General features: G+C 48.6%; 2 protein-coding genes across 2 annotated transcripts; one reads left to right on the top strand and one right to left on the bottom strand.

Annotated features, from left to right (window-relative positions):
• Positions 1-118,460: 118,460 nt before the first annotated feature.
• On the bottom strand, positions 118,461-139,679 carry supt4h1 (SPT4 homolog, DSIF elongation factor subunit). Its single transcript, XM_072469401.1, has 5 exons — positions 139,531-139,679; positions 127,415-127,521; positions 126,339-126,394; positions 125,428-125,481; positions 118,461-118,835 (listed from the first exon to the last, which is right to left on the bottom strand). Exons 1-5 carry the CDS (start codon positions 139,600-139,602, stop codon positions 118,768-118,770), a joined length of 357 nt encoding a protein of 118 aa, XP_072325502.1. The 5' UTR covers positions 139,603-139,679; the 3' UTR covers positions 118,461-118,767.
• Positions 139,680-146,759: 7,080 nt separating this feature from the next.
• hsf5 (heat shock transcription factor family member 5) lies at positions 146,760-441,119 on the top strand. Its single transcript, XM_072470123.1, has 9 exons — positions 146,760-147,458; positions 193,024-193,434; positions 212,270-212,367; positions 264,198-264,740; positions 330,168-330,360; positions 373,793-373,898; positions 430,152-430,301; positions 436,713-436,857; positions 440,805-441,119. Exons 1-9 carry the CDS (start codon positions 146,876-146,878, stop codon positions 441,117-441,119), a joined length of 2,544 nt encoding a protein of 847 aa, XP_072326224.1. The 5' UTR covers positions 146,760-146,875.
• Positions 441,120-576,716: the final 135,597 nt, after the last annotated feature.

Genomic DNA, 576,716 nt, shown 5'->3' with positions numbered 1-576,716 from the left:
CATGTGTCCTGGGTGCAACGTGAGGCCCCAGCCGACAGCCCCCCCCCCCCCCCCCCCCCCCGGGCGTGGGCACGGGGGGGGGGGGGGCGTTGCCCTGGGGAAGTGTCAGGGCACTTACCCTCGCTGCCCTCGTGAGGTTGTGCAGTTTCTTCCTGCACTGGTCTCCCGTGCGGGGGATGTGCCCCACAGCGCTGACCGCCATCCCGACCTCTCGCTATCCCCGCCTCATGGTGCTGCATGGCTGCCGGTGTCCACGTCGGGGGAAGAGGATGGCCCGGCGCTCCTCCACAGCGCCTAGAAGTGCCTCCAGTTTGCTGTCCCAGAAGCGGGGAGCGGCGCAACGAGGCTCATCCATCTCCGACCTCGGTGTCTGTGTGCCGATCCGCACACTTCCTATTGCACAGCGCCGCATCATCCTGGTGTCGCGCAATGACGCCGCTGGTCCTGGCAACGCCCACCGCGTTTCTCGCGGCGCCACTGCTGGCCCCTTTTCTGGCACTGAATCGGTCGCGGCGGGGGCCTGTTCGCACCATCGTGAAACGCGACGGCGTTCACGATGGCGCGGGCACTTAGTCCTGCGATCGGAGAATCGCCCCCTCAGTATAAATCACCCTCCAAATCCACCCAAAATGACACTAGTCACTGTTTTGGGAGAATTGCACCCATAGACACCAGCACATTAATTGAGAGAAACCCCTTTTGCTTGTGTATGCTGTGGGATTAGTGGGGGGATACTGATGGACGTGTTCCATCTATAAAGGCTTGCACCCACCACGTGGTAAAAGCACAGAGTCCTCTGTGTCACTGTTCCTTCCAAAGGAAAATCGATGAAAGAATTCTCTCTGGGAGGGTGTTCCAGCTCCCGCCAGTGGCGTGAATCATGGCAGACGTGGAAAGAGGTAAAAAAAATGTTTTCCGCCAATGGGGAATTATTTAGAAATCTATTCTCCTGACTTATTAAACGCCCAATCTGCCAGTTTCTCGTCCTCCCCCCAATTTAAGTGCCCCACCAGTTGGACAATTATAATTCATGTCTGTATATCAGTGGTGTGCACCTGGAGACCTTCACTTGACCAATTACTTCAAGGTTTGCCAGTGTAGCTTTCACCTACTTTTAACAGGCGTTGCCATATCTCACTACCTCTCAGACTCAGCATCAAGGCGCCGACCGACAGGCAAGACCAGAGGGATGTGGGGGGTAGGGGGGAGACAGAGGCATGATTGGTGGGGGGAGATGGTGGGGCAGTGGGGCAGGTAAGAGAGAGAAGGAACACAGGGTGAGACTGTCCTGGGCTGAGGCCGCGCAGTCGAGGGCAGGTTCAGAAGGTTGCGCGGGCTATGCCACAGGGCTCTGCATGGCATACATGTCTTGGTTCCTGCCCTGTGAGAGAGAAGGCCTGTCTATGCAGTGTTGGCCATGCACAGCATGGTGTGCAGGGCATGGTCAGCCATTTCAGCATGTTGGCCGTAGGGTTTGGAAACTTTATACAAGGTGGCAGATGGCACAGAAGCATTTTCAGCCTGTAAAGTGGGTAAGTCAGGGAGGAGGTATTGGATGGCATCATGGGGACTGTGGGGGTGGGTTATTGGATGGTATCATGGGGACTGTGGGGGTGGGTTATTGGATGGTATCATGCGGGCTGTGGGAGTGGGTTATTGGATGGTATCATGCGGGCTGTGGGAGTGGGTTATTGGATGGTATCATGGGGACTGTGGGGGTGGGTTATTGGATGGTACCATGCGGGCTGTGGGAGTGGGTTATTGGGTGGCATCATGCGGGCTGTGGGGGTGGTCTCTGGAAGTCACGGTTCATGTGGCCTCAACAAAAGGAGAGGTCAGGCCAACATAAGTCATTGGACATGGACAGAAAAGGGTGGAGGGGAAGGACAGGAATACCAACCACAGTGATAATTGGCTCCAAGGTTACAGGAGGAGGAGGAGGACGATTGTGATTGGAGTGAGGGAAATTTGTTACAATAAAGATGGAGGAGGATAGGATGGATTGGGAAGGTAAGAGAGGGAGGTTGGAAGCTGACATCAAACAGGGATCGAAGCACTACAAGCTCCGCCAAGACCTGCAATGATACAGTTTAACAATAATGGTGGGGAAACATCGCCGAGGGAGGGGTCTGAGTGTGTTTGGGAGGGGTCGAGGGGCAGAGCTTTACCAGTTTTTGGCTAATTGGTTTTGGACAGGAAAAGCAGTGATTAGCCCGTTGGCGGCAATGGTTGGTTTTTGGGTTGTATTTTTAGGTACTTAAAAGGTTAAATATTTGCATGCCTCCATGGCGGGCAATCTCTGAGTGCTCCAAGCAGCAGGGAGCTTCATTTAAACACCATCCCAGGGCTCCCCCAGCACTTGTTCATAGTCCACCGATGCGAATGGCTGCTAGGATGTCTGCTCCACGATTCACTGAGCTATCCCTTGGCAGAATGTTGGATTCTGTGGAGGAGGGGTGGCACATCCTGTATCCACAAGCCATTGGTGACCCTCAAGCAAGGTCACTAAACCTGCACGGGAGGCAACGGCAGCGCTGGTAAGCGCCAGCTCCCTGCAGAGGAGGACAGGCATCCAGTGCTGGAGGAGGATGCATGATCTCTTCCATTCTGCCAGGATAAGTTAATCTTCTAAGATGGTACAGCGATTAGCCTCACAGTGCCAGGGACCCAGGTTCGATTCCAGCCCTAGGTGACTGTCTATGTGGAGTTTGCACATTCTCCCCATGTCTGCGTGGGTTCCCTCCAGATGCTCCAGAGGTTAGGTGGATTGGCCATGCTAAATTGCTCCTTAATGTCCCTTAGGTTAGGTGGGGTTACAATGGTAGGGTGGGGAGTGGGCCTGGGTAGGTTGTTCTTTCAGAGGGTCAGTGCAGACATGACGGGCCGAATGACCTTATTCTGCATTGCATGGATTCTATGATTCTCCTGACTCTCCGCTCACACACCCAACACACATCAACATGGAACTCATTCACTGTCATTACAAGGGACTCCACTGCCAGTTCTTGGTCAAGTTTAACGTCCTCTTTCAGTTTGAGGAGAAAGTCCTCAGCTGGCCCAGGAGTAGGGGATGAGGTGGGTGCCAAAGAAACAAGTGAGGACTCAGAACACTATCATCAATTACACCAACCTAATGTGAATCTTGTCTCTTCTATCCTTATGCCCCTGCCATGTACGAACGACATATCCCTTCCCTCGAAGACACTTCAGGAGAGGAGGCCAAAGCCTCCTCCAGCCAAGCTCAGGAGTCCATCCCAGATGTCAAAGAGGATGAATAGTCGGATGTAGAAACTGAAGAGCCGTCACAGCTTTCAGCCACACCCTCCACCAGAGTACAGACACACACCTCAGTGGGACATAGTACTAGACAGGCATTAGGGTCACAATCTGGTGAGCACATCACTCTCTCTGACCCATAGCAGCCGGAGGCAGGAATATCCCAGGGAACCGGCATCTGGAGGATCGCTGAAGGCTACAAATTTTCTGAGATCCAGCCAGATGACATGCCTCTGGATTCGGTCATGCCTCAGTTGCTGGATCTCCAAAGGCTGTCTGAGGAGATTACACCGGCACTCTGAGGCAGCTAAGTCTACAAGAGTGGCGGATGTTCTGTCCTGCACTGGTGGAGGGCATGAACTCTTTGGTGCGTGACATGCACGCCATGGTGCAGGGAGTGAACTTCATCGTGGGCATCCACGAGTGCCAACGCCAGAGGATAGCTGGTTAGCTCGACCGAACTCCAACTTCCCTCCCATCCCAAGGAGGGAGCGCGGGGCCCTCGAGCACTCATAGGGTGGAGGAGAAGCTTGTGTACAGCCCAAGGCCTTACACCCAGGAGACTCCGAGAGTGGCCAGCCCATCTGATTCCCCTCTTCCTGTTACTGAATCAGCTTCCGCCCCACAGGCCGAAGAGGGTGACGTCACCACACAGCAGTGCCCTCAAAGCAGGCCGTTGCCCTCCCAATCTCAATCCAACAGAGGAAGCCACCAAGGTCATCACAGGCAACAGAGCGTGACAGACATCAGGCTGCTTCCCCTTCTGCTGTGGAAGCTGGCGATACACCAAGATACAGCAGCAGGGTTAGAAAGTTTCAGAAGGTTTCGTTGCACAGCGTGGGTGTTCTGCACTTGTAGATAGCATCCACCTATGTAAGTTAGCAACCATCTCTGTAAATGAAATCAATCTCACTTGTTGCAACCTCTCTTTGGATCCCTGCTCTCATAAGATTTCTCCGTGTAGGGCTGCTGAGACACTGAAAGGCTGGATGCTCACTCCAGCGCCCGTTCCATCTGCTCTCTGCAAGTCTGCCAGCTCATTGGTTGACATGCCATCAGTGACTGAATACATCAGTTATGCCAGCATCTCCTTGGTAATGAAGACATCGCCCGCCACCCCTCCCCCACCTCACCCCCCTACAATGTTCAGGGTTACCTTGAACCCAGTCATTGTGAAAATCTGGGGCGATATTCTCCGGTATCGGCGCGATGTCCACCGACTGGCGCCCAAAACGGCGCAAATCAGTCGGGCATCGCGCCGCCCCAAAGGTGCGGAATGCTCCGCATCTTGGGGGGCCGAGCCCCAACCTTAAGGGGCTACGCCCGCGTCGGACTAATTTCCGCCCCGCCAGGTGGCGGAAAAGGCCTTTGGTGCCCCGCCAGCTGGCGCGGAAATGACATCTCCGGGCGGCGCGTTTGCGGCCGCTGATGGCATTCCCGCGCACGCGCAGTGGAGGGAGTCTCTTCCGCCTCCGCCATGGTGGAGACCGTGGCGAAGGCGGAAGGAAAAGAGTGCCCCCACGGCACAGGCCCGCCCGCGGATCGGTGGGCCCCGATCGTGGGGCAGGCCACCATGAGGGCACCCCCGGGGCCAGATCGCCCCGCGCCCCCCCCAGGACCCCGGAGCCCGCCCGCGCCGCCTTGTCCCGCCGGTAAGGTAGGTGGTTTAATCTACGCCGGCGGGACAGGCATTTTAGCGGCGGGACTTCGGCCCATCCGGGCCGGAGAATCGCGGCGGGGGGGGGGCCCGCCAACCGGCGCGCCGCGATTCCCGCCCCCGCCGAATATCCGGTGCCGGAGTATTCGGCAACCGGCGGGAGCGGGATTCACGCCAGCCCCCGGCAATTCTCCGACCCGGTGGGGGGTCGGAGAATCTCGCCCCTGATCTCAGCACATGGATTCCAGAGCCGAGACCCTTATGAAAAGTGTGCATCTGCCTCTGGTGACTCTGAACCTCAGGGATACACCTAACTAAGGAGAAGCCAAGATCAGGATAGATTAAACTGTTCATGTGACATTGCCTTGATGTTATTCTGGTCAATGAGAGTGCATGATCCTGTCGAAAAAGATGTAATTGTGTGCCCTTGCGAAGAGTGAGTCCCTCCTTGATGTACGTATGTGCAGAGGCCTGAGAGATGCCGCAGAGGTTACCCATGAAGCTCTGCAAGGAGCCAGTCGCATAACATTTGAGGGTAGCTGTGACTTTCAAGGCCACAGGCAATGGGTGCCCTCCAAGTCCTTGTGGCATCAACTCCTGGAGAAGGTGGCACAGATGAGCCAGCGTGTCCTTGTCAGACGGAGTCTTCATCGACACTCGTCCTCGCCCATCTGTAGGAAACATAGAAAATAGAAGCAGGAGGAGGCCATTCAGCCCTTTGAGCCTGCTGATCATGGCTGATCATGGCTGATCATCAGGTTCAACATCATGAACTTGCCTCCTCCCCCCCCCACCCCGGCTGGGAAGGCAGCAAGATCAGGCACTGTCTGTAGATCCTGGGCCGCAGAAGGCATCTTAGGGCAACTGCTCTCTGTGGTCTCTCTTGTGGCAGTGTAGCAAATCCTGGCACCCCTTCCTCCTTAGAGTTCTGCTCCTGCCTCTGATACCTCCATTGATGTCCTCTCTTCTCTCAATGCGCTAGGGAGAAAGAGACAGAGTGAACATTGAGGAATCTCCTCCGTGGGTTGACCCTTGGCCTTTTACCCCCGGTAGCAGTTTCTCGATGGTAATTGAGTACTACGCTAACCATCACATTGAGGACCTTCCTCTCAAAATCTCCCAGAATGGAAAAGTCCCCACAGCACCCTTTCCCACTCAGTCCGGCCCAGTGGCCACAGCTTTGGGAACCCTCCTGACTCCTGAGCACTCATGTAGGATGCTGCCATTTGTCCCATGGGGCTCTGCATGCTACCCTGTCAAAGGGGGAAGGGGGAGGGCCATACAAGGACACTGCAGCACCCACACCTGATGGATCAAGGTGTTGTGCTGAGTGTTTTTGCCCTTGCCCTCTGTGGAGGAGGGTGTATGTGTTTCCCTTCTCAGAGAATAGTGCAGAGATACCATGACACTCACAAAACGAGGCGGTCAGCACGCAGAATGTTAGCTGTTGATCGGTAATCAGTGGCATTCGCACACATCAGTGGTGAGTAAGTGAGCAGAACTGGCTCAGCTGTCAGACTGAAGGAAAGTTAATGGATAAATGGATCACTCATCTGGCATGCAAAGGCCTTTCCATAGCCGGGCATGTTCAATCATGAACTCACAGGCAAACCACATACCTCCTCCCCCCCCAAGGGGCAGTGCCAGGATGCTGTGCCCGGGCATGACCCTCTGCCACGATAATTACATTTAAATTTATTAATGGGGATCACAATGTTTAATGTCAGGATTCCCGTTACCTCATTAGCGGGACAATCGCGATGGGAAATCCCACCGGTTTAAATCGCGTTTTGGGACTGCCGTGGGATTTTCCATTCCTGTCACTGATTCCGCCCCCTGAAAACAGGAGCAGAAAATCCATCCCCACCAAAATGTTCAGTCAGGAACAGCTTTTGTTCATTTTGCTTATGTGGAATATTAAAGGTGACTGAATGAGATGAGTTTTAGACAACATGGAACTGAGGAGCACAAAGAGACAGACTTGTGAAGGAGCACGTGACATTTGTGACCCTTGAATAAGCATTTAACATTGAATCACATCAAAGAGCCATTTAGGACTCCGGCTTGAAAAGAGTCTCTTTCCTGCTCAGGGGAAGGCGCACCCTCCTCAGTCTGACCAGCTGGAGTTGATGGGATCACGGGCATATCGGATTTGGAGCAACTAGACACCCTGGATGTGTATGGGCGGATGTCCCGGGGTGTCTGGCCGATGTTCCTCTTCCTTATTGGTACCCAAGCTCGCCTTTCTGACTCTTTGAGGGGTAGGGGCACCTGGAGGGAGGTCAAAGTGCTTCATCCCCTTCTTGCCTAGCCACTGCTGCGCTACACCCAAGGAAGTCAAGGTTAGTATTAAACTGAAAGAAAAATACATTCAGGGCGTTATTTAATGGAAAGGTTTCTCAGTGTGGTAGCGAGCGGGAAATGCCGTGCATGACGTGATGAGGTCCTGCGGGACATGTCCCAACACTCGGCCTGGCAAGGTCATCACCGCGAGAAAACATTGATTGGCCCACTTAACGAGGCCCCACGGGATTCACGCTGCAAACCATGGTTTGCTGGCTGATTCACCCTGGACTGCGCTCGCCAGCCCCCGCTAACATGTGACAGCAGCACTTAAAACACCCCTGTAGAGCCAACCCAACTCCACTCGCAGCCATGCCGTCATGGAGACCAGCCCATGCTTTGGTGACACCAACCTTGGATGGCTGTTGGAAGCGGCGGAGGCCAGACGGGATACCCTGTTCGCCTGGGGGTCCAGGATGGGCAGCCACAGGACAGCAACCGCCACCTGGCAGGAAGTGGCAGTGGCTGGCAGCTTGGGGACTGCGACCAGGAGGACTGGCACCCAGTGCCGCTAGAAGGTCAATGACCTCCACTACCGGGCTGCTCGGGTGAGTTCGCACAGGACCCCGACTCCCCCCCTGCACATACTCTCCCACTCCCCAATACTGACTCCCCATCCACCCTATACGGTCCATTCCCCAAGCGCCCTCCCACAATCCCCAAGCCCCTCCCTCGAGTAACATGCGTACGGCTCGGCTAACGATACCCCCTCTGCGTTTGTGTCCCTGCAGGAGGTTGGTCCACAACCAGCGGGAGAAGGCCCACATGGGTGGCAAGGTGCCGGACATCAGAGTCATCACCCCCTATGAGGAATGGGTCCTGGAAGTTACAAGGGTGGCAGAGGATAGATCGGTCACCAACGTGGAGGTTGGCGCACGGTGCAGAGGTGAGGATCCACCAGCCCCCACCCAGACGAACTGTCAAACATGAGTTGTTAATGTCATACAGACTGACCCATCCCTCCCACTGACCACATGTCTATTTTCCCGCAGGACTTCCATTCAACGGCGATGGCCCATCCTGGGTGCCCACCCTGTCCCCGTCCCACACCCCCTCGGAGGAGAACACCTCGGAAAAGAGCTCCGAGGATGCAACCGTAATAGTCATGACATAGCTGTCATCCCCACCCTCCACCAGCGCAGAGACACACACCTCGGTGGACAACGGTAGTGGACAGGCTTCTGGGTCACCTCACAGCTGCTGCTGCTGATGTACATCAGGTAGAGGCAGGAACACCAGGTGAGACAGCAGTCAGAGGTCTACTGGATCCCAGGGCCCAGCTGGGTCCTAGTCAGATGCTTATCCTCTATTAACAGGTTCACCTGGAGCTGATGCCGACGATAGTGTGCAGCCGTGATATTCAGAAGGGGATGTCAGCGACCCTTCAGCGGGTCCATAGCCGATTGGAGCAAATCCCAGAGGCTATGGGCGTAGGAGATGGCACCTGCAATGCGTGGCAACGAGGCCAATACTGCTACGGTGGCAACTGCAGTGGAGAGCCTGGTGCAGGTCGTCAGCAGCATGAAGGTGTCCAAGTGTGGCTCAGTCTGTGACGGCCATGGCAGAGGGCCTCAGTACATAGACCAACTCACTGTGGGACGTGACCCAGTACCAGGCGGACCGTGATGAGGTCCTGCGGGACATGTCCCAGTCCCAGTTGGGAATACCCGAGGCGCTGTGGAGCTTGTCCCAGTCACAGGTGGGCATTGCCAAGGCACTGCAGAGCATGTCCCAGTCAATGAAGAGCAACGTTGAGAGCATAAACACCATGGTGCAGACACTGGGGGGCCACCAGGGCTGGCAGAGCCAGATAAAGCAGGGGCAACCGGGGCTCGAACCTGCACCCCTCTGTTCCGAGGTGAACAACAGGACCCTATGGGCATCAACTGGAAGGAGGAGGCGTTGGGTGCCAACAGAGACCGATCCAACGGAGTGGCGATGACGGCCACCAGCTCCCCCAAGTTCCAACCTTCTGACAATGCCATGAATCGCAGTCAGCACCAGTGACAGCGCGGCATGGCGGGTATGTGCCGCCGGCATGTGCGCCGGGACTCTCTAGCCCCAGAGACCCCAGAGGACACGTGCAGGGGCATCGAACGCCACGGGACACGGTAAACAGCTATTTGCCTCCACCTCTGATGTGCATTCTGGGGATACATGTGGACGCAGTGGTAGTGCATGGAAGGCTAAGCACGTTGAGGATCACTGAGAGGGCACTGGGGGGTGGGGGGGGGGTGGAGGGGGTAGGTAGGGGGTGAAATGAAATGAAATGAAATGAAATGAAAATCGCTTATTGTCACAAGTAGGCTTCAAATGAAGTTACTGTGAAAAGCTCCTAGTCGCCACATTCCGGCGCCTGTTCGGGGAGGCTGATATGGGAATTGAACCGTGCCACTGGCCTGCCTTGGTCCGCTTTAAAAGCCAGCGATTTAACCCTGTGCTAAACCAGCCCCAGGGTAAGGGCGGAGTGTGCATTGGGGAGGAGGGGACAGGATGTGGGAGAGGTGTGGAAGGGGGTGGCACCATCGGGAGAGTGGGGCAGTGGTGGGCACCCTGTGAAGCCCATTAGAACATCTGCACCTTGACCAGTATGATGCCTCTGGCACCTTCCTCTGCTAGGCAGGCCAAGCACGAAACCCATGACCCATCTGTCCAGACATGGGGGTTCTGGACTGCATCCCATCCCCCCACTCCACTTCCTCTCCTCTGCACATCCCATGCAGGTGATGGCTGTGAGCGAGCACTCAGCAAACTGGCACAGATTAAGGAGCACCAGCGTTCAGCTCACTGTGGTTATCATCACCCTGCCCTGGACAGTGACGCACTGACAGCGCTAACACAATCCCATAACCCTGCCGTGATGTTACACAGACCCTGGGAGGGAGGAAATGGCAGGAAGTGGGGAGAAAGCAAAGGGAGGATAGAGATAGGGGTCTGTGAAGGGGGGTTGGGGTGAGGGGGCATGACTGACGAGACCATGTCCTGTGTGAAGCAGGCGAGGATGAGGATCACCCTGGCCCCTCCGTGCTTGCTGGACTCTTGCCACTGCTGCCTGTCCTCTATCCTCCAGCTGGTCCTGCGGGTCCTCCCCGGGTTGTCACCCAGCTCCTCCAGGTCCGTTCCAGCCTCATCCACGTCCCCCTCAGAGGTAGCCACATATTCCTCCCCCTCCAACTCGTCACCCAGCTGTTGTGCAAGGTTGTGAAGGACACAGCAGGCCATCACAAAGTGGCCGACCCTCTGGGAGGTGTACTGGAGAGCATCACCAGAACGATCGAGGCATTGAAACCGCATCCTCAGCAGTCCGATCCACCGCTCAATGACAACCCTCATGGGCCTTGCTTTATCGGGTCTCCTCATCCGCCACTGGACTCCATACTGGCATCATTAACCAGGTCCTCAATGGGCACCCCTTATCCCCCAAAAGCCAACCTTCCATCCTGGTGTGGTCCTTGAAGAGGCCGAGGATGTCCCACTGCCCCAGAATGCGTTGTTGTGCATAACACCCTGGTACACGCATGATCCTCGTCTGGTAGACGCGCATGAGCTGGATGTTCAGAAAGTGAAACCCCTTCCTGTTGACGTAGGACAGTCTCCGATGGCCTGGTGAGCGCAAGGCAACATGCATGCCATCTAATAGCTCCTGGACCTGGGGCATTACGTTGGCGGAGAATCCTGCTGCCCAGACAAACTGGGCATCTGTACCCTCACGGATGCACTTGTGGGATGTAGCTTGTGAGATGCCACACATGTCCCCACTCGTGCCCTCGAATGATTCTGAGGTGTAATAGTTCAGGGCTGCGGTGACCTTGACAGTCACCTGGAGCGGGTATCCTCTTCCTCCATGTGGTATCAAGTCCGCAAGGGCATGGCACAGGTGCCGCACCGGTCCTTGTTGAGGCGGAGCCTCCTGCAGCACACACATTTGCACGAAGGACCAGCAACGTTTGTACACCTTGGGCCGTCACCCCTCTGGATCTCTCCCTAGCCGGAGGGGCGGCCGGGTGTGGGGCGAGCCCAGCACATGAGCTGCCACCTTGGGTCTCTGTCAACATTGGTGCTGCCGCCCTCTCCGGCGTCTGGCCGCCTGGCCTGCCAGCAGCACCACGAGGGCAAATTTCGCTGGGTCCAAAATATCGTCCAAATCTTTCAATATCTGTAAGGAATTGGGAGAGGGTGAGAGACTGACAGCCTTCTTCCACCCCGGGACCCTCCAGTCCCCCCATTACTCTCCTCCACCTTCCCCCCTTCCCCCATCCCACGGCCTGCCCACGCACCCCTGGCCGCAGGGGGGGCGGGGGGGTGCCCTGCTCACAGGACCTCACTCCTTGCATCCCTGACACCCGTACATAACGTTACCTGGACCGGGTGCAGGCCCGCTCCCCGGTGCACTCACCCACCCTCTGGCCACCATAATCTCCCTGATGCTGGGGCCCAGCCCCTGGGTGAATGGATGTTGGACACCTGCGTCCATGGTGTTGCTTCCTACAGTGTCCAGGCATCACGGTCTGTTTGGGGTGCTAGCTAATAATGTCCACATTCTACATGGCACATTGTGGTCGTAGGTATTAGGGGTAGTACGGTACCTGTGAAGCCGAGAGGCTATTGGCAGACAGACACTGGGTCCTGGTTGGATCTGCCGCCTGCTGGCTCCACCCAGCAAGGCAGAGTATAAGAGCCCGGGTTCTCCCAGCAGCCGCATTCTGTAACTGAGCTGCTGGGGAACAAGTCTTGCTTAATAAAGCCTCGATTGACTTCATCACTTCTCGACTTGTGAGTAATTGTTGCGCTACAATTCATTAAGCAAGACTTGTTCCCCAGCAGCTCAGTTACAGAATGCGGCTGCTGGGAGAACCCGGGCTCTTATACTTCGCCTTGCTGGGTGGAGCCAGCAGGCAGCAGATCCAACCAGGACCCAGTGTCTGTCTGCCAATAGCCTCTCGGCTTCACAGGTACCGTACTACCCCTCATACATACCACCACACACATATACCCACAGGGATCCTCCTGGGAAATGTGCAGTGCTTACTTAACTACGATTGCCAATTCCCTATTAACTATAGCCTTCAGCCACACGGCCAGGGGCCTCCACAGTGGGAGTTATGGGTGTTCAGTGGGGCAGGCGGGCAGAGGCTAGGGTTGCCCCCAGAATGGGTACACATTTTCCAGGGATTGGCATGGTAGACCCGTGGGCGATTAGACCCCCCCCGGGCCGACATAAAGGACGGGCACGCCCCCCCCCCCCCCCCGCTCTGCACGCCCCACCCCTGAGGTAGCCTACCCTGACCAAGGCTGGCATCCTGGTGGCACACCCAACCTCCTCCAAGCACTGAGGCAGCAGCCCCAGTGCCCCCAGGTTCTGGGCCTGTGAGTGAAGATGGCTACTCATCTCCTCGGGTCCCCACAGCAGCTCCTCCACCAGCTTCACGTTTTATAAAAGGAGTACATACCGGTTCCAGCCTGACCACTTGCTGGGGAGGCCTTAGATCACAGGAGCCTGTTAGATAGGGAGTCGCTCCGGTTAATTGTACGGAGATTGGGCTTAAGTGGTGAATATTAGTTTCCCGCCACACTAAGACGAGATCCAGATTTTGCCAAGGGAAGCAGGCCGGTTACATCGTGAACAGTTTGGCGTCCGATATGGTTCTCATTTTGGCCTCGCCTGCTATTTATCAGCCTCGTCGCACTCTCATGCCCATTAAATCGTGCCCACAATGTGGCAAAGATTAGTGGTAAACCAGAGGATTGGGAAAGTTTTAAAAACCAACAAACAATGGCTAAAATAAGATAAAGAGAGAGAAGATAATCTATGAGGGTAAACTAGCAAGTAATATAAAAACGGGCAGCAATAACTTCTTTAAATATATAAAAAGGAAGATAGAGGCGAAAGTGAACTGAGGCCTTTTGGAGAATGAGACTGGGGAAATAATAATGGGGAACCAGGAAATGTCAGAGGAGTGAAACAAATCATTTGCGTCAGTCTTCACAGTTAAAGTCACTCATAACATTCCAAAAATACTAAATAATAAAGCGGCAAAAGGGGGGAGGGGAGGGGAAATAAATACAATAACTATCACCAAAGTACTCGGAAACCAATGGGGCTGAAGGCCGATAAGTCCCCTGGACCTGATGGATTGCATGCCATGATATTAAAGGAAGTAGCTACAGAGATAGTGGATGCACTGATAGTAATCCTCCAGGAATCCTTAAATTCTGGAAAAGAGGATTGGAAAATTGCAAATGTAACACACTTATTCAAAAAGGGAGGGGAACAAAAACAGGTATGTATAGGCCAGTTAGCTTAACATCAGTCATTGGGAAAATGTTAGATCCATTATAAAGGATATAAAGCAGAGCACTTAGAAATAAATAAGATCATCAAGCAGAGTCACCGTGGCTTCATGAAGGGGACATCTTGCCTGACAAATGTATGAGAATTCTTTGAGGTGATAATAAGCAGGATAGATGAAGGTGTAATACACTTGGATTTCCAAAGAGCATTCGATAAGGTAACACACAAAAGGCTACTTAATAAGATAAGAGTCCATGGTTTGGGGTTAATATATTAGAATGGATAGAGGGTTCGCTAACTGATAGAAGACAGAGAGTTGGGGTAGGGATGGCAACCAATAATTAGTGGAGTGCCGCAGGGATTAGTGCTGGTACCACAGTTATTTACAATATATATCAATGGTTTGGACGAGGGAAGTGAATGCACTATCAAGCTGGCGGATGACATAAAAATAGGTGGCATTGCAAGTGGTGAGGATGACGCAGAGTCTACAGAGGGATATAGACAGGTTAGGTGAGCAGGCAAAAACTTAACAGATGGAATATAATGTAGGAAAATGTGAAGTTATGCATTTTGGTAAGAAGAATAAAGGAGCTGAATATTATTTGAATGGAGAAATACTGTAGAAAACTGCAGCACAGAGAGATTTGGAAATCCTCGTGCACACATCACAGAAAGCTCACATGCAAGTTTGCCAGGTAATAGGGAAGGCAAATGAAATGTTGCCCTTTATTTCAAAGGGAATGGAGTATAAAAATGGGGAAGTCCTGCTAAAACTATACAAGGCATGAGTTAGACCACAACTGGAATACTGTGAACAATTTTGGTCCCCTTACCGAAGGAAAGATATACTGGCATTGCAGACAGTCCAGAGAAGGTTCACTCGGTTGATCCTGGGTATGGAAGGATTTTATTATGTAGAGAGATTGAGCAGGTTGGTCCTCTACTCATTGGAGTTTAGAAGAATGAGAGGCAACCTTATTGAAACTTAGGATTCTCAGGGTGTTGTCAGGATAGATGCTGAGAGGTTGCTTCCCTTGTGGGAGAGTCTAGGACCAGAGGGCATAATCTCAGAGTAAGACAGAGATGAGGAGGTGTTTTTCTCTCCGAGGATAGTGAATCTGTGGAATTCTTTACGGGAAAAGGGATGTAGAGGCTGGGTCATTAAGAATGCTCAAGGCTGAGATAGACAGATTTTTAATCAGTAAGGAGATCAAGGGTTATGGGGATAAGGCGGGAAAGTGGAGTTGAGGATTACCATATCAGGTCAGTCATGATCTCATTGAATGGCGGAACAGACTTGATGGGCAGAATGGCCTACTTCTGTTCCTATGTCTTATGGCTGCCAAACCGTGTAGCGCATAGTTTGCTTCTTTTTCGTGTCACACTTTGAGTCATTAGCCCATACCTGGGCTGTAGCGAGTGAATGTGTGCACGGTGCTGCTTAAATATGACACCAGGATCTTCAACCCCATGAGGTAATGGCAGGGTGGACGGATCAATACCCACCCCACTACGATATTCAATGAGCTCCTCACTGATGCGCAAGTAATGAACTGAAAAGCGGGAGATCGAGCGCAAAAGCTCTCCCTGCCACCCAGTGGGGAAAGGCATGGATTGTCCCACTTGTCACCGCACTTCTGTCAACTGTAATGATGCATTAAAAAACAGCAAAGGGATTTATATGGCAGACACTGCTGGTGGTTGCTTGAAATATTTGAGTCGTGTAAACATTCATGAAATACTTGATTGTAAAAATTAAAATTGCAGGTGGTAATAATGTCATGGTAAACAACCTGGGGAGGGGGGGGTTGAGTGTGGGGTGGGGTTGGGGGGAAGGGACCGTGGGGTGAAATAAAATGTAAAACGAGAGCCAAGCAAAAGAAAAAGCTAATGCCGCAGTAAAATGCAACAGAAGGAATCTAACAATAAATAAACTTCAATTTCTACAACAAAGAATTAAATTAGCAACTAGACGATGCCTCTCTTCCAGTACCCATTTCAAATGGGCAAACAAACCTGTTAGTTCATTCCACTCAAAAAGCAAGGGGCATTGTGACTGATAGTCACGAGCATAAATAGTTATTACTTCTAGCTGTTTGTGTGACTTATTTCTCTTGGAAGGGTATTGTAGGGTCTGTGGAACAGGCAAGATAGAGGCCTACAGCCTTTTCATCTGATTTTCCAACTCCACGCTCACCCAGTTAGCACCTGTGTCAACAGAACACTCAGTCAATATCTACCCTTTCATAAAATATCTGAAATACTTGTTTAAATTCCAAACACTCACTTCCAGGTGCCTGTCGTTCTATACATAAAACCACCGAAAGGCCCTGGTGAGATTCCAGCCTGTACCTTAACTCTTAGATATTCTGTGTGTAACCCATCAAACCTCCACGATTAAGATTCCAGTCTGTAAAACTCACTCCTGGCTATCCGTTATTCTTTATTTATTGTTAGAAATGAACGGTTGGTGGCAGTTTAAGAACAGGTTTTGATTTGGAGTCTGGTGATAAAACCATCTGAAGAACTGAAACAACTAAGAAAAAATTATTCACTGAAAGAGGAAGCTGATTTTGTTGGAGCATTGCATCAGTCTAGCATCTTAGCAAAGGGCTGTAATATTCAGCAGCTTTACTGAAAATTCATATTTGACCTTGGGGCCTAGTTGACTGTGCTTTTACACTGAATGAGGAAGTGCAGGCTTTATACGGCTCAAGTGTGCCACTGTGCAATCAGAGAGGTTTATGGGCTCCTGTGGGGCAGCAGATACTTCTTATCTGTTCTAACAGCAACTTCCCCTCCCTAGTCTGTGGTTGAGAGCTTACTGAGTTCTCAGGCTGTGAGCTTCACCGCCCACGCCACCTCATCATGCGCGCCTTCTCCATTCTCGTTCTGTATGTGGCGATGTTCGCGAGCTCCCCTCGTCTCATTGCAAAACTGAGGAATTAGCTAAAGTCAGCAGAGTTCAGGCAAGAGTTTCAGTTCAAAGCTGATTAATTTAGAAACTGCTGCAGCTGACAAAGTCATAGTCTGGAAATGAAAATTTAACGTCTAGATGTTGCGAGCAGGAATGTAGGGGCTTTTTTTCACTCTCGTCCGTTCATCTGTGCATGCCCTTCAGAAAAAATAATAACCTTTTAAGGCAAAAAGCAAGTCATCAACCAATCAGTATTGACCATTCTGTGACGAATATATATCTTCATACAAATAACCTTGCCAGTCATTGGCAGACTGACTTTTAGTCCACACAATAACTTGGCTGAATATTTAACCACCTCTTTAAAACACTGCTAACACCTCCTCATTATTATTTAAAATAGCATTTTAGCACATGGTGGATACTGGCTACTTGCCATATAAAACAAAGTTGTTTTAAAAATCACAAAATATTCTTTCATAATGTGAAGAAAATTAACAGACATTGAAACTATATCAAACAAGTAACATGAAAAAAGGGCAGAAATGACACAATGTGAGTGTTTGAAGCGATTACACCGATGCTTTCTCCATTCCAGATTGACCTTGAGGCCTAGTTTTGAGGCCTTACTCTGAATGAGGAAGTTAATTTGCTCCGCACAGGCCTTCTACAGGCAATGTGCATCACTGTGCAGTCAGAGATCTCTAGAGCTCGTGCTATTCTATTTTCAGTAGGATCCTTTCAATGTGTATTTAGAGTACTCCACCAACTATTTAAACAATTGCATTCTCACCAAAAAGACAAGGCTTTAAAATTACATCTCTTTTAATTATGGAGACTTGCCAGCCACACAGCCCAAAACCATGAATTCTGCATTTGGTTATGCTTGTTAAAGCCTAGCAAAGTATTTCTGTTATTCTGTAAGGTTGGGGAATGTTTTTTTTCCGGATAGTTCTGTCACAGAGTCAGTGCAAGTACTATGACTCAAAAGCCCACCTTCTGTACTATAAAGTTCAACTGTTTCATGAGGGTTCTCTGGCTCATGACAGAAGAGTGGTGCAAAAGAAGGCAAGCTAACAGGGTGCATATTATGACCTACACTCAGATAACCTGGTTCCAAATGAGGGAGAAGACAGAAGGCCCAAGGAAAGTGATTCTCTAACATCTTGTATCGTAGAATTTACAGTGCAGAAGGAGGCCATTCGACCCATCGAGTCTGCACCTGCTCTTGGAAAAAGCACCCCACTTCAGCCCACACCTCCACCCTATCCCCAGTAAACCAGTAACCCCACCTAACCTAAGGGCAATTTAGCAGGGCCAATCCACCTAACCTGCACATCTTTGTACTGTGGGAGGAAACCGGAGCACCCGTTGGAAACCCACGCAGACACAGGGAGAAGGTGCAGACTCCACACAGACAGTAACCCAAACCGAACCTGGGACCCTGGAGCTATGAAGCAACTGTGTTAATCACTGTGCTACCATGCTGCCCAGAAGTTGCTCCATGTATTTAAGCCACGTGTTTCCTTATGTCCTGTCAATCTTTCACTGTTGCCCCATTCAATGAAGCAGTCAAAAGCCTCTTTGAACGCTTGACTATTTGCAGCAGGGCAAAAACACAAATTGCATCTTGTACTTGAAACTCTTGTCGCACTAATTCATAAAGAGCTTTTCAGAAAATTTGTCCAATGCTGCATATTTCCTTCATGCACAATCATTTAGAGACAGACAGAATGGGCTGCAAGTTGTACAGTTGTATGTTGCTCTATGTGCTCTTTAATCTTGCAACATCTCAAAATGATTGCTCTGCTTGTAGAACAGATTAGCGCTTGATGGAAAGAGAATGGGCCAAAACTGGAAAGACGGTACAAAAGGATCAAACAGCTGATGAGCTTTCCAAAGAGCTGCACAGGACCTGAATGGTTGAGAGAGAAACAGCAGTATGAACAACAAAAGCTTATATTTATATAGTGAACATAAATTTCCAATTTTTTCCGCAAAGTGATGTTTCGGGCGGGGAAAGTGATGATTAGGACGTTGGTGGAGGTGACTGGTTTTCACGTTGTATTTTTGCCACTAAGCAAAAAAAAACATTTTTTTACAGTTTCCACACCATCTCTGTAGAGGCCAGACTCCGATTCACCTGCCCCATCAGCTGAATGCATCAAACAGCAGGGTGCTCATTTAAGGTCCGCCCCAGCACTCCACAGCACTTGTTCAAAGTCCATCGATGATAACCAGCTGCAAAGAAGTTGCCCCCAGGTTTCACTGAGGCTTCCAATGTCTGAATGTTAGATGATGTGGAGGGGAGGGGGCACATCTTGTACCCATGAACGAGGAACAATCACCAATGCCGTATGGGAGGCAGCAGCTGTGCTGGTAAGAAGTGCCAGTTCTTTGCACAGGGGGATGGTCATCCAGAGCTGCAGAGGACGAATGATCTCTTGTTCTGCCCGGGTAAGTTACTCTTCTCATCTATCAGCCCTTACCCACTCACACGCTCTTGACACATCTACAGCGAGCTCATTCATTGCCACCCCAAGGGACACCACCACTTGCTCTCCCACACACTTCCTCATCACATCCTTGCTCACACTCACCAACCACAAATGCCTGGCCTCCTTAACATCTGCCCTGGCACGTGGCTATCTTACACTCTCCCCATCTGTTTATATTTATATTTATTGTCACGTGTGCCGAGGTACAGTGAAAAGTATTGTTCTGCGTACAGTCCAAGCAGATCGTTCCATACACGAAAAATTAGGCGTACGATAAATACACAATGTAAATACATAGACATAGACATCGGGTGTAATGCTATACAGTCGAGAAGATGTGTGGAGAGATCAGTTCGGCTCATAAGAGAGCCATTCAAGGGTCTGGTAGCAGCGGGGCTCACAGTAAGTAGGAGAGATCTAAATGGAAGAGGTCCAAGGCAGGCGAAGGGATGCTTGAGTTTTAAATCCTCTCGGCATTCAAGGACAGAGCCCTCCAGCTGGCCAGGGAGGAAGACAACCACTCCTGCGCCCAGGGGAAGGTCAGCTTCAGAAAAACCAAGTGAGGATCCAGCACACTCATCCCTCACGCCAACCTAATGTAAGTCCTGTCTCTTCTATCCTTTTCCCCTTGCCAAGCACTAATAACATCTCCCTTCTCTTGCAAGCACATCAGGAGAGGAGCCCAGCACCTCCGGTCCTCAGTCATAGCAGTCCACCCAGACACCAGTGAGGATGAGTTCTCCAAAATGGAGATCAAAGAGACATCGTAGCTTTCAGCCGCACCCTCCACCAACTTAGTAGCAGAGATGCTTCGGGGTCACAATCTGGTGAGCACATCACCCTCTGTGACCCACAGCAGATGGAGGCAGGAACATCCCAGGATGCCGGCCCTAGGAGGATTGTTGGAGACCAGGAATCTCCTGAGGCCCGGTCAGATGACGAACCTCTGGACTCAGTCATGCCTCAGTTGCTGGAGCTACAACGGCAAAGTCAGGAACATCAGGAAGGAATGTCAGCTTCACTCCTCGGATTGAAAGGTAGAATAGAGGAGTCCCAATGTCTTCTGTCTGAGGAGATTGTGCTGGCACTCCGAGGCTGCCAGGCCAACACTGTGAGGACGGGGGAAACCTTTGTACAAGAGCTTGGCACTGGTGGAGGGCATGAACTCCAGAGGGCAGGGTTTGAATTCATGGTTCAGGCACTTGTGGGCATCCATAAGTGTCAATACAAGAGGACAGCGGAGCTTCATGGCCTGACTTCATCTGCCCCTCTATCCCAAGGAGGAAGCCAGGGGCCCACAAGCCCCCATAGGGAAGATAAGAAGTTGATGCATAGCCTTCCACCCAGGAGACTCCAGGAGTGGCTAGCCCATCTGATTCCTCTTCTTGTGACCAAATCAGCCCCAAACCCTCAAGACGAGAAGGGTGGCATCACCACACAGCAGTACCCCAAAGGCCGGCTGGGGCCCTCCAAGTCTCGGCCGTCCAGAGGACACCTACCAAGGTCCTCACAGACAACGGAGCATGACAGACATCAGGCTGCCTCCACCTCTGCTGTGGATCCTGGGGATACGCCAAGCTGTAATGGCAGTGTTAGAAAGGTTCAAAAGGTTTCGTTGCATAGTATGGGTACAGGTGTTAGGCACTTGTATTTATCGTCCCCCTATGTAAGTTAGCAACCAACCCTTCAATTAAATAAATATCACTTTTCGCAAACTCTCTATGGATCGTGTAGTTCCGCTGAGACAACTGTGTGTGTGTTCCACTGTAAGGCTGGCTGCTTACTCGAGAGCTTCTTCCATAGTCTCTCTGCAAGGCTGCCAGCTCATTGGTTGGCATGCCATCATGGACTGAACACATCAGTCATGCCAGTTTCTCCTTGGTAATGGGTACATCCCCCACATCTACCTCTGGTGACACTGAACCTCAGCGGCACTCCTAAATAAAGAGGAACCCAGATCAGGAGAGATGAAACTGTCCACACAATATCGCCCCAAGAGTGCGTGAGCGACCTTCAGCTAGACAGGAATCAGACATTTGCTGTATCTCTTTGAGGATCAATGTACTGTCCCCACTGCAAGTCATCATCCTCCTCCAGCAATGTTGGGACTATGGGCAACAGCTCCTTCCCCACGACATGAGCCTCATCAGTGAGGATGTGTGCTGTCAGCAATCTGACGGGAAGGGACATTATTAATGCTCCTAATCCTCCCCATCGATGAAATGGGAAGCTATAATGGCCACCCTGAGCTCTCCTGTCCCTTCTGATCACCACTGCCTGATGGCCTTTCTCCACTCCCTCAAGGACCTCCTTTTCGTCACCCACCTCGACATCCTCGTTATCAGAGGAGTCATGCCACTCCTCCATCTCCTCCTCAGGCAACTCCTCACCAAGTTGAAGCGCCAGGTTGTGAAGGGCATAGCAGACAACTACAATGTACAACACCCTCTGCGGACTATACTGCAGGGCTTCACCAGTCCAGTTCAGGCACCGGAGCCCAATGGTCTGCTCCACCAAAACGCATTTTGCAGAATGAGTCTCTGTGGTAGGCTATATTAGGGGTATCGCGGTACCTAGGTGGGATGTACCTTATACTGTAGTATGAGTGGTGGAACCTGCCTGTTGGTTCCGCAAAGCAGGTGGAGCATAAGAGTCTGTGTTTCACCCACAGCAGTCATTCTGTACCGGAGTTGCTGGGGTAACTACTTGTTCATTAAAACCTTCAATTGGACTACAATCTCGCTTCAGTAGTGATTGATCGTGCATCAATTTAATGAACAAAATTGAAGAATGGCTGCTCTCCGCATCAAGCCAGAATGTTTACAAATCAACCCCAACGCGGCAAATACAGCAGCAACTTTTAAACATTTCCTGGCATGTTTCAACGGGTACATCAGGACGGCCCCGACTACCCCCACGGAGGAACAGAAAATGCAAGTCTTCCACTCAAGGGTCAGCCCAGAAATCTCCACACTTATCGAAGACGCGGACGGTTTCGAGGACGCAATGACTTTGTTAAAAGAGCACTACGTCCGCACTGTGAATCAGGTATATGCTCGGCATCTTTTAGCTACCAGACGGCAGATCCCAGGGGAATCACTGGATGATTTTTACCGCGCATTATTAGTGTTAGGTAGAAACTGTAACTGTCCACAAGTCTCAGCCAATGACCACACCGAACTCTTAATACGGGATGCTTTTGTTGCGGGCATGCTGTCCTCTAAAATCCGCCAGCGACTTACGGAAAATGACACGCTCGGGCTTAAAGAGGCACGGAAACTTGCGCACTCCCTAGATGTAGCCTCCCGCAACGCCCAGGCCTACGTTCCCGACTGCGCGGTACCCGCGTGGACAGGGTGAACCTCACCCGCGGCCAATTCTAAAGCACCCCTAAATTCCCCACAAGCTTGTGCAGTGCGGCAGCCAGGAAACCCCGGGGGGGGGGGGGGGGGGGGGGGCGGTGCTATTTTTGCAGGCAAAACAGACACCCCTGGCAAAGCTGCCCAGCCCGATCCGTAATCTGCAAAGGCTGCGGGAAGAAGGAGCACCTCGTGGCAGTATGCCAGGCCCGGTCGGCCACCGCTGTCTCCACAGGTGAACCGGGCCCGCTGCCATTCTTCCCCTCATAGGCCATGTGCTATTCAGGGGGGCAGCCATCTTGAATGACGTCTCAGGACCCTGACTCAGCTGGCCATGTATTGCCTGATGAGATCTCCCAGCCGGCCATGTGCGATTCATGGGGGCAGCCATCTTGGATGATGTCTCAGGACCCCGATTCTGGTGGCTGTGTATCGCCCGACGAGATCTCTCAGCTTCTGCCACAACTTGCCTCAGTGACACTGGACCAGTCTCGGCCCGAAAGCTTTCAACCACTACGACGTCGGTACTCATCAACGGGCACAAGACATCCAGCTTGATCGACTCTGGGAGCCCGGAGAACGTCATCCATCACAATACGGTAAGACACTGCTCCCTTGCTGTACACACGAGTAAACAAAAGATCCCCCTGGCCTCTGGGTCCAACTCTGTGGGGATCCGGGGTTACTGCCCCATCTCTGCACTGCCACACTCCTGGGACTGGACTTCCAGTGTAACCTGCAAAGTTTAACGTTCAAATTCGGCGGCCCCATACCCCCCCTCACTGTCTGCGGCCTCACGACCCTCAAGGTCGACCCGCCTTCCTTGTTTGCAAACCTTACCCCCGATTGCAAACCCGTCGCCATCAGGAGCAGACGGTACAGTGCCCAGGACAGGACCTTCATTAGGTCGAAAGTCCAACGGTTACTAAAGGAAGGCATTATCGAGGCCAGCAACAGCCCCTGGAGAGCTCAAGTGGTGGTTGTAAAGACCGGGGAGAAACATAGGATGGTCATAGAGTATAGTCAGACCATCAACAGGTATACGCAGCTCAACGCAGACCCTCTCCCCCGCATATCTGAAATGGTCGACCATATAGCGCAATACAAGGTTTTCTCCACAGTAGATCTTAAATCAGCCTACCACCAGCTCCCCAGGACGACCGGACGACCGCAAGTACACTGTATTCAAAGCAGATGGGCGGCTCTACCACTTTCGACTCTGGGAGCACAAATTTGGTGTCACAAATGGGGTCTCGGTCTTCCAACGGGAGATGGACCGAATTGTTGACCGGTACGGTCTGCGGGCCACGTTCCCGTACCTCGACAATGTCACCATCTGTGGCCACGACCAGCAGGAACACGACACCAACCTCCGCAAATTCCTCCATACTGCAAAAATCCTTAACTTAACCTATAACAAGGACAAATGTGTGTTTAGCACCGACCGCCTAGACATCCTCGGCTACGTAGGATAGGAGTCATAGGCCCAGATCCCGAACGCATGCACCCCCTCATGGAGTTTCCCTTCCCCCGCTGCCCCAAGGCCCTGAAACATTGCTTGGGCTTCTTTTCTTTTACGCCCAGTGGGTCCCCAATTATGCAGACAAGGCTCGCCCACTAATCCAGTCCACGGTTTTTCCCCTATCGGCAGAGGCCTGCCAGGCTTTCAGTCGCATCAAAGCAGACATCGCCAGGGCGACGATGCACGGAATCGATGAGTCCCTCCCCTTCCAGATCGAGTGCGACGCATCAGACGTAGATCTGGTTGCCACCCTCAATCAGGCGGGCAGACCCGTGGCCTTCTTTTCACACACGCTCCACGCCTCAGAAATCCGCCACTCCTCCATCGAGAGGGAAGCCCAAGCCATAGTAGAAGCTGTGCGGCATTGGAGGCATTACCTGGCCGGCAGGAGATTCACTCTCCTCACTGACCAATGGTCGGTAGCCTTCATGTTTGTCAATGCACAGCAGGACAAAATTAAGAATGATAAGATCGTACGGTGGAGGATCGAGCTCTCCACCTATAATTACGAGATCTTGTATCGTCCCGGGAAGCTCAACGAGCCTCCTGATGCCCTGCCCCGCGGCACTTGTGCGAGTGTACAAGTAGACCGACTCCGGACCGTCCACGACAACCTCTGCCACCCGGGGGTCACCCGGTTCTTCCACTTTGTTAAAACCCGCAATCTGCCCTACTCCATCGTGGAGGTCAGGACCATAACCATAAACTGCCAAATCTGTGCGGAGTGCAAGCTGCACTTCTACAGGCCAGAGAAAGCACACCTGGTGAAGGCTTGCCGCCCCTTTGAACGCCTCAGCGTGGATTTCAAAGGGCCCCTTCCCTCCAATGACCGCAACACGTATTTCTTAAACGTGATTGATGAGTACTCCCGGTTCCCTTTTGCCATCCTCTGTCCCGACATGACTGCTGCCACAGTCATTAAAGCCCTGCTCAGCATCTTTACCCTGTTCGGTTTCCCCGCCTACATCCATAGCGATAGGGGGTCCTCCTTCATGAGTGACGAGCTACGTCAATTCCTGCTCAGCAAGGGCATTGCCTCTAGCAGGACGACCAGTTACAACAGCCGAGGAAAGGGGCAGGTAGAGAGTGAGAACGGGACGGTCTGGAAGACCGTCCTACTGGCCCTATGGTCTAAGAATCTCCCAGTGTCCCGATGGCAGGAGGTCCTCTCGATGCACTTCACTCCATCCGATCACTACTGTGCACTACTACCAACGAAACATCTCATGAATGTCTCCTTGCCTTCCCTAGGAAGTCCTCCTCGGGGAGCTCGCTCCCAACATGGCTGGCAGCCCCCGGACCCGTCCTACTCCGCAAACTCATACGGGCCCACAAGTCGGACCCACTGGTTGAGAGGGTACATCTCCTAAATGCTAACCCCCAATATGCCTATGTGGCGCACCCCGACGGCCGACAAGACACGGTCTCCCTCCGGGATCTGGCCCCCACCGGATACCCCCCCTTCCCCCCGCCCCCCCAACCATTTTTTCACCGGCGCATACCACCGCAGCCCCCTTCCCAGGAGGATCTGTCCTCCCACTGGCCCCATCTGGATGCGATGAAGCCTTCAATTGGACTACAATCTCGCTTCAGTAGTGATTGATCGTGCATCAATCTCATTACATCAAGTCTCAGCTACACTCTGTGGCCTTTGCACAGACATCATCAGCAGGTATCCCTTGTCCCTGAGCAGCCAACCCTGTAGCTGTGGTGGACCCTCAAAAACGGTGGGTATTTGAGAGCAGCTAAGGATGAAGCTATCGTGAACACTCCCCAGGAACCTAGCACACATCTGGAGGATGCGTTTTGTGTGTCTGCAGATGGGTTAAACATCAAAGAAGTGGAAGTCCTTGCGGTTGATGAACTGTACTCCTTGATGTTATGGGGATCATGGAGCCATGTGAGTACAGTCAATGGTTCCCTGCACTTGTGGAAAGCCTCTAATCTGGTAAAATCCCGTGGCTCCTGCATGCTGACTAGCCTGATCCCAATTGAAATAGATGTAATTGTGTGCCATTACGAAGAGTGCATCCATCATCTCCTTATGAATGGAGGAATGAGAGATGGTGAAGCCCTGGAAGGAACCAGGTGCATAAAAGTTGAGGGCGGCTGTGACTTTCAAAGCCACCAGCAGTGGATGCCCTTGAAGTCCATTTGATGGAGAAGGTGGCACAGATGAGCCACCATGTCCCTGGACAGGGATAGTCATGTTGACAATGATTCTCGCCCATCTTTGGGAAGGTCAGGTGCTGTATGAGCGCCATGGGCCACAGAAGGTGCCTTTGAGCGGCCACACTCTGGGGTCCCTCCTGTGGCCATGGAGCAGGTCCTGCCATCTCTTTCTCCTCAGGGTTCTCTCCTGCACCTGGAGAGCCAGACATCTCCATTGGCATCTTCTCTCCTCACTAGCAGAACTTTACCCAGTTCCACAGGCTCCAGCTCTCTCAGTGTAAGAGAGAGAAAGTGACCATTAATTGACCCTTTTGCCATCTACGCCAGGAGTACCATCTCAATGGTCACTGATGACTGTGCTAGCCAACACATTGAGGTACATTCCCTTACTGTCTCCCAGAATGGACAGGACCCCACACCACTCTTTCCCTATTCAGCCTGTTTGAGTGGCCAAAGCTTTGGACACTCTCCTGTCTCCTGAGCTTGCATGTTAGGTGCAAACATCTGCCCGTTAGGTCACTGAAAGACCCTGCGTTCTACCCTGTCAAAGGGGGTAAGGGTAGGGGCCTGTAAGGATGCTGCAGCATTCTGATGGAGCCGTGTGCTCTGCTGAGCCTTGGCCCTTTGTTGGGAGGGTGTATGTGCTCGCCCTCTCAGTGAGTGGTTCCCCAGGACCCATCGCCTGATTGTGTCCTCCCCTACCGTCCTATGCCTGCCCCTGGTCAGCCCTGGCATCTTGCGACCCTTAGCCTGGTTGGCCTTCAACCTCCTTCCCGTACCCCAAGATCCTTATCCTGCTCCAGCCTTCAACCTCCCTCATCCCGGTGCCATGAACAGCTCCTCCAGCCTCCAAACCCCCTGATGCACCCCCCTGAACCCCAAGCCAAATAGCCAGCCCCTGCATCCCCCTCCCCCCCCCCCTCCACCCTCACAGTGTTTCAGGTGCCCTCTCTCCCCTGGTAGTCGTTGGCAAATTTGAAGGCATGTACACTAATGCTGGAGAAATTAAAATTGGGAATAGTCAAAATCCAGAATTTATGGAGTGCAGATGTTTAGGGGATGCAGGACTGAAGGAGATCCTGGAGTGCATTGGAATAATCAAGTCTAGGTATAAGAAGGAATGGGTGAAGTCTTCAACGGCACATAATCGGAGAGAAGGCCACAGCCTTCATGTTACTGCAAGGTGGAAATAGGTAGCCTTAGTGACAGTACAGATGTGCGATAGAAAGCTCATCTCCAGGTCAAATATAAATGCAAGGCTCCAAGCCTCAGACAGTTGCCAGGGACTATGTTGGAGTAGTTGGCTTGGGAGCGGAATTTGTGATGGGGATCAAAAGCAATGGCTTGTCTTCCAAGTATTTAATTAGAGGAAATTTCTCCTCATCCAGTACTGGATGTCGGACAAGAAGTCAATTTGGAGAGAGTGACTTCCGGTGACGGCGGGCGGGAGGCAGCCGCGCGTTGGAGGGCTCCCGTTCGGGAACGGCATTGTCGGGGGTTAACGCCCGGTCCTAGGGCCAGCGAAGGCAGTAAAAGTCGGGAGACATCACAGAGGAGAAGAATGTCGAAGACCAGCAAAAAAACGGCCGTGAAAAAAGCGGCTGAAAGTCCGTTGGGGAGTGGAAAGGTCACCGCGGGGTCAGTAAAGAAAATGGAGGCCGGAGCACCAGGGGAGGCCGCATTGCTTACGGCTGAAGGAATAACTAAGGTGATGGCTGCGGAATTCGAAAAGCAGTTTCGCAGTTTGCGAAATGCATGGAGACGGTGAGGAAGGAGATGAGGGAGGTTTTGAGTGCGCTGGTGGAGGAGGCGGTTTCCCCGGTGAGGACGGAGGTGGCGAGCGCAGTGGCGGAGGTGCGAGAGCAAGGGGAGGTGCTGAAGGAAGTGGAGGAGACGTTATTGCAGCATGGTGATCAACTTGCCTCGATGGGGAAGGAGATGCGGAAGGTGATGGACATTAACCAGGATCTGCGAGGAAAAATGGAAGACCTGGAAAACAGATCCAGGCGACAGAATTTGAGGATTGTGGGGCTGCCCGAAGGAGTTGAAGGACCGAAGCCGACTGACTATTTTGCCACGATGCTGGCAAAACTATTGGGGGAGGGGGAGGATCCCTCCCGATATGAACTGGATCGGGCTCATCGGTCGTGGAGGCCTGTACCAAAGGCGAGTGAGCCGCCAAGGGCAGTGACTCTGTGCTTCCGTAGGTACAGTGTGAAGGAGAAGTTCCTGAGCTGGGCCAAGCAGAAGCGGGTGGTGCAGTGGGCTGGAGCTGGTATACATGTATACCAGGACTTTACGGTGGAGCTGGCGAGGAGGCGGGCTGCCTTCAACCAGGTGAAGAGGGCACTGTACATTAGCAAGGTGCGGTGCGGCATTGTATATCCAGCAAAGCTGAGGGTGACTTATAAGCTATGGGACTTTTATTTTGGAACGGCGGAAGCAGCGGAGGAGTTTGCGAAGGCAGAAGGACTGTGGCAGAACTGACAAATTGAGAAATGGCCAGGTGCCGATGTAACCACATGACTGTATTTTCTTCTTTTTTGTTTCACTGCGCGCGGGTGTAGGGGCTAAAGGAGCCAATGTTGTATATATTTGGACAAGGGAAGTGATGGGACTTTCACTCGAAATGAGGGCTCTTTGGGGTGTAGGTGGATATGCGGGGTTTGTGTGCTAAAAGGGGATCTCTGGGCTTTCCTAGGGCCGGGCAAGGGGGAAAGGGACCCAGGCGGGGGCCTCCACGCTGGCCAGTATAAACCGGCCAGTGAACGGGAGTGAGGTGGGGGGAGGGGCTGCAGCCATCGGAACCTGGCAGAACAGTGCCCGAGTGGTCTAGCCGGGGTGGAAAGTTGGGGGGAAGGAACCGAGGTTGGGAGGAGGAGTTTTACAAGAGGCAGTGGACGGGAGGAGCTGGAGGCTTGGAGGGGGGGGAGGGGTGCGGGGTTACAACTCTTGGGTATCATGTACGGTACTCTTTCAGAGGCTGGATGGCGTTGAGTGTGGGGGGGGAGGGGGAGTGGACTCTATAGGTCAATGGTGACCATGGGCGGTCCCGGACTCCTTTTTCTCTTTTGTTTTTTGTTTCCACCGTGGGAGGGTTTGGTTTATTGGATGCATATATTGACAGGTGGGCCGTTGTTTGGGGTGGTGGGAGGATGGGATCATTGGTATTGTTAAGGGGATTGATTTTGTATTTGTTACCATTTACTGTTTGTGGGTGGAGCGTAAATGTTTGAAGGAAAATGTGAAAATGTAGAATAAAAAATTATTTTAAAATGTTTTTAAGAGAGAGTGGAGGGGTCACGAGTTGTAGAGAAGCAAGTTGATGCCTGGTCCTTTGAGTAACACAAATCTTGGGCCCCTCTTGCGGCTGAACATCAGGGGCGGGGTTCTTCATTTGCCGACGCCAGAATCACAAAATACAATCAGTCGTGATGTCAAAATCATGGTAGGTGCCTGGCGTCCGCCAGAATGCTATGTTCCAGTGCCTCGACAGCGGTGCCAATGTGTTCTACTTCGCAAGTACAGTAAACACCGCTCACATAACATAATAATAATTGTTTATTGTCACAAGTAACTTCACATGGTTTTTAAAATCGGGAAACAGGCGCCATGGCTGATGAGTGATAGAGAGGAGGTAGGACATGCAAGAGGCGCGACCCTGGGTTGCGGCAGGGCTGGCTAAGGGGAAGGGGGTGGTGGAGGGGGGGGGGCAGCAGGAGGTGACGCGGGGTGACCTGGGGATGGGATGTGGGGTTGGGGTGACTCCCCACGGATCCGGACCGCCATTGCCAAGGCTTGTAGAGCAGCCATCTTGCTGTGTACCCCACTGACCGCCCTCTGTGGTTCGTGGTTGTGCAGAGTGGCACCGGCTGTATGGGTGCCCCCACCCCACCAATCCATCCTACACCGTCCACCCAAACAACTCTTCCCCCCCACAACCTGCCGCCATCCGCCAGCGGGGCAACATGTGGTCCACCCAAGGGCAACGTCCACAGTAGCCCCTGTAGGACGGCACCATGAAATGCATATCATGCACGTCTGCGCCCGATACCTGCGCAGTGTGCACAAAGCCTTCATCCTGACACATTCAATGATTCCTGACCTCTTCAATGCACACACCTGACTGAGGGGTTGGCTCTTGGGCGACACTATGGTCGTTGCTGATGACGCATTTGCAGAGGCCCAGATCGTCGCAGAGACCCGCTAGAACAATGCCCATGCAGCGACCAGGAGCATGATAAAATGGTCCTTCGGCATCCTGAAGATGCAGTTCAGATGCTTGGACCACTCTGATGGTGCCTTCCAGTATAGTGCTAGTAGGTCTCTCATATCGTGGTAGCCTGCTACGTGCCCCATAACATCGCGCAGCAGAGGGTCAACATACTGGAGGAGGAGGATGAATGCCTGGCGACATCCGAAAAGGAGGATGCGTGGTAGGGCGAGGGTGGGCAGAACATGGGGCCCAGGCAGCCATGGGAAACCACACAACATGCGTGCCTGGGCCTGTGCGCACGAGACGCTCTGATCGTCTCAAGGTTCACCGACCACGTGGTCTGGCCATTGGCACGGACATCCCATCCCATCCCCACGGCACCCCCCCCCCCCCCCCCCCCCCACTTCCCCCCCCTCTTGCAACGCTCTCTGTGATTTCTACTGCCTCACAATGGGGCGTGGGCTCTGGGTTGGCAGTAACACGAGGTCTGGTCTATGGCATTGAGGATTATGACAACCTGCTCTGCGATGAGCTCTGGTGCTCCGCACCATTCGACAATGTCTGACTCATGCCCACGGTAGCACTTTCCACTGCCCACCTGGGTGATCCCTGCATGCGAGCTGGCAATTCCATCGCACGGTCCCACCGAACCCTTGGGGTGGTGGAGGTGGGGTTGTGGCTGTGCGGGGGGAGGGTGCGGGGAGAGGGATAAGAGTGGGAGCGGTGAGCACCAGCTGAACTAAGAACCCTGCACCAGGCACACTTCCAACGTCTGCCCATTCCCCCACCCCCGCCCGTCTGCGACCAGCCCAGACCAGCCTATCCCTCATACCTTTCTGGCGGAGCACTGAGGCAGATTGTAACATTGTGAACAGGTGTTTAATGTGGACAAGTGAACATGTATATAGAGGTTTGTGCCCTGGCCCTTAACACTGTCCTATGTGCTGCACCAGTGCCAACTTTACTGATATCTACCTTTTTGGCCTTACGGGCTGTAACGCTACGCCTGGGTGGATCTCCAGGTGGTACATCAGGAGTGGAGGTGCCTGCTGCAATTCCCACCCTGTGACCTGGGTCCCCTTTGGTGGCCGTTTTCTGGTGCGACTGAGCCTGGATGGACTCGGCTGCTGCTCGGATGTCCCAGGTGGCATGGTGCCGCCCTGTTCTGCCCGCTGCCCACCTGATGCGCAGGGACAGGAGGGTGGAAATCCAAGGCGCCGTGGTGTTCTGGCACCTCCCCTGCGGGAGTCACCGGCACGGGCCCCATCACCTCCTCCTCCCTCGGGGTGCCCGATGGTTCCCGAGCTACTCCATGGGGTGTGAGCGGAACCAACACCCGAGGCTCCCCCACGACCTTGCACTGCCAGACCTGGAGGCCCACCCTCCCCCCGACCAGGGTCTCGTTACTCATGCTCATGGAGCACAGGGAGTGGACTACTTCCCTTTGGGACTGCACCACATGATGCTGCGACTTCTGAGTCTGTGCCACATCAGCCAGTGACTGCGCCACCTCCCTCTGGGTCGGTGCCACATGGGACAGGGCCCGGGCAATGTCACTGATGCCCTCAGCCATAACCCGCTGTGACTGGGGCACGTTCTGGAGCACCACTGCAATGTCCAGGTGGCCCTGGTACATGGCTGTCTGTTCTGGGCCTCAGCCACCACCCGCACAGATTACCCTAAGCCTTAAACATCCTGACCCTTGCCAAAGCCTTCACCCCAAAACCTCTACTACGGATGCCACTCATGTGATGATGGTCTGGGTGACACATATGGTCGGCACCAACCCTTGCAGGCAGTTCGACTCCTCCAACTGCACCTACAGGCGATGGATGGTTGCTGACACCCCCTCATGCAGTCCCTGTTTGTGCGTCTGCATCTCCACTATCGATGGGACTGCCTTTTCCAGAGGCCCAAAACCCGTCCGAACAGTAACTAGTCCCTGGGGTCAGGCCACCCTCTGACTGAACACCTCATCGGGGGTTCCTACCTCCACTGCTGTACCGCAGCACGTGTGTCGTGCGCACCAGATAGGGCCCCAGGAGCCTCGTCACTAACATGCCCAACCAAGGTGAGTGTCTCTGGATTGGTGGAGGGTGCTGGAGCCAACTGTGATGGAAAGTCAGTGTTGACCCCGTACTGGTGCTCCGGGGTGTCTCGGGCTGTGATTCGAGGGCTCCCATCGGGCTCCGTTTTCTCCCCTCGCTGCTTTCCTCACAAGGTTGTCATCAGGGGGCACAAGAGGATCCACCTCATCACCAGGAGGTCCTGCAAGACACAAGATGCATGATTGCACAGCGAGTTTGGGTGGCGGGTGGTGGTGGAGGGTACAATGTGGGGGGAAGGATGAGGGGGAGTGTGGGAGTGGTCGTGGAGGGGGACGGTGTGGGGGTGGTGGTGGAGGGGACAATGTGGGACGGGTGTTGGGGTGGTGGAGGGTTGGTGGGTGTGGGGATAGTGGTGGTGGCATATGTGCCATGGGGAACCGCAACTCAGCGGCGTCCCAGTTGCTCGCCCAATGCCAACCTCCACCTTGTGGCTGCCCTTTTCCTGGGCCCACCGATCAGGCCCACTTCGCTGCTGTCAGGTCCAACGGTCCCCCATTCATTTTTTCCCTTTCCCGGAAATTGTAGGCCAACTTCTCCGGAGGGTGGGGGGAGACAGAAAATTTTCCAGTCGTAGAATACCATCGATTCAGTCCCGGCGTCAACTTTTAGTCTCTGAAATGGAGAATCCTGCCGCTGCTCTTTGGGAGTGATGAACAAATTTGTACAATGTGCTTGTGTGATCCAAGTTTGGGCAATGACCAGGAGGCCATTGCACCGATTCAGCTGATTCTGGCAACAGCCAGGGATGCCTGCATAAGTATTCATCTCAAGGTGGCACACCATGTCAGAAATGGCTACCGATGCAGATTGAATTTTGCGCCCAAAATCTTTACCCACAACCAAGAATGGACGATACGCCCTGTCATTTCCTGACTTAGTCCTTCACCTTTTCTTGAAGAGTGAGATAATTTTTGACACCATCAATCCTTTGGCACATTCCTGTTTCTATAGAGATTTGGAAATTTGTTGCTATTGCTTCCACTGTCTACCTCCCACCCTCCTTCTGTATTCTGCATGCATACCATCTGGGCCTGGTGACCTATTACGTTTATAATAGTTTCCTTTTGAATTAGCTCCTCCAGTTGCTCTTTCACATCCTGTTTGGGTATTCCCTCAGTCAAATCATTCCTCTGTAATAACTGAGGTGAAATACAGACGCATCTCCCTCATTAATTCACTTTCAAATATAAGGTGGGCCTTCCATTTCCAAATCATAGAATCATAGAATCCCGATAGTGCAGAAGGAGGCAATTCGGCCCATCCAGTCTGCACCAATCTATATCCCACCCTATCCCCCCAACCTATAATCTAACCTTCACATCCCTGGACACTAAGGGCAATTTAGCATGGCCAATCCACCTATCCCGTACATCTTTGGGAGGAAACTGAAGCACCCGGAGGAAACCCACGCAGACACGGGAAGAACATACAAACTCCAAAACCTCTTCTTTATCTGTCCTTTCACTTCTTCTGTGCTTCTGCAGTTACATTCTCTTTTCCTTAATCATTTCTAATCTCTCTTTTTCTTTCCTTCTATACTCTTCATATTTCTTATAGTGCTGTTTTGCAGAGTACAGTTATGATAAGACTATTTTTTAAACCTTTTTGCTTTTATCTCTGTATAGGTATAACCCGGTGTTTACCCAGTCAAAATGCCGTTAACCTGTGTCTGTCCATCTCCAATTTAAAAGTCCACTGTTCAGCTTCCATTTTCTTTCCCAATTAATTAATTTGGAGCAGGTTCCCTTTCATCCCACTGAAATTAACTAAATTCCAGCCTAACGTCTAACTTTTTTTGACCTCTTGGATCAAATCAGTTTTTAACTTGGTAGTTACTAAGTAAATTAGATCTACACTGCAAATAACTAAGAAGAGGATGAAATGATAACAATGTTTGACTGGAAGTGGTTACTATTTCCCAAGTCATCTCTTATTTGTTCATTTGTTCCGTTGTGACCCCTGAGATACTGTTGACATCAAATTGATGAAATAGAACCCCGTTCTGTTAATGTGGGTTTTTGGATTGTGCCAAGGATGGCTAAACAGGTTTCATGAATAGAACATAGAACATACAGTGCAGAAGGAGGCCACTCGGCCCATCGAGTCTGCACCGACCCACCCTAAGCCCTCACTTCCACCCTACCCCCTGACCCAATAACCCCTCCTATCCTTTTTTTGGACACAAAGGGCAATTTATCATGGCCAATCCACCTAACCTGCACATCTTTGGACTGTGGGAGGAAACCGGAGCACCCGGAGGAAACCCACGGAGACACAGGGAGAACGTGCAGACTCCGCACAGACAGAACGTGCAGACTCCGCACAGAATACCCTGCTGTACCTTGATAAATCCAACAGTATGGTGATATTGGGCAATCTGTCATTCTGCTGTTGCTGTTTAGGCAGTACTGTCTTTGTGATCAGTTACTGTTCTTTTGACAGCGGAAACCATGTCTCTGCAGATACCCTTTTTTTTCTGTGGAACTAGAACCTGCACTTCTCCTTTGCCTTTGCTAATTAGCTGATGTGTGGACCGGTAGACACAGTTTGTAACATAACAGTCTACCTCTTGTGCCATCTTGATAGCCAGTGTGAGATGAAAAAGGGCAAGGCAGATTCCTGAGGGCCTAACAAAATCAGGCCAATCATAGCATGGAAAAGGAAATTCAGATTGAAAAAAACCAAAGAAACCGAGAAGGAGCATGGAAAATAAACTGCTCGGCAGCCATGTTGGGGGGAGGGAGCAGGGGGAGCCAGTGCTACAACAGGCACGACGGAATGAATGAACTCCCTTTGTGCTGATATTTCTATATATAACTGTGCTAATGTGCAAAGGCCTGTTTGTGCGAAAACAGCCTCTGGAGCCAGTTCACAAATGCACATTGTAATTATGAAAGCATTGCAACAGAAGCAAGTCACTCCTGCACCTGGACTCAGCAGCTAACATTGTGGTTACAAACATAGCAGCAATATAATAAAGGACAACACCTGTACCAGTGTAGCAGAAACCACAGGAACAATGTGCTTGCAACATTTCATTGTGCCTGTTTACAAAAAGGGCCAAGAACCCTTTACCCATCACTCTATTACAATTCTGTTTAACTATATATATTTCTCAGCTAACAAAAACTGCAAAATGAATTTTGGCAGAGGAGATTCTGCTTGATACAGGGTAGAAGAAAGCTCCAATATATAACAGGATACACTGCAGGTGAGTGGAGAAACACTAGCCCACAGGAACAAAGAGAGAGACTGAGGCAATGGGGACTGAAAGAAAGATACTCTGCTTGGCAGACATGCACATTCAAGGACTAGAGAGAGACGCACCACAACGGACTGGAGACAGTGAAAGGCACAGATACATATGCTCTCAAAGGCTGGAAACACTGAGAGAAACCAGCAAGCTGTGGGGGTTCAACATCTGTCTGAGAGAGAAAGAGGAACAGACAATTATACTCAGGAACTGAAGACAGAGACACAGACATACAAACATTCTGAGGCAGTTGAAACAGGAAAAGAGATACCCTTTCATATTGAGAAGGATGGAAGGCAGGCTGATCGACATATGCGTACATTTTGAGAAACTCTGGGAGACAGGAGCAGGGAATGAAGGAGAGAAGTTCTATGAGGGGCAGCATACATCAAAGATAAACAATGGACAGCAATGAGGGAGAAAAACTGGGGACATTTTTCCTTTCCAAAACTGTTATTGTATTTAGTTTGCTAGCAGAAAGACTATAACCATACAGTGATTATGGTCTCACCTCCATATTGGTTATATTAAATAATCAAAAATCTATCCAAAGCAACATTTTGCAATGGCTGAAATGTCTAATTGTTTCTGTGAAGGAAATCAATATTCAGGATTGGTGTGAGGTAATTTTCGTCCCCAAATTGTGACAGATTTCCTACGAATCAGAAATAATCTGATAAAATTGTTTTACACTGAATCACATGTTAACAGTTTCAAATGTTAATAATGAGCTTCTGCTCTCGCCTTTATTACATGCCGCCAACGCTAGCTGCTCTACATCGCACATTATGGAATTTCCTGTTGACAAGAGAAACCATGGCTGAAGCCCTGACTTCATCAACGCAGAAAGTGGAACCTTTGAAGATGCTGGAGATAAGCTAGAGCTTTAGGTGTGATTAACATCACTGACTGAAAACAACATGACACTCTGGAGGGGGGGTGGGGGATCTGTTGCTGGCCTGATATCCCCATTGCTTCACCTCTTCGTTGAGTCAGGAGGATTAGGAAATGGGGAAATTCAACAAGGAAGGGGATTAGAAGACGAAAGCAAGAATGAACTCAAATGGGGCCAAAGAGATAAACAGAAAATTGTACCCACTGTAGCCATCTGGAGGCTGTTTAGGTACTTAGCTTCATAATTCTAAAGGGGCTATCCTTTAGAAAAGCATCAGTGGAAACAGATACAGATCGTCAACCCTTCAAAATTGCATGGACAGGCAAATGGCACATTGGCCTTTATTGATGGTAGATTAAAGAACAAGAATAAGGGAGACTTACTGCAATTGTACAGCGCTTTGGTGAGACCACAGATAAAATATTGTGCATATTTTTGATCTCTAATTTAAGGACGGATATATTTGCATTGGAGGTGGTACAAAGAAGGTTCACTAGGTTGGTTCCTTGGTCGAGAGGCTTGTCCTGTGATGAGAGGCTGCGTGAATTGGGTCTATATGAGAGGAGATCTCATTTAAATGTGCAGGGTTCTGACGGGGCTTGGCAGGGTTGACACTGAGAGGTTGGCTCCCTTGACCGCAGAAATGAACACGGGAGCAAAGGCCTCAGGATAAGGGACTGATCATTTAAAACTGAATCGAAGAGAAATGTCTTCACTCAGAGGATCCTGAATCTTTGGAATTTTCTACCCCAGGAGACTGTGAATTCTTCATTTAAAAAAAAAAGATTTTTCATCTCCTTAGGAATAAATGGAAATGGGGAGCAGCTGGAAAAGAGGAGTCAAGGTTGATGGTTAGCCATGATCATATTGAATGGCGGAATTGGTTGAGAGGTTCAACGTTAACTCCTGCTCCTACTCTGTTTTCTCTTCTTGACATGACTTGGGGTGAGTAGGTATCAGGATGCCAGCAGAAATTGAAGGGACTTACAACCACTCCACTTGTTACTAAAGGCCCATCCCAGGTTGTGTTTTTTATTCGTTCAGGGGAGGTAGACTTTGCTGGCTAGGCCAGCATTTATTGCCCATCCTTAATGCCCTTGAGAAGGTGGTGGTGAGCTGTCTTTTTGAACCGCTCCAGTCCTTGAGGTGTAGGTATACCCAAGGTGCTGCTAGGGAGGGTGTCCCAGGATTTTGACCCAACGACAGTGAAGGGACAGCAATATATATCCCAGTCAGGATGATGAGTGGCTTGAAGAGGAATCTCCAGGTGCTGGTGTTACCATGCATCTGCTGCCCTTGTCCTTCTAGATGACAGCATTTGAGGGTTTGGCAGTGCTATCTAAGCTCCCTTGGTGAGTTCCTGCGTGCATCATGTAGATGGCACAACTGTTTCCACTGTGCATCAGTGGTGGAGGGAGTGAAAGCTTGGAGAAGGAATGCCAATCAAGCAAGCTGCTTTGTCCTGGATGGTATTGAGTTTCTTGAGTGTTGTTGGAGTTGCACACATCCAGGCAAGTGGGCTGTATTCCATCACATTCCTGACTTGTGCCTTGTACATGGTGGACAGGCTTTGGGGAGTCAGGAGGTCAGTTGCTTGCCATAGGATTCCTAGCCTATGACCTGCCCTTGTAGCCACAGTATTTATAAGACTAATTCAGTTCAATTGTAACCCACAGGATGTTAATCATAATCTAAACTTGGATATTTTCTTCTTCAGCTGTGAAGTAACTTCAAAATCATTGTACGGTATTTCATCAAACTCAGAATGGATTACCTTTGGCTTGGTAACTTTTGGGGCTTTTGTACCCTGATCTGAAGTCACACCACTTTTCAGTAGTTGAGAGTTTAATTGGGCCTAATGAGGATGTGAGCGGAATAATTCCTGGAATAGCACAGGAACTCCAACACATGTGGAGGGACTAATTGGGAGACATGTCCTCAACGACCACCCCACACCAGAGGCCAGAAATCTCTGTTTCTGAGTTCCAGCCCATATAAAAACTCCCACACTCGCCCTCCACTGCCCCTGGTACCTTGAGTGTCCGCAGCTCTGTTTCTAGTTTAGTTCAAGGTGGTCAACGATTGACAAAAAAAAACCCTGTCAGCCCCCAGCTCCTAAATGAATGGAATTCAATATTCAGAACATGTCGAAGTGGGGAGATTTTTAACCAGTCATACCTATTCCAAACCCCACATCAAAGAGGGGCACAATCATCCTGCGGGGCATAGATTAGCACTAGACCAAAACTGAAACTGAGTACAACTTGAATAATACATCCACTGCCTGGGTTTGTCTCTGTATGAATAACCCCCTCTGGATTAGCGAGATAATAATTTAATACTTAAATTTGGGTGATTTAATGTTATATTTCTTTGTTGTTTCGAAGGAAAAAACGGTATTCGGTTGCCCACACTCCGGATTCTGATAAAACACGTGAGAGGTTTACTAAGGGCTGTTGCTCATCCAATCAAGGTGGTGATCTGCTCAAAGCCCGCACAAGCACTCTGCTGATGACACTGCACATCATGCAACGCAGAACCAACAAGAATGTATTCCCAGGCACATAACAATGTAACAGGATTTACACATGGCACATCTTGTATGGGTTTTCCAAATTCAGGAAACTCCGCATTCAACCGAGTTGCAGTTGAACAACACAACAACTCTGCATGTTGGAGGACCCCACCAAAGATTGTTCCATCTGCATCTGTGCAGGGCAGACTGGACCATTGGGAGTATATGCTGGTATGGCACTGGCTGAGGATATGCAATGGGTGAGAAGTGGGAGCACTTTGAGTGGTGTTCATATTTCCATATCCTGTTCATTATCATTAGCCTGTCCTGGACCATCAGCAACCTCAATGGTTTGATTCTCGGTTTGCGAAGGTGCATCCAGGCCGATAGTTTCCTCAGTTCCCTCTGGGACATTTCTGGGTTCTTCCTGAGGATAGCTTTCATAGTATCCATAGAATCCCGACAGTGCAGAAGGGGATCATTCAGCCCATCGAGTCTGCCACAACTCTCCGAAAGAGCACCCTACCTGGGCTCACTCCCCCGCCTTATTCCCGTAACTCCACCTAACCTGTACATCTTTTGGACCCAAAGGGGCAATTTAGATGGCCAATCCACCGAACCTGCTTAACTTTGGACTGGGAGGAAACCGGAGGACCCAGAAGAAACCCATGCAAACACAGGGAGAGCGTGCTAACCACACAGACAGTCACCCAAAGCTGGAATCGAACGCGGGTCCCTGCCGCTGTGATCCAGCAGTGCTAACCACTGTGCCACCGTGCAGCATTACATTCGTCCATAGCAATCTCACCGACAAGCCTACTAGGGCCGGACTGTCCCACTCGTTCTGTGCACAGTTCTCTTCTTCTCAAATGGTCCAGATGTTTTTTTACCCTTGTTCCTTGAACATCTATCTCATAAGATACTAGACCTGCTTTGGCCATGACCGTTCCAGCATTGAATTTGGGCCAGCCCTAAAATTGTCACATTTACCAAATCGTCCACATCAAATGTTCTCTCAATTTTCTTTGAGTCGTGATGTTTCTTCATGTATTCTGTTTAGCCTCTACCCTCCCCACCAAATTCGGAAATATAACATCCAACTGTGTCCTAAAACCCATTAGCAAGTCAGCGGGTGTAATATCTGTGTTGACATGATGTGTTGTTCTAAAGGTGAGCAGGTAAACGGGTCAGTCTGGTTTGTAGAGAGGGTGGTGACTGTTTCTTCATGATGGCTTTGAATGTTTGGATGGCTTCCTCAGCCAGTCCATTTGAAACAGGATGGTAGAAAGCAGATCGAATATGTTGAACAACATTGGTTCTCATGAAATGTTGGAACTCTTCACGAGTAAAAGCAGTCCCATTATCCGCGACCAGCACCTTCGGCAAACTGTGAATGTCTGTCACAATATTTCTAGCATCATTGATGAGGTTGTAGACTTCAATTCATGTATTTTCACCCACCTGGAGTGAGCATCTACAATGAGCAAAAACATTGAGCCCATAAATAGATCTGCAAAACCGACGCATGGTCGCATCCAAGGTTGACCTGGCCACCCCCAAGGGTGCATTCGGGCCATGGAGGGCAAGTTTTGCTGCATTTGGCATTGGTCACATTGTTCAGATTCTCTATGTTGATATCCATCCCGGGCCACCACACCTAACTGCATGCAAACATCTTCATCTTTGTCATCGCAAGATGAGAACAGGGTTGCTCCTGTAATAATGGCTGTCTAGCAGGAGTGGGTACAACCACCCTTGATCCCCATAATAATACGCCGTCTTCACAATTTAACTTGTCCTTTCTTATCTGGAAGGATCATAACTACTTAGACCTGTATCATTATGCCAGCCGTGAAGGACCATGTGCTTGACCCAAGATAACAAGGAGTCCATTTGGGTCTAAAGTTTGATATGTCACACCAACACTGGCAAGGTATCTAGAAAAAAAGAACAATTTCCTGTGGTACTGGCGGAGGCGGTATACTTTCAGGTAGTGGAAGGCAGCTCAAAGTGTCTGTGTTTGAAATGTGGGTGCCTGGCCTATGTTGAAATGTGCACTCATAGACTGCTAACAATAAAGCCTAGCATTGGACCCTAGCTGAAGCTACGGGTCAATGGCCTTATCTCCCTGAATAACCCTAACATGGGTTTTGGGTCGGTAACGACTATGAAATGTTATCCATAGATGTATTTTTTTCACTTTTTCACTCCAAATGTTATAGCTAGTCCCTCCTTTTCGATTTGAGATAAGCTTGTTCAGCACAGGTCAGAGGCCTTGAGGCATCGGCGATAAACCTCTCCGCACCATCTATTATCTTAATGACCAAAACCGCTCCAATTCCATAAGGGGATACATCCCAGGTAAGAATTATCTCTTTTGAGAGCTCAACATGGACCAAAAGACTGGATGACTGATGTAAAGCTAGTTTAACTTATTCAAAGGCTTTTTTCTGATGCTCTTTCCAATACTACATCTTGAGTAGTGTGTGTAAGGGTACCAAAATTGTTGAAAGGTTAGGAGTAAATCTGCCATAACAGTTCACTTTTCCTAAAAATAATTTCAATTCAGACGTATTTTGGGGGGCATGTGTTTCCTTAATCTCTTTGCTCTTCATCTCCATGGGGTGCAGCTCTTTGGTCTCGACCCTGAATCCTAAGTAGTCACTTTATGAGCTTGGAACATACATTTTTCTATTTTCAGCCTTACTCCTTTTTCTTTTTAAAACTTCTTCGAGATTTGTTAGATGTTCCTCCTCAAGTGTTTCTGCAAACAATACATCATCTAGATGGACAATCATGTTGGGTAGATCTTGTAGTAAACTTTCCATTGTGCGCTGTAAAATCACACATGCCGATGAGACTCCAAAGAGTTGCTGGGTGTACTGGTATAAGCCTTTGTTGGTGTTTATTGTAACAAATTCCCTGGATGTTTAGGCACTTTTCATAGCCTGGCGACCTCTAATGACTTAATTGAAGTAATCTCTGCCTCTGCTAACAATTTGTTTTTGTATGGGCATGTCTATAACACCACAAGCCAGCCTATTCCTCAATGTGACATTGAGTGCAGACTCAAACTCGCATTGTTCAGCCATTTACTTTAGCATGCCACGATTACCGCAGTTGTCTCCCCTGCAGCCCTTGTCATCAAATTGAACTTGTATCTTTGCATTATTATCGAAGGCTTTGGGTGAAACTGTCCCTTGACTAATTCCACAAGATCCTCGAAAAGTTGGAGTCAGGACCATCTGGGGAAGTCAGACTCCTAATCAGGTTACATGTGGTAGCCCAGTAAGCTATTACTAGGATTATTTGTTATTTGTTATTCGCAGCACAGAAGGAAGCCATTTGGCCCATCGTGTCTACACCGGCTCCCAAGGAGCTATCTAGCTAGCCCAATTCCACAGCTCTCTCTCGTTGGCCCTTTAAATTAATCACTTTCAAATATATCAGGCTCTCTTTTGATAAGTCTTAAGGAATCCACCACCACCACTCTCCCAGTCAGCACATTCCAAGCCCCAACAATTATCCACAGCTTTGCTCCCCCAATGATTCCATTGGCCTTAAAAGAAATCAGAGCCTCCCGGTGGCGGGGATGTGCTGAGCAGGCGCCTGACAGGTGACTCTCCCTCTAGAGACTCCAACCTAGTTATTTTTGAGCTGAAAATCGGTCACTAGGCGAACCAAACCTCCTTCCCACCCTCACCCTGAAACATAAATCATCCATAGAAATGCCCACAAACCAGCAGAAGGGACAAAAAGACAACAAGAACAGTAAGAGCCAGGATAGAAAGGCCGAGGCCACAGACACGAGGAGCGAGTCACAGCAGGACATGGCGGATCAATCAGAGTCACCGATGCAACCGCCAGCCCCCCTGCCAAAAGGGCAATGGATGGAGCTCTGACACGAGGAATCCTAAAACGTGGGACCTCATGGTGATGGTGAAGTTGGCTGTAACAGACGCCTTGGCCCCCTTCAAGGAGGCGCTGGAGAGTATGGAACATTGATTAGAGATGCAGGAGACAATGGGGCAGGAACTAGAGAAGGCGGCCACAGACCAGAGTCTTCGGCTCATCTCATTCGAAGCAGAGGTGGCGAGGTTGGTGGCGACCCAGAGAGTGCTTAAAGGGAAGGTGGAAGACCAGGAAAACAGGCCTCCCCGCCAGAACCTCAGGATTATTGGACTGCTGGAGGGCATGGAGGGGAGAAAGCCAACAGGCTACGTGGTCCAGATATTAGGAAAGCTGTCAGGGGAGAAACATCCCCAAGCCCCCTGAGATGGACAGGACTCGCAAGTCACTCCGGTAGACGCCCAAGGCAGGAGAAGCACCATGGATGGTTATCGGCAAGCTCCACCATTACCCGGACAAGGAACAGATCTTGAACTTGGTAACAAACATGCAATCCTGCAAATTGGAAAGGCATACGATCCGTATTTATCAAGTCGCTGGGACTGACATGACCAAGCGCTGGGCCGAGTTCAATGGTCCCGCCCACAATGAAACCCACCCAGGCAGGGTGGGAAAATTCAGCCCAGAGTGTTCATTTTCATTGGCTTCAGGAATATCAGTCCTAGTGTCAGTCAATAAGAAGTTTGCCCCTTTGGTTTTTCTTTTCTTAGTGGGAAAACACAATAGCGATGGAAGAAAATGGTCCCTCCTCCTATGAGATGTGTCCTGAACAGCAAGGAACAATGCTAAAAATAAGGATCAGCTCTTTTTCCACATAAAGGAGAGCTTTAATCGAGGAGTACATGACCCATACAAACAAACAAAAGACTATTTTATCCACCTCGTTCTCTGTCATTTGTCCACGTTCTGTTTACGGCTTTCTCCTGGATTATCATTGATTTTGCTGTTTGACTCGCAATGTGTGACTTCTTAAAAATCTGTGGTGTGCTTTACTTAGATGGACTTGTTAAGGTGGACCAAAGTGGTGAACGGGTCACTCTTAGGTAGATTGCATCAAAGGGTTGAACCTGGAACAGCTAAGATATGGCCATCTTACCCACACTCCCCATTGTTGACCTAACTGCATTGCCCAGTCATGAGACTAACCAAAAGCTGATAGGACCAGCTAATCTACACGGGTGATTCATCAATGTAACATTGTTTAGCACTGCTGCTTCACAGCGCTGAGGACCTGGGTTCGATCCCTGCCCCGGGTCCCTGTCCGTGTGGAGTTTGCACATTCTCCCCGTGTCTGCATGCGTCCCACCCACACAACCCAAAGATGTGCAGGGTAGGTGGATTGGCCATGCTAATTTGCCCCTTAATTGGAATTTTTAAAAAATAATACATCATACCATCTTGCACTATATTCAATGGGGTTTTTTGTGCATTTCCTGTTCAAAACTGGGTGTGTGAGTTCAATGGGACTACAAAATAGCTTATAAAAAAGAGAAAAGCAACATTCTATCTTGTAAAAGCCTTTTATACAACTCAAAAGGAAGGAAAGAGTTTGTGTGATTCTTTGTTCCAGCTGAAATTCAGTGGATATTCACTGCCCAGTTAATGCTTGAATTCACAACAAATTTTCTGAGCAGTGTCCATTGTGAGGTGCAGTGAAGAGCACAAGGAGCTCTGTGATAAACAGCTAGCCTCCAGGGAATAATAATTAGACTGTACCAATCACTCAGCAAAGATAAATGGACAGATTCTGACACATCGCAGCACCCAGTCCAGTTACAGGAGGACAGCAACCCATTGGTCTAAGCTCAATATGAATCCAGGCTCCAAAAGAGAAGAATTGAATGCGCTACCTCCCCAAGTGTCCATAAAAGGGAAGAAGAGGCTTTCATCAGCACACCCAAACCGAGCAGGATGGTGTGTGATGGGGAAGGATAAGTGCAATGCATACAGGGCTTGTTCCAACAGAGCAGAAGGGCAATTCAGTGGACCATCAGGAAGATAACATTTGTTTCACTAACACTGCTTCACTAACACTGCACTTAACAGTCATTTGCAGTTTCAGCTGCAATTTCACAAGCAGAGCTTTCTCCCATTCTGTGCAAGCAATAACGAACAGACAATTGTATCTAACCAGGACATGCAGTGAAAATAAAACAATCAGATGTTGAAAGTTTAATTCTAGTAAACCAGTTCTATAAGTTGGAACATCCTCTTCTGGAAACAGACAGGAAGTAAAGTGGGTTGCCCAGTGGGTTCGAGAACTATTGCAAGAAATTTGGATTGCAAAAAAAAATTAACCAACTGTTTGCAAATCGCATATCCTGCTGATTGTCACAAGTAGGTCAATGGATATCGAGGTGTTGCAAGGCAATAAATTATACATGGAAACAGAAGCAGCTACAATACCAGTGTTCCATACAAGGTCATACCCTCAACACAAAGGAAGGATGGGATAACCTGAATATTTCACTTTTTGCAGCAGGGGACTTGCCAGGTTCCTGAAAATGTGTCAACTGGTAATGGCTATGTTACTTTATCAAACATTCTTACATTATTTGATTCTACTTCAACAGCTATTGTATCCTGCATAAAGTGCACTCTGATAAGTTACATGCAAGTCCACACTGGTCCACAATCATTTGTTATTCAAAGAGAGTTTTCAGAATTATGGCACTCACACTGTGAATTTCTTCTCAGTTCATATCGAGTATCAACCTGCACCTAGCTTAACCTGCACATCTTCGGACACGAAGGGATAATTTAGCATGGCCATTCCTCTTAACTTGCACATCTTTTGACTGTGGGAGGAAACTGGAGCACCCAGAGGAAACCCACGCAGACACGGGGAGAATGTGTAAACTGTACACAGTCACCCGAGGCCGAAATCGAACTCAGGTCCTATTAGGTAAATCCTTTCCTCATATCCCCACCAGGGATTCTTTCAATTCATGTTGCTATCTCAAAAGCAGAAGTGAAATTATCCTCTAGAGGGCAGTGTGCAGGGGTTAATGTAAATACACTTAGACTAGATAGACACTAGAGGGAGCACCAGAGACATGACACACAGACATTCAACCAATAGGTCAGTAAGATAGGACACGACCAATGGACATTCACGATACACACAGAGGTGACCACAGGAGGGCATTACACCAACCCATATAAAAGGACACAGCACACATGATCTTCCTCTTTCCAGTGGAGACTCTCAGTGAGTACACAGGGTTGATTTGAAACACATCACACCCACCATGTGGATTGTAGCAGACTGGTTCATCAGTCTGAGTAGCTGCAGCAGGATTAACAGTAGAGTCGAATCCAAGTAGGAGAATGTTAATAGTTTAATAAACGTGTTAAAGCTATCTGCAAGTCTGAATCTTCCTTTGTCAGAGTGCACATCAAGGAAGCAGCTTATGCTATGTCAAGAGCATAACAAAACATGGTACCAAGGAGTGACTGTTAAATCCATATAGCTCAACTCAACCAAACAGTGACAACCAGCAACAGCAGCCAGGCAAGATGACGTTCGGGATTCCGGTTCCACGGCAGCTCAGGTACCAAGGCAATCTCAGTGAAAACTGGCGTTGGTTCAGGCAGAGATTCGAGATCTACCTGGTAGCGTCCGACTAAGATGGCGTTGCGGATGCAGAGAAAATAAAGCTTCTACTTACCATCGCAGGTCCAGAAGCAGCTGAAATCTTCCAGACCTTCAAATACTCAAAGGGGTAATACAAGGGTGACTTCCAGGCATTCCTGGACAAATTCCACGAATTCTGCGAGGAATATACGAGAAGAAAAGGTAAAAGAGGCGCCAAAGCTCGCCATATTCCAGATCCTAACTACTCGCACTGTGAATCTGCCTCCACCACACTCTCAGACAGTGCATTCCAGATCCTACCCACTGTCTGTGTCAATCTGCCTCCACCACACTCTCAGACAGCGCATTCCAGATCCTACCCACTGTCTGTGTCAATCTGCCTCCCACACACTCTCAGACAGTGCATTCCAGATCCTGCCCACTGTATGTGTCAATCTGCCTGTACCACAATCTCAGACAGTGCATTCCAGATCCTAACTACTCGCTCTGTGAATCTGCCTTCACCTCATCTCAGATAGTGCATTCCAGATCCTACCCACTGTATGTGTCAATCTGCCTATACCACACTCTCAGACAATGCATTCCAGATCCTGCCCACTGTATGTGTCAATCTGCCTGTACCACAATCTCAGACAGTGCATTCCAGATCCTAACTACTCGCTCTGTGAATCTGCCTTCACCTCATCTCAGATAGTGCATTCCAGATCCTAACCACTGTCTGTGTCAATCTGCCTCCACCACACTCTCAGACAGTGCATTCCAGATCCTAACTACTCGCTCTGTGAATCTGCCTTCACCTCATCTCAGATAGTGCATTCCAGATCCTACCCACTGTATGTGTCAATCTGCCTATACCACACTCTCAGACAGTGCATTCCAGTTCCTACCCACTGTCTGTGTCAATCTGCCTCCACCACACTCTCAGACAGTGCATTCCAGATCTTACCCACTGTCTGTGTCAATCTGCCTCCACCACACTCTCAGGCAGTGCATTCCAGATCCTAACCACTGTCGGTGTCAATCGGCCTCCACCACACTCTCAGACAGTGCATTCCAGTTCCTAACGCTTCCTGTGTGACCCTGCCTCCACCACACTCTCAGACAGTGAATTCCAGATCCTACCCACTGTCGGTGTCAATCTGCCTCCACCACACTCTCAGACAGTGCATTCCAGTTCCTAACGCTTCCTGTGTGACCCTGCCTCCACCACACTCTCAGACAGTGAATTCCAGATCCTACCCACTGTCGGTGTCAATCTGCCTCCACCACACTCTCAGACGGTGAATTCCAGATCCTAACCACTGTCTGTGTGAATCTGCCTCCACCACACTCTCAGACAGTGCATTCCAGATCCTAACCACTGTCTATGTGAATCTGCCTCCACCACACTCTCAGACGGTGCATTCCAGATCCTAACGCTTCCTGTGTGACCCTGCCTCCACCACACTCTCAGACAGTGAATTCCAGATCCTAACCACTGTCTGTGTGAATCTGCCTCCACCACACTCTCAGACAGTGCATTCCAGATCCTAACCACTGTCTATGTGAATCTGCCTCCACCACACTCTCAGACGGTGCATTCCAGATCCTAACCACTCACTGCATAAAAAATTGTGGTATTGTGAACAGGCTGACAAGACACACAGGCCAGAAATGGAAACTGTCACATGAGGCCCTGGCTTGAATCGATACTGTCTATCTGCAAGGGCACTCAAGTCAACACATTAACTCGTTATCGCTATATGGACTTTGTGATTACCCACTCACATTTACACAAAATAACAAGATCAGGGGCTGGTTTAGCACAGGGCTAAGTAGCTGGCTTTTGAATCAGACCAAGGCAGGCCAGCAGCACGGATTCAATTCCCGTACCAGCCTCCACGAACAGGCACCGGAATGTGGCGATTAGGGGCTTTTCACAGTAACTTCATTTGAAGCCTACTTGTGACAATAAGCGATTTTCATTTTCATGTGCTGATGGCTGGTCAGATGAGGGTGTGTCAGAGGACAATGGGTCTTCTTTGAATCACCATAAATGCTGAGTTGGGGTCTGGATGGGACAATGGCCAGAGGTGAGCGTATACCTATGACTCAATGCTAGCATACCAGGATAAAGAAAGGAACATCAGGACAGATCTTCAGTGATAACCTGGGAGTCCCCGAGGCACAAGCATCGCAAGAAGAAAGCACCCTGAGTTTCAAAGCCCAGAGAAGACATCCACATCGAATGATCGTAGCCTCTCAGCCTCCTTCTCAAAGTATGGGTAAAACCTGAAGCTCAGCTGTGAGTCTGAGTCATACTTTGTTGAGTAAGAGAATTGTGAATAAAATTGCATTAAACCGTGAACCTATTTTGTCCTTTGTTCATGTCTCAAATAAGGGCACCTGGGTAAAACCTTTGAATAAGTAAACTGGTTGTGGTAATATCAGGTATTGCAGTACCTGAGAGGTGGATGACCATTGGCTGGACCTAGGAGTCTACCATTGGCTAACGTACATAGCTCTGCCCTGAGAGGCGGGGTATAAGAACCAATGCCATCCCAGCAGCCTTCACTTTCTGTATCGAAGCTGCTGGGTACAGTTCTCGCTGATTAAAGCCTATTAGTTATGACTCACCTTGTCTCAAGAGTAATTGATTGTGCATCAATTTAATCAGCTATTACTTCTGAAAGGATGGATCTCCGCATCAAGCCGGAGTGCCTTCAGCTCAGCCCCCACGCAGACAACTCCGCTGCTATCTTCAAGCACTGGCTGCCGTGTTTTAAGAGTTTCGTCGACACGGCCGCCGACACCCCCACGGAGAGGCAGAAAATGCACCTACTACGCTCCCGGGTCAGCCCTGCAATCTACCCTCTGATCGAGGAGGCAGAGAATTATGCTGCAGCTATCGAGCTGCTAGAAGGACACTATATCCGACCTGTGAACCAGGTCTACGCCCATCACCTGCTGGCAACTAGAAGGCAAAGCCCTGAAGAAACGCTGGAAGACTTCTATCGGGCACTGCTAGTGCTGGGCCGGAAGTGTGGATGCCCACCAGTTTCGGGGAACGAGCACATGGAACTTTTGATTAGGGTTCTTTTGTGGCAGGTATGACTTCTCCCAATATCCGCCGAAGGCTCCTAGAAAAGGACACACTGGGACTTACTGAGGCACGGGCCCTGGCGGGGTCTATGGACGTTGCGTATAAAAACGCGCTGGCTTTTGCCCCCGGACGCGCGGCGCCCCCCTGGGCTGCGTGGCACCCCATAACGGCAGCCCCCCAGACCTATCCCCTAACCCCGCAAACCTGCGTGACGAGACGGCCCACTATCGCTACCGGCCAACGCTGCTTTTTCTGGAGGCAGGCGAATCATCCCCGCCCACGCTGCCCGGCCCGAACCGCCACCTGCAAAGGGTGCGGCAAGAAGGGCCACTATGTTGGGGTCTGCCAGGCCCGCGCCGTGGTGCAGTCTCCAGCGACTATCGGCAGCCTTTAGTTCAGGTCCCGGCCGTCCAAAGCCCACCGCCGCCCTCCTATCCCCTGGCCGCGTGCGATCCAGGGGCGCGGCCATTTTGCCCCCCGGCCACCACGCTGGATGGGTGGGTGCCGCCATTTTGTCCCTCGTCACCGCCATCTTCGGCATCCCCGGACTCCATGTGCGACCCGTGGCTGACGCCATCTTGGATGGGGCCTCAAGCCCCCAGCACAGCCGACTACACGCTGCCTGACCAGAATTTCCCCTTGCTGCAGCTGGCTTCCGTTACCCTGGACCGGCCTCAAGCCCCCAGCACAGCCGACTCCACGCTGCCTGACCAGAATTTTACCTTGCTGTAGCTGGCCTCCGTTACCCTGGACCAGAGTCGGCCCCGGACGCTAGCGAAAGCCACCACAACGATCGCCATCAACGGCCACGTGACGTCGTGCCTGATCGACTCCGGGAGCACGGACAGCTTTGTCCACCCCGACACAGTAAGGCGTTGTTCTCTTGTCACCCATCCCGTAAACCAACGGATCTCCCTGGCCTCCGGGTCACACGCAGTGGAGATAAAGGAGTTCTGTCTCGCGAACCTCACTGTCCAAGGCAGGGAATTTGCAATTTCCGCCTGTACGTTCTGCCGCACCTCTGCGCAGCCACCCTTCTTGGGCTGGATTTCCAGTGCCACCTACAAAGCCTGACCTTTAAATTTGGCGTCCCTATACCCCCCTTACTGTCTGCGGCCTCGCGACCCTTAAAGTCGACCCGCCTTCCCTGTTTGCGAACCTCACCCCGGATTGCAAACCCGTCGCCACCAGGAGCAGACGGTACAGTGCCCAGGACCGGACCATCATCAGGTCCGAGGTCCAAAGGCTGCGGAAGGAAGGGGTCATCGAAGCAAGCAACAGCCCCTGGAGGGCTCAAGTAGTTGTGGTAAAGACCGGGGAGAAACATAGGATGGTCATCGGCTGCAGCCAGACCATCAACAGGTTTACGCAACTGGACGCGTACCCTCTCCCCCGTAAAGCCGATCTGGCAAACAGGATTGCGCAGAACAAGGTCTTCTCCACGGTGGATCTCAAGTCTGCCTACCACCAGCTGCCCCTCCGTCATGGTGACCACCAGTAGACTGCCTTCGAAGCAGATGGGCGGCTCTATCACTTTTTAAGGGTTCCCTTCAGTGTCACGAACGGGGTCTCGGTCTTCCAACGTGAGATGTACCGAATGGTTGACCGGTACGGCTTACGCGCAACGTTCCCGTATCTTGATAACGTCACCATCTGCGGCCATGACCAGCAGGACCACGACACCAACCTCCGAAAATTTCTCCAGACCGCGAATATCCTTTATCTGACCTACAATAAGGATAAATGCGTGTTTAGCACCGACCGTCTAGCCCTCCTAGGCTACGTAGTGCGAAATGTAGTCATAGGCCCTGACCCTGAACGCATGCGCCCCCTCATGGCGTTCCCCCACCCTCACTGCCCCAAGGCCCTAAAGTGCTGCCTCGGCTTCTTTAGCTATTATGCACTTTTGTGAGGGCCACGAAGAATCCAGCACGAGTTTTAAGGATACAAACTAATAACATTTATTTACAATAACATATAAATAACAGCAGCAGCAACTTCCCTAGCTGCACACTCCTTCCTGCCGGTTCCTAAACTGGCCAGCTTTATTTATACTTGGAGTTTACTAATGGTTTCTCCGCCCCCCTCATTGGGGAAGCTCATACTCCCACAGGATTGTAGGATTGTCATTAGTCCCCAGCCAATGGTAAGCAGGCAGGTTATAACATGCATAATGGGTCCCTAATTACGCAGACAAGGCTCAACCCCTGATCCAGTCCACAACCTTCCCCCTGTCGACGGAGGCCCGCCAGGCCTTCAGCCGCATCAAAGCGGACATCGCAAAAGCCACGATGCGCGCCATCGACGAGTCACTCCCCTTCCAGGTTGAGAGCGACGCATCCAACGTAGCTCTGGCGGCCACCCTCAACCAGGTGGGCAGACCCGTGGCTTTCTTCTCCCGCACTCTCCATGCTTCCGAAATTTGCCACTCCTCGGTCGAAAAGGAGGCCCAGGCCATAGTAGAAGCTGTGCCACACTGGAGGCATTAACTGGCCGGCAGGAGATTCACTCTCCTGACGGACCAACGGTCGGTGGCCTTCATGTTCGATAATGCGCAGCGGGGCAAGATTAAAAAGGACAAGGTCTTACGGTGGAGGATAGAACTCTCCACCTACAATTACGAGATCTTGTACCGTCCGGGGAAGCTAAACGAGCCTCCTGATGCCCTGTCCAGCGGCACTTGTGCCACCGTTCAAGTGGACCGCCTCCGAGCACTCCACGAGGACCTCTGCCACCCGGGGGTCACGCGTTTCTTTCATTTCGTTAAGACCTGCAACCTGCCCTACTCCATCGAGGAGGTCAGGACAGTCACCAGGGACTGCAGGATCTGCGCGGAGTGCAAACCGCACTTCTATCGGCCAGAGAGAGCGCATCTGATACAGGCTTCCCGTCCCTTTGAATGCCTCAGCATGGATTTCAAGGGCCCCCTCCCCTCCACCGACCACAATACGTACTTCCTGAACGTGATTGACGAATACTCCTGGTTCCCATTCGCCATCCCCTGCCCGGACATGACCACAACCACCGTCGTCAAGGCCCTCCAGGGTATTTTTACACTGTTCGGTTTCCCTGCATACATTCACAGTGATAGGGGGTCCTCCTTTATGAGCGACGAACTGCGTCAATTCCTGCTCAGCAAAGGCATCGCCTCCAGCAGGACGACCAGTTACAACCCCCGGGGAAACGGGCAGGTAGAGAGGGAAAACGGAACGGTCTGGAAGACCGTTCTGCTGGCCCTTCGGTCCAGGAATCTCCCAGTCTCCCGCTGGCAAGAAGTCCTCCCAGTGGCCCTCACTCCACCCGGTCGCTGCTCTGTACTACCACAAACCAGACACCTCACGAACGTCTCCTTGTTTTCCCCAGGAAGTCCTCCTCCGGGACCTTGCTCCCAACCTGGCTAGCGACACCCGGACCCGTCCTGCTGTGGAAACATGTGAGGGCGCCCAAGTCGGACCCGTTGGTCGAGAGGATCCACCTGCTGCATGCCAACCCCCAGTACGCCTACGTAGCGTTCCCCGACGGCAGCCAAGACACGGTCTCCCTTCGGGACCTTGCGCCCGCCGGAGCCCCATGCGCACCCGCACCATTGCCCACACCCCCACCCTCCCCGCAGCACCTGACCAGAGGGTCAGTACTGCCGCCACCCTTACCCAGCGCCGAACAGGCACCGACGCCCCCTACAGGCACCCCTCCCCCTGCCCACTTTTCGCCCCAACCGCGCCGCCTAGGGGTGACGAAGCTGCCTGGGAGGAAGACACCCCATTCCCGGAGCCACAACCGCCGGGGCCCCCACCAGGATCATCGCCGAAGCCCAGACGCTCCAGAAGGACGACCAGGCCACCCGATCGTCTGATTGCTGCATCATAAAACAAAAAAACTTTTTCTGTTACCCTCGACATCACGGTACCTCCATACCTGGTCCTACCATGCAAAACGGCGACAGTAACGCTGGCCATCACCCCGCTGGGTTCTTTTTTTAACAGGGGGTTAATGTGGTAATATCAGGTATTGCAGTACCTGAGAGGTGGATGACCATTGGCTGGACCTAGGAGTCTACCATTGGCTAATGTACATAGCTCCGCCCTGAGAGGCGGGGTAAAGAACCAATGCCGTCCCAGAAGCCTTCACTTTCTGTATCGAAGCTGCTGGGTACAGTTCTAGCTGATTAAAGCCTATTAGTTATGACTCACCTTGTCTCGAGAGTAATTGATTGTGCATCACTGGTCGAAGTTATCTGAGGTTTTACAGGTACGTACAACAAAATCTTTCTTCATGCTGCTTTCGATTATTTTACCATTTCCCTTAAATTGGTGTCCTTCCGACCCTTCTGGCCTTTGGTACAGTTTTTCCATAAATCTGTGCAGACACCTCGGGCAGGATTCTCCGACCCCCCGCCGGGTTGGAGAATCGCCGGTGGACGGCGTGAATCCCGCCCTGCTTCTCTGACGCCAACTGCCAAATTCTCCGGCTCCGGTTTTCGGGCGGGGGGCAGGGATCACGCCGCGCCAGTCGGGGGCCGTTAGCAGCGCCCCCCCCCCCCCCCCCGGCAATTCTCCGGGTCCCGATGGGCCGAGCGGCCGCGCGTTCCTGGCCAGTCCCGCCGGCATGAAATGGACATTGTCTATCCCGGCGGGGCCTGGCTTGGTGGGCGGTTAGCAGAGTCCTCGGGGGGGGGGGGGGGGGGGGGGGGGGCCGGCCCCAGGGGGGGCCCCCACGGTGGCCTGGCCCGTGATCGGGGCCCACCGATTTGTGGGCAGGCCTGTGCTGTGGGGGTACTCTTTCCCTCCGCGCCGGCCTCTGTAAGGCTCCGCCATGGCCGGCGTGGAGAAGAACCCCCCTACGCATGCGCAGGAACACGCCGGCGGCTCTACACATGCGCGGAACCATGCCGGTGGTTCTGAGCATACGCCAACCCGCGCCGGCCCTTCGGTGCCGGCTGGCACGGCGCCAATCCCACCAGCGCCGGCCTAGCCCCCAGAAGTGCCGAGGATTCCGCAACTTCAGGGCAGCCCGAAGCTGGAGTGGTTTGCGCCGCTCTTGGTGCTGCCGCTGGGCCGTCCCGTCAATTGCAGGAGAATCCTGGCCCCCATGCTTTTGAACACCTCTATCAGATTTCCTCTCAACCTTTTTTGCTCTAAAGCGAACAATCCAATTTCTCCAATCTGTCTATGTAACTGAAGGTCCTCATCCCTGGACACATTTGAACAACCTGGTTATTGAATGGTGTTTGAATAGTACAAGGAATAATATGAATCAGTAATTTCTAGAGAAGGTGAGGTGCTGCCATAAAGAGAGGGTGATAAATTCAACGGTACTGAACCCCTTGTCGACAAATAATAGAGAAATTATAGCAGGAGTTGAAGAGAGGGAACAAAGATCATGGGTCAATATTAAAGGTGGTGAAAGAGAAAGGGGAGAGTAATAATAGAATGAATCATTCAAGCTTCAAGGAAGTAGATTTTGAAATTTGAGAGAGGAATGGAGAAGTCGAAAACTGAGGGATAGAACAAGTGTAATTGAAAGAGCACCTCCTGCTAAGTGTAGGAAAAAAGGACAATAAAGACTATCCTCGATGGAAGGCAGGACTATCAGAGCTATTAAAAATAAAGTGATAGCCTTCAAATACCTGTGTTACAAAATGACAATGCGCAGCAATGACACAGAACCATGCTTCTGATTTTCAGCAGGGTGGTGCACCAATGGCTATATCCTGCACAGCTTGTGTGACAATATTACATAGGAGAGGTACATGTGGGTACACAGCCTGTGTGACATTATTGCATAGGAGGGATACATGTGGGTACACAGCCTGTGAGACATTTTGTAGAGGAGGGGTGCACATGAATACACAGCCTGTGTGACATTATTGTAGAGCAGGGGTGCACATGGATACACAGCCTGTTTGACATTATTGTAGAGGAGGGGTACATGTGGGTACACAGCCTGTGTGACATTATTGCAGAGGAGGGGTACATGTGGGTACACAGCCTGTGTGACATTATTGCAGAGGAGGGGTACATGTGGGTACACAGCCTGTGTGACATTATTGTGGAGGAGGGGTACATGTAGTTACACAGCCTGTGTGACAATATTGTAGAGGAGGGGTACATGTAGTTACACAGCCTGTGTGACATTATTGTAGAGGAGGGGTGCACATGGATACACAGCCTGTGTGACATTATTGTAGAGGAGGAGTACATGTGACAATATTGAATTCTTTCCCCGTCAGTCTGGCCTCAATAAAACCCGAGATGGATTTGTAGGTATAGTATTATTTATTTTCAACCAACTTGCAAGGCTGACTCGCTCCACAGAGATTCAGAACACAGAAGCGGTCTCCTGGAGCTCCAGAACCGAGTGAGATCGGAGACAAAGAAATCTTTACAAATCTCATTCAAATGGCATCAAGTTTCACATACAAGATTCTCAGAGGTCATCCTATACCCCTCCTGACCTGGCCATATACCCTGATTGGCTCACTTCGCATCCCTTAACCCTAGACCTCTTGTTACCCAGCATCCTTTTCCCCATCCTTGCCATGCTTTCTGAATCCCTTTGTCCTTTGTTTGTGAACCCACTACCATCAGACTGGCTCACATCTACATTATTGTAATATTTGAACTAACTATTTTATATCACATTCGTTTGTTCAATTCCTCATTCCCTCCTTTTATCATTTCACGATAACCTATCGGTCCAATCCGTAGCTACGGCCCCTCATCTAAGAAGATTCGTCGCTGCATTTCCAATTCCTGTTGCAGCACCCCGTCATCCGCTGCACCCTCGTGGATCCCAACAGCCAAGATTCTAGGGGCGTCTATCTGTTCCAGTGCACCCTGCATTTTACCCATCACGCATTTAAGGATGGCCAGGCCCACAAAGATGCAGCCGAGTGCCACTGCTAAATACATGGCCATATTTATCAACCAGTCCTTCCAACCTCCGTATCCCCAGTTACCCCAAGCAGCTTATCATACTGTGAGTGGGAATTATCCCGAGGAAGGGGAAGGCAAATAGCCGGAGGTGCTGAACCCGGATCGTAAGGAAGAATGACTTGCTCGGGTGGTTGCTCGGAACGCTGACAATGAACCACCATTTGGGGAGTGCCCCAAAGCGGTGAAACAGAAAATAACCTAGACACCGATGCGGGGTTCGGGTAGCAGACAACCCATCCCTGGCAATACAAGCGGTGGTAGATCTGGTAGAAGAGATTCATACTGCCCAGGTGTCCCTCATTCCGGGTCCTAAATGAATTAAGTATATCTCCTGATAATCTATGTTCTAGTTGTTCTCCCCTTCTCACACGCTCCGTCCTCTCTCTAGTCCCCCTCTCTCTCTCACAACCTCTTCCTACGCTCTCCGTACGGTCTGACTTTACCTTTATGGCACCAATCTTAACACATCCAGAATCAAATTTACATGTACTCCAAAAACAAGGCAATGTCCATGCAATGTTCCCTTCCCATCGCCAGGACCGGTGCAATTTCTTCATGAGTCCTGCATTGTCCGTTAACCTGATGACCTTCCATGAGTTGATACCATGTCCTCGTATATGGGGGCAACGAAGAACGTCACCTTGTAGTTTGGTTGGGGTTACAGATGTAGATGATATTTCCCTTTTCCATTTCCGTCGCCGATGTCACTCCAAGCGAGGCGAGGCCGAAGATTACACAGGCGGTGCTTAGCCACCCCATCATGCTCCACACCTGTAAAACAGCGCTGGTGACGGGAGGCAGGTTAGTGACTGACCTTTTTACAGTGGTGGAGGTGGACCCAAGCACTCTGCCCCTCCACTTTAACTGCAGTGGGGGTGGTAAGGAGAACTTGGAAGGGCCCCTCCCATCGTGGCTCTGACCCTTTCCAAGTCCAATTTTTGACCATGACATAACTACGAGGCTGCACTGAAAGCGAGCTATGTAATGCGGACGGTGACGGGTGAGCCGCGCGGACCTGGCCATGAAGCTCCTTGAGGACCTTAGTGAGGGCTAGAACATAGGTAGTCATTTCTTCAGTCATATGGTGAAACTGAACCAGTCTGGGAACATGCAGGTTCCAGGGAGTTCGAAGGGGCCTGCCATAAAGGATCTCGGCAGGAGAGAGCCGGGCCGGTCCCGCAGGTGTAACCCGCAGCTGGAAGAGGGCAACAGGGAGCAACTTAAACCATGTCAGTCCTGTGTCTGCTCTTAATTTAGCCAATTTAGTTTTGAGGGTCTGATTGTGTCTCTCAACCAGTCCGGCCGTCTGCGGTCTGTACGCACAGTGTAACTGCTGCCATATGCCCAACTGGGAGCAGAACTCCTTGTTAATCTGTCCAATAAAATGAGGCCCGTTATCAGAACTTAACTGAGCTGGTATGCCGTACGGGGAACGCTTTCCCGCATCAGAACTTTAACCACAGTAGCAGCTTTATTATCGGTAGTCGGATACGCCTCAACCTATCTGCTGAACACATCCACAATGACCAAAACATATTTATAACATTGACACCTTTCCAACTCAATGTAATCCATTTGGAGCGTCTCAAAGGGACCACTGGGCAACGGGGTTTGCCCCATACCACAAGGGATACCTTTGCCGGTGTTATATTGCTGACAAATCAAACACCGATTACTGATACTCTGGGCCAGCCCCTGCATCTTAGGGTGCCACCAAGTGTCCAGCAACAAATCACTAGACCCCCGAGCCCCACAATGAGTTGCAAAGTGTACACATTCGATGACCCATAAAGCCAGTACATCAGACATACAAGTCTGATGTGCTGGCGTGGTCCATAAAGAAGAAACAGAATCATATGTACAACCTAACCGTTTCCACATCTGTTTATCACTCTCAGGAGCGTCCTCCTGTAACCTTATGACGTCTTGGATGGTTGGTATTGGCTTGTCAGAGGCAGACCTATTTATTGCAAACGTTTAGTCTGACTTAACATTTTAGGCACCATCACTTGCTGAATTTGCGCTGCTGTCCGCGCTGCACAATCTGCTTGTTCATTACAAACGTCAACTGGGGTCTTACCATTTGTATGGGCATCGCATTTAATGACGGAAATCTGCGCGGGCATAAGGAGGGCCTGCAGTAGGTCATTAACTAAACCCTGGTGGGATATTTCCATGCCGGCCGAGGTGTGGAATCCCCTATTCTTCCAGAGCTGTCCGAAGTCTTGAACCACCCCGAAGGCGTATCGTGAGTCAGTATAAATATTTACCCGGGCGATCTGACGTGCGTACTCTGTTGGGTCTGAATGATCCACTGCCCTCCTTACCATAGGCCCCAGATCCTTGGCATGGTACTGGTCGTGGACCTGACGTGTAATATGAAGCTGACTGTGGCCATAAATGTGGTGGTATTGTTACAAAATCGGCTGTACCTTCTTTTCCCGTGACTGTGGCTGTAATCTTGACTGGCCATTTGGTCCCAATTAACGGCCGGTATTTGTCCTCCAACTCCCTGTTCTGTCCGGTTCTGTCATAGGCCGGGGTAACGTGGTGCAGTGAATGTTCAATGTCTAGGTTCCACCACTGGGGTGTGATAGAAATATAGCACTGTTGTCGCATCCTCCATGATTGAACCGTTACCCCTTCGTCTCCACACTCTAGCTGTAGCTGGAAGATACACAGTAAACCTCGGGCCAACAAGTTACAGTCCAATCCAGTAGTCACCACAAAGTGATGATCTTTAGACTTATTCTCATAAGTGACTGTCATAGGTTCAGAAATAGGATACTCACACACCTGTCCTTGGAACCCCGACAAATGCTGGGTGTGGTCGGATAGTGGTAGTCAAAGTTCTGATTGCACCGAAGACATGGCTGCTCCAGTGTCGATTACAAATGGGTAATGTTGATCTTCTATCTGCAGAGAAATAATAGGTTCCCTGTCCGATTGGAGAGTCCTTATGACTAAATTAGCTAGTCAATCTTGTGTTGGGAAAGGATTTGCCTGGGAGAAGTCGGTGTACCTTGTCTGTCCTCCCCTTGGTGGGTACCCCCTCCTTTGGGTCAGGTAGTCTCCTTCTGCTGCCCGTCTTTTAAAGGGGCATTCCTGATGCCAGTGATCTGCACGGCCGCAATTAAAACATGCATTGTTCCCTCTATATCTGCCCCATCCTCTTTTCCCAGTGGACCAATGGCCCCTCAGAGGGGGCGGCAGTTGCAAAGCTGTTGGTGCAAACGGTGGGCCTTAAAGAGGGGCTGAGGGTCCATTTGGGTGGGTTTGATATCCTCCCCCGTGTTGATCCACCCACCCAAGGTCACAATATTGGGGTTCCAGCTGGTAAGCCACTGTATCTGCCGTTGGTTGGGGTCTCAGATCATCCTTTTTCATTACATACTCAGTCTTAATCTTTGTAACTGAGCCTCCTTCCTGGCCTACACCCTCCTTCCAATAAAATCTGACTGCCCGGGCCATCTGGGAAGGGTCGTTCTCTGTCCAATTCATGTTATTACATTTCACGGCAGTAGCCACAGAAGGTGGTAGACAATGCATTAACATAGCACAATATTGAGGGGAATTCTGACCATTTTGGTACAGCAAGTCGCCTGACTGCCCACAGTAGATGTCATTAGAACGTTCCAGAAATTCCTCTGGCTCCTCAGTCTTTTTAGGTTTGAGGCCTAAGATAGCAGAAATGTTTATGGGCTTTTGAAATGTGGCATTCAACGCATTCAGGATTTGTGCCTGTCTGTCATCGTCCAAGGCATGGGCTTGCTGAAGTGCGGCATGGCTACCATAATTCAAGTGTTTGAGATGACTGCGGTACTCCGCTGGGGTTAAAACCTGCTGGACTAGGGCCCAGAGGTCCCTTGAATCAGCTTGATAAACTGAGATGGTAGTTCTCAGATAGTCCACGAAAGCAGCAGGAGATTTTTTCCTGTTTGGGATTGCAGCCAGAATAGCCATCATCTCACTGGGTCTCCATGGGAGATAAATGTCTATCTTGGCTGGGCTGCTGCTGTTGCAGCATCAGGGTTGGGTATTTTCCTAATCGGCAACTGTCTCAGAGTCTCACTAGGGGGCGCTTTAGTGGATTCCTCTGGCTCTTCAAAGACTTCGACGTCCTTCCCTTCCGATAGGGGGAGCTCCGGCTCCTCAGAACTATTCCCGTCCTCTTTCTTTGTTCTCATACTTTTCTGTCCTACCATATCAGTCTTAAAGGATCTGGGTGGTATGCGTAATTGTTTCTGGATAGGATCAAGCCCCTCTCTCATTGTCTGAGATCGGGTCCTAGAGCTAACTGGGCTTGTGGAACAGAACTCCCCTTCTCACAGACGGTGAAGGTGCAGAAATAGGACTCAAACTATCAACCGAAGGGACTGGAGAGGCTGGCATGATTTGAATCTGGGGAGCTGTGACTGGATATAAATTATGATACACTGGTGGTTCTGGAATTAGTGCAGACAATGCTACTGGTGCAGTCGGGACTCTACCCGACATGATCCAATTCTCTAGGTCATCATCTGCCTCTGTCAATGCAAGGCCAGCCATTGAACTACGTAGCCCATTTTTAAAACTCGAGTCTGCCCCGCTAGGTGTCTCCCTCTCTTTACTTGCGCGTTTTCTGAATGCACACTCCTTTTTCAAGATCTCCAGAGTTTTCTGGTTCCCCCCTTCACTAATTGGAATCCCCATTTTCAGGGCATTTTCTTGCCAACTTGATAACATGATCTTATCCCTCTGCTCTTGACAATATTGTCTCCATAATCCAATTAATTCTTTTGCTTCCATACTTTGGCTCTTTTTCCAGATTTCACCCTGAATTTTCTTAATGATGTCCAGATCTTTAGTGCCCCCTAGTGGCCATTCGTCACCCAATTTCTTCCTTAAAGTTGCTGACATTTTCCTAAAGTCCCTCGCTTTATCTGGATAAATATCACATAATATTTGCAATGAACTGCCTGGATCACTTGTGTTATCCAAGCAATTCCCCGTAATCTCGAACTAGTCCTCAAGACTGCGTTGTTCGCCACTACAGTCCAAGGATACAATTTTAGCTTAATCAACTATAGTTTCCAAAACACTCATGGGACTGAACCGTCTTTCCGATGTCCCATCAATTCCAAAACACACACATGTGGAATTAAACCGTCTTTTCGACGTCCCATCAATTCCAAAACACACGCACGTGGAATTAAACCGTCTTTCCGACATCCCATCAATTCCAAAACACACACACATGGAATTAAACCATCTTTCTGACGTCCCACCAATTCCAAAACATACACACGTGGAATTAAACCGTCTTTGCAATGTCCCATCAATTCCAAAATCAACTCAAAACTGAACTATCAATCTTATGATATCCCATCAGTTTTTTTTTTTAACCCTCAGTCGCACCTACAACGACTGAATTTTTAATTTTCTAATCCCAGACTGACCTTTGATTTCGTCGAGACGATCTTTCCGTACTAACCGCGAGTGACCAGACCAATCAGACCATGAGAAGAGGGGGAAATCAATGTGGTCATTTTCCAGCTACACACATTGTGGGCCCATTTCCACTTTCCTTGTCCAACATCAGTCTAATTCTGATTTTGCAGCTGGCCGATGACCGTCTGGAGAAATCCCGGGTTTCGGCACCAAATGACAATATTGAATTCTTTACCCGTCAGTCTGGCCTCAATAAAACTCAAGATGGATTTGTAGGTATCGTATTATTTATTTTTAACCATCTTGCAAGGCTGACTCACTCCACAGAGATTCAGAACATACAAGCAGTCTCCTGGGGCTCCAGAACCGAGTAAGATCGGAGACAAAGAAATCTTTACAAATCTCATTCAAATGGCATCAATTTCACATACAAGGTCATCCTATACACCTCCTGATCTGGCCATATATCCTGATTGGCTCACTTCGCATTCCTTAACCCTGGACCTCTTGTTACCCAGCATCCTTTTCTCCATCCTTACCATGCTTTCTGAATCCCTTTGTCCTTTGTTTGTGAACTCACTACTATCAGACTGGCTCACATCCACATTATTGTAACTAATATTTGAACTAACTAATTTATATCACATTTGTTTGTTCAATTCCTCACATGTGGGTACACAGCCTGTGTGACATTATTGTAGTGGAGGGGTATATGTGGGTACACAGCCTGTGTGACATTATTGTAGAGGAGGGGTGCACATGGATACACAACCTGTGTGACATTATTGTAGAGGACGGGTACATGTGGGTACACAGTCTGTGTGACATTATTGTAGTGGAGGGGTGCCTGTGGGTATACAGCCTGTGTGGCATTACTGCGGAGGAGGGGTGCCTGTGGGTACATCCCCAACATTCACTGGAAGGATGTGAAACTCTATCATGACATAACTCAAACCGGCTGATGTAATGCCAGGATCCCAAATTTGATTAACTCAAGGGGAGGAATGTTCTTTGTTAATCACTCCTGAAACAACAATCATTATAATTGACAGGTGAGGTATTTTTGAGTTGCTTTCTTGAAGGTCATGTTTGTTGAAGCACTGTGATGATGGAAATTGTTAAGATATTTGTAGTCCAGAATGATGGAGGAAAGGCCAGTGCCTTACACATTGTGTGTGTGCGTGTGTGTGTGTGGGGGAGGGGGGGGCGTCAGGCGGGATGGTAGGTGCAGGATTCTTGGACTACAATGTGACCAGGACATGAAGGATAAGAGGCAGACGGAAGACGTTCCAGAAGCAGGGAGGAGAGGCAAGAGTCTTCGTAGGAGGCTCTACTAAATGTGTTCCACAAGCACCATCCCTACTCAGCAATGATCCAGGAGCAGTCCCCAACATTCTTCAACCAACCTGGAGTCTCAAAGTAGGGTGAGGACAACCCTCCCAGTAATCACAAAGGTCACTGTCACTGTAACATTCCACACCAATGCTCTTTCCAGGGGGGAACAGGTGCCATCCACAATATATCACAGTTTGTTGTTCACTGTTGCATCAGGCAGGTCACAGAGACAGTGTGTGTGAGGAGAGGGGGACTTAACCCTTTTCTCTCTGAGGGGGGTAATAGGAGGATGAAAGTGTATGTGGATTCACCAGGCCATCATGCCTCCTGATGGTGCAGAGTACTGTGTGGCTCTGCAAGCTCTCCACAACAACGAGGAGCGATACAGTAACCAAAAGGACTACCACCCTCTTAATATGCAGCCGATGGGTGGACACACCATGAAGCTCATCTTGCTGAATAGACGCTATCATTGAAGCAGCATATTACATTTATACTGTGCCAGTCTACCCTTCAGGCCTCAAAGATGCACTAGAGGGTTGCTGCTCAGTGACAAGGGCTATCCCCTCTACACTTGACCGAGGATTCCCTCCTACCATCCTATCATGCAAGGGTAAAAGGCCATCGATTAAAGTCACAGAGCAACCTGCAACAACTTGGAGCAAGCCATCGGTCTTCCCAAAAAACAGTTTTGCTGCCTAGATTGCTTGGGGACCTGTACAGGACATGGTTGTTTGTCTTCCTGTTTGTGATGAAATGTTGCACCCTCTGCAATCTAGTAAATCTGAGGGTGCAGCAACTATCTCCTGGGAACTGGAGGCCAGCTGGAGAGGAGGAGGAAAAAGAAGAAGAGAATGGGCAAGTGTCAGACAGGAGACCATAACTAGTAACAAGACCTGCGTATTCTGAGACTTTGCTGAGTCCGCAGAAGCACTCTACCTCAACGTCCGCTGACAATACATTCAACACACTCATCACACAGTCCCCTTGGCCAACAGCATTCAATAAAGACCAACAGCAAAAATTCTTCACTCAACAAATTTATGTAGCAACACATCAATAATACAAAACAAAACAGACAAATAACCCTTGTACACCTCCTGAGTGTTTATCCATCCTGTGGGTGCCTTTGCCTGGCCTAGTGCTCCTAAACTGCGCTATCCAGTGGCAGATGGAGAGCTGTTAACTTTCAATGTGAAAGACTGCAGATGGCATTGCAGGAGGCCTTCCAACAGCACGGGGCCTGACTGAGCTGCACCATCTTGACCATGGGTGCCAGGTGTCTAGGCTGGCCATTTGAAAGGCAGTAGCAAGAGCAGCAGTGCAGTGACTGTAATGGGAACAAAAGTCCTAAATATTATCCTGAGGGAGGAAAGCAGATTGCTGCTTCACAGTTCCACTGCCACTCCCGAGGGGTGGCACCTCAATGAATCTTGAAATTTGCTGGAGCACAGATTGCATTCCCCTCTGAGCACTGAGATCCACATCTATGATGGCAGCACACCGAGCCTGAATAGCAACAAAGATGGACTTCAGGAACCTGAGCTTCCACTGGTGCATTGAGACATCGGGAGGCCTCCTCCTGTACAGCAGTTGAATCTGATACAGGGGTGATGCACGATCAATGACCACTAAAGCGAGGTTGTAGTCCAACTGAAGGCTTTAATAAGCTAGATGTTTCCCCCAACAGCTCAGGTACATAATGAAGGCTGCTGGGACTCTTATACCCTGCCTAGCAGGGCGGAGCTATCATACAGCTTGACCAATAGGAAGCATACAATTTCTACCAATGGTGTTCCAGCATTACCAGGTACCGTAATACCTCTACTACCACATTCACCCCCTGTTAAAAAAGAGTCCGGCGGGAGCAGTGGCCTGATACTACAAACATGGCAACGTGATAGAATTAGTTATGGAGGTACCTTAATACCTCCGTACAGCGTTTTGTAACTATTTATAATTCTAGTAACTATTTACAATTTATGATTTAAATTTACAATTTAAAATGAAGCAATCAGTCGATTGGGGGCCCTGGTCGTCCTCTGTGATCGCCGGAGCTTCGGTGGTGACTCCGGTGGAGGCTCGGGCGTCTGTGACTCCGGGACGTGGCCTCGATCTCTGTGGCAGCTTCGACACCCCTAGACGGCGCTGGTGGAGAAAACGGTTGACCTGGGAAGGGAGCGCCTGCGGGGTGTGTCGGTGTGTGGGGGGGCCTAGACGGGGCCGGTGGAAGGACCGATCCTCCTGTAAGGTGCCCTGGTGGAGGGGAGGGTGGGACTGGTGGCTGGGGTGTGCGTGGGCTCCGGTGGGCGGCAGGTCTCGAAGGGAGACCATATCTTGTCGGCCATCGGGGTACGCCACGTAGGCGTACTGGGGGTTAGCGTGGAGAAGATGGACCCTCTCGACCCACGGGTCCGACTTGTGCTCCCGCACGTGTTTTTGGAGCAGGATGGGTCCGGGAGCTGTCAGCCAGGTCAGGAGCGAGGTCCCAGAGGAGGACTTCCTGGGCAAGACAAGGAGACGTTTGTGAGGTGTCTGGTTGGTTGTGGTACAAAGCAGTGACCGGATGGAGTGGAGGGCATCCGGGAGGACTTCCTGCCAGCGGGAGACTGGGAGATTCCTGGACCGAAGGGCCAGTAGGATGGTCTTCCAGACCGTTCCGTTCTCCCTCTCTGCCTGTCCGTTACCCCGGGGGTTGTAACTGATCGTCCTGCTCGAGGCGATGTCCTTGCTGAGCAGGAATTGATGCAGTTCGTCGCTCATAAAGGAGGACCCCCTATCACTATGTATGTAGGCGGGGAACCCGAACAGTGCAAAGATGCTATGGAGGGCCTGGATGACGGTGGTTGCGGTCATGTCGGGGCAGGGGATGGCGAATGGGAACCGGGAGTACTCGTCAATCACATTCAGGAAGTACGTGTTGCGGTCGGTGGAGGGGAGGGGGCCTTTGAAGTCCATGCTGAGGCGTTCAAAGCGACAGGAAGCCTTTATCAGGTGTGCTTTCTCTGGCCGGTAGAAGTGCAGTTTGCACTCGATGGAGGAGGGCAGGTTGCGGGTCTTGATAAAGTGGAAAAAGCGAGTGATCCCTGGGTGGCAGATGTCCTCGTGGAGGGCTCGGAGGCAGTCCACTTGTGCGGTGGCACATGTGCCGCTGGACAGGGCGTCAGGAGGCTTGTTTAGCTTCCCGGGACGATACAAGACCTCGTAGGTGGAGAGTTCGATCCTCCACCGCAAGATCTTATCGTTTTTTATCTTGCCCCGCTGTGCATTATCGAACATGAAAGCAACCGACCGTTGGTCAGTGAGGAAAGTGAATCTCCTGCCGGCCAGGTAATGCCTCCAATGTCGCACAGCTTCTACTATAGCCTGGGCCTCCTTTTCGACTGAGGAGTGGCGGATTTCGGAAGCATGGAGGGTACATTAGAAGAAGGCCACGGGCCTGACCGCTTGGTTGAGGGTGGCCGCCAGAGCTACTTCAGACGAGTCGCTCTCGACCTGGAAGGGGAGGGACTCGTCGATGGCGTGCATCGTGGCCTTTGTAAAGTCCGTTTTGATGCGGCTGAAGGCCTGGCGGGCTTCTATCGACAGGGGAAAGGCTGTGGATTGGATTAGGGTCAGGCCTTGTCCGCATAGTTGGGGACCCACTGGGTGTAGTAACTGAAAAACCCTACGCAGCGTTTCAGGGCCTTGGAGCAGTGAGGGAGGGGGAACTCCATAAGGGGGTGCATGCGCTCAGGGTCGGGGACTATAACTCCATTTCGTACTATATAGCGAAGGATGGCTCGGCGGTCGGTGCTAAACACGCATTTATCCTTGTTGTATGTAAGGTTAAAGATCTTTGCGGTCTGGAGGAATTTTCGGCGCTTGGTGTCGTGGTCCTGCTGGTTGTGGCCGCAGATGGTGACATTATCAAGATACGGGAATGTTGCTGTAAACTGTACCGGTCAACCATTCGGTCCATCTCACGCTGGAAAGCCGAGACCCCGTTGGTGACACCGAAGGGAACCCTTAAGAAGTGATAGAGCTGCCCATCTGCCTCAAAGGCAGTGTATTTGCGGTCACTAGTGCGGATGGGGAGCTGGTGGTAGGCGGACTTAAGATCCACCGTGGAGAAGACCTTGTAATGCGCGATCCTGTTTACCAGGTCGGATATGCGGGGGAGAGGGTGCGCGTCCAGCTGCTTAAACCTGTTGATGGTCTGACTGTAGTCGATGACCATCCTATGCTTCTCCCCGGTCTTTACCACCACTACTTGAGCTCTCCAGGGACTGTTGCTGGCTTCAATGACTCCTTCTCTCAGTAGCCTTTGGACCTCTGACCTAATAAAGATCCGGTCCTGGGCACTGTACCGTCTGCTCCTGGTGGCGACGGGTTTGCAATCCGGGGTGAGGTTCGCAAACAGGGAAGGCGGGTCGACCTTAAGGGTCGCGAAGCCGCAGACAGTGAGGGGGGCACAGGGCCGTCGAATTTGAAAGTTAGACTTTGGAGATTACACTGGAAGTCTAAACCTAGGAGTGTGGCCGCGCAGAGGTGGGGAAGGACGTAGAGCCGGTAATTTTTAAACTCCCTTCCCTGGAGGGTAAGGTTTGCTACACAAAACCCCTTTATCTCTACTGAGTGGGAACCGGAGGCCAGGGAGATTTTTTGATTAAAGGGATGGACGAGGAGAGAACAGCCCCTTACCGTGTCGGGGTGTATGAAGCTCTCCGTGCTCCCAGAGTCGATTAGGCAGGACGTCTCGTGCCCGTTGATAAATACAGTCATTGTAGCAGTTGAGAGTGTTCGAGGCCGGGACTGATCCAGAGTCACCGAGGCTAATCGCAACAGTTGAGTATTCTCTTCGGGCAGTGTGTGGTCAGCCGAGCTGGGTCCTGGGGGTCCATCCAAGATGGCAGCTCCCATTGGTCGCACATGGCTGTGGGTGCACAAAATGGCGGCACCCATCCATCTAACGGGCGTCCGCGGGACAAGATAGCAGAGCCCGGGGGCCGCACGTGGCCCTGGAATAGGAAGGTGGCGGCGCCCGCTGGCCGCACAGGGACTGTGGAGAGGTTTGTGGTGGCGGTCCGCATTCGCCGCCAGAGACCGTGGCAACCGCACGGGCCTGCATACCACCACGAAATGGCCCTTTTTACCGCATCCCTTGCAGGTGGATGCGCGGGCCGGGCAGCGCTGGCGGAGGTGCTTGGCCTGCCCGCAAAAGTAGCAGCAGGGCCCCCCGGTGTTGCCAGGCCGCTTGCAGCACAATCTTGAGGGGGATGGGGGAGGTCTTGGGGTTGGCTGCGGAGGGGTTCCACGCTGCCCAGGGGGCTGCCGCGCGGTCGGGAACATAAGCGCGGGCGTTTCTGGAGGCCACATCCAGGGAGCCTGCAAGGGCCCGTGCCTCCTTGAGACCTAGAGAGTCTTTTTCCAGCAATCGCTGGCGGATTTGGGAGGACAGCATACCTGCCACGAAAGCATCCCGGACCAAGAGTTCAGTGTGTTCGCTCGCCGAAACTTGCGGGCAGCTGCAATTTCTCCCCAACACCAGGAGTGCACGGTAGAATTCTTCCAGCGAATTCCCAGGGATTTGTCGCCTCGTTGCTGGCAGATGTCGGTCGTAGACCTGGTTTACCGGGCGAATATAATGTCCTTTTAGCAGCTCTATTGCTGCATCGAAGTCTTCCGCTTCCTCGATGAGGGTGTAAATCACCGGGCTCACCCTCGAGTACAGGACTTGCATTTTCTGTTCTCCCGTGGGTGTGTTTTCGGCTGTCCCGAGATATCCTTTAAAACACGCCAGCCAGTGCTTGAAGATTGCCGCTGAGTTCGCCGCATGGGGGCTGAGTTGCAGACACTCCGGCTTGATTCGGAGATCCATCCTTTTAAATCTAGCTTATTAAATTGATGCATGATCAATGACCACTAAAGCGAGGTTGTAGTCCAACTGAAGGTTTTAATAAGCTAGATGTTTTCCCCAGCAGCTCAGGAACAGAATGAAGGCTGCTGGGGTGGCACGGGCTCTTATGCCCCGCCTAGCGGGGCAGAACTACCATACAGCTTGACCAATAGGAAGCATACAATTTCTACCAATGGTGTTCTTGCATTACCAGGCACCGTAATACGTCTACTACCACAAGGGGCCAGCATCATTACTGGGTCTGGCCGCTCTGCCATGGAAGTGCCCACTATTTCCACGTTGAAATGGTCCCCAAATTCTGGATGATGTCCGTTGCCACATTGGAGCCTCCTAGTCAGAGACTTGTGTGCATTATCAACGACAACATTTTCCTGTGATCCGCCTCAATGAGGTCCTCATCTGAGTTGCCTGCAGTAAACTCAGGGAATTTGCATGCAAGTTACCTTCTTCCCCCTAACCTAACTGTAACTCACTTGTGCCTGTTCACCACATGCTGATCCTGACTCTACAATAGCTTCTAAAGGTTGTGCAGTGCCAGTATCTGATTGGTTGGCTGCAAGTGTAAGGTCAAGAGTCAGTGCTTCCTCTTCACTCTACTGAGGTTGCTTTTCCTATTCCGCAGGCTCCGTGAAGGCAGGGCTCTTGGCCATCCATGGGCACAACAGCATATTTATAGGGTTGAGGTGAGGGAAGTGGTGGCAGTTTCGCACTCAGATCATCTGCAATTTCCATGACAAGGTAGTTTCAAGATGAAGCTCAGAACTGAGTGGAGAAGGCAAATAAAATAGCAACTGACCATCATCCTCGCTGGTCTTGGCAGCACTGGGAGCCACTTGTTCTCTGGTGTTAGTCCTAATGATTCTATTGACCATCTCCTCAAGGGCACTGAGGGGATGAATGCGCGCTGGTCCGCCGTCTGTATGTGGGTTTCCTACCTGTTGTGTGCCATCTATTCCTGCAAGAGAGAGCACACGATGTCTCGGATCGTGTTTTCGGGATCTTTAAGGGGGAGGGGGAGCAGCCCCAAGTCGTGGTCTACATAGGCACCAACGACATAGGTAGGAAAAGGGATAGGGATGTAAGGCAGGAATTCAGGGAGCTAGGGTGGAAACTTAGGTCTACAAAAAACAGAGTTATTATCTCTGGGTTGTTACCCGTGCCACGTGCTAGCGAGACGAGGAATAGGGAGAGAGAGCAGTTGAACACGTGGCTACAGGGATGGTGCAGGAGGGAGGGTTTCAGATACCTGGATAATTGGGGCTCATTCTCGGGTAGGTGGGACCTCTACAAACGGGATGGTCTACACCTGGCCCAGAGGGGTATCAATATCCTGGGGGGGAAATTTGCTAATGCTCTTCGGGAGAGTTTAAACTAGTTCAGCAGGGTGTTGAGAACCTGAATTGTAGCTCCAGTATACAGGAGTTTGAGAGTAGTGAGGTCTTGAGTAAGGTTTCAAAGTTGCAGGAGTGTACCGGCAGGCAGGAAGGTGGATTAAAGTGTGTCTACTTCATAGAAAAATACAGCACAGAACAGGCCCTTCGGCCCACGATGTTGTGCCGAACCATTGTCCTAGATTAATCATAGATTATCATAGAATTTACAGTGCAGAAGGAGGCCATTCGGCCCATTGAGTCTGCACCGGCTCTTGGAAAGAGCACCCTACCCATAGTCAACACCTCGACCCAACACTAAGGGCAATTTTGGACACTACGGGCAATTTATCATGGCCAATCCACCTAACCTGCACATCTTTGGACTGTGGGAGGAAACCGGAGCACCCGGAGGAAACCCACGCAGACACGGGGAGGATGTGCAGACTCCACACAGACAGTGACCCAAGCCGGAATCGAACCTGGGACCCTGGAGCTGTGAAGCAATTGTGCTATCCACAATGCTACCGTGCTGCCCTTAAGAACAAATAAATCTACACTATATCATTTTACCGTAATCCATGTACCTATCCAATAGCTGCTTGAAGGTCCCTAATGTTTCCGACTCAACTACTTCCAAAGGCAGTGCATTCCATGCCCCCACTACTCTCTGGGTAAAGAACCTACCTCTGACATCCCCCCTATATCTTCCACCATTCACCATCAATTTATGTCCCCTTGTAATGGTTTGTTCCACCCGGGGAAAAAGTCTCTGACTGTCTACTCTATCTATTCCCCTGATCATCTTATAAACCTCTATCAAGTCGCCCCTCATCCTTCTCCGTTCAAATGAGAAAAGGCCTAGCACCCTCAACCTTTCCTCGTAAGACCTACTCTCCATTCCAGGCAACATCCTGGTAAATCTCCTTTGCACCTTTTCCAAAGCTTCCACATCCTTCCTAAAATGAGGAGACCAGAACTGTACACAGTACTCCAAATGTGGCCTTACCAAAGTTTTGTACAGCTGCATCATCACCTCACGGCTCTTAATTTCAATCCCTCTGTTAATGAACGCTAGCACACCATAGGCCTTCTTTACAGCTCTATCCACTTGAGTGGCAACTTTCAAAGATGTATGAACATAGACCCCAAGATCTCTCTGCTCCTCCACATTGCCAAGAACTCGACCGTTAACCCTGTATTCCGCATTCATATTTGTCATTCCAAAATGGACAACCTCACACTTTTCAGGGTTAAACTCCATCTGTCACTTCTCAGCCCACCTCTGCATCCTATCTATGTCTCTTTGCAGCCGACAACAGCCCTCCTCACTATCCACAACTCCACCAATCTTCGTATCATCTGCAAATTCACTGACCCACCCTTCAACTCCCTCATCCAAGTCATTAATGAAAATCACAAACAGCAGAGGACCCAGAACTGATCCCTGCGGTACGCCACTGTTAACTGGGATCCAGGCTGAATATTTGCCATCTACCACCACTCTCTGACTTCTATCGGTTAGCCAGTTCGTTATCCAACTGGCCAAATTTCCCACTATCCCATGCCTCATTACTTTCTGCAGAAGTCTACCATGGGAAACCTTATCAAATGCCTTACTAACATCCATGTACACTACATCCACTGCTTTACCTTCATCCACATGCTTGGTCACTCCTCAAAGAATTCAATAAGACTTGTAAGGCAAGACCTACCCCTCACAAATCCGTGCTGACTATCCCTAATCAAGCAGTGTCTTTCCAGATGCTCAGAAATCCTATCCTTCAGTACCCTTTCCATGACTTTGCCTACCACCGAAGTAAGACTAACTGGCCTGTAATTCCCAGGGTTATCCCTATTCCTTTTTTTGAACAGGGGCACGACATTCGCCACTCTCCAATCCCCTGGTACCACCCCTGTTGACAGTGAGGACGAAAAGATCATTGCCAACGGCTCTGCAATTTCATCTCTTGCTTCCCATAGAATCCTTGGATATATCCCGTCAGGCCCGGGGGACTTGTCTATCCTCAAGTTTTTCAAAATGCCCAACACATCTTCCTTCCTAACAAGTAGTTCCTCGAGTTTACCAGTCTGTTTCACACTGTCCTCTCCAACAATATGGCCCCTCTCATTTTTAAATACAGAAGAAAAGTACTCGTTCAAGACCTCTCCTATCTCTTCAGACTCCATACACAATCTCCCGCTACTGTCCTTGATCGGACCTACCCTTGCTCTAGTCATTCTCATATTTCTCACATATGTGTAAAAGGCCTTGGAGTTTTCCTTGATCCTACCCGCCAAAGATTGTTCATGCCCTCTCTTAGCTCTCCTAATCCCTTTCTTCAGTTCCCTCCTGGCTATCTTGTATCCCTCCAACGCCCTATCTGAACCTTGTTTCCTCAGCCTTACATAAGTCTCCTTTTTCCTCTTAACAAGACATTCAACCTCCCTTGTCAACCATGGTTCCCTCACTCGACCATCTCTTCCCTGCCTGACAGGGACATACATATCAAGGACACGTAGTACCTGTTCCTTGAACAAGTTCCACATTTCACTTGTGTCCTTCCCTGACAGCCTATGTTCCCAACTTATGCACTTCAATTTTTGTCTGACAACATCGTATTTCCCCTTCCCCCAATTGTAAACCTTACCCTGTTGCACGCAACTATCCCTCTCCATTACTAAAGTGAAAGTCACAGAATTGTGGTCACTATCTCCAAAATGCTCCCCCACTAACAAATCTATCACTTGCCCTGGTTCATTACCAAGTACTAAATCCAAAATTGCCCCTCCTCTGGTCGGACAATCTACATACTGTGTTAGAAAAGCTTCCTGGACACACTGCACAAACACCACCCCATCCAAACTATTTGATCTAAAGAGTTTCCACTCAATGTTTGGGAAGTTAAAGTCACCCATGACTACTACCCTGTGACTTCTGCACCTTTCCAAAATCTGTTTCCCAATCTGTTCCTCCACATCTCTGCTACTATTGGGGGGCCTATAGAAAACTCCAAACAAGGTGACTGCTCCTTTCCAATTTCTGACTTCAACCCATACTACCTCAGTCGGCAGATACTCCTCCAACTGCCTTTCTGCAGCTGTTATACTATCTCTAATTAACAATGCCACCGCCCCCCCCCCCCCCGCCTCTTTTACCACCCTCCCTAATCTTATTGAAACATCTATAACCAGGGACCTCCAACAACCATTTCTGCCCCTCTTCTATCCAAGTTTCCGTGATGGCCACCACATCGTAGTCCCAAGTACCGATCCATGCCTTAAGTTCACCCACCTTATTCCTGATGCTTCTTGCGTTGAAGTATACACACTTCAACCCATCTCCGTGCCTGCAAGTACTCTCCTTTGTTACTGTTCCCTTCCCCACTGCCTCATTACACGCTTTGGCATCCTGAATATCGGCTACTTTAGTTGCTGGACTACAAATCCAGTTCCCATTCCCCAGCCAAATTAGTTTAAACCCTCCCGAAGAGTACTAGAAAACCTCCCTCCCAGGATATTGGTGCCCCTCTGGTTCAGATGCAACCCGTCCTGCTTGTACAGGTCCCACCTTCCCCAGAATGCGCTCCAATTATCCAAATACCTGAAGCCCTCACTCCTACACCATTCCTGCAGCCACGTGTTCAGCTGCACTCTCTCCCTATTCCTAGCCTCGCTATCACGTGGCACCGGCAACAAACCAGAGATGACAACTCTGTCAGTCCTGGCTTTTAACTTCCAGCCTAACTCCCTAAACTCATTTATTACCTCCACACCCCTTTTCCTACCTACGTCGTTGGTACCAATGTGCACCACGACTTCTGGCTGCTCGCCCTCCCCCTTAAGGATCCTGAAGACACGATCCGAGACATCCCTGGCCCTGGCACCCGGGAGTCTTGCTCGCGACCACAGAATCTCCTATCTATTCCCCTAACCATTAAATCTCCTACAACTATTGCTTTTCTATTCTCCCCCCTTCCCTTCTGAGCCCCAGAGCCAGACTCAGTGCCAGAGACCTGGCCGCTAGGGCCTTCCCCCGGTACGTCATCCCCCCCCCCCCCCAACAGCATCCAAAACGGTATACTTGTTTTGAAGTGGAACGGCCACGAGGGATCCCTGCACTGTCTGCCTTTTGTTTTTTTCCCCCTGACTGTAACCCAGCTATTCTTGTCCTGTACCTTGGGTGTGGTTACCTCCCTGTAACTCTTCTCTATCACCCCCTCTGCCTCCCGGATGATCCGAAGTTCATCCAGCTTCAGCTCCAGTTCCCTAACACGGTCTTTGAGGAGCTGGAGTTGGGTGCACTTCCCACAGGTATAGTCAGCTGGGACACCGGTGGTATCCCTCACCACCCACATCCTACAGGAGGAGCATGCAACTGGCCTAGCCTCCATCCCCTCTTACCTTACAGAATATAGCTGCCCTGTGGACCAACTGGATCTCCGCCCTCCGACTCTGCTCCCAGTCAGCTGCACTCTCTGTAAACTCCTGGCTCTCTTCTCACTCTTTGTGGAAATGTCGGAAACAAAATGAAAGGAGCACCTTACTCCCTCCTCACCTAACTCCCTCAGTCACCAAACTCTCACTATAGCACTCAAATGCACCAAATTCAATGCCAGGAGCATCCGGAATAAGGTGGGTGAACTTGTGGCATGGGTTGGTACCTGGGACTTCGATGTTGTGGCCATTTCGGAGACATGGATAGAGCAGAGACAGGAATGGTTGTTGCAGGTGCCAGGGTTTAGATATTTCAGTAAGCTCAGGGAAGGTGGTAAAAGAGGGGAGGGGTGGCATTGTTCGTCAAGGACAGTATTACGGTGGCAGAAAGGACGTTTGATGAGGATTTGTCGACTGAGGTAGTATGGGCTGAGGTTAGAAACAGGAAAGGAGAGGTCACCCTGTTAGGAGTTTTCTATAGGCCTCCGAAAAGTTCCAGAGATGTAGAGGAAAGGATTGCAAAGATGATTCTGGATAGGAGCGAAAGTAACAGGGTAGTTGTTATGGGGGATTTTAACTTTCCAAATATTGACTGGAAATGCTATAGTTCGAGTACTTTAGATGGGTCCGTTTTTGTCCAATGTGTGCAGGAGGGTTTCCTGACACAGTATGTAGATAGGCCAACGAGAGGCGAGGCCATATTGGATTTGGTACTGGGTAATGAACCAGGACAGGTGTTCGATTTGGAGGTAGGTGAGCACTTTGGTGATAGTGACCACAATTCGATTATGTTTACTTTAGCAAAGGAAAGGGATAGGTATATACCGCAGGGCAAGAGTTATATCTGGGGGAAAGGCAATTACGATGCAATGAGGCAAGACTTAGGATGCATCGGATGGGGAGGGAAACTGCAGGGGATGGGCACAATTGAAATGTGGAGCTCGTTCAAGGAACAGCTTCTGCATGTCCTTGATAAGTATGTACCTGTCAGGAAGGGAGGAAATGGCCGAGCGAGGGAACCGTAGTTTACTAAAGTAGTTGAATCACTTGTCAAGAGGAAGAAGGAGGCTTATGTATAGATGAGACGTGAAGGTTCAATTAGGGCGCTCAAGAGTTACAAGTTAGCTAGGAAGGACCTAAAGAGAGAGCTAAGAAGAGCCAGGAAGGGACATGAGAAGTCTTTGGCAGGTAGGATCAAGGATAACCCTAAAGCTTTCTATAGATATGTCAGGAATAAAAGAATGACTAGAGTACGAGTAGGGCCAGTCAAGGACAGTAGTGGAAAGTTGTGCGTAGAGTCCGAGGAGATAGGAGAGGTGCTAAATGAATATTTTTCGTCAGTATTCAAACAGGAAAAAGACAATGTTGTCAAGGAGAATACTGAGATACAGGCTACTAGACTAGAAGGGCTTGAGGTTCATAAGGAGGAGGTGTAAGCAATTCTGGAAAGTGTGAAAATAGATAAATCCCCTGGGCCGGATGGGATTTATCCTAGGATTCTCTGGGAAGCTAGGGAGGAGATTGCTGAGCCTTTGGCTTTGATCTTTAAGTCATCTTTGTCTACTGGAATAGTGCCATAAGACTAGAGAATAGCAAATGTTGTCCCCTTGTTCAAGAAGGGGAGTAGAGACAACCCCGGTAAAGTGAGCCTTATTTCTGTTGTGGTCAAAGTCTTGGAAAGGTTTATAAGAGATAGGATGTATAATCATCTGGAAAGGAATAATTTGATTAGAGATAGTCAACACGGTTCTGTGAAGGGTAGGTCGTGCCTCACAAACCTTATTGAGTTCTTTGAGAAGGTGACCAAACAGGTGGACGAGGGTAAAGCAGTTGATGTGGTGTATATGGATTTCAGTAAAGCGTTTGACAAGGTTCCCCACGGTAGGCTATTGCAGAAAATACGGAGGCATGAGATTCAGGGTGATTTAGCAGTTTGGATCAGAAATTGGCTAGCTGGAAGAAGACAAAGGGTGGTGGTTGATGGGAAATGTTCAGCCTGGGGTCCAGTTACTAGTGGTGAACCACAAGGATCTGTTTTGGGGCCACTGCTGTTTGTTATTTTTATAAATGACCTGAAGGAGGGCGTAGAAGGATGGGTGAGTAAATTTACAGATGACACTAAAGTCGGTGGAGTTGTGGACAGTGCGGAAGGATGTTACAAGTTACAGAGGGGCATAGATAAACTGCAGAGCTGGGCTGAGAGGTGGTAAATGGAGTTTAATGCAGAAAAGTGTGAGGTGATTCATTTTGGAAGGAATAACAAGAAGACAGAGGTTAATGGTAAGATTCTTGGTGGTGTGGTTGAGCAGAGAGATCTCGGTGTCCATGTACATAGATTCCTGAAAGTTGCCACCCAGGTTGAGAGTATTTTGAGAAGGCGTACAGTGTGTTAGCTTTTATTGGTAGAGGGATTGAGTTTCGGAGCCATGAAGTCATGTTGCAGCTGTACAAAACTCTGGTGCGGCCGCATTTGGAGTGTTGCGTGCAATTCTGGTCGCCGCATTATAGGAAGGATGTGGAAGCATTGGAAAGGATGCAGAGGAGATTTACTAGGATGTTGCCTGGTATGGAGGGAAGATCTTATGAGGGAAGGCTGAGGGACTTGAGGCTGTTTTCGTTAGAGAGAAGAAGGTTAAAAGGTGACTTAATTGAGACATACAAGATGAGGAGTACAGGTCCACAGGTCATTGAAAGGGGCAACACAGGTGGAGAAGGTAGTCAAGAAGGCATACGGCATGCTTGCCTTCATTGGACGGGGCATTGAGTATAAGAATTGGCAAGTCATGTTGCAGCTGTATAGAACCTTAGTTAGGCCACACTTGGAGTATAGTGTTCAATTCTGGTCGCCACACTACCAGAAGGATGTGGAGGCTTTAGAGAGGGTGCAGAAGAGATTTACCAGAATGTTGCCTGGTATGGAGGGCATAAGCTATGAGGAGCGATTGAATAAACTCGGTTTGTTCTCTCTGGAACGAAGGAGGTTGAGGGGCGACCTGATAGAGGTATACAAAATTATGAGGGGCATAGACAGAGTGGATAGTCAGAGGCTTTTCCCCAGGGTAGAGGGGTCAATTACTAGGGGGCATAGGTTTAAGGTGAGAGGGGCAAGGTTTAGAGTAGATGTACGAGGCAAGTTTTTTACGCAGAGGGTAGTGGGTGCCTGGAACTCGCTACCGGAGGAGGTAGTGGAAGCAGGGACGATAGGGACATTTAAGGGGCATCTTGACAAATATATGAATAGGATGGGAATAGAAGGATACGGACCCAGGAAGTGTAGAAGATTGTAGTTTAGTCGGGCAGTATGGTCGGCGCGGGCTTGGAGGGCCGAAGGGCCTGTTCCTGTGCTGTACATTTCTTTGTTCTTTGTATGATCAGAGGATTATATAGGGTGGACAGTGAGAACCTTTTTCTTCGGGTGGTAATGTCTTGCATGAGGGGACATAGCTTTAAATTTAGGGTAGATAGATATAGGACAGATGTCAGAGGTAGGTTCTTTACTCAGAGAGTAGTCAGGGCATGGAATGCCCTGTCTGCAACAGTAGTGGACTTGCCAACATGAAGGGCATTTAAATGGCCATTGGATAAACATATGGATGATAAGGGAATAGTGTAGATGGGCTTTAGAGTGGTTTCACAGGTCGTCGCAACATCGAGGGCTGAAGGGCCTGTACTGCACTGTAATGTTCTATGTTCTATGTTCTATGAATGTTAATGTCTGTCTGTCACTGTGCCTGGGTGATATGACTGCACAGTTGAATAGTTGTAGAGAGCAGTGTGTGTGCGACTGACATGATTGGAAAATGTATGTGGCTAAGGTTTAGAATAAGGGGCGAAATTCTCCGGTACCGGCGCGATGTCTGCCGACTGGCGCCCAAAATGGCGCAAATCAGTTGGGCATCGCGCCGCCCGAAGATGCGGAATGCTCCGCATCTTTGGGGGCCGAGCCCCAACCTTAAGGGGCTAGGCCCGCGCAGGACGAATTTCCGCCCCGCCAGCTGGCGGAAAAAGCCTTTGGTGCCCCGCCAGCTGGCGCGGAAATGACATCTCCGGGCGGCGCATGCGCGGGAGCGTCAGCGGCCACGGACGGCATTCCCGCGCATGCGCAGTGGAGGGAGTCTCTTCCGCCTCCGCCATGGTGGAGACCGTGGCAAAGGTGGAAGGGAAAGAGTGCCCCCACGGCACAGGCCCGCCCGCGGATCGGTGGGCCCCGATTGCGGGCCAGGCCACCGTGGGGGCATCCCTCGGGGCCAGATCGTCCCGCGCCCCACCAGGACCCCGGAGCCCGCCCGCGCCGCCTTGTCCCGCCGGTAAGGTAGGTGGTTTAATCTACACCGGCGGGACAGGCATTTTAGCGGCGGGACTTTGGCCCATCCGGGCCGGAGAATCGCGGGGGGGTGCCCGCCAACCGGCGCGGCGCGATTCCCACCCCCGCCGAATATCCGGTGGTGGAGAATTCGGCAACCGGCGGGGGCGGGATTCACACCAGCCCCCGGCGATTCTCCGACCCGGCGGGGGGTCGGAGAATCTCGCCCAAGGATGTTAGGGGTGAGTCCTGAGGGTGTGCTTTAGGGTGTGAAACATTGAGCAGTATGAGAGGTGGATGGTGTCTTGAATCTGAGATGTGATGACCAGGTTACATTGACTACCTGAGCGAAGTCCATCAACATTTTTCAGCATTGCTGCCATAACCTCTTGATGGTCCTTGGACCCTGCTCCCATACTCTTCCCAGGGTAGGGCCTCCATTACGGCCTCCACTTGCCACCAGTAGTTCCATTGCACTGAATTAAAGAGCCCTCTCCCTGGAACGTTGCAACATTTCCCTTCAGCCTCCATCTTGTGCAGCTTTGCCACCATTTCTGTTTATCGAGGCTGCACCCTTATGTGGTTTGTTCACAATGCTCTGCTCCCTGTCGCGTTCAGAGGCTGCCAGCATCACAATGGAGAGGAGATCAGCGCAAGCCAGGCTACAATCATGGAATTACACAATCCCAATCTCCATTGGAATCAGTGTGGGAATGGCATGAATTTTGAGGTAAACCAATTTCTTGCCCCAGGAGTTATCTGCAAGATGACAGGAGACTGAAAGCTAGGTTAAGGAAAAAAATGTGGGAGCATGCAAAAAGACCTTTAAGAAAACTAAACAAGCATTGGATATTAGAATTGATTAGGCAATCGAAATGAATGACAAAAAAGTAAGCTCATCAAAATACATAGGGGACAGGATTCTCCGCAGCCTCGCGGCAAAATCGCGTTTGGCATGGAGGCGGAGATCGATCTTTACAGGGAAATCGGAGCTGGCGCCGTTCCCGCGCGATTTACTGAGCGTGGCTAGGAGGCCTTTGACAGAGGCCACCCCCCGCGATTCTCCGTGCAAGACTGGCCGAGTTCCCGACGGCGTGGTTCTAACCACGTATTGCCCGTCAGAAACCTCGGGTGGGATTCTCCACTCCCGCGCCGAAGTGCCCACTCCGTCGTGAACGCCGTCGAGGTTCACGACGGCGCGAAACAGCCCCTATCCCGATCGATTCAGGGCCCAATAATGGGCTAGGAGCGGGGCCGCGTCATCTACACGCGCCAGGCCTTGTCGCTGCGTAAAGGCGGCGCCGCATACATGACGGGACGGCGCCGCATAACTGGCGTCACCCGCGCATCCGCGGGTTGGCCGGCGCCAACCCGCGCATGCGTGGTTGCCGTCCTCTCCGAGTCCGCCCTGCAAGAAGATGGCAGACGGATCTTGCGGGGCTGCGGAAGGAAGGAGGTCTTCCTTCAGAGAGGACGGCCTGACAATCGGTGGGCACCGATCGCGGGCCACCCCACATTTGAGGTACCCCCCCGGTGCAGGATTCCCCCTCCCCCCGCCCCCCGCAGGCCGCCCCCCCCCCCCCCCAGCGTTCCCGCGCTGTTCCCGCCGGCAGCAACCAGGTGTGGACGGCGCCGGGGGAACCTGCTGTTTTGGGGTGGCAGCTCGGCCCATCCAGGCCTGAGAATAGCAGGGGTGCTGGAGAATCGCCATTTTGGGTGTCTCGGGCGGTTCTCCGGCCTGCGGCCTGCGGAACCCGACGGGGCTGTTTCCGCCGCTTGGGAGAATCGCGGGAGGGCTTCGGACCAGCGTCGCGGGAAATTTTGGCAGCCCAGGCGATTCTCCCAACCGGTGCGGGAGTGGAGAATCGCGCCCCTCGGGTGGCGGCTGCGGACTCAGTCCTTGGCCGCCCTGGTGGGGATGCAGGGGATCATAGCAGCGTGGGGACATAGCCCCATTTTTGGAAAATCCAGATCAGGATGTCAACAACAACAACTTGCATTTAATCTGAACGTTTAATGTAGTAAAACACCTCAATCCATTCTTTAAGAGCGTAATCAAACAAACATTGATGTGAAGCCAAAGAGGGAGATATTAAGACAAGTGATCAAAACTTCGTCAAAGAGGTGGGTTCTAAGGACTGTCTTAAAGGAGGAGAGTGATGAAAGCAGAGAGGTTTAGCAAGGGAATTTTAGAGCTCGGAGCCTACGCAACTGAAGGCACAGCCACCAGTGGCAGGCTGAAAGGAGTCAGAGTTCTTGGAGGGTTGAAGGGCTGAAAGAGGTTACAGAGGTAGGGAGAGGGGTGAGGCCATGCAGGAATCTAAACACAAGGAAGAGAAGTTTGAAGCATTGATGGACTTGGAGCCAATATAGCTTAACAAGCACACAGGTGACGGTGACTGCAAAACCGCTGTTTACAAAGCACATTTCTTCAACTGATACTCCAGCAGTTGGACTGAATTAACATTCCAAAGAACATTTGTACTTTGCAGGATCAGTGGTTGCAACAACAGGACAACAAAACATTGAAGACAGAGTCAATGGTTGTCAGGCTCTGGTCGATTATGTACAAGGTGGTCCAGTACGCCATCTTAAATTCTACTTGATCTGTTTTTGAAATGTCATGACTCACTGGCAGTTACTGTCATCTTTTTTCCGATTTACACAAAATGGTCACCAGAGCAGCATGGCGTTATTGATCATTCCGCCATTCAGTGGAAAATGAAATACAGGAGGCAGAACATATTTATTATTCAAACTGCCTGTCTGGAAATAAATCCTCTGGCATAAATCCTCATTAACTGAACAGATACTTCTACATTGGATGTTATGGTCAAACTTCAGCTCTAAAACAAATACTAGCCAGCATCGAAACACCAAAATGTTCCTGTGAGTGTGGTAAGCCGGTCCCATTTGTTGCTGAGCAGTGATTGGTTGAGCTAATTCGTGACTACTGCTTTGCAGCAGTTTGTGGTATTTGCACAAACTTTCCACTGACATAGGTGAGATGTGTTATCGACCACAGCATCAGGGCTAACAAATGAGAGGCGGCAACATCAAAGGCAGCAGCAACTTCGCAGCACAGCTCCTACTTTCAAGATTTCTCAATGTAAAGAAACACCATCCCCTATAAATGTTTTTTTTGAAGTGTCAACATTATTGGAAAATGTAGTATGTGAAGGGATTGTATCTTTCAGATTGTATATTTCCTGGAACCCAGTACAGCACCCATTCTGTGTCAGGGTGCTAATGCCATGCGTGTGGGTGCTGATGTGGCAAGGGATCTGTGCACATTCTGCAACTTCCTTCCTTCTGCTGCCTCCTCAGGAAAGAAGGCCTTTAAATGTGTTATTTGTATACACTGCTTATCTCCACTAATATATTTGTTAATTTTTTTAAATAGCCACGTCAATATTGCATGAAAAGACGGCCTGGTAATAGCCCTTAAGAGCTGATAATGTAACCAACACAAATTATCTTTAATACTGGGTCACTGATTTGTTAATATATGTGAATAAGAAGTGGTATGGGCACTCAGTCGGAGCTGTAGAAATCTAACTCGCAAAGAGTATTGTGAGAAGCTGAGCTACAGGCTTCATCCCTTACTTCAATGACATCCTGACCTCAGTCACTCTGTTGTTGGAACACGCTGAGTGGAAGCCAACGGGTCTCCAGTTGGAGGGACAGCCATCTTAGACAACATTTGCATAATCTATTGGCGAGTTCAAATAAGTATTACAGGCATTCTAAGAAAGGTTGACTGTCTTCCTTGTTGGCTTCCACCAGTGCATGATCTAGAAGACTATGGAAGATTCAAAAAATAACTGAAGAATTGTATAACCTCAGAATATTGAAATTCCTTTCCCCGCATCTTTATGGAGTATACAAACAGCACTGGCCAAGAATTGACAATTGTTGTTCTCCACTCATCCATGGAAGCCAAGCCCATACCCTCGAGCAATATGCAGCCCTTGGGTGCACCAATGAATTTCTAGTAGCTCACCATTGCTTACAAGGATCTGCTAGGGTCTCAGTATGTTTAGCCCTACATGTGACTCCTTAGGCTTCATGATATACACCTTTTGTGGTCATCAAAGGCAAAATCTTAGACATCTTTGTAAAAGAGGCTTACCTCGGGCCAAGACTTGTTTGACTATCAGCACCATTTGATGCCAATAATGAAGCCAGTTTTCAGTTTAGCCAACCAGCCTGTGAAATCTTGACCAGTTCTTACATTTTTAACTGTTGGTCATTTAGCAAATATCTTCACCAAATCAGTGCTCTATCAGACAGTATATATAATGCGACCAATAGCTGTCCACATCATGGGTCAAAGGGACATAGGAACAGGAGTAGGCCATTTGGCTCCTTAATCCTGTTCTGCTATTTAATTAGGTGTGGCTGATCGGTATCTCAACTATGTTTGCCATTGCTCCAGATGCCTTACTGCCAAAGCCTAACAGAAATCTATCCAGCTGAATTTTGAACTTTTCAAGTGGTCTAGCCTCAAGAGCTTTTTCAGGGAGAGAGTTCCAGATTTCCGCTACCCTTTGTCTAAATAAAAGGTAAGAAAAGATAGGAAAAGAGGCAAAGAAAATTCCAGGTAATTGTTCACCTCCTTTCAATCTGATGAGTTAAGGATTTCTAAACTTCCTTCATAACTCAGATCTGTTCCAAATAAACATTGAGGCCAGGGCGTACAAAAGTAAGGAAGGAATGCTATGCCTTTATAAAATAGCAGTTAGACTTCAGCTGGAGTAATGTCTCCGCACATTAGAAAGGATGTTATCAGACGGCACAGTGGTTAGCACTGCTGCCTATGGTGCAGAGGTCCCAGGTTCGATCCCGGCCCGGGTCACTGTATGTGGAGTTTGCACATTCTCCCCATGTCTGCGTGAGTCTCAACCCCTCAACCCAAAGATGTGCAGTGTAGCTGGATTGACCATGCTAAATTGCCCCCTAATTGGGAAAAGAATTGGGTACTCTAAAAAAATAATTAATTTTAAAAAGGGACGTTATGGCCTTAAAAGGGTGAAGAGAAGAATTACTAGAATGGTACCAAAGATGAGGGACTTCAGTTACATGGAGAGATTAGGGAAGCAGGGGATGTTCTCCTTCCAGCCGAGAAGGTTAAGAGAAGATTTGATGGAAGCATTCAACTCATGAACAATTTTGACAGAGTTGTTGAGTGGTAAGTAACCAGGGGATATAGATTTCGGGAAATTGGCAAAAGGACCAGAGATTAGGAGAAATGATGTTATCTAGAGAGTTGTTATGGTCCAGAATATGCTTGCTGAAGGTTGTAGTGGAAACAGATTTGATAATAACTTTCAAAAGGAAATTAAATGCTTAAGGGATAAAACATTTCAATGTTTTGGGAAAGTGCAAGGGAATGAGGCTAATCAAATAGCTCTTTCATAGAGTCCCTATAATAGTTATTCAACACAGAAAAAGCGAGAACTAATCTTAGGTTGGAAGGTTTCATTAAGGATATCAACTTGTATCAGTCCAATAGATTTGTGCTCAGCTCTATTATCATAGCTAAAAATGAACCTTTGTAACCTTTATTGTATCAATCTAATATACCAGCATTCTAAACCATTCGGAATACAATCTCTACATTCCTCTTCTATCTATAATAATAATCTTTATTAGTGTCACAAGTAGGCTTACATTAACACTGCAATGAAGTTACTGTGAAAAGGCCCCTAGTTGCCACACTCCGGTGCCTGTTCGGGTACACAGAGGAAGAATTCAGAATGTCCAATTCACCTGACAAGCATGTCTTTCGGGACTTGTGGGAGGAAACTGGAGCACCCGTAGGAAACCCACACAGACAAGGGTAGAATGTGCAGACTCCACACAGACAGTGACCCAAGGAAGAATCAAACCTGGGACCCTGGCACTTGTGAAGCAATAATGCTAACCACTGAGCTACCGTGCCGCAATGCACACTACACCTTAATATGATATGAACAAGCCCTATGGCTTCATGAGAAGTAACATTTTAAAAACAGGTTTGGTCCTGCAGATAAAGAAATAATATCTACATTGTTTCCTGTTGGACTCTTCAAGCCTTTTCTAAAATGCAGACATCTCCTTATACAGCAAAGACTAACTGTGGTGAGGATGAGATAAGTCAGTAAAAGGCTGACTCGTCTAAAGTGGATGTGCAAACAGCTCCGAATAGCACCCTCCTAACCTCAAACATCAAATAATTTAGATTTATACCACATGTAACAAAGAAGAGAGCAGGAGCTATGTTCCCGACCCAAAGTACTGCTGCATTTTACTGGAAGATTTACTGAAAGTAAAATAAAAGTAGCAGAGGGTGTGTGAAGAAAATAATTTTTATGTGGAAGGAGGGTGCAGGCAGAGAGGTAGTTTGTGGACCTGCTTCGTTATTTAATGGCACCATTTTCATGAAAGGTATTGATAAATTACTTACCTATTTGAGAGAGAGAAGAGATAAAGGAGTTGCAACTCATTTTCCTAACTAGAACATATGGCATGTAGGTTTTGCAATGGTACGTTTCAAAGCATCATCGTGGAAAATAACGTTTATCAAATATATTTTTCATGAAAATGGTACTTTCTGAATATTCATTTTACAGTCTGTTGTGCTTTTGTAACTAGGACATCACAGGTATGATGTGTATCTTTTACCAATTTGTAACTAGATGTTTATTAACTGGCAGCTTCTTTTAACACATAGGAATTTCTGCCACTTATTTTATGTTAGTTTCACTCTGTTCAAATTATCCTATTTGCCCACTGCTTTGCAAAATAGGTACACAATCCACTGAAAGCTAGTGGAAAGGACATAAAAAAAGCAGAAAGGCTGAAGGAATATTGGAGCTTGCATATTCTCCCTGTGTCTGCTTGGGTTTCCTCCGGGTGCTCCGGTTTCCTCCCGCAGTCCAAAGATGTGCAGGTTAGGTGGATTGGCCAAGCTAAATTGCCCTTAGTGTCCAAAGGTTAGGTGAAGTTCCAGGGTTGCGAGGGAGTGGGCCTAAGTAGGATGTTCTGTCAGAGGGTTGGTGCAGACTCGATGGGCCGAATGGCTTCCTTCCGCACTGTAGGGTTTCTTCTATGATTCTATGGTTATTACAGTGCGGCTAAGATGCAAAGGAGAGTAAGTGATGTTTCAGTTGTCCAGAACCTTGTTGGGACCCCAGCTGGAGCACCTCACACAATTTCAGTGTGGGAAGGCAATGAAGCTGGACATATCAGACAACCATTGGCGGGAATTTCCAGGCAGTTGGAGGGAGGCCATCATGTTATTAAACCTCTGGAAAAGTGTCCAGCCAGTTGGGAACACGTTAGCTCCAATTTCTACATTTCTGAAGCAAAGACAATACTTTGCAAAAGTGAACGAAAAACATTTTGAGCATTATGTTGGATATCCCGAAAAAGGGCCTGGTGTCACATCAAGTGAATAACCCACATCTGTTCATTCTATTGCTGGCATCACTTTAGTTCATTGCTGCCTGCAGCCTGCGCTCCTGGAACTAAGCATTGGCTGTAGTCATCAGCGGAGGATCTGTTATCGTGGGTGTCTCGACCTATTTAAAGATAACTTGCACCACTTAAAGGAAAGATGCATTGTGACTGGAAAAATGATGAGAATCCTTTAAGAACTGAAGTTGTGCATCGAAAAATTGAAGACTGGCTGAACAGGCAAGTGATTGAGCTCCAAGATGTTCTAATGGTGAACAGTAGGTTATGGTAAATGTTATGGAGAGAAGGAGGTACTTTGGGGCAGGAGGTCCTCCAGACATATGCTACTTTTATCGTTCATAAATAATCTGATCATGTAGAACCCTGGCAAAAAAAGGGTCCATTTACATTGTACCGTGTCTTCTCTTCCTCCATATACTTTTGCACTTCCTCCTATTCTTCCTGTTATTCCTGATCCTCAGCTTCTTGTTTGATCAGTGGTGATAAGGGTTGTTCCCTTATAATGGCCAGATTGTGCAGCGTGCAACCTACTACCACAAATCTTTGACCCCACTCAGCTGAATACTGCATGGTTTCTCCAAAGTGGTCAAAGCAGTGGAAATATTGCTTGAGGACATCAAAGATGTACCCTATAATGTTCCTAGTGGCTGCATAGTTCTCAGTGTGCTCGGGTCCATGAGCCATATCAGCCCTTGTCAACCAAAAATTAACTTTGGACTTGATGTGGATACTGGAACACAAGTGGAACAGAGTATTGACAAACATTGAAACGATCGTAAATGCTGCCAGGATAATGGATAATCTGCATGATCTGTCAACTGTGGTTAAACATCCGCGTGTCTGCGTGGGTCTCACCCCCACAACCCAAAAGATGCGCAGGGTAGGTGGATTGGCCATGCTAAATTGCCCCTTAATTGGAAAAAATTAATTGGGTACTCTAAATTTAAAACAAAACTGTGGTTGAACATCAGCTGCAGATTGAGCGCATGGAATCTTTCTCGGTTGATGAAGACAAACTAGGCCAATGGGACAAGAGACAACATATGTGGGTCCTCTGTCTAAAAGGGAAGGGAAGGAAGAATGCAACGCATTAAGCAGAGTCCTCACTTCCAGGTTTCTGCTCAAAATGAGATTCCAATGCCTTGACCTAGCTCGTCAAACACTGGAGTAGGCACAGGCCTTGGTATCCCTGATTGTTTTAGCCTGTTGTGTTCTTCACAACCTTGAATTCCAGAGAGGGAAGGCCCTGGTAGAAGAGAATGTTGTTGGCCAACCCACATTTTCAGATGAAAAATCAGATTTGGAATTGAAAGAGGGTCAGGAGGATCTAGGTCGGTCTGCTATTCCACCTAAGGACCAAGAGGGTGCAATTGATACTGATACATTGATGCTGAGGATTTGGAGGCCTTTTAACGCCAATAGCAGTACTCCTCCATCGCCCACTCGGCGACCCAAAATGAATATTTCAAGTCAACACCTCCAAGGAGAGCATTACATTGTTTGAAGATGAAGGAACCTCTGAGGGCTCACGCTCCCTCGGACATCATCATGCAGCTATGGGATTAGTGGTCTTTAAACTACCATCTACCACAACTATGACACGTACATATATGGTCACATATATTTAATAAAGATCCTCAAGATAATCTCTCACACAGAAAACCAACATCCGGGGTGACCAATGTGTGTCTATTGGAGCTTTTAAAATTCTTCTACATGTTCTGCATTGTGGTGCTGCCCCTTCACTGCCAGCTGCGCTAGAGGCAGGCTGCTGACCATGATCCGAAAGAACTTCCCTGGTAATCCGAGAGGAACAAGGACTTGGTGGAGACCTTAGATGCCTCATCCTCTTTCATATTGCTATGGCCTGCTTAAGCTCAGTGATTATGTGATGGGTTTCAGCTCTGCATGAATACCCAGCAATCCCTGAATCTGCCATTGGTTCTGCCTCTCCATTAGAGTAGCCACTCGCCCGGTCGAGCAAGCCATGTGTGCAAATGAGAGGGAGATCCCAACATTCAAGACCTGGAAGGACTCCTCTACTGTCTTTGCCAGTGTACGTAAACCCTCTGGAATCTCAGCCGGATGTCCATGCACCTTCTACTGTATGTCCAGCTTCTGCTGCCTTATGATCAATTTCAGAGGTTCGTTGCTAGCCTGGGGTCAGCATTCACAGAATCACAGGATAATACAGTGCAGAAGAGGCCCTTCAGCCCATCGAGTTTGCACTGACTCATGAAATACATTTGACCTGCCATTCTAATCCCATTTGGCAGCACTTGGCCCATAGCCTTGAATGTTATGACGTGCCAAGTGCTCACCCAGGTACTTTTTAAAGGATGTGAGACAACCTGCATCTACCACCCTCTGGGCAAAAAGGTTTTTCCTCAAATCCTCCCTAAACCTCCTGCCCCTCACCTTGAACTTGTGTCCCCACATAACTAATAATAATAATACTCTTTATTGTCACAAGTAGGCTTACATTAACACTGCAATGAAGTTACTGTGAAAAGCCCCTAGTCACCACATTCCGGCCCCTGTTTGGGTACACAGAGGGAGAATTCAGAATGTTCAATTCACCTAACAGCACGGCTTTCGGGACTTGTGGGAGGAAACCGGAGCACGCGGAGGAAACCCACGCACACACGGGGAGAACGTGAAGACTCCACTCGGATAATGACCCAAGCCGGGAATTGAACCTGAGACCGTGGAGCTGTGAAGCAACAGTGCTACCCACTGTGCTATCGTGCCCTTCAACTAAGGGGAACAGCTGCTCCTATCCACCCTGTCCATGCCCCTCATAATCTTGTACACCTCGATCAGGTTGCTCCCTTGGTCTTCCCTGCTCCAGCGAAAACAAACCAAGCCTATGCAACCTCCCTTCATAACATAAATGTTCCATCCCAGGAACATCCTGGTGAATTGCTTCTGCACCCCACCCCAGTGCAATCATATCCTTCCTATAATGTGGCGATCAGAATTGCACACAGTACTCCAGCTGTGGCCTCACCAAAGTTCGATACAACTCCAACATGACCTCCTGCTTTTTTAATCTATGCCACCATTGATAAAAGCAAGTGTCCCATATGCCTTTTTCACCACCCTATTAACCTGCCCTTCTGCCTTCAGAGATCTATGGACAAACATTTAAAGGTCCCTTGTTCCTGAGAACTTCCCAGTGTCAGGTCGTTCACTAAATACGTTCTTATCAAATTACTCAACCAAAGTGTATCACCTCACACTTTTCAGTAAAATTACATCTGCCACCTTTCTGCCCATTTGACCATCCCCCTATACTCTCTGAATAAGTCCTGCCCTCTTCATAGATCTATGCATATGGACTCCCAGATCCTACTATGCATCTGAGAACCGTGAGGCAGCATTCCCTTCTTCCCTCCGTCAAGTGACCGGATCTCTCTTAACACATGTAGAATTCTTCCATTCCACCCTTGCAATATGAAGCTTGAACAGTGAGGTGTAGGTTTTCATCACGCCCATCTGATCTGGGAGCTTGGAAGTGTAATGTTAATGCTGTGGCTCAGCCAAAAAGCCACTTAAAAGTTTTGCGTTCTTGACACATTGCCAGCTTCGCCCACTACGAATGGGTTCAACCGTTAAAATTCAGTCCCATAGATCTTTTGTTGGCCTTCTTCTGCCACTGAATATTAATTTTAAACAAACTAAATAAATAATCTTTATTGTCACAAGTAGGCTTACATTAACACTGCAATGAAGTTACTGTGAAAAGCCCCCAGTCGCCACATTTCAGCGCCTGTTCGGTTACACTGAGGGAGAATTCAGAATTCTCAGCTGGTATGGGAACTGAACCCATGCTGCTGGCCTTGTCCTGCAACACAAACCAGCTGTCTGGCCCACTGAGCTAAACCAGCCTATACTTTATTTATAACATTTGTTAAAGTACATTGTACAACAGTTCAAATTTGACAGTATGTAAAGAGCAATTTGGATTAGTTTCTTTCAATATAGCACGAGGTTACTCACTACACCTGCCATTGCAGGTGATATTTACAATGTTACATTTCTCCAATGCATACAGCCCGAGGGGTTTGAAACTGTTTTCAGATCTTCAGGATACTATGGTAGGAGGCTTTTAGACCATGGCCTTTCCCCAGTCAACTTGTCCAGCAGGTGCCCAAGCTTTAGTGTACCCCACAGCACACAGTCCTGATCTTTGGAATGTACAAACCATTGAAAGCTCTTTCCAGTTTTGGGCAAGAATTGTCTTTCGCTGAGTTGCTGGTCCTCAAGCTGCAGTTGATGTTTATCTCGGCGTGCATCGCTGGGAAAAGCTGGTAGAGCCCAGATTCTTGTGTGACAGAGCTGCTCAAAAACCTCGGCCCTCCAGAAAAATCACTGCATCTCTTCCCAGGCCTGTTTTGCAAATGCACATTCCAGAATGAGATCGACAACCGTCGCAGCCACCTCAAAGGCAGCAATGAAGAATCTGTCAAAGAACAAAGAAAAGTACAGCACAGGAACAGGTCCTTCGGCCCTCCAAGCCTGCGCCAACCATGCTGCCCGTCTAAACTAAAATCTCCTGCACTTCCGGGGTCCGTATTCCTCTATTCCCATCCTATTCATGTATTTGCCAAGATGCCCCTTAAACGTCACTATCGTCCCTGCTTCCACCACCTCCTCTGGCAGCGAGTTCCAGGCACCCACTACCCTCTGTGTAAAAAACTTACCTCGTACATCTCCTCTAAACCTTGCCCCTCGCACCTTAAACCTATGCCCCCTAATAATTGACCCCTCTACCCTGGGGAAAAGCCTCTGACTATCCACTCTGTCTATGCCCCTCATAATTTTGTAGACCTCTAACAGGTCGCCCCCTCACCCTCCTTCGTTTCAGTGAGAACAAACCAAGTTTCTTCAACCTCTCCTCATAGCTAATGCCCTCCATACCAGGCAACATCCTGGTAAATCTCTTCTGCACCCTCTCTAAAGCCTCCACATCCTTCTGGTAGTGTGGCGACCAGAATTGAACACTATACTCCAAGTGTGGCCTAACTAAGGTTCTACACAGCTGCAACATGACTTGCCAATTCTTATACTCAATGCCCCAGCCAATGAAGGCAAGCATGCCGTATATGCCTTCTTGACTACCTTCTCCACCTGTGTTGCCCCTTTCAGTGACCTGTGGACCTGTACTCCTAGATCTCTCTGACTGTCAATACTCTTGAAGGTTCTACCATTCACTGTATAATCCCTACCTGTATTAGACCTTCCAAAATGTATTACCTCACATTTGTCCGGATTATACTCCATCTGTCATCTCGCCGCCCAACTCTCCAAACGATCTAAATCCTGCTGTATCCTCTGACAGTCCTCATCGCTATCCGCGATTCCACCAACCTTTGTGACGTCCGCAAACTTATTAATCAGACCAATTACATTTTCCTCCAAATCATTTATATATACTATGAACAGCAAAGGTCCCAGCACTGATCCCTGCGGAACACCACTAGTCACAGCCCTCCAATCAGAAAAGCACCCTTCCATTGCTACTCTCTGCCTTCTATGACCTAGTCAGTTCTGTATCCATCTTGCCAGCTCACCTCGGATCCCGTGTGACAGGAAGAACTCTTCTCCCCACTAGCCAAGCTATGTCTTAGTGCATATTTGAATTGGAATAATTGCGAGTGCTGCATTAAGCTGTGTGCACTCACCCTCCAAGTTCCCCTCGAAGCTCAGGATACCACCTTTCAAAGACTGTTGTAAATCGCACTGTTCTGAAATCATGTCGATACGTGATTTAAATTTAATGTGAGAGGATGATTCTGGCATGCATCCACCATAATCAGATGCAAATTTATTAAAATTAAGTTCCCAACATTTGACAGCGGGAAGTGCGATTCACCATTGAGAGGGGAGGGGAGAATCGTGCCCTGGATTTCTGTCACCAGGAAACGCACCTAGGGTCTTCTTGCGAGATTTTCGAACACACCTGCCCCGATTAAGTACGGAAAGTCTTGGCCACAAGCTCCAACATTCTTTCCTTGATGAAGAAACGGAGACTTGCACCTTACACAACCACCGGAAATCTCAAAGCACTTTATAGATAATAAAGTACTTTTGAAGTGTAGTCACGTTGTCATGTGTGAAATTTAGCAACAAATCTGCACACAGTAAACTCCCACAAACAGCAGTGTGATAATGACCAGACAATCTGTTTTGGTGATGTTGATTGAAGGATAAATATGAGCCAGGACACAGCAGAACTTCAGAATTGTGACATGGGACTTTTACAACCACACAACCAAATGGAGTCTCAGTTTAGCATGCATCAAAAGGGCAGCTCCTCCAACAGTCCATCTGTCAGCCTTGATTTTTGTGCTTAAGCTTTGGAGCGAGACCAAGGCCCAGAATCTTCTGACTCTGAGCCACGAATGCTGACAACTGAGCTCCAGCCGCTCACTGTGGTATCAATTGATTTCATAGTTGGCCACTCCTCAGGAGTGTGATGGCTACAAACTGCATGAGTCTTGTCAAGTAGTCTTTCTGTTGTTACACAGTTCTATCCTCGGTCGGGAAAAAGCTCACACGTAAAAATGCCAAAGAATCTGTTGCTGTTGATTCCACCAATAATACTGGGTATGCTTTTGCTGTAGTACGCTGTGTCGTTTATTCTTGAACTTCAAATTAATCTGGAAAGAGTAATTCAGAAAGTATCATAGTATTTTCATAAGCACATAAGGCATAAAATTCATTTAATTTTCTGACAGTAAACTAATGTATCAAATAACTAATGCATTCCACTTTGTTTATAGAGATTTCAGCACTGGGGAAAACCATTATTCAGGACAGAATTAGTAGCCTCATGGAAAGAAATGTGGGTTGATAAGGAAGATGGATTTCTAAAGGGGAAATCATGTTTAAATAACTTGCTGGATTTTTTTGAAGAGGTAACAGAAAGGGTCGATGAGGGTAATGCTGTTGATGTGGTGTACATGGACTTTCAAAGGGCATTTGATACAGTGTCACACAACACACATGTGAGAAGAGTCATAGTTCATGAAATAAAAGGGACAGCAGCAACATGGATGAAACATTGGCTGAGTAATGGGAAACAGAGAGTAATGGTCAATGGATATTTGTTGCGCTGGAGGGAGTTTGTAATGGAGTTCCCCAAGGGTCAGTATTGAGACCCTTTCTTTTCCTGGTATATATTAATGATCTAGATCTTGGTGCGCAGGGGATAATTTCAAAGTTTGCAGATGGCACAAAACTTTGAAGCAATGTAAACTGTGAGCAGGAAGTGTTGAACTTCAAAAGGACATAGACAAGTTGGTGGAGTGGAAAGATAGGTGTCAGATGAAGTTCAATGCGGAGAAGTGTGAAGTGATGCATTTTGGTAGGAAAAACATGGACAGACAATACAAAAATTCTTAAAGGGGTGCAGGAGCAGAGGGACCTTGGTGCATATGTGCATAGATCATTGAAGGTAGCAGGTGGAGAGAGCAGTTCATACATCACAGAACATACAGTGCAGAAGGAGGCCATTCGGCCCATCGCGTCTGCACCGACCCACTTCAGCCATACAGTATCCTGGGTTTTATTAATAGGGGCACAGAGTAAAAGAGCAAGGAGATTATGTTGAACTTATACAAAACACTAATTAGACCTTAGCTGGGTATTGTGTAACGTTCTGGGTGCTACACTGAAGGAAGGGCGCAAACGTATTCAAGAGAGTGCAGAAGAGATTTACAACAATGATTCCAGGGATGAGAAACTTCAGTTATAAGGATAGATTGGAGTCATTGGAACTGTTCTCCTTGTAGAGGAACAGGCGCAGAGGAGATTTGGTAAAGATGTTCAAAATCATGAGGAAGTTGGACAGAGTAAATAGGGTGATAGGTTTTTCCCACTCATAAAAGGATTGAGAACCAGAGGGCACAGGTTTATAATAATAATAATCTTTATTGACACAAGTAGGCTTACATTGACACTGCAATGAAGTTACTGTGAAAATCGCCTAGTCGCCACACTCCGGCGCCTGTTTGGGTAAACAGAGAGAGAATTCAGAATGTCCAATTCATCTAACAAGCACATCTTTTGTGACTTGTGGGAGGAAACCGGAGCAACTTGACAACTTGACACGGGGAGTATGTGCAGACTCTACAGACAATGACCCAAGGCGGGAATTGAAACCGGGGTCACTGCACTGCGAAGCAACAGCTCTAACCACTGTGCTACCATGCCACCCATAAAATGATTTGTAAAAGAAGCAAATGTGATGTAAGAAAAAACTTTTTCATACAAGTAGTTCAGGCCCGGAATGCACGGCCTAGAAGTGTGGTGGAGGTAGGTTCAAATGAGTCTTTCAAGAGGGCATTAGATGATTCCTTGAATCGGAACAATGTGCAGGGGCACAGGGAAAAGACAGGGGAATGGCACTCAGTCATAAAGCTCGTTTTGAGAGCTGATGCAGACAGAATTGTCTGAATGGCCTCCTTCTGCGTGTAACAGTTCTGTGATTTGACCCATTGTGCCTATATCATACTAACTCCATATTGCAGTTAACTACTTTAATCCTATTTGCTTGCCCCTTTGTTCTCATCAAGTGTTTATTTAATTCTCTCTTAAATGTTGTACTTATCTGTGGTAATGAATCTCATTTTCTAAGAATCTCGTGTATAAAAAGATTTCCGCTAGCCTATGCTCCTATTATCAATCCCCTTATCACCAATGCACTGGTCAATGGAAGTCAATGGAAATACTTGGGTTAGCTGTACCTTCATCTTCGCTGTTCCAGTGAATACTATCTAGTTTTTCTCATCATCACTCGAATGACTCCAACGTCCTTTCTTTAATGTCGTGTTCAAAACTATACATGCTACTCTAACTGTGGTTTTGTCTTAGAAAGATTAATTCAAGTAGATTTCCATGTTTGTTATGTACTACCAGCTCTCAAAAGTTTGAATTTGTCATATATTATACAGAAGCAGATAGAAAGAAATTTAGTCTCCACTGGAGATTCTGCAACCTTTGCAGGCTGAAGAGATACGCAGGTCTGTTTTTTAGCTTCTGAGAATTCCTTCTGCATCCAGGATTGTACACTTTCTGCCCTTCGTTTGTGGTATTGAAAGCAATGCTTATTCCAGGGGATTACATGTAATTTCCCAACAGCTCCTTCTCAGGTTTCTGCCTTTTATGAGAATTTTGTTGAATAATCTCACATGCTGCCCAAATCTACTATTTGCGAATCTGAAGTTTATTATGTTGTTTTTCCTCTACTCACTGCTGGCATTGCTCTCTGGCATGGTCTCATTTGGAATACAGACCATGGACGGGATTCTCCGTTGCCCGATGACGATATCGTAATCAGCGATTGGGCGGAGAATTGATTCCGGCGCCGGAATTGAGGTCGCCGCCAGTTTGCCGCCAGTTTGAGAGTCTCCATCCCCTCCAAACCGGCATCATCGTGATACGTGCCGCATCCAGTCATAATGCCTTTGGCGCCTCATCGGCTGTCCCACTCATGATGCTCCGTCCCCGATGGGCCAAGTTCCCAATGTCGCGGGACAGGTGTCCTCACACAAATCGTGAACCCGGTGTGGCGGCTGCAGACTGTGTCCGGCGCCGCCACACTTAGCCGGGATCCATGCCGCTGGCCAGGAGGGGCTTCAGCGAGTACTGGGGGGATTGGTGGGGGGTGGCCAGGGAGTTGGCTGTGTGGTCGCAGTTTGCAGGTCGTGTCAGCGCACGGCCGGCGTCATGTTGTATGGCGTGACCGCTGCAGGTCGTCAGCCGGTTGCATGTGCGTTTCTGGACCCGGCCATTTTTGGCACGGCCGGCGGGTGGTTTGGTCGGTGCCGCTGCTAGCCCCTCACCGGTACCGGAATCGGTGAGGGGTTTGCACCGATTTTTTCCACATAGACCTCCTGTGGATTCTCCGTTTTAGCCGGCACGTCGCCGCAGGAACAGAGAATCCAGCCTCTTGTCTTCCTATAGATTAGTGCTTAAAAATGACTATGATTGATGTTCAGAGATAGGATAGCTTAATTTATTGCTCAAAGGATAAAACTGCACTGTAACTATTTGGTGCTAGTGCTCAATGGTAACTGAACATGGTGACTCTCCAGTTATTGCCAGAAATGCCTAAATGCTATGCATAGTTATTGCCACCTATTTTATTTGGATTAAATGTGTTTCTCAAAATAAGATCAAGTGTCGGATTGAGTCCAAGATGAGGTGCAATGCCTTTTTTTGTCAGCTTGAATCTTGACTGTCCCTCTTGTGGAGACCATGAATTGGATTGATCTTGAATTGGTTTTTGCAGCAAGCAATGAGATGGATTAAGGGTGTGTCCTGTCCACTCTGCACATTGGCTTTGTAACTTAAAAATAGAATAGAATGTTTGAAAAAATAGCAATTAGGTAATGATGTATTATCCTGGCTGGTCAGTACAGTGTTTGTTGGGTGTGTGTACAGGGGGAGAATGTGCTGATAGGATCAGAACTCAATCCCCACTGAGGAATTGGAGGAGCAAATGTGCCTCCACAATGAACACACTGTACACTGTAACCTGTCCATGTCTGAGCTCGCTTTTCATTATGTCATGAGCATCATTCAATAGAGTAAGCAACAAACCTTGCAGGCGCCATGGGTGAGCGCATTAAGGGGTTGTGCTGGTGGCAAGACATGGGCGAAAACCCGTGGCATTACTTCTGGGGCCAAAACAATCCTGACTAATTTACATTGATTATATCGGTCCCTTACTGCCCCGCATGGGACGTTACAAATACATCCTGGTCGTCATAGATACTTTTGGTCAGTGGGTCAAAGCCTTTCCCATTCAGACCAATATGGTCAAAGTCACGGCAAAAATCCTAGTGCAGCAAGTCTTCACTAGGTGGGGTCTCCCTCGCATTTTAGATTCGGACCAGGGCACTCACTTCATTGCCCTGGTGATGCAGCAGGTAATGAGATTATTTGGAATCCAATGAAAATTCCAGCAAGATAGTGGGAAGAATGAACTGCACCCTCAAAGAAATGAGTAAGAGTGCCCAGCAGAACAACCATACCTGGAACAAAGTCCTGCCCTTTGTCGTGATGATAATATGGAACTCAGTTTCCATTTCCACCAGGTTCACCCCCCATGAACTCATGACAGGGCGACCTTTGAGAGAGATCGAACCCCTGCCTGGGTTGGATTTATCTGAACCCGAGTTCGCAGCCCTAAGACCACAGTCCAAACACTGTTAGAAAATGTCCCAGCTGCACAACTGGCAGCAGCTATTAAAATAGGGAAAAGAAAGGAGCAAAGTAAGGCCTACTTTGACGGCAAGGTAAACCCCATTGAATATGAGGTCGGACAGAAGGTAATGCTCCAGGTCTTCCAGCCCGGCACATTCCTATCCCCCAAATACACGGGACCCTTGCCCGGTAGTAGATAAGGAAATCTCATCCATTTACCGGGTACTGATAGATTCCGGAAAGCCGGATGGTACCATGCGAACCAAATGAAGGCATCGGGTTCCCAAAACAACTCCCACCAGTACCATTCAACACTAGAAGTAATCGAGGCAGTGGCCCCCGATCACCAACCCCGGGGTCCAGACCCTGACCTCTTGTTTCCCGTCCCACCCCCACCAACCCCAGGCGCAAGACTCCGTCTGATGACATGGAGAAAAAGAAAATGAGTCACGGTAATGAGATTATTTGGAATCCAATGAAAATTCCAACAGGATAGTGGGAAGAATGAACTGCACCCTCAAAGAAATGAGTGTACACTCAAAGGCACCTATCCCTGGGACCCCCATAAACGGCATATGAATCACATAGGAACATAGTCTCCTCAATGTTCTTCCGAGACTGGCAGACCTTCGCTTCGCCACCTCTCTTCATCTCCTATGTCATCTTGGTCATACATTGTCTCGAAGAGTCGGCAAACCTTGCTTCACCATCACTTCTTATCTTAATCATCTCATCCTGTCTTAATTATCTCTTCTCGTCCACATGACTTCTATTTGTGCGACTCTGCACATCATCATCCAGGAAGCATCCAATTAAACACGGATTCCTAAACCATTCTGATTTAGAGTAGACACACAATCCCCTACCACAATTCTTAGATACACCTCCAGACAGATCATATAATAAACTTGTGTCCTGCTAAGCCAGCGAATCTTGGATATCATTTTCCCCATCTTTTCTCATACAAGCCTTTCATCATATCTTTTCAGCTTCATCATATCTCCTCATCTTCTTCATCATATCTTAGCAAAAGCTATGACGCATCGATACAGGAAAGCAACCCCCTTAAACATGGATGTCTAGACGACCCTGCCTTGTGGTATTAGCCACAAAATTCATCGTCCCCAGAAGGCACAAAATTAAACACGGGCACCTGGCCACCTCACATTCTGGAATGATGGGCGCGATCTACCGCTGCACCCAAAATGCAGCACGCTGCTGCACAAAGTGGCTGGTAAATGACAGGGGACCCTGCTCCCGAGATCTACCCAGATCACCACGCCTGATATTTGCCCATCCAGTAGCTTGGTTACATTCGTGTGATCTGGTTCGCTGGCACTTACAGGATCAAGGGGAGGGATTGTGGTAAAATGGACAATTGCCTGAATTTTAGGTGCGATATACAATTGGACACTTTAAATTAAGAATTGGACATTTTAAATTAAACCAGAGTCAACCAACAGGCAGATCTGATGGGAATTCAAACATCTAAGTTCTAATACACTGAGCAAAAAAAAAATTGGCGCAAGTCTGGGCCCGCTCTGTAAATGGGATATCAGGAGATAATCGGTCCCGTTCGAATGGATCGATTGTTATGGATTGCCCACGTGAAGCTAGGCTTACAGGCACCCAGATTTCCCGCCGTTACCAGATGTGGAGTAAGTTTACGTGCGGACAATATACGTGGAGATGGACCCTTTGGTGGTGGAGGGGGGGGGGGGGGAGGTGGTTCCTGCTGTCCTGCAAAGTTGCAATCGACAACTCCATTTGGTGTTGCGACCCCGCCCCGAGACCTCCTTAGCTGAGGACCAGAGAACTGTCTGGAAAGGCATGAAGAGGGGAATAAGTACTGACCACCAGGACCTTCCCTAGCAAAAGACTTGATGCAGAATAGAGCAGATTCGATGGCAGACCAGAGGACGGAAGGGAGCAAAGTGCCAGACTCACTTTCGCAGAAGGAGGCCCTGAGACAAACGAGACTCAGAGAATTGGCCCCGCAGCTCGATTGAGTTCATCAGCATGGGTAGCATTAGTTGGAATGATTTAAAGGGGAAGTAACTGTTTTTGCTGTGTTTGACAATAAATTTGGTTGAATTATAAACTTGTATTTGTCTTTTGTTCATCTCGCAATTCAGGGAATCTGGGTAAAATGTTTGAATAATAACAAAACGACACTGGTGTCAACACCAAACACTCCAGGCAGGGTATAATACAAGCTCCTTGTAACATGGCCCAACAATGCATCTCATCCTCAACATCTTGAGAAACACACCTTAAGTCAGCAATATGACATTTTCAACATGAAATGAAATGAAATGAAAATCGCTTATTGTCACAAGTAGGCTTCAAATGAAGTTACTGTGAAAAGCCCCTAGTCACCACATTCCGGCGCCTGTTCAGGGAGGCTGGTACATCTGCCATTCGGTGATCTTATTGAAATTACCAATCACTACCAAATTATGTTATAGGCCCATGTCCACTAGGAACTGGATTGAGTAAGTGTATAGCCAGTAGCCGGAAGAGACTTTCATCTCACCAGTCTGGACTGAATTGGAAGACAGGTCCCAAGAGTAAAAAGCTACAGTCTAGCTCTGCACCATCAACTTTCCCAGAGGAAAATACTTAAATGGAATTAAGAAATAAAAACATGAGGTCTCAGAACTATATAGAAGTCAGTTGAAAATTACTTACAAGTGTTTGAGAAGAGATGAGAGCACCATAGAAAATTGGAATATTGATAGAGGAAGTACTAATAGATCATTCTCAGCGATACACAAGTGATGGTGGTGATTTTAAGAGATTAAGTATGTCTCTAAAGGGGTAATAGAGGGCAAATGTACCTGAAAATGTTGATTGAGATGATAAACTTGAATAATTTACAATAATACAACTTCAGATTTATTGCAAAATCAGTTCAAAAAAGCAGTAATTTTTCTTTTGAGTATATTCAGAATAGTATATACTGTGCAAGGAAAGCTTTTCCAACATTCTGATTTAACCCTGTTCAATACTCTTCCAGCTCAGCTAGGATCCCATCCCCAAAACGTAATCTTATCCAAAGCTTAATTACCCATATCTAATCCCTGCAGCAAGTCATGTTCGCTCATCACACTTGTCTTTGCTGACCTACACCTACATTGGCTTTCAAACCTCCAGTGCCTCAATTAATGTTTTGATTCTTGCGTTAAGTCCTTCCATGACCTCATCCCTAAATACTTATGTAGTCTTCTATGGCCCTCAGGTCACCCAACCCAACTGTCACTCACCGCTTCACGGCATCCACTGACGCCCCCCCACGCCCCACCCCCACCACGACTTACTCTGTTCTTTTCCTTTGATTTATTGTCTGTTACCCTTCTTCCTCTGTGAAGACTATAGGGTTTTTTGTGTTAAAGATGCTTTACAAACGTAAGCCGTTTCTGAAAAACAGATACTGCTGACTGTCATGATATACATCAGCATATCATGGTGCAATCACACACACACTGACACACTGATGGACATACAGTAGGACCAATCAGCATACACAACATTGCAGCCAATCACCAGTGAGAGCACACGCACTATAAAGACAGGGGACACCAGAGTTCCTGCTCATTCTAGCAGCAGCCAGCTCAGAGCACAGAGCTCACAGCCTGCCTCTCAGACATTCACCATGTGCTGAGTGCCTCACCTAGATAGTGATAGGACAGGGTCCACAGATAAGCTGGTAATGCACGTACCCAAAGTTACAGTATGTTATTACAGTTGAGTTGTTAATAAAATAGAGTTACACCATCTCCAGCCGTGTTGACCTGTTTGTAGGCCAGAACACCCAACACGACACTGACTTTGATAGTCAGGCCTCTGTCTTTACGTTTCTACAAACAGCCATCTTACATTTTGGAATGTTATGCTGAATTGCTCAGGATGACTTTTAGACTAATGGTGCCCTGCGGTAGATGGAAAGGGTATTCCAAGTACATAAACTACAGTCCCTTTCACAACCGAAATCCCAAATCCCAACATCAATTCTAAAAGGCCATGCGGCCAGCCCAGTTTTAAATGGTTTGAAGAGTTTCTGTAAATGGAACCGAAACTTTTGTCGTTCTGCTCTGCTGCATTGGAGTTCATACATCACAGGTCTCGCAGTCAACCTAAATTACATTAAATTGTTGACTGAAAACGATAAGCACAATCATTCTGGGCAGGGGAATATGTTATTCTTTAATTAGGATTGATTATTATTTTAGGTTAATTTACAAATAAAATATCACAGAATCAAAAGCAATTCGGCCAAAATGTTAAGCAGCACAAGATAACTGCAATCAATCTAAAATACGTTAATATATCCTTAATAGAGACTGTGGGCGGCATTTACCGGCTGTTCATGCCGGCGGGAAGTTACGGTCCCACACTGCGCACAGGTTTTCTGATGACATGGGCTGCTGTCAATGGAAAATCCCCTTGACAATGGCGGGAACGGTGGATCCCGCTGCTGAACCGCATCCCGGCTGAAAAACAGGCGGCAGGATGGTCGATAAATCCTACCCTGCACCTTCTCAGAACGGAGAAGTTCCTTCAGATGAATCACCCCACCTCTTTCCAGTCTGCACTTAGGAAATATATCTTTTGTGAAAATCCAGATGATATTGAGAAATGGCTGTAGGCATTGGATACAGCAAAGGCTATGGGCCCTGACTTGTTCTCCAGAAATATTCACGCACCTAGCCAAACTATTCCAATATAGCAGAAGCACTGACATTTACGCTACAATATGACAGATTGCCCAGTTATATCCTATCTACAAAAGCAAAACACATCAAATGCTGTCAATTATTGCCCCAACTGTCCACTCTCAATCTTCAATAAAGTGATAGAAAGTGTTGTAGATAGTGCCGTCAAGCTGCACTTACTCAGCAACAACCTGCTCACCAATAGTCAGGGCCACTCGGTTCCAGAACTCATGTAAAAAAGCCGAATTCCAGAGGTGAGTTGAAACTGGCTGCCCTTGACATTGAGACAGCATTTCAGTGTGGCACCAAGGAGCCCTAGCAAAATTGAGGTCAATTGGAATCAGGGAGAAAACTCTCCACTAGGTGGTATCATACAAAGATGGTTATGGTTGTTGGGAGACCAACCATCTTAGTGTGATTGATGGCTCTATTACTCCCCCTAGTGTCTAACCATTGATTGAAGTCTCACAACACCAGGTTAGAGTCCAACCTGTTTATTTGAAATCACAAGCTTTCGGAGCGTTACTTATTCGTTCCAAAATTTGGTGATTTTAAATAAACCTGTTGGACTTTAACCTGGTGTAGTGAGACTTCTTACTGTGCCCACCCCAGTCCAGCGCTGGCATCTCCACATCATGGTAACCATATATTGCCCACTTATTGTCATCAAGTTCTGCTCTTTACATGAACAGTCAGAGCTTTACTAATCCGTCAGCAACGTTAAGATTATTAAAATCCAAATTCACTCTGAAGTCTCAAAACTCAATGGGCCTGAGCTTCTGTGGAGTGGCAGAGTCAAATTCTGTTCCTAGTTTCTTACCTTTCTCGCCCAATCTTCTGACTCAGGTGAGGTAAGAACTGTGTACTGCAGCGCACTCCTGAGGACTTCTCCCAATGGCTACAGAAACAGCTGCAAGGAGGTCACGCCCCTTTCTAATGGCACTAGTTGCCGTAAATGAGGCAGGTTAAAAGGTCCAGCCACTTTCAAACCAGGGAGAAGGAACATTTGTAAGGTAAGTGGGTGGGATTTGTAGCAGGAGTTGGGGGGGGTGGAGAGGTAATGCAGTCAGTGGGTTGGAGTGTAGTTTTTGGGGAGGCAGGGAGAAAGAATCAGGCAGTCAGGGAAGGTTGGCCAGTGAAGTGCAGTCAGATGTGGGGTGGTGATGTCGGGGAACCAGGAGTCCTGTGGGGTATCAAGGGAGGTCAGTACAATAGTTACCTAGAAGCTGAAAGTAGTTTTAATTCTTCTAATGTTTTCTGGATAACTGTTGCTGTATGATAACTGGAACCATCCAAAGTTTGTGATTTGAATTGCATTTCTGGATGTTTCCCAGTGCAAGGCAATTGCCCGTTGGAGGTTTGAGGTTCTCGGGAAGTTTCTGTGCAATCCTTACTTGGAAACCTCTGGGACCCGTGTGCACCTTTTGGGTACCCTCCAGATACAAATTCCAAATACAAGCTCCAGGGCAGCGTTAGTCACACACCAATGTTTTCTATTCACTTGTACACAGGAGTAACACTCTCACCTCTGAGCTGGAAGGTTGAGAGTGTCATGATATTCAAACACACACATCATGATGGACACACTAACAGGCAAATCAGAGTACACAACACCACAACCAATCACAGACAAGAACACCAACCACATAAAAAGCACGAGCACGACACCTGGAGGTCAGGAGGTCTGGGGAGAAGGGAACAGAAAGAGCTGATGAAACACCACAAGCAGGGAGCCCCCCACGTGCAGAGTGCAAAGACCAAGTTGTAAATAGTGAGTTTAAATAAAGAAGTGTTGTACCATATGCAACTGTGTTGGCTCATCTGTGTGTCAGAACACCCAACACCACATGGTACAGGAGTGGATCGATACCTGCCTACTAACCTGCCATTCTGGACATGGACCACACCGGCAAACCGCAGCCGATGCAAGTCACGGGGAACCTAGGCACCAACTGGAAGCTCTACAGGCAGCGATTTGACCTGTACATCCGTGCCACCGAAAAACAGAATGCCTCGGATGATTCGAAGATTGCAATGCTCCTCTTCTACGCAGGCCCCCACCCGAACGATGTCTTTAATTCACTGGTGTTCGAGGAAGGCGAAAACCAGGCCAAATATGACACGGTCATCCTCAAACTGGACCAGCACTTTCAAACTGAAGTAAACGAAACTTTTGAAAGATACATCTTTCAGCAACGCCTGCAAGGTAAGGAGGAGCTTTTTCAACCCTTTTTGACGCACCTCCGGATTCTAGCGCAGTCCTGCGGTTACGGCACCACTACAGAGTCCATGATCAGGGACCAGATTGTTTTTGGCGTTGCCTCTAGTGGCCTACGCCAGCAGCTTCTTAAAATAAAGAGCCTCACCTTAGCGTCTGCTGTGGAAGCCTGTGTCCTCCATGAAAATGCTACCTGCCGTTTTGCCCGATTTCAGGCGTCCGAGTTGGCACGGAGGGGGTCCCCAGCCGTCGAATCGGCAAGCCAGGCCGCCCACGACGTTGAACGCATCCAGGCCGTCGATTTCTTCCCGCCCCACGGCCCGGACGACAGCGGCCGCTTCCCGCGCTTTTCGCGGTCTCCCGCGCAGGTGCGCGCCAAAAATAACGGCCACAACGAGGGACGCACTGCGCAGGCGCGCCCACCGCAAGATCGCACTGCGCATGCGCAGTGGCGCAACGAACGCCGTGACGTCATGACGTGCAGAAATTGTGGAGGTCTACACTTAAAAGGGCAATGTCCTGCAAAATACCGACAGTGCAACAGATGTGCCATGATAGGCCACTACGCAGCCCGCTGTCGTGCGGCTCAACCCATGGATCCGGCGCATCCTCGACAACCTCGCACACGAGTCAGGACCGTCCAGCCCACGCATCAAGACTTCCAATTAAGTGATGCAGATGACCAGGATGACTTCCGAGTTGCCGTCATTGATGTCAACAAGGTCAATGCCATCAATCCAGACGATGAGTGGTGTGCCACCCTGACGGTCAACCGATCGCGCGTCGCCTTCCGTCTGGACACCGGCGCATCCGCCAACCTGATTGCTTACTCTGCAGTCCAGGCCATGAAGGTCAAACCACCCATCACACCATCCCGGCTTAAGATGGTTGACTATAACGGGAACGTTATCCCGTCCATAGGATCTTGCCAGCTACAGGTGACTCACAAGAGGTACACGGCCACACTCCCCTTCGAAGTTGTGGGCTCATCAAAGGACTCGTTACTGGGCGCACAAGCGTGTAAGGTCCTTCACCTGGTACAGCGCATCATGTCTCTCTCTCCAGATGAGATATCCGACTTCCCGGATGCTGAGTTCCACGCGAATCTCCATTCCCTCCTCGCTCACAACCAGGAGGTTTTTGAAGGCATGGGGACATTGCCACACACGTACAAGATTCGACTCAGACCGGACGCCATCCCTGTCGTTCACGCACCTCGCAGGGTTCCTGCGCCTCTCAAAGACCGCCTCAAGGCACAACTGCAGATTCTTCAGGACCAAGGGGTCCTATCCAAGGTCACGGAGCCCACGCCATGGGTCAGCTCCATGGTCTGTGTAAAGAAGCCCTCTGGCGAGCTCCGTATATGTATAGATCCAAAAGATCTGAACAACAACATCATGCGGGAACACTATCCCATCCCGAAACGAGAAGACCTCACCAGCGAGATGGCGCGAGCCAACATATTCACTAAATTGGATGCGTCCAAAGGATTCTGGCAGATCAAACTGGACCCGGCCAGCCGAAGACTATGCACATTCAACACCCCTTTTGGCAGATTCTGCTACAACCGGATGCCATTCGGCATCATTTCGGCATCTGAAGTATTCCACCGCATTATGGAACAGATGATGGAAGGCATCGAAGGGGTACGTGTATATGTGGACGATATCATCATTTGGTCCACCACTCCGCAGGAACACATGCATCGTCTTCGACGTGTCTTCACCCGCATACGGCAAAATGGCCTGCGTCTCAACCGTGCGAAGTGTGCTTTCGGCCAGACGGAGCTGAAATTCCTCGGGGACCACATCTCAAGGTCCGGGGTCCGTCCCGATGCAGACAAGGTTAGCGCCATCACAGCCATGCCACGACCGGCTGACAAGAAGGCTGTCTTAAGATTCCTCGGCATGGTCAACTTCCTTGGGAAGTTCATTCCCAACCTGGCTTCTCATACAACAAACATGCGCCATCTCGTAAAAAAATCGACGGAATTCAACTGGCACCAGTCGCATCAGCGGGAATGGGAGGAGCTCAAGCACAAACTGGTCACGGCACCAGTGCTGGCCTTCTTTGACACGACTCGCCCTACAAAGATCTCAACAGACGCCAGCCAATCTGGTATTGGAGCGGTACTCCTCCAAAAAGACAGCACGTCATCATGGGCCCCGGTTGCGTATGCCTCACGAGCCATGACCCCTACCGAACAGCGCTACGCGCAAATCGAAAAAGAATGCCTGGGCTTGTTAACTGGACTGGACAAGTTCCACGACTATGTGTATGGCCTGCCACGATTCACGGTCGAAACTGACCACCGCCCCCTGGTCAACATCATTAACAAAGACCTGAACGACATGACTCCTCGCCTCCAGCGCATCTTACTCAAACTCAGGAGGTACGATTTTGAACTGATCTACACTCCGGGGAAGGAACTCATCGTGGCGGACACTCTTTCCCGAGCAGTGAGCACACCACCAGATGCAGAGGGGTTCGTGCGTCAAATTGAGGCACACGTGACTCTGACAGCAGCAAATATGCCAGCTGATGATCCTAGTCTGGCCCACATACGCGCAGAGACGGCGACTGACCCTCTGCTGCAGCGAGTGATGCGCCACATGACGGAAGGGTGGCTAAAAGGGCAGTGCCCCCAGTTTTATAATGTGCGAGATGATCTCACCAATATAGACGGGGTCCTTATGAAATCGCATAGGATCGTCATTCCACACAGTGTGCGCCAGATGATTCTTCGTCAACTACACGAAGGCCACTTGGGCGTCGAAAAATGCAGACGAAGGGCCCGGGAGGCGGTATATTGGCCGGGTATTAATGAAGACATAGCCAACATGGTGCTCAACTGCACAACCTGTCAGAGGTTTCAGCCAGCGCAATCTCCGGAAACACTTCTACCACACGAGATGGTGACGTCCCCCTGGGCGAAGGTGGGTGTTGACCTATTTCACGCGCTCGGCAGAGATTACATTGTTATTATAGACTACTTCTCAAACTACCCGGAAGTCATGCCTCTCCATGATCTGACGTCGTCCGCAGTCATTGGGGCCTGCAAGGAAACGTTTGCTCGCCATGGCATTCCAAGGACTGTCATGTCAGACAATGGACCTTGTTTTGCCAGCCGTGAATGGTCGTCCTTTGCCGCAGCATATGGTTTCACTCATGTGACATCCAGCCCTCTGCATCCACAATCGAACGGGAAGGCTGAAAAGGGTGTCCACATCGCAAAGCGGCTCCTGTGCAAGGCGGCTGATGCCGGATCGGACTTTAACCTTGCCTTGCTGGCCTATCGATCGGCCCCGTTATCCACGGGCCTCTCGCCAGCGCAGCTACTAATGGGTCGCTCCCTCAGGACGACGGTACCTTCCGTCCTGGCACCGACAACAGACCATGAGGCGGTTCTTCGGAACATGCAACTGCAGCGTGATCGCCAGAAAGGTCGGTACGACACACGAGCGACGGACCTGCCCCCCCTGTCCTCCGGAGACAAAGTACGCGTCCATCAACCGTATGGTGGCTGGTCAGCACCGGCCGAAGTCCTCCGACAAGTGGCTCCCCGCTCGTTCCTGGTTCGCATGCCGGATGGTTCCGTGCGTCGCCGCAATCGGCGCGCCCTTCGCCGACTTCCACGCTCACAGCCACACAACACGCCAGATCCTCAACAGGCTTCCGAGGATGACTTTGTGGAGCTGCCGCACATCACGCCCTTTCCATCGCCACCCATGGCCATGCCTGCACAGCAGCCGGTGGTTCTTGATCCACCCTTAAGGCGGTCAACCCGAATTCGTCGCAAACCCATTAGAATGGACTTATAATACAGTTCATATGTTTAATAAGTTGGACAATTTTACATGATAACCTGTTGTTGTTTATCGTTCCAGATGTCGTCTGACTGGACAACTGATCAAATTTTTTTTCTTCTTCTCTCGTTCGCATTTCTGTTATGTTATGGTACAACTGGATTCATGTGACGCACTCGACATCGCCCCATGTACATAGTTCCGTCATAGACACATGCTGCACACGACACACACACACTCTTAGATGCACTCACGTCACGATCATATTTATTACCACGTAGGCACATATCTTTGTAAAAAGGGGGGATGTCATGATATTCAAACACACACATCATGATGGACACACTAACAGGCAAATCAGAGTACACAACACCACAACCAATCACAGACAAGAACACCAACCACATAAAAAGCACGAGCACGACACCTGGAGGTCAGGAGGTCTGGGGAGAAGGGAACAGAAAGAGCTGATGAAACACCACAAGCAGGGAGCCCCCCACGTGCAGAGTGCAAAGACCAAGTTGTAAATAGTGAGTTTAAATAAAGAAGTGTTGTACCATATGCAACTGTGTTGGCTCATCTGTGTGTCAGAACACCCAACACCACAGAGAGTTCAAAATCCATTCCAGTAACCCGAGCAGTGACATCTAGGCCGACATTCCAGTCTAGTAATAGGAGATTGTTTCAGTGTAGGAGTTACCATCTTTTGGGTCTGATGTTAAGCCAAAGCCCTTTTTGCTCACTTAAATAAATGTAAAAATATTCTGTGGCATGATTTTGGAGAAGAAGTTCTCCCTGGCAGTTGATCAATATTCATCCTTCGACCATCATTATTAGAACAGGTTTTCTGGTCATTATATCAATATTGTTAGTGTGCCTTTGCTGTGTGTCAATGACTGCCCTGTTTCCAGTATTCCAACAATTGACTGCAGCTTGAAGGATGTGATGGAGCTTTCAAAAAATGTTTATACCTCAAACTGTTAATTAATCAAATGCAACATTTCTAGACTCCAATCGGGTTACTCTTGTCCGCTGTACTGAAGAATTTTAGATTGTAACTTCTGCCTCCATTTTGTTTCATTTTTCTTTGTTGTTTTTTTAAAATTTCTCTTTTTCTATCTTTTTTAGGCAGCAGCTGTTCAAACCTCCTCTAGACAAATCTTGTTTTTTATTGTCCGATTACCGCTCTGTTGGCCTTGCACAATGAAACCCTTAGTGATTTAACTTCTCATGTCCTCCACCCTGTTGCATTTGATTAATTAACTTCTCATGTCCTCCACCCTGTCACAGACCTTCCCTTTTGTTCTTTCTGGCACCCTACCCACTTTCACTTGCTCAAAACCTTTGACACGTCTATCTTTTCCCAGTTCTGATGAAAGGTCACAGAAAAGTTAACTCGGTTTGCCCAGATCATGAACATTTCCAGAATTTTCGGTTTTATTTCAGTGTTACATTCTGACTGAAGTCCCAATCTTTCCACTTCTGGTTCATAATCCATCGTCCACAATAACCATCTGTCCAAAATTGAGTTGCACAGAGCAGTTATCAATTTGGGACCCAAAGACATCCATTGCACTGAAAATACAGGTGTTATCCAAATCCAATTGAATTTTGAGGCTGGTCAAACACTGGTACCACTATGTGCCTTGATAAGATTCTGCTAGGAATGCAAATATGTCAATCCAAATTTTAAAAACACTTCAGCTATAATACCACAAGACCCTCTTGATCTTAAAAAAGTCAATCAGCAAATTAAGGCAAGTAACATGAAGTGGAAGGTCAACATCAGCCCAAGATACTTTTCTCTCCACCGTGGGACTAGGCAGGGATGTCCTATGTCCCCCCTGCTGTTTGCACTCGTGATTGAGCCGTTGGCCATCGCATTAAGAAGTTTGGGGGTATGGAAAGGAATAGTGCAGGGGGGGGATAGAGCATAGGGTGTCCTTATATAATAAGAACAAAGAAAATTACAGCACAGGAACAGGCCCTTCGGCCCTCCCAGCCTGCGCCGATCCAGATCCTTTATCTAAACCTGTCTTCTATTTTCCAAGGATCTACGTCCCTCTGTTCCCCGCCCATTCATATATCTGTCTAGATGCATCTTAAATGATGCTATCATGCCCGCCTCTACCACCTCCGCTGGCAAAGCGTTCCAGGCACCCACCACCCTCTGCATAAAAAACTTTCCACGCACATCTCCCTTAAACTTTCCCCCTCTCACCTTGAAATCGTGACCCCTTGTAATTGACACCCCCACTCTTGGAAAAAGCTTGTTACTATCCACCCTGTCCATACCTCTCATAATTTTGTGAACCTCAATCATGTCTCCCCTAAACCTCCGTCTTTCCAACGAAAACAATCCTAATCTACTCAACCTTTCTTCATAGCTAGCACCCTCCATACCAGGCAACATCCTGGTGAACCTCCTCTGCACCCTCTCTAAAGCATCCACATCCTTCTGGTAATGTGGCGACCAGAACTGCACGCAGTATTCCAAATGTGGCCTAACCAAAGTCCTAGACAACTGTAACATGACCTGCCGACTCTTGTACTCAATACACCGTCCGATGAAGGCAAGCATGCTGTACGCCTTCTTGACCACTCTATCGACCTGTGTTGCCACCTTCAGGGTACAATGGACCTGAACTCCCAGGTCTTTCTGTACATCAATTTTCCCCAGGACTCTTCCATTGACTGTATAGTCCACTCTTGAATTAGATCTTCCAAAATGCATCACCTCGCATTTGCCTGGATTGAACTCCATCTGCCATTTCTCTGCCCAACTTTCCAATCTATCTATATTTTGCTGTATTCTCTGACAGTCCTCCTCGCTATCTGCAAGTCCACCAATCTTAGTATCATCTGCAAACTTGCTAATCAGACCACCTATACCTTATTCCAGATCATTTATGTATATCACAAACAACAATGGTCCGAGCACGGATTCCTGTGGAACACCACTAGTCACCTTTCTTCATTTTGAGACACTCCCTTCCACCACTACTCTCTGTCTCCTGTTGCCCAGCCAGTTCTTTATCCATCTAGCTAGTACACCCTGAACCCCATACAACTTCACTTTTTCCATCAACCTGCCATGGGAAACTTTATCAAACGCCTTACTGAAGTCCATGTATATGACATCTACAGCTCTTCCCTCATCAATTAACTTTGTCACTTCCTCAAAGAATTCTATTCGGTTTGTAAGACATGGCCTTCCCTGCCCAAAACCATGCTGCCTTTCACTGATAAGTCTATTTTCTTCCAAATGTGAATAGATCCTATCCCTCAGTATCTTCTCCAACAGTTTGCCTACCATTGACGTCAAGCTCACAGGTCTATAATTCCCTGGATTATCCCTGCTACCCTTCTTAAACAAAGGGACAACATTAGTAATTCTCCAGTCCTCCAGGACCTCACCCGTGCTCAAGGATGCCACAAAGATATTTGTTAAGGCCCCAGCTATTTCGTCCCTCGCTTCCCTCAGTAACCTGGGATAGATCCCATCCGGACCTGGGGAGTTGTCCACCTTAATGCCTTTTAGAATACCCAAAACTTCCCCCTTACTTATGATGACTTGACCTAGAGCATTTAAACATCCATCCCTAGCCTCAACATCCGTCATGTCCCTCTCCTTGGTGAATACCGATGCAAAGTACTCATTAAGAATCTCACCCATTTCCTCTGACTCCACGCATAAATTCCCTCTTTTGTCTTTGAGTGGGCCAATCCTTTCTCTAGTTACCCTCTTGCTCCTTATATATGAATAAAAGGCTTTGGGATTTTCCTTAACCCGGTTAGCCAAAGATATTTCATGACCCCTATTAGCCCACTTTATTGCGCGTTTGAGATTTGTCCTACTTTCCCGATATTCCTCCAAAGCTTCATCAGTTTTAAGTCGCCTAGATCTTATGTATGCTTCCTTTTTCATTTTAGCTAGTCTCACAATTCCACCCGTCATCCATGGTTCCCTAATCTTGCCATTTCTATCCCGCATTTTCACAGGGGCATGTCTGTCCTGCATTCTAATCACCCTCTCCTTAAAAGACTCCCACATTTCAAATGTGGTTTACCCTCAAACAGCTGTTCCCAATCCACATTCCCTAGCTCCTGCCGAATTTTGTTATACTTGGTCTTTCCCCAATTTAGCACTCTTCCTTTAGGACCACTCTCGTCTGTTGTCCATGAGTATTCTAAATCTTACGGAATTGTGATCGCTATTCCCAATGTATTCACCGACTGAAACTTCAACCACCTGGCCGGGATCATTCCTCAATACCAGGTCCAGTATGGCCCCTTCAGAGGGGCCATATTGATGATTATATGACGATGACTTGCTGTTGTACGTGTCGGAACAGAGTGTGTCGATAGGGGGAATATTGGAGCTGCTTCGAGGGTTTGGGTCTTTCTCGGGGTACAAACTAAATCTAGACAAGAGTATTTTGTGGTGTCTCGGCCGCGGGTGGGGGGGCTGCCATTCCGTAGGGCAGGGACTCACTTTAGGTACCTGGGGGTGCAAGTTGCCCAGGAGTGGGGGGGTGCTCTGCAGGTCCAACATTTCTAGTTTGGTGGGGAGAGTGAAAGCTGATATGGCAAGGTGGGATGGTCTCCCTCTGTCACTGGCGGGTTGGGTACAGGCGGTTAAAATGAACATGTTGCAGCGATTTTGGTTTATTTTTCAATGCCTGCCGATTTTCCTGCCAAAGGCTTTTTTCAGAGAGATTGAGGGAAGGATTACATCGTTCATATGGGGAGGGAAGGTGGCCAGAGTGAGAAAGGTGCTACGACAGAGGGGAAGGCAGGCAGGGGGTTTGGGTCTTCTGAACCTGATGTATTACTACTGGGCGGCGAATGTGGAGAAGGTGTGGAGCTGGGTAAGAGGGGTTGATTCCCAGTGGGTCAGAATGGGGGAGAGTTTGTGCAGGGGGTCGGGATAGAAAGCACGAGCAACAGTGCCGCTCTCGATAGCCCCGGGGAAGTACTCCAGGAGTCCGGTAATAGCTTCATTAAGAATTTGGAGGCAGTTTCGCCAACACTTTGGGTTGGGGGCAGGGTCAAGGGAAATGCTGATTCGGGGGAGCTACAGATTTGAGCCAGGGAGGTGGGATGGAAATGTTCGGAAATGGGAGGAGAAGGGGATTAAGACACTGAAAGATTTGTTTCTTAGGGGTCGGTTTGCAGGATTGAAGGAGCTGGAAGCGAAGCATGGGCTGGAGCAGGGGGACATTTTTAGATACATGCATGCATGCAGGTTCGAGATTTTGCCAGAAAGAAGATACAGAACTTCCCAGAGGAGCCGGCCTCCATATTGCTGAGGAGGTGCTGACGGCAGGGGGACTGGAGAAGGGGGTAGTGTCAGCGGTTTACGGAGCTATTTTGGAAGAGGAGAAGGCACCACTGGAAGGGATCAAAGCAAAGTGGGAGGAAGAGTTGGGAGAGGATATGGAGGGGTTCTGGTGTGAGGTGCTCCAGAGTGAATGCCTCCACCTCGTGCGCGACGTTGGGGCTGATACAGCTGAAGGTGGTATACAGAGCACACCTCACGAGGGCGAGGATGAGCCGATTCTTTGAAGAAGTAGATGTGTGTGAACGTTGCGGGGGGGGGGGCGCCAATCGCATTCATATGTTTTGGTCCTGTCCAAAGCTAGAGGATTACTGGAAGGAGGTTTTTAGGGTAATTTCTAAAGTGGTGCACGTGAAACTGGACCCGGGCCCCCGGAGGCCATATTCGGGGTGTCGGACCAGCCAGGGTTGGAAAAGGCAGATGTTGTCATGGCCTTCGCCTCGTTGATCGCCCGAAGGTGAATCCTGATGGGTTGGAGAGCAACTTCTCCACCCTGTGCCCTGGCGTGGCAGGGGGACCTGTTGGAATTCTTGACTCCTGAGAAGGTTAAGTTTGAAGTGAGGGGAAGGATAGAGGGGTCCTACAATTCATGGACATTATTCATTATGCACTTTCAAGAACTGGATAACATCGAACATTAGTTTGGGGGGGGGGGGGGTGGGGGGGTGTTAATGGTGGTTGTGGGTGATTACTGATTCCTTTTTGTTATTTGTTTATGTGAACATGCGGGCGAATGTTTGGGGTTTGGTGGAAGGATGGAATTGTTGTTATTGATATGGGGATTAACATATTTGTTACTGATTATTGTTTATTGTTGGTGGGTGTGCACAGTAAGAAGTCTTACAACACCAGGTTTGTTTTGAATCACTAGCTTTCGGAGCACAACTTCCTCAGGGGAATAGAGTAAGACTTCTTACTGTTCAAAACGAATTCTGGGAGAAAATGTGAAAAAGGAGAATAAATAAATATTTTTTTTAAACCTGGGGCGGGATTCTCCGACCCATCGCCGGGTCAGAGAATCGCCGGGGGGGGGGGGGGGGGGGGGGGGCGCCATGAATCGCGCCGTGCCGGTAGAAGGACCTCCCCCTCCCCCCCAAGCGATTCTCCGGCCCACAATGGGCCGAAGCCCCGCTGCTGTCGTGCCAGTCCCGCCGGCGTGAATCAAACCACCTACCTTAGCGGCGGGACTGGCGGCGCAGGCGGGCTCCAGGGTCCTGGGGTGGGGGGGGGGGGTCCGGGGCGATCTGGCCGCGGGGGGGCCTGTGCCGTGGGGGCACTCTTTTCCTTCCGCCTCGGCCATAGTCTCCACGATGGCCGATGCGGAAGTGACACCCCTCCTGCGCATGCGCGTGGATGACATCAGCAGCCGCTGACGATGCCTCACATGCACGGACTTTGGTTGGCCGGCGAGTCCCTTCGGCCCCGGCTTGCGTGGCGCCAAAGGCCTTTTCTGCCGGCCGGCGGCACGCCAACCACTCCGGCGCGGGCCTAGCCCCTCAAGGTGAGGGCTTGGCCCCTAAAGGTGCGGAGAAATCCACACCTTTGGGGCGGCCCAACGCCGGAGTGTTTCCCGCCACTCCACCCCGCTTGGAACCCTCACCCCGCCGGGTAGGGGAGAATCCCGGCCCTGAAGTGGAAGGTATAGTGTGGTCTAAGAGAGTAACGATCAATTTTCTAGATAAACAAAGAGGCCATGAGACTCTATAATTGGCTAATAGCTGGTCAGTCATGAGTATTTCAGAGGACAATGGATCGTGATTATCACCTGGCTAAAACAGGACTATCCTGTTTATTCAGACAATAGAACTTAAGCCAGATGCACCCGTGTATCAGGTTTCAGCAGAACCTGGATAAAAGATTGGAACACATCATCAGCGACAATCTAGGAGCAACCACTGCTCAGAAGGAATCCAGAGCTCGGAGCTGAGAGAGAAGCCAACATCATACCATGTGATCATATCCTGGCCAGCCTCCTTCAGTTGTGCGGATAATACCTAGAGCTCAGCTGTGAGTCTGAGTCATATACTATGTGATTCGTTTTGAACAGTAAGAAGTCTTACTCCATTCCCCTGAGGAAGTTGTGCTCCGAAAGCTAGTGATTCAAAACAAACCTGGTGTTGTAGGACTTCTTACTGTGCTCACCCCAGCATCTCCAATCATGGCTATTCATTTTGAAGACTGTGATGCCCAAATAAGAGTTGACAGCGTGTACATCTTTGTGTCTGTTTAAGCCGACTGAACAGGGTCTCGATCGATATTTGGAGACCCTGGGTGGGCCTGGTTGAGTGGTTGTTTTAAAGCCAAGTTTGGGCTTGAACCCCCTTAAAATCAGGCTTGGTCAGACATACTTAGACATGGGCCGGAGAGCTCCAGACGTTGAGTTGGGTATAAAGGGAGTGCCTGAGCAAAGGTCTGGAATCCAAAGAAGTAAAAAAAAAAGCAATGGTCTGTGTAGAATCTGCCAAAGTAGCACACATGGACCAAACAGGTAGAAAACAAAAGTGAGGTTTATTTACACTATAGAAGAAACTCCACTCCCAGAAGGGACCTCACCCAGGTCGAGGATTGTGTACTAGTGAGCGTTTTCCTTGTTACGGGGAAGCCCGCCCCCGTTACGGAGGACATTTGCACTCTGTGGAGGTCACGGGAAATCTGATAGTTCTTATGTTATGACGTCCCCGAGGGTTATAATACTCTGGGAATACAATGACTCTGAGGTGCGTATCAGGGCCCCATGCTCTTCAGGAGATTATTTGTTGCCATTTTGTCTGGGTGATTTGATGGAAATATTAATGGAACATTCATCCAATTCAGAGGAGATGGGATGATAGGGGAATTGTTATTTGTTGATAACTGTGCCCTCGTGTCATATTATGAGCTTGGCCTTCAAACAAATCATGGACTGTTTTTCAAAAGCAGCTGGCAGCCATGAGATATTCCACCGACCTCCACCAAATTCTGACTATACCCCACCTTCTGTGAGGCTGTAGAAGTCCAATCTCCTCAAATGCCTCTGTTGACACCGAGGTCGCAAAAAGGTCGCAAATATAATTGAGAGAAAGCTCAGCATTTGCCCATTTACCGGAGACACTGTGGAGGAAAAGAAGCATCAAACTTAAAAAACAAAATGTGCTACACACCTCCTATATGCCCGAGAGGCATGGACCATGTACTCCAGACATTAAGCAGTTGGATAGATTTCACATTTCTGAAAAATCAGTGATATCAAATCTATCCAAAGATCTGCAGGTTAGATGGACTGGCCATGACAAAATTGCCACTTACTGGCCAGGGATGTGCAGGTTAGGTGGGGTAACAGGACTAGGGTGTTCTTTCAGAGGGTTGATGCAGACTCATTGGGCCAAATGGCCTTCTTCTGCACTGTCGGGATTCTATGGAAGGAAAAGGTACCCAATGCTGGGATATTTCAAAGGGTACTGAAGGACCCATCAGGACCCAGCTCAGAAAGAGTGCACATTTCGTTTGGATGACTTATGATAACATTCCTGAAGCAGTTATGTATTCCTAGCTTAGACATTACCTGTGGAGGTAGACCAAGATTAAGATTCAAGAACTCCTTGAAGGCAGACCTCAGGAAATGTAGCATGTCCACCACAGAATTGGGAGACATCTGGGGAGCCATTTCAAATAATGGCATTATTTTTTTCGAACAGCAAAGAATACAAGTAGCTAAGGATATAAGACAAACTAGAAAGACCAGCACTCCCATCAAAGTCAGAGAATTCATCCTTGCCTGCACAGTTGAAAGCCATGCAAGTCTGCAATCAGACCATGCAAGTCTGCAATCAGGCTCCACAAGCACATTAGAACACAGGTGACTCTACGCACGCAAGAAACCCGTCTCCAATATTGTAGGGAAACCGATGACGGCAAGTGGCAGAGGTTTGGAGAAGGGAAAAGATTGACCCAACTGGAAACCTGGAGTGCCACAATCAACAGAATTCAACAACTCTTCAAAATTACTTGTAAAATTCTTGTATTTCCAAGCAAAGAAAAGGGTATTGAGAATCTGGGCAAATAAATCAATTTAGTTGGAGGTTTGGCAAGGTTTTGTTCCATGACTGAAGAAAAAAGGGACTTAATTATCCTTTTAGATTAAATGTACATATCCTACATGGATTAAATTTAATTAGATGTTAAAGCATCCAAAAGTGTGATGTTAAAGCATCTAAAAGTGCACAAAGCAACTATAACAACTTCATTTGCTGCTCCTTAAATTCAGATGAGGTTTTAAGCCAAGGTCTCATCTGCCTTCTGAGGTAAGTATCAGTAATCCAATGGAAATATTCAATGAAAAGCCAGGACATTTTCCTGGTTCTGATTTTAGACCCTTAAATAAGGCACTGATACTAACATCTGTAAACAACAGAACTTTTATTGCCATCGACACAAAAGTCACACTAGACTCTTCCTCATTTCAATAGCAACAATTTGCTCTACTATTTGGTAGACAAACTTTTTTCCCTGTCTCGGGCCTTAAAATAAGTTTGCAGAATAAAGTATAAAGCGCTGGGCTCTCCGCTTAATTTTCTGAAGAGTGCACAACATTTCACTGATATTAGATGTAACATTTGGATTCTAAATTACAGAAATACATATATGTAATAACATTACAGAATCTGACAAGAATCATTACTAATAATTTTGGTGGCATGATGGAGCCATTAAGATTTGATAGCAGTATCTCTGGATTTGTAGATCACACCCCGACTCTTCAGTTCCCTTACAATACCTGTAAAACAAACAGATGAGACTAAATGGCAAACAACATGCAAAAACTCACAAATCAGGCTGCCAAAAACAAAAAGGAGTCAGATGTACTCTGATATATTACACCAGGTGATGGTGTCTTTAAGCAGATTCAGATCGACTTGCAAAGCCAGGTAGAGTTATGGAAATATAGCATAGCACCAAAGGAGATGAGGGCATAGTCGTAATTTCACTTGTCTAGTAATCCACAGGTCCAGGTTAATGCTCAGAGGTTATGGGTTTAAATCTTACCACTACAGCTGGTGAAAGTTAAATTCAATTAATTAGTTAATTCAATTCTGGAATTCGCAGAAATGATGCATGGGTATGAGTACCAGAGAGCCAATTACTGAACATCACAAGTAGGACAAAGTCCCAGAAAACCAAGACAGGCTGTTGTTCAGGCTCACCTCGGCACTCAGCAGCCTCGGTGTCTCCCTCAGAATTGTTTCTGGGGTCAGGGGACCCAACTGCACACCATACCCATCCCCCCTGGATGAAGTCCAATAGCTCACCCCAATAACTCTATGGAACTCCTTCTTGCATACAATGCTTTGGCTTCAACTGCTTTCTGTGGTAGGAAATTCCACAGGCTCACCACTCTCTGGGTGAAGAAATTTCTCATCTCAAATGTCTTTCGCACAGTTTTCCCCAACACTAATGCAGAAGAGCATGGGGGGTGGGGTTCTTATTTTTCTCCTCGGTTGGTGGAAACATGCCTTTTATTGGTCCTCTAAGTTTTTCTTAAAGAAAACATACCTCTCAGATTGACAACATGCTTTAAAATCATCTTCCTCAATTGCTTCCTTCAGAACAAAACTTGTCATTTCAGTGTTTTGGTCAACGCCATTTGAGTAAACCTGTGATGGAGTTTCGCTCCTTTACTCATCATCTGGTGTAGCCAAGCATTCTGTGCATGTTCATATTCCTCCCACTGAAGCTTAAAAAGTAGAATCTCCACCTCTTCATAATTTCATTCAAATATTTGTTTACTCCTTTTTGTACCAAGTTTATAACCCTTTAATTCAGGTCAGCAACTGATCTGGTGAGTTCAGTTGCCTTTGCTTCAGAGTCATCTACAGAATCCGTATACAATTGCGACAACTTCACAGGCGCATTCAGTTCATTTTGGAATTTTTCTGCCATGGTTGCTGACTGCTCCCTTAGACTCTCTCAACTTACTCATTAAATCCTCAATCAGTTTCTCAAAATTCTGCTTAGCTGGTTTTAAATTTAGATGTGCATATTACCAAAAATCTGTCCTGGTCCACCCACGTCGACACGACCACCAAGATATCACCAACAGCGTCTTTACTTCCTCAGGAAACTAAGGAAATTCGGCAGGTCCACACTGACTCTTATCAATTTTTATGATGCACCATAGAAAGCATCCTATCTGGCTGCATCACAGCCTGGTATGGCAACTACTTGGCCCAAGACCGCAATAAACTTCAGAGAGTCGTGAACACAGCCCAATCCATCACACAAACCCGCCTCCCTCCCATCCATTGACTCTGTTTATACCTCCTGCTACCTTGGGAAAGCGGGCAGCATAATCAAAGACCCCTCCCTCCCGGCTTACTCACTCTTCCAACTTCTTCCATCGGGCAGGAGATACAAAAGGCTGAGAACACGCACGAATAGATTCAAAAACAGCTTATTCCCCGCTGTTACCAGACTCCTAAATGACCCCCTTATAAGACCATAAGACATAGGAGCGGAAGGCCATTCGGCCCATCGAGTCCACTCCACCATTCAATCATGGTTGATTTCAACTCCATTTACCCGCTCTCTCTCCATAGCCCTTAATTCCTCGAGAAATCAAGAATTTATCAACTTCTGTCTTAAAGACACTCAACGTCCTGGCCTCCACCGCCCTCTGTGGCAATGAATTCCACAGACCCACCACTCTCTGGCTGAAGAAATTTCTCCTCATCTCTGTTCTAAAGTGACTCCCTTTTATTCTAAGGCTGTGCCCCCGGGTCCTACTCTCCCCTGCTAATGGAAATAACTTCCCTACGTCCACCCTATCTAAGCCATTCATTATCTTGTAAGTTTCTATTAGATCTCCCCTCAACCTCCTAAACTCCAATGAATATAATCCCAGGATCCTCAGACGTTCATCGTATGTTAGGCCTACCATTCCTGGGATCATCCGTGTGAATCTCCGCTGGACCCGCTCCAGTGCCAGTATGTCCTTCCTGAGGTGTGGGGCCCAAAATTGCTCACAGTATTCTAAATGGGGCCTAACTAATGCTTTATAAAGCTTCAGAAGTACATCCCTGCTTTTATATTCCAAGCCTCTTGAGATAAATGACAACATTGCATTTGCTTTCTTAATTACTGACTCAACCTGCAAGTTTACCTTTAGAGAATCCTAGACTAGGACTCCCAAGTCCCTTTGCACTTCAGCATTATGAATTTTGTCACCGTTTAGAAAATAGTCCATGCCTCTATTCTTTTTTCCAAAGTGCAAGACCTCGCACTTGCCCACGTAGAATTATCAGCCATTTCTTGGACCACTCTCCTAAACTGTCTAAATCTTTCTGCAGCCTCCCCACCTCCTGAATACTACCTGCCCCTCCACCTATCTTTGTATCATCGGCAAACTTAGCCAGAATGCCCCCAGTCCCGTCATCTAGATCGTTAATATATAAAGGGAACAGCTGTGGCCCCAACACTGAACCCTGTGGGACACCACTCGTCACCGGTTGCCATTCCAAAAAGGAACCTTTTATCCCAACTCTCTGCCTTCTGCCCGACAGCCAATCGTCAATCCATGTTAGTACCTTGCCTCAAATACCATGAGCCCTTATTTTACTCAGCAGTCTCCCGTGAGGCACCTTGTCAAAGGCCTTTTGGAAGTCAAGATAGATAACATCCATTGGCTCTCCTTGGTCTAACCTATTTGTTATCTCTTCAAAGAACTCTAACAGGTTTGTCAGGCACGACCTCCCCTTACTAAATCCATGCTGACTTGTCCTAAACCTACCCTGCACTTCCAAGAATTTTGAAATCTCATCCTTAACATCTTGCCAACAACCGAGGTTAGGCTAATTGGCCTATAATTTTCCATCTTTTTTCTTGTTCCCTTCTTGAACAGGGGGGTTACAACAGCGATTTTCCAATCTTCTAGGACTTTCCCTGACTCCAGTGACTTTTGAAATATCATAACTAACGCCTCCACTATTTCTTCAGCTATCTCCTTTAGAACTCTAGGATGTAGCCCATCTGGGCCCGGAGATTTATCAATTTTTAGACCTCTTAGTTTCTCTAGCACTTTCTCCTTTGTGATGGCAACTCTGCCCCCTGACTTTCCTGAATTGTTGGGACATTACTCATGTCTTCTACTGTGAAGACTGACGCAAAGTACTTATTTAGTTCCTCAGCTATTTCCTCGTCTCCCATCACTAGATTACCAGCGTCATTTTGGAGCGGCCCAATGTCTACTTTTGCCTCCCGTTTGTTTTTAATGTATTTAAAGAAACTTTTACTATCATTCCTAATGTTACTGGCTAGCCTACCTTCATATTTGATCCTCTCTTTCCTTATTTCACTCTTTGTTATCCTTTGTTTGTTTTTGTAGCCTTCCCAATCTTCTGACTTCCCACTACTCTTTGCCACATTATAGGCTTTCTCTTTTGCTTTGATGCATTCCCTAACTTCCTTTGTCAGCCATGGCTGCCTAATCTCCCCTCTGATAACCTTTCTTTTCTTTGGGATGAACCTCTGTACTGTGTCCTCAATTACTCCCAGAAACTCCTGTCATTGCTGTTCTACTGTCATTCCCACTAGGCTCTGCTCCCAGTCGATTTTCATCAGTTTCTTCCTCATACCCCTGTAGTTACCTTTATTTAACTGTAACACCTTTACATCTGATTCTACCTTCTTTCTTTCAAATTGCAGATTGAATTCTACCATATTATGATCACTGCCTCCTAAGTGTTCCCTTACTTTAAGATCTTTAATCAAGTCTGGCTCATTACATAACACTAAGTTATGTTCCCTCGTGGGCTCCATCACAAGCTGTTCCAAAAAGCCCTCCTGTGAACATTCAATGAATTCCCTTTCCTTGGGTCCACTGGCAGCATTATTTACCCAGTCCACCTGCATATTGAAGTCCCCTATGATCACAGTGACCATGCCTTTCTGACATGCACTTTCTATTTCGTGGTGCATTTTGTGCCCCTAGTCCTGACCACTGTTGGGAGGCCTGTACCTAACTCTCATTATGTTTTTTTTGCCTTTGTGGTTCCTCAACTCTACCCACACAGACTCCACATCATCTGACCCTATGTCGTTTAGTGCTATTGATTTAATTTCATTCCTAATTAACAAGGCAACCCCACCCCCTCTGCCCACCTCTCTGTCTTTTTGATAGGTTGTGAATCCCTGGATGTTTAAATGCAAGTCCTGAACCCCCTGCAACCACGTCTCTGTGATGCCTACCACATCATACCTGCCAGTCACAATCTGGGCCACAAGCTCATCTACCTTGTTCCGTACACAGCGCGCATTTAAATATAGCACCTTTAATTCTCTATTGACCATCCCTTTTTGTTTTCTTAGTGTGGTGGACCTTGGTTTACTGAGCCTTTCCATACACTGTCATATTTTGTGGGATGGGGACTATCGTAACCTCTCCCGAGTTCTGTCTTTTCGTGCTTTTTTGTATTCCTAAGCAGCTACACTTCCCACTGATTACTTCACCTCTTGGTTCCCTGTCTTTCCCTTCCCCCCCTAATCTCTAGTTTAAAGTCCTATCGACCACCCTATTTACTCTTTTCGCCAGAACACTGTTCCCAGCTCGGTTCAGGTGGACTGACCTGATTAATACTACACTCCTGTGTGCTTCACCCGATGCTGGTGCCTACGTATTTACATTGTATACCTGGTGTTGCCCTATTATGTATTTTCTTTTCATGTACTAAATGATCTGTTTGAGCTGCTCACAGAAAAATACTTTTCACTGTACCTCGGCGCACGTGACAATAAACAAATCCAAAATTCTGGGTCTGCTCTTCCATTCCACGCATCTCATCCCTTTTTCTCACCAGATTGTATTGGAGTTAAAAGAATTTCATTATTCTTTTCATGATAAAGTTCTCATAGTTGTTCAGTCTTGGTTGATTCTGCATTCAACCAACTGTTCTGATCTTTTAGCAATTTTTTTTTCCTGGTCAAGGTACTTTTCCCGATACTTAAAGACTTCTGATACTTGGAAGTTCATCAAGTTTTAACTGAAGATCTAATGGTGTCAAATTGGTTTCCACAAATTTTTCATTTAGATTTTCAAATCCTCATTCAAGCGTTTACTTCCTGTGATTAACACAAGTGCTCTCAACAGTCTTTGATTTTCATTCTCCAATTCGTCTTTTGTGCATGAAATTTGGTTCTCCACAGTGGTCAGAATTCCCTTCAATAGTTCTTATTGACAACAAGCTTCTGGAATTTGACCAGAATAATTTTGGGAGCTTGGCAAGTTCAGCATGACGGAGCAACTGGTGCAATACAGTTGTCACCTTGTTTCAGTCTGCGCTGGCCAAATAATTACCCAGTATAAAAATGATCCCTCTAGAAATAAACTAAAAACAGTTCCTGCAGTAGCAGTTCTTTCTGTTAAGTCACTTTGTAAATTAACTTTGCATAAGGGAATATGTTCATGAATCTCAGGAGTACCCCCATTAATACTTTTTCTTTCATCCAAGCATCTGGAATACAAATTGTATCCTCAGCTACCATAAGCAACAGAATTACCCCAAGTGTTTCTCTAAATATTAATTTACCAGTTCTGTTGGAGGAGTAAGGGAAAACTTCTCCCTTAGATAAAAAAACCTCCTTATGTCCTGACCTACTTCATCAGCATCTAGGGAAGAATCTACTTGAACATCCTGAGACATATCCCTCATTCTAATAGGTTCTGAGGGAGCATATATTAATTCACACCACCACACAGGCAAGTTCCCTGCAGATGTCAAGAGAATGCCATCAACTGAGCATGCACAGTCTGTCTCCTTGCATCAGTCAGTCCTCATATCCACAGCAATGCACCGCAGAGACACTCTTTCTGTCAGCCCCACTTTACACTGTTTTTGAGATAGAGTCCTGAAAAAGCAGATTTCATCTCAGTACTCAAAGTACAACAGCATGCCAGGTAGAGAAGAGCACTGTTCCTGTCGCCATTTCTTGGCTGAATGTCTACTGCATGTGTCAGAATTAGTTAACAAGATAGGACTGTCCCAAAACATTATGGATAACCATTACAAAATTGATTAGACACTCATATTCAATTTTGCAATTGCTATATTTTTGTTATAATCTGCAAGAATTAAATAGTTGTTGTTAGGAAAGAAGAACTTACTTTGCATTGCTTTTACAGCACAGAAACAGTCATTGGTCCAACTCAGGGAAGCAAACTACACACACCGATGTTAATGTTTGGCCCTCAGAATAAAAATGTACCCAAGGAATTATATAGTTAAAGGTTGTATCTATTTTCCAACTTTTTTAGATTTGATATTCTTGTTTGTGACTGTCCAAGTCACGGAAGTGAAAATTTATAGCTAAACTCTTACCTGGAGGTAACCGGCCTGTCACTGATACTGCATAGATACCTGGCTTGAAGTTACCTGAAAAACAAGCAGCAAGTATTAGTAACTAACAAATACAGGCCATCATATATCAATTCAGGCAAACATAGGACTGCCCTATCAGACTTCTTGAATATTATACATGAAGAATCTTTAACACACACCGCTGTTCTCCTTGCGCAACATGACTTCCATCTACAGGATGAAACAGATATTTATCAATGAGGGTACAGAAAAGTGGAAGAGCAAGGACAAAAGAAACTCAAAGTGTTGACTGTGTGGTTAGAACATTAAAGAATAAATATGGAACACTTAGTAACATTGGTAAAATTTGCTCAGTACATTCCGACGTAGTTCTTAGACCTGAAACAGTGACTTTGTTTCTTTCTCCACAGATGTTGCCCAAGCTGCTGAGTTTATCCAGCATTTTCTGCTTTTATTTCAGATTTCCAGAATTCACACTATTTTGTTTTTAAATCATTATTCAACTTATGCATACAATATTGCAGAAAGAGGGTAGATTTCAGAGGAATTTTTATTTTTAGATTGGTTTGGAGTGACTACATCAAAGCACACACTATGTTCAACTGACAAGGCTGTTTAATGAAAGCATACTTACAGTTACCCAAGTAGAAATGGGCATTATTTATACACCTACGCAGCACAAAATGATCCCATGGCACATTATTCCCGTACCAGCCTCCCCGAACAGGCACCGGAATGTGGCGGCCAGGGACTTTTCACAGTAACTTCATGGAAGCCTACTTGTGACGATAAGCAATTATTATTATTATGGGAATTGTGCACAATCTGCTTCAGAGAAAATTATCCTTCCTCTGCCCAAAGTTAGACCCAAATAAATACTTGGAATAGAGAAAGACATTCTAAAAACTTACTTATCCGCTGCCACTTGGAGACCCAACTGTCTTCAGGGCTCATCATTGCAATAATCCTGAAATAAAAACATAACCATTTGAAAAGCTACATCCTTCACAACATCTATAAGCATTATTATCCACTGCATCAAGAGTTTAAAAACAAGAAAAAATAGTGTGCTTCGGTGCCGCCATAAGCAAACAGTCAGGAGTGGAAAAATCAGGAACATGCCATTGGATAATTAGCATCTTTCAAATTTATATTTGTGGTCTGTTTTTTAAGTAAGTATGGGGAGCATTCTGAAGGTACAACATAACCTATTTTTATTTGTATGGGATTGGGTAGTTTGTGGGCAGGATGGGGGAAAGAAAGGAAGGGAAATGCAATGCTACTTTGTGAAGAAAATATTTACATAATATTATTTGGTAGTTTTGCATTACAGAGATTAAATGTCACCAAGCTGATTTCTGGTCTGCACTTAGCTGATCTCAATAGGGATAGTTTTTAGCGCACTATCACCTAGCTGCTTCAGCATTCTGTGTTGAGGGAGCAGGGCAGGGGCAATATCAGCCAAGATTAGAACTTTTACCTCACTACTTCATGACTTCTGTATATCATAGTTGCAGTTCCATGCAATACTTTTGTGAGAAATGCTTCGAGAGACTGAAGCAATGGAAATAAATGTAATTTGTCTATCGCAATTAACTTTTTAAAAGGAAAAGAGGCTTTGAATAGACTATGCTATCGACACCTGTGGCACCACACCATAGCACAAGTTGGCACATGCAGAAGGACAGCGTTGGAAATAAATAAAAGCAGTGTTCCAAATACATGGGGAACATGGGCAAATTCACCCTCAAAATGTCACAAGTAGCCCGCAAAGAAACAAAGATGGGGGTGAAAAATTCAAGAAAGGTCACCCATGTACAATTTGTCGCTCCTCCATGGTCGAAAGAGGTCGGAACAACTGTAGGCATCCTAAGTGCCTCAAATTTTTTTTAAAGCAAGAAATTCCACCCAAAAATATTAAATGGAAGCAGCTAACAGCACAATGAATCCTTGTTTTGTTTTGAGATATAATTATAAATCAACTCACCCATCGAAAGAAGAACTGGTACAATCATACACCATCTCCCGATTCCCCTTCATTTGCAGATAGGAATCACAGTTATCACAACCATCATACTCAAACTGATCTATAGTCTACAGGGGAGGTAAAAAGACAAACAGGTATCTCAGTCAGGCTTGAAATTCAAAATCACTGTCAAACGCTTGAAATTACATTCAGGAGGATCAGAGTTTCAGGTGCTAATGATTTCAAACCACCAATGCAAATGGAGACTGAAGAAAGTTGGTATTGGTACTAAAATGAACAATTGACAACTAGGAATAAAATTAGAGAGCTGGGACGGCGGGCAAATTTAGAGGGGGATGCCATTTACTGTAGCAAGGGATAGGTTTCGGTATTCGGGGATTCAGGTAGCGAGGGATTGGCCGGGGCTCCATAAGGGGAACTTAACAAAGCTGGTGGAGGAAGTCAGCGATGATATTAAGAGGTGGGATACACTGCACTTGACGTTGGCAGGGAGGGTCCAAGTGGTGTAAATGAATATTCTGCTGAGGTTCTTGTTATTTTTCAGGCTCTCCCGATCTTTATACAAAAGGCCTTCTTTCGAAAATTGGACATGATCATTTCGGACTTTGGGTGGGGAACACGCCGAGGGTCGGGACCCTGCTAAAGAGGCAGAGGCAGCAGGAGGTTGGCCTTGCCAAACCTGCTTCATTATTACTGGGCGGGAAATGTGGAGAAGGTGCAGCGATGGTGGAAAAGAGAAGGGATGGAGTGCATTAGGATGGAGGAGGAATCTTGTAAGGGGTGTAGTTTGAGGGCTATGGTGACGGCAGCGTTGCCAATGACTAAGAGTAGGTATTCAGAGAGCCCGGTGGTGCAGTCCGCAGTGAAGATATGGAATCAGCTGAGGAGGCATATTAGGGTGGAAGAGATGTCGGTGCTAATGCCGCTGTGCGAGAATCATGGGAGAGGGTAGAGCTGCCGAGGGGGTGAGTTCAGGTATCTGCAGGTCAGGGACATTGCATGAAAGGTCTGGAGGGGGTTCCCTAGATTGCTGGGATACACCCTGCTAGAGCGACTGCTGCTTCCGGATGTGAAAGAGGAGGGAAGAATTGGGGATACATACAAGTGGCCGGGGGCGGCAGGGAGGCAAGCAGGTGGTGAAGATCAAGGAGAAATGGGAAGGGGAGATCAATTGGGGAGTATGGAGTGAAGCACTCCGTAGGGTAAATGGGACCTCCTCCTGTGCAAGGATGAGCCTGATACAGTTTAAGGTGGTGCACATGACTCAGGCGAGAATGAGTGGGTTCTTGCAGGGGGTAGCAGATGAGTGTGAGGGGTATGGGCAGGGGCCAGCGAATCATGCGCACATGTTTTGGGGTTGCAAAAAATTAAGAAGATTTTGGCGAGAGTGTTTGCAGTCTTAGCCAGGATAGCGGAGGAGGAGGTGGACCCTTTGGCGCTGATATTTGGGGTTTCAGAGAAGCATGAGCTCATGGAGAGGAGGAAGGCCGATGTTGTGGCCTTCGCCTCTCTGATTGCACGGCGGTGAACTAGAGTATTGGTCGGCATCACCACCGGGGGTAGCGGCTTGGTTGGATGACCTGAACGACTTCCTGCGGTTGGAGAAGATAAAGTATGAGTTATGGGGCTCTCCAGAGGGTTTTGAGAACAGGTGGGGAATGTTTCTAACTATGTTTGAGGAGCTATTTGTCCGGGGGGGCAGGGGAACATTTTATAGACTGTATAGTTGATTGCTGGGAAGTATGTTTCTTGGAGTGTTTAAGGGTTGTAACCTGTTTTGATACACATCTGTAATAAAATACATTTTAAAAAAGTGAATAAAATTGGAGGGTTGGATATAACTACAATTGAAATCATGACAAGCTCACATCCACTGCAATTCCACTACACCTACTTTTCATACATAGCATATATATGAGGCCATTGGTTGTAAGTTTTCAGAGTGCTGCAAAATTTGATTCCAACATTAAGTGAAAAAATATTACCAAAAAGAATGGGCTTGGGGGCAGGATTTTATTCAAGATTATTTTTTATTTGCATATTGTTATTGGAGCTGAAATTGTTGGGTATAGAATCATAGAATTTATAGTGCAGAAGGAGGCCATTCAGCCCATCGAGTCTGCACCAGCCCTTTGGAAAGAGCACCCTACCTAACCCTATACCCGTAAACCAGTAACCCCACCCAACCTTTTTGGACACCAAGGGCAATTTAGCATGGCCAATCCACCTAACCTGCACATCTTTGGACTGTGGGAGGAAACCGGAGCACCTGGAGGTAACACACGCAGACACGGGGAGAACATGCAGACTCCGCACAGACAGTGACCCAAGCCGGGAATCGAACCTGGAACCCGGGAGCTGTGAAGCAACTGTGCTAACCACTGTGCTACCGTGCTCCACTATCAATTGTTGCATCAATTGTTTCAAAATTACAATAAAAGTAGTTAAAAGAGTGGATAACAAAGAATGAACAAGTCATAGAATCATAGAAGTTTACAGCATGGAAACAGGCCCTTCGGCCCAACCAGTCCATGCCGCCCAGTTTTTACCATTAAGCTAGTCCCAGTTGTCCGCACTTGGCCCATAGCCCTCTATACCCATCTTACCCATGTAACTATCTAAATGCTTTTTAAAAGACACAATTGTACCCGCCTCTACTACTACCTCTGGCAGCACATTCCAGACACTCACTACCCTGAGTGAAGAAATTGCCCCTCTGGGCCCTTCTGAATCTCTCCCCTCTCACCTTAAACCTATGCCCTCTAGTTTTAGACTCCCCTACCTTTGGGAAAAGATGTTGACTATCTACCTTATCTATGCCCCTCATTATTTTATAGACCTCTATAAGATCACCCCTAAGCCTCCTACGCTCCAGGGAAAAAAATCCCAGTCTATCCAGCCTCTCCTTATAACTCAAACCATCAAGTCCCGGTAACATCCTAGTAAATCTTTTCTGCACTCTTTCTAGTTTCATAATATCCTTTCTATAATAGGGTGACCAGAACTGCACACAGTATTCCAAGTGTGGCTGTACCAATGTCTTGTACAACTTCAACAAGACGTCCCAACTCCTGTATTCAATGTTCTGACCAATGAAACTAAGCATGCCGAATGCCTTCTTCACCACCCTGTCCACATGCGACTCCACCTTCAAGGAGCTATGAACCTGTACTCCTAGATCTCTTTGTTCTATAACTCTCCCCAACGCCATGCCATTAACTGAGTAGGTCCTGGCCTGATTCGATCTGCAAAAATGCATCACCTCACATTTATCTAAATTAAACTCCATCTGCCATTCGTCGGCCCACTGGCCTAATTGATCAAGATCCCGTTGCAATCCTAGATAACCTTCTTCACTATCCACTGTGCCACCAAACTTGGTGTCATCTGCAAACTTACTAACCATGCCTCCTAAATTCTTATCCAAATCATTAATATAAATCACAAATGACAGTGGACCCAGCACTGATCCCTGAGGCACACCACTGGTCACAGGCCTCCAGTTTGAAAAACAACCCTCTACAACCACCCTCTGTCTTCTGTCGTCCAGCCAATTTTGAATCCAATTGGCAACCTCACCCTGGATCCCGTGAGCTTTAACCTTCTGCAACAACCTACCATGCGGTACCTTGTCAAAGGCTTTGCTAAAGTCCATGTAGACAACGTCTACTGCACTGCCCTCATCTACCTTCTTGGTCACCCCCTCAAAAAAACTCAATCAAATTTGTGAGACATGATTTTCCACGCACAAAGTCATGCTGACTGCCCCGATTCAGTCCTTGCCTCTCTAAATGCTTGTAGATCCTGTCTCTCAGAATACCTTCTAGCAACTTACCTACTACAGACGTTAGGCTCACCGGTCTGTAGTTCCCAGGCTTTTCCCTGCTGCCCTTTTTAAACAAGGGCACAACATTCGCCACTCTCCAATCTTCAGGCATCTCTCCTGTGGCTGTCGATGATTCAAATATCTCTGTTAGGGGACCCGCAATTTCCTCCCTAGCCTCCCACAACATCCTGGGATACATTTCATCAGGTCCCGGGGATTTATCTACCTTGATGCGCTTTAAGACTTCCAGCACCTCCTCCTCTGTAATATGCACACTTCTCAAGACATCACTATTTATTTCCCTTAGTTTCCTAACATCCATGCCTTTCTCCACCGTGAATACCGATGAGAAATATTCATTCAGGATCTCACCGAACTCTTGTGGCTCTGCACATAGATGTCCTTGTTGATTCTTAATAGGCCCTACTCTGTCCCTAGTTACTCTTTTTCCCTTTATGTATCTGTAGAAGCTCTTTGGATTCTCCTTTGCATTATTTGCCAAAGCAATTTCATGTCCTCTTTTTGCCCTCCTGATTTCCCTCTTAACTCTATTTCGACGACTTCCGGGTGCGGCGATAACCAGCTGAGTCGCACGTTTCGGCAGCTCCCGGTGAAACGGACTTTTGGGCTCTTGATAGGAGCCCCAACGGCAATTTTGATGGCTAAAAACACTGTGCGGTAAACCAGAAGGGAATCCCCCCTGGATACGGATGAAAAAAGAAGGAGAAAGTGGCCGGATTGCAGTGGATCCTTTAGAACAGCGGCAAGGAAGGCAAGCAAAAACCAAGATGGCGTCGGAAGGTGGCAGTTTAACATGGGGCCCTGAACAACAAGAGTTCTTGAAATGCTGTGTGGAAGAGCTCAAAAAGGAAATGAAGAAAGAGCTGTTGGCCCCGATACTACAGGCGATCGAAGGGCTAAAGGAGGAACAAAAGACCCAGGAGCGGGAGCTTCGGGTCGTGAAGGCAAAGGCAGCCGAGAATGAGGACGACATACAGGGCCTGGTGGTGAAGACGGAGATGCATGAGGCACATCAGAAACGATGTGTGGAAAGGTTGGAGGCACTGGAGAACAATGCAAGGAGGAACAACCTGAGGATTCTTGGTCTTCCTGAAGGTGTGGAGGTAGCGGACGTCGGGGCATATGTGAGCACGATGCTGCACTCGTTAATGGGAGCGGAGGCCCCGGCAGGTCCGTTGGAGGTGGAGGGAGCATACCGAGTGATGGCGCGAGGACCGAGAGCAGGAGAAATTCCCAGAGCCATAGTGGTGAGATTCCTCCGTTTTAAGGATAAAGAAATGGTCCTTAGATGGGCAAAGAAAACTCGGAGCAGTAAATGAGAGAACGCGGTGATCCGCGTTTATCAAGACTGGAGTGCGGAGGTGGCGAGAAGGAGGGCGAGCTTTAATCGGGCCAAGGCGGTGCTTCATAAAAAGATAAAATTTGGAATGCTGCAACCGGCAAGACTGTGGGTCACATATCGAGGAAGGCACCACTACTTTGAGACGGCGGATGAAGCGTGGACTTTTATTGTGGAAGAAAAAATGGAATGAGCGGGTTTTTAAAAAGAAAGTTTGAACAAAGTGGTGGGGCGAAGAGGGGGGTTAAAAAGGGGGGAAAGAGGAGTTTTATGTACTAATCCTGCGATGTGGTAACTTTTCTCTCTTCCACAGGTGGTGATGGGGGGAGGTGGAGGAGATGGGGCGTTGGCCATTGGGGGCGGGGCCAAGGGAGAAGCGCGGGCTTGGTTCCTGTGCTATGATAATCATGGCGGGAATAGAGAAGCAGGAAGGAGGGGGCGTCGCACGGTGCGAGCCGAGGTCACGGGGGGAAGCCGAGGTCGGCCAGAGTTTGCTGACTTCTGGGAGCAACATGGGAGGTGTAGACCCGTGGAGATTTAGCAGACCTAGGAGTAAGGAGTTTTCGTTTTTCTCCTATGTCCATAAAGTCTACTCGCGAATAGACTTTTTTGTGCTGGGAAGGGCGTTGATCCCGAAGGTGAGGGGAATGGAGTATACGGCTATAGCCATTTCGGATCACGCTCCACACTGGGTAGACTTGGAGATAGGGGAGCAAACAGGAGGGCGCCCACCCTGGAGAATGGACATGGGACTAATGGCAGATGAGGGGGTGTGTCTAAGGGTGAGGGGGTGCATTGAAAAGTACTTGGAACTCAATGATAATGGGGAGGTCCAGGTGGGAGTGGTCTGGGAGGCGCTGAAGGCGGTGGTTAGAGGGGAGCTGATATCAATAAGGGTACATAAAGGGAAGCAGGAGAGTAAGGAACGGGAGCGGTTGCTGCAAGAACTTTTGAGGGTGGACAGACAATATGCGGAAGCACCGGAGGAGGGACTGTACAGGGAAAGGCAAAGGCTACATGTAGAATTTGACTTGCTGACTACGGGCACTGCAGAGGCACAATGGAGGAAGGCACAGGGTGTACAGTACGAATATGGGGAGAAGGCGAGCAGGTTGCTGGCACACCAATTGAGGAAAAGGGGAGCAGCGAGGGAAATAGGGGGAGTGAGGGATGAGGAAGGAGAGATGGAGCGGGGAGCGGAGAGAGTGAATGGAGTGTTCAAGACATTTTATAAAAAATTATATGAAGCTCAACCCCCGGATGGGAGGGAGAGAATGATGGGCTTTTTGGATCGGCTGGAATTTCCCAAGGTGGAAGAGCAGGAAAGGGTGGGACTGGGAGCACAGATCGAAGTAGAAGAAGTGGTGAAAGGAATTAGGAGCATGCAGGCGGGAAAGGCCCCGGGACCGGATGGATTCCCAGTCGAATTCTATAGAAAATATGTGGACTTGCTCGCCCCGGTATTGACGAGGACCTTTAATGAGGCAAAGGAAAGGGGACAACTGCCCCCAACTATGTCTGAAGCAACGATATCGCTTCTCTTAAAGAAGGAAAAGGACCCGCTACAATGCGGGTCCTATAGACCTATTTCCCTCCTAAATGTAGATGCCAAGATCCTGGCCAAGGTAATGGCAATGAGAATAGAGGAATGTGTCCCGGGGGTGGTCCACGAGGACCAAACTGGGTTTGTGAAGGGGAGACAGCTGAACACGAATATACGGAGGCTGTTAGGGGTAATGATGATGCCCCCACCAGATGGGGAAACGGAGATAGTAGTGGCGATGGATGCCGAGAAAGCATTTGATAGAGTGGAGTGGGATTATTTGTGGGAGGTGTTGAGGAGATTTGGTTTTGGAGAGGGGTATGTTAGATGGGTGCAGCTGTTGTATAAGGCCCCGATGGCGAGCGTGGTCACGAATGGACGGGGATCTGCATATTTTCGGCTCCATAGAGGGACAAGGCAGGGATGCCCTCTGTCCCCATTATTGTTTGCACTGGCGATTGAGCCCCTGGCGATAGCATTGAGGGGTTCCAAGAAGTGGAGGGGAGTACTTAAGAGGAGGAGAAGAACACCGGGTATCTTTGTATGCGGACGATTTGTTACTATATGTGGCAGACCCGGCGGAGGGGATGCCAGAAATAATGCGGATACTTGGGGAGTTTGGGGATTTTTCAGGGTATAAATTGAACATGGGGAAAAGTGAGTTGTTTGTGGTGCATCCAGGGGAGCAGAGTAGAGAAATAGAGGACCTACCGTTGAGGAAGGTAACAAGGGACTTTCGTTACCTGGGGATCCAGATAGCCAAGAATTGGTGCACATTGCATAGGTTAAATTTAACACAGTTGGTGGAACAAATGGAGGAGGATTTCAAGAGATGGGATATGGTATCCCTGTCACTGGCAGGGAGGGTGCAGGCGGTTAAGATGGTGGTCCTCCCGAGATTCCTCTTTGTGTTTCAGTGCCTCCCGGTGGTGATCACGAAGGCTTTTTTTAAAAGGATCGAAAAGAGCATCATGGGTTTTGTGTGGGCCGGGAAGACCCCGAGAGTGAGGAAGGGATTCTTACAGCGTAGCAAGGATAGTGGGGGGCTGGCACTACCGAGCCTAAGTGAGTATTATTGGGCCACTAATATTTCAATGGTGAGTAAGTGGATGGGAGAGGAGGAGGGAGCGGCGTGGAAGAGATTAGAGAGGGCGTCCTGTAGGTGGACTAGCCTACAGGCTATGGTGACAGCCCCATTGCCGTTCTCACCGAGGAACTACACCACAAGCCCGGTGGTGGTGGCTACACTGAAGATTTGGGGACAGTGGAGACGGCATAGGGGAAAGAATGGAGCCTTGGGGGGGGTCCCCGATAAGAAACAACCATAGGTTTGCCCCGGGGGGAATGGATGGGGGATATGGAATGTGGCAAAGAGCAGGAATAACGCAACTGAAAGATCTGTTTGTGGATGGGAAGTTCGCGAGTCTGGGAGCGCTGACCGAGAAATATGGGTTGCCCCAAGGGAATGCATTCAGGTATATGCAACTGAGGGCTTTTGCGAGGCAACAGGTGAGGGAATTCCCGCAGCTCCCGACACAAGAGGTGCAGGACAGAGTGATCGCAAAGACATGGGTGGGGGATGGTAAGGTGTCAGATATATATAGGGAAATGAGGGACGAAGGGGAGACTATGGTAGATGAACTAAAAGGGAAATGGGAAGAAGAGCTGGGGGAGGAGATCGAGGAGGGGCTGTGGGCAGATGCCCTAAGCAGGGTAAACTCATCGTCCTCGTGTGCCAGGCTAAGCCTGATTCAGTTTAAGGTATTACACAGGGCACATATGACTGGAGCACGGCTCAGTAAATTTTTTGGGGTGGAGGATAGGTGTGCGAGGTGCTCGAGAAGCCCAGCGAATCATACCCATATGTTTTGGTCATGCCCGGCACTACAGGGGTTTTGGATGGGAGTGACAAAGGCGCTTTCAAAAGTAGTAGGGGTCCGGGTCGAACCAAGCTGGGGGTTGGCTATATTTGGGGTTGCACAAGAGCCGGGAGTGCAGGAGGCGAGAGAGGCCGATGTTTTGGCCTTTGCGTCCCTAGTAGCCCGGCGTAGGATATTGCTAATGTGGAAAGAAGCCAAGCCCCCGGGGGTGGAGACCTGGATAAATGACATGGCAGGGTTTATAAAGCTAGAGCGGATTAAGTTCGTCCTAAGGGGGTCGGCTCAAGGGTTCACCAGGCGGTGGCAACCGTTCGTCGAATACCTCGTAGAAAGATAGATGGAATGGGAAAAAAGAAGGCAGCAGCAGCAGCAGCCCAGGATCGGGGGGGGGGGGGGGTGGGGGGAGGAGGAACCAGAAGGACTCTCAGGGTTGTTAATATATACTGTATAATATGTATAGGTCGTTGCTACAGATAATTATATATTGGACTGTTAAATTATATTTTTGGAGAGTGTTACTTGTGATAAGGCAGTTGCCAATTAGGGTTAGTTTTCATTTTTGTTAATTATTATTTATTCATTTTCTGTTTATAAAATAGGTCATTGTTATTTGTGTTGTTATAATATTGTGTAAAGGATGCACAATGTACTGTGTTGGTTGACCAAAAATTTTCAATAAAATATTTTTTTTAAAAACTCTATTTCGACAATCTCTATACTCTTTAAGGGATCCACTTGATCCCAGTTGTTTATGTATGTCATATGCCTCCTTCTTCTTTTTGACCAGAGTCTCAATGTCTCGAGTCATCCAGGGTTCCCTACTTCTACCAGCCTTGCCCTTCACTCTAAAGGGAATGTGCTTACCCTGAACCCTGGTTAACACATTTTTAAAAGCCTCCCATTTACCAGCCGTCCCTTTGCCTGCCAACAGTCTCCCCCAATCTACCTCTGAAAGTTCCTGTGTGATACCATCAAAATTGGCCTTGCCCCAATTAAGAATTTTAACTCTTGGGCCAGACCTATCATTCTCCATAGCTATCTTAAAACTAATGGAGTTATGGTCACTTGTCCCAAAGTGATCCCTCACTAACACTTCTGTCACTTGCCCTTCCTTATTTCCCAAGACGAGGTCAAGTTTTGCCCCCTCTCTAGTCGGTCCATCCACATACTGAATGAGAAATTCCTCCTGAATACACTCAACAAATTTCCCTCCATCCAAGCCCCTAATGCTATGGCTGTCCCAGTCAATGTTGGGAAAGTTAAAGTCCCCTGCTATTACCACCCTATTTTTCTTGCAGCTATCTGTAATCTCCTGACATATTTGCTCCTCAATTTCCCGCTGACTATTTGGGGGCCTGTAGTACAGTCCTATCAAGGTGATCTCTCCCTTCTTATTTTTCAGTTCCACCCATATAGACTCAGTGGGCGAACCCTCGTAGATATCCCCTCTAAGTACTGCCGTGATGTTCTCCCTAATCAAAAACGCCACTCCCCCTCCTCTCTTACCTCCTGTTCTATCCTTTCTATAGCATCTGTACCCCGGAACATTGAGCTGCCAGTCCTGCCCCTCCCTTAGCCATGTTTCAGTCATAGCTATAATATCCCAGTCCCATGTGCCCATCCATGCCCTGAGTTTATCCGCTTTGCCCCTCAGGCCCCTTGCCTTGAAATAAATGAGTTTAATGTAGACTTTCCTTGCTCTCTGCCCTGCTTTCTCTGGTCATGCTTTACACACTTTTGTTTCCGTCCCCACTGACTTCCTACATCGGTTCCCATCCCCCTGCCACATTAGTTTAAACCCTCCCCAACTGCACTAGCAAACACACCCCCGAGAACATTGGTTCCGGTCCCACTCAGATGTAGACCGTCCGATTTGTACAGGTCCCACCTCCCCCAGAACCGGTCCCAATGTCCCAGGAATTTGAAACCCTCCCTCTTGCACCATCTCTCAAGCCACGTATTCATAGAATTTACAGTGCAGAAGGAGGCCATTCGGCCCATCGAGTCTGCACCAGCTCTTGGAAAGAGCACCTTACCCAAGGTCAACATCTCCACCCTATCCCCATAACCCAGTAAACCCACCCAACACTAAGGGCAATTTTGGACACTAAGGGCAATTTAGCATGGCCAATCCACCTAACCTGCACATCTTTGGACTGTGGGAGGAAACCGGAGCACCCGGAGGAAACCCACGCACACACGGGGAGGATGTGCAGACTCCGCACAGACAGTGACCCAAGCCGGAATCGAACCTGAGACCCTGGAGCTGTGAAGCAATTGTGCTATCCACAATGCTACCGTGCTGCCCTGATTTCATCCTAGCTATCCTGTCATTCCTACTCTGACGATCACGTGGCACTGGTAGCAGTCCTGAGATTACTACCTTTGAGGTCCTACTTTTTAGTTTAACTCCTAACTCCCTAAATACAGCTTGTAGGACCTCATCCCGTTTTTTACATATATCGTTGGTGCCTATATGCACCACGACAGCTGGCTGTTCACACTCTCCCTCCAGAATGCCCTGCAGCCGCTCCGAGACATCCTTGACCCTTGCACCAGGGAGGCAACATACCAACCTGGATTCTCGTTTGCGTCCGCAGAAACGCCTGTCTACTCCCCTTACAATTGAATCCCCTATCACTATAGCTCTGCCACTCTTTTTCCCGCCCTTCTGTGCAGCAGAGCCAGCCACGGTGCCATGAACCTGGCTGCTGCCACCTTCCCCTGGTGAGTCATCTCCCCCAACAGTTTCCAAAACGGTAAATCTGTTTTGGAGGGAGATGACCGCAGGGGATCCCTGCACTGCCTTCCTACTCTTCCTCTGTCTGTTGCTCACCCATTCCCTATCTGCCTCAGTAATTTTAATCTGCGGTGTGACCAACTCACTGAATGTGCTATCCACAACTTCCTCAGCAGCTCGGATGCTCCAAAGTGAGTCCATCCGCAGCTCCAGAGCCGTCAAGTGGTCTAACAGGAGCTGCAGTTGGACATACTTCTTGCAGATTGAAGGAGTCAGGGACACCAGAAGTGTTGCAGAAGCAGAGGTTCTATAGAAGAGCCTGGGAAAATAGTAACCATATATTATGGTAATTAAGATGCTGCCAGAACTCCATCAGTGTTTGCTATTCGATTTCACTACAGTAAAGTAAATATTTCAGCAATAAATCATATTTTATTTTACAAGAGAGATGCTGTCATACACCCCCCCCCCTCCCCTCCCTACCCCACCCCACCCCTCCCTACCCCACCCCACCCCACAGGTTGACAGAATGAAGTGGACTCTTGCATTATTACTTCCATAGTAAAAACTGGAAGGAAAAGAGTCGAGGAGAGGTTAAAAATAGCTCCATGCAACTCTCAATAGAACCTCGACACAGAGACTAAAACCAAATAAATCCAACATCGGTCCTTACTGAACGCCGCAAATTCAAGCCCGGCCCGATCAGAACAGCAGCAAGCACAAGATCGTTGGAATAGTGCCTGAAGACATCAACTATGTAGTCTTACCTTGACCAACGAACACAACAAACAAGCTCGCATATGCCGCAAATCCTTTGGTACCGTCTCCAATGCTGCCATGATTGATGTGGAAAGCTCCTTCCAGAAGCAAAACTTCCGGCTCCGCAGGAAATAAGCGTCACTTCCGTAGATTTGGTGTGCTGTGGAGTGTAATCCCGGAGCAATGTAAAGAATGGCGCTGTGCTGGCGTTGGCTGAGAATGTTGACTCAGCTCCACAATACATCAACATGGCGATAACGTCAGGAACAGCATTTCTAATCAGAAAGACCACATACATTACAACCACTTTCAATTTTCACCTCTTGTTTATACATCCGATTTCCTCGATTCATTGTAGACCTTCCTTAAGGTTTAAAACATGAAGTAAATGTATTAAATATATACCAACAGAGATCCGCAAAATAATTGCAATGACACGTGTATCATTGCAACAGTACTTCTTTAAATCCTTATCTCATTCTATTCCATGCTTCCCATGCAACCCTCACATGCATGCCATCCCATTCATTTCTCTCCTATCATTCCCATCCCACTCCTTCCTATGAAATCCCCAATTCCATCCTTCCAATACCATCCCATCCCCTATTTTCATATTTCCCAAGCAATCCTCCCGACCATGTTATCATACCAGCTTGTGGTACTCTACCAATGCTGCCTTCCTTTCACATGCTGTCTCCCCAGCTACCATGTGGTTCCCCCTGCACATGCTGGTCCCTCCTGTACCCTGCCTTGAATGCAGTTAACTTTCATGCCCGCCCCCTCAACCTTCCATGCCTTCCAAACCTTTTTCCATGTCATTTAATCCCATCTCCCTTGCAGCCCTCTTTTAAGCCATCTCCAAATCAGCTTCAGGTCAAACATATGCAAGAAACCGCCTGCTGATTATCACATACTGTCCACTGTCAGCTAATGAATTAATACTCATACATGTTGAAAACCACTTGGAGGAAGGATGGAGGGTGGCAAGGGAACAGAATGTACTCTGGGTGGGGGAGTTCAATGTCCATCACCAAGAGTAGTTTGGTAGCCCCAGTATTGACTGAGCTGACCGAGTCCTAAATGACTGCTGCTAGACTGAGTTTGTGACAGGTGGTGAGGGAATCAACAAAAGGGAAAAACATACTAGACCTCACCTCACCAACCTACCCGCTACAGTATCGGTAAGAGTGACCACTGCATAGTCCTTATGTTGGCGAAGTCCCATATTGAGGATATCCTCCATCGTGTTGTGCGGCACCATCATCGTGCTAAATGGATAGATTCAGAACAAATCTAACAACTCAAGACTGGACATCCATGAAGCACGGTGGGCCATCAGCAGCAGCAGAATGGTACTCAGCTACAATCTGTAACCGCATGGCCTGGCATATCCCCCACGCTACCATTACCACCAAGCCACGGGATCAATCCTGGTTCAATGAAGGCATGCCAGAAGCAGAAACAGGCATACAGAAGAATAATGTGTCAACCTAATGAAGCTATAGCACATGACTACTAGCATGCTAAACAACATAAACAGTAAATGATAGACACACCAACTGATCAGATCTACACTCTGTAGTCCTGCCACAACCAGTTGTGAATGCTGGTGAACAATTAAACAACTCACTAGAGGAGGAGGCTCCATAAATATCCCCATCCTCAATCATGGAGGAGCCCAGCACATATATGCAAAAGACAAGGCTGAAACATTCACAATAATCTTCAGCCAGAAGTGCTTAGTGGATGATCCATCTCAGTCTCCTTCAGAGGTCCCTAGCATCACAGATGCCAGACTTCCTCCAATTCGATTCACCCCACCTGATCAAGACACAGCTGAAGACACTGGATACTGCAAAGGCTGTGGGCCCTGACAATATTCCAGCAAAATTACAGAAGACATGTGCTCCAGAACTTGCCACACCCCTAGCCAAGCTGTTCCAATACAGTTGTAACACTGGCACTTACGCGGCAATGTGGAGAATTGCGCAGGTATGGTCTGTACACAAAAAGCAGGACAAATCCAATCCAGCCATTGCTGCCCAGTTAGTCGACTCTCAATCATCAATAAAATGATGGAAGGGTTCATCAACACTGCTATCAAGCAGCATTTACTTAGCAATAATCTGCTCAGTGACCTCAGTTTGGGTTCCGTCAAGGCCACTCAGTTTCTGAACTCATTGCTGTCTTGGTTCAAACATGGACAAAAGAGTCAAACTCCAGGGGTGAGGTGAGAGTGACTGCCCTTGACATCAAAGCAGCATTTGATCAAGTATGGCATCAAAGAGCCCGAGTAAAATAGGATTCAGTGGGACTCAGGGTGAAAACTCTCCGCTGGGTAGCACAAAGGAAGATAGTTGTGGTTGTTGGAGGTCAGTCATCTCAGTCTGCATTAGTTCCTCAGGGTAGTGTCCCAGGCCCAACCATCTTCAGCTGATTCGTAAATGACTTTCCTTCCAATATAAGGTCAGATGGGGGGGATGTTCGTTGATGATTTCACAATATTCAGCACCATTCATGACTCCTCAGATGCTGAAGCAGTCTATGCCCAATTGCAGCATGACCTGGATAATATCCAGATTTGAGCTGACAAATGGCAAGTAACATTTGTGTCATACAAATGCCAGGCAATGACCATCTCCAATAAGAGAATCAAACCATTGCCCCATGACATTTAATGACATTACCATCACTGAGTCCCCCATTATACAGATCATGGGGATCGACAGAAATCTTTGGATCCTCGCTGTCTTCAGGGAATGTCCCGGAGGACTGGAGAATAGCCAATGTTGTTCCTCTGTTTAAGAAGGGTAGCAAGGATAATCCCGGGAACTACAGGCCGGTGAGCCTTACTTCAGTGGTAGGGAAATTACTGGAGAGAATTCTTCGAGACAGGATCTACTCCCATTTGGAAGCAAATGGACGTATTAGTGAGAGGCAGCATGGTTTTGTGAAGGGGAGGTCGTGTCTCACTAACTTGATAGAGTTTTTCGAGGAGGTAACTAAGATGATTGATGCAGGTAGGGCAGTAGATGTTGTCTATATGGACTTCAGTAAGGCCTTTGACAAGGTCCCTCATGGTAGACTAGTACAAAAGGTGAAGTCACACGGGATCAGGGGTGAGCTGGCAAGGTGGATACAGAACTGGCTAGGCCATAGAAGGCAGAGAGTAGCAATGGAGGGATGCTTTTCTAATTGGAGGGCTGTGACCAGTGGTGTTCCACAGGGATCAGTGCTGGGACCTTTGCTCTTTGTAGTATATATAAATGATTTGGAGGAAAATGTAACTGGTCTGATTAGTAAGTTTGCAGACGACACAAAGGTTGGTGGAATTGCGGATAGCGATGAGGACTGTCGGAGGATACAGCAGGATTTAGATTGTCTGGAGACTTGGGCGGAGAGATGGCAGATGGAATTTAATCCGGACAAATGTGAGGTAATGCATTTTGGAAGGTCTAATGCAGGTAGGGAATATACAGTGAATGGTAGAACCATCAAGAGCATTGAAAGTCAAAGAGATCTAGGAGTACAGGTCCACAGGTCATTGAAAGGGGCAACACAGGTGGAGAAGGTAGTCAAGAAGGCATACGGCATGCTTGCCTTCATTGGCCGGGGCATTGAGTATAAGAATTGGCAAGTCATGTTGCAGCTGTATAGAACCTTAGTTAGGCCACACTTGGAGTATAGTGTTCAATTCTGGTCGCCACACTACCAGAAGGATGTGGAGGCTTTAGAGAGGGTGCAGAAGAGATTTACCAGAATGTTGCCTGGTATGGAGGGCATTAGCTATGAGGAGCGATTGAATAAACTCGGTTTGTTCTCACTGGAACGAAGGAGGTTGAGGGGAGACCTGATAGAGGTATATAAAATTATGAGGGGCATAGACAGAGTGGATAGTCAGAGGCGTTTCCCCAGGGTAGAGGGGTCAATTACTAGGGGGCATAGGTTTAAGGTGAGAGGGGCAAGGTTTAGAGTAGATCTACAAGGCAAGTTTTTTACGCAGAGGGTAGTGGGTGCCTGGAACTCGCTACCGGAGGAGGTAGTGGAAGCAGGGACGATAGGGACATTTAAGGGGCATCTTGACAAATATATGAATAGGATGGGAATAGAAGGATACGGACCCAGGAAGTGTAGAAGATTGTAGTTTAGTCGGGCAGCATGGTCGGCACGGGCTTGGAGGGCCGAAGGGCCTGTTCCTGTGCTGTACATTTCTTTGTTCTTTGTTCTTTGTTCTTTGATTACCATTGACCAGAATCTGAAGTGGACTAGCCATATAAATACTATGGCTACCAGAGCAGGTCCTATGGTGAGTAACCCACCTCCTGACTCCTAAAGTCTGTCCACCACCTACAAGACACAAGGCAATCAATCAATAATCTTTATTGTCACAAGTCGGCTTACATTGCCATGAAGTTACTGTGAAAAGCCCCTATTTGCCACATTCCGGCGCCTGTTCGGGTACACGGACGGAGAATTCAGAATGTCCAAGTTACCTAACAGCATGTCTTTTGGGACTTGTGGGAGGAAACCGGAGCACCCAGAGGAAATGCATGCAGACACGGGGAGAACATGCAGACTCCGCACATACAGTGACCCAAGCCGGGAATCGAACCTGGGACCCTGGTGCTGTGAAGCAACAATGCGAACCACTGTGCTACTGTGCAGTCCAAGCATGATGGAATACTCCTCACTTTCCTGGATGAGTGCAGCTCCAACAACACTCAAGAAGTTTGACATCATCCAGGACAAAGTAGCCCACTTGATTGGGACCCCTTCCACAAATATTCGCTCCCTCCACCACCGACGTGCAATAGCAGCAGTGTGTACCATCTACAAAATGCACTGCAAGAACTCATCAATGCTCCTTAGGCAGCATCTTCCAAACCTACAAACTACCATCTAGAAGGGCAGGGCAGCAGATACATGGAAACACCGTCACCTGAAAGTTCTCCTCCAAGTCACTCACCATCTTGATTTGGAAATATATAGCCGTTCCTTCACTGTTGCTGGGTCAAAATCCTGGAACTCCTTCCCTAAAAGCACTGTAGGTGTACCTACACCACACGGACTGCAGCAGTTCAAAAAGGGAGCTCACCACCACCTTCTCATTGGCAATTAGGGATGGAACAAAAGTTGGTCAAACCAGCGAAACCCACATCCCGTAAAAATTAATGAAAAAGTAAAAAAGACGCTTCAATCCTCAATGCGAGCCACATATCTCTCCATTGCCAGGTTCCTTCCAATAAATTAACCCATCAACCAACAAAAAAGTGCAGACAAAAACTGCATGTTATTATGGATTAAATTAATAGTATAATAACAGCAATATGTCCATCAGTAATAATTCTGCTGTACAACAATTATTTACACTTAATAATAATAACCTTTATTGTCACAAGTAGGCTTAGGTTAACACTGCAATGAAGTTACTGTGAAAAGCCCCTAGTCGCCACTTTTCTGCCCCTATTCTTCATAGCAAAGTTAATAAAATGGTAGCAACTCTAATAATAGACAGTCATTTGCACATAGGTTGCATATTCATGGAGTGTTACTCCAAACTGCCTGTGATTCTAAACCTTCATCTGAATACTCCTGAGGTGGCTGTTTGACCTTTTCTCGAGAAAAAGGGGCAATCCATCTCACTTCTCCATGAAAACATCCAAGAACTAACTACTGTTTCTGGAAGTGTGTTCTTCATACGAGGTCAGTCAATAGAAAGGTTCTGTGATTTGGTTAGGAAGTCTCACAGGTTCATCAAGAGGCTGGACCAATCAGATTTCTGTCCATATTTGAAAACTGAGTAGCTGAGGTCCCACCTAAACTTACTGTAGAGATGATGCCATTTGTACTACTGTATCAAATGACTAACATTGGGAATTTCTCAGAGGATTTCCCAATCAACCATGGTAATTATGGTGGATGAACAGCAGAAATTCCAAGTTGTTATGTAAATAGGGTATCCATTGATCTGCTACCAAAGTTATGGCTGCTAATCAGGGAAACCAATTAAAAATATAACAACAGGAGTAGGCTTGTTCTGTCGTTCAATTAAAAATTGATCTGCATGCCAAACCTCATTTTTCCACTTTTAACCCCTTCCAGAGATAGAATTTTTGGGGCACTAAGGAATCAAGTATTGTGGAGATAGGGTATGAAGATTGAGTTGATGGAGATGTGCAACAGCCATAATCTTAACAAATAAAATGGCAGAAGAGGCTCTGGAGCAGTATAGCCTAATTCTGCTCTTATTTTGTGTGTTCTTAATGTTTGATGCCCTCATGTAATAAAAGTTACAGACCTCAATCCTGAATGATTCAATTCAATTCAAACAACTTCCACAGCTTTTGGGAGGAGAAAGTCCCAGATTCCCATTCAGGTTTGTGCGAAGCAATGTATCCCAATTTCACTCCTGAGTGGCCTCCACTCAGCCATTAATATTAATCCCATCCTCTTTTGGGTTCCGCCACAAAATAAAACAGGGTTTTCATCAGTGTTCACTTTATCGTTTCAAACAGCTCAATTAGATCATTCTTCAAGGAATTCCCTGTGCAAAGCTTCCAGCTATTTGGAACTTCCAGTGCAAGTGAGTTACAACTCGAGGGGACAGTATTTCTGTCCCATAGGTCAAGAGGGTGGTCAGTCAAGTTATGTCTCTCCCAAAACCACTATTTGTTGTGAAGCTATTGGAGCCAGGTCCCCATATTTAGGTTACTCGTTAGAATGGACCTTCTGCGTCTACCTACTCCAGCTATCACAGGCAAAGGTAATGACAGCAGGCTGAACCTCAGCAAATTGTCATTGGGCAGAACATACTTTCCCGGGCCCACCTGGTAGGGTGGAGGCCGCGGATTTTGGGGGGGACGAGCGGGAAAAAGCTCCCCCTTCCAAGGCGTCCCGTCGCCTGGCGCGCACGCGCTCCACCGGCCACTCTGGCGCTCGAGGCGGCGGGAAAGGCTCCTGGCGCATGCGCCTTGGCGGGAGAGGAGCCGCGGGCAGCACTTGCCGCCAGGCGCATGCGCCCTGGCCCGGGAACGCGTGCGGGGTCAGCCGGGTGGGGGGGGGGGGGGGGGGTGAGGCGGCGGCGCGAGCGTGGGCCGCGTGCCGCGGTTGGGGCTTGCCGCGCGTGCGGCGGGCGTTTGCCCCCCGCATGGGGTGGGCGCGCGAGCGAGCCTGAGCTCGGAAACTGATTGGCCGGATTGGAATTTAAACAGCAGTTCGGGAACGCGCACCAACGGTTCCATGGAAGGGATCGATCGGCAGCGGAACCCGACCGAGTGATTGGCACCGATCGATATCCGTTGTCAAGAGGGAGTGCTCGGTTCCAGCCGCCAGCCCCCCGCCCTGCCCCACTTTATGCTTCATCAATCAGCCGAGTCGATTCCCCCGATGAGCCCTGTTGTGAGCCATGAAATGGAGGAGTTCCTGCTCTCCACGCCGATCAACCCCAACAACTTCCCGGCCAAGCTCTGGCGCATCGTCAACAGCCCCCGGTACCGCTCGATCCGCTGGGACCCCCGCGGGGAAGGACTCATCGTCGACCAGCAGCTCTTCGAATCCGAGCTCCTCACCCCGATCAAGAACGTCAGCAACGGGGCCAACCTGGAGCCCGACACCGACCTGCTCTTCAAGACCACCAACTTCACCAGCTTCATTCGCCAGCTCAACCTGTACGGCTTCCGAAAGATGGGGCAAGGCAGCGGCGAGCACCCGGTTCCGGGCGAGCTGGGGGCCGGGGATGGGCTGCTGCACCATTTTCACAACCCCAGCTTCAAGCAGGACCACCCAGAGCTTCTGATCAACATGAAAAGGCTAACCAGTGCCAACAAAGCCAAGCTGGCTGCGGGGCTCCAGGTCAACACCAGACCACCCAACCGCTTCCAGAGGTATCTCACCAACTCCATGGACTCCATTGGCCAGACTAAAGGGGATCGACATGGTACGGGTTGAATTACTGCTACATAATCTGATGGAGGAGTGGGTGGGATGAATGCCAATAACAACAATTTGTATTTGTTTAGTGTCTTCAAAGTAGGTCCTAAGGAGCTTCACAGGGGAATTATTATTATTTTTAAATGTGATGCTGAGCCACGTAGAAGATACCAGGGCAGATGACCAAAGGCTCAATCAGAGAGGTAGGTTTTAAGGGTTGTATTAAAGATTGGAAGTGGAGAGGTTGAGGGAGGGAATTCCAAGAGCTTAGGTTGCAGGCGGCGGAAGGCATTTTCATCAGTGGTGGAGTAATTAAAATTGTGGACGCTCAAGAGATTAGAGTTAGAGGAGCGCAATAATCTCAAAAGGTTTTGGGCCTGTAGGAGATTTTTTTTAAATCACCATAGTCCGAGATGACTATAGGCTGTTTTCCCCTTTGAAGGGGGAGAGCTGACTGGTGGTGAGGATCACCGCATCACAGGTGAAGGGCACAGTTGAGAAGGTGGGCCCTTCATGAATAACCTCAGCTGTTTCGGGGATTGAACCCATACTGTTAGCTTTGCTCTTCATCATGAACCAGCCATCCAGCCGACTGAACTAAGCCGGCTGCAGGAGGTTACAGAGGTACTGAAGAGCAAGGCCACAATGAATTTGAAAACCGAGATAAGGATTTTAAAATGGGGGCCACTGCTTAACGGGGAGCCAATGAGCTTGGTGAACACAGGGGCAATGGGTGAATGGCATGCTGTGAATTGACATAACCAGCAGAGTATTGGTTGGTGTCAGGTTCATGCAGATCATGGGAGGTTGGTCAGGAGTGTGTTAGGATAGTCAAATCTAGAGCTAACAAAGCCATAGATGATTATTTCACAGCATTTGAGATGAGAGAGGAGGAGTCAGGAGATGTTATGGAGGTGCTAATAGATGGTCTTAGTGATGGCATTGATATGTGGTCAGAAACTCATCTCAGGATCAAATATGACACAAGTATAATATGAACAGTGTGGTTCAGACAGTTGTCAAGGAGAGGGATGGAGACAATATCTAGTAAGCAGAGATGATGGTGGAAACAAGTACAATGACTTCAGTATTTCCAATATTTGGAGATATTTCTGTTCTTGCAGTATTTGTGTAACTTAGGCAGTGTGACAATTTAGGTATATGGGAAGGAACGAGCGAGATGGTAGTGAGATACAGCTGCAGTGAGACAGTTTAAGTATAGTGGAGGCATCGAGGGAGATGGTAGTGAGGTAAAGCTGGGTGTTGTACAGATGATGTTTCAGAAGTGCAGCAATAAGATGTGAAATTGGAAGGGACCAAGGATTGCTCTTTGAGGGACATCAGACGTATTTGTGCAGGAGTGGAAAGAGAAGCCATTGCAGGTGAATGTTCTTTGGCTATGGTTAGATGGACAACAGTGGAACCAGGTGAATGTAGCTGGAGAGCTATTGAAGCAGGATGGTATGTTCAATCATAGTAAGAAGTTTTACAACACCAGGTTAAAGTTCAACAGGTTTGTTTTGATGTCACTAGCTTTCGGAGCGCTGCTCCTTCCTCAGGTGAATGAAGAGGTATGTTCCAGAAACATATATATAGACAGATTCAAAGATGTCAGACAATGCTTGGAATGCGAGCATTAGCAGGTGATTAAATCTTTACAGATCCAGAGATGGGGTAACCCCAGGTTAAAGAGGTGTGAATTGTGTCAAGCCAGGACAGTTGGTAGGATTTCGCAGGCCAGATGGTGGGGGATGGACGTAATGCGACATGAATCCCAGGTCCCGGTTGAGGCCACACTCATGTGTGTGGAACTTGGCTATAAGCTTCTGCTCGGCGATTCTGCGTTGTCGCGCGTCCTGAAGGCCGCCTTGGAGAACGCTTAACCGGAGATCAGAGGCTGAATGCCCTTGACGGCTGAAGTGTTCCCTGACTGGAAGGGAACATACCTGCCTGGTGATTGTCGCACGATGTCCGTTCACTCGTTGTCGCAGCGTCTGCATGGTCTCGCCAATGTACCACGTTTTGGGACATCCTTTCCTGCAGCGAATGAGGTAGACAACGTTGGCCGAGTCGCACGAGTATGTACCGCGTACCTGGTGGGTGGTGTTCTCATGTGTAATGGTGGTATCCTTGTCGATGATCTGGCACGTCTTGCAGAGATTGCCATGGCAGGGTTGTGTGGTGTCGTGCTCACTGTTCTGAAGGCTGGGTAGTTTGCTGCAAACAATGATTTGTTTGAGGTTGCACGGTTGTTTGAAGGCAAGTAGTGGGGGTGACCTTGGCAAGATGTTCATCTTCATCGAAGACGTGTTGAAGGCTGTGAAGAAGATGTCGTAGTTTCTCCGATCCGGGAAAGCACTGGACGACGAAGGGTATTCTGTCGGTTGTGTCCCATGTTTGTCTTCTGAGGAGGTTGGTGCGGTTTTTTGCTGTGGCGCGTTGGAACTGTTGATCGATGAGTCGAGCGCCATATCCCGCTCGTACGAGGGCATCTTTCAACGTCTGTAGATGTCTGTTACGCTCCTCGTCTGAGCAGATCCTGTGTATATGGAAAGCTTGTCCATAGGGGATGGCTTCTTTAATGTGTTTAGGGTGGAAGCTGGAGAAGTGGAGCATCGTGAGGTTATCCGTGGGTTTGCGGTAAAGCAAAGTGTTGAGGGAGGCCATATTCTCAACTTGCGCTCAGGACGCAGCAGACCAGCTGCGGAACACCGCCAAACAGATCAGACAACAATACTATACCACCTATATGCATACTAAGAACCACCAGCAGCAACCAAGCCACCCCCGGTACCACAGTAGAAAACAATACAGGGAAATCTATTGTCAACTTTTCAGACTACACCCTTCAACCAGACAAAATCGAAGTCCTCAGCAGAGGGCTCAATTTCTGCACCACCACCAAAATGGACCCCATCAGTCTCGCGGCAGACACGGAGGAATTCATCAGGCGAATGAGGCTCCAGGAATTCTTCCACAGACCCCAAGAGGCCAACAGCGAACCCAAGCAGACTATCAATGAACCAGAACAGCAGACCGAGAGATCTGCGGTGCGGCAACCAAAGAGGAAAGAGTCGAATTGGACCCCTCCGAAAGGCCGCTGCCCTCGACTCAACATGTATGCTCAAGCCGTCAGGAGTTGCGTCAATGCCAGATTCATCAGTCGCATTCACAAGGCAGCCCCGAACGTCACCCAAGCACAAGGCAATGCCATCCACGCTCTCAAGACTAACCGCAGCATCGTCATCAAACCAGCAGACAAAGGAGGGGCCACTGTCATACTTAACAGAACGGACTACTGCAAAGAAGTATACCGACAACTGAACAACCAAGAACACTACAGACAGTTACCCGCAGATCCGACCAAGGAACACATACGCCAACTTAACAGACTGATCAAGACCTTGGATCCAGGTCTTCAGAGCACCCTACGTGCTCTCATCCCACGTACTCCCCGCATTGGAGATCTCTACTGCCTACCGAAAATACATAAGGCCAACACACCAGGCCGTCCTATCGTTTCAGGCAATGGGACCCTGTGTGAGAACCTCTCTGGCTACATCGAGGGCATCTTGAAACCCATTGTACAAGGTACGCCCAGCTTCTGTCGCGACACGATGGACTTCCTACAGAAACTCAGCACTCATGGACAAGTTGAACTAGGAACATTCCTCGTCACAATGGACGTCTCCACTCTATACCAGCATCCCCCACGACGACGGCATTGCTGCAACAGCCTCAGTACTCAACACCGACAACTGCCAATCTCCAGACGCAATTCTGCAACTCATCCGCTTCATTCTGGATCACAACGTCTTCACCTTCGACAACAAGTTCTTCATCCAGACACATGGAACAGCCATGGGGACCAAATTCGCACCCCAATACGCCAACATCTTCATGCACAAGTTTGAACAAGACCTACTCACCGCACAGGACCTTCAACCGACGTTATACACCAGATACATCGATGACATTTTTTTCCTTTGGACCCACGGCGAAGAATCACTGAAACGACTACACGATGACATCAATAAGTTCCATCAGACTCACCATGGACTACTCTCCAAAATCAGTTGCATTCTTGGACACACTCGTCTCCATCAAGGACGGCCACCTCAGCACTTCGCTTTACCGCAAACCCACGGATAGCCTCACGATGCTCCACTTCTCCAGCTTCCACCCTAAACACATTAAAGAAGCCATCCCCTATGGACAAGCTCTCCGTATACACAGGATCTGCTCAGACGAGGAGGAACATAACAGACATCTACAGACGTTGAAAGATGCCCTCGTACGAACGGGATATGGCGCTCGACTCATCGATCGACAGTTCCAACGCGCCACGGCAAAAAACCGCACCAACCTCCTCAGAAGACAAACATGGGACAACCGACAGAATACCCTTCGTCGTCCAGTACTTTCCCGGAGCGGAGAAACTACGACATCTTCTTCACAGCCTTCAACACGTCATCGATGAAGATGAACATCTTGCCAAGGTCATCCCCACACCCCCACTACTTGCCTTCAAACAACCGCGCAACCTCAAACAAACCATTGTTTGCAGCAAACTACCCAGCCTTCAGAACAGTGAGCACGATACCGCACAACCCTGCCATGGCAATCTCTGCACGACGTGCCAGATCATCGACATGGATACCACCATTACACGTGAGAACACCACCCACCAGGTACGCGGTACATACTCGTGCGACTCGGCCAACGTTGTCTACCTCATACGCTGCAGGAAAGGATGTCCCGAAGTGTGGTACATTGGCGAGACCATGCAGACGCTGCGACAATGAATGAACGGACATCGTGCGACAATCACCAGGCAGGAATGTTCCCTTCCAGTCGGGGATCACTTCAGCAGTCAAGGGCATTCAGCCTCTGATCTCCGGGTAAGCGTTCTCCAAGGCGGCCTTCAGGACGCGCGACAACGCAGAATCGCCGAGCAGAAGCTTATAGCCAAGTTCCGCACACATGAGTGTGGCCTCAACCGCGACCTGGGATTCATGTCGCATTACGTCCATCCCCCACCATCTGGCCTGCGAAATCCTACCAACTGTCCTGGCTTGACACAATTCACACCTCTTTAACCTGGGGTTACCCCATCTCTGGACCTGTAAAGATTTAATCACCTGCTAATGCTCGCATTCCAAGCATTGTCTGGCATCTTTGAATCTGTCTATATATATGTTTCTGGAACATACCTCTTCATTCACCTGAGGAAGGAGCAGCGCTCCGAAAGCTAGTGACATCGAAACAAACCTGTTGGACTTTAACCTGGTGTTGTAAAACCTCTTACTCTGCTCACCCCAGTCGAACGCCGGCATCTCCACATCATGATCAATCATGTCAAATGCCGAAGACAGGTCAAGAAGGATGAGGTGGGATTATTTACCTTTGTTACAGTCACATAGGATTCCACTCATGACTTAATAAAACCTGAGGAGAAAAATTCAAATTATGGAGAGTCTGGGACAATGGCAATTTGAGGGTTTTGGAGAGGTAAGGGAATTTAGAGATGGGGCAGTATCTTGCAAGGATGATGGGGTCAAGAGTTGGCTTTTGAGGAATGTGGTGATGGCAGCAGATTTGAAGGAAATTGAGACATTGAGGAGAGAGAACTCTAAATGATATCAGCTGACATGCAGGGTGGTAAGGCTTGTCAGATGTTTATAGGGAATAGGGGCCAGAGGGCATGAGGTGGGGACTCATGGACAACCTGAACTCAGGAAGGGCATGAAGAGACAGAGGAGAGAAACTTGAGAAAGATGCAAGGTAAGCGCCAGAAAATATAAAGACAGTTTAGTCCGGTGAACTACGGGAAAGCAAGGGAAAAGCAAAGGCAGGTGATTGGCTGGTCTCAGTCTTAATGACGATTGTTTTGACAAGTAGGTTTAAGAGCTCCTCAGCCATGTTGTTGCAGGTGAGCTTGAGGCCAGAGCCTAAATGGGAGCAAAACACAATTTATGATATTTAGTGCCTAAATACTGGATAACTGCATTTGAGAAATAAAATTCCAAAGAATTATCAATGATTTAGAGCTAGCAGCATTAAGAACTTCTAATTCCACATTTCCTTCCTCTGACCCATAGCACAGGAGTGGCCCAACTGGAAGCAAGGAAGGAAGATGAGAAATTACATTCCTTTGAGATGCTTTGATTTTCATACTGAAGTTTCCTAAGCGCTATTTTAGAACCATAAAATTTTCCAGGAGTAAATGAAGCATTTAGTATCTGGTGCTAGCTCTTTGCGAGAACAATCATAAACTAACCCATTGCTCTACTGCCTCTCCATGCCTTTTTACCTTTCTATCTCACTGGATATAAGGAAGTGGCTAGCAGATGGAATCTCCATTCCAATTGAAAAACTTAATTCATCAAAACATCTTAGAATCTATCGAGGAGTGGGCCCAGATTCAAACAATGCCATCAAATATAGTTCCACATTTATGTTGGTCAATGGCCACACTGAATATCTCCTGTGGGTTTTTTTATGCCACTGCATGATTTCATTTGATATCTTTTTGGCATTTACATGATTAAAATGATTGCACAAGAAATTGATGGGAACAATGTACTCAGTTCTTCATTCATTTGTCACTGAACATCAATTAAATTCTTCAATTAAACCATTCCTACATAATTACATGAGATTCATTGACAAGTTGTCCAAAAATAATGGTTATGCTGGCTAATAGCAAGTGGTCTCCATATAGGCTTGGTACAGATTAACTTCAGTCACTTATATCCTTCGGGTATTTTCAATCTCTCCTGGCATCAGGATATGAAAACGAAATGAAAATCGCTTATTGTCACAAGTAGGCTTCAAATGAGGTTACTGTGAAAAGCCCCTAGTCGCCACATTCCGGCACCTGTTCGGGGAGGTTGTTACGGGAATCGAACCGTGCTGCTGGCCTGCCTTGGTCTGCTTTCAAAGCCAGCGATTTAGCCCTGTGCTAAACAGCCCCTGCATATTTGAAGTTTGTATTTTCAGCAAGAGATGCCACAAGTGGCCAGGGAAACAGTGAGTCCGTCTTCTTAGTTACTTCAGGGATCCCTCTTCTCCAAATGTATGCTTTGTGTGAGTATTAATGCTGATGGAAACCTCAAACCTCTGGTGTTGGCCTACAAATAAGCATGCAGGTGATTTGATTTCTCATCAGGTCCTGAATTGTAAGAGGTCAAAGCCAAAAAGTTCGCCTCAGCCAGCAGTTTCATCCAGGATCTATGAAGGAATGTCAATCATTCTTTCAAGCCTCTCCAATTGTGGAAGTCAAGGCACTCTTTAGTAGATAAAAGCGAATTACTGCAGGTGCTGGAATGTGAAACAAAAACAGAAAATGATGGAAAATCTCAGCAGGTCTGACAGCATCTGTGCAGAGAGAAAATAACTAAAATTTCGAGTATGGATGACTTCGTCAGACGTGGCGAAAACTGAAAATAGGATGCAATTTATATTATGGCGGGGGGGGGGGGTGGTGTCTGGTGGTGCAGCAGTAAGGGCTGGATAGAGGGCCAGCGATAGGTGGAAGCTAGGGAGACATTGACAAAGATGCTGTGGACAAAATCACAATGTGCATGTAAATAGTGGAGATCATGGCTAAGAAGCATTCTGGGAATAGCACATTAAAAGATCAAAATGTGTTAATGGCAAAACAAAGGTATGTAGTGTATCAAAGGACAACCTGGAACAGATGTTCCTAGTAGAGTGAGGAGAGGGGAGACGGTGGTAAGGGAAAAGGGGATGGGAAAATGAATCAATGGAAGAAATGAAAATAAATTGCTGGAAATAAAAAATAGGGTGGAGGTGAGAGTCACAGTCTGAAGTTGAACTCAATGTTAAGACCAAAAGTCTGTGAAGTATCCAATTGTAAGATGAGGTGCTGTTTCCCCTGTTTGTGTTGGGCTTCACTGGAACACTGCAGCAGGCCAAGGACAGACATGAGGGAAGGATAGTGTGTTGAAATGGCAAGCGACAGGAAGATCTGGATCCTGCTTACGGATGGACTGAACGTGTTCTGAAAAAAGGTCACCCAGTCTGCATTTAGTTTCTCAAAATAGACTGCATTGGGAGCTGCAAATGCAATAGACCAGATTGGAGGAGGTGCACCTGAAACGAGTGCTTCGGCCCACGGATGGTAATACTCTTTAGTAGACATTGTTTCTCACAGGAAGCTTTTCATGCAATTTTGATTTGAAGCAGGAAGTCACACTCTAATTGGTTAACAAAACAACACATGACTGATTCTACTTTTGATGCCTTTCATTCTCAGCCCAAGATTTGAAAATTATATCTTGACAGATGTCTACACTAGGGATGAAGCCTGTACTCCAGATCTCAAAACAGTTAACTTCCCTCGGTATTTATCTTTTTCTTATTCCCTTTAAACCACAGACAGGAAGTGGCTGAAGTAAAGGCATGTCATATTTTGTCCGAACTCCTGTTTGCACACCAGTGTTACAACATGCATTGACAACAATGCATCTACCCATCATCGGACAGTGAGTCTTTCATACCAGTATTGGATGATCTCACACAGCTTGGTTCACTGCAGCAACAATGGCAATTCAAATCTTGATACACATGAGCAACAATGTTGCTGTGACATGCTGCTTTATTGAAAGCTACCCTCTTGGGGTAGTAAAGCAGGATGCAATTCAGTGTTCCACGCTGTGCAAATTTATGCATGGTGTGGAATACGAGGGACTCAGGGAATCCTGCTATCAGGCCAACATCATGAGCTGAGGGCCCGATAGCAAACTTCCGCGGCCAGCCACCACCCTGGATCACAAATTGGCCCCGACCCGACCCCATCACAAATCGGTCCTGACACCTCCCCACCGCACAGCAGCCCCCCCCTCACACCCTGATTGCCTAGATGCCTCCCCTACCCCCAAGTATGGGGGTCACCCAACCTGCCCTCCCAGGGACCCCTGTATTAGGGAACCCCCCATAGGGATCTCTGTAATGGGGGGGGCACCCACAGGGACCCTTGTAATAGAGGGACCCCCACAACTGTTGCCCCTTTGGCCCATCATGATGTCCACCACGTCAGGGCCACGCTGGCAAAAACCGCAAGTGATCCATGCCCATGTGATTCCCGGCCATAGGGACTGGAGTACCGTGGGAGGCAGGAGTATAGGGCCCTGGGTCCGATAAATAAATGCAAATGGGTCATTAAAATCAATTTGCATTTGTTTACCCCCCCCCCCACCCACCTTGCCGGCACACATTGTGGACCTCATTCATACTGCCAGCACGGGATCGGAGCATCGCGTCTGGGTGGGCGCCCAGTGCCGATCCCGATTGTCCTCGGATGCCTGATTCACCGTCCCATCGGGAATGCGTTCCAGGTGCTCCGGGACGGACAATCCCGCCCACTGTCTTTGTATATTGCCCGTGAGTGGAACCCAGTTCATCAATAAGGCTGAGCAGGGACTTCTGGTGGCGGCTATGGAGGAGTAAGTCGCACATTTGGTGGCTCCCGCTCTGGTCGGACTTTTGGACCTTTCCTCCGTTTTTCTACCGGACTTGAATTGTAAAACGGATGTTAGTGGCAATTGTTTACTAAATTCCCACTTCGGTGCATGAAGAGAAGGACTAGACGTGTAAGGGCAGAAACAAAAAGATAGCGAAGGCTTGGGCTGTAGCTGCAACAGAAGACAGCATAGCGGAGGTTTGGACCTCTGGCTTGTCGACCCAGCAGTCTATGGAGCAGCTGATGCAAGTCATTCAGGAAGGCTTTGTTACGCAGAAACGGGACTGCTTGGACCCAATAAAAGAGTCGATTGAGCGGTTGGAGCATAGATTGGATGCCCAGGATTGGGCGATCCAGAAGGTGGAGATGACGCTGGCTGAGCAGGAGGAACATCAGACTGCGGTGGAGCTGGAGGTGGGGATGCTGAGGGACCAGCAGAAGAAGCTGCTGGAGAAGGTGGAAAATAGGTCCCGCCGACAGAATCTAAGAATTGTCGGGCTCCCCGAGTGGTCCGAAGGAACGGACGCTGGGGCATACATCGCAGACATGTTTGTGAAGCTGCTGGGGGATGGGGCATTCTCCAGGCACTTGGAGATGGATGGGGCTCACAGAGCACTCACGAGGAAGTCGCGAATGGGAGACCCCCCCCCGCCCGAGGGCAATGGTGGTGAGATTCCACAAGTTCTCGGATAAGGAGCGCATTCTACAGTGAAAATGAAAATCGCTTATTGTCACAAGTAGGCTTCAAATGAAGTTAATGTGAAAAGCCCCTAGTCGCCACATTCCGGCGCCTATTCGGGGAGGCTGGTACGGGAATCGAACCGTGCTGCTAGCCTGCCTTGGTCTACTTTAAAAGCCAGCGATTTAGCCCAGTGTGCTAAACCAACCCCTCAGGCCAAGCAGATACGGAGCTGTAAATGGGACAATAGCATCCTGCGGGTTTACCAGGACCTGAGTGTAGAGGTGGCCAGGAGGAGAGCAGGCTTCAACCAGATCAGGTCGATCCTTTTTAAGAAAAAGGTGAAGTTTGGACTGTTATACCCAGACCGTCTCTGGGTCATGCATGAGGATCAGCACTTCTACTTCGAGTCGCCTGAGGACGCGTTGGACTTTGCGAAAAAGGGCTGGTGATGGATTGCGAACTTTTGAACTTGGCTGCAACGTTCATGTTTTTGTTTCTCTGTTTTCGTAAAAGTTTCTCGTTTTGCGTTTCATGGAAGATGTTTGTGATGCCATTTGCACTGATTTGGAACAAGTGGTAGAGCTGAGTGAGTTAAGGTTTTCATTTACACTGTTGGGGGATGGAGGTGTGCTTGTTTTGATCTTGGTGTTTTTCTGTTGGGCAATTGTGTGGGGATTGTTTGATGTTGGAGTTTGTATGAACGGGGGGGGGGTGGAGGGAACAATAGGTGGGAAACTAGCTGGGGATAGGGGCCACCAAGCTAGCTGGGCGAGCGAGCTCTCAGAAGCGCAGTGGGGGATGTGCATATGTTTGGTTTAGTAAAGGGGTTGGGTTACAGGGTATTGTGACTAGGGGGGGAGGGGGGGCGAATGTTCTGCTGACGAGGGAGGGACTTGGAGGGAGGGACTTGGGCTGAGGACAGAGAGGAGGTTGGGGGTGGGGGCTGCCTGGGGATGGACCGGTGGAGGCGCGGAGCACGGGCTGGAGATGGGCCTAAAAAAGAGGATGGCTGATCGGCGGAGGGGGGGGGTTTTAATGAACCCCCCCAAATAGGCTGATCACCTGGAATGTTTGAGGATTAAATGGGCCGGTCAAAAGGGCACGTGTGTTCGCGCATCTTAGGGGATTGAAGGCGGATGTGGTAATGTTGCAGGATACGCACCTTAGAGTAACGGACCAGGTTAGACTGAGGAAAGGATGGGTCAGTCAGGTCTTTCACTCGGGATTAGATACAAAGGCTGGAGGGATCACGATCCTGATCAATAAGCGAGTGGTGTTTGAGGCGGGTAGAATATTCTCGGACGTACATTATGGTCAGTGGGAAGCTAGAGGGGGTGCAGGTGGTATTAGTACATGTGTATGCGCCAAATTGGGATGATGTGGAGTTTATAAAGAGGATGCTGGGGAAGATACCGGACCTGGACTCGCACAGATTGGTCATGGGAGGGGACTTCAACACAGTTATGGACCCTGGCTTGGACTGGTCAAGCTCAAGAACGGGCAGGGTGCCAGCAATGGCAAAGGAACTAAGAGGGTTCATGGAGCTGGTGGGAGGGTGGATCCATGGAGATTTGGGCAGCTGAGGATGAAGGAGTTCTCCTTCTACTCACACGTGGATAAAGTGTATTCCCGGATTGATTTCTTTATTTTGAGCAGGGGCTTGCTGGCTGGGGTGGTGGACACGGGGTACTCGGCGATCACAATCTCAGACCATGCTCCGCACTGGGTTGACCTGCAGGTTAGTAAAGACAGTAACCAGCGCCCGCACTGGAGGTTGGATGTGGGACTTTTGGCGGATGTAGGGGTGTGCGAGCGGCTGAGGAAATGTATTCAGAGTTACCTGCAGGTCAATGACACGGGGGAAATTTCAGCAGCAGTGGTATGGGAAGCACTGAAGGCGGTGGTCAGGGGGGAGCTGATCTCGATCTGGGCCCATAGGGAGAAGGTGGACAGGGCAGAGACGGACCGACTGCTAAAGGAGATACTACAGATTGATGGGAGGTATGCGGAGACCCCAGAAGCAGGGCTTTTAAGGGAACGGCGGAGGTTACAGGTGAAATTTAGCTTGCTGACCACAGGGAGGGTGGTGGAGCAGCTGAGAAAGGCGAGGGGGGCGATCTATGAACATGGAGAGAAGGCCAGCAGAATGCTTGCACAGCAGCGTAGGAAGAAGGAGGCAGCTAGGGAGATAGGGAAAGTAAAGGTCTGAGACAGGAATCTGGTTGGTGATTCAGTCGGGATGAATAAGGCGTTTAGGGACTTCTACAGCAGGCTGTACTGGTCGGAGGGGATGAGGCACTTCTTGGAGAGGCTGAATTTCCCAAAGATGGGGGAGCGGTTAGAAGGGCTGGGGGCCCTAATCGGGCTGGAAGAGATAGTGGAGGGCTTGAATGCCATGCAGGCGTGTGAGGCCTCGGGTCCGGACGGGTACCCAGTGGAGTTTTATAAAACGTTCTCGGGGATATTGGGGCCGGTGTTGTTGAGGATGTTCAATGAGGCAAGGGAAAGAGAGGTGTTGTTCCCGACGATGTCACAGGCAACGATTTCGCTGATTCTTAAGCGGGACAAGAACCCGGAGATGTGTGGGTCCGATCGGTCGATCTCCCTGTTGAATGTAGATGCCAAGTTTCTGGCCAAAATCTTGTCATCGAGGATTGCGTTCTGGACGTTATTGGGGAGGAATAGACGGGGTTTGTCAAGGGCAGGCAGTTGGTGGCCAATGTAAGAAGGCTGTTAAATGTGATCATGAAGCCCCCGGAAGGTCGGGAGGTGGAGGTAGGGATCGCAATGGATGCAGAAAAGGCTTTTGATCGGATACAATGATACTGTCTGTTGGAGATACTGGGACGGTTCAGATTTGGGCGGGCTTTATTGACTGGGTCAGGTTACTGTATCAGGCTCCTGTGACGAGTGTATGGACGAATAGGACAACATCGGACTATTTGAGACTGCACCGGTGGTCGAGACAGGGACGCTCCCTCTCCCCACTGTTGTTTACGCTGGCTATAGAACTGTTGGCAATTGTCTGAAAGCCTCGAGGGGCTGGAGAGGACTGGTCTGGGGGGGGGGGGGGGTGGCGGGGGGTAGGGTGGAGCACAGGGTTTTGGTCTATGCGGGTGACCTGCTTCTGTATGTTTTGGACCCAATAGAGGGGATGGAAGAAATCATGAGGACTCTAAGGGAATTTGGCTGATTTTCGGGGTATAAGCTTAATATGGAAAAGAGTGAGAAGTTTGTGGTCCAGGCGAGGGGACAGGAGAGACGATTGGGAGAGCTGCCGTTTAGGTTAGTAGAGGGAAGCTTCAGGTACCTAGGCATCCAAGTGGCGCGGGAATGGGACCGGCTGCATAAGTTGAATGTGGCCCGGCTGGTGGACCAAATGAAGGACGATTTTCGGAGATGGGACGCGCCTCCGTTGTCTCTGGCTGGGAGGGTGCAAACGGTGAAGATGACGGTCCCCCCGAGATTCCTATTTGTATTTTAGTGTCTCCCCATCTTTTTTCCGCGGTCCTTTTTTAAGCGGGTCAACAGAGTGATCACGGGCTTCGCCTGGGCGGGCAAAACCCCGCGAGTAAGGAAGGTAATGCTTGAGCGGAGTCAGGGAGAGGACGGGCTGGCACTGCCAAATTTTAGCAACTATTACTGGGCGGTTAATATAGTCATGATCAGGAAGTGGTGGGGGAGGGGTCGGCATGGGTGCGTATGGAGGCGACTTCATGTAAGGGCACCAGTTTGGGGGGGTTGGTAACTGCGCCTCTGCCGTTCCCACCAGCACGGTACTCCACCAGTCCAGTGGTGGTGGCGGCCCTGAGAGTTTGGGGCCAGTGGAGGCGGCCAGTGGGAGCATCGGTCTGGGCCCCAATCTGATAATCACCGGTTTGCCCCGGGGAGTATGGACGGGGGGGTTCCGGTTATGGCGGAGAGCGGGGATTGAGAGGATGGGGGACATGTTCATAGAGGGGAGCTTTCCGAGTATGAGGGCATTGGAGGAAAAGTTTGGGTTGGCGAGGGGAAACAAATTCAGGTACCTGCAGGTGCGGGACTTCCTTCGCAAACAGGTGTCAAGCTTCCCGCTCCTACCACTAAGGGGGATTCAGGACAGGGTAGTTTCTGGAGGGTGGGTAGGAGAAGGGAGCGTCTCGGACATTTATAAGGAGCTTATGGGGTCAGAGGAGCTGCAGACCGAGGAGCTGAAGCGCAAGTGGGAGGAGGAGCTGGGAGGTGAGATCGAGGATGGTCTATGGGCAGACACGTTGAGTAGAGTCAACACGTCCGCAACATGTGCCAGGCTCAGCCTGATACAATTTAAGGTTGTTCACCGGGTTCCCATGACAGTGACCCGGATGAGCAGATTCTTTGGGGTGGAGGACAGGTGTGCAAAATGTGCGGGAACCATGACCACATGTTTTGGACATGTCCAAAGCTTAGGAGATTTTGGCAGGGGTTTGCGGACGTCATGTCCCCGGTGTTAAAAACAAGGGGGGCGCTGAGTCCAGAGGTGGAGATTTTTGGGGTGTCAGAAGACCCGAGAATCCAGTAGGAGAAAGAGGCAGACGTTCTGGCCTTTGATTCCCTGGTAGCCCGGAGACGGATACTATTAGCATGGAGGGACTCAAAGCCCCAAAGTCAGAGACCTGGCTGTTGGACATGGCTAGCTTTCTCTGTTTAGAGAAAATCAAGTTCGCCTTGAGAGGGTCACTGTTAGGGTTCACCCGGAGGTGGCAACTGTTCGTCGACTTCTTTGCGGGAAATTAATCGTCAGCATATGGGGTGGGGGGGGGGGGTAGTAGTTTAGATTAGAGTAGGGGGTCAATAAAGGAGGGACTTGTACAAGAGGTAAATGGCTTTTGCACTATGTTTATGGTTTCATGTATAGTGTTTATTTGGTTGTTGTTACTATACCAAAAATACCTCAATAAAATGTTTATTTTTAAAAAATAAGGCTGAGCAGTAATACTATTGGTAGCCTGTTTAAGAACCCAAGGCTACATATCAAGGCTAAAGGTCTGTTCAGGAGGACCTAAACAATAAGTGACTATAAAGGTCTTTCTCATCTGGGGATCCATTCAAATAACCAGTTGTGATCACTTCCCTCAGAGTACACAGGCTAAACAGGGAGGCTGGAGATTCCAAATTTGCAGCCAAGTCAGAAGTGGCCTCATGGCGTTTCCATTTAGATCACAATTAAAAGTATAACAGGATGTTCGTAAATTTTAATTTTCTAGAAACAAATAACTAATGCGGGTTATTTGGTCTATCCTCAACTCCCAAATAGCCAGAAGCATGTTAAAGGAAGAGGAATATGACATTTGGTACATCAAGCCTCTTCCATTATTCAAAACTCATGGCTGATTGGTGACCTAACTTCATATACCCACACGTTGTCCCATGTTGCTTTGATATGTTTTGTCAAAAAAAACATCTCAATTTTAAATTTAAAACAAACATTTCCTGTCCTTTATATGTGAAAGTGTTCCCTAATTTGACTTTTGAAACATCTGGCTCAAATTTTCATTGCTCCCTTTTCTTAACTTCACAACCAGCAGAAACAATTTATCCCAATCTGCCCTATCTGTTCCCATCAATATTTTAAAAACTGCAATCAAATCACCTCTTAACCTAGTACGGTATTGATGCACTATCAATTACTACGAGACGAGAGTAGAATCTAATCGAGGCTTTATTACACAGATGTGTGGCCTCCAACAGCAGCTTACGAAATGGCTGCTGTTCGGCGAGCACACACATTTATACTCCGCCTCCTGGACGGAGCCATCAGGCAGGGATCTACCCCCGTACCTGTAGTACAGGGGCCTTACCGTAATACCCATATATACAATATAATACAACAGTGGTGACTACCACAGGTATACAACTGTAGTTTCTGATCGCTCCTTAAAATGTAAATCTGGGAATCCAGGTTTCATTCTGATAAATCTACAATAAGGGAAGATGGTAGCATGTTGGTAATGTCACTGAGCTAGGTTAGTAGGTCTTACGGCACAGTGGTAGTGTTTCCACCTCTGGACCAGACATTCTCAGTTCAAGACTTACATCAGTATTTGTTGGCCACAGAAGGAGTGTTCATGACATGGTTCAGTGCCCTAACAATCACTGTGCATATAACTGCATTGACAATATGGCATTGACGTAGAACTGGAAACAATAAAGGCGCACCAGTTCTGTTGACACTGCAAAGCATTCCTTACAAACATCTGGGGGTTTGTGCCAAAATTGGGAGAGCTGTCCCACAGATGAGTCAAAGAACAGCCTGACATGGCCATACTCACCTGTATACCCTGTCCCACCGACAGGTCAGACACATCAGAGGGGTGCCGCAGTGGTATTCAATCAGGAGGGAGTTTCCATGGGGGTGTTTCACTGCATCAGGTCAAATGTGGGCAAAAAAACCTGCTGATTACCACCTACCACTCCTCCCGCATCTTTCTTGCATTCAGCTAAAGAATCCGTACTCTTCCGTGTTGAACACTGAGGTTGTAAAGACACAGAATGTACTCTGAGTGGGGGACCTCAATGTGTATCACCAAAAATGGCCCTGTAGTACCACCAGTGTCTGAGCTGACCAAGTACTGAAGGAAATAGCTGTTAGATTGGGCCTGTAAAAGGTGGTGAGGGAACCAGCAAGAGGGAAAAACATTCTTGACTTCATACTCATCGGTCTACCTGTCGCAGATGCTTCTGTCCATGACAGAAATGGTAGGAGTGACTACCGCGTAGTGCTTGTGGTGACAAAGACTCATCTTCAAATTGAGGATACCCTCCATTATGTTGTGTAGCGCTAATCCACCATGCTAAATGGGCTAGATTTAGACCCTATCTAGCAATTCAAAGCTCAAAGCATTGAGCAACTTTGCTCAATACAAAGTTGAGCACCCATGAGAAGCTATGGGTCTTCAGCAGCAGAGGAATTTTATTCAACCAATTGTAATCACTTGGCCCGGTCTATCCCTCATTCTATCATTACAAATCAGGCCGGTAAGTGGGGGGTTAATCTTGGTTCAATGGAGAGTGTAGGAGAGCATGCCAGAAGCAACAGCAATCACGCTTAAACACAGGATGTCAAACAGTGGATGTAGCATGTAATAAACAGAGCTAAATGATCACACAACCAATGGATCAGATCAAAGCTCTGCAACCCTGTCGCATCCGGTCATGGATGGTGGTGGACAATTAAAAAAACTAACTGAAGGTGAATGTTCCACAAAATGTCCCAACCTCAATGATGGAGCCTAGAACATAACTACAAAAGACAAGGCATTGAAGGAGAAGAAGCTTTTGCGCCGAGTGGATGATTCATTGCGGCCTCCCCCTGAGGTCCACACCATCAGAGATATCAGTTTTCAGCCAATTCCAATTCACTCCACATGACATCAAGAAATGGCTGAAGGCAATGGATACTGCAAAGACTGGGCTCCAACAACTTTTCAGCTGTGGTACAGAAGACGTGCTTCAGAACTAGCTGTGCCTCTGTTTCAGTACAACCATAACAAACCTCTACCCAACAATGTGAAAAATTTCCCAGGTATATCCTGTCTACAAAAAGCAGGACAAATCCAACCTGGCAGTTGCTGCCTCAGTCTACTCTTGATCGTCAGCAAAGTATTGGAAAATGTCATTGCAGTGTTATCAAACGGCACATGCACAGTAATAATATGCTCATTGAAGCTAAGTTTGGGTTGTGCCAGGGTGCCTCAGCTGCTGACCTTATTACAGCCTTGATCCAAACATGGAGAAAATATATGAGATCAAGAGAGGATGTGAGAGTGACTGCCCCTGATGTCAATGCAGCATTTGACTGAGTGTGTGATGTGGCCATCAATTCACACGAAACAAGGAGTAGAAGTAAACTGTGGCTTTAATCGACTAGAACAGTGCCTGCCTGCGACTGCTCTGCTACTGGGAGCCGCCTACAGGACTACTGCTCTTTCTACTTCCCCTCAAAGGGAGGAGCCAGGGGCGGAGCCCACAAAGGCACCAACATGATACATCACAGGTAATACCGTACAATGGTCCATAGGTGGAGCCCTCATGGGCAACAGCATGGTACAGTTACATACATGGTGAATGGTTGATGCAATACATTCACCACATTCACCCCCTGTTAAAAAGTGAAGTCCGGCGGGGGTGACGGGTTCACAAGTTCAGCCTGTCCGGCGACCGGATTGTGCGCTGTGATCGCCGGAGCTCTGGTATCGCAGCTGGCGCGGGTGTCAAACTCATCCGTGCAAGCGTGGGTAATGACGTTGCCAGTGCGGGTACAGACGTGGACTCCGGGAGCGTGTCTTCCAGAGCTTTGTTCCTGTGGATCGGTGAAGAGGGAATGGGGGGCAGGAGGGGGTGCGGGTGCCATGTAGGGGTGCGGGCGCTGGTCAGCGTAGGTTGGGTGGGGTAAGTTGGGGTGGCGGTGGTAGTGGAGCATGCGGGCACTAGGTCCCGGAGGTAAACCAGATCCTGTCGGCCATCGGGGTGTTCTATGTATGCGTACTGGGGGTTGGTGTGTAGGAGCTGGACCCTCTCAACCAGGGGGTTGGACTTATGGCTCCTGACATGTTAGCGGAGTAGGACGGGCCCTGGTGTCTTCAGCCAGGACGGAAGCGAGGCCCCGGAGGTGGATTTCCTGGGGAAAACAAACAGGCGGTCATGAGGGGTCTCATTTGTGGCCGTGCAAAGGAGGGACCTAATGGAGTGGAGGGTGTTGGGGAGGACCTCCTGCCAGTGGGAAACTGGGAGATTCCTAGACCGTAGAGCCAGGAGGACAGTCTTCCAGACCGTCGTGTTCTCCCTCTCCACCTGCCCGTTTCCTTCCCCGGTAGTCCTGGTAGTCCTGCTCGAGGCGATGCCCTTACTGAGCAGATACTGACGCAGTTCGTCGCTCATGAACGACGAGCCCCGGTCACTGAACATACGTGTGGAAACCAAACAGGGTGAAGACACTAGGTAGGGCTTTAATGACGGTGGCGGCGGTCATGTCGGGGCAGGGGATTGCAAAGGGAAAGCGGGAGAATTCATCAATGACGTTGAGGAAATATGTGTTGCGGTTGATGGAGGGGAGGAGCCCATTGAAATAGATACTGAGGCGCTCAAAGGGCCGGGATGCCTTTACCAAGTGGGCCTTATCCGGACGATAGAAGTGAGACTCCGCGCAAATCGGGCAGTCCCTGGTCATGGCTCTGACCTCCTCAGTGGAGTAGGGCAGGTTGCAGGCCTTGATGTAGTGGAGTAGCCGGGTGACCCCTGGGTGGCAGAGGTCAGCGTGGATAGCCCAGAGTCGGTCCTCTTGCGTGCTGGCACATGTGCAGCTGGACAGGGCATCTAGGGGCTCGTTGAGCTTCCCAGGGTATACTGTATCGTAATTATAAGTGGAGAGTTCGATCCTCCACCTCAAGATCTTTTCGTTCTTGATTTTGCCCCGCTGCGTATTATCGAACATGAAGGCTACCGATCGTTGGTCGGTGACGAGGGTAAACCTCCTACCAGCGAGGTAGTGCCTCCAGTGCCACACGGCTTCCACGTTGGCTTGGGCTTCTTTTTCGACCGAGGAGTGTAGAATTTCAGAGGCGGTGAGGGTGCGTGAAAAAAATGCTTCTGGCCTGCCTGCCTGATTGAGGGTAGCGACGAGGGTGACCTCTGACGCGTCGCTCTCCATCTGGAAGGGGACGGGCTCGTCCACCGCGCGCATCGCGGCTTTGGTGATGTCCGCCTTGATGCAGCTGAAGGCCTGGCGGGCCTCTGACGCCAGTGGGAAGGTGGTGGCCTTGATTAGTGGGCGGGCTTTGTCCGCATAGTTGGGGACCCACTGGGCGTAATAGGAAAATAACCCGAGGCACCTTTTCGTGGCCTTGGGGCAGTGGGGAAGGGGGAGTTGCAGGAGGGGGCGCATACGGTCAGGGTCGGGTCCTAGAACCCCGTTTTCCACGACGTAGCCGAGGATGGCTAGCCTGGTTGTGCGGAAAACGCATTTCTCCTTGTTGTAAGTGAGGTTAAGGATTTGGGCGGTCTGGAGAAATCTCTGGAGGTTGGCATTGTGGTCCTGCTGATCATGGCCGCAGATGGTAATGTTCAAGTACGGAAATGTGGCCCGCAGCCCGCACTGGTCCACCATTCGATCCATGGTTCTTTGAAAGACCGAGACCCCGTTTGTAACGCCGAAGGGGACCCGGAGGAAGTGGAAGAGGCGGCCGTCTGCCTCAAAGGCCGTGTAGTGGCGGTCCCCCGGGCGGATTGGGAGCTGGTGGTACGCAGACCTCAGATCCACCATGGAGAACGCCCGGTAGTGCGCGATCTGATTAACCATGTCTGCGATCCGGGGAAAGGGGTACGCATCAAGGTGCGTGTACCGGTTTATGGTTTGGCTGTAATCTACAACCATCCGGTTCTTTTCCCCGGTCCTGATGACCACCACCTGAGCTCTCCAGGGGCTCTTGCTGGCCTCAATGATCCCCTCCCGCAAGAGTCGTTGGACCTCGGACCTGTCCTGTCCTGAATGCTATATCGCCTGCTTCTGGTGGCGACTGGCTTCCAGTCGGCGGTGAGATTTGTGAAGAGCGGGGGACTGTCGACTTTTAGTGTCGTGAGGCTACATACGGTGAGTGGGGGTAGGGGCCCGCCGAATTTCAGGGTCAGGCTCTTGAGGTTACACTGGAAATCCAGTCCCAACAGAAGAGGAGCGCAGAGGTCAGGGAGTACACATAGCTTTAAATTGGCGCACTCGGTGCCCTGTATTGCTAGGGTTGTGGTAGTGCACCCCCGGATCTGCACTGAGTGCGACCCAAAAGCGAGGGAGATGGTTTGGTGTGCTGGGAAGATTGGGAGCGAACAGCGTCTTACCATGTCTGGGTGAATAAAGCTCTCTGTGCTCCCGGAGTCGAACAGGCAAGGTGTTTCGTGTCCATTTACCCGGACGGTCATCATGGAGCTCCGGAGGTGTTTGGGTCGCGACTGGTCCAGGGTGACCGCGCTGAGTTGCGGGTAGCCGGTGTGGTCGGAGGTGCTAGGGTGGTCCCAAGATGGCTGCCCCCGTCGGTCACACGTGTCGGGCAGCGTTTCAGATGGCGGCCAAGATGTCGGCCCCCATCGGTCGCATTTGTTGGGCGGCGAGGAAGATGGCGTCCAAGATGGCGGCCCCCACGAGTCGCACGTGGCAGGCCGCATGGGCGAGGATGGTCAAGATGGGGGTCCCCGTGAGTCGCACACGTTGTGCGGGCTTGAAGATGGCTGCCCCCACGGACAGCACGAGGCCGATGACGCGTGTGGGGCGGAGCCGGCAGCCAAGCTGCTACACTGCGGGATCTGTGAGTCTGAGGGTCGGGCCTGCGATTTTGAGGGTTTGGACCTGGCCAGGCAAACCTTAGCAAAATGTCCTTTTATCCTGCAGTCACTGCAGTTCGCGTTCCGGGCCGGGCAGTGCTGCCTGGGGTGCTGATGCTGGCTGCAGAAATAGCAGGGTAGCCCCCCCCCCCCCCCCCCCCGTGTAGGGCGGGCAGCTGCGCGGCACAGGCCTGGGGTACTCTTTGGTCAGGGGGTCCATGAGGGGGGTCACGTGATCAGACGGGAACGGGTTGAGGCTTTGGAACGCTACTTCTAGGGAGGAGGTTAGCTTTACCGTCTCTTCCAGGTCTAGGGCACCCTTCTCGAGTAGGCACTGTCTCACGTAGTTGGACTGGACTCCAGCCACGTAGGTGTCCCGGACTGCTAGGTCCATATGTTGAGGGGCCGTAACGGCCTGGTAGTTGTAACTTTGCGCAAGGATTTTTAGGTCGCGTAGGTACTCCTCCAGCGATTCCCCGGGGCGTTGGCGGTGCATAGTGAGGAGATGCCACGCATACACCTCGTTCACTGGCCTTACATATAGGCGCTTCAACATCGCGAGCGTGTCTGCGTAGGTGGAAGCTTCCTCGAGTTGAACAGAGATTTGATGGCTCACCCGGGCGTGGAGGAGGCTCAGCTTCTGATCGTCGGAGACGGAAAGCAAAGGAGGAGGCTGCGAGGTAGGCCTCGAAACAACGGAGCCAGTGCGGAAAAATCCCTTTCGCCTCAGCGACTTGTGGGTCGAGTTCCAGTTGGTCAGGGTTGAGGGCCGATTCAATTGTGGTGTTGTTGTCGATTAAATTGATGCGACCATCAATTCACACGAAACAAGGAGTAGAAGTAAACTGTGGCTTTAATCAACTAGAACAGTGCCTGCCTGCGACTGCTCTGCTACTGGGAGCCGCCTACAGGGCTACTGCTCTTTATACCTCCCTCAAGGGGAGGAGCCAGGGGCGGAGCCCACAAAGGCACCAACATGATACATCACAGGTAATACCTTACAATGGTCCATAGGTGGAGCCCTCATGGGCAACAGCGTGGTACAGTTACATACATGGTGAATGGTTAATGCAATACATTCACCACAGTGTGATATCAATGAGCCCTAACAAAACTGACATCAGTGGGAATCAGAGGAAAACTCCCTGCTTGGATCATAACCAGCACAAAGGAAAATGGTTGTCTTTATTGGAGATCAATCATTTAAGTCCCAGTACATCATTGCAGTAGCAATGTTCCACCTTAGGCTGCTACATTGATGACCATCCCAATATCAAAAGGTCAGAAGTGGTACCCCTGAGATACTGAAGTAGACTGCGTCCATATGAAGCAAGACCTGGGCAACATACAGTCTTGAGCTGATAAATGGCAGTAACATTCATGCCACACAAGTGCCAGGAAATGACCATCTCCAACAAGAGAGAATCTAATCATTTCCCCAACACATTCATTGACATTACCATCGCTGAATTCCCCACAATCAACATCCTGGCGGTTAACACTTACCAGAAGCTTAACTGGACCAGCATATAAATTCCGTGCTACAAAAGCAGGTCAGAGGTTGGGAATTCTGCAGTGAGTAATTCACCTCCTGATTCCCCAAAGCCTGCCCACCATCCACAAGGCACAAATCAGGAATGTAATGGAATATGCTAGAGGTATGTAGGAGCGTACCCATAGATTGGAAACATCCAAGACAATGGGTCTTGTAAGTGACAACAGCTTTAAAATGGATTATCTCCATTAACGTTTGAAACATTAAATCTAAGATGCAGTGCGTTTCAACCTTGGATTACCTTGTCAAGGTCAAAGCTAGCCTTCTGTGCCTGCAGTGTTTTGAAATATTGGACCTCAGCTCCATCAGGCAGTGTTTACGATGATTGAACCTTCCTCCAGACTCGGTATTTTGCTGTGGGAGGCAATGTCATCACCTCAAAAGTTAAAGGGGCTGATTTAGCGCAGGGCTAAATCGCTGGCTTTTAAAGCAGACCAAGGCAGGCCAGCAGCACGGTTCAATTCCCGTACCAGCCTCCACGAACAGGAACCGGAATGTGGCGACTAGGGGCTTTTCACAGTAACTTCATTTGAAGCCGACTTGTGCCAATAAGCGATTTTATTTCATTTCATTTTTTCATAAAGAGTTGATTTGATGGGTGGGGGGTCCTCAAAGCAGATAAAATGTACAAAAATGCTCTTCTTTGGGTAATTTCTGTGTACTCGTTGGCCCAAAACAGCAAACAGCTCCCTTTGCTGTTGGCGATGTACAAGCTGGTCATTCTAGTCAGTGACATCAACTGCATTATTAATGCAGCTGGATGATCTGGCAGAGCTGACAGCAAACTGGATCAGACTCCTATCAAGTTGGACGACATCTTCAACAATCCTGCAGATGGAGTGATGCACAGATATACCTGATTGAGGCCAGATGGTTCGGTCCATGCCAGGGTAGACTTTTTTGTTTCCTGAGCATCGCAATCAGATCCACTGATGTCAAGCCAGTGTCCTTCACCGAAAGGTAGACCATACAGTTGGGAGGAGGACATGGAAGTTGAAAGTGAAATTGTTCACCCAGAAAATATCAAGCAATCCAAATGCTATCAAGGCAGACATCACAAGGTTCTTCGCCCTCAAAGTTATCCAGAAAACAAGAGAGAGAGAGAAAAAGGGAAATGTCCCAAATCCGGAAAATCATGCAAAGTCTGCTCCTACTGCAGTCAAAGAGGTCACTATCGAGGAGAATTTCCAAGATGTGAAGGCTTCATTCTTGGCTATGGAGATCTCTAGTCCAGAGTCGTTTGGTGGAGCAGGATGACACATGCTCGCTTTTCTTTTTCTAAAGTGTACATAGAGAGAACTATGTGATCAGCAGCCTGAGGGAAGAAGAAGGCTCAGTAATATCATCACAGCCTAAACTACTTCACCAAATCCTTTTATACTGGAATGTATGACATGGAGCCCAAAGGCAGCACAACCTCTCAGACCTTACTGCCGTCTATCATCGATGTCTTAAATGACAGTGTGCAGGAGAGTCTGGACAAACTAGCTGCGTTTGTGTTTTTAAAATTCATTCATGGAATGTGAGCAGCGCTGGCTGTGCCAGCATTCATAACCCATCCCTAATTACCCGTGAGAATGTGGTGCTGGCTGTCTTGTACTGCTGCAATCCATGTGGTCCATGTAGTATAGATACACCTATAGTGCTGTTAGGGAGTTCCAGGATTTTGACCCAGCAGCAATGAAAGAACGGCAATATATTTCCAAGTCAGGATGGTAAATGGATGGAGGGGAACATGCATCTGCTGATCTAATCCTTCTATGTAATAGTATAAGGCCGTGCATAGCCCCTTAGTGCACAAACTGCAGGTGTCACCTCGTGATAAGGTTCTACCTGTTGGTGGTGTTACAAAGGGATGGATGTGGCCGTGGAATCCTCCATTCAGTTTGGACTATGCTCACCACCTATCCGTCATGGAAACGTTGATACAGAAAAATACCTTTGATCACAAGTCCACCAGGCAGTGTGCCACAAATAACATCCTTGAGATCCTCAAGGAGGATCCAAAGGAGGTGTTGGATCCTGTCAAATGTTTCCCTGAGTAGACCATCAAACTAATTTAACAGAATCTCAATTCTGTTGTGGTTCAACCTGAGCAATTAAATAAAAGCCATCCACAACTCATATTGCACTCAACCACATTGACTTGGTTTCAACATCAAGTGGGATATATTGTAATATTTATCGTAATAACTTGTGATGCAAGACTCTGTCCTATGAGATGTTCCCCGAGATTCATACCAAGAAAAATATCTACAGCAGCTGAAGGACCATCGGTTTGGTGAAATGCACTATTGGTCTCTGCTCCATGGGAATTTACCAGGAATGCACACCAAGAGAAACATCTACAACAGCTAGAGGACCACCCACTCAGTGAAAGATACTCTTTGGTCTGGCCAAACTTACTATCTTCCAGTGCAAAGAGTAGTCCATGATCAAGTGTTGCTGACTGGCACATCGCAACTATGTACTAAGGGACCAACTTGGGAAGCAACCAAAAAGGTGCAATGGATAAGGTAACTCTTTTTAAGAACTTTCAGACATAGTACACTGAGGTCTGGAAACTGCGTAAATCCCCTTGGCCTGTATGTTTGACATGTAATGAATGTTGTAAATATTGGCTGTTATTATAAGTCTAATGAGTCACATACAATATTGGAATAACTGATTTTGGTTTACACATTATGCAATGTCAACTTTGAACAGTCATGTTTTTGTAACTTTTATGGATAAAGTATATTTTTGTGGGGGAAAATGCAACGTGCAGAACATTATTGCTGTATTCTTGGCAGTAGTCATGTTGCTTCTATCCTGCACTAGCCTCCCTGGACTGTTGGGGGCTATGAAGAAACAGAGTAAAATACATTTTCCTGGCATTGGAAGGAAGAAGCCGGCTGCTGAAACATAGAAGGCATGATTGTCCAGCAGCAGGAGCTTGGTGCCACACTCTTGAATTCAATGCAGAAAGTAGTTTTATCTCCTCAGCAGGGCTGAAGTGATGAATTCAGAACAACATTCACCTACATCCTATTGTGTGTATCACCATAGCTTCTGACATTGCTTTCTCACACTTATTCCCAACACATTACTCCTCAAAACACATTTACCTTCCAGGTGCATCCATCTTTCGCTTTGTTTCTAGTTCCTCACATGTCCATCTATCCATCCACTACATCCATTTCCCTCATTCTGCAATCATCATGCAATGTCATGTCTTTCCCTCATAGTCATCTTCACCAAATGCATCTTTGTATGAATACATGCCATTACATTTACTCATGCACCTCCTTCCTTGCAGGAGAAGAGAGCACAGAACATCAGGGATAAGGAGAGAACTGGAGGGGCCTCAACAAATCATGCAACTGACAACTGCAGGAAATGAGCCATTGGAGATTAGTGGACTTTTTGAGTCCCTGGCTGTCAGAGATGAGAAGCTCTCAGACACTTGATAAAAGCCACCCATATTTCATATACCACTCAGACACGTTGACTGTTTTCAACAACGAGTGGGATATATGATAATATTTATCGCGATAACTTGTAACATTCCTAACATGCCACGGCTAATTCATTTTGTTTTATTTTCCAAAAAGCCTTTGTTGGTGGATGTGATGGGCAACAAATCCTTAGAGGACCTGGCTCATCTGAAGGTGCACTAATACAGGACTCATGCAAAATATGCACCAGCACAGATAGATATTCACACTTCGGTGAAACCAATAACTCGGATACTTAGATTTTGACACTTCACCAGTGAGCAGAAACAGATGGTGAAGACAGGTACAGAATGGAGATCCAGACTGGAGGGATGAATTTGATACAGATTCTGTACATTGGGAGCTATCAATGAAGAGTAGCAGCATCATTGAGTGCCAGCAATGCGTGGTGCCCTTCAGAGCAGGTCTCACTCCTATAATACTTTAGGCAGCAAACCAGTGTGACTCTCAGGAACATCGCAGGTGCCTGGTTATACCATGGCTATGTTTTTTCAGGAACATCCTCAAAAACGTGCAAGAATCAGGAGCAAAAGTGGATAATCCCTGAAAGCAGACACGGAGATCATGATGTGCGATTATCTCACACCATTTCTTCTGATGCAATCAGCTTCATGCTGCCTGCTGATTTACACAATGTCTGTGCAACTCATTGCTAAGCACACTATTGAATGACTGCAAGTTTCAGCAAGAGCCCCATGTTCATTTGAGGCTAACATCATTTAAAACTAGATTGCACTACTTAAAGCCAATCTATATCTCTTAAAGGGAGATTCATTCTAACATGAGCAGGTGCTCCAAGTGGCTGGGGAAGATTTTCTAAGCAGGAAGAAGCGTGACTCCTGGTGTAAGAAGGGAATGGGTATGCTTCAAGATTCTCAGATGCAAACTGGTGCAGAAGATGGAGAGGAAGTGGATCAGGAGGCCTTCCAGACACATTGCCAGGCATTTGAACCAGATAACCATGGTGTTAGTGTAAGTAGTCTAGCCTCAAGGACTTGGATGCAATACCTGAATAAGTTTAGGCACCTCATACAATTGCTCAAACTCAGTGAATGCAGCTTGAAATGCTATTTCCTACTAACTGAACTATCAGCCACAGATGCTGTTCAATTCACTACACACACACGTCTCTCACCTACCAACAATCTGTAATCAATGCTTGCCTCACATGCAGCGCTTTATCCCACCATCATACATTTATCACCACTGCAAGCCTTACATCCACATCATATGAATTGCACACTCTGCAGACTATTCAACCATGACAGCTGTATAACTGAAACACATTAAAACACGTTCTTCCTTCTTGCAGGAAAAGGTGTGTAAGCCGGAGACAGCAGCTCGTAACAACGGGGACAGGCTCAGATACATGTCCTTACCTCATGGAGGAAATTATGCACTTCATTAGAATGGTGTTGGCTGACGGTGGACACCGGTGGGGCAGAAACCATCAAACATGATAGCATGCTCATGCCTAATCCTCCTTCTCACATCCCAATTTCCCATCATCCCACAATTTCTTCTGATATATAAGTTGTAGGCATGAACCTCTTGCTTTCTCTATCCTCTCCTCAGCCAACCTTTGTGTCTTGCTGTTCTCAAAGACCCAAAACTGATATGTGGCCAATCAGTGTCGGAAGAATAAGAGTTGAAAGAACAGAAAGACTAAGATAAAGAATAAATGCCATCACACAATCTCATGCCCACAGCCATCAATTCTGATACAGTCATCGCATGTACTTCAGAGCGTAGCTCAGAGGAAGAATCTACATGTGGTGAGACAGCAAGCATGAGTGGTTTGCAGTCAAGGCAGGGGACAAAGGTAGTGCAGGTGTCAGTTCACAGGACGGCAAGGCTGGAGACCAGTTTTAGAGGACTTAGACTAGGACATTGATTGGGCCCCTACAGAAAAACAATCTGATAGGTGAAGTGTATTGGAAATTGCATTATGCATTTTGGTCATTTGAGGCCATAATAAACAAATGTACAGCAGTGGGAATCTAAAATGAAGAGATCATAAAAAAGAGGGCTATGTTAACAACCCCTACATTTCGGATTCTGAATGGTTCTGATTGCATATATAATTGTTTTTCTCCCAAGAACTTCATAATGAAATGCTTGATGGATTGTGGTCACTGTTAAGGAGCATGGAGGAACACTACTTGCTTCAGGGCTTTGCACAGATTTTCCATTTTATCCAGCATAGAATTGGTAGTAAACCTAATGAGAACACTTGAACCATCATGCAGTGTCTGATAGCTGATGTCTTAAATATTGGAACAGAATCCTGAGCAATCCAATGTTTAGGTGCTGCACTGGAAATACAAATAGAAGTCAAGTAGCTGCAGATAAGCGTAAAGAAAGGGGCTTGCAGGGTCTCACAGTAATCCAACAATCTGCCGTCTGGATTGCGAGGATTACAAAGGTACCATACAATGGGAGTGACAGTGACCACGTTTAGAATCTCTCAGAATGACAGTATTCATTCTCCACCACTGCTACTTTTTTTTCTTTAGCTTGTCAGTCAACCTGCCTGAATTGCTGCCCGCATTCCATGATTGCAGTCCGCAAAAGGCCTTTGAGGGCCGGACGAGTTTGAGCCTTGCCTCACAAGGCCATCTACAGTTCTCCCCCCACACACAGTGAAAGTCAGCAGCCATCTACCAGCCATGCTGCAGTCATTGGGGTAGTACTGCATAAGAACACCCCTTCTCTCTCTTCATGCAGATCTTCGGTTGTGCGAAGTTTGGTAATTGTGGCTCCCTGCACATTTCTATTGCTAGCAGTCTTTTGATGGTGCCATGATATCACTATAGGTGGAAGAGGCAGGTCCCAGGGCTCCGCCAGAGCAGTCCATGAAGTGGAAGCATTGTTTAAGCTCCCAAATGATCTGCTTGGTCACATTTTGTGTAGCAGCATGGATTTAGTTTTACGTGAGTGGGTCCTACACCAGAATCTTGAGTTATGTGGTCAGTAGACAGCCTCTAATACCCAGTTGCCATCTTGCAATTTGTCATGGTGGCTCAAATGCAGATGCTGCAGTGTACTGCTTGCAAGTCATCATGATATCATGACTGCCATCATGATCTGCATGATGTCCATAGCATGTCCATAAATTTTCTACAGTGCCACTTTGCCCATTAGGTCTGTACGATCCTCCAAAAGAATATCCCACTCCCCCGCATTATTCCCATAACCCCACCTAACCTGCAATTCTTTTGGACACTAAGGGGCAAGATTAGAATGGCCAATCCACCTAACCTACAAATCTTTGCACTGTGGGATGAAACCCAGCAGACACGGGGAGAATATGCAAACTCCACAAAGTCAACCAAGGTTGGATTTGACATGGGTCCCTGGCGCTGTGAAGTATCAGTGCTAACGGCTGTGCTATCGTGCTGCCTCCCAGGCTACCTTTGTTTTACACCAAGTGGACATTGAAGAAATGGAGTCATTTCTGATTGCATTACATCTCAAAATTTATATGCAACACCTGCAAATCTACAAATGTGCAGTCAATAGTACCCCAGCACCTTTGGGAAGCCAGAAATCGTGATGAAATAGAATGCTCTCTGCCTGCTTATCTCGGGAAAGAGAGAATAAAATATATTCAACTCTATTTGCATACAAAGCCTCAGTGGCCTCTTATGCACAGTGGACTGGGGCATTTTGTAAATCTCATCTGTACCAGCTGGAAGAAGCCCAGTAGATAAACGTTCATGGTCACAGACACCTTCACAGTGGCTGAAGACTTCTCATGGCTGAGGCCAAAGTTTGAGCAGCAACAGATGTCAGATTTCAGTGAGCAACTACTTTTTTCAGCACAGATGTCTGATACACTATTCCTTGCTGAGGTTGAGGTAAGAAATCTGCTCCTTCAAGACCCTGGGTGTATGTGGCCCCATTCCATACATGGAAACTTATGTAGGACATAGCAGGAGTATGCCATTCGGCCCTTCATGCCTGCTCTGCCATTCATTATAATCATGGTTGATCATCAAATTCAATACCCTGATCACGCCTTCCCCCCATATCCCTTGATCCCTTTAGCCCCAAGAGCAATATCTAATTTTTTATAATAATGTTTATTAGTGTCACAAGTAGGCTTACATTAACACTGTGTAGCGCACAAAGACTCACGAGAGACGAAAAGAGATGAAGTCGATGAGGCTTTATTAAGCGTGACTTGTTCCCCGCAGCTCAGTAGCAGACTGGCCTGCGGGGGAGGACTCCTGGTTCTTATACTCTGCCTTCAGGGCGGAGCTAGAGGTCAACAGCCAACCAGGACCCGGGATCTGTCAGCCAATGACATCACGGCTTCACAGTCCCACATGACCCCTAATGCATACTACCACATTCACCCCTTGTTAAAAATGAACCTGGCGGGGTGGTGCTTCGTATGGTGGTAAGGGTTTACAAGGCTAGTCCTGGGAGGAAAACTTTTGCATGTCATCACAGCATGTACAGAGGTTTTTTTTTGTTTTGAACTATTTACAGTAAAAGGGGGAAAAAGGAAAACGTTCTCGTTACAGTCCACAATATAGTAGTGTTACATGGATGCCACGAGTCGGTCGGGCGGTCTGGTCGTCCTCGTCGATCGCCTCGGCCCCGGTGGTGGTGCTTGTTCCCGTGTTGTCGTCTCCGGGAGCCTTACGGTTTCTGCTTCCGCTTCACTTCTGGTCGGACCTGGGAGGAGGACCGATCCCCCCGGGAAGGGGGCGCTCGCGGGGTGCACCGGTGGCAGGGAGGGGGTGATTGGTGTTGGGGGGGGGGTGCGTGTTGCCGGCGGGCGCCAGATCTCGCAGGGAGACCGTGTCCTGTTGGCCGTCGGGGTACTCCACGTAAGCGTACTGCGGGTTAGCATGGAGGAGGCGAACCCTCTCGACCAACGGGTCCGACTTGTGCGCCCGCACATGTTTTCGGAGCAGGATGGGTCCTGGGACCGCCAGCCAGGTCGGCAGCGACGTTCCAGAGGAGGACTTCCTGGGGAAGACAAGGAGGCACTCATGAGGCGTTTGGTTAGTGCTAGTACACAGTAGCGACCGGATGGAGTGGAAAGCGTCCGGGAGGACCTCCTGCCACCGTGAAACTGGGAGGTCCCTGGACCGTAGGGCCAGTAGGACGGTCTTCCAGACCGTGCCGTTCTCCCTCTCTACTTGCCCGTTCCCCCGGGGGTTGTAGCTGGTCGTCCTGCTCGAGGCTATACCGTTGCTGAGCAGGAACTGGCGCAGCTCGTCACTCATAAAGGAGGACCCCCTGTCGCTGTGGACGTATGCGGGGCAACCGAACAGTGTGAATATGGTGTTAAGGGCTTTAATGACTGTGGCCGCTGTCATGTCAGGGCAGGGGATGGCGAAGGGGAAACGGGAGTACTCGGCCACCACGTTCAGGAAGTATATGTTGCGGTCGGTGGAGGGGAGGGGCCCTTTGAAATCCAGACTAAGGCGTTCAAAGGGACGGGAAGCCTTGATCAGGTGTGCACCATCCGGCCTGAAAAAGTGCGGTTTGCACTCTGCGCAGATGTGGCAGTTCCTTGTGACTGTACGGACCTCCTCCACAGAGTAGGGGAGGTTGTGGGACTTTATAAAGTGGTAGAACCGAGTGACCCCCGGGTGGCAGAGGTCCTCGTGGAGGGTTTGGAGGCGGTTAATTTGTGCGTTGGCACATGTGCCGCGGGCTAGGGCGTCGGACGGCTCGTTCAGCTTTCCGGGACGGTACATGATCTCATAGTTGAAGGTGGAGAGCTCGATCCTCCACCTTAAGATCTTGTCGTTCTTAATTTTGCCCCGCTGTGCATTATCGAACATGAAGGCTACCGACCGTTGGTCCGTGAGGAGAGTGAATCTCCTGCCGGCCAGGTAATGCCTCCAATGTCGCACAGCTTCCACTATGGCTTGGGCTTCCTTTTCCACTGAGGAGTGGCGGATTTCTGAAGCGTGGAGGGTTCGGGAGAAAAAGGCCACGGGCCTGCCCGCTTGGTTAAGGGTGGCCGCTAGAGCTACATCGGAGGCGTCGCTCTCGACCTGGAAGGGGAGGCACTTTGCGATATCCGCTTTGATGTGGCTGAAGGCCTGGCAAGCCTCTGTCGACAGAGGGAAGGTCGTGGTCTGTATTAGGGGGCGGGCCTTGTCTGCGTACTGGGGGACCCACTGGGCGTAATATGAAAAAAACCCCAGGCAGCGTTTTAGGGCTTTTGAGCAGTGCGGGAGGGGAAATTCCATGAGGGGGCGCATGCGTTCGGGGTCGGGGCCTATTATCCCATTGCGCACTACATATCCCAAGATGGCTAGCCAGTTTGTGCTAAACACGCACTTGTCCTCGTTGCATGTGAGGTTCAAGGCTTTAGCGGTCTGGAGGAATTTTTGGAGGTTGGCGTCATGGTCCTGCTGATCGTGGCCGCAGATGGTTACGTTGTCGAGGTACGGGAACGTGGCCTGCAACCCGTGTTGATCAACCATTCGGACCATCTCTCGTTGGAAGACCGAGACCCCGTTTGTGACGCCAAATGGGACCCTTAGGAAGTGGTATAATCGCCCGTCTGCCTCAAAGGCTGTGTACTTGCGGTCACTTGGGCGGATGGGGAGCTGATGGTAGGCGGACTTGAGGTCCACGGTGGAGAAGACCTTATATTGGGCAATCCGATTGACCATGTCGGATATGCGGGGGAGAGGGTACGCATCTAGTTGTGTGAACCTGTTGATGGTCTGGCTATAGTCTATGACCATCCTTTGCTTCTCCCCTGTCTTTACTACTACCACCTGTGCTCTCCAGGGACTGTTGCTGGCCTGGATTATGCCTTCCTTCAGTAGCCGCTGGACTTCGGACCGAATGAATGTCCGGTCCTGGGCGCTGTACCGTCTGCTCCTAGTGACGACGGGTTTGCAATCCGGGGTGAGGTTTGCAAACAAGGATGGGGGCTCAACCTTGAGGGTTGCGAGGCCGCAGATAGTGAGTGGGGGTATTGGGCCGCCGAATTGAAACGTTAGGCTCTGCAGGTTGCACTGGAAATCTAATCCCAGTAATGTGGGCGTGCAGAGTTGGGGAAGGACGTAGAGCCTGTAGTTTTTAAACTCCCTCCCTTGCACCGTTAGGGTCACTATGCAGAAGCCTTTAATTTGTACGGAGTGGGATCCTGCAGCTAGGGAAATCTTTTGCGCACTGGGGCGGATGGTCAAAAAACAGCGTCTTACCGTGTCGGGGTGGATGAAGCTTTCCATGCTCCCGGAGTCGACCAGGCATGGTATCTTGTCCCCGTTTATCAGCACCGTTGTTGTCGTCATCTGGAGCGTCCGGGGCCGTGCTTGGTCCAGCGTCATTGAGGCCAGACGTGATCGTAGTGCTTGAGCGTCTTCCTCGAACCCCGTTGTGCCGTCGACACTGGGGTCCGTTGTTGCCGTCCAAGATGGCGGCGGGGGTGAACACAATGGCCGCCCCCATGCATCGCACATGGCTGGGGGGTCACAAGATGGCGGCGGGGGTGGACAAAATGGCCTTCCCCATGCGTCGCATAGGTCTGGGGGATCCCAAGATGGCGGCGCCCCTCCTCCCCTCATGGTGGCCGGGACCCAAAATGGCGGTGCCTGCGGGTCGCACATGGGGCGCTGGGGGGGGGTTGGGGAGCGTCAGAAATGCGCAGATCGCCTTGTTCTCCGGGGACAGCGGTAGTCGGGACCCAAACTGGTTGCGCCTGCGGGTCGTACATGGGGCGTTGGGGAGCGTTAGAAGCGCGCAGGAATCCTTGTTCGCCGGGGACAGCGGCGACCCCCCGGGACCGGCACACAGCCGCGAAATGGCCCTTTCTCCCGCAGCTCTTACAAATCGCTGCGCGGGCCGGGCAGCGCTGCCGGGGGGGTTTCGCCTGGCCGCAGAAATAGCAGCGGGCTCCCCCGGGACGACTTGGCGTCTGAACTGCGCAAGCCTGTGGAGGGGGGGGGGGGTTTGTCGCGAAGGGGGTCCACGGAGCCCAAGGGGCTGCCGCGCGGTCGGGGCCGTAGGCACGGGCGTTTCGCGCGGCCACATCTAGTGAGGCAGCAAGGGCCCGTGCCTCTGAGAGTCCGAGCAACTCTTTTTCTAAAAGTCTTTGCCGAATTTGGGAAGAGTTCATACCAGCCACAAAAGCATCACGCATCAACATGTCCGTGTGTTCCATCGCGTTTACCGGCGGGCAGCTGCAGGCCCGTCCCAAAATTAGTAGCGCGGCGTAGAAATCATCTATCGATTCTCCGGGACTTTGCCGTCTCGTTGCGAGTTGGTAGCGTGCATAGATCTGGTTCACTGGGCGAACCTAGATGCTTTTTAGTGCTGCGAATGCCGTCTGGTAATCCTCTGCGTCTTCGATGAGAGGGAAAATTTCCGGGCTTACCCTCGAGTGCAGGACCTGTAGTTTCTGGTCTTCTGTGACCCAGCCGGGGGCCGTTCTGAGGTCGGCCTCGAAACAAGTCTGCCAGTGTTTGAAAACTGCTGCTGAGTTCACTGCGTTGGGGCTGATCCTCAGGCATTCCGGGATGATCCTGAGCTCCATAGTTCTTTTAAGCACGCTTAATAAATTGTAGCGCACAAAGACTCACGAGAGACGAATACAGATGAAGTCGATGAGGCTTTATTAAGCGTGACTTGTTCCCCGCAGTTCAGTAGCAGACTGGCCTGCGGGGGAGAACTCCTGGTTCTTATACTCCGCCTTCAGGGCGGAGCTAGAGGTCAACAGCCAACCAGGACCCGGGATCTGTCAGCCAATGACATCACGGCTTCACAGTCCCACATGACCCCTAATGCATACTACCACACACTGCAATGAGGTTACTGTGAACATTCCCTAGTCGCCACACTACGGTGCCTGTTTGGCTACATAGAGAGAATTCAGAACGTCCAATTCACCTAAAAAGCATGTCTTTCGGGACTTGGAGGAAACCGGAGCCCTCGAAAGAAACCCATGCAGACACGGGAGAACGTGCAAACTCCACATAGACAGTGAGCCAAGCCAGGAATCGAACCCGGGTTCCTGGTGCTGTTAAGCAACAGTGCTAACCATTGTGCTATTGTGCCATTCTTCTTGCAATTCCTTCTTGAAATCACACGTTTTGAACTCAACTACTTTCTGTGGTAGTGAATTTCACAGATTCACCACTCTGGGTGATGAAATGTCTCCTCACCTCAGTCCTAAAAGGTTTCTCCTTATTCTCAAAATATGACCCCTACTTCTGAACTCCCCCACCATCGGGAACATTCTTTCTGAATCTACCCTGTCTAATCCTGTTAAAATTTCATAAATTTCTATGAGATTCCCTCTCATTTTTCTAAACTCCAATGAATATAATCCGAATCGACTTAGTCTCCTAATATTGCAGTCCCGCCAACTCATAAATTAGCCTGGTAGACTGTCGCTGCACTCCGTCTATAGTTCCGTTTCCTCTCCAACTCCCTTTTTGAACAGTGGGCTTACATTATCTACCATCCAATCCGTAGGAACCATTCCACAGTCTGAAGAATTTTGGAAAATGACCACCAATGTATCTACTATTTCAAGGGCTACTTCCTTAAGTACTCTGATACTGAGAACAACACTGCACACACTACACCAGGTTTGGCCTCACCAATGCCCTATACACTTGCAGTAAAGCGTCTCTATTCTTATACTCAAATCCTCCATGAAGGCCAACATATCATCTTCCTTTTTTACTGCCTGTTGTACCTGCGCACTTAGTTTCAGCGACTGATACACAAAGACCCCAAGGTCTCGCTGAGTATCTATCTCTCTCAGTTTACACCCATTCAAATAATAATCTGCCTTCCTATTTTTGCAACCAGAATTGATAACCTCACATTTATCCACATTATACTGCATCTGCCATGCATATGCCCATTCACTCTGCCTGTCCACATCACTCTGAAGCATCTCAGATCCTCTTCACAGCTCACCCTTCCACCCACTACTTTGTATGATCTTCAAATTTAGACATACAATATTTAATTCCCTCGTCCAAATCATTAATATATAATAGAACAGTTGGGGTCCTTGAACAGATCTCTGTGGTACCCCACTAAACACTGCCTGCCAATCGGAAAATGACCTATATATTCAACTCTTTGCTTCTTGCCTGCTAACCAGCTTTTTATCCATCTCAAGACACTACTCGCAATCCCATGCACTTTAACTTTATATAGTAATCTGCCATATGAGACCTTTTCAACAGCCTTCTGAAAGTCTAAATAAACCATATCCACTGGTTCTCCCTGGTCAACTCTACTCATTGCATCTTAAAAGAATTCCAGAAGATTTGTCAATGATGGGTGGCCCAATGGATTAGTGGTTAGCACTATTGCCTCACAGTGCCAGAGGCCCGGGTTCAATTCCAACCTCGGATGACTGTGTGGAGTTTGCACATTCTCCCTGTGTCTGCATGGCTTTCCTCTAAGTGCTCCTGTTTCCTCCTACAGTCCAAAGATGTGCAGGTTAGGTGGATCAGCCATGCTAAATTGCCCCTTAGTGTCAAAAGGTTAGGTGGGGTTATGGGGATAAGGCGGGGGAGTGAGCCTAGGTACGGTACTATTTCAGAGGGTTGGTGCAGACTTGATGGGCCAAATGGCATCCTTCTGAACTGTATAGATCCTATGATTTCCCTTTTGTAATTCCATGCTGACTGATTATAACACTTGTTTGTAAATGCTGTGGTATGAAATCCATGATAATGGACTCTCGCAACTTCCCTACTCCCAATGTTAGGCTCACTGGTCTATAGTTCCCTATTTTATCTCTAACTTCCTTTTTGAATAGTGGACTTACATTATCTACCCTCCCATCTGTAGGAACCATTCCAGAGTCTGAAACATTTTGGCAAATGACCACCACAATGGATCTACTATTTCAAGGGCCACTTCCTTAAGTACTCTGGGTAAAGGTTATCAGGCTCTGGAGATTTATCCACGTTCAATCCCATTAATTTCCCTAAAAAGGGCTCCCGAGAGCCCTTCTCCCACTTCTCCTCCATCCTTGAACAGTTTGTCCTCTACTTTATCACCTCCCTGGCATTATCCCTATCTTGCTGCAAGCTAAGGGGAAAAGAAACTGTCACAACCATGACCAATGTAATCCAAACCCTGTGCGAGAACCAAATCCTTTGCTACATGCGTCACCACTCCCTGTAGACTTCACCAACTTTAGGTAGCAGTGAAAACCACTCAAGCCAGCAGAACTATCTTAAAAGTAATTGATCATCTTTTTAAATGGTGCAGGTGGTGATTTTTCATGCTGCTAAATATATGTTCAGCTGTGAAAGATTAAGAAAGGGCATTAAATGCAATGTTCAGGTTGAGAATAGCATGTATGGCATCAAATCAGTGTTAACGCACTGACTGACATCATAATCTGTCAACAGGACATAGTTACAGATCACTCTCTCTGCCCTCACGACCATCTTTATGAAAATGGCAACAGGTGGGGCCAGCAGCAGACGAATGCACCACCCACAAGCAGACGTTTTGGAAACAACACCTGTAATGGAAAAAGTGCAGGACCATGCAACCAAATTTTACAGCCAGGAGTTCAAACCATCCTTTACAATGCAAATGACAGCCATATAGCAATGCCAATCAGACTCCCCAAGTTTGAAATTCTTATCACCGCTCCTCAGCTGGGCCTCTGCATCATAGTGACAGCCAGCATGTCAAGCGAGCGTCAGTTTACTGGCCTCCACAAGGACATACTTGGGCAGCATGAGTGAGATCCAAGCCAGCTAAGTGACATATGGACCCCTTGTTATAAAACCCAACTTGCCTTGGTGCCAGGGTAGTGGGTGCCTGGAACTCGCTACCGGAGGAGGTAGTGGAAGCAGGGACGATAGGGACATTTAAGGGGCATTTTGACAAATATATGAATAGGATGGGAATAGAAGGATACGGACCCAGGAAGTGTAGAAGATTGTAGTTTAGTCGGGCAGCATGGTCGGCACGGGCTTGGAGGGCCGAAGGGCCTGTTCCTGTGCTGTACATTTCTTTGTTCTTTGTTTGAGCTCAGGTTTGGGAACTCCAAGTCTTGACAGTCTTCAGATCGCCGTGCATATGCAGGCTGGGGGCAGGCTGCTTATGCACAGTTCTGCATCTTTACATTCTTTGGGCCTGTGCATGAAGGAATAAAGAAGAGTGCAAAAATCAGTGTTAGGTGACCAGCTGTAGAGTGCTAGAGCCAGAAAGTGTCCCAGAGAGGGGATCAAGAAAGGGAGGACTGGGAGAGCTCGCAAAAAGTCATCCAGGCAAGTGACAAGGGAAAGGGGCAGGGGGAGATCCCAAGAGGAAGAGTAAGGTACAAAGATAGGGGACAGAAACAGGTCCCAGTTAAGTTCAGTTAAAAGGAAGGAACAGATAAACAGACTCCAATTAGAGAAAGGAGTTGAAGTGAATTGGGCTTGGGAGAAACCCTGAAGATCTGAGAAGGTTGGCGACTCCGTGATTCATGCTATTGGGCTAAAAGTACCCTTTCAGAGCAGTAGTGTTCTGCTTGGCATAGCCAAAGAGCTGAAATTGAATTTGTTATTTGATTCTTGAGTGTAGTCAGGAATCCAGGGGAACAGAATCTTGGAAAGCGAGATTGAACCTGCAAGGTTGGCCATTATTTAAGTTGAGTTGGAGCGATGTTCATGTAGAATTCCAAGGTGAGATCTTCAACGGTGAATAATGGAAATCTTAATGAGAAACATGAAGTTTCAGCAAGATTGGTTGACTTATAGTGTTACTGATGCCTAGGTGAGTTGTTGAGAAATCCATAGAACCTGTTTTGGTCACATTTGTCATTTATTGTGCAGTGTGGTGTGTTTAACCACAGTTTACCTGTTAATTCATATGTACTTCATATTTATCCTGAATATTTAATACAAATACATATTAGTATAAGATATATATTGTAACTTGTTTTATCTTTCCGATTATGTATAGTAATGTTTTCTTTTGTTTGTTCAAAACCCTTGTGGCTTTATTCTATTAACAAGTGTCTTGAATCTCAAACTTTGCCTACTTTACACAAGACATAATCTGTCCTGAACTGCATCCTACCAACAACTTGGGGATCTGGCCAAGGATCGTAATACCCTGAAGACTGTGAAATGTTTGGAGATCAGCCTTCTTGCTTATGTGGGTAAAAAGCTAATGGCCAGGATCCGGAGAATTAAATACCATGGTCCTTCCCACCATACCACACCAGAGTTTACAGCATTCTTGGGCAGATGGTTTTGATCATGTTTCTAAAGTGGCACTTGCACATTTACCTGAAGAGAATAAGGTACCTCCAGGAGATGCTGAAAACTCCAACAGACTAGGTTCTGGACCATCACTATATAAGAACTATAAAAATGTTAGGGCTATGATATTTAAAGAGTGTGATTGGTCATTAACTTTTCTAATGCAGGGTATATAGGAGTATAGAAATTAAGAGCCATCAATGCACTATATCTATAATTAGGACAGAAATTACTGTACTAATCGATACCTGACATCATGTAGTTATGACACTAATTGCATAAAATTCCATGAAACTGTCAGCACTTAGTGAACATAGAATGAGATTCCAGAATCTCTCAGATTGCAGAACAGTGAAAAGATTGTACCCTCCAATCAAATGCTATGAATCCCATTTTGTAATGCATAAGCTAGTCAATTATAGCCTTGTTAGTTTTGCTCTTTTAATAGGCCCAGACGATTCCAAATCGAGTAGGTGAAAGAAAACTGTTTATCGGAAAGCAATTATATTTACAATATACATCAGATCACAGCCATGTCTGCTCTGTCGGTTCCATCCCCGGCCGACTTTATATAGAACTAAATGTCCTCAGGCTCCCCTTTCCATTAGCGGAGGAGCTCATACTTGGCGAGACTTACGGGATGCTTGCTCCAACCCCTCCTATCCCCCACCAATGTCCGAAGACACTCCTGATGACTGCGGAGTGGTGGGTCGCTTGACTCTTTTCTTCCATTGCTGTGCGTCCTGCACTTGCAGAGCTGGATCACGCGCCATACATCTGGACAGCGAACGACGCTTCTGTTTGGAACACCGTGGTAGAGATACTGCTGCTGCACTGTTTGCTCCCCGTTGGAGTCTTTTGACGCCTGGGTCTCCATGTTGGAATCTGTATCTGCAACCCCTCTCATTTCGGTGTCTTGACACTCATGGGTGATGCTCTAGCCTCTGTTGGCATTGGATTCAGTTTGACTGTAATTTTCCTCTCCCGAGGATCTTCTTGTAAGACGTGTCTTTTTGTGATTGATGTGTTTTTTCATAATGCAACACCGTGCCTGGACTTGATATGATACCGGCCTTGTCTGACAGACGATTGTTTCTGAGATCCACTGGGCGCCGTCTGCAAAGTTGCAAACATAGACTGCGTCATCTGGTACACACAGTCGGGTCGGCTTACATCTGTGTGGGCAACGCCGTTGCTGCACTTTCCCACCGATATCAGGGAAAGCAAGACTAAGATGGGTTTGAAGCCTCTGACTAATTAGCAATTTAGCTGGTGCTACCCCGGTCGCAGCATGCAAAGTGGTCTGATAACAGAAAATGTGGCCAGTCTTGTGTCAATTGTTCCGAAGTCCTTGTTTGCATGTCTGTACTGCCCTTTCTGCCAGCCCGTTGGAAGTCGGGTGACATGGGGCCATACGGATGTGTCGTTCCTTGTTCACCTTCATTCATCCTGTGACTTCCTTGTTGGTGAAGGGCCTTCCATTGTCAGTCACCAACACCTCTGGGATACAGTGCATACTGAAAGACAAGTGCAATTCTCAATGATCCCCTTCGAAGTGGTCAACGACATTCTATGGATTTCCAACCACTTAGAGTGGACATCCATCAGTAGGAAGAAGATTGAGCCTTTAAAGGGACTGGCAAAGTTGGCGTGCAACCACACCCACGTTTGACCCGCCCATTCCCATGGGTGAAGGTGCACAGCTGGTGGAAGCTTCTGTTGCTCCTGACAAATGCTGCACTGCTGGGCTACCCTTTCTATATCTTCATACAGACCGGACCACCAAACATAGCTGCAGGTGAGGTTTTTAATTTTGGACACCGCTTGGTGCACGTTGTGAAGGTCCCTCAAGATTGGGCATTGGCCCTTACCCGGGATGATGACGCACGTCCCCCACAAAAGGATGTCGTCTTCTATCAAACTCAGACATTTTTGTTTAGAGTATCTCCTTTGAAAAGACCCAGCAGTGGCTTGTGGTCCGTGATGATTGTGAACCATCGATTGTACACATATTGGTGGAATCCCTTCATGGCGAAGGCAACTGCCAGACCCTCTCTCAAATCCAGGAGGCGAAAGTGATCGGCCTCTGTCATTTTCCATGATATGATAAAACAATGCCAATGCCATGCTGTGATGTGTCACATGTGACGACTAATTGTTTGCCAGGATCATAAGGCGTTAACAATCCTGAGGAAGTCAATTGTTTTTTCACTTGTGTGAATGATTCTTCCTATTGCTTTTTCCATGCCCATTCCTGTTTCTTTTTGAAGAGGAGGTGTCGGGAGGTCAACATGGTTGCTAGACCTGGGATCAACATTCCATAATAGTTCACCAATCCCAAGAAAGACCACAACTCCGTCATGTTTTCAAGTGTCAGAGCTTGTTGAATTTCCTGTACTTTCTCCGCGACTGGGCGTAACCCCTCACGATCCACTCTGTAGCCTAGTGTGGAACATGCATTTTTCTCTCCGCAGGCCAGTGTCCGTCTCTGAGAAATGACAAAGAACCTCGTCCAAATTACTTAGCTGTTCCTGTTCAGTTGCCCCCGTGACCAACACATCGTCTATATACTCTGCCACTCATGGCAATCCTCTCAGTATGTTTTCCATTGCTCTCTGGAAAATTGCACAGGCAGACGACAGTCCAAAAGGCAGTCTGATGTATTCGTATAGGCGTTTATGGTGACATATTTATGTGAGGCAAGGTCCAATTCTAACTGCAAGTACACATGGCTCATATCGAGCTTTGTAAATGAGTGGCCACCGGCCAGTTTTTCATAATGGTACTCGGTGCGGGGCACCGGTAACAATCCAGTTGGGAGTCCTTGTTGATGATCAACTGATAGTTCCCACACAGTCTATTTTCCATATGAAAATAGACACATGACAGATGTACTATATTTGAGCACCTGGGCCACTGCTGCTCCCAAGTCGACGAACTGCACTGGTTTAATGATTCCAAGGCCTTCGAGCCAGCTTAGTTTGGCCTCAACATTTGCTATCAAGGCCTTAAGGGACTGGGCGAGCCCAAAATCACTTTGGTTCTCCATCCGAGTCTACCTGAATTTTCGTCACGTCCTCCTTTATCTTTCCCAGTCCGGGCTGGAAAATCTGAGGGTATTTCCCTCGCGCTTCCTATAGGCCCGCAGATCCCATATGGAAAATGTGCTGCGAGTCCAGGCATAGGTGCTTTCACCAATCACGACCTCACAATCTGGGGCTGAGCCTCTTTACTATGTTCAACGGAAGTCACACCAACTATTGCATGTAAACAACCGGAGTCATTGTGGTTCACGCAATGGCTAACAGTTCACTGGTATACATTGCTAACCTTGCCTCGGGGTCACGCAGCTCTAACAGCTGCACACCCGTCTTTATCCTGTTGAAGGTTTGTTTTCCAATAACCAAAACTGTGCTTCATTGTCAAGTTCCATGTCCAATGGATGACCATTAACTTGCACAATTATCTTGATGATGGTCACTCGGGGTGCTGCAACGCAACTCAGATGCATACACTCCTCCTCTGGCTGGTGCAGGTGGAAAGTGCGAGCCCTTGGTTGGCGCCTGCTTCTACCGGGGTGCCAGGGTTGCTGGCTGACTTGTGCCTTTTGCTCTCGACAACTCCTGCGTCCACATGCCCCACAATGCCTGGACCCACTCTCTATAGACTCTGGGGAGGTAGTCTGTTGGGACCTTTCAGTCCTTGACCAACAAACCTGGCCCCTATGGTACTCAATACAGGGTGGGGCTTCAGTCTTGTGGGAGGTGATCGACGGGAGGGGATTGGATTGGATTTGTTTATTGTCACGTGTACCGAGGTACAGTGAAAAGTATTTTTCTGCGAGCAGCTCCACAGATCATTAAGTACATGGGAAGAAAAGGGGAAAAAATTAAATGCATAATAGGGCAACACAAGGTATACAATGTAACTACATAAGCACCGGCATCGGATGAAGCATCCGGGTGTAGTGTTAATGAGATCAGTCCACAAGAGGGTCATTTAGGAGTCTGGTAACAGCGGGGAAGAAACTGTTTTTGAGTCTGTTTGTGCGTGTTCTCAGACTTCTGTATCTCCTGCCCAATGGAAGAAGATGGAAGAGTGAGTAAGCCAGGTGGGAGGGGTCTTTGATTATGCTGCCCGCTTTCCCCAGGCAGCGGGAGGTGTAGATGGAGTCAATGAATGGGAGGCAGGTTCGTGTGATGGACTGGGTGGTGTTCACAACTCTCTAAAGTTTCTTGCGGTTCTGGGCCGAGCAGTTGCCATACCAGGCTGTGATGCAGCCAGATAGGATGCTTTCTATGGTGCATCTGTTGGAAAGGGTTAATGTGGACATGCCAAATTTCCTTAGTTTCCTGAGGAAGTATAGGCGCTGTTGTGCTTTCTTGGTGGTAGCGTCGGCGTGGGTGGACCAGGACAGATTTTTGGAGATGTGCACCCCTAGGAATTTGAAACTGCTAACCATCTCCACCTCCACCTAGGATGCGTCCTCTGGTTTTTACCTCCAACCCCTAAATCTCCTGCACTCCTTTCTCAGGGCTCTCACAGGAAAAGCAAAATTTGTATGGCCTTCTGAAGGTCTAGGAACAATTCGGCTAGCAACTTTCTCTGGGTAGCCATGTTATTGATGCTGCAGACCAAGTGGTCTCGCAGAATTTCAGAAAGAGAATTTCCGTATACACAAAATTCGGCTAGTTTCCATAGCCTCGTCAGAAACACGGTTACGGACTCTCCTGGGATTCTCTCTGCCATGTTAAAACAGTATCTCTTGCACTATAACAGATGGTTTAGGGTCGAAGTGTTGTGCTACTAGGGTTACCAATTTTACAAAAGGTACTGTCCTGAGCTGCGGGATATGTAAGGTTCCTTATCACTCCATAAATATGAGTACCACAGGCAGTCAGTAATATCACTCTGTGTTGTTCAACATTATGATAATGTTCGCCCGGAAAAATAAATGCATGTGTACTGTGTCCAGTCCTCTATGCTTGCATTGAACACGACCAATCTTCCGAACAAATGCATTTTTGCGTTCGAATTTATTTTTAACTCCAACCTTAGTGCAGCAGTGGAAAGGAGCTAGTTGTTCGTCCAATGGTGTAGCAGCATCGGCAGTAGTCAAATTTTGTCCTCATTGCCAGTTTAGTAGGCCACAGATGAGTCCGAATTGAGTAGGTGAAAGAAAACTATTAAATTTGAAATGAAAACTATTGCGAAACAATTAAATTTACAATATATATCAGATCCCAGCCGGGTCTGCCTGTCTGTTCCATACCGGGCTGACTTTCTATAGAGCTCAATCATGCTAGTCCTCAGTCTCCCCGCCCCCTTAGCGGGGGAGCTCGTACTCAGCGAGACTCACGGGGAGACTGGCTGCTCCAACCCCGGTATTACCTCTCATGCAGGTAATAACAGCTCTAAAGCTAAAATCGACCAAAAATTATTATAGCTTCCACATTTCAGGAATCTGCTTACACATAGCACCTCACTGGATTGAAATGGTAATCATTTCACTGATGGAAAGTAATAAACTAAGTTTTGAAATATTACCTATAAATTAATGTTAACACATTAGCAGATGGGCATTTAATGCATTTGTATTCTGTTGTCAACTATTTCAATGCGGGCATTAATTCATGAATGCCTCCATTAAAATAGTGAAGGAGAAATGCTAAATGGCAGTGTTAAGTATTTATATCAACAGCAATTTAAAGTTTTTATTATACAATATTAAGTTCACATTTGTGCATAAGCATTGGCCCACCAGATAATATTATCTCCTTTGTTATGCTTTATGCAGGGCCTGTGACAGTTGGACAACTTCAGCGAACATTTCGCAGGGATAGTTTGTCTCCATACCCATTTATGTCACCTTCCCACAATCAAAGTCCTTTACATACAGTGTCCATTAAAAGTTTGTCAAGTTCCAATACTGGAGGCCTAGATCGAACCCCTATTCCACCACGTACATGGCATAGCTCTATTGGATTAGTGGCTGGACAAATGGACACATCCTCTTCATCTCCATTTTCCGATAAAGCAATTCCATTTTCTGTCATACAAAGATTTCCAACTGAGGTCACCTATACATTGCAACCAAATCCTAATAATGTGCACGTTCAGCAAGGAACTCAAGAGATTGGAGCTACTGGTCAGAAATATACTGGTTATCTTACTTCACCACAGTATCACCAGGCTTTCTATCCAACAGGTACAGCATTTTAATTCCTTCATTTTTTAAATTTTCATTTTCATTCCATTTTGATATTTTTTAATGTATTCTGAGATTTTGGAGCAACATCCATGGATTTTCACCGTAACTTCATTGCATTGCAATGTAAGCCTACAATGGGAAAGATTATTATTATTCTGTCAGAAAATGATCAGTGACCTTTTCAAGAATTATACCATGCAAGTCTTGATGCAAAAAGGAGTTTTAGACAAAACAAATTATTTTGGTACATATGCGTAAAAGATAGAAGCCTTAGAGTAAAATCAATCCAAGCCAATGCTCATTGATAGATAGTATTTAGCTCAGACTGCGAAGAAAAAGTAGGGAGAATATTTAAATGACATTAACAGACATTTTGGGGAAATACAAGTAGATTGGAAACAGGCATGGCATCTATATTGAAAAAGGGTGCCAAAAATTTGTTTTAAGTCGATTTCATACAAAATAATGGAATCAATTATTAGGAGTATATATGAGGATTATGGATACAACAACAACCTAGGACAGTAGTCAGTATGGTTTCAAAAGAGGGATTCTACCAGACGTACCAGTTTGACATCTTTAAGAATGTGATATCCTATGAGGAGTACCTTGTTGTGTCTAGGCGTCCAAAAACCGTTTGACAAAGTATTGTAAGATATTAACAAAGCTCAAAGCTGTGGATATTCAGAAAACATCATGGAAATAAGACAAAAATAATTTGCTGAAGGGTAAAAAAACAATGCCTTCTTAGGGGAATGATGTCAGACCAGTAATAAGCACAGTATCATCTTCCAATACAAGCAAATGCACTGCACGATGAGCACAACTGACAAAAATAAATTGGTTGTCAGTATAATTTTTATCACATTGAGGATTATTTAGCAGTGCCCTGTTCTCTACAGACAGAAAGAACATGCATACATATTGCATCTGTTTCATCTAAACACAACAGCAATATAGCTCCAAGGGCAGGTGCAAACTTGATGGGCCAAATGGCCTCCTTCTGCACTGTAAATTCTATGAAATGCTTTGACCAAACAGAGTTGAGCTACCTGGTTTAAATTTCAAACAATGCTTGGCAGTTAATGTCAGTCACCATGAACTACATTTGGGATTTGGGAATTGTTGGCTAGGCCAGAATTTATTACCCTACCCTAATTGCCTTTGAGAAGGTGGTGGTGAGCCACCTTTTGAACTGCTACAGCCCATACGGTGAAGGTACAACACACAGTGCTGTTAATTCTGTTCCAGAATTTTTATCCAGTACCAGTGAAGGGACAGCAATATAGTTCCAAATCAGGATGATGTGTGGCTTGGAAGGGGACTTGCAGGTGACTGGTTTAGCACAGGGCTAAATCGCTGGCTTTTAAAGCAGATCAAGGCAGGCCAGCAGCACAGTTCAATTCCCATACCAGCATCCCCGAACAGGTGCCGGAATGTGGCGACTAAGGGCTTTTCACAGTAACTTCATTTGAAGCCTAGTTGTGACAATTAGCGATTTTCATTTCATTTTATTTCATGGCAACATCTCTGCCAATCAGAGTCCACATGCAAACTAATCAGCATCCTCTTCTCATACAGTATAAAGTTGTTGTTTCCCCTGACATTACTATTCTGACTAATGTCTTGATGAGTGCAAGACAAAAAGCTTCAACAAAATGTATTTTTCAGCAATACTCAAATTCTACAATGCCAAACGACTATTTGTAGAGTCTATTATATAAATATTATTTCATTCATTCATTCATTCATGGGATTTGGGAATTGTTGGCTAGGCCAGAATTTATTACCCTTCCCTAATTGCCTTTGAAAAGGTGGTGGTGAGCCACCTTTTGAACTGCTACAGCCCATATGGCGTAGGTACAACACACAGTGCTGTTAATTCTGTTCCAGAATTTTTATCCAGTACTAGTGAAGGGGCAGCAATATAGTTCTAAGTCAGGATGATGTGTGGCTTGGAAGGGAACTTGCAGGTGGTAGTTTTCCCACAGATCTGCTGCTCATGTCCTTGTAGAGGCTACTGGTTTGGAAGGTGTTGATGGAGGACCCTTGGTGAGTTTCTGCAATGTATTTTATCACTGGTATTTCTCTGCCTTGAATTGCCATGTACATTCAAGCTTGCACACAATCTCCAGCCACGCCAATAGAACGTGACTGCTTCACTGGGCGAGATCCCGATCAACATATTTAAATGATTCATTAGACTCATTTAAATATGTCTGTACCCAATTATCCTGAGGCTCGGGAATGAACGCCCATGCCTGGGAGACCTCGCCGTGGCACCGTTTGGCACTGTTCCGCACAAATGTAGACCAGGCATAATGGCACCTTGGGGGGGTCTTCCAGGCCCCCAGGTGGTCGCGCTCTGGACAGGGTACTACCCTCTGCCACCCTGGCACTGCCAGCATGGCATCTTGGCACAGTCACCTGTGCTCCTGGCATTGCCATCTGGGCACCCTGGCAGTGCCACCCTGGCACGACCATGGTGCCTGCATGGCACTGCCAGGCTTGCAGGGGCACTACACGGTGCAAGGTTGCCTGTGCCAGGGATTGGGCCTGGGGTGCGGTGGAGTGAGCGGTGTTTGAGGATTCCCAAGAGGTAAGTTGGGGGGTTCTGGAGGTTGTGATGGGGTGGCTGAGGTGGTCGAGAGATCGGGACGGCATTTAAAAATGGCGCCCTGATCTCTACCTACACTGATGAGATGTGCAGGAAGTGAGGTAAGTGCGGCCTTGGCGGGGCATTCCTGGCTGAGGCCAAAAAAAAACAACGTCCTGTTTGATAGCAGGCTCCGAGATACACCCCACTATTCGCACCCAAAACGAGAACTTTGTTTTTGTTTATTTGCACCCATTGTGCCAGAATAAGGGATATGCCATTCAGGACTGAGATGAGGTATTTCTTCACTCAGCGGGCGGTAAATCTTTGGAATTCTCTACTCTAGAGGGCTGTGGAGGCTCAGCTATTAAGTATGTTCAACACAGAGATCGATACATTTCTAGATAGTAAAGACATCAAGGGACATGGTGATAGCGTGTCAAATGGCATTGAGGTGGAAGATCAGCGGTGATCTATTTGAATGGCACAGCGGGCTCAAGGGGTCTATTGCTGCTCATATTTCCTATATTTCTATTTTTATGTTCGTATTCTTATCAGGATCCATCCATTCCACTGAATTCTCTCTGCCATTGCCTTGCCTTTTGCACAAGTAGCTCACTTATGCTAACCTCCCAATCTCATCTTTTTTCTGCACACCTATCCCCCCACCATTCCATTCCTCACAATTCCCCCATATTATTACCGACGCTCCCATGAATCATCACCATCCCTTATTACTCCTCTCACTAGCGTTACCTCTCAGTGACATTCTGTCACTCTTGTGTATCTGATCTTCTTAATCTAAGCTAGCTGACCTAAAGGCTTTTGTGAACAAACCTGTTATCATCTGTTCTATTATGTTCCCTTTTGATTGTCTAACCTTGTTATCACTAACCCCCTCATTCACATTATCTGTTGCACACCTTTCCAAGTGCTTTTAATTTCATGCCATGGGTGGGAGATGGGATTTCACTGAGAGCTTTAGTTAAGTTTTTAAGGAGGAGGAGAGAGTTCCAGCCAGGTACAAGGTCTCCCCAATTCTCCTCCATGGACTAATATTCCTATTCACCCCTACCACTAATATTGTCTTACACCTTTGAATCCTGTAAATGTCCATTGCTTCCCCTCTTGTGTCTCCTCTGGTTTGCCGTATTCCATATCATACCCTTCCATCACACTCCTCTTCCCGTCTTGGCTTTTTAGTCACTCCTTTAGTCCTATTGTTTTTGCTACTTCTATTCATTCATACCACCAGCCCTCCACCCTGCCAGCATCTCACTCCCCATTGCCTCCTCTTTCCACTATTGGTTCACTTCCTGTATCGCACCATCCACCTAATTTACCATGTATATCAGCCCTCAATACCTTAAATCATAGAATCATAGATTCCCTATAGTGCAGAAGGAGACCATTTGCCACATCAAGTCTGCACCGACCCTTCAAATGAACACTCTACTCATGTACACTCCCCCGTCCACCCACCGTAACCCAGAACCTAATCTCCACTACCCTGGACATGAAGGGGCAACATAGCAAGGCCATTCCACCTAACCTGCACATCTTTGGACTGAGGGAGGAAACTGGAGCACCCGGAAGAAACCCACGCAGACATGGGGAGAATGTGCAAACTCCACACAAACAGAGACCAGGGGTGGGATTAATCGCCGGGGGCTGGCGTGAATCCCGCCCCCGTCGGTTGCCGAATTCTATGGCATTGGATATTCGACGGGGGCGGGAATCGCGCCGCGCCGGTCGGCGGGCCCCCCCCGGCGATTCTCCGGCCCGCAATGGGCCGAAGTCCCGCTGCTGGAATGCCTGTCCTGCCGGCGGGAATCAAACCACCTCTCTTACCGGCGGGACTAGGCGGCACGGGCGGGCTCCGGGGTACTGGGGGGGGGGGGGGGCATGGGGCGACCTGGCCCCGGGGGGGTGCCCCCACGGTGGCCTAGCCCGCGATCGGGGCCCATCAATCCGAGGGCGGGCCTGTGCCGTGGGGGCACTCTTTTCCCTCCACCTCGACCACAGCCTTCACCATGGCCGACGCGTAAGAGACACCCCCCCCGCGCATGCACGGGGATGACGTCAGCAGCCGCTGACGCTCCCACGCATGCGCGGACTTCCGTCGGCCGCCGAAGTCCTTTCGGCCCCGGCTGGCATGGCACCAAAGGCCTTTCCCGCCGGCCGGCGGTGCGCCAACCACTCCAGCACGGGTTTAGCCCCTCAAAGTGAGGGCTTGGCCCCTAAAGGTGCGGACTCCGCACCTTTGGGGGTGGCCCGATGCTGGAGTGGTTCCCACCACTCTATCTCGCCAGGACCCCCCGCCCCAGCGGATAGGGGAGAATCCCGGCCCAGAATTGAACCCGGGTCCCTGGTGCTGTGAGACAACAGTGCTAACCACTGTGCCACCGTGCTGCCGTTACTTGAAGCACTTATAGAAATAAGAACAGAAGACCAAAAGGACATTTTATTTTCCTTTAGATTGCTCACAATCCAAATAGATGAAGATGGGTTTGCCAACATTTCCAGATTTCCCAGCGGTCTCACAGAATATATAATTAGTCTCCAGAGACCTCCTGTTTGTAGCCCCCAAAAAAGTACTTCAAAGTTCCAGTTCACACCTGCGCATCTACGATGGCTTCTATTTGAATGATGTGTAAAATCTATTGAATGCTCATGAGACTATATTTTCAAAAGCAGCATGTCTTCCCGCTTTATTTGGACTGAGTAATATATGATTATTGCAACTAACGCATTTAATTCCAATTTATAATGTCTGCATTGGCTTGTTCTATTTCTGAAATTTCACCTATTTTAAAATCCAGTAAGTTGTATACATACAGATAAATTATGGTTTATTTTCCATTGATCTTTGACCGTTGGTTATTGCAGCAATGGGCGGGATTCTCCAATAATGGGGCTATGTCCCCACACCTGCGAGAAAACAGGCTCGAATCACTCCGGAAATTTTTGCAGAAAGTCCAGGGTGATTCTCCGTTTTTACGGGGGCTGCAGGGCCCCAGAGTGTTCCATGCAGCTCCATCTGTCAATACCGCGCCCTGCACTTCCGGCCACGGGTCCGCGCATGCATGCAACGGCTGCCTGCGGCGCCAGCCCCGCGCGACATGGTGGACCCATACAGCGGGCCGGTGCCGAAGAAATAGACCCCCCCCCCCCCCCAGATCAGTGGCCCCCGAACGCGGGCCTGGCCATCCTGGAGCCCCCCCCCCAGGTGATGACTCCCCCCGCCCCCCACCAGGATGCCCACTGCAGCCGCGACTCCGTGCTCCTGCCGGGTGGAACCATACGTGAACCATGCTGGTGGGAACTCGGCCGGTCGTCCGCGGAGAATCGCCGTGGGGGCCTCTTTCATAGTGATAGTGATAGTTATCAGATGAAGAGTAAAACTGGCAGGTGGCTTGTTTTAGATCGGGCTTGCCCAATCGCATTTGGCTTGCAAAGCCCCTTTATGTGGTCTGAAGTCACTGATCAAAATTCTGGTAAGACCAGTCAGTGAAATTAAACATTTCTGCAAGGGGTTGCACCTCCATGTTTCTCTTCCATGTTTGCAACTGATAGGCTCATTGAACTCACAATTCCCCCAACTCTTTATCCCATTGATATAAAGTTATTTTAGTTTACTTCAGTCTTACATTGTTGTTATACCGTCAATTCACTGCGAGACTGTGAGAACGAGTGAACATAAGGCTTTATTATCCAGGAACTCGCCTGCCAGTGTCTGCTGTACAAATGAGTGCCACCCACAGGTGGCCGGTCTATATATCGCCCCGGGGAGGGCGGAGCCAGGGGCGGAGACCACAAGGGTTCCAGTTCAGTACCTGGAAGTAGACCGTATTATCATTTCCTGGTCATAGGTCACAGCACTATACAGACAGTTCATACTTAGGTGAATACATTCACCACATTCACCCCCTGTTAAAAAAATCAAGTCCAGCGGGGGTGACGTGGGGTCATCAAATATTCAGTCTGTCTGGAGGCCAGATCGTTCTTTTAGACCTCCTCAGCTCTGGCGATGCTGGTTGTTGCAGATGGTGACTCCAGGGGCATGTTGTCTGGAGCTGCAGTCCAGCGTATCGGAGATGTTGGAGGGGTGGGGGTAGGCAGGGGGGTGGTGGGTGGTAGCAGTGCAGGCATGGCACAATAAAGGAGACCCAGGGGGGTTTAAGGGGCGCCGGGGGTGGCGGTAAGCTGTGAGGGGGGGGGGCGCGTTGGCAGGGGAACCAGCTGGCACCAGGTCCCGTAGGGAGACCGTATCTTGCCATCCATCCTGGTGCGTGACGTAGGCATACTGTGGGTTGGCATGCAGCAGTTGGACCCTGGTCGGTCTTATGGCTCCTCGTATGTTTCCGGAGAAGGACAGGTCCCGGAGTTGTCAGCCAGGATGGAAGCGAGACCCCGGAGACGGACTTCCTAGGGAAGACAAACAAACGGTTGTGAGGGGTCTCGATCGTGGCTCTAATGGAGTGGAGGGTGTCGGGGAGGACCTCCTGCCAGTGGGGGATCGGGAGACTTCTAGACCGGAGGGCAAGAAGGACGGCCTTCCATACTGTCGCGTTCTCCATCTCCACCTGCCCGTTTCCCTGCGGGTTATAGCTCGTAGTCCTGCTCGAGGCGATGCCTTTACTGAGCAAGTACTGGCGCAGCTCATCGCTCATAAACGATGTGCCCCGGTCGCTGTGGACGTACGCAGGGAAACTGAACAGTGTGAAGATGCTGTGCAGTGCCTTTATAACAGTGGCCGAGGTCATGTCGCAGGGGACAGCGAAGGGGAAGCAGGAGTACTCGGCAACGACGGTTTGGAAGTATATATTCCGGTTGGTGGAGGGGAGGGGCCCTTTGAAGTCTATACTGAGGCGCTCAAAGGGCCGGGAGGCCTTTACCAGGTGGGCCTTGTCTGGCCGATAGAAGTGCATGGGAGTCCCTGGTCTTGGCTTTGACCTCCTCGGTGGAGTAGGGCAGATTGCGGGCATTAATAAAGTGGGTAAGCCGGGTGACAGAGGTCATCGTGGATAGCCCGAAGTCGGTCATCATGCGCGCCGGCGCATGTGCCGCGGAACAGGGCATCTGAGGGCTCGTTGAGCTCCCCAGGACGATGCTTAATATCGTAATTGTAGGTGGAGAGTTCGATCCTCCACCTCAAGATTTTGTCATTTTTAATCTTGCCCCGTTGTGCGTTGTCAAACATAAAGGCAACCGACCGCTGGTCGGTGACGAGGGTGAACCTCCTACCGGCTAGGTAGTGCCTCCAGTGCCGCACAGCTTCCACTGTGGCTTGTGCTTCCTTCTCGACCGAGGAGTTTCGGATTTCGGAAGCGTGGAGGGTCCTAGAGAAGAATGCTACTGGCCTGCCCGCCTGGTTGAGTGCGGCGGCCAGTGCGACCGCTCTCTACCTGGAAGGGGACGGTCTCGTCCACCGCGTGCATTGCGGCCTTAGTGATATCGGTCTTGATGCGGTTGAAGGCCGAGCGGGCCTCAGCCGTTGGGGAAATGTAGTGGTTTTAATAAGTGGGCAGGCTTTGTCCGCATAGTTGGGGACCCACTGGGCATAGTAGGAGCATAGCCCCAGGCATCGTTTGAGGGCCTTGAGGCTGTGGGGAGGGGGAAGTTCCGTGCCGTGAGGGGGCGCATACAGTCGGGGTCGGGCCCTAGGACTCCGTTCTCCACGACGTAGCCGTGGATGGCTAGCGGGGTAGTGCGGAAAATGCACTTCTCTTTGTTATATGTGAGGTTGAGGGATTGGGCGGCCTGGAGGAACCTCTGAAGGTTGGCGTCGTGGTCCTGCTGATCATGGCCGCAGATGGTAACATTGTCCAAGTACGGGTATGTAGCCCGCAACCCGTACTGGTCCACCATTCGGTCCATCGTTCTCTGAAAGACCGAGACCCCGTTAGTGACGCCGAAAGGGACCCTGAGGAAGTGGAAGAGTCGGCTGACTGCTTCAAAGGCAGTGTAGTGGTGCTCTTCCGGGCAGATCGGGAGCTGATGGTAGGCTGACTTCAGATCGTCCATTGAGAACACCCGGTACTGTGCGATCTGGTTGACCATCTGGTTAATGGTCTGGCTGTAGTCCACAACCATCCGATTCTTTTCCCCGGTCCGGACGACCACCACTTGTGCTCTCCAGGGCTGTTGCTGGCCTCGATGATCCCCTCCCTCAACAGTCGCTGGACCTCCGACTTGATAAAAATCATGTCTTGGGAACTGTACCGCCTGCTCCTGGTGGCGACGAGCTTACAGTCGGGAGTGAGGTTCGCAAAGAGCTAAGGGGGGGGGGGGGGGGACCTTAAGGGTCGCGAGGCTACATACTGTGAAGGGGGTAAGGGTCCGCCGAACTGTAGGGTCAGGCTTCGATGACTGCATTGCAAGTCTAATCCAAGCAGTAGGGGGGCGCAGAGGTGAGGGAGGCCATGCAGCCTAAAACGGGCGTACTCGGCGCCCTGCATCGCGAGGTTCGCGATACAGTACCCCCGGATCTGAACCGAATGGGATCCGGAGGCAAGGGAGATTGTTTGGGATGCGGTGTAGATGTGAAGGGAGCAGCGCCTTACTGTGTCAGGGTGAACGAAACTCTCCGTGCTCCCGAAGTCGAAAAGACGGGGTCTCGTGCCCGTTGACCCTGACAACCATCATAGAACTTTTCAGGTGCTTCGGCTGTGACTGGTCGAGGGTGACTGTGCCAAGCTGCGGGTAGCCTGCGTGGTCGGCGGTTTCGGGGTCACAAAATGGCGGCCCCCACGAGTCGTACGTGTCGGGCTGGGTCGAAGATGGTAACCAAAATCGCCGCCCCTATCGGTCGCACTTGTCAGTCGGTGTCTGAGCTGATGGCCAAGATGGCGGCCCCCACAAGTCGCACGTGTCGGTCGGTGTTGGAGCCAGCAGCCAAGATGGCGGCCCCCACGAGTCACACAAGGCTGTTGATGCGCCTGAAGGGGGCGTGCCCAGCAGGCACGCAGCCACATTGTGGGGTCTGCGGGCCTGTGAGTCCATGGGTCGGGCCTGGTGAGTTCTGGGCTTTAGGTCGGCCCAGACAGACTCTGGCGAAGTGTCCCTTTTTGCCACAGTCACTGCACGTCGCTGTGCGGGCTGGGCAACGCTGCCAGGGGTGTTGACCTTGGCCGCAGAAGTAGCACTGCGGTTCCCCGGTCTGGATGGGCAGCCGCGCGGCACAGGCCTGTGACGTAGTCAGGTCCGGTGGGGGCCGCGACGGTGGTGTCCACGAGGGGTTCGCCGGGCCCGCGGGAACACGCTGAGGCTCCGGTAGGCCACCTCTAACGAGGTGGTTAGTTTTACCGTGTCCTGCCGGTCAGTGGTCCCATTTTCCAGCAGGCGCTGCCTGATGTAGTTAAACCGGACACCAGCCACGTCGGTGTCACGGATCTGCAGCTTCATGTGCTCCTCGGCCGTCACATCCCGATAGTTGCAGTTCCTTGCGAGTAGGGTCAGGTTCTCTAGGTACTCGTACAGCGATTCCCCGGCGCGTTGACGGCGAGTAGTGAGGAGGTGTCGCGCGAACACCTAATTTACGGGCTTCACGAAATGCGCCTTGAGGGTCGCGACCGCCGCCTCGTACGTGGCAGCCTTCTCTATCATTACGGAGATTCGATGGCTCAGCCGTGCATGGAGGAGTCGCAGCTTGAGGGTTTCAGAGGGAGGCGTTGCGGAGGAGTCGAGGTACGCCTCGAAACAGCGAAGCCAGTGTGAGAAGATCTCCTTAGCCTCTGTTGCTCGTGCATCGAGTTTGAGTTTATCTGGCTTTAGAGCGGCTTCCATGGTGATGTCGCTGGATAATAAATTGTTATACCGTCAATTCACTGCGAGACTGTGAGAACGAGTGAACATAAGGCTTTATTATCCAGGAACTCGCCTGCCAGTGTCTGCTATATAAATGAGTGCCACCCACAGGTGGCCGGTCTATATATCGCCCCGGGGAGGGCGTAGCCAGAGGCGGAGCCCACCGGGGTTCCAGTACAGTACCTGGAAGTAGACCGTATTATCATTTCCTGGTCATAGGTCACAGCACTATACAGACAATTCATAATTAGGTGAATACATTCACCACAATTGTCCATTTATTTTATTGTTACCTTAATGCTATTCCAACTTCATTGTTATAAGTGTATTAACATTAACAAAATTCTTACCATCCCATTTTCCCCCTTAACATTCTTGAATTTAGAGATTCATGTAGTTTGGAGGTCTTACAGTCCTTCCCCATCTCATTCACTATTCTGTCAGGGCAGCGGTAGCCTCTGATGGACATCAGTAGTAGTTTTTGTTGTTGTCTTAGAGGTTGGACTGGCATCTGGGCATCTTCATCAACAGCCCTCTATTGTGAAGGGAGCCTCTATGTCTGTGACCTCTGGTGTACCAATTTGGTAGGAGCAGGGCTGACCCTCATTCTTGCGGAGGCCCTTGTCTCCCAAGGTCCTGAATGCAGACCATGTCCCCCTTCTGCAGCTGCAACAACTGTGTAGTGCAGTGCAGTTTGTTGTAGGCAGAAGCTTGCTTCTGTCTGCAGGACTGCTCTTTTGGTTGAACAGTCTGATAGTCTTTAGCTACTACCCTGGCACAAGCTTTTTAAACAGGATCGTGAGTTGTAGATTTTTCTGGAGCTCAGATGAGGATAAGCTGAACTGTAAGGGAATCGTCTTGTTGGTGAGCAGTGTGATGAGGAAATTCTCATTTGTTTTTAGGAGGGTCTTCCGTGTATAGACTCCCCATTCCAGTTTACTCTATCTGTGATGGAAGCTGGTTCTAGCTGCAAAGTGTATGAAGCTTTTGTAAGAGAACTGAGGGCCGTTATCTGATATGAGCTCATCCAGGATGCCATGACTTGCAGACATCCCCTAGAGTGCTTTGATGGCAATCTCCTTGGTGGTTGTGTGATGTCATCACTGATAGCGAAGTTGCTCTGCTGTTCGAACCGCATTTTGGCCGAACCACCACTTGATTTGTGATGAGGTCACCCTGTTGGCTGTAGTGGATACAGGCACACTCTTCATCGTGGAGCTGCTCTTGGCTGATCTGCGTGAGCCTGGTCGTGCCGTGCCGGTAGGTGTCTGGTGGTGGTAGGTCTCCAGCTCAGCGACAAAGGCAATGTCTTGTTTGATCAGAAGTCTCACAGTGGCTCTTAAAAGTGCATCTGCCCTGCCATTGTCCGATTCTCTCCCTGAACAAGGACAGTCTTGTATGCGAATCTCATGAGGTGTAGGCAAAACCTCCAGATCTAAGGATATCAGTGGTATATGGTCTGTCTCGATTGTGATTTTGAGGCCGATGAGTGGATGAGTCACCATATGTTCTCCAATTGCTCCGGAAAGCGAACTACCCAAGGCTAGTAGATGAAGCATTGGCCACTATAGTGGTGGGCAGAGCCAGATCGTAGTGCGCCAGAATGTCGGTGGATTGCAAAAGAGTGAATGCATGCTTTTGCCAGGAGTCCCAATACAACGCTTGGTCTTTCTTGAGGGGTTGTCTCAATGATTCTGTGACTTGTGCCAAGTGAGGCAAAAAGTTTGTCAGCTGGTTTACCATTCCTAGAATGCGCTGGAAGTCGGGGAGAGAGGATGGAGTGACAAAGCCAATGATTGCCTTGATTTTGTGTCGGTCTGCTGTGATACCTCTGTTGCTGACAATATGGTTGGCACAGGAACCAGGTTTTTGATAAACTCACATTTATCCTTCAACATCAACTGCTCCAAGATCACTGTAAGTCTGTTGTCATGCTTTTCCACCTTGGCCCTGTAAACAGGACATTCTCTATGGGGTGAATAACTCTCTGAAAGCCCTGCAGGATGTCTGACATGTGTGTTGGAATTTCTCTGGCACTGATGTAAATTGAAAGGGCGGACAGTTGAAGCAAAATCTGGTAAAGGGATAATACACGGTGTTCGGAGCTGCCAGAAACCGCTGATTACATCTAGTTTAGAAAATACTGTGCTCCTTGAAAGCTTGGCCAGGTTCTCTTCCACTGAGGACATGAGGTGGCCCTCCCTGGCTACAGCCTTGTTAAGCTGTGTGAGGCCTATGCAGATGTGGAGATACCTATTCGGTTTTCAGATCGGGTCCACCCCTGAGCACACATGGTAGGTTGCATGCCTGCGGAAGTGATTCCCATGTTCACCGTGTCACCGTACATCCACCATGAGGGAATGGAGGACCTTTCGTGAAGTCAGGGGCAATGCTTTCCCATAAAAATATTTATTTCCAAGGGCTCCAATTCTGTGACTCATCTGGAAATGTGTAATCCCAGTAGAGCTGGAAGTGTGGAACTGTAATCCATTTTGAAGATCTTTAAAATTGTGGGTAAAGCTTTAAAGAGCTAGATTACCAATTTCTAAAATAGTGGCACAGTGGTTAGTATTGCTGCCTCACAGTGCCAGGGACCTGGGTTTGAGCCCAACCTCGGGGAACCATCTGTGTGGAGTTTGCACATTCTTCCCGTGTCTGCGTGAGTTTCCTCCCACAGTCCAAAGATGTGCAAGTTAGATGGATTGGATATGCTAAATTGTCACTCGGTGGGGTTACAGGGATAGGTGGGGGATTGGGCCTAGGTAAGGGTGCTCTTTCGGTCGGTGCAGACTCAATGGCCGAATGGCCTCCTTCTGCACTGTAGTGAGACTATGATGATTCTGTGGTGTTGCTGTTCACTGCCGAATAATGAATCTTTTAGTGCTTGCCGGTTTTTGGCAGGCTTTCCAAAATAGCAGTGGCACGCTCTGTCTGAAAAAGAAGGGTCCACAGTGGCTGCGTGGGCCAGCCAACCACCAACTTGATCAGCGGTATAGCTTTGTGAGTCAGAACGAGTAGATAAGAATGGCAAACTTGCTGTTAAGGAAATCGGATGGTCGCGAGGTACCCAAAGTAGATTCAATCAATTATTAATTAATTAATTTTTTCTTTTCCAAACTCGAGGGCTACATGTTGCGATTCAGAATCAGGGTTCGGGATTAGTAAAGTATTTCTTTTAAATGGCGCTTCTACCTGAATAAATGAAGAGGGGTTGTTCAGAACTTGATGGTCTGGAATTTTAAATGTTTAGCTCACTCTTGCAGACTGTGAGCTCTGCATGTTGAAGCTGGACTTCCAAGAGAGATTCAAAGGAGTCTTATGTTGAAGTAAAACATCTATCATATTTCTTCCAGGCTCTTCTTTCGCTGGAGCTTTTTCTTCCTGGTGAATTGTCTCTACATCCTTAGCTTGAGTTAGGAGGTTGTTTCAGTTCAGAATCCAGTGTCCTTTTTCTTAGTTTTAATTCTTGTGAGATGGTGTTTTTGATCCAGATGCTGCCACCATGAAGAATCCTGCTTCTTACACCATGAATTAGGCTTCAAAGTCTTAATAAGTATAATATATACTTATTATAATAACAGTAAGTCACAACAACTCATAATTGTATACATATATACAGTACAGGGTACAGGTATGGAGCTGACTTCATCCTAAGTCTTTGCGTATCTCTGTCCATCTCTAAACTGGCGGTGAGTCACGTACCCCTTTACAGCACTGTGTAGGCGGTATCTTACTCAGACCCACATTAAACCTGTGTGTACCAAATTCTACATTAGGAAGAGAGTTCCAGAATTTTGACCCAGTGATGGTGAGGGAACAGTGATATAGTTCCAAGTCAAGATGGTGTGTGGCCAGGAGGGGAACTTAAAGGTGGTGATGTTCCTATGTACATGCTGCCCTTGTCTTAAATGGTAGACATCGCTTGTTTGCTGTTGAAGGGGCTTCAATAATTGCTGTAATGTTTCTTGTAGATTGTACAGACTGCTGCAATTTTACATCGGTGTTGGAGGGAATGAATGTGGTGGATGGGGTGGCAATGATGTGGGCTGCTTTGTGGAGCTATACTCATCCAGGCAAGTGGAGAGTATTCCATCACATTCCTGAGTTGTGCTTAGTAGATGGTGGATGGCCCTTGGGAAGTCAGGAGGTAAGTTACTTGGCACTGGAGGGTGTGCAGAGGAGATTCACTAGGTTAATCCCAGAGCTGAAGGGGTTGGATTACGAGGAGAGGTTGAGTAGACTGGGACTGTACTCGTTGGAATTTAGAAGGATGAGGGGGGATCTTATAGAAACATATAAGATTATGAAGGGAATAGACAGGATAGATGCGGGCAGGTTGTTTCCACTGGCCGGTGAAAGCAGAACTAGGGGGCATAGCCTCAAAATAAGGGGAAGTAGATTTAGGACTGAGTTTAGGAGAAACTTCTTCACCCAAAGGGTTGTGAATCTATGGAATTCCTTGCCCAGTGAAGCAGTAGAGGCTCCTTCATTAAATGTTTTTAAGATAAAGATAGATAGTTTTTTTGAAGAATAAAGGGATTAAGGGTTATGGTGTTCGGGCCAGAAAGTGGAGCTGAGTCCACAAAAGATCAGCCATGATCTCATTGAATGGTGGAGCAGGCTCGAGGGGCCAGATGGCCTACTCCTGCTCCTAGTTCTTATGTTCTTATGTACTTGTCACAGAATTCTCAGCCTCTGAACTGCACAGTATTTATATTGCTGGTCTAGTTCAGTTTCTGATCAATAGTAATGCCCATGATGTTGATAGTGGGGAATTCTGCAATGATAATCCCATTGAATATCAAGGAGAAATGGGTGGATACTCTCTTGATGGTCATTGCCTGGCACTTGTGTGGCGTAAATGTAACTTGTCACTTACAAGCAGATGAAGAGGAAAGCACAGGGTCGGGAGGCATGGAGAAAATAATTGCAGACCTGCCTTTCAAAAAATCACAATGCAACATACAAGTAGCTGTATGAAATATCCATTGGTTCCTTCTACTCTGATGAATGACTGAAATTAAGTGCGATGGTGACTGCAAAGCTTGATCCCTTGGTCATCCATGCAACAATTTACATGGCAGGAGACTATAGAGTCTGCTGATGCACTGTGTCACCAGCAGGCTGCTATACATCTCTTCAGCCTCCTATCATGTAACTGTTGCATGAAGACCACAGGGCCAAGCTTTGCCAGTAATCATAACCCTTAACTTGTTTGTCATCAGTTCCTCCTAATATGTGCCTTACATAAATCCAGGAAATTTCTTGTTGATCTGTGAATTTTGTGGCTGGTTATGGCATCCTATGGAGTAATTACACTCGTCTCTTTTTATGATTGGGCCATCTTATGATTTCAATGGTTTCTAAGGCTATGGATCCCCTTCTTTCAATTATTATTTTATGCAAATCAAAGTGACAGTATTGCACAACAGATAAGAAACATTGGAACATAGAACATTACAGCGCAGTACAGGCCCTTCGGCCCTCGATGTTGCGCCGACCTGTGAAACCACTCTAAAGCCCATCTACACTATTCCCTTATCGTTCATATGTCTATCCAATGATAGATATTGGTCCAATCCATCCAACCTGTCCCACCCATTTGTGATCATTTATGCATCTGAGAGCAAAGGATGTAAAATGTCTATGGGCCCTTACAGCATCCAGCAATAGAGCTCCAGAACTGGCTGCTTTCCAGCCAAATTATTCTAGCAAAGTGACAACAATTATAGTCATCTGACAAAATGTAAAATTACCTAGTTGTGTCCTACAAAAAGCAGGACAAATCTAATCCAGCCCACAGTTAATGTAAGCCTGCTAAATCAGCCCACTCTCAGTCATCAGCAAATTGATGGAAGATGTTATCAACAATTTCAAGTGGCACTTACTCACCAATAACTCTTGATGCTCAGTTGGAGTTCTGTTAGATCACTCGACTCCAGACCTAACCCAGTGGCTAGCACTGTTGCTTCACAGCGCCAGGGTCCCAGGTTTGATTCCTGCTTGGGTCACTCTGTAGGGAGCCTGCACGTTCTCCCCTCTCTCTGCGTGGGTTTCCTCCAGGTGCTCCGGTTTCCTCCCAGAAGTCCAGAATGACGTGCTTGTTAGGTGAATTGAACATTCTGAATTCTCCTTCTGTGTACCCGAACAGGTGCCGGAGTGTGATGACTAGGGAATTTTCACAGTAACTTCATTGCAGTGTTAATGTTAGCCTACTTGTGACAATAATAAAGATTTTATTAGTATAGCCTTGATACAAAACATGTGTGGTGGTGTGTATTAGGGGTAATACGGTACACCATGATGCCGAGGGGCTATTGGTGGACAGATACTGGGTCCTGATTGGATCTGCTACCGACTGGGCTCCATCCAGAAAGGCGGGGTATAAGAACCCAGGTTCTCCCAGCAGCCGCATTCTGTAACTGAGCTGCTGGGGAACAAGTCTGCTCAATAAAGTCTCGATTGAGTTCTCTACGTCTCGCCTCGTGTGTTATCGATGGTGCGACAACATGTAAAAAGGAAATAAATTCCAGAGGTTAGAATGACTGCACTTGACAGCAAGACATCATCAGTTGACCAAGAAGCCCTAGTAAAATTGAAACCATGGGAATTAGGAGTAAAACTCTTCATTGATTAGAGTCATACCTAACACAAAAAAAGAAGGTTGTACTTGCAGAAGGTCAATTATCTCCGACCCAAGAAGCCTCAAGGCAGTTTCCCAGGCCCACCCATCTCAGTTGCTTCATCAGTGATCTTCCCTACATTATACAGTCTGAAGCAGGATGTCAGCTGATGTTTGCACACTGTTCAACCCTGTTTGCCACTCCTCAGTCCGTGCTCATATGCAGCAAGTCCTGGACAACATTCAGTCTTGAGTTGATAAGTGGTAGGTTTGTGTTACAGGAGAGCCAGGCAGTGACTATCTCAAATGAGGGAATCTCAAAATGCCTTCCTTTGACATTCAGTGGCATAACTATCATCACATTCTCTCACCATCAATAATCTGGGGGTCAGATTGACCAGACCATATCTAGATCAATCAGTTAAATGCTTTGGCTAAAAGAACAGGTCAGAGGCTGGGAATTCTGTGATGAGTGACTCAGCACCTGAGTCACAGGTTTCTTTCCAACACCTACAGGGTACAGATTAGGAGTTTGATGGAATATAACACCAAGGCCTCAGATTCGATTCCCGGCTTGTGTCACTGTCTGTGCGGAGTCTGCACGTTCTCCCCGTATCTGCATTGGTTTCCTCCGGGTGCTCTGGTTTCCTCCCACAGTCCAATGATGTGCAGGTTAGGTGGATTGGCCATACTAAATTGCCCACAGTGTCTAAAAGATGGGTGGGGTTACTGGGCTACGGGGATGGGGTGGAGGTGTGGGCTTGGGTAGGGTGCTCTTTCCAAGGGCCGTTGCAGACTTGATGGGCCAAATGGCCTCCTTCTGCACTGTAAATTCTATGATAACACCACTTGCCTGGATGAAATGCATCTCTCACAACACTCAAGAAGCTCAAGATCATCCAGGACAAAGCAATCCATTTAATCAGATCCTCATTTAAGAGGCATTTAAGAATGAGGTGAGGAGGAATTTCTTTGCTCAGAGGGTGGTGGATCTTTGGAATCCCCTATCCCAAAGGGCCACAGCAGTTCAATCATTGAGCTTGTTTAAGACAGTACAGTAACCAATAGATTTCTAGATGCTAATGATATGAGGATAGAATGGGAAAATGGCATTGAGATAGATGATCAGGCATGATCTAATTGAATCATGGGGCAGGCTCAATGGGCCCAGTCCTGCTGCTATGTTCCTATGATGTACAGCACCATATAATGCATAATTCTCTTGTATAATGATTGGATTGCTGTGTATAATCATGTATCTGTGATAACTTGCCAATTTCTAATTCTTTGTTGTCACAGAAAAATTCTTCAGGTATTTTCCTGACACTCTGATCAGGTTACTCATATTACAGCTGTATTTCATTGCTGGTTTAGCTCAGTGGGCTAGAAAGCTGATTTGTGATGCAGAACAAGGCCAGCAGCGTGGGTTTGATTCCAATACCAGCTGAGAATTCTGAATTCTTTCTCTGTGTGCCTAAGCAGGCGCCAAAATGTGGCGACTAGGGGCCTTTCACAGTAACTTCATTGCAGTGTTAATGTGAGCCTACTTGTGACAATAAAGATTATTTATTTACTCAATTTGCAAAATTTCCTATATGTAAATATGAATATTAACATGTTGATGCAATGTTTTTCTTTCAGTGTCATTTAAATTGTTTGCCAGTTTCCTTGCAAACTGTTTTATGCTATAAACTGTTACAAATAATCTGAATTCGTTAAGTTTCATCTGATAATAATAAATCATTATGATAGCTGCTGCATTACTTTTTTTACAGCATTTTACTGATCAGGGTATTTTTTTCCAGCTGTCTTGCAATGCTGCCCTCCTAACTCCCACTTGGATCCAATGACAGGTTGTCCTAACACAAATACTTCTTCTTATCCTAACTACAACTATTATCAGGTGCGTTTACTGAGTAAAGATTCTGCAATTTACGAAGTATTAGCTCAGAAATGTCTGCAAGCGACGCAGCACCATGGCGCAGTGGGTAGCACTGCAGTCTCATGGCACCGAGGTCCCAGGTTTGATCCCGGCTCTGGGTCACTGTCCGTGTGGAGTTTGCACATTCTCCCTGTGTTTCGCCCCCACAACCCAAAGATGTGCAGGGTAGGTGGATTGGCCATGCTAAATTGCCCCTTAATTGGAAAAAATGAATTGGGTACTCTAAATTTATTTAAAAAAAGAAATGTCTGCAAGTGATATATAAATGAGTAAAACACTTTTTTCATTCTGCTATTTTAACAGTGATGAACCCACCTCCCTTCAATTGATTAATATTTCTATTCAAGTGGTGGGGAAAGGTATTTGATACATGTTAAATGTTAACGTATTTATGGAGTTATGGATCGACTGATTTATGGAATTCTTCAATTCATGTCAAAGCAGTTTCATAATATAACATAACGTCATAATTTTCCTAGACAAAACTTGTACTGACTTCCTTGTCCGGTATAAAATGGATTTAAGCAGTTACTTTGAACAGTAGATCACTGATATGCATACATAACCCTTTACTGTATAGAACAAAAAGAACAAAGAAATGTACAGCACAGGAACAGGCCCTTCAGCCCTCCAAGCCCGTGCCGACCATGCTGCCCGACTAAACTACAATCTTCTACACTTCCTGGGTCCGTATCCCTCTATTCCCATCCTATTCATGTATTTGTCAAGATGCCCCTTAACTGTCACTATCGTCCCTGCTTCCACCACCTCCTCCGGTAGCGGGTTCCAGGCACCCACTACCCTCTGCGTAAAAAACTTGCCTCGTACATCTACTCTAAACCTTGCCCCTCTCACCTTAAACCTATGCCCCCTAGTAATTGACCCCTCTACCCTGGGGAAAAGCCTCTGACTATCCACTCTGTCTATGCCCCTCATAATTTTGTAGACCTCTATCAGGTCTCCCCTCAGCCTCCTTCATTCCAGTGAGAACAAACCGAATTTATTCAACCGCTCCTCATAGCTAATGCCCTCCATACCAGGCAACATTCTGGTAAATCTCTTCTGCACCCTCTCTAAAGCCTCCACATCCTTCTGGTAATGTGGCGACCAGAATTGAACACTATACTCCAAGTGTGGCCTAACTAAGGTTCTATACAGCTGCAACATGACTTGCCAATTCTTATACTCAATGCCCCGGCCAATGAAGGCAAGCATGCCGTATGCCTTCTTGACTACCTTCTCCACCTGTGTTGCCCCTTTCAATGACCTGTGGACCTGTACTCCTAGATCTCTTTGACTTTCAATACTCTTGAGGGTTCTACCATTCACTGTATATTCCCTACCTGCATTAGACCTTCCAAAATGCATTACCTCACATTTGTCCGGATTAAACTCCATCTGCCATCTCTCCGCCCAAGTCTCCAAACAATCTAAATCCTGCTGTATCCTCTGACAGTCCTCATCGCTATCCGCAATTCCACCAACCTTTGTGTCGTCTGCAAACTTACTAATCAGGCCAGTTACATTTTCCTCCAAATCATTTATATATACTACAAAGAGCAAAGGTCCCAGCACTGATCCCTGTGGAACACCACTAGTCACAGCCCTCCAATTAGAAAAGCATCCTTCCATTGCTACTCTCTGCCTTCTATGACCTAGCCAGTTCTGTATCCACCTTGCCAGCTCACCCCTGATCCCGTGTGACTTCACCTTTTGTACTAGTCTACCATGAGGGACCTTGTCAAAGGCCTTACTGAAGTCCATATAGACAACATCCACTGCCCTACCTGCATCAATCATCTTAGTGACCTCCTCGAAAAACTATCAAGTTAGTGAGACACGACCTCCCCTTCACAAAACCATGCTGCCTCTCACTAATACGTCCATTTGCTTCCAAATGGGAGTAGATCCTGTCTCGAAGAATTCTCTCCAGTAATTTCCCTACCACTGAAGTAAGGCTCACCGGCCTGTAGTTCCCTGGATTATCCTTGCTACCCTTCTTAAACAGAGGAACAACATTGGCTATTCTCCAGTCCTCCGGGACATCCCCTGAAGACAGTGAGGATCCAAAGATTTCTGTCAAGGCCTCAGCAATTTCCTCTCCAGCCTCCTTCAGTATTCTGGGGTAGATCCCATCAGGCCCTGGGGATTTATCTACCTTAATATTTTTTAAGACACCCAACACCTCGTCTTTTTGGATCTCAATGTGACCCAGGCTATCTACACACCCTTCTCCAGACTCAACATCTACCAATTCCTTCTCTTTGGTGAATACTGATGCAAAGTATTCATTTAGTACCTCGCCCATTTCCTCTGGCTCCACACATAGATTCCCTTGCCTATCCTTCAGTGGGCCAAACCTTTCCCTGGCTACCCTCTTGCTTTTTATGTACGTGTAAAAAGCCTTGGGATTTTCCTTAACCCTATTTGCCAATGACTTTTCGTGACCCCTTCTAGCCCTCCTGACTCCTTGCTTAAGTTCCTTCCTACTTTCCTTATATTCCACGCAGGCTTCGTCTGTTCCCAGCCTTTTAGCCCTGACAAATGCCTCCTTTTTCTTTTTGGCGAGGCCTACAATATCTCTCGTTATCCAAGGTTCCCGAAAATTGCCGTATTTATCCTTCTTCCTCACAGGAACATGCCGGTTCTGAATTCCTTTCAACTGACACTTGAAAGCCTCCCACATGTCAGATGTTGATTTGCCCTCAAACATCTGCCCCCAATCTATGTTCTTCAGTTCCCGCCTAATATTGTTATAATTAGCCTTCCCCCAATTTAGCACATTCATCCTAGGACCACTCTTATCCTTGTCCACCAGTACTTTAAAACTTACTGAATAGTGGTCACTGTTACCGAAATGCTCCCCTACTGAAACATCTACCACCTGGCCGGGCTCATTCCCCAATACCAGGTCCAGTACCGCCCCTTCCCTAGTTGGACTGTCCACATATTGTTTTAAGAAGCCCTCCTGGATGCTCCTTACAAACTCCGCCCCGTCTAAGCCCCTGGCACTAAGTGAGTCCCAGTCAATATTGGGGATGTTGAAGTCTCCCATCACCACAACCCTGTTGTTTTTACTCTTTTCCAAAATCTGTCTACTTATCTGTTCCTCTATCTCCCGCTGGCTGTTGGGAGGCCTGTAGTAAACCCCCAACATTGTGACTGCACCCTTCTTATTCCTGATCTCTACCCATATAGCCTCACTGCCCTCTGAGGTGTCCTCCCGCAGTACAGCTGTGACATTCTCCCGAACCAGTAGCGCAACTCCGCCTCCCCTTTTACATCCCCCTCTATCCTGCCTGAAACATCTAAATCCTGGAACGTTTAGCTGCCAATCCTGCCCTTCCCTCAACCAGGTCTCTGTAATGGCAACAACATCATAGTTCCAAGCACTAATCCAAGCTCTAAGTTCATCTGCCTTACCCGTAATACTTCTTGCATTAAAACATATGCACTTCAGGCCACCAGACCCACTGTGTTCAGCAGCTTCTCCCTGTCTGCTCTGCCTCAGAGCCCCACTGTCCCTATTCCCTAGTTCTCCCTCAATGCTCTCACCTTCTGACCTATTGCTCCCGTGCCCACCCCCCTGCCATACTAGTTTAAACCCTCCCGTGTGACACTAATTCCTTAGTTTCTATTTGTATAATTTTAATGGTGGACAATAGTTAAGCTTGTGTATCTGCCACTTCAGCCACATTTTATTTGTCTGTTCCATTGCACTATTTTGCCAATATGAATAAAATCATTAAGCAGTCATGGCACATTATGATGTGGAGGTGCCGCTGTTGGACTGGATTGGGCACAGTAAGAAGTCTTACAACACCAGGTTAAAGTCCAACAGGTTTGTTTGGAATCATTAGCTTTCGGAGCGCATCTCCTTCATCAGGTGAGTGAAGAGGTGAGTTCCCCAAACATGTATATAGACAAAGTCAATGATGCAAGATGATACTTTGAATTTGAGTCTTTGTAGGTAATTAAGTCTTTGCAGGTCCAGACGATGCGACTGGAGAGAGATAATCATAGGTTAAAGAAGTGTGAATTGTCTCAAGCCAGGACAGTTGGTAGGATTTCGCAAGCCCAGGCCAGATGGTGGGGGGGGCGGGGGGGGGGGGGGGGGGTGGTGAATGTAGTGATGTAGTGCGACATGAATCCAAGGTCCCGGTTGAGGCCCTACTCATGCGCGCGGAACTTGGCTATCAGTTTCTGCTTGACGATTCTGCGTTGATGCGCGTCGTGAAGACCGCCCTGGAGAACGCTACCTGAAGATCATAGGCTTAATGCCCTTGACTGCTGAAGTGTTCCCCGACTGGAAGGGAACATTCCTGCTGCCTGGTGATTGTCATGCAATGTCCGGTCATCCGTTGTCGCAGCATCTGCATGGTCTCGCCAATGTACCACACCTCGGGACATCCTTTCCTGCAGTGTATGAGGTAGACATCGTTGGCTGAGTCGCACGAGCATGCACTGCATACCTGGTGGGTGGTGTTCTCACGTGTAGTGGTGGTATCCAATTCACACCTCTTTAATCTGTGATTATCCCTCTCTCCAGTCGCACCGCCTGGACCTGTAAATACTTAATTACCTGCAAAGACTTGCATTCAAAGTATCATCTTGCATTATTGACTTTGTCTATATATGTGTTTGTGGAACCCACCTCTTCACTCATCTGATGAAGGAGCTGCACTCCGAAAGCTAATGATTTCAAACAAACCTGTTGGACTTTAACCTGGTGTTGTAAGACTTCTTACTATGGCAAATTATCACAGCTTCCGTTTTGTTAGATAAGCTTACTTACAATTGAATGTTTAAAATAATCTGGCCTGGGTTTTCAGATCTTTTTTCCTGTCGTGATGTGCTTTTCTGGCAGTTGATTCCTCCATCTGATACCAATTACCAGATAAGGCTCCATTACTCAAATCCAGCACAACAGTCTTCTACTCCCTTGGCAGTCCCTCGGGGTCGAGAATGACTTACTTCCACTTAGATTCTGAGATGGTTGATAAGTCCAATGCCTGATCTGCAGACTCTGCCACGTGCAAGGAGGTGGTGCTTGAAGCCTCATGTAAATAGGTTGATTTGAGGTGAAATTCTCCGTCTCCCGACGCCGCAAGCACAAACTGCGATCTGGCGGAGAATCAGGCGTCCGGCCAAAATCGGGGTCCGCACCCAGAGTCAATTTGGGCGCCATGCTCCAGTCCCTCTCTGGTGGCGATAAGGAGCTTTGCACCACATTCCGGTGGTGACATGCAAAATTGGCATTTGCATTCATTTAAATGTGATTAGCACAGGGGTTCTGTAGCTGGTGGCATGTATGTACAAGGCACCTGGCCAAAGAGGACAATACAAGTGTTGGGTTTGGTGCAGGGTGGGCTGTGAGGGAGATGCAGGCAGGTGGGTTTTGATTGACCTCTATGGGAGTGGGCGTGATATGAGGAGTGATGCCAGGGGAACAGAGGTGGTGGTTCACCTGAACTTACCCAGGGCAGCACAGTGGTGCAGTGGCTAGCACTAGGACTGCGGCGCTGAGGACCCAGGTTTGAATCCCAGCCCTGGGTCACTGTCTGTGTGGAGTTTGCACATTCTCTATGTGTCTGCGTGGGTTTCACCCCCACAACCCAAAGATGTGCAGGTTAGGTGGATTGGCCCCACTAAATTGCCCCTTAATTGGAAAAAGAAAAATAATTGGGTACTCTAAAATTTTTTTTAAAGAACTTCCCTAAGAAGGTTGTTCACCTTCTACTGACACTGCGTGCCAGCCTGCTTAGTGAGGGTCACAGTGCTGACCTGATCGGTCAGCTCTGCCCAGTCCCAGTTCATGATCGCGGACGGGAGCCTCCTACCCAACTTGGGGAAAAGGGTGTCTCACTTCCCCTCGACCGCATCAAGCTCCACGTCCATGAAGCATGGTGCTGGTCTTCTCTGGGCCATTGTCTTGACTGGAATGAAAGTGTGTGGGATGTTCCACAAACCCTTATGGTTGACAGAGTAGAGGGCCTTTGTAAGATCGAAGGCCATGTATGGTGGTTGATGCTGCTCCCTACACCTTTCCTGGGTTTGTCGCGTGCTGAAGTTCATGTCCATTATGCCTCTGAATGGGTGAAAACTACACTGAGACTCAGGAATGGGGCCTTTCAGCCACTGGGCGGAGATCATTGAGAAGGATTCCCACAATGACCTTTCCCGTGGCGGAGAGAAGGGAACAACCTCTGTAATTTCTGCAGTCAGACCTGTCTCCTTTCTTGAAGATGATCGCAATTAAGGCATCTGTGAGATCACCCGGCATGCTCTCTTCCTTCCAGACAAAGATTCAAAGTGAATAGTCTCACACTTACCCACATCATATTCCATCTGCCACATTGATGCCCACTCACTTAACCTGTCAATGGCCCAAAGCTTTTGAATCAGCATCGGACTCGCTTTGTTTCACGGTGATCTGACTGAAAACTACCTACTTAACTGGATATGTGTTTAAAAAGGTCAGACTTCAGATCCACAATGCAGAAGAAGTCTCTCAGCACAGAACTCCACACAGAAAGAAAATCAATGTTGAAACCACACCCCGTTTTAATGGCAATAGCTGCTGTAATCATAGAATGATAGAAAAGTTACAGCACAGAAGGAGGCCATTCAGCCCATATTGTCCATGCCAGCCCTTTCTTTTTTTTATATGTATTTTATTACAAACATGCATCAAAACAGGTTACAGCAAATAAACAACCTGGGAAACAAAAGGGGCGATTCTCCGAGCCCCGCGCCGGGCCGGAGAATCGCTGCAACCGCGCCCCGACGCCAGTGCGCGATTCTCCGAGGTGTGGAAAATCGGCGCCATTTGCGGCGGCGCGTTTAGCACGGCGCCAGCCGCAGGCCGCTGTAATCGGCGGGGCCGCCGATTCTCCGGGCCCGGATGGGACGAGCGGCCGCGCCGATACGACAGAGTCTCACCAGCGGCGTTCACCCCTGGTTGCTGCTGGTGGGAACTCTGCGGAAACGGTCGGGGGGGGGGAGGGCGGCCTGTTGGGGGAGAAGGGGGGCTCCTTCACCAGGGTGGGGCCTCCGATGGGGTCTGGCCCGCGATCGGGGCCCACCGATCAGCAGGCTGGCCTCTTCCCCCTCGGGCCTACTTCCTGGCGCGGCAGGCCCCTGAACACCGACTCCATGTTGAGTGGGGGCCAGCGCGCAGAAGAAGTCCCCCGCGCATGCGCAGGTTGGCGCGGCCCAACTGCGCATGCGCGGGTTGGCGCGGCGCCCATTTGGCTTCGCGTAAGGAGGCGTGAACCGCTCTAGCGCCGTGCTGGCCCCCTGTGGGGGCCAGAATCAGTCATACCAGGGCCCGGTTCGCACCGTTGTGAAACGCAACGGCGTTCATGACGGCGCAAACACTTCGGCTCCATATCGGAGAATCGCCCCCATACTTCCCAACAATCAACAAAACAGTTTGTACAGATTTCTCCCCTTTTTTCACCCCCCCCCCCACTCCCCTGCAACGAACAGCTCCTCAAACACTGTCACAAACATCCCCCACCTTTTCTCAAACCCCCCTGCTGAACCCCTTAACTCATACTTTATCTTCTCTAACCACAGGAAGTCGTACAGGTCACCCAACCAAGCCACTACCCCTGGTGGTGATGCCGACCGCCACTCCAGCAAAATTCGCCGCCGTGCAATCAGGGAGGCGAAGGCCACAACATCGTATTCCTCCTCTCCATGAGCTCCGGCTTCTCTGAAACCCCAAATATTGCCACCAAAGGGTCCGGGTCCACCTCCTCCTCCACTATCCTGGCTAAGACCGCGAACACTCCCGCCCAGAATCTTCCCAATTTTTCGCTACCCCAAAACATATGTTCGTGATTCGCTGGCCCTCGCCCACACTTCTCACACTCACCTGCTACCCCCTGAAAGAACCCACTCATTCTGGCTCGAGTCATATGCACCCTGTGCACCACCTTAAACTGTATCAGGCTCATCCTTGCACAAGAGGAGGTTCTGTTTACCCTATGCAGTGCCGCACTCCATATTCCCCAATTGATCTCCCCTCCCAAAACCGCTTCCCATTTCTCCTTGATCTTCACCACCCGCTCACCTCCCTGCTCCCCCAGCCACTTGTATATATCCCCAATTCTTCCCTCCCCTTCTACATCCGGAAGCAGCAGTCGCTCCAGCAGGGTGTGTCCCGGCAACCTAGGGAACCTCCTCCAGACCGTTCGCGCAAAGTACCTAACCTGCAGATACCTGAACTCACTCCCCCTCGGCAGCTCCACCTTCTCCCTTAGCTCCTCCAGACTGGCGAACCCTTCCTCCAAATACAAATCCCTCACCTTGACCAGCCCCACATCCCTCCACTTCCTGCATACACTATCCATGCCCCCTGGCTCAAACCCATGATTCTCGCATAGCGGTGTTAACAATTACATCCCTTCCATCCAAAAATGCCTCCTCAACTGATTCTGAAACTTCACCATGGACTGCACCACTGGGCTTCCTGAATACCTACTCAGAGCCACTGACAACGCTGCCGTCACCATAGCCCTCAAACTAGACCCCTTACAAGATTCCTCCTCCAACCTAACCCATTCTACCTCTTCTCCTTCCCACCACCGCCGCATCTTGTCTACATTCGCTGCCCAATAATAATGAAGCAAGATCGGCAATGCCAACCGCCCCTGCTGCCTCTGTCTCTGTCCTCCCCACTCTTGTCACCTTCCCCGCCCATACAAAGACCTAAATGATCGTGTCCACTTTCCGAAAAAAAGGCCTTTGGTATAAAGATCGTGAGAGCCTGAAAGATAAACAAGAACCTCGGCGGAATATTCATTTTCACCACTTGGACCATCCCCGCCAACATTAAGTGCAGTGCATCCTACCTCCTACGATCCTCCCTGGCCTCCTCCACCAGCTTCATTAAGTTCCACTTATGGAGCCCATTTATTCCATCGCTATCTGAATCCCCAAATACCTAAACCTATCCCTCGCTACCATAAATGGCAACCCCCCTAAATTAGCTCACTGTCCCAGCTCATTCACTGGGAATACCGCGCTTTTCCCTACATTCAGTTTGTACACCGAGAACCCACCAAACCTCCCCAGCAGGCCCATAATCCTTCACATATTCTCCAGTGGATCTGAAATATACAGCAAGAGGTCATTGGCATAGAGCGACACCCGGTGCTCTCTCTGTCCCCTCATAATCCCCCTAGGCGCCCTTTCTAATCCCATCTCCTTCCACCCGGTCCATAGTTCTGTAGCTGAGAGCACTTAAGATGCAGAACCAGGTACTTTTTAAAAGAGTTTGGGTTCTCTGCCTCCATCACCAACTCCGACAGCGAATTCCAGACTCCCACTGCCCTCTGTGAGAAAAGGTCTTCGCATGTCCCCTTTACACCTTCTGCTACTTATCTTGCATCTATGTCCCCTCGAATTCTCCACCGAAGGAAACAATTTTATCCTGTTGTAATGACTTAGACCAGGCATTTGAGATTGGCCAATTGGAATAAATGTTTCCTGATTAGTGGCCCAATCAGGGAACCTCTTCTTTGTATATAACAGGGAGTGTCAGATCCTCTGCACTCCCAAGTGTAGATAGCAAGCTAAATACACGTGGTCGTACTGCTGTTGGTTTTGTTAATAAAAGCAATTCTGGTGAAGGGATGTCTGCCTCTGTTGACTTATTACACCTGTCCACCCTATCTCTTCCCTTCATAATTTTGTTCACCTCAATTAAGTCACCATTCTTTGTTTCAAGGCAAATAACCCCAACTTATCCAATCTCTCCACATAGCTACACTTTTCTATCCCAACTAATCAACATTCTTGTAAACCTCCTCAGCACTCTCTCCAGAGCAATAGTGTCCTTCCTGTAATTTGGCGACCAGAAATAGAACATAGAATATAGAACATACAGTGCAGAAGGAGGCAATTCGGCCCATCGAGTCTGCACCGACCCACTTAAGCCCTCACTATCCCCATAACCCAATAACCCCATCTACCCTTTTTGGACACGAAGGGCAATTTAACATGGCCAATCCACCTAAATGCAGGCAATATTCCAGTTGTGGCCTCACCAGTGTTTTATACAATTCCAACATTATATCCTTACTTTTATATTCTATACCTCTGCCAATAAAGGAGAACATTCCATATGCTTTCTTAGTAACCTTGTCCACTTGAACTGCTGCCTTTAGGGACCTGTGAACTTGTACGCCAAAACCTCTCACTTCATCGACCCCTCTTAGTATATTCCCATTTATTGTGTACTCCTTATAACTGTTTGACCTCCCTAAACACATGACCTCACACTTCTCTGTGTTAAATTCCATCTGTCGTGTTATTGGCCAATCCCCCAACCTATCTATCTCATTTTGGAGATTATAGCTTTCCTCTACACTGTCTCAGCCAATCTTTGTGGATCCTAGCTCACGCTTCCAACCCTGGCTGGTCCGATACCCTGAATATGGCCTCCTGAGGGCCCGGGTCAAGTTTCACATGCACCACCTTAGAGATTACCCTAAAAACCTCCTTCCAGTAATCCTCCAGCTATGGACAGGACCAAATCATATGAATGTGGTTTGCGGGGCCCCCCCGCAACGTTCACACACACATCTTCTACCCCCTCAAAGAACCAGCTCATCCTCGCCCTTGTGAGGTGTGCTCTATATACCACCTTCAGCTGTATCAGTCCCAGCCTCACGCACGAGGTGGGGGCATTCACCCTGCGGAGCACCTCACACCAGAACCCCTCCTCCATACCTCCCAACTCTTCCTCCCACTTTGCTTTGATCCCTTCCAGTGGTGCCTTTTCATCTTCCAAAAATTGCCCCGCAAACCGCCGACACAACCCCTTCCCCAGTTCCCCTGTCGTCAGCACCTCCTCCAGCAATGTGGAGGCCGGCTCCACCGGGAAGCTCTGTATCTCCTTCTCGACAAAGTCTCGAACCTGCATATATCTAAACATTTCCCCCTGCTCCAGCCCATACTTCGGTTCCAGCTCCTTCAATCCTCCAAACCGACCCCCAAGAAACAAATCTTTTAGTGCCCTAACTCCCTTCTCCTCCCATCTCCATAAGTTTCCATCCCACTTCCCTGGCTCAAATCTGTGGTTCCCCTGAATCGGCATTTCCCTTGACCCTGACCCCAACCCGAAGTGCTGGCGAAACTGCCTCCAAATTCTCAACGATGCTATTACTACCGGACTCCCTGAGTATTTCCCCGGAACCATCGGGAACGGCGGGTATTTGCCATATTTTCATAATTTTCGCCATGCAAAGAAAGAAAACAACAACAGAACAACCCCAATAATATAAAACTTAAATCATAGACTCGTTAATCAAAAATGAAAAACAATCTCCCCTCCACCCTTAGTATTCACTGACAACCAACTCATGAAAGTGCATGATGAACAAATCCCAAGAATTGTAGGATCTCTCCTTAGCCCCCCTCAGCTCAAACGTCACCTTCTCCAGGGTCAAAACTCCAGCAGGTCCCCCCGCCATGGCAAAGAACAGGGCGGGGAAGCTGACCTCCACCCCAACAAGACCCGCCTAGGAGCGATCAGTGAGGCGAAGGCTAAAATGTCTGCCCCCGCACCGGTCTGCAATTTGAGCCGATCTGACACCCCGAAAATGGCTTCATGGGGACCAGGCTCCAAGTCCATATGCAACTTCCTCGAGATAGTGCTAAATATCTCCCTCCAATACCTTTCCAGCTTCGGGCAGGACGAAAACATATGAACATGGTTTGCGGGGCCCACATCGCTCACAAACATCCTCCAACGCATTAAACAACCGGCTCATCTTTGATTTTATGAGGTATGCCGACAATACCACATCCAACAATGAGGTGGCCAGTATTATTGGGAAGGTCAGGAAAACCTTCCTTGCAAAATCTTGAACCTGCCCTGTCCAGTTCGTACTGGGAGGGTTTTTCCTCCTCCCCCAACAACCTACCAACATCTTTGCAAAGTACTCAGTCGGCCTCGTGCCCCTACTTGGGCAAGCCCACAATACAGCCATCTCAACCTGTTCTCCAGGTACTCCACCTTGGCTCTGAGTCCTTTGTTGGCCTCCACCTCCCTCCGCAACTCCTCACCCATCGAGTTGAACTGGTCACTGTGTTACGATAGAGTTTCCTCAACCCCCTTCAACTTCTCTCCTTCCTCCCGTACCTAAATGAAGCTAATGTCTTCAACACCGCCGCCATCACCGGGGCCATCGCCTCGTCCACTAGCTCCTTCATCACTGCCATCATCCCCTTACGCATCACCTCCATGTGTTTGGTGAGCTGCCTCTCAAACTGTCCAGCCATCACCTCGGTCAAATTTTCTACTGTGAAAGGTGCGGCCCCACCCAGCGATCTAGCCTCTGCCATGTTTTCTGCTGCCAGACTGACCCGTTCATGTGACGGCGAACTTTCGCTCACCCGCTTCTTCCCATCAGCTTTCTCCTGCGTCCCCTCCTTCCTTATGTCTTCCTGCACCAGCTTATCCGAAAACTGACCCTGGAACCGGGCATTAAACTCCAAAAACAGAGCCTCGAGCAGGTGTCACCCAGCATGCAACTTCAACCTACATGCCGCCATTGGAAGTCCTCAGAACGTGGAGCCTTAATGGATAACCTCAGCTGGTACAGGAATTGAACGCGCACTGTTGGCGTCGCTCCCTATCACAAATCAACCATCCAGCCAACGGCGCTAACCAACCTAAAGGGTATGGTCACCTTATGAACAAATCGCTGCTCAATGTGAAATCTGCATTAAATATCGCAAGAGACCGCCGCATCCTGTTGGGAGTTTAACGATGCAGTGGGAATGGACTTTAAAAATTGGAACAAGAATAGGGGTACTTATATACTACACTTCACAGATATGCCTATCAGAATTAGCCTATCTACTGTGATACAAAGGGGCCATTGTAGATAACGTCATGGAAAAATGGGTCGGAACAGGATTAGGATCACCAATGAAATTCCTGACAGATAATGATGGGGAATTTGCCATGAAGTAATTTCATGATATGTATGAAAATCTAAACATTGTAGTTATGCACAATGCAGCTGGGAGCCTGTTTTGTATTGGCCTTTGTAAAAGAAACCATGTGGTAATAGATGTCATATTACATAAAATATTTGCTGATCAACCAGATTATAAATTGCAAGCGGCATTAGCATGGGCAGTACATGCAAAGAAGTCTTTGCAAATGTTTGGGTGGTAGAGTCCACACCAATTGGTGTACAGAAGAAATCCAAAGCTTCCTTCCCTGCTATCAGATGCTCTGTCTGCTTTAGAAGGGACCAGCATTAATTCTACTTTTTATGCTCATCTGAATGCCTTACATGCAGGCAGAAAAGCTTTCTTTAAAGCCAAGGTTTTGGCAGAATTCAGCAAGTCCTATGGCAATTTGACAAGGAGATATGGGATATTATAAAAGGGAGGGCCAAAAAGAGTGGAAAAGGCCTGGCAAGCTCATAGGGAGTAATGAGAAAGTAGTAATGTTACAACATGGTATCAAATTGCTCGGGTACATTCTTCGCGGTTGATTGGTACTGCCTATAAATTCACAGGTCCTGAACAACACATAGAAAGTGAGAAGGCATCATGGAATTCACATACACATGCACTAGATGGTAAAGAGGAGCAGATGACAGGCAACACGAGGTTGACAGACATTGAACAGAGTAATATTGAGGCACTTGGGCTGGTTTAGCACAGTGGGCTAAATAGCTGGCTTGTAATGCAGAACGCCAGCAGTGCGGATTCAATTCCTGTACCGGCCTCTCCGAACAAGTGCCGGAATGTGGCAACTAGGCCAGTACAGGAATGTGAACCTGCTCTGCTGGCATTGTTCTGCATTACAAGTCAGCTGTTTAGCCCACTGTGCTAAACCAGGCCCTTAACCAAACAAAAAGAATTAGAAAGTTGGCAAGAATTTGAAGTATATACAGAGGTATTTGACAGGGGTCAGCCAGCTTTATCTGTACAGAAATCTGTACAGAAAAGGTACTCCAAGCCAACAAGTATAAGGCCAATGCAAGATTAGTAACCTGAGGCTTTCAAGCGATGGTTAGGGGATCAGGATGTCAGGGTGGACTCACCTACTGCGGGGAAAGGAAGTTTGAAGAGTTTTTTGGGGGCTATTTTGTTTAGCATTGTACTCCTGGGAATGCAAATCTATTGACAGAAAGGCTGCGTTTTTACAAGGGGAGCGGTTTCAAAGAGATGCTTTTTTCTGAAACCGTCCAAAAAGACTAGTGACGTAAAAATAAAGCTTTGGAAATTGAACAAGTGTGTTTAAGGATTGAATGATGCATCAAGAATATGGTATTTTTCTGTGAGGTCTATCCTGTTGAAAATAGGGTGAGTTCAGTTAAAGGCAGACCCCACAATGTTCTACTGGTACCATAATGAATGAAAAATGAAATTTGCTTATTGTCACAAGTAGGCTTCAAATGAAGTTACTATGAAAAGCCCCTAGTCGCCACATTCCAGCGCCTGTTCGGGGAGGCTGGTACGGGAATTGAACAGTGCTGCTGGCCTGCCTTGGTCTGCTTTCAAAGCTAGCGATTTAGCCCTGTGCAAAACAGCCCCTAAGGAGACACCAGCTGGAATTTTCAACGTGTAGGTTGGTGATTTCCTGTGGGGAGGTACTGTTGAATTTGAGCAAGGGGTAATCGAGAAGATGAAGGAATTCGAGACATAGTTTAAGACATTAAGCAAAACAAGATAGGAGTGAATGAATCAGCAGTCTTATCTAGAAAGTGTTAATCATAGCCGCTTATCTCGAGTTAGGCCCTCAATAAAAGAGGTTCTGGCTACCAAGGAAGAAACAGGATAATTGGGAAGTTTGATTGGGCAGTTGAACTGACTGTACACTCAAACGAGACCTGATGCTAGCTATAATGTGTTAGAGCTAAGTACCATGATGAAACATGCTTGAGGGAATTCTGAAAGCAAATGAAACACTAAAAAAATTACATTCTGAAAGATGCATGCTCAAGTTCCCAGCCTTGGGTGAACCAAAAGATATGAGGTTGATCGTTTTTAGTCATGCTTCACACGCCAACCTCCCAGATGGGTACTGTAGCACAGCAGAGTTTATCATATTCTTAGTGGGTAGAAAATGAGAAGTGTTGTCCATTGGCTTGGGAGACCAAGGAAATAAAAAGTCATAAAAAGCACATTAGCTACGGAAACATTGGCATTGGTAGAAACACTTAATATGGGAGTTTACTTGTACAGTATATTGTCAGAATTATTATTTAAGGGACATTGTGAGATAAACTTACCCATTGAGTGTTATGTTGACAACCAGTCTATTTGGGGACAAAGTTCATTCAATAAAGAACGTAAGTGGGAAAAGGTTTAAGAATAGACCTAGCGGCATAAAAGAAATGTTAGCGAGAAGGAAAATCCCTAAAATACAATGGGTTGACACAAGTCGCCAGCTATTGGACAGTTTTACAAAAAAAAAATGCCTGCTCTAAGAAATTACTAAATACTAGAGGAGGGACGTCTTATGTTATAATGATGGAAAGTAAAATTATTTTAGGTTTCTTTCACAATGGCTTATGTATATTTGGTAAAGGAATTACCGGATTCAGAGCTATGAAAATATGGGAAAATTTATTTCTGTTTAGATTCAAAAGAATGTTCTTTAATTTTTTTTCAAAACTCAAGCTGAAGAGGTGACTCTGTCAATGTACTATAAATGTATGGCAATTACTTTGTTAAACATGTGACATTGATTATCCTATAAATACAGACAGCTAGAACACTTTAGTGTGAGAGCTTCTTGGGGGTTAGTAAAAAAAAAATTGAACCTAAATTGAACATTCTTCAGTCATTCCTTGTGCTACCTTGTTCTTCAGGGCCTTAATATATGGTGCCTTTGAGTGTATATTGAATTGGCAAAGTGCTAACAGCCCTTTATATTTGGACAGCTCCTCTGCTTCCCAACAGTTAATTGGCTGGCTGCCACTGAATTGCAGGTTTTAACAGGCCAATTCCACCTTCAAACACTTCAGATTCCAGCAGCAGGGCTTTGCATCTGCAGCCATCTGGGATGGCCACGCCCCAATTACAAAATGGATACTTGCAAAGAATGCAGGGAAAATTGGACAATGCTAAGAAACAAGCAGGTGCAAGCTCTGTCTGTTGATTCGAACCTTAAACTCTCAGACAGGACAGAAACTACCAAGCAATCTACATACTAATTTGCCATCTCCGGGGACAAAAGGGAAACATTTAGATACACAATGTTAAGATTCCCCAGCGCCAGAAGAAGGTAAGACAAAGCAGACTAACAGTCACCAGGACACGCCCAGCGATCAGGGAACCACCCCTCTATTGGAGGAAAATCGATACGAGTGATTGGGAAAGACCCAATTAGTTGAGGCCAAGTTCAAGGCCCTCCCAAACGCGCGCAAAGCCCTTTTCAGTATAAAAGGTATCCCCCAAGGGAGAATCTTTCTCCTTTGGCTTTGGCTCTCATCGAAGAGAGAGACCAGCCTAGCAGCTACAGCAGACCAAGTAAGTTCCAAGTCAACGCACGCTACGAGGTAGACGCTCCTAGTTGCTACCCTGTAAACAGCTGAACCCAGCAGCCTCAGAACCGAGCAACGGCCATTGTTCCTCTGACTGAGGGTGCCCGAAGCTAAGTATAGGCTTTAGTAATAGTGGTAGTTTAGTTTGTAGCGTTTATGCATGAGTAGATTTGACTGTGTGTAAATAAATGAGCATTGCTTTTGAACTTACTAACTGGTGTATCGAGTCATTGATCAGTATTTGGTTCTGAACCTTGTAGCGGTGTCGAAAGATACCTGGCGACTCTTGAGCAAAGGTAATTAAACAGAGCCAAATTAAGAGCCAACCAAACATTAGCAACATTTACTGGCGACATCTGACGGGACTCGACTTAGAAGTGGCCTAACCACTGCGAGAGAACCCAAAATTTGAATTGGGAACAGAAAAACCACAAGCGTCAAAACAGTACTGATCAAGCCTCTGAGATTCGGAAGTGTGTTAATGCATGCGTACTAACAGGGATATAAGGTCAACTTGAGAGATTTTGTTGCGTAAAACTGTCGGGAGGTTTGTAAGCCGGAAATTAACATAAGCCATACCCGTGTTTCCATCACCGCTTTATCACCCCCTGTTCCAAATTTGGTAGAGAACCTAGTAGAGAGAATGGCAATGAAGGCAATGGAACGCCTTATGAACCCCCAGGAATTTAAGGTTGCTGCAACCAGTAGAGTAGGACCGTGACCCGTTTCGGAAGATGAGATCAGGAAATATCTCAAAGAGAAAGGATGGCCCCTTTGGAGTGAATTCTGCAATAATCAGGAAACAGGACCCGGGAGTATAGGACATACTTGGTGGGAGAACCTGTCAGAGATCCACAAGAAGAGCTTAGGGAAAGCTCGCAAGCCGATGGCAATCGTGTCCTGTTTGGCACAATTGCGAGGCACAGAGAAGGTCGTTAGGATGCTCCGTAGAGAGATAGAGGAGAGAGACAGAACCAGTGAGGTAGACGTGAGTGAGGTAGAGAAGGAGAATCGAGATTTAAAAGAGCAGTTAGCAGCAAGGGACAGAGAGGTGAATGATGCCAAGTGGGCACATCAGTCTTGTTTCGCGCATTTGAACAGTTTTCAGACGCAATATGATAAGGCCTACCAGGACACGCAACGTGCAATCTTGATAAGACAAAAAACAGAACAGCAAGTTGAGAAATTGCAGAAACAGTGCAATGATTTAAAAGCAGCCCTACGAGCACTCCATACTTCCACGACAGAACAAAGGCAGAGCTCCGTAGACCACGCAAAGCGCCGGAAGCAAATTGCAGAATTGCAATCTCTGCTTTCCGTTCAAAATTGGTTTCAAAGCACATTCGGACCCCAGTTAGATCGGGAAAACGGCCCCGATTGGCAGGAATTGAACAAGACTGCCCATAGATACGTACATGGGACACGTACGCAGGAAAAAAAACAGAAAAGGAAAGTGCCCCAACCCCCAACCGAACAGGCAGAATACACTCCCATGAATCCTGTAACCACACACCGCAGGGCCGCAGGAGAAGGAGAAGCAGATTTCCTTTACACAACCCCGTTAACCGTGACCCAATTACGGGACGCGTGTGGAAAAATTACACCGTTCCTTCCCACTTCAGACCCCCACCAATTTTTCGCGAAAGTCAAACAACAGGCAACCATGTACGGCCTGGACGAAAAGGAACAAGTGAAGCTCACAGTTTTAAGCCTCGACCCTTCAGTCATAGCAGCCCTTCCCGACCCACAGAATATAGGAGGAGGCACACTCCAAGAGATGCACACAGCGATCCTTGATGCGATCGGCTTTAACAGAGGAGATCCCGTAGAAGGCCTAAATAAGTGGAGGCAAAAGAAGACAGAGCACCCCACAGTGTTTGCTGGACGTATGTGGATTCACTTTACCGCAGTTTTTGGAGAGTTAGCCCGCGCCCATTTGTCCCCAGATAATATGGCCAAATGGACCTGAATTCTAGTCTCCCATGCCACAGAAGCAGGACGAAAAGCTTGCGCAAATTATGACCCCCTCAGATGAGGCCCACAATGAAAAATGGGTTTTGAAGAGATTGTACCGCACTTGGGAGCAATCAATTGCAGGTAAAACTGCATTTATAACACCCGATGAAGAGCAGGCAGAAATAAACCCAGTTAAAGCACATTAGAACCCCACATGGGTAAATGACGGCAGGAACAGCCAACCCCAGCCAAAACCTCAAGAATGTTATAATTGTGGACAGCTAGGACACTTTGCACGAGAGTGCAACGCGCCCCAGAAGCAGCAGAGAAACCAACAGACAGGCACCCTAAACAAGAATAGGGCAAAGCCGATCCATAGCGTTAGCGCTCGTTCAGAGAGTACAGACATGAACGGCACCGACTGACGGTGTTCGGGCTCCCCAACTTGGATCTGCGACACCCTTTGGGACAAGTCCGGTAGACCGGTAGTAGCAGGCAAAATCCGGGGACAACCCATAGAATTTCTTTAGAACACAGGAGGGTCCCACACCACACTCAATTACTCCACGATGTTTCAGCGAGACACGTGGCCCACAACAGACACCATCACACTCAGCGGCTTCACAGGCCATTTACAACAGGGACACATCACAGCCTGTATAGCAATACAGATAGGGAACATCACGACCAAGCACCCCGTAGTTTTAGTTGATCTGCCCCAGACAGCAGAACATATCCTTGGGATCGATTTCATGAGCTCCCATAACCTTTCTTTCGACCCAGTCAACAAGTGTGTTTGGAAAATGGCAAAGGCAGCATGAGCCCCTGCCACGCTCACAGTAGGAGAGTACGTAAATAGGATTAGCTCAGTAGGAGACTTCTGTTTCGACCCTTGAGCCATTAGTGCAGACAAAAAGGTTAGGGCAGTCCTACAGGAACATAAAGCAGCATTTGCGCAGCACAAGCATGACTGTGGCAATTTGACTGGCTTTGTGAACATTACAGGTCCCGACCCTAAACCTCAGAAGCAGTACGGATTTCCCCAGGAAGCAGAGGGAGAAATCTCCAAAGTAATAGAGAGTTTGTTGGATCAAGGCGTACTCAGATTAGTAGCCTCCACAAACAACGCACCGATTTGGCCCATCAGGAAACCGGATGGATCATGGCGACTGACCATTGATTATCGGGAATGGAACAAAGTAACCCCTGCAGCAGCCCCCACCGCAGCCACGAGTCCCGAGACCATGCTCAAACAGTGACTCCAGTCAAAAATTTTTGGGTTTTGGACATTAGTAATGGCTTCTGGTCCATTCCATTGGCTAAAGCGTGCCAGTACAAATTCACCTTTACATTCCAAGGGCAACAATACACGTGGATGTGCCTTCCACAAGGCTTCCACAACTCCTCCTCCATTTTCCACCGACAGCTGGCAAATGGTTTAGCAAAGTTTTCCCGCCCCGATTGTCTGGTCCAGTATGTAGACGATTTGTTACTACAGTCAGACACAAAGGGAGAGCACATTTCACTTCTCGCCGAGCTCCGAGAACTCCTAAAATTAATTGGTTGTCAAGTCAACCTCAAGAAGGCCCAGATTCTGAAAGAAAAAGTGATTTACTTGGGAACAGTGATCACTCATGGTAAACGCGAGATCGAGCACAAGAGAATTGACTTGATCGTCAAATTGCCCCTTCCCCACAATGTCTCAGCCCTCCGGTCATTTTTAGAACTGGTTGGCTACTGCCGAATCCATATTGATGGTTTCGTCACTAAAGCAGTGCCCCTTTCCGACCTTCTCAAGAAGTAGGCACCTTGGGAATGGCTTCCACAGCATACAGATGCCGTGGACGCTTTAAAAAGAGCACTCAGCACAGTCCCCGCACTACAGATCCCAGATCCACTTTCCCCATACGCTATCAAAGTAGCAAGCACCGACCGAACCCTTTCGGCCGTGCTCCTCCAGGAACGCCACGACCAGTTACCTGGCAAATGCCTCACGCGTGTTAGACCCTGTGGAGCAAGGATTTTCTGCCTGTGAAAGGCACCTGCTCGCAGTTTTTTGGGCAGTACAACACTTCACCTACATAACAGGACTCAACCCCATCACCATCCTCACAGAAGACACCCCAACACAGCTATTGTTAGACGGCCGACTTAAAGGTGGCACAGTCAGCCAAATCCGCGCAGCCCGTTGGACCTTTTTTTTGCAGGGACGGGACATCACGGTAAAACGAACCAAGACCCACACATTCCTTGCCGATCATTTGCAGTATGCAGGCACCCCTCATGAATGTAAGATCATCACCACGAAACAGACCACGGGCTCATTTATTCCCCAAACCCCCCCCCCAGGAAAACAAGTAGTACACCCCAGAGACCCCAGCCCACAGACACGTGCGCACCGCTGAGGATTTATGTGGATGGCTCATCCACAGTGTTAAATGGAGAGAGAATTACCTGTTACGGTATATATGTGGAGGATGAGCAGGGACGCGCCCTAGATGAAATTTCATTAAAGTTGCCAGGACACTTAGGCTCGCAGGCAGCAGAGCTGGCAGCGATTGCATACATTGTAGACCACCCAGACTCATTCCCGACCCCAGCAGACATCTACTCAGACAGCTTGTATGTCTGTAATAGTTTGACAGAATTACTACCACTCTGGGAAACAAGAAGATTTGTTTCCACGGACGGTACACCCCTACTCTCAGCCCCATTACTCCGCCATATCCTAGAGACAGCGAAGGATAGGAAATACGGAATAATTAAGGTTCGCAGTCATCACTGTTCTTCCCCACTGGTAACGTTAAAGCAGACGCCCTAGCGAAGGCAGGCTCCAGGCATGGTTATTTTTGGAACTCCCCCCGAAAGCACCCCAGTACACGCAGTTCAGGTCTCACAGACCAATATTCAGGATTTAGCGAAGGCCCAGAAAGAGGACGAGAAACTAAGGGAAGTTTTAAAGGGAACCTTCCTAGCCCCGTATGATCAATACAGAAACACAATAACCACACACGACAGTGTGATTTTAAAGGATGGCATTTATATAGTTCCCAGCCAGGACAGGAACCAGATCATTTGTCAGTTCCATGACGATCATGGACACCAAGGAATTGAACCCACCCTAGCCCACCTCAGACCGCTTTGTTGGTGGCCTGATTTAAAAACCGATGTCACACACTACATTGAGAATTGCTTAATCTGTGCCCAGAACAATCCGGACAGATATGCTAAAAAGGCTCAACTTAGTCATACCTGCCCCGTTAATTGACCCTGGACAAATCTCCAGATAGATTATATAGGACCCCTACCCCCATGCAGAAATGGTTACAAGTATGTGTTGGTGATCATAGACACCTTCACAAAATGGGGGAAGCATTTCCATCACGAACTAATACGACCAAGACAACGGCTAAAATATTAACACACCACATCTTTACAAGATGGGGCCTCCCACGCAGTATAGAGTCCGATCAAGGCTCCCATTTCACTGGACGTGTAATGAAAAACATCCACACGATTTTCAGCATTAGTCAAAAATTCCATAATCGCATACCACCCCCAGTCATGTGGTATTGTAGAACGAATTAATAGGACATTGAAAACCACCCTCAGGAAAATGGTATAGTAGAATAATAGCACCTGGGATTCAGTACTCCCATTTGCTTTAATGTTTTTAAGAAACACGGTATCCACGTCCACAGGATACACCCCCCACATCCTCATGACCGGACGCCCCATGAAAGGCACTGAGTATTTATTAGGACTGGATTTGACCAGCCCCGCAGTTACAGCCCTCACGCATGAAAATGCGGTTCCACAACTAGTACAGAACATAAAGGCAGTCCAACTCGCAGCAGCAATGAGATTTGGAACCAGGAAGAAACAGAGCAAGGCCTGTTTCGACAAAACAGTACACGCCACTGAGTTTACAGTAGGGCAACAAGTTATGCTTTCCCTTTACAACCCCAGTTCATTCCTTTCCCCAAAATTTTTCGGTCCGCGCTCCATTTCGGACAAAGTCAGCCCCTCAGTTTACAAAATAACCTATCCCAATGGTAAGTCTGTGTGGTTTCATATAAACCAGCTCAAGGCTTACGACTCGCAGAATAACCACACACACCACATCCTGCTCGCCGCAGCAGACAATCACGCCCCGCCCACAGATGACGTATTCCTCCCCTCCCCCAACCACTCCAGCCCGCCCTCAGCCACGACTTCAACTCCGCCCCCAGAGGCACGACTCCACCTCTCCCTTCCCTCAACCAACAGCGACAGTGACAGCGATCACAATGACGATAGCCACAGCACACCACGTTACGACTATACCCCTGTACCAGGCCCCACTCCCAGCGAATCCGAGCATGATTCCACTGACCCATTTGAGATCGCTTATATCAAAGCCCCTGACCCAGACCCACCGCCCGACGATTACGGATTGAAGCATACTAGCTCCAACCTCGACACTCGATTCTGGCACCGAGACAATTCATTCAGGCTCATCCGGAATGATGAGATGGACCCCAATTCGCCCCAAGCAGCTTTAGCACGGTTACTACAGACAAGAGTTTGGCAGCCGGGAGAAGATGATGACTTAGAGTCTGACTCCCACCAAACGAATCTCTTTGCGACCCTGTTCGCTACTGAGCAGTGAGGTGTCTAGATGATGGAGAAAAATGGAACCGATGGAGAGATACGGTGTCCTTTCTGATTGAGAATAGTTCTGCAGGTCAACATGGAACCTGCACCATGTTGTTGAATGTTTGTTAGTGTTAACGTTAAGTGTTGTTTGTAAACTCGAAAGTTATTCACGGCCCCACGTCACCACTCCTTTAACGCCCCCCGGTTGTTAAAGGTACAAGTTTGTCCCCAGACAATAGTTCAAAAGAACTAGTTTGTCGACAGAACACGACTCATAGTTGCTCGCCTAATTCGAGGGGCAGCCCCCCACGACGACCACATTCTCACCCGTTCTTGCCGGTTGCTCAGGCAGTGGAGAAACGGCATCGGTCCCCGCCCTGCCTGAGGACCCCCCTCTGGTCAGCTACGCTCGGGTAGAGCACATACGGCATTGATCACCGTCCTAACTGGGGATTCCACCCATTTCTTACCCGCCGCGGCCCATACGCGTCACATTTTGGCTCATTCCGTTCAAAATTCTTTTGTTTGGTTTTGGCAACCCTTAGGTTGCTTCCCTATGCTATTTACATCCTCAAACACTGGGATGGTAAATCACACAGGCTGCGAGACGGCTCACAGTACAGCAGTATTTTCTTAGATGTCTAGTCCAAATATTCGGTTTTTTAAAAAAATGAGGGAGGCACAGATGGTGACCAATTATAAAGGGAAATTGGCAATAAAGGACAGACCGACAGACATACGAGATATTAAGCAAGATAATAACAGAAATTATGCTTGTGTTCACAGAACTCCGGAACCCAGGAACCCCAGAGGAAGACAAAGAAGAGGACCGACAAAGGTGAAGACAGCCTTCGTGTTCACATGGATCTTAGCGGGATCCCTTCAGTTGCGCGCGGACGCTACCACCCTGACCCCAACTCACAAACCGTAAATGATTCTCATCCCTGTAATACACGGAACCCCAAGATAACCAGCCCAGCGACAGCTAGCAATACCCCGACCTGGTGTGATACGTTTATCACCTCGTACTCACTCTCATATGTAGTTGAAGCACTCTTAGTGCTGGCGATACTTTGCAGTGTTGTGCAAACATTTAGAGTTAGGAAATGGCGAAAGAGAGCATATCGCTCTCGCACCCCGGTATACAGATTTAGGTCCCCCATTTTCGGATTTCACCAGAGCCCCGAACCCATTGGGATGGATTAAAGAGCATCCATTTTGTTTAATGTATTCTGTGGAATAAAGAAATGTAAACCTCTGTGTCTGACTGCCAGGCCAGAGAAATTTGTGTGCTGCTATTTTGTACAATTTAAGATGTATAGATTATTTTTGGATTGTTTGTATTTTTGGATTGTTTGAATGAGGATAGCTTATTGAGAATAGTTAGAGGTTCCAGTTTTTTTATTTTTTTGTAATGCATGTATTAATGTCATAGCGCCCTGTAGAGTTTTCATGATAATGAATGTATTTAAAATGGTTTCGGTAAAATTGTGTTACATAGGATAGGACACTGTAGAGCCTAAGTATGGGTGTCCTGGTGGTCAGAGGATGAAGATGACATAGTAATGTGATCCTTCACGCTTCGCATTGAGGATCACAAGGAGGGAGTGTAGCCATCTGGGATGGCCACGTCCCGATTACAAAATGGACACTTGCAAAGACTGCAGGGAAAATTGGACAATGCTAAGAAACAAGCAGGTGCAAGCGCTGTCTGTTGATTAGAACCTTAAACTCTCAGACAGGACAGAAACTACCAAGCATTCTACATACTAATGAGCCATCTCTGGGGACAAAAGGGAAACATTTAGATACACAATGTTAAGGCAGACTCCCCGGCGCCAGAAGAGGCTAAGACAAAACAGTCTAACAGTCACCAGGACACACCCAGCAATCAGGGAACCACCCCTTTATTGGAGGAAAATCGATACGAATGATTGGGAAAGACCCAATTAGTTGAGGCCAAGTTCAAGGCCCGCCCAAAAACGCACGAAGCCCTTTTCAGTATAAAAGGTATCCCCCAAGGGAGAATCTTCCTCCTTTGACTTTGGCTCTCATCGAAGAGAGAGACCAGCCTAGCAGCTACAGCAGGCCAAGTAAGTTCCAAGTCAACGCACGCTACGAGATAGACGCTCCCAGTTGCTACCCTGTAAACAGCTGAACCCAGCAGCCTCAGAACCGAGCAACGGCCATTGTTCCTCTGACTGAGTGGGCGCCCAAAGCTAAGTATAGGCTTTAGTAATAGTGGTAGTTTAGTTTGTAGAGTTTATGCATGAGTAGATTTGACTGTGTGTAAATAAATGAGCATTGCTTTTGAACTTACTAACTGGTGTATCGAGTCATTGATCAGTATTTGGTTCTGAACCTTGTGGCAGTGTCGAAAGATACCTGGCGACTCTTGAGCAAATGTAATTAAACAGAGTCAAATTAGGAGCCAACCAAAGAGAGCAATACATCTCTCTGAAGATTTGCAGTCCTGTGTACAAGTCAATGGGAGGTCAATTAGTAATAATATAAAATTCTGTTATATTTTAAGAAAAACACACCATTTCAGCATAAAATGCATCAAAAACTCCTGCCATACTTTACCAATGGGAAATCCCATTTTAAACATCAGATCCCTCTGCAGTACCTGTTATGTCTTTGCATGGCACAGTGGTTATCATTCACAATGTCCTGTGCTTGTCACATAAATGGTAGGTGCACAGTCAATCATTGATACGTTGGGGCAATTCTCCGATATGGAGCCCAAGTATTCGTGTCGTTGTGAACGCCGTTGCGTTTCACGGCGGTGCGATCCGGGCCCTGGTATGACCGATTCTGGCCCCCACAGGGGGCCAGCATGGCGCTGGAGCATGCCACTCCAGCCTCCTTACGCGGCACCAAATGGGCGCCGCGCCAACCCGCGCATGCGCAGTTGGGCCGTGCCAACCTGCGCATGCGCGGGGGACTTCTGGGCGCCGGCCCCGACTCAACATGGAGTCGGTGTTCAGGGGCCTGCTGCGCCAGGAAGTAGGCCCGGGGGGGGGAGAGCCCGGGAGGCATGCCCGCCGATCGGTGGGCCCCGATTGCGGGCTAGACCCCATTGGAGCCCCCACCCCCCGGTGAAGGGGCCCCCCTTCTCCCCCAACAGGCCGCCCCCCCGACCGTTCCCGCAGAGTTCCCGCCAGCAGCGACCAGGGGTGAGCGGCGCTGGCGAGACTCTGTCATATCGGCGCGGCCACTTGGCCCATCCGGGCCCGGAGAATCGGCGGCCCCGCCGATTACAGCGACCCTCAGCCGGTGCAGTGCCAAACGCGCCGGCGCAAATGGCGCCGATTTTCCACACCTCGGAGATTCGCGCGCCGGCGTCGTGGCGCGGTTGCGGAGATTCTCAGGCCCAGCGCGGGGCTCGGAGAATCGTCCCTTTTGTTTTTGTCATGAGTTTGCATGTAGTTCCAGGACAAAGACATTAGGTGGCAGCACAGGAATGACTTAGAACATAACCAAGGAACTTGAAATAAGAGCAAAAATGTTTTCTTTCATTCTACACATTTTGCAAATATGTATTATTGTTCAAAGCTTTTATAATGAAATTAGTATTCACTTTTCCTTAAAATGCAATCAAACGTAGCTATCTTGCAAACCAACATTTCAGGCGCCATTCAACCAAAAGATTCCTAGGTGTCATTTTGGGAGGGTTTGGCAGGGATTTCTCACCGGCTTTTTGGGGTGAGATCCACATCGCTATTCATCCACACTTTTTTGGGCCTGGGGAGTTTCTCCCCAGTCAAACCCACACTTCATAACTGGGGAGTTGAACTCGCCGGTGAGACCAGCTCCTCCGAGATTGGGGTGCCGTTTTGAAAGGGTGGCCCGATCTCTAAGTGAGCTTCAGGGTCCCCCCACTCCCACCCAGAGGCAATGTCACTGCCTGCACACATGGGCATTACCCCACACACCCCTTAAGTGAGGACACCCCGCTGAAGGCCCACCCTTTGCAGACCTCCCCATACCTTTTGGGCCCCCACCTTCCAGAATCCCTGTCCTTAACCTGCCCCACCCTTTATGAGACCTCCTTCATTCTTGTCCTTCATCCCCCCTCACCCATCAAATCCCCCCTCATCCCTCTTTTCATGGGCATGCCCCCCCCTCCCCCTCAGGCCCTGACCCTTGACAGTGCCACCCAGGCACCCCAGCTCTGCCAGCCTGATAGTGTCCTTGTCAGCCTTGCAGTGCCACCAGGGCACCTTGACAGTACCAAGATACCCGGGTGACAGAAAGAGAGCAAGGTGCCACCATCCCCTGTCCCTGATCACCCAGGGGTCTCCAATGGCCTAGGAACCCCCCCACAGCTGCCGTTTGGCCTGGTCCACATTTGTGGATGAGATCCAGCGAGGACGAGATCCAGATTGCGACGTCTTGCGAGGTTTGGATGAGACGTCTCGGTAGTCCCGACCTCTCACAAGATTCACCAGCCTCGTCACGTCACCAAGTCAGATGTGACGAGGCCGGTTAATCACGTCCTACATTTTCATCCATGTACAGAATGACTGAATCTGCTGTAGTACCTGGCGAACAGGAATCCTTCCAATAGGTTTAATTATTCCATATCATCCCTATTTCTGTGGTATTTAACTAATCTAGCATCAGTAATTCTCGCCTCACCCCCCCCCCCCTTCACTCTCCCCTCCACCCTAAAACAAGCCAAAATCTACAGATTGAAGCCATTAAGGGAAATCATAAACAGAGTAACGGAATTAGGTGTGAAAGGTGAAGGACAACCAGCCTGTGAATCTCCGTTCTGTACTGAAGATACGGTTAAAGCAATCTTCTGCTCAAGGTAATGCAGCTGATGGAATTTTCTCAACCCTGACCCCACATTGAATATCAAACCACTTCGCTGAGAGTAAAAAGAACACGAGAAATAAGAAGTGAAAAACTGATTCTTCTGGAGGAAATAAGAGCTGTCTCAAATTTTGAAACTTCCCACCCATCTCGCTCTCACTCCCTTCTGTCCCAGTCCCCAACTGTCCTACACCCTGCACCTTGTTTCCTCCTCTCCCCCATGAGTTTGTACAGCAAGAAATCAAGCTGGGAGAGACAAATCCAGAATGAAAATACATAAAGAAAAATTAGTGCTACAGAAACCAGAACCTCAAGAAAGACTGGGGAATTTATAAATATGTAGCCCCCTATCGCCAAACCAGTCAGAACCGATCAGCTTTAATGAAAACCTATTAATTATCCTAAGGTAGACCTACCATGCCATTAAAACTATGGATATGGATTACGAACACAGAAGAAACAGAAGCATAATTAACCAAATTTACATAAGTTTGGTTATAAATTAATGATTAATTACACAAAATGTTATACTCCTTGATATACTGTAAGGAAACTAATGTCAGTCTATTTCCAGGGGATAAAGACTTGGCGGACGGGGGGGTGTAGTAGAAGGATCTAATACCTAAAGGGTTAATATGAGCACTGAACCATCCACACGGTGATGTAAGAAGGCACATGACCTATATCTAAGGGTAGTTTACAGATTGATATTAATTTCTAAGGACCTAGTGGGGTCCTCTCCATACTTTTACCCTCTTCTGCATATGTACATAGTTCTTTAACATTAATAAAGACTTATTTGTACCTTCATGGTGTCTAAGCAGTGTACATCACGGGTAGTGAGAACACAAAGATCAAAGTCCAATGTATGTCCAATAGATTATCATAGAATTTACAGTGCAGAAGGAGGCCATTCGGCCCATCGAGTCTGCACCGGCTCTTGGAAAGAGCACCCTACCCAAGGTCAGCACCTCCACCCTATCCCCATAACCCAGTAACCCCACCCAACACTAAGGGAAATTTTGGACACTAAGGGCAATTGATCATGGCCAATCCACCTAACCTGCATATCTTTGGACTGTGGGAGGAAACCGGAGCACCCGGAGGAAACCCACGCACACACGGGGAGGACGTGCAGACTCCGCACAGACAGTGACCCAAGCCAGAATCGAACCTGGGACCCTGGAGCTGTGAAGCAATTGTGCTATCCACAAGGCTACCGTGCTGCCCCACCTATCATAGCTTCACAAAAGAGGTTGTGACTAAAATCTGTCAACTATTGCCACAACAATAATTCCAAAATATGGCAAGAATGGCATTGCCTGGGTGTCAAGGTGACCATGGCTCTTAACCTGAATGCATCTGGCTCCTTCCAGGCTGCTGCTGGTGATGGAAGCAACATCTCACAGTTTGCAGTACACTGCTGTGTAAGGAATGATAGGATATCACTGTCTCACTCCCTATTACCAGAGACAGTCAGGCAAAGCAGACAGATGGATTTCAAGCGTTCCCACAGTGCTGGTTGCACATTGTCTTGCATGATCTCATGTGAACGCAGCCATTTTCATTTAACTGAAAAGGTTTCTACTCCCATTGTGCAGCTACTGTGTGAATACAGGCCGCTCATCTTCCAGGTGAATGCCTTTTATCCTGGTAGTAATAGTGATTCCATGGCATTCCCCTGTGGCAGCTGTTTTTTTCTCACCATGGCAAGCCGGAAGCTGATGACTGGACAACATGTGTTTTTCACTCGTGACATGATACAGAGGTATGATTACATTACTGGGGATATTTCTTAGGCCTCCAAATACTGAGGAAAAGAAGAACAAACCTGCAGCAAAATCAGAGGTGTGCAAGAACTATAGAGTGGTAAAACGAGGGAGACATTAATTACCCAAGTATTGATTGGGATAATGTGAGAGCAAAGAGTAAGGACGGGAAGAATTTCCAAAATGTGTTCAAGAGAACTTTCGTGATCATTCTTGGCCCAACTAGAATGGAGGCAATGCTGAATCTGGTGTTGGAAATGAGGTGGACCAATAAGTGAAACAAGTTATTGTGGGGAACATTTAGTGATGGGATTTTCTGGACATTCATACTGGCAGGATTTTATGAATCTACCGACAGTGCAGCCAATTCTCTGGGTTACTCAGCACAAAGGTTGCATTCAACGGGCAACCCCATTGACAATGGCGGGACAAGAAAATCACGCCGGGACCAGAAGATCCCGCCGCCAGCCACTGGCGAGCTGCCCTCCTCAGCTGCAGAACACTCCGTGGAAGGGGAGGAAAATCCTGCCCAAGGTTTATATTAGTAATGGAGACGAGCAAGGAGCAAACTAATTTTCTTCTAAGCTGAAAGAAGGACAATTTCAGGGCAATGAGAAGAAATCTAGCCAGAAGAAAATAGAACTGGAGACTGACAGGAAAATTGATATTGGAACAATGCGTACTCTTTTAAGAGAGAGGTGCTTCAGGTACAGGTTGCGTACATCCCAACAAGGATGAAAGGCAAGCGAAACAAGGGAGAGATATTATGATGAAAAATAAAAGAGGGTAAATCAGGTAAATTCGTCAGGTGAGAACCAGATCAAATACACTAGTCTTGAGAAAAGTACGATTTTGGGGGTCCTTGCATCCCTTTAACGCAGGAGAAAACTTGACAGCTAAGTTCTATATGAATTGACTTTATTGGGAAGTCAGGATAAGTTTATTAAATTCTCAGATTAATTATGTAAACAAACTTGGGTGGTGATTTTCAGTTTCACATGGAATATTTCCTGTGAAAAGATTTGGACTACTGAATACACAAAATGGTTTCTCACACAGCTTTGGGCTTGAATTTCCAGGATTTCCCCCCTTTCACAAAGGATATGTGCCTACATGATAATAAATAGAAATGTGTACTGAGTGCATCTGAGTATGTGTGTGCAATATTTACAACATGTACATGAGGCTAAACTATACACAGAGGAAGGTGTCAGGTGCAACAGAACAACGACATTGTACCAATAACAGAACAAATGCAATCAACAAACGACAAGAGAAAACTCTGGAACAATGAACGACAAGAAAAAAATCTAGTTAACAGTACTGTAAAACAATTCAGTGAGTCCAATGTGCTAACAGGCTCATAAGTCAAGTCTCTCAGGTGGGTGACGAATTCGGGTTGACCGCCTCAAGGGTGGGTCAGGATCCACCGGGCCTGACCACGGGCGAGAGAGGAAGTGGCAGAGTGGCAGGAAGCTCAACAAAGTCGACATCAGGGACAACAGGAGGACGTGGCACCGGTGCATGATCTCATAGCGAGCGCGGAACCAAACAAAGGTCCCGCCGATTACGGCGGCGAATAAAGCCATCAGGCATACGAACCAGGAATGAGCGGGGAGCCACGTGGCGGAGAACCTCGGTGGTTGCCGACCAGCCACCCTCCGGTAGGTGTATGCGGACGTTGTCTCCAGGTGCCAGGGCAGGAAGATCAGTCGCCCGAGCGTCATGTGCCACCTGCTGAGCACGCTGTTGTTGCATCCTTCGCAATACTGGAGCATGGTCGAGATCAGGAACATGAATGGACGGCACAGTGGTCCTGAGGGTGCGACCCATCAACAGCTGGGCTGGCGAGAGGCCCCTGGACAGTGGGGCCGAGCGATAGGCCAGCAGGGCTAAACAGAAGTCAGATCTGGCATCAGCAGCCTTGCAGAGGAGCCGCTTCACGCCCTTTTCTACCTTGCCATTCGACTGAGGATGCAAGGGACTGGACGTCACGTGTGGGAAGTTGTATGAGGCGGCAAAGGAAGACCATTCTTGACTCGCAAAGCAAGGCCCGTTGTCAGACATGACGGTGAGCGGAATTCCATGGTGAGCAAAGGTTTGTTTGCATGCCCGGATGACAGCTGATGACGTCGTGTCGTGCAGACGTATGACCTCCGAATAACTTGAGAAGTAGTCAATAAGAATAATGTAGTCCCTGCTGAGTGCGTGAAAGAGGTCCACGCCCACCTTCGACCAGGGGGACGTGACCAACTCATGGGGCTGAAGGGTCTCAGGGGGTTGGGCCGGCTGAAACCTCTGGAAGGTGGGGCAATTGAGCACCATGTTGGCGATGTCTTCGCTGATGCCCGGCCAGTACACAGCCTCTCGGGCCCTCCGCCTGCACTTTTCAACTCCGAGATGGCCTTTGTGCAGTTGTTCGAGGACAAGCCGGTGCATACTGTGTGGGATCACGATCCGGTCCAACATCAAGAGGACACCATCAATGACGGCCAAATCGTCCCGGACGTTGTAAAATTGTGGGCACTGCCCCTTGAGCCACCCTTCCGTCATGTGGCGCATCACATGTTGTAGAAGGGAGTCACCCGCATGTGGGCCAGACGTGCATCAGTGGCCGGCAGATTGGCCGATGTGAAGGCTACCTGTGCGTCGACCTGACAAACGAACCCCTCTGAGTCGGGTGGTGTGTTGACCGCCCTGGACAGATCATCTGCGATGATGAGATCCTTCCCCGGGGTGTAGACAAGTTGGAAGTCGTACCTCTGGAGCTTGAGCAGAATACGCTGGAGGCGAGGGGGTCATGTCGTTGAGGTCCTTCTGAATAATGCCGACCAGGGGGCGATGGTCGGTCTCCACAGTGAACTGCGGAAGACCGTATACATATTCGTGGAACTTGTCGATGCCAGTCAACAGGCCTAGGCACTCCTTCTCAATCTGCGCATAGCGCTGTTCTGTGGGGGTCATGGCCCGCGACGCATAGGCGACCGGAGCCCATGATGAGATGTCGTTCCATTGCAGGAGTACCGCCCCAATGCCAGACTGGTTGGCGTCAGTTGAGATCATTGTTTCCCGTGTGGTATCGAAAAACGCCAGTACCGGGGCGGTGGTGAGGTTGACCTTGAGCTCCTCCCATTCACTCTGGTGTGCGGGCAGCCACTGGAATTCCGTTGTCTTTTTGACCAGGTGGCGAAGAGCAGTCGTGTGCAAAGCAAGGTTAGGAATGAACTTCCCCAGGAAGTTGGCCATCCCGAGAAAGCGCAGCACTGCCTTCTTGTCTGACGGCTGCTGCATGGCTGCTATGGCTGCCACTTTGTCAGCATCCGTCCGCACACCCGACTGGGAGATGTGGTCCCCCAAAAACTTTAGCTCAGTCTGGCCAAAAGAGCATTTGGCTCGGTTAAGGCGCAGGCCCTGATCCCGTATCCGTGCAAAGACACGCTGGAGACAACTGATGTGCTCCTGCGGTGTGGTGGACCAGATGATAATGTCGTCTACGTAGACGCGTACCCCTTCGATGCCCTCCATCATCTGTTCCATGATGCGATGGAACACTTCGGAGGCTGAAATGATGCCGAATGGTATCCTATTGTAGCAGTATCTGCCAAATGGAGTGTTGAAAGTGCACAGCTTCCTGCTGGACTGATCCAATTGAATCTGCCAGAAGCCCTTTGAGGCATCAAGCTTGGATAATATTTTTGCCCGAGCCATCTCGCTCGTGATTTCTTCTCGTTTGGGTATGGGGTAGTGTTCCCTCATGATGTTGTGATTTAAATCTTTTGGGTCTATACAGATCCGGAGCTCGCCGGAGATATTCTTGACGCACACCGTGGAGCTGACCCATGGCATTAGCTCCGTGACCCGGGAAAGCACTCCTTGGTCCTGCAGATCCTGCAGCTGCTGCTTGAGGCGGTCCTTGAGTGGTGCTGGGACCCTACGAGGTGCGTGAATGGCCGGGGTGGCGTCCGGTTTGAGCCATATTTTGTACGTGTAGGGCAGTGTGCCCATGCCCTCGAAAACCTCCTGGTTGTGCGCGAGGAGTGAGTGGAGCTGCACCCTAATATCTGCATCTGGGAAATCGGACGTGCCTTCTGGAGACAGAGTGTGTACCCGCCGAACGAGGTGGAGGATTTTGCACGCCTGTGCGCCTAACAGAGAGTCCTTCGAGGATCCTATGATTTCAAATGATAATGTGGCTTTGTGTGAGTTGTGTGTAACTTCAAGCTGGCAGGACCCCCGTGGCCGGGATGACATTTCCATTGTAGTCAACCAGCTGACAGTGGGATGGCAGAATCGGTGGTTTAACCTTCAAGGTCTGGAAGGCTGACCATGCAAGGAGATTGGTGGAGGCACCAGTGTCCAGGCGAAATGTGATCTGGGCTCGGTTGACCGTTAGGGTGGCACACCACTCATCGCCCAGATCAATGCTGTGCACTGGCAGCGGCTGGTGGTTCCGACTTGGGGACATCCGGTTCTTGTGGATTACCGCAACGCGGAAGGGCTCCCTGTCTTCGGTATCGCTGGTCTGCATACTATCTGGATATGACTCACTGAAGGTGGGCTGAATCGCCCGTATGTCCCTGCGAGGCTGACGGAATTGTTGGGAGTTGGCAGGTTGAGCTGCTCGACAGCAGGCAGCATAGTGGCCCATCCTGCCACATCGTAGGCATTGTCGTGCTTTGGTCGGACATTGCCACTTTAAGTGGGCGGAGCCACAGTTGCCACACGTCGTGACATCATGGCGTTCGTTGCGCCACCACGCATGCGGGGCGCGGTCCTGCATAGAGCGCGCCTGCGCATCACGTTCCTCTGCGTCAACGTCCCCTCTTTTGGCGCGTACAAAGCCTCGGAAAGCGCGCAAAATGGCCGCCCTCATCCGGGCCGCAGGACGGGAGGTACTGGACCCGCTCCGCCTCTTGGGGGCCATGCCGTGCCGTTTCGGCCGCCTGGATTTGGGAGTACCAGCTCGTAGCGTTCTCATGGAGGACGCAGGTCTCGATGGCAGTCGCTAGGGTGAGTCGCTTTATTTTAAGGAGCTGCTGGCGTAGGCTGTCTGAGATGACCCCCAAAACTATCTGATCCCGTATCATGGAGTCGGAGGTGGCGCCATAGCCGCAGGACTGCGCGAGGATTCGGAGGTGTGTTAAGTAAGATTGGAAAAGCTCATCCTTACCCTGCAGGTGCTGCTGGAATAGGTATCTCTCAAAGCTCTCATTGACTTCCACGCTAAAGTGTTCATCGAACTTCAGAAGCACCGTCTTATATTTTGTTTTGTCCTCGCCTTCCGCGAATGCCAAGGAGTTATAGATGTGGATGGCCTGTTGCCCCGCCGTGGAGAGGAGGAGGGCAACCTTCCTGGTGTCCGATGCATTCTCCCTGTCTGTGGCTTCTCGGAAGAGCTGGAAGCGCTGTTTAAACAGCTTCCAGTTTACGCCGCAATTACCAACGATTCGGAGCAGCTGCGGCGGGCTGATGTTTTCCATGGAGCAGGATGGCGGATTTCTGAAAGGGTGCAGGTAGGTCTCACAGTCGCTGGTTTGCGTCTACTACTGGTATCATGTCGTGTTGGGTGTTCTGGTGCACAAATGATCCAACACGCCTGTCGATGGTACAACTCTGTTTTATTGTCTAATCAACGGTAGCAACTAACTACTGGCTTGGGTACGTGCTACACCAGCTAACCTGTGGACCCAGCCCTATCACTATCTTAGTGAGGCACTCAGCACATGGTCTATGTCTGAGTGGCGCGCTGTGAGCTCTGTGCTCTGAGCTATCTCCTGGTAGAATGAGTGGGAACTGTGGTGTTCCCTGTTTTATAGTGCGTGTGCTCTCACTGGTGATTGGCTGCGATGTTATGTGTGCTGGTTGGTCCAATTGCCTGCCCATCAGTGTGTGTGTGATTGCACCATGATATGCTGATCTGGATATCATGACACACTTGACGTAAACTCTCAGACCTTGGCGTCTTTTCCATACTGTTCACTACTTTTAAGTTTTCTCACTTTACTATTCTACAAAGAATATCTAATAAAGTCAAGTGTTAGTATTTTACAAGGTCAGGTGTTAGTGTCCAATAATAAAGTTATATTTTAACAATCATGTTAGTAACCTAATAATCTTACAGAGTGGAAGTCAAGAGGAAAATAAGACTGATAAAGAGGGTGAGAATTGAATGACAGCCAACATAAAATAAACCCCAAAATCCCTACCGGCTGTATAAGTAAGGGGTTGGGTCAGTCGTATTTGGGACAAAGTTGGTGATCTATGTTAAGAGATATGGAGCAAGAATAGAATACATTATGAATTCTTTGTATCAGTGTTTACCAAGGAAGAAGAATCTCGCAAAACATTGAAAGATGCGGATACAATGGGTGGTGTGAAAATTGAAAGTGAAGAGGTACTGGAAAGTCTGGCTCTGCTAGGGTAGATAAATCACCTTCTCTGGGTGGCTTACATCACAGGTTGCTGAACAAAATGGTGGAAGAACTTGTCTTAATCTTTCAATCTTCCCTAGATGTAGTGGAGGTGCCAGTGGGTGGAAGAGTAGCAAGTGTGACACCCATTTTTAAGAAAAGGTGTAAGGACAGTCCTAGCAACCACAGGCTAAATAGTTTAACATTAATGGTAAGATTTTGAAATACATAATCAGAGAAAAGGTTCAAAAGACATTTGAAGAGGTTTGGGTTAATTAAGGAGAGACAGCACAAATTTGATAAAAGCAGATCATGCTTAACTAACCTTTTTTAAAATATAAATTTAGACTACCCAATTCTTTTTTTCCAGTAAAGGCCAATCCACCTACCCTGCACATCTTTTTGGTTTGTGGGGGTGAGACCCACACAGACACGGGGAGAATGTGCAAACTCCACACGGACAGTGACCCGGGGCCGGGATTGAATCCGGGTCCACAGCACCATGAGGCAGCAGTGCTAACCACTGCGCCACCGTGCCACCCATGCTTGACTAATCTAATGAGGGTGCCAAAGTTAATGTGGTGATGTTGCCATTATGGATTTCTATGAGATACTACAGAAAAGGCTGATTAATAAAATTGAGTTTTATGAATTAGGAGGGCAGTGTCTAATTGGGGAAAACATTGACTGAAGGACAGAAAGCAGTGCGTCGTGGCAGATGGTTGTTTTCGGATTGGCGGGTGGTGTTCCGCAAGGGTTATTATAGGATCACTGCTTTTTTTGCTATAATAATTTGGATCTTGGCATATGGAATAGAATTTCAAAATATTGCTGATAATGTCAAATTTAGAAGAGTAGCCAACATTGAGGATGATATGAAATGCCTGCACCAGGAAATAGATAGGCTGGCAGATAAGTGGCAAATAGTATTTCATGAAGAGAAGTATGGTGATGCATTTTGATAGAAGGAATGAGGAGAAGCAATATAGAGACTTAGTGGTGCAATTTTAAAGTGTTTTACGAACAGAGAGACCAAGGGGCTATTACAATCCCAGACCAGAACCCAACAGTGGCAAATATGCTGGACAGAAACCCCAATATTTTCTTTTAATTCTGTAAGACTGTGAGGAAAGGATACTTTGCTCCACAAGTGATTGCATGAAGAAATAGGGATATGGTATAAAAATTAGTTTTAATACTAACACAGTATTAAAATCTTTGTCATCTTATGACAGCTTATAATTACTCCTTAGCCAATACTGCTCAATAAAATGAATACAATACTCTTATTGATAGCTTTATTTCCATTTAAACAGCAAGAAAACAACCATCTCAGCTCTCAATCCATCTTAAGTACCAGTGGTAGAGGAATACTTGCTTTATTCTTTGGCAAAGAGGTCTCTTGGCTGTGATTTCATGGAAATGAAAGGGAGTCCCGTTTAGGATGCTTTAGCCGGGTGTTTCCCAGCGCTTGCAGCATTGAGAACGAACACACTATTAACAGGATCCTGCTTCACTTTTGGGCCTTGGCGAGGAACGCCCCACTGAGGCTGCACTTAGGCTCAGTTCCCACACTAATGTGCTCAGCTCACCAGAGCAGGAGGAGATTCGGGCGCTGGATCCCCCAATGCAGCCCCGGGATCCCCTCCACACACTAACTTACCAATTAGGGGGTCCTCAGGCCCCCTCACCCCACCTCATAAGGGCAGGGCACTCCCACACCCAGTCCCTGGCAGGGGCAAGATGCCACCTGGGCACTGCCAGCTTGGCACCCTTGCAGTGCCCCTGCCAGACTGGCAATGCCACCTTGACAACCTGGCACTGCCAGGATGGCACTGCCAATGTGCCAGGCTGTCAGTGCCACGGTGCCCATGTGACATCTGGAGTGCCAGAATACCACCCTGTCCAGAGCCAGACCACCCGGAGGTCACATGGGAGACCCCCCCAAATGCTGGTAAACGTGGTCCACATTTGTGGACACCAGTGCTAAGCGGTGCCCGCGCGGAGTCTCCAAGGCATGGCTGTTAGGTCCCGCACCTTGGGTAACTCCGGCACGCACAAACTTAAGTGAGCATAACTGCGCACTTAAATATGCAAATCTGGAGCCCAGTCACTGAGGGCGAAATTCAGATTGCGACGCCTGTGCAAGGTCTTGTTAGATCTCGCAAGATGTAATGAGCTTTGTAAATCTCGTCAGAGGCTTCGTGTGAGATTTACAGGACATGATGAGGCTGCCAGATTGCGCCCCTTGACACTGCTTTACAGAAATTATCGAACTGTTTAGGGGCTGTTTAGCACAGGGGCTGTTTAGCACAGGGCTAAATAGCTGGCTTTGAAAGCAGACCAAGGCAGGTCAGCAGCACGGTTCAATTCCCATACCAGCCTCCCCGAACAGGCGCCGGAATGTGACGACTAGAGGCTTTTCACAGTAACTTCATTTGAAGCCTACTTGTGACAATAAGTGATTTTCATTCATTTCATTTCAACTCTGGTCAGACACATGCAGAAACTCTGGCTGTGTGTCTTCAAAAGCTGTTTCAACTGGCTTGTTTCAGCTCTCCCTTGCCCTCAGACAATTCTGCACTGCTTTAAAGACTGTTAATCCCTTTTGATTCAACTGCAGACAGCTAAACCTGACTTGTGTTCACAGCTTCATCCAGAACAGAACTGGACTGAAAATGCTTTCTCAAAAAGCCTGATGCCTCAGCTCCACCCAACAATGACATAATCTCACCAAGCTGAAAATTAATTAACGCCCCAGGGAATCCCCTTAATCAAAACAAAATTGCGTTAGCCCAAGCTTTTTACGATGGTTAATTGTATCTCTGCTCCCAGAAGTTTTGTTGTCTTTCAACCGAAGAATCTTTTAAAACATGATTTCAGCATTCAAACACCCTCTAACCTGGACTTTAAACCCTTACTTCACCAAATACTTATAATATAATACATCCAAAATTCCTACGTTCATCACAAGGTGTATATCCATTGATCGTTGAAGGTGGTAGGACATATTGAGAGATTGATTAGCAAAGCATATGGATCTTGGGTTTCATGAATAGAGGCTTGAGTAAAAAAACAGGGAAGTTTTGCTGGACGATTATAAATCTGTGGCTAGGCTCCAACTATAGTAATCTGCCCTGTTCTTGTCACCACATTTTAGAAAAGATTTGAAGGTCCTTTTGTAGGTTCAGTGGAAATTTACCAGTATGGTACCAGGGATGGGGGGGCGTTCGTTAGAAGGTAGGTTGGAAAGGCAGGGGTTGTTCTCTGTGCACCAAAGGACATTGAGGGAAGATTTGATGTTATGAGGTTATGACAGCTTAGATATGTTGGAAAAGGAAAACAGCAAAATTAGTTGATTGTACAAGGACGAAAATTTAAGGTTTTGACCAAGATATGCGGGGGAATGTGAGGAACAACCTCTTCAAGACAACACGGTAGCACAGTGGCTAGCACTCTTGCTTCACATCACTAGGGACCCAGGTTCAATTCCTGGCCTGGGTCATTGTCTGTGCGGAGTCTGCACGTTCTCCCTGTGTCTGTGTAGGTTTCCTCCGGGCGCTCTGGTTTCCTCCCACAAGTCCCGACGTGCTGTTAGGTAATTTGGACATTCTGAATTCTCCCTCCATATACCCGAACAGGCGCCAATGACAAAACATAAATTTCTTTACCCATCAGTCTGGCCTCAATAAAAGTCGAGATGGATTTGCAGGGGGTGGTGGTTTCGTACTATAACGTGGTAGAAGTGGTAGAAGTTATAGTTATGAAGGTACCGTAATGCCTCCATACAGCGTTTTGCCTCATTACAACTTTTAACTATTTACAACAGTAATGTACATTTCAAAAGGAAGCAATTAGTCGATCGGGGGCCCTGGTCATCCTCTGCGATCGTCGTAGCTTTGGTGGTGATGTCGGTGGAGATTCAGGCATCTGTGACTCCGGGAGCGTAGTTTCGGCTTCTGCGGCGGCTTCATCACCCCTAGACGTGGCTGGCGGAATGGCCGACAAGCCTGGGAAGGTGGCAGCTGTGGGGTGCGCCAGTGGGCAGGGCCTAGACGGCGCCGGTGGAAGAACCGATCTGCCTGGGAAGGGAGCGGCTGTGGGGTGTGCCGGTGGGAGGGAGAGTGGTGCTGGTGGCGGGGGGTGTGGGGATCCAGCGGGTGCCAGGTCCCGTATCCTGTCGGCCGTCGGGGTACGCCACGTAGGCGTACTGAGGCTTAGCGTGGAGGAGATGGACCCTCTCGACCAATGGTTCCGATATGTGCACCCGCACATGTTTTCGGAGCAGGACGAGTCTGGGAGCTGCCAGCCAGGTCGGGAACGGGATCCCAGAGGAGGACTTCCTGGGGAAGACAAGGAGACGTTTGTGAGGTGTTTGGTTGGTCGTGGTACACAGCGGTGACCGGATGGAGTGGAGGGCATCCGGGAGGACTTCCTGCCAGCGGGAGACTGGGAGATTCCTGGACCGCAGGGCCAGTAGGACGGTCTTCCAGACCGTTCCGTTCTCCCTCTCTACCTGTCCGTTTCCCCAGGGGTTGTAACTGGTCGTCCTGCTCGAGGCAATGCCCTTGCTGAGCAGGAATTGATGCAGTTCGTCGCTCATAAAGGAGGACCCCCTATCACTGTGTATGTAGGCGGGGAAACCGAACAGCGTAAACATACCATGGAGGGCTTTTATGACGGTGGTTGCGGTCATGTCGGGGCAGGGGATGGCGAAAGGGAACCGGGAGTATTCGTCAATCACGTTCAGGAAATACGTGTTGCGGTCGGTGGAGGGGAGGGGGCCTCTGAAGTCCACGCTGAGGCGTTCAAAGGGACGGGAAGTCTTTATCAGGTGCGCTTTCTCTGGCCTGTAGAAGTGCGGCTTGCACTCCGCGCAGATTTGGCAATTCCTGGTGGCTGTCCTGACCTCCTCGATGGAGTAGAGCAGGTTGCGGGTCTTGATTAAGTGGAAAGATCGAGTGACCCCCGGGTGGCAGAGGTCCTTGTGGAGGGCTCGGAGGCGGTCCACTTGTGCATTGGCACATGTGCCGCGGGATAGGGCATCAGGAGGCTCATTTAGCTTCCCGGGACGATACAAGATCTCATAATTGTAGGTGGAGAGTTCGATCCTCCACCGTAGGATCTTGTCGTTTTTTATCTTGCCCTGCTGTGCATTATCGAACATAAAAGCAACCGACCGTTGGTCAGTGAGGTGAGTGAATCTCCTGCTGGCCAGGTAATGCCTCCAATGTCGCACAGCTTCTACTATGGCCTGGGCCTCCTTTTCGACTGAGGAGTGGCAGATTTCGGAGGCGTGGAGGGTGCGTGAGAAGAAGGCCACGGGTCTGCCCGTTTGGTTGAGGGTGGCTGCCAGAGCTACATCGGACGCGTCGCTCTCAACCTGGAAAGGGAGGGACTCGTCGATGGCGTGCATCGTGGCCTTTGCAATGTCTGCTTTGATGCGGCTGAAGGTCTGGCGGGCCTCTATCGACAGGGTAAAAACTGTGGATTGGATCAGTGGTCGGGCCTTGTCCGCATAGTTGGAGACCCACTGGGCATAGTAATAAAAAAAGCGTAGGCAGCGCTTCAGGGCCTTGGAGCAGTGAGGGAGGGGGAACTCCATAAGGGGGCACATGTGTTCAGGGTCGGGGCCTATCACTCCATTACACACTACGTAGCCGAGGATGGCCAGGCGGTAGGTGCTAAACATGCATTTATCCTTGTTATACGTTAGGTTAAGGATTTTTGCGGTTTTGAGGAATTTTCGGAGGTTGGTGTCCTGGTCCTGCTGGCCGTGGCCGCAGATGGTGACATTATCGAGGTACGGGAATGTGGCCCGTAAACCGTACCGGTCAACCATTCGGTTCATCTCTCGCTGGAAGACCGAGACCCCGTTAGTGACACCGAAGGGAACCCTTAAGAAGTGGTAGAGCCACCCTTCTGCTTTGAAGGCAGTTTATTTGTGGTCACTAGTGCGGATGGGGAGCTGGTGGTAGGGGGACTTAAGATCCACCGTGGAGAAGACCTTGTAATGCGCGATCCTGTTGACCAGGTCGGATATGCGGGGGAGATGGTACGCGTCGAGCTGCGTAAACCTGTTGATTGTCTGACTGTAGTCGATGACCATCCTATGCTTCTCCCCGGTCTTTACCACCACTACTTGAGCTCTCCAGGGGCTGTTGCTAGCCTCAATGACACCTTCCTTCAGTAACCGTTGGACCTCTGACCTAATAAAAATCCGGTCCTGGGCACTATACCGTCTGCTCCTGGTGGCGACGTGTTTGCAATCCGGGGTGAGGTTCGCAAACAGGGAGGGCGGATCAACCTTGAGGGTCGCGAGGCTGCAGACAGTGAGGGGGGGTATAGGGCTGCTGAATTTGAAAGTTGACTTTGGAGGTTACACTGAAAATCCAATCCTAGGAGTGTGGCCGCGCAGAGGTGGGGAAGGACGTAGCGTCGGTAGTTTTTGAACTCCCTTCCTTGGACTGTGAGGTTAGCTGTACAAAACCCCTTGATCTCTACTGAGTGAGATCCGAAGGCCAGGGAGATTTTTTGATTAACGGGGTGGACGGGGAGAGAACAGCGTCTTACCATGTCGGGGTGTATGAAGCTCTCCGTGCTCCCAGAGCAGATTAAGCAGGACGTTTCATGCCCGTTTATTAGCACCGTCGTCGTAGCAGTCGATAGTGTTCGTGGCCGAGACTGGTCCAGGGTCACCGAGGCTACTCGTGGCAGCAGTTGAATGTTCTCTTCGGGCAGTGTGTGGTCAGCCGAGCTGGGGGCCCATCCAAGATGGCGGCGCCCATTGGTCGCACATGGCCGGGGTTGCACAAAATGGCGGCGCCATCCATCGCAGGTAGCATCCACAGGACAAGATGGCGGCGCCCGGAGGCCGCACTTGGCCCTGGAGGAGGAAGATGGCAGCGCCCGCTAGCCACACGGGGACCGTGGAGAGGGTTGTGGTGGCGGTCTGCATTCGCCACCGGAGACCGCAGCGACCGCCTGGGCCCGGCATACCGCCACAAATTGGCCCTTTTTACCGCATCCTTTGCAGGTGGATGCGCGGGCTGGACAGCGCTGTCGGGGTTGCTTGGCCTGCCCACAAAAATAGCAGCGGGGCCCCCCGGGGTTGCTGACAGGCCGTCTTGCAGCACAAGCTTGTGGGGGGATGGGAGATGTCTCGGGGTCGGCCGCGGGGGGTTTCCACGCTGCCCAGGGGGCTGCCGCACGGTCAGGGACGTAAGCGCGGGCATTTTGGGAGGCCACATCCAGGGAGCCGGCAAGGGCCCGTGCATCCTTGAGGCCTAGGGTGTCTTTCTCCAGCAATCCTGGCGGATTTGGGAGGACAGCATACCTGCAACGAAAGCGTCCCGGATCAAAAGTTCTGTGTGGTCGCTCGCCGAAACGTGCGGGCAGCTGCAGTTTCTCCCCAACACCAGGAGCGCACAGTAGAATTCTTCCAGCGATTCCCCAGGGACTTGTCGCCTTGTCGCTAGCAGATGTCGAGCGTAGACCTGGTTTACCGGGCGAATATAATGTCCTTTCATCAGCTCCATTGCTGCATTGAAGTCGTCCGCGTCCTCGATGAGGGTGTAAATTTCTGGGCTCACCCTCGAGTGCAGGACTTGCAGTTTCTGTTCTCCCGTGGGTGTGTTTTCGGCCGTTCCGAGGTATCCGTTAAAACACGCCAGCCAGTGCTTGAAGGTTGCCGCTGAGTTTGCCGCGTGGGGGCTGAGTTGCCGACACTCCGGCTTGATTTGGAGCTCCATTCTTTTAAATCTAGCGTATTAAATTGATGCACAATCAATAACCTCAGAAACAAGATTGGAGACAATTGAAGGCTTTAATACGGTAGATGTTTCCCCCAGCAGCGCAGGTACAGAAGGAAGCTGCTGGGGCAGCACGGGCTCTTATACCCCGCCTTGCAAGGCGGAGCTAACATGCAAGCTTATCCAATGGAACAAGTACTTTCTCCACCAACGGTATTCTGGCATTACTAGGTACCGTAATCCTCCTAACACAGACTACCACACTGTGAAAGGTTGTTACAGGAGGAAGACCTGAAATTGGAAAACGCAATTAAGATTTGCCATGCGAGTGAGTTGGCTGCACAGTCAAATTAGTACACTCACTCTGAAACATTTTGGTACCAACATGGAAGAGGAAGTCAATGGCATCAGTGACGCAGGTCAATAAGGAACGTGGCCTCAGGGCGGGCAGCCATCTTGTGCTAGAGATGTGGCAACCTACATGGCCCACGGCAATGTCCAGCCTTTGGAAAAGTATGTTCCAGGTGTGGTCATGTAAATCATTTTGCGAAACAATTTTTTCCGCGTTCTACAGTGGACCAAATCAGATCAGTCAATGCGGTTGATGAGATGCCCCCAGATGAACAGTTCTTCATTGATCTAATGTCAACCAAGGACCAGAAGACAGCAGAAGGACCAAGAACACATAAAAATAAAGATGTAATTTCAAAAACTCGTGACATGAGTAAGAAAAAACCTGATGCCCACTAAACCAGATGAAAAACTTTAGCGTTGATGAACAACTCATTAGTACACTGCGACCTCGACATGAGAATGAGGGCCAACCCCCTCAGTCGGTCCGCTTTGTACAGGCTGAACGCACAGCCAAAAGTTGTTGATTGACCGGGACTGCCGATACACGACGGTAGGAAAAATATTGAGACACTGGGGAATGTGAGCTTAAGTTGAGAGTGCACGACACAATGTATATGTTACCATTTTTAACTGTGGACATGAAAACCTAGTCCACCATAGGAGGAGATGCATGTGAGGCCCTGAACCTAGTTGAGCAGCTGAAAATTCCAGAAAGCGATTGGCCAACTGAATTATACAAATCTCAACGAGATATGTTGGTGCAGTCATTCGATGAGAATCTAGCAGAAGTCCAGGCGGAGGACAACGAATCAGATAAAGAGATGGAAGAACCAAAGGACATTCCAGACTTCTGGTTAACAGTCTTCAAGAAGGTGTATATGCTCAGTGGCATGATACAGGAGCACGATGAGCCCATATTACAGCAGCTACAAGATGTGAATGTTAAATGTTCAGAGCGTGTACAGCCAATGAACTTCACTCTGAAGTTTAAGTTCGAGCCTAATGAGTATTTTACAAATGAGGTAATTACAAAAGTGTACCAGATGGAATCGTTTCCAGACAAGCTTGAATCACGGGATGCACAGGTTGCCAGATCGACTGGAAGAAAGGAAAAAATGTCACACTGAAAACAATTAAAATGAAGCTGAAGTATAAGGGTCGGAGTACTCGCAAAATAGTTATGTAAACTGTACCAAATGACTCATTCTTCAATTTCATTCTTCAGCTCTCCTGAAGTTCCACAGCATGGAATGTTAAATAAAAGTTCTGCAGCAAAACTCAATGCTGACTTTGAAATTGGGCGCCTCCTGCGCGAACACATAATTCCTTGTGTAATGTATTTTACAAGTGAAGTCTTTGCAGATGATACTGACTCTGGTGACGAATACTACAATTACATATATGAAGATGATGCAGAACGTAAAGACTTGAAGGGTGAGCCAGATGAAGAGGAATATGGAATGTTGATAAGCTTGTTTTGCGGGAGTGGTGGCAAACTAAATGAAAAAGCCTGTGAAGTGATGCTCGGGTGGTTTGGTGGGAATAACAAGGTGATCAAAATCGACGCCCAGACTGCGCAGGTAACTGAGAAGTGCAAAAGATATGAAATGGCACATGCCAAGGTGGAGCTCTCATTGTGATCCCAAGCCAGGGCAGACAGGCCATTCTCCAAGATCTACACAATGAACACCCGAAGGTTTCAAAGATGAAAATGCCCGCCAGGGGCTACATATGGTAGCCAGCCATGGATGGTGATATGAAGCGACTGCCCAGCAAAGCGCCACATGTCAGGATCATCAGGCTGAGCCGGCCTTGGGTGCACCTACATGTATATTTTGCCAGACTTTTTCAAGGCTCAATGTTCGTGCTGATAGTGGACATCCATTCCAAATGCTAGACGCCCATCAAATGCGGGGCACCACTTCAAAGGCCACCGTTAAGAAACAGTGCCCATGACATTCCAGAGGTATTAATCACAGACAAAGGTATGCCATTCACTAGCGAGGTGTTTGCAGGTTTCATGAAGACAAACGGGGTGAAGCACATCCAGCTGGCCCATATCACTCTTCCTCAAATGGTCTGGTTGAATGAGCAGTGCAGATTTTCAAGAAGGGTATGAAGAAACAGGCCACAGCATCCATGGAGACAAGTTTGGCACGCCTTTTGTTCATTTACCAGATCACACCACACGTTACAACTGGAGTGGCACCAGTTGAATTGTTGACGGGCTGGAGGCTTAGAACTCGCCTGAGCCTAATGTTCCCTGACATTAGCAGGAAAGTAGAAAGTGGGGCAGCACAGTAGCATTGTAGATAGCACAATTGCTTCACAGCTTCAGGGTCCCAGGTTCGATTCCGGCTTGGGTCACTGTCTGTGCGGAGTCTGCACATCCTCCCCGTGTGTGCGTGGGTTTCCTCCGGGTGCTCCGGTTTCTTCCCACAGTCCAAAGATGTGCAGGTTAGGTGGATTGGCCATGATAAATTGCCCTTAGTGTCCAAAATTGCCTTTAGTGTTGGGTGGGGTTACTGGGTTATGGGGATAGGGTGGAGGTGTTGACCTTGGGGTAGGGTGCTCTTTCCAAGAGCCGGTGCAGACTCGATGGGCCGAATGGCCTCCTTCTGCACTGTAAATTCTATGAAACAAGATCTTCAGAGGCAATACTGAAGCAGACGGATGCAGGACAGACGTTTCTGACCGGGGAGGCGCAGTATGCATCTGAAACATTGAAAGTGGACCGGTGGACTCCAGCGACTGTGGTGAAACAGACTGGACCGGTACCTTACTCAATAGAAATGCGAGAATGGATGGTGCGGAAGCACCTAGACCACTTCTGGAGCAGAGAGCCAGCGTGAGGACAAACCTCACTGGAGAAACCATCTTCCAGCCTCACTGGCCCGGAACAAGGGGTTTGGGGACATCAACCATAAGGACCACGACACTGAGATCCTTGAAGTGGAGGATTCAGGATCTGACAAGGAAACTCAGACATCCGAGTTTTCAGATGATGGTCACGCCAGAGAACGGTCATCGATGATGCCCTCCAGGCGATCAAGACGAAAATGACGTGCCCTGACATGCTACACGCCCACCAACCCAGCCCAACAACAGCCAGAGGTGCAACCACGGCAAAGAGGAAAAGACAACCTCCTCCACTCCGTACAACAGAGGGACTTACCGGCTTTGAGGGGGGAGAGATGTTATAACCCCCATGAGACCCACCGGGACGACCCAATTGATGTCCCCACGGGGCTCATGGAGTACGAGCTCCCCGAGATAAAAGTCGGCCCAGAAAGGAGCCAGCATCTCAGGATGGTCCCGGCTTGTACTTGGATTGTTGGTTAGCTGCTGTATTTCCTAGCTCTGAAAAGGAAATAAACTACTTTTGATTCACCATTTCAGGACTACGCATTGACTACAATAGACTATTTAGCTTAGCTTGAATTTTTCAATTGATCTAGCCTCATCTGCTTTTTGTGGGTGAGGTTCAAGGTTTCCACCACTCTTCATGTCAATAAGTGCTTTCTGATATCACTCCTGAATGGCCTGGCTCTAATTATCGCATTATGACCCTTGTTCTGGACTCCTCCACAGAAGAAATAGTTTCTCTCCAGTTATCTTATCAAACACTTTAATCACACTACAATCTCAGTTTGATCACCACTTCATCTTCTGAATTCAGGGGAATGAAAACATAGTAGATGCAACCTATCCTCATAATTTAGCCCGTTTAACCAGATTCTGGTGAATTAATGCTGCACACCGTTCAAGATCTAATGGACCTCCCAAGGCACTGTACCCAGAACTGAATGCAGTACTCAACGTATGATTTAACCAGAACTTTATATAACTGCAGTATAACTTCCATTCCTTTGTATTCTAGCCCACTTAAGATAAACGTAAACATGGCTATAAGGTAACATACTGCCCATTTACTGGGCTCGTAATCCTAAGACTTGGATAGATGATTTGGTGGCATGAGTTCAAATCCCACCATGGTAGCCGTGAGTTGTCACTTCAGTTAATTCAATAAAATTGGATTAAAAACCTTATATCGGTAATAGTGACCATGGAACTACTAGATTGTCATAAAGACAGTAGAATACACTAATGTTCTTTAGGGAAGGAAATTTGTTATCCATATCCTTCCTTGGCCTTCTCAATATGTGACCCCAAATCTACAGCAATGTTCTACACTCGGAAATAAAACCTCTGTATAAAGGTGACTCACTACCACCTCCTCAATGATAAATAAGCATGGCCACCCACATCCCATGAACTAATATTATATATTTTTGTACTGGTCAACTGAAATCACAGTTGACTATGACTCCAACGAAAGGAACTTTCGGACACTCAGGGAAGCCTCCATCTTGTTATCTCTGAAGAAACACTGTCGACCCAGTGAGCTACAGGAGATCAACTTCCAAGGGTGGATCCTGTAATATTGCCTTGTGGAGCTGCAAAGCACAGACTGCCATCTTCCATCAACTGGGCAGCAGCCCAGAAAAAGGGCTTTGCCAGGTTTGACAGTCTGGTCCCATCAAACTATTTCTCCTGAAACTCCTGTACCGTTGCCTACAAGACTAATTTATCTCTGCATGTTCTTCTCATCGTGGAAGTTATCTCTACTGGAAAAGTAGATTATCCAGCATCAATTTCAACCTGTTGACTTCTGTGAAGAAATACGCCATTGGAGTTTTGATTTTGGACTCACGTGAAGCAATAATTCTTATTTTCCCTGTGGTCTTTATTCTGTGCCTCTTTTTTATCCTCTTTAACTGTATGAATGTAAAAAAGGGAGACTTTGCAAACCTTCTTCCCATGTTTTGAGTGTGTTTAAAGTAAACTAACGTTCTAAATGTATATAATCTCGAGTTTGCTGTGGAGATATTAATAGAAAATTGGATCAGTCTAATACCAGGGAGTTGGGAAATATGCCACTGCTTACAAAGAGGAAAATCAAAAATCAAAATACCTTTCTGTTTATGGATGGAAAGGCATCATTGTATAAAAATGATGCCCATCTCGCTTGCTGTGATTCCGATGTTGATAAATGCTACAGCTCTCCTGCAATGTATGTCAGTCATCTGACAACGTGATTCCTGTAGTACACCCTGACAGATATTAGAGATTCCCCATAGCTGCCTGAAGTGTGTTTGTTCATAGATTACATAGATTACATAGAACATACAGTGCAGAAGGAGGCCATTCGGCCCATCGAGTCTGCACCGACCCACATTAATCCCTCACTTCCACCCTATCCCCGCAACCCAATAACCCCTCCCAACCCTTATGGACACTACGGGCAATTTTTAGCATGGCCAATCCACCTAACCTGCACGTCTTTGGACTGTGGGAGGAAACCGGAGCACCCGGAGGAAACCCACGCAGACACGGGGAGAACGTGCAGACTCCGCACAGACAGTGACCCAGCGGGGAATCGAACCTGGGACCCTGGCGCTGTGAAGCCACAGTGCTATCCACTTGTGCTACCGTGCTGCCCATGATTCATGAAACATGATTATGGTTGTCACCTTCATAGTTACAGAGAGAGAGAGAGAACTGTAGGGAAATAGATATGACTGCACATCCTCATGAAGTATGTGGCAGAACTGCCTTATAGCCTCTTTGGAGAATCACTTTTCTTATACTGTGTGCCTCACTAAGGTGTTTGTATGACACATATTGCTTTTCTGGTCTAATGGTATCTGGTGGATTCCATCTGCCTTAAATGCTGCTGGACTGTTCTTTCTCCATCCTATACTGTTCCTCTTCCTCCTCCAATGACATGCTTGCTCCCTGAAAAGCTTTACTTTGGGTGAAGTTAGCCATGATAATTCTCCACTGGTTTTGCTGTCAAAAGCAGTGAACAGCAAGTCCACATCTGTGTAAGCATGTTGCTAAAATTGTCACTGCAAAACTTTGTTCCCACTTCAGAAATCATTGTTAAACTTCGCCATATTCTTCAGACTCAGGAAGTACATGCAGCTCCCTCAGCTGATCCTGGCAATAGCTGCAGTTTAAATGTCAGCTTAATTGAACCAAACACGTAGCACTGCTGCCTCACGGCGTCGAGAACCCAGGTTCAATCCCGGCCCTGGGTCACTCTCCGTGTGGAGTTTGTACATTCTCCCCCTGTCTGCGTGGGTCTCACCCCCACAACCCAAAAGATGTGCATGGTAGGCCACACTAAATTGCCCCTTAATTGAAAAAACAAAATTGACCCAAATTCATTGTGTGGGTAAAAGTGGGAAACTTAGAGCTATGGCACCACTGGCCACGTAATGATAAATATCAGGGAGCTCACTCGACATTTAGTGGCAGGTTACAGTAAGAAACAAATAAATGAGAGAACCTTTGGGGAAATTTGGGAGTTATGGTGATGGTGGGATCAAATTAGATGGGGAAATTACTTCCACGCCTTTTGCTGCTGAAGCAACTTACTTGCGCTGATTAGATGTGAATATTATGCCAAAGACGTGTGGAAATTCAAAGTCTCATTTTACCCAATTACAAATAAGTATTGTGAATATTTAGCAGAACTGTTTGTAAATAGAGAAAAATATGTCATCAGTATAATTGCCTGGATGCTGTTGATATACCTAGGGGAATTCAGTACATTGCATCTTCTCAGCCTGCATAATCCAAATGCAGCTCTCAGATTCATAGCATTGACAAAAATATCAAAGCTTGTTTTTTAGGGAAATGGTAAGACCTTGAAGCAAAAACATTAATGAAGGCATTAAAAGACAAAAAATATTTCACTGATACACTCAACCATGTTACTGTAAATATTTAGGGTTATTTTGTTTAAACCCTTACTCTGACATGGGGATAAATTAACTTCAGAAAATATTTTGGTGGATTTGTAGGAACCAGAACCAACGAGAGCAACTTGGACTAAATGTTTTGCTCATCTGAAAAGCCTGTTCACCATCTACAAGACACAAGTCAGGAGTGTAATGGAACAATCTCCACTTGGCTGGATTTGTGTAGCTCCAATAGTACTCAAGAAGTTCAGTACCACCCAAGAAAAAGCTGTCCATCCGATCAGCACACCAACCATCCCCTTAAGCATTCACTCAAGCACACACTAACATTAGTATGTATCATATCCAAGATGCACTGCAGCAACTCACCAAGTGTATATCAACAGCAACTTCCTAACCTGTGACCTCTACCCCTTAGAAGGTATGGGCAGCAAGGAACATGGGAACTCCACCACTTACTCTAGGAGAGGGTGGTCAGACCAGAGCAGAGGATGGGAAAGTCAGTGACAAATTTAGAGGGTCAAAAAATATTATAAATGAGAACGCAAAATTTCTCATGTAAAAATGTTGATGTAAAACTTAATAAAGGATTAATAACAGGAAGTCAAGTTGCACAGACAGGAAATGTGCACATATTTAATTTTTAATAATATATACTTATAGAGAGAAATATTTACGAACCTAGTTGGTGAGAAACGTCTTCATTTTTTAAAAGAAATATGGAAAGAGTATTTTCGTACCAAATGTATTTGCATACAGACTTAGAAATTTCAACTTTCTTACTCTTCAGAATGCTGCCATGCAGTCTTCATACCCTGTTGATGTTCTACACAGCAATGCAGCAGCCTGGCACTGCACTGCTACAGATGAATCCAAAAAGTCTGAAGTTAACTTGGAAACTGTCTTTCAGATAGTGGATGAATTAAGGGCATCTCCAAAACTTCAGCTGGTGAAAATGGATGCCGTAGAGAACACAACACAAATGCAACAATCGCAGGGCACCCATCAGGCTCCCACCACTCCAACATATACTGGTAATGCAGCAGCCAACGTTCAGTCTATGGAAATTGAGTCTCTCACTTCTACAGTCTCAGAGATTAAGTCATTTGTAGTAGCAGCAGACCAGCCACTTACCTGTTCACTGACAGCTGCTGATAGTGTGCACTCAGCTCCCACACAGCCATCTAAGAGTACAACCACTGTAAGCATTGTACCAGAATCAGTACCTTCTGAGCAGTGCCCATCAGAAAGAGAGATGCATAAGCTGTGTCATAATACATCTCTCCATCCTATTGTGTTTGTTGAGGATGGACCAGAATCCAACTCTGAAAGTGTAAGTTATACTAGAAACATATATTTATATCTGATAGATAAAATAAGTCATATACTGTATCAAAATGATGAGTATATTTAATAATGTTTAGCAGCAGTTAATAATCTAATAGTTAACACCTTTATAATGGTAAACTGTCACCATAAAGATGTCATGAAAATTTTTTAGAACCAGTAGTGTTTCATACTGAATATCAATCTTGTGCTTCTTTTCTGAAAAGATATATGCATTCTGCACATACTGATCTAAATAAAAGATATCATTTAAGATTTCAGTAGAATCTAATAAGCACCATGCTGTTAATGCCTGAAAGGACGAGATTAAGTGCATCGGCATCTGTGAGAGTGTAATAATAGGAGAACCTTGACACCTCACATCGATCAATGAAATTCAGATTATAGATGAACATTAAATCAACGTTAGCATTTGGTTTCCCTCTTTCACGTTCTGATCAAAACTAACATTTTCTTTATAAATCTGATTTATAGTTAATGGGACTAAAATACTTGAGCAGTAAAGAACATCTAAAAGAGTACCTTTGGCTCACCTTAGATAATAACATAATTGGGATACAAATTACTATCAAGAATAGTGGATGGACAAGTAATGTGTTCATATGACATTGTCACTGCACTATTTAATGAAGGCAATAACCTATTCAAAATACATTAATTATGGTGAGGTGAGAATGATTTCCTTTGATGTCAAAGCAGCATTTGACCGAGTGTAGCATCAAGGAGCTCGAGCAATATTGAAGTCAGTGTGAAAACCCTCCACTATTTGGAGTCAGAAGAAAATGATTATGGTGGTTGGAGGCCAACCATTTCAGCCCCAGGACATTACTGCAGGAGTTCCTCAAGATAGTGTCCTAGGTCCAACCATCTTCAGATGCTTCGTCAATGACCTTCATAGCATCATAAGATCAGAAGTGGGGATGTTCACTTATTCAATACCAGTTGTAAGTCCACAGATAATGAAGCAGTCTGTCTCTGCATGCTGCAAGACCTGGACAACATTCAGGCTTCGGATAAGTTAAGTGGCAAGTAAAATTTACGCTACCCAAGTGCCAAAGAATGACCATCAACAAGATAAAATTTAACCATCTCCCTTTAACCTTTAACAGTATTACCATTGCTGAATCCCCCATTCTCAACATCTTTTGGGGGTGAAGGGGGCTGGGTTATCATTGATCGGAAACTTAACTGAATCAGCCATACTGTGACTACGAGAGCACCTTGGACTAAATGTTTTGCTCATCTCAAAAGCCTGTTCACCATCTACAAGACACAAGTCAGGAGTGCAATGGAATAATCTCCACTTGGCTGGATTTGTGTAGCTCCAATAATACTCAAGAAGTTCAGTACCACCCAAGAAAAAGCTGTCCATCTGATCAGCACACCATCCATCCCCTTAAACATTCATTCAAGCACACACTAACATTAGTATGTATCATATCCAAGATGCAGCAACTCAACAAGTGTATATCAACAGCACCTTCCTAACCTGTGACCTCTACCCCTTAGAAGGGTATGGGCAGCAAGGAACATGGGAACTCCACCACTTACAAGTTCCTCTCCAAGGCACACAGCATCCTGACATAGAACTGTATTGTCATTCCTTCACTGTCCCTGGAGTCAGCCCGGAGAGGTATCAGTCCAGGAGAAGGGAAGTTGGACAGGAAGGGGGTCTCAGTCTAGGAGAGGGTTGTCAGACCGTAGCAGAGGATGGGAAAGTCAGTCCGGCAGAAGTCAGGGTAAGATCAGGAGAGTGAGTGATCAGACCGAAAAGGGGGGGGGGGGGGGGGATCTGTCCAAGAGAGGAGCATGTCAGTCCAGAAGGGGGAGTGTCAATCCGGGGGAGGGGACTCAGACCAGAGGGGAGGGTCAGGCAAAAGTAGAGGGGGGAGAGTCAGTCCCGGAGGGGGAGTGTTAGCCCAGGAGGGGGGTGCCATCCAGAAAGGGGGAGTCAGTCCGGGAGGTGGGGATCGAACTAGAGGGGATGTTAAATCCGGGAAGTGGGTATCAGTCTAGGAGGGGGGAGTCGTACTGGGAGATGTAGTTAGACTGGGTCACACTGGGCCAGCGGGGAGGGGGGGGGCAGGTGAGGGGTTTGGGTTGTGGGGGACAGTGGAGACTGGATCGGGACGGGAGATTGGGCCGAGGGAGGTAGTGAAGATCGGGCCAGAGGAGGTGTCGGGTCGCAAGGGAGTGGTTGGGTCCAGCACAGGGGTGTGCTGGGACCCTTGGGGGGTCATGTGTGTGGGGGTGACCCGTGTGAGGCTCGATCTAGGTTGTTTAAATAGTTTCTCTGGAGTTAGAAACGATTTTCTACCTCTAACTGTTTCAGAATGACTATCAGGGTAAAACTGGCAGAACCACCTGATGTAAGTGATTTAAATTGCATCTGTCAGATGACTCCGAGCCCAGCGCAATTGTCCAGAGGAAGTTAGCACTTCTGGGCAATTGCTGGGTAAACCCTTACATAGGAGCACCCTAGAGGGATTACCCAGCATGCCATGGAGTACCCCTTAAATATGACACTGGGGAACCAGGATGTTATGGGCCTCTGTTCCATTAGCAGGTAGAACATTGTCATTAGCATGTGTTATATGTTCATCCACTATTATAGTAAACCATACTTTCTTGTGAAATAAAACAAAAAGAAAGCAATTAATGATGGAAATGCACGTGAGCATTGAAAAACAACCGCATCTTCACTTCAGGTATATACCCTGTTTGCTTGCAAGCAATTTACCTGAAAAGAAAATGGACCGATTTCAGTGAAACTTGCCACACAAGGTAGGGCCTAAGGAAGAAATCATTAGTTTTTGATGAACACTCAGATCCGGATCCTGGAATTTTTAAAAGAGTCCATTAACCTTGGGAGATAGGCCAAACTGACTTTTTACCTCTGCTATTGAAGGTGAGCAGATAATGTTTTAACCCTTGTTTTTCAATCTAATTGTCTGTAAACAATATTAAAAACAAATGGACTGTTTTCAATGGAACATGGTACACAGGTATGATATGGCCCAAGGAAGAACCGGTTATTTTTTGGCGAAGATGCAGATGCGGATCCGGATCCTGGAATTTGTTAACATTGGCAGATAGGGAAAAATCACTTGTTTTACAATGTTTAGCGTGTTTTATTTAGACTGTTGTTGATTGTTTTAGAATGTTGTGAATTGTTCAGCTGCTGTGGAATAATTTGTCACAGCTGTCAAAATATGAACATAGTTTTCAGAGCAGGTCATTTGATTTGGATTGGTCTGAAGCCTCCTTAGTGAGATGGAACTTCTCAATAATAAGATTTATTTTTTCAGTTTTGTAGTTACAAGGCATCAACCAGGCAGGGAAAAGCCTCAAAGAAGAACTGTGAACCTGTAATAACATTGTGTGGCAGACATATGCACTCTACTGAGTGCCCTCTTCACATGTTAAAATATGTTTCTCCAGCATTTCCCTTTTTATTTTGTTGTCCTTAATTTGCAGTATGACCTTTTGCCTGACAAAAAAGTTTATCTGAATTCAATTTCACTATCCTAAACATTGTTTACTTGTCTTTTCTCTTTACATATGTTGATGCTTGAACTGTGTAATTCAAGCATTTTTCATGTCATTTAACTAAAGTCACAGGAATTGAAATATAATAACAATTTCAAGAGGAGAATACCTTCAGTCTAATACTCACATACCCACAGTGCATTTGTAATAACACTGAATCTCATTAGTTGACAACAAATTTGCTGGTCCCTTATACAATCATAGGTCAGGGCTTTCTGGTCCCCGCAGCCCTTTGGATGGTCCATTAGATTTTCCATTCTGCCTACAACAATCCCCATTACAACATAATAATAATCTTTATTATCACAAGTAGGCTTACATTAACACGGCAATGAAGTTACTGTGAAAAGCCCCTAGTCGCCACATTCCGGCGCCTGTTCAGGTAAATTGAGGGAGACTTCACAATGTCCAAATTACCTAACAGCACGTCTTTCGGGACTTGTGGGAGGAAACCGGAGCACCTGGAGGAAACCCACACAGACACAGGGAGAACGGGCAGACTCCGCACATACCGTGACCCAAGCTGGGAATCGAACCTGGGACCCTGTGAAGCAATAGTGCTAACCACTGTGCTACCGTGCTTTATCTCTGTTGGCATTCATAAAACTATACTTAGTTGTCTATTGCTTCTCATCTATAAGTTGCCTCTCAGTGACACCATCCAAGACATGATTTTGCATTCCACATGTACATTGATGACGCACAGCTATATCTCTCCACAACATATGTTGACCTTTTAGCTGACTCTATTAGCATACTACCTGTCTGACATCTAGTTCCAGACGAATCACAATTTTGTTCAATTAAATATTGGAGCCATTACTTTTTACTCCAACCACAAACTCCACCCTTTCGCCACCAATTTCATCCTGCTCACAACTGATATTTTTCACAACTTAGCATCCTGTTTAGCTCTGAGCTGGCCTTCAAGCCCCATATCAATTCCAGCTCAAAGACCACTTGCATCCATTCCATAACGTCTTTGCCCATGCCTTAACTCATCTGGCATTGAAACCCTCTTCCATCCAGACTCAAATATTATGTTCTTATTGCTGATTCCTCATCTTCCCTTGATCTCATCCAAAGCTCTACTGCCTATATGCTGCACAGCATCAAGTACCACTGACCCATCTCATGTTGTCGCTAATCTACAGTGTCTTCCTGCGCATCAATGCCTTGCTATTAAAATCCTTGTCCTTGTGTTCAAATTATTCTGCGGTTTTGCCCCTTTTTCTCTTTGGACCAGAAGCTCCAGGTGTAAGTCCTATTCCAGGACTTGATGGCCACGGAAGGTGTTTATAACGTGGCAAACAGGTTGATTATCAATCTGTAAATTCTTCCAATACACCTGAAGGCAGACAATAAAAGAGTGGGGGTAGTTGGTGGGGGATAGGGAGAGAGTTTCCTGGTTAGTCATACTGCAGAAGGCAATGGCAAATCACTGTATTACTTTGCCAAACATAATCATGAACAAAGCCAATGGAAGTCCATGGTTGCCAATGCCCTCTTCAGGCATGGTATCTGAAGGACAGGGAGGATTGGTCAGCGAGAGGACTCTGTGGTGCATGGAGGCCTCCATCAAGAGTCTGATGGATGCTGACTGAGCTTACGAGGTAACACAGATGGAAGTTCCACAACATTCCAGTGCTCCAATGGAAGCTCAGGCAGAAGCCATGAGGTGCATACATGCTGCATGCAGGGCTAGATTGTGCTTTTGTGGTGGAAGATCACAAAGGGACATGGAGGCACTCACAGCAGTCCAGCAATTTGTACTCCAGCAATTACTGGTATTTCCGTGGTGCCACCTTGTGTGAGTGACGATGTGGAACCTGAACTTAGGATAGAAGAATTCCTGCTCCCATCCCTGCCACTGCACTAGTGTTGCTTATCAGCCAGCCATCCCAGAGTGCTGTTTACCTTACCAAAGTGGTATGGTCTGAAGCTGGACCCTGAATGTTCAAAACTACTTAAAGTCATATTGCAAGACAGTAGTCACTTTCAGCCCTCGGGTAGGAAAAAGTACTCACAAAACATGCATTAAGGGAATTTGTAAGTGTGAATAGCTCATTTCTATTTGGTTGGATGTGTATTTGGATAAAGATGTCAATAAAAAAGTTTTTGTGGATGGTAGCCAAGGGGACTTTGAGAAAAGATGTATTGTTTGGAATGGTGGATTTATGGCATTCAACGGAAGTAATTTGATAGAAGCGGAGTCTGGGAAGGTAATCTTTGACATTGAAGGGGTTGAGGATGTATCTTCCTCGCCACCCCTTCTTCCTCCTATGATGTATTGGGTGTTCTGGATTCGTGGAACACATACAGGCCACCAACACTTAAAATAGTGCAACACTATTTTATTGAGTTATAAACTGTTGAACATACTTTCACTGTGGGTTAACATGATGTTAGATTAAACTAAAGACCTATGCCTGTCCGAATCAGTCTATGCACTGAGCACATGGTGAGGACCTGTGCTGTAAGCTGTAAGCTCTGTCCTTGTAGGAGGCTGCATCCCGAATGAGCGGGAACTCTTATGCCCCCTGTCTTTATAGTGAGTGTACTCTAACTGGTGATTGGCTGTGGTGCTGTGTGTGTTGATTGGTCTTGCTGTGTGTCCATCAGTGTGTGTGTATCTGCACCATGATATACTGGTGTATATCATGACATCCTATTCTTACTATTCCTCTTCCTTCTCTTTCCTCTTCCATGGTAGCCTCTGGATTCTTGGAGGTATTGGGTACGCCCTAATAGTGGCAATATTATATATGACATAAGTATGACATATGATCACGCAACCATGTGATCCTGGTCTCCTGGAAAAGTCACATGCCATGGCACCCTGTTTCTCTTTGCTGAGGGAAAATACAATGTATCTTCCATTTCTGGAATAGATTACCTCTATGACCTTATAAATGCTCCAATAGACAGCAAACTGGGAAATGTTTGCAGTGTCATCCACTCGCAGCTGGCCAGACCCAAATGCATAAAAGTTCACTGCCAGAGTGACCTTTATGAACACTGGCAGAGCTATTTTCTATATGATAGAAAGTTATAGGTCAGATTACAGGACGTGACACAGTTGCTGTGCTAAGCATATCATTTTAAGTATGTAAATAAATTCACCATCGTCAATGACAGCTTCCTTATGAGTTATAACACGGAACATTAAAATGCAGGTAGATCAAGCAATTGAAAAAGCAAATGGCATGTTGGCCTTTATTGCAAACATTTTGTCTTTAGTTCAGGATCCACATTGGGTTTCTTTAAGGTTTGCCTGTTACCCTAAGAATGTTACCATAGGCTGTTATTTGTAAAAAAGCATTCTTATTTATTTACAGATGTATATATCATAATACTTTACACAAAGTTGTAGTTCTGCTTCACGCCAGATCTCAGTCACTTAATTATCTAACATTGCATCATGGTTACAACAATGTCAGATACTCCTGATGTTAACCTTTTACTCCCAAGTCTTTATCTCAATATCTCACCCAAAATCTCAAACTTCACGTTAGTCTGTGTGGTGCCTTAACCAATCTCGCTGCTCTAGCCCTGATTTCATTTTGAGGTTGAGGACAAACTGCACTCATTGTTCAAGAGGAGTTTTTCCACTTGAGTAGTTGTAGAAGTTCCTTGTCTCCATCCAGTTCTATGTCCAAGATTCCATTGGTTCCCTTCCCAATTATGTAAAGTTCCTTCTGATATTTTCCTGCTCCATCTCAATTCTATAATATCTCGGTCGTGGAGCTTTTCTATTACAATATCTTCTTTCTGTTGATCTTGTGTCTACACCCTCTCCCCAGGCTGTAGCACCTGCAAGTCTCGTGCTCTGTGCCTGAAGTTGAAATTACAAACTTGACTATCTCTTTCCTTCTCCTGATATTTCTCACGATCATCTGCGGTAGTGTTAGGTTGTGGTGTTTGTTGTAGAACTAGAAGTTGTGTTCACAGCCGTCTTACCATCAATAGTTCTGACGGTGGGAACCTGTTTTTTAGTGGTGAGGTTCTGTAGTTAAGAAGTGCTAAATTAATACTTTTGTTCATTTTTGTCAATTCCTTGATTTTTCAAACTTCTCCTTCTGCTACTCTGGTCGACTTAGCATAGCTAAGCAAAGTAGTCACATGAATGAAGCCACACTGTTGAACAAGGTTGTGGAATAGTTCATCAGCAAACTGAGGACTGTTGTCTGATACCAAAGCACCTAGAATGTCATATGTTATGAAGATTCTTTTCAGTGATGCAATGACTGCCTTGGCCATTATGCTGTGCAGTCTTCTGACTTCAAATCGCCTGGATTCATAACCGATGAAGATAATTAAAACTTTGTTTTTAAGCACAAATACATCCATTCCCAGGCATTGCTATGACCTTGACAGAAAAGTGGAGGGTGGCAGTGGTTTGCACTGCTCTGGGGCTATTCACTGCACACATAAGACAATTTCTGATTAACTGTTCAATAGACTCACTGATGTTGGCCCACCAAACTGACTGCCATGCTCTTGCTCGAAATCCCACATGACCTTGATGTATTTTTTGGAGAATTTTGAATTGAAGCATTTTAGAAATGATCAGTTTGTTGTTAAGAAGTAATAAATTATCAATGATACTGAGATGTTTTCTCTGTACAAATACAGGCAAAGTATTCGGTTGTTAAAAGCATAATCCGGCCACCCTTCTGGCAATACTCTTATTTTGGGGTTATGATATGCAACTGGCAATCGGGGGCTGATGCACTTTCAATTATGACGAGACGAGAGTAGAGAGTAATCGAGGCTTTATTACACAGAGATGTGTGGCCTCCTACAGCTGCTGCCGAAATGGCTGCAGCTCGGAGAGTACACACATTTATACTCCGTGTTGTGGAAAAAACTAGCCAACACTTCGAGGTTTCGCAAAGGTCTTTTATTATAACACGAAGTTCGTGAAGGGAGTTAGAGTGACCACCGTCCTTCTAATTGTCCTCCCCTTACAAGAGTGTAGCAGTACTTTATATGGTTTAATAAGCAATATTATGGAAAAACGAGGCATTCCTTTGATAAGCCCAGACACAGACAAGCGAACAGAGTTAAACAACAGGCCTTGAATTCCAGCCTAAGGACAATAATAATCGTCTACTCTCAGCAAAATGTGCAGCTGTGCACTTGTTTACATAGTCTGGCCTTCTGCCTATTACATGCAGAACTTCTTGACTGAAATAAAGCTAATATATCCATAATGCTTTGCCAAATGCCTATTGCCATGAAATATAGTCAGGCAGCCAGGTAAGAAGTACAGGGTATTAAGGCAACTAATCCGACAACTAAAGTTCCTTCTACACTCCGCCTACTGGGCGGAACCAGCAGGCAGGGATCTACCCCCGTACCTGTAGTACAGGGGCCTTACCGTAATACCCTCGTATGCAGTGCAATATCTACAATATAATACAACAGTGGTGACTACCACATTCACCCCCTGTTAAAAATGAGTCCAGCGGGGGTGGTGGAAAACTATTTACATACAGATTGTCATTAAAATTTCAGAGAAGGTTACAAATTTAGACAGTCGGGCGCCTATATCCGTCGTTGAGGCGCCGCAGTGCTGGTGGCAAGACAGGCATCGGCTCGGTGGTCGGTGACTCCGGGAGCGTGTCGACATCCTCTTCATCCCCGGGTGGGACCAAGGGGAGGACAGATTGTCCTGGAGCGGGGCTGAGGTGGGGTGCGCTGGGGGAAGGGAGGGTGGCGCTGGGGCAGAGGGAGGGGTGTGTGGGGACCCAGCTGGTGCCAGGTCCCTGAGGGAGACTGTGTCTTGGCGGCCATCGGGGTACGCTACGTAGGTGTACTGCGGGTTTGCGTGGAGTAGCTGTACCCTCTCAACCAACAGGTCTGCCTTGTGGAGCCGCACGTGCTTGCGGAGGAGAACGGGTCCTGGAGCTGCCAGCCATGTTGGGAGCGAAACCCCGAAGATGGACTTCCTGGTGAAGGCAAAGAGACGTTCATGGGGGGTTTTGTTAGTCGCTGTGCACAGGAGCGACCGAATGGAGTAAAGTGCGCCAGGGAGAACCTCCTGACAGCGGGAGACCGGGAGATTTCTGGACCGTAGGGCCAGCTAGACGGCCTTCCAGACCGTCCCATTCTCCCGCTCCACCTGCCCGTTTCCCCGGGGGTTGTAGCTGGTCGTCCTGCCCGAGGCAATGCCCCTGTTGAGCAGGTACTGGCGCAGCTCATCGCTCATAAATGAGGATCCCCGGTCGCTGTGGTCGTAGGCGGGGAAACCGAACAGAGCGAAGATGGTGTTGAGGGCTTTGATGACGGTGGCAGACGTCATATCGGGGCATGAAAGGGGAATCTGGAATATTCGTCGACCATATTGAGAAAATACGTGTTGCGGTCGGTGGAGGCGAGGGGCCCTTTGAAGTCCATGCTGAGGCATTCAAAGGGGCATGAGGCCTTCACCAGGCGTGCACAGTCTAGCTGGTAGAAGTGCAGTTTACACTCTGCGCAAACCTGGCAGTCTCTGGTGACAGCCCTGACTTCCTCGATGGAGTAGGGCAGATTGTGGGCCTTAATGAAGTGATAAAAGCGAGTGACCCCTGGGTGACAGAGGTCGTTGTGCAGGGTCCGGAGTCGGTCCACTTGTGCGCTGGCACATGTACCTCGGGACAGGGCATCGGGGGGCTCGTTGAGCTTACCGGGGCGATACAAAATCTCGTAATTAAAGGTGGAGAGCTCAATCCTCCACCGCAAGATCTTATCATTTTTGATCTTACCCCGCTGTGTGTTGTTAAACATGAAGGCAACCGGCCGTTGGTCTGTTAGGAGAGTGAATCTTCTGCCGGCCAGGTAATGCCTCCAGTGCCACACAGCTTCAACGATAGCCTGGGCCTCCTTTTCGACGGAGGAGTGCCGAATTTCGGAGGCATGGAGGGTGCGGGAAAAGAATGCCACGGGCCTGCCTGCCTGGTTGACGGTGACGGCCAGAGCGACGCCTGATGCATTGCTCTCGACTTGGAAGGGGAGCGTCTCATTGACCGCGTGCATCGTGGTCTTGGCGATGTCGGCCTTGATATGGTTGAAGGCCTGGTGAGCCTCGGCCGTCAGTGGGAACCTGGTGGAGTGGATGAGTGAGCAGGCCTTGTCCGCATAGTTAGGGACCCACTCAGTGTAGAAGCGCATAAAGACTCCCGAGAGACGAATAGAGGTGAAGTCGATGAGGCTTTATTAAGCGTGACTTGTTCCCCGCAGTTCAGCAACAGACTGGCCTGCGGGGGAGAACTCGTGGTTCTTATAAACCAGGGCCGAGGATCTGTCAGCCAATGACATCACGGCTTCACAGTCCCACCTGACCCCTAATGCATACTACCACATTCACCCCTTGTTAAAAATGAACCCGGCGGGGTGGTGCTTCGCATGGTGGTAGGGGTTTACAAGGCTGGTCCTGGGAGGAGAAAAAACTTTTGCATGTCATCACTGTGCCCTACACTGGGCTATGTACAGGGTTTTTTTTGTTTTGAACTATTTACAGTATTCGTAAGAGGGAAAAAGGAAAAAAAAATTCTCGTTAAAGTCCACAACATTCTAGTGTTACACCGATGCCACGAGTCGGTCGGGCGGTCTGGTCGTCCTTGTCGATCGCCTCAGCCCCGGTGGTGGTGGTGCTTGTTCCAGTGTTGTCGTCTCCGGGAGCTTTACGGTTTCTGCTTCAGCTTCACTTCTGGTCGGACCTGGGAGGAGGAACGATCCTCCCGGGAAGGGGGCGGTCGCGGGGTGCGCCGGTGGCAGGGAGGGGGTGATTGGTGTCGAGAGGGTGTGCGTGTTGCCGGCGGGCGCCAGATCTCGCAGGGAGACCGTGTCCTGTCGGCCGTCGGGGTACTCCACGTAGGCGTACTGCGGGTTCGCGTGGAGGAGGTGAACCCTCTCAACCAACGGGTCCGACTTGTGCGCCCGCACATGTTTCCGGAGCAAGATGGGTCCGGGGGCCGCCAGCCAGGTCGGCAGCGACGTTCCAGAGGAGGACTTCCTGGGGAAGACAAGGAGGCGCTCATGCGGCGTTTGGTTAGTGGTGGTACACAGTAGCGACCGGATGGAGTGGAGGGCGTCCGGGAGGACCTCCTGCCACCGTGAAACTGGGAGGTCCCTGGACCGTAGGGCCAGTAGGACGGTCTTCCAGACCGTGCCGTTCTCCCTCTCTACTTGCCCGTTCCCCCGGGGGTTGTAGCTGGTCGTCCTGCTCGAGGCTATACCCTTGCTGAGCAGGAACTGGCGCAGCTCGTCACTCATGAAGGAGGACCCCCTGTCGCTATGGACGTATGCGGGGCAACCGAACTGTGTGAATATGGTGTTAAGGGCTTTAATGACTGTGGCCGCTGTCATGTCAGGGCAGGGGATGGCGAAGGGGAAACGGGAGTACTCGTCCACCACGTTCAGGAAGTATGTGTTGCGGTCGGTGGAGGGGAGGGGCCCTTTGAAATCCAGACTGAGGCGTTCAAAGGGACGGGAGGCCTTGATCAGGTGCGCACTATCCGGCCTGAAAAAATGCGGTTTGCACTCTGCGCAGATGTGGCAGTTCCTTGTGACTGTACGGGCCTCCTCCACGGAGTAGGGGAGGTTGCGGGACTTTATAAAATGGTAGAACCGAGTGACCCCCGGGTGGCAGAGGTCCTCGTGGAGGGTTTGGAGATGGTTAATTTGTGCGTTGGCACATGTGCCGCGGGATAGGGCATCGGACGGCTCGTTCAGCTTTCCGGGACGGTACAAGATCTCATAGTTGAAGGTGGAGAGCTCGATCCTCCACCTTAAGATCTTGTCATTTTTAATTTTGCCCCGCTGTGCATTATCGAACATGAAAGCTACTGACCGTTGGTCAGTGAGGAGAGTGAATCTCCTGCCGGCCAGGTAATGCCTCCAATGTCACACAGCTTCCACTATGGCTTGGGCTTCCTTTTCCACTGAGGAGTGGCGGATTTCTGAGGCGTGGAGGGTTCGGGAGAAAAAGGCCACGGGTCTGCCCGCTTGGTTAAGGGTGGCCACTAGAGCTACATCGGAGGCGTCGCTCTCGACCTGGAAGGGGAGGGACTCGTCGATGGCGCGCATCGTGGCCTTTGCGATATCCGCTTTGATGCGGCTGAAGGCCTGGCAAGCCTCTGTCGACAGAGGGAAGGTCGTGGTCTGTATTAGGGGGCGGGCCTTGTCTGCGCACTGGGGGACCCACTGGGCGTAATATGAAAAGAACCCCAGGCAGCGTTTTAGGGCTTTGGAGCAGTGAGGGAGGGGAAATTCCATGAGGGGGTGCATACGTTCGGGGTCAGGGCCTATTATCCCATTGCGCACTACATATCCCAAGATGGCTAGCCGGTTTGTGCTAAAAACGCACTTGTCCTCGTTGTATGTGAGGTTCAAGGCTTTAGCGGTCTGGAGGAATTTTTGGAGGTTGGCGTCGTGGTCCTGCTGATTGTGGCCACAGATGGTTACGTTGTCGAGATACGGGAACGTGGCCTGCAACCCGTGTTGATCAACCATTCGGTCCATCTCTCGTTGGAAGACCGAGACCCCGTTTGTGACGCCAAATGGGACCCTTAGGAAGTGGTATAATCGCCCGTCTGCCTCGAAGGCTGTGTACTTGCGGTCACTTGGGCGGATGGGGAGCTGATGGTAGGCGGACTTGAGGTCCACGGTGGAGAAGACCTTATATTGGGCAATCCGATTGACCATGTCGGATATGCGGGGGAGAGGGTACGCATCTAGCTGTGTGTACCTGTTGATGGTCTGGCTATAGTCTATGACCATCCTTTGCTTCTCCCCTGTCTTTGGCTCCACCTGTGCTCTCCAGGGACTATTGCTGGCCTGGATTATGCCTTCCTTCAGTAGCCGCTGGACTTCGGACCGAATGAATGTCCGGTCCTGGGCGCTGTACCGTCTGCTCCTAGTGGCGACGGGTTTGCAATCCGGGGTGAGGTTTGCAAACAAGGATGGGGGCTCAACCTTGAGGGTTGCGAGGCCGCAGATAGTGAGTGGGGGTATTGGGCCGCCGAATTGGAAAGTTAGGCTCTGCAGATTGCACTGGAAGTCTAATCTCAGTAATGTGGGCGCGCAGAGTTGGGGAAGGACGTAGAGCCTGTAGCTTTTAAACTCCCTCCCTTGCACCGTTAGGGTCACTATGCAGAAGCCTTTGATCTGTACGGAGTGGGATCCTGCAGCTAGGGAAATCTTTTGCGCACTGGGACGGATGGTCAAAAAACAGCGTGTCGGGGTGGATGAAGCGTTCTGTGCACCCGGAGTCGACCAGGCATGGTGTCTCGTGCCCGTTGATCAGCACCGTTGTTGTCGTCGTCTGGAACGTCCGGGGCCGTGCTTGGTCCAGCGTCATTGAGGCCAGACGTGATCGTAGTGCTTCAGCGTCTTTCTCGAACCCCGTGGAGCCGTCGATGCTGGGGTCCATTGTTGCCGTCCAAGATGGCGGCGGGGGTGAACAAAATGGCCACCCCCATGCATCGCACATGGCTGGGGGGTTGCAAGATGGCGGCGGGGGTGGACAAAATGGCCACCCCCATGCGTCGCACAGGGCTGGGGGGTCCCAAGATTGCGGCGCCCCTCCTCCCCTCATGGTGGCTGGGACCCAAAATGGCGGCGCCTGCGGGTCGCACATGGGGCGCTGGGGGCGTTGGGGAGCGTTTGAAACGCGCAGGACTCCTTCTTCTCCGGGGACAGCGGTGGCCGGGACCCAAAATGGCTGCGCCTGCGGGTCGCACATGGGGCGCTGGGGGGGTTGGGGAGCGTTTGGAACGCGCAGGACTCCTTCTCCGGGGACAGCGGCGACCCCCCGGGACCGGCACACAGCCGCGAAATGGCCCTTTTTCCCGCAGCTCTTGCAAATCGCTGCGCGGGCCGGGCAGCGCTGCCGGGGGTGTTTCGCCTGGCCGCAGAAATAGCAGCGGGCTCCCCCGGGACGCCTTGGCGTCTGAACCGCGCAAGCCTGGGGTGGGGGGGGGGGGGTTTGTCGCGACGGGGGTCCACGGAGCCCAAGGGGCTGCCGCGCGGTCGGGGCCGTAGGCGCGGGCGTTTCGCGCGGCCACATCTAGTGAGGCTGCAAGGACCCGTGCCTCTGAGAGTCCTAGCGACTCTTTTTCTAAAAGTCTTTGGCGGATTTGGGGAGAGTTCATACCAGTCACAAACGCATCGCGAATTAACATGTCCGTGTGTTCAATCGCGTTTACCGGCGGGCAGCTGCAGGCCCGTCCCAAAATTAGCAGCGCGGCGTAGAATTCGTCTTGCGATTCTCCGGGACCTTGCCGTCTCGTTGCGAGTTGGTAGCGTGCGTAGATCTGGTTCACTGGGCGAACATAGATGCTCTTTAGTGCTGCAAACGCCGTCTGGAAATCCTCTGCGTCTTCTATGAGAGGGTAAATTTCCGGGCTTACCCTCGAGTGCAGGACCTGTAGTTTCTGGTCTTCTGTGACCCGGCCGGGGGCCGTCGGAGGTAGGCTTCGAAACAAGTCTGCCAGTGTTTAAAAACTGCTGCTGAGTTCACTGCATGGGGGCTGATCCTCAGGCATTCCGGGACGATCCTGAGCTCCATAGTCCTTTAAGCACGCTTAATAAATTGTAGCGCACAAAGACTCCCGAGAGACGAATAGAGGTGAAGTCGATGAGGCTTTATTAAGCGTGACTTGTTCCCCGCAGTTCAGCAACAGACTGGCCTGCGGAGTAGAACTCCTGGTCCTTATACTCCGCCTTCAGGGCGGCACTAGAGATCAACAGCCAACCAGGACCCGGGATCTGTCAGCCAATGACATCACGGCTTCACAGTCCCACATGACCCCTAATGCATACTACCACAGGGACCCACTCGGTGTAGTACGAAAAGAACCCTGGGCATCGTTTGAGGGCCTTGGGGCAGTGGGAAAGGGGGAGATCCATGAAGGGGCGCATGCGATCGGGGTCGGGCCCTAGTACTCCGTTCTGATCCACAGAGTCGAGGATGGCTAATCGGTTCGTGCTGAACACACACTTCTCCTTGTTGTAGGTTAGGTTAGGTTGAGGAGTTTGGCGGCGTGGTCAAGTTGGTCGTGGCCGCAGCTGGTGACGTTATCCAGGTATGGGAAAGTGGCCTGCAGTCCGTACCGGTCAACCATTCGGTCTATCTCCCGTTGGAAGACTGAGACCCCGTTAGTGCCGCCGAAGGGAACCCTAAGGAAATGGTAAAGGCGTCCGCTTCAAACGCGGTGTACGGGCGGTCCGCCTTGCGAATTGGGAGCTGGTGGTAGGCAGATTTCAGGTCCACTGTCGAGAAGACCCGGTACTGTGCAATCTGATTGACCATATCAGATATGCGTGGGAGGGGGTACGCCTCGAGCTGCGTGTACCGATTTATGGTCTGACTGTAGTCAACGACCATCCTGTTTTTTTCCATCGTTTTCACCACTACCACTTGGGCTCTCCAGGGGCTGTTGCTGGCCTCGTTGATACTTTCCCGCAGCAGCCACTGGATCTCAGACCTGATGAAGGTCCTGTCCTGGGCGCTGTACCGTCTGCTCCTGGTGGCGACGGGTTTGCAATCCGGTGTGAGGTTTGCAAACAGAGAAGGCAGGTCGACCTTAAGGGTCGTGAGGCCGCATACAGTAAGGGGTGGTAGGGGCCCGCCAAATTTCAGGGTTAGGCTCTGGAGGTTGCACTGGAAGGCCAGGCCGAGTAGCAAGGCAGCGCAGAGGTTGGGGAGAACGTAGGGCCGGAAACCGCTGAATTCTACGCCCTGGATGGTGAGGATGGTGATGCAGTACCCCCGGGTCGCCACAGAGTGGGATCCGGAGGACAGGGAGATTCTTTGGTTAGTGGGGTGTACCACAAGGGAGCAGCACCTTACCGTATCGGGGTGGATGAAGCTCTCACTGCTCCCGGAGTCCAGAAGGCTGGATATCCCATGCCCGTCGATCTTCACCTTTGTCGACCCGGTCGCGAGGTTGTGCGGTCGGGACTGGTCGATCGTGACGGAAGCTAGACGCGGCTGGTCGTCGGCGGTTGCAGGCAATGAGCGGCCCGATGAGGTGTATCAATGGGCAGGGGTCCTGAGGCGGGGAAGATGGCGGCGCCCACGGGCCGCACATGTCCTGAGGCAGGCAAAATGCCGGAGTCCTCAGGCCGCACGTGTCCTGGGGCAGGAAAGGTGGCTGTGCCCATTGGTTGTGAGGCAAGCAAGATGGCGGCACCCACGGGCCGCACGTGCTGTGAGGGGAGCAAGATGGCGGCGCCCATGGGCCGCACGTGGCCTGAGGCGAGGCAGATGGTGGCGCCCGCTGGCTGCACGTGGGGGGTGTAGGGACAATAGCGGCGGTTGAGCGGGCCTGGCACACTGCAGCGAAATGTCCCTTCTTGCCGCAGGCCTTGCAGAGCGCGCTCCGCGCAGGGCAGCGCTACCAGGGGTGTTTTGTCTGTCCGCAGAAGTAGCACTTAGGTCCCCCGGGGGTGGTAGGCTGCCGCGCGGCGAAGGCGTGGGGTTGGCTGGGGGCAGTCGCTGGGAAACGGCTTGGCAATCACAGTCTCTCCCCAGGGCGAGCAGGACACACCAGAAATCTTCCACAGACTCACCGGGAAGTTGGTGCCGTGTGGACAGGAGGTGCCTGGCATAGATCTTGTTGGTCTGCTGAGCGTAGTTCTCCATCAGCAGCGCCATGGCCTCTGCATAGGAAGGCGCGTCCTGGATGAGGGGAAAGACATCGGAGCTCAGCCGCGTGTACAGAATCTGGAGCTTCTGTGCTTCTGCGATTGGGTCTGTCGCAGATCCGATGTATGCTTCAAAGCAAGCTAGCCAATGTGCGAAGTCCTTTTGGCCGTTGTCTGCTTGAGGATGCAGCTACAGGCGATCCGGCTTGATGCGGAGATCGATCTTTGTAAAATCTCTGTGTAATAAATTGATGCACTATCAATTATGACGAGATGAGAGTAGAGAGTAATCGAGGCTTTATTACGCAGAGATTACTCCTACAGCTGCTGTCGAAATGGCTGCAGTTCGGAGAGCACACACATTATACTCCGCCTACTGGCCGGAGCCAGCAGGCAGGGGTCTACCCCGTACCTGTAGTACAGGGGCCTTACCATAATACCCTCGTATGCAGTGTAGTATATACAATATAATACAACAGTGGTGACTACCACATGGGGCAAAACATGATCACCCCTCATCAATCTGCATGGAGGAGTGATTCTGAGGGAACAAATGGTGCTTTCACACTGTGGGCTCATCTGTATGCTTGTGCCTGAAAGAGCTTCCTGTCTGTTTGACCCCGTTTCCCCCCACCCAACCCTTTGAGAGCAGGTATCAGGGTGATGTGAGTGCATCCTTCGACATTGCATTCAAGCTGCCATGCATATGAACTTTAACAGGGCATGGGTGAAATCACTATTCTACAATGCCTGTCATGGGAGAAGGGACCGCTGTGCAGGTTCTGATGCATGAATTTAGCATCGCGACTCTGCATTTTAACATAGTTTGGCGCATGCAAAGAATCAAATCAACAGCAAGCAGTAAGTACTGCAATTTAATTCATCAATCAAGGAACATTCAATAAAAATAATGTCTGTAGACAAAAATATCATTGGATCCTTCCTGCCAGCAAAAGATAGAAAACTAAAACGACCCACAAGTGTGTTTGCAGTTTACTATGCCTGGAATCTAATGGCTGTCAGATTAACACAAGCACATTTGCCACATCGTACCCCTGCTTTGTCTTCTGCATACGGATTGATGATATCCTGGCCTTTCTCAGCTCCATTCCCTGCAACGTCCTCCTCATCAGAGAAGACATCACACTCCTCCATGACTCCCTCAGGGTAAGACATCACCCACTTTGTAATGCCAGGTTGTGCAGGGCATAGCAGACAACAATGATCCAGGACACTCTCTGTGGTGAGTGTTGAAGAGCTCCGCCTGATTGGTCAAACATCTGAACCTCATCTTTAGGAGGCCTATTGTCTGCTCAATCAGGGGTGTGGTAAGGCATGTGCATCATTGTAGTTCTCCTCAGCAGCACTCTGCGGACAGTGAACTGGTGTCATCAGCCACATCTCATCGGAGTGCCCAAGTCCTCAAGGAACCAGCTCTGCAAAGTCTGAGGTCCGGCAAAAACATGTGGCACCTGAGAGTGGCTCAGAATGTATGTAGCGTGAGAGATCCCTGGGAACCAAGCATTAGCATGCAGAATTTGCTTCCTTGAGCTGTATGTTGAAACAGTAGAGTCCTTTTCTATTGATGAATGTGACAGGCCGTTGCCAGGGAGCTCTCAAAGCCACATGTGTGCAGTCGACTGTGCCTTGCATTTGTGGGAAACCTGAAATTACTGCAAGTCCCAATGCTCTTGCAGCCTGGCTTTCGAGATCCAAGCAGAATTATATAAATTGGTGAGTTCTCCTGAACAGGGCATGTCTGACGGGGAGGCAGTGGCATAGTGGTATTGTCAATGAATGAGTAAACCAGAATCCCAGGGTAATGCTCTTGGGATCAGGGTTCGAATCCCGCCACTGCAGATGCTGATATTGAATTCAATAAAAATCTAGAATTAAAAGTCTAACGATGACCATGAAACCATTGTTGATTGTTGTTACAACTCTGCTTCACTAATGTCCTTTAGGGAAGGAAATCTGCCATCCTTACCTGGTCTGGCCTACATATGACTCCAGACCCACAACACTGTGGTTGACTCTTAACGGCCCTCTCAAGGGCAATTAGGGATGGGCAAGAAATGCTGGCACAGCCTGTGACGCCCATGTCCCATGAATATATATATGTGTACTCGTGTATCACTGGCTGGAAGATGCCGCACAGGTCCCGAGCTGGAGCCTGAAATGATTCACTGGCAAAGATGTTCAAGGTGGCAGTAACTTTCAATGCAATCAGCATGGGATTCCCTCTAAGTCCTTTCAGCTACAGCTCATCCTGGAGAAGTGGGTAGATGTGACCAACCACACCCCAAGAGAAATTGAGGCACCTCTGGCATTGCCTTTGGCTCATTTCGATAACAACACTGCCTGCGACACACCCATCATTGGGCCAATTGTTGCCATTGCAGTGGACCCTGGTCACAAGCATCTTGGCCTTCTTGAGGTCTCACTACCTTTTGCTGCTGAGGTAATTGCTTCTCCTGGCCTTCTGCCAACCTGTGATGGGCTATCCGTCTCATCTGGATGAAATCCATTACGAAGGCAAGGTTGTTCGTAGCCTGCATTATCGATGCCTCAGGGGATCTGTGAATTTATTAAAGTAATAACTTCAGGGAGCATATCCTTTACAGGTTCACTTCCATCTCAAAGTCAGCAGGGCCCGTGCTGAGCCCTTTTCCTAGCCTCCATCTAGACATAGAATCCTCATCCCATTGTTATGGGCGAGGCGTTTTCAGAACCCCAAAATGTATCATGGAGTTCAACCAACCTCTCCCTTTAATGGATTGTTGCTTTTGAAGCACGCGGCTTTTTCCCTAGGTGTGGGATTACAATTATGGACACGTGGGTTTTTAAACACAAAACACTGTTTATTCCATGAATTCAACTTAACATCTTAAATAAACATTGGATCTCTTAACACCCCTTACTTCAAAGATAACTCAGAAAATATTGTAACAGTAAATAATTCCTTAAAATGTTCCTTCAAACTTCCAAGAGACTTAACACCTTTAAACAAAATCACATCAGGTTAAAGGCTTCACTATTATAAGTTTAAATCACCCAAATGATCCAGAGATAGTCTTTCATGGCAGAGATCCAGCTCACTGCAAAACACAGACACACACCCAGCTCTTTTCAAAACTGCCAAACTAAAAACTGCAAAATGGCTGACCTGACCTCAGCTCCACCCACTCTCTGACATCACTGTTTTCTTAAAGGTACATTGCTTAAACATCCATGTCTTCAAGGTACTCTCCCATGACACCTCCCCCCAAGAAAAAAAAATAAACCATCAACTTCAAGATGGTTTCATTTTTCACTTTTGCACCATCCACTAAGAAATGTACACAGTAAATATACCTTTTCGGTTTTAAAAAAACAACACCCGCAAACAGGTATAATAATATAGTCCATTTTTCTTTGTTCTTCTTCCTCCAACCGAAATCCTTCTCGATTGACAGTCTCTTTGAACAAAGTCTCTGCACGATCCATTCATTCCTCTACTCCTCGGCATTTCTCTTCAGAATCAGATAATTTAGTTCAATCTGACCACAGAGCCCCTTGCAATTCTCCAATACAGGAACATTGGTTACCACAGCTTTCAGGCAGTCAAATGCCTGTTGAAAGTCCGCTGTCCCTTGAAATCTTTGACGTTTCTTTAGCAAGTCTATCAGTGGAGTAATCACGCCACAAAACTTTTGCACAACTGTTCGAACAAATTCATTCATGTTAAGAAATCGCATTATTTCCCTTTGTCTTGAGGGTATCGGAAACTCCTCAAGGAAAGTGATTTGGGCTTCTCCAAATTCACTTTCGGCTAGGTTCATCACCAAACCCGCCACCTGAAGTTGATCGAAGAACTCTATACGATGTTTTAAATGTTCTTTCCATGTCTGGAAGTTGGAAATAAAAGCAGATTGTCCCACTTTCTCCATGCAATCCTTCAATGGTGGGACAGGATAAGAGTCCCTTCTTGTAACTGCATTCACCTTTCTAGAGTCCACACACAACCGTTGGGTACCATCTGGTTTAGGTACCATCACTATGGGTGAGCTCCATTGGCTCCAACCCACTTCAATTATGCCATTCTTCAGCATACTCTCAATCTCTCTGTTAACCTGTGCCAATGTTAAAGGATTAAGTCGATATGGATGTTGTTTGATAGGAACAGCATTTCCCTCATCTACATCATGTATAGCCATTTTAGTACTTCCCAATTTATCTCTACAAACTTGCCCATGTGATATCAATAACTCTTTCAGGTCAGTTTGTTTTTCCTCTGGAAGGTAACTTAACAATTCATCCCAATTTTTAAGAACATCCTCATTTTCCAATTTAATTTGAGGTATGTCAAATTCACAGTCATCTGGATTTGGGTCGTCACTTTGAGTTAGAATCATTAAAACCTCCTTTTTCTCTCCTTCCCTTTCAAGTACCTTTTAAGCATATTCACATGACACACTCGGTGAGTCTTCCTTCTATCTGGTGTTTTTACCACATAATTCACCTCACCTCATTTCCTTTCAATCTGATACGGCCCAGAAAACCAAGCTTTTAAAGGCGTCCCGACCACTGGTAACAACACTAAAACTTTATCCCCACTGGCAAAACTACGAACTTTGGATTTCTTGTCCACTACCCGTTTCATCACATTTTGTGCAACTTTCAAATGTTGTTTTACCAATTCACCTGCTCTATTTAATCGTTCCCTAAAATTTGACACGTAATCCAATAGTGTAATTTCCGATTTCTCACCCACCAATTTTTCCTTCATCAATTTAAGTGGTCCTCTGACCTCATGACCAAAAATGAGTTCAAAAGGACTAAATTTGGTAGACTCATTAGGTGCATCCCTAATTGCAAACAATACGAATGGAATTCCTTTACCCCAATCCTCTGGATAATCTTGACAATATGCCCTCAACATTGTCTTTAATGTCTGATGCCACCTTTCTAACGCTCCCTGCGATTCTGGATGGTACGCAGTTGATTTAAATTGTTTTATTCCTAAGCTATCCATAACTTCTTTGAAAAACTTTGAAGTAAAGTTTGTTCCTTGATCCGATTGAATTTCTGTAGGTAGTCCATATCTAGTAAAGAATTTAAGTAACTCCTCCACAATCCTTTTAGCTGTAATATTACGTACTGGAATGGCCTCTGGAAACCTAGTAGACACATCCATTACAGTCAAAAGATATTGATTCCCATTTTTTGTTTTAAGAAGCGGTCCTACACAATCGATGAGGACCCTTGTAAAAGGTTCCTCAAATGCTGGAATGGGTATTAAGGGTGCTGGTTTTATCACTGCTTGAGGTTTCCCTATCACTTGACATGTGTGACATGATTGACAAAATTTAACTACATACGTCCAGGCCAATAAAAATGTTTCTGGATTTTAGCTTGAGTTTTCCTTATTCCCAAATGACCTCCCACTGGTACCTCATGTGCAACTCGCACCACCTCCTTTCTGTACCCTACCGGCAATACTACTTGATGAACTTCTGCCCACTTTTCATCCGCCTGCATGTTTTCGGGATCCTTAAGGGGGAGGGGGAGCAGCCCCAAGTCGTGGTCCACATAGATACCAACGACATAGGTAGGAAAACGGATAGGGATGTAAGGGAGGAATTCAGGGAGCTGGGGTAGAAACTTAGATCTAGCACAAACAGAGTTATTATCTCTGGGTTGTTACCCATGCCACGGGCTAGCAAGATAAGGAATAAGGAGAGAGAGCAGTTGAACACGTGGCTACAGGGATGGTGCAGGGGGGAGAGTTTCAGATTTCTGGATAATTGGGGCTCATTCTGGGGTCGGTGGGACCTCTACAAACGGGATGGTCTACAACCGGACCAGAGGGGTACCAATATCCTGGGGGGGGAATTTGCTCATGCTCTTCGGGAGGGTTTAAACTAGTTCAGCAGGGGATTGGGAACCTGAATTGTAGCTCCAGTATACAGGAGGTTGAGAGTAGTGAGGTCATGAGTAAGGTTTCAAAGTTGCAGGAGGGAGTGTACCGGCAGGCAGGAAGGTGATTTAAAGTGTATCTTCTTCAATGCCAGGAGCACCCGGGATAAGGTGGGTGAACTTGCGGCATGGTTTGGTACCTGGGACTTCGATGTTGTGGCCATTTCGGAGACATGGATAGAGCAGGGACAGGAATGGTTGTTGCAGGTGCCGGGGTTTAGATATTTCAGTAAGCTCAGGGAAGGTGGTAAAAGAGGGGGAGGGGTGGCATTGTTAGTCAAGGACAGTATTACAGTGACAGAAAGGACGTTTCTTTTTTTCTTTTTAAAAAAAAATTTTATTCTCCTTTTTCACATTTTCTCCCACATTTACACCCATCAACAATAAACATTAATCAGCAAGATATGTCAATCCCCATAATAACAACGATCCCATCCGTCCACCAACCCCCAAACCTCAGCCCACTTGTTTACATAAACAAATGACACAAAGGAATCAGGGATTACCCATCGTCACCCTTAATCTACACAGCCACCCTCCCCCTCACCCCGCCCCCCCCACCCACACACCCCAACTAATGCTCGATGTTATCCAGTTCTTGAAAGTGCATAGTAAATAGTGCCCATGACTTGTAGAACCCCTCCGAGCTTGACAGAAAGGACGTTTGATGAGGACTCGTCTACTGAGGTAGCATGGGCAGAGGTTAGAAACAGGAAAGGAGAGGTCATCCTGTTAGGGGTTTTCTATAGGCCTCCGAAAAGTTCCAGAGATGTAGAGGAAAGGATTGCAAAGATGATTCTGGATCGGAGCGAAAGCAACAGGGTAGTTGTTATGGGGGACTTTAACTTTCCAAATATTGACTGGAATCGCTATAGTTCGAGTACTTTAGATGGGTCCGTTTTTGTCCAATGTGTGCAGGAGGGTTTCCTGACACAGTATGTAGATAGGCCAACGAGAGGCGAGGCCATATTGGATTTGGTACTGGGTAATGAACCAGGACAGGTGTTCGATTTGGAGGTAGGAGAGCACTTTGGTGATAGTGACCACAATTCGATTACTTTTACTTTAGTGATACAAAGGGATAGGTATATGCCGCAGGGCAAGAGTCATATCTGGGGGAAAGGATATTATGATGCGATGAGGCAAGACTTAGGATGCATCAGATGGCGAGGAAAACTGCAGGGGATGGGCACAATGGAAATGTGGAGCTTGTTCAAGGAACAACTACTGCGTGTCCTTGATAAGTATGTACCTGTCAGGCAGGTAGGAAGTGGTCGAGCGAGGGAACCGTGGTTTACTAAAGCAGTCGAAACACTTGTCAAGAGGAAGAAGGAGGCTTATGTAAAGATGAGACATGAAGGTTCAGTTCGGGCGCTCGAGAGTTACAAGTTAGCAAGGAAGGACCTAAAGAGAGAGCTAAGGTGAGCCAGGAGGGGACATGAGAAGTCTTTGGCAGGTAGGATCAAGGATAAGCCTAAAGCTTTCTATAGATATGTCAGGAATAAAAGAATGACTAGGGTAAGAGTAGGGCCAGTCAAGGACATAGAACATAGAACATTACAGCGCAGTACAGGCCCTTCGGCCCTCGATGTTGCGCCGACCTGCGATACCACTCTCAAGCCCATCTGCACTGTTCCCTTATCGTCCAGATGTCTATCCAATGACCATTTGAATGCCCTTAATGTTGGTAGTAGTAGTAGGAAGTTGTGCATAAAGTCCGAGGAGATAGGAGAGGTGCTAAATGAATATTTTTCGTCAGTATTCACACAAGAAAAAGACAATGTTGTCGAGGAGAATACTGAGATTCAGGCTACTAGACTAGAAGGGCTTGAGGTTCATAAGGAGGAGGTGTTAGCAATTCTGGAAAGTGTGAAAATAGATAAGTCCCCTGGGCCAGATGGGATTTATCCTAGGATTCTCTGGGAAGCTAGGGAGGAGATTGCTGAGCCTTTGGCTTTGATCTTTAAGTCATCTTTGTCTACAGGAATAGTGCCAGAAGACTGGAGTATAGCAAATGTTGTCCCCTTGTTCAAGAAGGGGAGTAGAGACAACCCCGGTATCTATAGATCAGTGAGCCTTACTTCTGTTGTGGGCAAAATCTTGGAAAGGTTTATAAGAGATAGGATGTATAATCATCCGGAAAGGAATAATTTGATTAGAGATAGTCAACACGGTTTTGTGAAGGGTAGGTCGTGCCTCACAAACCTTATTGAGTTCCTTGAGAAGGTGACCAAACAGGTGGATGAGGGTAAAGCAGTTGATGTGGTGTATATGGATTTCAGTAAAGCGTTTGACAAGGTTCCCACGGTAGGCTACTGCAGAAAATACAGAGGCATGGGATTCAGGGTGATTTAGCAGTTTGGATCAGAAATTGGCTAGCTGGAAGAAGACAAAGGGTGGTGGTTGATGGGAAATGTTCAGACTGGAGTCCAGTTACGAGTGGTGTAGCACAAGGATCTGTTTTGGGGCCACTGCTGTTTGTCTTTTTTACAAATGACCTGGCCGAGGGCGTAGAAGGATGGGTGAGTAAATTTGCAGATGACACTAAAGTCGGTGGAGTTGTGGACAGTGCAGAAGGATGTTACAAATTACAGAGGGACATAGATAAGCTGCAGCGCTGGGCTGAGAGATGGCAAATGGAGTTTAATGCAGAAAAGTGTGAGGTGATTCATTTTGGAAGGAATAACAGGAAGACAGAGTACTGGGCTAATGGTAAGATTCTTGGTAGTGTGGATGAGCAGAGAAATTTCGGTGTCCATGTACATAGATCCCTGAAAGTTGCCACCCAGGTTGAGAGGGTTGTTAAGAAGGCGTATGGTGTGTTTGCTTTCATTGGTAGTGGGATTGAGTTTCGGAGCCATGAGGTCATGTTGCAGCTGTACAAAGCTCTGGTGCGGCCGCATTTGGAGTATTGCGTGCAATTCTGGTCGCCGCATTATCGGAAGGATGTGGAAGCATTGGAAAGGGTGCAGAGGAGATTTACCAGAATGTTGCCTGGTATGGAGGGAAGATCTTATGAGGGAAGGCTGAGGGACTTGAGGCTGTTTTCATTAGAGAGAAGAAGGTTAAGAGGTGACTTAATTGAGGCATACAAGATGATCAGAGGATTAGATAGAGTCTTTTCCTTGGATGGTGATGTCTAGCACGAGGGGACATAGCTTTAAATTGAGGGGAGATAGATATAGGACAGATGTCAGAGGTGGTAGGTTCTTTACTCAGAGAGTAGTAAGGGCGTGGAATGCCCTGCCTGCAACAGTCGTGGACTCGCCAACATTAAGGGCATTCAAATGGTCATTGGATAGACATATGGACGATAAGGGAATAATGTAGATGGGCTTTAGAGTGGTTTAATAGGTCGGCGCAACATTGAGGGCTGAAGGGCCTGTACTGCGCTGTAATGTTCTATGTTCTAAGCATATGTACAGGTCTCCATTTTCTCATCAAGACATCATTTTTACAGTAAACACACTCTGGTATACTCTCAGATTCCTCTTCCGTATATGCTTTCTGAAATATCTGTTTTATTTCTACATCTTTCTGTTGTAACTCCGCCAATTTTCCTGAACTAAAAATATCCGCCTCATCCACCATCTGTTCTTGTTCTTTTTCAACCATCTGATCAAAAATCGTTTCTGATAATTGCACTTCAACTTCATCTTCACTTTTTGATTTCTCCCCTTGTCTTAACCTGTGACTTTGCGACCTTGTTACTACACAATCCGGAAAAATCCCACGATATTCGTCCTTCAACGCTTCAGTTGACTGATTTTCCACTGGCTTATCAACCACAGTAGGCATCACTCCCACCTGCGATCCAGCTATATCATTACCCAAGATAAACTGTATTCCTGGACAAGATAGTTTATCTATTACTCCTACTACCATTTCACCACTCTTCACTGCACTTTCCAACCTTACCTATATGATGGAACGCTACTCCTCTCACCCCGAATTCCACATATCACCACCTTTTCTGGCAACATTCTTCCCAAACTACATAATTCCTCATCTCCTACCATTAAAGATTAACTAGCCCCTGTATCTCTTAAAATTGTGAATTATTTACCTGCTCCTCCTGATACACATGAGTAAACTTTACCCACACAAGTAAATTCTTTAAATACATCTGGCACCTTCTTAACCCTTACTTCTTGAACAGGCTGTCCAATCATGTGCACCTCCTTCGCTTCACTTGGGCTTCCCTTTGAAATTGAAATTGAAATTGAAAATCGCTTATTGTCACAAGTAGGCTTCAAATGAAGTTACTATGAAAAGCCCCTAGTCGCCACATTCCGGCGCCTGTTCGGGGAGGCTGTTACCTCATACCTCACGGAATTGAACCGTGCTGCTGGCCTGCCTTGGTCTGCTTTCAAAGCCAGCGATTTAGCCCTGTGCTAAACAGCCCCACTGTCTTATCCTGTTTTACCACATCAGCCTTCCCAGTGCTTTTCTTCAACCACCAACACTGTGACTTTACATGGCCTAGTTTATTACAGTGAAAACATCTGAAACTTTTCATTTCTTTTCCACCCTCCTGGATTTCTTTTTTCATCTGAGGTACACTCTCTTTATTGTCTCCCATCAGATCACCTTTACCTTTACCATTTGAGTATTTCTCATGTCCCCAGTTTCTATCCCTCGCAGTTTTAACCCTCTGTTCTTCCACATGAATTCTCACTACATCAGGAGTTGAATTTTTAAACTCCTCCAAAAGTATAATTTCTCTGAGAGCTTCATACATTTGGTCTATTTTCAAAGCCATTATCCACCTATCAAAATTACTCTGTTTGAGCCTTTCAAACTCCATGTATGTTTGACCAAATTATTTCCTTAAATTTCTAAACCTTTGTCTGTAAGCTTCAGGCACTAGCTCATATGCACTTAAGGTGGATTTCTTCACCTCCTCATACGTTCCAGATACCTCCTCTGGTAGTGATGCAAACACTTCACTAGCTCTACCTACCAGCTTTGTTTGAATCAGTAACATCCACATGTCCTGTGGCCATTTCATTTGTTTAGCTACCTTCTCAAATGAAATGAAAAAGGCTTCCACTTCCTTCTCGTCAAACCTTGGCAATGCTTGGACATATTTAAATAGATTCCCACCAAGCCTTCGACTATGATGCTCTTTCTCACTATCCTCATCACTATCATCCAACTGTACGTTTCCCTTTACATCTGCCAATTTTAACTGATTGTCATGTTTCATGGCCATTTTCTGAAGTTCAAACTCCCTCTCTTTATCTTTTTCCCTGATCTGTATCTCCCTTTCTTTTTATTTTTGTTCTGCTAGGGCAATTCTTTCTTTTCTCCTTTCTTCTCTCTCCTTTTCTTTTTCCTCTCTCTCTCTTTCTCTTTCTTTTTCCTCTCTCTCTCTCTCTTTCTCTTTCTTTTTCCTCTCTCTCTTTCTCTTTCTTTTTCCTCTCTCTCTCTTTCTCTTTCTTTTTCCTCTCACTCACTCCCGTATTCAAGCCGCTTTAATTCTTTCTCATGTTCCATTTGTTTAATTTGCAACTGAATTTTTGCCATTTCCAATGAGTCAAACTCTATCTGAGGCAACTTTAAATGCTTAACCACCGCCATAATTATCTCATCTTTTCGCATTTTGTCAGGTAATGGTAACTGCAATGTTCTTGCCAAATCTAACAGTCTGCTTTCATTTCTGTCCTTAAAATGTTCCTTCAAACTTCCAAGAGACTTAACACCTTTAAACAAAATCACATCAGGTTGAAGGCTTCACTATTATAAGTTTAAAACACCCAAATGATCCAGAGATAGTCTTTCATGGCAGAGATCCAGCTCACTGCAAAACACAGACACACACCCAGCTCTTTTCAAAACTGCCAAACTAAACACTGCAAAATGGCTGACCTGACCTCAGCTCCACCCACTCTCTGACATCACTGTTTTCTTAAAGATACATTGCTTAAACATCCATGTCTTGAAGGTACTCTCCCATGACACTATTCTTCCAGGTGAAGGACACTCTGGAGGACCAGAGATGGGTGTTCCTCCTGTGCATTAATGACTGTGTTGGAGACATTGTACATTGACCTGGGTGATTATAAAGGCATGTGCGAAAACCCTCTCTGAGATACTATTCAGCTTGCCTCCATTACCCTCAATATTCTAGATAAACTATTGTCTTGGCATTGTACAAAGACATACTACATGAGCCCTTGTCAGCCATGAACATTTCCGAGGGAGGATGGAGGTTTGGAGTCCGGAGTTTGTGTCTGCCCACCATCTGTCTCCTTTGCAAGCATTCACCTCTCTCCCTCCCTTCATACCTGCCTCTGACAGCAGCAGATTGCAAATCACACAGAATGACCTTGAATGATTTTCGCTGGAAATCAACCCATTAGTCATGGAGCTATGCTGGTATATTGGGCAGGTGGTTTATTGGGCATTGGAACCTCCAGAACAGAACTCAGCTGAGTCTGTTTCTTGATGGAGTGAACTTAGAATTAATAGGGTGCCTCTTCACTCGACCCAAAAAACAAGTCATTAACTCCTCCCACCTGTTCTGAGACCCCTCATATAGAAAATGTTTGAGAAGTTTTATGGATTGTCTCAAGATGGTGCATCCGAGGTTTGGAAGTGCTTCCAATACATTCTATCCTCCCTCTGTTACCCACAAAGTCCCCCCATCTCCCACCCCACCACCTCTACAATCCCTGCTGCCTAATTCTTCTCCATCCTGTAACCATTCAGTCGTCTCCAATTACTCAACCCGATTACCCTTAATTTTGAATTTCCTGCTCTCCCGTTTCCTTCACTGTCGACATGCCCTTGCCCTTCCTGAGCCTGATCCCACCTGTTCTCAAGGTCAGCTGTACTCTGACTTTCCAAGACCCCTCTGATACCACCAAGAACCTTCCAACTGCCTCCTCTGACTATGACTGTTCCCTTTGAGTCCCAGTACCCTCCTTCAAACTATTAGTACCAAATTCAAGAACCCATGGACCACATTCTTTGGATGCATCACTGCCCAGAGAGGCCTTCCACTGCCCTACAATGGGACAATGGGATGTCTGAGATGCTTTCCCTTCTAATATGCCCAGGCATTCATCCCTGGACAGCCTCAATCTGCCCCGAAGGTCTGGTTCCCTTCCCTGGACGACCTCCTTAAGGTGCCGTGGATGGTCTGGCTTCCTTCCTTGGTCAGCCTCCTAAACATGCCCCAGAAAGTCTGGCTTCCTTCCCTGCTGGAAAGGCTCCTAAGCATGCCCCGGATGGTCTGCCTCCCTTCCGTGAACAGCCTCAAGCTGCCCTGGATGCTCTGGCTTCCTCCCTGAACAGCCTCATAAACATGTCCTCAAATAAACGGCTTCCTTGCCTGAACAGCCTTCTAAGCATACTCGGACAGTCTAGTTTTGATCGTCGGACAGTTTCCTAAGCATGTCCAGAAAGTCTGGCATCCTCCCCTGGATACTTTCCAAAACAAGCCTTGGACAGGCTGGCTTGCTTCCCTGGACTCGCCTCTAACATGCCCAGGTAATCCGGCTTTATTCCCAGGACACCCTTCTTTTTTATAAAATTTAAAGTACCCAATTCTCCCCCCCCCCCCCCCCCCCCCCCCCCCCCCCCCCCCACTCTGAGCAGAGGGATTGCGACAAACGGGAGAGCAAGATTTATCGGGAGGCGAAAAATCAGAGGCTGGATTCTCCACTGTTGGGATTCACCATTGCACCGGCCGCCTGGGGATTTGCCGACGGCGTAGGGCTGCCCACAATGTAAACCCCATTGGCTGGCTGGCGAGACAGAGAATCCGGCCTAGTTTCCTGACATCAGGAAATTAATTTGGAATCATGTTCTCCTAACTTTCATTGGAGCCTAAAGGCAGATTGAGTGTCCTGTGGATCGATGTCAGGAACTCCATTAGCATCTCATGAATGCTCATTAAATTCCCAGCATTAGGAAATCCTGTCCCTCCTCCAAATTCAGCACCGCTCGAGCAGGAATTTAGAATGTTCTGTTTCACAACTGTACATAAGTGGCATGCATCTGACGAGGGAGGATTCTTGGACTTAGCAGCCACTCAACACTGCCTTCCCCATTCTTGCACATTGCTCTCAGGTGCTGGGAGCCAATTCTGCGCCTACAAGAGATGGTGCGCATGGCAATGGGATGTGTAAGGCTGGAAATGGAGGGTAGAGTGAGGAAGACCAGATGTGTGGATGCGGGTCAAAGGCTGGAAGCAGGGTGGAATTCTGGAAGGGAGGGTAGAGTGTAAAAGGCTGGATGTGATATTGAAAATATGGAAGGCGGGCTAGAGTTTCATGAGAAGGAGAGCAGAGTGTTTTTGAGGGCATGGTCTGTGGAGTCAATGGTGGGAACCTGGGGGGAGAAGTCAGGGGACTAATGGTAAGAGGGAAGAGCGGCAATCAAAAAGAGAAGTGGGATGAGGTAGGGTGGGACGTTCAGGGTGTGTGACCAGCAAATGTAGATGCAGTTGGACAAGGAAGGTGGCACGGATTACAGGAGGGGCTAGGGTAGGCATGAGTACAGTAACGGGTGTGGGCTATGAGGGGAGAAGAAGCATGTGGAGGTGGATGGTTACAGGATATGCTGGTCTTCAGTGAGTGTCTGGGTGCTGATGTTGGAACCTATGCGGTGATGGCGGAGTAGACAACTCCCTTCCTTCCCCGCCACGAGATTCAACATGCTCCTCACAGCTGCATAATTAATTCGCTGAATTGTGCAAGATTTCATGTGTTCAGCCTTCCCACTCTCAATCTGAAGTTGCTCCACCTTTCGCTTCCGGCACAGGGTTTCGCCTCCAATTTGGAAAATTCCACCCATTAACCTTTTGAACGTATCTGAACTAAAGATTAACAGTTAAATTTTATAATTAAACTGAACAAATGAAGAGTATTTAATAGCTTTTATTTTCTCCAAAACATTCAACGTTTTTCTTAGGTGATAGGATGTTGTGCCTCAAAGGACGGCATGGTGGTGAAGTAGTTAGCACTGCTGCCTCACGTCGCCGAGGAACCGGGTTCAATCCCGGCCCCGGGTCACTCTCGGTGTGGAGTTTGCACATTCCCCCTGTGTCTGCATAGGGATCACCCTCATAACCCAAAAGATGTGCAGGATAGGTGAATTGGCCACACTAAATTGCCACTTAATTGGGAAAAAAAAGAATTGGGCACTCTGAATTATTTTTTTAAAAGGATCCTTCATATCATGGATCTGACATTTATCGCTCTGAGTGATGAGTTGGCAAGACTGGACTGGCAGTGTTTTGACTGATATTATAGGAATTGTTGGTGATGCTGTTGATATTGTCTCACTTGTTAGTGATGTTGCTGGTGTTGTTGATGTCCCTTTCTGATTTGTGGGTCAAAGCTGGACTCTGTTCCTTCTTATTTGCTTCCTGGTTTCAGTCTTGTTGCTGTATGACCTTGAGATTTCACCTTCACCAACAACTTTTGCTGGGTTCCAGGTTTTCAAAATTTGTTCAAATACACGCATAATTTGCCCACTCAACAAGTTAGGTAGAGATTTGGCATGTTTGGTGAATTGATGACCTCATCATTCCTATGCACCAATTAGTTTTGTCTTACTTCCTCCTGGGTCACTTGATAGTGTGTCTTGCTTGTCAAAGTTGCCTTGTTCTTTCTGCAATTTAATAGCTCTACTGGCAATTTCATTTCAGCTTTGAGAAGTGTAGCTTGGAGTGACAATAAGTCTTGTCTCTTGGTATTTTAAGACTCTTGACCATCTAGACATATTGTTTTGAAATTTATGTGCCTTGTGTAATGTAGTGTTGAGGTGATGATGTTGAACCCAGACTGTTTAGCCAATTCTTTAAACTCTCTTGAGGTAAATTGGGTTCCATTATCACATATTTCTCTTTCAAGAATCTCTTGCTCAGCAACAGAATTCATATTGCTGAGCTGATTGTTGTAGTTCTCAAATCTTTCATCTTTCTGGTAAAAGGAAACTTTGAGTAATAGTTTGTCAATATGAGATGCTACTCAGGAGGTGGCTGATGATGCTAGTGCGAAGGCTCCAAACACCTGCTGAGACTAGCTATAATGAAGCTCATGCATCAACGCATGTGCTGGTGGAGCAGAAAATTGGACTGCTCAAGACATGTTTCCGATGCCTGGACCGGTCATGGGAACCTACAATACAGCCCCAATATAATGTTTGTATTGTTATCACAATTGGGCACCTGCCACCATGATGTTTTTCAATAAACCAACTATTTATTTATTCGGTTTTGGCCACCACACCTCAAATTAGATACATTATGCTATGGGGGTACAGTGCAGTTTTACCAGGATTAACTATGAGGATAGGTTACACAAACTTGTATTCCATTGAATACAGGAGATGTGAGATTGATGGGATTGAGGTGTTTAAAATGGTTAAATGATTTACTAGGGTTGATGCAGAAGGACTAGTTCCTCTGACATGAGAGTCAAGAACAAGGGACTTTAACATTAAAATTATAGCTAGGCCATTATAAACAAAGTCAGAAATGTTTCTTCATGCAATGAGAATTAAATGGCTGCAACTCTCTTCTCCATATGGCTTTGAATGCTAGGACAATTGGGGCTTTTAACACTGAGATAGATAGATTGTGTTGGGTAAAAATATCAAGGAATATGGAGCAAAAGTACAAAAATGGATTTGGGTGTATCAGCCATGATCTAGTTTGAATGTTGAAACAGGCTTCTGAGATAATGGCCGACTCCTTGTCGTTATGATACCCTGGGCCAGTGCGCAGTCAATTCCAGCCCATGTACCCCGGAATCACAACGCAAGTGAATTAACTAATAATTCTGATAATAATTCCTGAAGGCTTTGGCCCTTGGCAGCCCTATAATCACAGCCAGCAGCTTTGTAAATGTAAACATGATTGCTGTTTATTTATAACAAGAACTATAATGAAATATGCACCAAATACAACTCGTTAACTGTTGTGGGAAAATCAACCACTTCGGGAGTCAGACTTGCTGTGTTCAATCAGTGCAGTTTATTGTTACACAAAACTTCGGGAGAAAGCGTACGTACCCCGCGGTACGGTAGCCAACCTTTCTCGTGGTTTGAATGGCAGTCATTCATTTTATACTTTGGGTTTACAATGAGCCCAGATACAAAACAATTATCACCTTGTTATCTTTAAACAGCCACTTCGAGTTCACAATGAGCCCAGATACAAAACAATTATCACCTTGTTATCTTTAAACATTTTATAGATTATACATCGCTATTTATAAGCGTTTTGCCATTTATACATGGTTATAGTTAAAGAGGTTTTACAGGTTACAGGTAGCAGCAGGAAAGCAGTATTGATTGTCCCTTTGTTTTAGGAAATGGCCCAAGACATTCGTATTAGCATATCATTGTGTACACCTTGGCTGAAGTCAGCTTTATTCAAGTGGTGTCCCGCATTTATGTATTTCTTAATCTTCCTGTCTGGCTCCCTTTGTCCTGGATCTGTTCCTATCTGTCTCACTGGGCTCCAGGCATCAGTTATAAGAACATACATAAGAACTAGGAACAGGAGTAGGCCATCTGGCCCCTCGAGCCTGCTCCGCCATTTAATGAGATCATGGCTGATCTTTGTGGACTCAGCTCCACTCTCCGGCCCGTACACCACATCCCCGAATCCCTTTATTCTTTAGAAAGGTATCTATCTTTTTCTTAAAAACGTTTAAAGAAGGAGCCTCAACTGCTTCACTGGGCAAAGAATTCCAGAGATTCACAACCCTTTGGGTGAAGAAGTTCCTCCTAAACTCGGTCTTAAATCTACTTCCCCTTATTTTGAGGCTATGCCCCCTAGTTCTGCTTTCCCCGACCAGTGGAAACAACCTGCCCGCATCTATCATATCTATTCCCTTCATAATTTTATATGTTTCAATAAGATCCCCCCACATCCTTCCAAACTCCAATGAGTACAGTCCCAGTCTACTCAACCTCTCGTCATAATCTAATCCCCTCAACTCTGGGGTCAACCTAGTGAATCTCCTCAGCACTCCCTCCAGTGCCAATATGTCCTTTCTCAGGTACGGAGACCAAAACTGAACACAATACTCCAGATGTGGCCTCACCAACAATGTCTGCTTTATTCTCTGTGTCTCCATCTTGTGTGCCAGGCAGCCATCTTCTGTGCCAAGTGCCCTTCTGAACCATTTCCCACTTCAATCCCTCCTTTTGGTCCGGGCTGTTGTCGCCCCATGACCAACACCACGGTACCTCTCATAGGTACAGGTCAACAACTTCCCATCTTCCTCCGCATCTCCTGGAGTCTTCGGGGAATATCGTGGTTTCGTTAAGGGTGACACTGGCCCCTGACACAGCCTTTGTTACGGGTACTACAGCAGATTTTTAGACACCCAAAGCTAAGGCAGCACACCAGTGTGACTGATATGAACATGACCTGTCCGTGTATTAAATAGGGTCCCCAGGTATTTCTAACTAGCCACTCTAGCCAGCTACTTCCTTTTGTGGGTCCCTGTCTGAAGTTATCCAGTTGTTCCCTGATATTGTGAATGGCCTCTGTAATATTATAGGATTCGTCTATGACATGGGTTATACATTTATCTCCTATGATTGTACACACTCCTCCTTGTTGGGCTAATTGGTAGTCTACTGCATACCGTGTCTGTTGTGCATATAATCTGAGTTCAGCCATTTCTTGGTTTGACAGCCTCTAGCTCTTTTGAGGTACTGTTTCCCAAGATTGTTAATCCACAAACAATTACATTTCTGTTCTTCGCAATAATCACTCCTGCTGCTCCCCCCAGAGATAGAGTCCCGAGGAACTCGTACCCCAGGGATGATCCTAATGTGCCCGGGATTTCCCAATCAGCGCAGAATTCCTTGCTGATAGCCCGGGTCACTATTCTTCTCTGAATATGTCCCTTCTGAGGGCATGGTACGGTGAGTGGTCCTATGGTTCCCACTGCAAAAAGGCCTGGGCGATCTAGTGTTTGTGTCGCGTACATTCCATTGAAGAGGAACACGTATCCCTCCTTTGCCCGGTAGCATGTAGTGTCCTGATTATGAGTCTGCCTGTATTCCCAATTTCTCGGTTCCCCTGACTCCCCATTTGATTCCACCACCTGGTAAGTATCAAACGGGTATGTCCATGTGGCTGAGCTTACGTGAGTCACATTGCACTGCCCACACATGAGCTGTCTTCCTGCGGTTATGTTCATGCATTTTAGTTAATTGCAAGTGCAAGTAAACTGTCCTTTATTAACCCGACAATGCTAGCGGATACACTGCGTCTGTATGCAGGAATTATTTGTGGGGACCAGGGCATAGGCACATCCCCATCCCTGACCTGTGAAACAAAGCAGATAGCTTGCTGTATCTTGACCAGCTTTCCCTCCTTCCTTTTGGAGCTCCCTGCCCCCAGAGTCGGTGGGATTTACAAGTTTCACACATCTCCCCTGTATCCCCTTTTTATACTTTACGATTTCTCCCTTACAGGGTGCACCTGATATATCAACTGTATATAAATTGCTCGGGATCCACCCAGGGGTGGCTACAAATAGGGCTTCTACCGACTGCGCTAATGGGTAGCATACAGTTCGATTCCCGTGTAAGTTTATGTGGGCTTTGTAAAATAGATTATCCTCTAGCCCAGTCAAATTTACAGTCGCGACGACGCAAAGTGTCATAATCACACCCGTGGTTACACACATTTTTACAACAAGCAAGTATCAATTCTAACACTATAGTTTATAATCTGTCTGTATGCTTGGTTGCAGAACTGTTCTACACTTTCCGAGTACACTGGTCCTTCGCTCGCGGTCTCCTCCTGTGTTTGGGGGAAAGCAATCGGATTAGTTCATTCATGTTCAGATTTATACAATTCTAGCTGGGTCCAGTGTTTCCATGTTCCCTTCCCTCTTATGTCAATACAGGCACAGGTGTCTCCGCTAATTATGACTTCATATGGCCCATTCCATTTTGGGGCAAATCCTGGCTTAACAGGTAGTGTTTTTATTAGGAGGCGACTTCCCGCTGATTGGACATCAGGGAATAGTTCAAGCTCCCTTTGTGCGTCTTTTTGTTCCTGATTGTCTTTTACGAATTTGCGCATCCCTTTTAGCTGGGTGCTCAGTTCCGAAACATATCTCCTGATTCTGTCTTTTAGCGGATCTACATCGGTCCCACCTGTTATGATGCTTTCTGGTAATTGCATCGCCCGTCCTGTTATTAGCTCATTAGGGGTTAATCCGGTTGTCCGGTTTGTGGTAGCTCTTAGCCTCATTAGTATAGTGGGCAATACCTCTGTCCACATTTTTCCCGATGTTTGCATTGGGTACTTTAAATTTTATAAAAAAGAAGGGTGTCCTGGGAATAAAGCCAGATTACCTGGGCATGTTAGAGGCGAGTCCGGGGAAGCAAGCCAGCCTGTCCAAGGCTTGTTTTGGAAAGTATCCAGGGGAGGATGCCAGACTTTCTGGACATGCTTAGGAAACTGCAGACGATCAAAACTAGACTGTCCGAGTATGCTTAGAAGGCTGTTCAGGCAAGGAAGCCGTTTATTTAAGGACATGTTTATGAGGCTGTTCAGGGAGGAAGCCAGAGCATCCAGGGCAGCTTGAGGCTGTTCACAGAAGGGAGGCAGACCATCCGGGGCATGCTTAGGAGCCTTTCCAGCAGGGAAGGAAGCCAGACTTTCTGGGGCATGTTTAGGAGGCTGACCAAGGAAGGAAGCCAGACCATCCACGGCACCTTAAGGAGGTCGTCCAGGGAAGGGAACCAGACCTTCGGGGCAGATTGAGGCTGTCCAGGGATGAATGCCTGGGCATATTAGAAGGGAAAGCATCTCAGACATCCCATTGTCCCATTGTAGGGCAGTGGAAGGCCTCTCTGGGCAGTGATGCATCCAAAGAATGTGGTCCATGGGTTCTTGAATTTGGTACTAGTAGTTTGAATGAGGGTACTGGGACTCAAAGGGAACAGTCATAGTCAGAGGAGGCAGTTGGAAGGTTCTTGGTGGTATCAGAGGGGTCTTGGAAAGTCAGAGTACAGCTGACCTTGAGAACAGGAGGGATCAGGCTCAGGAAGGGCAAGGGCATGTCGACAGTGAAGGAAACGGGAGAGCAGGAAATTCAAAATTAAGGGTAATCGGGTTGAGTAATTGGAGACGACTGAATGGTTACAGGATGGAGAAGAATTAGGCAGCAGGGATTGTAGAGGTGGTGGGGTGGGAGATGGGGGGACTTTGTGGGTAACAGAGGGAGGATAGAATGTATTGGAAGCACTTCCAAACCTCGGATGCACCATCTTGAGACAATCCATAAAACTTCTCAAACATTTTCTATATGAGGGGTCTCAGAACAGGTGGGAGGAGTTAATGACTTGTTTTTTGGTCGAGTGAAGAGGCACCCTATTAATTCTAAGTTCACTTCATCAAGAAACAGACTCAGCTGAGTTCTGTTCTGGAGGTTCCAATGCCCAATAAACCTCCACTTATCTTCTGGACAGGCTGCCCTGACCAGCTGGTGTATGTCTCTTAGGTGTAACTGGTGTCCTACCCAGATTGTGTCTAATTCTTCCCAGAATTTGGTGTTTGCGCTTCTCGGTTGTAATTTGCCCAGGGAATCCATTATCTGCTGTCTCTCACCTGGGGTAAAGTGTAAATAATTCGCTTTTGGCTGCGCATCTGTTCCCCCTCGGGTTACTGGCACTAAATTGTATTCTAACGTACTCCACCCTGCCGGAGGGACGGTTGGCCCCTGCTGTGTGGGCTCGTAAGTGGGTAGGGGATCCGTTTCCCCCCTCCCTTGTTGTTCTCTCAACACGTGGTTGTGTTTCTCCAGTTCCCTTATTCTAGATTCTAATTCCCTGATCTTCTCTTTGTCTTCCTTCCACTTTTCAGTAGAGGTGCCTACTTGTTCAATTAGTCCTGCTAACTGATGTACTAACATTATCCTTATCTTTTTAGTCTTGTTTCTCTTCTCTTTGCCTATCCAACCCCTCTGTTGTTCTAAGGTCTGGGAAGTGTCCCAGCCGTCCTCCTTCGTCTTTTTTATCAACGCTTGTCTGTCATATATGTCTCGATAAGAGAATCTGCAGATCCCCTTTTTATATCATTGCCTGCCATCTCGCAGACTTCAATACCCCCGGTTACAATGAGTAAAGTGTGCTCTCTACTGGAGGAACTTCACTACCCTCCCAGCCACAATTACTACCCTAGCACCGTCTGTACGGCCACAGCTGCCTCCTCGCAAAGTGTGCTCTCTACTGAAGGGACTTCACTACCCCCCAGCCACTATTACTAGTGACCGCGCTATCGCTACCGTCTCTCAGGGTTTGACTTCTACTCACGGCGTCCACTATTACCACCTCAGCAACATGCTTCTCCACCGGAGTTCGGCTCTAGGTCAGAGTTGATCAGCTCCTTTTCCGCACCGCTAATAAGACATTTAACAGCCCAGTACCCAACTTATGCTCTACTTTCATACAAGAACTCTGCGTTTGTTCGCCACTACAGAGTTCGGGGTTAGCCGATTTCTGCCACTTGTGCTTCACAATCCTTAGTGCCTTTGGTGCATCAATACCCCCTTCAAATCCTGACCTTCGCATGGGAGATTCCTCCTCTTGACAGCCAGTCTAAGGTTGGGCGTTTGGGGCAGCACTACCTTGTCTGTTTGTTGATCAGCACAAGCCACAAATCCTTAATACTATCAGCAGTTAGTACCAAACTTTATCGATTATCATGTCACTATACAGTCAAGACTTATATCATAAGACCATAAGACATAGGAGCGGAAGTAAGGCCATTCGGCCCATTGAGTCCACTCCACCATTCAATCATGGCTGATTTCAACTCCATTTACCCGCTCTCTCCATCGCCCTTAATTCCTCGAGAAATCAAGAATTTATCAACTTCGGTCTTAAAGACACTCAACGTCCCGGCCTCCACCGCCCTCTGTGGCAATGAATTCCACAACCCACCACTCTCTGCCTGAAGAAATGTCTCCTCATCTCTGTTCTGAAGTGAATGGAACTATGATGTTGTTGCCATTACAGAGACCTGGTTGAGGGAAGGGCAGGATTGGCAGCTAAACGTTCCAGGATTTAGATGTTTCAGGCGGGATAGAGGGGGATGTAAAAGGGGAGGCGGAGTTGCGCTACTTGTTCAGGAGAGTATCACAGCTATACAGCGAGAGGACACCTCAGAGGGCAGTGAGGCTATATGGGTAGAGATCAGGAATAAGAAGGGTGCAGTCACAATGTTGGGGGTATACTACAGGCCTCCCAACAGCCAGCGGGAGATAGAGGAGCAGATAGGTAGACAGATTTTGGAAAAGAGTAAAAACAACAGGGTTGTGGTGATGGGAGACTTCAACTTCCCCAATATTGACTGGGACTCACTTAGTGCCAGGGGCTTAGACGGGGCAGAGTTTGTAAGGAGCATCCAGGAGGGCTTCTTAAAACAATATGTAAACAGTCCAACTAGGGAAGGGGCGGTACTGGACCTGGTATTGGGGAATGAGCCCGGCCAGGTGGTAGATGTTTCAGTAGGGGAGCATTTCGGTAACAGTGACCACAATTCAGTAAGTTTTAAAGTACTGGTGGACAAGGATGAGAGTGGTCCTAGGATGAATGTGCTAAATTGGGGGAAGGCTAATTATAACGATATTAGGCGGGAACTGAAGAACATAGATTGGGGGCGGATGTTTGAGGGCAAATCAACATCTGACATGTGGGAGGCTTTCAAGTGTCAGTTGAAAGGAATACAGGACAGGCATGTTCCTGTGAGGAAGAAAGATAAATACGGCAATTTTCGGGAACCTTGGATGACGAGTGATATTGTAGGCCTCGTCAAAAAGAAAAAGGAGGCATTTGTCAGGGCTAAAAGGCTGGGAACAGACGAAGCCTGTGTGGCATATAAGGAAAGTAGGAAGGAACTTAAGCAAGGAGTCAGGAGGGCTAGAAGGGGTCATGAAAAGTCATTGGCAAATAGGGTTAAGGAAAATCCCAAGGCTTTTTACACTTACATAAAAAGCAAGAGGGTAGCCAGGGAAAGGGTTGGCCCACTGAAGGATAGGCAAGGGAATCTATGTGTGGAGCCAGAGGAAATGGGCGAGGTACTAAATGAATACTTTGCATCAGTATTCACCAAAGAGAAGGAATTGGTAGATGTTGAGTCTGGAGAAGGGGGTGTAGATAGCCTGGGTCACATTGTGATCCAAAAAGACGAGGTGTTGGGTGTCTTAAAAAATATTAAGGTAGATAAGTCCCCAGGGCCGGATGGGATCTACCCCAGAATACTGAAGGAGGCTGGAGAGGAAATTGCTGAGGCCTTGACAGAAATCTTTGGATCCTCGCTGTCTTCAGGGGATGTCCCGGAGGACTGGAGAATAGCCAATGTTGTTCCTCTGTTTAAGAAGGGTGGCAGGGATAATCCCGGGAACTACAGGCCGGTGAGCCTTACTTCAGTGGTAGGGAAATTACTGGAGAGAATTCTTCGAGACAGGATCTACTCCCATTTGGAAGCAAATGGACGTATTAGTGAGAGGCAGCACGGTTTTGTGAAGGGGAGGTCGTGTCTCACTAACTTGATAGAGTTTTTCGAGGAGGTCACTAAGATGATTGATGCAGGTAGGGCAGTAGATGTTGTCTATATGGACTTCAGTAAGGCCTTTGACAAGGTCCCTCATGGTAGACTAGTACAAAAGGTGAAGTCACACGGGATCAGGGGTGAACTGGCAAGGTGGATACAGAACTGGCTAGGCCATAGAAGGCAGAGGGTAGCAATGGAGGGATGCTTTTCTAATTGGAGGGCTGTGACCAGTGGTGTTCCACAGGGATCAGTGCTGGGACCTTTGCTCTTTGTAGTATATATAAATGATTTGGAGGAAAATGTAACTGGTCTGATTAGTAAGTTTGCAGACGACACAAAGGTTGGTGGAATTGCGGATAGCGATGAGGACTGTCTGAGGATACAGCAGGATTTAGATTGTCTGGAGACTTGGGCGGAGAGATGGCAGATGGAGTTTAACCTGGACAAATGTGAGGTAATGCATTTTGGAAGGGCTAATGCAGGTAGGGAATATACAGTGAATGGTAGAACCCTCAAGAGTATTGAAAGTCAAAGAGATCTAGGAGTACAGGTCCACAGATCACTGAAAGGGGCTACACAGGTGGAGAAGGTAGTCAAGAAGGCATACGGCATGCTTGCCTTCATTGGCCGGGGCATTGAGTATAAGAATTGGCAAGTCATGTTGCAGCTGTATAGAACCTTAGTTCGGCCACACTTGGAGTATAGTGTTCAATTCTGGTCGCCACACTACCAGAAGGATGTGGAGGCTTTAGAGAGGGTGCAGAAGAGATTTACCAGAATGTTGCCTGGTATGGAGGGCATAAGCTATGAGGAGCGATTGAATAAACTCGGTTTGTTCTCACTGGAACGAAGGAGGTTGAGGGGCGACCTGATAGAGGTATACAAAATTATGGGGGGCATAGACAGAGTGGATAGTCAGAGGCGTTTCCCCAGGGTAGAGGGGTCAATTACTAAGGGGCATAGGTTTAAGGTGAGAGGGGCAAAGTTTAGAGTAGATGTACGAGGCAAGTTTTTTACGCAGAGGGTAGTGGGTGCCTGGAACTCACTACCGGAGGAGGTAGTGGAGGCAGGGACGATAGGGACATTTAAGGGGCATCTTGACAAATATATGAATAGGATGGGAATAGAAGGATACGGACCCAGGAAGTGTAGAAGATTGTAGTTTAGTCGGGCAGTATGGTCGGCACGGGCTTGGAGGGCCGAAGGGCCTGTTCCTGTGCTGTACATTTCTTTGTTCTTTGTTTGTTTGACTCCCTTTTATTCTAAGGCTGTGCCCCCGAGTCCTAGTCTCCCCTGCTAATGGAAACAACTTCCCTACATCCACCCTATCTAAGCCATTCATTATCTTGTAAGTTTCTATTAGATCTCCCCTCAACCTGCTAAACTCCAATGAATATAATCCCAGGATCCTCAGACGTTCATCGTATGTTAGGCCTACCATTCCTGGGATCATCCGTGTGAATCTCCGCTGGACCCGCTCCAGCGCCAGTATGTCCTTCCTGAGGTGTGGGGCCCAAAATTGCTCACAGTATTCTAAATGGGGCCTAACTAATGCTTTATAAAGCTTCAGAAGTACATCCCTGCTTTTATATTCCAAGCCTCTTGAGATGAATGACAACATTGCATTTGCTTTCTTAATTACGGACTCAACCTGCAAGTTTACCTTTAGAGAATCCTGGACTAGGACTCCCAAGTCCCTTTGCACTTCAGCATTATGAATTTTGTCACCGTTTAGAAAATAGTCCATGCCTCTATTCTTTTTTCCAAAGTGCAAGACCTCGCACTTGCCCACGTTGAATTTCATCAGCCATTTCTTGGACCACTCTCCTAAACTGTCTAAATCTTTCTGCAGCCTCCCCACCTCCTCCATACTACCTGCCCCTCCACCTATCTTTGTATCATCGGCAAACTTAGTCAGAATGCCCCCAGTCCCGTCATCTAGATCGTTAATATATAAAGAGAACAGCTGTGGCCCCAACACTGCGGGACACCACTCGTCACCGGTTGCCATTCCGAAAAAGAACCTTTTATCCCAACTCTCTGCCTTCTGCCTGACACCAATCGTCAATCCATGTTAGTACCTTGCCTCGAATACCATGGGCCCTTATTTTACTCAGCAGTCTCCCGTGAGGCACCTTATCAAAGGCCTTTTGGGAGTCAAGATAGATAACACCCATTGGCTCTCCTTGGTCTAACCTATTTGTTATCTCTTCAAAGAACTCTAACAGGTTTGTCAGGCACGACTTCCCCTTACTAAATCCATGCTGACTTGTCCTAATCCGACCCTGCACTTCCAAGAATTTTGAAATCTCATCCTTAACGATGGATTCTAGAATCTTGCCAACAACTGAGGTTCGGCTAACTGGTCTATAATTTTCCATCTTTTTTCTTGTTCCCTTCTTGAACAGGGGGGTTACAACAGCGATTTTCCAATCCTCTGGGACTTTCCCTGACTCCAGTGACTTTTGAAAGATCATAACTAACGCCTCCACTATTTCTTCAGCTATATCCTTTAGAACTCTAGGATGTAGCCCATCTGGGCCCGGGGATTTATCAATTTTTAGACCTCTTAGTTTCTCTAGCACTTTCTCCTTTGTGACGGCTACCATATTCAACTCTGCCCCCTGACTCTCCGGAATTGTTGGGATATTACTCATGTCTTCTACTGTGAAGACTGATGCAAAGTACTTATTCAGTTCCTCAGCTATTTCCTTGTCTCCCATCACAAAATTACCAGCGTCATTTTGGAGCGGCCCAATGTCAACTTTTGCCTCCCGTTTGTTTTTAATGTATTTAAAGAAACTTTTACTATCATTCCTAATGTTACTGGCTAGCCTACCTTCAAATTTGATCCTCTCTTTCTTTATTTCTCTCTTTGTTATCCTCTGTTTGTTTTTGTAGTCTTCCCAATCTTCTGACTTCCCACTACTCTTTGCCACATTGTAGGCTTTCTCTATTGCTTTGATGCATTCCCTAACTTCCTTTGGCAGTCATGGCTGCCTAATCCCCCCTCTGATAACCTTTCTTTTCTTTGGGATGAACCTCTGTACTGTGTGCTCAATTACTCCCAGAAACTCCTGCCATTGCTGTTCTACTGTCTTTCCCACTAGGCTCTGCTCCCAGTTGATTTTCGTCAGTTCCTCCCTCATGCCCCTGTAGTTACCTTTATTTAACTGTAACACCTTTACATCTGATTCTACCTTCTTTCTTTCAAATTGGAGATTGAATTCGACCATATTATGATCACTGCCTCCTAAGTGCTCCCTTACTTTAAGATCTTTAATCAAGTCTGGCTCATTACATAACACTAAGTCCAGAATGGCCTGTTCCCTCGTGGGCTCCATCACAAGCTGTTCCAAAAAGCCCTCCTGTAAACATTCAATGAATTCCCTTTCCTTGGGTCCACTGGCAGCATTATTTACCCAGTCCACCTGCATATTGAAGTCCCCCATGATCACTGTGACCTTGCCTTTCTGACATGCACTTTCTATTTCGTGGTGCATTTTGTGCCCCCGGTCCTGACCACTGTTAGGAGGCCTGTACATAACTCCCAATTTGGTTTTTTTGTTTGTGGTTCCTCAACTCTACCCACACAGACTCCACATCATCTGACCCTATGTCGTTTAGTGCTATTGATTTAATTTCATTCCTAATTAACAAGGCAACCCCGCCCCCTCTGCCCACCTCTCTGTCTTTTCGATAGGTTGTGAATCCCTGGATGTTTAAATGCCAGTCCTGAACCCCCTGCAACTATGCCTCTGTGATGCCTACCACATCATACCTGCCAGTCACAATCTGGGCCACAAGCTCATCTACCTTGTTCCGTACACTGTGCGCATTTAAATATAGCACTTTTAATTCTCTATTGACCGTCCCTTTTTGTTTTCTTAGTGTGGTGGACCTTGGTTTACTGAGCCTTTCCATACACTGTGTCATATTTTGTGGGATGGGGACAATCGTAACCACTCTTGAGTTTTGTCTGTTCGTGTTTTTTTGTATTCCTAAGCAGCTACGCTCCCCGCTGATTACTTCACCTCTTGGTTCCCTGACTTTCCCTTCCCCCCCAATCTTTAGTTTAAAGTCCTATTGACCACCCTATTTACTCTTTTCGCCAGAAAACTGGTCCCAGCTCGGTTCAGGTGGAGACCATCCCAACGGTATAGGTCCCCCCTGTCCCAAAACTGATGCCAGTGTCCCATGAAAAGGAACCCCTCATTCCCACACCACTCTTTCAGCCACGTGTTAACTTCCCTTATTCTTGCCTCCCTATGCCAATTTGCACGTGGCTCGGGCAGTAATCCGGAGATTATGACCCTTGAGGACCTGTTTTTTAATTTGAATCCTAGCTCTTTATAATCTCTAAACAGGTCCTCTTTCCTAGACTTGCCTATGTTGTTGGTACCGACATGGACCACAACAATTGGATCCTCCCCCTCCCTCTCCAGTATCCTTTCAAGCCGGTCAGAGATGTCCCGCACCCTAGCACCGGGCTGGCAACATACCATGCGGGACTCTTTATCCTGCTCATAAAGGATACTATCTATCCCCCTGATAATAGAATCCCCTACAACTACAACTTGCCTATTTACTCCCTCCCCTTGAATGGCCTGCTGAACCATGGTGCCTTGGTCAGCTGACTCATCCTTCCTGCAACCCTGTTCGCCATCCACACAGGGAGCAACTGCCTCATACCTGTTGGACAGAGTCAAGGGCTGAGGCTCCTGAGTTCCTGACTGCTGGTTCCCTTTACCTGCCTGACTTGCAGTCACACCCTGCTGTCCCTGGCCACTGGCAGGATTTAAACTACTTACTCTGACAGGTGTGATTGCCTCCTGAAACACAGTGTCCAGGTAAGTCTCCCCCTCCCGGATGTGCCTCAGTGTTTGAAGCTCAGACTCCAGCTCATCAACTCTGAGCCGGAGCTCTTCGAGCAGCCAACACTTACTGCAGATGTGGTCGCTGCAGCTCGCAATGGGATCTGCAGCTCCCACATCAAGCAGCTCAAGCACATCGCCTGACCAGCCATCACTAATTAATTAATTAGTTTAATTTAAGTTTATGGTGGGGGCAGCTTCAGCCAATCAGACACTAATCTACACTGCACTTTTAACTGAAAAACAGCACAATTAGATTAACCACTTACCTTTCCTGGTTACCTCACTGCACCAAACTACCAAATTCTCACTGTCTGTATCTCTCTCACTCAGGCTGTGTCTCCTTGACCTGCGCAATGCTAATAATATAATATAATAATGCTAATAATAATAATATAATATGGCACTTACCTCACACCAATGGATCTTATTATTAGGTTAGAGGAGGAGGGTGGGTGGGAGACACTACACTTGTAGTGTCTCGGGTTTCCTCTCCACCAGAATTTATTGGTTGGGGGGGGGGGGCCCTTCCCAGAAGTCAAACTTCCGGTTCCCGCCTTATATTTAAGAAAAAAACAGAAAAGAAGAACAGAAACGGGACTAGGTAAGTGTTTTTAAAGGAGAAACTTACCTCCCAGAAATCACTTGCGCACCGCTCCTGCCGAAATCCCAAGGCCTGCTCCTGTGAAGGTAAGTGTTTTTGAAGGAGAAACTTACCTCCCAGTAATCACTTGCGCACCACTCCCGCCGAAATCCCAAGGCCTGCTCCTGTGAAGGTAAGTGTTTTTAAAGGAGAAACTTACCTCCCAGAAATCACTTGCGCACCGCTCCCGCCGAAATCCCAAGCATATCATTATGCTTATCACTATAGGTACCTTTTTTTAAACTGCACCTTTTGACCTGTCTGACTCCTGCAGATTTGAAACGATCTTTACCCCGGCTTTCCGATCGAGGCCTTCGATCGGAACTCACCAGAAGTAAGATCCTGCCGGACTACGCCAATAGGTTGTGGGAAAATCAACCACTTCAGGAGTCAGTCTTGCTGTGTTCAATCAGTGCAGTTTATTGTTACACGAAGCTTCGGGAGAAAGCGTACGTACCCCGCGGTACGGTAGCCAACCTTTCTCGTGGTTTGAATGGCAGTCATTCATTTTATACTTTGGGTTTACAATGAGTCCAGATACAAAACAATTATCACCTTGTTATCTTTAAACATTTTATAGATTGTACATTGCTATTTGTAAGTGTTTTGCCATTTACACATGGTTATAGTTGAAGAGGTTTTACATGTTACAGGTAGCAGCAGGATAGCAGTATCGATTGTCCCTTTGTTTTAGGAACTGGCCCAAGACATTCATATCAGCATATCATTGTGTACACCTTGGCTGAAGTCAGCTTTATTCAAGTGGTGTCCCGCATTTATGTATTTCTTAATCTTCCTGTCTGGCTCTCTTTGTCCTGGACCTGTTCCTATCTGTCCCACTGGCACCCCGCTGGGCTCCAGGCATCAGTTATGTCTGCTTTATTCTCTGTGTCTCCATCTTGTGTGTCAGGCAGCCATCGTCTGTGCCAAGTGCCCTTCTGAACCATTCCCCACTTCATTAACTATTAACTAATACCCAATTCCCACTTTAACATGCCTCCACCCTCTACATACACACACAAGACAGGCAAACACAAAGGGGTGTAAAGGGGTAAAAATCATAAATAAAAGGGAGAAAGAGTCTTTCTTTCAGATGATGGTTCTTCGCACACTTTCTTCACAGAAAACTTACAGATTAAAGTCTTTGATTTATAGCCTGTAGGGGTCTTCTTTGTAGATTCATGCAGGTTCTCTGTCGTTAAAAATGCATTACTCACAGCTTTTTCTGGAGAGGCACCTTATTTTGTTCAAACGTTGCTTTCAGCTCAAGGTTTGCATTCAGGCTTCTGTAGTTTCAGGAAAATAGCACTCCCATATCTTCTAAGGAGAGAATGCACCCACAGCAGGCTTTCCGGACTTTGCTTGCACATATAATGGTTCTCCTGTAAATAGATTCACCCAGGCTCTCTGCCAGTTCAGAAACAGTCTACACAGCTGGTCTGGAGAAAAGTGGAGAGGTTCTTATCTTTCTGCTGCCATGTGTCAAATTGAAACTTTGGAACTCTGAAAAGAATCCCAGTGAGATAAGATCCAATCACCAACTATTACCAGGCAAAGCGCAGCCTTTTGGCCAATTCAGTGGCCACCAGCCTATTAATTAAACCAAATCCAATCCATCTCTCTCTTTGGTGCCGGCAAGTCTGCAACTTCTGTTTAAATCAGCACAGCCTTCTGGATTCTTGCGTTTGAATTAATGATACAGGCTGCTTGCCTTCAAGTCATATGTCTATTAATCATCTATGGATCAAAAATATAATGGCAAAAATAAAAGGAAGGGAAAATAATGACATAAACTGGAAGGATCCTTACACTGTTATTATTGTTTCTATGTTAATATGCTCTTAATCTGTTTACTATTTTTTTTCTCAAATTTAAAGTTCCATTGAACATTTTTCTAAGCTTGAGGAACACAGTTATTATGCTCTTTACTTCAATTTTGCGAGTATTTATAATTTCAATATGCTGTAAGCAAGTCTGCAGACCATTCCTCATTATTTTGTTATCTCATCCAGCTATGGAAGCTGTTTACTGGGAGATTACAAGTAGATATTATCTTCTAACATTCACGAGAGTCAATTGCAACTTGTAACAACGTTTATTTTAATATTCAGAAAGTATATATGTATAACATTCAAGAATAAATTATTTTGGTTACAAATGCCGAATCACAGTTCACTTCAAAATGCTGGAAGATGCTTCAAAATAAGCATTAATATTCAAAGTTTGCTGGGGTGTAACCCCGTATTAAATGCTAGCTTTCAGTTAGATGTCATTTTTTGAGTGGACAGTTTTTCCAAGGTTCCTAGGGCGGATCAGATGACCAGTCATTCAGGACTTTTTGGGGACCACACCACTCCTACATGGCTAGGTCAGAAGAGATCTATATTTATTGCTTTCACTTCAGACATAACATCTGAGCTTTCTTCTGAGAATATTCATCTTATATATCACTAGAGAAATGATAGTAACTTGCATAAAGCCAATATATTATAAAGGAAGTGGCCATTTGTGGAGCGAAGGAGCAATTGCAGAACAGCATTCTTTCGAGGATGTTATGAGTGATGCCATGGAGACCTTGGGCATTGTCATTTATGCCTTCTGCTGCAGTGAACTTGTTATAACCCCCACGAGGACCATGGGGAAACCATCATTGATCTCCCTGTGGGACTCGTGGAATACGAGCTTCCCAGGTAGGCAATGGAGGCCAACCATCTGAGGCTCGTTGTGCGCTAACATAAAAGCAGGGCCTGGTGTGGTTAGTCTTCCAGCTAGGATTGTACTGGGAGTGATATGCTGCACTATGCAGACCTTTGTGAATAGTGCAAATAAATTGATATTCGTTTACCGCCAACCTCCTCTGAGTCATTAAACTGCCAATGAGGATTAAAGGAACCTCCGGAATTGCACGGTGATTCAGCTAGCCGCCAGAAGTTTGCTGTTTGGAGACATCACGTCGTACTGGTTAAGATGCCGTTATTCAGAAAGTTGGAATCCTTCGATGCAGCTCTGTAAGATTGGAACCAGTATGTGGAGCGCATGAGGTACTTTTTCCAGGCGAACACAATTTTTGGGGAAGACCGACAAAACCTTTTCCTCCTGACCACCTGCAGGGGCCAGACGGCTGGGATCGTAAAGAGTTTGACTTATCCGGCTGTACCAGACTCCAAGTCCTTTGATGAGCAGGTCGCTTTAGTTTCGGAACACTATGACCCCATGCCTTCTGTAATTATGCAACGGTATCTTTCTAATACGGTGGTGAGCTCTCCTGGTGAATCAGTCATGGACCTCTTGCCCCGCCTACGGCATCTGGAATCTGGCTGAACACTGCGAGTTCAGGCCGTCCCTCTCTGAGATGCTGAGGGACCAGCTCGTGTGTGGTACTAATAATGCAGCCACACAGAGAAAGCAATTGGTGGAAACCACTCGAGGGGCGTCATTCTCCGCCCCCCCCAGAGGGTCGGAGAATGGCCGTTGGCCGCCGTGAATCCCGCCCCCGCCGAAGTCTCCGAAGGGAGAAAAGTCGGCGGGGCGTTAATGGCGCCGCTGCCACGGAGAATGTCACGGGTCTGCGCAAGGCAGCCGATTTTCGGCCTGCCGATATTCTCCCTTCCGGATGGGCCGAAGTCCCGTCGACGTGATGACCGTTCACGTCGACATTAATCAAACCTCCTTTTCATCGGCGTGACCCGGTGCTCCAGGCTCACGCCGACCAGCGTGGAGGTGAGTGACGGCCTGGGGGGTTGGCTCTGGGCAGGCAATGGCGTGGCCGCAGTCTGATTGCGTGAGGAGAGGTGTGTCTCGGGTTGTGTGTGTGTGTGTGTGCGGCGGGGGGGGGTGGTTAGAGTAGGCTGGGCTCCGGGGGAGTGCCGGGAGGGGGTCCGTGCCGGGGTGGAGGTTGGGGTTGGGGGGGGGGTCCGTGCTGGGGTGGAGGTTGGGGGGGGGTCCGTGCTGGGGTGGAGGTTGGGGGGGGGGGTCTGTGCCGTGCCGGGGTGGAGGTTGGGGGGGGGTCCGTGCTGGGGTGGAGGTTGGGGGGGGGTCCGTGCCGGGGTAGAGGTTGGGGGGGGTCCGTGCTGGGGTGGACGTTGGGGGGGGGGTCCGTACCGTGCCGGGGTGGAGGTTGGGGGGGGGTCCGTGCTGGGGTGGAGGTTGGGGGGGGGTCCGTGCCGTGCCGGCTGTGGAGGTTGGGGGGGGGTCCGTGCTGCGGTGGAGGTTGCGGGGGGGGGTCCGTGCCGGGGTGGAGGTTGGGGGGGTCCGTGCTGCGGTGGAGGTTGGGGGGGGTCCGTGCTGGGGTGGAGGTTGGGGGGGGTCCGTGCTGGGGTGGAGGTTGGGGGGGGTCCGTGCCGTGCCGGGGTGAAGGTTGGGGGGGGGGGTCCGTGCTGGGGTGGAGGTTGGGGGGGGGGGTCCGTGCCAGGGTGGAGGTTGGGGGGGGGTCCGTGCTGGGGTGGAGGTTGGGGGGGGTCCGTGCCGTGCCGGGGTGGAGGTTGGGGGTTGGGGGGGGGGGGTCCGTGCTGGGGTGGAGGTTGGGGGGGGGGGGGGCCATGCCGAGGAGGGGGATGGGAGGGCAAGTGAGTTGGTCCACCTGGCCAGGTGCCAGCCTCCAACAGTTGGACCCATGCGGTCCATGCCACCTGGCTGGGGGGAGGAGGGGATATGGGCAATGATGACATGTCGTCGTTCCCCTCCCCCCCACCAGGCCGTCATGTTTTCAGATCATCCAGCGATGTTGGCCGCCGTGGTGGCAGCCGCTCATGTCTATGTTGCCCTGGATGAGGAGGAGGAGGAGGAGGAGGAGCGTGCCAGAGAGGCGGCGCAGGCTGCCGCAGAGGGGCAGGCGGCAGCCGCCCAGGCTGGAGGGACACCTGACCGACAGGACGAGGAGGGGGAGGAGGACGTCGCGGCCCCACAGCAAAGGAGGCACCCGAGGGCGCCCCGTGTGTACCGGCCCCGGCAGTCATACCAGGACCTCACGGACCGGGAATGCAGGAGGAGACTCCGGATGAGCCGGGAAACCGTGGCACACATCTGCCACCTGCTGGCACACCTGTCACCGCGTGGCACTGGCGGGGGACACCCTCTCCCCGTGTCCGTCAAGGTTACGGTGGCCCTGAACTTTTATGCAACGGGGTCATTCCAGGCACCGAGTGGGGACCTGTCCGGCATATCGCAGACATCGGTGCATCCGTGCAGTGACAGATGCCCTATATGCCATGGCGCACCGCTACATCCGCTTCCCCGTGGACCGGGCCAGCCAAGATGCCCGGGCCGTGGGCTTCTCTGCCGTTGCCGGGTTCCCCATGGTCCAGGGCGCGATCGATGGGATGCACGTCGCCGTGCGGCCACCTGCAGATAACAGGGCCGTGTTCACTAATAGGAAGGGGACCTATTCGATGAACGTACAGGTGGTCTGCGACCACCGCATGATGATCCTGCACGTCTGCGCCCGTCACCCAGGCAGTGTACACGACTCATTCGTGTTGTCGCGGTCATCCATCCCCGGCATGTACGAGGGACGCCATCCCCGGCTGAGGGGCTGGTTGCTGGGCGACAGGGGCTACCCATTGCGATCGTGGCTAATGACGCCTATACGGAGGCCACGCAATGAGGCGGAGAACCGCTACAATGATGCCCATGTAGCGACAAGGGGAGTGATCGAGAGGTGCTTTGGCGTGCTGAAGATGCGTTTCAGGTGCCTGGACCTCTCTGGGGGCGCCCTCCAGTATCGGTCAGATCGGGTCGGCCGCATCATTGGTGTGCTGCGTCCTGCACAACATAGCCCAGCAGAGGGGCGATGTGCCTCAGGCAGAGGAGGGCGGAGTGGAGGAGCAGCGGGAAGAGGCCCAGTCCTCCCCAGATGAGGGGGATGGGGGCAATGGTCAGGGCAGACAGGGTAGACACAGGCGGGTGGCTGTCCACCGTTACCGGCTGGCCCAGCGGGCACGGGACAGACTGATAGACGCCCGCTTCACTGACTAGATGGGCGTGGGAATCGGGTAGTATGGCCACAGACAGCACACCATGGCAACAGCCGACCACCCACACCCCCCACCCATCCACCCACCCAGCACCCTCACCCCCCTCCCCAACCCCACCCACCCCACCCGCATGCACACCCCCCCGCCCCCCCATTGCCGATCCACCTGCGGCACAACGGGCTGGGCTCACACAGTTGCGGGTGGACGCGTGTCTATCGCAGGCCATGGAGGATGATGACAACCCGCCCTGCGATGAGCTCCTGGCTCTACATCGTTGGACTATGTCTGACCCATGGCCACAGTACCACCATCCACCCGGACCATCCCTGCATGCGGCTGTGACACTGCAGCACACGGTCCCGTCCTCTGCCCGGGGGATGTTGATGGCGGCCCAGGGGGAAGGGGGCAGACTTACCTCGGGCTGAGGTAAGACCACCTTTCACACACACACTTGCGCTCAACGTACATGACACCCCCGCACACTTTGGACAGAGCACAAAGGCAGCTTCTGTAGGTGTAACATTGACTTTAATAACCAAAGGAGTTCATGCACGTGCCCTAGCCCCTAAAACTCATCTGTGCCCTGCACCCGTGCCAACTTACTCAGTGTCTAATTGTTTGGCCTTACGGGCCCTTTGACTACGTCTACGTGGTTCCCCAGACGGTACAGCAGAACTGGAGGTGGACTCCTGTGATTCCTGCCCTCTGACACTGGATCCCTTTGGTGGCCGTTTCCTGGGGCGTCCTGGCCTAGATGGGCCAGGCTGCGGCCCGGGCGACTGGGATGGCGAGCTGCCAGCCTGTCCTGCCCGTTGCCCACCCGATGCACCTGGGACGGAAGGGGGGGAGTCCGAGGTGTCGCGGTGTACCGGGACCTCCCCTACAGAGAGAGCCGGGACGGACCACACCACCTCCTCCTCCCTCGGGGTGCCCGATGGCCCCCAGGCCTCTACATGGGTGGGGGATGCGAACGGACTGGCCATCCGACGCCCCCCGACATCTGGCGCTGCCAGTCCTGGAGGCCCGTGCTGGTATCGACAGAGGTCTGCAGGTTTGCAGCCATGGAGCCCAGGGTGTTGGCAAACCCTGTCTGTGACAGTGCGACGCCAGCTCGCACATGGCCACTGGCGCCGATGCCCTCAGCGATGGCCTGCAGAGACTGGGCCATGGCCTGCTGAGACTGGGCCATGGCCTGCAGAGACTGGGCTATGGCGTTGAGCGCCTCTGCCATCTGGCGCTGGCACTGGCTCATGGCCTTCTGTGAGAGGGCAGCCATTTCCTGGGCCACAGACGCCGCCTGCACGGAAGGCCCTGGGCCTCGCAAACCGTTCCCCATGTCTGACACCGTCGCACCCATTGCCTCCACCGCGGACGCCACCCGTGCGGTGTCAGCCTGGGTGGCACGCATGACCGGCACCACTCCCAGCTCCTGGACGCGGGTGGACTCCTCCACCTGCGACCGCAGCCGCCGCAAGCCGCCCGTCACCCTCTTCGCTCGTCTCCGGGTCGGTGGTTGCATCGGATCTATGTGTGGGTGTGGTAACTGCAGGAACCCGGGATCCATCTGGGCGGCAGATGTTCGCTTGGGCTGGGCTGCCCTCCGACCGCCCGGTCCATCTGCTGCTCCTACCTCCACCTGCTGTACCGGGACGGCTGTGTTGTGCGCACCAGTGAGTGTACCAGACGCCTCATCACTAAAGTGCCCAACCGTGGTGAGTGTTTCTGCGATGGTGGAGGGTGTTGGTGACAGCAGTGGCGTTGTGTCGTGCTCTTCGTCCCACTCTGAGTCCATGGCACTTTGGGGTGGGGGTTCATCTCCACCCATCCACTCTGACTCAATGTCCGGTATTTCGTCTTCCTGGGTAGTGCTGTCCCGGGTAGGGGTGTCCTGGGTAGTGCTGTCCCGGGTAGGGGTGTCCTGGGTAGTGGTGTCCTGGGTAGTGGTGTCCTGGGTAGTGGTGTCCTGGGTAGTGGTGTCCTGGCTCGGATGTGACGGGGGCCTGTGGCTGCTCCCCTCATCGCTGGGTGGTCGCTCCCGCACGTGACGGGGGTGTCGTCTCCCTGTTGCTCCAGGTCTCTCCGTCTCCCGTGGTGTGCGAGGGGCATCCTGCGGGCGTCGCATGCTGGAGGGCCCGGGTCTCTCCGTCTCCTGTGGTCCCCGAGGGGCATCCTGCGGGCGTCGCATGCTGGAGGGTGCGGGTCTCTCCGTCACCTGTGGTCTCCGAGGGGCATCCTGCGGGCGTCGCATGCTGGAGGGTGCGGATCTCTCCGTCTCCTGTGGTCTCCGAGGGGCATCCTGCGGGCGTCGCATGCTGGAGGGTGCGGGTCTCTCCGTCTCCCGTGGTCTCCGAGGGGCATCCTGCGGGCGTCGCATGCTGGAGGGTGCGGGTCTCTCCGTCTCCTGTGGTCTCCGAGGGGCATCCTGCGGGCGGTCTGCATCTGAGGGGATGGGTGCCTGGACGTTTGGTCCTGCGATACACAATGAAGCATGCATGGTTAGACATCAGGCAGTGATCAGGTGATACGGGGGAGGGGGATATAGGGGAGGGGGGATATGGGGACGGGCTGTCGGTGGCTCACTCGCTAGTACGCCCCCGACCTCTGCATCAGCAACCTCCCGGTCCTCAGGTCCGCCAGCCAGTTCCAGGGCCCTTTCCTCGTGTACGGTCAGTGGCCTCTCATCAGCAGGCCCTCCTCCAGTCCTCACATGCTCCCTATTGTTGTGTGCGCGCTTCTCCTGTGGGGGGGGGGGCAGGGGTAAAAGGCAACAGTGTTAGGCAGGTATATGAATGCACGCCATCGGTTGCGCGTGCATTGCAGAGGCTCAGGTTAGGGCTGGATTCACTTGGGGATCTGGGGGAGGGGGGCATATGGGGGACATGGGGGATGAGGGGGATATGGGGGAGGGGGGATATGGGGGAGGGGGGATATGGGGGAGGGGGGATATGGGGGAGGGGGGGATATGGGGAGGGGGGATATGGTGGAGGGGGGATATGGGGGAGGGGGGGATATGGGGGAGGGGGATATGGGGGAGGGGGGGATATGGGGAGGGGGGATATGGGGGAGGCTCACCCTGCCTGCTCTGACGAGGTCGTTCACCTTCTTGTGGCACTGGGTGCCTGTCCGTGGTGTCAGGGCCACAGCGGTGACGGCCTCTGCCACTTCCCTCCACAGACGCCGGCTGTGGCATGGGGCAACTCTGCGGCCGTGCCCGGGATACAGGGCGTCCCTCCTCTGCTCCACCGCGTCCAGGAGCGCCTCCACATCGCGTGACTCGAACCTCGGGGCTGAGCGACGGCCAGCCATCCAGTCGGGTGTTGCGGTCGGGTGTTCCGATCGGGTGGGGGGGAGCAGCGCGGCCTTATGAGCCGTCACGCCGTGCAGCGCGTATGACGCAGCACGGCGTGAACCACTGCGCAAGCGCGTATCCCGTTACGTCGCTGCTAGCCCATTTCGGGCCGGAGACTATCGACCCATTTTTCCGACGTGACGCAAGTCGGATTTGCGCCGTTTTTTGCGCCGATCGGCGGACTTTCCGCCGATAACGGAGAATTTCGCCTGAGATTTGAAATGGTCCATTGAGCTTTCCCTCTCTCGTGAATACGCAATGAAAGGTCTGCAGGAGCTTCAGGGTTCCATGGACTATGCGTCCATAGTTTGGGCTGCTCACAATTTTGAACTTCCTCTCGCTCATGGGATGGTGCTTGTCCGGCCAGACCTCCTTCGAAAGGTCAGCCCCCAAGGTAATTCCGGAGTAGAGTTTGGATCTCAGACGCTGCCGCTACCTGGTGAGATACTTGACCCAAGGATGAAGAAGACAGCCAGCCACAGTGTCAACTGTGTGATCGAAGGGCTCGTGAGGGTCAGAGTCACCTGGTTCAGTGCAGGGAATGCCATCTGTGACAACCACCGCAGTCATCATGAACCAGGGTCTTGCACGTGGATGCCCCAGATGAGGACAACAGTTTAATGCAATTAAACTGTGTCTCGGCTCCGAGAGTTGCACCAATCCATATCGCCTTGCAGGTCAATGACCATCCAGTACTGATGAAAACGGACACTGGGACCGCCATCTCTATTGTCGACCTCAGTACATTACAGCAGCTTCGTACAGTGGTCATGCCATTAGCTTTGCATGACACCAAACCGAGGTTCGCAACCTACACATAGGAGCCTTTAAAGATTATGGGGATCACAGTCGGTCTGCCATCCTTTGGTTGTGGTGTGGGGACTGGGTCCAAATTGGTTGGGATGAGACTGATTAAGAGTCCTCCGTTTCGACTGGAAACTATTCTTCCGCATGGCATCAGGAATCTCTACGATCGAGGTGTTCCAGGAGGGTCTGGGCAGGATAATGTTGGCCAAGGCCCATACCTATGTGGATCCTGTTGCTCAGCCCCAATACTTCAGGGTGAGACCTGTTCTTTAGGCACTACTTCTGAAATTCGATATGGAACTATGGTGCCTAAGGATCTCGTGGTCATTCGCCCTGTTCAGTTTGCGAAATGGACCCTGCATGTGGTGCCGGTGGTGAAGCCCGATGAAACCGTCTGGCTCTGTGTGCTTTCAAGCTCACCGTGAAAAGGGCTTCATGTCTGGACCGGTATCCGATACCCCGGGTCAAGGATTTGTACACAAAACTGGCTGGAGCATGTTACTTCACAAAGCTGGACATAAGCCATGCTTACTTGCAAGTAGAGTTCAACGTGGAGTCCAGAACGTTTGCAATCATCAATATTTGCATCCAACTCATTCGGGGTTTTGTCTGCCTCGGTGATTTTTCAGTGGGTGATGGAAGATATCTTACAGGGCCTATCAAAGGTGGCCGTCTATTTGGACGACATGGTTATTATGGAGTCTAAGAGATAGAACATATGGCAAACCTACTGGAAGTGCTCTGCCGTTTTTCCTATGTGGGGGCCAGGCTGAAGTGCAGCAAGTGTGTCTTCCATGCTAGAGCAGTAACCTATCTCGGTTACAGGGTGCATAAGGATGGTCTGCACCCAGTGGAAGATAAGGCTTGTGCTACAAAGGGGGCCCCGACTCCGAAGAACATCGCCGAACTCGGTCATTTTTGGGTCTGGTCAACTACTATGGGATGTTCATTGGCCACTCTGCTAGTTCCATTCCATGTGCTATTGAGAAAGGACTAGGAGTAGTGCTAGGCGCTTCTCAAGATATGGGGCGGGATTCTCCACTCCCACGCCGAAGTGGCCGTGCCGTCGTGAACGCCGTCGAGGTTCACGACGGCGCGGAACGACCCCGGTCCCGACCGATTCAGGCCCTGACAATGGGCCAGTATCGGGGCCGTGTCATCTACCCGCGCCAGGCCTTGTCACCCGCGTAAAAGCGGCGCCGATTAGATGACGCGGCCGGCGCCGCATAACGGACATCATCCGCGCATGCGCGGGTTGGGTGGTTGCCGTCCTCTCTAAGTCTGCCCCGCAAGAAGATGGGGGACGGATCTTGCGGGGCCGCGGAAGGAAGGAGGTCCTCCTTCAGAGAGGACGGCCCGACGATCGGTGGGCACCGATCGCGGGCCACCTCACATTCCAGGTGAAGCCCGGTGCAGGATCCCCCCTCGCCCCCCCACAGGCCGCCCCCCCAGCGTTCACGCACCGCCCACGACTGCAGCGACCAGGTGTGGACGGATCCGGGGGGAACCCGCCGTTTTGGCCTGGCCGCTCGGCCCATCCGGGCCTCAGAATAGCGGGGGTGCCGGAGAATCGCCATTTTGGGTGTCTCCGGCGATTCTCCGGCCTGCGAAACTCGACCGGGCCGTTCCCGATGCTTGGGAGAATCGCGGGATGGCGTCGGACCGGCGTCCCCGGAAATTTTGGCGGCCCAGGCGATTCTCCCAACCGGCGTGGGAGTAGAGAATCGCGCCCAAGGTGTTTATTGCCATTAAGAAGTATCTGTGTTCGAAACAGCTTCGTATGCATTAGGATCCGGCGAGACCTCTAATTTTAACATGTGATGCTTCCCCCTACAGCATTGGGACAGTGCTGGCCCATGGCTGGGACGACGGCATGGCACACCCAATTGCATTCGCTTCAACGACCCTGGCAAACACAGAGCGTCGTTACGCATAGATAGAGAAGGGCTTGCCTGTGATTTTCAGTATAAAGAAGTTCCATCAATACCTTTATGGGCGACATTGTTTTATTATAGCAGACCACAAGATGCTGCTTGGCCTCTTCAGGGAGAATGAAGGCATTCTGCCAATAGCATCGGCTAGGATCCAGCATTGAGCGCTCCTGTTCATTGCGTACGAATGTTCCTTGCAGTACCATCAGGGTGGGACGATCACCCTCAGCCATCTACTGTTGCCCATGAGCCCCACCAGTGGCGGAAGAGGTGATTGCGACATTTAACTTCATGGACACCTTGCCGGCGATGGCTGTTCAGGTGTGGGCCCGGCCTGGCACACACGACAGCAGGACCCGGAATTGGTGAAGCTATGCCTCATGCTGTTCAGCAGCGGGAAAAAGGTGATCCTTCCAGTGACCCTTCGATCTTTTGCCCAGAAGCTCTCCGAACTCATTTTGGAAGATAGCGTTATATTATGGGGAGCTTGTGTAGCCTCTCCCCAGAGGATCAGGAAGCCCTGCTACAGGACCTGCATTGTGGTCATCCAGGGGCATCAAAAATGAAAATGTTGGCCCGCAGTTATGTCTAGTAGCTCGGTATTGAGGGGGACTTCGAGGGGGTTGTGCAAAGCTGCCCGGCGTGCCAGGAATTTCAGAAAATTCCGCCGCCGATATCCCTTCACCCTTGGGAATAACCGGGACTCCCATGGGTTTCCTCCATTTGCAGAACCATTCATGGGGTCCATGTTCCTTGAGATTGTGGGCGCCCACTCACATGGTTGGAGGTATGCAGGATGACCTCCATGACATCCAGGACCACGATTGAAAAGCTCCAGGGTTCATTTAGCACCAATGAGATCCTGGAGATCCTTGTGACAGATAATGGAACGCCGTTTACTTGCAAGGAATTTGTCGTATTTATGCGGTGGAGAGGCATTCAGCATATTTGAACCGCCCATGTTATCCCTCCTCCAGAGCAGAAAGTGTGGTCCAGACCTTCAAAAAGGACTTAAAAAGCAATCAATGGGGTCCATGGACATGCTGTTGACATGGCTCCTTTTTAGTTATCGCACGCCGATGCATGTGATGACAGGAATCAGCCCTGCGGAGCTACAAATGGTCCGAAGGCTCTGGACCCATCTTAGTCTGACCTTTCCGAGTCTCGGCAACAAAGTAGAGTGACAATAGGGGATGTAGACGAGGCTCCACAGTCTGAGGGCACCGGAGTGGGTGTTTCATGTCGGGGATGTCGTCTATGCTCGCAATTTTGATGATGGAGCATTTTGGCACCTGGGTGTGATACTGGAACATATAATATTTAGCAGAAGAAACAGCTTTATCACTTTACCAGGGGAAATGTTTTTTTCAATGACATGCCTGGTAACCAATTGGAAAGGACACAGAACTTTAATGATTTACAAGCTTCCCAAGGGAGATGGTGCCATAAATAATAATAATAATATTCTTTATTGTCACAAGTAAGCTTACATTAACACTGCATTGAAGTTACATGAAAAGCCCCTAATCGCCACATTCCGGCGCCTGTTCGGGTACACAGAGGGAGAAGTCAGAATGTCCAATTCACCCAACAGCACGTCTTTTGGGACTTGTGGGAGGAAACCGAAGCACCCGGAGGAAACCCAGGCAGACACAGGGAGAACGTGCAGACTCCATACAGGCAGTGATCGAACCTGGGACCCTGGAGCTGTGAAGAACAGTACTACCCACTGTGCTACCGTGCCACCCAAATTTACCCATGTGGCTAACACAGCTCCTAGTCACAACCCTAATGTGTATAATAATAGAAGAGTAATGACCACTCATTACAAGCCGGAGTAATGACCACTCACATTACAAGCCGGAGTAATGACCACTCACATTACAAGACTTCAACTTTAGTATTTAAAGGGGCATTCCAAGCATCCAAATTGGATGAGCCTGGAGTTGGGATGGAGAGCCACAGACTTGCTAGTGTGGAGTCAAGATGGGCAAAGGCTGCACCGTGCATCAACAACATTTCCGTGCCTGTGCTGTAAGAGCCAGGTGGGACATACTGTTCCCTCCAGGTGAGAGGAAGAAGTTTGCAGGTGACACAAAGAAGGAGTGGTTATAGGTTATCCAGGAGATTAGCAGCTGGAGAGTGGTGCCAAGTTCCTGGATTCAATGCAGAAAGCAGTTTTATAACCTAAACAGAACCTGCTTCTTCTCCTGCTCCTCCTCAGGATCATCTGATGAGGTTTGTGCTTTGTGTCCTGTTCCTCCTGCAGGTCTAAAACTCACTGTGACATATTGCAATGTAGAATACTCTACACCACAATAATTTTGGAGGTCATGAAGGAAGCCTCCAGATTTGTCAAGGCACTGCAGTTAACCTTTAACCCGGTAATCATGTGGCATTCATTGTATTTTTCCTGAGCCTCAGCCCTCGGATTTCTGAGAGATGTCATCAGTAGTGTTTTAAACAGGAATCACATCTTCAAGCAGCCAACTGGTACTCTGCTTCATGGTGCGAAGAAATCAAGGTGGATGGAGTGCTACAGGACAAAAGCACAAAACTCCTGGGTATCTTGATCTTCTGCACATCTGATCAACATCTTCTTGTGCTTGCACACCAGCTGCAGATTGATGGACTGAAAACTATTGCAATTGAGGAAAACTTGATCTGTAGGTACATTAATTGCCACATTCGTTCAGTCAGTTACACCTCAAACCTAAGGAAGCCAGCCTGAGCCACAAATCCAAGCACCTTGCATTCTGATGGGCTCCATCGAAGGAAAAATTAACATAATTATCCATACCCCAGAAAATAAGGAATCAGTCACCTGTCTTACGTATTTGCATGCTGCTGACTGCCAGGTGCTGCAAATTTCTCTGTCAGACACTGGAAGAATCCAGAGACAAAGAAGTTAAGGGCAGTGATGACTTTAACAAATGCTGGTAAAATGAGGCATCCAAATCTAGTTAGCAACATGTTGCAAATGTTTTCCATCTACTGATGCAACACTGAGCTTGCTCAAAAACTGGTGTTCTGAAATGTTGAGGAAGCTTATTCTCAGCCATTACACCTCGCATATCAGAAACAGCCTCCTGCAAGCTTCATCTTTCTGCTGATTCACTTTCTGCTGTAGAGTTTCAGGTTCATGAGCAGCACACTTTTCAGCTCCTTCAGTTGGTTATCTTGATCTTCATCTGCGGATTGAAATAACGCAGTCTAAATATAACCCATGTTGATCTGATAGAATAGAGCTCCAAATTGCAGAATAAGCCTCCGCAGCTCCAAAGTGTAGATGTCTATAAAATAATCTCTCAGTACAAGAACTGTAAACAAACAGATAGGAAAGCAGCTATAAGTCCTGAATACTTATTGGCATATTTCCCTGTCTTGTTTTCAGCCTCTTCAATTGCTGTCAAGGAACCCTGAGAAACCCATGGACCCAAAATTAAACCAGATAACCACTCAATATTGCTTTAATTGGTGGATAAGATCAAATCTGTGCAGTCTGATGCATCAAGTTGTGCATGGTGGTGCACGGTTAATTAAAGGGACGAGGAGGCCCACTGAATATTCCAACCTCAGTGATGGCAGAACACAAATGCAAAACACAAGGCTGTTCAAAGCCTGGCTAGATGCTCAAGTGGCTTATCACCATTCAGGACAAAGAACCCCACCTGAATATGGTCATGGAATACCACATTCCCCTCCAAATCACCCATAATCCTGGCTTGGAAATATATTGCTGTTCCATAATTGTTGCAGGGCAAAACTCTTGAGACTTCATATTTAGCAGCCCATTGGGAACAAATCACCACACAGACAGCAGCAATTCAAGACTGGTGCTCATCACTACCTTCTCAAGAGCAATTAGGAATGTGAAATAAAGGCTGGCCTTGCCAGTAATATCTATATCTCATGAATGAATGAAAAAACTCTCAATCGACAATCTGTCTCTCCTAAGTGGATTGCATGCACAGACACACACATGAATGTTGCACGCACGCACACACACATTCAGAAGTTGGAGGATTGAAGCCAGCTTCCAAATGCACTTATAATTTTTCTTGATTCAACCTGCCATCCCACACATTCACAAAAGGTGTACACTAAAATAAATCTGATGTCTTGTGTCCTGCAGCAACTTGTATATGTAGGTTTTCCCTTGTCTTTATTTGTTCAAAAAGTTGAACTTCGATTGCAATACCAGTATTTACTACCTATCTCTAATTGCCCTTGAGAAGGTGGTGGTGAGGTGCTGCCTTAAACCATTGCCGTCCATTTTGTGTTGGTACACCCACAGTGCTGTTCGGGAGAGAGTTCCATGATTTTAACCTAATAACAGTGAAGGACCAACAATATATTTCCAGGTCAGGATGGTGTGCGATTTGGAGGAGAATTTTCTAGGTGGTCATGTTCCAATTCTCAGTAAAATAGATTCAGAGGCCACCTGGAACATTTTTCTTCATCTCACAGCCTATCCACATGCCTCGTTTTCAAATAGCGCTTCATTTGGTGCCATTTCCTCAAGCTAGTTAAGACACTGTTTTGGGGTGCGAGTAGCTAAAAGTATGAAGAAATGCCCTATGATTTGCAAAGTTGTTGAGGCACAGTGCCCTGGAATTTCATGTGGGACAAACACATAGAAAGACAAAAGAGCAGCCTGTCAAGGGCAGCACAGTGGTGCAGAGGGTTAGCCCTGCTGCCTCACAGCGCCGAGGTCCCAGGTTCGATCCCGGCTCTGGGTCACTGTCTGTGTGGAGTTTGCACATTGTTCCCGTGTTTGCGTGGGTTTCACCCCCGCACCCAAAGATGTGCAGGCTAGGTGAAAATTCTTATTGTCACAAGTAGGCTTCAAATGAAGTGACTGTGAAAAGCCCCAAGGTGGATTGGCTACGCTAAATTGCCCCTTAATTGGAAAAAATGAATTGGGTAATCTAAATTTATTTTTATAAAAGAGCAGCCTGTCAACATCCTCTGAAGAATTATAGGAACCAAAGACATTTTCTCCATAATACTTCAGCCAATGTAGTCCTAGGAAAGGAGGAAGACAAGGAATATGAGAAAGATCTCAAAAATGAGATTGGTTGGTTGGTGCTAGCAATCTGCCTCCAAATTCGACCATTTCAATATCTTTCACTGTTTCACAATGAACAGAACAAGAATCATTGCTTCATTGCTTTGTGTGCTATGATGATCGAGGCTGGTGAGATCATACATGACTTGATACTTTCCCAATAGCTAAATAGTGTTGGTGTGCAAACAGAGCACCATTGTAGGAATGTTATTAGTAGAAACTCAAATGGCACTCCAAATGGTACAGCTATAACTATGATAGCTCTACTCTAGAACATACGCTTTTCCAAGAGGATTGGTTATCTAGTCATTATGGTGACACTACTCAGTTGGAGCAGAACTAAGTGCCCTGCTGCAATTGTGTCCTGCTTCTGTGAAAAGGAAGCCATTCAGCCCATCGAGTCTGCACAGGTGTAAAGAGCACCCTACTTAAGCCTACACCTCCACCCTATCCCCGCAACCCAGTAACCCCACCCAACCTTTTTGGACATCACGGGCAATTTAGCATGGCCAATCCACCTAACCTGCACATCTTTGGACTCTGGTAGGAAACTGGAGCACCCGGAGGGAACCCAAGCAGACACAGGGAGAACGTTCAGACTCCGCACAGACAGTGACCCAAACTGGGAATCGAACCTGGGCCCTTGGTGCTCTGAAGCAACAGTGCTAACCACTGTGCTACCGTGCCGTTAGGAACAAAATAGATTGGCACTTCTGAATGGGAAAGAAATTCATGGACAATACAATTCCTATGTTTTTTATGTTACATGTGTTATCTTCAGCCCTTAGATATTACTATGCTGCTTATTTACAAAGTTGGTGTTGGTTATTGTATACTGAAACCCCCAAATGTATATAGTATCGAGAGTTGCATTTAAGTTTTCAGTTGAACTTTTGAATTTCCTGCTGATTCTTGAATATTAATGCAAATTCGAGTCTTTCAAAATTAATTATAGAGTCTGTAGCAGAAAACAATCAATGAACACTTATATAGTGGAGAACATTTGGTAAAGTAGGTTACTGTTGTGTATTGTAATTATGTGATGCTTTCTAAATTAACATTTTATTCTTGCAGACAGTACAGAGCACTGACTATCAGACTGGCTCCTTGGACTCTATCCAGACCACTGATCGATCAAGAACCATTATTTCAGCATTACTTTCTGATTTCGATATACCTAAAGATACAATTGCAGCTAATACTACTTCCTCTACCCCTATCAAATCAAGGCAACGACAAAGCAGTGGCCAGCAGACCAAGTCTCCAGGTAAGAAATTTTGATACTAGAAGCTATGCACAAATGTGTCATATTTCTGAATTTTAACATATAAAGTTTTTAATTTAACAAAGGCCGCAAAACAGCAAAGGTTTTGTCACTTTTCATGAAGTTCGTGTTATATTAGTTTCAGGATTAAATATAGGGAGAGGAGATAATCGGATAATTTTTAAGATTATCAAACTTTTCAGATGGTTAAAACACTCTGATGTTTTTCTCATTGGTGAAGTCCTAGGTATTGCAACACTGACCTGCATGACTTAATCATTCTGTGTGCGGAGTTTCCTTATGATCTATACTCAACTTCCTTTTCTTTTCCTTAGCCTAAATCACAATCATAGTTTTCAAAAAAAAAAGTACAAAATATTGTCACATTGTCAGAGGAAATTCAGTGTGACTTTGATCTGGTAGGCTTAATTTTTATTACACACTTCAGGATTTTGCTTTACCACCAAATTTCTGTAGGATGAACATCTGGGGCGGGATTCTCCGACCCCCCGCCGGGTCGGAGAATCGCCGGTGGGCGGCGTGGATCCTGCCCCAGATTCCTTCCAATGTCTCAACAGATTCCTGTGTATCCAAAATAGCTACAGCTACACAGTGAAGGTCATAAAACATTGGTAAGCCGAAGGATTTGGCTACCTATTTAGTTCCCTCCGCTAAATGATTTGTCACCTCCTGGAAACAGGAAGACATTTGGGCATGAAATACATATTTGCTAATAAACAGGCTTGACTTATAAGTTGTATGGTTCATATATGAAGCACTTCAAAGACAATGTTCAAGCAAAGCTAAAATAACTATGATGGAGTATACCAATATGTGGGGGGAGGTAAGAACCGGAGCCAGAGTGGCTCATTGGCAACAGTAACACTGAAGCAAGCTAAGTAGTTGAGAACAAGTCAGCTCAACACCTTCTGAGTTGTGACAAAACTGAAAGTCCTGGTAGTCCCCGAGGACCATAGGCTGCTCTCCATTTTGAAAGAGAGCTGATTGGTGATGATTTAACCTGAGGATCACCACACCATAGGCGATGGGCCAGGTTGAGAATGTAGGGCCTTCATCGATAACCTTAGCAGGTACAGGAATTGAACCCAAACTGTTGGCATCACTCCACATCACAATCCAACCGTCCAGCCAACTGAGCGAACAATGAAATGGTCAAATCTATTACGAAATAAGTTAAAAGGAAAATATGTGTCTTTTATGCGAGGTTGATCTATAATACCAATTTCATACCTAGGCAATAGGTTGAGCACACTCCCAGCCCTAGCTCATTTCTTCAAATAACTGGAACATGCAATATCGTTGACTGCTCCGATCCCTGTTGTTGTTACTATTGGACAAGTCAGATTCTTTTTTTTTAAATGTTTTTATTGAATTTTTTTCATTTTATACACTACATTCAGCAAGGGTACATGCGTCGGTATGACTGCCACTCATGGGCACGGCTCCGGCTCCATCCTTACCCCCACAACCTTGGACGTTGCCTTGAAGAAGGCTGTCCAAAACCCAACAAGTCTGGAGCATGCCCAGAACATGTAGGTGTGGATGTCCACACCTCCCTGGCACCGTTCGTATTTGTCCTCTACCTCCGGGAAAAGAACCTGCTCATTCGGGTTCTTGTCAGATGCACCACTTTCAGCTGAATGATGCTTAGCCTTGCGCATGAGGAGGTGAAGTTGGCACTGCTCAGTGCTTCGTTCCAGAGTCCCCACCCTATTTCCGTCCCTAGCTCTGCCTCCCATTTTCTATTGTTCCATCCAGTGGGGAGCGTGTCCTTTCTAACAGTCATCCCTACAGGTCCCAGCCATTTTCCCTCCTCAGACTGTCCGCATCCAGAAATTCCTCACGCATTGTGTTTCTCGGGGTCTGTGGGAAAGTACTGTCTCCTTGTGTAGAAAGTTCTTGACCTGTAGATGCCAGAGTTTGTTTCCATTAGGTAGCTCCAGTCTTTCCGTCAGTTCCTCTACACTGTTCTCAGTGTAAAAGTCTCTAACCGTCAGTGTCCCCCCGTCCGGTCTCCACCTCGTAAAGGTGGCATCAAGCATGGCTGGTGCAGATGGGGTCCATGGTGGGCATTTCGGTCAAACCGAAGTGCTGCCTCATCTGGTTCCAGGTTCTGAGGGTAGCTACCACCACTGGGTTTGTTGAGTGTTTTGTTGACAGGGATGGGAGCTCTACCGTGCCGAGGGCTCAGAGGGTCGTTTCTGTACAGGTGCTCTCCTCCATCCTCACCCATTCCATGTCTGGTTCTTTCACCCATCCCCTCACTCTTTCCACCGTGGCTGCCCAGTGGTCGTACTGTAGGTTTGGGAGGGCCAGACCCCCATATTTCTTCTTCTTTGTAGGACTTTGTTGGGGATCCTTGGACTCTTCCCCCCATACAAACACCAAAATCATGTTGGCTGTCGAGTTGGAAAAGACCTTGTGGATGTAGACCTGAACAGGGAGAGGAACCTGGGCAGTACGTTCATCTTACATGGAACACAGAACATACAGTGCAGAAGGAGGCCATTCAGCCCATCAAGTCTGCACCGACCCACTTAAGCCCTCACTTCCACCCTATCCCCGTAACCCAATAACCCCTCCTAACCTTTTTTGGTCACTAAGGGCAATTTATCATGGCCAATCCACCTATCTTGCATGTCTTTGGACTGTGGGAGGAAACCGGAGCACCTGGAGGAAACCCACGTAGACACGGGAGGAACATGCAGACTCCGCACAGACAGCAGGGAATCGAACCTGGGACCCTGGCGCTGTGAAGCCACAGTGCTACTGTGCTGCCCCAAGGCATTCCGGTCGATCTTCTGGATAGCTACAAACTCCGTGTCGGGGAATTGAACCCTGGTCTCCCGCGTGACAGGAGGGGATACTAACCACTATACTAACAAGGAACTTACTTAGAAACTTAGAAAATAGAAGCAGGAAGAGGCAATATGGCCCTTCAAGCCTGCTTTGATATTCATTATGATCATGGCTGATCATCAAGTTCAGTACCCTGACCCTGCCTTCCCCCCATATTGTTTGATCCTATATCTATTTCCTTCTTGAAATTACACAATGTTTTGGCCTCAACTTCTTTTTATGATAGTGCCAAGGCGGACTCGGACCGCGGACCATCACGAAGAAACAAGGTCCCCCCAATCAGCCCCGCGCCCCTGCATCGGACTGGCCGATCGCTGCCCCGGCCACCCATAAGGCGCCCGGTGCTGGATCCCCCCGCCCCCACCAGGGTGGCCGCCGACCGAGTCCACAGCCGCCGCATGAGAGTGCCGACCACGCCATCGGGAAATCGGCCGGTCGGGAGCGGAGTATCGCTGGGAGCGATCCGGTCGCCAAACCCGACTTTGGCGCGGGGCTGCGGAGAATCCATCCCCATGTCTTTCACACTAGGGTTTCTAATCTCAATGCTTAATGTACCCGTTTTGGAATCTTCTCCCAAACAACAATTTCTCTCGGATGCCTTCCACAAGGATCCACCTCCAGGGTTTTGATCTCTCCTTCCAATATTCATCTCTCTTGGATTGCCACATTCATTCATACTTGACCTTCCACACACTCTGTAAGGAATTAATTCAGCTGTACCTGCAGAACACCACTGCTTCACAGGCTCTTTTAAGGTGTTACTTTAAACTTGGAACCTTTCTCTGCTCCTCAGTCTTAGTTCACTGAACAGGGCCTTTCCCTTCTTCCTGCTTTTTTTCCGTTGACTTAACTTAAAACTTAAAGGTCTTCTTGGGACCTTGCACAGTTTCCTTTAGCACCTGCTCCCTGCAGTCCACTCTCCCGGTAGATTGCTGACCATTTGGTATCTCCCATGAGATTGAAAACTTACTTGCCATTCACTGTTACTTTTACTTTAGAGCAATTATCTCAGATTCTTAGACTTGTTTTCCTCAGCAATCTGCCAGTATGTCCACTTGGAGAGATTTCAACTGCTACCTTCACCTCAGAGCATAATCTACAACTGAACTAAAAACTATTGTTCCATCTCTGTGGGCTCCCCTCGCTGGATCTTTGTTGCCAGGCAATAGTGCCATTTTTTTCACTACTTCCCTAAACCACTTCAAGTGTCATAAAACTTCATTAATAATGTAGGCAAACAATCCGCACCCAACCTGTGGATAACACTCTAAAATTATATCACACCTAGGTTTTACCTTTTCAATAATAATTATCTTTATTATTGTCACAAGTAGGCTTACATTAACACTGCAATGAAGTTACTGTGAAAAGCCCCTAGTCGCCACACTCCAGCACCTATTGGGGTACACTGAGGGAGAATTCAGAATGTCCAATTTGCCTAACATGCACGTCTTTCGGGACTTGTAGGAGAAAACCGGAACACCCAGAGGAAATCCATGCAGACACAGGGAGAACGTGCAGACTCTTCACAGACCCAAGCCGGAATCGAACCTGAGACCCTGGCACTGTGACATAAGCTAAAATTTATCCTTGGTACTCACAAACACAAATATTTCCCAACACTGCAGCACTTATGGGTTCATTTTACTAAAAATCTTATTTAACAGAATCAACTAACAAGTATCAAAACAAGAACAAGGTGAAACTTACAGTATCAAGTGGTTCCTTTTATTATTTCGTATTGTAGCTTCAGTACATTATCTCTGTGTGCTTTTTCTCTCCATTGAAACACATAACTTATTCTTTCCAAATTCTTAATAAATACACTATGGCAAAATATGTTTCAACTGTTTCTGCAGGACATGTTATCATAGAATGGTTACAGCACAGAAATAGATGAACCAGTCCATTTTGTACATGCCAGCTCTGTACAAAAGCAACCCACACAGTCCCACTCCCCTGCCTATTCACCATGGCCCCACAACCTATCCAATTCCCTTTTGAAAGCCATAATTGAATCGGCCTTTACCACAACTTCTAGCAGTGCATTCCAGATCATAAACACTCACTGTGTCAAAAAATGTTTTCCTCCTCTTGCCCTTGGTAATCCAATTTGCACACAGCAACCTCCCATAAATAGCAGTGGGGTAATGACGAGCTGATCTGATATTGATTAAGGATAAATATTAACTAGGACACTGATGGTAACTCTGCAGCTCTTCTTTGATGAATGATATTTGATCTTTCACGTGCACCTTCGACTAGAGTTGTAAGAATGACATCATGTAATTTAGTTCCCTGACAAACTAATATAGTCTGAGTCTTGCTGCTATGGCTGGGATTTTCCATGTCCAATCCTGCGGGGCAGGCATGTTTGGCGGCACGATTGGAAAATCTCACAAGGTGGCCCCAGTAGAATTACCTGGTGATGTAAATTGGTGACGATTGTCCCCTCCTCCCATCAAAAGCGGGCTGCATTTCCCGTCGTTGAACATCATGAACTTAATTTTAATATATTTGCATCACATAATAAGGATCACACCCCAAAACCAACCCACCACATCAAACTTCAATCCCACTTTGGCATTGCTTCAGAACTGGGTGATATATAACTGCCTTTAAAAAATGTGCACCTGGCGAGCTGAATTTCGAGCATAACCAGAAGTGAGTCGACATAACTTAGCACAACAGTCATGAGTATCCACCATAGGAATTCAAGGAAGCGGCAGTTCGGAATCAGGGGGGTCACAGCCAAGTCACCTTTTCCTGACATGTTTTCAGTGTGGTGGCAGGGCAAGAGAATACGGAGGGATGTCTTGGGACAATTGCTCCAGTACGGATGGGACCAGGGGGTTAAGGCAGCAGATTGATGGAACACAAGCACATGTCGGGGGAGGGGGCGAGGAGGTTAAGGAAGCAGACATGTATTTGGAAAAGTTTATCAAAAGTGAGCATTCTTCCACAGTTGAGACCATTCACCAGCAGCTTCATTGACATACTTGGATTCAGGCCTCTGAATAATTTCTGCCCACTCAAGCAAAGCATTGGCATGACTGTTCCACCAAATGCTCAATAACCTTTCAACCTTCTGGTGCAGACTGCAATGGGAGTTTTAGGGAGCTGAAGAACAATTGTATGACTGGGCAAGTTGGAGAATCCCCTTGCAAAAGGTGGGCATGGAACAGTCACAGATGGATGCACTCAGGGCCCCTTGCAATGTATTTATTCAGGTTGGGAACAGTAACCCTCATGGTTCAAGCTAACAGTGCAGCCTTGCAGTGCAAGTTAGGATAATGCCTGCCCTTGAACTGAGAGCACAGCATGCAGTCGAGTGACTGAAGCGGCCGCCAAATCACTCAAGTGGAGTGGGGCAGAGGTGGGTGGGGTTTTGGGAAGCAATGAAGAATATTCTGATGGGTCACCTGGCTCAGCAAAGATGGGTGCACCACCCTCAAGCTGGAGGGGCGTCAGATGTAGTTGAAAGTCTACAATCAGCTGACTTTCATAGGCACCTCGTTAGACCCAGGGTCTATAGACGGTGCTTGTCATTCCTGCAGATGAGCACGAACCAATGTAGCCAAAGACTGCACATGTCTAGGGAACAGATCAGTCACATATGCCACCTTCTGTAGGATTTGGTTCCACAGGTACTTGGAGGCCTCCAGTCTCAGTGAAAGTGATTGTGGTGCTCAATGTTTATGCCAGTGTCTCCTTCCAGGGATCCAAAGAGGACCTGTGTGGGATCTCGGAGGTCACAGAAGTTTGTGCATTTTGATGGGGATCAAATAAGCAAGAGCGCTGGGATTTGCAGAGATCTCTCGTTTTCCACAGATGCAGGGTGTCATTGATATACCAACGTGGCTCTTGGATCTTGGTGGCAACAAGCAGTCCTGTACATGAATAAGAAGGACTTCTCACTGAATGTTCAGGTGGTCTGCGACCAGAACTAATGCATCATGCCGGTCTACGTACAATACCCCGGAAGTGTCCACGACTCCTCCATACTCAAAAGGTCTCAGCTCGTTGCCATCTTCCAGGGTCCAAAGAGGTTACAGGGTTGCCTACTCAGGGACAAGAGCTCCTGACAAAGAACCTGGCTGATGATGCCCATGCGGCAGCCTCAGACTGCAGTAGAGACATGGCATAACGAGGCTTATCCCGCAACCCAGACATCGATGTGCACACAGTTGGCATCTTGAAAATTAGGTTCTGTTGCCTTGACAGGTCTGGTGCAGCACTGCACATGGAAGAGGGCCTGGACTGAGACACTTGCATTCACATCTGAATGACAGGAACACTGTTCATTGCAACAATGAGCCATAGACAAGGAGACATTCCTGGAAGTTTATTTATAATCATCAACATTATGAACAAGTGATTAGTACCATGCCTGTACTGTGCAACCATATTATCTTAACCTGCCTATCCATGCCGCTATGTATTGGTCCTCTTCTGAAACCCACAGTGGAGGTGGAGGTAGTCTGCAGACTGCAATATTCTGTCAATGATGACCTTGGCAGACGGCCTCTGGAGGGCCAAGATCTGGAGGGCCCCGGCCTGCTTTGGCGGTACTACGGTGTGGCAGTGGCTCCCTCCTTACCCTGCAGTGCTAGAGCTGGGAGAGTCACAAAAGAGGGAAATCTAATGGGCCAGACACTTCTGAAGTCATCTCGGTGAACAGTCCCACCAACCCCGTAACAGCTTAGTGAACTTCTGCTACATTCCTGCTATGGCAAGTTTTTCTTTTCTTAGGTCCTGTATAACTGCAGTAAAGACTCTACTTCTGAACTCAAATCCTCTTGCAATGAAGGCCATTTGCCTTCCTAACTGCTTGCTGTACCTGTCTCTCCACTTCCATTGGCTGGTGTACAAAGATCCCTTTGTACATCCACACTTCCCAATACATCATCATTTAAATAATACTCTTCCTTTCTGTTTTTCACACCAAAGTATATAACCTCACATTGCACTGCATCTGCCATATGTTTGCCCACTCAATCATCTCGTTTAAATCATCTTGAAACCTCCTTGCAGCAGACAGCCTTTCCTGATGTTCCCAAGCTTGCCTATGCCATTCCAGCAACTGAGCTTGAGCTGAGTCCTGAGGCTCACAATCTGACATGGACTCAGCAAATTCCTGGCCTCCAGCTGTCCTCCGAGTGCTGCCCTCCTTGTATTTCCCTGTCTTCACCTGCTATGGATCTGACAGTGTAGTGTGACCCTGTATTGTGATCCCAAGACTAATCTAGAACTAGATCCTACCGAGCTGTGCGTCTCTGTGCTGGTGGAGGGTGTGGGTAACGGATCTTCAATTGGTGTGTCTGTGGATTCCACTTCCAAGGTGTCCTCGTGCCAGATTCTATGACTTGGCATGTGGCCGCCCTCTGCTGCTTCCCAGATGTGCCTGCGAGAGAAAAGAGAGATAATTAATGCATGGCAGGAGACTATGAAACAGAAGACATGACTCACAGTATGGTTGCCTTTTGGATACTGCAATGCATGACCTCATTTAGTTGAGTGCCACTGACCTCACTATCTGCGCAGGAACAATCCATATCCTTGCCAAACAGCTTGATGGCTTTATTTTGAAAGTCCATGAGGTTCGGGCGTGCCTCCCCAGCCTGGGACATCTCCCTCTTGTTGTGAGCTAGCTTATCCTGCATGGAGAGTGGTGGAGAGAGTGTAAGCAAGGTACCTCCCAGGCCAGGTGAGAAGAATACCTGGCATTTATGGAGTGATGCCATGGGCAGCATGAGTTCAGACTCTGTGGATGCGTGATAGGGTTTTGTGTGAGTTGGGAGTGCTGAGAAGGATTACTTACCTTGATGGAATGGAAGAGATCATTCATCCACTTTCGGCATGAGGTGGTTGTCCTCTTTTGGAAGGCTTGGCACTCACCAGCACCACCACTGCTCCCATGCTGGATTGTTGAGCTTCGTGGCTAGTCTTCGCCCAACAGTCTTTCACTGGATCCACCAGCTGACCAAAACCAGCATTACTAAATTTGAGGGCGTAATATTTCTTCAATTTGGATTCCATTGGTTTCTGAACCTGACAGTGACTCCCAGAGTAGTGGAGCTCTGATGTCATGGTGGGGTGGGCATGTCAGAGGCCGCCCACCCAGCAAAAAGGCGTGAAATCCGTGGATGAATAATAAATAAAGTTGCGAATGCACATTATAGCAGAAACAGCCGCCATTGGCGTATCAAACCTCAATTTCGGCTCGTGGAATTTCTGCCTTGTTTCATTATCTCAACTAATTTTAGTCAGGGATATTAAAGTCCACCGCGCAAAGTACATTTTAGGTCATTGCTCCCTCAAATTGATGTTCAAAATGGAGTAGCAATTCTTTAATTGAAGGGCGCAGAATATTTTCTTGATCATATTTAGTCTGCTAGTATTGCAGAAGAGCAAAGCGCCTGATGTATTTCCTCTGCAAAATTAACACAGGTGGGATTTTCCAGCCCTTCCTGCCAGCAAGAGCTTGTGGTTTTGCCGAAGGCAACCCCCCTTCAATGGGTTCCCCGGCGACGAGTTCAGCGAGCCACACAAAATGGCAGAGACATCAGCGGGACTGGAAGATCCTGCCGGGGGCCAATGGTGAGCAGCCTCAGCTGCCGGAAAACACACCCTGGAGGGGGCTGGAAAATCCTGCCACATGATGTAGATTTTCAACCTGCGGCTTGGGAATAAAACTGGTTTTGAATTGACTGTCCATTATGAATATAACTCAGTTTTAATTTCCACTGATTTAAATAGTAATGAAAATCAGTTAGTGTTCATAACAAGTAGCCAATCCACAATGATATTTTTACATCTGAGTAAAAAGCTGAAAATCTACGTCAATATTTCTGTTTCAAAAACATGCAAATAGCAGCTATTTTAAAAAGTCCAGGAATACATGGTAATAAAAGTTCATCAAGGGTGATAGCCAGAATCCCTTTATCTGCTAAGATGCAAACTTTGAGCATGAGCATATCTGTCATGTATGTTGAATAAAGTGGTCAAATGAAAATGGCATATTTGGTCCCATCCTCTGCAGCATTTGACTGCAGGAAAGGTAACATTTGTGTGAAAGTCAGTACTTACAATACTTGATTTAACATTTTTAACTGGTGTTATTTGTGTAGACCTGTCTCAAAATTTTATTTCATTCCTCAGCTAGAACCTGTCAACTAGATATATCTTAATTTCATGCCTTCATTAGGCTTGTAAGGTGCCAATAAGTGTAGAAGTGAATGGTGTTTGGTGCAGCGAAATATTTTTGCTTTTTATTCAAGTTGAAGAAGTGCATTAAAGAGACCTTGTTCATATTTAACTTTGTGGAGAGTCGCTGGATTTTGAATGGATTTTTTAAAAATAAATATTTATTGTTTTTTACAAAAACGTACATTGTAAAATACAGGCAAAGAAAACATTAGAAAAAAGGGGTGAAAAAAAGAGACAAAGGAAAAAAAGAAGAGGAATAGACAGAATTATTCAACTCGTAAAGGAAAAAGAAAGATGATCAAAATAATGAATAAAGGTTACCAGACAGAATCAATTTTTAAAATTGATTCACATAAGGCATATTTAATCTTTTCAAGTTTAAGAAACATCGTCACCTCCTTGACCCATTGCAAAAGGGAGGGTACAGCCGCAGACCTCCGATTGAATAAGACAAGTCGACATGCACACAATGAAGCAAAGGCCAAAGCGGCTCACTGGGCAGCACGGTATCACAGTGGTTAGCACAGTTGCTTCTCAGCTCCAGGGTCCCAAGTTCGATTCCCGGCTTAGGTCACTGTCTGTGTGGTGTCTACACGTTCTCCTTGTGGCTGCGTGGGTTTCCTCTGGGTGCGCCGGTTTCCTCCCGCAGTCCAAAAATGTGCAGGTTAGGTGGATTGGCCATGATGAATTTCCCTTAGTGTCCAAAAAGGTTCGGTGGGGTTACGGGGATAGGGTGGAGGTGTGGGCTTGGGTAGGGTGCTCTTTCTGAGGGCCGTGCAGACTGGATGGGCTGAATGGCCACCTTCTGCTCTATAAATTCTATGATTCTAGTGTTATGGGCGAGGTGTTTTCAGAACCCCAAAATGTATCATGGAGTTCAACCAACCTCTCTCTTTAATGTATTTGTTGCTTTTCCTAGCACACGGCTTGTTCCCTAGGTGTGGGATTACAATTATGGACACGTGGGTTTTTAAACACAAAACACTGTTTATTCCATGAACTCAACTTAACATCTTCAATAAACATTGGATCTCTTAACACCCCCTACTTCAAAGATAACTCAGAAAATATTGCAACAGTAAATAAGTCCTCAAAATGTTCCTTCAAACTTCCAAGAGACTCAACACCTTTAAACAGAATCACATCAGGTTAAAGGCTTTACTATTATGAGTTTAAATCACCCAAATGATCCAGAGATAGTTTTTCATGGCAGAGATCCAGCTCACTGCAAACACAGACACTCCCAAGCTCTTTTTAAACTGCAAAACTAAACTGCAAAATGGCTGGCCTGACCTCAGCTCCACCCACTCTCTGACATCACTGTTTTCTTAAAGCTACATTGCTTAAACATCTATGTCTTAAAGGTACTCTCACATGACACTAGATTCTATGGTGATGATAAGAAGTTAAGAACACAGAGGACCAGAAAACAGCCAGTCTTGGACATCACCAACATATGAAGCAGCGTCGCAGGAGCCAAATGACATCTTGCACGGGTAGAATCCAGTCCACAGTTCATTCTCGCAAGTTTAGCTCCAAAGAAGTAAAGCCGATGCAGAACATCAAATTGAAGCAGACCATGTCTAATACACAACGATGAAGAATGCACTCTGAAAAGAGTCAACTGTCATAGACTGCTGAAAGCTCAGTATTTAAATCCTGCTCCCAAGCTGCCTTAAGTTTAGCTAAAAGACAGAGCAGAGTTTTTGAGCAATGCCATAAATACATGAAATAGAACCCTTTAAAATGGGAGTAACACTTAAACATTGTTCAATGGGACTGTCAGTAGATAGAGAAGGAAGGGAAGCAAAATGTTTACTGGCCAAACTAATCATGTCGATACCTAAAAATATTGAGATTTGGGAACACCATGCTCCCTTATTGGATAATCAAAAGAAGCAAATGTACGCTCTGAGAAAAAGTCTCTTTTTCAAACCATTGATGTGGGTCAGTTAATAATTTTCCTTTTTTGCGTAACGGCAGCCAAGAATGATTTGTCTAATATGTCCAAAGTTTTAACAAATTTTATTAGTTGGTATATGGGCGAAAATTTCAAACCATTGATGTACACAGTTGGTGAGAAAGAATTTTGCTGGCTCATAATGCTGTTTGTTCTCTTGATGTCAGGAAAGCTTACTCAGCCTGGTTGGTGGATAAAAGATCAAATTCTGTCTGTGAACTGAAACTTTCCTTATAAAGCTCAGGAGTTGGAGCAGAGGTGTACTGTCAGTCAATTTGGAATATTAGGTTAATTAATTCAGATAGGTGATTTCAGCACTGCTTATTGATCATTGCAGTATATGAAACAATCCGACCGCGAATATAAGCCTTAAATGTTTTCCAAATAGTAGATAGAGTTACAATAGGATCATCTTGATGTCTAAGCATAAATCAATCTGGGAGGAGCTAAATTTAATAAATTCTTCATCAGAGAGAAGAACAGGATCAAAACACCAAGCGTGTTGAGAGGGCACCTTTTCAGAAAGTTTCATCGATAGGTGGACATGGTCAGATATAACAATGCAATGATATTTACTGGTGTCTAAAAGCAAAAGAAGTTTACTCTCCAAAATTTACAAATCTATTCTTGAATAAGAATGATGAACTGGTGAGGGAAAATAAAAATCTCTTGCAGTAGGGAGAAGAATGTGCCAAGGACCTGTAACCTTGTAAACTTGCAGAAAGAAATTAATAACAGAAGCTGATCTCGCAAAGGAGCATGAACCTGATTTAGAACAGTCAAGAGAAGGATTTAAAATGCAATTGAAGCCTCCACCAGAATCAGATGATGATTGTACAAGTTAGGCAAAGAGGAGAAAAAAATGGTGAAAAAAGACTGTGCATCTTGCCAATTAGGTGCACACAGGTTGGCCAGAAATTATTGTTTACTAAATAAATTACCTAATACATTCACATAGCAGCTGTTAGGATCTGCTGTGAAATGTGAAAAGACAAATTTGATATTTTTATTACTCAAAATTGAAGGGTCCCATGATTTAGGGTGAAATTTGGAATGAAAACCTGCCGCACCCACACCCCCCAGAGTCTAAAATGATCTAAAGTGTGAAAATGGGTCTCTTGAAGAAAAACAATATCAGCATTAATCTTCTGCGGGTGAGAAAATACCTTATCACATTTCACAGGATGATTCAGCTCTTTTACATAATAATAATCTTTATTTGTGTCACAAATAGGCTTACATTAACACTGCAGTGAAGTTACTGTGAAAATCCCCTAGTCACCACACTACACTCCTGTTCGGGTACACTGAGCGAGAATTCAGAAGGTCCAATTCAACTACCAAGCATGTCTTTCGGGACTTGTGGGAAGAAACCAGAACACCCGGAGGAAACCCACACAGACAACGTGCAGACTCCATACAGACAGTGACCCAAGCGGGGAATAGAACCTGGGTCCCTGGAGTTGTGAAGCAACAGTGCTAACCACTGTGCTACCATGCCGCCCATATACCAACTAATAAAATTTGTTCAAACTTTGGACATATTAGACAAATCATTCTTGGCTGCTGTTACGCAAAAAAGGAAAATTATTAACTGACCAAATTGAGTGAACCAAGTTGGAACAAAATACAAACTGACTACCCCTACTTGACGAGCAACCAATGAAAGAAAAAAATAGGGGAAATAAGGGAAAAGGAATAAAAGGAGATCAAAAGGCCACAATGCCGGCCATCCTCCAAACGAAAGGCTGCACCCACCAACCCACTCCCCTCCCTGTCCGCCCACTCCTAAAGCTAGATACAAACAAATAAGACGTAAGTACCAAATAGCCGAGCAATAGCATTAAAATTGCCATACTGAAACTGGTATCACAATTATTATCATAATCAGAGCCTTTCCAAGTTCGCAGTTGCTGTTAATGTTGCACTACCATCAAGCATGTGGGCAGCTGTAGAATATTCAAAAACGGAAAAGAAGCTTCCCATAGCTGAAATCCAACAGGATGTCGACAGTTATCATAGCCTGATCAGACAGTCAACCAGGAACCATGTTTTGCGTAATATCTTCTTTCGCTGATTCTGGATCAAGGAATATTTTCTGAACACCATTGCTATCCATGAGCCGTAATCTGGCAGTGTAGGACAGGCTAAAATTGCTCCCGGACATTTGCGGTAAAAGACCCTTAGCCTCCACAAAGGCAACTTTTTTCCTGGCTACCATCAGTGAAAACCAGAAAAATACAGATTCTGTTGCCTTTGTGGAACAGTAAGAAGGCTTACAACACCAGGTTAAAGTCCAACAGGTTTGTTTCGAATCACTAGCTTTTGGAGCACTGCTCCTTCCTCAGGTGAGGAAAGATTGACCTGAGAAAGGAGCAGTGCTCCAAAAGCTAGTGATTCGAAACAAACCTGTTGGACTTTAACCTGGTGTTGTAAACCTTCTTACTGTACTCACCCCAGTCCAACGCCGCCATCACCACATCATTTGTAGAACAGGGTATCTTTCTGTCTAGCCAGCTACAGACTCTCCTCCTTGATGTGATCGTAATTGAATTTACAATGAAAGGCCTTGACCTCAGCCCAGTTTAGGGCTTGAACTGCAGACTGCAGTGTATTCCGTCTAGCAGCAGCATCTCAGGAGAATCCAACACGTCTTTCAGACGTGTTGCCACTAATTCAGTTGGACGAGGGCCATCACAATTCTCACCCACCCCAAAAATTCTGAAACCGTATCTCTTAAATCTTGCTTCAAGATCTTTGGTTTTAGCCGTCAATTTGTCAACTACAGATGAGAGCAAGACCACTTTATTCACAAGCTGCGCCACCGTGTCCAAATACTCACTGGAGAAATGTTCGAGACTGGCAAGGGGCTCCCCATGTGAAGTGCAAACTGCATCAATTGAATAAATGGAATTCAGTAGCTTTTCTTGGACAGTAATAATCTGACCATGAAGTTCGGTAAATGAAAAATCCACCTTGTTGTCAATGTTAGATAAAAGTTCTGACCAGAGAGAAGTTATAGCATCAGGATTCAGATGATCAGGTACAGGCAATGCCGAGGCTTGTCAGGCCACATCGATGTTTCATTCTTCGAACAGGGTGGTGTACCATGATGAAAAAAACAGCTGTTAAGATTGGCAAAAATAGAATAGAGCCAGGAAAAAGAAAAAAAAATAACAGTAACACCTATGTAAAGTTTGGGTACTAAATTAATTAAATTGACAAGCGAAATGGCTAATTTTGTCCTTCATAACATATTTAAAGTTGCCCCAAGCTCCTTTCTGCATCAGGCACATCCTGAATTAGAAATGTGTCACTCTTTCTTCATTGCTGCTGTGTCCTGGAACTACCTATTTAACAGCATTGTGGGAGTATTTTCACTGCACAAACAGAATGGTTCAAGAGGTGGTTCTGCACCATTTTCTCAAGGACAATTAGAGATGGAAATAAATGTGGACCTTACCAGCAATGCATATATATCCCATGAATTAAAATAATCCAGGGCAAATGAATACATAAAGCTATGAATATAATAATAATAATCACTTATTGTCACAAGTAGGCTTCAATGAAGTTACTGTGAAAAGCCCCTAGTCGCCACATTCCGGCGCCTGTTCGGGGAGGCCGGTATGGTAATTGAAACCGCGCTGCTGCCTTGTTCTGCATTACAAGCCAGTTGTTTAGCCCACTGTGCTAAACCAATATATTTACTTGAATCAGTACAACTTATTTTCATGTAATAATGCAAAATAATGAAAATGTTGACTTCACCATATCAGTAAGTCATTTTGGTTGACTTAAGAAAATTGAGGCTGTTTTTCATATACGTTGAACAGATGTTAGTGGGACGTCCAAACAGCTTACATGTTTAGACATCATTTGAGTATGAGTGCCAATCTCTCAGCACTAATTGCACAATTCAAAGTCATTTTCCAAATTGGAAGAGTGGGCTTGCTGCTTCTTAAAATTAAGCAACACCCTTTACAATGGAGGTGACAATTTCATTGATCATGGATGATATTTAATGGAGGCAAGAGCCCCAGTTCACCACTTTTCATGAAGGCCCGCCGAAGTAAGTGCCAATCAGGTGCTGAAAGGGCAGATGCAGGTGTTACCATGAGTCAAAGACAATGGTTGTAGAAATCCCACCCGCAGGGAGCTGATGGTCAATCAGAGGCAGCTTTTCATTGCTGTGCAATGCCACCTGGGAGGTGGCGGCTGGGAGTGGTACAGTTAATCGTGGACCAGATGGCTATCCACGGGCCTTCAGTCCATGGACTTAATCAAGGCTGTGGTGGAAAGCAGCAAGATCCCCATCTTCCACCATGCTGACTGAGTAAATTACCTTGTCACCAAACTAACCATGGAAGAGTGCATTAGTTGTCACCCTATGTGTGAAACCTGCATTATTACAGCAGCAGGCACATCGTGAATGGCTAGGGCTTCTGATTTTTGGTTAATGCTCTGAATTATTTATTGAACAAGTTACAGGATGAAGGGTGCCCGTTTTCCTTAGATGGCATATTGGTGCTTTGTTAAAGAGATCAGCAGAGATACACATGAGCAGCATTATTCTCAGGACTTGGCTGCAATGCTGGATAAAATGTAATGGCCCTATTTGGACTTCCAGAATAAAACTTTAATTCTTACTATGAATAGAGCTCTGCTTTTCTCCAGAACTATTAGTCCTTCTCTCAGTCACTGCATAAGCCTTTGCTTCAATTAATGGCTTACTTCATCTTATCCATCTCCTTCAGCTTCTACTCATATATTTTATCACTGCTACTGCCCTCAAATGGCATAAATACCATTTGACTCATTCTGTTAGACTCTTCGATACACTATACACATTCTTTCATCTCGGGCCTTCCTGTTGCATACACTTGCTGCATCTTTCTTTCAGGATGCACACTATGCTAATTTACAACATATACCTTCACAGAGCACACACTAATACAGTCCCACTCTTCTTACAGAACGAGCTTGGACACAACAGAAAGAAGGCTACAAGATGCAAGGGAAGTGCAGCTAAGTTGCAAACTCTCACTCCAAGGGTGGATGTCACCATCAGTATTAGGAGATGAAAGACATGCTGCAGATGACAACACTGGAAGACATATGTAGTTGGGTATTCAACCATTTTCTATTTCTTTTCTTTTTCCACTGAATGCTCCAGCTCACAAACAGCATGACAAATGAGAGCTACTTTGCATTGCCACTCATCAACTATTGTTTACATCTGCCAGATGTCCATGGCTCAATGGGAGAGTCTTGCTTCTGAGTCAGAAATTCATGAGTTAAACCGATTTCAGAAGTTTCAGCTTACAAACTAGACTGGTGGGTGGTACTGAGAAAGCAGGGATGTAAGGCTACCAGAGTGCACCGGACTGCTCCGGTACCTCCAATTAATGCCCGGGGAGCAGAGTGCTAGGGAGTGGAGCCTGGAATGCAGGGGCCCAAGGAAGGAGCGTCTGGCTGCAAGAACCAGGAATGAGATGCTAAGGAGCAGAGCTCTAGGTAAGGTGGTAGGGAGGTGATAAGGGAGAAAGAGAGTGACTGCTGTGTGTGTAGGAGTGAGTGTGCCTGTGTTTGGGAGACCCATTAGTCTCCAGGAAATGGGTCAGTTTCTTCAAATGTGAACCAATCCTGATAGCGGCCTCCACCTGCGGCGGTGCCTCCTAACATTGCAATGGAATTGGCTACTGGAATTATTCAAGCAGCATCCATCATCACAGTAGGATGTGGCATACAGGAGTGTGCATCAGCTCACAGGGAGAGAGAAGCACATTCTGCAAGTAAATCCTTCACCCTAGCACTGAGGTGAGGTCAAGTCAATCCACTTCAAGCCTGCATTTCCTCAGAAAGAGCAATGTATTCTGCTTTTCGATTAATGTCCTTTCTTCCTTTGTGTTATTGCAAGCAGCAGCAACTCAGGTAATGGCCTCTATTATCAGCTGCGACCTCTTTACGCTTCACAACCTGATAAATATTTTATAAGAATGAAGACTTGGGTCCTGTAAAGCCAAATTCTCTTGGATTATAGAGGTTGCTTTAGGCTGCACATGTTTTATCAATCACTTCATTTATCCTATTTGAAGCACAACAACAATATCTAAAACAAAAGGCTATTTATGTTACAAAACTATGATAATTGGTCTCAAATGAGGGTGTGCTACTTTATTCAATAGATAGGATGACAGGGAAAAGATAGTGCTGCTGACAAGAATATGTTCCATACTCGACATGTTTTGTAGTAATGGACTTAATCAGTAGCAGATATCCGATTTTCATGTGGGATTGTAGAATTACACAGCACAGAAGGAAGCCACTTGGTCCATCATTGTACTGCGCAACTCTCATAAAAACTATCCACACCGTCCTAGTCTCCACACTCCTTTTTTTCTTCATTTCAGATATGAAACTTAGAATGGATTCTATTCCCATATTTCCATGTTCTAACAACCCCTCAATTCATATTAATATTCATCATTTTGGTATTATAAATTAAGGCAATACAAGAGTTAATGAAATGTATACAGACAGCCATAAGAGGGAGCTAGTCCCATAAGTATATATGGGGCTGAGCCTTGTGGGTTAGAAGAATAGAACAGAAGAGTCAGACTGAAGATAGTGAGGTATGAGAGAGAGTGCAGTTGTGTACTTAAGAGTTCTGCAGTTAGAGATAGCATAGTTTAATATAGAAACCTTCCACTATAGGAATGTGAATGAATCATAATAAGTGTAAATAAATTTATAATTTTGTTTGTTAACAAAGCTTGTTCTTTGTTCAACACTACGCATCCAAGCCATACAGGTAAAGCAAAACAGAGAACACAACCGTATCATCAGATTTAATTTAGTCGCAAAATTACTTCTGCAGACAACTTGGCACCTGCTGTAAGAATGGGTTCAATTTTCAGGTATAAAGAAAGATTTCAGAAATAGAGATTGGGATGTGCTGATTGTTGGAAATAAGTAATAGGGAAGAAAAATAACCTTATTCCAATATATAGGCAGGACATCCTATTACTCCTTTTCATAAGAAAGTATATGCTGGATTTCCGGTGACGGAGATGTGCTGAGAATTCGCACATCAGATGGCTCTCCTCCCGCGAACCTGAAGAATAGGCACTTCTTGCTCAACATACGACTGTAAACGATACAAATCATCCCCACAACATTAACAAAACAAAGAAAGAAGGAAAGATGCCGAACCACAGCCAGTCCAGAGGACGAGTGGAGACCAGGGGCGGAAAAAGCCTTGACAAACAGCAATTGGCTGAACCGTCCAGCGCACGAGACAGTGAAAATCGGACGTCACCAGAGTGAGAGGAATCGACCCGCGCGCACCCCCCCCCCCCCCCCCCCCCCCCCCCCCCGCAACACCAGGGGACGGGAGGATGTTCCTCAAGATTGTTGAAGGAACACCGAGAAGAAACAAAATCAGACTTACAAGCTGTGGTGAAGGGTGCGGTGACCGAAGCTCTGGCAGCCATGCAGGTGGCTCTGGACAAAGCCGAAAAACAACTGGAGGCCCAGGAGGCAACAATTAAAGATCTGGAGAGGGCTGCAATGGACCAGAGCAACCAGATAGTCGCCCTGGAAAAGGAGGTGACAAGGCTGGTCGTGACACAAGGCAACCTGAGAGGAAAGGCCAACACACTAGCAAGGTAGCTAGCACTGGGGTTCATGAAGAAGAAAGAAGCCACAGCACGTCCCCCGCAAATGGGATTGTGCCTGGGGCGGTGGTTTAGCTACAGGATGGGGAGGAAAGAAGTTGGGGATGGGGGGGAGAAGACACCATAAGGGAGACATAGGTGAAGAAAGATGGAGGGTATTAGGTTAGCTACAACAGGCCACATGTGGCAACTTGAAACAGAATGGCGCTGCAAGCAACGACTTGGGAAGGCCCCTGGACAAAGGGAAACCCAGTGTGCAGGGGTTCATCCACATGGCAAACTCACAGTTGGCGGCCATGTTGGGTGCCCCATGGACAAAAGGAACCCCGGAGCACAGAGGCCCGACCACATGGGGAGAACAGTGAACGTGGCCATTTTGGATCTCCCCCTAACAAAGGGAAACCCCGGAGTACAGGGGCACATCTAACAGGTAAGTCTGGTTGATCCCACAGGAACGGGAGGACAAAACCCCACCATCAGGATAGTCAATTGGGACGTCAGGGGACTTAATGGCCAGTGAAAAGATCCAGAGTCTTCGCCCACCTGTAAAACATGAAAGCCAACATAGTCTTCCTCCAAGAGACGCACCTGAGGACCGACTGCGGGTAAGGAAGGGCTGAGTGGGACAGACCTACCATTCCTGCTACGGGATGAGGGCCGGGGTGTAGCCATTTTGCAAAATAAGAGGACGATGTTCACGGCGTGAAAGATGGTTACGGGCCCAGGGGGACGGTACGTCATGTCAGCAGTGTCCTAGAATGGGCACCGGTAGTCTTGGTGAACATGTACACTCCGAACTGGGATGGCACGATGACACGGAATTTATAAAGAAGACGATGGCAGTAATCCCTGACATAGATGCGCACCGACTGATCATGGCCGGGGGGGGGGGGGGGGGGGGGGGGGTGGGGGGGGGGGGGGGGGGGGGATTTTAACTGTGTGCAGGATCTAAGGACGGACAGGTCGAATCTCAAAACGGTAGCCCATGGAGCAGATGGGGGAGGCGGACCCGTGGCGATTCACCCACCCAGGGGAGAAGGAGTCAGAGAGTCATAGATGTTTACAGCATGGAAACAGGCCCTTTGGCCCAGCTTGTCCATGCCGCCCAGTTTCTATCATTAAGCTAGCCCCACTTGCCCGCATTTGGCCCATATCCCTCTATACCCACCCTGCCCATGTAACTGTCCAACTGTTTTTTTAAAGGAAAAAAATGTACCTGCCTCTACCACTGCCAAGGACATAACATCCATTCACGTATCGACTTCTTTGAAGTGGGGAAATCGGTCCATCCAGGGCTAGTAAGGACGGAATACTCCACAATCGTAATCTCCGACCATGCTCCACATTACAAAATTATAATAATAATCTTTATTGTTACAAGCAGGCATACATTAACACTGCAATGAAGTTACTGTGAAAAGCCGCTAGTCGCCACATCCTGGCACCTGCTCGGGTACACTGAGGGAGAATTCAGAATGTCCAAATTACCTAACAGCACGTCTTTCGGGACTTGTCGGAGGAAACCAGAGCACCACGCAGACACAGGGAGAACGTGCACACTCCACACAGACAGTGACCTAAGCCGGGAATCGAACCTGGGACCCTGGAGCTTTGAAGCAACAGTGCTAACCACTGTGCTACCATGCTGCCTAATGGATGTGAGGTTGGAGATAGGCCATGCCCAATGCCCCTTTGGAGGTTGGACACCGCCCTCCTGACCGACAAGGCATTTTGCCGAGAAAATATCACAGGCCATAGATGAATAACCAGAAGGGGGCGGTCTCACCCTCCACATTCTGGGAGGTGCTGAAGGCTGTGATAAGGGGTGAAATTATCACTTATAAAGCACAAAGAGATAGGGAAGAGAGGGTAGCTAGGCAACAGCTAGTCGACTCCATACTGGAAGAAGAACAGCGGTACTTCGAGGCCCCGACCTAGAGCTCCTGGCGGGGAGGAAAAAGCTGGAGATGGACTATGACCTGCTCTCCACGATGAAAGCAGTGCACCAACTCCGCCAGGCACAGGCTACCTTGTACGAGCGAGGAGTCAAGGCTAGCCGCCTGCTGGCTCATCAGCTGAGAAAGCAGACAGCCACGAGGGAAATAGCACAGATCAAGGACAGCAGAGGCAAATTCTTAGCAGAACTGGATAAGATCAACAAAACATTTGAGACCTTCTACTAGGGGCTGTACACCTCAGAACCCCCAGCAGGGGACTTGGGGATAAAGCAGTTCCTTGATGGATTGGACATGCCAGTTGTGGGGGAGGACAGAAAACGGGGCATGGAAGCACTGCTAGAACTAAGAGAGATCATGGAGAGTATTAGCTCCATGCAGAGGGATAAGGCGCAGGCACCAGACAGTTTCCCGTCAGACTTCTACAAAAGATTCACAACAGCACTGGCTCCGCAACTACGGGAGATGTTCACAGACTCGCTGGTGAGGGACACAGTACCGCCTACGCTAGCACAAGCCTCAATCTCGCTGATACCTAGAAACGACAAAGACCCAACAGAATGCGGTTCCGACAGACCCATCTTGCTGCTAAACATAAACGCAAAAATACTGGCCAAGATTTAGCCAAAAGGCTGAAGAACTGCATCCACGAGGTGGTTGCAGAAGACCAGATGAACTTTGTCAAGGGTAGACAGCTAACATCGATCATCAGGCACCTACTGAACCCCTTCCAGAGAGAGACAACCTGAGGTGATTGTCTCCCTGGACGCTGAAAAGACCTTCGACAGAGTGAAATGGAAGTACCTCATTGTGGTAGTCACCACTGTTGTATTGTATTGTATATATGGGTATTACGGTAACGTCCCTGTACTACAGGTGCAGGGGTAGATCCATGTGTGCTGGCTCCGCCCAGGAGGCGGAGTATAAATGTGTGTGCTCTCCAAACAGCAGCCATTTCGTAAGCTGCTGTAGGAGGGCACACATCTCTGTGCAATAAAGCCTCGATTACATTCTACTCTCGTCTCGTCGTAATTGATAGTGCATCAATTTATTACACAGAGATTTTTCAGAGATGGACCTCCGCATCAAGCCGGATCGCCTGCAGCTGCATCCTCAAGCAGACAACGGCAAAAAGGACTTCCAACATTGGCTAGCTTGCTTTGAAGCATACATCGGGTCTGTGCCAGAGGCAATCACAGAAGCACAGAAGCTACAGATTCTGTAGACGTGGCTGAGCTCCAACGTTTTTCCCCTCGTCCAGGACGCACCTACCTACGCAGAGGCCATGGCACTACTGAAGGAGAATTACGCTCAGCAGACCAATAACATCTACGCCAGGCACCTCCTATCCACGCGGCACCAACATCCCGGTGAGCCTGTGGAAGATTTCTGGCGTGCCCTGCTCGAAACCAGGCCGTTTCGGCCACTGAACATTCGAACCTGCCAATGAGAGATGCGTTCGTTACGGGCATAGGGTCTGACTACATCCGCCAGCGCCTCTTAGAAGGGGTGACCTCGCGGCGACCAAGAAACTAGCGCTCACACTCACGGTCGCCTCACGCAACGTACAGGCTTATGCCCCCGACCGCACGGCCCACCCCCCAGTGCATCGTGGACCCCGCCAGCGGCCACCCCATCGTGGACCCCATCGGCGACCACCCTCAGCCAAACCCACGCCTGCACCGCACGGCAGCCAACCATCCCCAGGGGATCCAAGTGCTACTTCTGCGGACAGACAAAACACCCCAGGCAGCGCTGCCCGGCGCGGAGCACGCTCTGCAAGGCCTGTGGCAAGAAGGGACATTTCGCTGCAGTGTGCCAGGCCTGCTCAATCGCCACTATTGTCCCACCCCCCACGAGCGGCCAGTTGCTGCCGTCAGCGTCCTCTCCTCAGACCACGTGCGGCCCGTGGGCGCCGCCACCTTGCTCCTCTCACAACACGGCGGCCCGAGGGCGCCGCCATCTTGCCTGCCCCAGGACACGTGCAGCCCGTGGGTGCCGCCATCTTACCAGCCTCAGGACCCCTGCCCAGCGGGCCGCTCATCGCCTGCAACCGCCGCCGACCACCCGCGTCTCGCCTCGGTCACGAACGACCAGTCTCGACCGCACAACCTCGCGACCGCTTCGACAAAGGTGAAAGTCGACGGGCATGAGATATCCTGCCTTCTGGACTCTGGGAGCACTGAGAGCTTCATCCACCCCGATACGGTAAGGCGCTGCTCCCTCGCGGTACACCCCGCTAACCAAAGAATCTCCCTGGCCTCCGGATCGCACTCCGTGGCGATCCGGGGGTACTGCATCGCCACCCTCACCGTCCAGGACGTAGAGTTCAGTGGCTTCCGGCTCTACGTCCTCCCCAACCTCTGCGCTGCCTTGCTACTCGGCCTGGACTTCCAGTGCAACCTCCAGAGCCTAACCCTGAAATTTGGCGGCCCCTACCACCCCTTACTGTTTGCGGCCTCGCGACCCTTCAGGTCGACCCGCCTTCCTTTTTTGCAAACCTCACCCCGGATTGCAAACCTGCCGCCTCGAGGAGCAGACGATACAGGGCCCAGGACAGGACCTTCATCAGGTCTGAGGTCCAGCTGCTGCTGCGGGAAGGTATCATCGAGGCCAGCAACAGCCCCTGGAGAGCTAAAGTGGTAGTGGTGAAAACCGGGAAGAAAAACAGGATGGTCGTTGACTACAGTCAGACTATCAATCGGTACACGCAGCTCGACGCCCTCCCACGCATATCTGATATGGTCAATCAGATTGCATAGTACCGGGTCTTCTCGACAGTTGACCTGAAATCTGCCTACCACCAGCTCCCCATCCGTAAGGCGGACCGTCCATACACTGCGTTTGAAGCAGACGGCCGCCTTTACCATTTCCTTAGGGTTCCGTTCGGCGTCACCAACGGGGTCTCGGTCATCCAACGGGAGATGGACCGAATGGTTGACCGGTACGAGCTGCGGGCCACTTTCCCGTACTTGGACAACGTCACCACGACCAGCAGGACCACGACGCAAACCTTTTCAAATTTCTCCACACCGCCACACTCCTCAACCTAACTTAGAACAAGGAGAAGTGTGTGTTCAACACAAACCGATTAGCCATCCTCGACTACGTGGTTCAGAACGGAGTTCTAGGGCCCGACCCCGATCGCATGCGCCCCCTCAAGGATCTCCAACTGCCCCAAGGCCCTCAAACGATGCCTGGGGTTCTTTTCGTATTACGCCCAGTGGGTCCCAAACGATGCGGACAAGGCCCGCCCACTCATTCAATCCACTGCTTTCCCACTGGCAGCCGAGGCTCACCAGGCCTTCAACCGTATCAAGGCCGACATCGCCAAGGCCGCGATGCATGCGGTCGACGAGACGCTCCCCATCCAAGTCGAGAGCGATGCATCAGACGTCACTCTGGCCGCCACCCTCAACCAGGCAGGCAGGTCCGTGGCATTCTTTTCCCGCACCCTCCATGCCTCCGAAATTCGGCACTCCCCCATCAGAAAGGAGGCCCAAGCGATCGTTGAAGCTGTGCGACATTGGAGGCATTACCTGGCCGGCAGGAAATTCACGCTCCTCACTGACCAATGGTCGGTTGCCTTCATGTTTAACAACACACAGCGGGGTAAGATCAAAAATGATACAATCTTGAGGTGGAGGATCGAGCTCTCCACCTACAATTACGAGATTTTGTATCGCCCCGGTAAGCTCAACGAGCGCCCCGATGCCCTGTCCCGAGGTACATGTGCCAGCGCACAAGTGGACCGACTCCGGACCCTGCACGACGATCTCTGTCACCCGGGTGTCACCCGCTTTTACAACTTCATTAAGGCCCGCAATCTGCCCTACTCCATCAAGAAAGTCAGGACTATCACCAGAGATTGCCAGGTCTGCGCGGAGTGTAAACCGCACTTCTACTGGCCAGACCGTGCGCGCCTGGTGAAGGCCTCCCGCCCCTTTGAACGCCTCAGCGTGGACTTCAAAGGGCCCCTCCCCTCCACCGACCGCAACATGTATTTTCTCAATGTGGTCAACGAGTATTCCCGATTCGCCTTCGCCGTCCCATGCCCTGATATGACATCTGCCACCATCATCAAAGCCCTCAACACCATCTTCGCTCTGTTCAGTTTCCCCACCTACGTTCACAGCGACCGGGGATCCTCATTTATGAGCGAGGAGCTGCGCCAGTACCTGCACAACAGGGGCATTGCCTCGAGCAGGACGACCAACTACAACCCCAGGGGAAACGGGCAGGTGGAGCGGGAGAATGGGATGGTCTGGTGGGCCATCCAGCTGGCCCTACGGTCCAGAAGTCTCCCGGCCTCCACAGACAGGAGGTCCTCCCCGACGCACCTCACTCCATTTGGTCGCTCCTGTGCACCGTGATCAACAAAACCCCCCATGAACGTTTCTTTGCCTTCCCAGGAAGTCCACCTCCGGGGTTTCGCTCCCAACGTGGCTGGCAGTTCCAGGACCCGTTCTCCTCCGCAAGCACGTGCGGCTCCACAAGGCAGCCCCGTTGGTTGAGAGAGTACAGCTACTCCATGCGAACCCGCAGTACACCAACGTAGCGTACCCTGACGGCCGCAAAGTCACAGTCTCCCTCAGGGACCTGGCACCAGCTGGGTCCCCACACACACACACACCCCCACCCGGGTGCCACCCTCCCCTCCCCTGGCGCACCCCACCGCAGCCCCCGCTCCAGGACAATCCGCCCTCCCCTTGCTCCCACCCGGGGATGAAGAGGATTTCGACACGCTCCCAGAGTCACCGAAGACCAAGCCGACGCCTGAGTCACCACCAGCATTGCGGCGCCTCAACGACAGATCAAGGCGCCCGATCGTCTAAATTTGTAACCTTCTCTGTAATTTAAAAACCAATCTGTATGTATATAGTTTTCCACCACCCCCGCTGGACTCAGTTTTAACGGGGTAAATGTGGTAGTCATCACTGTTGTATTATATTGTATATATGGGTATTACGGTAAGGCCCCTGTACTACAGGTACGGGGGTAGATCCCTGCCTGCTGGCTCCGCCCAGAAGGCGGAGTATAAATGTGTGTGCTCTCCGAACAGCAGCCATTTCGCAAGCTGCTGTCAGAGGCCACACATCTCTGTGTAATAAAGCCTCGATTACATTCTACACTCGTCTTGTCGTAATTGATCGTGCATCACTCGTAGAAGAACTGGAGCGGTTCGGGCTTGGAAGAGGATTCACCGCCTGGGGGAAAGTCCTGTAAAACCCGCCCACAGCGAGTGTACAGACAAATACCATCAGCTTCCAGCTGCAAAGAGGCACAAGGCAGGGATGCCCGTTATCCCCACTGCTGTTCGCCCGAGCAATCGAACCATTAGTGATCACGCTTAGGGCGGCAAAGAATTGGAAAGGGACCCGGAGAGGCAACAGAGAGCATAGAGTCTCGCTCTATGCAGATGGCCTGCTCCTCTACATCTCGCACCCACGAAGCAGCTTGGAAGGAATCATGGCGCTCTTGAAAGAGTTTGGAACCTTTTTGGGCTCCAAACCTAACTTCAGCAAAAGCGAGATCTTCCCAGTGAACCCACAAGGGGGAGGGGCAGAGCTGAAGGAGCTGCCGTTTAAACAGGCCCAGCACAAATTCCGCGACCTGGGGATTCAACTCGCTCAGAACTGGACAGGGATCCACAAGTGGAACCTGACCAACCTGACAGAGGAAGTTAAAAAGGACCTGCAGAGATGGAACACAATCCGAATCTCCCTGGCGGGGAGGGTGCAGACGAACTAAATGAACATGCTGCCCAGGTTCCTCTTCCTGTTTAGATCCATCCCGATTTACATCCCCAAGGCCTTTTTCAACACACTGGACAAACTGATTATGGTGTTTGTATAGGGGAGAAAATGCAAGGATCCCAAAGAGAGTGCTGCAGAGAACAAGATTCATGTGTGACCTAGCCCTCCCAAACCTACATTGTTGCCCCTGGGCAGCGACCACAGAGAGTAAAGGGGTGGATACAGGAGCCAGAAACCGAGTGGATGCTTATGGAGGAGGACTCCTGCAGAGGGACCTCCCTCCAGACCTTAGCCATGGCAGCACTCCCACCCCCACTGAATAAACATTCAATGAGCCCAGTGGTGATAGCAACACTCCGTCGAACCAACTGTGACAGCATATTGGGTTAACCAAAATGTCCAATAAAGCCCCTGTAGTGATTGCTGTATGTGCATGTACATAAGGGGTTAATGTGTAATCAGAAGATCACTAGAGGGCAGCTCTAATGGGTATAAAAGCCAGACTCAGGCTGTTCCTCTCTCTCTCTCTTGGTTGTACTGTAATGAGAGCAGGAGCATAGACTTAGCTCAGAGTAAGAAGTCTTACAACACCAGGTTAAAGTCCAACAGGTTTGTTTCGATGTCACTAGCTTTCGGAGCGCTGCTCCTTCCTCAGGTGAATGCAGAGGTATGTTCCAGAAACATATATATAGACAGATTCAAAGATGCCAGACAATGCTTGGAATGCGAGCATTAGCAGGTGATTAAATCTTTACAGATCCAGAGATGGGGTAACCCCAGGTTAAAGAGGTGTGAATTGTGTCAAGCCAGGACAGTTGGTAGGATTTTGCAGGCCAGATGGTGGGGGATGAATGTAATGCAACATAAATCCCAGGTCCCGGAATCAGAGTGATTAGTGTAGTCAAACATAGCTACTCTATTTCGATCTTGTAATCTCACTACTAGCATTAATCTTAAAGTAAAGAACTCACAAAATTATTGTTTTAGTAACTCAATAAACCTTTCATTAAAACTGGGCGACTTTGAGTCTTTTTCATCAAGATTCAGAAAACCTCATCAGCAACTGGATTGAGTAACGTATATTACATTCAGTAGTATAACCAAACATACGACAGAAGTGTAACAAAAGAGCCCCCATCTGCAACAACCACAGGTTAACACCGACGACTCTGGGTGCCACCTTCAAAAGGTGGAGACAGGACGAGGGGACGCTGACAGTTAGGGATGTTTACACCAACAACAGATTAACAACGCTCAAAGAGTTATCTGAAAGATTCCAGCTGACAGGGAAATTAACCAAGGTACCTACAAATTAAAAACTTCCTACGAAGGGAAACAAGGATGTACCCATGACCGCCACAACGATCACTGCTGGAGGACCTGCTGGATGCAGACATCTTAGGGAAAGGGAACTGTGGTGACATGTACTGGCAACTGCTACGGGGGGCCAACACCCAACTGGACGAGACAAGGGAGGAATGGGAAGAGGACTTGGGGTTTGAAATAGGGTGGGGGCTCTGGAGCGAAACACTGCACAGGGTCAACTCCACCTCCATATGCGCAAGGCTATGCCTAATGCAGTTAAACGTGGCACACAGAGCCCACTTTTTTGTTAATTTAGAGTACCCAATTCATTTTTTCCAATTAAAGGGCAATTTAGTGTGGCCAATCCACCTACCCGGCACATATTTGGGTTGTGGGGGCGAAATCCACGCAAACACAGGGAGAATGTTCAAACTCGACGGACCGGCGGTGGTTCCGCGATTCTCCGCCCCCCGAAAAGCGGCGTACTCAGAGAGTACTGCAAACTCAGTCTGCGGCCACCACAGTCAGGGGGGGTGGGGGGTGGGGGGGCGATCGGAGTGGGGGCATCATTCGGTACTGTTTTTATTTGTGTGGACGGTCCTGGTCGGACAAACGGCTGAATAGGGGCACTATTTCTGCGGTCCAGGTCTGCGGTCTGAATCTGCCATGGAGCACGGCGCGGCCACTGGAGGCTGCCTCTGTGCGCATGCACGGCCTCTGACCCGGAAGTGCGCGGGGCCGTATCAGCAGCTGGAGCTGCGATCTCCACGATAGCTGCCAGCTAGCCCCCTGCAAGACTGTGAATCTGTGGCCTTTTGACGTCAGTTTTCTTGGCATAAAAGACCACAGTTTTCACAACGGCGCAGGGACATAGGCCCGAAAACAGACTTCTAGTGGTAGCTATGAGATGAACGGTCGCATATAAGGTGGCTCCAGCTTGGGGATTCAGTTTTTGGCTCTTTTTTGCCTGTTTAGCGGGTGTTGTTTGACAAGAAAAGTGTAGTAATTTGAGAGTTTTGGTTCCCCCTCCAGCATGTGATGTCTGGAAGTCATAATATGAGGAACAAGTCAAATAAGGGGTCCTCGTCTGACTTAGGAGGCCCTTGTGTCGCAGGAGGGGAGAAAATAACGGAGGCCCCTGTGTTATCGTTGCCCTCTCAGAGGTCAACTGAGAGGCTGATGGAATTACTAACGGAGGAGTTTAAGAAACAGAGACAAGCAGTCTCTGATGACTTGGCGAAGGCAAGTGAGGTGGCAGTGGCATCCATTCGTGTAACTTTGGAGAGGGGAAACAATGGCTGGAGGTACAGTGCTCAACGTTTCAGAAGATGGAGGAGACAGTCACCGAGAATAGTGATCAGTTTGCCTCTTTGGAGGCATAGGTGGCGTGGTTGGTGGAGGGCAGAAGATGTTGAAGGACAAGGTTGATGACCTGGAGAATCACTCCAGATGCCAGAATACGAGGGTCATTGCGCTGCTGGAGGGTATAGAAGTGCCACGGATTATGTTCCAAAGATGTTTGGGAAGCTGCTGGGGGAGGAGGGCTTCGTGAACCCTCCAGAAGTTGACCAGGTCCATCAGTCATTGAGACAGAAGCCCAGATCTGGGGAGCCACCACGAGCGATTATAGTCCGACTCCTTAAATACTTGGATGAGGAAAAGCATCCTGAGATGGGCAAAGGACATTCGAGAATGTAGATGGGAGGGCCATCCATCAGAATTTATCTGGATGTCAGGGCAGAACTGGCAAAAAGACATGCCGGGTTTAACACTCAAGAGTAAAGTGCATTTTGGAGTAGTGTACCTGGCTCGCCTTTGGATCTTGTTCAGCAGCAGGGACTACCATTTTGACACACTAGAGGAGGCGAATGACTTTGTAAAGGAGCATGGATTAGTGGAGAATTCATAAGATATATAGGAGCAGAATTAGGCTATTCGCCCCATCGAGTCTGCTCTGCCATTCGATTATGGTTGATATGTTCCTCATCTGTTGCCTACAATATTACAGACCAAGAGATGGATTGCAAAATCAGCCAGAGCATCTCCTCCCTGGAACACATGAACCAGGAGCAGAAGCAGGCAATTTAGCCTCCCGACCCTATACATCTTCAATGTGATGATGGCTGATCCCATTATGGCCTCAACTCCAATGTCCTGCCCATTCTCCATAACCTTCCAACCATTACCAATTAAAAATCTGTCTCACTCCTGCTTAAATTTACTCACTGTCCCTGCATCCACCGCACTCCAGGGTAGCGAATTCCACAGATTGACTACACTTTTGGAGAAGTAGTTTCTCCTCAAATCTGTTTTAAATATGCAACCTCTTATTCTAAGATTATGACCTCTCATTTTGGAAAGCACCACAAAATGAAGCACCTGCTCCACATTTACTTTATCCATACTTTAACATATTGTATTCTTCAATTCGATCTCCACTCCTCCTTCTCAACTCCAAAGAGTATAAGCCTAAACTGTTCAATCTTTGCTCATACAACAAACCCCTCGGGCGGGATTCTCTGACCCCCCCGCCGGGCCGGAGAATCGGCGGGGGGCGGCGTGAATCCCGCCTCGACGCCGGCTGCCGAATTCTCCAGCGCCGTTTTTTTGCCGGGAATCGCATTGTGCCAGTCAGGGGCCGTTAGCAGCCCCCCCCCACGCACCCCCCCCCCCCCACCCCCCCCGCCGATTCTCTGCTCCGCGATGGGCCGAGCAGCCGCCGTTTTCGGCCTGTCCCGCCGGCGTAAATTACACAAGGTTCTTACCAAGGGACCTGGCTCCTCGGGGGGGCGCAGGGAGATCTGGACCCGGGTGGGGGCCCCCACGGTGGCCTGGCCGGCAATTGGGGCCCACCGATCTGTGGGCAGGCCTGTGCCTTGGGGGCACTCTTTCCCTCCACACCAGCCGCTGTAAAGCTCTGCCATGGCCGACGCAGAAAAGAAACCCACTGCGCATGCGCAGAAATCACACCAGCAGTCTTGGGAATACGCTGGCGCTCCTGCGCATGTGCCAACTTGCGCCGGCCAACGGAGGCCCTTCGGCGCCGGTTGGCGAGGCGCCAATCACTCCAGCGCCAGCCTAGCCCCTGAAGGTGCGGAGGGTTCCGCACCTTCCGGGCGGCCCGATGCCGGAGTGGTTCACGCCACTCTTTGGCGCCGGTACGTCCCGTCCGCCGGATACCGGAGAATCCTGCCCCTCATCTCTGGAACAAACACAGTGAACATCCTCTGAACTTCCTCCAATGCCACTATATCTTTCCTCAAATAAGGGGACCAAGACTGCACAATAAACCAGGTGTGGTCTTACCAATGCCTTGTACAGTATGTAACAACATTTCCTTTATTAATAATAATAATAATCTTTATTCTTTTCACAAGTAGGCTTACATTAACGCTGCAATGAAGTTACTGTGAAAATCCCATAGTTGACACACTGTCACCTGTTTGGGTACTGATGTGTTGGGTGTTCTGGATCACAAACAAGCCACCAACACTGGAAGTGGTGCAACTCTATTTTATTATAAGGTTAACTGTATTAACATACTTGAACTGTGGGTAAATGCAATACCAGCTTTAACTGTTGACCTTTGCCTAGTCCTAACCAGGTGATGCACTCAGCACATGGTTAATGTCTGTGTTGCAGGCTGTGAGCGCTGTGCTCCAAGGTGGCTGCTACTAGAATGAGCGGGAACTCTCCTGTCCCCTGTCTTTATAGTGCGTGTGCTCTCACTGGCGATTGGCTGTGGTGTTGTGTATGCTGATTGGTCCCACTGCATGTCCATCAGTGTGTGTGTGTGTGCCTGCACCATAATATACTGGTGTATATTATGACAGGTACACTGAGGGAAAGTTAAGAATGTGCAATTCACCTAACAAGCATGTCTTTCGGGACTTGGAGGAAACCGGAGCACCTGGAGGAAACCCACGCAGACACGGGGAGAACGTGCAGGCTGCACATAGACAGTGACCCAAGCCGGAAATCGAACCCGGGTCCCTGGCGCTGTGAAGCAAAAGTGCTACTGTGCTGCTGTGCCGCCCATATCTTTATACACAATTCCTTTTGCTATAAATGCCAACATTCCATTTGCTTTCCTTATTGCCTGCTGCACCTGCATGCTCTTTTTCTGCGATTCATGCACGAGGACACCCAGATCCCTCGTCATCGGAGCACCCCAAAGTCTCCGCCCATTTAAGTAATAAGTTGCCTTCCCATTTTTTCGGCCAAAATGCATTATCCTCACACTTATCCACGCTAAACTCCATCTGCCACATTTTGGTCCACTCTCCTAACCTATCTTCATTCATTTGTAAGGTTCTTATTTCCTCATGGCAACTTATTGTCCCACCTATTTTTGTGTCATCTGCGAATTTGGCTATAGAACCTTCTATCCCTGCATCCAAGTCGTTAATATAGATTGTAAATAGCTGGAGCCCAAAGACCGAACCCTGTGGCTCCCCACTAGTTACATCTTGCCATCCAGAAAAGACCCATTTATCCCGACTCTGTCTCCTGTCCATCTGCCAGTCTTCTATCCAAGCTAATAAATTACCCCTAATCCCGTGATCTCACCTTGTGAATTAACCTTCTGTGCGGCACCTTATCAAATGCATTCCAGAAGTCCAGATATATTACAACTACAGGATCCCCATTATCCACTTTGTTTTTATACATCTTTTTAAAAATAAATTTAGAGTACCCAATTCATTCTTTCCAATTAAGGGGTAATTTAGCATGGCCAATCCACCTACCCTGCACATCTTTGGGTTGTGGGGGCGAAACCCACGCAAACACGGGAAGAATGTGAAAACTCCACACAGACAGTGACCCAGAGCCGGGATCGACCTGGGATCGCGATGCCGTGAGGCAGCTGTGCTAACCACTGTGCCACCGTGCTGTCCCCCTTGTTACATCTTCTAAGAACTCTATCAAATTAGTCAAACATGATTTACCCTTCATAAAACCATGCTGACTCTGATGGAGAGCGCTTTGGCTTTCCAAATGTCCTGATATTATGTCCTTGATAATTGATTCTGACAATTTTCCAACAACAGACGTTAAACTAATTGGTCATTAATTTCCGACATGCTGCCTCCCTCCCTTTTTGAATAAGGGTGCTACATAAGCATTTTTCCAAACCACTGGAACCTTTCCCATGTCCAAGGAATTTTGGAATATTATAACCAATGGATCCACTATCTCTGCTGCCACTTCCTTCAACACCCTAGGATGTTGGCCATCAGGCCTAGGGGACTTAATCTGCCCTCAATCCTAAGAGTTTGCTGCGTGCCATTTCCTTATTGATACTGATTATTCCAAGTTCCATCCTTACTATTACCACTGAATTGCCCGTTCCTATGGGAATAGTACTAGTGTCCGCCACCGTGAAAACTGAGGCAAAGTATTGATTTAGCATCTTTGCCATTGCTGTGTTCCTCACTATTAACTCACTGGTTTAATCTTCCAAGGGATCAACATCCACCTTAGCGACTCTCTTCTCTTTTATGTACCTGTAGAAGCTTTTACTATCCTTTTTGATATTCTGTGCAAGTTCTTTTTTGTAATTGACCTTAGCTCTTTTTATTACTTTTTCAGCATTCCATTGTTTGTGTTTTAAAGTCTTCCAATCTTCCAGCCTGCCATTGGCCTTTGCAATATGATACACCTTAGTTTTGTCTTTATGATGCCCTTGATCTCCTTGTTTAGCTGTGGATGCTTCTTACCCCTCTTCCCATCTTTCTTCCTCATTGGGATATATTTTAGTTCTGAGGAATTGAGTATCTCCTTAAACAATTGCCACTCCTCATTAGCTGTCCTACCTTTTAGCCTTCCTGCCCAATCTACCCGGGCAAAATCTGTCCTCGTGCCTATGTAATTTCCTTTGTTTAATTCCAGAACACTAGTGCAGGTCTCTGCTTTCTCATCGCCAAACTGAATCTTGAATTCTGCCATACTATGGTCACTACTCCCGAGTAGATCCCTAACTATGAGGCAAGAGATTCAGCATTAGGACCAGCCTTCAAAAGAAAATGTTTTCTCCATACCAGCAATTGTTCAATGTGTTGGATAACTTACCAAGGAGTTACTGCTACATATTGGACATTGAAACATTGAGTACAACTTGAGTTGGGTCCTAATGCATTACATTAGCACCATGCAGTTAATTACAGAGCATGTAATCAGCTCAGTGGATGCTGCCAGCTGAGCCCTGACATGATATTCAGATAAACATCATGGTGCAAACACACATACACACTGATGAACAGATTAATGGACCAATCAACACACAAGCAACATCACAGCCAATCACAAGCAAGAGCACACGCACTATAAAACGGGGAACACCACAGTTCCCGCTCATTCCAGCAGGAGACAGCTCAGGGCACAGAGCACACAGCAAGCCACTCAGACATACACCATGTGCTGAGTGCCTCTCAAGATAGTGTTAGGGCTGGGTCCACAAGTTAAAGGGTAAAGAACAAACCACAGTCATAAGTTTACAGATGTTGTTATTGATAGTAATAAAACAGAGTTGTATCATCTGCAACCGTGTTGGTTCGTCTGTATAGCGGAACACCCAACACGACAAGCCCTACTTGCAGGAGATTGTAATACTGATAGTAGTATTTTCAATAATGCTGCTGCTAGTGCTGTGCAGCCTCTGGGTCTCCATCAGGTAGTTAGCTATCTCAGACTGTCCCTGTAGCCTTCTAAATGCGTCAAGCTGTTTGATCCCTCTCAAGCCCAAACTGTTAGAGATCACGAGTCACAGGTAACTCAAAAGTCCTTCGCTGAGGTTCAGCAGCCTTCCATCTCCCATTTTGAAGCAGGTAAAAGAGCAATTAGGAAAGGCATTATGGACTTTTACTTGTGCAATAATTAGTTTATAGACATTTGTAATAACCAATAAAATTATTTCAGGTTCTACAGTGTTCTTGTTGTAGTTGTTGCCTCTGCAATAGCAGGCTCCTCTCTAACCTTGGAGATGCAACTCACTGTATTCCTTCTAGCATTTGCTACTGCCCTTTTCTCTTATTCCTTTGGCCAGATTGAATTGACAAAAGGATGTCCAAATTCAGAAATAAAGCTTTTCCAATACCCCCTTAAGCTTCCATTGGAAAACCAATTTTGGTGTTCAAAACAATTGTGAACTGGGAGCAAATCATTGACAAGTTCAGGAATTCTAGTGGCAGCATTTTATCAGTTGGAAATGGTGTTTGGGCTCTGAATATGTCATAGGATCTTCATTTTAATGTATAACTATGATCTCATTGGTTTGGGCAGGAATTCTGACCATGACCCGCAGTGACCTAGACCATAGATCAATGAGATTTTAAGCAATTTTCAGACTGAAACATGAATCGATAGTAAGATTCATAATGCTGAAGTGCAAAGGGACTTGGGAGTCCTAGTCCAGGATTCTCTAAAGGTAAACTTGCAGGTTGAGTCCGTAATTAAGAAAGCAAATGCAATGTTGCCATTCATCTCAAGAGGCTTGGAATATAAAAGCAGGGATGTACTTCTGAAGCTTTATAAAGCATTAGTTAGGCCCCATTTAGAATACTGTGAGCAATTTTGGGCCCCACACCTCAGGAAGGACAGACTGGCATTGGAGTGGGTCCAGCGGAGATTCACACGGATGATCCCAGGAATGGTAGGCCGAACATACGATGAACGTCTGAGGATCCTGGGATTATATTCATTGGAGTTTAGGAGGTTGAGAGGAGATCTAATAGAAACTTACAAGATAATGAATGGCTTAGATAGGGTGGATGTAGGGAAGTTGTTTCCATTAGCAGGGGAGACTAGGACCCTGGGACACAGCCTTAGAATAAAATGGAGTCACTTTAGAACAGAGATGAGGAGAAATTTCTTCAGCCAGAGAGTGGTGGGTCTGTGGAATTCATTGCCACAGAGGGCGGTGGAGGCCGGGACATTGAGTGCCTCTAAGACAGAAGTTGATAAATTCTTGATTTCTTGAGGAATTAAGGGCTATGGAGAGAGAGCGGGTAAATGGAGTTGAAATCAGCCATGATTGAATGGTGGAGTGGACTCGATGGGCCGAATGGCCTTACTTCCGCTCCTATGTCTTATGGTCTTATGAGACTTGATGCCAATGTGAACTATTATTTTGCAAAAAGGTGGCCTTGAAACATTCTGTTTAAAACCAAACCATTGGTGGACCTAACTGACCTTGTAGCAAGAAGGGGTTTCCAACTTTCAGTTACTCAACTTAAAAGAGGCAACTAACCTCAGCTACTCCATTCATAGCAAGGCCCTCCTTTTAAAGTGGGACTGCAAAAGAGCAAACACTTGTTTCATCTAGGAAATTGCATAAATATGCACAGTCCTAAACTTATTTGTGTCAAGTGACATCCAGTGGTTATTAAGGGAACTGCTCGAGGCTACTCAAAAATAACAGTAAGAAGTCTTACAACACCAGGTTAAAGTCCAACAGGTTTGTTTCGATGTCACTAGCTTTCGGAGCGCTGCTCCTTCCTCAGGTGAATGAAGAAACACATATATAGACAAATTCAAAGATGCCAAACAATGCTTGGAACGCGACCATTAGCAGGTGATTAAATCTTTACAGATCCAGAGATGGGGTGACCCCAGGTTAAAGAGGTGTGAATTGCATCAAGCCTCTCCACCTCCACCGGCATCTCCACCTCAAAAAGAAGTTCTGTTTTCCTTATTGTGTGCCTGAAAAGCCAGCACACTGCTGACTAATGCCCTGTGCAAACCTCCTCCTAGGATTTTGGTGCCATAGCCAAATGAGGCCCAAAACTGAAAATAGTTCAGGGCTCACAATGCCGGCTTTGACCAGCTATTTTGTGGTCTCTTCACTGGCAAGGTTTGCATTTTGAGTAGAAGTCTAAGACTACCACAATTATATGGTTAAAATGTGACTGGCTGCTTCTATCTCCATCTCTGTTTGTCTGTCTCTGATTTCTGTTTCTTTCTGTTCACGGCCAGAAGAGAAAGCCTGCCATACCCACTCCAGACTTACGATGAGTGTGAGGTGTTATCAGTTATTGGCACAAATAATGAATTTCTTATTGTTGCAATCTCTGTAGAAAAACCTGTTTAAGGTATTAATGCAGGGGCTAATAATATGTCAATTGTATTATTAAGATTAAGGATGCACAGGTGAAAGACATTGATTGATTAAGTACCTTGAGTCCATACAAGGAGAGGGATTGCCATTATCATAGAATTTACAGTGCAGAAGGAGGCCATTCAGCCCATCGAGTCTGCACCGGCTCTTGGAAAGAGCACTCTACCCAAAGTCAACACCTCCACCATATCCCCATAACCCAGGAACCCCACCCAACACTAAGGACAATTTTGGACACTAAGGGCAATTTATCATGGCCAATGCACCTAACCTGCACATCTTTGGACTGTGGGAGGAAACCGGAGCACCCGGAGGAAACCCACGCACACACGGGGAGGATGTGCAGACTCCGCACAGACAGTGACAAATCTATGTATACCATGGCTATGTTCACAGCCAGGCGGCCTTGGAGAGAAAGCATTGGTAGCACAGTTGCGTCACAGCTCCTGGATCCCAGGTTCGATTCCCGGCCTGGGTCACTGTCTGTGCAGAGTCTGCAAGTTCCCCCTGTGTCTGCATGGGTTTCTTCTGAGTGCTCCAGTTTCCTCCCACAGTCCACAGATATGCAGGTTAGGTGGATTGGCTATTCTAAATTGCCCTTAGTTTTCAAAAAGGTTGGGTGGGGTTATGGGGATAGGGTGGAGGTGTGGGCTTGGGTGGGATTCTCTTTCCAAGGGCTGGTGTAGACTTGATGGGCTCCTTCTGCACTGTAAGTTCTATGATCTGGTGCCCACCGAAATGCTTCAGGCCTCCTATAACTGTTGAACGCCACAAAGGCTTGGTAATGATACTGTGGTTTGATTTTGTAAGTTTCCTTTGTCATTTTGATAGCTTTTTGTTACAGCGCTCCACTAGAGGCTTGTCACCCTTTTCATTTCTCTATTAATTTATTGATAGTTGCTTTATTAAAACAAGTATAAGGAGAGGCTTCTTGGATACTGTGTTGGTTTGGGAGGAGACCGATATATGTATGTTTCATCATGTAAATGAATGCAGAATTAAGTAAAAGATGGATGTCACGTTCCCTGTTTCTGAATGAATTATGGTAGCAGAAAATGATTGCCTAAAGATGAAGGTTAGAAACTAAGAAAGAAAACATTTTCAGACAGTAGATTGTAATTTGAGTTATGTTTGTAATAATAATAATATAATATTTATTGGTGTCACAAGTAAGCTTATGTTAACTGCAATGAAGTTACTGTGAAAATCCCCTAGTCACCACACTATGGCGCCTGTTCGGGTACACTGAGGGAGAATTCAGAATGTCCAATTCACCTAACAAGCACATCTTTCAGAACTTGTGGGAGGAAAGCGGAGAACCCGGAGAAAACCCACGCAGACACGGGGAGAACGTGCAGACTCCGTACAGTCAATGACCCAAGCTGGGAATTGAGCCCTGGTTCTGTGAAGCAACAGTGCTAACCACTGTGCTACCGTGCCACCCTAAATAATGTCAGAAAGTAAGTGCGCATTGTCAGTGTAACCCATTGATGTTCTCTGAGTCCAAACCTTATAATCAGTGGGAAAAATGAATTGGATATATGGAAATGAATTATTGTCTCATCAAAGAGAAAACGAGGTATGGCATTGGCATTGTTGTTTCCAAACAAAGTAAAATTGGATGCAAAGTATTTTGTGCTGCTTGCCTGTCAGTTGGACACTGATAAAGATTGGATCTTCTATAAGCTTCATGGTCAGACTTGGATCGATTTTGAAATATGGATAGTCATCCAGAATATATTCATGGACTTTAAATGATTGCAGAAATTTAATTTGAAGATTCCTTGTTCAAAATGCTTACATTTGAATTGCTGTATCGTGCTAAGGTGTTGCATATGGAGCGGCTCCTGGTCTTAACTGGTGCTCAGTCCTCTGAAAAAGACACATTTGGATTAAATGTCTACTGCTTTTTTTTTAAATTCTGGGGAAGCAGTCATGCTTGATGGTGCAAATGTGACATTCTGTGATTTCACAAAGGATGGAGGACTCCCATGATTGGAATTTTGAGATTGTTCATCTACCAAGCAGAGGCATCAGTACAACAGGGCAGCACGGTAGCACAGTGGTTAGCACAATTGCTTCACAGCTCCAGGGTCTCAGGTTCGATTCCCGGCTTGGGTCACTGTCTGTACGGAGTCTGCACGTTCTCCCCGTGTGTGCGTGGGTTTCCCCCGGGTGTTTCGGTTTCCTCCCAAAGTCCAAAGATGTGCAGGTTATGTGGATTGGCCATGCTAAATTGCCCTTAGTGTCCAAAATTGCCCTTAGTGTTGGGTGGGGTTACTGGATTATGGGGATAGGGTGTGGGCTTCGGTAGGGTGCTCTTTCCAAGAGCCGGTGCAAACTCGATGGGCCGAATGGCCTCCTTCTGCACTGTAAATTCTATGATTAGAAGAGTTACAGTTGGAAGAAATGAGGATGAAGGCATGTTTAGCACATCTGGCAGATGACAGGATTTAAGTAGCACTAATAAACAAATGAACCCAGGAATTTCCGAACAGTTAACAGGTGCTACTGACGTGATTCAAAATATTATTATGCAGTGAACCACCCAAAGTGTAAGAGTAGGGTTTTCAAAAGCAACACATGATATAGAGAATTTAGAAGTTGAATTTATGATGATGATGATCAATCTGAGGGAATTTTACTAGTCACAGCAAGCTTTAGTCCTGTAATGTGTTTATTGTCACATTTAATTAATTGTTCCATGTTAGATAGTGGTTGCACCTTAGCAGTGTGGAAAGATTTCTTAAAATGATATTTAGATTCAATCTGTAGTGAGGATCGAAAGTAAGGTCAGGGAATATGAAACATCTACTTGGTTCAGGGGTGACAACACATTGAGGTCACTGATAAGAATCGTGATTCCATGCAAAATAGCTGGAGTAAGCCACTTTGTTAGATGTAGGCCGGAATTCTCCGGCCACTGGGATTCTCTTTTCCCGCTGGCAGTCCACCCCCGTCCGTGGGTTTCCAGCAGTGTGGGGTGGCTTCAATGGGAAATCCTGTTGAAAAGTGGTGGGGAGAGAGAATCCTGCATCCAGCGAACAGTGTACAGTTGAGAAACATACGGCTGGGGAACTGGAAAATCCCATCCTACGTGTCAAGTGAGATACCCTTGCTGCTGAGCAAACCATCCATGAGAAAGACACATAGAAACTGGACACAAAATATGATAAAGCAATTTATTTTTGGAAAGTCAGGATATGTTCAGTTTACCCTATCAGGGATTAATGCATCCACGTAACAAAATCTGACATTTCTAATCAGAATATTAAATAAGTGTTAATAAAATGAAAATCGCTTATTGTAAGTAGGCTTCAAATGAAGTTACTTGTGAAAAGCCCCTAGTTGCCACATTCCGCCACCTGTTCGGGGATGCTGGTACGGGAATTGAACCATGCTGCTGGTTGCCTCGGTCCGCTTTAAAAGCCAGCTCGTTAGCCCTGTGCTAATGGCATCAGTTGATAAGAATTTGAGAGAGAGAAAAGCAAATTGTCTTAAAGTTGCAGACAATTTTCTCATTCTTGTCACAGATTAATTGTGATGTCATTCATCAAACTTCACCCAAAATTGGCAGATCACCAGAAATGATCACATAATTTTAAATGGAAATTGGGTTCATTGCAAATCAAAGTTTTGTTGTTCTTGCACAAAACTGGGCATGCTCCATGGACTTTGGAAAATTCTGCTAATTGCACCTTTTTGAAGGCCTTTGAGGCGGTTTTAATAATTAAGTTGTATTTTTTGGGGCAGAAGGACATTAATAAGTATATTTTTTAAATGTTCTGATAGTAAATTTTTAATTTGCGAAGAAACCGGCTACTGTACCCCAATATAAGTAGAAGATAGTTCTGTAACTTTTATAGAAATCATTTTCAGTTATTTAAAATTGGATTTCTCAGGATCACAGAATAATACAGTTCAGAAGAAGCCTTCGGTCCATCGAGCCTGCACCGAAACATGAAATACACCTGACCTACCTACCTAATCCCATTTGGCAGCACTTGGCCCATAGCCTTGTATGTCATGACGTGCCAAGTGCTCATCCAGGTACTTTTTAAAGGATCTGATGCAACCCGCCTCTAGCACCCACCCACTCCGCCCCAGGGAGTGCATTCCAGACCATCACCACCCTCTGGATAAAAAGGTTTTTCCCCACATCCCTCCAAACCTCCTGCCACTCACCTTGAACTTGTCTCCCCTTGTGACTGACCCTTTAACTAAGGAGTCAGTTGCTCCTTATCCACCCTATCCATGCCCATCATAATCATGTACACCTTGATCAGGTCACCTCACAGTCTTCTCTGCTCCAACAAAAACAACACAAGCCTATCCAACCTCTCTTCATAACTTCAATGTTCCATCCCAGGCAACATCCTGGTGAATCTCCTCTGCATCCTCCAATGCAATCACATCCTTCCCATAATGTGGCGACCAGAATTGTACACAGTACCCCAGCTATGGCCTTACCAAAGTTTTATACAACTCCAACATGACCTCCCTGCTTTTGTAATCTATGCCTCGATTGATAACGGCAAGTGCCCCATTTGCCTTTTTCACCACCCTTTTAACCTGCCCTCCTACCTTCAGATATTTATAGACAAACATGTCAATTTCCCTTCATTGCTTGGAACTACCTAGTGTCATGCCATTCATTGAATACCTTGTCAAGTTTCTCCTTCCAAAGTGTATCACCTCACACTTTTCAGGGTTAAATTCCATCTGCCAATTTTCTGCCCATTTGACCAATCCATAGTTTAGCGCAGTTAACTGGAAAGCTGGTTTGTGTTGCAGAGCAAGGCCAACAGTGTGGATTCAATTCCCGTACTGGCTGAGGTTTTCATGAGGGCCCTGCCTTCTCAACCTTGCCCCTGAGGGGTGGTGATCCTCAGGTGAAATCACCACCAGTAAGCTCTCCTTCCTCAAAGGGAGAAGCAGCCTATTGTCATCTGGACTATGGCGAGTTTACTTTATCTTCCTGTAACCCAAGACACTCAACCTCACTATTAACCACCCAGCCAATTTTTGTGGTATCTGCAAACTTACTGATCTTCTCCCTCCCCCCCCCCCCCCCCCCCCCCCCCCCACACACACACACACATAGTCATCTCTGTCGTTTACATAAATAACAAATACAAGAGGACCAGGCACAGATCCCTGTGGTACGCCACTAGACACTGATTTCCTATCACTAAAGCAGCCATATGTCATCACCCTCTGTCTCCAACAACTAAGCCATTTTTGACACAGATTATGTGAATCTGAATAATAACAAATGCTGAACAAGGCAGAATGCTCATAAGCACTTTTGCCATCCTGGTTTTCTTTTCAAGATCATGTTGTCTGAATGTGAAGCATGAAAATTATTGCAGTAGTGTAAACTTATGCCAAGAATTTTATTATATCAGTGGATAATCATGCAAATGCGATTAAAGTAAAATGAACATCTATAGCAGTATGTAAACCAATGTAAACTTTTGCAAAAATAATACATATAAAGCAGTATGAGTATCAAAACAATGACTAAACATTTTGACACTTCTGTACAGTTTAATAACCAGGATTTTTTTTTCTAGATCTTCATCTTCTAGTAGATGTGGCATGTAACCAGGATCACTTTCAAAAGGAGGAGGATATGTGTGTTTGGGAGACAGAAACCAATCATTCTCCCCAACTCTCACCGTAACTATTTTGCTCTTCAGCCACTTCAAGTAGCCAGAAAGTCACCCTATATTAAAATACTCGCACTTAATATCTGCTTTATGATTTCTAATTTTGCTTCTTGCATTATTTCAGAAACTTTATAATATATTTTGAGCTAATATTTGAAAGAACTGTTAAATAGTGCAGAAATTATACTTATTTAAACTCTTCAAACACCACATTTTAATATTACATTAACTCAATTATTCTTTGTAGTTTAAGTTGAAAAACAATGTCTAACTTGTCTAAACTGTAAGTGTCCAGTTTTCTCAAATCCGGCTTTCTAGTCAAGTAAAGTGCACCCAGAAACTGAACAGAGGATTTGATTTGTGCGCAATATTTTGTTATCAATGTAAATTACATAGTTTTTTCTGTCCATCAGTTTAAATAGCTTTGCGCAAAGAATTAAAAATGTGTATCTTAAATATTGATGCCATTTCATTGCAGTTTCTGGTAGACCTAAAAGTAATCTCAACTAAAGTACGTATTGAGTAATCTCCCTCAGGCCATAATAGAATGAGCAATGAAAATGCAACACTGAGTCAAATATACCTGCTCTTCTCTTCTGAATGTATTGCCAAGGCAATGTGTACTGTATTTGAGTTATGCCAGAAGTGCATTGGAAGTATTTATGTATCTTGCATTCTCGGAAGTTTGTTTTAAAATGTAATTACATAATCATAAGGGAGAGTCAAACTCTATCACTTCTGAATCTGCCAATTAACTGGTTACAGAGCAACATTGGCAGAGCCTATGGGCAAAGCAGTTCTCACATTAAAAGTGAATTTATAATTTGCTGGACCTTATATGAATTAAAATACATAAAATGGAAAGTAGAGAAAAAAATAAAAATTTATTAATTTAAATTTCATCGTTAAGTAAATTTTATTTTTTCCATAAATATAGTTACAAAAATATTTCATTTGCAAATTGCAGTGAACTTATCCTGCCTGACAGTTTTATTATAAAGCACGGTTTGTCATTAGAAGTAATTTTAGTAATATAAATGTATTTAAAATTATATAAACTAATATTTGGAGGAGGAAAGGAAGTACAGCTTTCACATACAATTATTTTTAGCTGTGAGTTCTGAAAGACTGAAATAGTCCTGAGTTAAATGATTTTACAGTATTACACAGCTGGATACTTTCTCAGCAGCAACACCATTATCATGTAATGACATTTCATATACAAGCGTTTCTGGTTTGCATTGAGAAGTTTGGAATTAAGAAGCAATGGGTTGCTCACAAACTTAACCACAGTCTGAAGCTGTGCTATACAAAGCGCACTGGTTACATGGAAATTTCACCTCTTGACCATCAACTCTTGGTGAGATATTTCATTCATTTATAGCCAGTGAGATAAGAATCTAGCCTGTGCCTTTCTTTTTTCCTGCTGATTGCCTTTTGTGAGCAAATTTATTTCTAATGATCACTCGGAGCAAATAATTAAATGTTTTGCTTTCCAACATTGTCTTCTCTCACCTCTACCAGGCAGTGCACATGCATGAAAAATATTAATGCAAGACAGGATAACTGCTTTTTCTATGAACCATGAACAGTAATGATGAAAAACAGAACCATCTGGGTTGGGCATTACTTTTTCAATTCCTGCTTTAAAAATTGTACTGTTTTTATGTGATGGTTTCTTTCATTTTATGGTCTATTTAATATAAAAAATTCTATGTCCAATGTATGCTATTTCTAGAATGTAGTTTTCCCATATATTGTACAGTATTTAATCTACTATGTAATTAACAGCATATTAAAAAATAATGTTTTACTGGTTCACTTTGTACCTTTTCCGCCTTTCATTATAAATTCATCAAATCATCCGACAATTCATTCTGCCAGCTTACAACGGGATATTTTTTGACCAATAAATTCTGATGGTGATTTTCACTAAATACTTCAGACACAAAAGAGGTAGAGAGAAGGTGGAGGTCTTGAGCTGAAATATTGGTTTAGCCCACATTTAGTACAATGCACCATTTTGGCAAAGGAGCTTAAGCCAGAAGTTAATTGTCACTTAAAATGGCTGCTAGCATTCAGTAAAAAGGCTACACACATTTCATCGCTAGCAGTTCAACTAACACCTGCTCCTGTTTTGGAGTAAACATGTTTCAATTTCAAGCATTCCTTAAAAGGATATTCACCACTTGGAGATATTCATCACTCCGTGCTCATTATTAGAATTGTGAAGAGAGCCTCTGAAACACATTGGGAGATTTTTCTGAGACATTGTCAAAATTTCACCAACACTCAAGCCAACACTTTATCCCAGAATTTCTCTAAGGAGTATTGTGTTATGTACTCTGGGATAACACGGGTTGCAACTCGATGCTGCTTTGACCAAAAGATACTTCAGACTTTGAATGTACTCTGAGAGTACCCTGATGTACTGTCCAGATGTCTGTCTGTGGAAAGAGATAGAGCATGTGTGCCCTGTCCTTGTATATGGGTTGTGTAATGCCCCCTTGTGGTAGTGTCACCTCTGGGTGTCTTGACTGCCCATTGGTCGTGTCCTATTCTGTGTTCATTAGCTGTATGTCTGCATGTCATGACGTCTCTGGTGCTCCCTCGAGTGTTTACTTAGTTGTAGTGTATTTACATTAACCCCTTGTGTATTTATAGTGATGCATATCACCACATTCCCCCTTTTTTCGTGTTACATATTTTCTGTACAGTGTTAAAGAAAAATTGAACAAAAACAGGTAAATAAGTGATGACATGTACAAGTTATGATGATTGTGATGACTATACAAGATCAAAGAATAGTTATGATGACATTGAGGATTATACAATACCAAATAATAGTTATGAGTCCAAAGTTCACGAATTTACACGGTTGAGTGGCTTTCTTGTGCTGTTATGGAAGTGTCGATGTTGGTGGTGTCATTCTCTTGTGAACGCCGTCAGTGTCCTGGTGTTTACGTAACCAAGAAGTCATCAGGAGGTGTTCAAATGGTCAAATCACTTCATTGTCTGAGGTAGACTTTTTTTTTAATGCTTTGGTAGCAATTCTTGATGACATCTTTCCTGAAAGCTGGTTTGCTTGTCCGTAGTGTAGCAAACGTGAATTGGTAAGATGCATTGACATGCCATGGTTTGTTTTCACTCTCGCCATTGTTCTGAGCTAAGCAGTAACATTGTCCTTCATGGGCAGAGTTGTACCAGTTGTTGTTCTATTGTTTTGTCATTGTAGTTATTGACCTGCTTGTTGTTGTGTTTGTTGTCTCTGGTACGCTTCTTGTTGGTGCCTTTGTTGTTTTTGTAGGTTTTGTTGTTGTCTTTGTTGCGCTCAATGACCACACCGAGTGGAGAATTCGTGTCCTTCACAAAGTTACTTGTGTCAGTGTCCTTTGTGGCATCTGCTGTTGCATTGAGCATGCCGTCTCTGATTCCTCAGCGCACTACGTCTGGAGTCCGGTCCGGTGCATTTGAATCATCTTTGGCTTGTCGGTGCTCCCCGTCTGGAGCCCTTTCTGGTTCACCTGAATCAGCTTTGGTTTCTTGACACTCCCCGTCCGGAGTCATTTCTGATTCTTGTGGAGAGGCTCGAGTAGATAAGGTTTGAATTAACGTGGTGTCACTGGAGTCACTAGTAGCCTCACTTTGATTGTCGAGTGCCTCTGTACTTTCCAACTGAGATCTGTCAATCTCGCTGAGATGTCGCACATCTTATATGGGAATTGTGAAGCCTTTGTCACTTGTCGCACAGTGGGTAGACCTTCAATGTCTTCTCGTCGGTTAGATGAGCTGGGTAGACTGTCAGAGTCTTCTTCTGGTGGCTCAAATAATCTGGGTAGACTGTCATCTTTTTGTTGTTCACCTGAGCATGGTAGACTGTCATAGTCGTCTTGCTGTGCACTTGAGCGTGGCAGACTTGCATCGTCTTCTGCTGGTTGCTCAGATAAGGTTGCTAGACCTTCATAGTCTTGTTCATGCAAGGACTGCGCTCTGGAGTCTTGCGTTGCTTCCATCGTGGAGTCTGTCAACGAGCTCGCTGTGGAGGCTTGTATTGCTCTCTCTCTCTAGTCTGCCATCGTTCCCTGTGTGGAGTCATGCAGGGCTCTCACTGTGGAGTCTTTCTGTGTTCTCTGTGTGAAGATGTGCAGTGGTCTCGCTGTGGAGTCTGTCATCACTTTCTGTGTTGAGTCGGGGACTCTTTGTGGTGCGTGGAACACTCTCTGTGTGGAGTCGGGGACTATTCGTGGTGCGTGGACCACACTCTTGGCGTCAGGCCGCTCTCTGTGGGCTTTTACTTTTGGCCGCAGCAGAATCCTGTACTCGTGGGTAGGGATTTCGTCTATGCTGGGCTGAGGATCCTCAAATCCGAAGAACTCGTCCATGACTGTGTCAGATTCTTCAATGTACAACACATCTCGTTGCAGTTCGGATTTGGTACTGAGGTCACCACGTCCAATGATGAAATCATCGCCTGAGTCATAGTCTTCAAGGACTAAATCATCTCTTAGGGCGGTGCTAACTGGTTGTGGCAGGGTTCTGCAGAGGTTACTTTCAGCTACTGGTCAAGGTTCAGGCATTATGCTGTCGTTCCAGATGAAAGAATTGTGTTTTTTTCATAGAATTTACAGTGCAGAATTCGGCCCATCGAGTCTGCACCGGCTCTTGGAAAGAGCACCCGACCCAAGATCAACACCTCCACCCTATCCCCATAATCCAGTAACCCCACCCAACACTAAGGGCAATTTTGGACACTAAGGGCAATTTATCATGGCCAATCCACCTAACCTGCACATCTTTGGGCTGTGGGAGGAAACCGGAGCACCCGGAGGAAACCCACGCACACACAGGGAGGATGTGCAGACTCCACACAGACAGTGACCCAAGCCGGAATTGAACCTGGGACCCTGGAGCTGTGAAGCAATTGTGCTAACCACCATGCTACCGTGCTGCCCACGGTAGCATTCTGGCTTTCAAATTTTTTTTCACTATTTTCGGACATTTCCCCTTTAAGTGGGCGTGGTCCGGGGCCTCTGACGTCATGACGCTTGTGACGTAGAGCGTAGGAATGGATTGCGTATGTGCAGATCACTTTTCTTTCACTGTGTGCTCTTCTCGCAACTGCGCATGCGCGGCTTCTCGCTCATGCACAAAACACTGTTTTGCCGGTACGCGTCTTCTCGGGAACTGTGCATGTGCGGCTCCATGGCTGCCAATCAAAATTGCCATTTGCTTCTGTTGCATGCCTACCTTTGCCTCGTGGTGAGTATAGGCGCCAGTTTAACCGATTTCTGTTGTGTTCACCTCGCAGTAGTTTTCAAACTTGTCCAGGACTGTCTGGAAGTCTCTCTTGTCCTGCCCTTTGGAGTACTTGAAGGAGTTGAAGATTTCTGTTGCACTTTCACCCGCAATGGTGTGTAGAAGATCTATCTTCTCAGCATCGGCCACGCCATCTAGGTCAGATGCTACCATGTAAGTCTCAAATCTCTGCTTGAATGCACGCCAGTTGGCACTGAGAATGCCGTGGTACCTGAGCTGCTGAGGAACCGGAATCTCGAACATTTTGCCTGGGTGCTGTTGCTGGTAGTCACGGATCTTGCGGAGTTGAACTATATAGATTCAACAGGCACTACTGGTACCATGTGTTATGTACTCTGGGGTAACACAGGCTGCAACTCGATGCAGCTTTGACCAAAAGGTACTCCAGACTTTGAAGTAAGTTCAATGTGATTTATTGAACCATTAGCACAGTTCTCTATGAGTTTGACTTTCCTGCTAATCTAACTGGAGTAACTCAGTCTAACTAAACCAGTCTGCTCCAAGCCACGTGCTGGGTGTGATGCTTCTGATCAACCCTGATGTACTCTCTCGATGTCTGTCTGTGGAAAGAGACAGAGCATGTGTGCCCTGTCCTTGTATATGGGTTGTGTAATGCCCCTTGCAGTAGTGTCACCTCTGGGTTTCTTGACTGCCCATTGGTCGTGTCCAATTCTATGTGTTCATTAGTTGTACGTCTGCATGTCATGACGTCTCTGGTGCTCCCTCTAGTGTTTACTTCGTCGTAGTGTATTTGCATTAACCCCTTGTGTATTTACAGTGATGCGTATCACCACAAGGAGTTCACTGAAAATGAGTTACTGCTGTGTTATTTCACCTTATTGAACACCTTGTGAGCCCACTGGGACCTCACGTGCAGCAGCTGAGAACCTGAGCGCTCTCTTGTTTAGTCCCTGAGCCATCCTGCAATGTGCTGCTAAATGCCAGCTAACCCACTCCACACCTTCAGGGGAACTGAATGAGAGGAGCCTGCATATATTTGCTTCATTTAAATTGTGTCTAATCGACATGAGTGCTAAACCTGGAAGTTTCTGGTGACCACTTCCAGGTCAGTTCAAATTCTGGTATTAAGCAATTAGGACCAAAATGTGTTAAATCCGTACTTTCAAACAGGCTGGTCTTCTTAGCACTTCATGCATTAAACATCCGGCACGGAATTTAATGGAAACATTTCTAAGTTCACTTGTGGCGGGTTTTGCAGGCAGATTTCCCGACGGCTATGTCGGCAGGTTCCCCAACGCCACCAAACGACATTTGGAGCGCGATTCTCTGGAACAATTTCCAAGTGTGGTCCACTTAACAGGGCCCCATGGGCTTCTCGCCACAAATGAAGGCTCGCCAGCCGATTCGCCGGCACTGCATTTGCCAGCCCCCCGCTAACAAGGTCAAGCAGAACTTGCTCAGTCTACCCAGCCAGCTCGCAACAATGGCGCCCAGGAGACCAGCCCCAAGATTTCAGGGATGCAGATCTGGGGAGGCTTCTAGACACTGGAGGCCAGGAAGGATGTCTTGCTCCCCGAGAGTCCCGGAGGGTCAGCCATAGGGCAGCCAGTGCTGCCTGGGACGAGGTGGCAGCAGCTATGAGCGCCAGGGGTGTGACCAGGAGGACTCCTCCTGAGACCCCCAACCCTCGTTTCACCCCATCCTCTCCTTCAACACTCCCAACCCTTCCGTCACACACCGCCTCCCACCACTGTGAACCACGCGTGTGGCTAATGATGCCCTCTCTGTGTCTCCTCAGGAAAAGCTGTCCCACAATCTTTGGGAGAGGTCCCAGACTGGCGGTGGTGTGGTGGACATAAGAATCCTCACCACCTTCGAGAAGTGTGCCCTGGAGGTGGCTGATGTGGCCGAGGGCAGGGCGGTCACCAACGTGACAGCTAACAGATGCCGCGGACGTGAGGAAATATCGTGCTCCACCTAGAGGACCTGTTGTTATTGCCTTAGTCACTGTTCCATCTCTCCCACTAACCACATGTTCATTCACCCACAGGTCCTCCAGCCGACGACGCCAGCCCATCTCGAATGGTCCCCTGTCCAGCCTCCCTTGAGACCACCTCAGAGGAGTTCTCTGAGGATGCCATCATAATAAGCGCTTAATTCATCGCTGAACTGTTTGATCTGCTCATCACATACCAGAGAGCTGATCAGGATGAGAAGCCACTTGAGTTTAAACAGTTCAGATCAGGATAAAAACATTGAACAGAGGGCTGCCTGAGAACACCATGCCAAGAGTGATCTTCAGATTGCACAGGGCTGGAATAGACAGTCCAGATGTGAGACGCCCCCACCACAGGGGAGGGTCCCGGGGTTAACCCCTTCTCACAGGACCCTTGGGGTACCCTCCCTCTGCAGCCCGGCAGTGGCAGAGTGGCACATGAACAATGGGCTGACACCCTTGATACATCGCCGGGTCCATAGTGCCAGGAATACGCTTGGCAATACTTACATTAAAGTCCACCCGGTGGAGTTCCTGCTGTGGGGGGCTCAAAGCATAATGGGGGGTTTGAGTGGATAATCATGCTTCCAGCCTGTTAACTGCATTCTATTTAATGCAAATCAGCAGTTCGGATGTTTTCGCTCAGAGCTGGAAGCCCACTATGGTCGGCAGGGAGGGACCGGATACTGGGGATGGATCTGTTGGCTGGCACCAATCCCATTTTTGACCCAAAGCGGGATTCTCTGCTTGATAGGGATTCCCGATCTTAGCTGCGGGGAATGGAGAATCCCAGCCATAATGTACTTTAAGATGATGACGCAGAAGGACATGAGTATGACGAAAACCAAGTTGATAGATTGGAGAAATGGTGTTTTTTGAGAGGCTGAGAATAGAACTCGGGAAATGAAAATGGATAACTTCATTGGCAAACAACAATATTGAACAACAATAAGAAACATTTAAAACTGATCAACAGAATGCAGGAAAAATGTATTCTGCCAAAAGGAAAGAATTACCTAACTGAAGTGTTGGGTGCTCTGAGATACAGACGAACCAACACGGTTGCGATTGGTACAACGCAGTTTTATTCCTTTAAACTATTTATATAACAAACTTGGTACTCAGCACGTGGTGACTGCGTGAGTGTCTGGCCTTGAGGTCCTTGCCCTGTGCCGTCTCCTGATGGACTGCCCAGGAAGTGTTGTGTTTTTTGTTTTGTACTGTGTATGCTCTTGTCTGTGATTGGCTGTCGTGTTATGTGTGCTAATTGGTCCGTTGCTCTGTCTATCATTATGTATGTGTGTATGTGCTGTGATGTTCACTTGAATATCATGACATCCCCCCTTTTTTACAAGATTATGTGCCTACGTGGTTATAAATAGAAATGTGTACTGAGTACAGCTAAATGTGTGTGTGTGTAATATTTACAGCATGTACATGGGGCTTAACTATATACAAGGGGCGATGTCGGGTGTGACATACTAACGAGGTTGCACCATAACAAAAAAAACGTGGAAATGTGGAACAATAAAACAAATGTCTGTAACGAGAAGAACATAGACATGTTAAAACAGTGGTTGCATGAGTTCAACGTGTAAACAGTCTCATAAGTCCAGTCTAGTAGGTGGGCGACGAATTTGGGTTGACCGCCTCAAGGGAGGGTCGGGAACCACCGGCTGAGGTGCGGGCCTGGCCACGGGCGGCGATGGAAGGGGCATGGTAGCAGGCAGCTCCACAAAGTCGCTATCAGGAACCACAGGAGGACACGGCGTCAGTGTAAGGTCTCGTTGTGAGCGTGAAAGTCGGCGAAGAGCCCGGCGATTGCGCCTACGCACGGATCCTTCAGGCATGCGTAGCAGGAACGAGCGGGGAGCCACACGTCGGAGAACTTCAGCAGGTGCTGACCAGCCACCTTCTGGTAGGTGGATGCGGACGTCGTCTCCAGGGGCCAGGGCGGGAAGATCAGTTGCCCGTGTGTCATATGACCTCTTCTGGTGACCGCGCTGCTGTTGCATCTTATGCAGTACCGGAGCATGGTCTATTGTTGGTGCCAGGATGGAAGGCACAGTGGTCCTGAGGGCGCGACCCATCAGCAGCTGTGCTGGTGAGAGACCAGTGGCTAGTGGGGCCGAGCGATAGGCCAGCAGGGCGAGGCAGAAGTCCAACCCGGCATCAGCAGCCATGCAGAGGAGCCACTTGACAATGTGAACGCCCTTCTCCGCCTTTCCATTTGACTAGGGGTGCAGAGGGCTGGACGTCACGTGTGTGAAGCCATATGAGGCAGCAAACAATGACCATTCCTGGCTGGCGAAACAGGGCCCATTGTCCGACATGACAGTCATCGGAATGCCGTGGCGAGCAAAGGTGTCTTTGCAAGCCCTGATGACAGCAGACGACATCAAATCGTGCAGGCGTATGACTTCTGGGTAGTTGGAGAAATAGTCAACTATGATGACATAGTCCCTGCCGAGCGCGGGAAACGGGTCCATACCCACCTTCGCCCAGGGGGACGTCACCAGCTCATGGGGCAGAAGCGTTTCAGGAGGTTGCGCCGGCTGAAACCTTTGGCAGGTGGGACAGTTGAGCACCATGTTGGCAATATCGTCACTGATGCCCGGCCAGTATACCGCCTCTTGGGCCCTCCGTCTGCACTTCTCGACCCCCAAGTGGCCTTCGTGTAGTTGGTCGAGAACCAGCTTGCTGTGCGGAATCACAATCCGGTCCAGCTTCAGAAGGACGCCATCAATGACGGCCAGGTCGTCTCGGACATTGTAGAACTGCGGGCACTGTGCTTTGAGCCACCCTCCCGTCATGTGGCGCATCACACGCTGTAGAAGAGGGTTGGCCGCAGTCTCTCGGCGAATACGGGCCAGACTGGAGTCGTCAGCTGGCAGATTTGCCGATGTGCCTCGACCTGACATACGAACCCCTCCGCATCTGGCGGCGTGCTCACTGCTCTGGATAGGGCGTCCGCAACGATGAGTTCCTTCCCTGGAGTGTAGACCAGTTGGAAGTCGTACCTCCTGAGTTTAAGTAGATTGCGCTGGAGGCGAGGGGTCATCTCGTTCAGGTCCTTGTTTATTATGCTGACCAGGGGGCGGTGGTCAGTTTCGACAGTGAACCGGGGAAGACCATATAGATAATCATGGAACTTGTCTAAACCGGCTAGCAAGCCCAGGCACTCCTTTTCGATCTGCACGTAGCGCTGCTCTGTGGGGGTCATGGCTCGCGATACATAGGCAACTGGGGCCCATGATGCCGTGTCATCCCATTGCAGGAGCACTGCTCCAATGCCGGATTAGCTGGCATCAGTCGAGATTTTGGTGGCACGAGACGTGTCAAAGAACGCCAATACCGGTGCAGTGGTGAGTTTGAGTTTGAGCTCCTCCCATTCCAGCTGGTGTGTGTGTTGCCACTGGAACTCTGTGGACTTTTTGACGAGGTGGCGCAGAGCCGTCGTGTGGGAGGCAAGGTTGGGAATGAACTTCCCCAGGAAGTTGACCATGCCAAGGAAGCGTAGCACTACTTTCTTGACGGCCGGCTGCGGCATGGCTGTGATGGCGCTCACCTTGTCTGCATCCGGACGGACCCCTGACCAGGAGATATGGTCCCCCAGGAACTTCAACTCGGTCTGGCCAAAGGAACACTTGGCTCGGTTGAGGCGCAGGCCGTTTTCCCGTATGCGGGCAAAAACGCATTGGAGACGATATATGTGCTCCTGTGGTGTGGACCAGATGATGACGTCATCCACATATACGCGCACCCCTTCGATGTCTTCCATCATCTGCTCCATGATCCTATGAAAGACCTCGGATGCCGAGATGATGCCAAATGGCATTCGGTTGCAGCAGAACCTGCCGAAAGGGGTGTTGAAGGTGCATAGCTTTCGGCTGGAGGGATCGAGTTGGATCTGCCAAAACCCCTTAGAAGCATCCAGTTTCGTAAATATTTTCGCCTGGGCCATTTCACTGGTGATCTCCTCCCGTTTGGGTATGGGATAATGTTCCCTCATTATATTATTATTGAGGTCTTTGGGGTCAATACAGATGCGGAGCTCGCCGGAGGGCTTCTTGACACACTGCATGGAGCTGACCCACTGCGTGGGCTCCGTGACCCTGGATAGGACCCCTTGGTCCTGGAGATCCTGCAGCTGCTGCTTGAGGTGGTCTTTAAGTGGCGCAGGAACCCTGCGAGGTGCGTGAATGACAGGGATGGGGTCCGGTTTGAGGCGAATTCGGTAGGTGGAGGGCAGTGTTCCCATGCCGTCGAATGCCTCTTGGTTGTGGGCGAGGAGCGATTGGAGCTGTGCGTTGAAGTCTGCATCCGGGAAGTCAGATGTGCCGCCTGGAGAGAGAGAGTGGACTCGTTGCACGAGGTGGAGAGCCTTGCATGCCTGTGCGCCCAGCAGGGAGTCCTTCGATGAGCCGACTATCTCGAACGAGAGTGTGGCCGTGTGTGTGTTGTGTGTCACCTGGAGCTGGCAGGATCCCATAGCCGGGATAACGTTCCCGTTGTAGTCGACCATCCTGCACCGGGACGGCCGGATTGGTGGTCTGACCTTCATGGTGTAGAAGGCGGACCATGCTATGAGGTTGGCGGAGGCGCCAGTGTCCAGGTGGAAAGTGATCGGCGATCGGTTGAACGTCAGGGTGGCACACCATTCATCACCCGGATTGATTGTGTTGACCCGGTTCCCATCAATGCAACCCGGAAGGCGTCTTGGTCATCTGTGTCATCGGTTTGGATGTCGTGATGTGGAGGCTGAATGGTCCGCACGTTCCTGCGAGGTTGTCGGAGATGCGGAAGATCAACAGGTTGAGCCGCTCGACAGTAAGCAGCGTAGTGGCCCACCTTGCCACACCGTAGGCATTGTCGGGTTTTTGCGGGACATTGCCCTTTTAAATGTGCAGCTCCACAGCTGCCGCACGTCGTGACGTCATGGCGTTCGTTACGCCACTGCGCATGCCGTGTTCGGTCTTGTGTCGAGCGCGCCTGCGCATCATATCCCTCAGTGTTGCCGTAGGTTTTGGCGCGCACAAGCCCGGGAGGCCTCGAAAAGCGCGCGAAACGGCTGCCCTCGTCCGGGCCGCGGGCCGGGAGAAACACGATCGCCTGGACCCGTTCGGCCTCGTGGGGCACCTGGCTCGCCGATCCGGTCGCGTAGGACCCCCTCCGCGCCGATTCGGTCGCCTGAAATTGGGCATAGCGGCTAGTCACGTTCTCGTGCAGGACACCGGCTTCAACTGCAGATGCTAAGGTCAGGCCTTTTATTTTTAGAAGCTGCTGGCGTAGGCTGCCGGAGGCAACCCCAAAACGATCTGGTCCCGGATCATGGACTCTGAGGTGGTGTCGTAACCGCAGGACTGCGCGAGTATGCGGCGATGCGTCAGGAAGGTCTGAAAGAGCTCATCCTTACCTTGCAGGCGCTGCTGGAAGACATACCTCTCAAAGCTCTCATTGACCTCAATGTTGAAGTGTTGGTCGAGCTTGAGGAGGACCGTGTCATATTTAGATTTGTCCTCACCTTCTGCGAACACCAGGGAGTTGTATACATGGATGGCGTGCTGACCTGCGGTGGTGAGGAAGATGGCGATCTTCCTTTTGTCCGAGGCGCCCTGTTTTACTTTCGCTTCCATAAAGAGTTTGAAGCGCTGCTTGAACAGCGTCCAATTTATGCCAAGGTTCCCAGCGACTTGCAACGGCTGCGGTGTGTTGACGGTGTCCATGGCGCAGGATGGCAGATTTGTGGGTAGGTTTTGATTCACTTCTGGTACCATGAAGTGTTGGGTGCTCTGAGATACAGACGAACCAACACGGTTGCGATTGGTACAACGCAGTTTTATTCCTTTAAACTATTTATATAACAAACTTGGTACTCAGCACGTGGTGACTGCGTGAGTGTCTGGCTTTGAGGTCCTTGCCCCTGTGCCGTCTCCTGATGGACTGCCCAGGAAGTGTCGTGTTTCTTGTTTTGTACTGTGTATGCTCTTGTCTGTGATTGGCTGTCGTGTTATGTGTGCTAATTGGTCCGTTGCTCTGCCTATCATTATGTATGTGTGTATGTGCTGTGATGTTCACTTGAATATCATGACACTAACCACCAGGGGGAGTCCTTGGATGAATACAGACATCTGGGAACAATTGAAGGTATGGAAAGATTATACATTAAATATATAGACAGTAGAGGAGTGCATAAAAAAGAATATGAATAGATTAGAAGAGAACTCAAAAAAATTAGGACGGCAAAGAGGAACTATGAAACCAACTGATCAAGGAACAAAAAACAAAATAATGAACTATTTGGAATGGGACAATTCCATATCAGACAGGATAATATCACAGGGTAGATAGAGATGACAGAAATATTAAATAAATACTCGGTCCGGTATTTATCGGTGTTATAGAACAGGCACAAATGACATTGAATGTTGAGATGAGTAATGAGATACGGGCATTTAAAATTTAAAAAGGGAATGTATTGAATAAACTAAACAAACTCAAATAAGATAAATCCTTTGGTCTATATATTGCCTCCAGGTATTATTTTGTAATAAATATTTTTATTCCCCTTTTCACATTTTCATCAAAATTTACAACAGATAATCAACAAATACAATGGCTATCCCCTAGCCAACAATCCTCTTATCCTGCCCAGGGGCTGGTTTAGCACAGGGCTAAATCGCTGGCTTTGAAGGCAGGCTAGCAGTATGGTTCAATTCCCGTATCAGCCTCCCCGAACAGGCGCCGGAATGTGGCGACTAGGGGCTTGTCACAGTAACTTCATTTGAAGCCTACTTGTGACAAGCGATTTTCATTTCATTTTTTTCATTTCACCCACCCTCAAACAGTTCCCAACATTTTGAGTACAAAACAGCAATGAAAAAGAATCATCAATAACTTACACATTCCAAAAACCTCCCACGACCCCCCCCCCCCCCCCAATGTTCGATGTCATCCAATTCGTGAAAATACATGATGAACAAGGCGCATAAGTTATAGAACCCTTTCATCCTCCTCCTCAACTCAAACTTTACTTTCTCGAGCGTTAAGATCTCCAGCAGTTCTCCCCACCATGCCGAGGCACAGGGCGGCGAAGCCGACCTCCACCCCAACAGAATCCGCCTTCAGGTGATTAGCGAGGCGAAGGCCTACTCACCTGCTTCCAACCCCAGCTGATCCGACAAGCCTCCAGGTATTTTAAAAGAGCCTAGGAAAGAGATAGTAGAGATATTATTACTCCTATTTCATCATATGTTCGAAAATGGCATACTGCCAGAGGACTGGCAGGTAGCTAATGCAATTCCCATATTTAATTAAGAGAACAGAACAGATCCAGGACATTATAAAGCAGTCATCTTAACATACATTTTGAAAATAAAGTTAGCTTACCCAATTATTTTTTTCCAATTAAGGGACAATTTAGCGTGGCCAATCCACCTAACCTGCACATCTTTGGGTTGCGGGGTGGCACAGTGGTTAGCACCTTTGCCTCACAGCTCCAGGGTCCCGGGTTCAATTCCGGCCTCAGGTGACTGTCTGTGTGGAGCTTGCCCCCGTGTCTGCGTGGGTTTCCTCCGGGAGCTCCGGTTTCCTCCCACAGTCCAAAGATGTGCAGGTTAGGTGGATTGGCCATGCTAAATTGACTCTTGATGTCTAAAGGTTAGGTGAAGTTTCTGGATTACGGGAATGGGGTGGAGGTGTGGACTTAAATAGTGTGCTCTTTCCAGGGACCGGCGTAGACTCGATGGGCTGAATGGCCTCCTTCTGCACTGCAACTTCTATGATGAACCCACACAGACACGGGGAGGATGTGCAAACTCCACACAGAGACCCGGGATTGAACCTGGGTCCTCATCGCTGTCGGAGCTCAACATCGATGGCAAGAAAATATTGAATCCTTATTAGAGGAGAGAATAGGAGAAGACATAGAAATTAAAATATAACAATGAATAGTGTGCATGGATTTCAAAAGGGCAAATCTTGCTTGACCAACATAGAGAGTAGACAATGGAAATGGCAATTTATCTGGATATTCAAAGCCCTTCAATAACGTGCCCCATAATACACTACTAAGGTCAGAGAACGTGGATACAGGACAAATGGCAAAATGAATTGCTGGCTTCCAGACACAAAAAAGAAAGTGAATAAAGGGTAGTTATTCAGAGTGACAGAGATGGGAAGTGGTGTTTTACAAAGTTCAGAACTGGGACCACTGTTGTTTACAATTTACAAAAAGCACTGGTGAGGATCACACAAACAGCTGGAGGGGTGGGGCCTAACACACCAGCAAATCTCGAAGTTAAATTTACCCCCCCCCCCCACCCCCCTCCCCGCCAACCAAAGGACATAGAGACTGCCCTCAGGGAGAACGGGACACCCCAGCGGACAAGGAGACACTGCCCAACCCCCAACACAGAAGAAGGGGGATCCCCACCACCCAAGTGTCGGGGTGACCCAGACCCCACCCTGGCACTGGAACACTTTTTTCCCCCCCTCACAGGCATTGGGACGGCTCCCTTCACAGGCACCAGGCCCCCGCCAGCCCAATGCAGGCACAACCCCCCTCCCCTAACAAGCACTGTCCCCCTAATGGGGCTCCTCGAGGGCCCGATCTTTGCACTGTCACCCTGTGTAGAAGGGAATTTAGTGTGCGGATTAGTTGCCTGCTTAAGGGCATTTATTAATATCTAGTTGCTTGGCTATATTTTATAAGAAGAGGCACTTGCTAAAGGCATGATGGGATACTTGGCTATATTTTTCTCTTTTTCTGTACAAACTCTTGGATGGTCAAATAATGTAAACAATGTTATAGCTGCAGCATTTTTCTGTTGGCAATCTGTTTTAAAATTATTTTAGCCAGAGACAGAAAACATACCAGATAACTTTGCAGAACTTTCCCAAGGTTTATTTTGTGTAAACGTGGCCCGTGGAAGCTTGTTTTTGTTCTCAAGGTTTTCAAAAATTAGTAGTGATTTGTACCAACTTGACATTGCACCACTGGTGATGGGAGAGGATACATCGTAGAACGATGCTGCAACAAATCCCAGTAATTATCTGATAATCATAGAGTACCTGTAGTGCAGAAGGAGGCCAGGAGGGGCTGGTTTAGCACAGTGGGCTAAACAGCTAGCTTGTAATGCAGAACAAGGCCAGCAGCGCGGGTTCAATTCTCGTACCAGCGTCCCCGAACAGGCGCTGGAATGTGGCGATTAGGGGCTTTTCACATAACTTCATTGACGCTTACTTGTGACAATAAGCGATTATTATTATTATTTGGCCATCGGGTCTGCACCAATCATCTGAAACAGCACCCTACCCAGGTATAATCCTCCGCCCCAAGCCCATAACCATACCTAATATTTTGGACACTCAGGGGCAATTTAGCGACTTCCGGTTGCGACTATGCCTAGGTAGGTCACACGTTCGGCAGCTCCCGCCGGGAACGGACTTTTGGGCTCTTCAGAGGGGCCCAACGGCAATTGTTCAGCGGCTTCAAGTGTGGGAAGGTGACAGCAAGGTCCCCCCGACATTATATGGATTGGACCAGGAGTGGAACGGCTAAAAAAGTGATACTGGTGCAGCGAAAAGTGCGAGGAAGGAAAAGCAAGATGGCGGCGGGTGGAGACCAAGCAGCGTGGGCGCAGTGGTCGCAGGAGCAGCAGGAGTTTCTTAAACACTGCTTTGAGCAGCTGAAGACAGAAATGCTGGCGGCAATGAAGGTGGCGATTGAGAAGCTTGTGGAGACACAGAAGGCCCAAGGGGCAGCGATCCGAGAGGTGCAGCAAAAAGCTTCGGAGAATGAGGACGAGATCTTGGGCCTGGCGGTGAAGGTGGAGGCGCACGAGGCGCTGCACAAGAGGTGGGCGGAAAAATTTGAGGACCTGGAGAATAGGTCGAGGAGGAAGAATCTTCGGATTCTGGGTCTCCCTGAAGGAGTGGAGGGGCCCGATGCTGGGGCATATATGAGCACGATGCTCAATTCGCTGATGGGCGCGGGAGCTTTCCCGAGGCCCCTGGAGCTGGATGGGGCTCATCGGGTCCTGGCAAGGAGACTCAAAGCTAACGAGCCGCGAAGGGCTGTAGTGGTGAGGTTCCACCGCTTTGTGGACAGAGAGTGTGTCCTGAGATGGGCAAAAAAAAAGCGGAGCAGCAGGTGGGAGAACACGGAGATCCGAATTTATCAAGACTGGAGTGCGGAGGTGGCTAAGAAGAGGGCTGGTTTCAACCGGGCTAAGGTGGTGCTCCATCGGAAGGGGGTGAAGTTCGGGATGCTGCAGCCAGCGCGATTGTGGGTCACGTTCCAAGATCGGCACCACTATTTTGAAACGCCTGATGAGGCATGGAACTTTATGCAGACTGAAAAGTTGGACTCAAATTGAGGGTTTGTCGTGGGGGAATGTTTACTGTGTTTATCGCGTTTAGGGAATGTTCTTTTTGTTTGAGTGCTGGGTGGGGATGGGTGAATGGATTTGATGTGGGGGCTGTGGGAGAGTGTGGGCGTCGGTGTTGGAGGGGCAGGGCCCCACGGAGGAAGAGGGGGGATGGAAGCTCGGGGATGGGGAGTTGGGGTAAGGTCGCAAAAAGGAGCTGCGCCAGAGGGAGCAGGGCCGGCTCAGGAAAGCGCGGGCTTTTTCCTGTGTTAGGGAAGGTTGGGGGCGGGGCCAGGGGGGGGGGTGAAGGGCGGTGCTGGACAGGAGTGCACACTGATTGCCAAGGGGTGGGGTGATTCTTACACTGGGGGGGGGTCGATGGAATGGCGGGAGAGGCCGGGGTCAGCAGCAGTCAGCTAACTTACGGGAGTGTCATGGGGGGAGCAAAATGGCTAGATAAGGATCTAGCGGGGAGGATGGGGTAGCGGGGGGGAACTGGGTTGCTGCTGCATTGGCCAAAAGGGAGCTGGAAGTAGGTGAGGTAGTCGGGGCGGGGGTCCGCCGCCTGGGGGACTGGAGGGTGCAGGAGGCGCAGGCACGTGGCTGGCCTAGAAAAGGGGGGGGGAGGAGTAGCCCCCCCGATCCAGCTGATAGCCCCCCGATCCAGCTGATAGGCCCCGATCCGGCTGATAACTTGGAATGTGAGGGGCCTGAACGGGCCGGTCAAGAGGGCCCGGGTGTTCGCGCACTTAAAGGGACTGAAGGCAGACGTGGTTATGCTCCAGGAGACACATCTGAAGGTGGCAGATCAGGTTAGGCTGAGAAAGGGGTGGGTAGGACAGGTCTTTTATTCAGGGTTGGATGCGAAGAACAGTGGGGTTGCAATACTGGTGGGGAAGCGGGTGTCGTTCGAGACACTGAATATTGTAGTGGATAATGGAGGTCGATATGTGACAGGGAGTGGTAGGTTGCAGGGGGTGTGGGTGGTACTGGTGAACGTATATGCCCCGAATTAGGATGATGCCGGATTTATGAAACGCATGCTGGGTCGGATTCCGGATCTGGAGGTAGGAAGCTTGATAATGGGGGGGGACTTCAACACGGTGCTGGGCCCAGCACTGGACCGTTCTAGGTCCAGGACGGGTAAGAGGCCGGCTGCGGCCAAGGTGCTCAGGGGGTTTATGGACCAGATGAGGGGAGTGGATCCATGGAGGTTTGCCAGGCCGCTGGCCAGGGAATTTTCCTTCTTTTCCCACATGCATAGAGCCTACTCCCGAATAGATCTTTTCATTTTGAGTAGGGGCCTAATCCCGAAAGTGGAGGGAACGGAATATTCAACCATAGCCATCTCAGACCACGCCCCGCATTGGGTGGAGCTGGAGTTGGGGGAGGAAAGGGACCAGCGCCCGCTGTGGTGCCTCGATGTGAGATTGTTGGCGGATGAGGGGGTGTGCGGGCGGGTACGGGGGTGTATTTGGAGGCCAACGACAACGGTGAGGTGCAGGTGGGGTTAGTCTGGGAGGCGTTGAAGGCGGTGGTCAGGGGAGAGCTAATCTCCATTGGGGCCCACAGGGAGAAGAGAGAGGGGAGGGAGAGGGAGAGGTTGATGGGGGAGATTCTAAGGGTAGACAGGAGGTATGCAGAGGCCCCCGAGGAGGGGCTACTTAGGGAGCGACGGAGCCTCCAGTCAGAATTCGACCTGTTGACCACGAGGAAAGCAGAGACACAGTGGAGGAAAGCGCAGGGGGTGATGTATGAGTATGAGGAGAACACGAGTCGGATGCTGGCACATCAGCTTTGTAAGAGGGAGGCAGCGAGGGAGATTGGGGAGTTAAGGATAGAGGGGGGAATACGGTGCGGAGTGCGCTGAGAATAAACGAGGTATTTAGGGACTTCTATGGGGATCTGTACAGGTCTGAGCCCCCAGCGGGGGAGTGTCATGATATTTAGATCAGCATGTCATGGTTCAATCACACACACACACTGATGGACATGCAGTAGGACCAACCAACACACACACAACATCGCAGCCAATCACCAGTAAGAGCACAGGCACTATAAAAACAGGGGACACTACAGTTCCCGCTCATTCCAGCAGCAGCCAGCTCAGAGCACCGAGCTCAGAGCCTGCCACTCAGACATTCACCATGTGCTGAGTGCCTCACCCAGATAGTGGTAGGACAGGGTCAACAGATTAGCTGGTAATGCACGTACCCAAGTTAGCAGTGTGCTGTTACAGTTGAGTAGTTAATAAAATTGAGTTACACCATCTCCAGCCGTGTTGGATCATTTGTACATCAGAACACCCAACACGACATGATACCAGAAGTGGATGCAAATCACCGCCTGTGAGACCTACCTGCAACGTATCAGTAATCCGCCGTCCTGCACCATGGAGAACATCAACCCGCCGCCGCCGCTCCGAATCGCTGGCAATCTCGGGGTCAATTGGAAACTGTTCAAGCAGCACTTCCAGCTCTTCCTCGAGGCCACAGACAGGGAGAATGCATCGGACACCAGGAAGATTGCCCTTCTCTCCATGGCAGGGCAACACGCCATCCCTATCTTTAACTCCCTTACATTTGCGGACGGCGAGGACAAAACCAAATACAAGACGGTGCTCCTGAAGTTCGACGAACACTTCAGCGTTGAAGTAAACAAAAGCTTCGAAAGGTAACTGTTCCAGCAGCGCCTGCAGAGTAAGGACGAACCTTTCCAGTCTTATTTAACACACCTCCACATCCTCGCGCAGTCCTGCGGCTATGGGACCACCTCTGACTCCATGATACGTGACCAGATAGTTTTCGGAGTCATGTCGGACACCCTGCGCCAGCAGCTCCTTCGGGTCAAGCAACTCACCCTGGCGACTGCCATTGAGACCTGCATCCTGCATGAGAACGCCACCAGCCAGTACTCACACATCCAGGTGGCCGAAACGGCGCGGCACGGGCCCCACGAGGCGGAGCGGGTCCAGACGATCGAGTGCCTCCTGGGCCGCGGCCTGGAGGAGGCCGGCCATTTCGCGCGCTTTCCGAGGCCCCCCGCGCTTGTACGCGCCAAAAGAGGGTACGCTGACGCAGAGGAACGCCATGTGCAGGTGCGTATATGCAAGACCGCGCATGCGCAGTGGCGCAACGAACGCACTGACGTCACGACGTGCGGCAACTGTGGCTCCGCCCATTTAAAGCGACACTGTCCTGCCAAAGCGCGACAATGCCTACGCTGTAGCAGGTTGGGCCACTATGCTGCCTGCTGTCGAGCAGCTCAGCCTGCCAACTCGTACCCGTTTAACCAGCCTTGCAGAAACGTTCGGGCAATTCAACCCACGTTCACCGAGTCCGATCCCGACATCACACAGACCAGTGACACTGAGGACAGGGAGCCCTTCCGCGTTTCTGTCATCAACAAGAACAAACTGTCCCCGAGTCGAAAGCACCAGCCGCTGTCAGTGCACAGCATTGATCCGGATGACGAGTGGTGTGCCATCCTGACGGTCAACCCAAATTCGTCGCCCACCTGAGAGACTTAATTTATGAACCTTTTCATATCGAACTCATTGACTTGTTCTGACATTACTGTTTCAGACTTTATGCCATACTGTTTAAGATTTTGGTATTGTTTGTTAATAACATTGGTTTTGTTCTTGGTGTAACATAGTTAGTTTCTGCACCTGGCACCTTCCTGTGTATATAGTATAGCCACATGTACATATTGTTATAAATATTGCACACACATGATTAGATGTACTCACCACACTTCTTTATTTATTATCATGTAGGCACATATTCTTTGCGAAAAGGGGGGATGTCATGATATTTAGATCAGCATATCATGGTGCAATCACACACACACTGATGGACATGCAGTAGGACCAACCAACATACACACAACATCGCAGCTAATCACCAGTGAGAGCACACGCATTATAAAAACAGGGGACACTACAGTTCCCGGGCATTCCAGCAGCAGCGAGCTCAGAGCCTGCCACTCAGACATTCACCATGTGCTGAGTGCCTCACCCAGATTGTGATAGGACAGGGTCCACCGATTAGCTGGTAATGCACGTACCCAAGTTAGCAGTGTGCTGTTACAGTTGAGTAGTTAATAAAATTGAGTTACACCATCTCCAGCCATGTTGGATCGTCTGCCCAACACGACAGGGAGGAGGCGATGTGACGATTCCAAGATTAGCTGAGGTTCCCGAGGGTGGAGGAGGAGGAGGTGGCTGGTTTGGGGTGCCGATTGGGCTGGAGGAGCTGGTTAAAGGATTGGGGAGCATGCAGGCGGGGAAGGCCCCGGGGCCGGATGGGTTCCAGTTTGAATTCTACAGGAAATACGTGGACCTGTTGGGCCCGTTGCTAGTGAGGACTTTTAATAAGGCGAGGGAGGGGTGGACCTTGCCCCCGACAATGTCCAGGACGCTGATTTCTTTGACCTTGAAGCGGGACAAGGATCCATTGCAATGTGGGTCATATAGACCAATCTCGTTCCTCAATGTTGACGCTAAGATGTTGGCGAAGGTGCTGGCTACGAGAATTGAGGACCGTGTCCCGGGGGGGATTCATGAGGACCAGACATGATTTGTGAAGGGTAGGCAGCTAAACACAAATGTGCGGAGGCTCCTCAATGTGATTATGATGCCCTCGGTGGAGGGGGAAGCGGAGGTAGTGGCAGCTATGGACCCGGAGAAGGCCTTTGATCGGGTGGAATGGGAGTATCTTTGGGAAGTGTTGCGGAGGTTGGGTTCGGGGAGGGGTTCATCAGTTGGGTCAGACTGCTATATAGAGCCCCGGTGGCGAGTGTGGCATTGAACCGGCGGAGGTCGGAGTACTTTCGGCTGTACCGGGGGACGAGACAAGGGTGCCCCTTATCCCCCTTGTTGTTTGCGCTGGCAATTGAGCCGCTGGCCATGGCACTGAGGGAGTCCAGGAAATGGAGGGGATTGGTTCAGGGGGGAGAGGAACACCGGGTGTCGTTGTATGCTGATGACCTGTTGTTGTATGTTGCGGATCCAGTGGAGGGGATGGTTGAGGTCATGCGGATCTTTCGGGAGTTTGGGGACTTTTCGGAGTATAAACTCAACGTAGGGAAGAGTGAGCTCTTTGTGGTGCATTCAGGGGACCAGGGAAGGGGGATAGACGAGCTACCGCTGAAGAGGGCGGAAACAAGCTTTCGGTACCTAGGGATCCAAGTAGCTAGGAGTTGGGGGACCCTGCACAAGCTCAATTTGACGCGGTTGGTGGAGCGGATGGAGGAGGATTTTAAAAGATGGGATATGCTGCCACTCTCACTAGCGGGTAGGTGCAGTCGGTCAAAATCATGGTCCTCCCGAGGTTTCTCTTTGTGTTCCAGTGCCTTCCCATTATGATCCCCTAGGCCTTTTTCAAACGGGTAAGCAGGAGCATCATGGGATTTGTGTGGTTGAATAAGACCCCGAGGGTAAAGAGGGTGTTTCTGGAGCATAGCAGGGACAGCAGGGGGGGGCTGGGGCTACCAAATCTTTGTGGCTATTATTGGGCAGCCAATGTGGCGATGATCCGTAAGTGGGTAATGGAGGGAGAGGGGGCGGCATGGAAGAGGCTAGAGATGGCGTCCTGTGTGGGCACGAGCCTGAGGGCGCTGGTGACGGCACCGCTGCCACTCTCGCTGACAAGGTACACCACGAGTCCGGTGGTGGCGGTGACGCTGAAGATCTGGGGGCAGTGGAGGCAACACAGGGGCGAGGTGAGATCCTCGGTTTGGTCCCCGATTCGGGAGAATCATCGGTTCGTCCTGGGAAGGATGGATGGGGGTTTCGGAGCTGGCATTGGGCAGGGATTAGAAGAATGGGGGATCTGTTCATCGATGGGACGTTTGCGAGTCTAGGGGCGCTGGAGGAGAAGTTTGGGCTACCCCCGGAAAACACTTTCAGGTACATGCAAGTGAGGGCGTTTGTGAGGCGGCATGTGAGGGAATTCCCGCTGCTTCTGGAACGTGGGATTCAGGACAGGGTGATTTCGGGTGTATGGGTTGGAGACGGCAAGGTTTCGGCAATTTACCAGGAGCTGAAGGAAGAGGAGGAGGCCTCGGTGTAGGAGTTAAAGGGCAAGTGGGAGGAGGAGCTTGGGGAGGGGCTAGATGAGGGTCTGTGGGCTGATGCCCTAAGTAGGGTTAATTCTTCCTCCTCTTGCGCCAGGCTCAGCCTAATACAGTTCAAAGTTACTCACAGAGCGCATATGACAGGGGCGAGGTTGAGTAGGTTCTTTGGGGTGGAGGACAGATGTGGGAGGTGCTTGGGGAGCCCGGCAAATCACGTCCATATGTTGGTCGTGCCCGGCGCTGGATGGGTTTTGGAGGGGTTTTGCGAGGACTATGTCCAAGGTGGTGAACGCCCGGGTCAAGCCGAGCAGGGGATTGGCATTATTTAGGGTATCGGACGAGCCGGGAGTGCAGGAGGCGAAAGAGGCCGGTATTCTGACCTTTGTGTCCCTGGTAGCCCGGCGGAGGATTTTGCTACTATGGAAAGATGCGAAGGATTTTGCTACTATGGAAAGATGCGAAGCCCCCTAGTGTGGAAGCTTGGATCAATGACATGGCAGGGTTCATCAAGCTGGAGAGGATAAAGTTTGCCTTGCGAGGGTCCTTGCATGGGCACGAATTTCTTCAGCCAGAGAGTGGTGGGTCTGTAGAATTCATTGCCACAGAGAGCGTTGGAGGCCGGGACGTTGAGTGTCTTTCAGACAGAAGTTGATAAATTCTTGATTTCTCGAGGAATTAAGGGCTATGGTGAGTGAGCGGGTAAATGGAGTTGAAATCAGCCATGATTGAATGGTGGAGTGGACTTGATGGGCCGAATGGCCTTACTTCCGCTCCTATGTCTTATGGTCTGTGCAAGGGTTCCTCAGGAGGTGGCAACCGTTCCTAGACTATCTCGCGGAGCGTTAGGAGGAGGTCAGCAGCAGCAGCCAAGGGCGGGGGGGGGGGGGGGGGGGGGGGGGGGGAGGGGGGGTTTCTTTTGAGGTGGCGTTTGGGTGAAGGTGGGGGGAGAGTTCCCTATTTGTGTTTTTAAATGTTATATGGGGGGTTATTGTATATAGGGGAAATCCAATGTATAATTTCTGATCTTTGTGTTCTTGTTTCTCTTTGTTGCGGGGGGGGGGGGGTTGTTGAAAATGTGTTGAAAATTTTGAATAAATATATATATTTTTTAAAAGGGGCAATTTAGCATGGCCAATCCACCTTACATCACTGGTTGGGGGAGTGGGGAAGATCTCCAAATGAGATTTCACCAGCGCAAATACAGTTTTTGCCATAACAGTAGGTCCGCCTTCGACTTGTGATGAATGTAAGAAATTTTAGTATATATTGTATTTTGTGTCTGCTGTAGTAATGTTGTTATGAAGAACTTAGGTTAATGTATCCAGATTATGTGGCTGGATTGTACGGCCCCCTTCAAGCCATGTGTTTCTCGGCGGGGAATGGGATTCCCTCTGCGCCACTTGTCAATAGGATTTTCCATTGAAGACACCTTACATTGCTGGAAAACCCACAGGTGGGGGTGTGCTCCAGCGGGAAAAGAGAATCCAGCCTATTTGTCTGCTAAAGCTGTGATTAAGGGGTTAACAGTTAGGCCGGCTTTTATGTCACTCATGGGAGTGACTGGATCTGTTTTCAGTTTAGTTTTTCAGCCATGTCCTGTGTCTGTTTTTAATTTCATTTCCAGAGTTCTGCTCTGGATTTCTGTGACGAGGAGGTATGTTTTTCAGACTGACTTCTGAAAACTTCTCTCCCAAGGTCTTTGCGAATAAATCTGTAAGCCACTGGGTGTTAACTGCATTAATAAGTGACATTTGACCTGCGTTTGTGAATTTTGTTTAAATTAATTTTTAGAAGTAGATGGGAAAGTATGCTCAAAGACCTTTCTTTGTATTTTTTAGAATTGTTTAACTGTTAATTGAAAAGCTGTTTTTTCTTTGGATGTTAACGGGTTAATCCTGTGTTAATAATAAAGTTTGTTTTAATATAAAAGATCCCCAGTTGTCAGTGGAATCACTCTTAGAGTGAGGTATTCTTTCGTCACAAACTAGAGGCCAGCAATGTAAGATAGTGACAAAGAAATCCAATGGGGAATTCAGAACAAACTTCTTCACCCAAAGAGTGGAAGGAATATGAAATACTTACCACAGGGATGGTTGAAGCAAATAGTAGAGATGTATTTAAGGGGAAACTAGACAAGCATATGAGAAGAAGGAAATAGATCATCACAATGAGAGATTTTGATGGGAAAAGATGGGAGGAGGCTACTTTAAAATTTGCTTATTGGGATGTGAGTGGTGCTGGTTAGGCCAACATTTATTGCCCTTGTTTGTAGATGGGATGCCAATCAAGCGGGCTGCTTTGTCCTTGTTCTTGAATGTTGTTGGAGCGGCACTCATCCAGGCAAGTGGAGAGTATTCCATTACACTCCTGACTTGTGCCTTGTAGATGGTGGATGGGCGTTGAGGAGTCAGGAGGTAAGTTAGTCGTGAATGGTGCTAAACTTTGTGCAGTCATCAGCAACACCCTACTTCTGACCTTATGATGGAAGGAAGGTCATTGATGAAGCAGCTGAAGATGGTTGGGCTGAGGATGGATTGGTGCATAAACACAGGCATGGACTGGTTTGGTCAAATGGTCTGTTTCTGTCTAACCCTGTTTAATACATCTCCATGCTGAACACCTCATTGAAGAAGCACTGAGAATAACAAGGGCACCATATGCACTCTGAGTGGGTGACTTCAATGTTCATTGCCAAGAGTGACTCGATAGAGCCACTACTGACCAAGCTTCCTGAGTCCTGAAGGATAAAGCCAGACAAGATTTGCAGCAAGTGGTGAAAGAACCAACACATGGGAAACCTGCTTGTCCGCACTCTCACCACTCTACTTCTTGCAGATGCATTATTCCATGGCAATGCTGGTGGGATTGAATATTGTAGTACATATTGTAGCACCTGTACCATGCATGATACAGGAATATAAATTCATTTACTACTACCTAATGTGCAGTGCATTAGATCACGACCTGGCATGTTACATGATCTCAGTGGTGTTTATTCTCCACTGACTCCTCACATAGGTTCCCATCCCCCTGCCATTTTAGTCTAAACACTCCTCAACCACTCTAGCAAATATTTCCCCGGGGCATCAGTCCTGGTCCTGTCCAGGTGCAACCTGTTGTCTTTTGTATCTCTCCCGCCTCCCCCAGAACCAGTCCCAAAGTCCCCCAAAAGTATCCAAAGCGGTATATCTGTTTTGCAGGTGAATAGCCATAGGAGATCCCTACACTGCCTGCCAAGTTCTCTTTAAAATTTGCTTACTGGGATGTGAGCGTTGCTGCTGTAGCACCATCGATCACACACGAGGCGAGACGTAAAGAACTTCAATCGAGGCTTTATTGAGCAGACTTGTTCAGATTCGTTCCCCAGCAGCTCAGTCACAGAATGCAGCTGCAGGGGTTAACCCAGGTTCTTATACCCCGCCTATCTGGGTGGAGCCTAGTAGGCGGCGGATCCAATCGGGATCCAGCATCTGTCCTCCAATGGCTCCTCGGCATTCATGGTGTACAGTATTACCCTTAATACATACCACCACATTCTCCCCTTGTTAAAAGAGAACCCGGCGGGGTGGTGGATGGTATGGTGGTAGGGGTTTACAGGGTCGGTGCCTAACCATTGAACTATATACAACCATGCCGCTTTTACTGGGCCCCCGAATTATTCACATTTTACCCGATTTGCAGCGTTAACTATTTACAACAATGCCGCTTTACTGGGCCACTGAATTATATACATCTTAAGTCGATTCGATGAGTCGAGATGGTGCTCTGGTCGCCCTTTCCGATCGTCTCAGCCCGGGTGGTGGTGGTGCTGGCTCGGGTCCGGTTGACTCTGGGAGCATCGCGCTGTCCCCCTCTGTTTCCTCACCCCTGGATGGGCCTGGGAGGAGAACTGATCCCCCCGGGAAGGGGGTGGCTGTGGGGTGCACCGGCGGGAGTGAGGGGGAGGCGATTTGTGTTGGGGGGGGGGTGGGAGCTCCGGCGGGTGCCAGGTCCCGCAGAGAGACCGTGTCCTGTCGGCCGTCTGGGTACGTCACGTAGGCGTACTGCGGGTTTGCGTGGAGTCGGTGTACCTTCTCCACCAGTGGGTCCGATTTGTGCGCACATGTTTCCGGAGCAGGATGGGTCCCTGGGCTGCCAGCCAGGTCGGAAGTGACGTTCTAGAAGCGGACCTCCTAGAGAAGACAAGGAGGCGCTCGTGGGGCGTTTGGTTAGTGGTGGTACACAGCAGGGACCGGATAGAATGAAGGGCATCCGGGAGTACTTCCTGCCAGCGGGAAGTTGGGAGACTCCTAGACCGTAGGGCCAGTAGGACGGTCTTCCAGACCGTTCCGTTCTCCCTCTCTACCTGCCCGTTCCCCCGGGGATTGTAGCTGGTCGTCCTGCTCGAGGCTATGCCCTTACTGAGCAGGAATTGACGCAGCTCGTCACTCATGAAGGAGGACCCCCTGTCGCTATGGATGTAGGCGGGGAAACCAAACAGGGTAAAGATGGTGCCGAGGGCTTTAATGACCGTGGCTGCGGTCATGTCGGGGCAGGGGATGGCGAAGGGGAAGCGGGAGTATTCGTCAACAACGTTAAGAAAGTACGTGTTGCGATCGGTGGAGGGGAGGGGGCCTTTGAAGTCCAAACTGAGGCGTTCAAAGGGACGGGAAGCCTTTATCGGGTGCGCTCTATCTGGCCTGAAGAAATGTGTTTGCATTCTGCGCAAATTTGGCAGTTCCTGGTGACTGTTCGGACGTCCTCGACGGAGTAAGGGAGGTTGCGGGCCTTTATGAAGTGGTAGAAACGAGTGACCCCCGGGTGGCAGAGGTCCTCGTGGAGGGCTTGGAGACGGTCCACTTGTGCGTTGTCACAAGTTCCGCGAGATAGGGCATCGGACGGCTCGTTCAGCTTTCCGGGACGGTACAAGATCTCATAATTGTAGGTGGAGAGTTCGATCCACCACCGCAGGATCTTGTCGTTTTTTATCTTGCCCCGCTGTGCACTATCGAACATGAAGGCTACCGACCGTTGGTCAGTGATGAGAGTGAATCTCCTACCGGCCAGGTAATGCCTCCAATGTCGCACAGCTTCCACTATGGCTTGGGCCTCCTTTTCTACTGAGGAGTGGCGAATTTCTGAAGCGCGTAGGGTCCGGGAGAAAAAGGCCACGGGTCTGCCCGCTTGGTTGAGCGTGGCCGCCAGAGCTACGTCGGACGCGTCGCTCTCGACTTGGAAGGGGAGGGACTCATCGATGGCGTGCATCGTGGCCTTTGTGATATCCGTTTTGATGCGGCTGAAGGCCTGGCGGGCCTCTGTCGACAGGGGAAAAGTAGTGGACTGGATTAGTGGGCGGGCCTTGTCTGCGTACTGGGGTACCCACTGGGCGTAATAGGAAAAGAAGCCCAGGCAGCGTTTCAGGGCTTTGGTACAGTGGGGGGAGAGGGAACTCCATGAGGGGGCGCATGCGTTCGGGGTCAGGGCCTATCACTCCATTACGCACTACGTAGCCAAGGATGGCTGGACGGTTGGTGCTAAACACGCATTTTTCCTCGTTGGAGGTGAGGTTGAGGGCGTTAGCGGTCTGGAGGAATTTTTGGAGGTTGGCGTCGTGGTCTTGCTGGTCGTGGCCGCAGATGGTGACGTTGTCGAGGTACGGCAACGTGGCCCGTAAACCGTGATGGTCGACCATTCGGTCCATCGCCCGTTGGAAGACCGAGACTCCAATCGTGACACCGAATGGAACCCTTAAGAAGTGGTATAGCCGGCCGCCTGCTTCGAAGGCAGTGTACTTGCGGTCACCGGGCGAATGGGGAGCTGGTGGTAGGCGGATTTAAGGTCCATGGTGGAGGAGACCTTGTACTGTGCAATCCGATTGACCATGTTGGATATGCGGGGAAGAGGGTACGCATCTAGCTGCGTGTACCTGTTGATGGTCTGACTGTAGTCTACGACCATCCTTTACTTCTCCCCTGTCTTCACTACTACCACATGGGCTCTCCAGGGACTATTGCTGGCCTAGATTATGCCTTCCTTCAGCAGCCGCTGGACTTCGGACCTGATAAACGTCCGGTCCTGGGTGCTGTACCGTCTGCTCCTTGTGGCGACGGGTTTGCAATCCGGGGTGAGGTTCGCAAACAAGGAGGGCGGTTCGACCTTGAGTGTCGCGAGGCCGCAGATAGTCAGTGGGGGTATAGGGTCGCCAAATTTAAATGTTAGGCTCTGGAGGTTGCATTGGAACTCCAACCCCAGGAGGGTGGGAGCACAGAGGTAGGGAAGGACATACAGCCGGTAATTTTTGAACTCTCTCCCCTGCACCGTTAGGTTTGCGATGCAGAACGCTTTGATTTCAACGGAGTGGGACCCCGCCGCCAGGAAAAACTTTTGGGTGTTTGGCCGAATTACAAGGGAACAGCGTCTTACCGTGTCTGGGTGAATAAAACTCTCTGTGCTCCCCGAGTCGATCAGACACGGCGTCTCGTGCTCGTTCACCAGCACCTTTGTCGTTGTTGTCTGGAGCGTCCAGGGCCGCGACTGGTCGAGGGTCACCGATGCCAAACGTGGTTGGTGTATCAGATCGTCGTCTTCAGGCAGTGTGGAGCCGTCCACGCTGGGGTCCTTGCCTGTCAGCCAAGATGGCGGCGTCCATGGATCGCACGCGGTCAGAGGTGGACAAAATGGCCGCTCCCATGAGTCGCACGCAGCCGGGGGTGGACAAAATGGCCGCTCCCATGGAACGCACGCGGCCCGTGGGTAGGAAGCCCGTCCCCCCCTCGTGGTGTCTGGGGTCCAAAATGGCGGCGCCCGTTGGCCGCCCGCGGGTCGCTGGGGGGGTTGAGCCCGTGGTCCCATTTGTTTCCCGGAGATAGCGGCGACCCCACGGGACTGGCACACCGCTGCGTAGTGCCCCTTTTTACCGCAGCCTTTGCAGGTGGCCGTGTGGGCCGGGCAGCGCTGACGGGGGTGTTTTGGCTGTCCACAAAAATAGCAGCGGGGCCCCCCCGGGTGGTCTGGGATTCTGGCAGCGCTGATGGGGGTGTTTTGGCTGTCCGCAAAAATAGCAGCGGGGCCCCCCCGGGTGGGGGTTGCCGGGGGGTCGGTCGCGGCGGGGGTCCACGGAGCCCAAGGGGCTGCAGCGCGGTCGGGGGCATAGGCGCGGGCGTTTTGTGAGGCCACGTCGATGGAGGCTGCAAGGGCCCGTACCTCTGTGAGTCCGAGAGAGTCTTTCTTTAAAAGTCTCTGGCGAATTTGCGACGATGCCAAACCTGCTACGTAAGCGTCTCTGATCAGGAGGTCCGTATGTTCGTTCGCCGTAACCGCTGGGCAGTTGCAGTTTCGTCCCAGGATCGTTAGAGCATCGAAGAAGTCGTCTAGCGATTCCCCGGGGATTTGTTGTCTCGTCGCGAGCTGGTAGCGTGCGTAGACCTGGTTGACGGGCTTAATGTAGATCTCCTTCAGCAAGTTGAGCGCCGCTGGGAATTCTTCCGCGTCCTCGATGAGTGAATAGATTTCGGGACTCACCCTGGAATGCAGGACCTGCATCTTCTGGTCTTCTGTTGGTCTGCCGGGGGCTGTTCGGAGGTATCCCTCAAAGCACGCCAGCCAGTGCTTAAACGCCGATGTTGCGTTAGCTGCTTGGGGGCCGATTCTCAGGCACTCCGGGGCGATCCGGAGCTCCATATTCCTTTTTAAGTCTGCTCAATAAATTGTAGCACCATCGATCACACACGAGGCGAGACGTAAAGAACTTCAATCGAGGCTTTATTGAGTAGACTTGTTCAGACACGTTCCCCAGCAGCTCAGTCACAGAATGCAGCTGTGGGGATTAACCCAGGTTCTTATACCCCGGCTATCTGGGTGGAGCCCAGTCGGCGGCGGATCCAATCGGGATCCAGCATCTGTCCTCCAATGGCTCCTTGGCATTCATGGTGTACCGTATTACCCTTAATACATACCACCACAGCTGCTTCGGCCAACATTTATTGCCCCTGTTTTTAGATGGCTTGCCAATCAAGTGGGCAGCTTTGTCCTTGTTCTTGAGCTCTGGCTGGTGGTCACTCAATTCCTTCCTGCCTGTCGAGTCTTAGCCTGCAGTATTGACCACCTCTCAGTATGTGCTATCCTCGATACTTTTCACCTCGCCGATGCTCCACAGCATCTCCCTCCCCAACGCTCCACCTTCCTTGATAGGGCCTGGTGTTGTTAATCCACCCCTGGATAATCCTAATGTTTTTTGAATGTTTTTATTGAAAAGTAATCACTGTACTGTGCCAGTCATCGCAGTCACTGTGAATCAAAGGTGTAGAAAGGTAGCCCTGTTACATTTCTTTTCCCACAAACCACCCCCACATGATGTCAATGTTGCTGAATGGATTTCCATGTAATAATGTGACGCACTATCAATTACGACGAGACGAGATTAGAGTGTAATTGAGGCTTTATTACGCAGAGATGTGTAGCCTCCCGCAGCTGCTGCCGAAAAGACTGCAGCTCGGAGAGCCCACACATTTATACTCCGCATACTGGGCGGAGCCAACAGGCAGGGATCTACCCGATACCTGTAGCACAGGGGCCTTACTGTAAAACCCCTCGTATGTGGTATATATAATACAACAGTGGTGACTACCACATTCACCTCCTGTTAAAAAGAGTCCAGCGGGGGTGATGGAAAACTATTTACATTCAGGTGTTTAACATTTTCAGGAAAAGTTTACAATTTCAGACGATCGGGCGCCTTGATCCGTCGTTGTGAGCGCCGCAGTTCTGGTGGCGATTTCGGCGTTGGTTCGGTCATCGGTGACTCCAGGAGCATGTCGACCTCATCTTCACCCTCAGGTGGGACCAAGGGGAGGACGGATTGTCCTGGAACGGGGGGTGTGGTGGGGTGCGCTGGGGGGAGGGAGGGTGGCGCCGGAGCAGAGGGGAGCGGGGGGGGACCCAGCTGGTGCCAGGTCCCTGAGGGAGACTGTGCCTTGGTGGCCGTCGGGGTACGCTACGCAGGCGTACTGCAGGTTCGCGTGAAGTAGCTGTACTCTCAACCAACGGGTCCGCCTTGTGTAGCCGCACTTGCTTGCGGAGGAGGATGGGTCCTGGAGCTGCCAGCTACGTTGGGAGCGAAACCACGGAGGTGGACTTCATGGGGAAGGCAAAGGGACGTTCATGGGAGTTTCGTTAGTCGCAGTACAAAGGAGCGACCGAATGGAGTGAAGGGCATCGGGGAGGACCTCCTGCCAGCGGGAGGCCGAGAGATTTCTGGACAGTAGGGCCAACTGGACGGCCTTCCAGACCGTCCCATTCTCCCGCTCCACCTGCCCGTTTCCCCGGGGGTTGTAGCTGGTCGTCCTGCTCGAGGCAATGCCCCTGTTGAGCAGGTACTGGTGCAGCTCATTGCTCATAAATGAGGATCCCCGGTCGCTCTGGACATATGTGGTGAAACCGAACAGAGCGAAGATGGTGTTGAGGGCTTTGATGACGGTGGCAGCCGTCATATCGGGGCATGGGACGCTGAAGGGGAAACTGGAATATTCGTCGACCACATTAAGAAAGTACGTGTTTCGGTCGGTGGAGGGGAGCGGCCTTTGAAGTTCATGCTGAGGCATTCAAAGGGGCGAGAGGCCTTCACTAGGTGCGCTCGGTCTGGCCGGTAGAAGTGCGGTTTACACTCCGCGCAGATCAAGCAGTCTCTGGTGATAGCCCAGACTTCCTCGATGGAGTAGGGCAGGTTGCGGGCCTTTATGAAGTGATAAAAGCGGGTGACCCCTGGGTGACAGAGATCGTCGTGCAGGGTCCGGAGTCGGTCCACTTGTGCGCTGGCACAAGTATAGGACATCAGGGGGCTCGTTGAGCTTACCAGGGCGATACAAAATTTTGTAATTGTAGGTGGAGAGCTCGATCCTCCACCTCAATGTCTTATCATTTTTGATCTTACCCCGCTGTGTGTTGTTGAACATGAAGGCAACCGACCATTGGTCAGTGAGGAGAGTGAATCTCCTGCCGGCCAAGTAATGCCTCCAATGCCGCACAGCTTCAACGATAGCTTGGGCCTCCTTTTTGACAGTGGAGTGCCGAATTTCGGAGGCATGGAGGGTGCGGGAAAAGAATGCCACGGGCCTGCCTGCCTGGTTGAGGGTGGCGGCTAGAGCGACGTCTGGTGCATCGCTCTCGACTTGGAAGGGGAGCGTCTCGTCGACCGCGTGCATCGTGGCCTTGGCGATGCCGGCCTTGATACGGTTGAAGGCCAGGTGAGCCTCGTCCGTCGGGGGAAAACGGTGGAGTGAATGAGTGGGCGGGCCTTGTCCGCATAGTTAGGGACCTATTGGGCGTAGTATGAGAAGGAGCCTAGGCATCGTTTGAGGGCTTTGGGGCAGTGGGGAAGGGGGAGTTCCATGAGGGGGTGAATGCGATCGGGGTCGTGCCCTAGCACTCCGTTCTGGACCACATAGCCAAGGATGGCTAATCGGTTCGTGCTGACCACGCACTTCTCCTTGTTGTGGGTTAGGTTGAGGAGTTTAGCGGTGTGTAGGAATTTGGAAAGGTTAGCGTCGTGGTCCTGCTGGTCGTGGCCGCAGGTGGTGACATTATCCAGGTACGGGAAGGTGGCCCGCAGTCCGTACCGATCAACCATTCGGTCCATCTCCCGTTGGAAGACCGAGACCCCGTTAGTGATGCCGAAGGGAACCCTAAGGAAGTGGTAAAGACGGCTGTCCGATTCAAACGCGGTGTACGGGCGGGCTGCCTTGCGAATGGTGAGTTGGTGGTAGGCAGATTTTAGGTCCACTGTCGAGATGACCCGGTACTGTGCAATCTGATTGACCATATCAGATATGCGTGGGAGGGGGTACGCGTCGAGCTGCGTGTACCGATTGATGTTCTGACTGTAGTCAGCGACCATCCTGTTTTTCTCCCCAGTTTTCACAACTACCACTCGGGTTCTCCAGGGGCTGTTGCTGGCCTCGATAATATTTTCCCGTAGCAGCCGCTGGACCTCATACCTGATGAAGGTCCTGTCCTGGGCGCTGTACCGTCTGCTCCTGGTGGTGACGGGTTTGCAATCCGGGGTGAGGTTTGCAATCTGAGAAGGCGGATCGACCTTAAGGGTCGTGAGACCGCAGACAATAAGAGGTGGTAGGAGCCCGCCAAATTTCAGGGTTAGGCTCTGGCAGTTGCACTGGATGTCCAGGCCGAGTAACAAGGCAGCGCAGAGGTCGGGGAGGACGTAGAGCCGGAAGCCGTTGAGCTCTACGCCCTGGATGGTGAGGGTGGCGGTGCAGTACCCCCGGATCGCCACGGAGTGGGATCCGGAGGCCAGGGAGATTCTTTGGTTCGTGGGGTGTACCACGAGGGAGCAGCGCTTTACCGCATTGGGGTGGATGAAGCTCTCAGTGCTCCCGGAGTCCAGAAGGCAGGATATCTTGTGCCCGTCGACCTTCACTGTCACCGACGCGGTCGCGGGATTATGCGGTCGGGACTGGTCGATCGTGATGGAGACGAGACGCGGCTGGTCGGCGGCGGTTGCAGGCGATGAGCGGCCCGATGAGGTGGCCGACGAGCACGGAACCTGAGGTGGGGAAGATGGCGGCGCCCATAGGCCGCACGTGTTGTGAGGCGAGCAATATGGCGCCGCCCACAGGCCGCATGTGGTCTGAGGCGAGGAAGATGGCGGCGCCCACGGGTCGCACGTGGGGGTGCAGGGACAATAGCAGCGATCGAGCGGGCCTGGCACACAGCAGCGGAATATCCTTTCTTCCCACACGCCTTGCAGAGCGCACTCCGCGCCGGGCAGCGCTGCCGGGGGTGTTTTGTCTGTCCGCAGAAGTGGCACTTGGGTCCTCCGGGGTTTGTTGGCTGCCGCGCGGCGCAGGCCTGGGGTTGGCTGGGGGCGGTCGCTGATGGGGTGTTCGCTGGCGGGGTCCACAATGCCGAGGAGGAGTGGGCCGTACGGTCAGGGGCATACGCCTGTACATTGCGTGAGGCGACTGTGAGCGAGATCGCTAGTTTCTTGGTCGCCGCGAGGTCGAGGGTAGCCCCTTCTAAGAGGCGCTGGCGGATGTAGGCCGACCCTATGACCATAACGAACACGTCTCTAACTAGCAGGTCAAAATGTTCAATGGTCGAAACGGCCTGGCAATCGCAGTCTCTCACCAGGGCGTGCAGGACATGCCAGAAATCTTCCACAGACTCACCGGGGAGTTGATGCCGCGTGGACAGGATGTGCCTGGCGTAGATTTTGTTGGTCTGCTGAGTGTAGTTCTCCTTCAGTAGCGCCATGGCCTCAGCGTAGGCCAGCATGTCCCGGATGAGGGGAAAGATATCGGAGGTCAGCCGCATGTAAAGGATCTGGAGCTTCTGTGCCTCTGAGGGTGGTTCTGTCGCAGAACTGATGTAGGCTTCGAAGCAAGCTAGCCAATGTGCGAAGGCCGACTTGGCATTGTCTGCATTTCGGCAGCAGCTGCGGGAGGCTACACATCTCTGTGTAATAAATTGATGCACTATCAATTACGATGAGACAAGAGTAGCGTGTAATCGAAGCTTTATTACGCAGATATGTGTAGCCTCCCGCAGCTGCTCCCAAAATGGCTGCAGCTCGGAGAGCCCACACATTTATACTCCGCCTACTGGGCGGAGCCAGTAGACAGGGATCTACCCCCGTACCTGTAGTAGGGGCCTTACCGTAATACCCCTCGTATGTGGTATATACAATACAACAGTGGTGACTACCACATTTTGAACATTTTGTCGACATGAGCACAGATTTATTAAATCAGAAAATGCCAGAAAGACTCAGGTCAGGTGGCATTTAATGGCAGCGACAGGAGCGTTGCCCACTGGCTGGAGATGTGGGAGCTCTGTTACCTCATTTTTAAGGAGGCCTGAGTTCCATGCTTGTTCACCTCGTGTCGCAATATTTACCATTTTGCATTCAGATAAGAGATCAGCTTAGATTTCAACAGGGCAGTTATTAAAACAAGCATATTGTCACACATGAAGAAGCATTGATCAATTTATGTATTTTTGTTGCTTTGGCGTTTGGGTCTGGGGGATGGGAGGCAAGGGGCAGGGACCCAGGGCCCCACCAACTGTAAATCCTGCCATGTCTGCTCACGATTGTCCATATCTCCTAATTAATGGCTTGGAGTCTTCGAGTCTGGTGTGGTACACTGGCACATAGTTGCCAACTTCAAGCATTCATGGGTAAGGCAATTGTACGCAAATTGAACAATAATTAAAATATTTTCTGTTCATAAATATGAGGCGTGCTCTGATTAGGTCCTTGTCACTCAGGTTTGTCATGTGTTTGTTACACTGAGAATCCTCCCCTGTGCAGAATTAGATAGTCATCTCTCTCTATTCTCTCATACCATTGGGAAGAAACTAAAACACAGCCCCACAGAGGAAGGTATCAGTGGTCTTTTCCACAGTGATACGCTGCTGCTTGACTGATGTGACAGGTGGCAAGGCAGAATTCAGCCAAGCATTAAAGGTCTGGCACTTTTATGGGAGGAGAATTCTGGTGCAAGATTTGCAGGATAGGTTAAGATGCTTAGTCAAAAGAAAATCCAATCTATTGACTCTATGTTAACTATGTGGAAGTGAATAAGTTTTGAGTGAATTAATTCTCACCACAAGATTTTCTTTGTAGGCAGACTAATGTGCTTGTTGGCAGCAGTCTGAAAAAGTGTGTAGGTATAATGTAAATGTGCATGAGTGTCTGGGACAAAGGAAAATAACAGTCAAGGGTAGGAGAAGCAAGAAGAGATTAGACTTTTGGTAATAAAGAGACATTGGTAATGAAGAAAAAATTATTGGTTACTGAATATAAACAGAAGAACTGTTGGTTCCAATAAAAAGACACCCTAGGCTAAAGATGCAAACCTAGCGTGGGAAGAGAAAGTTATAGTTTTAAATGCTACCTCTCAAGTTGACCTGGGAGCACTGCCAGAGAAGGTATCTATACCTTAGACAGAAGAAATTGATAAACCTTTTAGAGGCCACAGCAGGTGACCAAAGTTACCATAATTTGCGGACACGATTGAAAGAAACCTTTGTCCTCAGATGTAGTTACTGGCAGACTTCCGGTGGCGGCTATGAAGGAGTATGTTGCACATTTGGTGGCTCCCGCTCTGGTCAGACTTTTGGACCTTTTCCCCCGATTTTTTAACAGACTTGAATTGTAGAACGGATGTCAGTGGCAATTCTCTACTGAATTCCCACTCGGTGCATGGAGAAAAGGGCTAGAAGTGTTCGTAAGGGCAGAAATAAGAAGACAGAGAACACCTGGGCTATTGTTGCAACAGGGGACAGCATTGCAGAGGGGTGAACCTCTGGCTTGTTGACCCAGCAGTCTACGGAGCAGCTGATGCAAGTCATCCAGGAGGGCTTTGCTACGCAGAAACGGGACTGCTTGGACCTGAAAAAAACATCGATTGAGCAGCTGGAGCTCAGGTAGGATGCCCAGGATCGGGCGATCCAGAAGGTGGAGAAGGCGCTGGCTGAGCAGGAGGAGCGTCAGACCGCGGTGGAGCTGGAGGTGGGGATGCTGAGAGACCAGCAAAAGAAGCTTCTGGAGAAGGTGGAGGACATAGATAATAGGTCCCGCCGGCAGAACATAAAAGTTGACGGGCTACCGGAGGGGTCCGAATTGGCGGACGCTGGGGCATACGTCGCAGGCATGTTTGAGAAGCTGCTGGGGGATGGGGCATTCTCCCGGCCCTTGGAGGTGGATAGGGCTCACAGAGCACCTGCGAAGAAGCCGTGAATGGGAGATCCCCCTGATCAGCACTTTTACTTTGAGTCGGCTGAGGACGTGTTGGACTTTGAAAGAAAGAAAGGGCTGACGAAGGACTGAGAACTTTTGAACTTGGCTGCAACGTTCGTGTTTCTGTTTTCTCTGTTTTGTCTCTCTGTTTTTGTAAAAAGCTTCTCATTTTGCTTGGAACCAGCAGTGGAGCTGAGTGAGTTTAGGTTTTCATTTGCACTGGTGGGGGATGGAGGTGTGATAGTTTTGATCTTGGTGTTTTTCTATTGGGCAATTGTGTGGGGATTGTTTGATGTTGGAGTTTATTTGTATGAGCGGGGGGGAGGGTGGGTAGGGAACAATAGGTGGGAGACTATCTGGCACCGGGGATGGGGGCCACCAAGCTAGCTGGGTGAGCTAGCTCTTGAAAGCGCAGTGGAGGGTGTGCATATGTTTGGTTTAGGAAAGGGATTGGGTTACAGGGTATTGTTACTAGGGAGGGGAGGGGTGTGAATGTTCTGCTGGCGAGGAAGGGACTAGGGCTGAGGGACAGAGAGGAGGTCGGGGGCGGGGGCTGCCTGGGGATGGACCGGTGGAGGTGCGGATCACGGGCTGGTGGCGGGCCTAAAAAAAGGGGATGACTGATCGGCGGAGGTGGGGGGGGGGGGGGGGGGGGGGGGGGGCAATGAGCCCCCAAACTAGGCTGATCACCTGGAATGTTCAAGGGTTAAATGGGCCGGTCAAAAGGGCACATGTGTTCGCGCATCTTAGGGGATTGAAGGCGGATGTGGTGATGTTGCAGGAGACGCACCTTAAGGTAACAGACCAGGTTAGACTGAGGAAAGGCTGGGTCAGCCAGGTGTTTCATTCGGGACTGAATTCAAAGACTAGAGGGGTTGCGATCCTGATTAATAAGCGGGTGGTGTTTGAGGCGGGTAGAATAGTCTCGGACATGGGAGGTCGGTACATGATGGTCAGTGGGAAACGAGGGGATGCAGGTGGTATTTGTGAATGTATATGCGCAAAATTGGGATGATGTGGAGTTCATAAAGAGGATGCTGGGGAAGAAACCGGACCTGGACTCGCACAGGTTGGTCATGGGAGGGGACTTCAATACAGTTATGGACCCTGACTTGGACCGGTCAAGCTCGAAAATGGGCAGGGAGCCAGCAATGGCAAAGGAACTAAAAGGGTTCATGGAGCTGATGGGGAGGGTGGATCCATGGAGGTTTGGGCAGCCAAGGGCAAAGGAGGTCTCCTTCTACTCACACGTGCATAAAGTGTATTCCCGGATTGATTTCTTTATTTTGAGCAGGGCCTTACTGGCAAGGGTGGTGGACATGGGGTACTCGGCGATTACAATCTCAGACCATGCTCCGCACTGGGTTGACCTGCAGGTTAGTAAAGACAGTAACCAGCACCCGCACTGGAGGTTAGATGTGGGACTTTTGGCAGATGAAGGGGTGTGCGAGCAGCTGAGGAAGTGCATTCGGAGATACCTGCAGGTCAACGACACGGGGGAAACTTCGGCAGCGGTGGTTTGGGAAGCACTGGAGGTGGTGGTCAGGGGGGAGCTGATCTCGATCCGGGCTCATAAGGAGAAGGTTGACAGGGCAAAGACGGACAGACTGGTAAAGGAGATATTATAGATCGATAGGAGGTATGCGGAGACCCCAGAGGCAGAGCTCCTGAGGGAACGGCGGAGGCTGCAGGCGGAGTTTAGCTTGCTGACCACAGGGAAGGCGGTGGAGCAGCTGAGAAAGGCGAGGGGGCGATTTATGAACATGGGGAGAAGGCCAGCAGAATGCTTGCACAGCAGCGTCGGAAGAGAGAGGCAGCTAGGGAGATAGGAAAAGTAAAGGACGGTGAGGGGAACCTGGTTTGTGATTCGGTAGGGGTGAATAAGGCGTTTAGAGATTTTTATAGCAGGCTGTACAGGTCGGAACCCCCTACAGGGGCGGAGGGGATGAGGTGCTTCTTGGAGGGGCTGAATTTCCCAACGGTGGAAGGGAGCGGGTAGAAGGGCTGGGGGCCCCAAATGGGCTGGAAGTGATAGTGGAGGACTTGAAGGCCATGCAGGCGGGTAAGGCCCTAGGTCCGGACGGGTACCCAATGGAGTTCTATAAAAAATTCTCCGGGATACTGGGGCCAGTGTTTTTGAGGATGTTCAGTGAGGCAAGGGAAAGAGGGGTGCTGCACCTGACAATGTCACAGGCAATGATTTCGCTGATTCTGAAGCGGGACAAGAACCCGGAGCTGTGTGGGTCCTACAGGCCGATCTCCCTGCTAAATGTGGATGCCAAGTTGCTGGCCAAAATCTTGTCCTCCAGGATTGAGGACTGTGTTCCGGACGTTATTGAGGAGGACCAGGGGTTTGTTAAGGGTAGGCAGTTGGTGGCTAATGTAGGAAGGCTGTTAAATGTGATCATGATGTCCCCAGAAGGTAGGGAGGTTGAGGTAGTGATCGCAATGGATGAAGAAAAGGCTTTTGATCGGGTAGAATGGGACGATCTGTGGGAGGTACTGGGACGGTTCGGATTTGGGCGGGGCTTTGTATCAGGCTCCTGTGGCAAGTGCGCGGATGAACAGGACAACTTCAGACTATTTTAGACTGCACCGGGGGACGAGACAGGGATGCCCCCTTTCCCCACTGTTGTTTGCGCTGGCTATAGAGCCATTGGCAATCCCTCTGAGAGCTTCAAGGGGCTGGAGGGGACTGGACCGGGGGTGTGCAGCACAGGGTTTCACTCTATGCGGATGATCTGCTTCTGTACATTTCGGACCCAGTAGAGGGGATGGAGGAAATCATGAAGATTTTAGGGGAATTCGGCCGGTTTTCGTGGTATAAGCTAAACATGGATAAGAGTGAGATGTTTGTGGTCCAGACGAGGGGACAGGAGAGGCAACTGGGGGAGCTGCCGTTTAGTTCAGTAGGAGGTAGTTTTAGGTACCTGGGCATCCAAGTGGCGCGGAAATGGGAGCGGCTGCATAAATTGAATCTGGCCCGGCTAGTGGACCAAATGAAGGACGATTTCCAGAGATGGGATGCTCTCCCGTTGTCGCTGGCCGGGAGGGCACAAACGGTGAAAATGACGGTCCTCCCGAGGTTCCTATTTGTATTTCAATGTCTCCCCATTTTTATTCAGCGGTCCTTTTTTAAGCGGTTCAACAGGGTGATCACGGGCTTCGTCTGGGTGGGCAAGACCCCGCGGGTAAGGAAGGTAATGCTCAAGCAGAGCCGGGGAGAGGGCGGGCTGGTGCTGCCAAATTTTAGCAACTATTACTGGGCAGCTAACATAGCCACGATCAGGAAGTGGGTGGTGGGGGAGGGGTCAGCGTGGGTGTGGATGGAGGCGGCTTCTTGTAAGGGCACCAGTCTGGGGGCATTGGTAACTGCGCCTCTGACGCTCCCGCCGGCACGGTACTCCACCAGCCCCGTGGTGGTGGCGGCCCTGAGAGCTTGGGGCCAGTGGAGGCGGCATGTGGGAGCAGTGAGAGCATCAGTCTGGGCCCCAATTTGTGATAACCACTGGTTTGCCCCGGGGAGTATGGATGGGGGGTTCTGGGTATGGCGGAGTGCGGGGATTGAGAGGATGGGGTTGTGTTCATAGAGGGGAGCTTTCCGAGTGTGAGGGCGCTGGAGGAAATGTTTGGGCTGGCGAGGGGAAACAAATTCAGGTATCTGCAGGTGTGGGACTTCCTTCGTAAACAGGTGGCGGCCTTCCCGCTCCTACCGCTAAGGGGGATTCAGGACAGGGTAGTTTCCAAAGGGTGGGTAGGAGAAGTGAGCGTCTCTGACAGTTATAAGGAGCTTATGGGGTCGGAGGAGACGCAGACTGAGGAGCTGAAGCGTAAGTGGGGGGAGGAGCTGGGAGGTGAGATAGAGGATGGTTTATGGGCGGACGCGTTGAGTAGAGTCAACGTGTCCGCAACATGTGCCAGGCTCAGCCTGATACAATTTAAGGTTGTGCACCGGGCTCACATGACAGTGGCCCGGATGAGCAGATTCTTTGGGGTGGAGGACAGGTGCACAAAATGCGCGGGAGGACCAGCGAATCAAGTCCACATGTTTTGGACATGTCCAAAGCTTCGGGAATTTTGGCAGGGGTTTGTGGACGTCATGTCCAAGGTTTTAAAAAAAGGGGGGGCGCTGAGTCCAGAGGTGGCGATTTGCAGGGTGTCGGAAGATCCGGGAATCCAGGAGGAGAATGATGCAGATGTTTTGGCCTTTGCTTCCCTGGTAGCCTGGAGACAGATACTATTGGCATGGAGGGACCCAAAACCCCCGAAGTCGGAGACCTGGCTATTGGACATGGCTAACTTACTCTGTATAGAGAAAATTAAGTTCGCCTTGCGAGGTTCACTGTTAGGGTTCACCTGGAGGTGGCAACCGTTCGTCGACTTCCTTGCGGAAAATTAATCGTCAGCAGACGGGGGGAGGGGTGGTAGTTTAGGTTAGAGTAGGGGGTCAATAAGGGTGGGACCTGTACAAAAGGTAAAGCGTTTTTGCACTATGTTTATGGTTTCATGTATCTTGTCTATTTTGTTGTTGTTTCTATACCAAAAATACCTCAATAAAATGTTTATTAAAAAAAAAGATGTAGTTACTGGCTGGACAAGAAGGAGGTTTCTCGGAATATCATTGGTAAGTCAGAAGTACTTTAGATTCAACACCGATTTGTCATTTCTCCCAACTTAAGTTTTTCTACATGTGGTGTAGTAAAAACCAATGTCAGCTAAGAGCATTCGCAACAAGTTCTGATGTGTGATAAGTTTAATCCTATCTATTAGGTTAGCTAGGATTACCAAGACATATTTCAAAATTTGCAGATTAAGTATTGCGAACGGCGAGGAGGATAGCAGTAGACTTCAGGAGAATAGAGGCAGGTGGAATGGGCAGAAAAATGTGATGCCAACATTTTGGTTGAAGAACAAGGAAAAGCAATATAAATAGAATAACAGGTTACATTTCAAAAGGTGTGCAGGAGCAGAGAACTGGGAGAATATGTGCACAAATTGTTGAAGAGAGCAGGTCAGTTTGAGATATCAGTTGATACACATTCGGAATCCTGGGCTTTATAAACAGAGGCATTGGGTGCAAGAGCAAGGAAATTTTGATTAAACTTTGTTGAACACTTTGGAAAATACACTTTAGGACGAGGCATTGGAGAGAATGCAAAAAACATTGAGGATGGTTTTAGCGATCAAGGGACTTTGTTACGTGGATGGATTGGAGAAGTTAAGATTGAGAGGATCATGGGGGATCTAGACAGGCAGAAAGTGCTCCCATTGACTGGTTGAAATCCAGAGGACACCAATTTAAGGTAATTGACAAAAGGACCAAAGGCAACATGAGGAAAAACTTTTTTATGCAGGGAGCAGTTATGATCTGGAATGCACTGCCTGAGAGTGTGGTGGAGGCAGATTCAGTAGTGAGAATTAAAACTCTTCCCTTGCTATTTATTGTACACTATACATTAAATAGCAAATGTGACCAAGACAGGTCACATGGATTTCTCAACAACCCGACCACATGCCAGTGAACATTGCACCAGCCCGTGCAGTTCCCGTACCAGCCTCCCCGAACAGGCGCCGGAATGTGGCAACTAGGGGCTTTTCACAGTAACTTCACTGAAGCCTACTTGTGACAATAAGCGATTATTATTATTATTATTAAATCATTCAATCTCGTTGAAACTCTGTCTCTCTCACTGGAGACATTAAATTCAAAAGAGAATTGAATAATTATCTGAAGACAAAATATGTGCAGGACAATGGGAAAAATGCAGGGCCATGGGACTTATGAGGTGCTCTTCCAGGGAGCCAACATAGACATGTTAGACCCAATAGCTCTCCTGTCCTGCAACCATTGTTATAAACACCTAGTTCATGGTTCAGCGTAATTTAGAGGTAATTTTTAATTCTAGGCAGACTAAAGTTTAACTTTGGAAAATGAGCTAAATGCAACGAGACAAGTTTTTAAAGTCTACCACTCGTAAAAGGTTGGGGCCATGTTGACTGAAGTGGTTGACAGCCAGAAAGGTGAAATCATTTTTAAAAAACAGGCGGGTTGGAAAATTGGAGATGTCGACATTGCTTGCAAAGCAATGCAGCCGAAAGAGTTGTTTTGTTTTGGGAGTTAAAACTACAATTAATTTAAATTCATTCATTGACTGACTATGTCGTCATCAAGATGGGTGGAGTTTAAGGTTTCAATATATCTGTGTACTTACTGGGGAACGAGTGTTCTGAAGCAACGGAAAAGGCCATAGCATAAGGTGTTACTGATAGCATGCCCCAGGCAGCAAAACTGTTGCCGTTAGCTGGCTCTGTGTAGTTGTGGCTCAGGAAAGAGCTGAAATTGTACCAATAAGGAAAGGTTGGCGATCAGATTCAGAAATTCAGAGGAACAAAGTCTTGGGAGATGATATTGAAACCTTGGGAGGTGTGAAATTATTGAGGCACTCTGAATGGGAGTGGCTTTGAGGGAATTCAAAGGTTTGATCTTTGAAAGTGAAAAGTTTTAATGCCCCCAGTGAGGGAGACAGCATTTCAATGAGATTGAATGATTTACATTGTTCACTGGCATGTGGTCAGGTTGTTGAGAAATCCATGGGATCTGTCTTGGTCACATTTGCTATTTATTGTACAGTGTACAATAAATAGCAAGGGGAGAATCTCCATCAAACTCCTGACTTGCGCCTTGTAGATGGTGGGCAGGCTTTGGAGAGTCAGGAGGTGAGTGACTTACCACCGGATTCCTAACCTCTGACCTGCTCTTATAGCCATAATATTAATATGGCTATTCCAGTTCAGTTTCTGGTCAATGGTAACCTCCTGGATGTTGATAGTGAGGGATTCAGCAATGGTAAAGCTATTGAATGTCAAGGGGCGATGGTTACACTTTCCCTTGTTGGAGATGGCCATTGTCTTGCACTTTTTTGGCATGAATGTTACTTGCTACTTGTCAGCCCAACCCTGGATATTGTCCAGATCTTGCTGCATTTGGAAATGGAATGCTTAACTATCTCCGGATTCACAAATGGTGCTGAACATTGTGCAATCATCAACAAATAATCCTAGTTCTGACCTTATGATGGAAAGAAAATAATTTTTGAAGCAGCTGAAGATAGATAGGCCGAGGGCACTACCCTGAGGAACTGTGGCAATGATGTCCTGGAACTGAGATGATTGGCCTCCAACCACCACAACCATATTCCTTTGTGCCAGGTATGATCCTAAACAGCGGAGGGTTTTCCCCCAATTCCCATTGGCTCCAATTTAGCTAGGACTCCTTGATGCTATACTCAATTGCTGCCTGATGTCAAGGGCAGTCACTCACCTCACCTCTGAAATTCAGTTCTCTTTTTTATCTTTGAACCAAGGCTGTAATGAGGTCATGAGTGGCCCTGGCAGAACCCAAACCGAGCATTGGTGAACAGGTTATTGTTGAGTAGGTGCCATTTGGTTCCGGTTGCTGCTATGCCTACCTAGTTAGGTCGCATGTTCGGCAGCTCCCGCCGGGAACGGACTTTTGGGCTCTTCAGAGGGGCCCCAATGGCAATTGTTCGACGGCTTCCAGTGTGGGAAGGTGACAGCAATGTCCCCCCGACATTATATGGATTGGACCAGGAGTGGAGCGGTTAAAAAAGTGACCCCGGTGTAGCGGAAAGTGAGAGGAAGTAAAAGCAAGATGGCGGTGGGTGGAGACCAAGCAGCGTGGGCGCAGTGGTCGCAGGAGCAGCAGGAGTTTCTTAAACTCTGCTTTGAGGAGCTGAGGACAGAAATGCTGGCGCCATTGAAGGCGGCGATTGAGAAGCTTGTGGAGACCCAGAAGGCCCAAGGGACGGCGATCCGGGAGGTGCAGCAAAAAGCCTCGGAGAACGAGGACGAGATCTTGGGCCTGGCGGTGAAGGTGGAGACGCACGAGGCGCTGCACAAGAGGTGGGCGGAAAAATTTGAGGACCTGGAGAATAGGTCGAGGAGGAAGAATCTTCGGATTCTGGGTCTCCCTGAAGGAGTGGAGGGGCCCGATGCCGGGGCATATATGAGCACGATGCTCAATTCGCTGATGGGCGCGGGAGCTTTCCCGAGGCCCCTGGAGCTGGATGGGGCTCATCGGGTCCTGGCAAGGAGACCCAAAGCCAACGAGCCGTGAGGTTCCACCGTTTTATGGACAGAGAGTGTGTCCTGAGATGGGCCAAAAAAGAGCGGAGCAGCAGGTGGGAGAACACGGAGATCCGAATTTACCAGGACTGGAGTACGGAGATGGCGAAGAAGAGGGCTGGTTTTAACCGGGCTAAGGAGGTGCTCCATCGGAAGGGGGTGAAGTTCCGGATGCTGCAGCCAGCGCGATTGTGGGTCACGTTCCAAGATCGGCACCATTATTTTGACACGCCTGATGAGGCATGGAGCTTTATCCACACTGAAAAGTTGGACTCAAACTGAGGGTTTGTCGTGGGGGGATGTTTACTGTGTTTACTGCGTTTGGGGAATGTTCTTTTTGTTTTGGTGCTGGGTGGGGATGGGTGAATGGATTTGATGTGGGGGCTGTGGGAGAGTGTGGGTGTCGGTGTTGGAGGGGCAGGGCCCCGCAGAGGAAGAGTGGGAGTGGAGCCCCGGGGATGGGGAGTTGGGGTAAGGCCGCAAAAAGGAGCTACGCCAGAGGGGGCGGGGCCGGCTCAGGAAAGCGCAGGCTTTTTCCCGCGTTAGGGAAGGATGGGTGCGGGGCCGGGGGGGGGGGGGGGGGGGGGGGGCGGGGGGGGGGGGGGGCGGGGGGGCTGCTGGAGAGGAGCACACACTGACTGCCAAGGGGTGGGGAGATTCTCACACTGGGGGGTCGATGGAATGGCGGGAGAGGCCGGAGTCAGCAGGAATCAGCTGACTTACGGGTGTATCATGGGGGGAGCAAAATGGCTAGATGAGGATCTAGCGGGGGGGGAGGGGGGAGGAGGGGGGAACTGGATTGCTGCTGCATTGGCCAAAGTGGAGCTGGAAGGAGGAGAGGTAGTCGAGGCGGGAGTCCGCTGCCTGGGGGACTGGAGGGTGCGGGAGGCGCGGGCACGTGGCTGGCCTAGAAAAGGAGATGGCTAGTCGGCAAGGGGGTGGGGGGGGGCAGCAGCCCCCGATCCGGCTGATAACTTGGAATGTGAGGGGCCTGAACGGGCCGGTCAAGAGGGCCCGGGTGTTCGCGCACTTAAAGGGACTGAAAGCAGACGTGGTTATGCTCCAGGAGACACATCTGAAGGTGGCAGATCAGGTTAGGCTGAGAAAGGGATGGGTAGAGCAGGTCTTTCATTCAGGGCTGGATGCGAAGAACAGTGGGGAAGCGGGTGTCATTCGAGGCACTGAATATTGTAGTGGATAATGGAGGTCGATATGTGATGGTGAGCGGTAGGTTGCAGGGGGTGCGGGTGGTACTGGTGAACGTATATGCCCCGAATTGGGATGATGCCGGATTTATGAAACGCATGTTGGGTCGGATTCCGGATTTGGAGGTAGGAAGCTTGATAATGGGGGGGGGGGGGGGACCCAGCACTAGGTCCAGGACGGGTAAGGGGCCGGCTGCAGCCAAGGTGCTCAGGGGGTTTATGGACCAGATGGGGGGAGTGGATCCATGGAGGTTTGCCAGGCCGCTGGCCAGGGAAGTTTCCTTTTCCCACATCCATAGAGCCTACTCCCGGATAGATTTTTTCATTTTGAGTAGGGCGCTAATCCCGAAAGTGGAGGGAACGGAATATTCGGCCATAGCCATCTCGGACCACGCCTCACATTGGGTGGAGCTGGAGTTGGGGGAGGAGGGGGACCAGCGCCCGCTGTGGTGCCTCGATGTGGGACTGTTGGCGGATGAGGGGGTGTGCAGGCGGGTGCGGGGGTGTATTGAAAGATACTTGGAGGCCAACGACAATGGGGAGGTGCAGGTGGGGGTAGTCTGGGAGGCATTGAAGGCGGTGGGAGAGCTAATCTCCATTAGGGCCCACAGGGAGGAGAGAGAGAGGAGGGAGAGGGAGAGGTTGGTGGGGGAGATTTTAAGGGTGGACAGGAGGTATGCAGAGGCCCCCGAGGAGGGGCTACCTAGGGAGCGACGGAACTCCCAGACGGTATTCGACCTGTTGACCACGGGGAAAGCAGAGGCACAGTGGAGGAAACCGCAGGGGGCGGCGTATTAGTATGGGGAGAAGGCGAGTCGGATACTGGCACATCACCTTCGTAAGAGGGAGGCAGCGAGGGAGATTGGTGGAGTCAAGGATAGAGGAGGGAATACGGTGCGGAGTGCGGTGAGAATAAACAAGGTATTTTGGGACTTCTATGGGGATCTGTACAGGTCTGAGCCCCCAGCGGGGGAGGAGGAGATGCGACGATTCCTGGATCAGCTGAGGTTCCCGAGGGTGGAGGAGGAGGAGGTGGCTGGTTTGGGGTGCCGATTGGGCTGGTGGAGCTGGTTAAAGGATTGGGGAGCATGCAGGCGGGGAAGGCCCCAGGGCCGATGGGTTCCCGGTTGAATTTTACAGGAAATACGTGGACCTGCTGGGCCCGTTGCTAGTGAGGGCTTTTAATAAGGCGAGGGAGTGGGGGACCTTGCCCCCGACAATGTCCAGGGCGCTGGTTTCTTTGATCTTGAAGCGAGACAAGGATCCATTGCAATGTGGGTCGTATAGACCGATCTCGCTCCTCAATGTTGACGCTAAGTTGCTGGCGAAGGTGCTGGCTACGAGAATTGCGGACTGTGTCCCAGGGGTGATTCATGAGGACCAGACATGATTTGTGAAGGGTAGGCAGCTAAACACAAATGTGCGGAGGCTCCTCAATGTGATTATGATGCCCTCGGTGGAGGGGGAAGCGGAGGTAGTAGCAGCTATGGACGCAGAGAAGGCCTTTGATCGGGTGGAGTGGGAGTATCTTTGGGAAGTGTTGCGGAGGTTTGGGTTCGAGGAGGGGTTCATCAGTTGGGTCAGGCTGCTATATAGAGCCCCGGTGGCGAGTGTGGCTACGAACCGGCGGAGGTCGGAGTACTTTCGGCTGTACCGGATGACGAGCCAGGGGTGCCCCTTATCCCCCTTGTTTGCATTAGCAATTGAGCCGCTGGCCATGGCACTGAGGGAATCCAGGAAATGGACGGGATTGGTCCGGGGGGAGAGGAACACCGGGTGTCGTTGTATGCCTGTGACCTGTTGTTGTATGTTGCGGATCCAGTGGAAGGGATGGCGGAGGTCATGCGGATCCATAGGGAGTGTGGGGACTTTTCGGGGTATAAACTCAACGTAGGGAAGAGTGAGATCTTTGTGGTGCATTCAGGGGACCAGGGAAGGGGGATAGACAAGCTACCGCTGAAGAGGGCGGAAAGGAGCTTTCGGTACCTCGGGATCCAAGTAGCTAGGAGTTGGGGGGCCCTGCACAAGCTCAATTTGACGTGGTTGGTGCAGCAGATGGAGGAGGATTTTAAAAGATGGGATATGCTGGCACTCTCACTTGCGGGTAGGGTGCAGTCGGTCAAAATGACGGTTCTCCCGAGGTTTCTCTTTGTATTCCAGTGCCTTCCCATTTTGATCCCCAAGGCCTTTTTCAAACAGGTAAGCAGGAGCATCATGGGATTTGTGTGGGCGATAAGACCCCGAGGGTGAAGAGAGTGTTTCTGGAGCGTAGCAGGGACAGGGGGTTGCTGGCGCTGCCGAATTTGTGTGGCTATTATTGGGCAGCCAATGTGGCGATTATCCGTAAGTGGGTAATGGAGGGAGATGGGGCGGTGTGGAAGAGGTTAGAGATGACGTCCTGTATGGGCACAAGCCTGAGGGCGCTGGTGACGGCACCTCTGCCGCTCTCGCCGACAAGGTACACCACGAGTCCGGTGGTGGCGGCGACGCTGAAGATCTGGGGGCAGTGGAGGCGACACAGGGGCGAGGTGGGAGCCTCGGTTTGGTCCCCGATTCGGGAGAATCATCGGTTCATCCCGGGAAGGATGGATGGGGGGTTTCGGAGCTGGCATCGGGCAGGGAAGAATGGGGGACCTGTTCATCGATGGGCTGTTTGCGAGCCTAGAGGCGCTGGAGGAGAAGTTTGGGCTACCCCCGGGAAACGCTTTCAGGTACATGCAAGTGAGGGTGTTTGTGAGGCGGCAGGTGAGGGAATTCCCGCTGCTTCCGGCACGTGGGATTCAGGGCAGGGTGATTTCGGGTGTATGGGTTGAAGAAGGCAAGGTTTCGGCGATTTACTAGGAGCTGAAGGAAGAGGAGGAGGCCTCGGTGTAGGAGTTAAAGGGCAAGTGGGAGGAGGAGCTTAGGGAGGAGATAGATGAGTTCTGTGGGCTGATGCCCTGAGTCGGGTTAATTCTTCTTCCTCTTGCGCCAGCTTCAGCCTAATACAGTTCAAAGTTACTCACAGAGCGCATATGACAGGGGCGAGGTTGAGTAAGTTCTTTGAGGTGGAGGACAGATGTGGGAGGTGCTCGGGGAGCCCGGCAAACCACGTCCATATGTTCTGGTCGTGCCCGGCGCTGAATGGGTTTTGAAAGGGTTTTGCGAGGCCTATGTCCAAGGTGGTGAACACCCGGGTCAAGCCAAGGTGGGGATTAGCATTATTTGGGGTATCGGATGAGCTGGGAGTGCAGGAGGCGAAAGAGGCTGGTATTCTGGCCTTTGCGTCCCTGGTAGCTCGGCAGAGGATTTTGCTACTATGGAAAGATGCGAAGCCCCCTAGCGTGGAAGCTTGGATCAATGACATGGCAGGGTTCAACAAGCTGGAGAGGATAAAGTTTGCCTTGCGAGGGTCTGTGCAAGGGTTCCTCAGGCAGTGGCAACCGTTCCTTGACTATCTCGCGGGGTGTTAGGAGGAGATCAGCAGCAGCAGCCCAAGGGGAGGGGGGGTTTCTTTTGGGTGGCAATTGGGTGAAGGTGGGGGTTTTTCCCTATTTGTGTTTTTAAATGTTATATGGGGGGTTATTGTATATGGGTGAAATCCAATGTATAATTTCTGATTGTTGTGGTTTTTGTTTCTTTCTTCTTGTTGGAGGGGGGGGGCGGGGTTTGTTGAAAATTTGTTGACAATTTTGAATAAATATTTTTTTTTTTAAAAAGAGTGGGTGCCATTTGCTAGCACTGTTACTGACCCCTTCCATCATTTACTGATGATCGAGAGCAAACTGATGGGGCAGTAATCGACTGGATTGGTTTGTTCTGTTTTTTCTGTACAGGGCATAGCTGGGAAATTTTCACCCATCATTGAGGGTGGGGATATTGTGGAGTTCCCTCCTTCAATGAGTTGATTTATCGTTCACCGCCATTCACTATATGTGGCAGGACTGCAGAGGTTAGATCAGATCTGTTGGTTGTGGGATCACGTCTGTTGTACGTTGTTTGGCATTCAAGTAGTCCTGTGTTGTAGCTTCACCAGGTTGACACCTCATTTTTGGTATGCCTGATGTTGGCCCTGTAATGCCCTCCTGCACTCTTCATTGAACCAGGGTTGATCACCTGGCTTGGTGGTAATGGTAGAGTGGGGATATGCCAGTTGAAGATTGTGATTGAATACAATTCTGCTGCTGCTGATGGTCCATAGTGCCTCATGGATGCCCAGTCTTGAGTTGCTAGATCGGTTCCAAGTCTATCCCATTCAGCCACGGGGTTAGTGCCACACAACATGACGGAGGATATCCTCAATGTAAAGATGGGACTTTGTCTCCACAAAGACTGTGCGGTGAGCACTCCTACCGATACTGTCATAGACAGATGCATCTGCGGCAGGTGCGTCAGTGAGGATGAAGTCAAGTGTGTTTTTCTCTCTTGGTTCCTTCATCACCTGCCTTAGACCCAATCTAGCTGCTATGCCCTTTTGGACTTGGCCAGCTCAGTCTATGGTAGTGATACTGAGTCATTTTTGGTGATAGACATTGAAGTCCCCCACCCAGAGTACATTCTGCACCTTTCCACCCTCAGGGTTTCTTCCAAATTGTGTTCAACGTGGAGGAGTAGTGGTTCATTAGCTAAGAGGTGGGGTGAGGACGAGGCTTTGGGGTTGGGTGGGTGGGGAGCTGTGTTGCAGGAGATTTCCTTGCCCATGTTTGATCTGATGCCATAAGACCATAAGACCATAAGACAGAGGAGCAGAATTAGGCCACTCGGCCCATCGAGTCTGCTCCGCCATTCAATCATGGCTGATATGTTCTCATCCCCATTCTCCTGCCTTCTCCCCATAACCCCTGATCCCCTTATTAATCAAAAACCTATCTATCTCTGTCTTAAAGACACTCAGTGATTTGGCCTCCACAGCCTTCTGCGGCAAAGAGTTCCACAGATTCACCACCCTCTGGCTGAAGAAATTCCTCCTCATCTCTGTTTTAAAGGATCGTCCCTTTAGTCTGAGATGGTGTCCTCTGGTTCTAGCTTTTCTTACAAGTGGAAACATTCTCTCACATCCACTCTATCCACGCCTCGCAGTATCCTGTAAGTTTCAATAAGATCCCCCCTCATCCTTCTAAACTCCAACGAGTACGGACCCAGAGTCCTCAACCGTTCCTCATACAAGTTCTCCATTCCAGGGATCATTCTTGTGAACCTCCTCTGGACCCTTTCCAAGGCCAGCACATCCTTCCTTAGATACGGGGCCCAAAACTGCTCACAATACTCCAAATGGGGTCTGACCAGAGCTTTAAACAACCTCAGAAGTACATCCCTGGTCTTGTATTCTAGCCCTCTTGACATGAGTGCTAACATTGCTTTCTTAACTGCCGACTGAACCTGCACATTAACCATAAGAGAATCGTGAACAAGGACACCCAAGTCCCTTTGTGTTTTTGATTTCCTAAGCATTTCCTAATTTAGAAAATAGCCTAAATTCCTCTTTCCAAAGTGCATAACCTCACTCTTTTCCACAGTGTATTTCATTTGCCACTTCATTGCCCACTTTCCTAGCTTGTCAAAACCCTTCTGCAGCCCCCTTGCTTCCTCAATACTACCTGTCCCTCTACAGATCTTTGTATCATCTGCAAACTTAGCAACAGTGCCTTCAGTTCCTTCTTCCAGATCATTAATGTATATTGTGAAAAGTTGTGGTCCCAGCACAGACCCCTGAGGCACACCACTAGTCACCGGCTGCCATCCTGAAAAAGACATCTTTATTCCCACTCTCTGCCTTCTGCCAGTCAGCCAATCCTCTATCCATGCCAGGATCTTACTCTTAACACCATGGACTCTTAATTTATTTGACAATCTCCTATGCGGCACCTTGTCAAAGGCCTTCTGGAAATCTAAATAAAGCACGTCCACTGGTTCTCCTTTGTCCAACTTCCTTGTTACCTCTTCAAAGAACTCTAACAGATTTGTCAGACATGACCTCCCTTTGACAAAGCCGTGCTGACTCAGTCCTATTTTATCATGCACATCCAAGTACTTTGTGATCTCATCTTTAATAACAGACTCTGAAATCTTACGAATGATCAAAGTCAGGCTAACCGGCCTATAGTTTCCCTTCTTCTGCCTCCCTCCTTTCTTAAACAGGGGTGTTACATTAGCCACTTTCCAGTCCTCTGGGACCCTTCCTGCCTCCAGTGATCCCTGAAAGATCATCACCAATGCCTCCACAATTTCCTCAGCTATCTCTTTTAGGACCCTGGGGTGTAGTCTATCCGGTCCAGGTGACTTATGCACCTCCAGACCTTTCAGTTTCCCGAAAACCTTCTCCTTAGTGATGGCCACTGCACTCACCTCTGCCTCCTGGTTCTCCTGGAGCTCTGGCATCCCACTGGTGTCTTCCACCATGAAGACTGATGGAAAGTAACTATTCAGTTCGTCTGCCATTTCTTTGTTTCCTATTATTACTTCTCCAGCCATGTTTTCCAGTGGTCCAATGTCTATTTTTGCCTCTCTCTTCATGGGGTCCAGAGTCAATGTTGAGGACTCCCTGGGAAACTCTCTCCTTACTATGTACCACTGTGCCGCCACTTCTGCTGGGTCTGTCCTGCCATTGGGACAGGGCATACCCAGAAACTGTGAGGTGGGACACTGTCTGTAAGGTATGATTCTGAGAGTATAGGCTGTTGCTTCACTAGTCTGTGAGACAGCTGTCCCAATTTCAGCACAAGCCCCCAGAGGTAAGGAGGACTTTGCAGGGTCAACATGGCTGATTTTGCCATAATTGATTCAGGTGCCTGGATTGATGCGGGGTAGTTCATCTAGTTTTATTCCTTTTTATTAACTTTGTTGCAGTTTGGTACAACTGAGAGGCTTGCTGCACTATTTCAGGGGACAGTTAAGAATCAACCACATTGCTGTGGGTCTAGAGTCACATGTAGGCCAGACCAGGTAAGGTCAGCAGATTTCCCTCCCCCAAGGACATTAGTGAACCAGATGGGTTTTTTTAAGTGACAATTAACAGTGGTTTTGTGATCTTCATTAGACTTTTAATTCCAGATTTTTATTGAATTCAAATTCCACCATCTGCCGTGCCACTGCCTACCCAGTGCAGAGTAAACAAGAACAATACCATCATTAGGAGGATTAGTAACTCATTCTGAATGTCATGGGTCCTCGATCCCTGGGTCAAGTACATGGGTGTTACATAAATACCAGAATACATAAAGGACAGAAAGTTAGCATGTAAGTATAGCAAGCAATCAGGAAAACAAAGTCTGTTAGCCTATTTTTTTTCAACAAAGGAACTGGAGTGCAAGAATAAAATAATCTATTACAATAGTACTTGGTGAGACAACACTCCAAGTATTGGTTTCCTCACCTAAGAAAGTATACTGGCCTTAGAAGAAATGCTAAGAAGGTTTACTACACTGATACTTGGGATAAGGAGATTGTTCCATGTAGAGAGCTCGAGTAGAATACGCCTATATTCCCTGGTTTAGATGACCAGGAGGTGATTCATTGAAAAGTATAACATTCTTCGGGGCTTAATATGGTAGATGCTAGGAGGATAATTTTCCTGGTTGGGATGTCTAGACCTAGAGGGTCAAAGGGCAGGATATCCAGCCCTTAGCACTGGCGGGATCTTCCAGTCCCACCGAAGTCACCCCTGCGGTGGGTTCCCCAGCGGAGGACTTCAATGGGACCATCCCATCCCGGTAATGGCCAATGGCCTGACGCATCCGTTGTGGAAAAGCCCGCCACAGGGTTGTGTAAATTCACAGTCTCAGAATAAGAGTTCAGTCACTTACAGCTGAGATGAAGTGAAATGTATTCACTCAGAGGGTTGTGAACCTTTGGAATTCCCTGTCGCATAGAGCTGCAGATGATCAGTCATGGTGTGTATTCAAGAAAGAGAGTGATAGATTTTTGGGTACGAGGGGAATTTAGGGAAATGCAAGTAATGCAGGAAGGTGAGGTGAGGTTGAGGTCAAAGACCAGCCACAATCTTGGTAAATGGCAGAGCAGGCTCAAGGGTTGAGTCGTCTGCTCCTGCTGCCTTTGATAGTCTCTTGGTCGTACAAAACTTGAATATTGCTATAAAAAGACACATTGTTAAAAATACATCTTGCGCTCATCAGGGCAGATTTGCAAGAATACCAAATCTCAAATGGAACAACAATTTATATTGCATGAAAAGAGGGTGCTGAGTGGTAGCAAGCAGGGCTCTTTTTGGTAGAGGTGTTCCCATGGGGAACGAACGAAGGAATGACTGCCCCCAAGCTCGGAGTTTACTCTTCACTGGTGCATTCTCCACTACAAATCAGAGTTCACTTGCCAACCAATCAGTACCACCTTTTCATGCAGTGTAAATTTCTGTTCCCTGTGAGATTTCTTATGAATCTGTCCTGATGTGTACAATATGAAAAGCTTTGATGGTAAATCTGTTTTTTGAGCAATACTCAATTTTTTGTATTCTTCCATACAGGTGTGTGGACAAAATTACGAACCAATTGCAGAGGAAAGAACAGGACGGTGGTCTTGCGAGCAGAATACGAGGTGCAAGTCCTGGAATCATTCCGGCACCGAAGACCATTCAGCCCATCGAGTTCAGGCCAACTCTCGGTAGAACAATACAGTCAGCTCCATTTCATCATCCGATCCTGGAACTCTTCAATTTTCATTACGTCAAGTTCCCATCCAATTACCATTTGAAATAAATATCTCCATATCTACCATAAGCAGCAAGTTCTGGTCATTATCATTCATTCTGTAAAAACAAAAGTTCTTCCTCACACCATTCCAGCATCTCTTGCCCAAAACCTTAAATCTGCACTCCCTGGTCCTTGCACCATCAAGGGTAAGGACCTCTGAATTACACTGTTAGGAGTAACAGCCATGATATTTTTAAGATGGTGTAGATGTGGGAGGTTAATATAGTAATCTCTAGATTCGACTATTTTAATACATACCTGCTAGTCGTCAATAAACTTCAGTTTGTCTAAACTCTGGTACTCGTATATTAACTTGCACCGAGTTCCATGTGCCTATCATTCCTGTGTTCATGATCTACGTTGGTTCCCAGTCTCCTCAATTCTAAAATTCTCTTTGGTGTTTTCAAATCACTCCATGGCCTATCTCTTCACTATCTCCATATACTCCTCCAGCCCTGCTGCATTCTGGCTCTGTGGGAAGGATTCCTGCCCCATCCCGCCGACTTCAGCCCCAGGTCTCTGACTCTTCACTGGAGGTCTGACTGTAGGATCCGAGGGATTCATTCTGTAGATGGGAGAAAGAGGTTTGGATGGAACTGGTCAAGTGAGCAGCAGTAGTGCAATCGCTCATACCTGGTTCCCCTTACAGTGCCCCAAAAGGTTCAATGACCGCAAGAGCAGGGAAGGTGAGCAATGTCCCACTTGAGTGCCAGCCCTGACACTCTGGTCCCAACATCCGTGTACAAAGCACTCCTCAGACCAATGTACCATGCAGCTCTATTCATTTACCTCTCTCCAGGCACCTTCTCATCCTCATCTGAACAGCCATCATTCACACTAACCTTCATCTTATTGACATCTCACACTCATTCCTCACAGTCCACAAATGTTCAGCAGGATTCTCCATTCCTGAAGAGGAGAATCACGGAAGCCCCGGAGAATACCGGGTCGGGCCCACTAATGATATGCAAACGGTGTTTACTGTACGTGCGTTGCAGAATGCATTGACACCACTGCCGAGGTGACGGAGAATTGCGATTTGGAGTCGGACCCGATTCTCCGCTCAATCGCGTTTACCGATTTCAGCACACAACTCCAGGAAGAGGTAGAGGGCTAGAAGTGGTTCTCCAGTGATAGCCACCTTGATGTCAATTTTTTTTTTAATTTAGAGAACCCAATTCAGATTTTCCAATGAAGGGGCAATTTAGCGTGGCCAATCCACCTACCCTACACATCTTTGGGTTGTGTGGGGAGAATGTGCAAACTCCACATGGACAGTGCAGTGACTCAGAGCAGGGATCGAACTTGGGACGTCAGCGCCATGAGGCAGCAGTTCTAACCTCAAGTTCGATCCCAGGCCCCGGTCACTGTCCGTGTGGAGTTTGCACATTCTCCCTGTGTCTGCGTGGGTCTCACCACCACAACCCAAAAAGATGTGCAGGGAGGTGAATTGGACATGCTAAATTGCCCCTTAATTGGAAGAAAAGAATTGGGTACTCTAAATTTATTTAATACAAAGAAGTTGGCTGAGAGATAGGAAACAGAGGGTAGGTATAGATGGGTATTTCTCAGATTTAAGATGATTTGAAAGTGGTGTTCACAGAGCTCAGTGTTGGGACCCTTGCTTTTTCTGATTTATATAAATGATTTAGAAGTGGGTGTTGAGAGCAAAATCTCTTTTTAAAAATGTATTCATTGATGGGATGAGGCATCGCTGGCTGGAGCAGCATTTATTGCCCATCCCTAAGGGCATTTAAGAGTCATCCACATTGCTGTGGGTCTGGAGTCATATAGGCCAGACAAGGATGACAGATTTCCTTCCCTAAAGGACATTAATGAACCAGATGGGTTTTTTCAACAATTGACAATGGTTTCATGGTCACCATTAGACTTTTAATTCCAAATTTTGAGCGACTTCAGAGGGACATTGACGAGTTGGCCAAATGTGCAGATAACTGGCAGATGAACTTCAATGCAGCAAAGTTTGAGGTAATGCATTTTGGTAGAAGAAACATGGGCAGACAATACAGGCTCAATGGTACAACTTTGAGGGGAGTACAGGAGCAGGGGGACCTCAGTGTTCAAGTGCATACTTCTCTCAAGGTGGCCAGACAAGTTGTACCAGTTGTTAAGAAGGCTTATAGCATCCTTGGGTTTACAAATAGAGGCACAGGTTATAAAAGCAAGGAAGCGATGCTGCACCTCTACAAATCATTGGTCAGACCACATTTGGAGTATTGTGTTCAGTTCTGGGCACCTTATTTAAGGAAGGATGTTAAAGCCCTGGAGAGAGTTCAGAGGAGATTTACGAGAATGATACCACGAATGAGGGATTTTAGGTACAAGGAAAGATTGGAGAATTGGGCTTGTTCACCTTGGAGCAGAGAATATTGGGCACTGGATTGGGGATGGTCGACACTGGATTGGGCAGCACAGTAGCACAGTGGCTAGCACTGCTGCCTCACAGCTCCAGGGTCCCAGGTTCAATTCCGGCCTTGGGTGACTGACTGTGCGGAGTCTGCACTTTCTCCCCGTTTCTGGGTGGGTTTTCTACGGTTGCTCCGATTTCCTCCCACAGTCCAAAGGTGTGCAGGTTAGGTGGATTGATCATGCTAAATTGTCCATTAGTGCCCAAAAGGTTAGGTGGGGTTACTGGGTAATGGGGATAGGGTGGGGCGTGGGCTTAAGTAGGGTGCTCTTTCCAAGGGCCGGTGCACACTCAATGGACCGAATTACCTCCTGCTGCACTGTAAATTCTATGATTCTGTTTCCACTAGTTGGTATGTCAGTGACTAGGGGTCACGATTTCAAGATGGTCAGCAAGAGAACGAGGAGTGAGATGAGGAGAAACTACTTTACTCAGAGTTGTTAGGGTTTAGAATGCGCTGCCTGGGAGAGTGCTGGAGGTGGATTCCATAGGAGGTTTCAAAAAAGAACAGGATATATATTTGTAAGTGATGAATTTAGAGGGCTACAGAGATGGGGCTGGGAAATGGGAGTAGCTAGGTTGCTTTTTTGGGAGCCGGTGTAGACACAATGGGCCGAATGGCCTCCTTCTGTGCTGTAAATAACAATTAACAAAACAAAGCTTTCAGTATCATTCATCAATTGTCCCCTGCTGTGCACTCCCCTTCTTGACCCCGGTGAGTTCTACACACCTGTTAAAGCCCGAATTAAGTGATTATTTAAATGGCTGATATGGAAGCTGCATGGGAGTTGCCCATTTAACTCCAAACGCCTCTGGTGATATCCAGATGTGAGTAATGTCAAGTTGGGTTTCTGATCCACTGGCATCTCTGGAGATTTAAACTTCTCTTACACCCAAACCTGTACCCCCTTCTGTTATCATCATTGTGGGCCATTAGTGAGGTTGTCCTTAGTCATGATTATTAGATACTGCTGGAGGTTAGGCTGTTGGTACTTTTTACCTTTTATTGAACATTCCAGTGACCATGCACATTACACTAACAAGCACATTACAAGACGTAGCATGAGGCTTCACATAGAACTATCTCTCGTTACACCTGTTGTCATGTCACCTGACATCATTGATGCTTTCGCATTAATGCTATTTACAGATTTAACATTAACTCTTTATACTGTCTCTCTCCCCCCACCCCCACCCCTCCACCCCCAGCACATCAGCATGTCTTTACCTCCATTACATACATTATTGACATTATCTTACATCTCTCCTCGAAGTCTGTGCCTTCATCCCTGGTTCAGAGACAAGCATTGTGGTGGTTCCACCAATCTCCCTGGATCTTGTTCTCGCAGAGGTTGCATAGGGTTTAAGTTCTCCATGTTCTCTCTCGAACTCTGTATGTGAATCATCAGAAATTATTAGCTCTCTGATCAAGTTACGTCCCTAATGATCTGGGTAGTTGATCCATTCCATTGATGGTCATCTTATTGTAGATACAAGTGTGTTTTTATTTCTTCTAACCATTATGGCCATAGTAGACATTAATTGCTGAGCAAACCAAATCCCAAAGGGAAACTTGACTTAGGGGCAAACCCTTTTTTTATTGTATTCTGAAAATGAAAAGAAAACATACTGATTTCAGGAGCATGAAATCCAGTAACATTTTGGGGATTTTAAAATTAAAAGTATAAATTTATTAACGAGGAGAAAAGAAAAAGTAAACACAAAATCACAGTTACACAGTTAAAATTAGTCTTCCAAAACATTCCCCCAAAAAGCCTCCCTACTTGGTAAGACCCACGAGTAAACACCACCTAGGCAAGACTTCCTTATAGAAGGTTAAATATAAAAATCCAAGATGTGGAGATGCTGGCGTTAGACTGGGGTGAGCACAGTAAGAAGTCTTACAACACCAGGTTAAAGTCCAACAGGTTTGTTTCGATATCACTATCGAAATATTTAACATTATTTAGTGATAAAAATCCAAGGCAAAGTTGCTTTCAGTTTAATAAGGCATGCCACATTACCACTCAAGCTTTATTCCACTCTACTGTGGAAATCCAAAATTTCAGAACAAGGCTACGTTTTGTATTCTCAACACTTTTATGGCTTGGCTATATGGCTGATTCAAAACTGTACCTCTTTCAACCCAAAGCTATTCATAACAGGGTTTCCTCACACATCAAACCCTTAAGCTCTCAATGTCTCTTCTTCAGTTTCCTTTTTACCTTTCATCTAAGATTTCAATGCCTTCAGCATTTCTATGAACTTAACGTTTCCAAAATATAAACATCTTCCATATTTTCTGTGGCCCCACTTTGAGGTCAAATAAAATTCAATAAACTTCCCTTGTTCACTTATGAAACTTTTGAAACCTATAAAAACCTTTTACTCCCCTTTGAAATTTAACAACTGAGAATAACAGAACCCAAGGTATCTCCAAAAGCAAATTTCTAAACTTGGCCTATTTATTAGTTTAACCACTTGACTAAGAAGTCTCATCATAAATGCAAGCATTTAGCACCTTTACTCCTTATTCCTCAAAATGTCCAGACAAAAAGTCTCCATTAATATTTCCCCAGCTTAATTAAATAATTCACACGCACACAGCCTCCTTTACAGAATAACACAAAATTCCCCATAATATTTTTTAAATTAACATCCATTTTCACACTCACTATTCCATTTTCATTCTCTAAAAGGTAAGACTGCAGACTTACTGTTTTTTTCCAAAATTTGGCGTTAACGACTCTGGTCATCATTCCATACCTGGTTGGAGTTCTGTAAATCCTGCACTCTAAGAACACGTATTATAGTTTCTGGTTTGATTTGCATGATACTCATCCTGCTTCTCTCTTACTCTCTCCATACCTGCTGCTCTGAGATATGGCAGAAGCATATCCATAGTTGTCTTCCCATTAGTGTTCTGATGGAGTCAATGCATTCTGGGGTTGTGTCGTTCAACTGTACCAAGTTGATGTTATCATTTTTCTTCAACAAAGCCTTTACAGTGCTTGTTCCTCTTTCAACCTCTCCATGTTTCACAGGTGTCTGGGTGAACTAGCCATGCAGACAAACAAATACGTTTCTGTAAATTGCTCAATACATTAGTTTGCAAACCGTGGACCATTCTCTGAAATGACTAGAACGGGAATGTCATTTTTTCCATAGAATCCCTACAGTGCAGAAGGAGGCCATTGAGCCCATCAGGTCTGCACTGACCCTTGGAAAGAGCACCCTACCTAGGCCCACACCCCCACCCTGTCAATGTAACCCAGAAACCCCACCTAACCTTTTGGACACTAAAGGGCAATTTATCATGGCCTATCCACCTAACCTGCACATCTTTGGACTGTGGGAGGGAACCAGAGCACCCGGAGGAAACCCACGCAGACACTGGCAGAAAGTCTTTTGTGGCAAAAATGTATTTTCATAATTTAATTGTTTCTGAGGCTGTACCATGAAGACATTTAGCGTCTATCTGTCTGGAGTAATAGCCAACAACTATGAGAAATGTTTTCTCATTGAGGGCAAAAAGATCCATTCCGAGACATTCCCATGCTCCTGGCAGTGGACGGATGGTTGCAGCAGCTCAAAATAATTTCCTCTGATGAATTTGAGATCCCTGGTCACCAAATGAATTATGCCCTCTGGCACGACACTTTGTAGCACCCAGATTACCTGGTATATCCTTTGATGGATCTCAAGCCTGAGGATTTTTGGTATAACCAATCTCTCAGCTCATAAATCAGCAGATCCTCCACAACACTGAGATAGCTTCATTGCTCAAAGTATTACTTTAGGATGAGATTATGGCCATCATTGTTGCAGTACCCCTAATTTTAGCACATTGTTCATCTGTGCTTTGTGCCTTTCAATTTTCATTTCACTTCTGTGTTATTGCTGGTAGATATTTTGTGGACAATGAGATAAAGGGCTCTAAATCTTTAACAGAATTTACCTCTTCAGGTTTTTCAACAGGAATGCATAACCATGTGTTTGCTGTTGTCTGTTGCTTTGCTAAGTCAAGTTTACCCTTCTATTTCTGGCCTGATGTAAGCTGCCCTTCCAGGCAATGACCTTGTGGTTATTTCAACTGCTGTTAATATAAAATCTTCTGTCTGGCTCCTTTGAGGTTTTCCAATTCATCTACTTTTATAGATGAGTTGTAGATCTATGCAAACCTTTTGGCTTAACAGTGAACACTTTTGGTTTTGAATCACATACAAAGGGCGCGATTCAGTGGACTTAAAACTTTTGGGCAAGCTTGACGGGGTGATTCTCAGCGGTTCCATCTATTTGCTGTTTGTTTTGGCCTCGGAGTTTTGCCCCACCAAGGCTGCACTTAGATTTCCGCTGGTGATCTGATCTTACTTAGGGCATCCTCGTGGCAAGTGTGAACACCACACTATGGAGTGGCTGAGGACTCCCCCTTCACCTCCCCAACCTTTATGAGGCCCCTTCACTCCCCAACCTTCCATGGGCAAGGCTCCCCTCAGGCCCTGACCCTTGGCAGTGCCAACCTGGCACCCGGGTACTGCCGCTGGCAGTGTCAATGAGGCACCTTGGCAGTGCTGGGTGAGTGCCAAGGGACTGCCCTTCCCTGCCCCTGACCACTCTTGGTGGTGAGGGGGCTCCAATGGTCTCGGAGACTCCAAGTGGTCATCATGAATGGTGTCCGCTTGTGGAGACGTACTAATCTGTACCTGGTTGAGACCTTGCCAGTATGGCCAGTGACTCCCTGGCACTTGGTAAATGCAGCTTCAGCATATTTAAATGTGCCTAATGTTTCATTTAAATATCATTATCTGGATCATGCCCAGTGAGGGTGTGATCCAGATCATGCCGAGCGCTGTGAGTCGGGTGGCCTGTGATCGGCTTAGCGTCGGGCGTGGAGCCTGATTTGGGCCTCTCCCACAGCAGATGCAACTCGTTGGCTGAATTGTGCCCACATTAACAACTCCCACACCCTCATCATTCTCTCTGCACAAAGTCTCCTTGTCACCTCAAATAAATACACCATTTTACTCTCTAACTTCTGACTGCCTTACTAATTGCACAGCTTTTGTTAGGGTCAAATGTTCTGTGCCTGGTAAACCTTCAATGCCAGTTCTGCCATTTCAAGGCTTGATCCAAGCCTTCCACATGGTTCAAACACTCTGGTAAATGTAAGGTTTGCCTTCCTTCACTCTTGCCTTTCTCCAAGATCTGTTGGCTTTTTCTCCCACCCTGTTCTTGACCCGCAGTGGTTTCTGTTGCTGCTTCTTCCGGTTGCTGGGTTCTTTACTTGGTGCCTTTCCCATTGTGTTTTCCGCGGTCACCATCTGTTATCATTGCTGTGGGTCTTAAATTAAGTTGTTCTTAAGTCAGGATTGACAGATGCTGCTGGAGCCTCGGCTGTTGGTAAACTTTATCTTTTTATTAAACATTTTATTCTGTACATTACAAGATTTAGCACAAGGCTTCACATAGAACTACCTCTCAGCATATTCTGTTGCCATGTGCTCTTACATCACTGATGATGGATACGTCTTATTTACAGTTTGTATTTCTTCATGTGGCCCAATGCCATATTTTATTTGCTAACGCTTCTGCAACTTACATTGTGGACCTTGTGTTGCCCTATTATGTATTTTATTTTATTTCCTATTCTTTTCATGTACTTAATGATCTGTTGAGCTGCTCGCAGAAAAATATGTTTCACTGTAATTACACAGGCAAAAAGACTAACAGCAGAGAAAGTGAGAAAATAAAATAATATAGTATTGGATCTGAGACAATTATTCAGCAGGTAAGTGTGCAGAGTATATGAACATAGAAGAAAAAATTTGGCAAAATAAATAAATACATCAGCCTAAGGTTGTGTTAAGGATGGGGAGAGATTGTGGGATACATTTTCCCCCTTTCCTGCTCGCCTCCCATTCGTGCAGGATGCCATCAGGGACAGCTTTCCCATTGGTTCATATTGGAAATGTCATTTACATGCATTAGCATGCCACAAATACTCATTGAAACCTCAGCTTGCCGGAATTCCAACCATCTCCCAGCGGGAAATTAGACCGATCTAAATCATGACCGCATATAACTGGAGTGCAGCAGTCCACCCTCACTTCACTCCTGACTGTGAGGTGAGTGCAGCATTCAAAGCCTGCCTACATTAGGACTGCGCCAGTTCCTCAGTGTACACTGGTTATGGCTGTTTGGTGCTTCTGCTCACCGTGGCTGACCCAGGTGTTGAGCTGGGCTTCTCCGAGTGGCTGCTCTGACAGGAGAGTATTGTGTGCTGTAGGTCTCCAGCAGGCTGCACTCTACAATGCAGACCAGCATGGTAACCTGGTGGTGGGGGGAATGACGTGAGAATAAAAGGGGTTTGGTAGGGTTGAGGGGAGAATGATGGCAACCAGAAGGAAGACTGGGTGTGAGGAAGCTGGAACCTGACATGGAACAGTAGAACGCAGACACAGAAGAAGGTGGATTGAATTTGATTTTCATGAAGGGGAGGACATGTAGACTCTAGAATATGAAAGGGCGGGGGAGGATTGGTGTGGCATAAGAGGGATGGGTAGCACAGAAACTCATGGTGGGGGGGAAGGAAACAATGTTCCAATCGTTCATTAAGGACCCAGAGAAACGAGTGAAGAACAGTCATTGTCCATACACAGGGGCCAAGAGATCAGTGTGAAAGATTAAAGGCCGTGCTGGGGCTCTGTGGGCCATGCTTCATGGATGTCCATAGCACACATGTCATGTTCACACTCTGAGGGGCAAGGTCTATGTGCCCAATGGGAATCAGGCACAGTTTGGTGTGCAGGACGTGGTCATAGTCGCATACTCGGTGATGATGGGGATGTCAGGCACGATACTCAGCTGTGGATGGGACGGTCATGGTTAGGGGAGGCATCCGTAGTCTGTCAGTGAGGATAAGGTAATAATGGGGGGCACCCAAAGCTCTCCTGGGGGAATCACCTCTGTACGTCACCATACACAGGGCCTCAAGGTGGGAGGAGTGAGGTCCACATAGGATATGGTAGTCCCAACTTACCTGAGCACGATGGGGGCGGGGGAAATCTTTCGACATCCTGCAAAGTCTGGTGCAACCATAAAAATCAGGCTCAAATGTATGGTACAATTGTGGCTATCTTTGCAGGGCTAATTCCCACTTAAACCATTGGTCATCGCCAAGAGGTTCAGGTTCCACAAGCGTAATTAACAAGAAGGTACATCAATCACACAATTCGTAGCTACATTTTAATAATATTAGCTGGATTTTGTGAATTTGGAGATTATTGAATGACACCATTAGAGACAGGGTAGTGTGTGTGTTAAGAAGCAAAGCTATCCAGAAAAGGCTACTAACAGGAAGCAACTTAAAACCTAAAGAAGGCTTTAGAAGTTGAGATCTCTATGGAACTAGCAGCAATTAAGCTCAAGCACTAAAGTCCACGAGGTATTGGCTGAAACCCAAACACCAACACAAGTTCGAAATTGCCATCAATGTGCAAAAAAAAGACACACAGCAACTGATTGCAGGAATAAAGATGCAAAATGCAAGATTTGTGGTAAAAAGGGGCACATTGGACATGCGTGTTGGAGAAAGAAACAACAAGTTTCAAACAATATTTAATAAAGCAAAAGCCAGATACATCAAATGAAAAATTGAATAGAGGGGAAAGTAGCCACGTGATGAAAAAAGGGCACGAAAAGGGGCCAGAGTCACAGTCAGATGACGATCTGTCATTGAACGTCCTGGCCATTGCTGGTGCAACCAACCATTACTAGGTCACTCCTTTACTGAGCGGACAACTTGTGAAAATTAAGGTGATGCCGTTTCATTGGTACCAAAATGTTTACCAGGACAGACTGCAACATGTTGCCTTAAAATCTCAAAGATAACATTTAAAACCTACACCAGGTAAGTAGTGCTGTTGACGTGCCATATCGAGGGGCTGTAAATGTTGACTAAACATACAAACTGCAGACTTGTCCCTACACATTGTTAAAGGTATCCAACTTGGCTGGAGAGAATCAAGCTAAACTGGGCCGAGGCAAATCTCATTTCAGATGCCGAGCAGGCCCAACTAAAAACCTAAGGGAACAGAAAGTAGCAGCTGCTGAAAAAGCTCTAAATGCAGCTGTGGTCAAGGCTCAAGCTAGTAGTGTTGGGACCAAGATGACAAAAGCTCAGAATACTGTAACAAATGTGGTTCAGGATCAAGAACCAAAGGGTCACAAGCTTACGGAAGATGCCAATGAATGCTTTGACAAAAATAAGGTCAAAAGTATTCTGAAAAATCTGGTCCTTATCAGCTTCCTCTGAGATGGTCTGTGGACAGAGAGAAGAGATAGATTTAGTTCATGAACAGGCTGAATACAACATTCCTGGCCACTCACTGTGAAAATCAGAATGTGATCAACTCATGACGGGCTCACATGTATTGCTTCGTGGAGAGGCCAATCTCGCCTTTCCCACAGGAGCGAATGTTGCCCTCTGGCAACTCAGCGACATCCTCTTCAAAATTGGAAAGATCATAATATCTGTCCTCCAGTCTGGGATCTCTCCTCCTTGTTGTGGGCAAGCTTGGCCTGCATGAAGACAAAGGGATGGGATATGATGAGCCGGGCTGGAGGAGAGTTTGGGAAGTGTACATGCCTGCTGTGTGTGCTGAGCCCTCACCAGTAAGGGCTGAGGATGGAGTTTGTGCAGCATGCTAGATGAGATGCTGGTAAATAGGCTTTCAATGCTGATAAATTCTCTGCTGACATTTTGTGAGATGTCTGAGCTGAGTGACATTGAGTGCATGTTGCCATTAAGAGAGTGTGTGTTTAGGGTGAGCTGAATGATGAAATACCTGGCGGTGTGGATGAGACCATTCAGCCTCTTCCTGCACTGAATGGCATGTCTCAGATGGGTCCCTGCATAGCTGACCTCCCTTGCAGCCACCTTCCAGGCCGACGAGGTGAGGTTGGATGACCTCCAGAAACTATTCCTCAGGTGGAGGACATCCTGGTGCTTGTGCTCACCATGAATAAAGGCCTTAAGGGATTAAATGCTGAACCTTGGCACTACCTTATTTTTCCTTAGAGCCATCTCAGTCTTGCTTGTCCACACAGCTGGGTTGCAGAGAGAAATGTGCTTGTTCAGCTGACATTTTCTAAATGGTGCCGTGACCTTCAATCCCATTAGGTCATGGCAGAGCGGACGGATCATTGGCTGACCTGCCATGTGATTCGGAGATCTCCCCGTGATGCATAAGTAATGAGCTTCCGAACACAAGATCAGGTGTGATTTCCCAACCCACCGATCGGCGGGAAATTTGCCGTTAATCCCACCCGCCAACAAATTTAGGCTCTGGAGCAGAAAATCCCACCCAATGTCTTTAACTACTTGAATAAATGTGCACTTCACAATGTTACGAATCACTCTCATCAGTAAGACAATCCAAATTTTCTTGACAGCTACAAAATATTATTCTTGTGCGTTCTCTCAGACTTTTATCTTCATCAAAATGTTTTCTTCCCACTGAGCGGGTGACAGTAGCTGCACAGTATTTCAATGTTGTTAAAGGTGCATCAGGTAATTTTATATTCATAGACTTTCTTAGGACTGCATTCCAATGCTTCTGTTCTGCAAACACTAAAATATAATTTTAGATATGTCAGTGTTCTCTAAATCTGTGTGTTAGTGTGAAGTTCATTGTACTTTAATGCATGATTTAGATACTTGGCATTGGTGGAGATATTCAGGTCACAGTCTGTTCCCCAAAGCACAGAGAATGCATTACATAAGATAGACACAGAGACCTAGATATTAATATTTTACCAAGCAACTATTCCTCGGCAGAAATAATTGTGCTGCCTGTATTATTGCAACATGCCCTTCTTGATGATCATGGCATTACTTGTTACTTGCACCTTTGGTAGAATCAAAACCTTTTCTGCTGATGTAAACCTGCACTTACAGACAGCAATTATTTTATTCAGAGTATAGTATATACAAGAACAGAAAATGCTGGAAAAACTCAGCAGGTCTGGCAGCATCAGTAGGGAGAAAAAACAGTTAACGTCTCGATTCCGTTTGACTCTTCAAAATATGTTGGATCTTAAACTGTAGCTTGGAGCGATTGTGACAATATGAAACAAACTTAAGAACAAAAGACAGACAGCTGCTGTTGGGGGTGGGGGGGGGAGGGGGGAGGGGGGAGGAAGGGTTTTTGCATTGAGACAATAAAGGTAAGGGATAATAAAAAGGGTTGAAGATGGAGGAGAAAGGTCACAGTGTAACGCTGTTGTACTCAATGTTGCGTCCTGAGGGCTGTAATATGCCAAATTGGAAGATGAGATGCTCCTCCAATTGCCAAGGACGGGCATGTGAGTACAAGAGCAAGATGCTGAGTTAAAATGGCAAGCAACCGGAAGGGTGTGGTCATGCTTGCGGACTGAGCAAAGTGTTCCGCAAAGCGGCCACCCAGTCTGTGTTTAAGGAATGCAATACATTAAATTGAAGGAAGTCCAAAGATGCACAGGTTAGGTGGCTTGGCCATGCTAAATTGCCCCTAAGGGTGAGGTTACAGGGTGGGAGATTGGGCTGAGATAAGGTGGTCTTTCGAAGGGTCGGTGCAGACTCAATGGGCCGAATCACCTCTTTCTGTATTGTAGGGATTCCGAGTGTAATTGAAACACTGCTTAACCTGGAAGGAGTGTTTGGGGCCTTGAAAGGTGAGGAGGGAGGGGCTAAAGGGGCAGATGTAACATCTCCTGTGATTGCAAGGGAAGGTGCCATAGGAAGGGGATAGGGAGTTGGGACTAATGGAGGACTGGACCACGATATTACGGAGGGAGCAATCCCTGTTGAATGTTGACAGGGTGGATAGGAGAAGGTGTGTTTTTCAAGGTGACATCATGTTGGAGATGGCGGAGGATTATTCTTTGAATGTGGAGGCTGGTGGGGTGGAAAGTGAGGACAAGGGGGACACTATCAAGGTTCTGGGATGGAGGGGAAGGGGTGAGGGCAGAGGTGCAGGGAAGGGGTCAGACCTAGTTGAGTGCCCTGTCAATCACAGGATAGGGGAATCCTCAGTTCAAGAAAAAGGCAAACATGTCAGAAGAACCATCTTCAAATATGGCATCATGAAAACAGATGCGGTGGAAGCAGAGAAACTGGGGGAATAGGACAGAGTCCTTACAGGAAGCACGATGTGAGGAACTGTAGTCAATGTAGCTGCGGGAGTCGGAGAGTTTGTGATGAATATTGGTAGTCAGTCTATCAAAGAAAATGGAGACAGGAAGGTCAAGGAATTCCAGCATCTGCAGTATTTGCTTAATACAATATACTAAAGACTGATGAATAGCAAAGAGAAAGAATACATAGAGTTACAGAAAAATTAAGGAACCACATAGCTATCTTAGTGACTCAAAGGTAGATTAGGATAAGTAATTTACTTAGTAAAGAAGGCTGAAGTTGCCTTCCAGTTGCAATGTGGATTCTGCCCACTAAGGGGCACAATGGACATGATGTTCACCATGTGGCAACTGCAAGAGAAATGCAGGGAACAGCACCAACCAATGCACATGGCCTTCTTTGACCTCACAAAGGCCTTCAACGATGTCAACCATGAGGGATTATGGAACGCCCTACTCTGTTTTGGCTGCCCCCAAAGATTTGCCTCTATCATCCACCTGCTCCACAAAAACATGCAAACCATGATCCTGACCAAAGGATCCACTACAAATCCAATTCATGTTCGGTCTTGGTTTAAGTGAGGCTGTCGTCGTACCGACACTCTTCTCGATCTTCCTTGCTGCAATGCTCCATCTCCCCCTCAGCAAGCTCCCCACTCGAATGGAACTGGGACTGAAACCACACAGCATTAACAAACCCGCAACCCTCTATTTATCAAAATCCACGACAATATCTTGGACAACATGAATCACTTCCCATTCCTTGCGAGCCTACTATCAACAAGAGCTTCAACAACTTTAGACAGTGAACTTTCTCCTCAATCATGACCTTTAATATCCCAAGCCCTTCTTATCTCAATGCAAAAATCCCCCCTCCTCTTCCCCCACCTGGCCATCTGTCACTTGTTCTTAAGTTTTACTTTCACTGAGCACTGACCTTTATTCTCCATTAACACATTCTGATATCTTACATTAACGCTTCCTCCGTCTTGTGACCTGTTATGACACCCTGCTCTAGTGTGTGGTCAATTCCAGCCCCACTTGACCCAGAGTCACAACACAATTGAAATTAACAAATAATTCTTTAAAAATGCCCAAAGTCTTTGGTCAATGGCTGCCCAATACCTACAGTCACCAGGTTTGTATTTAAAAACAATTAATTTTCATTAATGACAATAACTATAATTAAATATGCAGCAAGTTCAACTGGTTAAATATTCTCTGATTCCTAACCCCACCCCCCAACTTTAACTCGCCGCACCCTCTATACACATACACACTTAAGACAGACGAAGACAGAGGTGTGTAAAATAATGGTGAAAGTAAAAGGATAAGATTATTTGTTTCTGATGGACATTTTCCACTCCAGCTTTCTTCAATCTAGGCCAGTCATTTTCAAACACAAGGTCGCAACCCGCGGGTGTGTCGGGGGTAGGTGTCAGAAGGGTCGGGGACCATGTGTCGCAGCGTGCTCGATCGCGGGTCCATGCGCCGCGTCATTCCCGATTGCGCAAAGTAGTGCCCAATGGAACGACTGGCATTAAACAATGGCAGCTGTGACCTGGGTTCAGAATGCCGGCCATTCCATGCATGCGTGCCGCCTCATCAGTGCGCAGTCCCAGAGCCCAGCGAGGAAGAACGCCTCTTCCTGACGTCAGCGCGCTGACCTAGAACCAAATAATTTTTTTTAAATCGCTGGAGTCGTCCTGTCTGGAGCAGTGGCAGAGAGAAGGTTGCATAAGCTGCCATCACATGTTCTGGACGAGAGAGAGATTCCTCCATTTTGCAGCTGCCAGCAATGTTGGTGTGAACTCCAGGGCCCCTGGTGAACAACCCATGAAGAAGAAGCTGAAAACAGGAACAAAGTAGCATAAAGATGATTAATTGAGGTGTGGGTTTAATTATGCCACTGCAACTCAGGATTCAAAGTTCATGTATTACGCAGCGAAGCACCAGCAAATGAAAGTTTAAAACCCTCAACTTCAAAGACATTTAAAGACTAAACATGGCACATTCAAGGACAAACTTATTTATTCTTTTCAACGGATGCAGTGAGATCTTAACTCATCAGCTAAAGTCATTATCAGAAATATAACATTGAATAACAAAATGGAGTTTGCATATTCTTGCCATGTCTGTGTGGGTTTCCTCCGGGTGCTCTGGTTTCCTCTCACAGTCCAAAGATGTGCAGGTTAGATGGACTAGCCATGCTAAATTGTCCCTAGATGGGGTTACGCAGATAGGGTAGAGGATTGGGCCTAGGTCGGGTGTTTTTTAGAGGGAGGTGCAGACTCGATGGGACGAATGGCCTCCTACTGCACTATTGGATTTCTATGATTCTATGAAATGAGATCCTGATGATAGAGCAGGCTCACCTGTCGTATTAAAGGTAAGTGAAACTGGTGGGTCGTGATGGTTGGCCAGCAGGCGTCATGAAGGTTGGCCAGTGTGGGTCCCGAAGGATATCCAGTTGTTAAAATTGGGTCCCAGATAAAAAAGTTTGAAAACCATTGATCAAGGCCTTCAGTTTGAGGTTTTTGTTTTCAGTCTGTAAAGGTCTCAAAACCGTCTCTGAAGGTTCATGAAAACAGTGGATAGGCACTATTTCTGGACGGAGGGAGGGAGGGAGTCGATGTCCAGAAAATATATAGTTGGACGGAAAGTCACTTAATTGGTTCTATTCTGTTATCTCTTATAGGGCCTTCGGCTGTAGTTGTGGAATTCAAAGGGATTTATGTTCTGTCAAACCAAGGACCATTTAAGCTGGTTATATTATTTTGTTTGTTCGAGGCAACTTAATTAGTCTGAGGGTGAGGTACCAATCTTCTTCAAAGTGTCTAATGGATTCTGAAAAGATACTTGTGTTATAGTGGTTTAACTCTACTTGGGTTAAATGCACTGTGCATCAGTTTTAACTCCTGATTCTTACAAAATCTTCTTTATTTTAATCTGAATCCTGTGGTGAGTGAGATATTCATCACAGGACTCAGCCGCCCATCAAGCCGGGGAGGGACCCAGAGGGGGACGCCAGCACCGGCCCAAGGTGTATAGACGCTGTTGGTCGTTTGAGATGTCGGAAAGCATGTGTCACAGCAGGCTCGGCCTTAACAAGGGGTCGGTGCAGCACCTGACACCAGGTGGAGGAGGATACCCGCTCTCGGTGTCCATCAAGGTCTGAGCCTGAACCTCTATTCTTCAGGTCCATTCCAAGGCTTTAGTGGGGACTTGTGTGGCATTTCCCAACTTACAGCCCACAAATGCATCCATTAAGTCATGGATGCCCTGTATGCCCAGTCATTGGACTTTACAAACTTTGAGTTGGACCAAGCCCAGGCTGCAGAATTCCCCGCCACGGGATGCCCCAGGTCCAGGGGCTAATTGATGGCATGCATTTCACCTTGCGCACTCCGGCTCAACAGGGAGAGCCCTTTATTATCAGGAAGGATTTCCACTCCCTGAATGTTCAACCCGTGTGCAATCACCACCTCCTGATCATGCACAGATATGTACGCTTCCCAGGGAGTGGATGACAGCTGCATCCTGGGACACTCGGAGATCCGGACGTCATCGAGGATGACTGGTTGGCTCCTGGTCCCATTTTGCCCATCATTGATGATGAAACTATTCAACCAAAATCACCCACCACCACTCAATCTCCAGAAATTGTTTTGAATTCTGTTAGGCTGTACCTGCATTGTGACCAAAGAAAGTCATTCAGATCATAGAAGTGGTACGAAGGAATGTCAGGGAAATGATCCATGAGGACCAACTAGATCTTGCCTCAGAAATAGTGGGCGGGATTCTCGCCTACCCAGCGGGGCAGGGGGTTCCGGCACCGAGGAGTGGCGTGAGCCACTCCGGCGTCGGGCCGCCCCAAAGGTGTGGAATCCTCCGCACCTTCAGGGGCTAGGCCCGGCCCGGAGTGGTTTGCGCCCCGCCGGCCAGCAGGAAAGGGGCTTGGCGCTACGCCAACCGGCGCCGAAGGGCCTCCGCTGGCTGGCGCGAGTTGGCGTATGCGTGGGAGTGCCAGCGTGTGCTGGCGTCATCCCGGTGCATGCGCGGGAGGGTTCATCTCCGCCTCGGACATCACGGAGGACCACAGTGGCCGATGTGGAGGAATAAAGTGCCCCCACGGCACAGGCCCGCCAGCAGATGGGTGGGCACTGGTCGCGGGCCAGGCCACCGTGGTCCCCCCCCACCCCCCGAGAGCCCCGGGGACGCCCGCGCCGCCAGGTCCTGCCGGTAAGGACCTACTCCAATTTACGCTGGCGGGACTGGCAAAAAAAGGGGCGAGACTTCGGCCCATCGTGGGCCGGAGAATTCGGGCGGCCTCGGGGCCCAGTGAGTCGCGCTGATCCCCACCATTCTCCGAGGCGGGCGGCGTGATTCACATCGGGGCGATTTTTTGGGGGCTGGAGAATTCGGAGGACGGCGGGGGCGGGATTCGCGCCGACCCCCGGCGATTCTCCGTCCCGGCGGGGGGTCGGAGAATCCCTCCCAGTGTTTTCAATGGAGACCAGTGGGTATTAACACTTTTTTTCATTGTTATTTTTGTTAAAATGTATTTATTCACAGGAAATGAGCATCGCTGAAAAAGCCAACACGTATTACCCTTTCTTATTTGCACTTGGGGAAGTGATGGTGAGTCATCTTCTTGACTCCTGGTCCATGTGGTTTAGGTACACCGACATTTTAGGATTCTGACCCAGTGATGATAAAGAAATGACATTTTATGTTCAAGTCAGGATGGCGTGTGACCTGAGTTGGGAGGGAGGGGCTGCTTGTGGTGTTAGGTCTTCCGATATACCTATTGACCCTGTCCTTCTCGGTGGGGTAAAGGTCACAGGTTTGGAAAGTGCTGTGGAGGAAATGTTGATGAGTTGCTGCACTGCTTCTTGTAGCAGGTAAACACTGCAGTCACCTATGATGGAGGGAGTGGAATGTTTAAAATGGTGAATGAGGTGCCCATTAAACAGGCTTCTTTGTACTGAATGGTGTTGAGCTCCTTGTTCCCATCATCTAGGCATTGCATGCCTGTCCTGAACCTTGCATGTGGTGGACAGACTTTGGCATATCAGGAAATGAATCATTCATGGAAGAATACTCAACCTCTGAATGCTCTTGTAGCCACAGTATTTATATTGTTCGTCTAGTTACATTTCTGGTCAATGATTACCCTAGGATGTTGATCAAGGGGCATTGTATTGAATGTCAAGGAGCAGTGGTTAGGCTCTTGTTGGAGATGGCCATTGACTCTCACTTGTGTACAATCGAACAGGGTAGGAGAAATAAACATAGTAATACAGAGGGCGGAATTTTCCATTCAGGGGACTAAGTGGGGAAATGTGAGGAGATTTAACATCTCTCCTTAAATGCACTCTGTGGATGATGAATGGACGTCTTTAGTGGCTTATCAGCTTTCACCGACGAGTCAACCCTTTACTTACTGAGGGCCCACAAAGATCTGTGGCACCTGCAAGTGACTCAAGATGTAAGAGTTGTGAGATCTCCCTGGGTACCTGGTATAAAGATGTATGATTTCCTTTCTGGATGTTTAGAAGGTGAAATCCTTTTCTATGAATGAATCTTACAGGCTGCTGCCAGGGAGCACTCAAGGCCACATATATGCAGTCAATGGTACCCTGTGTCATAATATACACCAGTATATCATGGTGCAGCCACACACTGATCGACACACAGTGGGACCAATCAACACACACAACACCACAGCCAATCACCAGTTAGAGCACACGCACTATAAAGACAGGGGGCATCAGAGTTCCCGCTCATTCGAGCTGCAGCTGGCTAGGAGGACAGAGCTCACAGCCTGCAGCACCATGTGCTGAGTGCATCGACTGGTTAGGACAAGGCAAAGGTCTTTAGTTAAAGCTAGTATCGTGTTAACCTGCAGTCAGAGTATGTTAAACAGTTAATGATTCAATAAAATAGTGTTGCACTATTTCAAATGTTGGTGACCTGTATGTGATCCACGGATCCAGAACACCCAACACAACATGATACCAGGAGTTGAGGGATATTAGCACTTCTTAGACCTACTTGCAAGTGATCTGCCTCTGCCAGCATTCCGTCATCCTGCAACATGGACAACATCAGCCCGCCGCCGCTCCGCATCGCCGGCAACCTTGGGGCCAACTGGAAGATATTCAAACAACGCTTCCAGCTCTTCCTTGAGGCCACAGACCGGGAGGACGCCTTGGATACCAGGAAGATTGCTCTCCTCCTCTCCACGGCCAGAGACCATGCCATCCACATTTTCAACTCTCTCACCTTTGCGGATGATGAAGATAAAACAAAGTTCAAGACGGTCCTCCTCAAGTTTGATACTGCAGCATAGAGGTGAATGAAAGTTTCAAGCGCTACGTGTTCCAACAGCGTTTGCAGGGTAAGGATGAATCTTTCCAATGCTTTCTCACGCACCTCCGCATCCTTGCGCAGTCTTGCAGCTACGGGCCCACATCCGACTCCATGATACGCGACCAGATCATTTTCGGTGTTCAGTCGGACCCCCTACGTCAGCAGCTCCTCAAAGTAAAGCAACTCACCCTAGCGACCGCCATTGAGACCTGTGTCTTACACGAAAACGCCACGAGTCGGCATTCCCACATCCAAGCGGCTGAAACGGCACGGCAAGGTCCCCACGAGGCGGAACGGGTCCAAGTGATTGAGCAACTCCAGGGCCTCAGCCTGGATGAGTGCGGCTCTTTCGCGCACTTTTCGCGGATTCCCATGCTTGTGCGCACCAACCGAGGGGACGGCGACGTCGGAGAACGTAATGCGCAGGCGCGCACCACGCATGACCGCACCGCGCATGCGCGGTGGTGCAGTGAACGTGCTGAGGTCACGACGTGCGGCAACTGTGGCTCCGCCCATTTAAAACGGCAATGCCCTGCCAAATCTCGACAATGCCTAAGATGTGGCAGACTTGGCCACTATGCTGCCTTCTGCCGAGCAGCTCAGCCTGCCAATTCATGTCGCTTCAGCCAGCCTCGCAGGAATGTTCGGGCAATTCAACCCACGGTCACCGAGTCCGATGCGAACCTCCCACACAGCAGTGACACCGAGGACCCGAAGGCGCCTTTTTGAGTCGGTGTCGTGACAAAAAACAGGCTGTCCCCGAAGCAAAGACACCAGCCGCTGTCGGTATACAGCATCGATCCAGACGATGAGTGGTGTGCCACCCTGACGTCAACCGGTCCCAAATACGATTCCGCCTGGACACTGGGGCCTCCACCAATCTCATTGGTCTCCGCGGTCTGACTTCCAAAGCCTTCGTGTCAAACCAGCCATCCTTCCATCAGCCTGCCAGCTATTGGATTATAATGGCAACGTCATTGCTGCTAGCGGCTCGTGCCAACTTGAAGTGACGCACAGGTCACGCAAAGCCATCCTTCCTTTTGAAATCGTGGGCTCCTCGAAAGCCTCCCTGCTTGGCGCGCAGGCATGCAAGCTGTTGAACCTAGTTCAGAGAGTTCACTCTCTCTCTCCTGATGACACGTCTGTCTTTCAGGACACTGACTTCAGGGCGCAACTCGACGCCATCATCGACCAGTACCACAATGTCTTCGAAGGCATGGGCATGCTCCCATATACCTACAAGATCTTATTGAAACAGAATGCCACGCCTGTGGTGCATGCACCTCGCAGTGTCCCAGCACCCCTTAAGGACCGCCTCAAGCAGCAACTGCAGGAACTCCATGACCAAGGAGTGATCGCCAGAGTCATGGAACCAACCGACTGGGTCAGTTCCATGGTATGTGTAAAAAAGCCTTCCGGCGAATTGAGAATTTGCATTGATCCCAAGGATCTGAATCACAATATCATGAGGGAGCATTATCCAATTCCCAAGCGCGAAGAGATCACATGCGAGATGGCTCGCGCCAAGCTCTTCACCAAACTCGACGCCTCGAAAGGATTCTGGCAAATCCAGCTCGACAAATCCAGCAGGAAACTGTGTACATTCAATACCCCCTTTGGCAGATATTATTACAACAGGATGCTGTTTGGGATCATATCTGCTTCAGAAGTGTTCCATAGGATCATGGAACAAATGATGGAAGGCATTGAAGGTGTTTGCGTCTATGTCGACGACATAATCATTTGGTCCACCACCCCTCAGGAGCATGTCAGTCGCCTCCAGTGCGTGTTCAAACGCATACATGAGCAGGGCCTACGCCTCAACAGGGTCAAATGCTCTTTAGGTCAGACGGAACTCAAGTTCCTCGGGGACCACATCTCCCAGTTGGGTGTGTGGCCGGATGTGGGCAAGGTAGCTGCCATCACAGCCATGAAAACGCCAGAGGACAAGAAGGCGGTCCTCCGATTTCTGGGCATGGTCATATTTTTAGGGAAGTTCATGCCTAACCTCGCCTCTCATACCACTTCTCTCAGGAACCTGGTCAGGAAGACGACAGACTTTCAATGGCTCCCTGCCCACGAGCGTGAATGGAGAGATCTCAAAACCAAACTCACCACGGCCCCGGTCTTAGCTTTCTTTGATCCAGCAAAAGAGACCAAATTTTCGACCGATGCCAGTCAATCCACCATGAGGCCTCATCATGGGCTCCCGTTGCATATGCGTCACGCGCCATGACCCCCACGGAACAGCGCTACGCGCAGATAGAGAAGGAGTGCCTGGGCCTTCTGACCGGTGTGGTTAAGTTTCACAATTATGTCTACGGACTTCCTCAATTCACCGTCGAGACCGACCATAGCCCGCTGGTCAATATAATACAGAAAGACTTGAACGAGATGACGCCTCGCCTCCAGCGTATTCTTCTCAAGCTCCGGCGATACGACTTCCAGCTGGTATACACCCCAGGCAAAGACCTCATCATTGCGGACGCTCTCTCCAGGGCAGTCAACACTCCAGGTGACCCAGCGGGATTCGTCTGCCAGGTTGACGCCCATGTGGCCTTGGTGACCTCCAATTTACCTGCCACGGATGAACGCCTCGTCCAAATTCGCCGCGAGACGGCGGCTATCCCCTTGCTACAGCATGTCATGCGCCACCTAACAGACGGGTGGCTCAAGGGCCAATGCCCTCAGTTCTTTAACGTCAGAGATGATCTGGCGGTAGTAGACGGGGTTCTTCTGAAACTGGATCGCATTGTCATCCCGCATAGCATGCGCCAGCTCGTCCTGGAACAGCTACACGAGGGCCATCTTGGCATGGAAAAGTGCCGCCGACGGGCCCGAGAGGCAGTGTATTGGCCCGGCATCAATGACGACATCGCCAACACAGTGCTCAACTGCCCCACTTGTCAGCGCTTCCAGCCGGCCCAACCACTTGAGACCCTGCAGCCCCATGAGTTGGTCACATCACCTTGGACCAAAGTGGGCATCGACCTGTTCCACCCGCTGGGTAGAGTCTATGTCCTGATTGTGGACTACTTTTCAAATTACCCGGAGGTGATACGGTTGCACGACATCACAGCGTCTGCAGTCATCCGTGCCTGTAAGGACACCGTTGCTTGACATGGCAGCCCGCACACGGTTATGTCGGACAATGGCCCCTGCTTCGCCAGCCAAGAATGGTCCAACTTTGCCAGGCGGTACAATTTTGCCCATGTGACGTCCAGTCCCCTGTACCCCCAATCTAACAGCAAAGCAGAGAAGGACGTCCACATAGTCAAACGGCTCCTCTGCAAGGCTGCCGATGCTGGCTCCGATTTCTACCTCGCCTTCCTGGCCTATCACTCCGCCCCACTGTCCACTGGCCTGTCGCCAGCCCAGCTGCTCATGTGTCGCACCCTGAAGACAACGGTGCCGTCCATTCACGTCCCAGACCTCAACCACGTTCCAGTCCTTCGACGGATGCAGCTGTCTCGTCGAGACACAAGGCAGCTCATGACTCCCGTGCAGCTGATCTCCCTGCTCTGGCTCCAGATGACAACGTCCACATCCATCTTCCGGATGGGGGCTGGTCTGCAACTGCTGTGGTCCTTCGGCAAGTGGCCTCCCGCTCGTTCCTGGTTCGTCTACCGGATGGCTCCATTCTGCGTCGCAATCGATGTGCCCTTCGTCTCGTTCCGCGCTCACTACGTGATCCTCTGCTGTCGCCTCGTCCTCCTGTTGACCCTGCCATGGACTATGCAGAGATCCCGGTCACTCTGCATCCTCCTCACTCTGACGCAGTCCAGCCCGCTCCTCAGCCGGAGGCTCCCAACCCACCCTTGAGGCGGTCAACCAGAATTCGTCGCCCACCTCAGAGACTTAATTTGTGAACTTTGTGGACTTATGGACTTTCTGATTTGTTCTGTTCTTTCGTTTGATCGTTTACATGGTTTGTATATAGTGTTCATCTCGTTATTATTGTGACACACTGTTTTTCTGCACCAGGCACCTTCCCATGCAAATAGCTTAGTTCTCGTGTACATAGTTCTGTAAATATTTCGCACACACGTAGTCAGGGACATTCTCACCATACACTATTTATTGCCACACAGGTACATTTTTTTATACAAGGGGGGAATGTCATAATATACACCAGTATATCATGATGCAGATACACACTGATGGACACACAGTGGGACCAATCAACACACACAACACCGCAGCCAATCACCAGTTAGCGCACATGCACTATAAAGAGAGGGGGCATCAGAGTTCCCGCTCATTTGAGCTGCAGCTAGCTAGGAAGACAGAGCTCACAGCCTGCAGCACAGACATTCACCATGTGCTGAGTGCATCGATTGGTTAGGACAAGGCAAAGGTCTTTAGTTAAAGCTAGTATCGTGTTAACCTGCAGTCAGAGTATGTTAAACAGTTAATGATTCAATAAAATAGTGTTGCACTATTTCAAGTGTTGGTGACCTGTATGTGTTCCACGGATTCAGAACACCCAACACATCACCCTGTACTTGTGGAAAGCCTGAGATCGCAGTGAATCCCACAGCTCTGGCAGCTTGGGTTGCTTCATTTTAATGGTGAGTTTTATTGAAACGGGAATCTGTCACCTCCCGGAGGCATATGTGTGCTGCTGATTGTGAGATTTGACAGAGGTCCCCCGTGGAGCCTTGGAAGTAAATATCCACTGGCAAAACAGTGCGATGCCATGCCTTCAGTATTGGATGCCTCCCTGTTCGTCTGCCATGAGTTCCTCACAGAGAATGTGGTAAATGTGAGTTACCACATGCCTACACAAGTGTATGCACCTGCCGTACTGTCTTTTGCTCTTCCCCATGTACGAGCTAAATCTTTTGTAGACTCTTGGTTGTGACAAATGTCTTTGAGGATTTGGTCTCTCTTCATCTGCATCTGGGCTGGGCCTTGGTCCTCAGAGTGACATTCTTTCCTGAGCTGTGCCAAACAGCCAGGGACCCTTCTCCTTATTCACATCAAAGCTATGAAGAAAGCAGTGTCGTCTGCATTCTCAACTCATTCTCCTTCCTGTGAACAGCAATTCATGTCAGCTCTCATTTATTTGTCTTCCTCCATTTACTGCATTCTCCAGCCATTGACTTTCCCTTTGTCTGCACATTGTATACCAAAGCGCCCCTTTACAGGACGATATCATCCTGCAGGACAACAGGTGACTGATCTGTCCATTCAGACCACACATTCACAACGAGAGTGTTCATCGGGGTTAAAAGATTCAAGAGCCACGGTCAGCCTTGTATTGCTTGTCCGCGACTGACCTTTGCAACAACTATGGATATGCAGTCCTTGCACTCTGCCCTGATTGCAAGCAATGATGCCCTGGATGCAATGACCAATGCAATGAGAAGATGGATGCTTGCAGGGCCCATACTGCCTCTGTGCAGCAAAGTTGCCATTGATTCTTGGAGTTTACAGGACAGCCTGTTCAATAAACCCTGATAGCGTGGCTTCAGCCACAGGGCAGTCCTTTCAATAAACCCCGAACAGCATGGCCTCAACCACAGGACAATCTGTTCAATATGAATTATAGAAACTATAGTGCAGAAGGAGGTCATTCGGTCCATCAAGTCTTCACCAGCCCTTGGAAAGAACCACGCTCTTTCCCCGTAACCCAGTAACCCCACCTAACCTTTTGGACAGTAAGGGGCAATTTAGCACGGCCAATCCCCCTACCCTGTGTGGCGATATGCATCACTGTAAATACACACGGGGTTAATGCAAATACACCAAGACTAAATAAACACTAGAGGGAGCACCAGAGACATCATGACACGGACATTCAACCAATGGGCAGTCAAGACACACCCAGAGGTGACACTACCACAAGGGAGCTACCCATATAAAAGGACGGGGCACACATGCTCTTTCTCTTTCCATAGGCGATACTCAGAGAGACAGGGGCAGATCAGGAAGCATCACACCCACCGCATGGATTAGAGCAGACTAGTCAGTTAGATTGAGTTACTACAGCAAGATTAGCAGGAGAGTCGAACTCAAGTAGGAGAATTGTTAACTGTTCAATAAATGTGTTAAACCTATCTCCAAGTCTGCACCTTCCTTTGTCAGAGTGTACATCAAGGAAGCAGCTTATGCTACATGAAGAAGCACAACACAATACCCTGCACATCTTTGGACTGTGGGAGGAAATCGGAGCACCTGGAAGGAGCCCACGCCAACATGGGGAGGAAGTGCAAACTCCACACAGTCACCCAAGGCCAGAATTCAACCAGGGTCCCTGGAGCTGTGAGGCAGCAGTGCTAACCACTCTGCCACAGTGCCGCCCATATGTCCCCAAACAGCGTGGTCTCAGCCCCGGGACAGTCTGATCAATATACCCCAAACAGCTTAACCTCAGCCACGGGACAGTCTGATCAATATACCCCAAACAGTTTAACCTCAGACCCAGAACAGTCTGATCAATATACCCCAAACAGCTTAACCTCAGCCGCAGCACAGTCTGATCAATATACCCCAAACAGCGTGATCTCAGCCCCAGGCCAGTCTGATCAATATACCCCAAACAGCTTAACCTCAGACCCAGAACAGTCTGATCAATATACCCCAAACAGCTTAACCTCAGCCCCAGGACAGTCTGATCAATATACCCCAAACAGCTTAACCTCAGACTCAGGACAGTCTGATCAATATACCCTAAACAGCTTAACCTCAGCCCCGGGACAGTCTGATCAATATACCCCAAACAGCTTAACCTCAGCCCCGGGACAGTCTGATCAATATACCCCAAACAGCTTAACCTCAGCCCCGGAGACAGTCTGATCAATATACCCCAAACAGCTTAACCTCAGCCCCGGGACAGTCTGATCAATATACCCCAAACAGCTTAACCTCAGCCCCAGAACAGTCTGATCAATATACCCCACACAGCTTAACCTCAGCCCCAGGACAGTGTGATCAATATACGCCAAACAGCTTAACCTCAGACCCGGGACAGTCTGATCAATATACCCCAAACAGCTTAACCTCAGCCCCAGGACAGTCTGATCAATATACCCCAAACAGCTTAACCTCAGCCCCAGGCCTGTCTGATCAATATACCCCAAACAGCTTAACCTCAGATCCAGAACAGTCTGATCAATATACCCCAAACAGCTTGACCTCAGCCCCAGGACAGTCTGATCAAAATACCCCAAACAGCTTAACCTCAGCCCCGGGACTGTCTGATCAATATACCCCAAACAGCTTAACCTCAGACCCAGGGCAGTCTGATCAATATACCCCAAACAGCTTAACCTCAGCCCCAGGACAGTCTGATCAATATACCCCAAACAGCTTAACCTCAGCCCCGGGACAGTCTGATCAATATACCCCAAACAGCTTAACCTCAGCTCCAGGACAGTCTGATCAATATACCCCAAACAGCTTAACCTCAGCTCCAGGACAGTCTGATCAATATACCCCAAACAGCTTAACCTCAGCCCCAGGACAGTCTGATCAATATACCCCAAACAGCTTAACCTCAGCCCCGGGACAGTCTGATCAATATACCCCAAACAGCTTAACCTCAGCCCCAGGACAGTCTGATCAATATACCCCAAACAGTCTTAACCTCAGACCCAGGACAGTCTGATCAATATACCCCAAACAGCTTAACCTCAGCTCCAGGACAGTCTGATCAATATACCCCAAACAGCTTAACCTCAGCCCCAGGACAGTCTGATCAATATACCCCAAACAGCTTAAACTCAGACCCAGGACAGTCTGATCAATATACCCCATACATCTTTACCCCAGCCCCAGGGTAATCTGATCAATACACTATGAACCTCAACCCCAGGACATTTTGATCAATATACCCAAAAAGCTTAACCTCACACCCAGGACAGTCTGATCAATATATCCCAAATAGTTTATCCTCTATCTCAGGAGAGTTTGATCAATATATCCCGATAGCGTGACTTCAGCACCAGAACAGTCTGATCAATATACCCCAAACAGTGTGAACTCATCATGAGATGCAAATTAATAGAAATGTTGCTTCCGACATAGGTCAGAGGGATATTTGGCAAGCCGTTAACCCGCCATCAAAGTCAGGAGAAGAAAATGTCAAACTAATTTCCAACGTACGAAAATGGACTTTTTCCATCATGCCAAATTCTTTCCCTTGTCTGGCACCCATGTCACTGTCAGCAGGAGAGCAATAGTCCGCTCATCGTTTTTACTGCACAGAAACAGCCATTTGGTCCATCAAGTCTGTGCCAGTGTTCATAGTTCGTGTGAGCCTCCTCCCACCCTCTATCATTTAACCCAATCAACATATCCTTCCATTCCTTTTCCCCCATGTGTTCCTTTAGCTTCCACTTAATTGGCATGACTACGTCATGTGTCGCTTCTCAGCCCCAAATTCTGGTTTTCCTTGAAAGTAGAAACATACTGGGTGGGATTCTCCGTCCCGCATTGGTGCGGCGCGCCCCCGCCGGTGGCCGGATTCTCCGTCTCGCCAGCTGGCCAATGGGGTTTCCCATTGTGGGAAGCCCCAGGCCGTCAAGAAATCCCCGGGTGTGGGTGCACTGCCGGCGTAACAGAGAATCCCGACAACGGAGAATCCAGCCCCTTATCTGCATCTACCCTGTTAAACCTTGTCATAATCCGAAAGACCACTATTAAGTTGCCCCTTAACCTTATATTTTTCCAAAGAAAAGATCTCAGCATGTTCAATAGTTCCTTATATGTAGACTCATTCAGCTCTTGAATAATTCTGGTCAATCTTTCTGCAGCTCCTCTAGTAGCACTTCAAGTGTGATCTAATCACACGGTAGCACAGTGGGTAGCACTGTTGTTTCACAGCTCCAGGGTCCCAGGTTCGATTCCCGGATTGGATCACTGTCTGTGCGGAGTCTGCACATTCTCCCTGTGTCTGTGTGGGTTTCCTCCGGGTGCTCCGGTTTCCTCCCACAAGTCCCGAAAGATGTGCTGTTAAGTGAATTGGATATCCTGAATTCTCCCTCTGTGTACCCAAACAGGCGCCGGAATGTGGCGACTTGGGGATTTTCACAGTAACTTCATTGCAGTGTTAATGAAAGCCTACTTGTGACAATAAAGAATATTATTATTAATCCCCAAGGAGGCAAGATGGGTCAGGGACAACACAAGTACTGGTTAAGAAGAATATCACAGCTGTACATGCGGGAGGCAATATGGGTAGAGCTCAGGAATAGGAAGGGTGCAATCACAATGTTGTGGGTTTATTACAGGCCTCCCAACAGCCAGTGGGAGATAGAGGAGCAGATATATAGGCAGATTTTGGAAAGATGGAAAAGCAGCAGGGTTTTTGTGGTGGCCGATTTTAACTTCTCCTATATTGACTGGGGCTCACGTAGTGCTAGGGGCTTGGGTGGGGCAGAGTTTGTAAGAAGCACCCAGGAGGGTTTCTTGAAACAATATGTAAATCATCCAACGAGGGAAGGGGGCGTACTGGACCTAGTATTGAGGAATGAACCCGGCCAGGTGGTCGAAGTTTCAGTGGGGGAGCATTTTGGGAGCAGTGACCATAATTCAGTAAGTTTTAAGGTACTGTTGCATCAAGATAAGAGTAGTCCTCGGCTGAGGGTGCTAAATTGGGGGAAGGCTAATTATCACAATATTACGCAGGAACTGAAGAATCTAGATTGGGGGCTGATGTTTGAGAGTAAATCAACATCTAGCATTTGGGAGGCTTTCAAATGTCAGTTGATAGAAATTCAGGAAGGGCATGTTCCTGTGAGGAAGGAGGAGATATGGCAAGTTTTAGGAACCTTAGTTAACGAGGGATATTATAAACCTAGTCAAAAAGAAAAAGGAAGCACCTGTCAGGGCTAGAAGCTGGGAACAGGTGAAGCCCATAAAGAATGTAAGGAAAGTAGGAAGGAACTTAAACAAGGAGTCAGGAGGGCTAAAAGGGGTCACGAAAAGTCTTTGGCAAACAGTATTAAGGAAAACCTCAAGGCGTTTTACACTTATGTAAAGAGCCAGGGAAAGGGTTGGCCCACTCAAAGACAGGGAGGGAATCTATGCGTGGAGCCAGAGGAAATGGGCGAGGTACTAAATGAGTACTTTGCATCACTATTCCCCAAAGAGAAGGACTTTTTCGATGACGAGTCTGGAGAAGGATGTGTAGATAGTCCGGTTCACATTGAGATCAAAATGAGGTGGTGTTGGGCGTCTTGAAAAACATTAAAGTAGGTAAGTCCCCAGGGCCTGATGGGATCTACCCGAGAATACTGAGGGAGGCAAGGGAGGATATTTCCGGGGCCTTGACAGGAACCTTTGTATCCTCACTGGCTACAGGTCCTAGAGGACTGGAGAACAGCTAATGCTGTTCCTTGGTTTAAGAAAGGTAGGAAATTACAGGCCAGTGAGCCTTATGTCAGTGGAAGGGAAATTATCAGAGAAGATGTTTCGAGACAGGATTTACTCCCAATTGGAAGTAATTGGAAGTATTAACAAGAGGCATCATGGTTTTGCGAAGGGGAGGTCGTGTCTCTCTAACTTGATTGAGTTTTTCGAAGAAGTGATGAAGATGATTGATGCAGGTAGGGCAGTGGATGTTGTCTACATGTACTTCAATAAGGCCTTTGACATGGTCCCTCATGGCAGACTGGTACAGAAGGTGAAGTCACATGGGATCAGAGGTGAGCTGGCAAGAGGGATACAGAACTGGCTCGGTTATAGAACACTGATGGTAGCAGTGGAAGGGTGCTTTTCTGAATGGAGGGCTGTGATTAGTGGTGTTCCACAGGGATCAGTGCTGGAATCTTTGCAGTTTGTAGTATATACAAATGATTTAAAGGAAAATGCAACTAGTCTGATTAGTAAGTTTGCAGACGACACAAAGGTTGGTGGAATTGCAGATCGCGATGATGACTGTCAGAGGATACAGCAGGATTTAGATTGGTTAGAGACTTGGGCAGAGAGAAGGCAGATGGAGTTTAATCGGACAAATTCTAATACAGGTGGGAAACATGTAGTAAATGGCAGAACCCTTAAGAGTATTGACAGGCAGAGGGATCTGGGTGTACAGATTCTGAGAATCCCACCCATGGTGTTCAATTCTTCAATTCTGGTCACCACAGGACCAGAAGGATGTGGAGGCTTTGGAGAGGGTACAGAAGAGGTTTACCAGGATATTGCCTGATATGAAAGACATTGGCTATGATCAGGGGTTGGATAAACTCGGTTTGTTCTCACTGGGACGACGGAGGTTGAGGGTTGATAGAGTCTACAAAATTATGAGGAGCACAGACAGAGTGGATAGTCAGAAGCTTTTTCCCAGGGTAGAAGAGTCAATTACTTGGGGACATAAATTTAAGGTGTGAGAGGCAAAGTTTAGAGCAGATGTGCGAGGGAAGTTTTTTTACACAGAGGGTAGTTGCTGCCTGGAACTCGCTGCCAGAGGAGGTGGTGGAAGCAAATACGAAAGTGACATTTAAAGGACATCTTGATAAATACATGAGTAGCATAGGAATAGAGGGATATGTATGGGAATAGAGGGATACGGACCCCAGAAGCGTAAAAGGTTTTAGGTTAGATGGGCAGCATGGCCAGCACAGGCTTGAAGGGCCGAAGCGCCTGTTCCGGTGCTTTGTTTGTTTGTTGATCGTTGTACACACAGCAGAGTATGTCACTAAACAAACCCAAGGAGAAGTCGGGTGGCACCTGGGATATGTGGAAAGACCTGCATTCTTAATGAATCTGAAAATTGCAAGTTATCCTGAGCAGAAAAATATAAGGACAATAACTGTTGATGTGTTATTTCAAAGAGGATTCCTACAGATTCCAAAAAGTAGATGTAGGTCTGGTGGTATACTCTAATCTGGCCAAAACTTTCCCAATGCATTATTTAGTAGCAAGTCAAATTGAAAGATCCTCCACTCATAAAATGTCCATCATATCCCAAAACATCAGGACAAGGGGGACATAGTTTCAAGGTAATGAATGCCAAGTTTAGGGCAGACACCAGGAAATCCTTCTTTACACAGGAATGATAATTAATACTTCAGAAGAATAAAGATAGATGGGTGACGGTGAGAGGGGCTGGGAGGAAGCAGTCAGTACAGGGATCCCCTGTGGTCGTTCCCCTCAGTAACAAGTATACCGCTTTGGATACTGTTGGGGACGACGACTTACCAGGCGTAAGCCATGGGGTGCAGGTCTCTGGCACAGAGTTTGTCCCTGTTGCTCAGAAGGGAAGGGGGGAGAGGAGTAGAGCATTAGTCATTGGAGACTCCATAGTCAGGGGGATAGATAGGAGATTCTGTGGGAACGAGAGAGACCCGCGGTTGGTGTGTTACCTCCCAGGTGCCAGGGTGCGTGATGTCTCGGATCGTGTTTTCGGGATCCTTAAGGGGGAGGGGGAGCAGCCCCAAGTCGTGGTCCACATAGGTACCAACGACATAGGTAGGAAAAGGGATAGGGATGTAAGGCAGGAATTCAGGGAGCTAGGGTGGAAACTTAGATCTAGGAAAAACAGAGTTATTATCTCTGGGTTGTTACCCGTGCCACGTGATAGCGAGACGAGGAATAGGGAAAGAGATGAGTTGAGCACGTGGCTACAGGGATGGTGCAGGAGGGAGAGTTTTAGATTTCTGGATAATTGGGGCTCATTCTAGGTCGGTGGGACCTCTACAAACGGGATGGTCTACACCTGGACCAGAGGGGTACCAATATCCTGGGGGGGAAATTTGCTAATGCTCTTCGGAGGGTTTAAACTAGTTCAGCAGGGGCTTGGGAACCTGAATTGTAGCTCCAGTATACAGGAGGTTGAGAGTAGTGAGGTCATGAGTAAGGTTTTAAAGTTGCAGGAGTGTAGCAGCAGGCAGGAAGGTGGTTTAAAGTGTGTCTTCTTCAATGCCAGGAGCATCCGGAATAAGGTGGGTGAACTTGCGGCATGGGTTGGTACCTGGGACTTCGATGTTGTGGCCATTTCGGAGACATGGATAGAGCAGGAATGGTTGTTGCAGGTGCCAGGGTTCAGATATTTCAGTAAGCTCAGGGAAGGTGGTAAAAGAGGGGGAGGGGTGGTATTGTTAGTTAAGTACAGTATTACGGTGGCAGAAAGGACGTTTGATGAGGACTCGTCTACTGAGGTAGTATGGGCTGAGGTTAGAAACAGGAAAGGAGAGGTCTCCCTGTTAGGGGTTTTCTATAGGCCTCCGAAAAGTTCCAGAGATGTAGAGGAAAGGATTGCAAAGATGATTCTGGATAGGAGTGAAAGCAACAGGGTAGTTGTTATGGGGGACTTTAACTTTCCAAATATTGACTGGAAACGCTATAGTTGGAGTGCTTTAGATGGGTCCATTTTTGTCCAATGTGTGCAGGAGGGTTTCCTGACACAGTATGTAGATAGGCCAACGAGAGGCGAGGCCGTATTGGATTTGGTACTGGGTAATGAATCAGGACAGGTGTTAGATTTGGAGGTAGGTGAGCACTTTGGTGATAGTGACCACAATTCGATTATGTTTACTTTAGTGATGGAAAGGGATAGGTATATACCGCAGGGCAAGAGTTATATCTGGCGGAAAGGCAATAATGATGTGATGAGGCAAGACTTAGGATGCATCGGATGGAGAGGAAAACTGCAGGGGATGAGCACAATGGAAATGTGGAGCTTGTTCAAGGAACAGCGACTGCGAGTCCTTGATAAGTATGTACCTGTCAGGCAGGGAGGAAGTGGGCGAGCAAGGGAACCGTGGTTTACTAAGGCAGTCGAAACACTTGTCAAGAGGAAGAAGGAGGCTTATGTAAAGATGAGACATGAAGGTTCAGTTAGGGCGCTCGAGAGTTACAAGTTAGCTAGGAAGGACCTAAAGAGAGAGCTAAGAAGAGCCAGGAGGGGACATGAGAAGTCTTTGGCAGGTAGGATCAAGGATAACCCTAAAGCTTTCAATAGATATGTCAGGAATAAAAGAATGACTAGGGTAAGAGTAGGGCCAGTCAAGGACAGTAGGAGGAAGTTGTGCTTGGAGTCCGAGGAGACAGGAGAGGTGCTAAATGAATATTTTTCGTCAGTATTCACACAGGAAAAAGACAATGTTGTCGAGGAGAATACTGAGATTCAGGCTACTAGACTAGAAGGGCTTGAGGTTCATAAGGAGGAGGTGTTAACAATTCTGGAAAGTGTGAAAATAGATAGGTCCCCTGGGCCGGATTGGATTTATCCTAGGATTCTCTGGGAAGCTAGGGAGGAAATTGCTGAGCCTTTGGCTTTGATCTTTAAGTCATCTTTGTCTACAGGAATAGTGCCAGAAGACTGGAGGATAGCAAATGTTGTCCCCCTTGTTCAAGAAGGGGAGTAGAGACAACCCCGGTAACTATAGACCAGTGAGCCTTACTTCTGTTGTGGGCAAAATCTTGGAAAGGTTTATAAGAGATGGGTGTATAATCATCTGGAAAGGAATAATTTGATTAGACATAGTCAACACGGTTTTGTGAAGGGTAGGTCGTGCCTCACAAACCTTATTGAGTTCTTTGAGAAGGTGACCAAACAGGTGGATGAGGGTAAAGCAGTTGATGTGGTGTATATGGATTTCAGTAAAGCGTTTGACAAGGTTCCCCACGGTAGGCTACTGCAGAAAATACGGAAGCATGGGATTCAGGGAGATTTAGCAGTTTGGATCAGAAATTGGCTAGCTGGAAGAAGACAAAGGGTGGTGATTGATGGGAAGTGTTCAGATTGGAGTCCAGTTACTAGTGGTGTACCACAAGGATCTGTTTTGGGGCCACTGCTGGTTGTCTTTTTTATAAATGACCTGGACGAGGGCGTAGAAGGATGGGTGAGTAAATTTTCAGATGATACTAAAGTCGGTGGAGTTGTGGACAGTGCGGAAGGATGTTACAAGTTACAGAGGGACATAGATAAGCTGCAGCGCTGGGCTGAGAGGTGGCAAATGGAGTTTAATGCAGAAAAGTGTGAGGTGATTCATTTTGGAAGGAATAACAGGAAGACAGAGTACTGGGCTAATGATAAGATTCTTGGCAGTGTGGATGAGCAGAGAGATCTCGGTGTCCATGTACATAGATCCCTGAAAGTTGCCACTCAGGTTGAGAGAGTTGTTAAGAAGGCGTACGGTGTGTTAGCTTTTATTGGTAGAGGGATTGAGTTTCGGAGCCATGAGGTCATGTTGCAGCTGTACAAAACTCTGGTGCGGCCGCATTTGGAGTATTGCGCGCAATTTTGGTCGCCGCATTATAGGAAGGATGTGGAAGCATTGGAAAGGGTGCAGAGGAGATTTACGAGAATGTTGCCTGGTTTGGAGGGAAGATCTTATGAGGAAAGGCTGAGGGACCTGAGGCTGTTTTCATTAGAGAGAAGAAGGTTAAGAGGTGACTTAATTGAGGCATACACGATGATCAGAGGATTGGATAGGGTGGACAGTGAGAGCCTTTTTCCTCGGATGGTGATGTCTAGCACGAGGGGACATAGCTTTAAATTGAGGGGAGATAGATATAAGACAGATGTCAGAGGTAGGTTCTTTTCTCAGAGAGTAGTAACGGCGTGGAATGCCCTGCCTGCAACAGTAGTGGACTCGCCAGCACTAAGGGCATTCAAATGGTCATTGGATAGACATATGGACGATAAGGGAATAGTGTAGATGGGCTTTAGAGTGGTTTCACAGATCGGCGCAACATCGAGGGCCGAAGGGCCTGTACTGCGCTGTAATGTTCTATGTTCTATGTTCATTCATTTAAGTTTCAATAAGATGTTCGGATTATTTTAGAAGAATAAAGTCAAATGGTGTAAGAAACTTTTGTTTGACCCTATTTTTGAGTTGCACAATGAGATAGATTTTTCCCATTTTTGGGCATAAAGCATATCAGTCTGCGCAAATGTTGGCCCCACTGCTAAATCCACATATCCTTTTATCGAGGCATCTTAAGTGCAAACTTAAAACAGATGTTTGGTTCCTCGACTGTGTTAAATAGGATCTAAGAGCTTTTGAAGGAGCCCTGTGTTAAATTGGTTTCCAATGAGCAATGCAGTCATTGAGCCTGTTCCTACAACTGCTAACTAAAGGGGAGTTTTACTTCACTTACGACAAAGCCTTGAGTAGTAGGAGGAGTGCTGCACCCCTCCCCTCCCTCCGCCGCAACCAAATCCATAGTCCTGGCAATCAGCGTGCCCCCAATTTCCCACCCTTGTTGGCCAATCTAATCCCATGGCTTGCCTGAAGGTCACTGCCAGCGAACCATATGGCCCTTGGTAGACATTTTCTGTGAGGTGAGCAGCCTGTGGGGACATGACAGATGCCAGAGTTTCACCCAGGGACCAATTCCTGATGCTTCATATTTGAATCTTGATCTGAACATGTCGGGAGTCTATTGGGAGTCTGTGCGCAGTATTTACCTTCTTTGTCTTCTGCAACTTCAGGGCCAGGTAAATTATGTGTTATGTACTCGGGATAACACAGGTTGCAACTGGATGCAGCTTTAACCAAAAGATACTCCAGACCTTGAAGATAGTTCAATCTGATTTATTAAACCAGTAGCACAGTTAGCACAGTTCTCTGTGAGTTCGACTCTCTGCTAACCTAAGTGTGGTTACTCTGTCTGACTGAACCAGACTAGCTCTTAGCCACGTGCTGGAGGTGTGATACTGTAAATACACCCTGACTCACTCTGTAGATGTTCATCAGTGGAAAGAGGCTGAGTGTGAGTGCCTCGTGCAGTTTTTAGTGAGATACCACCCCTGAGTGTCCTGCCTGCTCATTGGTCATGTCCTGTTCTCTGTGTTCATTAGCTGCCTGTCTGTGCCTGTCTGTATATCAGTATCTGCATGTCTGCACATCATGACAGTGAATACATTTTTGCCATTTGGACTCTTTGTTATGTGCTTGCGCCAAATTTAAGGATTAAGTTTTCTTTTGTGTTGCCAAATTGATCTGAACACAAGCTTCATCCTGTAAGATATCAATAAGAGGTTGTACATTTTTCTGCGTTTCTGTATCTCTATGCTTGATATTTCCTCAGGATCAACGTAATCCACCACTCCCTTATGCAGACCTTACATCAGCTGCAACCCAGAACCTCCTTTTATCAAGTATCTATTTTAAATGGAATTTCAGCCTAAGTCTATTGGTAGTTACTGCAACTACTCAAATATAACACAGGCCAACATTTGAGTTCTCCAGTGTATACACTGATTAAGCACTCTATGAAGATGAGGCCCAAATTTCAAACCAATAACTGGTCTATTTACATAATATGTGAACAGTATTCAGTAACAAAGCGAGAATATCTATTTCCGAGCTTACTTTGGTGTATGAAAAACAAAGACACAGCTTAATTTTCTCTCTAAACATTGGCCCGAAGGCAAAAGACCACCTACACTAGCTTAACCCTTTGAAGATAAACTGGCTGTGCCTTTAAAGTGGAGACAGCCTTTGCTGCAGGTTATAGTATCCACATAACTCTGTGAAGCTGTCTTTCTCTCCTGTGAAATCTCAAGTTAGCAAGATGGTCTGCCCTCTGACTGTTAATTACAGCGGGCTCCAGCTCATCAAGCACCTTGCCTTCCCATTGTGGCTCAGACTCAGATATAGCTGCCAGTAAGTCACTACCTTGGGAAGGCCTGCCCTTTGATGTGGGGCTACCAGGTGTTTCGCTGCCTGTACCACATGCGAATGACGAGGATAACTTTTTTCGAAAATCAGTTGCCACAAGGATATTATCGCAGCATCATCAGTAGAAGGACATTAAGTCATAATGCCATGAGATACTTGAGATTTTAAGTAACAACCCCCTATGATCCTCTCAGGGGAACAATCGAAGCAACGCTCCAATTCACTACTGTTTGAGCCTAAACAGTCCAGCATCATCTGCCAAGTGCACTAGATGAACAGAATGGTTTAAGTTTTTTTTTAAATATATTTTTATTCTCCTCCTTTTTCACATTTTCTCCCAAATTTACACCCACAACAATAAACAATAAGCAGTAACAAATACAATGTCAATCCCCATATCAACAACAACAATCCCATCCTCCCACCAAACCCCCAAACAACTGCCCGCATGTTAACATAAACAAATAATAAAAAGGAATCAGAAATCAGCCACAGTCACCATTAACACATAGAGTCCCTCTCCTCCCAACCCCCCTCCCCCAACTAATGTTCGATGTTATCCAATTCTTGAAAGTGCATAATGAATAACGCCCATGAATTGTAGAACCCCTCCATCCTTCCCCTCAGTTCAAACTTAACCTTCTCAAGAGTTAAAAATTCCAACAGGTCCCCCCGCCACGCCAGGGCACAGGGTGGAGAGGTTGCTCTCCATCCCAACAGGATCCCCCTTCGGGCGATCAAAAAGGCGAAGGCTACAACATCTGCCTCTGCACCCTTTTCCAACCCTGGCTGGTCCGACATCCCGAATATGGCCTCCCGAGGGCCCAAGTCCAGTTTCACATGCACCACTTTCGAGATTACCCTGAAAACCTCCTTCCAGTAATCCTCCAGCTTTGAACAGGACCAAAACATATGAACGTGATTCGTAGGGGCCCCCCTCAACGCTCACACACATCTTCTACTCCCCTCAAAGAGCCGGCTCATCCTCACCCTCGTGAGGTGTGCTCTATATACCACCTTCAGCTGTATCAGCCCCAACCTCGCGCACGAGGTGGAGGTGTTCACCCTCCGGAGCACCTCAACAGAATGGTTTAAGTTGATGGCATTTACAAAATATACAGTTGTGGTCTTGAGTTGGATCATGAAAAACCATCAAATAAAAGGCATTGAAGTGTCCAATCAGCCATGATCATAGTAAATAGGGGAGCATTCTCAGTGGGCCGAATGGCCTACTCCTGTTCGTATGTTCCTAGCTCTTGTGATGAGTTGTTTCATTGATTGTGTGTAGTTTAGATATTTTGCTAATGATGGCAAATGGAAATCTGTAGAAAATGGTTGCCTCTGGAGGAAGGGAAAATGCCCTTTGGCAGATGGTGAGGATTGGGTAGGTCATCGCTAATTGTTTCTGCCTTACCCAGAAGGAAGCACGGCCCATGCCCCAAATCAATTCTTGCCCATAGAAAGGCAAAACAAAATGAAAGCACCAGCTTCCCCCACATGGCTCAGTTAGTAGCAAATTATCTGGAAGTGTGATAGGAAAACATCCAATGATGGAAAACTTGTGGGCAGTCGTCTAAATTTGGCATGAAAATACTTACAGAAATATCCCCAGCCATTGCAGTCACAGCTTACAGAAAGGTCAACAAGAACATTACTTACTTTTTCTTGGGGGAAGAGAAGAAAATAAGAACAAAAGATAGAAATAGGAACATTTTGAGAGACAAAGAGGACTAATAAAAAATTGGAAGATAAATAAAAAAGGAGTTATGGAAATAATTAGAGTTAGAGACAAGCAGAGATAATGCGGCAGGACCGGAAATTCCCACGAAAAGTCAATGGACCTTTTTGCTCGTCCGCCAAATTTTCTACCCTGCCTACGACAGATCCCACCCAGAAAATCCTGGCCATTGTTCCTGGTTAGGCTAGACTTTCTTTTATCATTGCCGATGAGGACTATCATTATAGCATGTGGCAACATTACTCGTGGGTACCTGAAGATCCAGAGGTCTATATTTTTTGTGAAATTGTGACCATTATCTTTTCGAAAGAATGCACTGGGAAATATTCACAAAGGCATCTCTAATGTTGCCACCCATAGTAGCCAGACGAATTCTCAATGAATAACTTAGATGGCAAAATAACCAAATTGTTCTCAACTCCATGAAGTGACACCAGGTGAACTTCATATGATTTTATTGTGCCAGGCGACTCAGGATGTGGTAATGGAGTTTTCAGCCAAGGCCTCAGGCTGTAAACTTTATCGCCTGTGAAAATCAAAGAACAGGAATGAAGTTATGTTCAAAGGCTGAAAGAGATCCCGCAGACAGCATGACACTTTCTAGCCAGCCGGCTTCCAGCTGGAGTATCCCTTCTGTAAAACCTGTGTACGGAAGATTGTCAAAAGATAAAGCAATAAAAGCAATGGTAATGAAAGCATTTGCAAACATGTCCGAGAACAATATGGATATCGCGTAGCACCTAGAGATCAAATTCTTTCCGATTCTTAAAAAAAACCTTTATTCAGTCAGGATGTAAAGGTGACCATGTGCCTTCTGTCAGCCCTTCAAAAGGTTTTGTGTCAAAAAATGGTTTAGTCTCATTTGTCTGGAATTTTGGGAGGCAGCATAATGCAATTAACTCTCACTATGAATCCAAATCTGTAGTATTGGATTACCTGGTAGGGTCCCTTAATCTTTGAAAGAGATTCAGCTTCTAACTGAATTAAACGAAAAAAAAATTGTACTCGCATCCTCTTCGGATGTCGCAAACAACATGAATGGATTGCAGGTAAAGAGTTTGCACACAGCAAGGTGAATAATCAGTTAATCTCTTTCTTTTGGTGATATTGGTTGAGGGGGACTGCTGGCAACGCGCCAGGAGAATGGCCTGCTCTTAGAATGGTGCCATGAGATCATTTTTACATCCATCTGAATAGGCAGGCGGATATTCATTTAATCTAAATGAGGCGCCTCAAAAAATGTAGTCTGTGCATGCACGGCAGGGTTACAGCCATGATTTAAATGCTCAGATTTTGAGTGGTGGCTGCACGTTCTGAGCATGACATGCAATCTGGATTTACTGGCGTCCATTAGTAAAGATTATCTGGTGACAGATCTGAATGTGAATGAATAATTGCCCATTTCCAAAGATAAAAAGAAAAGTGTGGCAAATTACCAGCTGTTGCCACAATGAAGTCAATATGGGGAAGCATGGGGAGGCAATGGTGTAGTGGTATTGTCACTGGATTCAGAGACCCAGGATAATGCTCTGGGGCACCGGGTTCGAATCCCACCACGGCAGAAGTTGAAATTTGAACTTACTAAAAATCTGGAATTAAAAGTCTAATGATGACTATAAAACCATAGTCTTGGGGCAGCACGGTAGCATTGTGGATAGCACAATTGCTTCACAGCTCCAGGGTCCCAGGTTCGATTCTGGCTTGGGTCACAGTCTGTGCGGAGTCTGCACATCCTCCCCGTGTGTGCGTGGGTTTCCTCCGGGTGCTCCGGTTTCCTCCCACAGTCCAAAGATGTGCAGGTTAGGTGGATTGGCCATGATAAATTGCCCTTAGTGTCCAAAATTGCCCTTAGTGTTGGGTGGGGATAGGGTGGAGGTGTTGACCTTGGGTAGGGTGCTCTTTCCAAGAGCCGGTGCAGACTCGATGGGCCGAATGGCCTCCTTCTGCACTGTAAATTCTATGAAATATGAATTGTTTGTGAAGCAAAGCTGATCAATTGCTAGGTCAAGGATACTTAATAATGAATTGAAATAAAGATACTTGTTTGTCACTTATGTATTGAATCAAAAATTTGTTTCAACACAGAAGGAGCCATTTATTGCATCAGGTCTGAGGAAGCAACTCACAGCCGCACTCATGCATTTTATCAACAGTCCGGCAAATCTTTTCCCTGAAGATACTATTTAATCATCTTTTAATTTAATAATCTTTATTGTCACAAGTAGGCTTACATTAACACTGCAATGAAGTTACTGTGAAAAGCCCCTAGTCGCCACATTCCATTGACTGTTCGGGAACACGGAGGGAGAATTCAGAATGTCTAAATTACCTAACAGCACGTCTTTCGGGACTTGTGGGAGAAAACTGGAGCTCCTGGAGGAAACCCCGGAGAGACGGGGAGAACGTGCAGACTCCACACAGACAGTAACCCAAGCCAGGAATCGAACCTGGGACCCTGGAGTGGTGAAGCAACAGTGCTACCATGCTGCCCATTCCCTTTAGAAAGCTACGATTGAATATGCAACCATCTCACTTTCAGTCAGTGCATTCTAGTTCCTAACCACCTGCTGCGTGAAAATATTTTTCCTCATGATGACTCTGGTTCTTTTTCCATTCACCTTAAATCGTTGCCCTCTGGTTCTTGACCCTTTCACCAATGGGAACAATTTCTCCCTATCAATTGTGCCATGTCCCCTCATAATTTTCAACAAATTCTCTTGTTAACTTTCTCTTCTGTAAGGAGAGAAATCCTAGCTTCTCTACTCCATCCACTAAACTGAAATTCCCCATCCCCGAAACAATTTTCGTAAATCTTGTCTGCTCCATATCCAGTGCCTTCAGCCATTTCGTGATATCACGTGGAGTGAATCGTATTGGCTGAAGACTGACATCTGGGGCCCTCCAGAGGAGACCGAGATTGAACCTTCACTCGTCACTTCTGGCTGTAGATTTTTGCGAATGCTTCAGCCTTGTCTTTTGCACGTATGTGCTGGGCTCCTTCATCATTGAAGATGGGGATATTTGTGGAGCCTCCTCCTCCAGTGAGTGGTTTAATTGTCCACCACCATGGTGGCATAGTGCTATTGTCACTGGACTAGTAATCCAGAGACCCAGGGTAATGGCCTGGGGGCCTGGTTTCAAATCCCATCAGGGCAGATGGTGAAATTTGAATTCAATAAATATCTGGAATTAAAAGTCTAATATTGACCATGAAACCATTGTCGATTGTCGTAAAAACCCATCTGGTTTACTAATGTCCTTTAGGGAAGAAAATCTACCATCTTTACCTGGTCTGACCAACATGTGACTCCAGACCCAAGGCAATGTGTTTGATTCTTAAATGCCCTCAGGGATGGGCAATAAATGCTGACCCAGCCAGTGATGCCCATATCCCATGAACAAAAAAATATTTCACGGCTGGATGTGGCAGGGCTACAGAGTTTGGATCTGATGCGTTTGTTGTGGAACCGCTGAGCTCTGTCTAATACGTGCTGCTTATGCTGTTTGGTAGGTAGCTCCATGATTGAAGGTAGCTTCACCAGATTGACACCTCGGGCGGGATTCTGCCGTAATCGGCGGGGCGGGCAACTCCGGCGGGACAGAGTGGCGTGAACCTCTCCGGCGTCGGGCTGCCCCAAAGGTGTGGAATCCTCTGCACCTTGAGGGGCTAGGCCAGCCCCGGAGTGGTTTGCGCTGCGCCGCGCCGGCGGGGAAGGGGCTTTGCGCCACGCCAACCGGCGCCGAATGGCCTCCGCCGGCCGACGCGAGTTGGCACATGCCCGGGAGCGCCAGCGTGTTCTGGCGTCATCCCAGCGCATGCGCAGAGGGCTTCGTCTCCGCACCGGCCACGGTGGACCGCTACAGCCGCCCGTGGATTGGTGGGCCCCGATCGCGGGCCAGGCCACCGTGGAGGCACCTCCCGGGGCCAGATCCCCACGCGCCCCCCCCGAGAACCCCGGAGGCTGCCTGCGCAGCCAGGTCCTGCCGGTAATGACCGGCAAAAAAAATGGGCGGCCACTCGGCCCATCGCGGGCTGAAGAATCGCCGGAAGGTGGGGGTGCTGCCAGCAGCCACCGACCGGCGCAGCGCAATTCCCGCTCCCGCTAAATCCCCGGCACGGGAGAATTCGGCAGCCGGCGGGGGCAGGATTCATGCCACCCCCCGGTGATTCTCCGACTCGGCAGGAGGCGGAGAATACCGCCCAAGTGTAGTTGCTGAGGTTACATCCTTACATCCATGTTTGAACAAGGGTGGAACATGTGGTGGCACGGTTGCACAGTGGTTAACACTGCTGCCTCACAGCTCTGGGGTCCCGGGTTCAATTCCGGCCTCGGGTGACTGTGTGGAATTTGCACTTTCTCCCCGTGTCTGCCTGAGTTTCCTCCGAGTGCTTCTGTTTCCTCCCACAGGTTAGGTGGATTGGCCATGCTAAATTACCCCCCTGTATAAGAGGAGAGGGAGCAGCTGGAACAGAGTAGAAGGTCAGTGATTGGGGTGCACGAGCCCTTCTTGTTGATTCCTTTATTTCCCATTTTGATCCATAGATATTTAATGGACATAACTCTTTTAGTTGAGCAGCGAAAGTGAGGAACTCCAAAGTTGCAAAATGGTACACTGTGCTGTGGAGGTTTAGCTTCTGAACAGAAACACTTAGACTTCTTGGCACCCGAGATATAGGAGGGATTCGTTAGATTGTTGGCTGATGGCCAATGAATTGGCAAAAGGCCGTGTTCTGCCTGGCGAAAGGAGGTAATTGGGTCCTACCCGAGTGGGATGCTTTTCTGAGGATGCAAGAATGGAGAATCGCATCCTGGACACTGAGATGAGTGGCTGTCTATCTGTCTTTACAAATATATATTTTTTAAATAAACAAACATGTAAGGTCCCCCTCCCCCTTTGCCAACTCACCCCACTCCACCCACCCAAACACACAACACAAGCAAAGACATGGGCCGGGATTCTCCGAAGTCCCGGCCAAGTGTTGACGCCGGTGTAAACACCAGAGTGGTATACGCCGGCATCAATGAGCCTCCTGGCCAAGCAATTCAGTGGTCTTCAGGGGGCCAGCACGGCGCCAGAGTGCCGTCTCTGCGCCGGCACCTCGCAACATAGCGGAGACCTACAGTGCGGAAGGAGGTAGGCCCCCTTCAGATCGCGGGTGCCTGCCGATCGGAAGCCCCTGAACACGGGCTTGGACCCCGTGGAGGACACCCCCCCCCCCGAGTCAGATCCCCCCCGCACCCCCCCACCAGGACGTCCACCGCGGCCGCGGGTCCTGGCTCCGCTGGGTGGTACCAGGTTGGAACTACGCTGGCTGGACGCGGCGGAACTCGGCGGGTGTTCAGCCGGTCGCCAGGGAATCGCGTCCCAGCGTCGGAGCGGCATGGCAGGAATTTCCCCCGTCCCCGGTGATTCTCTGACCTGGCGCCAGCTCGGAGAAGTCCGCCCAGACTGTCAATAAGATTAAGTGAAACTGGAAACATCACTGCTTAACTATGAGGCCATGATGTGGAGATGCTGGTGTTGGACTTGGTTGGGCATAGTGTAAGACTTCTTACAACACCAGGTTAAAGTCCAACAGGTTTGTTTTGAATCACTAGCTTTCAGAGCACAACTCCTTCCTCAGGTGAATGAAGAGATGGGTTCCAGAAACACATATGTAGGCAAAGTCAATGATGCAAGGCGATACTTTGAATGCGAGTCTTTGCAGGTAATTAAGTCTTTACAGGTCCAGATGGAGCAACTGGAGAGAGGGATAATCACAGGTTAAAGAGGTGTGAATTGTCTCAAGCCAGGACAGTTGGTAGGATTTTGCAAGCCCAGGCCAGATGGTGGGGATGAATGTAATGCGACATGAATCCAAGATCCCGGTTGAGGCCGTACTCATGTGTGCGGAACTTGGCTATCAGTTTCTGCTCGGCGATTCTGCGTTGTCATGACGGTAGCACAGTGTTTAGCACAGTTGCTTCACAGCTCCGGGGTCCCAGGTTCGATTCCCGGCTTGGGTCACTGTCTGTGCAGAGTCTGCATGTTCTCCCCGTGTCTGCGTGGGCTTCCTCCTGGTGCTCTGGTTTCCTTCCACAGTCCAAGATGTGCAGGTTAGGTGGATTGACCATGCTAAATTGCCCTTAGTGTCCAAAGAGGTTAGGTCGGGTTATTGGGTAATGGGGATAGGTTCAAAGTGTGGGCTTAAGTGGGGGGCTCTTTCCAAGGCCCAGTGCAGACTTGATAGGCCGAGTGAGCTCCTTCTGCACTGTCAATTCTATGATTCTAAATATATATTTATCTTAAAAAAGATAATCTGTTAGCAGATAATAATAAACTGTTAGCAGATTTAAATTATGAAGATTCTGTAACTCTGTTTTATACTTTGAAATGTTTAAAATAAAACCCCACTAAAATATAAACTGTATTTTTACTTTGAGTAAGTTTAAAATCCACGACCCTCTTTTAGGATGTCTTCAATGACAAGGATCCATGCTGAAAAAGTAAATGATTTAGTCTTGAGCGACTGACCCAAAAAATCTCCCACTAGAGGGTGACTGGAATCTGTTTCACTGTTTAAGACCAGGAAAAATAATCTCCCTCTGGTCGCGGGAATATCCCCAGTGCTGAAGCCTAGCTTTAGGGTGTTGGATTGTTGGCTGCTGCCTCTGTGGTGTTGATGCCTCCAGGGTTCAGGCAAAAGTGGCCAGGCCTCACTGTTTGATTGGGATGCTAGACAATAACTCCGCCTGCGACATGGCATGTTTACCCAGGGGTTCCACTTGAGAACTATGAAGTGCTCATATAACTAACAATTCCAATTCCCTAAGAGCAATAGAACTTCAGCTGTGCAGCAAGCAGATGCTCACAGTCAGAGGGAGTTAAAGTGACCTTCACCATATTACCATGGACAGGGCTCTGCCCCGGGGGTGTTCCGTGGGATAGACAGGCAGTACCTGAAATTGCCCTTGTTATCCAGGAGGTGGCCTGGGGGACCTGCGGGCGCTGAGCACCTCACCTCCCCGCCCCCCCCCCCCCCAGTCCAGGGGCGACCCTCCAACGATGGCGCCCAGTACCCCACCCCTGAGCTCTGGGCCATAAGTTACGGAGCTCCTGGGCCACATGTCTGATTTTGAAGATGGCTACTCACCACCTCCGATCCCTTCAGCAGCCATTTTGCCAGCTTCCCAATTTAGATGTGCTAGAGGGCGCCCGCATGACCTCCCGCTGGGGAGCCGGTTAAGTCTCGGGCGGGAGGCTGTGAGATAGAGCATCCGTCCCATTAATGGTATAGAGCTTGCCCTCAATTGATGTACATTGGAACCTCGCCACGTCTAGGCGGGATTCGGAAACCGCCAAACGGAGTGGGCCAGTTAGATCGGAAACCGATGAGCATCCAGCGTGGTCTCGCCCTGTTGGCACGGACTGTACCGGGCACAACAAAGCCATTAGATTGCGCCCATATTTTTGAAAGATTAAAATTGTTCAAACATTTTCATAAAATGTTAAAAATAATTCTTCTGAGGATATCTTTGAAAAAAAACAGAACATCTGTGGAATATAGCAATATTTTTCAAACTGATTAAGAATTCCCAGCATACAATTATGTCACTTAGGTAGTTTACTGCAAATGATTTAAAGTGCTGCGTTTGTGTTTTTTCTGGTTTAGGTTTTTGGTTCTTGTCCTGTCTAGACATTGTCCAACCACCTTTAATTTGGTCGCACGTGAATGTGCTGGAAGGCATATAAAAGGGTAGATCTGTGTTACAGCTTGTCAACTCAACCAATGGTACAACATGCAAAAGACATGTAGATTACAGCTTTACAACACACATCTTAGTTAAAAAAATAAATCATGTAAGAAAATGAATTCATTCTTCAATCATTTTGCATTTTTGCTTCAAATTTTGTAGAATCAGAATTACCACATGTACATCCAGGTCCCGGAGCAGGGGGTGACATTAATCCTCTTAATACATTGGAAACCTTTAATGATGAAAAGTTACTTACGGTTATAAAATTTAATATCAGTTTTACTGGCATACACTATCTTGTTACCTGTGTGGTGGTAACTCGTGCTACTCAATCCTTGGTTGATGGTGAGGTATTCTGAATCTCGATGAAGAAGACTCAAACTCGTCCAGTAACAACAAAGGTTTATTGCGTAACTATAACAATAATTGCATGAGTTCTTTATTTTAACTTTGATACTAGTGATAAGGTTAACAAGATCTAACAACAATGACTATACGTAACTCCATTAACTATCTGAACTATTCTGATATTGCTCTGATCACAGTGCACCCGAGAGAGAGAGAGAGACTGCCCAAGACCCAATGTGGCTGCCTTTTAGACCACCATTGGTCCGGTCCTCTAGTGATCATGTGGTGCTGCTGATTCCTCATTAACCCCTTGTGTACATGCACATACAGAGATCACTACATCCTCCCCCTCTTTCTTGTGTTACATATTTTCTGTATGTTGTAAAGAAAATTGAGCAAACATAATGAATTCAGTTAACTGGAAACAGGTAAGACAAATAACGCTGTGTACAATCTGTGATGGTAATGATGACCGTACAAAGCCAATCATTGTTGAAAGAGTCCAATCTTAACAAGAAAATTTGTGAGTCCAAACTTTATGAATTTGATCAGTTGGGTTGCTTTCTTCTTCTGTCGTCGAGGTTGCAATGTTGATGTCATCATTTTGTTGTGAACATCGTCAGTGTTCATGTGTGTAAGTGACCAGCAAGTCATCATGAGGTGTTCGAATGGTCGAAGCAGCTTGTTGTCAGCCCCGGACTTTTTTTTTGTGTCTGCGGTATTGACTCCGTACGTCCTCATTCTTGAAAGCTGGGTTGGTTGCTTGCTGTGGTGCAGATATGAAATCGAGAGATTTGTTGTCATGGAATGTAATGTTTGTAGTCTTACCCCTGTTTTGAACTGTGCTGGTACATTGTCCTTTATGTGTGGAGTTGTGACATGATGTACAGGTCGTTGTTTCATTGTTGTTTTTGTGGCTTCTGTCGTTGTTGATACTGTTGTTGGTCTTGTTGTTGTTGTTACAGTTTTGCTCACTGACTGTACCATGTGTATTATTCGAGTCAGCCTCAAAGGTGTTTGTGTCAGTGCCCTTTTTGGTAGCCGATGTTTCGTTGAGCATTTGTTCTTGAGAATTGTGAGAATGATCTGATGTTGCATTGATGTTGGTGACATCAGTCATTTGTGGTGGATTTGCTTGCCCTCTTTGCTGCCTCGGTGCTCCTGTTCTGGAGACATTTCTGGTACATTGGAATCATCTGTGATCTCTTTATGCTCCTCTTCAGGAGTTATTTCCGGTTCATTTGAATCACATTTGGTTTCTTGGTGCTCCTCTTCTGGAGTCAAAATCTTCAAGATTTCAATTGATGTGATCTCACTGGACCCAAGAGTAGACCTACTTTGTGCTTCTGTACAGACAAGCTGATATCTGCCAGTCTCGCTGTGATCCTGCACACTCTGTATGTGGAGTGTGATCACTTTGTCACTGTTTTTACATACAGTGGGTAGACATTCAATGTCTTCTTGTTGGTTACATGAGCTGGGTAGACTTTCATAGTTTGCTGCTGGTGCTCATATAAGGCGGATAGACCATCATAGTCTTCCTCATGCACTGTTGTCACTACGGAGTCTTTAATTGCATCCATTCTGGAGTCTGTCAACGAGCTCGCTGTGGAGGCTGGTATCACTCCCTCTGTGGAGTCGATCTGTGCTCTCTGCGTGGCGTCGCCTTCTTCTCGGATATTTGACATGTGGCTGTCATCCATTGTATCGACGATCTGCCATGTTGTTATGGGACTGGATTCCTCTACCATGAGACTTGGCACTTGTGGTCGTCGGTATTAGGGGTATTACAGTGCCTAGGTTGAGGCTGTAAGATCATTGGTGTGGGAGGTACCTGAGACAGGAAGATCATTGGTGAAGCCTGCCTGCTGGTTCCGCCCAGTAAGGCGGAGTATAAGAGTCTGTGTCTCCCTAGCAGCTGCATTCTGTACCTGCACTGCTGGGGGAAACATCTAGTCCAATAAAGCCTTCAATTGTCATCCAATCTCGCTTCTGGAGTTATTGATCGAGCATCAATTTATTGGACTAGGTTTTAAACAATGGAGCTCCGAATCAAGCCGGAGTGTCTGCAACTCAGCCCCCACGTGGCAAACTCAGCGGCAACCTTCAAACACTGGCTGGCGTGCTTCAAAGGGTACCTCAGGATGGCCACGACTGCACCCACGGAGGACCAGAAACTGCAAGTTCACCACTCGAGGGTGAGCCCAGAGATCTACACCCTCATCGAGGATGCGGATGATTTCGAGGCCACGATGGCCCTGTTAAAAGGACACTACATTCGCCCAGTAAACCAGGTTTACGCCCGACATCTGTTAGCGACAAGGCGACAAATCCCGGGGGAATCGCTGGATGAATTCTACCGCGCGCTCCTGGTACTGGGTAGGAACTGTGACTGCCCGCAAGTTTCAGCCAGTGACCACACAGAACCTTTAATCCGGGACGCATTCGTTGCAGGTATGCTGTCCTCGCAAATCCGTCAGTGGCTGTTGAAGAGACACTAGGACTCAAGGAGGCATGGGCCCTTGCTAGCTCCCTGGATGTGGCCTCCCGAAATGACCGCACGGTCGGGGACCTTGGGCAGCGTGGAACCCACCCGCGGCCGACCTCGATGCAACCCCCAATCCCCAAAAGCTTGTGCCGCGCGGCTACCAGGCAACCCCGGGGGGCCCCACTGTTATTTTTGCGGGCAAGCCAAGCACCCCCGGTAGTGCTGCCCGGCCCGCTCCTCCACCTGCAAAGGTTGTGGCAAAAAGGGTCATTTTGTGGCGGTATGCCAGGCCCGGGCGGTCGCTGCTGTCTCCGGGGGCGAACCAGGGCCGCCACCACAACTCTCACCATGGGCCACATGCGGGCCGCGGGCTCTGCCATCTTCATTTTCCCGAGCCATGTGCAGGCCCCGGGCGCCGCCATCTTGTTCCCCAGGGACCACATGTGATGCGTGGGCGCCGCCATCTTGCCCATCCCAGCCATGTGCGACCCGTGAGCGCTGCCATCTTGGCTGGAGTCTCAGGACCCCGATTCGGATGACACACCGCCCAAGGAAAATCTTTGGCTTTTTCCACGACTCGCCTCGGTGACCCCGGACCAGTCTCGGTCCCGAACGCTCTCTACCACGACGACGGCCATGCTCATCAATGGGCGCAAAACATCCAGCCTGGTCGACTCCGGGAGCACAGAGAGCTTCATACACCCCAACACGGTAAGGCGCTGTTCTCTTCCCATACACCCAGTTAACCAAAGAATCTCCCTGGCCTCCGGGTCTCACTCTGTAGAGATCAAGGGGTTCTGCATAGAAACCTCACGGTCCAGGGAAGAGAATTTAAACATTTCCGACTCTACGTCCTCCCTCACTTCTGCGCTGCCACGCTCCTGGGATTGGACTTCCAATGCAACCTCCAGAGCTCAACCTTTAAATTCCGCGGTCCTATACCCCCCTCACTGTCTGCAGCCTGGCGACCCTCAAAGTCGACCTGCCTTCCCTTTTTGCGAACCTCACCCCGGATTGCAAACCCGTCGCCACCAGGAGCAGACGGTACAGTGCCCAGGACCGGACCTTCATTAGGTCGGATGTCCAGTGGCTACTGAAGGAAGGTATTATCGAGGCTAGCAACAGCCCCTGTAGAGCTCAAGTAGTGGTTGTAAAGACGGGGGAGAAGAACAGGATGCTCATCGATTATAGTCAGACCATCAAAAGGTATATGCAGCTCGACGCATACCCTCTCCCCCGCATATCTGATTTGGTCAATCAGATTGCACAATACAAGGTCTTTTCCATGGTGGACCTCAAATCTGCCTACCACCAGCTCCCCATCTGCCCTAGCGACTGCAAATACACTGCATTCGAAGCAGATGGGCGGCTCTACCACTTCCTAAGGGTTCCCTTCGGTGTCACAAATGGAGTCTTGGTCTTCCAACGGGAGGTGGACCAAATGGTTGACCGGTACGGTTTTCTGGCCACGTTTCCGTACCTCGACAACGTCACCACCTGCGGCTACGACCAGCAGGACCATGACACCAACCTCCGCAAATTCCTCCATACCGCAAAAACCCTTAACTTAACCTACAACAAGGACAAATGCGTGTTCTGCACCGACCGTCTAGCCATCCTTGGCTACGTAGTGCATGATGGAGTCATAGGCCCAGATCCCAAACGCATGCGCTCCCTCATGTGGTTTCCCCTCCCTCACTGCCCCAAGGCCCTGAAACGCTGCCTGGGATTTTTTTCATATTACGCCCAGTGGGTCTCCAATTATGCGGACAAGGCCTGTCCACTAATCCAATCCTCGGTTTTCCCCCTGTCGGCAGAGGCCCGCCAGGCCTTCAGCCGCATAAAGGCGGACATCGCAAAGGCCACGATGCACGCAATTGATGAATCCCTTCCCTTCCAAGTCGCGAGCGACGCGTCCGACGTAGCTCTGGCGGCCACCCTCAACCAAGCGGGCAGGCCCGTGGCCTTCTTCTCACGCACCCTCCATGCTTCAGAAATCCGTCATTCCTCCGTTGAAAAGGAGGCCCAGGCCATAGTAGAAGCTGTGCGGCACTGGAGGCATTACCTGGCCGGCAGGAGATTCACGCTCCTCACTGACCAACGTTCAGTAGCTTTCATGTTCGATAATGCACAGCGGGGCAAGATAAAGAACAATAAGATCTTATGGTGGAGGATCGAGCTCTCCACCTACAACTATGAAATCTTGTATCGTCCCAGGAAGCTAAACGAGCCTCCTGATGCCCTATTCCGCGGCACATGTGCCAACAAGTAGACCGACTCCGGGCCCTCCATGAGGACATCTGCCACCCAGGGGTCACTCGATTCTTCCATTTTATCAAGACCTGCAACCTGCCCTACTCCCTCGAGGAGGTCAGGACCGCCACCAGGAACTGCCAAATCTGCGTGGAGTGCAAGCTCCACTTCTACAGGCCAGAGAAAGCGCACCTGATAAAGGCTTCCCGTCCCTTTGAACGCCTCAGTATGGACTTCGAGTGCTGCGAAGACTTCCGTGGTCGAATATCTATCCGAATTTTTCTTCTCTTGTTGTCTAACCTTATCTAACTAGTTATTTTAAAGCCAATACGCCTGGTACCATGTCTTGTTACCTGTGTGGTAGGTAACTCGTGCTACTCAATCCTTGGTTGATGGTGAGATATTCTGAATCTTGATGAAGAAGGCTCAAACTCGTCCAGTAACAACAAAGGTTTATTGAGTAACTATAACAACAAGTGCATGAGTTCTTTACTTTAACTTTGATACTAGTGATAAGGTTAACAAGATCTAACAACAGTGACTATACATAACTCCACTAACTATCTGAACTATTTTGATATTGCCCTGATCACAGTGCACCCGAGAGAGAGAGACTGCCCAAGACCCAATCTGGCTGCCTTTTTTACCCCCGTTGGTCCAGCCCTCTAGTGATCATGTGGTGCTACTGATTACTCATTAATCCTTAGTGTACATGCACATACAGAGATCACTACATACACTGGCTGATTGAGTATTAAGAAATGATAACAGCAAACTTAGTCTACTCACCACTAATATTCACAGAAATGCCTGTGATCCTGGGAACTGTCTATATTTTCTGTATATGAACATAAGAACACAAGAAATAGAAGCAGGAATGCCAAAGGTTGGTAGATGATATCTTGAACGTAGACCGCAGGTCCTCGAATGACCCAAACCCAGAGCTCATGGCTAGCAGGAAGAAGCTGCAGATGCAGTTTGGCCTGTTGTCTCCAGACAAAGCGCTCAAGGGGGGTTATGTATGAGTATGGGGAGAGGCCAGTCTTCTCTTGGCTTCCAAGTTGAGGTGACATGCATCCGTCCAAGAGATTATTCAGGTCAGAGACTAGGGTGGCAGGCTGGTGTCCGTGCCGGACAACATTACTGAGGCGTTTGAAGTGTTCCGTAAGACTCTTTATAGGTTCGAGCCACCGGGGGGAGGGGGGGGGAGGGGGGGGGGGGGGGGGGGGGGGGGGGCGTGGGGGGCGTGAAGGTTATATTTTGGGGATTGTTTGTGTATATTGGTGTTTTATTCTGTTTTGTTGTTTTGTAGTATTTTGTGTTATATATAAAATGGAACAATTTGAATAAAAATATGTTTTTAAAAAAAGAAATCGAAGCAGAAGTAGGGCATTCAGCCCCTCAATTTAGCTCTGCCATTTAATAAGATCATGACTGATTTTTCTATTTCAATTACACATTCCCACACTTATAGTGGATAGCACAATTGCTTCACAGCTCCAGGGTCCCAGGTTCGATTCCCGGCTTGGGTCACTGTCTGTGCAGAGTCTGCACGTCCTCCCCGTGTGTGCGTGGGTTTCCTCCGGGTGCTCCGGTTTCCTCCCACAGTCCAAAGATGTGCAGGTTAGGTGGATTGGCCATGTTAAATTGTCCTTAGTGTCCAAAATTGCCCTTAGTGTTGGGTGGGGTTACTGGGTTATGGGGATAGGGTGGAGGTGTGGGCTTGGGTAGGGTGCTCTTTCCAAGAGCCGGTGCAGACTCGATGGGCCGAATGGACTCCTTCTGCACTGTAAATTCTATGAAATATCCATTGATTCCCTTGTATCCAAAAATCTTCAACTCTGTCTTGAATATGCTTAACGGCAGGTCATCCACAACTCTCCACAATAGATCAATCCAAAGGTTTACAATCTTTTGAGTGAAAATATTTCTTCTCACAGGGGTTCCAGACTCCTTAGCTAGGAGAAACATCCGACCAGCATCTACTATGCCAAGCCTGTTAAGCATTGTATGGGCTGCAAATCCAATAGATCCATTAGCAGGTACAGGGATTGCAATGTGTGATTGTTCCATGCCTGAGGCAAGTTGAGGCACAAATTTCACGTTAACTGTTCATTTCAATCATTGTGGCATGCACCGCAGTACAGAACGTGCTGTTGTGTGGCCGTACATTCGGCACGAGGACCAAGAGCAGACTAGCCTGACAGACACAGCTGGACTGCACTTCTTAAAGGCATCCTGCTCTTTTTAAAAAGGGGATGCACTCATCTGCTGGAACTGTACCAGAAAGTGTTTGAGAGGAGGAAGGAGACTGAAAATGAAACAACAGATAAGGGAGAGGAGTTCCCAGGCTCTCTGATGCAGCACTGGAGGCATTAGTGCAAGAGATCGAGAGAATGAGGTAGTTTTTATCGGGACCATTGAGGTTGGTGGTATGTTCCAGTCTTATGTTCTTTTTGAAATTGCAACTCACCATCGTCCTGCTCATGTGAGCTAGCAGGACATTTAATCTGTAGAAGGTGTGGAAATGGACATCTTGCTTTCCACTCCATTCCACTTCCCTTACCCCAACTCTCCCTACTGCGTCTTTGCTTTCAAATACCCTAGATTTTCTGCCTAGCCAGCTAGTGCTGATGGCTGATGATGAAGTTTCATCAACTTGATCTCTCGCTTTCAGCTAGCAGCTCGGATATTGCGTGTACTTTCGAGGGCAGTACAGATCTGGAATCAGCATGTGATATGCCACTGGGCACAAGTGAGCTGCAATCGGGGCAGGGGGAAAGACAGCATGTGTGCCAACTCGCTGGATGGTAACAGTGAGCTCTGCCATGAAGGATTTAGGTGAGGTCTTTGATGCAGTGGTGTACAGGAGAACACTGATAGGCATACACACAACGTTGCATTGTGCATTGGCTGGCCTGCTACAGACATTCTTGTCACTATCAAGAAGATTGAAGTCTGGCACCAACTTTGCACATGACGTCATGCAGAACCTGAAGTCCAGCCTTTCCAATGGGGAAATGCTGGCCAACTCCACGACAGCGTTTGCAAACCCAGCCATGATGTAATGTCTGGTGGCCAATGTCTGAGCTTCCATTACAGTGCAAACAGAAGCCACCCAGCATTCGAGTGCTGCAGTGAAAGCTCAAACTGAGGTCAATAGGTCTATCCTTGCTGCCTTTGCATGGTGCAATGCATACTGAGACCACTGTCATCATGGCTCTGAATACCAGTGGCCAAAGGTATAGTAAAGTGGTAATGATACTGGACTAGTAATCCAAAGACCTAGATTGATGTTTCAAAAGTATAGATCTTACCATGGCAGCTGGGGTAATTAAAATTTACTGAATTAATACATCTGGAATAAATGCTCAAATTGTTGTAAAATACTATCTGGTTCATTAACATCCTTCAAGGGAGGAAATCTGACTTACATGTGACTTCAGACCCACAGTAATGTGCTTGATTCTTTACTGCATTTGAAATGGCCCAGAAGACCACTCAGCTGTACCAAACCACTACAGAAAACGTGGATAAGAATAAAACCAGCCCGACAGAATTCCCGGCATTGACCTAGGCACCCGAAATGACAAAGACATACCCAGCCCAGTTGACCCTGCAAAATCCTCCTCACTAACATTTGGAGACTTGTGCCAAAACTGGGAGAGCTGAACCAAAAACTAGTCAAGACACAGCCTGACATAGTCGCACAGACTGAACCATATTTTGCAGCAATGGGCGGGATTCTCTAAAAATGGGGCTACGTCCCCACGCCTTTGGGAAAACCGGCACCAAGAACTCCGGCGTCAACAGCCCCCGAAAGTGAGGAATTCTCCCTTTCTAGGGGGCTAGGTTGCCGCCGGAGTCGTCCCCGCAGCTCCAGCCTACGCCAAAGGGCCGGCGCGAGTTCACGCATGAGTGGAACAGCCGGCGTGATCTCATGCATGCGCGGACCAGCCGGCATATTTCCACGCATGCGCAGAACGGCCGGCGTATTTCTGCGCATGCGCGGGGGTTCCCCTCTCTGCGCCGGCCCCCGGGCAATATGGCGAAACCCTACAAGGGCCCAATGCGGAGGAAAGAAGGCCCCCCATGGAACCAGCCCGCCCGCAGATCGGTTGGCCCCAATCGCGGGCCAGGCCACAGATCCCTGCCCCCACACATCCCCAGGACCGCCCCCACACACTTACCGGCCAGGTCCCGCTGTGCGTGAGGTGAGCAATTCACGCCGGCGGGACTGGGCAAACCTTTACGGCCACTCGGCCCATCGGGGCCCAGAGAATCGCCGGGGGGGCCCGCTGTCACCGGCCCCCGACCGGCGTGGCGGGAATCCTGCCGGCCCCCGAAAAACAGCGCCGGAGAATAGGGCAGCCACCGGCGGGGCGGGATTCGCGCCTCCCCCCCCCCCCCCCCCCCAGGGATTCTCCGGCCTGGCGCAGGGTCGGAGGATCCCGGCCCATGTCTCAAACTCCTCCATCAGCATTCCTGGATATGTTTCTACCACCAGCAGGTCAGACCACCAGAAGTTAAAATTTTGCCAATGATGCGAAACTTGGAGGTGTGGCAGATAAGATGACACTAATCGACTGCAAGGAAACACGAATAGGGCAGCAGAATGGGCAAACTAATAGCAGATGGAATCATAAAATGAGAAATGTAGGTGGCGCATTTTGGTAGAAGGAATATGGCCCTGCAAATAAACTTAATAGCATTGCTCTAAAGCATCTGCAAGGACAGAAAGGTCTGGGGGCTCATATGCAGAGATCATTAAAGGAGGCAGGACATATTGAGAGAATAATTAGCAAAGCATATTGAACTTTGTGCAATGAATATAAAAGCCGGGAAGTTATGCTGCACATTTATAAAACTCTGGCTTGGCCACAATGAGAGTGTTGTATCCAATTCTGGTCTCCACACCTTAGGAAGGATGTGAGGATGTGGAGGAGATTTACTGAATGGTTCCAGCATTGAAGGTTTCTAGCTACAAAGTTAGGTTGGGGAAACTGGGGTTGTTTTCCTTGGGCAAAGCAGATGAGGGGAGATTTGATAGAGCTGGACAAGATTATGATATGTTTAGATGGAGTAGACAAAGAAAAGCTGTTCCTAATAGTTGATAATACAAGGACTAGAGGATGCAGATTTAAGGTTTTGGGCAAGAGATACAGGGGGAATGTGAGGAATAATGCACACCGCGTGGTAATGACCTGGAGCATGCTCCTACAGGCAATAATGTCGACAATGTTACGGACAGATATGGCATACATGAAGATACGGCATTAGAGATGAAGACAGGGGGCTGAATTCTCCGTAGCCCGATGCCAAAATTGGGATCAGCGATCGAGCGAAGAATGGGTTCAGATGCCGGAATCAGGGCAGACGGCGGTTTGACGCTGATCCATGATGCACCGCTCACTCCAAACCGGCGTCATCAGGACGCGCACCGCGCGCTGTCGCAAGGCTGTTGGCACATCATCGGCTGGCCCGTCCACGATGCTCCACCCCAATAGGCTGAGTTACCGGCGGCGCAGGCCAGCTGTAGACCCAGCGGTCGGGAACCCGGTATGCCGGCTGCGGACTGTGTCCAGCTCCGTCACACTCGTCCGGGAGGATCCATGCCGCTGGCCGGGGGGCTTGTGCTAGGGCTGGGAGGACTTGTGGGGGATGGCCGGGGGGTGGGGGGGGGGGGGGGCCGTGGGGTCGGGGTGGGCGGCAGCACGGCTGATGGCATGTTTTCTGGCACGACCAGTGCAAGCCGTCAGCCCGGTGCATGCGTGACCCGGGACCCGACGATTCTCTGCCCATTTTCCGCACGATCTGCAGGTGGTTCACGCGGCGCCGGTGCTAGCCCCTCACCAGTACCGGAATCGGTGATGGGTTTGCGCCGATTTCCCCGGCATGAACCACCCACGGATTCTCCATTGGCACCGGCACTTAGCCGCTGGAATGTAGAATTCCATCCAGAGACTTTGTGGGAGATGCAGGATAATGTAAATAGTATTTATTGAGTCAGAGACTTGGGGGGTGCGGGAGGGGGAATATAGTATGAAGGGTTAATGTTAAATATGTAAATATGTGGTCTACATGATTAGTGATGTAAGATCACATGACAATAGAGCATGGAGAGAGGTATCTCTAGATAGCGCATTGTGTAGATACTATCTTGTAAATGTCTAGCACAATTTCAATAATAGATAGAGTTTGTTAACAGGTGTTGTTCCAGCCTTATCTGCAAGTCCAAAGACCACAAGTACCACATACTAGACTGAAGACAACAAGAACAGACTAACCCCCAGGATGTTGAATACAGAAATGGCAATGCCACTGAATCCAAGGGGATATGGATAGATTCACTCTTGGAGTTGGTCATTGTGTGGCCCTTTTGTGGCATGAATATTGCTTCACACTTTTCAGCCCAAGCCTGAAAGTTGTGTAGATCTTGCAGCGTATAGACATGGACTACTTTAGTATCTGGGGAGTTGTGAATGGTGCTGAAAATTGTGCAATCATCAGCAAACAGTGGCATTGCCATTGCTGTATTCCCACTTCTGACCTTTTGATGAAAAGAAGGCAATTGATGAAACAGCTGAAATGGTTGGGCCCAGGACTCCACCCTGAGATACTCCTGCAGTGATGTCCTGCGACTGAGATGATTGACTCCATTTGGTAAGAAATATTTACATTTTTGTCCTCCTTTCCAATTTAGACTATTTCAGATATCCACTTTCCTCTGGTTGTGCTCAGATGACATAGGCTGTGGGAAGGTCCCAGAGTGAAAACAGTTTCATAAGGTCAACACTTTAGGTTGGAGCTAACCTGGAAGCATCTGAGTTAGAAACATTTTGTACCTGTTTGATATTTCTGTATGCTTCTCATTCTTGCTTTCAGATCATTCCCCAGCTTTCCTCTCCGTTTTCCATTCTGTGACATGATTTGCCAATTGGAATTTTTTTCCGCAAAAGGCTCTATTCTTTCCGTATTTCTGTAATATCCTCCAGCCCTTCATAGAGGCTCTCCCCCCCTCCCCCCCCCCCCCCACCCCCACCCCCCCCCCCACCAACCCCCCACCACTCCCAGATCACTGTGTTTCTCTAATTTTGACTTCTTGTACATTCCTGATTTTTTTCTTCAAGTAATTATTGAAATTATTGATGCAAAGACCATTTGGTGTTCGGTTAGCTGTAGGAGAATGGAGAAATAGGTACTGTGCCGATGTTGAGATTCAGGATTAGGACGTGATGGCTTTTTGTGAGGAGCAAGGATTTCATTTACAGCACAGTGAGGTTCCTGAAGTCTATGACAAATATTGGTCCATACACCTGAAAAAGTAAGTTGGTCAATCAGTTTTCAAGTCATTGGGCGCGATCGTCCAGCCACGCTGTGCCAGTAAAGCCAGGAGACTCCGGTCCCGGGATCTACCCAGCTCGCAATGCCTCGCGAGACTCAATGCATTCTTGCAAGACATTGCAAGGTGAATCCCACCCACAATCGGCAGGATCACTTGTTGGCAAATCTGCGTATTAGAGCAAGGCAGTAAGCCTATCTGTAATGTGCAGATTCCCGAGCTGCCATTTTTTGCGTGCGCGCAATCGGGCTGGTGTCCTGTCATGGGTGTTGGGGGTGTGGGGGGCCAGGGGACCCTCTCATATTGCGTTTGGGCTGGGGGGAGGTCGGGGATTATTTTGGCGGCCTCACCATTTTAAAATGGCGTCGCTACAACGGGAGTTTCGGCGAGTGGAGGTCCCCATTGTAAAAAACGGGGCTATGTGCGGTCTGGGCCACACATTCCCCGTTCAGGCCCCTTATTCAACACGAATCGCATTGAATAACCATGTGTTTCTCGGCACGGCGAGTGCTGGGAAACACGCAGCTAAACGTGCTTGCTTGGGGACTTTGTTCCCTTTTGGGAAGATCGCGTCCATTGTGTCCGCTCATGTTATTCATTGACCTGATCTTTCACATCACCATGTTCTTCAGATCCCTTTGGGACTTCAACCATCATGTTTTTCTTCTCTGCAAAGCTATGAAAGACATACATGTTACTGCAATGTGCAAGATGGTACTTGGTGAATACTGCAGGGCATCACTAGATCAAAGACCTTCTCAATTCCAATTACTGTCTCACTGTGTGCTTTATAGTGGCATTTTTCTACAGCAACTGGTGGTCCTATAATATAGCCATGCGAGGAGTGGGCAGCCTTTCTCATCCAGCCATCATTCTGTCCTTGCTCCTGCTGTTTTAATAGAGCATCAACATAGGGAATATAGTGGTCTAATATCAACTGGGTATACAGGAAAACTAAAATTAGGACAGTTCTTCCTGAGATCTTCTGGAATTTATGACGTGATGTTTTTGGGGTAGAAATCAGGTGGATCCAGGGCCCATCCCAAATTCCTTTCCCACGCAGGTGCAAATTCCGACTTAGGACCACCCCAGCTCAGAAATTTCAGAGTCTTGGTTTTCGCAGGCATTACACAATAGAAAATCAAACTGTGAGAGTTTTATAAAGGAAATTTAATACTGAGCTAGTTTGCTCATTGTCCTTTCAGTAAACCCAACTAATCTGAAATGCTAGAGCATTGAAATTGTAGAAGGTACATTCACAAACGTATTTCAAACAACAGTATTTCCTGGGATCTTAATTCATTCGTAGCTGCTCTTTCATTTTAGAATCCATCTCCAAAGAAACATTCATGTCCTTAATTAATGTGGCACGTCTCTGATCTTTTCCAAACAGAATAAACAGGAACTTCGTCCATTTATATAATGTGTAATGGTACCTTCCTGAATAAATAGAAGCTCATACAAGTCCACAGTGAATAACCATTGCCCTGAAGGAGTTACACACTGAGTGACCCTTCCCCTGCTGAATAAAACAGAACTTTCTACAGTTATACAGTGAATAACCTGTACACTCCTGGAACAGGACTTCTGTGCAGTTATACAGTGAATAACTAATCTGCTAAATAAACAGGAACTCTAGACAGAGATTGGCCCGTACTCGAATGAATAAAGAGAAACTTGTGTCAATTATCAGTGAACAGAGCTTCTTTTTCACATTTTTCTGTGTGCTTTCTCCTCGTTGGAAATTACAACCAAAGCTTTTTAGTCCTGGCAGAAGTGGTTTATATTAGCCCTTCATGTTACATCTGCTCCTTCGAACTCACCATCATTTCTTTTCAAACAACAGCAACCCAAACAACTTTCTTTGTGACTCTTGTGTAAGTGTCATTTTTATTTTCACATAAACAGTCCCATAATTTCTTACATTTTCAAGAACCTTGTCATTTGTCATTCTTCTTGTAATCAGTGTGAGTTTGTAGTACGTAGCTCAAACATAACCATCTAATTGGCAAAGTGATTCAGAAGGTCATAGGTTGAAACATAGGTTGAAACTCTTACAGGGTTGAACAAATCATTTAGATTGAAACATTTGTTCAATATTAATGGATGACTACATACTCAGCAGTGAAACAATAAATCAAAGAACCATTCTTATTAATCCATTTTGTACCCTCTAAAGTGTGATGCTCAGAATTTCTCCAGGATGCTCAGGATGCAGTACTCTAGTTGAAACTGAACCAGTGTTTCATAAAGGTCCATCATTATTTCCCTTCTTTTGTGCTCTATGACCCCGATGTTTGAAGAGCTGTGGAGACTCCATGGCAGATGGTACCCGGATCCAGGAAACCCATCCCCATTTCCAATAGAACCAATTTTCATTGTTTGCTCAGGAGTAGCTTTAACAGTATACAACGTAGAGCAAAACATTCTGCCAGTGATTTTCCTTAACCAACAGCACCAACATGTTAGGCTGGAAATTAGTACAGGTTTCACTCATTCTTCAAACATAAAATGTGTGCCGATATTTCCAATTTAGCAACTGTGATGGCACGTGCCCAATCTGCACAGCGTTGGATGCTGTTGTTTTAAATTCATGGCAGTCATGCTTCAGGTACGGTGGCACAGTGGTTCGCCCTGTTGCTTCACAGCGCCAGGGGCCCAGATTCGATTCCAGGCTTGGGTCAATGTCTGTGCGGAGTCTGCACGTTCTCCCTATGTGTGTGACTTTCCTCCGGGTGCTCCGGTTTCCTTCCCACAAGTCCCGAAAGATGTGCTTGTTAGGTGAATTGGACATTCTGAATTCTCCCTCAGTGTACCCGAATAGGCGCCAGAGTGTGGCGATTAGAGGCTTTTCGCAGTAACTTCATTGCAGTGTTAATGTAAGCCTACTTGTGACAATAATAAAGATTATTATTATTATTAGGAATCCTGAGTGGATGCTTAGGTCTCTTGAATATGTTAAGAAGAAATCTAGAGCCGACTGAAGTGGCAGAGCCCCTAATAATAAATTATGGTTGAGCTCATGTGTAGTCTGTCCCACTGAAGATTCTTAAGTAACTCCTCGCACCCTCCCCCCCTTCCAACCCCCATGGCCACCACTTAAAGATAAGTTTTTTTTAACAATCCCTTCCTGTGAAACTGAAGGAGCAGAAATGCTTTCCCCAAATCCTAAGCATTGCAACCATAACCACCCCCGCCACACACACGCCCATTCCAAACCCCTCCCGGGACTTAACTCAGGATGTGCTGATGTGCTACCTGCTATATTGTTCAAATACCTAATCCTTTAAAAAATCAAACTATGTGTATTCATAGACAGCTAATCCTTTAATAACATCTTTGATCTGTCAATCAAACTGGGAATTTGGACTCCCATGGGGAGATAATGATAGGTTGTGGAATTCCACCAAGCATTAATAATGACATGATGATAAACCATAGGGTAATGTCAATGAATAGTTATTGTAATTGCTAGAACAGATTTTTTTAAACTTTCACAACAGAGGCAGCATTTTCTTTTTTCAATTTTGAAGAGCTAGTAATTTAACTAACTTCACAGTTTGACCATTGTTAAAGGGCTGGGGATTTACATAACATCACATTATGACTGTTCTACAGACTGTATCCACCCTGTAAGGGCATTTCCGACTATTCTACAAACATGTAACTCCCTCACTGCAGGGTAAGGCCCTTACTACAGTGAAAATGAACTCTGCATTTAGTTCAAATGGCTCTACTGAGTCATGTGTGAGTCACACCCGCCCCCTTCCTCCTACCGGCGGGAATGGGGTTGAGCCTCTTGGATCTGAGCCTCATCTGTCATTTTGGAAGAATCATAAAATCTCCACAACTCTATGAAAATCTGGGCCACGGAGCACAAAAGAAGGGAAGTAATGATGGACCATTATGAAACACTGGCTGAGCCTCAACTAGAGGATTGCCTCCAATCCTGGGCACCACACTTTAGAGGGTGCAGAAAGGATTTATGAGAATGGTTCGAGGGAAGAGCGACTCCAATTATGAGGATCGATTGAAAAGCTGGGGCTGTTCTTCTTCGAGAAGAGAAAGTTGAGGGTTGATTTGCTGGAGGTGTCCAAATCATGAGGGTCTAAAGAGTGTAGATGGAGAACATATTTGTTGGAGAGGTCAAAAGCCAGAGGTGATCGGCAAAAGAACCAAAGGGGACATGAGAAAAATCCTTTTGTGCAGCAAGTGGTTAGGATCTGGAATGCACTGTCTGATAGAAGGAAGGTTCAACCGTGACTTTTAGAAGAGAATTAGGCAAGCAGTTGAAGATTTTTTTTAAATCTGCGGGGTGACAAGGAAAGGGCAGGTGAATGGTATCAGCTGAATTACCATCGCAGTGAACCAACCAGGACTCAACCAACTCCGAGAACCACATTGCTAACAAGGGAAACCACAAAACACAGTCCAGGTATGAGGTCCGGAGACACAGACAGCAGCAGTCCCCGCCAGGAGCAATCTGCGATGAGAAAGAAAGACAACACTCGTCTCATGAGTGTTTTTCCTGCATTGCAGAAGCAGCTACTCACAATACTGGCTCAGGTTACACCTAAGCGAGGCATTAGAAGATGAGAAAGTAAGCATGTGCCAACACCCAGTGAAAGCAATGGTATGGGGAAAGAGTAAATTTGGTTTATGTTCACTTTTCAAATTAATTACATGAAAGGAGACTGTGCGCTTATGTAATTCCTTGTTATTTGTGAAGTCGAGATACACCGAAAGGCTTTATTTATTTTGTGCCTTGCACATTGTATCACTCAGTCCTACTTTATAATGGAACAGGTATTATCATCATTCAGGAATGAAGTGTGCTTACATATTACCACACAGTCTGTTTGAAGTTTCCAGTGCTTTAATAAATAATGAACTGAACTTTGTACTTTAATATCATTGGCCCTATCCACAGTACAGATGCAATGCAGTTGCCTGGAGCCTCTGCTGTAAAATAGAATGGTATCTCTCCCTTCCCTACCCCCTACCAATCCTTGCCAACGTCTTAAATACATTCAAATGGCACGGTTCGATACATACAATTCTTCGCCAGTCTGTCTGCACTCTGCTTCCAAAGGTGTTTCTTGCTGGGTCTTTTTTGTGTGCTAGTTATCATAAAATCGTAGAATTTACAGTGCTGAAGGAGGACATTCGGCCCATCGAGTCTGCACCGGCCCTTGGAAAGAGCACTCTACCTAAGCCCACACCCCCGAAACCCAGTAACCCCACCTAATCTTTTTTGGACGCTAAGGGCATTTTAGCATGGCCAATCCACCTAACCGCCACATCTTTGGACTGTGGGAGGAAACTGGAGCACCCGGAGGAAACCCACGCAGACGCGGGGTGAATGTGCAGACTCCGCACATACAGTGATCCAGGCCGGGAATCGAACCTGGGACGCTGGAGCTGTGAAGCAACAGTGCTAACCACTGTGCTACCGTGCAGCCAAAGTGATCATTCTGCATTTGTGATCCTAGAGTGGCTACGTGTGGTAGCCAGTTATTTGATTAGGCAGGCATCACAGCGTAACCCAGGCTTGTCCCTGCACGCGGTGGGCCGAGCGACAATCATAAAAAACCTGAGTCCCGCCGGCGCCGTTCACACCTGCTCGCAGCCGGCGGCACCTTGGCGTGGAAGGGTCCAGCGGCGGCATGTGGGTGGGGAGGGGGGGTCCGACACCAGAGGAGTGGGGGGGCCTCTGATGTGGCCTGGCCCGCGATCGGGTCCCACCGATTGGCGGGCCAGCCTCTCTGGCTGGGGGCCTCCTTTCTTCCGTGCCAGCCGCTGTGGCCCTGCGCCATGTTGCGTCGGGGCCGGCACAGATAAGGGGGCCACTGCACATGCACGCACTGGCGCCGGTGCCGCTGCGCATGCGCGGGTTGGCGCCAGCCCCCACTGCGCATGCGCAGACCCCACGGCACCCAGTTCACGCCAGGATCAGCAGCTGGAGCACAAAAGAAAGGAAGTAATGATGGACCATTATGAAACACTGGCTTAGCCTCAACTCGATCGCTCCAGTGTCGTGCTGGGCCCCTGTAGGGGCCAGAATTGTTGATCCTGAGGCTGTGTTGATGCCGTCGAGAAACACAACGGCATTTCTGACGGCGTCAACACTTAGCCTCAGGATCACCGAATCCCGCCCTATGTCCCCACGCCGGCGTAAAAACGGTGGGGTTTTACTACTGAAATTCCTTGAAAAAAGTTAGAGAAATTCATAGCCCTGCAGGGGCGAGCAGGGAACCGGAGTGAATCCCTCAGCTTTTGCTGCAGATATGGGCCCCCACACTTCCAGGTCAGAGGCCGCGCATGCGCATAGCAGCGACCTCCAGTGGCCGCACCGTGCTCCATGGCGGACCCGGACCACGGAGCCATTCCAAACAAAGAGACTCCCCAATTGGCCGTGCGCCCGAGCCTCAACCCCCACACATTTAATCCCCGGCCACCTATAAGGCTCCCCCTGGTCTCCGATCCGCACGCCCCAACCAGGGCAGCCACGGAATCAGTCCACAACCGCCACACGGGCATCCCGACCGGCAATAGGCGATTAGTTCCGCGATGTCGGGAACTCGGCCGGTCGGGAGTGGAGGATTGATGAGCGGGCCTCTGGCAATGTGCCCCTGGCGGCGCGGCATACTCCGATGTTCGGTGCCCGGAGAATCGCCGGACCGGCACCAGGCCTAATTACGGCGTCAAACTGGATTCTCCGCCCCAGCGCCAGCCGCGGTTACGCCGTCAGGCTGCAGTGAATCCAGCCCACGACTTCCGGTTGCGGCTATGCCTAGGTAGGTCGCACGTTCGGCAGCTCCCGCCGGGAACGGACTTTTGGGCTCTCTAGAGGGGCCCCAACGGCAATTGTTCAACGGCTTCCAGTGTGGGAAGGTGACAGCAAGGTCCCCCCGACATTATATGGATTGGACCAGGAGTGGAGCGGTGAAAAAAGTGATCTTGGAGCAGCGAAAAGTGAGAGGGAGAAAAAACAAGATGGCGGCGGGTGGAGGCCAAGCAGCATGGGCACAGGGGTCGCAGGAGCAGCAGGGGTTTCTTAGACGCTGCTTTGAGGAGCTGAAAACCGAAATGCTGGTGCCAATGAAGGCGGCGATTGAGAAGCTAGTGGAGACCCAGAAGGCCCAAGGGGCGGCGATCCGGGTGGTGCAGCAAAAAGCCTCGGAGAACGAGGACGAGATCTTGGGCCTGGCGGTGAAGGTGGAGGCGCACGAGGCGCTGCACAAGAAGTGGGCGGAAAGATTTGAAGACCTGGAGAATAGGTCGAGGAGGAAGAATCTTCGGTCGGATTCTGGGTCTCCCCGAAGGAGTGGAGGGGCCCGATGCTGGGGCATATGTGAGCACGATGCTCAATTCGCTGATCTGCACGGGAGCCTTCCCGAGGCCTCTGGAGTTAGATGGGGCTCACCGGGTCCTAGCAAGGAGACCCAAGGCCAACGAGCCGCCAAGGGCGGTAGTGGTGAGGTTTCACCGCTTTATGGACAGAGAGTATGGCCTGAGATGGGCCAAGTAAGAGCGGAGCAGCAGGTGGGAGAATACGGAGATCCGAATCTACCAGGACTGGAGTGCAGAGGTGGCTAAGAAGAGAGCTGGTTTCAATCGGGCTAAGGTGGTGCTCCATCGAAAGGGGGTGAAGTTCGGTATGCTGCAGCCAGCGCGATTGTGGGTCACGTTCCAGGATCGGCACCACTATTTCGAAACGCCTGATGAGGCATGAAACTTTATACAAACTGAAAGGTTGGACTCAAATTGAGGACTTGTTGTGGGGGGATGTTTACTGTGTATATGGTGTTTATTACGTTTAGAGAATGTTCCTCTGATTTGGGTGCTGGATGGGGATGGGTGAAGGGATTTGATGGGGAGACTGTGGGAGAGTGTGGGCGTCGGTGTTGGAGGGGCAGACCCCCTCGAAGGAAGAGGGGGAGTGGAGGCCCGGGGATGGGGAATTGGGGTAAGGCCGCAAAAGGAGCTGCGCCAGAGGGGGCGGGGCCAGCTCAGGAAAGCGCGGGCTTTTTCCTGCGCTGGGGAAGGACGGGGGTGGGGGGCCGGGGGGGGGGGGGGGGGGGGGGGGGGTAGGCGGTGCTGGAGAGGAGCGCACACTGACTGCCAGGGAGGGGGAGGGGGTGATTTTCACACTGGAGGGGGTCGATGGAATGGCGGGAGAGGCCGGGGTCAGCAGGAGTCAGCTGACTTACGGGAGTGTTATGGGGGGAGCAAAAGGCCTAGATGTGGATCTAGCGGGGGGGGGGGGGGAGAGGTGGGGTATAGGGTTGCTGCTGCATTGGCCAAAGGGGAGCTGGAAGTAGGAGAGGTGGTCGGGGCGGGGGTCCGCCGTCTGGGGGACTGGAGGGTGCGGGAGGCGCGGGCACGTGGCTGGCCTAGAAAAGGAGATGGCTAGTTGGCGGGGGTAGCCCCCCAATCCGGCTGATAACTTGGAATGTGAGGGGCCTGAATGGGCCGGTCAAGAGGGCCCGGGTGTTCGCGCACTTAAAGGGACTGAAGGCGGACGTGGTTATGCTCCAGGAGACACATTTGAAGGTGGCAGATCAGCTTAGGCTGAGAAAGGGATGGGTAGGGCAGGTATTCCATTCAGGGCTGGATGCGAAGAACAGAGGGGTTGCAATACTGGTGGGTAGCGGGTGTCGTTCGAGGCACTGAATATTGTAGTGGATAATGGAGGTCGATATGTGATGGTGAGTGGTAGGTTGCAGGAGGTGCGGGTGGTACTGGTGAACGTATATGCCCCAAACTGGGATGATGCCGGATTTATGAAACGCATGCTGGGTCGGATTCCGGACCTAGAGGTAGGAAGCTTGATAATGGGGGCCAACGACAACGGGGAGGTGCAGGTGGGGGTAGTCTCGGAGGCGCTGAAGGCGGTTGTCAGGGGAGAGTTAATCTCCATCAGGGCCCACAGGGAGAAGAGAGAGAACAGGGAGAGGGAGATGTTGGTGGGGGAGATCTTAAGGGTGGACAGGAGATATGTAGAGGCCCCCGAGGAGGTACTACTCAGGGAGCGGCGGAACCTCCAGACGGAGTTCGACCTGTTGACCACAGGGAAAGCAGAGCCACAGTGGAGGAAAGCGCAGGGGGCGACGTATGAGTATGGGGAGAAGGCGAGTCGGATGCTGGCACACCAGCTTCGTAAGAGGGAGGCAGCGAGGGAGATAGGTGGAGTTAAGGATAACGGGGGGAATACGGTGCGGAGTGCGGTGAGAATAAACAAGGTATTTAGGGACTTCTGTGGGGATCTGTACAGATCTGAGCCCCCAGTGGGGGAAGAGGGGATGCGACGATTTTTGGATCAGCTGAGGTTCCCGAGGGTGGAGGAGCAGGAGGTGGCTGGTTTAGGGGCGCCAATTGGGCTGGAGGAGCTGGTTAAAGGGTTGGGGAGCATGCAGGCTGAGAAGGCCCCGGGGCCAGATGGGTTCCCGGTCGAGTTTTACGGGAAATACGTGGACCTGCTAGGCCCGTTGCTAGTGAGGACTTTCAATAAGGCAAGGGAGGAGGGGACCTTGCCCCCGACAATGTCCGGAGCGCTGATCTCTCTGATCCTGAAGAGGGACAAGGACCCACTGCAATGTGGGTTGTATAGACCGATCTCGTTCCTCAATGTGGATGCTAAGTTGCTGGCAAAAGTACTGGCCACGAGAATTGAGGACTGTGTCCCGGGGGTGATTCATGAGGACCAGACGGGATTTGTAAAGGGCAGGCAGCTAAACACTAATGTGCGGAGGCTCCTCAATGTGATTATGGTGCCCTCGGTGGAGGGAGAAGCGGAGGTGTGGCAGCAATGGACGCGGGGAAGGCCTTCGACCGGGTGGAGTGGGAGTATCTTTGGGAAGTGCTGCGGAGGTTTGGGTTCGGGGGAAGGGTTCATCGGCTGGGTTAGATTGCTATATAGAGCCCCGGTGGCGAGTGTGGCTACGAATCGGCGGAGGTCGGAGTACTTTCGGCTGTACCAAGGGATGAGGCAGGGGTGTCCCCTGTCCCCCTTGCTGTTTGCATTGGCAATTGAGCCTCTGGCCATGGCAAAGAACAAAGAACAAAGAAATGTACAGCACAGGAACAGGCCCTTCGGCCCTCCAAGCCCGTGCCGACCATGCTGCCCGACTAAACTACAATCTTCTACACTTCCTGGGTCCGTAATCCCTCTATTCCCATCCTATTCATGTATTTGTCAAGATGCCCCTTAAATGTCACTATCGTCCCTGCTTCCACCACCTCCTCCGGTAGCGAGTTCCAGGCACCCACTACCCTCTGTGTAAAAAACTTGCCTCGTACATCTCCTCTAAACCTTGCCCCTCTCACCTTAAACCTATGTCCACTAGTAATTGACCCCTCTACCCTGGGGAAAAGCCTCTGACTATCCACTCTGTCTATGCCCCTCATAATTTTGTAGACCTCGATCAGGTCGCCCCTCAACCTCCGTCGTTCCAGTGAGAACAAACCGAGTTTATTCAACCGCTCCTCATAGCTAATGCCCTCCATACCAGGCAACATTCTGGTAAATCTCTTCTGCACCCTCTCTAAAGCCTCCACATCCTTCTGGTAGTGTGGCGACCAGAATTGAACACTATACTCCAAGTGTGGCCTAACTAAGGTTCTATACAGCTGCAACATGACTTGCCAATTCTTATACTCAATGCCCCGGCCGTTGAAGGCAAGCATGCCGTATACCTTCTTGACTACCTTCTCCACCTGTGTTGCCCCTTTCAGTGACCTGTGGACCTGTACTCTTAGATCTCTCTGACTTTCAATACTCTTGAGGGTTCTACCATTCACTGTATATTCCCTACCTGTATTAGACCTTCCAAAATGCATTACCTCACATTTGTCCAGATTAAACTCCATCTGCCATCTCTCCGCCCAAGTCTCCAAACAATCTAAATCCTGCTGTATCCTCTGACAGTCCTCATCGCTATCCGCAATTCCACCAACCTTTGTGTCATCTGCAAACTTACTAATCAGACCAATTACATTTTCCTCCAAATCATTTAAATATACTACAAACAGCAACAGTCCCAGCACTGATCCCTGCGGAACACCACTGGCCACAATTAGAAAAGCATCCTTCCATTGCTACTCTCTGCCTTTGATGACCTAGCCAGTTCTGTATCCACCTTGCCAGCTCACCCCTGATCCCGTGTGACTTCACCTTTTGTATTAGTCTACCATGAGGGACCTTGTCAAAGGCCTTACTGAAGTCCATATAGACAACATCCACTGCCCTACCTGCATCAATCATCTTTGTGACCTCCTTGAAAAACTCTTATCAAGTTAGTGAGACACGATCTCCCCTTCACAAAACCATGCTGCCTCTCACTAATACGTCCATTTGCTTCCAAATGGGAGTCGATCCTGTCTCCAAGAATTCTCTCCAGTAATTTCCCTACCACTGAAGTAAGGCTCACCGGCCTGTAGTTCCCTGGATTATCCTTGCTACCCTTCTTAAACAGAGGAACAACATTGGCTATTCTCCAGTCCTCCGGGACATCACCTGAAGACAGTGAGGATCCAAAGATTTCTGTCAAGGCCTCAGCAATTTCCTCTCCAGCCTCCTTCAGTATTCTGGGGAAGATCCCATCAGGCCCTGGGGATTTATCCACCTTAATATTTTTTAAGACGCCCAACACCTCGTCTTTTTGGATCTCAATGTGACCCAGGCTATCTACACACCCTTCTCCAGACTCAACATCTACCAATTCCTTCTCTTTGGTGAATACTGATGCAAAGTATTCATTTAGTACCTCGCCCATTTCCTCTGGCTCCACACAGATTCCCTTGCCTATCCTTCAGTGGGCCAACCCTTTCCCTGGCTACCCTCTTGCTTTTTATGTACATGTCCAAAGCCTTGGGATTTTCCTTAACCCTATTTGCCAATGACGTTTCGTGACCCCTTCTAGCCCTCCTGACTCCTTGCTTAAGATCCTTCCTACTTTCCTTATATTCCACACAGGCTTCGCCTGTTCCCAGCCTTTTAGCCCTGACAAATGCCTCCTTTTTCTTTTTGATGAGGCCTACAATATCTCTCGTTATCCAAGGTTCCCGAAAATTGCCGTATTTATCCTTCTTCCTCACAGGAACATGCCGGTCCTGAATTCCTTTCAACTGACACTTGAAAGCCTCCCACATGTCAGATGTTGATTTGCCCTCAAACATCCGCCCCCAATCTAGGTTCTTCAGTTCCCACCCAATATTGTTATAATTAGCCTTCCCCCAATTTAGCACATTCATCCTAGGACCATTCTTATCCTTGTCCAGCAGCACTTTAAAACTTACTGAATTGTGGTCACTGTTCCCGAAATGCTCCCCTACTGAAACGTCTACCACCTGGCCGGGCTCATTCCCCAATACCAGGTCCAGTACCGCCCCTTCCCTAGTTGGACTGTCTACATATTGTTTTAAGAAGCCCTCCTGGATGCTCCTTACAAACTCTGCCCCGTCTAAGCCCCTGGCACTAAGTGAGTCCCAGTCAATATTGGGGAAGTTGAAGTCTCCCATCACCACAACCCTGTTGTTTTTACTCTTTTCCAAAATCTGTCTACCTATCTGCTCCTCTATCTCCCGCTGGCTGTTGGGAGGCCTGTAGTAAACCCCCAACATTGTGACTGCACCCTTCTTATTCCTGATCTCTACCCATATAGCCTCACTGCCCTCTGAGGTGTCCTCCCGTAGTACAGCTGTGATATTCTCCCTAACCAGTAGCGCAACTCCGCCACCCCTTTTACATCCCCCTCTATCCCGCCTGAAACATCTCAATCCTGGAACGTTTAGCTGCCAATCCTGCCCTTCCCTCAACCAGGTCTCTGTAATGGCAACAACATCATAGTTCCAAGCACTAATCCAAGCTCTAAGTTCATCTGCCTTACCCGTAATACTTCTTGCATTAAAACATATGCACTTCAGGCCATGTGACCCGCTGTGTTCAGCAACCTCTCCCTGTCTGCTCTGCCTCAGAGCCACACTGTCCCTATTCCCTAGTTCTCCCTCAATGCTCTCACCTTCTGACCTATTGCTCCCGTGCCCACCCTCCTGCCATACTAGTTTAAACCCTCCCTTGTGACACTAGCAAACCTCGCGGCCAGGATATTTATGCCTCTCCAGTTTAGATGCAACCCGTCCTTCTTATATAGGTCACACCTGCCCCGGAAGAGCTCCCAGTGGTCCAGATAACGGAAACCCTCCCTCCTGCGCCAGCTGTTTAGCCACGTGTTTAGCTGCACTATCTTCCTATTTCTAGCCTCACTGGCACGTGGCACAGGGAGTAATCCCGAGATTACAACCCTAGAGGTCCTGTCTTTTAACTTTCTGCCTAGCTCCCTGAACTCCTGCTGCAGGACCTCATGCCCCTTCCTGCCTATGTCATTAGTACCAATATGTACAACGACCTCTGCCTGTTTGCCCTCCCCCTTCAGGATGCCCTCTACCCGTTCGGAGACATCCTGGACCCTGGCACCAGGGAGGCAACATACCATCCTGGAGTCTCTTTCACGTCCACAGAAGCGCCTATCTGTGCCCCTATCGAGTCCCCTATTACTATTGCTCGTCTGCGCTTTGACCCTCCCTTCTGAACATCAGAGCCAGTCGTGGTGCCACTGCTCTGGCTGCTGCTGCTTTCCCCTGGTAGGCTATCCTTCCCGACAGTATCCAAAGGGGTATACCTGTTCGAGAGGGGGACAACCACAGGGGATTCCTGCACTGACTGCCTGCCCTTTCTGGTGGTCACCCATTTCTCTGCCTGCACCTTGGGTGTGACCACATTTATATAACTGCGATCTATGACGCTTTCTGCCACCTGCATGCTCCTAAGTGCATCCAATTGCTGCTCCAACCAAAACATGCGGTCTGTGAGGAGCTCCAGTTGGGTGCACTTTCTGCAGATGAAGCCATCCGGGACGCTGGAAGCCTCCCTGACCTGCCACATCTCACAGTCAGAGCACATCACCCCTCTAACTGACATTGTGTCAATTAATTAGTAAATTAAAATTAAAAGTTAAAAAAAAATTTAAGTTACTGTTAACTATCTGTTTCCTAGCACTAGATTTCTGCTATAAATGTGAAAGCTAAATATTGTACTCTCTGATCTCTGGCTTAGATACCCCTCTAAATTATAATTAAGTAATTATGTTTAATTAGTTACCAATGCTTAATTTTTAAATTTAGTGTCGATTCCCAACCAGCCACTCAGGTCACAGCTTTTCTGTGATGTCACTTCAGTTGCCCCCCCCCCACACACACACACAATTTGAAAAGATAATAAAAGTAAAAATGAGTAAAAATCACTTACTTACCTTCTGAGGGTCTTAGATGTTCTCAGGTTCTCTCCCTGACAGAGACTGCTCCTCCTCCTCCGAACGGCTCCCGAAACTAGGCCGCGATCTTTTTAAATCTCCGCTCCGACTCGCAGCTCCCGCTCTTTTTAAATCTCCGCTCCGACTCGCAGCTCCCGCACTTTTTAAATCTCCGCTCCGACTCGCAGCTCCCGCGCTTTTTAAATCTCCTCTCCGACTCGCAGCTCCCGCACTTTTAAAATCTCCGCTCCGACTCGCCGCTCCCGCTCTTTTTGAATCTCCACTCCGACTCGCAGCTCCCGCGCTTTTTAAATCTCCGCTCCAACTCGCAGCTCCCACTCTTTTTAAATCTCCACGACGGAGGCATGCAAATTTCCCGTGCAACACCAATCAGCAGCTCTGCTCTACTGCCCTCTGCTGGCACTAAGGGAGTCCAGGGAATGGAGGGGACTGGTCCGAGGGGGAGAGGAACATCGGGTGTCGCTGTATGCGGACGACCTGTTGCTGTATGTGGCAGATCCAGTGGAGGGGATGGCGGAAGTCATGCGGATCTTAAGGGAGTTTGGGGACTTCTCGGGGCATAAGTTTAATGTAGGGAAAAGTGAGCTCTTTGTGGTGCATCCAGGGGACCAGGGAAGGGGGATAGACGACCTGCCATTGAAGAGGGCGGGAAGGAGCTTTCGGTACTTAGGGATCCAGGCGGCTGGGAGTTGGGGGGCCCTGCACAAACTCAATTTGACGCGGTTGGACGCAGATGGAGGAGGATTTCAAAAGATGGGATGTGCTGTCACTCTCGCTAGCGGGAAGGGTGCAGTCGGTTAAAATGATTGTCCTCCCGAGGTTTCTCTTTGTGTTCCAGTGCCTTCCCATTATGATTCCCAAGGCCTTTTTTAAACGGGTAGGTAGGAGTAGCATGGGTTTCGTGTGGGCAAATAAGACCCCGAGGGTAAAGAGGGTGTTTCTGGAGTGTAGGAGGGACAGGGGAGGGCTGGCTCTGCCGAATTTGTACGACTAATATTGGGCTGCCAATGTGGCGATGATTCGTAAGTGGGTAATGGAGGGAGAGGGGGCGGCGTGGAGGAGGTTGGAGTTGGCGTCCTGTGTGGGCACGAGGCGGAGGGCGCTGGCGACAGCACTGCTGCTGCTCTCGCCGACAAGGTACACCTTGTCCGGTGGTGGCGGTGACGTTGAAGATCTGGGGGCAATGGAAACGACACAGGGGCGAGGTGGGAGCCTCGGTTTGGTCCCCGATTCGGGAGAACCATCGGTTCGTCCCGGGAAGGATGGATGGGGGATTTCGGAGCTGGCATCGGGCAGGGATTAGAAGAATGGGGGACCTGTTTATAGATGGGACGTTTGCGAGACTGGGGGCGCTGGAGGAGACGTTTGGGTTACCCCCGGGAAATGCTTTCAGGTATATGCAAGTGAGGGCGTTTGTGAGGCGGCAGATGAGGGAATTCCCGCTACTCCCCGCACAGGGGACTCAGGACAGGGTGATTTCGGGTGTATGGGTTGGAGAAGGCAGGGTGTCGGCGATCTACCAGGAGCTGAAAGAAGAGGATGAGGCCTCGGTAGAGGAGTTAAAGGGCAAGTGGGAGGAGGAGCTTGGGGAGGAGATAGATGAGGGTCTGTGGGCTGATGCCCTGAGTAGGGTTAATTCTTCCTCCTCTTGCGCCAGGCTCAGCCTAATACAATTCAAGGTTATTCACAGAGCGCATATGACAGGGGCGAGGTTGAGTAGGTTCTTTGGGGTGGAGGACAGATGTGGGAGGTGCTCGGGAAGCCCGGCGAATCATGTCTGTGGTGTTGGGTGAACTGAGGTACAGACGAACCAACACGGTTGCGATTGGTACAACGCAGTTTTATTCCAACTAGTTATTTACACATCTGACTTGGTACTCAGCACGTGGTGACTGTGTGAGTGTCTTGTTAATGAGGTCCTGGCCTTGTCCTGTCTCCAGATGGACTGGCCAGCAGGTGTCGTGTTTCTTGTCTTATACTGTGTCTGCTCTTGTCTGTGATTGGCTGTCGTGTTATGTGTGCTAATTGGTCTGTTGGTCTGTCTATCATGTGTGTGTGTTGTGATGTGTGTTTGAATATCATGACAACGTCCACATGTTCTGGTCGTGCCCGGCACTGGGTGGGTTTTGGAGGGGTTTCGCGAGGACTATGTCCAAGGTGGTGAAAGTCCAGGTCAAGCCGAGTTGGGGGTTGGCACTGTTTGGGGTAACGGATGAGCCGGGAGTGCAGGAGGCGAAAGAGGCCGGTATCCTGGCCTTTGCGTCCCTGGTAGCCCGGCGGAGGATCTTGCTATTATGGAAGGACGCGCAGCCCCCCAGTGTGGAAGCCTGGATAAATGACATGGCAGGGTTCATTAAGCTGGAGAGGATAAAGCTTGCCTTACGAGGGTCTGTGCAGGAGTTCTACAGGCGGTGGCAACCGTTCCTAGACTACCTCGTGGAGCGTTAGGAGGAGGTCAGCAGCAGCAGCAACCCAAGGGTGGCGGGGGAGCGGGGGTGGGGTGGGGGGGGGGGGGGGGGGAGGTTCTTTCGGGGGGGGGGGAAATTCGGGTGGGTGGGGGGGGCTCCCCTACGAGTACCTTTTTGTTAAAAATTTTGTTGGAAAATTTGAATAAACATATTTTTTTTTAAAAAGAGAATCCAGCCCACAATTTGTTCAAATGACATTCCCCTGTACAAGGATTGAATTGAACCATCCAGCTGTTAATCTAAAATGAGTGGTTGCAGCAGATGGAGGAATGTCCAGCGAACATTTTACAGTCTCGTCCACTAAAATTAGCAACAGTAATTTTCAGGCTTTTTTGTTTTTAAACCATGATTTATGTTTCACTTTGACTTCCACTGCTCAATAAGATCACTGCCAAAACCTTGTCACAGAAGTAATCCACCTCTCCTCAGTAAGGTTAATGCGCCATCATTATCTTCCAGATTGACCAAATTGCATCCAAAAATGCATTCACTTCTTCGTCAAGTTTCCGTTCAAACTTATTTGCATTTCGCTGTGTGCAAAATCTGCCGGGATAGTGCAATTGATTTTAAAATGTAATTGTATTTTTAAATTTTGCCTTAAGTTTGATTAATGCAGCACAATAAATGAGCATTTTAAAAACCACAGTACAACGCAATGCCTATAACCTGCTTTGAAATTAATGAAAATAAATTTTTAAAATATATATCTTTTTTAATTCTACTTAGGTGGGGGGGGGGGTGGTACCCTCAATAACGACGCTTAGAGTGTAAACGGTAAAGAAGGCTTTAATAAACTAAGAACTAGACTGGTGCCGAGACGTGTGCTAACAGCTACGCTACAAGGCGGCCCCTTATATACGGCTCCCTGATGGGCGGAGCCGGAGGCGGAGTTCCCCAGGGTTCCAAGCCCGGTCTTAAAGGGGACATCACCTTACATGATGACAAGGGTACAGTGTTACAGTAACCGTTCATCACAGGATGCACAGTGAGTTCCTGAGACTTTTTTTTAGTTATTCAAAATCTTTTAAAATGTTTAATCTCCTTGTGCCCAAAAGATTCACCTTAATTTTTGGAGCCTTCTGAAAGGCCTGCAAAGGATCACAATCAGTGGGTACTCCCAAATGGGGATTAGTTCAACCTGGGGGGTGTGGCCAGTTTTGTGGGCAGTGCTAGGTTTTGAGCAAAAGATCATGGAAACTCATTTGTGCTTAAAACTTTGCACCCTTTTGCAACCATTACACCGATTACAGGCAAATTGTGCCAAGGATACCAGCACAATGAAGTCAGTAACTCAAGGCCCCAATGTTTTGCTCCACTGGCAGGTAAAACAAAGCAGCACTGATATAGGCCGTATTCATGTGTCCTTGGTAAATGCTGCAGATAAGCCCTGTTCTTTTTATCACAGTTCAGCCAACAACTTTCTTTCAAACATATTAATAGCAGTGTTCACTTAGCTTAGATATGATACCACCCTTAACTTTTATTCGGTGTATTTGTTCTTGTGGCTCATTCCTTTCAAGTGCCACAGAATCCATCTGGAGTTGAGCTTACAGTTGGCAATGAGTTTGTTGCCTGCTCGGATCCAGTCAAGGTGCTGGTTTCAGAGGTTGTCGGGGTTTGCTGCCTGGTCACGGTTTCCGTCACTTAATTCGCTGGCAAAACAGACAGATCAGGAATGAATAAGATGTTCAGCACATTAATTATCCGGGTTTTTTTTAAACAAAATGCTGTAAATGACCGAGGGGGGTGGGGGGCAATGGGTTCCAGGCAATTGCCACTTATTGTGTAAATATAAATATTTCTTCCACATATCCCCCCCGTATCTCTTGCCCAAAAAATTAAATCTGTGTTTCCTAGTTCTCATAGCTTCAGTTAATGGGAACAGCATTTCACCTTACCTAAATCTGTCAGAATCTTGTACACCTCTCACCAAATCTCCCCTCAATCTTCTTTGCTCTAAGGAGAATGATCACAGCTTCTCCAGCATAACCTTGAAGCTAAGGGGCTGGATTCTCTGCCCCGCCCCGTCGCGCCACATTTGTTTCACCCCGCCGGCGGGATGCTACGTTACACCGGCTGGTCAATGGGGTTTCCCCATTGTGGGGCAGCCCCATACCATCGGGAAGCCCCCAGGCTGCCGGCAAAACGGAGCATCCCGCCGGCGGCGAATCCAGCCCATGATTCCTTGTGACCAGAACCATTCTGATAAATCACCTCCGCACACTCTCAAATATCCTCACATCCTTCCTAAAAAGTGGTGACACAAACTGGACACAATGTGGTAGTCACCACTAATATATATATTAGGTGCTTTGTGATAAGGCCCTGTATTACAGGTACGGGGGTAGTTCCCTGCCTGCTGACTCCGCCCAGTAGGCGGAGAATAAATATGTGTGCTCCTCGTACAGCAGCCATTTCACCAGTTGCTGTAGGCGGCCACACATCTCAGTGTAATAAAGCCTCGATTGCATCCAAATCTCGTCTTTGTGTAATTGATCATGCATCAATTTATTACACTAATGTTTTCAGAAGGTGGACCTCCGCATCAAGCCGGATCGCCTGCAGCTGCATCCGCAATCAGGCAACGCCAAAAAGGACTTTGAACATTGGCTAGCCTGTTTCGAAGCTTACATCAGGTCTGCACCAGACCCAATTCCGGGAGAAGCTCAGAAGATTCAAATCCTCTACACGCAGCTGAGCTCCAACATCTTTCCACTTATCCAGGACGCGCCGATCTACAAAGACGCCATGGCGCTACTGAAGGGAAACTACGCTCAGCGGACTAACACGCTCTACGCCAGGCACATCCTCTCCACTTGTAGTCAACTTCCTGGTGAGCCAGTGGAAGATTTCTGGCGTGCTCTAATTCCCCTAGTCAGCGACTGTGATTGTCAGGCCGTCACGGCCACGGAACACTCGAACTTGCTCATGAGAGACGCTTTTGTTACGGGGATAGGGTCGGATTACATCCGCCAGCGCCTCTTAGAAGGGGCCACGCTCGACCTCACGGGAACTAAAAAGCTAGCGCTCTCGCTGACGGTCACTTCGCGCAACATCCAGGCCTACACCCCCGGCCGCGTGGCCCACCCCTCCTACGCATCGTGGACTCCGCAGATGACCGCTCCATCGGGGACCCCACTCAGCCAACCCCATGCCTGTGCCGCGCGGCAGCCAACCAACCCCGGGGCCCCCAAATGTTACTTCTGTGGGCAGCCAAAACACCGCCAACAACGCTGCCCGGCCCGGAGCGCCCTTTGCAAGACCTGCGACAAGAAGAAAAGCTTCAACAGGAATGTGAAAAGGAAAAGGAAAATATTTACACAATAAGTGGCGATGGCCTGGAACAAATAGTTGCCGCTATTGTTCCGACCCCCTCCACGTACGACCAGTGGGCGCCGCCATCTTCCCCTCCCCGGACCACGTGCGGCCCATGGGTGCCGCCATCTTGTTCGACCCCCACCACGTGCGGCCCGTGGGCGCCGCCATCTTGTCCTCCCCAGGATCATCAGGCACCGCCATCTTGTTTCCCCACGACACGTGCGGCCCGTGAGCGCCATCATCATACCAGGACCCATGTCCCCGGGCACCCATCGTCTGCCACCATCGACGACCAGCCACGTCTCGCCTCGGTCACGATTGACCAGTCCCGCCCTCGCAACCTAGCAACGGCCTCTACCAACGTGAAAATCGATGGGCATGAGATCTCTTGCCTGCTGGACTCCGGGAGCACCGAGAGCTTCATCCATCCCGATATGGTAAGGCGCTGCTCCCTCGCGGTACACCCCACCAACCAGAGAATCTCCCTGGCTTCCGGGTCCCACTCTGTGGTGATCCGGGGGTACTGCATCGCCACTCTCACTGTCCAGGGCGTGGAGTTCAGCGGCTTCTGCCTCTACGTCCTCCCCAACCTCTGCGCTGCCTTGCTACTTGGCCTGAACTTCCAATGCAACCTCCAGAGCCTAACATTGAAATTCGGTGGGCCCCTACCACCCCTTACTGTGTGCGGCCTCGCAACCCTAAAGGTCGACCCACCTTCCCTATTTGCAAACTTAACCCCAGATTGCAAACCCGTCGCCACCAGGAGCAGACGGTACAGCGCCCAGGACAGGACCTTCATCAGGTCCGAAGTCCAGCGACTGCTTCGGGAAGGCATCATTGAGGCCAGAAACAGCCCCTGGAGAGCCCAAGTGGTAGTTGTGAAGACTGGGGAGAAACACAGAATGGTCGTGGACTACAGTCAGACCATCAATAGGTACACGCAGCTCGACACGTACCCCCTCCCACGAATATCTGATATGGTCAATCAGATTGCACAGTACCGGGTCTTCGCAACTGTCAACCTAAAATCTGCCTACCACCAGCTCCCCATTCGTAAGGCGGACCGCTCGTACTCTGCCTTCGAGGCAGATGGCCATCTTTACCACTTTCTTAGGGTTCCCTTTGGCGTCACCAACGGGGTCTCGGTTTTCCAACAGGAAATGGACCGAATGGTTGACCGGTATGGGCTGCGGGCCAATTTCCTGTACCTAGACAACGTCACCATCTGCGGCCACGATCAGCAGGACCATGACGCTAACCGTGCCAAATTTCTCCACACCGTCACTCTCCTCAACCTAACTTATAACAAGGAGAAGTGCGTGTACAGCACGAACCGCTTAGCCATCCTTGGCTATGTGGTCCAGAACGGAGTTCTGGGGCCCGTCCCAATCGCATGCGCCCCCTCATGGAACTCCCCCTCACCCACTGCCCCAAGGCCCTCAAACGTTGCCTGGGGTTCTTTTCTTACTACGCCCAGTGGGTCCCAAATTATGCGGACAAGGCCCGCCCACTCATTCAATCCACTCTTTTTCCCCTAACGGCCGAGGCTCACCAGGCCTTCAACTGTATTCAGGCTGACATCGCGATGACTGCTGCGATGCACGCAGTCGACGAGACGTTACCATTTCAAGTCGAGAGCAATGCACCAGATGTCGCTCTAGCTGCCACCCTCAACCAGGCAGGCAGGCCCATGGCATTCTTTTCACAAACCCTTCATGCCTCCGAAATTAGGCATTCCTCCATCGAAAAAGAGGCCCAAGCCATCATTGAAGCTGTGCGGCACTGGAGGCATTACCTGGCCGGCAGGAGATTCACTCTCCTCACTGACCAACGGTCGGTAGCCTTTATGTTTAACAACACACAGCGGGGCAAGATCATGAACGATAAAATCTTGAGGTGGAGGATCCAACTCTCCACCTACAATTACGAGCTCTACGAGCCCCCCGATGCCCTATCCCGAGGTACATGTGCCAGTGCACAGGTGGACCGACTCCAGACTCTGCACGTCAACCTTTGTCACTCGGGAGTCACACGTTTGTACCACTTCACCAAGGCGCGCAATCTGCCCTACTCTGTCGAGGAAGTCAGGGCAATCACCAGAGACTGCCAGGTCTGCGCGGAGTGCAAACCGCACTTCTACCAGCCAGACCGTGCGCGCCTGGTGAAGGCCTCACGCCCCTTTGAACACCTCAGCGTGGACTTCAAAGGGCCCCTCCCCTCCACCGACCGTAACACGTATTTCCTCAGTGTGGTCGATGGATATTCCAGATTCCCCTTCGCCATCCCATGCCCCGACATGACGTCTGCCACCATCATCAATGCCCTCAACACCATCTTCGCTCTGTTCGGGTTCCCCGCCTACATCCACAGCGACAGGGGACCCTCATTCATGAGCGATGAGCTGCGTCAGTTCCTGCTCAACAAAGGTGCCTCGAGCAGGACGACCAGCTATTACCCCCGGGGAAACGGACAAGTGGAGAGGGAGAATGGGATGGTCTGGAGGGCCGTCCAGCTGGCCCTATGGTCCAGAAATCTCCCGGAATCCCGCTGGCAGGAGGTCCTCCCCGAAGCACTGCACTCCATTCGGTCGCTCCTCTGCACTGAGACTAATAACACACCCCATGAACGTCTCTTGGCCTTCCCAAGGAAGTCCACCTCCGGGGGGTCGCTCCCTACTTGGCTCGCAGCTCCAGGACCCATACTCCTCCGTAAGCACGTACGACTCCACAAGGTGGACCCGTTGGTTGAGAGGGTACAGCTACTCCACGCCAACCCACAGTTCGCCTACGTAGCGTACGCCGACGGCTGCCAAGATACTGTCTCCCTCAGGGACCTGGCACCAGCTGGTTCCACACACACACACACCCCTCTGGCCCGTCGCCACCCTCCCCTCCACCGGTACACCCAGCCACAACCCCCGCCCCAGGACAATCTGTCCTCCCCCTGTCCACGCCCGAGGATGAAGAGGATTTCGGCACGCTCCCGGAGTCACCGAAGACCAGACTGACACCGGAATCGCCGCCATCACTGCGGCACTCCCAACGGCAGATCAAGGCTCCGGACCGACTGAACCTGTAACTTGATCGGGACTCTTAAAAAAAACATCATCCTTCTGTATAACTCTCATCCACCCCCGCTGGACTCAATTTTTTTTCTGTACTTTAAAACATCTACTTGTATATAGTTTTCCACCACCCCCGCCGGACTCAATTTTAACAGGGTGTGAATGTGGTAGTCACCACTGATGTATATATTAGGTGCTTTGTGGTAAGGCCCCGTACTACAGGTACGGGGGTAGTTCCCTGCCTGCTGGCTCTGCCCAGTAGGCGGAGTATAAATATGTGTGCTCCTCCGTCTTTGTGTAATTGATCGTGCATCATATAGTACTCTAGTTGAGGCTGAACCAGAGCTTTATAAAGGTTCAGCATAACTTCCCTGCTTTTTCACTTAACACCTCTATTAAGGAAGCCCAAAATTCATATATACTTGTCTAACTCAATAAGTCGCACTAAGCACATAAACCCTACCTGTGTCCCTACATACTCTGTAGAACAAGCCATTAAATCCATATTGCCACTCCCTTCTACCAGTTCCTTCACATCACACTTCTCTGTATTAAAATTCCAACTTCCACTTCTCTGCATATTCTGCTAGCTCAGGCATTTTCAAAGTGGGGGTCGCGACCGGCGGATGGGTCGTGGGCAGGTCTCGGGAGGGTCGCAGAACCAACCAATGCGGCATTCCCGATCGCAGGAACTAACGCGCAATATCCGCATCAGCCGGCTTTTAACAATGTCAGCTGCGAGCGGCTTTGAAAATGGCGGCCACGACCAGCAAAAAAAATGTGGGTGCACTGCGCATGCGTATCCGCTCAGCAGTGCATGCGGCCCGGGAGTGTTGGGACCTGAACCCGGGGTCAAAGTGCAATCACTACGGTGGCGGCTGACTGCGTGGTGATCACCTTGATCTGCTTTGCATCCCTAAACATTACTGTAATGATCTGGAGAGAGTATATATTCCTCATGGTTTAATCATGGACAGAACTGAACATTTAGCAAGGGATATAATGAAAGCTATGGGAAATCATCACATCGTCACCCTCTGTGTACTGAAGGATGGCTGTACTGAAGGGGCAGCACGGTAGCACAATGGCTTCACGGCTCCAGGGTCCCAGGTTTGATTCCCGGCTTGGGTCACGGTCTGTGCGGAGTCTACACGTACTCCCCGTGTCTGCGTGGGTTTCCTCCAGGTGCTCCGGTTTTCTCCCACGGTCCAAAGATGTGCAGGTTAGATGGATTGGCCATGAAAAATTGCCCTTAGTGTCCAATAAAAGGTTGGGTGGGGTTACTTGGATGGGGTGGAGGTGGAGGGGTGGGCTTGGGTAGGGTGCTCCTTCCAGGGGCCAGTGCAGGCTCGATGGGCCGAATGGCCTCCTTCTGCACTGTAAATTCTATGTAGTCTATAAGATTTTTGCTGACATTTTAGACTACATTCAAGCATTGAATCGAAACAGTGACCAGTCAATCCCTCTAACGGTGGATTTCATGTGCTTGAAGAGTTACTGTAATGATCAGTCAACAGGGGAGCTACTCAGAGCTTACGGACTGAGGTACGAAATCCACGCTCTCCTGTGAATCTGGTTGGAGTGAGATCATGAGGACCAAGCAGGCTCACCTCTCGCATTCAAGGTAAGAGAAAATGGTGGGTCATGAATGTCAGCCAGCGTGGGTCACGAAGGTCGACAGGCATGGGTCGCAAAGTTCGGCCGGCGTGTGGCGCGAAGTTCGGCCGGCGTGGGTCGCGAAGTTTGACCGGCATGGGTCGCGAAGGTCGGCCGGCATGGGTCTCGAAGTTCGACCGCCGTGTGTCGCGAAGTTCGGCCGGCTTGGGTCGCGAAGGTCGGCTGGCGTGAATCTCGAAGTTCGGCCGGCGTGGGTCGCGAAATGCGGCCGGCGTGGGTCGCGAAATTCGGCCGGCGTGGGTCACGAAGGTTGGCCGCGTGAGTCGCGAAGTTCGGCCGGCATGGGTCGCGAAGGTTGGCCGTCGTGAGTCGCGAAGTTTGGCCGGTGTGAGTCGCGAAGGTTGGCCGTTTGGTAAAAGTGGGTCCCCAGATAAAAGGTTTGAAAACACTGTGCTAGCTTATCAATGTTGTTGCAGTTAGTTGGCATCTTCCCCACACTTTGCCACACCTCCAAATTTGGTATCAACAGTAAATTTTATGCTGTATTCCATATCCAAGTCACTCTTATATTTAAGAAAACAGTGGTCCCAGCACTGACACTTGCAGAACACCACTGTTCCCCAATCTGCCAATCACTTTGCAAAATATACCAAATCATTTCATAGAAGCATTATCAGATAACAAATAAACACTAAGCCCATGAGAAGTTATTAGAACAGGTGACCAAAAGCAACTTAATGGAGGAGAGAGGCTGAGGGTGAAAGATGGCTTCAGTGAAGGATCCTGCTTCAGACACCATGGAAAGGCTTTGTAGTCCAGAGTATATTAACAGCAAGTCTTCATTAACAAATCTTTTTTTTTAATATATTTATTAAAAATTTTTAACACAGTTTTTCTCCCTTACAAACAATAAACCCCCCCGTAACAAAATAACAAGAAATCGCACAGAGCAAGATATACACATGGTAAAATGATATGTTTAGTTTACATAGCTTTGTACACTGGCTCTCCCCCGCACGTGCCAGTTTCCCCAACTCTTCATGTTATCTCTTGCTCATCCACCCTCCCACGCAATCCCCCCCCCCCCCCCCGCTCCCAGGACGTTCCCCCCCCCCCCCCCAGGTTGCTGACGCTGCTGACCGACCTTCCTCTAACGCTCCGCGAGATAGTCTAGGAACGGTTGCCACCGCCTGTAGAACCCCTGCGCAGACCCTCTCAAGGCAAACTTAATCCTCTCCAGCTTTATGAACCCAGCCATGTCGTTTATCCAGGCCTCCACGCTGGGGGGCTTCGCCCCCTTCCACATTAGCAAGATCCTTCGCCGGGCTACCAGGGACGCAAAGGCCAGAATGCTGGCCTCTTTCGCCTCCTGCACTCCCGGCTCGTCCACTGCTCCAAATATTGCTAGCCCCCAGCTTGGCTTGACCTGGACTTTCACCACCTGAGATATTGCTCCCGCCACTCCTCTCCAGAACCCCTCCAGTGCCGGACATGTCCAGAACATGTGGACATGGTTCGCCGGGTTCCCTGAACATCTTCCGCATCTGTCCTCTACCCCAAAGAACCTACTCAACCTCGCCCCCGTCAAGTGTGCTCTGTGAACCACCTTAAATTGTATCAGGCTGAGCCTGGCACATGAGGAAGAGGAGTTAACCCTACCTAGGGCATCAGCCCACAGACCTTCCTCGATCTCCTCCCCCAGCTCCTCCTCCCATTTACGCTTCAGCACTTCTACCAGCGCTTCCCCCTCTTTTTTCATCTCCTGGTGTATTGCCGAAACCTTGCCCTCCCCGACCCATACACCCGAGATCACCCTGTCTAGAATTTCTTGTGCCGGGAGCAACGGGAATTCCCTCACCTGTCACGTCACAAACGCCCTCACCTGCATATATCTAAAGGCACTTCCCGGGGGTATCTCGAACTTCTCCTCCAGTGCCCCTAGGCTCGCAAACGTCCCGTCAATGAACAGGTCTCCCATTCTTCTAATCCCCGCCCGATGCCGGCTCTGGAACCCCCCGTCCATCTTCCCCGGGACAATCCGGTGGTTACCCCTGATCGGGGACCACACCGAGGCTCCCATTGCACCCCTGTGCCGTCTCCACTGGCCCCAGATACTTAGCGTTGCCACCACCACAGAGCTCGTGGTATACCTTGTCGGCGAGAGCAGCAGCGGTGCCATCACCAACGCCCCCAGGCTCGTTCCTTTACAGGACGCCATCTCCATCCTCTTCCATGCCGCCCCCTCTCCCTCCATCACCCACTTGCGGATCATCGCCACATTTGCTGCCCAGTAGTAGCTCCCTAGGTTTGGCAGCGCCAACCCTCCTCGGTCCCGACTGCATTCCAGGAACCCTCTCCTTACCCTCGGGGTCCTATTCGCCCACACAAACCCCATTATACTCCGACCTACTCTCTTGAAAAAGGCCTTGGTGATCACGATGGGAATGCACTGAAACACAAACAGAAACCTCGGAAGGACCACCATTTTGACTGACTGCACTATACCCGCCAGCGAGAACGGTAACATGTCCCATCTTTTGAAGTCCTCCTCCATTTGCTCCATCAACCTCGTCAATTTCAGTTTATGTAGGGCCCCCCAACTCCTGGCTATCTGGATCCCCAGATACCGAAAGCTCCCCTCCGCCCTCCTCAGCGGTCGGTCCCCTATCCCTCTTTCTTGGTCCCCTGCCTGTAATACAAAGAGCTCACTCTTCCCTACATTGAGCTTATAGCCCGAAAACTCTCCAAACTCCCTTAGAGTCTGCATGACCTCCACCATCCCCTCCATTGGATCCGCCACGTACAGCAACAGGTCATCCGCATAAAGCGACACCCGATGCTCTTCTCCCCCTCGGACCACCCCCCTCCATTTTTTAGACTCCCTCAATGACATGGCCAAGGGTTCGATCGCCAATGCAAACAACAGGGGGGACAGGGGGCACCCCTGCCTCGTCCCTCGGTACAGCTGAAAGTACTCCGACCTCCGCCGGTTCGTCACTACACTCGCCATCGGGGCTCTGTAAAGGAGCTTAACCCAACTGATGAACCTCCCCCGAACCCAAACCTACGCAGCACCTCTCAGAGGTACTCCCACTCTACTCGGTCAAAGGCCTTCTCCGCGTCCATAGCTGCCACTATCTCCACCTCTCCCTCCTCCGATGGCATCATTATCACGTTTAAGAGCCGCCGCACATTAGTGTTTAATTGCCTGCCCTTTACGAATCCCGTCTGGTCCTCGTGGATCATCCCCGGGACACAGTCCTCGATCCTCGTGGCCAGCACTTTTGCCAGCAACTTAGCATCCACATTGAGGAGCGAGATCGGCCTGTACGATCCACATTGCAGTGGGTCCTTGTCCCGCTTTAGGATCAAAGAAATTGCCGCTTCCGACGTTGTCGGGGGCAGGGTCCCCTCCTCTCTTGCCTCATTAAAGGTCCTCACTAGTAGCGGGGCCAACAGGTCTACGTACTTCCTGTAGAACTCCACCGGGAACCCGTCTGGTCCCGGGGCCTTCCCCGCCTGCATGCTCCCCAAACCCTTGCTCAGCTCCTCCAACCCAATTGGTGCCCCCAAACCAGCCACCTCTTGCTCCTCCACCCTCGGGAATCTGAGTTGGTCTAGGAATCGTCTCATCCCCTCTTCCCCCGCTGGGGGCTGGGATCTGTACAGCTCTTCATAGAAGGCCTTAAATACCTCGTTTATTTTCGTCGCACTCCGAACCGTGGCTCCCCTTCCATCTTTGACTCCCCCTATTTCCCTCGCTGCCATCCTCTTACGGAGCTGGTGTGCCAGCATCCGACTAGCCTTTTCCCCATACTCGTAGGTCGCCCCCTGCGCCTTCCTCCACTGTGCCTCTGCCTTCCCTGTGGTCAACAGATCAAACTCCGTCTGGAGCCGTCGTCTATCCCCAAGTAACCTCTCCTCTGGGGCCTCTGCGTATCTCCCGACCACTCTCAAAATCTCCCCCACTAACCTCTCCCTTTCCATGCCCTCTGTCTTCTCCCTATGAGCCCTGATGGAGATTAACTCTCCCCTGATCACCACCTTCAACGCCTCCCATACCACCCCCACCCGCACCTCCCCGTTGTCGTTAACCTCCAAGTACCTTTCAATGCACCCGCTCACCTTCCCACACACCACATCATCTGCCAGCAGTCCCACATCCAGCCGCCACAGCGGGCATTGGTCTCTCTCCTCTCCCAGCTCCAGTTCCACCCAGTGCGGGGCGTGATCCGAAACGGCTATGGCCAAATACTCCATCCCCTCCACCCTCGGGATGAGCGCCCTGCCCAGAACAAAAAAATCTATCCGGGAGTAGGCTTTGTGCACATGGGAGAAAAAAGAAAATTCCCTGGCCTGCGGCCTTGCAAACCGCCATGGGTCCACTCCCTCCATCTGATCCATAAACCCCCTAAGCACCTTGCCCGCCGCCGGCCTCTTTCCAGTCCTTGATCACGAGCGGTCCAGTGCTGGGTCCAACACTGTATTGAAGTCCCCTCCCATTATCAGGCCTCCTACCTCCAGGTCTGGGATGCGCCCCAACATGCGCTTCATGAATCCAGCATCATCCCAGTTCGGGGCGTATACATTTACCAACACCACCCACGTCCCTTGCAACCTACCGCTCACCATCACGTATCTCCCTCCATTATCCACTACGATAGTCTTGGCCTCAAATGACACCCGCTTTCCCACCAATATTGCCACCCCTCTATTCTTCGCGTCCAGTCCCGAATGGAATACCTGTCCTACCCATCCCTTTCTTAACCTGATCTGGTCCGCCACCTTCAAGTGTGTCTCTTGGAGCATGACCACGTCTGCCTTCAGTCCCTTTAAGTGCGCGAACACTCGAGCCCTCTTCACCGGCCCATTCAGGCCCCTCACGTTCCACGTTATCAGCCGGATTGGAGGGGCTCTCACCTCGCCCCTCGCCGACTAGCCATCTCCTTTTCTAGGCCAGTCCCGTGTCCGCGCCTCCCTCACCCTCCAGTCCCCCAGCCGGGAGACCCCCGCCCCGACCACCTCTTCTGTGTCCCATTCCCTTTCGGCCAGTGCAGCAGCAACCCTTCCCCCCCCTCCCCCCTCCCCCCCTCCCCTCCCCCCGCTAGACCCCTGTCTAGCTTTTTTGCTCCCCCCATATCACTTCCGTAAGTCAGCTGACACCTGCTGACCCCCCTTCCCCCGCCGTCCCATTGACCTCCCCGTGTGGGAGTCTCCCAATCAGTATGCGTTCCTTCATTCCCCTTCCCGCCTTTCTTCCCCCGCGCGGGAAAAACCCCGTGCTTTCCAAAGCCTGCCCCGCCCCCTCTGGCACAGCTCCTGTCGCGGCCTTGTCTCTCTCCCCCAGCCCATGTAACATTTCCTGCGCGTGATTGACCCCCTATATACAACCACCATCACACATCAAACCTCAAACACCCCCCCACCCTCACAAACCCTCAGTTAGAGTCCAACTTTTCGGTTTGTATGAAGGTCCACGCCTCTTCAGGCATTTCAAAATAGTAGTGTTGGTCCTTGTATGTGACCCACAGTCGCGCTGGCTGCAGCATTCCGAATTTCACTCCTTTCCGGTGCAGCAGCGCTTTGGCCCGGTTGAAACCCGCTCTCCGCTTTGCAACCTCCGTGCTGCAGTCCAGGTATATTCGGATCTCTGCATTGTCCCACTTACTGCTCCGCTCCTTCTTGGCCCATTTCAGGACCCTCTCTCTGTCCGTGAACCGGTGAAATCTCACCACCATCGCCCTTGGCGGCTCATTTGCCTTGGGCCTCCTCGCCAGCACCCGGTGTGCCCCGTCCAGCTCCAGCGACCTCGAAGGGGCCTCCGCGCCCATCATCGCCCCGAGCATCGTGCTCGCGTATGCCCCGGCATCGGCCCCCTCCACTCCTTCTGGGAGACCCAGGATCCACAGATTCTTTCTCCTCGACCTGTTCTCCAGATCTTCGAGTCTTCCCGCCCACCTCTTGTGTAGCGCCTCGTGCTGCTCCACTCTCACCGCCAGGCCCAAGAGCTCGTCCTCATTCTCACTGACTCTCTTCTGTACCTCCTGGATCTTTACCTCGTGGGCCTTCTGGGTCATCCCTAGTCCTTCAATTGCCGACAGCATAGGCGCCAGCATCTCCTTGCGCAGCTCCTCGAAGCAGCGCTTGATGAACTCCTGCAACTCTGGCCCGCACTCCGCTTTGTCCCCGGCCGCCGCCATTTTGTTTTTTTTCCCCTCGCTTCTCCCGCTGCTCCAATGCCGCTTTTTTGGCCGTTGCACTTCTGGTCCGGTCCATAAAAGTTGGAGGGGGACCTCTCTCTTCTCTTCCCCATGGGTTGTCTTCGAAAAAAATTCCGTTGGGGCTCCTCTAACGAGCCCGAAAGTCCGTAATAGCGGGAGCTGCCGAATCGTGCGGCTTAGCTCCGCATAGCCGCAACCGGAAGTCATTAACACATCTTAACTATATACATATACAGCAGAGTATACAGATATGGAGCTTACTCTAGTCTAGATCTCTACATGTCCCTGTCCATCTCTAGACTGCTCTGGGCCATGTGCCTTCTACATCATTACCAGGGCCAGGGGTGGGGCCTACAGGGAACCCCATTGCGGGAGGGGTTTCCACCATGTGGGGATATTGGGAGGGGTGGAGACAGTTTTCAGATGACATACACCAGCTCAAAGGTCTGTTTGACACCGTACCTCAGTGATTCATGGATCATGCTGAAGATTAGGAGTTGGTTCACCCCTGCTCCATAGAGTGGAGTGCCTGTCGCTCGATTCCAAAGGCCTTGGAGCCTGGTTTCCTCGTCTGACAGAACTGTCACACTGCCACCTGAATCCAATTTAAAATTTGTGAAATGACCAATTACCAGGATGTCAACACTCTAAAATGAAGAACCACATTCTCCAAGAAGGTTTGGCAATGCGTCTTCTGGGTCTTTGGACTCAACCTTGCAGAAGACCTGAGGGATGTCTAGGAGATGCTGGGATTTTGACTTGCACAGTTGACCAAAATGTCCCCATCTGCTACAGTGAAAGCACCGGGCAGTACTCACAGGACACCTGATCTTCTCTGTGAGGACACTTCGCACTGCAGCACTGGCAAGGTCGCTCTGCTGGGTGGTTCAGGGGTTGCCTTCCCTGATTTGTGTGGTCCCTGCATTTTTATGGCTTGATGTGGTGGACTGAGGATTGCATTCTGCCCCATGAAGAGTGGTCCTTGTTTTGTTATGTTTCCTTTGTAACATAAGCGGCTTCCTTGTGTTGCATTTGTCAAGGAAGATCGAGACGTGTAAATAACTTCAACTCATTTATTTACACTATGTACACTTTTATAACTTGAGTTCCACACTACTGCTAATCCTATTGTTACCTAAACTGACTGACCAGCTGCTGTCTTCCACGTGGTGGGTGTGATAATGAATCAACCCTGTGCCTCTCCTCACTGACTGTTTCCACTGGCCAAAAGGGGGCTGATCATGTGTGTGGTGTCCTTTATGTATGGGTTGGTGTAATGCCACCCTGTGGTCGTGTCACCTCCTTGTGTATCGTGAATTTTCATTGGTCGCCTCCCACCTAACGTATCTATTGGTTGAGTGTGTGTGTGTGATGTTTCTGGTGCTCCCTCTAGTGTCTGTCTAGCTTACATGTATTTACAGTGATGCACATCACCACATCCTCCCCTTTTTATATGTTCATATTTTCTGTACACTTGAAGATAAACTGAACAAAGAACAGGTAGAGAAGGTAAGGTATAGACAAGCCATGGGAACAGTGATTAAACAATAAGTCCAAATCATTCATGTGAGTCCATAAACCATCAATCATCATGGTCAAATGTCTCTATTGGTTATGAACGCCATCAACAGGAACCAAGAAGTGGTCGAATCACTGCGCTGTCCGATTTGGAGTCTTTTTCTTTTTATGTTTGTGGTGGTGCTGTCGGATGGCATCTTGTAGCTGATAGGTCGTTGACATTGAAGAGGCACCATCAACAGTATCATTCGAGGTCATGGATGTGCCAGATGTTGGAGTCGGATGAGACTGTGCGTTCTGGTTCTGGCCACATGCTGTGCTGGAAGGGTGATTCTGCTGAGAAGCGTTGAAGCATGTCGATTTGGAGACAGAATTGCTGCTCGCATCAATGTCTGGTGATGGTGTGAAACTAGAACCTTGCATCTGATAGGAATATGCTGTCTGGCCAGGCTGTGGTGCAGCAAATCCTGGGCAGTGACTAAGGCATCCAGTCTGTAGTGCAGATTGCACTGGCGGTAGTCCTCCTTCGGTCTTGATTCCATTAGTGGGCAATCCGTAGTGCTGGCCTGTTTGAGAATATGCTGCATAGACTGCTGGCTGCTGCAGGCTTGAATACTGGATCTGTCCAGCATGAGCTGTCATTGGCCGCACTGTCGGTGTGGAACAAATGGGTGGACATAGCTGTGGTGAAAATTGGTGTATTCCTCTTGGACTATAGCTGCTGCTTGTTATTGCTGACCCAGTGTGATTGTCACGTGATCCATCTCCTGTCGTTGTGGAATCTGCTGTCACCCTGAGCATGCCATCACTGAGGTTGCGACACTGCCTGTCTGGAGTAAAGTCTGGCTTACGTGAATCAGAGTCGGCGTTTGGTTGCTCCCCATCTGGAGTCTGGTCTGTTTTTTGTTGGTGCTCCCCGTCCGGAGTCTTAGCAGGTTCACTGGAGTCAGCTGAGATTTCTTGAAGCTGCACGTCTGGAGTCGGAACATGCAGGAATGCATTGACTAGTGGAGAGGTTCGAGCAATTGAAGGTGGAAGTAGTGTGGTGTCACCGGAGTCACCAGTGGTCTCACCGTGATCGTCGAGTGCCTCTGTACGCACTAGCTGAGGTCTGTCACTTTGCACCTTTTGCATGGGAAGTGGGATGCTGTTGTCACTCGTTTCACATACCGTGGGTAGATCCTCAGTAGCTGCTTGCTGTTCACTAGGGTTGGGTAAATTGTCAGAGTTTTCATCTGGTGGTGCAAACAATGTGGGTGGACTGTCATTGTCTTGCCGTTGTCCTTCATTTGGGCTTTTCTTCTTTGGAATTTTAAATCTTCCCCCAGACATTACAGACCCTTGTTCATTTCCCTCAATTTCTCCCATATGTAGGGCATCAAATGTTAGATCCAATGTTTATTTCGTCATTATACTAGTTTCCAAAGAACAGTCCGTTTCAATTTTCTTCTCAGTTACTTCATATGCATCCTTTTCTAATGTACATGCCTTCATAGTCTCTGGCTCTGATTTTGCTGGAACTGGCACAGTCACAGTCTCTCTTTTACTGTTCTCAATTGCCCACATTCTACTCCCCAGACATAAATGCTTAATCTCTGGAGTTAATGTGGTACAATGGATAATCGGGTCGACCTTATCTGCATCTTCACCATCACTGGAAAGCACAATTGGTTCACTTGAAACTGCTGCAGGTTTTAAGTGCTTTATCTGGCTACTCGATGTCAGTGTCCTCAGGATTCTTGCTCCAATGTTCTGCTCATTTATCAGTGGAGTGTGCAGAGGTTCAATGCGATTAATATTCCCATCAGGGGTTGAAGAGTCATTACTGACTAACTGCTGGTCTCTGAAGTTGGGACTTTGCGGTTTTGTGTTGAAGGGGGACAGTTGTCCCTGCTGTAGATGTGATTCAGGTTGTGTTATTCCATTAAATGAGGATCAATGTCTTGTCCATTTTTTCGATCAGTACTAAAGCAATGGCAATTTTCAGTCTGCTCCTTGCAAGTTAGACATACAAGCAATTTCTTTAGCAAATCCTCAGCATCCTTCTGTGACTGTGCAGCATTATTAATATCTCTTCGGCTAGAATGATCCTGAAGGTCAATGCATAATCCTTTTTTCTTCGGGCTTGGAAGAGGCGATTCCTTTGGCTTGTCTTCATTTGGGCTTGAACAGTCATCAGCGCTGTGCCCTTCATTGTAGCATGAGAGACCGTCATGGTCGTCTTGCTGTGCAGTGGAGTGTGGTAGACTGTTATAGCCTTCTTGCTGTTTATGTGAGCATGGCAGACTTGCATCGTCTGCCGCTAGTTGGTCAGAGGAGGTTGCTAGACCCTCATGGTCTTGTTCCTGCAAGGACTGCGCATTGGAGTCTTGCGTTGCTTCTATCATGGAGGCTGTCCATGAGCTCTCTGTGGAGGCTTGTGACACTGGAGTCACTTCTTGTTCGTGCAAGGACTGCGCTCTGGAGTCTTGCGTTTCTGCAATTGTGGAGTCTGTCCACGAGCTTGCTGTGGAGGCTTGTGACTCTGGAGTCACGTCTTGTTCCTGTAAGGACTGTGGTGTGGAGTCTTGCATGTCTTCTTTCGTAGAGTCGGGAACCCTGAGCGGGGCGTGGACCACGCTCTGTGTGACAGCAGGCCACTCTCTGTGGGCTTGTACCGCTTTCTTTCTTAATTTCAGGCTGCCGCATCATCCTGCACTGATGAGTTGGGACGTCACATCTGCTGGGTTGAAGATCCACAAATCCGAAAAATGAATCCGCACCTGCGTCAGATTCAATGCGGGGGTCACCAATGTGCAACACGAAAGGTTCGTCCGGGTCATAGTCGTATAGGACCATGGAGCTGTCATTGGGCTCGCGAGGTCCAGAAAAAATGTAAAGGTCTGTATCATCGGTTTGTGCGTAGGTAACTGCTTGTTGCAGGGTTCTTCGGAGGTTAAATTCATTTCCTGGTTCAATTTGAGGCATTCTGCTGTCATTCCAGGTGAAGGAAGGTTGTTTTACAGCTTTAAAAGATTTTTTCTTTGATTTGGGACGTTTCCCCTTTAAATTGGTGCGGTCTGGGGCCTCTGACATCATGACGCGCGTGACGTAGCACGTAGGAAGCGATTGCGCATGCGCAAATCGCTGTTCCTTTACCTGGTTAGGACTAGGCAAGGGTCAACAGTTAAAGCTGGTATTGCATTTACCCACAGTTCAAGTATGTTAATATAGTTAACCTTATAATAAAATAGAGTTGCACCACTTCCAGTGTTGGTGACCTGTTTGTGATCCAGAACACCCAACACATCATGGCACTGGAGCGGCTGCGTAATTGGGAGCCCGTACATCTTGCCTGGGTATTGCTGGTTGTCACTGTATGCTGAGGTATGGCTATCTGGATTTAAGCAGTTCACTACTGGTACCATGTTTTGTTATGTTTCCTTTGTAACATAAGCGGCTTCCTTGTGTTGCATTTGTCAAGGAAGGTCGAGACGTGTAAATAACTTCAACTCGTTTATTTACACTATGTACACGTTTATAACTTGAGTTCCACACTACTGCTAATCCTATTATAGCTACCTAACTGACTAACCATCTGCTGTCTTCCACGTGGTGGGTGTTATAATGAATCAACCCTGGGCCTCTCCTCACTGACTGTCTCCACTGGCCAAAAGGGGGCTGATCATGTGTGTGGTGTCCTTTATGTATGGGTTGGTGTAATGCCCCCCTGTGGTCGTGTCACCTCCTTGTGTATCGTGAATGTCCATTGGTCGCCTCCCACCTAACTTATCTATTGGTTGAGTGTGTGTGTGATGTTTCTGGTGCTCCCTCTAGTGTCTGTCTAGCTTACATGTATTTATAGTGATGCACATCACCACAGTCCTATGTTGCTCAAGTAACTCAGTCTAGCTAACAGGATTGCCTTGTCAAGAGCAAGGTCATCTTTAGTTTGTGGGGAGCATGAGAGTGAATCGTCTGCACCCCAGTCACGATTGGATGAGCTCAGACTTCAAATCGGCATATTCACGTCGTTCCGATGTCCTGTAGAGATGGTTAATGAAGGTTCTCCAGGGATCTGGACTCTAATTAAATGTAACTCTCTCCAGTATTTTTTGGATCTCAAATTTACATCTAAAGATTTCAAACCATCACCAAATTTGGCAGAGGATTCATCAATCGCTTCTCATGCAATGATGTAGTCTGCTCTTGACCCAGTCAAGTAAAGAAGCGTACTAATTTGTTCAGCCTCTGATTTTTTTTATTTAGTCCTCCGGCAAAACAGTATCTTCAAAGTCTTCTCCTCCTAAAAAACTCCAATTCTGTGGCTGCTCTGAGCCACGGGTGAATCCGTGTGGAGCTGGAAGTGTAGAACCGCAATCTCCTTTTAATGATATTAAAAAGCGTGGGTACAGTTTAAAGCGATTACAGGCTACCAAGGTGATGTTATTGGTTACTGCTGATCAAAGGGTTTTCCCACCTTTGGCTGATTTTGGCATGCATTTCAAAATGGCCGCAGCACACTCCTGCCTGAAGAAGGACGAACCGCAATGGCGGTGTCAGTTGCCTGGCTGCTGCCTTAGCTAATTCAGCGGTGTCGCGTTACGGGTTGGAACAATGGAAAAGAACCTTGGGCTTGCTGTTTCCGAAGCGGGACATGGATGGGGTACCCGGAATGGATGAAATCAGTTATTCATGATTTTTATTCGCTAAAATCAGGAACCACCGGTTCAGACTTGAAGTCTGGGATTGGGTTTAGCAACCAAGTGTTTTCAAAATGGTGCTACTGACTGAAAACTTAAAAGGAGTGTCTCAGAATTAGCTGGTCTGGAAGTTAAAAATATTACCTCACTCTTACAGGCTATAAGCGCTACCTGTATGAAGCTGGGCTTCCAAGGAGCGTGCAATGGAGTCTTCTGCTGGAGTAAACCTTCTACCTTTTATTGTTTGCTTCCAGGTTCTTCTGTCTCTGGAGCTTTTCTTTATTGTTTTTTCTCGTGAGCTTCCTCGATGTCTCTACCTTCATTTGGGAGCTAAGTTCGGTGAAGAATCCGTTGAACGTGTTCTTTCCCTTAGTTTGTCAGCATTTTTGTGAGGTTGAGGGTTTTATCCGGTTGCTGCCACCATGGAAAATACTGCTTCGGCCACCTTGAATTAGACTTTGCAGTTTAGTATATGGTCACAACAAGTCTTCATTAACAACTCATAACAGTGTACATATTTATAGTAGAGGGTACAGGTATGGAGCTGACTACAGTCCAGGTCTTTAATCATCTGTATCCATCTCGAGACTGCTGCTGGTTTTGGGTCATGTGCCTTCTTACATCACTGCATGTTCGGGACTGCACTCAGTCCCACATTAACACTTCATGTACCAGACCTTTCTACTACAGAACAGAACGGTGGCACTGTAGTTGGCACTGCTGCGTCACTACTCCAGGGACCCAGGTTCAATTGCGGTCTTGGGTGACTGTCTGGAGTTTGCACATTCTCCCCGTGTCTGCTCAGATTTCCTCCCACAATCCAAAAATGTACAGGTTAACTGGGGTTTCTGGGTTATGGGGATAGGGTGGAGGAGTTGGCCTAGATAAGGTGCTCTTTCAGAAGGTCGGTGCAGACTCGATGGGCCAAATGGCTTCCTACTGCACTGTAGGGATTCTATGGATACAGAAGGTACAATTCTCAATTATGACACTGACATGTAGGATAGTAAGATATGAAGAGGACATAAGGAGGCTACAAAGAGATATAGTTAGGTTAAGCGAGCGTCAAAGACTTGGCAAATGGAGTATAATGTAGGAAAGTGTGAAATTGTCAGAGGGACAAAGACCTCACTTTGTATATTTTTATAAAATTTATAAAGATATGCTCATTACTATTCCTAAAATGTTAAAACTGAACTTAAAATGACTGAACCTCTCTGTGATTTCCAGAACAAAAGCGGCTAATTAACAGTTTTGGGAAAACTCACACCTCGTTATCTCTGAGGAGCCGGTTGGAGTGCACAGCCCAACTTCAAAGGTCATCTGCATTTAATAACCCAGGCTGGGCCAAAGGAGATGGATCATCTGTTAAGGTAAAGGCCCCACAACATTCCTTTTAATTACGAATGGATAAGACATTTAACTATGTTCGATGGGTACACACCCTTTGCCTAAAACTGGTGGAGAGGTAGAAGTCATGTGACATTGGCTGCTGGCTTGTGGAACCAGTAATATTGTCTTGTTGAACTGCATAGCTGAGTCTGCTGTTTTCTGTCTAACTAGCAGCCTTTTAGACAAGTAGCTCTAGCCTAGTTTGGACACCTGGCCGCCATCGACACTGCTTTTGCTGCAAATTGGGTACCATCACCTACCAGACTGATTAATCTCTACATGCCTATCTCATTGTGTGAAGTCAACACCACCGGAAAAGTTAATTATTCTGCATTGATTTTTAGCCCACCGATCTCCGTGAAGGAATATCTCATGGGACTTTGATTCTGGACACTGGAACCCACGGGGAACAATATTTATTTTCCCTGTGGTCTCTGTACTGTAAATATTTCCTTTCTCAATCCATCTCTTTCCTATCTGAATGTGAGGGGGGTGTTGCAAACCATTTTTCCACTTTTTGAGCCTGTGCAAATAAATTAACCCACTGAGTTCATCCTGTCTTGTGTTTACTGTGGGGTTATTAATGGAAAATTGGATCACACCAAAACTGAGGGATTGGCAAACAAATCAAAAGACCTTTCTGTTTACAGAGGGGTGATGGGAGGAGAAATTAGTGCTGTGTAAAGTAACCCTCCCTCCTGTCCGTGACAACTTTCTAGGACTTCCCCTTCTGTCTGAATGTCTTATAAAATACTTTTCCTGTCATGAAGGCTTGTTTTAAGATTTCCTGGCTGGTTTTGGGAGCACCCAGGCAACATTTAGAGCAAAATAAACGAGCGCTTTTCACAACCACTGGGCACCTCGAGGCACTTTACAGCCCATGACGTATGGTGGAGGTGTCGTCATTGTTGTAATGTTGGAAACGCAACAGCCAATTTGCACTCCGCAGACTCCCTCGTACAGCAATGTGATCATGGCTTGTTTTTATGTGATGTTGATTGAGGGATGAATAACTGCCCTGATCTTCTTCAAAATAGTGCTATGGGATCTTTTGTGTTCCCACAAGAAAGGTAGATGGGGCCTCAGCTTAGCATTTCATCTGAAAGACAGCACCTCCAATAGTGAAGTGCTCCCTCAGTACTGCACTGGAGTATCCAACTTATTTTGTTGGCTCCAGCCTTGGAAGCCAGAATCCTGAAACCCGAACCTTGTGGTTCAGAGACAAGTGTGTTGCAAGCTGAGCTTTGACTGATTTCTCTGTCTTTAGGGGTTAATTCTGCATACTGTTCCTGTCACATCTCCTCATGCCTACATTTTCACACTTCTACCACTAGGTGGAGCTGCACAACATCGTGAAGCTGCAGATTTACAGCTACAGCATCACTAAGAAACCTGCATTGCACTTGGCTGGGACAGAGCATGTAACATTAACAATTTCTAATAAAACTGCAGTTAAAACAATCACTTGTCTGAAATATGAGCAATTTAAAACATACATGCTTTCGGGGTGGCAAGGTGGCGCAGTGGTTAACACTGCTGCCTCACGGCGCCAAGGACCAGGGTTCGGTCCCGGCCTCCAGGTCACTGTCTGTGTGGAGTTTGCACATTCTCCCCATGTCTGCGTGGGTCTCACCCCCACAACACAAAGGCATGCAGGGTAGGTGGATTGGCCATGCTAAATTGCCCCTTTATTGGAAAAAAAGAATTGGGTACTCAAAATTTATTTTAAAAACACACACGCTTTAACTGTTAATGTCTTTCAAATTATCTGCTACAATCTGCATACAATCCAGCTAAAAATGACATTTCATAAAATAATTTAATGTACAGCATTCAAAAATCAATTCACTTAAGTATCAAGCAGTTTTTTTAAAAAATACTGTTGAAGTGTATCTAGTATTTCTGTCGCAATGTACAACTTTACTGAACAAATGCTGGGGAAAATATTTTTTTAACTATTTGCTTGAAAATCTCTTGCCAAAAAGTGGGGGTTCTATTCGTGCTCGGTGTCTGGGAAGGTATTGTGTGAACCAGGGTGTTATAACCTGCCTGCTTACCATTGGCTGGGGACTAATGACAATCCCACAATCCTGTGGGAGTATGAGCGTCCCCAATAAGGGGGGGGAAATCATTAACAGACTCCCTGTACAAATAAAGCTGGCCAGTTTGGAACCAGCAGGAAGAAGTGTGCAGCAAGGGAAGTTGCTGCTGCTGTTATATATATATATGTTATTGTAAATAAATGTTATTTCTTTGTATCCTTAAAACTCATGCTATCCCTGGATTTTTGTTGGATACAGGTTGGAAGTTGTTTTTTATTACACCATGCCTCTGTACGGACGTTTGGATGTTTTTGATGCTGCGCTGGAAAGCTGGAACCAGTACGCACGACGGATGCGTTACTATTTCCGGGCAAACAATATCACTGAAAACGAGCGCCAGGTGGTCATATTACTCACCGCCTGCGGCCCGCATACGTTTGGGATGATTAGGAGCCTTACGTACCCAGCTGCACCGGACACCAAAACGTTAGTGGGGCGACATTTTAACCCAACCCTGTCCACGATAGTCCAATGTTACCGGTTTAATACCGCTGAGAGGACCTCAGGAAAATCCCTTGCCGACTTTCTATCCAGGCTACGCAGGATTGCGGAGTACTGTGACTACGGTGAAACCTTGTCAGAAATGTTACGCAATCGTTTGGTTTGCGGTATTAACAATGCGGCCACCCAGAGAAAGTTGTTAGCCGAGCCAACATTGACTTTTCAACAGGCCATTCAAATAGTATTGTCCCGAGAGAGCGCAGAGCGAGGAGTACAGGAGCTACAGGGAATGGAGGTGCATGCCTTGGGGCGCAACCCCTTCCGTCCGAAAATGTCCCCCCGCACTCCTGTGGTACCTTGGGCGAGGCGACGTCCGGATCGACGCCAGTGGCCATCGGACATTCCTCCCCGAAGGGAGCCTTCTCCAGAACCAATGGATGAGGAGCCGTGTCCATGTCAGACTTGTAGGCGCCGACCCTGTCGCGGACGCCAGTCCCGGGGGCGCCAGAGGCGCCGTCGTTCCGAGCGAAACTGGGACCAGCCCAGGGGCGGTACCTTCCATGTGGATGAACTTGCGGCGACTATTCCTGAGGACGTGGAGACGGAGGACGACTGCGTGCAGCTGCATTGTGTGGCAGCTCCCCGTGTGGCCCCCATTAAGGTGACAGTATGGGTAAATGGTCACCCGCTTGAGATGGAGTTGGACACTGGCGCAGCGGTCTCCGTGATCGCCCAGAGGACATTCGACCGCATCAAGCAGGATATACAGACCCTTACATGAACCGACACACAGGCCAGGTTGGCCACCTACACGGGGGAACCATTGGACATTGCAGGAACTACGATGACCCCTGTTGTTTATGGATGCCAGGAGGGGCGTTTCCCACTTATCGTGGTGCGCGGCCATGGGCCCAGCCTGTTGGGTCGGGACTGGTTGTGCCATTTGCGGTTGCAGTGGCAGCACATCCTCCAAACAGTTTCTGGAGGGTTGACTGAGGTGCGAGGACGACACCCAGATGTATTCCAGCCCGGTTTGGGGAAAATAAAAGGGGCCGTAGCCCGTGTCCAAGTCGAACCAGGAGCCACACCGCGCTATTTCCGGGCGCACCCGGTGCCTTACGCCTTGCTCGAGAAGGTAGAAAGGGAGCTCACTCGTTTGGAGACTTTGGGTATTATCAGGTCCGTCCGTTTCGCTGACTGGGCAGCGCCAATTGTACCTGTAATGAAGCCAGATGCCACAGTTCGCTTGTGCAGCGACTATAAACTTACAGTGAATACGGCTTCCCGACCGATATCCAATGCCTCGCATAGAGGATCTCTACGCAAAACTTGCAGGCAGACTCTCGTTCACAAAATTAGATATGAGTCACGCCTACCTACAGTTGGAGCTGGACCCTGCCTCCCAACCATATATAACGATTAATACACACCGGGGCCTGTACGAATAGACACGTTTGCCCTTTGAGCATCCTCTGCCTGCGCTATTTTTCAACGCGTTATGGGGGGCATTTTGAGAGGTTTACCGCATGTCGCTGTCTACTTAGATGACGTTTTGATCACAGGGACATCGGCGCAGGAACATTTGGAAAATCTTGAGGCTGTCCTTAGACGCTTTTCGGAGGCTGGAGTCCGTTTACGTCGCACAAAGTGTGTCTTTCAGGTGAAGGAAGTAGTCTACCTGGGTTATCGGGTGGACCGTGAAGGTTTGCACCCCATCGCAGAGAAGGTGTACGCGATTCAACAGGCCCCCGCCCTGATTGATACTTCGCATCTCCGTTCTTTTCTCGGCCTCAAACTATTACGGGAAGTTCCTCCCCAATCTGGTAACTACACTGGCCCCGTTGCACCTCCTGCTAAAAGAAATCACACCTGGGTTTGGGGTCAGCCGCAAGAAACCACTTTCCGGCGGGTAAAACAACAATTGTCGTCGTCTGGGTTACTAACCCACTATGATCCTGGAAAGCCTTTGCTCGTCACATGTGATGCATCCCCGTATGGTATTGGGGCTGTCCTGTCCCACAAGATGGAGAACGGGGCCGAGCGGCCGATGGCTTTCGCCTCCCGCACATTGACTGCAGCGGAAAAAAAGTACGCGCAGATCGAGGAGGAGGGCCTGGCAGTGGTCTTTGCAGTGAAACGTTTCCACCAGTACGTGTATGGCTGCCACTTCACTATCATGACTGATCATAAGCCTCTGCAGGGACTTTTCAGAGAGGATAAGCCAATACCGCCCATTGCTTCTGCACGGATCCAGTGCTGGGCTTTGTTGCTTGCTGCATATGAGTATTCTCTGGAGCTCAAACCAGGAACGCAGATAGCGAATGCTGACGCACTGAGTCGATTGCCTTTATCGACCGGCCCCATGTCGACCCCCATGACCGGTGAGGTGGTTGCAACCCTAAATTGTATGGACACCTTGCCTGTCACGGCATCACAGATCCGTGAGTGGACCCAGATGGAGCCAGTCCTGTCAAAGGTTCGGCACATAGTCCTGTATGGTGGGCAGCATAGGCAGCTCCCAGGCGAGTTGCAGGCATTTCCTCCAAGCGGTCAGAATTCAGCGTGGAAGACAGCAACCTCTTGTGGGGAACTCGTGTGATTGTCCCGGAAAAAGGACAGGAGCTGATACTAAGAGACTTGCACAATGGGCATCCAGGTGTGACCAAAATGAAAATGTTGGCCCGGAGTTATGCCTGGTGGCCAGGCCTCGACACCGACATTGAGAAGGTGGCCCAAAACTGCTCCATTTGCCAGGAGCATCAGAAGCTTCCGCCGGCCGCGCCCCTACATCACTGGGAATGGCCAGGGCAGCCTTGGGCGCGCTTGCATGTGGATTTCGCCAGCCCTTTTCAAGGATCCATGTTCCTTTTATTAATCAACGCCCAGTCTAAATGGCTAGAGGTGCATAAAATGCTAGGCACAACGTCCTGCACAACAATTGAGAAGATGCGTTTGTCTTTTAGTACGCATGGCCTCCCCGAGGTGCTGGTCACGGATAACGACACTCCATTCACCAGTGAGGAGTTTGCGAGATTCATGAAGATGAACGGCACACACCATATCCGCACTGCCCCTTACCACCCAGCTTCAAATGGGTTGGCGGAGCGCACAGTGCAGACATTCAAACGAGGCCTAAAGAAGCAGTCTTCCAGGTCAATGGACACGAGACTGGCTCGCTTTTTGTTTTCGTATAGGACCACCCCCCATGCGGTGACTGGGGTAGCTCCCGCAGAACTCCTAATGGGCCGGAGTCTTCGCACCCACCTTAGCATGGTTATTCCGGACATTGGCGCAAAAGTACGCCGCACACAAGAACGGCAGGGATAGGGTTTTTCTCGGCATCGGCCGGTGACCCAGTGTTCGTTCGGAATTTTGCTGGTGGTGCCCAGTGGGTCCCTGTCGTAATCATTCACCAAACAGGCCCTATGTCTTACCAGGTGCAAGCCCAGGGTCGTCTCCAGCGCAAACATGTAGACCACGCTCGGTCCAGAAGACCATCCCTTCCAAAGATTCCCCGCCCCCGGAGCTCATTTCTACAGCCACAGAGACCAGAGACAATGGAAAGTAGTCCTCACAATCTTCCTCTGGTGCCTCACTCAAAGCCTGCGCAGGTCGTTACAGAACCGCATGGAGATAGAGACGCCGAGATGACGGAAGCAGCAGACTCTGACTCCGAGATGGAGACACAGGATGCATCAGAGGGGGAATCCTCGAGCCCACGGGCCGTGGATGTATGCCGTTCATCACGGAAGCGCTGGTCTCCGTCTCGTTACACGTCGCCCGATCCAGCGCCTCGTGCAAATGGTATCCGGCCTGCGGCAAAACGAGTCCGACACCCTCCTTCGCCAGGACTTCGGTGGATTCCTTGGACTTTGGGGGGGGGGGGGGGTGGAGAGATGTTATAACCTGCCTGCTTACCATTGGCTGGGGACTAATGACAATCCCACAATCCTGTGGGAGTATGAGCTTCCCCAATGAGGGGGGGCAGAGAAATCATGAGCAGACTCCCTATATAAATAAAGCTGGCCAGTTTGGAACCAGCAGGAAGGAATGAGCAGCAAGCGAAGTTGCTGCTGCTGTTGTATATATATGTTATTGTAAATAAATGTTATTTCTTTGTATCCTTAAAACTCGTGCTGGATTCTTCGTGGCCCTCACAAAACAGGGGAAGGGTCCACACTCTCATTGTGGGGGGGGGGGGGGGGGGGAGCCCTCAAATCATTTGAAACTAACCTTTGTAAAGCTAAAATTAACTGCTGAGAGACCTAAATGGCATCTTAGCAAAGAGAGATTTGTGTCACAGCACCACCCTAAGGAAATATTGTGCAATTACAATATGCCAAGTTTGCAGCTGAAAATGTGTCTTCAGAGAACAAAACAACGGTGACAGCCAATTGGTCGTCCATTTCACAACCCAGTTCATTTTCTTCTCTGTAATGGTTGAAGACCTGTTCATTCTGGAATGTCTATTACAAATCCGGGTAGCAAAATATAACTTGGAAATGTTTTCACAGGGTGTGACAAATACACATCCACCAGGCAACAATTTAATCAGATTTTGGGGTCTAAAGTTTATCGTCTACAACATCTTCCTCTTAAGAGGGAGTTGGTTTTGTTCAGTTGGCTGCATAGTTGGTTTGTGATGCACAGTAAGGTCAACATTGTGGGTTCAATTCCTATACCAGCTGAGGTTATTCATGAGGGCCCACCATCTTGGCATCTGAGGTGTGGTAATCCTCAGATTAAATCACCACCAATCAGCTCTCCCCCTCAAAGGTCATCTGGGACTATGGTGACTTTAAGTGTCAAACCTATTTTCTTTTGCAGCCACCCCACAGAAGAAATGCAACTGCAGTTCTCACTTTAATCTGTTCTGTTGAATGATGGAGTCACAGAATGCAGCAACCAAACCAGCCATTGAGTGGTTGTTGCAGAAGTCCGAATGTTTGAATGCCTGATTATCTTCATTTATAAACAGGAACAAGGTGACTCTGGGTCCAAAGTCCAAACAGTCCAATTCATGTGTTCATAGATAGTTTCAGTCACCAGTTAATTCATACTCTTGAGGGGAGAGGGGGGTGAAAAACCTTACTACAAGATGCAAATAATGAGGGCAACCAGATTAACTTCTGCACCTTGCTGGATTGTTATGCTCCTCAGCCCTGTATTCTTGGTTAAAATAAGTGGCCGATCTCTTACGGATCTCCTGAGGCCACAGTCTCGGCACAAGGCCACAGACACCATGGGCAGCTCTCAAGTTTCTCTTCCAAGTATTTTTAAAAATTATTCCTTTCTCAGAGTTACAAAGCCAATGCGCAAGTGGACAGGACAAGCCCTTATCCATTTCCTTGCTTACTCCAAAATACAATCCAGCTCATGCTCTCCACAAATGAAACTACATCCAAGCTGACAAGAGCAGGCATTAGGCCTGATCTCATGCTTGATCCCACACTTGATCTTAGTCCCTGTGTCACATCTAATCCAGGAGAGATTGTCTGACAGACAACCAACCTTCACAAACCAGCATTTCTGAGTGAGCGTGGGAGAGGGCCATAGATAGTCACCTAAAACTGAAACTGGTTCTGTTTTTTTACCCTTCCACTCTCAGGAACTCAGAGACTGATCGTTGCATCTCTGTTGCTAGAAATCAGCTAACGCTACACAGAATAAGAATCAAACTGAACCCTTCTGCCTGGCATTGGTTCAGCAGGAAATCCAGCCCCTGTTTTCTGGGTTCCTCTCTTTATTTGCTATTTGCTATCAATGTTCTCTTCCTTTGCCAAAAAGCTGCTACTGATTCTTGTTTTATGAATTCTGTATTTTTAAAAATTCTACATGGAGAATGAAAACGTTGAAAACTGCAGTGACTCGGCAAAGAGAGAAAATTAAATGCTGGCATCGTCAGGCGTTCCTAATTCAATTTGTTGAATTTGTCATTTTATTAAATTTACAAAATGTAATTGTCTACCAGCCATGAGGTAATAGGGGTATTGGCACTGGACTAGTAATTTAGAGGCCCAGGGTTCTGCTCTGAGGACCCAGGTACAAATCCCACCACAGCAGATAGTGAGTTCAATAAAAATCTGGAATTCAAAGTCCATTGACCATAAAATCTATTGTTGTAAAAACCCATCTGGTTCACTAGTATCCTTCAGGGAAGGAAATCTGCCATCCTTACCTGGTCTGGCTGACATGCGACTCCACAGCAAAGGCCTAGCAAACCCCACATTCAGTTCAAAGGCATCAGGGATGGGCAATAAATGCTGGCTTTGCCAGCGTTCTCTGGTCCCACTGGCAGCACACCACTGCCTGCGGGTTTCCCGGCAACGTGAGGTGGCGTCAATGGGTATTCCCATTGACAGCGGCTGGAGCAGAGAATCCCTCCACCTGCGACCTCCCGCTGCCGAGAAACACACGGATGGGAGGCCGGAAAATCCCACCCATTTTCTCGATATACCTTCTCAATTCCTTTAATCATCTAAGCATCTTAATTAGATCATCTCTTAATCCTCTATATACAAGTGAATACAAGTCTATGGTTTATGCAACCTGTCCTCAGAAGACCCCTTTTAGTCCAGTATCATTCTGACCAATTTGTGCTGCACCCCTTCCAAGGACTCCATATCCTTCCTGCGTTACAATGCAATAACAGGGTCGAACCAGATATTTATATAATGTAAATTCTACCCCTTTGTATTCCTGTCCCCTTGAGTTAAAGGCCAAATTTGCATTTTTAAAAAAATAATTTTTTGTACCTGCCAGCTAGCCATTAGTGATATCTGAAAAAGAACACCTAAATCTCTCTGCTTGCACACAGCTCCCAACTTCTCACCATTTAGAAAATATTCAGGGGCAGGATTCTCCCCTACCCGGCGGGACGGGGGGGGTCCCAGCGGGATGGAGTGGCATGAACCACTCCGGCGTCCGCACACCCAAAGGTGCGAATTTCTCCGCACCTTCAGGGGCCAAGCCCTCACCTTTAGGGGCTAGGCCCTCGCCGGAGTGGTTACTGTCCCGCCGGCTGGCGTGGAAGGTCTTTGGCACCACGCCAGCCGGGCCGAAGGGACTCCGCCAGCCGGCGGAAGTCCGTGCATGCGCGGGAGCATCAGCGGCTGCTGACGTCATCGCCACGCATGCGCAGGGGGGGGGGGTCACCTCCATGTCGGCCATCGCGGAAGCCTACACGGCCGACGCGGAGAAAAAAGAGTGCCCCCACGGCACAGGCCCGCCCGCGGATCGGTGGGCCCCGATGGCGGGCCAGGCCACTGTGGGGGCACCCCCCGGGGCCAGATCTGCCCCCGCACCCCCCCCCAGGACCCCGGAGCCCGCTCGCGCCGCCTGGTCCCGCCGGTAGGGGAGGTGGTTTAATTCACGCCAGTGGGACTGGCGTTACAGCAGCGGGACTTCGGCCCATCGCAGGCTGGAGAATCGCCGGGGTGGAGGGGGCCCGTCGACCGGCGTGATTCTCGCCCCCCGGCGTGATTCCCGCCCCCGCCGAATCTCCAGTGCCAGAGAATTCGGCGGCCGGCGGTGGCGGGGGGGGGGGGGGGGGGGGGTCCCGCCAACTGGTGCGGCGCGATTCCCGCCCCCGCCAAATCTCCAGTGCCAGAGAATCTTGCGGCCGGCGGGGGCGGGGGGGGGGGGCGGAGAATCCCGCCCCAGATCTCAAACTTGGATCCAAAGTGAATGAATTCACATTTCCCACATTGAACTTCATCTGCCACAGCGGCAAGGTGGTACAGTGGTTAGCACTGCTGCCCCACAGAGCCAGAGACCCGGGTTCGATTCCGGCCTCGACTGACTCTGGGTGAAGATTGTACTTTCTCCTCTTGCTTGCGTGGTTTTCCTCCAGACTGCGCTCTCACAGTCCAAAGCTGTGCAGCTTCGGTGGATTAGCCAAGCTACATTATTGACCCTCAAGGGATTACAAGGATGGTGCATGGGCCTGGATAGAGTGCTCTTTTCAGAGGGTCGGTGCGGACTCGATGGGCCAAATGGCCGCCTTCTGCACTGTAGGGATTCTATGGATACCCACACGCATTATCTATCCTGTCCTTTGTCACTTTCTGCTCCTATCTACAATATTTGCCCTGCTAACTTGGTGTCAACAGCAAACGTGCAAATACGGTTCTCCTCAGCTGACTCAATTCTAGATATATTGAAAAGCTGAGGCCGCAGCACAGACCCTTTTCAGGAACAGCATCGTGAGTTACCAATTGAAGTCTGTCTTCTGGTTCCCAGAAGATAATAATCACACTTTAGACACAAAATGTTGCAGCTTCATCGAGTGTATTTCATGCTGTTCTCCGTTTGACTGGCAGGTGGACTGACAGATTGATACATTGTTATTCGCCACATGATTAGAGCGCAGCAATTAAATGTGGTACCCTGCATGTATATTCACAGAACAATTAAATTCTGGCTCTTTAGGAATAGTATAACAATATAATCCCTCCCACTTTAAAAAATATATCAATATAACCTTTTCAATTGTTAACTTTTTAAATAAATTATGGAAGATCAACAATCTACTTTTGTAAATAAACTGGCACATCAAGAGTCTTTTATTGTTTCTTTCCTTATCTAAAAATATTATTCATGATATTGCTTCAGTGGGAGGATGTTGTGCCTCCATCTTGTGGATTTGGCATTCATCGCTCTCAGTGATGAGTTGGCAATGTTGCACAGGCGATGTTGTGTGTGCTGCTCCTGGTGTTGTATGAGCTGTGCTTGATAATGCTAATGCTGTGTTACTTGCTGGTGAAATTGTTCATGTTGCAATGTTTGTTAGTGCTTTTGTTAATGTCTAATTTATGATGAATGTAGGAATTTCAGATATATTGTGTTATACATATTTGCTTCAGTAAGGGTTAAAAGCCTGAGTTAGTGTGTGTGACTGCTGCAGTCATGTTTTTTTTTAAATCCTGGTTTACAAGACACGCAGACACTTTGGCTACAAGGGATAATTAAATAATTGTAAAAGTTGGGCAAAAGGAATTTCATTTAAACAAGCAAAGTTCCCTGAGGAGTAGATAACTAGAGACATTGGGAGGGATTCTCCGACCGCCGGGTCGGAGAATCCCTCCCAATGTCTCTAATTATCGCGCCAGTTTTTTGGCAGGGGCGGGGATCACGTCGCGCTGGTTAGGGGCCATTGGCGCTAGCCCCCCCCCCCCCCCGGCGATTCTCCGGGCACCGATGGGCCAAGCGGCCGCCCGTTTTGGGCCGGTCCCGCCGCCGTGAAATACTCAAGGTCCATACCGGCGGGACCTGGCTCTGAGGGTAGCCTGCGGAGTCCTCGGGGGGGGCGGTGGGGGGGGGGGGGGGGCGCGGGGGGGATCCAACCCCGGGGAGGACCCCCACGGTGGCCTGGCCAGCGATCAGGGCCCACTGATCTGAGGGCGGGCCTGTGCCGTGGGGGCACTCTTTCCCTCAGCGCTGGCCTCTGTAAAGCTTCACCATGGCCGGCGTGGAAAAGAAACCCCCTGCGCAGGTGCAGGGATCACGTCAGCAGGTCTGCGCATGCGCCAGAACATGCTGGCGCTCCCGCGCATGTGCCAACTTGTGCCGGCTGGCGGAGGCCCTTTGGAGCCGGTTGTTCTCAGTGAGTGACATGGAATGTTGTATTCAGTATGTAAATGAACTAAATCTATCTGCTCTGTCTCACAGACAGCAGGTCCAGGCAACATGAGGCCCTGCCACCAGAGCGCCTCAGAGGAGGGTGTAGAGGAGCCATTTAAAGAACACTCGTGTCTGTGTTCACCTGCACCCTCCACCAGCGCAGAACCTCACACCCCAGTGGGTAATAGTTCTCAATTAGGTTTGTGGAGAGGTGGTGCGTAGTGGTATTGTTAATAGTCTAGTAATTCACAGACCCAGCATAATGCTCTGGGTTCAAATTCCGCCATGATAGATGGTGAAATTTGAATTCAATATAATATTTTAAAACTCTGGAGTTAAAAGTCTAATAATGACCATGAAATCCATTGTCAGAAAAATCCATCTGATTCACAAATGTTCTGCAGGGAGGGAAATCTGCCATCCTTACCTGTATTTTCTGGCCTATATGTGACTCCTGATTCACAGCTTTGTGATTGACTCTTAAATGGCCAAGCAAGCAATTCAGTTCAAGGGCAATTATGGATAAGCAATAAATTACCATATCCATGAATTCATTTTTTTTTTTTAAACATTCTCAGCAACAACTCAATGAAAAGTGTCCACATATGCTGGGGCAGTGACAGCCCATGTCTCTGGCACTTGGGGAGGCTGCTGGAGGTCAGGCACCCACTAAGTCTGAGTCTGAAGTAACCGTCTCTAACATGCTGGAGATGCAAAAGCAGGTGGCAGAAAAGCAGGCAAAGTCACGAGAAGCAGTTAAGTGAAGGGTGGAGGACTTCCGGTTGCGGCTATGCGGAGCTAAGCCGCACGAATCGGCAGCTCCCGCGAAGACGGACTTTCGGGCTCGATAGAAGAGCCCCAACGGAACTTTTCACATAGCCAACCCGTGGGGAAGAGAGGAGCGAGGTCCCCCACTAACCTATATGGACCGGACCCGCAGCGAAACGGACAAAAAAAAATGGCACTGGAGCAGCGGGAGAAGAGGGGGAAAACAAACAAAATGGCGGCGGCCGGGGACAAAGAGGAGATGCAATAATTCATCAAGTGCTGCTTCGAGGAGCTGCGCAAGGAGATGGTGGCACCTATGCTGGCAATAATTGAAGGACTTGGGGCAACCCAGAAAGCCCACGAGGTGAAGATCCAGGAGATCCAGGACAAGGTGAGTGAGAATGAGGACGAGCTCTTGGGCCTGGCGGTGAGAGTGGAGCGGCACGAGGCGCTGCACATGACGTGGGTGGGAAGACGCGAAGACCTGGAGAACAGGTCGAGGAGAAACAATCTGAGGATCCTGGGTCTCCCAGAAGGAGTGGAGGGGGCCGACGCCACGGCAAATGCGGGCACAATGATCGGGGCGCTGATGGGCGCGGAGGCCCCCCCGGGGTTGCTGGAGCTGGAAGGGGCGCACCGGGTGCTGGCGAGGAAGCCCAAGGAAAATGAGTCGCCAAGGGCGATGGTGGTGAGATTTCACCGGTTCACAGACAGAGAGAGGGTCCTGAAATGGGCCAAGAAGGAGCGGAGCAGCAAGTGGGACAATGCTGAGATTAGAATATACCCGGACTGGAGCATGGAGGTCGCTAAGCGGGTTTCAACCGGGCCAAAGCGGTGCTGCATCGGAAAGGAGTGAAATTTGGAATGTTGCAGCCAGCGCGACTGTGGGTCACATATAACGGCCAACACCACTACTTCGAAACGCCCGAAGAGGCGTGGACCTTTATACTAACTGAAAAGTTGGACTCTAATTGAGGGTTTGTGATGGTGGGGGGTATTTGAGGGTTGAAGTATGATGGCAGTTGTATATAGGGGGGCAAACACATGCAGGGAATGTTATATGGGCTGGGGACGAGAGACAAGGCCGCAACAGAAGCTGCGTCGGGGGGGCGGGGCAGGCTCTGGAAAGCGCGGGGTTTTTCTCCCGCGCGCGGGAACAAAGATGGGAGGGGGAACGTAGGAACGTCTACTGATGGGGAGATTCCCACACGGGGGGGTCAAAGGGATGGCGGGGGAAGCCGGGGTCAGCAGGCGTCAGCTGACTTACGAGAGTGATATGGGGGGGGCAAAAAAGCTAGACAGGGATCTAGCGGGGGGGGGGGGGGGAGGAGGGGGGAAGGGGGGGAGGGGGGGGAAGCGGGGGGGAAACAGGGTTGCTGCTGCACTGGCCGAAAGGGAATGGAACACAGAAGAGGTGGCCGGGACGGAGGTCCCCCAGCTGGGGGCCTGGAGGGGGAGGGGGAGGGAGATGCGGACACAGGACTGGCCCAGAAAAGGAGATGGCTAGTCAGCAGGGGGGGGGGGGGGGGGGGGCCTCCAATCCGGCCGATAACGTGGAACGTGAGGGGCCTGAACGAACCGGTGAAGAGGGCTTGAGTGTTCGCGCACTTGAAGGGACTGAAGGTAGACGTGGCTATGCTCCAAGAGACACATCTGAAGGTGGCGGACCAGGTCAGGTTAAGAAGCGGATGGGTAGGACAGGTATTTCACTCGGGACTGGATGCGAAAAATAGAGGGGTGGCAATTCTGGTGGGAAAACATGTGTCATTTGAGGCCAAGACTATCGTAGCGGACAATGGAGGGAGATACGTGATGGTGAGTGGTAGGTTGCAAGGGACGTGGGTGGTGTTGGTAAATGTATACGCCCCGAACTGAGATGATGCTGGATTCATGAAGCGCATGTTGGGGCGCATCCCAGACCTGGAGGTAGGAGGACTGATAGTGGGAGGGGACTTTAATACAGTGCTGGATCCAGCACTAGACCGCTCCAGATCAAGGACGGGAAAGAGGCCGGCGGCAGCCAGGGTGCTCAGGGGGTTTATGGACCAGATGGGGGGAGTGGACCCATGGAGGTTTGCAAGACCGCAGGCCAGGGAATTTTCTTTCTTCTCCCACGTGCACAAGGCATACTCCCGGATAGACTTCTTTGTGCTGGGCAGGGCGCTCATCCCGAGGGTGGAGGGGACGGAGTATTCGGCCATAGCCGTTTCGGACCATGCCCCGCACTGGGTGGAAGTGGGACTGGGAGAGGAGAGGGACCAACGCCCGCTGTGGCGGTTGGATGTGGGACTGCTGGCAGATGAGGTGGTGTGTGGGAAGGTAAGGGGGTGTATTGAAAGGTACCTGGAGGCCAACGACAACGGGGAGGTGCGAGTGGGGGAGGTATGGGAGGCATTGAAGGCGGTGATCAGGGGAGAGCTAATCTCCATCAGGGCTCATAGGGAGAAGACAGAGGGCAGGGAAAGGGAGAGGTTAGTGGGGGAGATTTTGCGAGTGGACAGGAGATACGCAGAGGCCCCGGAGGAAAGATTACTTGGGGAAAGGCGACGGCTCCAGACGGAGTTTGACCTGTTGACCACGGGGAAGGCGGAGGCACAGTGGAGGAAGGCGCAGGGGGCGACCTACGAGGACGGGGAAAAGGTAGTTGGATGCTGGCACAACAGCTCCGTAAGAGGGCGGCAGCGAGGGAAATTGGGGGAGTCAAGGATGGTGGGGGAGCCATGGCCCAGAGTGCAACGGAAATAAACAAGGTATTCAAGGCCTTCTATGAAGAGCTGTACAGAACCCAGCCCCCGGGCGGGGAAGAGGGGATGAGAAGATTCCTGGACCAACTGCGGTTCCCGAGGGTGGAGGAGCAAGAGGTGGCTGGTTTGGGGGCACCAATCGGGTTGGAGGATCGGAGTCAGGGTTTGGGGAGCATGCAGGCGGGGAAGGCCCTGGGGCTGGACGGGTTCCCGGTGGAGCTCTATAGAAAGTATGCGGACCTGTTGGCCCCGCTACTAGTGAGGACCTTTAACGAGGCAAGAGAGGAGGGGACCCTGCCCCCGACAATGTCGGAGGCGACAATTTCCTTGATTCTGAAGCGAGACAAGGACCCACTGCAATGTGGATCGTACAGGCCGATTTTGCTCCTTAATGTGGACGCTAAGCTATTGGCAAAAGTGCTGGCCACGAGGATTGAGGACTGTGTCCCGGGGATAGTACATGAGGACCAGACGGGATTTGTAAAGGGCAGGCAATTAAATACGAATGTGCGGCGGCTCTTAAACGTGATAATGATGCCATCGGAGGAGGGAGAGGCGGAGATAGTGGCAGCCATGGACGCGGAAAAGGCCTTTGACCGAGTAGAGTGGGAGTATCTCTGGGAGGTGTTGCGTAGGTTTGGGTTCGGGGGAGGGTTTATTAGCTGGGTTAAGCTCCTTTACAGCGCCCTGGTGTCAAGTGTGGTGACGAACCGGCGGAGGTCGGAGTACTTTCGGCTGTACCGAGGAACGAAAGCAGGGGTGCCCTCTGTCCCCCCTGTTGTTTGCATTGGCGATCGAACCCTTGGCCATATCACTGAGGGAGTCTAATAAATGGAGGGGGGTGGTCCGCGGGGGAGTAGAGCATCGGGTGTCGCTATACGCGGACGACCTGCTGCTGTACGTGGCGGACCCAATGGAGGGGATGGTGGATGTCATGCAGACTTTGAGGGAGTTTGGGGAGTTCTCGGGCTATAAGCTCAATGTAGGGAAGAGCGAGCTTTTTGTACTACAGGCAGGGGACCAAGCAAGAGGGATAGGGGACCTACCGCTGAAGAGTACGGAGGGGAGTTTTCGGTATCTAGGGATCCAGATAGCCAGGAGCTGGGCGGCCCTACACAAATTGAATCTGACGAGGTTGGTGGACCAAATGGAGGTGGACTTCAAAAGATGGGACATGTTGCCGCTCTCGTTGGCGGGTAGAGTGCAGTCGGTAAAAATGGCGGTCCTTCCGAGGTTTTTGTTTGTGTTCCAGTGCCTCCCCATCGTGATCACCAAGGGCTTTTTCAAGAGAGTAGGTAGGAGTATTATGGGGTTTGTGTGGGCGAGCAAAACCCCGGGGTAAGGAGAGAGTTCCTGGAACGCTGTAGGGACCGAGGAGGGCTGGCGCTGCCAAACCTAGGGAGCTACTACTGGGCAGCAAACGTGGCGATGATCCGTAAGTGGGTTATGGAGGAAGAGGGGGCGGCATGGAAGAGGATGGGGATGGCGTCCTGCAAAGGAACGAGCTTGGGGGGCGCTGGTGACGGCACCGCTGCCGCTCTCGCCATCAAAGTACACCACGAGCCCGGTGGTGGCGGCAACGTTAAGGATCTGGGGCCAGTGGAGACGGCATAGGGGTGCAGTGGGAGCCTCGGTGTGGTCCCCGATCAGGGGTAACCACCGGTTTGTCCCGGGGAAGATGGACGGGGGGCTCCAGGGCTGGCACCGGGCGGGGATTAGAAGAATGGGGGACCTGTTCATCGACGGGACATTTGCGAGCCTAGGGGCACTGGAGGAGAAGTTTGAGCTACCCCCGGGAAATGCATTCAGATATATGCAGGTGAGGGCTTTTGTGAGGCGACAGGTCAGGGAATTCCCGCTGCTCCCGACACAGGAAATTCAAGACAGGGTGATCTCGGGTGTATGGGTCGGGGAGGGCAAGGTTTCGGCAATACACCAAGAGATGAAAGAAGAGGGGGAAGCGCTAGCAGAAGAGTTGAAGGGTAAATGGGAGGAGGAGCTGGGGCAGGAGATCGAGGAAGGTTTGTGGGCTGACGCCCTGGGTAGGGTTAATTCCTCCTCCTCATGTGCCAGGCTCAGCCTGATACAATTTAAGGTGGTTCACAGAGCGCACCTGACGGGGGCGAGGTTGAGTAGGTTCTTTGGGGTAGAGGACAGATGCGGAAGATGTTCAGGGAGCCCGGCGAACCATGTCCACATGTTCTGGACATGTCCGGCACTGGAGGGGTTCTGGAGAGGAGTGGCGGGAGCAATATCTCAGGTGGTGAAAGTCCGGGTCAAGCCAAGCTGGGGGCTCGCAATATTTGGAGCAGTGGACGAGCCGGGAGTGCAGGAGGCGAAAGAGGCCGGCATTCTGGCCTTTGCGTCGCTGGTAGCCCGGCAAACGATCTTGCTAATGTGGAAGGAGGCAAAGCCCCTAGCGTGGAGGCCTGGATAAACGACACGGCTGAGTTCATAAAGTTGGAGAGGATTAAGTTTGCCTTAAGGGGGTCTGCGCAGGGGTTCTACAGGCGGTGGCAACCGTTCCTAGACTACCTCGCGGAGCGTTAGAGGAAGGTCGGTCAGCAGCAGCAGCAACCCTGGGGGCGGGGGGACGGACGAGAGATTGCTTGAGGGGACGGATGAGCGGGGGATAACATGGAGGGTGGGGGAAACTGGCACGAATGGGCGAGAGCCAGTGTATAAAGCTATGTAAATATATCATCTTACCATGTATATATCTTGCTCAGGGCGATTTTGTGTTATTTTGTTACGGGGGGGGGGGGGGGGGGGGTTTATTGTCTGCAAGGGGAAAAAATTGTTTTGTTAAAAAACTTTAATACATTTTTTTTAAAGTGAAGGATGGAGGAGTCCATCCACATTCTTTCTGTTGTTGTGGCTCTGACATGCGAGCACCTTGAGGTGTCCATATGAATGATGGTAGCTGCATTCAGACCTGCGGCTGGGTGAGAGGAGGTTGGGCACCTTAACCTCCCTCCAGGAGCCCCTTTTCCTCAGGGAGTCAGGCACGGAGGAGGACCAGCAGCTGGAAATCACGGGGCTATTAACCTAGGTGACTGACCGTGTCCACCCAATCCCAAGCCTCTCTGCCTGTGACACCATCACCTCCTGCTGAACAGGTCAAAGAGGGAGCACCCCCCCCCCCCCCCCCCGACGGACACCTAAAGCAGGCCAGAGCCCTCCAACTCTCAGCCCTCTAGAGGACACTGATGTGTTGGGCAGGTAGGTACGATGTGGACTGCACTCGATGCAGGGAAGCTAGAAACAGACATCTAACACTGGAGAAGATCCAACACTGTTTTATTCAACGATAGAACTGATATACATATTCAGCTGTGGGTCGACACTATACTGAACTGACTGGAGACCTTGTAGTAGCCTGACCAGACTTACTAGTTACCGCATGGTGTTTGCACCTGCTAGCCCGTGGACTCTGACTGTCTCAGTGGCTGGGTCCCGAGAGTGCGGGAAACCTAGTGCCCTCTGGCTTTATAGTGGTAGTGTCCTGTCTGGTGATTGGCTGCTCTGTGTTATGTGCTTACTGGTCATCCTGTGTGTCAATCACTGCCTGTCTGCATCTCATTATATACATGAGTGGATATTATGACAGACACCTGCCAATGTCATCAAAGATAACATGACGTGGCAGTCAGCAGGCTGCTTCCATCTCTGCTCATGTTGGGGATACACCAAGACGTAGCAGTAGGGTGAGAAAAATTAAGAAACTTTGACATCGCTTTTTTCTCATGGGTGTTCTATCCCTGTATACACCATGCACCTTTGTAAATATATTTGCCACTCATGAGAATAGTCTCATCATTTGAACATGTTGTGAACATGCACGTATGTGCCCTCTTATTGAACCATGCTTCCGTTCAGTAATCACCTCCTTTTGTGAACCTCGCATTCGGCTGATGTGTAGCTGAGTCATGATAGTTACTCAAATCCTGTGCTATGTCAGGGGGATGTGTCAAACCCATTGATGGAAGTGTCTGCAAAATACATGAGTAACCTATACTTCTATAAGACAACATGGAGTTAGGCGTGCTCAATAATCTTGGAAGGTTAGCTGTCATTACTTCTCAAAATGAGAAGGCTGTTTTCATTGCTTGTGTCAAAACACAAAACCTACAGCCATGATGGTCTCTTTAACCATGCACACATCTCAGTGTCCATTAAAGGTTTCTCATCAAACCGGTGATGCATTGGTTCACCCCCTTTCATATCCCAGAGCACACGGATACAGGGTTCGCCGCTGATCTTTCCAAAGATTAGGGGCTGGTGAATCATGAGGGTTGAAGCAAGTCCGAATGCTGAGCTTGCTCTCGATGTTACTGGTTGTAAAGGACTTTCAATGTGCTGGCACGGCCCTGAGGGACAGAAGGATTGTGGCCATTTCCCATTGCCTGCACCTTACTCTTCCTGGAATTTTGTGGCTATCATGTGAACCCCCAGGGTACCTGGCACAAACATGTGCTTCTGATGATGTTGCATGTAAGGAAATGGAACTCTTTCCTCTTAATGAACATCAGGGGCTACTCCCATGGAGCTCTCAATGCCACAACTGTGCAATTGATAACACCCTTTACTCTAAAGGTAGCTGCAAAACACCCAAATATCTGGTTAGATTCATCAAGTCGGAATGTCACATAATGATTAGCTTTACTGGATGGCATCTGCTATCTCCTTGATACATTTATGTGCTGAGTTCTGTGAGATGCTACATGGGTCTGCTGTGCATCCCTGGAATGATCTGCAGGCAAAGAAATTGAGCATGGTGGTGACATTCAGGGCCACTTCTTCAGTGGACCATTAGTCGTGTGAGTCACTTCCATGGGATGGGTCTGACCTCATCCTCTGGGTGTTGCTGGGTTTTCCTGGACCATGGGCTCAGGCTGGGCCTCCTCGCAAAACAGTGCTAAGCAGCACCAGGCTCTGCTCCGACTCAGGGGAGCAATAGTTCAGAAGGAGAGAGCATTGAGGGAGAACTAGGGAATAGGGACAGTGTGGCTCTGAGGCAGAGCAGACAGGGAGAAGTTGCTGAACACAGCGGGTCACGTGACCTGAAGTGCACATGTTTTAATGCAAGAAGTATTACGGGTAAGGCAGATGAACTTAGAGCTTGGATTAAAACTTGGAATTATGATGTTGTTGCCATTACAGAGACCTGGTTGAGGGAAGGGCAGGATTGGCAGCTAAACGTTCCAGGATTTAGATGTTTCAGGCGGGATAGAGGGGGATGTAAAAGGGGTGGCGGAGTTGCGCTACTGGTTAGGGAGGATGTCACAGCTGTACTACGGGAGGACACCTCAGAGGGCAGTGAGGCTATATAGGTAGAGATCAGGAATAAGAAGGGTGCAGTCACAATGTTGGGTGTTTACTACAGGCCTCCCAGCAGCCAGCGGGAGATAGAGGAGCAGATAGGTAGACAGATTTTGGAAAAGAGTAAAAACAAACAGGGTTGTGGTGATGGGAGACTTCAACTTCCCCCAATATTGACTGGGACTCACTTAGTGCCAGGGGCTTAGACGGGGCAGAGTTTGTAAGGAGCATCCAGGAGGGCTTCTTAAAACAATATGTAGACAGTCCAACTAGGGAAGGGGCGGTACTGGACCTGGTATTGGGGAATGAGCCCAGCCAGGTGGTAGGAGTTTCAGTAGAGGAGCATTTCGGGAACAGTGACCACAATTCAGTAAGTTTTAAAGTGCTGGTGGACAAGGATAAGAGTGGTCCTAGGGTGAATGTGCTAAATTGGGGGAAGGCTAATTATAACAATATTAGGCAGGAACTGAAGAACCTAGATTGGGGGCGGATGTTTGAGGGCAAATCAACATCTGACATGTGGGAGGCTTTCAAGTGTCAGTTGAAAGGAATTCAGGACCGGCATGTTCCTGTGAGGAAGAAGGATAAATACGGCAATTTTCGGGAACCTTGGATAACGAGAGATACTGTAGGCCTCGTCAAAAAGAAAAAGGAGGCATTTGTCAGGGCTAAAAGGCTGGGAACAGACGAAGCCTGTGTGGAATATAAGGAAAGTAGGAAGGAACTTAAGGAGTCAGGAGGGCTAGAAGGGGTCATGAAACGTCATTGGCAAATAGGGTTAAGGAAAATCCCAAGGTTTTTTTACACGTACATAGAAAGCAAGAGGGTAGCCATGGAAAGGGTTGGCCCACTGAAGGATAGGCAAGGGAATCTATGTGTGGAGCCAGAGGAAATGGGCGAGGTACTAAATGAATACTTTGCATCAGTCTTCAGCAAAGAGAAGGAATTGGTAGATGTTGAGTCTGGAGAAGGGTGTGTAGATAGCCTGGGTCACATTGAGATCCAAAAGGACGAGGTGTTGGGCATCTTAAAAAATATTAAGGTAGATAAGTCCCCAGAGCCTGATGGGATCTACCCCAGAATACTGAAGGAGGCTGGAGAGGAAATTGCTGAGGTCTTGACAGAAATCTTTGGATCCTCACTGTCTTCAGGGGATGTCCCGGAGGACTGGAGAATAGCCAATGTTGTTCCTCTGTTTAAGAAGGGTAGCAAGGATAATCCAGGGAACTACAGGCCGGTGAGCCTTACTTCAGTGGTAGGGAAATTACTGGAGAGAATTCTTCGAGACAGGATCTACTCCCATTTGGAAGCAAATGGACGTATTAGTGAGAGGCAGCATGGTTTTGTGAAGGGGAGGTCGTGTCTCACTAACTTGATAGAGTTTTTTGAGGAGGTCACCAAAGATGATTGATGCAGGTAGGGCAGTGGATGTTGTCTATATGGACTTCAGTAAGGCCTTTGACAAGGTCCCTCATGGTAGACTAGTACAAAAGGTGAAGTCACACGGGATCAGGGGTGAGCTGGCAAGGTGGATACAGAACTGGCTAGGTCATAGAAGGCAGAGAGTAGCAATGGAAGGATGCTTTTCTAATTGGAGGGCTGTGACCAGTGGTGTTCCGCAGGGATCAGTGCTGGGACCTTTGCTGTTTGTAGTATATATAAATGATTTGGAGGAAAATGTAACTGGTCTGATTAGTAAGTTTGCAGACGACACAAAGGTTAGTGGAATTGCGTATAGCGATGAGGACTGTCAGAGGATACAGCAGGATTTAGATTGTTTGGAGACTTGGGCGGAGAGATGGCAGATGGAGTTTAATCCGGACAAATGTGAGGTAATGCATTTTGGAAGGTCTAATGCAGGTAGGGAATATACAGTGAATGGTAGAACCCTCAAGTGTATTGAAAGTCAAAGAGATCTAGGAGTTACAGGTCCAGAGGTCACTGAAAGGGGCAACACAGGTGGAGAAGGTAGTCAAGAAGGCATACGGCATGCTTGCCTTCATTGGCCGGGGCATAGAGTATTAGAATTGGCAAGTCATGTTGCAGCTGTGTAGAACCTTAGTTAGGCCACACTTGGAGTATAGTGTTCAATTCTGGTCGCCACACTACCAGAAGGATGGGGAGGTTTTAGAGAGGTTGCAGAAGAGATTTACCAGAATGTTGCCTGGTATGGAGGGCATTAGCTATGAGGAGCGGTTGAATAAACTCGATTTGTTCTCACTGGAACGACAGAGGTTGAGGGGCGACCTGATCGAGGTCTACAAAATGATGAGGGGCATAGACAGAGTGGATAGTCAGAGGCTTTTCCCCAGGGTAGAGGGGTCAATTACTAGGGGGCATAGGTTTAAGGTGAGAGGGGCAAGGTTTAGAGTAGATGTACGAGGCAAGTTTTTTACACAGAGGGTAGTGGGTGCCTGGAACTCGCTACCGGAGGAGGTGGTGGAAGCAGGGACGATAGTGACATTTAAGGGGCATCTTGACAAATACATGAATAGGATGGGAATAGAGGGATACGGACCCAGGAAGTGTAGAACATTGTAGTGTAGTCGGGCAGCATGGTTGGCACGCGCTTGGAGGGCCGAAGGGTCTGTTCCTGTGCTGTACATTTCTTTGTTCAATCGATCACTGCCATTAAGAAAGCAGTACTGAGCACATTATTCAATCCTCCTTCTCCTTGGGGACTGATGCATGCAGCAGATGAATGAACACTGGGCAAATATCGCTGACAGAAACCCAATGTCATGTCCTAGAGTTGCACCTGTGCTACGAGCTTTTCACTAATACAGCCTTGCAGCTGAGGCACAAACTCACAGATCGATAGGACCAAGATGCCAACCCTAATATTTGACAACTCAATCCTACAGACGGTGGAAGACGTTTGGGCATATTCATGAAAGATGCCACCTTACCAAAGGCACTCCTACAATCTATAATCTGGTATGCTGAGCAAGCTCAATTTATACTTCAGCAATGACTAGATGCCCTTTGACCTGTTATCTATACCAATTAGAAAAAGCACATGAAAGGCTTCCATTGTTGATCTGGCAGATATCCAGCAGCTGTGTTTCCTTAGCATTTTCCATTCTCACATTCCTCTCTGTTAACGCTCAAATGGAGCAACTATATTGTGAAGCCAATGACTCCTGAAGTCTCTCGTTAACTGAACCAAAAGGCATCTATTCTAGTTGCACCTTCTCAAGGATATCTTCTTCTTTTCTCTCAGCTCTGACTCTATCTCATTGTTGTGACTCTCTAAGCAATTTGAAGGTGCCCCTTGAAAAAGCCTCTGAGTCCAGCCGTGAGCTCCTCCCACACTGCCTCAGACCCCTCACATGCAGATTATTTTCCAGCTTTGACTTCAAACTGTGCAATAACTTTGGTGCTTCAAGATGGTGATGCTGCATTTTTATTTTGAGATCAGTTTAGACCCTTCCACTGCCAGTGTTCGGGTCCCTCCAATTTTCCTGGAACCTCACGATGTACAGACCTCCCTCAAGTTATTCTCCAACCAAACCCCCCACCCCACCCCAGTAACCCTAGGTCCCATTGTCATTGTGGTCGACATCCCTACCCTCTCCCCTGAACCCACCACTGTTGATGTTCCCATGCCCCATGTTGACCTCACCCTTCCTCATCTCGAGGCTATGTACATGATAACATAGAGAACGCAACCCCCCCCCCCCCAACAAGAACTTTTGAGTACCCCCTCCTTTATGTTTTCACCATTTATAGGTTGCAGATACCTCCCCGAGCTATGACCATCCCGTCAGCAGCCCAAACCCTATTGCCATTAACGGTAGCAGTATTTTTTTCTTGCTGTTCTGTGTGTGGCTGGTGGACTGATAGACTGGTGTATTGGGCAGAATCTTCTGGTTTGGAGTCTAAGTTGGGAGGCAGGAGCAGACATGAGAGGGCCGCACAATGGTACAGTAGTTAGCATTGCTGTCTCACAGCAGCAGGGACCCAGGTTCGGTTCCGGCCTTGGGTGACATAGATGTCTTGAGTTTGCATGTTTTCCCCATGTCGGTGTAGGCTTCCCCTGCATTCTCCAGTTTCCTCCCACAGTCCAAAGATGTGCAGATTAGGTAGATTGGCCATGCTAAATTGCCCCTTAGTATCTAGGGTTGTGCAGGTTAGGTACGACGATAGGGCAGGGTGGGAAGGGGAGGGTACTGGGTGGAGTGCTCTTTTGGAAGGTCGGTGCGGGATATCATGGGCCAAATGGTCTCCTTCTGCCTGTAGGGATTCTATAAGAGTGACTTCTGCATGGTGGCGGCACAACTGGCCACGAACAATCTTGAGCAGTTCAGTTCATTAGATATGCACGTGCGAGGAGCACAGTGAATCTTGCAATGGTGCAGACAGGAAGTTGCAATCACCTCCTTTACCTCAGGGACACATAGGTCCAGGTCCAGGTGCCATACTTAAAGGGATTCCAGGCAGTCATTCACTCATTGCAAGCCAGGAGCATCAGTCTGGCTGTTGTTCCAGAGCAGGTGAGGGGGGGGGGGGGGGGGGACTGTAGAAATCAGAGTGTCGGAGGGAGGGGAGGTGCGGAAACTGACTGTAGAAATCAGAGTGTCATTGAGCAGAACGGTAGGCTCACGATTCAGCGATGCCTCACGTCAGGATCCTCTTCCGGCCGTTAGGGAAAGATAACAGGTCATGTTCCCCAGGGATGACAGCAAGGACACAGAACATAGAACAGTACAGCACAGTACAGGCCCTTCGGCCCACGATGTTGTGCATTTATCTTAATCTAAGATCAACCTAACCTTCACCCCTGCAAGAGGTCACTCCTGCCAAGTACCAAGTGGGACCCACAAACAAAACTAGGTGAAGTGCCAAAAGATGATGATCTATTGCCCAAGAGTAAGTGACGCCATCTAGTCACTGTAAAATGACACTCGTAGCGGCATCAGGAAGTGGAAATGTGAGCGTGCAGAGGGATGTCAAATAAGAGGACCATGTTGTGGAGGACTTAGCAGCAGATGAGACATGTGCACTGCATGTGTACCAGCCACTTTATGCTCTCAATGTTCTATCACTTGCAGAACATCCTGCTTGTTAACCAGTTACTGAGGAAGATTCAGCAGCTGTCATGGACATGCATGTTCCTCAACTGCTCACATAACCATTAGGATGACAATCAATTCTGCTGTCTGGCTGTCAAAACAGGAGGGAGTTGTCCAAGGTCGTTGGTGGAGTGTCGAATACTCAGACCCTTACCCCATTTGAGGAAGAGGTCACAGAACTGGAGAGGGAGGAGCAGGATCATGTCTGCACAGATGGAGAGGCAGGATTCTCACAGAAAGCCAGTGAGGATGCCTCCGGTCTGCAGTTGTCAGATGCACTGACACAGTGAGACCTTGCTTCGAAACGGCGTGACATAACCATCAGCTAATTCTTTCTCTTCACCATTCCAAGCAGGCCAACAGAAGAAGAGGCTCAGCACCCCCCCACACCCAGCTCCACCCTTATCACCATGGGCTGGTTTAGCTCAGTGGGCTAGATAGCTGGTTTGTGATGCAGGACAAGGCCGGCAGCGCGGGTTCAATTCCCGTACTAGCTTACCCGAACAGGTGTCGGAATGTGGCGACTAGGGGCTTTTCACAGTAACTTCATACTTGTGACAATAAAAGATTATTATAGGGGCTGGTTTAGCACAGTGGGCTAAATAGCTGGCTTATAATGCAGAACAAGGCCGGCAGCGCGGGTTCAATTTCCGTACCAGCCTCCCCGAACAGCGCTGGAATGTGGCGACGAAGGGCTTTTCACAGTAACTTCATTGATGCCTACTTGTGACAATAAACGATTATTATTATCTCCAAGCCCAGCGACATCCCCTACTCCGAGGATGATAACTCTCAATCCAGAGACGATGCAATGCCACGCCGTTCATCTGCACCCTCCACCAATGCAGCCATTCACCTCAAGTGGGTGTAAATTCTAGGTTCGACTCGGGCTACAACCTGGTGAGTACATCACTGACACGGGTCCACAGCTGGAAGAGGAAGTGAGAGCAGAGGTCTCTGATACGCTGAGCACTGTTGGAGATCAGGCCCCTGCTCAACATCAAGCAGGTATCGAGTCTCTGCACTCAGCCAAAGGAGAACTGTCTGAGGTGCAGAGACAGGCAGGGAAACATCTGGCAGAGTTCCAGAGGCCATGTGCAGACTTGAGCAATAGGTGGAGGAATCTATCCACATTCTGTCTCCTGTCATGGCTTCAGCATGCAAGCACTTGTCTGCCTCCATGGCGAGGGTGGTGTCTGTCTTGGAGACCTAGGTTTAGCAGTACACACAATGGCTGTCAGATATGTGCTCGGGCCCACACTCCAGCACTCTAACCATGGGTGGAGTGAATCAATGGCAAGGCAAGAGGGGTTAAGGCACTCCAACTTCCCTTTACGTCCACCTTCTCCTCAAGGAGCCATGGAGATGCCATCGGGCCTCCACAGGGATTTCATCCCTGGACACTCCGAAGGTGCCCGTATTTCCAACTTCCCTGATCCAGTGACCCCATTGTTTCTAGCAGGTCAGGCTGAGGAGAGTGCACCTGCACAAGAGAACCTTGCAGACCGTAGCCCTCTAGGCCTTAGGCCTGCCAAAGTCCAACAAGTCCATGAAGGTGACTGCCTCACCTGGTAGACACTACTGAAATGTGGCTGTGAATCTGGAGGCATCTATTTCTCGCTTGTGGAGACTTTAATTTGGCGGGGGAGCTTAATTCAGTGATCTGGCCTTTTCATGAGCACACATGACATGCAAATACATGTAAAAGGACACGGCCAGTCTTTAAAGCCCTGGGAACCTAATTGCAAAGGTTTACCCCGCCGTCGGCAAGCTGATGTTTGGTGCCCACGCAATTAAGTTACCCCCCCACCTTTCTTTTCGCCCCAGGTGGGCCAGGAAGATTCCACTGATTGTTACCACCACATGACTACAGTGCAGCAGTGAAAGGTAGCAGCCCGGATATGTATTCACATAGCAATTCCTAGCTCCTCATACCCCCTAAGCAATTCCCTACTCATGTCGATATGTTGCCTTCAATTCCATGTGCTCTCATTTCTGTTAATAGTCTTTTATGGTGAAACTTATCGAGTGCCATCTTGGAAATCCATATTTCCCATCGACACTCTCTTATCTATCACATTGCTACCTCCTCAATAAATTAAATCAGGTACTTTAGACATGACTTACCTCTTAGAAACCCATTCTGATTCTCTCTGATCAGTTCACGTGCTGTTACTCTGTCCCAAATAATAGATTCTATTAACTTCCCCACACAGCCATGGACATAAAGCCTTTATTCTCTCAGTTTATGCCTCTTACTCTTCATAAATATTCAAGTTGCATTAGTAGCAAACAAACATGGAAATCTATATACTTACATGAAAACATCCCTAATGGCAACTTGTTTCTTTGAATCTCATATACAGAGCAAATGTTCAACTGCAATTTAAGTGAGACTCAAATTGAATATGAAACTACATTGTCACTGCCTTTAGGGCTTTTTACATTAACTGTACTAACATGCTGTAAATGCACAATTTCATCTGACTCTACTCCTAAAATGGTCTTTCGAAATGTGTGGCATGAGGGTAATTACAGCAGTTCACATCATGTGCCTTGACAAGTGGAAACAAAGAGACAGAAGAATTGGTCATCTGGAGTTGTTCAAGTTGAGGGAGCATTGCTGTAGCTGCTCAAAGAGGTAACAATGAAAAGGATTGTTTCCCGGAAAGCAAAAGGGGGCTGAGTAAATCTCCATGCAATGCCCTAGATATTCCGTGTTCCGCCTCGCTGAAGGGACAGAAACCAATTCAAGACCATGCTCCGCCAAGTGTCTGCTCATGCACATTGGTCTCCACTCACCCACCCCCCTTTTAAGCCAATTGATGGTGGGAAGCCAACATAACATCATCCAGAACATTTTCCACTATCCATCTGTTCTGCCTGCAAGTTCGGCACCAAGCCCACCACTACAGAGCTGACAGACCCAGGTACCAAGATGGATGGCACAGTAGTGACTTCGAATCCGTAGAATCATACAGTACCAAAGAGGCCTTTTGGTCCCATCAAGCCTGCACTTCTGGAAGGTAGCAGCTTTCTCCTTAGAGGGGGAGAGCTGCCTGGTGGTGATTTAATCTGAGGACCACCACACCTCAGGTGAGAGGCAGGGTTGAGAAGGCTGGCCTTCATGGATAACCCCAGCTTGTACGGGAATTGAACCTGCGCTGTTGGCCTCACTCTGCATCATTGAACCATGCTATTAGCTCAGTTGGCTGGACAACTGGTTCATGATGCAGTGCAAGGCCAACAGCATGGGTTTGATTCCCGTATCGGCTGAGGTTATTCAAAAGGCTCCGCCTTCTCAACCTTGCTCTTGGTCTGAGGTGCGGTGATCCTCAGGTTAAATCACCACCAGTCAGGTATCCTCCTCAAAGACAAAAAACCCCTATGGTCAACTGGGACTCAGGCGACTTTACTGCTTACTTACTCTGGAAGGTGGAGAACTCAAATTTGTTTGGATCTAAGGTGTGATTTCTAACACAATTGAGAGAATGTTCCGAGCAGGAGAGGTGTCACTAGGGGTGTCAATTCAGCGGTATTGCAACTAAAACCTGAAATTGTACTTCCAGGGTGTGAGGAGTTCAAAGAGTTCTGAGCTTTGTCTTAAAGGAGAATTCCCTTTAAGGTGCTAGTGACAATGACATTAACTCTAGGAATTCCTCTGAGCAGGAGCAGAGAGGCCAATTGCATCAGAGGAAACAGAGGATGATCAAGGAGTCAGCCAGCTACCAGACAATACAGAGCATGTATTCCTTTATCACCCTTGCCAAGGACATTAACCCAAAGGGCACCAGATAAATCCTCCACCTCTTCAGCTTAACTCCTCATCAAAGAACCACCTGGAAAGCATCATCCTTCCCATCGAGGGAAACATCTGAATTTGGCTTGCACAAACTATCTTACAACAACCTGTTTGATTATACTGAGATTAATACTACCAACATCTTATATAGATAGAAATAATGTACTGAATACATTTACTTTGATAAATTTGGCAAGCAAAGGTTAGAGTTGGACCATGAAATAATGCACTAATATTTCTGTGTACATTTACGATAATACAGTTAGTGGTATCTTAATGTTGAGCAGTGACAATCAGAACAGTGCTGAGATAAGTATTATTAACAGACAAATTAATACCTGAAGCTACAAAGGTGGTTCAAATGTGTCTTGGTAACTTTAATAAACATTCTGTTTGATGTCCAAGATTGACAAGGTTAGCTTAGATTCAACTCCGTGTGTGTGGCAGACAAGTTAACAACCTTGGGTAACAAGTCTATCTGAGATGGTGTATGGATTTGATGGTCTTGCCATTGTTATGGGCGAGGCATTTTCAGAACCCCAAAATGTATCATGGAGTTCAACCAACCTCCCCCTTTAATGTATTTGTTGCTTTTCCTAGCACACCGCTTGTTCCCTATGGGTGGGATTAAAATTATGGACACGTGGGTTTTTAAACACAAAACAATGTTTATTCCATGAACTCAACTTAACATCTTAAATAAACATTGGATTTCTTAACACTCCTTACTTCAAAGATAACTCAGAAAATATTGCAACAGTAAATAATTCCTTAAAATGTTCCTTCAAACTTCCAAGAGACTTAACAACTTTAAACAAAATCACATCAGGTTAAAGCTTTACTATTATGAGTTTAAATCACCCAAATGATCCAGAGATAGTCTTTCATGGCAGAGATCCAGCTCCCTGCAACACAGACACTCCCAAGCTCTTTTCAAACTTGCAGCTCTCTGGAAACACATAGACACACACAAGCTGCTTTTTCAAACCTGCAGCGCTCTGGAAACACACAAGCTGCTTTTTCAAACTGGCTTTCTCTCTTCAAGCAACTCACAGCAAACCAGAACTTCTCAAGCTGCTGTCTCAAACTGGCTTTCTCCTTTTAATCAGCTCACAACAAAACAGCCAGGCACTTTTAAACTGCTCTCAGCAAAACCAGCCAGGCACTTTTCAAAACTGAAACTTCAAAATGGCTGAACTGAGCTCAGCTCCACCCACTCTCTGACATCACTGTTTTCTTAAAGGTACATTGCTTAAACATCCATGTCTTAAAGGTACTCTCACATGATACCATCTTCTGGGATATTTATGGTTGATGCTCGGATTTTGACACATGAATCTCAACCTGTTTTCATAAACCTAACCTTTCCTTTGTTATCAGGAAATTAAATTTTGAGCACATGATACACTGAATGATTGAAGAGCAGCATCTCATCTTTCGATTAAATAACTTACAGCACAAATTCAATAAAGCATTCATCAACTTCAGATCACAACTATTGCCCCCATTTTCTCAACAGCAGTTACTGCTCATGATTCTGCTGTTCTCATTCATAGCTCCTCTAAGCCCATCTTTTGTTGTTATGTTTGTGTCCCCAGAATACCCCCTGTTGACTTGTGCAAAGGGTGCTTTTGGCATTTGATCCAGTCATCTTCAAAGTCAAGATCGCAACCCGTTGGTGGGTCACGGCGGGTGACAGGACCGTTGGGGGCTATGGGCCACGGCGTTCCTGATCACGGGATTTTAAAAATGCAGGACACGACCAGAGGTCAGAATGCCAGCCATCCGGCGCATGCATGCCTCCTCAGCAATGCGCAGGCCCGGAGTCCAGTGAGGCAGAACGCCTCCTCCTGACGTAAGAGTTCTGACTCAGGAGAAGATTCTTTTTTTAAATCTCGATGGACACTTCCAGAGAGCAAGTCACGTGTCCCGTACACTGATGTCACGTGTTCTGGGCGCAAGAGAGATTCTTCAATTTTGTAGCTGTAGCAGTTCTGGTGAGGGCTCCAGGACCTCTGGTGAGCAACCCATGAAGAAGAAACTGAAAACAGGATGAAAGCCATCCCAAATAGATTTCTTAAAGAATGGATTCATCAATTATGCCACAGCAAATCAGGATGCAAAGTTCATGTACACCATATACAGGGAAATTCTGGCAAATTAAAGATTAAAACTCTCAAATGTTCAAAGGGATTTCAAGACTAAACATGGCGAGTTCAAGGACAAACCTTTTCAACGGATACAGTGCGATCTTAAATCATCAGCTGAAGTCCTTATCAGACATGTAACCTTAAATGACAAAGCAAGTGAGATTGTGAGGACCAAGCAAGCTCACCTGTCACATTAAAAGCAAATGGAACTGGTACGTCATGATGTTCGGGTGGCATTGGTCACGAAGGTCGGCCGGCTTGGGTTGCGACGGTCGGCCAGCGTGGGTCCTGGAAGATGGCCAGGTGGTAGAAATGGGTCCCAGGAAAAGATTTTGAATAACACTGATCTAATCACTCCTGGCTTCCGAAGTGCTCCTGCGTGCGATCCATCGGCCTCGCCGCGCCCGACTTGGAGCGCGACGAGGCCGGTAAATCTCGCCGCATTCCTCACTGAGGCACAGAAATGAAGTCAAATCCCACTTAATAGGGGGGTCATCCTCGGTGCTACAAGTGCCGGGAAACACTCGGCTAAACACGGGACACGGGACTCTGTTTCATTTCAGTTAAATCGCGCCCCTGTTTTTCTTTGATCCTCTCCTTCCCCCTTTTCTCTTCATCTGTACTTGCTAATCCATAACTACATAGAGGTGGTTAGCACTGCTGCCTCACAACGCCAGGGACCCAGGTTCAATAGTGGCCTTGGAATCACTGTCTGTGTGGAGTTTGTACATTCTCCCCGTGTCTGTGTGGGTGTCCTCAAGGTGCTCCGGTTTCCCCCCACAGTCCAAAGATGTGCGTATTGGATGGATTGGGCATAATAAATTGCCCATTAGTGTCCAGGGATGTGCAGGTTCAGTTACGGGGGATAGGGCGGGGTGGACAGTGGAGTGGACATGGTAGAGAGCTCTTTCAAAGGGTCGGTGCAGACTCGATGGGTTGAATGACCTCCTTTTGTACTGTAGCGATTCTATGGATTCCACTTCTGGTTCTGATGAAAGGTCATTGACCTGAAACCTAACTAAATCTTTCATCACAGATGCCGCCTGACCTAATACGTATTTCCAGCATTTTCCTATTTTATTTCAGTATTCCAGCACCTGCACGATTTTGCTTTTGTAATGAATTCATCTATCATTTTCTAGTGGAGTTCTTAAACACTTCAAAATGCCTGTATTCTCTCTCTGTCCTGCTTTATCTTTCTATTCCAGACCTTTTCCTTCTGCTGTTAGCCTACCCCTCTGCTGTCTGTGACTGATTTCCAGGCAGAAGTGTCTGGGGGCAGTGTATAGGCAAGACCCGCTCCCCCATGGTAGCTATCCTCACCCCTGTGCCTCCGACAGGATCTGATCGCCAGGTACACATCGCTAGGGGCTTTTCACAGTAACTTCATTGCAGCGTTAATGAAAGCCTACTTGTGACAATAAAGTTTTTTTTTAAAGTAGGGACCTATTGTCATTAGTGTCAGCGGCCCTCACACCAACATGAATGGATAACTTAATGTGGTGGGACAATCAGCGTAAAGTCCTGATATACATTGTTAAATAGATGCAAATGGGGATCCCAAATTTTAAAGTCGGAATTCCCATTGAGTCTTTGGCGGGTGGTAGGGACAATCGAGTGGGGAAATCCCATCGGTGTGAAAGGCGTTTTGGGACTCCCGTGCAATTCTCTGTCCCCTCTGTTATTCCTGCCTCCTAAAACAGGAGCAGAAAATCCCTCCACATCCCCCACCAAAACCTTTGTATCAAAAGCTGCATCTACTCTATATTTGACTTATAAAACAAATGCCTTCAATTTCATTTGAATCAAAGTCTGAGATATGCCCTTTTCCATTTGATAGTCTAACCAGTTAGTTTTTTTAAGTTTGTCACAGAGATTCCCTTATTTGGTGACAAATATCTGAAGACATGCAATATGTCCTACATGTGTAATGAACAAAGCTTAACTGCTCGGGAAATAGGCCAGGTTGGCCCATTAGCTTCAAAATGTTTATTTTGCTAGACCATAAATAAGTGGACTCAGACTCCTCAAATTAGAATCCAATATTTTGGGTTATTTCCAAAGATTATATTCTCATTGTTTAAAATGTAGACAGCAACATGGAGGCTAGGACACGGTATAAGATGATAACTCTCATGATTATGAGAACATTCCCCATGTAGGGCTAGATTTAAGTACACATTGTTCCTGCAGATTGCAACAGGATTTAATTTTAAGAACATCTTTAGACATTTGATGATATTTTCGCCCACAACTACCTAATGGACAATGCTTGAGGAAATCAAGATTCCCGAAAGATATAAAGTAGCAGCTGCAATCCAGCTATTCAAAAATTGAGGGTGAGAGAAAAGAAGGAACTACAGGCCAGTTAGTCTAACATCAGTCAGTGGAAAAATGCTGAAATCCATTGTTAATGAAGTGCTATTTCAAAAATACTAATATCATTGGACAGAGTCATAAGAACTAGGAGAAGGAGTAGGTAATTCAGCCTCTTGAGCCTGCTCCGCCATTCAATACGATTATGGCTGATCTCATCTCGGCCTTCCTTATCTTTCCTTGCCCCATAATCCTTCATCCCGTTACTAATTAAAAATCTATCTTGCTGCCTCAGGGTGCTGAGGTCCCAGGTTCGATCCCGGCTCTGGGTCATTGTCCGTGTGGAGTTTGCACATTCTCCCTGTGTTTGCATGGGTTTTGCCCCCCACAACCCAAAGATGTGCAGGGCAGGTTGATTGGCCATGCTAAATTGCCCTTTAATTGGAAACAATTAATTGGGTACACTAAATTTATTTTAAAAAAATCTATCTAGCTTTTCTTAAATTTGTTTAGTGTTCCAACGTCCATTGCACTCTAAGGTAGAGAATTCCACAGATTCACAACCCTTTGAGTTAAGTAATTCTGCCACATTTCTGTTTTAAATCTGCCACTCTTTAGCCTAAAACTATGGCCTCACGTTCCTGAATGTCCAACAAGGGAAACATCCACTCTACATCTACCCTGTCAGTCCCCTTTAGCATTTTATATACATCAATTAAGTCTCCTCTCATTCTTCTAAACTCCAGCTGAGATCGGCCTAAACCTCTCGATCTCTCTTCATAAGACAAGTCCTTCATCCCTGGATACAGTCTCATGAACCTTCTCTGAACCGCCTCTAATGCATTTATGTCATTCCTCAAGTAAGGGGACCAAAACTGTGTGCAGTCCTCCAAATGTGGTCTCACGAATGCCCTATACAGTTTCAATAGCACCTCTCTACTTTTATACTCTATTCCATTTGCAATGAATGCCAAAATTCCATTTGTCTTCCTTATTACCTGCTGCACCTACATACTAACTTTTGGTGATTCATGCACAAAGACACCCAGATTCCTCTGCACCGAAGCATTTTGAAGTTTCTTTCCGTTTAGAAATAAGCAACCTTTTTATTCCTCCAACCAAAATGGATAACCTCACACTTATCCATTTTAAATTTCATCTGCCAAATTTTGGTCCACTCACTTAACCTATCCATATCCATTTGTGTATATCTTATTTCCTCATTGCAACTTGCTTTTCAATGTTATCTGCAAATTTGGCCGTAGTACATTCTATCACTGCATCCAAGTCATTAATATATATTATAAATAGTTGGGACCTGAGGACCCAACCGTAAGACACATCACTACTTACAGCTTGCCAACCAGAAAAAGACTCATTTATCCCATCGCTCTGCTTTCTGTTGGTTAGCCAATCCTCTATCCAAGCTAATATATTAACCCTAACCCTGTGGGATCTTACCTTGTGTACCTTGGCTCCTTATCAAATGCCATCTGGAAGTCCAGATACACCACACCTTAAAGACCCCCATTATCCACTTTGCTTGTTACATTGCAGAAGAACTCGAGCAAATTCATCAAACACAATTTACCCTTCATTAAACCATACTAACTCTGATGGATTGTGTTTTGACTTTCCCAATGTCCTGTTACTATTTCCTTAATAATGGATTCCAACAATTTCCCAACTACAGAAGTTAAACTAACTGGTATATGGTTTCCTACTTTCTGCTTTTCTTCCTTTTTGAACAGGGACATTACAATAGCCCTGTTCCAATCCACTGGAGCCTTTCCAGACTCCAGGGAATTTTGGAATATTATAATCAATGCCTCCACTATCTCTGCAGCTATTTCCCTTAAGACCCTAGGATGTGGGCATCAGGCCCTGGGAACATGACTGCCTTTAATCCTAATAGTTTGTTCAGTTCTTTTTCCCAAATGATGGCCACGGAAGCTGAAATTTTTCCACCATTTCCTAGAGCACCACAAATGTATCCTCCATGTATAGATCCCTGAGCCTCTCTACTCCCTCCTGTTCCCAGACCATGTACGATGAGTCCATTCTGGCAGGGATACATACATCTGTGGTTCCCACATATCGGCACCCTCAAAGACATCGACTCCAGCTTAAAATGTTGCCTAAACTGGTTCCAAACTCTCAAGGAGGCTATTTCCACTGGGCTCATAGAGTAGTTAGCTGGTCAGAACGGAAGAGGAGCCTCACCAATGCCCTCAAACACGACCCTGTACAGGAAGCCTCCTCCATCCGTCCCCAAACTGACCTCTCCTCCACGACCCATCTCCAAACCTTCTCGATATTCGCCTGCTGCCCAGTAGTAATTTATCAAATTAGGCAATGCCAACCTCCCTGACTGCCTTTCTCTCTGCAAAAATGCTCTCCGGACCTGAAAAGTCTTACCCGCCCACTCAACCATCAAAACTAGTTTGTTCATCTTCATAAAAAAAATTTAAGTAAAAAGATTGGAAGACTCTAAAAACAAGTAAGAATTTTGGAAGGACTGTAATTTTCATCACTTGGACCCTTTCCACCAGCAATAATGGGAAGGCATCCCACCTTTTAAAATCCCCCTTCACCCATTCTACCAGACACGCCAGATTTAGCTTATGCAACAATGCCCACTCATAAGCCACCTGAATCCCCAAATATCTAAAATTAGACCTGGCCAGCCAAAATGACAATATTGCCAGACCCACATAGGGTCTCTGAGGGTTCACCAGGAACACCTCACTCATCGCCACATTGAGTTTATAACCCTAAAAGTAACCAAACTTATTTAATACCTTCATAATCTTTCCCGCACTGGAGAGAGGGTCTGTTACATACAACAGTAAGCCTTCTGCATAAAGGGATACTCAATGCTCCATATCTCCCTTCTCTATATCCTGCCACTCAGTTGACAACCTCAGTGCAAGTGCCAGCGTTTCAATTGCCAACGCAAAAAGTAATGGCGAAAGCGGCCACCCCAGTCTTGGTTCCCTATGCAGCCGAAAATATCCCGAGCTTAATGCGTTGGTATAAATGCCCACAATGGGGACTCTATACAACAATCTGATCCAAGAGATGAACCTAGATCCAAATGCAAACCACCCAGTATCTCAAAAAGATACTCCCATTCCACCCAGTTGTACACTTTCTCCACGCCCGGAACCCAACAAGGATGACATTCAAGAGTCTCCTTATATTGGCTGAAATTGTTGGCCCTTCTCAAACCCTATCTGATCCTCAGATATTACCCCCGGCAGACATTCCTCCAAGCAAATTTCCAGCACTTTCGGCAGCAGCTTCGCATTGGTTTTCAACTGAGGTATGGGCCAACGTGACCCACATTCCTCTGGATCTTTACCCTTCTTCACGATTAAAGAGATGGAAGCCTGTGCCAATGTGGTCAGCAGCACCTCTCGGGATAGCGAATTATTGAACATGTCCAGCAGATGCATCCCAACTTGTCGCAAATGTTTTGTAAAATTCCACTGGGAATCCGCCAGGCCTGGTGCCTTTCCAGACGGCATGGAACAAATTTTTTTTTTAATTTAGAGTACCCAATTAATTTTTTCCAATTAAGGGGAAATTTAGTGTGGCCAATACACCTAACCTGCACATCTTTGGGTTGTGGGGGTGAAACCCACACAAACATGGGGAGAATGTGCAAACTCCACACAGACAGTGATCCAGGGCTGGGATTGAACCTGGGACCTCGTCGCTGTGAGGCAGCAATGCCTACCACTGCGCCATCGTGCTGCTCTTGGAACAAAGACTCATCATGATTTCTTCCAGCTCCTGCACCTTCTCCCTCTCGACCACAGGGAGGTCCAATCCCTCCATATCAGAGCCCCCCTCCAGAGGCTCTGGCCTGTACAAGCCCCTGTAAAAGGTCTCAAACACCCCATTCACCCTTTCTGGATCAGAAACTAGTCCTCCCCCCGGGCCGTTAATTTGAACTATCTCTTGAGAGGCCGCCTGCTGCCTCAACTGGTGAGCCAATAACCTACTGGCCTTCTCCCCATGCTCATAGAACACCCCTCGTATACTACACAACTGGCCAACTGCTTTCCCCGTTGATACCAATTCGAACTTCATCTGGAGCTTCTTCCTCTCCGTCAACAACTCATCGTTTGGGGCAGCCGAATATTGCCAGTTCAATGCCAGAATAGCGTCTACCAACCTTTGTCTTTCCACCCTTCCCGACTTGTCCCTGCGAGCCGCTTATCACCGCCTTTAGCACCTCACATAAGGTAGAACGTGAGACCTCCTCATTCCTATTAAACTCCATGTATGTCCCAATAGCAGAGGCTATCTTCTCACACACTTCCTTAACGCTAACAATGCCACATCTAACATCCACGGAGGTCGCTGAGCTTAACTCTTCTTCAAACGCAAGTCCACATAGTGTGGAGCGTGGTCGGATAAGCCAAAGCTGAATATTCCACTCCCACCATCCCAGAGAGCAGCGCTTTACCCACTACAAAAAAGTCAATGTGGGAGCAGACCAGATGCACATGTGAAAAAAGAAGAACTCCTTCTCCCTCAGGTACCGAAATCTCCATGGATTCACAACCGCCATCTGCTCCATGAACCCTAGTAGCTCCTTCGCCACCCCCAATGTCTTAGGGATTTGGGGCACAGCCTGTCCTGCCTGGGATCAAGCACACAGTTAAAGTTCCCCCCCTGATGATCAACTGATGAGAATCCAAATCTGGGATGGTTACCAGCACCCTGTTGATAAAATCCATATCCTCCCAATTTGGTGCGTAAACATTCACCAAGACCACAGGAGCCCTCCATCCTCCCACTCACCATCACATATCTTCTCCCTGGATCCACCCCTATGTTACTGACCACTTTCTTATTGGTAAGTACCGTGGTTCCCCGAGTCCTCACATTGAAACTCGAATGGAATATTTGTCCCACCAACCCTTTCCATAACCTCGTCTGATTCCTAATTCTCAGGTGTGTCTTCTGTAATAAAATCACTTCCTCCTTCAAACTCTTTCAATGGGCAAACACCCGAAATCTTTTAACCAGCCCTTATATTCCATGTGACCAGTCTGGTCGGGGGCCTCCACCTTGATCAGCCATAGCCTATTCATAAGGAGATCCAACAGGTCCCTCTAGTGATCTTTACATGGGTATATAAAGAAGGGGTTGATGGGAAACGGAAAGATCACTAGGGGGCAGCACTGGCGGGTATAAAAGCAGAAGCAAGCAGCCCTCCGGTCTCTTTGGCTGATTAGACTGTGAGGAGAGCAGAAGCAGAGATTTAGCTCAGGGCTGCTAGTGTGGTCAGGCCTAGTTGTTGTATGTAAAAGTTGTAACCTTTCTACTAGTATAGTTCTTAAAGTAAGAACTCACACAGTTGTTAAGTTCTGTTACTCAATAAACCTTACATAAACTTCTGGACGACTTCAAGCCTTCTTCCGGAAGCCTCTGCTGTAACTGGATTGAGTAGCACATGTTACCTACCACACAGGTACCAGGAGTGTGGTTTAATCGAACAGTACTAGATAGATTAGGTTAAAGACAAGAAAGGAAACAAAAAGTAAAGGGCCGACCGCTCGACTGTGGAAGACTTCGCAGCATTTGGATCCCAGACAACCAACCAACGCGTTGGACCACACGCCACTTCCACGGCCGCTGAAAACTACCGGTAATTTAAATAGTAACTGGAAAATGTTTAAACAGCAGCTTCAAATATACATGGCAGCTAATGACTTAAACGCAGCCTCCGACGGGAGAAAGATTGGGCTGTTACTAGCAACCGCAGGTCAGCAAGCTGTAGACATTTATAACTCTTTCACTTACAGTGACAATGAAGACAAAACTACCTTTCAAGTGGTAATTGCAAAATTTGACGAACACTGTAAAACACAGTCCAATGAAATCATGGAAAGATTTAACCTACGTAACTGGTTCCAAAAAAACGGGGAGACAATCTCTAATTTTGTCACAGATCTCCGGTAACTAGCACAAGGATGTAACTATGCTGATGTAACCGATTCCATCATCAGAGACCAATTAATCTTTGGCCTCTCTGATGAAAAGTTAAGGGAATCACTAATGCACCAAAATGATCTAACTCTAAAAACCACCATAGCAAAGTGCATACAGCAAAAACAAAAGAAACAGCAGTACCTAGAGTTTCTAGAGAAAAAAAACGTGGAGAAAATCCTCCACGAGGTGGAAGACGTTAAAATGGTGGCCTCTCCTCACAGGCATCCTCTCCCGGCCGCTGGCTCCCATTCAAACATGTACGCGCATGCGCACAGTCAAGAGCGATGCGACCCGGCGAGATCACGGTATGCGCATGCACAAGAAGCCTCGCATGCGCAGTATGCAAAGTACCAAACCCAGCCAGAGGAGCGGTTCGCGCCTGCGCGATCGCTGCCTGCACAAGGCGTCACAAACGTCATGACGTGTTACCACTGTGGCAACGCCCACTTAAAAGGGAAATGTCCTGCACAAGGGAAATATGTTTAAAGTGCTCCAAAATGAATCATTTCGCCTCCCAGTGTCAGTCAACAGCAAAATATCACCCTCCAACACAAAGACATGGAAATTTCAAGGTTCGCACAGTGGATGCAATGGACAACCAAACACCTAAAAAAAAAATTTTGACCACGAAGATTTCCACTCCTGGGAGGGCACATACTGCGTCGGAATAATACATTCAGCGGAGGAACCGCACAAGCCGACCACGACTCCTCAATACGTGAATGCCATTGACTCCGCAAGGGAATGGAGTGAACAGCTCCCCAATTACATTCAAGCTCGACACGGGAGCATCCGCGAACTTGATGACAAGCAAAGATCTTGCATCCATCCCAGGGACACACGAGATGATACCTGCTGCATGCAAGTTAAAAGACTACAATGGCAACCAGATCACTTCAAGGGGATCATGCCACCTACAAGTAGTCAATAAGAAGGTCACGAAAGGACTGCGCTTTGAGATCGTGGATGACAAAAAAAACGTCGCTGTTAGGTGCTCAAGCCTGCAAGGATTTGCGGCTGGTACAGAGAATTTTCATGCACACGAATGGCTCATCCCGACTGGGCGATGCCATCCAGCTGCTTCTCAATGAGTATCCTGACGTCTTTCGTGGCATGGGTACGTTGCCCTACACATACAAAATCCTGCTCAAAAAAGATGCAAAACCTCTCATTCACCCACCAAGGAGTGTACCAGCTCCCTTGCGGGCCAGGCTAAAATCAGAACTCCTACGCCTACAATCTCAAGGTAACATATCAAAGGTCACACAGCCGACTGACTGGGTCAGCTCATTGGTGTGTGTCAAGAAGCCATCAGGTGACCTCAGAATCTATTTAGATCCCAAAGATCTGAACAAAAACATTCGCAGGGAACACTACCCCATCCCCAAGCGAGAGGAGATAACAAGTGAAATGACAAATGCTCGCATCGTCACCAAACTTGATGCCTCACAAGGCTTCTGGCAGATGCAGCTCGATGCTTCCAGCCGACTGTTATGTACGTTCAACACACCATTTGGACGATACTACTATAATCGCAAGCCTTTCGGGATCATCTCCGCATCCGAAATATTTCACAGAATTATGGGGCAGATAACGGAGGGCATTGAAGGCGTCAGAGTATATGTCGATGACATCATAATATAGAACATAACATAGAACATTACAGCGCAGTACAGGCCCTTCGGCCCTCGATGTTGCGCCGACCTAGAATTTACAGTGCAGAAGGAGGCCATTCAGCCCATTGAGTCTGCACTGGCCCTTGGCAAGCCCACACCTCCACCCGTTCCCTGTAATCCAGTAACCCCACCTAACCTTTTTGAACACTAAGGACAATTTAGCATGGCCAATCCACCTAACCTGCACATCTTTGGACTGTGGTAATATGGTCAATGACAGAGGAAGACCACATTGCTCGATTAAGACAAGTCTTCAAAAGAATTCACCAATTTGGGTTGAAACTCAACCGATCCAAGTGCACCTTCGCACGCTCATCTCTGACCTTCCTGGGTGACACAATATCAGAGCACGGGTTGAAGCCGGATACTGAAAAGATTGCGGCAATCCAGAACATGCAGCGGCCACGTGACAAGAAAGCGGTGCTCAGGTTTCTTGGATTCATCACCTTCCTCGGCAAGTTCATACCGAACTTATCAGCACGGACGGCAGCATTACAAAATGTGATAAGGAAGGCCACGGAGTTTGCCTAGGCTCCATGCCACCAAGAAGAGTGGGTGGATCTAAAGCACCAATTGATGGCAGCTCCAACACTGGCATTCTTCGACCCAACGAAACCCACAAAGGTCTCCACCGACGCCAGTCAACATGGAATTGGTGCGGTACTTCTTCAACAGAATGATCAATCGGACTGGGTCCCAGTGGCATACGCATCTAGAGCGATGACCGCCACAGAGTGCAGGTATGCACAGATAGAGAAGGAGTGCCTGAGACTGATCCCAGGCATAACAAAATTCCACCACTATGTGTACGGCCTTCCCACGTTCCTAGTGGAGACTGATCATAGACCACTGGTCAATATAATTGACAAGAATTTCAATGACATGATGCTGTGCCTACAATGCATGATGATGAAGTTGAGGAGGTATGACTTCACGCTGGTCTACACTCCAGGGAAGGACCTAATAATAGCTGACACCCTGTCCCAAACCATTGACGCTGGCAGTTCCCCTCCGGCATCCATTAACGATGTAGAAGCTCACGCACAGTTGTGCAGAGAGACACTCCTGGCATCAGATGAGAGGCTGCAGCAAATTCGTCTGACTACACAAGAAGATGCGACCTTGCTCCAGGTCATGCACAACCTTCAGCATGGCTGGCCAAGAGGGCGGTGCCCACAGTTCCAAAACATCAAAACTGAACTGTCAGTGGTGGATGGCGTAATACTGTGAAATGACAGAATCGTCATTCCATTGGCGCTCTGATCAGACATGCTCTGCAGGATTCATGAGGGACATCTTGGAATCGAGAAGTGCAAAAGAAGAGCACGGCAATCCGTGTACATGTCTGGGATAATTGAGGACATAACAAACATGGTACTCACATGTGACACGTGTCAAAAACATCAACCGGCACAAGGCAAGGAGCCACTCCAGCAGTATGAGATGGCTACGTTACCGTGGGACAAAGTTGGCAGAGACTTGTTTCACTCCATGGGTCGAAGCTATGTTCTTATCCTTGATTATTACTCCAACTTTCCGGAAGTAATGAAACTCCTGGATCTCACATCTGCAACAGTTATCAAAGCCTGCAAGGAAACCTTCTCGAGGCAAGGCATCCTACAAACAGTCATGTCCGACAATTGCAAGCTGGGAGTGGACGGAATTCTCCAAGAAATACAACTTTAAGCACGTGACATTGAGTCCACACTTTCCCCAATCCAACAGCAGAGTAGAGAAAGGTGTACACATTATTAAGCAACTCATAAGCAAGGCCACTGACTTGAATTCCGACATACTCTATTATCATATCGGTCATCACCGTTGAGCTCAGGGCTATCACCGGCTCAAATGCTCTTCAATCGAGATGTGAGGACAACACTACCAGCGTTACGCTTCAGCAATCCGGATCACTCGCAAGTGCTGGACAAGATGCGCCACCAACGTCACACACAAAAGCAGCACTATGACCGACATGCAAGATTGCTGCATCCATTAGCGATCAATGACATGGTTCGCCTGCGACACCCTGGTGGAGGATGGTCCAACACGGCAATGGTGCTACGACAAGTCTCGCCACGATCGTACATTGTAAAGTCCGATGAGAGTGTACTGTTCAGACACAATCGACGAGACCTGCTGAAGGTTCCACCTCATCAACCTGTCTTTCCGACGTTAGATCTGCAGGACTCTATCATTCGACATCCCATGACACCATCAGCCAGTGACCAGATGGACATTAAAACCTCAGGGTCTCCATGCCCACTTGGGAGATCGACCCGAATCAGACGAGCGCCCAACCGTCTGAACCGTTGTGAACATTGAACTGATGCAATCATTGCTTTCTGTAATGTATTTGTGCACAACACCAACTGTGTTTGTTCCATTCAGTTACAACACTGCAACTATATTAAAAAAAAGAGAAAAAGGGGGATGTAGTGATCTTTACATGGTTTGTACAGAAGGGGTTGATGGGAAATGGAAAGATCACTAGGGGGCAGCACTGGCGGGTATAAAAGGAGAAGCAAGCAGCCCTCCAGTCTCTTTGGCTGATTAGACTGTGAGGAGAGCAGAAGCAGAGATTTAGCTCAGGGCTGCTAGTGTGGTCAGGTCTAGTTGTTGTATGTAAAAGTTGTAACCTTTCTACGAGTATAGTTCTTAGAGTAAGAACTCACGCAGTTGTTCAGTTCTGTTACTCAATAAACCTTACATAAACTTCTGAACGACTTTGAGCCTTCTTCCGGAAGCCTCTGCTGTGACTGGATTGAGTAGCACATGTTACCTACCACACAGGTAACAAAACAGTCCCTGCCTTGCCCAGATTCTGGGCCCATCCAAGATGGCCACCGCCATCCCCCTCCACCCAGTAGCTCAACAAAGAAACACCGTCTCAACCCACCCCTCCCCCTAACCCACCCCCTTCCTTGCTCCACTCCCCCTAACATCAAAGCAACTGCCTATCCCACTCCCACAAAATCCCCCCGCACCTCAAGCAAAGAAAACACAACCACTAAAGTTTTGTTATCCCAACAAACAAAGAAAACAAACCCACTCACCCCAAATAACCAGCCAAGGCTTTCTCCCCCACTCCACTTCTGTTAACCAGCATCTCTGCTAACAGGATGACCCCAACTGGGAGAAATGCAAGTTATATTTTTAAAATTTCCACACACAGCCCTCCTTCCCGAACCTAATTTCAATCCTGTACATCGTACCAATCCATCCCCAGACCCACTCCCCCGTCACCCCACATTCCCAACAATTGCTTTAAAACATCAATAAGCCCACCTCAGGATCATTTCTTTTCTAAGTACCTGTGGAGTTCAACTATGATTGCCCGCAGTGGCTCCCCAGATCTGGGCTTCTTCCACAAAGACAGGTGGGTCCAATCCACTTCAGTAGGGCATGCAAAGAACCCCTCCTCCACCAGCTGGCTGAACATCTTTGCCACATATTCTGTGACCTTCGCTCTTTCTATGTCCTCGGGCAGCCCGATTATCCTAACATTTTGTCGTCTGGAGTGATTCTCCAGGTTGTCGATCTTGGCCTTCATTATTTTTTGCCCCTCTACCATCATCATTACCTCTACCTCCAAGGAGACAATCCGGTCTTCATGATTTGAGACCGTCTCCTCCACCTTCTGAATCAATGATTTCTGCGCCACCAATCACTGTTTCACCCTCTCCAAAGCTGCCTGAATTGGCTTAGTCACTTTTGCCAGATCATCCATGACTGCCTGTCTCTGTCTTCTAAATTTTCCAGTCAGAAGCTCCATCAACTTCTCACTCGACCACTGATTGGGCAACGATGCTACAGGTTCCTCTGCCATGTTTTCCCCTCCTGCACCATGCGTGTCTTCTGTGTCCGATGAGAGTCCTTTACTCGACACTCCTTGTTTGGTAACCTTTAGACATCCCACAACGGAAGAGAAATCCTAACTCTTCCACAATATCACTTCTTCACCCCCACATCACCTGTTAAACAGGCAAACAGGGCCAAAAATCAGATCCTCAGGCATGATCCACGTTATGTGTGATCTCTCACTTCATGGCTGCCACTGTGTCCCACTTTCTGTTCTTAATTTCAGATCTCCAGCATCCACAGAACATTAAGGACTGCCATTTCTGTGGGAGTCCATGCTGATCTTGCATTGGCTTCCAATCATGAAAGGGCCCACGTGAGACAATGAAATCATTTACACCATTCGTTGAATGATGAGGAGTCTACCGTGGCAACACAAAAGGAGGCCATCCAGCCCATCGTGCCAATGCCAGCTCTCTGAAAGAGCAACACAACCAGTCGCACTCCCTTGCCCTTCCCCTTAGCCCTGCAAATGTTTCTTCTTCAGATAATCCTTTTTGAAAGCCACAATTGAATCTGCCTCCACTGCATTCTCAAATCTAGCAATGGCTCATTTGTGCGGTAACATGTCAGAATTGAAAGAGGATAGAAAGCAGGAATAAAGGAATTATTTTCATGTTAGCAGGTTGTTACCAGTGTATACTGCAAGGACCATTGCTGGATTCTCAGCTGCATACAATCTATATTAACAACTTAGATGAAGGCACCAGGGAAAATAATCTGTGAGGACGACGCAAAGGAATTTTATTTCACCTCCCCCCCCGCTCGCCCCCCATCCCTCCAGCACCGCCACCAACCATTGGTGAAGCTCGAGGACGGCCTTTCTACCTGGAGGCCAATAGAGGCCCTGAAGTGGCCAATTAATGCTAGATGGAATATAATGTGGAAAAATATGAGGTTATCCACTTTGGCAGGAGGAAGAGATGTGAATAGTATTTCTTAATGGCGAGAGATTAGAAAGTGTAAGTGCAAAGGGACCTGGGTGTTCTCGTCAATAAGTGACAGAAGGCTAACGTTCAGGTGCAGCAAGTAATTAGGAAGGCTGTGACAAAGAGTTAGCGAGACACGAAACGTTAGTTCTGCTCTCTCTCCACAGATGATGTCAGGCCTGCTGAGATTTTCCAGCATTTATTGTTTTTATTTCAGATTCTGTCATCCGCAGTAATTTGTTTTTAGGCTAATTGTATGTTAACCTTTATCACAAGAGGATTTGAATATAGGAATAGTGGCGTCTTGCTTCAATGTATAGAACTGTGGATCGACTGCACCTGGCGTGCTTATGCAGTTTTAGCCCCCTGACCATCGGAAGTACATTGTTGCCACAGAGGGAGTGCAATGGAGGTTCACCAGACTTGTTCCTGGGATGGTGGGACTGTCCTATGAAGAGAGATTGGGGAAACTGGGCCTGTATTCTCTAGAGTTTTAAAGAATGAGAGGGGATCTCATTGGAACCTATAAAATACTTAAATGATAGACAGGGTAGATCAAGTAAGGTGTTTCGCCTGGCTGTGGAGTCTAGAACAAGGGTGCACCATTTCAAAATAAGGGGGGAACCGCTTAGGACCAACATGTGGAGAATTTCTTTTACTCAGATGGCTGTGAATCTTTGATGTTTTCTACTCTAGAGGTGTGTGGAAGCTCAGTCATTGAGTATGTTTAAAGTATAGATTGATAGATTATTAAAAGCAATGAAGTAAAGGAATATGGGATTGTTGTGCAAAAAAGACATTAAAATGGATGATCAGCCATGATTGTATTGAATAGGGGAGTAGGCTCGACAAGCTGAATTGCCTAATCCTGCTCCCATGTTCCTATGTCCTATATGGCATAAGGCAGAAAGTGGAGTTGAGGTAGGAAATCATGTGTGATTGACTGAATGGAAGAGCAGGCTTGAGATGACATATAGCCTGTTCCTTGTCCTAATTCGAATACTGGTATGTTCTTTTGGAACCAACATCTAGAAATGGCACTCTCTTGTCTACAGATGTAAAGGTAGCCATGGTGCTGTCAGTTTAAGTATTAAGATCTTTCCTTGTGTTATGGGCCAGGGTTTAGAAACTCGAAAATATATTATGGAGTTCACCTGACCAATAACATTTTGTTGAATTTGGCTAGGGTGAACACAAGAGCCTTCACTTGAGGTGTGATTCAACAGTCTTCCCAGACACTTTAATTAAAATAAGCTTTATTCTAAGAACTTAGTTAACATTTACATAAACACACAGAAAGTATATTTATCAATTACAAACATAAATATATCCCACAGCTACAGTAAGCTATGTATACCACTTAATGGTCTGTGTTCCATAACTGTTCCAATTCAAAAACAAAATCTCATAAACCAAAACCCCCTTTTCAAGGGCATGGCCCAGCACTC

The sequence above is a fragment of the Scyliorhinus torazame genome, chromosome 12 (assembly GCF_047496885.1).
Source record: "Scyliorhinus torazame isolate Kashiwa2021f chromosome 12, sScyTor2.1, whole genome shotgun sequence".
NCBI lineage: Eukaryota > Metazoa > Chordata > Chondrichthyes > Carcharhiniformes > Scyliorhinidae > Scyliorhinus > Scyliorhinus torazame.
This window is presented reverse-complemented; position numbering and strand designations above follow the sequence as displayed.

What these genes read in the sequence shown, in the direction of transcription:
- supt4h1 (XM_072469401.1), bottom strand. Translation starts at nt 139,602, where the DNA reads ATGGCAGCATTGGAGACGGTACCAAAGGATTTGCGGCATATGCGAGCT. An exon ending in TGTTGTGTTCGTTGGTCAAG is followed by an intron (nt 127,522 to 139,530) that starts GTAAGACTACAT and finishes CCTCCCCTGTAG; the next exon opens with ACTATAGATCAGTTTGAGTA. An exon ending in ACCAGTTCTTCTTTCGATGG is followed by an intron (nt 126,395 to 127,414) that starts GTGAGTTGATTT and finishes TTTTTATTTCAG; the next exon opens with GATTATTGCAATGATGAGCC.
- hsf5 (XM_072470123.1), top strand. Translation starts at nt 146,876, where the DNA reads ATGCTTCATCAATCAGCCGAGTCGATTCCCCCGATGAGCCCTGTTGTG. An exon ending in GACTAAAGGGGATCGACATG is followed by an intron (nt 147,459 to 193,023) that starts GTACGGGTTGAA and finishes TGCTTTATGCAG; the next exon opens with GGCCTGTGACAGTTGGACAA. An exon ending in CCAGCAGACCAAGTCTCCAG is followed by an intron (nt 330,361 to 373,792) that starts GTAAGAAATTTT and finishes TTTTTTTTCTAG; the next exon opens with ATCTTCATCTTCTAGTAGAT.